This window comes from Rhinatrema bivittatum, chromosome 2 (assembly GCF_901001135.1).
Source record: "Rhinatrema bivittatum chromosome 2, aRhiBiv1.1, whole genome shotgun sequence".
Classification (NCBI taxonomy): domain Eukaryota; kingdom Metazoa; phylum Chordata; class Amphibia; order Gymnophiona; family Rhinatrematidae; genus Rhinatrema; species Rhinatrema bivittatum.
This window is the reverse complement of record NC_042616.1, coordinates 459557008-460081739: the sequence shown is the minus strand read 5'-3', so window position 1 is coordinate 460081739 and position 524732 is coordinate 459557008. Positions and strand designations below refer to the sequence as shown.

General features: G+C 44.6%; 1 protein-coding gene across 4 annotated transcripts; it reads right to left on the bottom strand.

Moving 5' to 3' along the window:
• Window positions 1-50636: 50636 nt before the first annotated feature.
• Window positions 50637-517020, bottom strand: EP300 (E1A binding protein p300). 4 transcript variants are annotated; one of them, XM_029590455.1, is made up of 31 exons: window positions 515336-517020; window positions 457424-458067; window positions 367721-367897; window positions 366172-366433; window positions 315701-315814; window positions 309125-309349; window positions 284629-284722; window positions 268582-268716; window positions 260513-260630; window positions 259143-259317; window positions 252674-252751; window positions 239705-239814; window positions 220251-220406; window positions 200058-200525; window positions 198964-199149; window positions 188939-189098; window positions 162774-162892; window positions 143270-143530; window positions 142488-142576; window positions 138802-138912; window positions 135574-135630; window positions 127447-127524; window positions 116412-116479; window positions 90312-90462; window positions 87096-87242; window positions 80899-81012; window positions 71879-72044; window positions 69490-69654; window positions 68022-68183; window positions 54648-54929; window positions 50637-54072 (listed from the first exon to the last, which is right to left on the bottom strand). In XM_029590455.1, the coding sequence occupies exons 1-31, from the start codon at window positions 515427-515429 to the stop codon at window positions 51811-51813; spliced, it is 7428 nt and encodes a 2475-aa protein (XP_029446315.1). In that variant the 5' UTR covers window positions 515430-517020; the 3' UTR covers window positions 50637-51810. The 4 variants fall into 4 exon arrangements, with proteins under 4 accessions (XP_029446315.1, XP_029446317.1, XP_029446316.1 ...); XM_029590457.1 differs by having other exon boundaries at window positions 138802-138882; XM_029590456.1 differs by having other exon boundaries at window positions 143270-143509.
• Between the last annotated feature and the right edge of the window lie 7712 nt (window positions 517021-524732).

The window sequence follows — 524732 nt, the reverse complement described above, 5'->3', positions numbered from 1 at the left end:
TAAGGATTTATTCTCCTCTCCTGCAGCAGATGTGATTTCCTCTAGGCAGGTGAATTCCTTAACAGTTTTCTGCAGGTTTTTTACCATGAAATAGAGTTTGTTTGGCACTAAGAAGGCTCTTGACTTGACTATAGTTCCGGTTCCAAGAGACTCACTTTGTGCTACTGAAGAGAGAAGGATCCTTCTTCCCATTCTGGATCTGAAGCAGGTCAATGAGTTCTTGAGGATGACTCATTTCCAGAAGGAAACTTTAAGATCTGTAATTATGACAGTGCATAGGGAGAATTTTTTTGTCCTCTCATTTAACGGAGGATGATTTTCACTTTCCAGTTATGAAGGATCACTGGTGTGCCTTCATTTTGTGGCTCTCGATTAGCATTTTCCATTTCAAGCTCTGCCCTTTGGGATAGCAATTGTCCCAGAGACCTTTCAAGGATGATGGCGGTGGTGGCAGCGGCAGCAGTGTTACACAAGGAAGGAATTCATCCCTATCCAGATGACTGGTTGAAAAGGGTGGTGTCGCTTCAGGAAAGTGTGTGTGTGTACCCAGAAGGTGGCCAAGTTCTGCAAGAATTGGGGTGGATGGTTCCTTTCCCCAAGAGCAGCTATCGCAGGTGTTAGGCTATTTGGGAGCATGATTTAATACAAGGACAGGTTATGGCAGCACCGGACCTAGTGCCTTGGGCAAGGGCACCGATGTGTCCTCTTCACAGAGCCCTGCTGTCCAGGTACAATCCACGGTCTCAAGACTATTCCAGAATTCTGATGCTGCTGGAGTCAGTAAGACTCAGCTTATGGGCAGAGCTGCGATTGGTTTCTCCGATGGAAATATGTAAAGCACTATTTGGTGGTCTTTGCATACTTTTCTAAGCATTACTTCCTAGCTAGAGTAAAGGCCTCCTTAGAGGAGCTTGGGCAGCATCTCACCCTATTGGTTACATCCTGTTGTTCTGGACTGGTCCGACTAGATGAAGAAGGTGATGATATTTCTTAACTGTTAATTTCCTTTCCTTGAATATAGTCAGACCAGTCCAGGACCCCCTAGTACTGCTGCTTTCATCAGTGTATTTGTTCTCTCTCTGCTGTAAGGAAGATTTTTTTTGCAAGCAAGTGAGATGAGTTATGACATACAGTGAATGTATATACTTTGCTGCATATGAGTGGATTTTTTTTACTCTTGAAAACTTCTTTCATTTCAGCTTCCTGATTCTTTTCAAAGTCTACTTGTGCTGACACTTGCCTGCCAGTATTTCTGTAACAAGCTAATTGTGGAGGAAGGGCGGAGTAGACAGCTCACATATGTAGAGAAAATACAACAGTAACAATGTGTGGCAAGCACCTCATGGAGTAGCTCTTCTGACAAGTTGTTTTTGTTTGTTGTTTTTTTTTTTTTTAATTTATCTCAGACTGCAGGTTTGCACCTGCTGGAGACAAAATTACTGAGGGACTGCAGGTGGCACTTATGTAGCAGTGCCTGAAAAGTTTCATCTGCTGCTAGGGATGCAGAACCCACTTGTCTGGATTGATCTGGGGTATGAACAGGAAACACTTAGACACTGCATTATTGTGGGGAAAGGTTTTGTAATCTGAGACCAAAGTGTAACTTTTTGGTCTCACTGCTAAATGATGTGGCAGAAAACAAACACCGTACATCACCCTAAAATCATCCCTAAGGTAAAGCATAATGGTGGCAGCATCTTGTCATGAGGATACTTTGTTGCAGCAGCAGAGACAGATACGTTTGAAAATTGTAGTAAAGATGAATGATGTTGAAGGGGAGTAAGTAAATCTGAAGGACAAGGAAAGTGGCTAGGTTACCATTGTTAGTTTCTTTACTGATGCTGTTTTATTTTATATTGGATTTGAATATTTAATTGTTTTTATTTTGATGTATCTTATTGTTTTAGAATGTAATTTATTGATTTAGAATGTAAACTGGTATGATTTCTTTTGAATACTGGCATATAAATTGAAATAAATAAAATAAAGTGCAGGCAGAAATTGAAGCAAAACTTTGCATAGACCCAGGACTAGGGAGATTTACCTTTCAGCAAAACAATGATACTAAGCATAAAGCAAAAGCAACAATGGAGTGACTCAGCAAGAAAGTGAATGTCCGAGTGACCCAGTCAGCCCAGATCTGAATCCAATAGAAAATCTATGGCAAGTGATTGATGGGGGAGAGTCCAAGATGGCCGCCGCCTAGAGTGGACACGTGCGAGCTCACTCCGCGGATCTCTTATTCTAAGTTTTGTTTTTGAATTTCTTATTTGAAGAAATTTGCTATGCCGCATACAAAAAGAAAAGCAAAGATTAAAACTGTTGTTACCTCGACTCCTATCTTCGACATGAGACAACCGCGGATTGAGTCTATGCTCACAGGAACCATGAGGAATATGCCGGAGACAGGCACCGCGGGGAGCCCTGACGTAGAGCAGACACCAGGACCCCAGGTGGATGAGCTATCCCTTAGCCCCGGCGCACCAGATACTCCGGAACCACCATCCGGGGTCTTCAGCACATCTGGAGACGCCATAGCCGGCTGGCTAGAAGGAAAAACGGGTCCAGCTGGAACATCAGCCCCGAGAAAAGACGCTATTAAAGCGTATGTTTCGGAGAGCCTTGGTATTAAAGGCTCCGGGGGCAAGGACGCCGAGGAACATCAGGATGATGGAGACCGAGAACCTGCGTGTCCAGGGAGAGCAGAACCTGAGGTACATTTATTTGAACCTTTACCTTTGGTTAAGCCCACTGAAATAACTACAGAAGTCATTTGGAAAATGTTTCTTTCGATGGACAGTTCAATTAAAACAATGTCTAGTTTCCTGAGAGAAAACCTACAACATATTAAGTCTATAGATATAAAGATACTCAATATGGAAAGTAAATTAACTGAGACAGAAAAAAGATTAAACATATAGAAGAAGTACAATATAACCTTATTAAATCAGAAACTATAGGCTTTAACCGCATGGAGAAGATGGAAAATGATTTAAGAAGAATACATCTGAGGGTTTTAAATTTTCCTAGATTAAAAGCAGTATCCCCACGTGATATATTTAAAGATTATCTTAAGAAGGTTTTGAAATTTACAGATGAGGGAATATCTGCTATTTCAAAAATATACTATACCCCAAAGAAAGTAAATAAAGAAGAACAGCAACAAGTATCAGGACTACAGGAAGAATCTTTAAATGTTTCTGCATTACTTGAATTATCATTGGACACTGTGATTGAAAGTAGAGATACCTTGGTGGTTTCTTTTGTTTTTGTTTCTGAACGAGATGCAATATTAAAGTTATATCTACATAACCAAGGTGGATTATTTCATGGGCATAGAATCTGGATTTATCCGGATGTCACGAAAGCAACCCAAGAAAAGAGGAGAAAATTTCTTCAAATGAGACAAGAAGTAACGTCTAGAGGTGCAAAATTTATGTTGCATTTTCCGTGCAAATGTATAATATTATATCAAAGCTCTAGTCTAGATATATCTTCTTTGAACCAGGACAGTTGCGAATATACTTGGATTCTTCTTCCTTATAGAACGCAGGTTAGGGTGATAAGTTTTAACTCATGACCTCCACTCTGTAAACAGCAATATTGTAGTTTATCTTTAGATAATTTCTTGTTTACTGCTCAATGTAATTGGACTCCCACGTTTCCTATAACTTGTAGCAGATGTGTAATGATACTAAATTATGTAAAGAGTATTATTCTTATTACTTTATCTGTTTTTTCTCTGAACAAATGTTCTGTAAAAGTTTGTTGAAACTGTAATAAAAATTAAATTAAAAAAAAAAGAAAATCTATGGCAAGACATGAAAAGTGCAGTCCACAGATGAATACCAGCCAACCTGAAAGAGCTTGATTTATTCTGCCAAGAATGAGCAAAAACTACACATCCTGCTGTGCAAAATTGGTAGATACTAATCATAAATGACTCATAGCTGTTTGTTACTGCAGAAAGGGCTTGCAACAAGTGTATTAAGGCTTGTGCAATCAAGATTTTGTATGGTTTTTTTCATTTTTTTGATACTTCATTACCTTTGGAATAATTCTTTTTTTTTTTTAATTTTATTTATAAATTCAGAACAAATCATTGGCAGAAATAGGAAGATAAATGTTAACCAATGAAGTTTGAATACAAAACCAAATATCAAAACGCCAGTTAAATTTTTTCCTTTTTCCTGTACCTTAGCCAATTGTGCATGTTACATTTTTCTTTTTCAACCCTCCCAACACATTTGCCAGTATTCATACCTATTCATCCAATCACCTCAGCAATGATCTTACACAGTACATCACAACAATGTGACCATCTGTCAACATAATAGGTAAACAATACCTGTGATAGCAAAACAAAATCTTAATAATGCTTGTACCACAGACCAAAGTTGGTAATATCCTTTAAGGTTCAGTATGTGTTTTGGGTCATGGATTTCCTTTTACTGCTTCCATCAAGGCATAAAATAGGACTATGCTTTAAAGACAGGAACTAGCACAGTATTCCAATACAATATTATCTTCTTAGCCAATAAAAATGATAGACAAAAATCTTTTTCCCCTCTTTGGTAAAAGGAGATTCTTCTTATACAGATGCAAATAATCTTACCAGACAATGAGAAATTATTGCTTACCTAATAATTTCCTTTTCTTTAGGATAGACAGATGAATCCAGAACCAGTGGTTATGCTCCTCTACCAATAGATTGAGATGGAGCAAAGCTGACATCACAGTATATATATACTACTGCAGTGACATCAGACCGCCAGTATTCTCTGCAAAAGCCAATTGTGGACAGACTAACAAAAACAATTAATAATAGATAACTATTCCAGCACTCAACCAACAGGAAACTCTGTGCTCAGACAAACAATGTATTAACACCAGTCTAGGGAATGGATTAACACTTACCAGTAACCCCTGGAACACAGTCACACAGGAGGAAACTAGTACAATCATTCGGCAACCAAGGGCAGGAAACTGGATTCATCTGTCCTAAAGAAAAGGAAATTATCAGGTAAATAGTAATTTCTCATTTCTTAGCATCCAGACAGATGAATCAAGAACCAGTGGGATGTACCCAAGCTACTCCTAAATAGGGCAGGAGGCTGCCCGCAGTACAGTCAAAACCGCATGTGCAAAGGCTGCATCCTCCCGGGCCTGCACATCCAGATGATAATACCTGGAATAGGTGTGAAAGGTGGGCCACATCGCAGCTTGGCAAATGTCAACAGGAGACAATCTAACTTCTGCCCATGACACTGCCTGAGGCCTAGTGGAGTGAGCCTTAACTTGATTAGGCAACGGCTGTTCAGCATCCACATATGCAGCCGTGACTACGTCCTTAAACCAGCAAGCTATTGTAGCCTGCGAAGCCGGCTTACCCTGTTTACTTCCACCAAGGAGGACAAACAAGACGATCCGTCTTCCTGAGAGGTCTAGAAACTCCAGATACCTCACAATAAGTCTCAACATCCAAGGGTCGCAACAGGTGATATTCCTCCGCTTCTCTCTCCCTATACAGAGATGGCAGGGAAATGGACTGATTCAAGTGAAAATCCGAGACCACTTTTGGCAAAAAGGAAGGAACAGTACCTAGCTATATCGCCCCAGGAGTCACTTGAAGAAACGGCTCCCAGCAAGGCAAGGCCTGCAGCTCAGACATTCTATGTGCAGAACAAATCACCACAAGAAACACTGTTTTCAAGGTCAGTAGCCGCAAGGAAAGGTCACGCAATGGTAAAAATGTAGGGCCAGCTAAGAAATCCAAAACCAGATTAAGACTCCACAAGGGCACCAGTAACTGCAAGGGAGGACAAAGATGTTTCACTCCTTTCAAGAAACGGGCCACATCTGGATGAGCTGACTAAGGTATTTCAAAAACAACCAGGATGTGTAAAGTTTAGAAATAATCAAATAGAAAAACCCATTACACACACATTTACGCGCCACAAATTTAAAATATATACGATATCCCTTTAAGGAGGAAAAAAGACCTCAGAACCCAAGTGTAAGTTTCACACAAAACTTATACACATTTACGGATAGGTCAATCATTGGTCTTTTAGAAAAACCTCCTCAAGTGCCTTTATTACTATATTTAATTTTTATTTCAATATTTCTTTTGTATTAAAAATCACTTAAATTCTTCTTGTGATATCCAATTAAGCTCTCTATTTTCATAAAGTTTACTCCTGTGGCATCATGTAAAGCTTTCTGATGAGTTCACAATTTTTGGCTCAAATGACTAGCCATAGCTCAAATATTTTTGAAAAAACAAAACTTATCTTAAGGTCTCAAAAGACTCTTGGCTTAACTTCAAACTGATTCTCATTCGAAAGCCTGCAAGACCATTGTACACAATTCTTCATATAGGAGGTCACTCCACGCAACCACTCATATTGTAGATCAAACCGCAGACGTTAGCTAGCGTTTCTCTGTTGAGCTGTTTCAAGGCAATAACATTTTATTGGTTTTGATCCCACATATTCTTGCTTCTCTTCTTGCGGTTCCAACGCTAATGGCGATTCCTTACAAAGAACGCTGGTGCATGCGCATATCTTTATATGTTTAAAGAGCCAGTCATCAAAAGAATCCCAACAGGGCAAAGTGCATTTAGTTACAGCCAGATTATGTTCAATCTGTTTTACAAAATGCCAAATCACTTCATAAAGAAACCCCCACTAGTTCATCACAACAATGGACAGAGTTGTTATCTACACACAAACGGATGATACGTGCAGAATTACATAGCAGCAATTTGGCTGAATACTGCAAGTCTGAAAAGATACCATGTGGGTTAAGAGTCATAAAAGCACCAAAACCTTTTGTTGAAGATAACAATTTCATCTTGAGGTGGAATTCAATTCTGAACAAATGTTCATTGGACTTAATGATCCTGATCATAGAGTCATCTAACAAATTAGTAGATCAATTGGGAAGTGAGATTGAAATCCAGACCAATGAGGTTAAGAAGAATACAACCATTGGAATTTTTGATTCCAACTATGAAGAATTAGAAAAGTCAATTGAACAATTCAAGAATGACCTTAGAAAATATAAATTTAATAAATTCATTAGATATGAGAGACTACGCTGGTGGTCCTATTTACCCATGGTCTAAAGTTCAATCAAGAAAGGATTCTAGACATGTAACTTTTAACACTTCCTCGTCAGATGACTCCTCAGAAGGTGAAAACCCCAATTTGTCAAAACAATTAGACAACGGTCATATTTTGGATCAAAGTTACAAACAAAAGCGAAGGGGAAGAGGCCGTTACAACTAGAAAAATTACAGGGGAGATTACAACATACAACAGCAAAAAAATGACAAGATCATCAACCCACGTGGAACCAGTAGTTAACCTCTCTAAATATAGATTGAGTGTTGTTGAAGAAAAAGTATTATCAAAAGGTTTTTCTTTTGTACCTCATTGCAAGCATGATTCATTCCAGTTTCGTATTGAATTTTATCGTTAAAATTACGTTTCACAACAGCCTTATGAAGTATCACAAACATCTAGGGTATGGGATAAATCATAGCGAACTCCTCTGGGTCCAATAGATGCAACATTGCAGATGTATAAGAAGGTCATCCTTAGAGATGTTGAAAAATATGAATCAACTAAGGTCAAATTTGGGAATTATGGGGGCAACAATTTAACAAAAGATGAAAGAACTGTATTAGAGATTGAGTGACAACAGATCTATCGTGATCAAAAAAGCAGACAAAGGAGGCTCAATTGTGGTCCAAGACCACAATAGATATGTAAATGAATTAAGACAATTAAATGACAGTTCTACCTATTATCATCTTAAAATCTGATCCTACAAAACATTCAGCAAGAAATTAAAAATTTAACTGATAGAGCTTTTGATTGTGGATTTTTGATGATGAAGGAACTTCGGTTCCTTAATATGAAAAAACCCACAATTCCAACCATATATACATTACCTAAAATACACAAAGATTCTATAAATCCCCCAGATAATCATTTCCTCAAAGGTATCTGTTCTTGAAAAATTATCACTATACGTAGATTTTTTTGAAACCTCTAGTGACCCAAATCTCTTTTTTAGATGTAATTGTATACAAAACTGATGATGGCAGTTTGTCAACCACCTTGTTCAAGAAACCGACGGACCATAACACTTTCCTTGAATATGGTAGCTTTCATCCGTTCCATCTCAAAGATAGCCTCCCTTATTTGCAGATGTTAAGAATTAGAAGAAATTGTACAGACATCAGTGAATATAAAAAACATTCTAAAGAAAATTGTAATGATTATTACAAAGAGGATATCCATATAAATTACTTAAAAACTGCTACAAAAGAGCCCGGTTTGCGAACAGAGAGGCACTACTGACAAATAGAAGTGTTCATGATGTCAATAAGGAAGAAATTAACTTTGTAACACGATAGTCTTTGTTATCTCCGAATTTAGTAAAAATCATGCAAACCCATTTTGACATCGTACAACTACATGATTGTTTCAAAAATTGCAGGATTCGTACTTCATATACTTGTTCAAGGAATATTAAAGAGATGAATAGTCCATCTTTGTTACCAGAAGGAGAAAAGCATCTATGACAAATTTGGTTGGCAATAAAGTGAAAGGACATTACCGTTGTGGACACTGTACATTTTGTGAAAATGTTACAAGAATCTTCTTTCAAAAACCCTAAAAACAATTATGAATATTTTTTGAGAGAATATACCAATGTACCACAAATTTTGTTGTATATGTTCTCATATGCCCGTGCCAACTTTTATATGTTGGTAAAACTACTAGGGCATTAAAAACACGATTGGCTGAACATAAAAGTTGCCTGAAAAATAAAAAGACAGATGCCCCAATGAATTCTCATTGTCTGGAACGTAATCATAAATTAAAGGAATTAAAATGTTCAATTGGAGCGTATACATGTCAACATAAGGGATGGTGATAAGGAGAGACGTCTGCTACAGCAAGAACTTCAATGGATTTATAAACTGCAGAGTTATACCCCGCATGGTTTAAATTTGGAATGGAATGATTCCCCTTTTTTTGAAAAAGGTTTTTTGAAAAGGTTTCGAAGTAGTTGTGATTGACAAATATTTTGTGAACAGTGGATGGTTCATTTGTAGTGACAGAAGCGCATTCCCTGTCGGGATTCATTGATGATTGGCTCTTTAAACATATAAAGATATGCGCATGCGCCAGTGTTCTTTGTAAGGAATCTCCATTAGCGGTGGAACCGCAAGAAGAGAAGCAAGAATACGTGGGATCAAAACCAATAAAATGTTATTGCCTTGAAACAGCTCAATAGCGAAAACGCTAGCTAACTCGGCAATTTGATCTACAATATGAGTGGTTGCGGGGAGTGACCTCCTATATGAAGAATTGTGTACAATGATTTTGCAAGGCTTTCGAATAGAGATCGGTTTGAAGTTAAGCCAAGAGTCTTTTGAGACCTTAAGATAAGTTTTGTTTTTTTCAAAAATATTTGAGCTATGGTTAGTCATTTGAGCCAAAAATTGTGAACTCATCAGAAGGCATTGCATGATTCCACAGGAGTAAACTTTATGAAAAAAGAGATAACTGGATATCACAAGAAGAATTTAACAGTGATTTTTATTAAAAAAGAAGAAATATTGAAATAAAAATTAAATATAGTAATAAAGGCACTTGGGGAAGTTTTTCTAAAAGACTGCTGATTGACCTACCCATAAATGTGTATAAGTTGTGTGTGAAACTTACACTTGGGTTCTGAGGTCTTTTTTCCTCCTTAAAGGGATATCGTATATATTTTAAATTTGTGGCGCATACATGTGTGTGTAATGGGTTTTTCTATTTGAGCTAAGGACCACCATTCATCTGACTCCTGACACAGGAGAGAGTCGCTTTATTCAGTCCATCTTACAAAAAATCCAAAATGAGCAGGATCTTAACCGAATGAGGAAGAACCCCTTGATCTTCACACCAAGCCTCAAACACTTGCCAAACCTGCACACAGGCTAAGGAAGTGGAAAAAACTCTCTCACTCGTATCAAGGTGGCAAACACCGCAGTAGAATATCCACGCTTCAGCAATTGAGTCCCCTTCAATGGCCATACCGTAAGACAAAATCAAATCGGATCTTTATGAAGAACAGACCCCCGGCGGCCGGAAACCGGAGGAGGGAGTCTGCCATGAGCCTTTGCAGATCCGCATACCATGGTCTCCTGGGCCAATCTGGTGCCACTAAAAGCACCATCCCTCTGAACCATTCTGCCCAATACAGGCCACAGAGGAAAAACATACAGCAGCTTGTCCTTCAGCCATTCTTGCTCAAAAGCATTGATGCCAATGACTTTGGATCTCTCCTGCGACTGAAGAATCTAGGAACATTCACATTGCGAGAAGTCACCAGCAGGTCCAGAAATGGAAGACCCAGTGATTCACTATTAGCTGAAATGCCTAGTCTGACAATACCCATTTTCTCATGGGTCCAAACTCTGCCTGCTAAGAAAGTCTGCTCCTGAAGATGCACTTCCGCCCATTTCGTAAGCTGTACTATTTCCTGCAACACTTGCTGGCTCTTGGTTCCTCTCTGCTGATTGATGTAGGCCACTATTATTGCATTGTCTGTCATTATCTTGACTGCTCAATCCTGCAACCTGTTGCCGAACTGAAGCATGCCAAGCGGACCGCTCAGGCTTCCAGCTGATTGATGATCCGCAAGACTTCTGCACTCCAGTGCCCTTGCACTGTCAATTCCTGACAATGAGCTCCTCAACCCTGAAGGTTCACATCTGTCATGAGTACTAACTAGTCTGGTGATTTTAGGGAAACCCCCCTTTCTTAGATGAAGATTTGTTTGTAACCACTACAGTAAGTTGAGAGCAGACCTCCATCAGCAGGTGGAGCCAAATTGAATAGTCTTGAGACTGTGAGCTCCAACGGAACAGCAGGAAGCAATGAAGAGGAAGCATATGCGTCCCCTCGCCCACAGCACCACTTCCAGAGTTGCCGCCATCAATCCAAGCATCTGTAGATAAAACTCACACTGTTGGGCATATTGTGTACATTAAAAGATGCACCTGCACCAACAACTTCTGAGTATGACCCTCCGGCAGGAAAACCCTGCCCTGCTTTGTGTCTAAGCAAACATCGAGATACTCTAGCGACTGAGATGGCTGAAGACTGCTCTTGCCAGGTTCACCATCTAACTGAGCTCCTGGAACAAGAAAATCACTGTGCGAAACCAGGAAGCTCTCTTCCAGAGACTTGGCCCAAATCAGCCAGTTGTCCAACTACGGGTGTACCAGAATTTCATCCTCTCTCAACTCTGCCATCACCACCACAACCTTAGAAAAAGTTCTGGGCTCGGTGGCCAGACCAAAAGGCAGTGCTCGAAACTGACATCCCCAAACCACAAATTGCAGAAAACAGTGCTCTAGCCGGATGGAAATATGCACATATGCCTCGGACATCCAGGATGGGACAAAAGAGCCCTCCTTCTTGGAAACAATGAAATAAATGGAATATCAGCCCATATTTTCTTGAGATATGGGCACTGGAACCATAGCCCTCAGACTGAGAAGCCGTGACAATGTACATGCCACTGCCTGCCTCTTCTGTGGGGGAGTAGCAAGGGGGAAACCATGAACACATCCTGAGGAACACTGCAAAACTCAGCATGCATCCATCTCGTAATACCTCCAAGGCCCACTGGTCTGACATGATTTCGCCCACATCTGATAAAGAGAGGCGACCCCTTATCTATCTCCTGTTCCCAGGGGTGGGTCGGCACACCTTCATTTGGAGGCTTGGGGGGGAGGGGGTTCCACTACCCGAGCCTGTGGCCTGTCTGGGATGAAAGGTGTGAGACCTACCAAAAGGTCAAGTCCTCTTAAAGGCCACTCCTTTGTAGGATCAAAAATGCTTGTATCCCCTAGCACGACCTCTCATGCTAAAAGAGCACAGCGTCTGCTTCTTATCCGAGGAACCGGGTACTCATGTATTGGCCATTTTCTCCAACTTGCTCCCAAACAAGAGTGAACATTTAAAGGGCAACTTCGTAAGGTTAGCCTTGGAGATCGCATTTGCTGACCAATTTCTCAGCCATAACTTACACCTGGCCACTATTACCAAAGTCATCCTTCTGGCTGAGGTGCAGACCAAATCGTAGCCTGCATCTGACCAAAAAGGCAGCTGCTGGCTCCATTACTGCCCTGGAATTAACACCAGATTCATTGATCTCCTGAGAGAGAAGCCACACCAGGAAACAACAAGAAGCTATTTACAAAGTCATTGCCACTGCTTCAAATGCTTAAGAATGGCCTCAATCCTTCTATCATGCGCACCTTTCAATGCTGCTTCTCCCTCTGCGTGGATAGTCTTCTGCTTGGAGATGGCACACACAAGTGCATGCATTTTCGGAAAATGCAACCACACTCTTGCCACTGGATCCAGGGAGTACAAGCCTTCCAAGATACATCCCCCTTTGAAATTAGCCTCAAGATCCCACTCAAGATCAATTAATTCTTGAATGGCCTCCGTAACAGGGAAAAACAAGAGGATTTAAGCAAAGAAATCAAAATGGCATTTTTCTTTGGCTGACATGGATTCAGCCCCAGGGACTCCCAGTACCTTTAATGTCTGGAAATCAGAGCCAGTAAACTCATCTCTATGAAAGAACTACAACATAGTCCTGTACGGGTCCAATCCTGAAGAAATGTCCCCATCCTCCAGGGAGTATCAGCTGCTTCATCCGTGCCATCTGGGTCCCTATCGGGAAGGCCGGCTGCCAATCTAGGTGTACTTCAGCATTTATCCGCAGCACCAAGTACTTGGGAGATCCCATCTGAGAGACTAACCTGGCAAGATTAGTTGGGACCTGAAGGATTGCAAACCTTGAAAAAAATTCTACCCAAGAAAAGGCAGAAAGATCCATGCCAAAACTAGAAGGCACCTGTCCTGTGCCCACTAAATTACCTTACCCTAACTAACCAGTTAAGGGAATTCCAAATTCAGGCACCCTTTCTAACACGCCTTTTCCAGGCCCTCATCAGGCTGGGAAGACCAGGGCTTAGTAAAATCAGATGAAGGCAATTCTCCTTGAGCCTCCAAGCAGCGCCGGCACAAGTTAGAGGGAATGCCAGGCTCAGATGCCCAAATATGACAAGCAGCACAGAAGTAAGACGCTTAGGTTTCTTAGCTATAGTTGCCAGTCTAACAGTATGCTTAACAGTCAGTTTAAAGGTGTGCATCCAGATGAATTCACACAGTAAAAAAAAAAAAAAGTGTGTCCAAAATTTAGGTGCTGAAAATGTTAGCGTATAACCCTGTGCCTTGATGAGCGCCCAAAACGGAGTGCCCTCAATGCAGCCCAGACTGCATATACAGGAAAGTGTGGGCTTATGCCCGCTACCAACTGGACACCTAAGCAGGAGTCCAGCTAAACACCCAAAACTGGGCACATAACTGGATGCACTTGCACAAACTGATGGTCTTGAAGAGGGCAGCCTAACATGCAGGAAAATGTGTGAAAAAGCTGCCACGGCCTACTCCGCGGTACACAGAGAAAAGCATAAGAGCGGGGCCTAGCCCACAAGGACTGCTCAACCCGCCAGACTGCTCATATCCCTTAAACTCCCTCAGTAGCAGGAACAAACGTCAGATCAGCACGCCAAGCATGAAGAACAGAGGAAGCCCTACAAAACCCCACCATTTTTTTTTTTAAGCTTTACCTGAGTTCAACCCATCCCAACTGAGTACAGAGTTGATCTCTGGCTGCGGGGGGAAGGGGGAGAGGGCATATACAGTCACTGCCGTGCTCTGCTTCTTGGTCCCACTGCCTTTCAGCTGTTTCAACAGTTAAGTCCATGCCAGCTGAAAAACCAGCTACCGGACCAAGGCATTCATCTGAAGGACCACGGAATTTACCTCAGGAATTCTCAACTGGAATCACCACAAAAGAGCTGGGCAAATTAAATTTCCTTTTTCTTTCTCCTTCTAAAACTTGAAGCAATCCCCAGTAAGAACATAAGAATATAAGAAAATGCCATACTGGGTCAGACCAAGGGTCCATCAAGCCCAGCATCCTGTTTCCAATAGTGGCCAATCCAGGCCATAAGAAACTGGCAAGTACCCAAAAACTAAGTCTATTCCATGTTACCATTACTAATGGCAGTGGCTATTCTCTAAGTGAACTTAATAGCAGGTAATGGACTTCTCCAAGAACTTACCAAATCCTTTTTTAAACATAGCTATACTAACTGCATTAACCACATCCTCTGGCAACAAATTCCAGAGTTTAATTGTGCCTTGAGTAAAAAAGAACTTTCTCAGATTAGTTTTAAATGTGCCCCATGCTAACTTCATGGAGTGCCCTCTAGTCTTTCTACTATCTGAAAGAGTAAATAACAGATTCACATCTACCTGTTCTAGACCTCTCATAATTTTAAACATCTCTATCATATCCCCCCTCAGCCGTCTCTTCTCCAAGCTGAAAAGTCCTAACCTCTTTAGTCTTTCCTCTTAGGGGAGCTGTTCCATTCCCCTTATTTTGGTAGCCCTTCTCTGTACCTTCTCCATCGCAGTAGGGAGATGCACATCCACCATCTGCTGGAGACGGAAAATATTGGCGAGCTGCCACTGTAGGAGTATATATACTGTGATTTCAGCTTTGTTCTGTCTCCATCTACTGACAGAGGTGCATAACCCACTAGTTCTGGATTCATCTGTCTGGATGCTAGGAAATGTAAGATTTTAACACCTTTTCCAAAAATAAATAAATAAATTTGTTGCCAATAAGAATTCAATGTAAACATGACAAAATCACCTGGTTGATTACAGCATTTTAAACATAGATTATCCCACAGATGTATTTTAGCTCCCAATACTTGAGTAAGGTAAATCTGGTTAACAACCTTGAACTGAATTTCTCACATATTGGCAGCAGGTAGACATTTATAAATATATGAAAAAGCTTGTGAAATATTTGATGCATCCAATACAAGTCCCAAAATCGGTACTCCATCTGAGAACTTATCCTTGGCAGAAATAGAAAAATGCTTTTTGAGCATTGACATCCAAATCTATATTCTATTGAATTTGGGAAGAATATCAAAAAAGTGTCATCTTGGTCCAAGAAAAAGATTACATCTAAAGTCCCTCCTCCAACATGCAAACAATAATGCCTTGCTTGTAAAGTAAGCAAAAAAAATGGTTTGCAGAGAGAGACCATTGGTCCTTAAGTTGTTGAAAAGAGTATAGAGCCTTCTGTTCGAGGTCAACAAGCTGATTTAACAGTATAGCCCGAGCTGATTCCAATCTTGAAAGGGAGATGTTTGAAGGCCAGCTGGGAAATGGACATTCCCCACCCAAAAAAAATAAAGATAAAAAGGGAGAAATAGAAAAGCCCATTCCATCAACCCTCCACCATTTCCATGTTTTACACACTGCTTGTAACCAAAAACCAGTGCATTGTAGAGAACTCAGTTCCCGACATGTAAGATGTAACAAATTGGTTGCATTATAAGGGTGTGACCAAGAAGAAAAAGCACAGTTGCTTACCTGTAACAGGTGTTCTCCTAGGACAGCAGGATATTAGTCCTCATACATTGGTGACATCATCTGATGGAGCCTAGCACGGAAAACTTTTGTCAAAGTTTTTAGAAGCTATGCCCAGCCTATCAGCGCATCCATGTGAGGTCCCCCTTCAGTCTCGTAACAACAAAATATGAGCGAAAAATAAAAACCTAACATCATGGGGGAGGCGGGCGGGATTCCTGAGGTCTAACATCCTGCTGTCCTAGAACACCTGTTACAGGTAAGCAATTGTGTTTTCTCCTAGGACAAGCAGGATTGTAGTCCACACATGTAGGTGAGTATAAAGCTCCAGGCTGCCCCACTCAGAGACCAACAGCGACCGAACAAGGTGCCAATGGGCACAACTGTGGTGCTATAAGTAAACAGGGGGCGGGGTCTGGGTCCCACAAGAGCACGAAGCAAGAAGAGTTGGGTTCGAGACGAACAGATTACGCAGAACGGACTAACCAAAGGCACTGTCCTGACGGCCATCCACGTCTAGGCAGTAATGGGCTGCAAACGGTGTGAAGAGAACTCCAGGCTGCGGCTCAGCAAATTTCAACGATGGGGACTATGAGCCAATGCTGCCATAGCCTGCATAGAGTGAGCTTTTACTCTGCCGGCTAGCTGAAGGCCTTCCTGCATGTAGCAGAAGGCAATGCAGTCTGCCAACCAGTTGGACAAGGTCTGCTTACCCACTGCTACTCCTAGCCTGTTGAAGCCAAAGGACACGAGAAGCTGGGTGGACTGACTGTGGCTCGCCGTGCGATCCAGGTAGAGCGCCAAAGCCCATTTACAATTCAAGGTATGAAGCACCGGTTCCCCTGGGTGGGAATGAGGTCTCAGAAAAAAGGTGGGCAGAACGATGGACTGATTGAGGTGGAAATCAGTCACAACCTAGGGCAGAAACTTGGGATGTGTACACAAGACCATATGATCATGGAAGAACTTCATGTACGGTGCCATACGTGACCAAAGCCGGAGTTCACTGACTCTACGAGCTGAAGTGATTGCCACCAGGAATATAACTTTCCAGGTGAGGAACTTCAGATCACCGAACTGCAACGGCTTGAAAGGAGGTTGCATGAGTCTTGCCAGGAGAATGGTGAGGTCCCAGGATGCAACCAGAGGCTGGGGGGTGTTTCAGCTGGAGGAGGCTCCACATGAAACAGCCCACTAAGGGTTGGACCAAAACGGGCGTGCCAGCAACACCTTGATGGTACATACTGACAGCGCTGGGGTGCACCCAAACAGAACTGGTCTGGAGCCAAGACTCGGACAGGTGCCACAGGTAGTCCAGCAGTTAGGGGAGGGGGCATGAGAAAGGGTCTAAATCATGACTCCCGCATCAGATGGAAAAACGTTTCCACTTAGAGCTGTAGGATTTCCTGGCTGAAGGTTTCCGGGACTCACCAGGACCCAGGAAACGCAATCCGAGAGCTGCAAAGGCTGGAGGACTACGTGCTTAACATCCAAACCATGAGGGCCAGCACCCGGAGGTTTGGATGGCACAGGGTGCCCTGATTTTGTGAGATAAGGTCGGGTGCCATCCCCAGCCAGATGGGTGCCTGCACAGACAGGTCTTGCAGAAGCGGGAACCAGACCTGCCGAGGCCAAGAAGGCGCCACAATTATCATGGTTCCCTTGTCCTGCTGAAACTTCAGTAGAGTCTTCGAGAGGAGCGGTAGAGGAGGGTATGCATACAGCAGGCCCTTCCCCCAGTGAAGGGAGAAGGCATTGCAGGCCAGATGGCCGTCCTCCACAACCAGGGAGCAGAACCTTGTGGTTGTGAAGGGAGGCGAACAGATCCACATCCGGCATACCCCATCGACGGAATAGCTCGACTGCTACTGCTGGGTTGAGGGACCACTCGTGTGGCTGGAAGGACCAACTTAGGCAGTCCGCCAGCACATTGAGGTGACATGACAGGTAAGTCGCTCGCAGAGACATCCCTTGAGACAGGGCCCAGGTCCACACTTGCACCGCCTCTTGGCAGAGGAGGAATGAGCCTGTGCCGCCCTGTTTGTTGATGTACCACATCGTGACCGGGTTGTCCATCCAGATCAGAACTTCCTTGGATGACAACTGATCTCTGATTGCTCACAAGGCGTACTGCATTGCCCGAAGCTCCAGAAAGTTTATCTGACAGCGGGCTTCGGCGGCGGTCCAAAGGCCCTGCGTGTGGAGACCGTTCACGTGGGCTCCCCAGCCCTGGGGAGAAGCATCGGTGGTAAGGGTCACCTGGGGCGGAGTGGGCTGGAAGGGAAATCCTCATTCCAGGTTGGAAAGATCTTCCCAACAGGTCAGAGACACCCTTAGAGGGTCTGTTATTGTGACCACAAACCTTGATTCCTGAGATGCCTGTTGCCACTGGGACCGCAGAGTCCACTGGGGGCTCCGCATGCAGTGGAGGGCCAAAGGAGTCACATTGATGGAGGCTGCCATGTGGCCTAGTAGGCGGAGCAGGAGGCAGGCTGGGACCCTCCGACTGTTACAGACAAGGGTAGCCAGCGAGGCAAGGGCGATCGCCCAGTCTCTGGGCAGAAAAGCTTTTGCTTGTGTGTGGTCCAGCCTGGTGCCTATGAAGTCCAACTGAGGGGACAGACAGAGGTGAGACTCGGGGAAGTTTATAACAAACCCAACCCTACAGTCTGCAGGGTCTGCACCATCAAGGCCAGAGCTTGCAAGGCTCCAGAGCGAGATTAGCTCCTGATCAGCCAGTCCAGGTATGGAAACACATGGACTGAGCAATGCCTGAGGTAGGCGGCCGCCACTGCTAAGCATTTGAAGACGCAGGAGGATGCCAGCCCGAAGGGCAGCATTTTGTACTGATAATGTGCACTCCCCACAATGAAGCGGAGGTACTTCCGGGGGTTGGGGACAATCGCAATGTGTGTAAGCCTCCTTGAGATCGAGGGAGCAAAGCCAGTCTCTTCTGAGGAGCGGGATCAGCGTGCCCAAAGAGACCATCTTGAACTTTTCTCTTACGAGAAACTTGTTCAACGCTCTGAGGTCAAGAATGGGGCCGCATGCCACCATTCCTCTTTGGAATGAGGAAATAACTTGAATAGAACCCTTGGCCCTGTTGACAGCTAGGGACTGGTTCTACTGCGCCCACTGCAAGGAGGGCGGAAAGTTCCATTTGAAGGATGACCAAATGGGTGGATGAACCCCACAATGGACATGGCAGAGAGGTCTCTGGGAGCCAGGTTGTTATGATATCAAGGTGTTTGGTGGATTCTTAGGGGCAACAGTGATAGTGACTCCCTCGGGGAGGAGCCCCGTAGGGAACTGTAGCACCAGGCTAGACTCAGATGCACAAACACAGAGAATATATCTTTATTATGCAGCTTGTATGGTGCACCAGAGGTGGCAGTAGAGATTGGATTAGATAGCAACAGTCTGTGATCCTCAGCGGAGGAGACCCATCCCACAATGGCAGTGTAAGGCCCCAATGCAGGTATCCAGTGAGGTGCTGTAGGAGAGACAGACTGGCAGATGTTATACACACTCCCTTGGTAGCTGAGTAGATAGAGTTCCCAATAAGCAGTAGAGAGAGATAGGTAGCAACAGTCTGTGATCCTTGGCAGAGGAGTCCCGTTCCACAATGGTGGTGTAGGGCCCAATGCAGATAGACAATGAGGAGCTATAGATGAACAGACTGGGAGAAGTAGTATTCACTCTCTGTAGCTGATAGATGATGTTCCAGCAGGTAGATGAATTGGTAGCAGGCACCAGGATAGACACACAGGCTCTCGAGGAGCGAGTACCTGGATTCAGGATAGGCACCTGGAAATAAGCAAAGGGCCCCCAAGGAGCGGATACCCAAGTTAGTAAAACCTCGGAGGGTGACGATAGCTTCCAGCAGCAGCAGAAGCGGCAGAGCAGCTTCAGACTGGAACGAATCCAATCCGTTGCTAACTCGGCGAGTCAGCAAATGGGCAACCTTATGTAGTCGGAAGCAGTGACATCACTTGAGGGGGACGCCCCCGAGGTTTGCGCCAACACTGCTACAAGACGTGAGGCGTGCGCGCGCCCTAGGAGGCCTCAGGTCAACATGGCGGGACACCGAGCCAAAGCCGCTCCGGGGACGCCGGAGGGTGCAGCAAGGAGACGCTAAAAACGGAGAAGGCTGAAATAGAGGTGAGGCATGTCGGGCTAAGCCGTCTGAGACCGACGGATGCAATACAGGTGAAATGCAGATGGTACCTCTGGTGAACAATAGAGAGGACCCAGCGGTCCAATGTTTTCTCTTCCCAATGATGGGCAAAGCTCATGAGTCTGCCGCCGACTGGGGGATCTGACATCAGGGGTTTGGCCAGCTGACTTATGCTCCCTCACCACCAGTCAAAAGCCTGTGGCTGGGGCTTCCTGGGGGGCTGGTTGGGATCTAGGTGCCTGCTGTTGGCAAGAAAAACCCATGGGACTGGTGCGAGGTGGACAAGTCCAAGTAGCCAGAGGGTAATATTTCCTCTGCCGATAGAAGGGTTTCCGAGAACCCTGTCTGGAGAATTTTCTGGCCTAGGACGAGCCTTTCGAGGCACTAGCAAACAGCTGTTGAAGGGTTGAAGAGGTTGGCTAGCCTGTGCAGGGAGGTTGGCTAGCCTGTCCTGGACTTCCGGCCAGAGATCATAGGCCTGGAGCCATGCCATTCGTCTGGTGCTGATGCCCACAGTGGCTAAGTGTGCAGCCGTCTCAAAAACACTGTAGGTTTTTTCCCCGCCTCCAGACCCAGCGAGGCAGTGGCAGAAAGGGCTTCCTGCTGTTGCTGGGGGAGGCAGTGGCAGAAAGGGCTTCCTGCTGTTGCTGGGGGAGGCCCTCCACAAAATCCTGAATTCGCTTCCAGAGATTGTGGTTGTACTGGGTCATATTGCAGGCAACCAGTATGGCGTCATGGAAGATTTTCCATCCCAGAGCATCCAGCTCCCTGTGCTCGCGTCCCAGAGGAGCAGAGGCATGGGTGTGGGAGTACTGGGCCTTTTTTTTTTTTTAAAGCAGACTCTTGCACCAAGTAGGTGAATTCGGCCTTCCTGTTAATGGGTGAGACAGAAATGGGGTGCATGTGGGAACATGCGGAGAGTTCCTTAAAGATATTGTGGATTGGAACTGCCACAATTTTCTTGGGAGCGTTGATGAACTGGAGCACTTCCAACATTTTATGACGTGTGTCCTCTTCCTTGAGCAACTGAAAGGGGATGGCCTTGGCCCTAGCCCTGATAAACCCCATGAAGGACAAGCCCTTGGGTGGCGATTGGCGTAGCTCCTCCAGAGAGCAGGGCTCTGAAAGGGGGTCATCGGAATATTCCGAGGATGAGTCTGAGGAGTCATCACCCCTTGGGTCATAAGGCCCCTCCTTCTCACTGGGACCAGCATGCTGTGGGTGAGGTCTGGGAGGGGTATCGACCCTGGGCTTCGATGGAGGAATCCGGCAAAGGCTCAGGGAACAGTGTGCAAGGGAACATGGTACCAGCCGTATCTTCCTCCTTGGAGAAGCAGAGAATCTGAATTGCTCCGATGGAGGGCATTGGTGGCCAATGGGGAATTGAAGGCCCCTCGGGCACCGGCTACATTGATAGGGTGCCCAGAAGGATGTCCAGACTCTCCAGCAGTGATGCTAGCATCTATGGCGGAGGCTCGGGCACTGGTATGGGGGCCGGTGGCACCAGCAGTTCAACGCTTGAAGCCTTTGAGCACCGCAGACTGCACCTTATGGTCCAACTCCTCTTGAAAGTCCAGAGTGGCCAGGACTGATGGAAGGGGATGAGGGTCATCGGCTCTTCCTCGGGTCTCCAAGTGATGCGGTGCCCTGCACCGGTGTCGGATGCCTAGGGCTGCCAGGAGCACTGGAGGATGGGGCCTCCAATGGCCGGCGCGCCAATTCGGTGGTGGCTCGGCAGCTGCCGGTGCCGGTGACCTGTGGCGATGCTTGCCGGATCTTTTCCAATATTCGGCTCTGTCTTCCCCAGGTGGTGAGGAAGATCTCATTGTCCTGGAAAGCGGAGAGACCATCAAGGATCAATTCCCCCTCCCCGATCCTTGGAAGTACTGGCGAGAGGGACTGCGAGGGGAAGGAGGTCGGACACAGGTGTAGAGGGCGTACACTTCAAGGGCCTCGAAAAGTTTCTCCATCTTATCGAGGAGCGCCAGACGCCCTTTAGGCGTCATCTGGTTGCACAGACAACACCCACAGATTTCGTGCGAGGCCCCCAGGCAGAGGATACAAACCTCGTGCAGATCCATGATGGACATGGTCTGCGGGCAGCACACCCAGTACGCGGTCGATGACCGATGGTCACCGTGAGTGAGGCAAGAAGTCGGGAATTGACCGCAAGGTTGGAAAAGAGGCAGAAAATGACCAACTGTACCGAGGGCGGCACCAACCGAAGGGGGACCCAAGGAATTGGCAAAAATACTTGAAAAATCGAAGAAAAGAAGAGCTCCATGGACCATGAGGCAACTGCACCGTAGAAGAGACTGAAGGGGGGACCTCGTGTGGACAGTAGCAGGCTGGGCATGCTCAGTCTGCTGGTCAAAGCTTTTAGAAACTGAAAAGTTTTCCGTGCCTGGCTCTAGTGGATGTCACCCACATGTGAGGACTACCATCCTTGCTTGTCCTAGGAGAATGATGATTCTGATCATAACTGATTTCGAAACCCATTCTTGAATATATTTGAGTAGACAGGCCACATTGTATAACTGAATATTTTTGGAATATTTCTGTAATTGTTCTTTCACAATGAAACTGTCCTGTGTGTTTTGTGGATCAGTCAAACTCCTACTTTAATGCATTTTTATTTATAGTTTTTAGACAGCAGATTGTGGAAAACGTACAAGGGTTTGAAAGCTTTTGCAAGGCACTATGCATAAACATACTTTCTGCATTACCACCACCATATATCCCATCAAGATTTGATGAAAGCAAACCAACTACACCAAAATGATTTAAAGTTCAGACTGCTTGGTTGTAAGCAAGCCATGTCTGGAAAACGCAAGGTGGATTAGTGCTGAAGTTTAAAATTTCATTTGGCATGGCTGCCAAAAATAGGATTACCTCAGTGGAATCACCAAGTCTGTTTAAGAGGCCATTTTTTTCATTAATCCTTTAAAAAAGTTTTATGAAAGCTACAATCTTTATTTAATGGAAACCCAAACCTCAAAGTATCAACCCCACAAAGAAATTCCAGGAGTATATGTTACATGTTTCATTTCTTTTGAACCAATTTATGCTGCACTTAAAAGCAGCTGCAGGAGGTGTAGGAGAAGGGAGCTTTACCAGGAAGTGGCCGAGACTGTTTTGCTTCACTTTATTTCTTCTCTGAATGGATTGCCAGCTCTGGGGGTAAGGAGAAACCCTAGCCCCGACAGACTCAGCATTGTCCAGCCCACTGACATCATCGCTAAGGGCCGGATAAAAACAGCCCGTGTAAGGCGCGCAGCAGCCGTGGGCACGTGTGTTGCCCAAATCGAGCACGCCTAAGGGGCGCGCGGCTTTGCCTGGAAAAATTTCTCCCGTTACTCCTTCACCTTAAAAGTAAGTAATTATATTTTGGCTGTTTTTCTTTAAAATATAATTTTCATTGAACCTTCTACCTTTGCCTTCATTTGGTGGATTACCCTCATTTAATTATAAGGAAGAGGAAAAGAGAAGCCTTAAAATAACTATTTTTGGTTAATATATATCAATGCTGCACATGAAGTGCAAGGGGAAGATTAGAGCTGATGCCCCAACAGCTCAAGTTCAACTTCCCTTGCAGCCTAGGATTGAAGGGTTTTTCTCTCCCATGAACACAATATCTCCATGTGAGCCGTCTGCTACCAGCAGGAAGAGGAGCATAATCCTGCTTTGTTGGACCCCCAGACATCTTTGAGCCCTGGAGCTCCCGAAATACCTGCCCACCCCTGCAGTGAGCAACTCCAGCAATTCAGCAGGCTTGACCATCGGAAGTCAGTGAGTGAAGTATTGCAATTTGGGGTGAAGGGCACGGAAGAAAACTCTGCAATTAAGTCTGTTGGAGGATCTGGACTGTCACTCCAATCCCAGCAGGTGGATTCTGCTGTAGTGGAGCAGACAAATACAGACTATATACCGATGACTTCAACACCTTTGGGTGGTGCAAACCAGACTGAGAGTGCAAATGAGGGGCATAATCTCAGCCCAGATTCTATCCTAAGCATTCTATCAATGCTGAAAGCGGTAAAAAAAACAAGAACTCACTTTAGATAATGTAGGGAAAGCGTTGGTTTCATTGGAAAATTCTGTGTCGATGTTATCGAATTTAATGTCAGAAACTAAACAACAAATTAAGCAAATTGATCCAATTGTTAACCCCCATTCAAATAAAATAGTAGAATTAGAAACTCAGGTATCTCAATTGCAGAACGTTCAAGGGAATTTGGTCCATGGGGAATTAAGTAATTTAAGAAGGAAAGAACTTAGAAAATGAACTAAGATATAGGAATTTAAGAATACTTAATTTTCCTTATGTGAAATTACAATTACCACTTGATACGTTTAAACAATATCTAACTGAAGTTCTATTACTTCCTCAAGAAGTACTACCTCCTATAACAAATTTATTTTTTTTTAATGGGTAGTAGAAAGAATGGAGATAAATCTCAAATGAAACTAGTTGAGCAACAAGAAGAATTAGTAAATATAACAGATTTAATTGAATCTCCCTCAGAAGACCAGATTGAATATAGAGCTACTTTACTTGTTACCTTTGTATTTCCTTCAGATAGAGATCTGATCCTGAAACACTTTTTTCAAAATAGATTAAAACCTTTTTAGGTGAAAAAATCTGGATATATCCAGATATCACAAGAGAAACTCAGATCTGTAGAAAGATGTTTCTTTCAATGAGTCAAAAAGTGAGAAATATAGGGGCAACGATAATTGTAAGATACCCGAGAAAATGTGTTGTAAGGTTCAAAAATAACATCTTTTTTTGACCCCATTCAGCTAAAATCTTTTTTGAATGCAAATAGCATTTAGGAATCTGTGTGCTTTAGTTTACTGTAGTCAAGGGAGTAAATATCAATTTAAGTGTTCATCTTCTTTTCTTAAATTGGTACTATTTTATTTTACTTTTCTTTTTTTCTATGCTCCAGAGGATATAATTTCCCACCAAATTTTCCTTTTCCAGTCAAATAATAATATTGATAAGGTGTTGATGCTTGTGAGTATAATTTCCTATTTGTAATTTTGAATAAGATATTTATGTATTTAAAGGTAGACCTTTCACTGGCAATATAATTCTTGTCTAAAAATATCTGTAAAAGACGTATAAATAAATAAAAAAAATAAAAAATAAAAGCAGCTGCATTATGCTGTATATACTTACGTATTATCACACATTGCACAAGCAGGCATCTTCTCATTGTCCAGCCTTAGACCTCTATATAACCCTTCATAAAATCCAAGTGGCTGCCCTACCATCCCACGAAGCAATCATGTTCAGAAAAGCCACAAGCACCACTGCACACTGGGCTTGATTGTAATGACATGACCAGTATGGGCCAAATTACATCAAATGTACTAATAGCACTAATCAGATTTCATTCTGTGCCAAGTAATTTGTAACATTGTTCTTGACTATGGATGCATCAAGAGCGCCAGGTGAATTACACAAATGCACATTATAGAAAATCAAAACTTTTATGAAGACATTTTTAACTTGATAAAGATCAATTAATAAAGGCTGTGTAGACTTTTCACATACTGCATAGTGAGGTATGAATTTCTTGCAAGGGTTTGAATGATCCAATAGTTGCATCACTGAGCCAGATTTCATTTTTATATATACATATTTTACAGTTTACTTTATGCTGTATTTCTATTTAAGGCACGCTGGGAGGAGCAGCATATAAAAGCCAAAATTATTATTATAGCAAGGTTCAAACGGTATAGAATGTCTAGATAGTCCATCTACATTCTTGGCTTTGGAAGGCTGGATGAAGCCAATATTTGGGGGCACAGAAAGGAAAATTGGTTCTTGCCTGCTAATTTTCATTCCTGTAAAATTGATCAGTCCAGACTCCTGGGTTTTGCCTCCCTTCCAGCAGATGGAGACAAACTTCTACTGACACTCTCACTTAACCTTTACCTCCATCAGTATTGACCTGTACCCAAGTCAAGATGTATTCCAAAATACAAAGTGACTTATCAAACATCTCCCGCCGAACGAGCAGGAAGAAATGGAACCACTTAATCTGAGTGATCCTTACAACCATGTAAGTCAGAATGTACAACCATCATCTGAGCTAGAAAAACTCCTTCAGCTTATATACAAAAAAACCACAGACTGAGTGGACTCTCCAAACCCTGGCAGGAGACTGGGCTGATCTGTGGTACTACAAGAACAAAAATTAGCAGGTAAGAACCAATTTTCTTTTCCCTGTGTGTACCCAGATCAGTCCAGACTTCCTGGATGTACCAAAGCCTACCTACACCAGTTAGGACTGCGAGAGTCCCACTCAAAGCACACTTTCTCCAAAGCTCCTAGACTCTGGCACCTGGACATCCAGACGATAATGTCTGGAGAAAGTGTGCAATGATTTCCAAGCTTCCGCCCTACAAATCTCTTATGCTGACACTGACTTCAGGCCAGGATGTTGCTTGCGACTGAGTCGAGTGAGCTCTCAGACCCTGAGGTACTGACTGGCCCTCGCAAATGTACATCAAAGCTATGGCCTCCTTCAATCACCGTGCTATGATCGCTTTAGAGGGCTTCTGTCCCTTCTTCACCCCAGTCGAGAGAATGAAAGTTGATCAGACACTCTAAAACCATTAGTAACCTTCAGATATTGCAACAGCGCCCGCTTGACATCCAGACACTCAACTCCTTATCCAAAGGAACTGTCCTATCAAGATATGTAAAGGCTGGTAACTCCACAGACTGATTCAAGTGAAAGGACGAAAACCTTTGGAAGAAAGGAAGGCACCATATGCAAAGAGACACCTGAGTCCGAAATCTTTAGGAAATGCTCTCTACATGAGAGGGCTTGTAGCTCTGAAATCCTTCTAGCCGAACAAATTGCTACCAGAAAAACCTTTAAATTAAGATCCTTCAAATTCACCCTGCGTAGTGGCTTAAACAGCGCCCCACATATCACTTTAAGAACCAAATTTAGGCTCCACAGGGGTCACACGTTCTACACTAGGGATGCAAATACTTCACACCTCGCAGAAAATGCACCACATCCGGATGCACAGCCTTAGGCATAACATGCATCTTGCCTCTAAGGCCCTCCAAGGTTGCCACCTGGACTCTTAAGGAGTTGAAAGCCAAACCTTTCGCCAAACCTTGCTGCAAAAAAGACAAGATGTGGGCCATCAGAGCTCAAGCTGGATCAATGCTGTGCTCCTTGCACCAAGCCTCAAAAACCTTCCACACCCACACATATGCAAGGAGGTGGACTTCTTGCTTTGAAACTGGTAATAACATCTTATGGATAACCCTTTTCTCTCAGGCTCTTCCTCTCAAAAGCCAAGCTGTGAGCTAGAAGCGATCTGCCTGATCCAAAAATATGGGACCTTGGCGCAGCAAATTGTGAAGATGAGCAAGACGCAGCGGCCCATCCACTGTGAAATTGACTAAATCCGCGAACCATGGCCGATGAGACCATTCTGGCGCCACCAGAATTATTTGCTTCAGATGTACTTCTATCCTTTGCAAGACCTTGCCCACTAGCGGCCATGGCAGGAACACATACAGAAGAATCCCCTGTGGCCACAGGAGGACTAAAGCATCAACTCCTTTTGCTCCGTGCTCTCTTCTTCGACTGAAGAACTGCGGAGCCTTGGCATTCTTCCGCGTTGCCATCAGATCCATGCAAGGGACTCCCCACTTGCAATGAATCAGGAGGATGGCCTTCTCCAACAACTCCCACTCTCTGGGATCTATCTGCCGGCAACTGAGGAAATCCACTTGCACATTGTCCAATCCCGCTATGTGGGAAGCTGCCAGCACCTACATATGCCTCTCTACTCAATGCACTAACTCCTGGGCTTCTTATGCCACTGCCTAACTCTTGGTACTACCCTGCCAGTTGAAGTAAGCTACAGTCATTGCATTGTCTGTCAAAACTCTCACTGGACTTCCCTGTACAAGAGGAAGAAAGGCCTGCAGTGCTAGATGAACCACTCTAGTCTCTAGATGGTTGATGGACCACGACGCCTCCTCTAGAGATCAGTACCCCTGCGTCTCTTGAGTCTGACACACAGCCCCCCAACTGGTGAGGCTGGTACTGGTTATGACTATCATCTAACTTGGGTCTTCCAAGGCCATCCCGCGGCTCAAATTGTCCCGACAGATCCAGACTTGACCTGGCGCCTTCTGTAAAAGGCAGCAGTAGATGACATTGTTCTGATTCCGGGTTCCACCTGGAGAGCAAGGCTGACCGAATTGGCCGCATATGAGAAATGTCCAAGGGACCAATTTCAATATGGAAGTCATAGACCCAAGATCCTGCAGATAACCCCATACTCTGGGAACAGCACTGCTCAGCAATATGCAAATCTGTCCCTGGATCTGACTATCCACTCCTTCGTAAGAAACACTCTCCCAAGCCTGGTGTCAAAGCATGCTCCCAGGAATTCCAGAACTCGAGTTGGAACCAAGCGCTGCACCACAAACTGATACCGCCCAATAACATCCTCCTACTTTGCTCAAATCAAACAGTTATCCAAATATGGATGTACCAGGATGCCCTCCTGCCGAAGAGATGTTGCCACTATGACCACTTTTGTAAAGGTCCTTGGTGCTGTTGCTAATCCAAAAGAGGCAGGGCGCAAAACTGAAAATGGTCCCGAGAAACATTACCCTGAGAAACCTTTGATGAACCGGGTGAATTGGAATGTAAAGATACGCTTCAGTCAAATCCAGAAAAGCAAAAACTCCCCCTTGCATACTGCAGTGATCACCGATCTCAACATTTCCATCCGAAAACAAGGAACCTTGAGTGCCACCATTCACCTTCTTTAAATCCAAGATTGGACGAAAGGCGCCATGTTTCTTTGGGACCACAAAAAAAATGGAATACCTTTCTGTTCCCTGCTCTGCAACAGGTACTGGAATTATAGCCCCCAACATACATAGTCTGACTATCTCTCGAACCACACGTCTTTTCTGCTTGTAAATGCAAGGGGACCTTATAAACAAATCTTTCAACAGACGTGCAAATTCTAAAGCATAACTGGGCTCTATTACTCTTAGGACCCACTGATCCGACGATCTTGGGCCCATTCCTCAAGAAAACCTGTTAACCAACCTCTGACTCTTGGAACAGAGGAGCGGGCCCAGCCTCGTTTCACTGGGTGGACTTGGAATAGGAGACCCCCTGACTGGTACCATTTCTGGTGTGTCTCCTGCCTCAAAAGGACTGATTCCAAGACTACTGCCTCCAGACATTTTGTCTCTGATCTCCTCCTGAAGGACAAGACTGCCGGGAACGTCGGTTCGACTGGAAATGAGCCTGTGCCGAAGAGAAACCTCTGCCAACTTCTGCCCTTTGGTCTCACCGAGATGCTTCACAAGCTCCTCCAAGTCCTTTCCAAAAAGAAGCTTTCCCTTAAAGGGAAGCGATCCCAGCTGAGACAGACTAAACACCCACCGACCAGTCCTTCAACAAAAGAAGCCTCCTGGTGGAGACCGCAGACATCACAGATCGAGAGGAAGCGTGTATGAGATCATACAAAGCATCTGCACCGTAGCCCACCATGGCTTCCAACCTCTCGGCCAGCTTTGTGTCATCCGAAGATAGCGTTCTGATTGCAATAGCTATACCCAGTGCAATCCAGCCCGGAGCATAAAACTACTACATACAGCAGCGAGAATGCCCAATGCAGACACCTCAAATATCTTGAGGTGTACCTCCAATTTCCTATCCTGCACATCCTTAAGCGCCACCCATCCCTCCACAGGAATCGTTGTCTTTATCACCACCAAAAGCGAAGCATCAACCTTTGGCATATGCAAAAGATCCAAAGTGTCTTCTGACAATGGGTAGTTTCTCCATGGCTCTGCCAACCTTCACTGTATCTGGAGACTCCCACTCCCGAAGCACTAATTTCAACACTGACTGATGGAAGGGGGAACACCTTCGCTGGTCCCCTTAAGCCCTCCATGATCAGACCCCATTCCCTCGTGGACCAAAGCAGCTTAGGACTAATTCCCAGTTCCTTTAGGCCACATGGGATTAAGGGCCATAATTCTTCCTGGCGAAAAAGACAGCCCACCTTTGGATCATCTCCCTCCACCGAGGGTGCTTGATCCCAAGCATTATCAGGGTCCACACCATTCCCAGAGTCTTTGCGGTATCATCTGCATTCCCCAAATACAACTGTTGTCCCAGCACTCTCCGAATTCTGGTCACTCCACCAGAATAAGCCTATCAAGGCCTCTTAGCAAAAACTGGCTCCTGCAGGTCCAGTGGCTTATGAAGGAGACATCCAGCCACCTTTCTAGCCAAAAATGCCTTGTGCATAAGAACAAAATCTGGGGAAACCCCCCCTGCGTCTTCTGGACCCTTCTCCAGGAGATCTTCCTCTTCTGCCCCCAAGCAGAGGATCTTGGAACCCCCGGGGCTCTGAGGATCTCAGATCTGAAGACGAAAGCAGTGAGGGCAGGGCAGAAGCCTTACAGGCCCTTTCAGTCGCAGCAGCAGAAGAGGACAAAATGGCCACCATTCCCGCCAAAATCAAGACGACAGTGTCAGGCTGCTCGTCTACCCCTGCACTTCTGGCACGGGATCGCTGCCTGTCCAAGAATTTTATTGCATTCCCCGAACTTCCCTCTCCTCCAGAGAGGCAGCGTGAGCAAGTGCGGGTAAGGGAACCTCACGCACTGCACGCCACATGGGTTTGTTTTTCTTTTTACTGCCGCACCAGCCTGCCTGCAAAACGCACCGCAAAAACTGGCCCCTAATGCTTCCGACCTCCCCGAAGCAGTATGATGCAAAGTCCAGCCGAAGTACCTGAATGGCACAACAACAAAAAATTAAGAGGCTTTTTTTTTCTCTAACTTTATACAAAAGAAACCTTCTCTTTAGTGGCTGCAGGCTCCAGCTGTCCACCCGTAGGAGGGAGAAGAGGGAACTGGCCCCACCAGTTATCTTCCTCAGTGGGTCAAGGATCCAGACAGACCTAAGGTTTTCTAAACCCCCCCCCCCTCTTGTCCACTCCTCTATCTGAAAGGATGGCCCCACCAGGACCTACTGACCCTTCAGGGAGGGCTAGCCAATCACTTATCCCTAAAATTGCCTTTTATCCCTCCCCTTTCTCAGACTGCAGGATTTGCACCACCTTCCATCTGGTGGAGACAGAGAAATTCTGATGGACCTGCAGGTGGCACACCAGGTTAAATGACAATGGCAGTAAAACTTTGTCTCCATCTGCTGGAAGGGAGGCAAAACCCAGGAGTCTGGACTGATCTGGGTACGTACAGGGAACTCTGACTTCTTCAGACTTGTGTTTTCTGAATAGTAAAGTATAATGTTTGCTTCTTGGGCATTGCTTACATCTTTGAAGTATTTGAATGTCTATATTATCTCTCCTTCTCTTGCCTGTCCTCTCTTGGATATATACATTTAGAACCTTAAAACATTTCATAGTGCTGTTGGTCCAGACTCTGCATAATTCTGGTAGACTCTCTCTGAATTGCCTCTACTCTGTCTATATCCATTTGGAAGTAAGGCCCACCAGAACTGGACAAAATATTCCAAGTAAGTTCTCACCATTATCTGGTATAGAAATATTGTTACCTTTCTTTTTTTTTTTTATTGTAGTTGTATTCTTGGTAGACGTTAGAAAAGAGGTGGAAATATGGCTTTTAGAGCAAGATACAATGCTCAAGAAAGATACAAACAATAAAAAGAAATCAAATTATCATTCTTCCAAATGTTGCATTATAATTTTTTCAAAACCCATTTTTTTCACTCATAACTAATCCTTCTGCCTTCACAGCTGCACTTTCTTTTCCAGAATTCAACCACTTCTCTGCATACCAAAATATTTTAAAAGTGTTGCTTCATTGGTGTATTTTTTGTACTTAGTAATCTCTTTACAAGCGTATGTAAGTGAATTTTAAAAGCTCGACGAGTGCCATAACCGGGAGATATGCGAATATGTTGGGCTGATGCATAGAGTGGATTTTAAAAGCTGCCCGAGTACACGCACAAATGAAAAAGTGCAAAAAAGGAGCGGAGCATGGGCTAGGTGTTCCTAGATTTATGAATGAAACCAGCGCTCCAAAACTTACATGCACAAGTATGCGCCAGGGTTCCCTACTGCATAATTTTACTTATGCTATGGATGGGGGCTAAGTCATAGTAAAGTATACAGCTGTTGTCTAGTAACTATCAGAATCTGTATTCAGTTTTACTTTTTAATTGCTTTCCTACAGTAAAAATAATAAAAAATAATTTGTTAGTGTTGTGCAACATCAAAATTGGAGTAGCAGGTAGTGCTTCTGCTTTTTCTTTCCTTTTTTAAGGTAGAAGAGCTGAGCTGGCAAACTGCTTATCAGTGTGCACACCCAATATCAAGACATTTCAACTGAAAAGCCAAACTGCATAACTGTGTGCGCCAAACCCTACTTGTTTCACTCAAAAAACAGGAAAAAACCTGTCAAAAAAAAGGAAAATTGGATCTTACCTGTTAATTTTTGTTCCTGAAGTACCATGGATCAGTTCAGACAAGTGGGTTTATGCATCCCTACCAGCAGATGGAGGGAGAGAACAAAACTTTGAGGCACTGCTATATAACCGAGAGAGCCACCTGCAGCCCCTCAGTATAGACTTGTACCCAAGCCAAAACCTCTACCTTAACAAACACCAATAATATATATTCTTGGGTGAACAGAGACTTAAATTGGAGCCCCCTGCAAACTAGGTCCCCTTGATATAAAACAAAACCTATACCAAACTATGTACACCTTTCAATAGTCTGAGAATATCAGATGCCAGCACAGTCAGCTCAGGTATCTCCACAAACGAGGAAGTCTTTCAACACTTGGGGATGGGTCTCTAGACTGATCCATGGTTCTTCAGGAACAAAAATTAGCAACTAAGAACCAATTTCCTTTCCTGTTCATACCCCAGATCAGTCCAGACGAGTGGGATGTATCAAAGCCCCTCTATTCTGGGTGGGAACTCTAAAGACCCACACACAATACTCTCCCCAAGCGTCGCCTCTTCTGGAGCCCGCACATCTAAGCAGTAATGTTTGGTAAAAGTGTGACGAGACCACCACGTCGCCGCATGATAAATCTCCTGCAGAGAGCGCAGCTGACACTCCACCCACTAGGTTGCCTGCACCCTTGTGGAATGTGCTCTCAACCTCTCCAGCTCTGAGCTCCCCTTACAGATGTAAGCCAAAGCTATCATCTCCTTTAACCATTGTGCAATAGTGCCCTTGGAAGCCTTCTTTGCTGAACAGACTAGATGATCAGATCTCTGAAAAGCATTCGTCATCTTGAGATACCTCAAAAGAATTCTACGTACATCCATAAAGTGCAGCTCCCTAGCTATCGAAGCATCAGCTGTCACGTTTGGAAAGGCTGGAAGCTTCATCACCTGATTTAAGATGAAAGGAGGACTTCACCTTCGGCAAAAAGGACGGAACCATACGCAGACACACCCATCCTCCGAAAAATGCAGGAAAGGGTCCCTACACGGCCACCAGGAAAACAGAATTTAGGGTCAAATCCTTCAACGACGACCTTCGCATTGGCTCAAAAGGAGAGCCAGACAGCATCCGAAGAACCAAATTCAGATTCTATGCTGGGCAGGATCTTCTGCACTGGAGGCCGCAGACGTTTCACCCCTTTGAGAAAATGAGCCACATCTAGATGAGACGCCAGCCTTCTACCCTGAATCCTACCATGCAGGGAGCCCAAGGCTGCTACCTGGACCTGAAGGGAATTATAGGCTAAGCCCTTAGCCAAACCACTCTGTAAAAAGGTCAGGATCTGCGGGATGTCCACCTTTAAAAGTGGTACCCTGCTCTGCATACACTAAGATTCGAAAACTCTATACACCCGGACATAAGCCATTGAAGTGGAAGGCCTCCTCGCCTGAAGCAAAGTCGCAATCACAGGCTCTGAATATCCTTTCAAACGGAGTTGCCGCTTCTCAAAAGCCAAGCTGCAAAACAGAAGTGATCCTCCCAATCTGAAAATATGGGTCCCTGCCATAGCAACCCTGAGAGATGAGCCAAGCGAATAGGTCCATCCACTGCCAGATGCAGCAGGTCCACAAACCACAGCCGACGCGGCTTCTCGGGAGCCACCAGAATCACCCTGCCCAGATGGAGCTCAATGTGCTGCAGCACTCGATGACCTATGAGAGGCCACGGAGGAAACACGTACAGCAACAGATGTGTCTGTCGGCCATGGTTGAACAAGAGCATCGATGCCCTCCGATCCGGCCACCCTTCTGTGACTGAAAAACCGATCCGCCTTTGCATTTTCTGGCATCACTATGCGATCTATCGTTGGTCTGCAGCAAGGTGAAGGCTTCCACCAACTCCCACTCTCCTGGATCCAGATGTCTGCTGAGGAAGTCCGCCTGTACATTGTCCACTCCAGTCACATGAGAAGCAGCTGTTCTCACCAGATGTTTCTCTGCCCACACAAACAGTTCCTGCGCCTCCAGTGCTACCAGATGACTCTTTGTACCATCCTGACAACTGATATATTCCACAGTCATCGCATTTTCTGAGAACATGTGCACCAACTTGTCCTGGATGAGAGGAAGAAACACCAACAAGGCCTTGCGTACTGCCCTGGTCTCCAGATGGTTTATGGACCAAGTTGCTTCCTCTGGCGACCACAGACCTTGGGCTGATTTTCCCTGACAAATCTCCTCCCAGCCAGAGAGGCTGGAATTCATGGTCACCAGTACGCAGTTGGAAATTTCCAGATCCATTCCCTTCTCCATAAGAACATAAGATAGGCCATACTGGGTCACATCAAGGGTCCATCAAGCACAGAATCCTGTTTCCAACAGTGGCCAATCGAAGTCACAAGTACCTGGCAAGTACTCAAACAGACAGATCACAAGCTACTATTGCTTATTAATTACCATCATAGCAGTTTATGGATTTATCCTCTAGGAACTTATCCAAATCTTTTTTAAACCCAGTTACACTAACTGCTGTAACCACATTCTCTGGCAATGAATTCCAGAGCTTAACTATGCACTGAGTGAAAGAATTTTCTTTAATTTGTTTAAAATGAGCTACATGCTAACTTTATGGAGTGCCCCCTGGACCTTCTATTATCTGAAAGAGCAAATTTGTTGGAATTTGTTGCCAGAGGATGTGGTTAGTGCAGTTAGTGGAGCTGGGTTCAAAAAAGGTTTGGATAAGTTCTTGGAGGAGAAGTCCATTAACTGCTATTCATCAAGTTTACTTAGGGAATAGCCACTGCTATTAATTGCATCAGTAGCATGGGATCTTCTTAGCATTTGGGTAATTACCAGGTTCTTGTGGCCTGGTTTGGCCTCTGTTGGAAACAGGATGCTGGGCTTGATGGACCCTTGGTCTGACCCAGCATGGCAATTTCTTATGTTCTTATGTAAATAACGGATTTACATTAACTTGTTCAAATCCTTTCATGATTTTGTAGACTTGTAACATATCCCCCGCTCAGTCTCTTCTCTAAACTGAACAGCCCTGACTTCTTTAGCCTTTCCTCAAAGGGCAGCCATTCCATGTCCCTTATTTTAGTCACCCTTCTCTACACTTTCACCAGCGCAGCTATATTCTTTTTAATATGTGGTGACTAGAACTGCACACAGTATTCAAAGTGCAGTCTCACCATGGAGCGATACAAAGGCATTATGACATCCTACTTTTTGTTTTCCATTCCCTTCTTAATAATTCCTAACATTGTTTTTTTGATCACCACAGTACAGTAGGCCAACTATTTCAGTGTATTATCCACAATGATGCCTAGATCTCGTTCCTAAGTGGTAACTCCTAAGATAGAACCTAACATTGTATAACAACAGCAAGGGTTACTTTTCTCTATATGCATCACTTTGCACTTGTCCACTTGTTAAATTTCATCTACCATTTGGAAACTCAATCTTCCAATCTCACAAGATCCTCCTGCAATTCATCACAATCTGCTTGAGATTTAACTACTCTGCATAAATTTGCATCATCCGCAAATTTGATCACCTTACTTGTTGTACCCCTTTCCAGATCATTTACAAATATATTAAAAAGCATCGGTCCAAGAACAGATTTCTGAGGCACTCCACTGTTTACCTTTTTCCACTGTGAAAACTGATCATTTAATCCTGTTTCCTGTCTTTTAACCAACTTGCAATCCAGAAAAGGACATCACCTCCTATCCCATGACTTTTTTAGTTTTCTTAGAAGCCTCTTTCATGCCGGACTTTAACGCCTTCTGAAAATCCAAATACACCACACACATCTACCGGTTCACCTTTGTCCACGTTTATTCACCCCTTCAAAAAAAAAAAGTAGGAGTTTTGTGAGGAAAGACTTCCCTTCGGTAAATCCATGCTGGCTGTGTCCCATCAAACCAAGTCTATCTAAATGTTTTGTGATTTTAATCTTTATAACAATTTCCACAATTTTTCCCGACACTGAAGTCAGGCTCACCGGTCTATAATTTCCCAGATCACTCCTGGATCCCTTTTTAAATATCGGGGTTACACTGGTCATCTTCCAAACTTCAGGAACATCAGATGATTTTAATGATAAGTTATACATTTTACTAATAGGTCTGAAATTTCATTTTTTATTCTTTCAGAACCCTGGGGTGTATACCATCAGGTCTAGGTGATTTACTACTCTTCAGTTTGTCAATCAGGCCTACCACATCTTCCAGGTTCACTGTGACTTGGTTGTTGATCTGAATCATCCATGAAAACCTTCTCCAGAACAGGTCTCTCTTCAATATCCTCTTCAGTAAACACGGAAGCAAAGAAATCGTTTAATCTTTCCACGATGGCCTTATCTTCTCCAAGTGTCCCTTTAACCCCTTGATCATCCAACAGTCCAACTGACTCTCTTGCAGGCTTTCTGCTTCGGACATACTTTAAAGTTTTTTGTGAGTTTTTGCCTCTATGGCCAACTTCTTTTCAAATTTTCTCTTAGCCAGTCTTATCAATGTCTTGCATTTAACTTGCCAATGCTTATGCTTTATCCTATTTTCTTCTGATGGATCCTTCTTCCAATTTTTGAATGAAGATCTTTTGGCTAAAATAGCCTTTCACCTCACCTTTTAACCATGCTAGTAATCATTTTGCCTTACTTTAACCTTTCTTAATGCATTCCATGTATTCCATGCATTGTCTTAATGCATGGAATACATCTGGTCTGTGCTTCTAAAATATATATATATATATATTTTTTAACTATGTCCACACCTGTTGCACACTTTTTACCTTTGTAGCTGCACGTTTCAGTTTTTTTTCTACTTTCCTACTTTTGTCAAAGTTTCCCTTTTGAAAGTTTAGTGCTAGAGCCGTAGATTTACATACTATCCCCCTTCCAGTTATTAATTCAAATTTGTTATTATGATCACTATTGCCAATTGGCCCCACCACCATTACCTCTCTCACCAAATCCTGCACTCCACTGAGAATTAGATCTAAAATTGCTCCCTCTCTCATTGGTGCCTGAACCAATTGCTCCATAAAACTGTCTTTTATTCCATCCAGGAACTTTATCGTTCTATCATGCCCTGATGTTTTACTTACCCAGTCAATATTGGGGTAATTGAAACCTCCCGATACTGCACTACCAGTATGGTTAGCTTCCCTAATTTTTCTTAGCATTTCACTGTCCGTCTCACAATTTTGGCTGGGTGGACAGTAGTATAGTCGTAATCACTATTCTCTTCCCAAACACACAAGAGATTTCTACACATAAAGATTCAATTGTGCATTTAGTCTCATGCAGGATCTTTATCCTGTTGGACTCTATGCCATCCCGGACATAAAGCGCCACCTCGCCACCAAAATGCTCCTCTCTGTTACTGCGATGGTATAGCACTATCCCATTGGTTATCCTCTTTCCACCATCTCTCTGAGATGCCAATTAAGTATGTCATCATTCACTGCTATACACTAATTCTCCCATCTTACTTCTTAGACTTCTGGCATTAGCATACAAATATTTCAAAGTGAGTTTTTTGTTTGTATTTACATTCTGCTTTTCAGTTGAAAGGGATAAATTGGAATTTTTTTTAGCTCAGGTGAGTTTATAATTGTAGACACTTGAACTACTTTTCTTATTATTGGAACCTCTCTGTTGGGATGCCCTAACTCTAATGCTTCATTAGTATCCTTTGAAGATACCTCCCTCCGAACCATGCACTGCTGAGCGACTGTCGGCTTTCCCCTTTGTTCTCATTTAAAAGCTGCTCTATCTCCTTTTTAAAGTTTAGCACCAGCAGCCTGGTTCCACCCTGGTTAAGGTGGAGTCCATCCCTTCAGAAAAGACTCTCCCTTCCCTAAAAGGTTCCCTAGTTCCTTACAAAACTGAATCCCTCTTCCCTGCACCATAGTCTCATCCACACAATGAGGCTCCGTAGCTCTGCCTACCTCTGGGGACCTGCACGTGGAACAGAGCATTTCAGAGAATGCTACCCTGGAGGTTCTGGATTTCAGCTTTCTACCTAAGAGCCTAAAGTTACCTTCCACAACCTCCCTCCCACATTTTATGTCGTTGGTACCCACATGTACCATGACAGCCGGCTCCTCCCCAGCACTGTCTAAAATCCTATCTAGGTGACGTGTGAGGTCCATCACCTTCGCACCAGGTAGGCATGCTACCAGGCGGTCCTCACGCCAACCAGCCACCCAGCTGTCTACATTCCAGTCCACGAAAGACTGGACCTGGCATCCCCTAGCAATGGTAAAGGAAATTGAAATTCTTCCAACAGCAGATTCCAATGGGATAACAGAGCCCCCTGCAGAGGATGCATATGAGCGAAGGCCCATGGCACTAAATCCAGCATAGACGCCATGGAACCTAGCACCTGCAGGTAATCCCAGACCTTGGGCACTGACAGGTCCAGCAGCCAAAGAACCTGACTCTGCAACTTGAGGACCTTCTCCGTAGTCAAACACCTTCCCTAGCCAGGTATTGAAGCGAGCTCACAAATATTCCATGGAATGGGTCGGCTCCAAATGACACTTTGTGAGGTTTGTCATCCAGCCCAGCGACTCCAGACGCTGCAGTACCTGCTGGATCGATCAAGCACACTCCACCTCTGACTTTGCCCGTTTCAGCCAATTGTCCAGATACGGGTGCACCAGGATACCTTCCTGAGAGCCACCGCCACTACCACCAAAACCTTTGTGAAAGTGCACGGCGCTGTCACCAACCCAAAGGGAAGAGCTTGAAACTGGAAGTGTTCCCCCAGCACCATGAACTTCAGAAACGTCTGGTGGTCGGTCCGAATGGGAATATCTGGGTAGGTTCTGACAAGTCCAACGACGCCAGAAACTCCCCTTTGCGAACTATCACCATGCGCAACATCTCCATCCAAAGGTGCGGCATCCTGAGGGCAGCACTGACCTTCTGCAGATCGAGAATGGGCCAAAAAGTCCCTTCCTTTTTGGGCACCATGAAGTATACGGAGTAACGACCCAGAGGAGGAACTGGAACAATGGTGTGCAGCAGCTGCAGACATTGCAACATCTCCCACACCACCTCCTGCTTGCTCCGTGAGACACAGCAAGAGATTACAAAGGCGTCCCTGAGCGGCTGAGAAATTCTAAAGCAAAGCCTTCTCTTACCATCTAAGAACCCACTGGTCCGACGTGAGTTTGGTCCACTCCTCATAAAAGAGGACCAGTCTCCCTCCAATAGCCTCTGGAGAGGAGTGGACCTGAATGCCTTCACTGCCTGATCTTATTTCCGTCCCTACCTTGGGACCCCTACTGTCCCTCAAGGGCCTGAGCTGGGCTTGAAAGGATTGCTGTCATCCAGAACTTGCTTTGAGGCCACTGCAAAATCTCGCCTCCCAAAATAGAGAACGCAGAGGAAAAAACTTCTTGGGGTAAAACCATTGATGACTGTCTATACTTAACTCTGTTGTCATGCACGTATGCCTCTATAGAAGTATAACATTATTGGCCGATTGGATCAGCGCTGGGGGGGGAGGGGGGATAGGGGGGTAAATAATTAAGAGGACACACGACTAAAAGGCAAACTGTTTATTTGTTTATAATGCAGTCGCTGGAGGGCAACATGATATGCTCAAGATTCTCTCCAAACAGCAACTTCCCCTGAAAGAGCAGATTACACAGCTGGGCCTTAGACCACATGTCCGCCGACCAATTTCGCAACCACAGGAGCCTCCTCGCAGCCACTGTAGACACCATGTTCCTGGCGGAAGTCCAAATCAAGTCATACATGATATCTGCCACATAGGCTGTTCCTGCTTCCAAGTGAGCAGCTTGGGCTGCCTCGACTGTCATTTCCAATTTATCGTGCTCCTTCTGAACACAGCACAAACAGGCTCTCTGCATCAGAATCCTGCAGACCGCAGCATGCAGGCTCAGAGCCGAAACTTCAAACAGCCTTTTAAGGAGGATTTCCAGTTTCCAATCCTGAATATCTTTCAAGGCTGCTGCACCTGCCACCGGAATGGTAGTCTTCTTGGTAACCACGGATACCGCCACATCCACCATGAGGATCTTCCATGACTCCACGGTCTGCTCTGCCAAGGGATACAATTTGACCATAGCTCTGGCTAACTTCAAGCCCACCTCAGGAGACTCCCACTCCATCAACTTCTTCACCATCTTTGGTAACAGGAAAGCTTTAGGGGGACACCACTATCCCTCTAGGACTGGGTTCACTCACTCATTGTCTGACTCCTGAGCGACCTTAATCCCTAGCTCCTCCAGAACCTGGGGGGGGGGGGGGGGAAATCAGCGGGCCCAACTCCTCCCCTGTGGAAGAAGTGGACCACCCGAGGTTCATCCCCGTCCCCCACCAGAATCTCATCCGGGTCCTGTATAGGATCCCCTCAAGCACTAACAGGATCCTGACCTGGATCCAGCAACTCACCAGCAGGGACCCTGCCCAGATCCACCGGATCCCCCTGTACCTGGTCAGGATCATCCATCTCATCAGACGTGGCCTTCTCCACCATGGACCTCTTGAGACCCACAAGCCTCAGGAAACCTCCTGATTCTGCCTGCTTAGGCTTCTTTGCCACTCGGGTCTTCCTAGGCAAAAGCCGCTTGATCCCAGCTTCCTTCCCGGCCAAATAGGCCTTATGCATCAAAAGGACAAAATTCGGAGAAAAAGATTTGCGATCCAAAGAAGGGTCCAGATCCGCGTCCACCTGTGCCTGTTCCCTCACCCTGCCACCAGCAGGGTAATGTGCTGCAGGGAAAAGCCTAGAAGGGGAGTCCCAAGTCCCTGAAACAGCAGCCTGACTCCCAGCACGTGTGCACAAAATGGCCACAGGTTCCTCAGACCCCCCCCCGGGCCTCAAAACCTGTTCTGCCGAAAATGGGCTCCTACTGCAACTCGGGGCACCCATGGCGGTCCCTGTCCCACTGGAGATGCATTCCCTGCAAAATGTGGCTGAATCAAGGCGAGTATGCTTTGAGCTGCAGCCGCGGCAAACTTTCCCATGCAGTGCAGGAGGCGCCATGCCAGCAAAAAAACGAGCCTAAAAGCGGCCTAAAAATAATGCCTGCGACCATGGATAGCGCTGCCTGCGACCATGTAGGCAGCGCTATCCAGTGCTGAACAAGCTCTACCAGCCCCGACACAAACGGCAATTCAGTTCCACTCGCCTCGAGCTGCCTCCTGGTAGCAAAACTGAACTCAGTCACTGAAGCACAAGCTAAAGCTGCTCCTTCCCTTTTTTTTTTAAGCAATTAAAGGGACACACAGAAGGGAAGTAAACTGAAATACTTTCCTACTTCTGCAAAGAAGGCTGAGCCCAGGCCAGTGACAGAGACCCAGGGGGGATGAGGGAACCAGAACCACCAGCTATCAGCCCCCATGAAAATAAGGGCAGAGCTATCCGAGGGATCGCCACCACCCTGCCAACCCTGCTCTACCCGAGGGATGGCTCATTAAGGGATCATAACACCTCGGGGAGCTGAACTTTTTTTTGAAACTCCAGACTGCAGGTTTCCACTTCTACCATATGCTGGAGACAGATAAATACTGAGGGACTGCAGGTTATGTAGCAGTGCCTCAAAGTTTTGCTCTCTGCTTCCATCTGCTGGTAGGGATACATAAACTCACTCATTTGGACTGATCCAGGGTACAAACAGGAAAACTGGGTTTTAACATGCACATTTAAATTCTTATGCTGGTAAAATGGACTTGATGAAGAATCCTTTATGTTCTATAAAATCCAACCAGAGCACTCACAGCCCCTAGGATGACAGAATCCCTGTCACAGCACAGCAGCAAAATCTCATGACCAGATTTAGGACCCATGACTGCAGGGCTCTAAAAGGGAGTCCTGGTACGTTAATTCCCACAAAGGCTCAGGCTGTGATGACAGGGCTGAGTTAGGTGAGAATATAACATAGGGGGAACATTCCCAGGTAGTTGCAAAAACAAGGTTCATGACCCCAGATCCCAGCCCTAGTTCCAACTGAGCTCAAAGACCAAAGGCGGAGAAGGAAAACTGCCAGGCCACCAAGAAAAAGAACCAGGAGTGATTTAGGGGTGTGAGCATGAGACTAATTCTATAGATGTGCTTGAATGCAAGTTAAAGACTACCATCAATTACCAATCCTCTGTTTCTCTATGCCTTCAAGACTCAGTGAAAGCAAGTATCTCTCTTTGCACTTGATGCACGCTAGCTTCCCCTCTGTGTGACCCCCTCCCCATAGATAGCAAAATTGCTTACCTGTAATAGGTGTTATCCCAGGACAGCAAGATGTAGTCTTCACATATGGGTGATGTCACTGGATGGAGCCCTAATACGGAAAACTTTGTCAAAGTTTCTAGAAACTTTTGACTGGTACATTGAGCCCACTGAGCATGCCCAGCATGCCATGATCCCTCGAGCCACAGGGTTCTCCCTTTAGTCTAGTTTGTAGCAGTAAGCATAAGCCAAAAAATAAAATAAAACATTTCGGACCCAACTCCGCGGGGTGGCGGGTGGGTTTCATGAGGACTACATTCTGCTGTCCTGTGATAACACCTATTATAGGTAAGCAATTTTGCTTTATCCCAGGACATGCAGGATAATAGTCCTCACATATGGGTGATTAGCAAGCTACAGGTTGACTCATCCTTCAACAGGTCAATGGCACGCAACACATGCAACATGCACAACAACCAGGGTGCCATTGACTAAGATGAGGCAGTCTGAATCACAGCAGGTGGCTGTGGAAGGAGTTGGGTATGAAAGTGGAAATAAATTCTTTAAGACAGATTGTCCGAAGGCTGAATCCTGTTGTCCAAGAAGTAGTGTGCTGCAAAGGTGTGTAGAGAGCTCCATGTTGCAGCTTTACAACTCTCAGAAATCGGTACAGAACGATAGTGTGCTGAGGTTGACATTGCTCTTACTGAATGTGCCTTTACTCGTCCTTGGAGAGGAAGGCCTGCTTTCTCATAGCAGAACTCTATACAATCCGCTAGCCAGTTGGATAGCATTTGTTTGCCCACTGCCAATCCTGGCTTGTTTCTGTCAAAAGAAACAAAGAGCTAGGTGGATTTTCTTATGGACTGCAGTGTGGTCTAAGTAATATGCCAGTGCACATTTACAGTCTAAGGTGTGTAAAACCCTTTCACCTTAGTGAGAGTGAGGTCTTGGGAAGAACGTGGGCACGACTATGGACTGATTCAAGTGGAAGTCAGTAACCACTTTAGGAAGGAATTTAGGGTGAGTACGCAGGATCACTTGGTCATGTAGGTGTTACGATTCTGCCCTCCCTGGCAGCTTCTCCACCTTTTGTTTTTTCTACCCTCCCATAGCTCGGGAGCTGCGGCTATGTTTCCTGCATGGCAGGAGCCGTGCTACTGCAGCCTCTAGTGGCCCGGAGATCGCCAAAGTTCTACTACTCGGCTGGAGCTGCGCTGTGTTGCCCAGCGCTGTCCGGAGGCCGCCAACATGCCTGAAAACGCAGCAGGAATCGCTGCCAATGCTGCCATGCGGCCGCCGACTCTCTCCCTGTGCGGCTGGAGCTGTGCGGCTGTTCCCATGTGGCTTGGAGGCCACCAATCCTACCTTGGGCTTTCCGGGAAAGAGGGCCTACATCCCCGACCTCTCCTATGGCATAGAGTCGTCAGCAGTCCACCTTCAGCAGTCTGGAGGCCGCCTTCAGTGTTGGGGCCTGCCCTGAGGCCTTCCTTCAGCTTAGCAGTATGCGGAGTCGCAGCAGGGCCGCTGTCCAGCTTCCTCCTAGGGGGTGAGGCCAGCTTTCTCTTCAGCATTTAAAAGAACAGCAAGGGAGGCCAGCTCTGATGTCATCAATGGATCCGCCTCTTCTGCAGTATAAAAGGCTTCAGTCTTCATTCCTTCCTTGCCTTCGCAAGGAGCTAGTCCTCCTTAGGACTCTAGTCTTCCAGCTTCTCAAGGCTTTCGTTCCTTGTGGGATCCCTTGTCTTCGTCTAGTTGTTCTTCGTTCCTTGGTCTCGTCAAGCTTCTGTGTTCCAGATGTCTTCACGTAACCTGACCTTCATCTCCTGATGTCTTCACAACCTGATGTCTTCACGTAACAATTTTCTTCTTCAGAGGTCTCTTCGGATCGTCTTCATGTATCTTGATCTTCATGTCCTCGGCAGTGCAACCTCCTGAAGCTCCCAGCTTTTAAATCCTCCTTGCACTGAGTCCCATCTCAGTGTTTCTTCACCGAGTCCCGCCTCTGTGATCCTGGCTCAGAGTCCCGTCTCCGAGCTTCCTTCCTTCCTTCTATATCCTGCCAGATCATCAGAGCCTACTGCGCCTACCTCCGTTATCACAAATGAACTCTATCCTAAATCTTGTTCCGGTGTGGTCCCTGCCTGGCCTTGATTGGCTGTGGAGGGCGCCCCTCGGAGCAGGCCTCATCAGAGTCTTCGTTTGAATCTTCTAAACAGTCTGCACTGGGAACCATCAGTGTGGTCTGCGACCAGCCAGGCTTGGCTGTGTAGGGCGCGTAGCGTGGCCACCTAGACAGCATTGTGGATATTGTGACTCTTTCGGAGTCCTCCTATTTTCAACCAATTCTGATTCTTCTCAGACCTTCTCTTCAGCCCAGAGTCCAGCTTCGGACCACCTTTTTCAACCATCTGAGTCTCGTCTCACCTATCACCAACCTGAGTTTTGTCTACCTTCAATCAAGTACCCATGAAGCCCTCACATTTCCAGTCTTCGTCTTGATGTCTTCATCCTTCGACCACCATTCGCCCTGTCGCAGTTGCTGCTCCGTGCGGCAGGTCAGAAAGGGCTAGGAGTAGTCAGAGGACCACTCATGAGACCAACATTGCATTGTTTGGATCTCTTCTGCTGCGTACAGGTGCAGCGGTGGTCAAGGTCCATCTCATCAGCCTATACTCAGACGCCTCTCACCTGCTGCGTCGCTTGCTGGAGTTCCTCTACAGCTGCGTCGTCGCACGAGGGCACACATTCCACCAGAGATGGGTCCGCTGTCCGCGCTCCTACAACAGTAGGAACCTGGTATAGGCCGAGTATGTGACAAGTGCTTGTAACTCAGACTCTTCTAGCAGATGTAATTGCTACTAGAACGAGAACTTTCCATGTAAGAAATTTAACATCGCTGGAATCAATGGGCTCAAAGGGAGAAACCATGAGCCTTGTTAGTACTATATTAAGGTCCCATTTGGTGACTGGTGGCCGTAATGGGGGTTTTAGCTTAATTAAACCTCTCATAAATCTACTGACAAGGGGTTGTGATGATATTGGGACACTCCTACTCCCTTGTGGTAAGCTGAGATAGCACTCAGGTGGACCTTTACTGATGTAGTCTGGAGACCAGAGTCTGAAAGGTGCCAGAGGTAGTCCAATAAAGATGATGTGGGGCAGGAAAAGAGGTCAATACTGTTATTCATGCACCACGTAGTGAATCTTTTCCACTTATAATGATAGGATTTTCGTGTGGAAGGTTTTCGTGGAACTACAAGCACTTGAGAGACATTAGTTGAAAGATTGAGTGGTTGAAGGATCAAGCTTTCAACATCAATGCTGTAAGGGATAGGGTTTGTAGGTTGGGATGGCACAACCTGCCCTGATCCTGAGTTATAAGAGTGGGTGCTGTGCCCAGGCGAATTGGTTCTCTCATCGAGAGCTCGAGAACTATGGGAAGCCATACTTGTCGAGGCCAATACAGGGCTATGAGTATCATCAATCCTTTGTCCTGTTGTAGCTTTGTAGGTTTTGAGCGGTATTGGGGGATACGCGTATAGAAGGCCTGAGTTCCAGGGGCGAGCAAAGGCGTCCCTGGCTAATTGGTGTTTCTGCGTGTGTAGGGAGCAGAAGTTTTCCACTTTGTGATTCCGTTCAGATGCAAAGAGGTCTATTATTGGATGATCCCAGCGCTGGAATATTTTGGTGGTTACCAAAGGATCCAGGGACCATTCGTGGGGATGGAACTGACGACTGAGGTGATCGGCAACTACGTTGTGAATGCCTGCTAGATAAGTGGCCCGGAAATACATGGAATGTGTTAGGGCCCAGTCCCAAACCTGTGCCGCTTCTTGGCAGAGGAGATAAGAGCCTGTGCCTCCCCTGTTTTGTTCATGTACCACATGGCTACTGTGTTGTCTGTATCAAAACAGTTTTGCGTGAAAGGCAGTCCTTGAATGCAAGAAGAGCATAACGTATAGCTCGAAGTTCCAGAAGATTGATTTAAAATGTTGCTTCGAGTTTCTTTCAAGTACCTTGAGTCTGAAGATTGTCTGTGTGTGCTCCCCAACCCAAGGTGGATGCATCTGTAGTTAAGGTTACTTGTGGAATTGGTTGCTGAAAGGGTAGGCCTGTGAGCAAGTTGTTCCTGTTCATCCACCAGAGGAGGGATGAACGTAACTGGTGGGTTATTTGAACTGGAGATGACAGTGGTTGAATGGCTTGGATCCACTGTAATTTCAAAGTCCATTGTGTTACTCTCATGGCTAATCTGGCCATAGGTATGACATGGACTGTGAAAGCCATGTGGTCCAGCAGCGTTGGAAACTGATGGGCTGAAGCCGTTTTCTTTGTACGCAGAGATTTCGCTATTTTGGAGAGGATGTCTGCCCGGTCTGTTGGCAGGAAGGCTTTTGATATGGTGGTGTTCAAGTCTGCTCCGATGAACCATGGAAGGCGAAAAGGCTTGAGGTTGGATTTTTGATAGTTGATAAGAAAACCTAGCGAGTGAAGCAGATTGATTGTGAGCTGTAGAGAGTCGAGAACTCTTTGCATCGATTGGCTCTTGATGAGCCAGTCGTCCAGATAAGGAAAAACGTGTCCTTGCGTAAATGGGCCGCCACCACTGCTAGGCACTTTGAGAATACTCTAGGCGCCGAGGCAAGGCCGAATGGCAGGACCCGGTACTGAAAGTGTTGATGACCCACCAGAAAACGCAGGAACTTGCGATGAGGAGGGAATATAGGAATGTGAGCATAAGCGTCTTGAAGATCCAGAGAACAGAGCCAATCTCCTGTTTGAAGTAGTGGAAGCATGGTGCCTAAGGACACCATTCTGAATTTTTTTCGTAGAAATTTGTTGATATTTCGGAGATCTAGGATAGGGCGTAGGCCTCCAGTTTTCTTTGGAATGAGAAAATAGCGGGAGTAGAATCCTCTGCCCTGCTGAGGACGGGGAACAGGTTCCTCAGCCCTGGCTCTCAGGAGGGTGGATAATTCTACTTCTAGAAGAGTGGAATGATCTTTGTGTACCCAAAGAGAGTTTGGTGGAGAACCTCTGGGCACTGAGAGAAAATTGAGACGGTATCCTTGTGTTATAATGGATAGAACCCATTGATCCATGGTGTTGTTTGACCAGTTGGGTAGAAAATAGGAAACTCAGCCTCCAATTGGTAAGTTTTGATTCGGGTTTCTTGAAAGGCTGCTGTTCTCTGGAATCATTTCAAAATCCCGATGCTTGGCCTGTCTGAGGGGGAGGCTGAGGTCGGGATGCTGTCTGTCTGTCTAGGTTGACTCCGTTGTGATGGTCTTGTTGTCCTACCACAAGGAGCTGGTAGGTAATACCTGCGAGTCCTGTAGAAAGGTTTTCTTGTATCCTTTCTTGAAGGCCATCTTCCAAAAGATGGAGTCTCTGTCGTAATCATAGAGAGTTGGCACAAAGTCTCATTGTGATCTTTCAGCTGTGCAACTGCAGCTTGCACTTTATCACCAAATAGGTTTTCACCTGTGCAAGGAAGATCAGCAAACTTTTCCTGTACCTCAGGCCTGAGGTTGGATGCTTTGAGCCATGCCCATCTTTGGGCACTAATGCCAGTCGCTGCCATTCTCGAGGATGTCTCGAATGAGTCATAGGCTGCATGGGCTTCATGTTTCCCAGCCTCTAGACCCTTGTGAATTATGGAGTTGAAAGAGTCTTGATGTTGCTGAGGAAGGGTTTCTGAAAAGTCTTGCATTTGCTTCCATAAATTCCTTTGATACTGAGTCATATATAACTGGTATGAGGCAATCTTGGATAGTAATAAGGAACCTTGGAACATTTTACGACCCAAGGTGTCTTAAGAATTTTTGCTCCTTCTCAGGAGGAGTAGAAGAATGAGGTCAAATTCTATTTGACCTCTTTTGTGCAGACTCTACCACAACAGACTGATGTGGGAGTTGAGGCTTTTGAAATCCTGGTATGTGTTGCACCAAATTGTGGCATCAGTCCTCTTATTTATAGGTGGCACTGTACAGGGATGTTCCCAAAAGGTGGTGTTGGAGGTCAACCAGGACCGCATGCACTGGTATGGCAACAATCTCTTTAGGAGCGTCAACAAATTGTAGGACTTCTAAAGTTTTGTGCCTGGTATCCTCCTCTGTGATGAGCTGAAAGGGAATTGTTTCAGACATCTCCCTCACAAAGTTAGAGAAAGAGAAATCTTCAGGAGGCAACTTCTGTCTTTCTTCCGGTGGTGAGGAATCTGATAGGATGTCCTCAGTAGAGGAATCAGAGTCCACATCCTCCCAGGTGACTGATAAAGTATGTGGACATGGACTAGAAGGAGGAAAGGACAATGGCATTGATGGTGACTTAGTCTTCAATGGATCCATCGATTTGTGTTTTGTCTTCAGTGGCATCGATGGCATCGGTGTTGGAATCGGGCGACTCGAGCCGGAGAGCACAGACGGTCCTGGCACTGGCTGAGGAGTCGATCAATGGTCGGAGTCTGTGGATTCAGGCTCCGAAGAGTCCAGAATGGGTATCGGGTCTCTTGGGTGCTTAATTGGAGTCTTCGGCCTCGATGGCGCCGGTTGTGTCGGCAGGGCACCGATTAAGGTACCGAGCCTGGACAGCAACGGTTGAAGCATCGATGCCTCTGGCATCGGTGGAGGTATGGAAACCGGCACCGGTTGGAGTTCTTGGAGGGCTTCTACGACTGCCTGGTGGATAAATCCGTCCAGTTCCTCCCTTATAGCTGTTGAGGACAGAGCAGCTATAGGGGGTGGCAGAGAAGGCAAAACTGGCTCCACCACAGGTCCCTGTGAGGGCTCAGTAACCAGCACCGATATCAGTGGGGATTGCCTTAGGTCCTTTGGTATCGAGGGCATTGAGTCTTCGATCCTGGCCTTTTTAGTCAGTGGATCGACAGCCTTCGAGCCTACTCCAGGATCGAATTCGGCATCAGGCACTTCCCGATGCCAATGATGGTGTTTTTCACAGTGCTTTTTTTCTAGCACCGAGGCCGATTTAGTTGTCGGCTTAGACGGAGTCAGGGATAGTGGGTCCCCACTACCCTCATGTACCCGCCGGGTCTTTATGATTACCTATTTTGTAACTCCTGCCGGTGACTACTGTATAGATGTCGATGGTAGGAGCTGGATATTAAGAAGATGTTCCATTTTGTCTAGACGGCCAGTCTAGCTTTTGTAGTCATCTTGGCATATTGGGAACATGAAGAGATGTTATGTCCTGGACCGAGGCACAAGACACATTCAATGTGGGGACTGGTGATTGACATTGTTCGGGGGCAATTAGGGCATTTTTTAAAGCTGGTTGCCATTTTGAAAGGCCGGACAGCTGTCAAGGGTCCTCTGTCACCGAAAAAATTTAGGAACGGTATCGACCGAAAAAATTTTGTTTTAGTCACCGATCGAAGAAACATTTATCCGAGACTGGGAGACAACAAGGAGGGGATTTTTCTGAGGAAAATTACTAGTTTTTCCGTAAGGAAAAGTGGTGTGAAAATCACACAGGGCTCCTGACTGTGAGGCAAAGTGCAGCGTGGAAAAAAGAGACTGAAGTGAGACCCCTGTGGCTCGAGGGATCATGGCATGCTGGGCATGCTCAGTGGGCCAGTCAAAAGTTTCTAGGAACTTTGACAAAGTTTTCCGTATTAGGACTCCATCCAGTGACATCACCCATATGTGAGGACTATCATCCTGCTTGTCCTGGGATAAAATGGAAAAAAAGGACTACCTCAACTGGGCCCTTAACCTGACATTCTCAACACACCACCCTTTCCCTCACCCCCAAAAAAAACTCTTGCCACAGACTGTTTCCTCCATGGAGAGCAAACCCAGCTAAGCTTTGGCTCTGCAATGACTGGGTAGTAGCACTGAAATATTCTTTCCAGAGATCCAATCTGTTCCAGCCAAGTGGAGACTTGGAGCATCACACGAAAGACGCAGCATGTTAAGTCAAAGAATGAGCACATGCAATGTAAGAGTCATTGAGGAAGGAGCTTTTATAAGACTAAATTATAACTTAATTAAAAAAAAAAAACCAACATCCCTGTTCGTCTGGGATGAATTTTTGTTTTGCCTTTCGTTTTTTTATACAGAACAGTAAAAACATACTTTAATGTACATTAAATAATTCTTTCAGATTATGACCACCATAAAATAAAAGGAACAAAGATGAAATTCCAGCCTTCTTCAAAACAAGCACCAAAGAGGTAGGGGAGAGGGGCGGAAGTATTAAAATAAGACTTGCCTCTGTCTGCCTCACACAGTTTATTTAACAATAGATAATAAGAAATCAATTGCAAGAATCTATACAGTGATCCAAAGTTCATATTTATAAGTAATCAATTCAATTGCATGATTTACAACATTTGAGGGTGTGGTTTTTTGTGGGGGGGTTTTTTGCGCTATGTTCAAGTTTTACAGAAAGTGTAATGGGGTACAGGGTAGGAAGAGAGACAGCTCAAATAAGATTCACCAGGGCTTTTCAGTAAAAGCATTCCCTCAGAATCCTTTTGCCCTCTTGGGTATTTTTGTTTTTAAATTTTTGTTTTAATCCTCCTTTGTTAGATGTAAAAAATAACAAAAAAAAGTATTTTCTCAAGAAACAAACCACAATATATATACTCCATTTTGGCAGCTGCCACAGTATTTGCAAAAAAACAAAAAAAAAACAAAACAAAATTGTCCATATTACTTTTTCTCAGCATGTACAAATTATTAATACTTTGACATTTTGATTTCAGACCCTTTGTATAGAAAAATGCTTGGGAGGACAAAAGTGGTGGCTGACTTGAGTTGTCTGGCCTTTTTCTCTTTGTACATACTTTCAAGAATTAGCATCTTTTCCACCCAAAAGAGGGGGAAATTTCTTTATATATATATATATATTTATATATACACATATATATATAATGTATTTTATTTTTTAAAGCAACATTAAACCTCTTTTGTCCTCTGGTTTTCTAAGAAATGCTTTTCTTGCTCTGACCATGAGGCGGAAGGGGAAGTGAGAAACTGCCAACAACCTGCACAGTAAATTAAAACTATCAATATTACATATTTTCATTAATTTAAAAAAAATAGAAAGTAAAACCTAATGAGGTGTGTTGGGGGGATTTGTCAGCATGGAAAACAGACTTCCCCCCATGAGAAAGAGCGAGTGCGTGAGAGAGAAAGACTGGCTCTGTCCAGTCATAACAAAAATATATTCTTTGTATAATATCTCCTCTCTTGTTTGTGTAGGTTGATACCACTAAACCGCAGCTCTGGTACACTCCAGGAGAAAGAAAATGAGCCCCACCTCCCCCCCCAAAAAATAAAAGTTTTTCCTGGAATGATTCCAAAAAATTGTCTTCAGTACAAAAAGTCTGTTTTAAGAAGAAAATAAGTTTTTGTTTTGCTCCCAAAATGCTACAGTGTTCTCTAGTGTATGTCTAGTGTATTCTGTGAAAGGCTGGAATTCAAGTCTGAGTTATCTGGGTTCAGCCCAAGCTCAGAGGCACTTGCCCCATGGAGGCCAGCCATGCCAGTGTTGCTAGCCAGCTGAGAGAGCATTGCATTCTGGTCCGGACTGGCAAAATGTCCTTGATCCATGGGGTTGCCCTGGGCAGTCACCAGCCCTGGATGTGGGGAACTGGTCTGAGGGGAAACATGGTGCGGAGACGGCTGGGGCTGCATCCTTGGTGATGGGCTAGAGTGGGGAGGCTGAGACTGGGGACGTGGTGATGGGACCGGCTGTGGTGAGCGCACTTGATTGGTCAGTGACGAGGGGATTTGCTGGCCCTGTATGTGGGGGGACTGTGCCTGGCTGGGAAGCATGTGCTGCTGGGGGCTCATGGGGTTAGGCTGGGCTGGAGATCCCATTTGCTGCTGAAGGAGCCTTTGCTGAAATGCCTGCTGTAAACTGGCTCCTGTTTCCACACTCATTCCTGGTGGCAGCTGGTTCATTTGTCCCATGTTCCCTTGCTGCATCTGCAGGTGGTGTTGCATTCTCTGCTGCTGCTGCTGTTGCTGCTGCTGCTGGGGGTACCCAATCCCTTGAGGCTGCTGAAACTGGCTGTGGTTGGCCATCCCAGGAACCATGCCTGGCCCTGGCCCTTGTTGCTGGTGTTGTTGCTGCTGCTGCTGCTGTTGCTGCATCATCTGCTGCCTGCGGATTAAAAGTTCTCGGAACTGCGGGGACATCCCAGCATGGTTCATCCCCATGGGCTGCCCTTGCGGATTCATGCCACCCATGCTTTGTTGAGGCGGCGGCTGTTGCTGCTGAGGCGGCGGCTGAGGCTGCTGAGGCATGCTGGGTCTCTGCATGGCACTCATATTTTGCATTCCTGGGTTTGGATGCACACCCTGCTGCCCTTGCATACCAGCCTGAGCCTGAAGTCCTGGTTGTCCTGGTGGCATTCCCTGCTGCCCTGCCATGGCCTGGGGACTCTGGCTCCCAACATATCTGGCAGCTCGTTGCTTGATGAAGGCTGCTAGGAGCTGGGGGTTAGAGTGGAGGATGTTAAGCACCTGTTGCTGCTGCATTGGGGAGCTGGGAGACCTGAGAGTCCGCAGCAGATTTTGCAAGGCCGCTTGCGGAAGAGACCCTTGCTTCGGCTGACCTGTACCAGGCACCTGACCCATCCCTGGCTGGGGTGGAATGTTCATAGGCTGCCCAGTCTGAGGCACAGACATCACAGATGGTCTCTGCATACCAGGTTGCATCTGTTGAGCTTGAGGCATCCCTCCATGCGACCATGCCTGCGGCTGCTGTGGCTGTTGCATTCCCGCTGGACCCATCCCTGGATCAATGACATGTGTTGGGCCCCTGGGTGGCTGTGGTGGGTTCATTCCCAAGGGTGGCATTTGAGTCATCTGGTGCGGGTTCATCGGCCGCTGGAAAATCTGCACCTGGGCCATCTGCCGTTGGTTCTCCGCCTCCCGTTGAATCTGCATGGCCATCACCAGTGCTGCTGGAGGAGGGCCTTGGGCCTGCTGTTGAGTCACCTGAGGCGGAGTTGGGGGAGTCACCTGCCCCCCAGCCTTGCCCTGGGAGGGGGGCCCTGGAGGCTGAGTTCTGGCTATGCTGTATGGTGGCATGCTGTTGGGAGGTGGAGGCTGGGGCTGCGTGGGAGGCTGAGGTTGTGTAGGAGGCTGAGGTGTCTGGGGAGTTGGTGGCTGCTGGCCTGTTGGAGTTGTTGGTGCTGTGGCTGTCGGTGAAGGTAGACCCTGCTGCTGCCCCACGACACCTGTCCTCTGCATGCTTGCCACTCTCCTGCGCAGCATCTGAGCTTGTTGCAAGCGATGCTGCAGCTGCTGCTGCCGCAGCTTGTGCTTAATATTGAGGCAGAAGGGCACAGGGCACTTATTCTCCTGGCAATGCTTGGCATGGTAGCAGCAGAGGGCAATAAGCTGTTTGCAGATGGGGCAGCCGCCATTAGTCTTGCGCTTGCAGCCTTTAGTGTGCTGTACCACCCGCTTCATCTTCTGACACGATGGTAGTGAGCAGTTGGCATTGCGACACTGGCAGGCATGCACCAGGGACTGGATGCAGCGCTGGATGCTTAGGCGGCGTGAATCACCAGGACTCTGTGTGGCAGCAGCTTGCTGGTTGTTGCTCTCATCATCTAAGCCAAGGCCCAGCTTCTCCATCTTGTGTTCATGGTTTTTAGTGTTGTAGCAGGTGATGCACAGGTCATAGTCCTGGAAAGAAACAGAATGCTGTTACAAACACAGAGCTGGCATTAAAAGACATACCATTAATGAGAATGCACTGTTCAGGGACAGACTCTGCTAAATGTTCAGCTGCTCATTAGTAATAAGTGCACACTGTGGACAGTAACCGAAGCACATGAACTTATTACAGGTACCTCACAGAACTAATTAGAATGCAAAATATATCACTAGAATAATACATATCATTAGTATAGATGTGCTATAATACACAAGAGATTGAAGCAAATAATTTACACTGCATGTAAGAAAAGTACCAGCACTGTAAAGTCTCTGAGAAGAAACTACATAATGGAACTATTACTCTCTGGGTTAGGTAAACTTTTTAGTCATAAAACATCTGAGGACTTGTGTAATGACACCATGGGTCTCTCTCTATTCATGCCTGGCAAGTTTAAATTCATTAACTGTTATTCTAGTTTTTAAATGATTTCCTAATAAGATACTGAAGCTATAATATAATGCACTCAGAGTAGAAATAGTAGTCATTTAAATGGGATTTGGATGCCTTGGTTTTCTGCAGCTGAGAAATGCAGGGTACACACCTCGCAGACAGTGCAGTGCCACCGAGTCTCCACATGGTGCTTGCACTCATTACATGTGTACACAAAACGATCCTGGCTCTGAGTGTGCAGCTCCACCAGCATGCACATGGTTGACCATTTGGCTCTGCGCAGTGAAGAAAACTCCAGGTGCTTGTCCCTGGCCAGGGTGAGAAAAGCATCTCGGCCATCCATCAGGTCACAGGGAATGAGGGGATCTGGTTCCACAATAGGGGGCAGTGAGTTGGCGGTGGGACCTGCGATGAGGCGAATCACAAAGAAAACCTGCAGAAGATCATGAAAAGAGTTAGAGAAAACAGAATGCTGCTCAGAACCAGGCATATACACTACTTCCAGGGAACTGGAGTCTTTGTAGGTTGATACATCTATTATTGAGAAATGTAAGAATTATCCAAATGTAATGTACATCAGCTTTAAAGACTACATAGATCCCTTGTTTAGAAGTTAGCTCTAGGAGAGAAGTCTCAGACAAGTTTCTGCTGACCAAGGCCAGCTTGGACCAGGCTCTGGAGTAAGGATGTAAATATAGTTTAAAAAGCTGAAATTTTAACAGTTAGTCTAAACCAGGGGTGCTCAAACCTCCCCAGTAGGGAGGTAGTGCATGCAAATAAATGTCATGCATATTCTTTAGGGAAATCCTGAAAACCCAACTGGTTGGGGGGGGGGGGGGTGGGGGGCCTGTAGGACCGATTTGAGCATCCCTGGTCTAAATGATAGATATCTGGAAGAGCTGCCTGCAGCTGTGGGTCTCTCCTCCCCTCCCCCAGGCCAATAATAGCTCAGCTTACCATAAATGTGGGCACCATGAAGCATTCTGGGAAAGGGGAATACAGTCAGCTTCAGGCTGGCCTGAGCAAGTCCCTGGCTCTTGGAAGCAAATATTAACTTTTAAAATGATTAAACTGTAATATTTGACTTCCCATTTAATCCTTTAAATACTATAACACATTTACTGGTGGGAATGGATTGATTTAACTCCTATCTTGTGTGACTTCCATTGGCTCCAGTTGAGGAGAGAATCAGATTTAAGAGCCTTGAATTTAGTCTTTCGATATGTGCATATTGGCTTTCTATTCTATTTGCCCAATTTACTGCCTACCCACATGCCGAGATCTTCTCAACAGCTGTTAAGATACCTTTTACTTGGTAGCACCCCGATTTTCAGATTATCAAATACGAAAAAAGTAAATCATATTTTTTTTCCATATTGCTCTGGAAAGAACTGCTGACTGCAATCTCCACCAGAGGAATGCCATTACAATGCCAGTTAGATGCTGGTACACCAAGGTTAAAAATCAAAATATAGAGAAAACCCCCCAACACTTACAGTTTTCCCTGCCAGTAGATACTTAGTGGGTTTGGACTTTTTGCCTCACAACTACTGCACAAATGATTTGACATCTGCATTTTTAACTCTCTCTCTACATTTTCCAATATATTTTGCTGTGTGATGAATAGCTAGAGGTACGAAAGAGTCTCCCCCTCACCTCTTTTGTGTCCATGAGGGAAAAAGCTTAGTACATCTGACCTGGCATTATTTTCTATTTTTAACTATATACAATGGTCTCTTTTGCAAAAAGGCTGCAGGGTTCACTACAGAAAACTCTTCAAATTAAGTACGACCGTACTGTAGATTAAACCTAAACATTCCCAAAACCTTTGTTGACATGTTTTGCTCTGATTTTTTCATTGTGTTCAGTTTATTTCTCCTCTCTCATGGTCTGCTTCTTCCTTTTCTATTATATCCAGTGTGGAGAAACAGGGGTTTTACATGCTTTGAGGTTTATTGTTCTGCCTGTGACTTTTCCCCACAGTTCATTTCCTAAACTGGCCTGCAGGTGGTGTTTGATCTCTGCAGTGCAGTTTAAACAGAGGCTTTGAGGCTGCTTTGACTCAGCAGGAAGCTTGAACAGCCTATGCATCCCTGAGGACATGTAAGATTGAAACATCCTGCAGTGTCATTGGCCAAAAATCTATTACTAGTCAGGCAGCCATGGGTGATAAAGCCATTCTTAATACTGTGTGCACTGATTGGCTCTACAGAGAACTAGCCCTGAGGGGGATAGAACCCTCTAATCTTGGCTGGGAGTACAGAGAGAGCAGATCTCTGTGCTGAGGCCCTGTTCTGTGGACAGCTTATTTCCGGATCTCACTGGGCAACAGATAGCTTGCGGGCAGGAAAACTGCCCAGAGGCAAGAAGGAATCTAGTTGGTGGGTGGAAGGTTGCCAGTGTAGGAGCATGTACCACATGTACCACCGCCCAAATCTACCAGACACAGCACACTAAGAGACCGAGCTTTCTCTACAGCCATCCCACCGTTATGGAACTCCATCCCCTCCAATCTCAGAATAGAACCATGCATCTCAACCTTCAAAAAAAGACTAAAGACCTGGATATTCATACAAGCCTTCCCAGACGCCAATTGATCTAATACTTCCAAGCCACCCCTAATCTCCATCTACACTATGGTTGACCTTATCTTCTATCGTTTTACTTATGTGAATTAATAACCTGTCCTTTCTCTTCCTTCTAAGCCAAGTTCTTATCACCTTGTTATATGTAACTGCCTTTTCAGCACCATTGTTATAGTTATGTTTACTTTGTACCCCTGTTTTATGTGAACCAGCATGATGTGACTGCTGTCTCGAATGCCGGTATATAAAAATCTAAAATAAATAAATAAATAATGTATGCGGATGCAGAAGAGCCTGCTCAGTGCTGCCACCCTACGTGGGTGTTAGGGGTGGCGCTGTAGCATTACGTGTTACCCAGTTTCTCTTTACCTCCACATTCCCATTTCTCTCTCCCCATTTCCTATGTTTGTCTATGCGTATGCATACAAATGCTACGTGTATTGCTTTCATCCCACTTTCTTAACATATAGTAATGATGCCAGAAAAGGACCAAATGGTCCATACAGTCTGCCCAGCCAGCTTATGGTAGTATCTGCCACGCCATGCAGGTTACCCCCATGTTTCTTTTAAGAGTAGCAACTGCCGCTCTGTGCTGTTATCCCCAAGCTTTATGGTAACCTATAAAAAATGTACTACTAGCAACATTTTTACTGGTGATGAGCCTTCTTGAAAAATCAGACAGTGCTGTTTGAAGTGCTTTGCTTATAGACTTGGCCCTAGAAGCAGGCCTGTGCTTTTTCTCTTATGTCTGTGTATCAGTATCCCAGACCATAAAAGTCAGGGCCTGTGTTGATTGTCTGAATCCAATTCCTCTCCGCCCCACTGTCAAAGTGGAGAGTGATGTTGCAGTTGCATCAAAAGTACCAAAGATTGCTGTTTAAGGGTAGTAACTGCTGCTCCATGCAGGTTACCCCCATGCTTATCAGTTCCCTGGACCGTAAAAGTCAGGGTCCTTGTTGGATATTGTCTAAATCCAATTCCCCTTTTCCCCCTGCCATTGAGGCAGAGAGTAATGTTGCAGATGTATCAAAAGCATCGAGGCTTATTGGTTAAGGGTAGTAACCTTCACACTAGCAAGTTACCATCATGCACCCTTTTCTTTATTTCCATCCTCTAGCCTTTAAGGATCCAGTCTTTATCCCATGCCCCTTTGAATTCTTTGACTATTTTTGTCTTCACCACCTCCTCCAGAAGGGCATTCCAGGCATCCACCACTCTCTCCATGAAGAAATATTTCCTAAGTCATCCCCCTTGGAGTTTCAATTCATGACCCCTAGTTCTACTGTTTCCTTTCCATTGGAAAAGGTTTGAAGTTCGTACATCATTAAATCCTTTCAGGTATCTGAAGGTCTGTATCATATCTCCCCTACACCTCCACTCTTCTAGGGTATGTATATTCGGTTTCTTCAGTCTCTCCTCCTAAGTCTTCCAATACCGACCCCACACCGTTTTTGTCACCCTTCTCTGGACCACCTCTATCCTGTCTCTACCCTTTTTGAGATACGGGCTGCAGAACTGAATACAGTACACCAAGTGAGGCCTCACCAAGGGCCTATACAAAAGCACTATCACCTTTTTCATACTGGTTATTCCTCTATGCAGTCCAGCATTCTTCTAGTTTTAGCTATCGCCTTGTCTCATTGCTTCATCTTCATATCGCCAGATGCTATTACCCCAAGATCCCTCTCTTGATCCATGCACATCCGTTTTTCAACCCCCACATATAGCTCTTTTGGATTACCGCATCCCAGTTGCATGACTCAGCACTTCTTGGCATTGAATCCTAGCTACCAAATCTTCGACTACTCTTCAAACTTCCTTAAATCACTTTTCATTCTCTCTATTCCTTGGGGCATATCCACTCTGTTGCACATTTTAATATCATCTGCAAATAGACAAACTAACCTTCTATCCCTTCTACAATGTTGCTCACAAAGATATTGAACAGAACCGCACCAAATACAGTCCCGTGTGGCACTCCACTTAACACTATTCTCTTCAGAGTAATTTCTATTTACCATTACATGCTGTCTCCTGTCATTCAACCAGTTTGTAATCCAAGCCACCATGGCGCTCACTCCCAAGTTTCTCATTTTATTCTCAAGCCTCCTTTGCAGGACTGTATCAATGTAGATCACATCAAGCACTTTTCCTTAATCCAATTCTCTAGTCACACAATCAAAAAAGTTAATCAGTTTTGTCTAACAGTATCCCCTGGTGAATCCATGCTGCTTTGGGTCCAGCAACCCATCCGATTGTAGATAGTTCACTATCCTTTCCTTCAGCAGCTTCTCCATTAATATTCCCACCACTGAGGTGAGGCTAATCCAGCCTCCTCTCTGTTACCACCCTCTCTTCACCAATCCCGTGGTACCACTCGTTTCCAGGAATATATTGAATAGGTCTTTCAGTCGACCCTCTAGCACAACTCTGAGCTCCCTCAGTATCCTGGGATGTACTTCATCTGGCCCCTTGGCCTTATCCACTTTCAGTTTGCCTAGCTCTTCCCATACATTCTATTCTGTAAACAGAGTTTCATCGACCCCATTACTATCAATAAGAACATAAGAAATTGCCATGCTGGGTCAGACCAAGGGTCCATCAAGCCCAGCACCCTGTTTCCAACAGAGGCCAAACCAGGCCACAAGAACCTGGCAATTACCCAAACACTAAAACGATCCCATGCTACTGATGCAATTAATAACAGTGGCTATTCCCTAAGTAAACTTGATTAATAGCAGTTAATGGACTTCTCCAAGAACTTATCCAAACCGTTTTTGAACCCAGCTACACTAACTGCACTAACCACATCTTCTGGCAACAAATTCCAGAGCTTAATTGTGCGTTGAGTGAAAAATAATTTTCTCCGATTAGTCTTAAATGTGCTACATGCTAACTTCATGGAATGCCCCCTAGTCCTTCTATTATTTGAAAGTGTAAATAACCGATTCACATCTACTCTTTAAAGACCTCTCATGATCTTAAAGACCTCCGTCATATCCCCCCTCAGCCGTCTCTTCTCCAAGCTGAACAGCCCTAACCTCTTCAGCCTTTCCTCATAGGGGAGCTGTTCCATCCCCTTTATCATTTTGGTTGCCCTTCTCTGTACCTTCTCCATTGCAACTATATTTTTTTTGAGATGCGGTGACCAGAATTGTACACAGTATTCAAGGTCCAGTCTCACCATGGAGCAATATAGAGGCATTATGACATTTTCCATTTTATTACCCATTCCCTTCCTAATAATTCCTAACATTCTGTTTGCTTTTTTTGACTGCTGCAGCACACTGAGCTGACGATTTTAAAGTATTATCCACTATGATGCCTAGATCTTTTTCCTGGGTGGTAGCTCCTAATATGGAACCTAACATTGTGTAACTACAGCAAGAGTTATTTTTCCCTATAGGCAACACCTTGCCCTTGTCCACATTAAATTTAATCTGCCATTTGGATGCCTAATCTTCCAGTCTTGCAAGGTCCTCCTGTAAGGTATCACAATCCGCTTGTGATTTAACTACTATGAATAATTTTGTATCATCCGCAAATTTGATTACCTCACTATTCCTTTCCAGATCATTTATATATATATATATATATATATATATATATATATATATATTGAAAAGCACCGGTCCAAGTACAGATCCCTGAGGCACTCCACTGTTTACCCTTTTCCATCAATGCTCTAGTCTATCAGCAACGGTCCTTTTTCAGGGTCTTTAGTGATCACAGAACCAAAGTATTTGTTTAATATTTCTGCCATTTCTTTGTGTTTATCCACACATTGCTACTTGTCACCTTTCAATTTTATACCATCACTTCTGGCCTCCCTTCTTTCTCTGAAATATCTGAACAATTTTTTGTCACTTTGCTTTACCTCTTTGGCAACCCTTTCTTCCGCTTGACCTTTTGATTTCCTAATTTCTTTCATCTCCCTTAATTTCATCAGGTATTCTTCCCTGTGTTCTTTTTTCCAGGATGCTATATACTTCTTGAATGCTGTTCTTTTTGCTTGTATTTTTCCAGCCACCTCCTTTGAGAACCAGATCGATTTCCTTTTCTATTTCCTTTTGTTTACTTTTCTAACATATAGATTTGTTGCCTTTGTAATAGCTCCTTTTAATTTGTCCCATTGTCGTACCATCTCATCCATTAACTCTATTCTTTTAGCTCTTCCTCCAGGAACATAGAAAAATTGGTTCTTACCTACTAATTTTCGTTCCTGTAATACCGCAGATCAGTCCAGACAAGTGGGTTTTGCATCCCTACCAGCAGATGGAGTCAAGAGAAAAAAAAACTGAGGCACTGCTACATAAGAGTGCCACCTGCAGTCCTCTCAGTATTGACCGGTACACAAGCCAAGATAAAATTTTAAAACCTCTCGTACAGGCGAATAGATCTAAATGGCTGGAAACACCCCCAAACTACAGGCTTTACTCATCCACAAACAAAAACAAAAATACTGGAACACCGTAGATCCTGCTCAAAAAGGATTCCTCTTTTTTTTTTTTTTAAAGGTAAAACTTGAGTATCAACTTGGCAGGAAATTCAGTCTTTCAGCATTGAAGAGGTGGATCTCTGGCTGATCTGTGGTATTACAGTAACAAAAATTAGCAGGTAAGAACCAATTCAGACAAGTGGGATGTACCAAAGCACCCCTAAACTGGGTGGGAATCTGGAAGACCTGCGTGCAGAACACTCTCACCAAAGGATGCCTTGTCTTGTGCCCTTACATCTAGACAGTAATGCCTGGTGAAAGTATGAATCGAGCACTACACGACAACCCTACAAATCTCCTGGGATGACAGGAAGACTAAAATTATGATAGTATTACATTTGTAATTTAACCATAGAACTGGAGGATTTCTATTTTAATTCAGTTTTGATGTTATTGTTTGATCAGTTAGTGAATGCTTGTGGGAGTATCATTTACATTAATTAGGAATCTAGAGGGACACACAACTATGCACTACACCTGATAAATACCAAGGTTAGTGGTTAGGACCACTTCTATGGTTAAATTACAAATGTAATACTATCATAACTTTAGTCTTACACTCAAAATTTCATTGCATAAAGAGGAAATACTATACGAAGCTGACACTTGTGGAATGCGCTCTCAAATCCACAGGAATCTGGCGACCTTTACAGATGTACGCTGAAAAAAATAGTCTCCTTCAGCCAACGAAAAATGGTAGTCTTAGAGTCTTTGTCCCCTTTCTTCACTCCACCGTACAAGACAAAGAGATGATCAGACTGGTGAAAATCATTTGTAACCTCTAAATAACGCAACAGCATCCGCCGCACATCCAAGGATGTAACTCTGTCCTGTGGGGAATATCTCTTGACCCACTCCGGAAATCCCGGTAGCTCCACCATCTGATTGACATGAAAAGACATCATTTTTGGCAAAAAAGAAGGTACTGTGTGCAATGAAACCCTGTCATCATAAATCCGCAAAAAACGGATCGCTACAAGATAGGGCCTAGCCGAACAGATGGCCACCAGAAACACCACCTTTAGCTTCAAATCCTTCAGCGTTGCTTTCCTCAAATGGGGCTCCACAAAGGACCTGAAGAACTAAGTTTAGACTCCAATCCAGACAAATCCTTCAAAACAGAGTGTGCAAATGCTTAACCCCTTCAGAAACCTGATTACATCTGGATGAGCTTCAAGCATCTGCCCACAATACTTGCCCCTGAGCGAACCCAATGCAGAAACCTGTATGTGAAGCAAGCTGTAAGCTAAACCCTTGATAACCCCCTGCTGAAGAACTCTAATATATGGAGAACATCCACCACCAGGGGGTCCAAATGTTGCTGAAGACACCATGCTTCAAAAGCTCTCCAGACCATAACATACGCTAGGGACATGGCAGGCCTCCTAGCCTGTAGAAGCCGTGGAAGTGACCTGCTCAGAAGATCCCTTCAGACAACTCCTCCTCTCAAAAGCCAGGCCGCGAGACAGAAGTGATCCTCCAGATCTGAGAACATGGGCCCAACACAGCAACTCTGGGAGGGGTCCCTCTACTGCAAGCTGCACCAGATCTGCAAACCATGGCCGACACGGCCACTCTGGTGCCACCAACACCCAACACCACACTTCTGGGATGCATCTCTATGCAACTCAGGACCTGACTGACAAGAAGCCATGGAAGGAACATGTATAGCAGCATTCCTGTTGGCCAAGGGCACACCAGAGCATTGAGTCCTACTGAGCTGATCTTTTCTCGTCGACTGAAAAATCTCTCCATTTGAGTTGACCCACGTTGCCATAAGATTCAGCTGGGGAATGCCCCACCTGGTGCACAATGGTGCAGATGTGATTCCAAGCCTCGTGGGACAACTCCCACTCCCCCAGATACAACTGTTGCCTGCTGAGGAAATCCACCTGCACATTGTCTACTCCCATTACATGTGACGCCGCTAGGCCTTCGAGATGGCAATCCACTTCTGCAAACAATCACCGAGCTTCCAGCGCCACCACATGACTCTTCGTACAGCCCTGCCGATTGATGTATGCCACCCGCTGTCGCACTGTTTGAGAACACACGAACCATCCGTTCCCAGACCAGGGGCAGGAACACTTCCAGGGCCCACTGGACTGCCCTTCTCTCAAGGCAACTGATGGACCAGGATTTCTCCCCCGACAGCCAAAGTCCTTGGGCTGACTGACCCAAACACACTGCCCCCCAACCTGAGAAACTGGCACCCGTGGAAACCATCACCCAGTCCGGAAGCTCCAGATCCTTACCCTTCTCCAAACTGCAACAATACATCCACCACAAGAGACTGGACCTGGATTCTCGTAGAAGGGGGCAAAGGAAGATGGTACTCTTCCGAGAATAGACTTCCACCTGGACAACAGCGCGCGTTGCAGAGGTCTCATATGCGCAAATGCCAAGGGAACTAGATCCAATGTCGAAGCCATAGACCCTAGAACTTGCAATTAATCCCAAACCATCGGAACCGCCAGCCAAAGGAGGCACTTCACCTGTGATTGTAACTTCACCTCTCAGTTCGCTGCCAGGAAGACCCTACTCTTCTGAGTGTTGAAGCGGGTCCCCAGATATACCAAGGATTGGGTTGGCTCCATGTGACACTGTCAAATTTATAGTCCAACCCAGCAACTGTAAGAAGTTCATCACTCTCTGAAGGGACCTCTCGCATTCCTCCTTTGACTTCGCTCGAATGAGCCAATTGTCCAGATATGGATGTACCAAGATCCCTTCCTTGTGAAGGGCCTCTGCTACCACCATCACCTTTGGTGAATGTGTGTGACGCCATCACCAGACCAAAAGGAAGGGCCCAGAACTGAAAATGATGACCCAACACCATGAAACGAAGAAACGTCTGAAGTTTTTTCCAAATAGGAATGTGCAAGTACGCCTCTGTCAGGTCCAGAGATGCCAGGAACTCTCCTCTGCGAACAGCCGCCACTACAGCGTGCATCTCCATTCGAAAACAGGAACCCGAAGGGCTCAGTTCACCTACTGTAAAATCAAGAATGGGATGAAAAGTGCCCTCCTTCTTGGGAACCACAAAGTAAATGGAATACCTTCCCTGCCCTTGTTCCACAAGTGGGATGGGGACTATGGCCTTTGGAGCGAGCAATCTTTGCAGAGTCCCTTACACCGCCTCTCATTTGTTGCAAGAGACCATGTGGGACTCCACAAAGGCCTCCCTTACGGGCAGGAAAAGTTTAGAGCATAGCCCTCTCTTGTCACTTCCAGGACCCAACAGTCCAAGGTAATCTTTACCCGCTCCTCCTAAAACCTGGACAATCTGTCTCCTACGGCTTCTTTGCAGGAATGAGGAACTCTGGCTTCATTGCGCTTTCTGCCTCCAGTGTCTTGACCTGCCCCATCTCTGGCAGACCTGTGAGCTCCATGAAAGGACTGCTAACGCCTGCTGCCCTGCTTCACCAAGGCACCAGAAGAGGACTTGCCGGACTGAAACCTGCTTGAATCCCGAAACCGGGCACGAGCTGGAATAACCTTCCTTCTAGGCCTCTTGCCCTCCAGGAATAGATTCTCCAAGCACCTTCATCAAGTGATCCAAATCCTCCCTGAACAGGAACTTCCCCTTGAATGGGAGGTTACAGAGCTGGGCCTTGGACGACAAATCCACCGACCAACTGGGCAACCACAGAAGTCTAGGGGCCGCCACTGCCGAAACCATGCTCCTAGCTGAATTACGCACCAAATCATACAGTGCATCTGCCATATAAGCGACCCTTGCCTCCAGGTGGGCCGTCTGCAAGGGACTGCCATCTCTTGACACTGCATGGTCCTGAGCCTTCTTTACCCAACACAGACAGGCCCTCTGAATCAAACTGGCACTCCCAGTGAACCAACTTACCGACCTTTTTCAGTAAAGGAAAGGCACTTGTTGGACCTCTCAGTCCATCCAGGATCAGGTTAACACCCACGCTGTCTGACTCCTCCTGAGCCACCAAGTCCTCCAGAACCTGGCTCCAGAACCTGGTGGAATAAGGGGCCACAGCTCCTCTCGCTGGAACAAACGCACCACTCTCGGGTCGCCCCCTCAGGTACCGGAAACTCATATGGGTCAGGGTCATCCTTGGTGCCATCAGGGTCCACACATTGGGGGTTGGTGCTGCATCCGGTTCCACCCCATGCTGATTGAGCAGGTCCTCCTGCAGCTCATCCGACTCATCACTATCCTTGGGAGTCCAATCCGCATCCGCTCGACATAACCCCAGGCGCCGCAGGGTATCTCTGGACCCCTCTGAGGCCATCCTGGACTTCTTACCAGTGGGGTGCAGTGGCTGCGCCGCGGCTCGCTTATCCCCTGTGCCCTTCCTGGGCAAGAAGTCTTTATGCATGAAGCACAAACTCCGGGGAAAAATCCCCCTGATCATCCTCCCCCAGTTCCGGGGGGGCTGACATCAAAATCCCCTCCCTATTAGGGGCTCCCTGCCCCACCAAGGAAAGGGGAGGAGGGGAATCACTGCCTCTTGCAGGCAAAATCTCCTGGTCCCCATCTCCACGGTGTCAGCCGCCACTTGGGAAACCTCCCATCCCCCTAATGTGGGGCCCGGCCAAACGGAGGCCTTGTTTCCTTCCGAGGCCCTCAGCCAGTCCCTCCACACAGAGGGACCAGGTATCCAGCCTCGCCGCATACAGGCCCACAAGCATGGCATACCATTTTCTGCTTTGGCGCCATTTCAGCGCACCACGCTGCTAGGCCACACACTTGGCGCCGGCAAAGGTGGTTCACAACACCAAGCCCTTGTGACCTCTGTTGCACCGAAGCTGGCTCGCTAGCGGGCCCACGGTCACCTCACCAGTTGTTTGCCACGGCCCTCTGAAGCCATGAGGGAAACAATGGGCGCCTTTGCGGCTCCACTGAACCTGTGCCTGTCACTGCACTCACCCGGGTCCACAGGCTGTTGGCACACCAGTGAAAACACTCCCTCCTCCCAGCACGGACCAACAGTTCCCACCGTCCAGTCTCACCTCCATCGAGCCCAAAACAGTCTTCCCTGCTGTTATCGTACTTTTTTTTTTTTTTTTTTTTAAAGAAAACTTAAATTACTGAAATACTTTCCTGGTAGGACCAGTGGTACCAGAGAGGGGAGACTTGGAGGGTCGAGGAAGCCAGTTCCCTCACTATCAGTCACTCCAGCATGATGCGGATGAAGCCCAGCCAGGGGTATCCAACCCCCCGATCTCCCAGCTCCACCTGAGGGATGGCCCACAAAGGCACCTAACAGCTCAGGGAGCTTTCGCCATCCCTTTCTAACCTAGCACCGGACTCTATCTCTTTCCTTTCCTTTTTTTTTTTTTCCTTTTTAAACTAGACTAGTGGTTTGCACCTCTACCATCTGCAGGAGTCAGAGAAATATTGAGGGGACTGCAGGTGGTACTCTTGGTTATGTAGCAGTGCCTCAAAGTTTTATTCTTGGACTCCATCTGCTGGTAGGATGCAAACCCCACTTGTCTGGACTGTTCTGGGTACATACAGGAAACCCATTTTGAAAAAGTATTTTTGAAATTCAAAACTTGGGCCTTCATGTGACTTCTCGATCTTATATGCGATATCAAACCATACTGTCTGATGATTACTGGTGCTCAGGTGGGCACCTACACAGAGACATTTCCCTATTTGTGAGCACTAGATCGAGTGGGCTCCATTACCATTTAAGTAAAGCCCCTTGAAGGGCATCCACTCTCTCTCTACTTCTTGCAGATTCTGCAGAAGGGATACTACAATCCACATCCGGCAGATTAAAATCTCCAACAAGCAACACATCTCCCTTTTCCATCTTTTGGATCTTCAATCAGATCTCTGTCAAGTTCTTCTGTTTGAGCTGGAAGTCTGTAGACCACACCGATGTATATGGAAGCACCATCCTTTTTTTTTTTTTTTTTTTTTTAAAAGGACAGCCCATAATGCTTCTTCCCTACCCCACATTCCTTGCATTTCAGCTGCCTGGATATTGTTTTTGACATAAAGAGCTACCCCTCTCCCTTTTCTGTCCTCTGTCCTTCCTAATCAAGATATAGCCAGGGATGGTCATATCCCAATCATGAGACTCAGTGAACCAGGTCTCTTGCACAGTGACCTCTTTTCCTGACTGCAGACCCTGGAAAATATCCTGACAGGTGTTGGTAGCACTGTAAAAAGAGCATAAGTGTTGGGACCTATGACCACAAAGATTGAGCTATGCAGCTGTGCTTCCCCCTCCCAGCACAACTCTGCCTCAAGGCCAAGAAAACAGGTCATCTTTTATAAAAAGAACTTTGTGACTGCAGTAAAAAACTAAGAATTACTTGGATACAGGAGTGGTGCAGGGATCTTTCTGCAAACCAGATTTTCTATACAACCTGTCCACCGTCGTCTGATGTCTGACTGCTCATCTCATGAGATTATGGATAGACAAGGCCAGAATTCCAGTTCCCCCACCCTATTCACCTCCTTGTGCTTCTCCATGGTAGCATAGAGTTTCTGGGATAGATCATTTGATACGTTGGGCATCCCTGGCTTCTTTTTATTGCCTCGGCTCAGGCTGCTTTTGTTTTTACTAGTCTTCTTATTGTTCTTCTTCTTGGCGTTCTTGCTGTCACCCTTGCTTACCTATGCGCAGAAGACAAATGAAGAGTAAGCCATTAACTCAAGTTATCCACACACTCAACATTTTTCCCATAGCTCATGCCCAGATTACCTCTAACACTAGTTAGGATCATACATTAGGATCATGCATTACACATCTCTTTACAAAAAAACAAACAAACAAACAAAAAAAACCCCCACACATGGCAGATTCTAAGGGGATATGCCATAGGGATTTGTTCGATTCTTCAGCATGAAACTATTCAGCCAAGCTTTTATCGGAATTATCCAGTGCATTTCCAGTTTGGTGCCAAAAGACAAGTCTGTTCATGTCTGATACAAAGACAGCAAAATTAAATTGTGCTGCACAATAAAAGGTGAAGAGTTGATTCTTGAATTATGGTGCTCTGAGTCCCAAAAGATCGTGCTCACACAGTTAAAAGCGTTGCAGATGTGGTTAGAGGTTTTTTGGTCAAAGTTAGATGTTAACCATGTTTACTGTAGTAAACGAATTTCCTGACACTTCCAATTTGTCTTGTCCATGTCTCTGTACTAGATTATAAATTTCAAGGAGCAAGGACAGTCTTGTACATGTTTGTACTGCATTGCATGTGTCTAACAGCACTGTAGAAACGTATTTTCCTGGTTGTGGCAAGGTGAAGTATACCTGAATTTTAGCAATCTCTTAAAGCTGGGGTAAAAAACAAAAACAACCTGATTCAATCCAGGAGTCAGTTATTCTTTATCACATTTCAAATCAGATCACAAATTGCAATCCAATATAAATTCACCCAAAAACATCTGGGTGGGGGCTCTACAATTTTAGAATAGGATCACCACATGCAAAAATGTCCATGCTTTTCTATAATGCATTTATTGCACACAAAAAATGTTAGGTATGCCTGCTGGGCATGCTAACAGATGGACAAAATGCCCAAACCAATCTCAGTAATTCTGGATCCTTCTCCTGAAGAAATAGCATGTGCTATTAGTGAGAGTATCACAAACAAAATGGGGATTAAAGAGCAAAGTTGGAAGGCTCCCCAGTTCAGTCTCACGGTTACTAGGCTGTACACTCCATACCCTTAGCTATGGGATTACTACCATGAAGCTGGGACAATGGAGGGAGAGATGAGACAAAACTGGAGGCCAAGAATAAAAGCCTATCTACAATGCTCGTCACAATTCAGTTCCAACATGCCCATTTGTGGGGCTTTAACAGCCTGATCTTCAAGGGAAGCCAAGAATTCCAGAAAACCGAGATAAGCAAATGACAGGTTGTGAAAAACCATACTACTACGGAGGTGATAGACATTTAATGCTTCCTTACATCAGTGCTTTCATTGCTTGTGTTCTCCTCTCTCTTCCTCTCTTCCTCCTCTTGTTCCAGTTCCTTAATGCTTTCCTCCAAAACATTCGGCCAGAAGTCACCCTCGAAGTAGGGAAGCTCCTTGGCACTTGTTAGGCGGTCTTCAGTGGCTTGCTTAAAAACATCCTAAGGAGGAGTGGGGGGGAGAGAAGATAATGAAAAGGGGCCCACCATGAGTACCAAACCTTCCACTCAATGTGCAAACAGTTTGTGTGTGAGAGAAATTGGTGACACCACGTCCTTCTCTAAGCAAGGGGCGCACAGTATAAGTTACACTAAGGCCATACAAATGTTACTCCTTAAAATTCTGCAAAATTCGACATACTTTATATTGGTCAAAAACACAATATACATGACAGTCTGAAAGTAATTTAAAATGTAATACAGAAATTATTTTTAAAGATGCAGAGTTTTAAATATTTTGAGCAGAATTTCCCTAGAAGTTCACCGTAAGAGTGACTCTTCCACTTCTCTCCCTGCTCCCCTGGCCAGTTTCCTTTCACTTTGCACTCTCAGGCCCCCAACTCCTCCACCTGCCACTATCTCTTCCCCCCCCCCTCCCCCCAGGCTCATTCCCTTCCACTCCCAGAGTTTGACCCCTCTTCTCAGTACTACCCCTCAATACAGACTCCCTCTGTCCCTCTCTCTTTCACTCACACATGCAGGCTCCCTCCCTAATGCACATACACACCCCTCATATAGGCTCCCTCTCTTTCTCTCGCACACACACATCCGTTCATACAGGCTCCTTCTCTCTCATGTGCGCGCACACACACATGTACACCCTGATACAGACTCCCCCCCCCCTCTCTCCCATACAGGCTACCTCTCTCTCTTGCCCACATCCCCACACAGGCTTCCTCTCTCTCTCACACATACACCCTCACTCAGGCTACCTGTGTCTCTCTCACATACCCCTGCGCACTGGCTCCCTCTCTTGCTCACCCTCCCCTACATATAGGCTTCCTCTCTCTCTCTGACACATACTTTCTTACATATACACACCCTCACACATGCTCTCTCACCCCCCAGGCTCGCATTCTCACACACACACACACACACACATACACATTCACTCTCACCGGGGGCCTGCTCCTTCTTTGTTGCGAGGACAGCCTCCGTTCACGGCACACCGGGTCTGTTCCATCTTCGCCATGAGTGGAGGTCGCCCCACTTACCGCGAAGATGAAGCAGGCCCAAGCATGCCGCTAGTGGAGGCTGTCCCACTCACAGCATGCCAGGGCCTGCCAAATTCTGTGCAGATTCCGGGGAGGGGAATTCTGTGCTCCGCATTAGCGCAGAATTCCCCACAGGACTAAAATGTAATGAACATTAAGTCTACTGAATGGAATACACACTGCTGTCATATAGGCTTGTCCCCATTATCTAATCACCTCCAACAACATAAAAGAGCTCATCACATACAGCTATATTCATTTCACTCATGAGGTTGCCAGTTATCATTAAGCTCCTACTAATATTTAGTTCATTTCAAAAGTGATTAGTGTTTAAAATTCCTTAGTGCTCCTCCTGCTTATCCAATGAGTACTTACCTTTTCTAGAACTCAACACAGGCAATACACTAGCATAATAAAGCATGAAGACAGCACAAATAGCAGAAGACTTCTCAGAAAGGAAAATTTTAAAAACAGGGAGGCATGCTCATAATAAAAAGCAAAAAAAAAAAGGCCTGTAAGTCCTACAAAGGAAACAGGCAAATTGCTATCTTGAGCAATCCAGTTGGTAGGGTGGCTTTAAAATTGGAGTTCTTACTAAATGATAAAATTCATGAAAGGACAAATCAGATTCACAGGCTCTGATCGAAAAACCAGATGAGTGGCAACAGTTTATATGTGAGTAACCTCAACTCAAACAAACTTGTCTGGTATGTTCAAAGTGTCCCAAAAGACATGAAAGTCAATTCCATGTGAAGCCATGCCAGAACACGAATCACTACTTAGTGCTAAAAATCATGAGCCCATGGCAGTTTGATCACACACAATTTAATACCATGAAATATTTTAAGCCTCAAAACAAACTCAAGTGCAACACTGATAACATGGTAAAGCCAAACAACTTCATGCTCTTTGTGCCTTTCTAATTAAAATGACTAGACTGAAAACAATCTGAAGTGAACATTCAACCTCAACCCAACATGAGAGATAATTCTAGAGCTTGCTTAAAGCATGCAGCCCCTAATAATAAACAGATTCCAGACTATCATGATGGGAGCATGATTATTCCTGTCAACTCAGAGATAAATCTGCTAGGCCCCTCCTAATATGAGCCTGAAGACAGGAACATTTAGTTATTCCCTCTGGAGTTACCTGCTTTAGTCCTTAACACTAACCTTGTAGTCATGTACGATCCTCTCTGACACAGATTTATCCAGCATCTTCTTGTACCACTCCTGCAGTCTCTTGGGCTTAGGTATCTTCTGGTCAATTGGGTGACAGTGGAAGATATAATCGTCCCCTTCGCTGGGTGGGCAGGCCCAGATATGTCCTGTTGTGTACCTGAGGGTAAGGAGGAAAAAAAAATCTTTACCACCACCAGAGCACAAGTCCCTGTAACAGCCCTGGAGAATCTTTACTGCTTTAAGCTAAATAAGATTAGTTTAAAGTTCATCCATTAAAGATGATAAATTCTATATGCCTTAACGCAAAATTGTACTAGCCTGTCCTGTTGGTATTGCTCTTGATATAGGGACAGGGAAGATATAAGCAGAGCTGTGTTTAAAGCAATATATGAACCCAAGAAATCTTTTTCAAACCCAAACTTTAGCACTGAGCTCACAAGAAAATTCTCACCTTATTAAAATCATTTGAATCGCCTCTTCAATAGGTAACCCAAACTGGCTTACAAATTATCAAAGATATATAAGCATAAAATGTAAGTAAACAGAGTATAGAATAAGTTTTTCAGACTGGAAAATGATCCTGCAGCATATGAACTCCAACTCCTACTTACTGCAAATCAGCTTCAGCACATAAGATATTGCCTCTGACACTGCACTGCAGCTGGCTGATAGGGAAAGGTAGCACCAATGGCTTTCTTGGGATTGTGGCAATGGACTGCAAAACCAAACTGCTCACCTATACAGGTATTTTCCACAGACAGCAGGTTAAATCAGCCAAATAAGTGGGGTGATGTTACCTGACAGCACCACGATGCCCCCTGCACAAGATTTCTCAGTCTTAACAAGCCATTTTTCAACTCTAGGGGAGCTGGAAGGATTGTGTGGCTAATCTGCTGTCTCCATGTTATAAGCAGGATAAAACAAGTCACTCATGTGGGAATTCCAAGGCTGAGAGATGCATCTATTTTGTGACTATGCACTTAATAGAACATTGCAATTCATAATCAATATCTGAGGTTGAAGGGAAGAGTTGAAGCAATTAAGTCAACTGTGAAGAACTGTGACAAAAGCTGTCTTTACAGGAACCATTTTAAGGAAGTAATGAGCAATGAAAACGTGGATACAAGACTAAGTAGCTGCCTTACAGATTTCTTCTACGGCGGTAAAGCGTAGACATGCCAAGGAAGTTACTTCGGCTCTAACCTGATGGGCTTTAACTTTACTTTGAAGAGGTAGACCTGATCCATTGTGGCAATTAGTGATACAATTAGATATTAAAACAGAAAGTCATTTTTGTAACAAACTTTACTTAGATTTAACAATTATCAGGAGTTTATGTGGAATTTTGTTCTTTACACATAGAATAAATGAGCCCTTCTATAATTCGAGATATTACCCCTGTTCTGGCCAACCTCCAATGGCTGACTGCTCACCATCGGGTAATATTTAAAATCGCAATGCTGGTATACCAACAACTCAGACTCGACTTTCTACCTTGGGCTAATCCCTTCTTCGAGTCTAAAATCATATGTGATTGTTGAGATCTTCCCAGAGAGGCCTTCTCGATATCTCCTCTGTGAGACAAGCGCAACTAGTCGACATTCATGAATCCACCTTCTCAGTTGCTGCTTCCACCATATAGAATTCCCTCCCGGAGTTTTACGCCTGATGGTCTATCCAAAAACATTTAAATCAATATTTTTATTCAAACAGGCATCTGATTAAGGAAACCGAACTTTGATATATTCTAAGACTCTGTCATGCACAGATGTTGTGGTTTTTTTGTTTGCAGATTATATAATCTGCCTATTGCTTAGGCCTTTAAGCGATAAATAAAACAAGAAATGAAAAGCCTGCACACCCTTATGTACATGTGGTCTTGGAAAGAATGTTGGTAATATAGCGGATTGATTCAAGTGAAATAAATTTCTACCAAAGGTGGTTTCTTAAAGATGAATTTTTAAAATTTCTCTGTTAAAAATCTGAATATAAGAAGGATAGATTAGGGCTTGTGACTCACTCACTCTCCAAGCAGAACTACCAAAAATAAAACTCTGCAAGACAAATTTTAGATCTGCTATTGCCAAAAGTTCAAATGGTGATTGCATGAGCTGCAGAAGATCATTTAGATCCCAAGGAACAGGGAGCTCTTTTATTGGAAGTTTTAGATGAGTGAGGCCTTTCATGAATCTGGCAACTGTGCTCATTCCAGTAAAGAGCACAATTGAAATGGCCCTAAAATTATTAAACATTTATCTATCATCTGTACAATTGTTAAGTCACATGCAATTAAAACTCAATCATCAAAAAACTGAAATACTATTACTTAAGATTAAGATTAACAGACTTTCCTATGACCTATAACACTGAATCATCTAATATCAATTTAGCTAATGTGGTTCATGACCTTGGGGTAATCCTAGGTTCTGAGTTGAGTATGAAAAATAATATAAACATGATAATAAAAGTGGGTTACTATAAACTACACATATTAAAAAAATTGAAACCTTTATTCAATCCTAATGATTTTAGGACGGTTTTGCAGACACTTATTTTTTTCTAAACTTGACTACTGCAATGCCTTACTTCTCGGACTACCCAAAGCCACCTTAAGACCCCTTCAGTTACTCCAAAATTCAGCTGCAAGAGTACTGAGAGTTTCAGCGTCCCTCAACCATGAGGGGTCGATCCAGGGGCTCCCAACAGTTTTAACCCTACAGAAACTTGACTGTCTTGGTCCTCTGGAAGGTCTCAGTCCATTCAGAGTCAATAGCTCAAGAAAAGGGCAGGCTTGGGTTCAGGTTCATCCTGAACTCCCCAATGAAGTTTTGATGATCCACCCTTGGAATGAGGAGATTGGGGCGGGGGGGGGGGGGGGGGGGGGAGGTTTGTTGATTGTTCCACTTCTACCAACGGTGGGTCGAGATCACTTTGGACAAATGGATACTGGAGGTCATATGAGAAGGATATGTGCTGGAATTTCGCAGCACTCCTCGGGACATATTCATGATATCTCCTTGCCACTCCCAGCACAAGCAGGCAGTGGAGACCACCCTGTTAAGGCTCCTCAGGATGAGGGCTATAAATCCCAGTACCTGGCATTATTCCATCTATTTCAATGTACCCAAGAAGGAAGGTTCCTTTCGCACCATCCTGGACCTCAAGAGCGTCAACAGACATCTACGAGTGATTCTTTTCCGCAGGGAAACCCTCCACCCCATGATAATGGTTGTACAAATCAGGAGAGTTCTTAACCTCCCTGGACCTATCAAAGGCCTACCTATGTATTCCAATCTGGCAAGATCATTTCTAACGCTTTGCGGTACTGGGTTGCCATTATCAGTTCTGGGTACCGCCCTTTGGCCTAGCCACCACCCGCAGAACATTTTCCAAGATTATGGTGGTCATAGTGGCAGCGTTGAGAAAAGAGGGAATCCTGGTGCACCCATTCTTGGATTGGTTGATCCGGGCAAAGTCCGTGGAAGAGAGTTTCCGGGTGACCTCCTTGCTCCAGGACTTCAGTTGGGGCATAAACCTGGACAAAAGCAGTCTCAAACCCTCCCAGTCCTTGGAATATCAGTAAGTCCGGTTCGACACCAAGCAGGGCAAGGTCTTACTCCCGACCATGTGGATAAGGAAGTTGATGTCCCAAGTGCACCTGTTGATGAGCACGATATACCCAATGGTATGGAGCTATCTTCAAGTTCTCGGTTTGATGGCGGCAACCCTGGAAGTAGTGCCATAGGCGAGGGCACACATGCGGCCACTTCAACGCTCTCTGCTGTCACGTTGGAACCTGCAGTTTCAAGACTATTCGATTCGCCTCCACTTACCAATGGAAATATGCCCTCAGCTCCAGTGGTGGCTAAAGGAAGCTGATTCATGCAAGGGTGTACCCCTGTCCCCTCTGAACTGGCTGATCCTCATGTCAGATGCGAACCTACGGAGCTGGAGGGCAGTCAGGTAATGATGGCCCAGGGACGTTGGTCCAAGGAAGAGGCCCTCTGGAACATAAACCGCCTGGAAGCCCGGGCACTGAGATTGGAGTGTCTACAATTCAGCCACATACTCCAGGGTCAAGCGGTCCATGTAATGTCAGAAAATGCAACAGCAGCAGCCTACATCAACTGCCAGGGTGGAACCTAAAGCCAGTAAGTGTCACAGGAGACAGATTTCCTTATGAAATGGGAGGAAATACATCTACAGATGATCTCAGCCTCCCACATCACAGGAAAAGATGTCATCAGAGCAGACTTTCTAAGCAGAGAGAGTCTGGATCTAAGAGTGCGCATTGTTGGCCAAAGCCTTTTAGCTGGTAACAGATAGCTAGGGTGTCCAGTCCATCAACCTACTGGTCGCATCTCACAATGTGAAGGTTCCCCGATTCTTCAGTCGCAGAAGAGATCAGAGGTCCCTGGGGATTGACGCTCTCGTTCAGACCTGGCTGGAAGAGGAGTTGCTATACGACTTCCCTCCATGGCCCCTGCTGGGCAGGGTCTTTCGCAGAATTGAGCACCACAAGGCACTAGTTGTACTTGTAGCTCCAAATTGGCCCAGGCATCTGTGGTATGCAGACATGCGGAGACTCCTGGTGGAGTTCCCCCTGTGCCTTCCACTGCACAGGGACCTGCTACAGCAGGGACTGGTCCTTCATGAGGATCTGACTTGAAGCTGTCTTATGGTCTGTCCCTTGAGAGGGCTCGCCTGATGAAGCGAGGATATTTGGTGGCAGCAATTGCCATCTTACTTCGCGTGCGGAAGTTCTCTATGTCCCTAGTTTAAGCGCGGGTCTGGAGACTATTTGAGGCCTGGTGCGAGTAATGTGGTGTTTCCCCTCGGAAGGTCAAAAATCCCTCTAATTATGGAATTTTTGCAGGACAGCTTAAATAAAGGTTTGACCTTTAATTTCTTGAAGGTTCAGGTAGCGGCTCTCTCCTGTTTCAGGAGAAAGGTGACCGGAACCCGTCTGTCGGCTCATCCAGACATGGCCCGTTTCCTGAAAGGGGTGAAGCACCTCCAGCCACCCTTATGGTGGCCAGTTCCCTTGTGGAATCTTAATCTAGTATTGGGAGTTTTTGGAAGGGCTCTCCTTTTAGCAGCTGCGCACTCTTCCCTTGCATTTATTAACCTTGAAAACAGTGGTTCTGGTGGCTGTATGTTCGGCATGTCGCATCTATGAACTACAGGCAGTGTCATGTCGGGAACCATTCCTCCAGATGTCTTGAGAAACATTACAGCTTCGTACCGTTCCATCCTTCTTGCCTAAGGTAGTCTTGGAGTTTCATTTGAATCAGTCCATTTCGTTGTCATCCTTAGATAAGCACAAGGACACGGAAGAATACTGCCTCTTCCGTCACTTGAATGTCAGTAGACTTTTGGTGTGATATTTGGAAGTTTCAGAACCAGTTCAAAAGATGGACCACTTGTTTGTCTTTCACGGTGGAAGGAAGCGGGGTGAACCAGCTTCGGGGGCCTCCATAGCTTGCTGAATTAAGGAAGTGGTTATGGGAGCCTATGTGGAGGCAGGAAAGCCATTACCCTTTCAGGTTAAACCTCATTCCAGTAGGGCTCAGGCGATCTCATGATCAGAAGCTATACTGCTGTCTCCTGTTGACATCTGCTGAGCTGCGATGTGGTCTTCCTTGCACACCTTCTCCAGGTTCTATCGCCTGGATGTTCAGGCCCAAGAGGACGCAGCCTTTGCAAGGGTGGTGTTAATTGGACCATGGGCAGTCTCACGCCCCGACTGGTAATAGCTTTTGTACATTCCATTGGTCCTGAATTCATCTGGCCACACACTAGAAAATGGAGAAATTACTTTCCTGATAATCTCATTTTCCTTAGTGTAGAGAGATGGACTCAGTATCCCACCCACGGCTGCCCAAAAATGGTGTCAAGGATTCACCCATGGAGTGGATATAGATTCCAAGAGATTTTGAGTAAGCCGTCATCCCTAGATCAGGGCATCTATAATCTTATTGGGGTTCATTGTTTATGTTTGGTTGAGTACAGTTATCCAGTTTTAATCAAGTTTTTTCAATAGTATGTCCACAGTGACTTTTGAAGATAATACTGAAGGGCTGAGGTCACTGCAGGGTTGTATGTAAGGTGATGTCAGCTTTGAAACCTGACTCAGTCTCCATCTGCTGACAGGGGAGCATAATCCATTGGTCCTGAGTCCATCTGTCTACACTAAGGAAAATGAAATTATCATGTAAGTAATTTCTCAGTTTGCTCTTAGGTGAACAGCAACAAATTCAAAGTACTTTGTAAAGATTTGGGGTGATGCTGGGAATCCAAATTAAAAAACACAGTATTGGGTAGTGATCATCTGCTATGGTGAAATAAAGAAATTTCTTTTGAACATTGTATATCACAGTGGATCAATTTATCCTGCTTGTCCATAGAGAATTTAAGCAGCAATTCTTCACGACAAATGTTCTGCCATAGTATAATGATCAACCTACTGAATGTGCAAAATGGTGGCACAGACGGTGAGAGAGCATGAGAATAAAGCCACAATTTTCTTGTCAAGCATAAGCAGCATATTTGGGTATAAAATAAAACCAGAAGATTATTTAATAAAACTCACAGTAAAGAATTATTAAAAAAGCAATTTCTCAAAGCAACAAAAACTAAGCAGGGACCTCTACACAAACATGTGTGTTCTTTGCTGCTCACAGGTTAAAGATTTTCAAAAGCTTGTGCTTTGTGATTATGTATATATTTATATATATATATATATAATTTTGTATACAGATATTCTGTACTCAATCATATTGGTTCATAAAAGAAAATTATTCCTTACCTGCTAATTTTCGTTTTTGTAGTACCATGGATCAGTCCAGATGGGGGACATAACCCACCGTCTGGACTGATCCTGGTACGTACAGGGAAATACAAAAATAAATACATTATAAAATCCATAATAAAATTCATATGCAATGTACAAAGAAATCTAAAATTAAAATAAAACATGCCATAGAAATTAAGTTAAACTGAAATATTAGAACAGATAACAATAAGAACAAAAAAAATGTAAATAAAAAATAAAAGTAGTAATGGCCTCTCCATATGTTAGTAACACAGCCTTAGTGAAAGTTTAAAAATTAACACTCATTTAATCTCTTCTCCAAATGCCTTTATAAAGAGCCAGGTCTTAAGATCTTTTTTGAAAATCTGATAGTTAGGTTGAAGTATTTATTCAATAGCAAGAGAGTTCCATAAGGCTGGGCCTGCTAGGGACACTGCTCTCTAACTTTAGTCAAATAGGCGGATTTTACCAATGGAATTAAGAGACCTTTATTCACTATCATAGATTTCTCTGAGGGGTATGAAATCGTATTTCTGACAATAAGCTTAATGGGGGAGAAGGAAGAGGAAATGAGGGTAGTCTAATGGCCAAATTCCTTAATTAAATAGGATGAGAGGCTGCCTAATGGGTGGGTTTCCTACTCACAATCACTGTCCCGGTCGACTTCGAGCTTTCTCTCTCTCCATGCATGCATCTCTTATAAAGCCCTGATGCATTTAAGGTCCAAACAGGCTCAGCAGCATTTCTTGCGCTCAGCGATCACCATGTGCACCTAAGATGGATGTGCTACTAGGTCTTAAGAGGGATTCACCTCGATAGAGGTAAATGCCAGCTCCAGCCTGTGCGCCCAAAGGGATTCTCTGCAAAGATAACCCGACCCTGGCTTATGCGTCCATCTACCCAGGCTGAGTGGGACTCACCCAAAATGGCTTGCAGTAGTAAGAACTGGACCCTGGCCTTTCTAGCAGCCAAAGCCTCAAGCTTCTACCTGTGGTCCTAGTTGCGTCCAGCCTATACAGCTTGCAGCTGTAAGAACCGGACCCTGGCCTTCCCAGCAGCCAATGCCTCAAGTCTCAGGCTTCTCCCCGCAGCCCTAGCCGCGACATTCTCCTCCTCAGCCACCACTTTTTTTTTTTTTTTTTAAACAATAAGAAATAAAGCAGGAATACTTCCCTGATTTGTGGTCGGCTGTTGGAGGGGGAGAGTGAATAATCTCCATGGGGAAAATAAGGGAATCAGACCACTAGCTTTCAGTCTCCTCACTATCCACGGGCTGACACAAAGCTAGGGTCACCAACCCCTTTGTGCGCCATGCTCTCTCGGGGGATGGGGAGGGTGTCCTCCACAGCACTTAACACCACCAAGAGCAAATATCTTTTTTTTTTTTTTTAATTTAATCTCTTGACTGCGGGTTTTACACCTTTACCATCTGCTGGAAACAGAGAAATACTGTGGGACTGCAGATGGCACACTAGGTTAAGCAGCAGTGTCAGTAAAGCTTTTCTTCTCTGTCTCAATTTGCTGGTTGGGAGGCAAAACCCATGTGTCTAGACTGATCTGGGGTATGAACAGGAATTACTATTTTAAATATTTTCAATGACACTTTTCTACCTCACTGAAAATCTACATACAACCCTTCCCTGGTGTTCACATGTCAAGCCAAGTCTTCTCTATCTGATTTTATTTTGTAGAGCTCCCTGCCATCCACCTTGACTGATAGCAAAAGACCACAATTTGAATGTTACATAAAAGAATCAAACATTATTCAGACACAAAGTCTGCTAACCAAAGACAAGTATCTAGCCCAGAAACTAACAGGAAATGTATCTCTCTGTCAAAGGAGAAAAAAGACAAAGAGAGAGTGCTGGTTTACCACCATAACCAGTAAATGAGGGAATGAAGAACAAAGAGCAAGGCAGAAGCTGTTTACTTGGAAATAATAATTTCCTACTTACTTCTAAAATTCAAATAAAAACAATGTTAATACAAATACTGAGAATGTTCTCCCTACATACCAGGTTACAGTGAGCCAGTGATGAATGGAAGAGTAAAAACATCTCATAACAGAGCACTACTAACTGCATCAGCAAAAGTCAAACTATATGAAGAACAGTCAGTGAATTTAGTGCTGATACCCAGAATTAGTGATCACCTTCTCTTGGGCCCCTACAGAAACTCTTAAGACACTGAAACTTACCCTAATTTCTTGACATACTCTAGGTACCCAATAAGGATTTCATGGTAGACAGAAGTCCTTAAGCATTTAGGGCGGAAGAAATGAACACTGTCAAGGTAAGATATGTACACTCGCCTAAAGGGAAAGAGAAGAAAAACAAATTATACACTACAGAGAAGGCTATCATCAGGCTGAAATGTCCACATAAATGCGGAAGCAAAGTATGCCGAAGGGTGGCATTTAACCACAAGATTTAGTAGAAATTTATTCAATAAAACTTTCCATGGGTACACTGTACATTTTTCTTGCTATTACAAGAATTACTGGGTACTGGTACCATATAGCACTTAGAATAATGGCAAAAAAATGATCACAAATATTTCATCAGTCTAAATACTATAATCCTGTTATTATTGAATGGTGTAGAAAAGGGGAGTGAGATTTGTTAAGGTCAAGCTTATTTATAATTTCAGTGCAGGAAGAGACAGGGGATATGTTGGAAAGGAAAATCGGTTCTTACCTGTTAATTTTCCTTCCTGGAATACCACGGGATCAGTCGAGACTCCTGGCATTATATGCCTTCCTTCCAGCAGACGGAGACAGAAATTTTCACTGGCACTTAACTTGGAGTGCCACCTGCAGTCTCTCGGTATTGACCTGTACCCAAGCCAAGATTATTCCTACAACAATCCTAACAAACATGCAAAACAACTTCCCACAAACAAGTAAGGGGAAAAGAGGATAAAACCCCGCTGTGAAAGAAAACTTCATTTCATAACTCCCAACCAGAAGAACAAACTTGAAATCTGAAGTAGATCTGCAGCCTATATACAACAGAAACATGACAGAAGAATGAACGGACTCTCTCCCACACAGGGCGGGACTCTGGACTGATTCGTGGTATTCCAGGAACGAAAATTAGCAGGTAAGAACCAATTTTCCTTTCCTGTTCATATCCGGATCAGTCCAGATTCCTGGAATGTACCCAAGCTTCCTTAATTAGGGTGGGACTGCGAGAGCCCCGCTCGAAGAACACTCTCACCAAAGCCCATGGCCTCTGGAGCCTGGACATCCAAATGATGTCTGGCGAAAGCATGCAATGACTTCCAAGTAGCCGCCTAACAAATTTCCTGCAGAGACACCAGCAGGCATTCAGCCCAAGAAGCCGCCTGAGACTGAACTGAATGAGCCCTCAATCCCACCAGGACAGGACGCCCTTTATAAATATAAGCCAAGCTTATTGCTTCCTTCAACCATCATGCTATCATAGGCTTGCAAACCTTCTGCCCCTTCTTAGGACCACGCCACAGCACAAAAAGATGGTCAGATATTCTGAAGTTATTAATAACTTTGAGGTAACGCAAGCCTGCTTCCCATCCAAACATTGTAGGTCTTTAGCATGCAGCGCCAATGTGTCCAAATCCGAAAAGGCCAGAAGTTCCACAGTACTGTTCAAATGAAATACTGACACAACCTTCAGGAGAAAAGAGGGCACCGTCCTCAAAGAGATTCCAGAATCCGAGATCTTCAGGAAAGGCTCTCTATTCGACAGCACTTGAAGTCCCGAAATCCTGCAGGCGGAACAAATGGTCATCAGAAATACCACCCTTCAACGTGAGTTCCTTTACCGTTGCTTTTTTGAAAGGTTCAAAAGGAGCTCCACACATCCCTCTGAGGACTAGATTTAGGTTACATGAGGAACATATCCTCCACAATGGAGGATGCAAATGCTTTGCCCCTCAAAGGAAGCAAACCACATCAGGGTGAGCAGCCGACACTCCATGCAGCTTGCCTCGAAGACAGCCCAAGGCTGCAACCTAAACCTTAAGAGAGCTAGAAGGCCAAACTTTTCACTAAACCATTCTGTAAAAAATCCAAGATGTGAGCTATCAAGGCCTGAGTCCAGATTACTCTTTGACTGGTGTACCAGGACTCAAAGACTTTCCAGACTCTTACATATGATTAAGTAGAAGTTTTTCTCGCCTGTAACAAGGTGGTAATAACATCCCCTCTGGATAACCTTTTTCTCGCAAACACCGCTTCTCAAAAGCCAAGACACGAGACAAAAGCGATATGTCCGATTCGAAAATTTTGGACCCTGCAAAGGAGGTTCAGCAAATGATCGAGCCGCAGTGGACCACCAACCACCAGGTTGACCAGATCCGCGAACCAAAGACGCCTTGGCCACTCTGGTACCACCATAATCATTTCTCCAGGGTGATTTTCTATTTGCCATATCAGCTTTCCCACCAGAGGCCATGGAGAGAACACGTAAAGGAGAATTCCCCAGGGCCAAGCTAGAACCAGAGCATCTACATCCTCTGCCCATGCCCTCTTCTGCGACTGAAAAAACCGAGGCACCTTGGTGTTCTTCCAGGATGCCATCAGGTCCAGGCGGGGAATACCCCACCGGCGACATATCAGAGCCATAGCTTCTTCCAACAGCTCCCACTCCCCAGGATCCAGTTTCTGCAGACTGAGAAAATCCACCTGTACATTATCCACTCCAGCAATGTGAGACACTGCGAGCACCGCCAGACGCTGCTCCACCCAGAGAAACTCTTCCTGAGCTACCGCCTGACTCCTGGTTCCCTTGGTTGGTTGATATAAACCACCATGGTCGCATTGTCTGACGAGATATGCACTGAGCGGCCGCTCAAGAGAGGCAGAAAAGCAAGTAATACGTACTGCACTGCCCGTGTCTCCAAATGAATGATAGACCAGGACTTCTCTTCCATGAACCGTGGCCCCCGGGCTGACTGATTCTGGCACATTGCCTTCCAGCTGGAGAGACTGGTGTCAGTAGCTACCACCTAGTCTGGAACCTCCAAGTCCATTCTGCACCACAGATGTTCCAGACCAAGCCACCATGAAAGACTGGATCTGGCAAGCTCCTCGAGCAACAGTGGAAGGTGAAACAGCTCTGACAAAGGATCCCAATGTGAAAGGAGGAATCACTGCAGAGGCCTCATATGTGCAAAGGCCCTAAGGCCCAGCTCCAATGTTGATGACATAGAGCCCAACACTTGAAGGTAATCCTAGACTCTGGGAATCACTGCATCCAACAACCTGTGCACCTGCTTCTGTAGCTTGAGAATATGACCATCCGTAAGGAAAACCTTCCCTATCCTGGTGTCGAAACGTGCTCCCAAGAACTCCAGAATCTGAGAAGAGATGAGATGAGACTTCGTCAAATTCACCTCCCAGCCCAGAGACTGCAACTGCTCTAAGATCTGAGATACCGCCTGAGCACCAAGGACTTCCGACTTTGTTTGAATGAGCCAGTTATCCAGATATGGATGAAATAAGATGCCCTTCTTCCTGAGCATTGCTGCCACAACCACTATTCGTGGCACCGTGGCCAGACCGAACAGAAGGGCACAAAACTGAAAATGTTTCCCAGAGGACCATGAAGCACAGAAACCACTGATGATCTGGGCAGATCGGACTGTGCAGATACACTTCAGTCAAGCCTAGAGAAGCCAGGAACCCTCCTTTTGTGCACTGCTGCAAACACCGAAAGCAGAATCTCCATTCAGAAGCGAGGAACCCTGAGAGCCACATTCACCTTCTTCAAATCTAAAATTGGACGGAAAGACCCTTCCTTCTTCGGGACCACAAAATTAATGGAATACCTTCCCATCCTTTGTTCCCCCATAGGAACGGGAACTACAGCTTCCAGATCTTGTAACCAATCCACAGTTTCTTGAACCACTTTTCTTTTGCAGCCAGAGGCGCAGGGGAAAACCATAAACAAGTCCCGGAGCAGGCGAGAGAATTCTAATGCGTAGCCATCTCTTATCACACTGAGGACCCACTGGTCTGTTGCGATTTTGGTCCACTCCTTCTAAAACAGAGTCAGATGTCCTCCAATATGAGGAAGAGAGGAGTGGACCAGCGTTGTTTCATTGGGCGGACTTTGCTCCACCAGAACCCTAGCCGAGACAGTCTCTGTCTGATTTTCTGCCCCCTCGAAAGCACTGATTCCAGGATTGCTGCCTCCTGGTGCCTTGCCTCTGAGCTCCTGCTGAGGGCCTACTCTGAGGAAACTGTCTGTTCGACTGAAACTGGGAGCGCCTGGCAAAGGAACCCCTGTTCCCTTTTGGCTTATCTTCTGGCAGCATATGCCCCTTGATCTCTCCGAGATACTTCACGAGCGCCTCTAAGTCTTCTCCAAATAGAAGCTTTCCCTTGAATGGTAAGGATCCCAACTGAATGGTAAGGATCCCAACTGAGCCTTAGGCCAAACATCCGCCGACCAGTTCCTCAATCAGAGAAGCCTCCTGGCCAACACTGCAGACGACATAACTCTGGACGAAGTTCTGATGAGGTCATATAGGGCATCCGCAACATAAGGTGCTGTTCCCTCCAGGAAGTCCGCCTGCTTAGCCTCAGACAGAGATAGGGTCCTAGTAGCCTGTAACCTCTGCACCAAACTACTGCACACAGCAGCACAAATGCCAAGGGCAGACACCTCAGATATCTTCTTGAGGTGAATCTCCAACTTCCTGTCCTGCATAACTTTCAGCGCCACTGAACCAGCCACAGGGATGGTGGTCTTCTTAGTGACTGCTGACACTGATGTGTCCACCTTAGGGAGTGCAAACAATTTGAGCGTGACCTCAGGCAATGAATACAACTTCCCCATCACCCGGCCCACCTTCAGGCCCATCTCTGAAGTGTCCCACTTCCTGACCACCAGCTTTTCAACAGACTTGTGAAAAGGGAAGGCCTTCGCTGGACCCCTCTGGCCATCCATGACTGGGTCCACTCTCTCCTGATCTGACTCCTCCTGAGGAATCTTGATCCCCAGCTCCTCGAGAACATGAGGGATCAAGGGCCACAACTCTTCCTTCCGAAAAATATGTTCGTCCCCTTCTGCAACTGGTACATGGTCCAAACTTCCATCAGGATCCTGACCATCCTGGCTATCATCAGGAACAGATGGATCCTTGTCAGGCATAGTTGAGTTGGGAAAAACAGGCACCTGCGGAGCTCCGCCCTCTGAATCGGAGTCGACATCCGGACTACCCGGAGCTGTTCTCATCACAAGGACCCTGGGCGCCTTTTGCGGTATCGGACCCCATGGACCCTCCAAGTCTTTTGCCTGGTCGCAGACCACCAGGCCTCACCAAGAACCTCCCAGCCACCTAACATGCCAAATATGCCTCATGCATAAGGACGAACTCTGACAAAAACAGAGCGGAAGTCTCCAATCCTTGTCCAGAAGAACTTCCCTCACTGTCAGAATCGGCCTCTCCCCTGTGAACAGAGCCCTGCCCCATCAGAGACAACATAGGGGGAAAATCCTCACCCCCTCCTGAAACAGCCCTGGCAAGCCTTCAGCTCAAAACATGGCTGCTTTTCCCGCAACTGGCAGGGGGAGGGGAGGTCAACTTAAAAGGTGCTCCCGTGCCTGACCACTGCTTCGGCTGCTGCTACGATGTGGCACCTACTGGCCCCGACCTGTCCTCTCCACTAGAGCGGCAGCGGGAATACAGTCCAGCGCGGGACAACCGTGTGCGAACATCGCCGCACACACTGCTGCGTGCCATCAAACCAAACAATGCTGTGCCACCTGCAATCAGGCCTGGTTAAGTAACAGATGCAGTCCTGCTGCGCGCATTCAACAGCAGCGTTGCCCGCCGCCCGAGAACTCACCTCCCAGCAGCCCTGCGTTTCAATATAGCCGTGCTGAGCCGCTAGCAACCTTGCTGCTTTGCTTCACGTCTTCCACATCCTAATTATTTTTTTTTTACTTTTATTTTTTTTTAAATTAAACTTTACTGAGACAGAGGAAGGAAAGAAACACAAAGGGTACTTCCCTGACCAAAGAGCTGCCTGATTCCACCAGTTCTCCAAGGGGGGAGAGAACTGGCCCCACTGGCTAGTCACACCCCCCCCCCCCCCACCCCCAGTGCTGAAAATCCAAGACAGACTAGGGTCCCCGACAAACCAAGAGGGAATAGTCCTACCAGGGCCTAACAAACTCCTGGGAGGTACAATAAAAAAAATTCTTCCTTCTCTCTCCCCCCCTTTTTTTTTTCAGACTGCAGGGATTGCACCTCTACCATGTGCTGGAGACAGAGAAATACTGAGGGACTGCAGGTGGCACTCCAGGTTATGTCAGTGCAACCTTCTCTGTCTCCATCTGCTGGAAGGGAGGCATAATCCCAGGAGTCTGGACTGATCCTGTTATGAAGAGGAATCATCTTTACCTCTGATTGGGCTGAGGACAGTCAGATCCATACTCCTGGACATGCATGCCGAAGAAGCACAACTCAACACCATCAATCTCTTCAAAGGCAAAGAGGGCTTTTGTTCGGTATGGGAAAGATTCAGCCATTTCACCACGGTCAACAAACCTGCAGAATTGGAAGAATGAGAGGGTGAAGATATATGCTGGAAGCTTTTAGGTTTCCTGAATTTTACATATTTTAACTATATTTTACATATAAATATATGCAGATATAGCTGAAGACTGCAAGGCATCAGTGGTAGTTTAAGCTGTGACAAAATAAGGATCTGACTGCATATATGCTGTAAATACAAGTAAAACGAACCAATTAAAATATTAGTGTCCAGTCAAGTGAGTATGCTCATTGTATTCCCACTAGATGGCGCTGGAAAGGAGAATGGATCAGGTTAACTAATGGGCAATGACTAAACTGTGGTACTGGAAGTACACAAAAAAATTCTGCTCCGATTGCAGAACCTTTAGGAAAACCCTAAAATAATTGCCGCAAAAGTGCAAACTAAGCTCACAAAAATCATTCTGCCCGCCTACCTCCAAACCAATAACAAAGACAACTTTTTCACAACTTATTTTTGATTTCAACCTATGAGCTAAACAAACACACATTAGCACTTGAGGAAAAATGGATAGCAAGAATTGCTCCCCTTTTTTACACACTGACAACTATCAGTACCAGAGAAGTACAGCAGGGCCATTACTCACTCCCAACTCCTTCAAAGCACTTGAGTGAATGTTTTTAAAAAGTTAGAAACTGAAAAATGTATTTTAAAAAATTTACCCGCCCTTCCATAGTTCAGGGCAGGGCAAAAACTTAAAAAAGCACTCAAAGTTTAAGGGCCTTTTTAAAGAATTTTGCATCCTTTACTGATCTCAGTTTAGCTGGTAGAGAGTTCCATAGGGTGGGGCCAGTGATGGAAAAGGTATGTTCATGAGTCTCATCTGGGTGTGCATATTTGTAGGATGGAATATCAAGGAGGCCTTGATTTGATGATCGCAATGTCCAAGTGGATGTGCAGATCTTCAGTGTAGCAGTGATCCAAAGTAAGGATATATTATTGAGCAGATTATGTTTGATACTTGCAAGTTTGTACTGAATCTGATATGCAATAGGAAGCCAGTAAAGAGAAAATAATATAGGAGTGATGTGGTCTCCAATGTGAGTACCAGTGAGGAGACAAGCAGCAGAATTCTGCAATATCTGTAAAGAGCATATGACATAGGCGGGAAGTCAACAAAGTGAATTACAGTAGTTCATGCCCGAAGAGAGTAAGGCTTGAAGTACTGTATGAAAATCTGAGTTATCAAAAAAAGGTTTCAAGGGACAAAGTAGGTGAAGTTTATGAAAAGAAGATTGAGTACCAGCCTTAATGTGTGTGCATAGATAGAGGGGGATCAACAAGAATTCTCAGACTGTGCACCTTATTTGTGATGGGTATGAAGTAACCATTAAATCTGAATTTATCCAGAAGGTTTGGAGAAGGATGATGGGATAAGATCATAAGTTCGGTTTTGTCAATATTGAGGAAGAGTTTATTTTGATGGAGCCACTTGTATATTGGAAGAGAGACAGAGGGAAATAAATTGTTCTGTGAGTACCCATGAAGATTTTAGAGGAAAGAAGAATTGTATGTTGTCCACATTCAACTTATAATGTACCCCAAGACTTGCAAGTAGCTGGCATAAAGGGGTCAGATTAAAGACCACTTGTCCAACTCAGCTTACCTTTGCCTGCTGTAGTGTCACGTCCTTCTGGATTCTGCTGTCTCCTTGCTCCATCCCCACCAATAAGGTCTCTGTCTCTATCCCATACATGCTTGAATTCTGTCAACATTTTGGCTCCTAAAACCTCCACTGGGAATTTATTCTAGGCATTTACCACCTCTCAGCAAAGAGTATTTCCTAACATGCTGTTTCAACCAGCTTCATATGACTACTTCTTTTCTTTGGAGTTTTTCTAAGGAAAATGCTTCCTTCTGGTATTTTACTGAAGCCTGGTAAGTATTTGAATGTTTACTTCATAACTCCGCTTTCCCTTCTTTCTTTTAGAGTACATCTTGAGCTTCCTCAGTCTCACTGTAAGTCTTATAGTGCAAACCATGCCCCATTTGGTGGCCCTCCTTTGAACTGCCTTTGCTTTGTCAATGTCCTTTTGTAAATGTAATCTACAGAACTGAACACAGGTCTCAAGGTGGGGTCACACCAGAGACCTGTAGAAAGGCAAGATTACTTCCTTATTCCTACACACAATACCTCTTTATGCACCCAACAACTAGCTTTCCTAGCTGCTTTGTCACACTGACTGGCTAGGTGGTCATTGAAGATGGTGACTCTCAGATCTCTCCTTTCTGGTGATCACTAGTTTTTCACCTCCAAAACATATTGCCCTTGGATTTCTGCATCCCAAATGCATGATTTTATATTTCTGCTTTAAAGTGTAATTTCTAAACTTTTGGCCATTCTTACAAAGTTTTTTTGAAGTCTCTCTCCATTGTGGCAGATTTTCAAATCTGCAAATAAGCACACTTTCCCTGTTGGTCCTTCCATAATGTCATTTATAAAATGAACATAGTAGTTAAACTATTTGCATCCCAAAACAAAATCAATTTTCCAAAACAAACTGAAAATGATTTTGTTTTGGATTTAGTTTTCAAGAGTATATGGACAGCAAAGAGACTTACAGCATGAAGAGCTGTTTAGTCTTGAACTTTCCTATAATACTGATAGCTTAATAGTGTTACTGATGTACTGAGGCCATGCCTCTCTCTTCTCATGTTTTCCACCTTTGTGACTGTGAGAAACAATTTATTTTAACTGCCATTTCAAGGGTTAAATAACTGACATAATAAATCTGAAACTGCAACTTCTGTAAAACTAACGCTAAAATGAAACATTAAGCTTTAAAACCATAGGAAGACCCATATGACCCTAGGTCTTGGTTAAGGTGTACCACAATGGCTACCATATGAGGTGTGCTCTGGGGAAATTATGTTTAAATCTGTTTATTGTAAAAGTAAAAACAGCAGTACAAATGGGCTCAGTTATAGAAGAGATGTCTTGATCAATTGGTACAAGCACTGGGGATAATAAAGATCATCGTTGCCCTGCAAACCCTCCCTCCAAAAATAACCTTAAAATTTAATCTGGCTCCTTCCCACAGTTGCTGCTATGAGGGGTTTACCTGGCTTTCATCCCTGGCTTCACTTCTACAGTTTTATCTGAGGCATGCACCACTCGCACGATGACTTCACCAGCTTCTGGATGGTTCTGTCGCCGCAAGAACTCATTCACTCTATTCTCCAAGAAGGTTCCAAGTCTGGTTGTTGGCAACCCTAGAAAAGACCATTTGTGAGACTAAGTAATCTCATAAGCATTTCTCTTGTTCATGTGCCCTTGAGATCCCCCCAAGAACAGGGAATGCATGAGTAGGGAAGAAAAGGGAAAATGTAACATTGTTTATAACAGACCATATGCAACCAGAGAGACCCCTTGGTCATGAGACTTTCACTGCAAGCAGCCTTCTAGCAGCTATTCTCAGATGCCACAATGTTTCTTGTGCTACCTTGTGGTACACATAATCCTTTAGACCAACTGCCTCAGTAATTTATAGTACTGCAATCAGTCAACTTTTGCATCCTGATCCACAGCTAAAGAGGAAGGAGCGTATCTGGCTATTACTGATTGCAATGTGCTTTTCCAATTATTATTCTGGATAAAAAATGACACAAGGTGGGTGGCATCGTATAGACTAACCAATTTATTGAGGCATGAGCTTTCATGGACTTTGTCCATGAAGGCTCATGCCTCAATAAATTGGTCAATCTATAAAGTGCTACCCGCCTCATGTCATTTTTGCTACACCAGAACATGGCTATCCCTCTGAATATTCTAGATCAGTAAATCAAGCCACAAAAAAAAAAAAAAAAGAGTGATTTAAGTTTAAGTTCCCCTCTCTGCCCAAAATTGTTTGGCCCAAAAAATACATATCCAAAAATCATTACTGGTCTTCGCCCATCTCATTTAAGATCCCAAACTGGGCCATTTCTATTATCCTAGTGAAGAAATGGACAACTTGCATTCATGGCTAGGATTAGGTTAAGGGGCTGCCTGATCAAAATAATACACAAGACAGAAGAAACAAAACTGCAAGAAATCTGTATTTATGGGACCTTTTTTTTTCTTGTTTTTTTATGGTGTGAGAAGATAGTGATACAGCGATTAACCTTGTGAAACAAACATAAATGGGGCCTGTAAGTTGGTTAATCTATGGAAACAACCTCAAAGCACTGTCAAGTTATATCTAGAGTTGAGATGTAAGGATATGTTAAAGCTGGAGAAATCTATTAGGCAGCATTGTAGTTGGAAAGGGTAGAAAGCTACAGGGATCAGCAAATGCCACCATGAGCCTTCCCCTTGCTGCTATCCTGCCTCCTTCCTTCACAGCACATCTTCCCATGCTCCACTCTCCTCTCTCTTCCAATCCAATCCAATAGCTCTGAGCCCAGTGCTCGCTCTTTTCATGGCATCAGCAGATAGTCTCTACAGTATACCTGCCTCCTCTTGCTCCTACATGGGCTTCTGTTTTAAACCTCTGACTTTTAAAGGCCTTCAGAAAAGTCAAGACAATGTTCATCTTCAGGAGTCTGATATAACACCTGGTTCGTGAAGCAACCAAACAAGCTCTGCAGTGCAGAACAGATCCCTCAGTGGTTATCACAATTTGAGGCTCTGAATTTGGAAGGGCATGCCCTGTGTCAAACAAATTATTCATACTTGTCAGGACAATGTAGATGGGCATTGTCACCAAGTCCTTAGAAACCACTAAACTGCAAAAGCACTTTCCCAGCCACACTAGAGTTTTTGCTACTCTACAAATAAGCAATCTTTAACACCTTCTGAAGAAAAGGTGGAAGAGTCTCCCCCAGGTGGAACTTACTTTTGTCAGCACAAGGTTGTGAAGGTTAGCTACTAAACTCCTCAGTAGGACAAGAGCATAAGCCCCTTCTCAGTAAGAGCTTGACTCTACCCATTATTTAAAGTGTGAATGCCAGTGGGGAACACCTTGGGCTATCGGGGGCACAAGAGGATGCGGCCTCTGGTGCCACTTCAATGGTGGCTCAGCTGCTACCAATGCCGCTCCGGAACTGGAGTGAGACTGTGACTGGTGTTGATGCTTTCTGAATTTCCAGCGCTCGGCCCGGTCTTTCCCTGGCGTCGAGGATGAAGACGACCCCAAGGTTAGCGGGAGGGGAGAGGCCACAAGGATCGATCCCCCTCTCTCCGATCCTTAGGGGTACTGGATAGTGGGACTGCCAGGGGAAGAGATGGAGACGGTTCCCCGCGGTCCTTGGGCGTCGAGGATACCGAAGCCAACAACGAGGGTTTAGGAGCTCCGAAGAGCTTCTCCATTTTGTCCAGGTGCGCCTGATGTCCTTTGGGGATCATTTGGTCACATAAACAACATCCTCAGACGTTGTGCGAAGCCCCCAAGCAGAGGATACACACCTCGTGCGGATCAGTGATGGACATGGTCCGCGGGCACTGGAGGGCACTGCTGAAAACCAGACGCCATTGAAAAAGAGGCTGGCGCACGATTGATGACTGAAGGGCAACAGTGCAGAAATTGAGAATCGACCGCGAAGAACAAAAGCAAAACGAGGGTACCTACCGAATGCGAAAAGTGACCCGATGCAGAAAAACCCCCGAAAAAGTTTGAAAACAATTTCAAGGAGTTGGTGCTCCACTACCGTGAGGCTACTGCACCGTGGAAAAGAAGAAACTGAAGGGGGACCTCACGAGGACGCGCAGACAGCAGCAGACTGGGCATACTCAGTCTGCCAAAGTTTCTAGAAATTTTGACAAAAGTTTTCCCTGCCAGGCTCCAACGGATGATGTCACCCACATGTGAGTACTACCATCCTGCTTGTCCTAGGAGAAACCTGTCTGTAGTTCCTCACTATCTGGCTTTCTAACACTGCCTTGAATGAACAATCTCAAATTAAAAGGGAAGCACACTAAAAAAAAAAAAAATACAGAGCAAAGTCTTAAAGACAGCAAGGGGAGGGGTGTAGTAGAGAATTAAAAAGGAAGAGAAGGAAGAAGGAGGAAACGGTAAATCAAAGAGTTCCCCTGGAAGCCTCAGTTCTGGTCTGCTCAACCAAGGAAGGGAGCTGAAGGCTTTCTACTCAGGAGCTATAATGCCCAGATTTCTTTCTTTGGGAAATGCATTAACTCAGAAGCCTGCTCAACTGAAGGAGTGAAATCAAATATTTGATTTCAGGAGTCTCCTCCAATATTCCTTTTCAGTCTACCAGGTCCCAGTCCACAGCATGAAAAGAATGCCTACCATCTGCTGGAGACAGAACACCGGCAAGCTGGTGTTAGCAAGGCTGAATATAAGAAATGACCTCATCGGGCGTGGTGATCTCTGTCTCCATGTGCTGGTTGGCATTCATAACCCACTGGTCTGGACTGATTTGACTGGATTAAGAGGAAATCCTGATTTATGAAAAAAAAAAAAAGTTCAAGATAGTCAAAAAATTTCTTGAAATGTGCTTTGGGTGCATTTTGTGGTGTTTATTTTCCTTGTAAGTGCTTAAATTTCATCATGTTACATGTTCCTTTTTTGGAACCCTCTCACCTACATTCTTTTTTTAGATTCTAACAAGAAGGAAACTGGGAAGAATTAGGAATCAGTTGAGTCTGCTGGTCAAGTTGATGTAATAACGTATCCAAAGTTAAGGGCTCATTTAATTTTGCTATATATTTCTTTAATTGCCATACCCTCAATGGTTTTCCTTTTCTTGGATCCCACTATATAGTGGGCTAAATGGAGATTGAAGAAATTACTTACCTGATAATTTCATTTCCCTTAGTGTAGACAGATGGACTCAGGACCAATGCATTATGCACCCCTGCCAGCAGATGGAGACAGTCAGATTTCAAAGCAGACATCACCCTATATACACCCTTGCAGTGCCCTCAGCCCTTTAGTATTCTCTTCTAAAGCCACTGTGGACATACTATTGAAAAAAGCTGATTTAAAATTATTAAAACGGATAACCGTAAATGCACTCAACCAATCATAAACATTGAACTGCAGTAAGAATACAGATGCCCTGATCTAAGCACTGGATGATGGTTTACCTGTAATCTCTTGGAATTGATATCCACTCCACAAGTGAATCCTTGGCACTGTTCTTGGGCAGCCGTGGGTGGGATGCTGAGTCCATCTGTCTACACTAAGTAAAACGAAATTATCAGGTAAGTAATTTCTCCATTTCCTAGCGTTTAGCCAGATGGTCTCAGGACCAATGGAATGTACAAAATCTACTCCTGATCGGGGCAGGATGCTGCCCGCGGTATAGATAACACTGCCCTTGCAAGGGCTGAATGCTCTCAGGCCTGAGTGTCCAGGCGATAGAACCTGGAGAAGGTGTGCAAGGAGGACCACGTTGCTGCTCGGCAGATATAGACAGGAGAGAGCAGTCTAGCTTCCGCCCAAGAGACCATCTGAACCCTAGTGGAATGAGCTTTAACCTGACACGGTAATGGCTTTCTTGCCTCCACATAGGCTCCCGTGACCACCTCCTTAATCCAGCAAGCTTGGGTAGCCTGCAAAACTGGTTTGCCTCACTTCCTTCCACTGTGAAGGACAAATAGGCAGTCCATCTTTTGGACCGGTTCTGAAACTTCCATATACCGCACCAAAATTCAACACTTAAATGACGGAGGCTGTATTCTTCCGCGTCCTTGTGCTTATCTAGGGATGGCAACAAAATGGATTGATTCAAATGGAACTCCGAGTCTACCTTGGGCAAGAAGGATGGAATGTTACAAAGCTGTAACACTCCTGGATTCATCCAGAGGAATGCTTCCAGACACAACAAAGCCTGTTTAGAGAGGTGACGTGCTGAGCATATAGCCACCAGGAACTCTGTTTTCAGGTTAATCAACGGAAGGAAAGACTGCGCAGCAACTGAAAGGAGGGCCCACCAAACATTCTGATACTAGATTAAGATTCCACAAGGGAACTGGTTACCGTAGGGGTGGCCGGAAATGCTTCACCCCTTTCAGAAAATGGGCCATGTACGGATGAGCCGATAGGCAGGTTCCGTTCACCTTGCCAATGAAACAGGAGAGAGCCTCAACCTGGACCATCAAGGAGTTAAGGGTTAAACCTTTATTCAAGCTGTCCTGCAAAAATTACAGAATTAAAGGTATTTTGACTACTTGAGGGGGGTCAACACACTCCTCACACCAGACCCCACTACGCTAGAGACATACAGAACTTCCGTGCGTGGAGTAAGGTGGCAATTACTGCCGCACAATATTCTCACTTCATAGGGCGAGCCCTATCAAGGGCCAGGCTGTAAGACAGAATAGAGTCAGATCCTCATGAAGCACCAGTCCCTGCTGTAGCAGGTCCCTGTGTGGTGGGAGGCACAGGGGGGTCCTCCACCAGGAGTCTCCAATGGAGGCCTGGGCCAGTCTGGAGCTACTAAGTAGGACTTAGTGCCCTGTGGTACTCTATTCTGCGAATGACTCTGCTCAGCAGGGGCCGTGGAGGGAAGGCTTATAGCAACTCTTCTTCTGGCTAGGTCTGAACAAGAGCGTCGATCCCCAGGGACCACTATCTCTTCTATGACTGAAGAATTGGGAAGCCTTTGCATTGTTAGATGCAGCCAGCAGGTCAATGGACAGGAGATCCCAGCGATCAGCTAAAAGGCTTTGGCTGACATTGCCCATTCTCCTGGATCTAGACTCTCTCTGCTTAGAAAGTCTGTTCCAACATTGTCTTTTCCTGCGATTGGGAGGCTGAGATCATCTTAGATGTATTTCCACCCATTCCATGAGGAGATCTATCTCCTGTGACACTTGCTTGCTCTTGATTCCACCCTAGCGGTTGATGTAGGCTACCGTCATTGCATTGTGGCTGAATTGTAGACATGCCAATCTGACTGCCTTGGCTTCCAGGCGGTTGATGTTCCAGAGGGCCTCTTCCTTGGTCCAATGTCCCTGGGATGTCAGTTCCTGACAGTGAGTTCTTCAGTCCCAGAGGTTCATGTCTGTTGCGAGGACCAGTCAGTTTGGAAAGGACAGGGCTACACCCCTGCTCAGATGAGCTTTCTGCAGCCACGAGCATACTCCCATTGGTAAGTGGAGGCAAACTGAATAGTCATGAGACTGCGGGTTCCAACATGACAGTAGTGAACACTGAAGTGGTCGCATGTGTGACCTCGCCCAAGGCACTACCTCCAGGGTTGCTGCCATCAAACCGAGAACTTGGAGATAGCTCTACACCATCGGGCATATCGTGCTCATCAACTGAAATTTGGGACATCAACTTCCTTATCTGTGTGGTCAGAAGGAAGACCTTGCCCTGCTTGGTGTCGAACTGGACTCTCAGATATTCTAAAGACTGGGAGGCCTTGAGATTACTTTATTCCAGGTTTATGACCGAACTGAGTTCCTGAAGCTAGGGGGTCACCCGGAAACTCTCTTCCACGACTTGGCCCGGATCAACCAGTCATCCAAGTATGGGTGCACCAGGATTCCCTCTTTCCTCAGTGCTGCCACTATGGCCACCTTGGAAAATGTTCTGGGGATGGTGGGTAGACCAAAAGGGCAGTGCCGGAACAGATAATGGCGACCCAGTACCACAAACCGTAGGAAACAGTGGTGTTCTTGACAGATTGGAAAGCAGAGTTGCTTACCTGTAACAGGTGTTCTCCCAGGACAGCAGGATGTAGTCCTCACATGTGGGTGATGTCATTAGATGGAGCCCTGTCACAGAAAACTTCTGTCAAAGTTTCTAGAACTTTTGACTGGCACACTGAGCATGCCCAGCATGCCAATTCCTGTTGCCACAGGGGTCTCCCTTCAGTCTCGTTTGTAGCAAAAGGTGCGAGCGAAAAAATAAAATAATAAAACTGTTTTGGACCCAACTCCGCGGGGTGGCAGGTAGGTTTTGTGAGGACTACATCCTGCTGTCCTGGGAGAACACCTGTCACAAGTAAGCAACTCTGCTTTCTCCCAGGACAAGCAGGATGGTAGTCCTCACATGTGGGTGGACCAACAGCATACAACTTGTGCAATAGGCACAACAACTGGTGTACTGTTGGAAAAAATGAGGCAGCCTGAAAATCACAGCAGATGGATGTGGAAAGAGTTGGAATTAGACTTGAAATATGTTCTTCAAGATGGATTGGCCAAAGGCAGAATCCCAACGTCCTTCCTTGTCCAGACAAGTAATGTGCTGCAAATGTATGAAGAGAGCTCTATGTTGCAGCTTTACAGATCTCAGCAATCAGTACGGAACGATTCTGTGCTACTGAGGTTGCAATGGCTCTTACTGAGTGCGCCTTCACTCGACCCTGGAGAGGAATCCCTGCTTTTTCATAGTAGAATGCGATGCAGTCTGCTAGCCAGTTGAAGAGAGTTTGTTTGCCCATTACAACTCCCGGTTTGTTTATATCAAAAGAAACAAAGAGTTGGGTGGATTTCCTATGGACTGCAGTGCGGTCTAGGTAAAATGCAAGTGCACGTTTACAGTCCAAGGTGTGTAAAACTTTCGCCCTGGTGAGAGTGAGGCCTTGGGAAAAAGGTGGGCAAGACTATAGACTAATTCAAGTGAAAGTCAGTAACCACCTTGGGAAGGAATTTAGGGTGAGTATGGAGGACCACTCGGTCATGTAGGAACCTTGTATAGGTTGAGTATGTGACAAGTGCTTGTAACTCAGTAACCCTTCGAGCAGATGTAATGGTTACTAGGAACAGAACTTTCTATGTAAGAAATTTAACATCGCAGGAGTGTAAAGGCTCAAATGGGGAACACATGAGGCTTGCAAGTACTACTTTTAGGTCACATTCAGTAACTGGTGACCATAGAGGGGGCTTAAGTTGCAGCAGGCCCCTCATAAATCGACTCACAAGGGATTGCACTGTTATTGGGGCATCCCCTACCCCCTTGTGGTACGCTGATATGGCACTGAGGTGTACCCTCACCGAGGAAGTCTGGAGACCAGAATCTGAAAGGTGCCATAGATAGTCTAATAAAGATGTGGTGGGGCAGGAAAAGAGGTCAATACCTTTTTGAGTGCAACACGAGGTGAATCTATTCCACTTAGAAAGGTAGGATTTTCGTGTGGAAGGCTTTTGTGACACTACAAGCACTTGAGAGACCTTAGTTGAAAGATTGAGCGGTTGTAGAATCAGGCTTTCAACATCCGGGCTGTGAGGGATAGGGTCTGAAGGTTTGGGGGCGTAACATGCCATGGTTCTGAGTTATGAGATTGGGCGCTGTGCCCAGGCGAATTTATTCTCGGATGGAGAGGTCGAGAAGCATGGGAAATCATACTTGTCAAGGCCAATACGGGGCTATGAGTATCATTGACCCTTTGTCCTGTTGTAGTTTCACGAGAGTTTTGGCTATCAGTGGTATCAGAAGATACATGTATAGGAGGCCTGTGTTCCAGGGGCGAGCTAAGACGTCCATGGCTAACGTGTTGTGTTGCCTGTTCAAGGAGCAGAATCTGTCCACTTTGTGATTCAGTTCAAATGCAAAGAGATCGATTGTTGGTTGACCCCAGCGTTGGAAGATTTTGCTGGTTACCACAGGATCCAGAGACCACTTGTGGGGATGGAAACTGACTGAGGCGATCTAATATTACGTTCTATATGCCTGCCAGATAAGTGGCCTGGAGATGCATGGAGTGTGCAAGGGCCCAGGCCAGATCTGCGTGGCTTCTTAGCAGAAGAGATAAGAGCCTGTTCCTCCTTGTTTGTTCAAGTACCACATTGCAACTGTGTTGTCTGTCTGCATGAGAACAGTCTTGTGTGAAAGGCAGTCCTGGAATGCATATAGAGCATAACATATGGCTCGAAGCTCTAGGAAGTTGATCTGAAATTTTGCTTCGAGTTGTGACCAAGTCCCTTGAGTTTGAAGGTTGTTCACATGAGCTCCCCAACCTAAGTTAGATGCGTCCATGGTCAAAGTCACTTGAGGAACTGGTTGCTGAAAGTGTAGACCTATTAGCAAGTTGGCCTTGTTTGTCCACCAGAGAAGTGAGAGACACAGCTGGTCGGTTACATGGATCTGGGATGAAAGAGATTGAGTTGCCTGAAGCCACTGAGATTTCAAAGTCCATTGAGTTATTCTCATGGCTAGCCTGGCCATAGGAGTGAATTGGACCGTGGAAGCCATGTGGCCCAGCAACGTGAGGAATTGATGGGCTGAGGCTGTTTTCTTTGTGCGCAGAGATGTAGCTAGTCTGGAGAGTGTGTCTGCGCGGTCATTGGGCAGGAAGGCCTTTGCGACTGTGGTGTCCAAATCTGCTCCGATAAAAGTAAGGAGGTAAGATGGATTCAGGTGGGATTTCAGGTGGGATTTCTGGTAATTGAGGAGAAACCCCAACGAATGTAGCAGATTGATAGTGAGCTTCAGAGTGTTGAGAGCTCCTTGCTTGGATTGGCTCTTGATTAGCCAGTCATCCAGGTAAGGAAACACATGTATCCTGAGTTATTATGGATATTACCCATTGGTCTGTTGTAATGTGGCGCCAGTTGGTTATGAAGTGGTGTAGCTGACCTCCTACAGGCAAGTCTGGTGGTTTGGCTGGTCTCATGCGAGATGTAGGTGGGTAGTACTTGCTTGAGTGATAAAAGGGTCTTCTAGGATCCCTTCTCATGGTCTTTCGAGCACAGGAGGGAGCTTCTGTAGTGACTGTAGAAAGCTGACGCAGGGTCTCATGATGATCCTTTAATTGAGCTACTGTGTCTTGTATCTTGTCGCCAAAGAGATTATCTCCAGTACATGGGAGATCAGCGAGCTTATCCTGGACTTCCGGCCTTAAGTCAGGCCCATCTTCTGGCACTGATTCCTGTTGCTGATAAACGAGAAGCCATCTCAAAAGAATCATATGCAACTCTGACCTCATGTTTCCCTGCCTCAAGGCCTTTTTGGAGAATGGTAGTGAGGTTTTCCTGTTGTTGATGAGGGAGAGAGTCTATCCCCTGGACTTGCTTCCACAGATTAATCTGGTATTGTGTCATATATAATTGATAGGCAGCTATGCATGACACTAACATAGAGCCCTGGAAGACTTTCAGACCCAAACCATCCAAAAATCTTTGGTCCTTTCCAGGGGGAGCTGAAGAATAAGGGCGCAATCTCTTGGCCTTCTTCTGTGCAGATTACACTACCATTGATTGGTGAGGTAGCTGTGGCTTCTGAAACCCTGGATGGTGTTGGACCAGATATGTTGCTTCTGTCTTTCTACTGACTGGTAGGACAGTGCAAGGGTGCTCCCATAGGCGATGTTGCAGATCCAAGAGCACTTCATGGACTGGAATGGCCATAATAATTTCCTTAGGGGCATCTACAAATTAAAGGACTTCTAACGTCTTGTGATGGGTGTCTTCAGTGACCAGGTCAAAAGGGATGGTCTCTGACATTTCTTTTATAAAGTTAGCAAAGGAGAGGTCTTCTGGAGGGGGTCGTCTCCTTTCTTCTGGAGAAGGCTCTGAGAGTATGTCCTCTGTGGAAGTGTCCGTGTCAACATCCTCCCCTGGATCATAAGGGGTCTCTGGCTGAGATCCAGAGGGAGGGAAAATGTCCAGGACGTGCAGGCATCGATGGAGGCCTTGATGGATGATGCGACGGCTCCGATGGGAACCATGGGCGCTTTGATCCCGAGAGCCCCGATGGACCAGGAACCAGTTCCGGCATCGATGGAAGCGGAGCTGGAATAGGACTAGAGTCCATGTCCTCGTCTGAGGACCCCGGAATGGGTATCGGGGGCTTTGGAGGTTCAGTAGGTCGACTCAGTACTGATGGCACAGGCTGGGTCAGAAGGGCACTGATGATGTTATCCAGGCGGATGAGCAACGGTGTAAACATCGATGGCTCCGGTATCTGTGCCGGTATGGGGGTTGGCATCGATGGCGGATGTAAGCTCTGGAAGGCATCGAGGACTGCCTGTTGGACAAGTATGTCCAGCTCCTCCCTGGAAGCTGGTATAGGTAACGCAGCTACAGGGGGAGGCAGGCTAGGCGCTACTGGCACCTCCACAGGAATCTATGGTGGCTTAGTACCCGACACCAATGTCGGTGGGGATCGCCTTGGGGTCTCGGGTGCAGAGGAGGATGGAGGCTCCTCTTCCCGGGCCCTCTTCACAACCGGCTCGATTGCCATCGAGGCCGATGCGGTATCGGTGCGAGCAACGATGTTTCTCTCGGTGCTCAATCCGGTCCTTCTCCGGCACCAAGGAAGACGCTACCGATGCCCTAGATGGCATCGGTGACGGATAGTCACCGCTCCCTTGCTGCTCCCGGCGAGGTTTGTTGATGGATGAAGATGTTCCTGTGGTGATGACTGGTTGGAAGTCAATGGAGTTAGTTTAATTTTGAAAAGAGTCTATTTTGTCTAAACGGGCACGCCTGCCCTTTGGGGTCATTTGAGCGCAGCTAGGGCACCAACGTACATTCTGTGATGGGCCGAGGCATAGCACACAAACATCGTGCGGGTCAGTAATGGGCATTGTGCGGGTCAGTAATGGACATTGTGCGCGGGAACTCGGGACATTTTCTGAAGCCTGTCGCCATGGCGAAAAAAGGGGCTGTGAAACGGTCAGTGGCCTGTGGGAACCAACAACAAAGTAGCAGGAACCAACCAGAGATGGTGGAAAATTACTCACAGAGCATTGAGAAACGGTGTCACGATGGGAGACCCCTATGAGGGAACTTTTTTATGAAGATAACTTCAAGTTTTTCCGTGAAGAAAAGTAGTGAGAAAATTCTCACAGAGCTCTTACCCGCGAGGCAAATTGCAGCACGGAAAAAAAGAGACTGAAGGCAGACCCCAGTGGCTACAGGGATTATGGCATGCTGGGCATGCTCAATGTGCCAGTCAAGATTTCTAGAAACTTTGACAAAAGGTTTCCGTGACAGGGCTCCATCTAATGACGTCACCCACATGTGAGGACTACCATCCTGCTTGTCCTGGGAGAATATGTAGGTAGGCCTCAGATAGGTCCAGGGAGGTTAAGAATTCTCCTGATTGTACGGCCATTATCATGGAGCATAGGGTTTCCATGTGGAAATGATTCACTCATAGATGTCTGTTGATGCTCTTGAGGTCCAGGATGGGGTGAAAGGAACCTTCCTTCATGAGTACAATGAAATAGATGGCATAACGCCCCATATTTTTCTGGGGCACAGGTACTGGGATTATAGCCTCGCCCTGAGGAGCCTTAAAAGTGCAGATTCCACTGCTTGCTTCTTGTGCTGGAAGTGGAAAGGAGACATGAACACGTCTCGAGGAGTACTGTGAAATTCCAGTGCATATCCTTCTCATATGACCTCCCGTCCCCATTTGTCTGAAGTGATCTCAACCTACCTCATGTAGAAGAGGGACAGTCGATCCCCTATTTCCTCATTCCTGGGGGGGGGTCAGCAAAATTTCATTGGGGGGTTTGGGACGAACCTGAACCCGAGCCTGCCCCTCTCTTGGGCTGTCGACTACAAAAGGACAGACCTCCCAAAGGTCGAGACCTCTGAAATGTCGAGTTCCTGTAGGGGCGAAAGCAAGGGGCGCTGTAACTGCTTTCTCTTATCTTTTGGTAGCAGTGGAACTGGAGATTCGCCCCATTTACTGGCCAGCTTTTCCCATTCGCTTTAAAGGGCATCTTTATAAGTTTTGCCTTGGAGGTTGCATCTGCTAACCAATTCCGCAGCCATAGCTATTTGCTGGCCACCACCACTGAGGCCACTCCTCTGGCCGAGGTAGGGGCTAGGTCCGAGCCTGCGACAGCTAAAAATAAATGTAGCGGTGGGTTCTATAACCGCTCTGGAATTCACTCCTTAGTCATCCACCTCCTGAGAGAGGAGTAGGCACAAATGAGCTACCAGGGCACAACAAGAAGCAATCTGTAAGGTCATTGCTACTGTGTCAAAGGCCTGTTTAAGGAATAGACTCCATCCATCTATCATGTACATCCTTGTAAGGCTGCTCCTCCCTCCACTGGGATACTTGTTCGCTTAGAGATGGGCACAGACCAGCGCATCCACTTTAGGGAAATGCAAACGCTATCTCTCTGCTGGATCCAGTGGGTATAGAGTTTCTAACGCTCGTCCCCCTTTAAAACTTGCTTCTGGGGAATCCCATTCCAGGTCAAATCAACTTCTGGATGGCTTCCAGTACTGGAAAGTAGCAAGAGGCTTTCCATAGGGAAATCAGAATGAGATTCTTCTTTGATTCCACCAAAGTCCGCCTCAGGAACTTCCAGCATCTTCAGGGTCAGGGAAACCAGGGCCGGCAATTCATCTCTATGGAAAAATCATAACCAACATGGTTGTAATGAGGGGGAATTTCCCCATCTTCCAAGGAATTCGTATCCTCCTTTAAAATCCATGCCGTCTGGGTCCTTGCCAGGGATTCCCTTGGTGAGGCGAAGAATGCCTAGAGGTCTGCCGACAGAACTGTGAGAGGGAGGCATACTGGCTGAGGTTCCGTCCGGACAGGGACAAGTGAGGTAGCAGACTGTGCCTGTACAAATGCTTGAAGGCCCTGGAAAAATTCCACCCAAAAGAAGGTAGCCGGAACCATGCCTAGCCCAGGAGGTCCTGGCATAGGTGCTGGTGAATTTTCCTCTCCCATGAATGACCCAGTCCCGGGGGTATTCAAGATTCGGGTACTTCCAGTTAAGGCTGTGGCTAACTCATCCTCTGAATGGGAGGAGCTGGGCTTAGCAAAGTCCAGGGAGGCCCACTCTCATGGGTTTCCTCACAATGCTGTCATATGTTGGAATCCAGGTCCGACTATGAAGCCCTAATATGATAAGCAGCGCACAGAGAAAGGTGTTTGTGTTTCTTGGCTGCCGGAGCCTATGGCAGCAATTCCTCTTTTCTTTATTTCCCCTGTCGTTGTAGCAGTGTGTTGCGCTGGATATGTACTCCCAGTGAAGTATCAGGCTTAATTGATTCAGGGTAGTAACCGCCGTAACAAACAAGCTACTCCCTACTCCCATAATTATTTGTTTGCCCAGACTATGTAATTCATTCCTTGTTGGTTGTTGCCTGAATATAAATCCTTTTCTTCTCTTTCCCCCCTGCTGTTGAAGCAGAGAGCTATGCTGGATATGCACTGAAGTGAAGTATCAGACTTATTTGGTTTGGGGTAGTAACCGCCGGAACAAGCAAGCTACTCCCTGGTTTTTTTGTGAATGCAAATCCTTTTTTTTCCACATTTCCTCTTGTCGTTGAAGCATAGAGCAATGCTGGAGTTACGTTCACAGTGAGTATGTTTATTGAATAAGGGTATTAATCTCCAGGTAGTAGCCGTAATTCTCGCAAACTACCCCCATGCCACTTCTCTTCATTCACATCCTTTAGACTTTATGAATCCACAGTATTTATCCCACGCCCCTTTGAAGTCCTTCAAAGTTTTGGTATTCACCACTTCCTCCGGAAGGGCGTTCCAGGCATCCACCACCCTCTCCATGAAGAAATACTTCCTGACACTGGTTCTGAGTCTTCCTCCCTGGAGTTTCAAATCGTGACCCCTGGTTCTGCTGATTTTTTTCCAATGGAAAAGGTTTGTCATTGTCTTTAGATCATTAAAACCTTTCAAGTATCTGAAAGTCTGTATCATATCACATCTGCTCCTCCTTTCCTCTAGGGTGTACATATTTAGATTCTTCAATCTCTCCTCGTAAGTCATTCTCATCGAATGACCCTCCACCTTTTTGGTCACCCTTCTCTGGCCCGCTTCCATCCTGTCTCTGTCCCTTCGGAGATATGGTCTCCAGAACTCTAGGTGAGGCCTCACCAAGGACCTGTACAAGGGGATAATCACTTCCCTTTTCTTGCTTGATATTCCTCTCTCTATGCAGCCCAGCATTCTTCTGGCTTTAGCTATCGCCTTGTCACATTGTTTCGCCGACTTCAGATCGTTAGACACTATCACCCCAAGGTCTCTCTCCTTCTCCATGCACATCAGCCCCTCCCACCCCCATCGAATACTGTTCTTTCGGATTTCCACACCCCATATGCACGACTCTGCACTTCTTGGCATTGAATCTCTGCTGTCATATCTTCGACCACTCTTCCAGCTTCCTTAAATCCAGTCTCATTCTCTCCACTCCTTGTGGCGTGTCCACTCTGTTGCAGATCTTAGTGTCATCCGCAAAAAAAAAAAAGAGGAATTATATTTAGTCAACAACTAACAAGGACTAAGTGGCACTGGCTGGGAAACAAAAGTGTGGGAGTAACTTGCTTACTGCAGCAGTTGCTACCCCTGACCAATTGAGCTGGATGCTTCGCTTGGATGCAGCTCCAGTGCTGCTCTCTACATCGATGGCGGGGGTGGAGGGAAACTGGAACCAGGGGATTGCTGATGGTGGCCAAGAGTAACAGATAAGTACGAGAAAAAAAAGTGTGAAAGCTTGCTGGGCAGATTGGATGGGCCGTTTGGTCTTCTGCCATCGTTTCTATGTGTGTTCTGTCGGCGCGCGCTTAAAATTTTATGCACACGGATTTCAGGCACCTAGGCAGGACGCAGTGAGGAGCATGCACAGCCCGTGAGCCCGGCTTTACCTGTATTCTGTGCTCAGTAGATTGTGCGTGTATGTACGTGCGCGCCATTATGCTCACAGTGTGTGCGCAGAGCTGACACGCTGTGCGTACAGACGGTCTATGCAGGGCAATACAGCACGCACAAAGATGCGCGCAAGATGGTACCGCTACGGCCTACCACACAGTGTGCCGATCAAGTCTAAAGCGGGGCCTAGCCCACTGGGGGACCACTCAACCCGCTCAGAAGCCCACTTCCCCCTACCCCAATGGGATCGGGAACAACTTCAGTATGGTGTGCCGAGCAAGGAGACCCGAGGAAGTCTTACCGAAACCCCTCCAAATGTCTCTGAATTGGGAGGTAAATCATCTTCTCTCGTCTTTTTTTTCTTTTTTACACTTACCTGGGGCTCAGCGCTTATTGGCTGAGTACAGAAACTATCTCTGGCTGCAGGGTGAGAGGTCTTTGGACCTCACCGCTGCGCTCTGCTTCCTGCACCTGCTACCTTTCAGCTGCTTAAGCAGCAAAGTCTATACCAGGAACCAGCTACCAGACCAAGCACTCCTCTGAGGGATCTCAGAAATAGCCTCAGGAATTCTCAAATTTGGGGAGGGATCTTTAGGTATCACTGCGAGAGCACGAGGCTCAAATTTTTCTCCAATTGAAATGTAGAATTTCTCCTTCCAAAAAGTACAGCAATCCCCATAGGGAGAGATATGTCCATCTGCTGGAGATGGAGAAATACTGAAGGGCTGAGGTCACTGCAAGGGTGTATCTAGGGTGATGTCGGCTTTGAAATCTGATTCAGTCTCAATCTGCTGGCAGGGGAGCATAATCCATTGGCCCTGAATCCATCTAGCTACATGCTAGGAAATTGTGGTTTTATTATTTACTTTTATCTCTTCATTTTTTCTTGCAATAAGTGCTTTTATTTCATATTTCAAGTGTATGGTATATTTATAAATAAAGTAAAATAAAAAGTGGTTCAGGTACCCAAAACATTCATCAAAACTTCAACCTCAGTGTAACTCTTGACAGTTGCACGAGTCAAGGTAGTCATTCCTAGAAGTATTTGAATTGCTGGCAACACCAAAGTTGTGCTTGGAACCAGGGAGACACTTGGTAGCAGAAAGCAATGAAAGGATCAGTACTAAAGCAAAATTGCTTACCTTGTAATAGGTGTTATCCCAGGACAGCAGAATGTAGTCCTCACATATGGGTGACATCATCGATGGAGCCCCCTCATGGAAAAAACTTCTGTCAAAGTTTCTAGAAACTCTTGGCTGGCACACTGAGCCTATTGAGCATGCCCAGCATGCCATGATCCCTGCATCCACAGGGGTCTCCCTCCAGTCTCGTTTGTAGCAATAAAGTATGAGCGAAAAAATAAAACAGACCCAACTCCACGGGGTGGCGGGTGGGTTTCGTGAGGACTGCATTCTGCTGTCCTGTGATAACACCTATTACAAGGTAAGCAATTTTGCTTTATCCCAGGACAAGCAGGATGATAGTCCTCACATATGGGTGATTAGCAAGCTACAAGCTGACTCATTCTTGAATCAGTCAATGGTACATAACTCGTGCAACAGGCACAACAACTGATGAGCCATTGACGAAGATGAGGCAACCTGAATCATGGCAGATGGTTGTGGAAGGAGTTGGTATTACACTGGGAATAGGTTTTTCAAGACAGATTGTCGGAAGGCAGAGTCTTGTCTTCCTTCCTTATCTAAGCAATAATGAGCTGCAAAGGTATGCAGCGAACTCCAAGTAGCAGCCTTGCAAATATCTGCAATAGGCACTGAACGGTAGTGTGCTATGGATGTTGACATAGCCCTGAGTGCGCCTGTACTCGCCCCTGGCGAGGAAGGCCTACTTTTTCATAGCAGAATTAGATACAGTCTGCTAGCCAGTTGGAGAGAGTTTGCTTTCCTACTGCAACTCCTGGTTTGTTTTTGCCAAAAGAAACAGTTGAGTGGATTTTCTATGGACTGCAGTGCGATCAAGGTAAAAGGTGAGTGCACGTTTACAATCCAAGGTGTGCAAGGTTCTCTCCCCCTGGTGAGAATGAGGCCTTGGGAAGAAAGTGGTTAAAACAATAGATTGGTTGAGGTGGAAATCAGTTACCACTTTAGGTAGGAATTTTGGGTGAGTGCGTAGGACCACTCTGTCGTGTAGGAACCTGGTATAGGGTGAGTAAGTGACCAGTGCTTGTAACTCACTGACCCTCCTAGCCGATATAATAGCCATGAGGAAAAAGACTTTTCATGTAAGAAATTTCACATCGCAGGAATGCAAAGGCTCAAACGGAGAGCGCACGAGTCTTGCAAGTACTACATTAAGGTCCCATTCAGTAACCAGTGGTCAGATGGGAGGTTTCAGCTGAAGTAAGCCGCTCATAAACCGACTGACTAGAGGTTGTGCTGAAATTGGGGCAACCCCTATTGGTTTGTGATATGCTGCTATGGCACTGAGGTGTACACGTACAGAAGAAGTCTGGAGTCCAGATTCTGAAAGGTGCCATAAGTAATCTAGTAAAGATGAAGTGGAACAAGAAAAAGGGTCAACACCGTTTTGCGTGCACCATTTAGTAAATCTAGTCCATTTGAAACTAAGATTTACGTGTGGAATGCTTTCGTGAAGCTACGAGAACCTGGGAAACCGGCGTTGAAAGATCGAGTGGTTGTAGAATCAAGATTTCAATATCCATGCTGTCAAAGCAAGGGTTTGCAGGTTTGGATGGCGTAACTTGCCTCGATTTGAGTTATGAGAGTGGGTGCTGTGCCCAAGCAAATTGAGTCTCTGATCGAGAGGTCAAGAAGTATTTGGAACCATACTTGTCGAGGCCAATACGGGGCTATGAGGATCATTATCCCCTTGTCCTGTTGGAGCTTCACGAGAGACTTGGCTATGAGTGGGATCGGAGGATTATGCATACAGAAGGCCTGTGTTCCAGGGGCGAGCAAAGGCATCCTTGGGGAACATTTGTCGACGGCTGTGGAGGGAGCAGAACCTTTGTGATTCAGTTTGGACGCAAAGAGGTCTATGGTTGGTTGACCCCAGCATTGAAAGATTTTGCTCGCTACACAGGGATCCAGAGACCATTCGTGTGGATGGAAACAGAGACTGAGATTGTCTGCTAGGACATTTTGTATGCCTGCTAGGTAAGTGGCCTTGAGACTCGTGGAGTGAGCTAAGGCCTAGGCCCAAATCTGCACTGCTTCCTGACAGAGGAGATAGGAACCCGTGCCTCCTTGCTTGTTTATGTACCACATTGCCACTGTATTGTCTGTCTGTATCAACACAACTTTGTGGGTAGGCAGTCCCTGAAAGCATAGAGGGCATACCGTATCGCTCGAAGTTTCAAAAAGTTTATTTGACAATTTTGTTCGAGCGGGGTCCACGTACCTTGAGTCTGAAGGGTGTTTACGTACGCTCCCCATCCCAAGTGGGATGCATCCGTGGTTAGAGTTACTTGAGGAGTCGGTTGCTGGAACGGTAAGCCTGTCCATAAAGCCGACTGGTCTGTCCACCATCGAAGTGAGAGACGTAAATTGTCTGTGACTCGAATCATGGTCGACAGAGGTTGAATTGCTTGCAGCCATTGCGACTTTAAGGTCCATTGAGTCCTTCTCATGGCTAACTTTGCCATAGGTGTTACATGAACTGTAGACGCCATGTGGCCTAAAAGGGTTAGAAATTGAAGAGCAGGGGCGAAATTGCAGGCACTCAAGTGATTTGCCAGAGTCGCTAGATTGTTGGCACGGTCGCTTGGAAGAAAAGCTTTTGCGACTGTATTGAGGTCTGCCCAGATGAAAGTAAGGAGCTGAGACGGGGTCAAATGCAATTTCTGGTAGTTGATTAGAAACCCCAAGGAATGCAGGAGGGATATGGTGCTCTGGAGTGCAGCAAGAGCTCCTTGCTTGGATGGATTCCTGATGAGCCAGTCATCTAGGTATGGAAAAATATGAATGCTGTTTTTTTCTCAGATGTGCGGCTGCGACTGCCATGCATTTTCTGAATACTCGAGGTGCTGAGGCCAGTCCAAATGGGAGGACCCAATACTGAAAATGTCTTTTCCCCATTACAAATCGCAGGTACTTTCGATGATGTGGGGAAATGGGAATGTGAGCGTAGGCATCTTGAAGGTCCAAAGAACACTATCGAAGATCCGCCATCTTGTCAATCCGGGCACGCCTGCCCTTCGGTGTCATCTGGGCGCAGGTTAAACATGCGTGGATGTCATGGCCTGATCCCAGGCAAAGAACGCAAATGTCGTGCGGGTCTGTAATCGACATTGTCCGGAGACAATTTGGACATCTTTTAAAATCGGTGGCCATTGTTGAAAATTTTAAGGCCTGGTAACTGTCGGTAACTTGCGGATACTGGTTATGAAAATAACCGGAATCGATGGAAAAAGACTCTAAAGAGCAGCCACCGAACGGGATGTCGAAGGGAGACCTGATATTAATATTTTCTGTCACAAAAAATTTCCTAATGAAATATTCTGTGAGGAAAAATAGTGAGAAAAACTCAGAGCTCCTTCAACGCGAGGCTAAAAGCAGAGCGGAAAAAAAGAGACTGGAGGGAGACCCTGTGGATGCAGGGATCATGGCATGCTCACTAGGCTCAGTGTGCCAGCCAAAAGTTTCTAGAAACTTTGACAAAATTTTTTTCCGTGAGGGGGCTCCATCAATGATGTCACCCATATGTGAGGACTATCATCCTGCTTGTCCTGGGATAACAGTGGGTACAGTACACACGCTCAGTGTCCGATCTCTCAATAGCATAAATAAACAAGCACAAAACCATGCAAGTCCTGCTGGCGTGTCCTCGAGATGCTTTTTAAGGTCTGGCTTGATAGGCCTGAAGGCAATCTATATGATCAAGGCTACAGAGGCCTGGGGACTTTGCTTTCCTGAGATTCAAGGCAGATTGGGTATATTTAGTTGTCCTTTTAGCTCAGCTGCTTTGGCACACAAAAATCCTACTACACACTAGCTTTCAGCCTCATGCATCACAGGCACTTAGTCAACAATGCATCAACTCTTGTGCTTTGCTTCAAATGTTTGAATACTTTGAGCACTTTAATGCAAAAAAACCCAAAAAAACAAATCACACACATATTGAGCTGTAAGGCTTTTGCATTCTTGACATTGGTATCAAGGTGAGGCATCAACATAATTGAGCCGATTCAGTAAAGTCCACGGGAGAGCGGGCGAATGTCCGCTCGCCTGTGCACGCGACTCTGTATTTAAATGAGGCCCGGCGGTAGAAACAGGCAAAAGGAGGCGCTAGGGACACTAGCGCATCCCTAGTGCCTCCTTTTGGCCCGGAGTGGTGGCTGTCAGCGGGTTTGACAGCTGACGCTCAATTTTGCCGGTGTCTGTTCTCAAGCCCGCTGACAGCCACGGGCTCGGAAACCGGACGCCGGCAAAACTGAGCGTCTGGTTTTCGACCCGACAGCCTCGGGCCGACTAAATTTTTTTTTTTTTTTTACCCTTCGGGACCTCAGACTTAATATCGCCATGATATTAAGTCGGAGGGTGCACAGAAAAGCAGTTTTTACTGCTTTTCTGTGCACTTTCCCGGTGCCCGAAGAAATTAGCACCTACCTCTGGGTAGGTGCTAATTTCTGAAAGCAAAATGTGCGGCTTGGCTGCACATTTTGTTTTCTGAATCGCACGGGAATACCTAATAGGGCCATCAACATGCATTTGCATGTTGAGGGCGCTATTAGGTTCGGCGGGTTGGACGCGCGTTTTCGGCCCCTTACTGAATACAGGGTAAGGGAAAACGCGCGTCCAATGGCGGGTTAACAGTACTGTATCGGCCCGCAAGAGAGCAGCTTCCTCGGAGCCTAACAGCCACCAGATCTTTGCACGGATTTTAGCATCTTCTCTCCAAACTTCCAGTCAAGATAAAGCTAAATATTCACTTTTTGTTATAACATACAAGGCCACTATCCTGCCAGGATCTAATGGCTCAATGGGATATTCAAACAGACTATGTATATAGCATCATTTCATTCTCCCAGGCATCTGCAACAGATTTCACATATCTGAAGAAAATCCTATGCCTGTAAAAGAAGCAGCCCTTGAAGGATGAAAGCAATCTTAAAGGACACTAAGATTGCACTGACAAAACATAAAATAAAAAAAAAGGCTTGGTGTATTTCTATGTTTATGAGCTCAGAAGGATCACATGGTGGTGGCAACATAATAAATTGTCCAAAAATAAAATTAAGCGAAACAAGGTGACTGCCCAAGCTGCAAAGCAAACAAAACCACAATATAGGGCAGGAAAAAACATTATGTCCATAAATTTATGATTCAAAAAAGTTTTTAATACAAATGATCCAGATGTATCCAGAGTTATCCAAACTTAAAAGTGAAGTTACACAGTCCCCTGACACGGACCGTATTTTGTACAAAAACTGCATCAGGAGGGACCCAAATCACAAACTTGTCAAATATGTCATTAAAGAAACAGATTCCCAACATTCAATTTATGCAAAATGGATAAGGAGTACAAATGAAGAAATTACTTACCTGATAATTTTGTTTTCCTTAGTGTAGACAGATGCACTCTTCTGCTAGCAGATGGAGTCAGATTTCAAAGCTGACGTCACTCTAGATATACCCCTGCAGTAACCTCAGCTCTTCAGTATTCTCTTCGAAAAGCCATTGTGGATACATGTTGCTTAGATAACTTGAGTAAACTTGATTAAAACTTCATTGAACTGGTTCAACTGATTTCAAAACTGGAGATCGCCAGTGCACTCAACCAATTAATGCCGACACCAAACAAACTGTGGGTGTCTTGAACTAAGGGTAGGCAGCGGATTACCTGTATTCGCTTAGTCTCGAGGTTCGCTTTTCGAGGTCCTCCTTCTCTGGGGCAGCTGTAGGCGGGATGCTGAGTCCATCTGTCTACACTAAGGAAAATGAAATTATCAGGTAAATAATTTCTCCATTTCCTAGCGTGTAGCCAGATGGACTCAGGACCAATGGGATGTACAAAAGTTACACTCGGACAGGGCGGGAGGCTGCCCTTGGCCTACTTAGTACTGTCCTTCTGAAGGCTGCGTCTTTTCGGGCCTGAACATCCAGGCGGTAGAACCTGGAGGTGGTGTGTAAGGAGGACCACGTCACCGCCCGACAGATCTCGGTGGGTGACAGCAGTTTGGTTTCTGCCGAAGAAACTGCCTGGGCCATGGTAGAATGAGCCTTAATCGGCAGTGGTAAGAGCTTTCCTGCCTCTATGTAGGCTGCCTTGACTACTTCCTTGATCCAGCGGGCTATGGTCACTCGCGAGGCCACTTCTCCTTGCTTCTTTCCGCTGTGTAGAATGAACAAGCAATCCGTTTTGCGCACCCGTTCCGATCTTTCCAGGTATTGCACCAGGAGTCTGCCAACATTTAGATGGCGAAGAAGGCATGAGTCTTCCAAGTCCTTATGTTCATCCGGGGATGGTAGAGAGATGGCTTCATTCAAATGAAACTCGGAAACCACTTTCGGTAGAAAGGAGGGGACGGTGCGCAGCTGTATGGTTCCAAGAGTGAACCTAAGGTAAGGTTCCTGACAGGATAGTGCCTGTAGTTCGGAGACGCGACGAGCTGAACATATTCCCACCAGGAATATTGTCTTTAATGTTAAGAGGCATAGAGAAAGTTGTGCGTTGGTCTGAAGGAAGCCCCCACTAGGAAGTCTAATATCAGATTGAGGTTCCATAGGGGCACAGGCTTCTTTAGGCATGGCCGAAGTTGCTTAACCCCTTTTTAGGAAATGGGTCAAATCCGGATGAGCTGATAGTCTGATACCGTTCACTTCGGCTCTGAAGCAGGAGAGGGCGGCTACTTGGACCTTGAGGGAGTTGACGGATAACCCCTTCTTCATACCGTCCTGTAGAAACTCCAGAATCTTGGAGATCTTGGCTGTCCGCGGGAGTATCCCGCGGTCCTCACACCAGGCTTCGAATACTCTCCAGATCCCTATGTATGATAGGGATGTTGAAAACTTGCGCATGCGGAGTAGAGTGTCAAATCACGGACTTCGAGTAACCACGCTTCTTCAGGCGAGTCCTCTCAAGGGTCAGACCGTAAGAGAGAATAGAGATGGATCTTCGTGAAGAATCGGGCCCTGCCGGAGAAGGTCCCAGTGTGGAGGTAGGCACAGAAGGTTCCCCATGTCTGCTACCATGGGCGTCTTGGCCAATCCGAGGCCACTAGTAGAACTAGTCCCCTGTGATGCTCTATCTTGCCCAGTGGTGGCCATGGGGGGGGGGGGGGGGGGGGGGGGGAAGCGTACAATTATTTAACATTCCGGAGTAATTTGCCTCTTTCGAGAGGAGCAAGCAGGAACGTGCCACCAGTGCACAGCAGGAAGCAATCTGCAGTGTCATTGCTGTTGCGAAGGTGGTCTGCTTAAGAATGGATTCCAAACATCTATCCTGAGTATCCTTCAATGCAGCCCCTCCCTCAACCGGAATTGTTGTTCGCTTTGAGACGGCACAGACCATGGCATCCACTTTAGATGAAACGCAGGCATTCCTTGGTCGCTGGTTCCAGAGGGTATAGGGCTTCCAAGGCCCGACCCCCTTTGAAGTTGGCCTCCGGTAAGTAGCATGAGGCTTTACAAAGGGACACCAGGATGGGGTGGTTCTTTGGTTCCGCTATAGGATCCATGCCTGGAATATCCAGAGTCTTCAGAGTCTAGGAAACAAGGGCTGGTAATTCATCCTTATGGAAGAAGCGAAGCATGTTTCAGTATGGTTCCAGGCCTGGAGAGATTTCTCCTTCTTCCAGGTAGTCGCCATCATCATCTGAGGTGTCTGGGTCCCTGTTAGGGAAATTCTTGGTTAGACGAGGCATGTCTTGAGGCATCTGAGCAGGGCCGGGAGGATCTTGTGCTTCCGGCAGGGGTTGAGCCCTGGGTGCAGCCGGGGCTGATTGTGCCTGAATGAAAGCTTGCAGCCCTTGGAAAAATTCTAGCCAGGAAAAGGTCCCTGGGTCCATGTTAATCCCAGGGGGAGTTGGAGTAGGGGCCCCAGAGGTACCCTCTTGTGGAGAAGCCATCTCGGAGATGCATAGATCCGGAGAGCTAGCGTCTGTAGCAGTTCCAGACCCATCACCCGACAGTGAGGGACCAGGCTTTGGTTCCCCCTGGGCTTCTTTGCAATGCTGACCCAGGCAGGACTCCAGTTTAGGCTGCGCGGCTCTTATGTGCATCTTATCTTTGCAACTGAATATCTCTCCTTTGTTTAATATACTTCCTGTTATCCCTTTTTGCTCAATTGTTAAAAATCCAACATTTTGAGCTTTTGTAAACCGTTGTGATGGCTTTACCAAATGACTGTATATAAAACTCATTAAATAAATAAATAAGTAAGGCTGTGCAAAGAGAGTGCCTTCTGGCCTTCTTGGACGCCGGTGCCATAGCCTCTATGTCTAGGTGCACAGGTAATGAGCTTCAATGCGCGCGGTGTGCTCAGTTGTGCGCATCTGTATTGGGCATACACAAGTTAGGCGCATCGGTTGCCCCGCGCGTACCGCCGGTCGAGAAGGGAAGATGGCGCAGGCTCCCCCGAGGGTCTCCACATGGACCCTTGCACCAGGACGGGGCCTAGCCCAACCAGGGCTGCTCAACCCGTCTGTGCTCCCTTTCTACCTCTCCGGAAGAAAAACAGAATCGGTACAGCAATCAGCCTCAGAGGCCGGAAACCTGCATTTAAGGTTTTCAGCTTACCTGGTCTCGGTGCTTACCAATCGTGTGCTGGGACGGTCTCCAGCTGCGGGGGGGGTGGGGAGGGGAAGAGGGCTCTGCCTTCACCGCCGCGCTCGAATGTGCTTCTGCTGCCTTTCAACCACTACCGGATCAAGGCACAACTCTGAGGGATATCGGAATCACCTCAGGAATTCTCAACTGGGGGAAGGACCCCTTAGGTTTCACTGCAGGAGAGTAGGACTTGACCTTCTTTAAGGTAAAATTTTGTTTCTTTTCTTCTTTGCTGTAATTCTTAACACTATTCTAGTATGTGGGATTAGTGTCTGCATCTGCTAGGAGACGGAGAGATACTGAAGAGTTGAGGTTACTGCAGGGGTATGTCTACTAGGGTGAAGTCAGCTTTGAAATCTGACTCAGTCTCCCATCTGCTAGCAGAAGAGCACATAACCCACTGGTCCTGAGTCCATCTGGCTACACGCTAGGAAATCATCTATTTGGCATCCAATGAAGCATTCATTACTCTCTTCCAAAAAAAGACAGCACATCAATTCACGAGCAGTTTGCCTTCAGACGTGCTTATCCATTTTGCATTATCCAGTTTGGATCTCTGGATACATCTGGATCAATTGTATTAAACACTTTTTTGAATTATGTTTATGGACATAGAATGTTTTTTTGCTGCCCTATATTGTGTTTCAAAAATAAAATTAAACATAAGCTATGCCTAACACAAATAAGATCATGGGGAGACAAAAAAATGGAAAAGTGACTTAAGGCAGTACTTCTAAGTGTAACAGCAGAGAGAATCAAGGCAACTAGTAACCAATGGTCACTCCACAACTTGAAAGCTCTTCCAGGATAGTACAAGATGTAGGTCATCTGGCTCATCAGTAGACTATTCACCATGCAGATCTTTAGAGAACTAGCAACAAAGCTTGGATACTTTGTTTCCACTGGATTGCCACATAGTGCAATAGAAACTTACGTTTCGCTGAAAATTTGTTCTCTTTCCTGGTTCGACCAGCTTTCTTCAGGCAGCCATCACAGACAAAGCTGATAAGAAAAGAAAACAAAATTTTAGAGTGGCTAACGTTACAGAACTGAAGATGATATACAGGACTTAAATCAATTGATGGCCTGGGTAATGATGGAACAAAGCTCATCAGGAGGGAAAAAGGTCCAAATGAATAAAACTGTGGGCCTGTTTAGTGCATCATCTATCCAAAAACAAATAAACTGATTCTAAGTTACACTGCACAATGGCCAAATAATGCATCAGGGGTTTAATAGGTTAAGCATTCAACAGCAAACAACTACACATAGTACAATTTAATCTAACAAGGTCTGGCTGGACTTTGCAGAATACACTGCAGTCAAAAAATTCAATTAAAAATAAATCCATTTTCTCAGACAGGTGATGCTAGGAATTGTTTACCAAGAAAAGTGGTAAAAACAGTGTATTCTGGGAATTCGATGCATCTTAATGCAAAGATTTTGTAATTTACCATTTGCTACTGTTATCACTACAACATTTTGCACAGGAGGACAACAGGCTTGCTTGTATTTCAGATTCTCTTGCACACTACTAAATTAGAAATGGCAGTGCAATTTAACAGACTAAATCTTTGAAATATGGAGATGCATGTTAAAAATCCCACCTCAGGCCAGTGCTGTGCACCACAAAATGAGAGATCAGGGTCAGCTGGAGATGCTGTGAAAGCAGTGTTCATAGCTCCTAGGAGGAAGGAGTCTCAGCCATCTTTTAACAGCGACACCTAGTGGTCAGACTCAAGGTCCACATTAGCTGAGAGAGAGGAAACTAATCCATGGCCTCTGGCCAAGGACTATCGATGCAATGGCTGAGCAGAATTGAGAGAAGGGATATAAAACGTGGGTAGCTGTGAATGAAGGCTCAAAGCACTTTAGCTCTAACACAAGCCAATCCCACTGAGCTGGAAGCCCAAATGAAGAGGAAACTGCTGGTTAAAAAAAATCCCACCACTATCACTAACTATACAACTTTTTTCAAATCGCTTAAACTCACTATGATACCTTGGGACTGAAAGCTCTTTGGGGTAGACAACAAGCAGACATGCAGTTTGTCTTATACAACACTATGTACGCCGACCACTATAACATATCACTGGAGCACGTGTAGCTGGCCTCCAAAAGACCATGAAGGGTAACCCTCATTTAAAAATAATTTGTGGAGGGGATTCAAGATGGCTGACTGTTAGGTGTTCGGCATGGAAGCTCTCTCTTGATACACCAATTTGCTCCTCTATATCCGTGTAAAAACGGCTCGGAGGCGCTGCATTTTCATTTTTGTTTCTTGATGGGCCGAAAGAGGAAGCTCAGGATGGCATCCTACCCCATGGCTCCACCAGGGCATTCTCCAACTGGACCAATGACTTCCACGTCATCCGCAGTAGCCCTTTGCCAGGAACCCAGCCACTGGAGAGAGGGGGAGGGGAATCTGAGCTCCCCTCTCTCCCTGGCTCTCTGTCACTGTTGAGCCCGGCATGAGGAATGCCGCCCAGAAACCCTGCAGTTGGCAAGGAACCCCCAGGTGGCTGTCGAGATGCCACTGAACCAGGTGGTAGGAGTGGCGATCTCGGCGGGGTACAGCGGGGTGCTTCCTGTAGCTGTTGGTCCGATGACTATGCAAGGACAGCCGAGCGGAGGAAATACACGAGACTGAGAAGGGAGTTATCAAGAGAGAGGAGACCGGGAGGTAATATCCGATTTATTGATGATTCCAGCCATGCCTCCTCTAGAGAGACCCGGTGAGATATCTCTTGATTCAATTTGGGACGCTATTGCAGAGTTCCGTAGTTCTATTGCATAACAATTGGCCCCTATTGTTCAAAATGCTAAGGAGCTTGAATAGAAAGTTATAGTATTGGGAAATACAACTACTGAATTGGGACACAGCAGATATCTTCACTTAGGGTACAAACAAACTCTGCAACAAACACACGGGCCGATACAGTAAGGTGCGGTAGAAAGAGGTGCATTAGTGCCGGGCGCACCCACGTTTGCCGCACGCACAGTTTGAAACACATACCGCTTGATACTGTATTTAAATGGCATGCAAATGCAAGCCGCGTCCAACGCGCATCCATGAAGCACAATCCATTTTACTGTATAGGCGCTATACAGCGCTCAAGGCACCAAAAGCGTATGGACGAACGCCGTGACGACACACACGCCCGTTCATGCGCCTTTGCTGGCTTGAGCGCCAAAATTGCACTACGGGCATGCGTTCATCCATCTTTTGCCGCCGGCTGCCCCAGGGAGGCAGGGGAGCCGTGGTGCACGCCTCCGGAGGAGGGCAGAGAGGACTGTAAGAAAAAGTAAGTTAACTTTTGTTACACTTTATTCCCAATAATTTAATAGCATGTCGAGTCGCTTTTCGCCCTGCGCCTTGCTTCAGGAGGAGGGGAGAAAGGACTGGGGCTGTCCCGGAGACCGGCACCCATGGACGCGGCCAGGGCAGGTGAGCGGGGGCTGGGGGAAAGTTTGCCGCCTACCCTTACCCCTGCCTCTAACGCAGGGGTAAGGGTAGGCGGTAAATTAGCAGATAAAAGATGCAGCAAGATAGGTTAAAAAGGAGATAGTCGGGGCGCACGTAACTGTATGGGAGGGAATAGCTATTCAGATTGTTTACATACATACACGCCGCGGGCGGAAAGGGTTACGCGTCGAGTAAAAGGAGCGGTAAGGATCGGTAAAAACAGATAGTGAATCGCGGGTTAGACTTATGCAGCCAAATTGTGAGTACACAGCGGGTTAGAACCCAGGTAACTGCGGCCGCGCTTTACTGTATCGGCCCGCCAGTTAGTGTTGGCTAAAAAGATAATACTAATTTGGCACTAAAGGTGGAAAATTTAGAAAACATTGTAAGAAATAAAAATTTGAGAATCATAAATTTCCCTAAGGTCCCATTAGTCTCCCCAAGAGATATGTTCAAAAGGTACTTGACAAATTTTGAAAGTACCAGAAAATTCAATTCCTCCAACTTCAAAAATTTATTACTTACCACCTTATAAAAGGGAGCCTGAAACACAGAGGGGTGATATGCAAGAGTTACAACCTGTTGAAATACCACCGTTGGATATATTTGCTTTGATTGAAACATCGGACTCTGAGATAGCAACTCCTGTGACGCTTATTGTTACACTGGTTCTCTGGCTGATGAGACTGTTTTTAGACATAGGTCAGAAACTTTAATGCAGCTGAAAGTGAACATATACCCTGATGTTTCTAGACAAACACAAAGGAGGCGCAAACAGTTTCTGCTTATGAGACCCCTAGTGCAACATTTTTTCTCAAATTTCCCTGCAAATGCTTGGTGAAATATCAAAATAATTCTTATATATTTTTTGACCCTCCTCAGTTGTCAATTTTTGATTGGGAAAACTCCCTCTGTTAATCTCTCTGATAACACCTAGCCGTATATACTCGTGAATAATGTTCCTTAAATGATTTATAGCTATTGTCACCTAATTATCTAGAAAGCCTTTCTTCGTACATTAGTAGATACTTTCTTTGGATTGTTACTTGATTCTCCTCTTATATTGAGGACTGAAATTGGTATGAGTATGATTACATGATTTCATTTTGAATTTGTCTTAAATAGTGGTGTTAACAAATTACCTGTTTTCTTTGTCAAGAGTGATCTTGTTAGATTTTTGTACATTTATAAACAATAAATAAAAATAATTTGTGGAGATCACATGACGCAGTGAGGGATACGGATCTCGGCGCCTAGCCTCTGCATCCAGTCCCATCCCCGGCGGCTAATACCAGCTGGAGGAGTTTCTCAACACATCGCACATCTCTAATTATATTTAGCTACGCAGATTTGGCGAGGATGGCAACCTGAGTGGTGAGAAAGGACCGAGAAAAAGAGCGAGACAAAACTTGAGGCCTAGATCCATCCTCTCCGCCCATGGCGGACCCATCTGCAGCAATACAGGACCCGATAGCTATTACTAACATTAAGGAGGCGATTATAGAAGCGTTGGGGTCAGAGCTGAAAAATATTGCTGAGAAACTATCAGAGCTTTCATGTACTTTAAATGGATTTGAGGCTCGATTCACGGAAGCGGAGCAAAGAATATCTGATGTTCAAGATGGCCTCCATACGGCCCAAACTGACATCACGGATCTCCGGACCTCACTCGCTAAAGAAGCAGCTCATCTTGAGGATCTAGAAAACCCATCACGTAGGTCCAACCTCCTTTTTATTGGACTTCCAAAATCCATTAAAGACAATTGCCAACAACCCTGGAAAATTGGCTGTGAGAGGAACTGGGCCTTACAAACAACTTTGGGCCCATGTGGGTGGAGAGGGCACACAGATTAGGCCCCAAAAAGGTCAATCAAGTGAGACCCCGGGTGGTTATTGCGAAACTTAATTATGCCCATAAAATCGAGATCCTAAGAGCTCTCCGGTCTGGCCGCACTCTCTTACGAGAATCAACGAATTTTAATTTTTCAAGATTTCTTGGCTGGTGTGTTGGCGCAGAGACAGGTGATGGCTCCCCATTGTTCACAGTTAATTACTATGGGCGTTCGCACGACTTTGATCTCCCCAGCCCGACTAAGAGTGACTACTGCAGCAGGCACAAGATAGCTGGAAATGGCCGAAGAAGCCCGCAACTTTGTGCAGGAACACAGCCGCTTGGAGTCGGGGAAGCCAGACTGATAGCGAGGTCAGGTGGCAGCGCTACGTTTGTCATGATGGCAACTTCTGCTTTTTTTTTTTTTTTTTACAAAACTTGATTTTCCTCGCTAAATTAGCAGAGGCCCGCACATCACTGGCGGCGCCGAGCAGTGCAGCAGGTAAACCAATGCCTCAGCATTTTTTTTTTCTCACAGCTATGCGCCTCAAACGAGTCGCGGCTTGAACTTACGTTTTTGTTTCTCTCTCTACACGTGTTTTGGAGAGCCTTCAAATCAATAAAGGATTATTGTCAGGGCTATTGAACTTCCCTGACCGTACCTTTGTTCATCTGTTCAGTGCCTGCATTTTCGGCCGTGAGTGGACACAGGCGGTGGTGCTGCCTATTTGCGCGGAGGTAGTTTTTTTTTTCTCTGCAAGGGCCTTCAAACTCAAGACTCGCATGCTAGCAACATAGATAGCCAATTACTAGGCCTCTCTGGTGATGTGGCCCGAAACCCGGATAAACAGACTGGCTGGTTGGTCTGAGATGAAAAGCCTATTGTTAGTATCGTTGAATTTTCTTAGTTTTTTTAAAATAAGTTTTATACCTTTTCTTCACTTGCCTATTGTGGGAATCCGGCCCGTAACTAGCGGCGGCTGACAATTTTTTTCCTTCATGTACTATTGGATCGGTGACAATCCTTTTTTATGATTGCAACTAGACGATATCGCATGAGCTAGATATTAAGCTTCCGACCCTGAAACTTATGGGGATGGGCTCCTGTGCTGTTGTTTTTTTCTCAAGTGATATAGGGGGCTACTACATCTGGCTGCAAATTCTGAGATTGTTTTTTTTTCTGCTGCTTAAAGAAGTAGTCTGTTGTGATGTTGTTTAATGTGGGGTAAACAATGAATTTTAGAGGGAAAGGGGCTACTCAGGAATTATGCCAATATTGGTTTTACCTTACTGGACGCGGTACATTATAGATGTGCAGTGGAAGCTGGTGGATTTGGAGCTGAGAGGTGTGCAGCTCCCAGCCCATTTATTGTATTATTGAGCTTAGTCCAGGGCGGCCCTAAATGCGTCGCTTTGTAATCCTGGCGAATGACCACCGCCCGGTTATAAGGTGAGCTTCCTCCTTACCAAAAGGAATGGCGGATGGGGCTGGGGGGGTTGAAAGCAGAGGTGATCTCCGATTTGAGACTCCAGGAATGGATGGAAATTGGGTTAGGGGAAATAAGGGTTGGGGGAGAGGAAGGTTGTGGTGGGAGGGAGACAGAGAGAAGGGGAAGGTGGATGGGGGAGGGCACAGGGGTGGGTGCAAGTATCCTATTTGGATATACATGAGTTTATCAGTGGGAGTCGTAGCCGCATGGGACCTAACGATCCATGGCAGAATATTCTCCAGGTGGGGGCCTCTGCTGGGAGGGTCTCTACCTGGACCTGTGTGTATTTTCTGCAGAAACAGTCTCCGAGTTTCTGGGATTTCTAGTATGCAAACCCGTATCCTCTCCTGGAACGTGTGTGGGATTCAGTTCCCGGTTAAGCGATCCAAGATATTGAGCTTATTAAAACAGAAGTCTGCTGACATTATTTACAGGAAACTCACCTGATTCAGAGCATGTCAAATTGTGTAAAACATGGGTGGGAAGTGTACATTATGCATCTGCTACCACTAGGTCGGTTGGGGTGGCTATTCTGCTCAATAAACACCTGCCCATCAGAGTCCAGAAAGAGATTAAAGACCTAGAGGGCCACTTTATTATTTTGGTGACATAGCTGTAACAGAAATGTGGTTCTGTGTAATCTCTATGCCCCTAATACCTACCACTCTGGGTTTTTCCGGATCTTATACCAACATCTGCTCCCCTATATGGCTGAGGCAATTATAGTGGGGGGTGACTTTAATACTATCAGAGATCCTCAACTGGATACTTCCCAGCCCCGTTGTAAGGAGACTGGGATGGGTAGAGGCCTAACCTTTTTGGAAAACACTCTCCATCTGGTGGATACGAAGCACACACTACACACTGGGGAGAGAGAATTCACTCATCTCTCTTGGGCCCATGCTACATACTCCCGAATAGGCTACGTTCTCACTAGCAGTCATGCATTCCCATGTGTGCTCGCGGCTGGTATCGAAGACATTGTCTCTGATCATGCACCGGTCTAGGTGGATCTGCAATTAGTGCAGTCTTCTAATACGGGCAGGATTTGGAAGTTCCCTTACTATCTAGCGGAGGACAAGCGCTTTCAGCAATCGGCAATAGAGGAGAGGTGGTCTGACTGACACCCTAAACCAAGAGCATCAGGATCAACCTATTTTGTAATGTATATGGCCAAGGCAGTCCTTCGTGGGGAAATAATCGCGTATACAGCACATCGGCGGAAGATTTTATACCAGCGTATTTTGCAGCTAAGCACTCAGCTGCACAAAGCTAAGAACCAACTGATTCAAGCTAACATGAAGAGTGCACAGGATAATTACTTATCTATACAATTTACATTAAACACATTACTTCATCAGCGGGCTAAGAAAAGCCTGTTATATTATCAATTAAAACTATATCAATATAGTAACAAGGCAGGCAAGCTGATGTCCCACATGATTAAATCTGCCTATGCTACTCGTTATATTTCAGGGGTTACAGAATCAGACTGGTCAAGTGGAGATTAACACCAAGTCCATATTACGTCTGTTTCGGGAACATTACACCAAGCTTTATATGCCAGAGAAGGCGTGTGCCCAATTCTGCGCCCCCTTAAATATCCCCCGCCTTACAGATGCTCAAAAGGCGGCTCTTAACGCCCCCATCTCGCCTGCGGAAATTAAACTAGCTATCTATCACTCTAAACGACAAAGCCCCAGGACTGGATGGATTTTTGGCTGAATTCTATAAATGTCTTGTGGACAGGGTGGCCACCCCACTGTCTCTGTTATTCACGGACCTCATTAACACCGGCAGCTATCCTCTGAATATGAATCTTGCCCACATATCCCTTATTTCTAAAGAGGGTAAAGATCATTCGTTACCTGAATCATATCATCCGATTTCACTGCTCAATTTCAACCAAAAACTCTTAGCAAAGATTATGGCCGATCGTTTAGCGCAGTTTCTTCCTTCCTTGATAGGCAGTAACCAAGTTGGGTTTGTGTAGCATCGCTACGCCCTTTCAAATATCCGCCGGTTACTCGTGGCCATGGAGATGTGCCAACATACAAAGACCCCATATTTGGCTATTAAGCTTTGATGCTGAAAAAGCCTTTGATCGTATAGAATGGAACTACTTATTTTACATCCTGAGGCAGATGGGCTTTGATGGTTTTCTTTTTTTTATCAAGCACTACGGTTGTTGTACCACAACCCCCAGGCAATTATTATTACCAATCAGGAATGGTCTAAATCTTTCAATATCAGAAGGGGAACACGGCAGGGATGCCCTTTATCTCCCTTACTGTTCATTTTACAGATGGAACCCTTGCTATCATCCATACAAGCGAATTGGTGATTAGGGGCATACACTTCCAATCAGAGGTCTTTAAATGTGCTGCCTTTGCAGACAACCTCCTAGTGTTTCTCACAGACCCCTACACCTCTCTTTCACCCCTACTGCAATTATTTTGGACCTTTGGGGTTTTCTCCAGGTTTCGGTTGAATGAAGGTAAATCCTCAGCGTTGGGCTTTCCCGATGCTCTTAAAGACCGATGGTTAGACACCTTCCCATGGCAATGGGCAGGTGATTCTTTTCGTTACCGGAGAAAACCCCAAAGACCCCAGTTTGATATATCAATACAACGTCCCACGCTTGCTAAAGTATACGTTGGACACCCTTACCACATGGAAAAACTTACCCTTGTCCTTAAGTGGTCGAGTGAATTTATAAAAATGATCATCCTCCCTAAATGGCTATACCTTTTCCAAAATTTACCTCTCCAGATTAAGGCGAAAGACTTGTCCTCAGCAGATTGTCACTTACGGAAGTTTTTATGGAGAGGGGGAAGGCACGCATACCTCTCTTGGCTGCAGGAAAAGGTAGGGAGCGGGAGGGTTGGGAGTCCCGTATTTAGCGGTGTATAATTTGGCCAGTAATTTGCGGATAGCCAGGGATTGGTTATTGGGTAAATCCTTCTATACTAATTTAGTGGCAGATAGTGCCTCGACCGCTCCGATAGATGTAAAATATGTCCTCCAGGTGGAGGCGACTAAGCTCCCGCCCTTTTTAGCACTCTTGGTAGTTATACAACCGATCAGACAAGTGTGGGTCAAGTTGACTAAACACCTGCAATTACCCAGGGTGTGCGCTTATTTACTGCCCATTGCTGGTAACGAAGACTTCTCCCCAGGTACACAGTCTTCTGCCTTTAAGATGTGGGCGGATAAAGCTATCACCCAATTGGGGACAATTAATTACTAAGGAGGGGAAACAGTTATCCTTTTCTGAACTCTGGGAATACTATGGCCTGGGGCTGTCATCTGCCTTTTCGTATCTGCAGATTACCCATTACCTTCACTCTCTGCCCGCGTCATTTATACAACAATTCTCCTTTCAGAAGCTAGATAAGATACTGGGGTTAGCCAGAGAACAGACCCCCTCGCTATCCATATATTATAAGGGTCTGAAAGCGGTGGGGCGGGTGGAAATATACTGTTTTGGCTGATCGCTGGACTAGTTATGGGGATTTTGTAGTCACTCCCTCGATACTTCATGTTTGCTATACTCGAGTGGCCAGGCTCTCGTATAACATGTATTACTGTGAATTACAATACAAATTTTTGGGGAGGGCATATATTTCGGCACAGATAGTACATTGCCTGACTATCTCTCCCACTGCATTGTGCGGGAGATTAAGACAGCGTTGGGCACCCTGGCGCATGCCTTCTGGTTTTGTCCTACTGCAAAACTTTTCTAGAGCTGTGTGGCTGGGTATCTAGCGTACATTTTACATGTTTCCATTCCAGTGACCCCGCTGTGGCTCCTATTTGGTTGTATTCCCCCACTGCGAATTCGAGATCATGGTACACGTTTATTGATCCAGAAAGCCTGTCTTGTAGGGAAGCTATCAGGTTGGAGACGTGAAGACCCACCATCTTTTTGGACTTGGCGGAACTCCTTTCACTCAATGATGACCATGGATCATCTACTTTCGAATAGTTCACTACGGCACCGGCAGCGATTCTTATCAACATGGGACTCGTACATACAGGCTCTTCCACACCATGCCAGAAGTTGCATTCTTAATGACTGAAGCTCATATGACTGTATCCTACCATGGGGTTTGAACTACTCTGATGGACGCTACGACCTGTTGATTCTTTGAAACGAAGTGATGCTTGCAGGGGGTGGTTGGGGGGATGGGAGGAAAATAGGGGAAGGGGCGTGGGGGGAAAACTTCTAACTGGGCTTTCTGTGGTTTTGCAGGGGAGTATATCAGATAACAGCACTCCCTCCATTTATGTGCACTATTATGTGTTCTGTTTGGATAAAAGCCAATAAAAACGTTTATACATAAAATTAATTTGTAACAGGTCAGTTTTTCATTATATAGTGGACTTTCATCTGAATTTCCTAACTGTACCCAATCTAAAATAATCACATTTTTTGAAAAATTAAAGCACTTTGCTGAATTTCTATAAATATTTCAAACTGTATTCAACAAGACCCACATTTGTGAATACTTTTTCAACAGCTGTATTCTTTGAAAAAGTTAATTTATTTCACCTATAAGTCACCAGTTGAAACTCTGCCCAGGCAGGCAGCAACCAAGAGTAATTGGAACTTTAAAGCTCTTTCGATGAACACAAAGTGAATCGGTAGGCCAGGTCACATCATAATACTTGACATTAATTAGCATTTTTAAGGAGATAAAGGATTTAGGGTCTGATTTTCAAAAGCATTTACTCACTTAAAATGGGTTTTACATTTGTAAATGCACTTTGCCTGTGTAAGTGGGCTTTTGAAAATTGCTGCAATACATGCCATTGAATTGCCCATAGGATTTACTCCCGTAAGTGCACTTTAGACACGTAAATGGTTTTTGAAAATTGCTACGATAGTATGTTATATTTACATGAGTAACTCCTTTGATTATTCACCTGTTAAAGAGCAAGGAAACCAAACTCCTCTTTCCCTCGGGGCACAAATGGCAATGTAGGTTCTGTACAGGAGGCTGGCAGAGAATAGTATGGGATAACAATATTTCTGCTGCCTGTCCTCTAGCTGTATTATGAATGAAGGACTTCACTTCCAGTGTTGTCAGTTTGACACCTGAACAGCTACTCAGATGTGAAAAGCAGGCAGTGCTGCAATGTTAGGATATAGAGTGGGAGGCATATATGTATTGCTTACCCCAAAGGCCAGATGATGTCATTATGCAGCACACAGATCTGGTGCATCTTGCGACCACACTCAATACATTCAACAAACCTAAAAGGCAGAAAGAAAAAAGGCAGGCAGAAGGATTAACAATTCTGTCTTTACCCATGAGCTCCACCATGGATTTTGGTGAAGTTACATTCAAATAGTTCCTCCTCCCCGTCACCTGGTGTGAAAGTTCGTTTGCCAGAAAAGGATGTGGGGGAAGGAGTAAAACTGGAAGGAGGGAATATCTGGATTTTTTTGGTATTTTTGGAGGGGGTGATAATTTGAAATGAAGCAGCAATTTCCTAGCGTCAACATCTTTCTGTCTCTCCTTGCAGACTTTAAAGTATATTAGTTACTTCTCTCTCAGCTCCCTATGTTTCTAAAAGCACATTTACCAATAATATTTATTAGTTTATATCAGAGCTGAGGCTGATGTGGCCTTGGCCATAGGCACCATTGCACGAGAAGCATTTGTCTATTTCCTCTCCCTGCACCAGCAATAAGAAGCATAGCGGCCTGCGGGGCTGCAAAAAAAAACAAAACAAACAAACAAAACGTCACCATCTATCTCCCTTTTCCCGCCCCGGGAGTGAATATTGGCACGGCCCATGGGGACGCAAAAAGCACTGCTCTCAGGCTCCTTCTCCTCCTTCCTGCACCAGAGATAAAGAGCAGACTGGCCTGCAGGAGTCACGGAACGCATTGGCTGCTTTCTCACCCAGCCTTGGCAGAAAATTCACATGGCCCATAGGCCCGCGAAAGCATTGGCTTCTTTCTTCCTCGCCCAGCTCTGGCAGTGAAAAGCATCTCAGCCCGCGGGGCCTCATCAGCCTTCCCTCCTCCCCCTGCCCCAGCAGTGAGCAACAGTAAGGCCTGTAAGACCTCCCTTCCTCACACACCCCCCCCCCCCCCCCAGAGGGCACAAGAATCACTGACCTCCCTTCCCATACTCCACCCTCTCCCCCACAGGGAGGTAGGAGCAGTAAATCTGGAGGTTAGAAGAAATAGGTCGTCTGGTGGGCTCTAAGGACTAAAGGAAGAGGTTGCTGCCCCTTTGCTTCCAGAGATGAAAATAAAAAGCGTGTGTATGTGTATGATTGCACATGAGAGAGAGACCAAATGAGCATATGGGTATGCGTCATCAAGTGACAGAGCATATGAGAGTATATATGATTGAACATATGAGAGAGTATATGAGCATGTGTGTATGAGTGAACAGAGCGCACATGAGCATGTGTATATGATTATGCAATTCAGAGAGAGCATAGGAATGTGTGTGTATGATTGCGTGTGTGAGAGCGTATGAATCTGTGTGTGATTGCGCAGATGGGAGTGAATGAGCATGTGTGTACGACTGAGCATGTGAGAAAAAGCGAACAAGCGAGAGGGTATTTTTGAGCATGCAAGAGAGCAAATGAGTGCGGTCATGTATAATCAGCATATGAGAGGGCGCACTGTTTGTGTGTGTATGATTGAGCATGTGTGAGAGAACAAACGAGTGTGTATGTCTATGGTTGATCATGTACGCAATAACTCCCTCCCCTCTACCTGCTAAACCATGACAGGACATCTAGAAATCAAAATTTCCCAAGTATGGACAGCAGGAGATTTTTTTTATCCTTATTTTTAATTATTGGGTGTTTGATGTATCAGCTATTTTGAAATATTTTTTGTCATTTGGAAAAGTTTATCGTGAATTTTTAATTATTGGATGTTCTATTCCCGTTTATTTAAAATACTATATTTTTATGAATATGGCTTTACTATTATGCTTTATATTTCTTGATTTTGTTTGATGTTTTATGAAGAATGGTGATGTTTGTTTTTCCATAGTTGTACTGCATGTAAGAGTCTGGCTTGTTGCAGTTTCCAGTTCAGTTTTTAGGGCCGATGCAAAAAAGTTGCACTGAAAGCGGGCGCTGTGTGTCGAGGAGGCGCTAGGGGCGATTGCACACCCCTAGCGCCTCCTTGACAGCACGAGCCAAAGAGAGGGGTCTGCTGTCGGTGGCCTTCCACCGGTTAAGAAAACGGACGCTGAATTTATCAGCTTCCCGTTTTCCTAACCAGCGCACATGCAGGGATTAGGAAAATGGACGCTGATAAATTCAGCGTCCATTCTCCGAACCTGACTATGGGCACCAGAAGGAGCCCACAGTCAGTGAAAAGGACCAATGGGCAATAAGTGAAGGAATGAATAAATTAATACACTTTAATACTGATTTATACACTCCTTCTGGTGCCCATAGTCAGGTTCGGAGAATGGACGCTGAATTTATCAGCGTCCATTTTCCTAATCCCTACATGTGCGTTGGAAGGTTGTTAATGTTTGAGTGCTGGCAGTTAGTAGTGTTTTAGTATGGGAGGTTTATTATATTGTAATTCGGTTTATTCATGGCTTTCTGAGGGCCAAGCTTACACCCATCTTACCATAGGCCTAATATCCTATGGGTTCTAAATGTCTTTTTAATTTCAATTTTTTTTGCAGGGTTTTCTGGTTGGCATCACAGCAATGTATGTTGTTGGAAAGTGCTATTTTTACCTCAGAATGTTCTTGCAAAATCTGGTAATACAAATGCATAATTTTTAAATTGTGTGTGGGGAAGGTGTGACTGGGATGGGGTGACACCTAGTGGTTGGTTTGGGGGGGCCTATGATTGCAGGGTTCTGAAGAGAGCCCTGGTTAATGGGCCCCCTCAGCCCAGGACTGACACTGCAATGCCTAGAGTAACTAAAATTGGGAGGGGCTATAAAATAAGAGGGAAAAAAAGATCCCTAGTAGTTGTTAGTAAAGGCTCATGGCTCCAGGATCTCTGGACTGGTTCAGACTGAGCTCAAAGGAACCGGATGAAATTGCTAGATCAAATTAAAAATCAAAGCCCCTTCCAAGTAAAGTCTCCCAGCCCCTTGGTGGTGTGTGTTGTGTTAAGGGAGAGGGTGCACTTTTTCACTTGGTCATAGGTGCCAAATGGCCTGGCTACGGCTCTGGTTTATATTCTCATTGCTTTTTGCCCTTTTTCTGTTTCTATATATCTACCACCCCTCTTTCAAACTTCCTGCGTTTTGTTGAGCTGACGTCTTCTTCCCTTGCTCCTCTCTCTCATTTCTCTCCTACTCTCAGCTAGCCAAGTTTAAAAATAAGGTACATTTGTATTTTTAGGGTTTGCTCAGCATTTTACACCACAATCAGGGTTCCTGTGAAACCTGGTCCTATGTTGCAATAAAGCTATTATATTTCATGCATCACAATCTCAGCAGATACTGTGAACAAGTTAGCCAAGAGCAAACAACTACACTGATTAAGCACAAAAGATAAAAATCAGCTTTATAAAAAAAAAATTGGACATTCACCAGGATCCCTACTTGTGATTTTTTTTTTAAACATTTGAACTTTACAGAAAATATGCATAGAACACAGTTTAATGAGCAAGGAAGCCTCATACTGAAATACAATATATTGACTATAATGAAACAAAAGGCAGAGGAAGAAAAGTAACTTCTGCACTTCTTCAAACCAAATAATGGTTAAATGTTAATTTCATAGAGTATATGAGAAAAATACAAAAAGATCAGACTCCATTTTATACTAGGAGAGGCCTCTATCTTCACTCCATCAGAAGGTCTTAGATCCTTCCCCACTCAACATACTGAATATTAAATTAAAAATATGCAGTCAGCACTGTAAGAGAGGCAAAAGAATGCCAGAGTGAGGCATTTACAGGCCTTTGAATGTCTCAAAAATGGCCCTCCATACCCCACTATAGCTTGAGCAGTTATCTCTACAGAATGTCAATTTCATCAGTGAAATATTTCAGACCAATTGGAATCAGGCCCTGACAGATGGCTTCTTCAGAGATTTCATAAGTAGATAAATTAATACATGTTACCTACTGGATAAATCTTAGGTACTGGAAGACCTAACAAGATATCAAGAGGTTATTACTGATTCTAGTGATTGTACAGATGCATTACAACATGGATTACATATGGATTTCATATGACAGCTACAGTGTGATTCTTTATCTAGAAGTATTTAAATCAGCTCAACTACTATGACTGGGAATAGGAGCGCTCTAACTTATTGTAGGCCTTACGGCAATTTTTTGAACTAGAGTTAATCTGGGTTTGCTATGACCTAGGATGTGAAGATTTACACAAGTCTTTTTTTTTATTCTTACATTAATTACTTTTGGAATATTTCTATAACTGTTCTTTTTAGATGGTGTAGAGTACGTTGTGTAGAACAGTGAAATTCCTACTCCTACTTTAATGCATTTTGATCTGTAATTTTTAGATTGTATATTTTTCACATTCTGCAAAGTTATGAAGTATTTTACAAGGCATTATTATATACCAGCGATTCTTAACTAGTGTGTCGCAACATATCACTGTGTCGCGAAGCACAAGCTGGTGTGTTGCTGTCTCCGCTTCAGAATACTGAGCTCCCTGGTGTCCTGTGATTAGTCTTCCCTCCCCTTCCTCTGGCTCCAGTGGAATGTAGAGCTCTCCTCCTCTGCCCGGGCCTGTCAGCATTTTCAGTATTAGCAGAGCCAACTGCAGCAGGAAGCAGCCATCTAGAAAGAACATGTGGGGATGGGGGGCCGCACAGGTGATATGGCCTCCTAACAGGCACTGCCCAGAAGAGGAAGTGAGGTTAACCCATGCAGGAACAAGAGAAGGTGCAGTGCTGAGCCAAATTTGAAGACACACAGCTTCAGCCCCAGCGGCTCCAAGAACGAGTTTCCTTGGCCACAGGGGTTGAAGGAGGACAGGCTGAAGCTTCAAGCTGTTGCTACTGTTACTTGTGCTTCCAGGAGGAGAGAAACAGCATGTGTGTGGGTGCCTGAGACAAAGCATGTGAGAGTGAGAGTCTGTGTGTGTGTGTGTGTGTGTGTGTGTGTGTGTGTGTATATCTGTGTAAGGCTGAGCAAGTGAAAGTGAGTGGCAGCGTGTGTAACTGTGTGTGCCTGTGTGAGACTGAGCATGTGAGAGTGAAAAGAGCCTGTGTGTGTGCGCCTCAGACTGAGCACATGAATGAGAGACACCCTGTGTGAGCATTGAGTGAGAGAAAGCCTATGGGTGTGTTTGCCTGTATGAGACTGAGCAAGTTGATTGAGAGAGACAGTGTGTGCGTGCGCCTGTGTGAGACGGAGCACATGAGTATGTGAGACAGCCTGTATATGCGTGCCTGTGTGAGAGCCACCCTGTGTGTATATGTTTTTGTATGTGTGCATTTTTGTGTGTGTATGCACAAGACTGAGCAAAAGCGAGTGAAAGACAGCCTGTGTGTTTGTGTAAGTGAGACTGGGCATATGAGAGTGAGGGAGACAGTACGTGCATATATGATACAACCCCCTCTTCTCCTCTTGCTAATCCAAGACAACCTCAGGGCACCGTGAAATCAAACGTTCCCAGGTATGGAGAGCAGGGGATTTTTAAAAAAATCCTTATTAGTTTTAATTATTGTATGTTTGTGTCTGTTTTGAAATGATTTATTGGTGTTTGGAACATTTTTATGAGTTTTTAATTGTTGGATGTTATTCTATTCTTCAGCTGTTATAAAATATGTACTTTTTATTAGTATGATTTTACTATTTATTTTATATTTTTTTATTTTATTTCATGAGGAATGAGTGTTTTTCATTGTGGTTTCCAGTTCAGTTTTTGTCTGTATATTTCTATTCATACTTATAGTATGCTCTTTTTATTCTGTATTTGCTGAGGGGGTCTGTCTGTATTCTGCACAGTTGACAGAGGTGAGGTATTCTGCCAGTGTGTAGTTGTTGTATAGGAATCTATAGCAGCCTGGCATGTTCTATTTTCCTAATATGAGGTGTTTTGGTATGTTAGAGCCTGGTGTAATATTAGCACTTCTACCTTTTCATAAGTAGGGTTGTTACTGTTTGCGTGCTGGCACTTAGCTTTGTTTTAGTATGGAGGTTTTACTAAATTATTATTGTTATAATTCATTTACTCGTGACTTTCTGAGAGCTAAACCCACACTGAACATGTTACAATAAGCCTAATGCCATATAGGCCCCAAGTGTCTTTTTTTTTTAACTACTTTTTTTGCAGGATTTTCTGGTTGGCACCACAATAATGCATGAAAATATATACATGATGTAAGTGGGGGTTTTTTTGTTTTTTTTACCTCAGACTGTACTTTTGTCATTTTTCATATAAAATCTATTATAAATGCGTAATTTTTAATTGTGTGGAGAGGGAGTGTGCGCAACGCTATACGGTTCACAAGGCAGACTTCTTCACTCACTGAGCCTAGTAGGACACAGCTCTTGTTCTCCATTCCTGCTGGAGCCCAGCGAGAAATGGCAATCCTCTTTCTCTTCTGGGCTAGTGATATCTGATTTTATCTTCCCCTGCTGGGCCAAGAGTGACAGCAGAAGGAAAAAGGTTGGTGGCCCCACAGGGAACAGAGAATGCAGCTTGCACAAAACTATTTCTATTCAGAGAGAATACTCTTATCTTTCCCTTGTGTCATTCTTAACAATAAAAGTAATAGTGAGGCTTTTTTTTAAGTTTAGCTGTGGATTGTTGTGAGTGGTGTGTCATACAAGTGAGCACTGTCCATCAGATATGTCACAATAGGAAAAAAGTAAAGAACCACTGGTGTATATACCACTATTCATTCTAATCTTGCTATAGAGTACCAAATAAGGTCCTCAAGCTGAGTTCCCAGTATGCTAACATTTTCCAAGACCACGCTTCTCCTTTGACACAATTTGATTATAAAGCAAAGTTGAGAAGCAAAATAATATATAATTTCTATTTATGAAGGACTTTGGTATCTCAATCCTATCACCTTTCCAGGCAAAGTTAAAAAATCATGTTAACATTCCCTGGGACTGTATGACTGGAAGGGTTTCAAAAACGTTTAATCTAATATTTTTCATTTTTCCCAATGCTGGTCATTTTATTCAAGTTTTTGTGGAAAAAAAAAAGGGAGGAGAAAATTTAGCTAAAACTCCTCAGGATGAAGACTCCTAGCTATTTCATCTAAGGAGAACATTTTGTTTTAGAAGTATTCCAGAGGTTCCAACAATTTTAAAGGTAAAAGTTCAGTTTCAGAAATGTCAATTGTATAAGGCACTCACCTCAACCATTCCATTAAAGAAGGAACTGCATACAGTCCAAGATATACAAAACATGTACAAACTGAACAAATTGATGTTTAGACCCATGCTGTACATCTCCCTTATAAGAGGAGTCTGAATTCTCATCATAAAGAGCTTGATTATAAGAGCACACAATAGGGGCAAACCTGAATTGTGCCTCATTGGAAGCTAAAAGAATCAGATTGAATTCCATTTATTCTAACAAAGGCACAAAGCCTGACATACAAGCTCTAAAGCAATAAAACATAGGCCCAAATTAAAGACTTCCAGAATCACAGAAAGGAAAGATTGTTCCAAGTGATCAAAATCTTTTTCAGTGTCTAAGGCTAAAATGATTGTTCCCTAATTGGTACCAAGTCAAAAGTGCCTTTAACATGTTTGGCCTCTTTGTATGGTCTTATCAAATTTCAGAAGAAAATTCTCTAGCATCTAAGCTAATAGTAAGGCTAAGATCTTAGCATTCTTTATTCCATATCAATATAGGAAAGACTTTTTGGAGAAAGTCATAGCAGCATCGTGAAAGCCTATAGTCCAATCTGAATTAAGCCACAAACTTCTCAGCTGTTTTAGTTACATCTAGCCTCTAAATCCACTTCTTCAAGAAAGTCAATCAACATATTTCAGTACAAGCTATTTTTTCTTTCGGCTGGGGTTATTACCAGAGCAATTCAAGGAAGATATCTCCACCAGTGCCTTCCCTAGTGCTGCTCTGTATCACAATGGTGAAAGATGTATACATCAATCCTTACCACCAGCATGGCATAATAAGGAAGAGCCAACCTTGATTCTCAGAAATGCTCCTTACTACTGCTAATCTCTCACCTCCACCTCTCCCCCACACCTTTAGGATGTCCACAAAGTTTTATGAACGTTTTCTCAAACATCCTTCCATCTATCAACTGTACTCAATCATCCCTTTCTTATTATCCCAATCAATTTTTAGCACCTGAGCTAGAGCCAGAAGCTAAGATTCATTACTTACAGTTCAGGATCCAGTGTGTCATTCTTTCGTTTAGAAAACTGTTCCTTGCCAATTGTGCTGAGAAAGAGTTAAAGACACCGTAAGTCACCATTTGCAGGCCAACAAAATCAAATGAAACATACACCATGCACACTCATGCCAACTGAAGCCAGATTCTACAAAGATATATAAAACTTAAGGACATGACTGGCACAGAAATTTGCACTTAATTTGAAAGGCAAGTTGCTGCTAAAAATATGTAAATCTAATTTAGAACCTAACTTTTCATTTTGGATTCAGCAGACATTTTTCTTAGTTGCAAAATAAAATGCAGTGCAGCATTATGCGCAACATTTATTCAGACTTTTTCTGCAAAACATCTCAGCTCATCTGTCCCACCTTGTAAATGCACCATGTGGTTCATTTATGCTTTGTCTAAAAACACTGACTTCCCTAGAACTGAAGGATTTCTATGAAACTCCCAAGTCCAAACAGTTCACACTTGTCAAAGGGAAATTATTCATATAAACTGTAGGGATTTATTTAGCTTCAATGTCTGCAGACTTCTGCTGGGTTAAGTCTTTCCCATACCTGGTGCCCTTACTGTACCCCAATGTGTCTGTATTTTCAGCATTAGTGACAGGTAATCTGGTGCCAAATCCAATATACAAGAAGCTAGAGGGGAAATAAAAGTATCACAGGCAAACAAATATCAGAGAAAAAAGACAAACCCTGAAATTTTCTGAAGTTATCCAGAGAACTGAATTTCTGGATTCTTAGTGAGTATCTTTTCAGGGCAGCAGGCATGTGAGAAAGTACCTCACAATTACACTTCCTGCTACATCTTATATATGTGCACTAAGGAAAAGTGTACACAAACTTGTGCATTTCACTTATTGGTGGACAACTTTGGAGAACAGTGGAAGCCTCAGATGATGGCTTCCTACTAAAAGAACTGAAGAGAAATAACCATGAAGAAACTGCACAGCTTCTTCAAAAGATTTGAGGATATTTAAATCATTTCATGTAGAAAGGTTTGTGGCTGAGAGACCTGAGTCTCCACAATTTCTGTGCTTAACATCAAAGAGGACAGCTGTTTGGAACCTGATCAATATAATTTTAAAATTGCAAAAAACAAGGAAGTTACTTCCTTGCATGAATCCATTTTTTTCTGTGTCAGCCTAATAACTAAGGGCAATGCAACTTTATTGTACTTTGCATGTTTTCCAGTTACCCTTGAAGTGAGAAAATGAAGGAATGACTAGGAAATGCCACTACAGAGGGCACTGCCATTCTGACTAAAAATGCAACTAAGCAGAGAGGCTATTTGGAATCAAAACCCCTTTGCTGTTCTGATCCCCACGGAGCTGTCCACAGGACCTGGGTAAGAGCGCTATAAAAACAGCCCAAAACTAATTTATCGCAATGCATAAATATACATATACTTGTTTACAGCTATAGTACATAAGTACATCTGTATATTTATGCATTGCGATAAATTAGTTTTGGGCTGTTTTTATAGAGCTCTTATCCAGGTCCCGTACACACACATATATATATACATATACACACACAGTAAAGTTCCCCAAATCTCATTTCTAAACAGACTCAACAACAGGGGTAGACAACACCAGTCTTCACATGCCACATAGGTCTGATTTTCAGGATATCCAAAATGAATATGCACAAGATATATTCATTGTATGCAAATATATCATGCATATTTATTGTGGATATCCTGAAAACCATACCTGTTGCCTTTGATATCCTGAAAACCACACCTGTTGCCTACCCCTGCTCTATAAACTTAGGAAGCAAACTCCTTAGTTAAGGGACAGCAGCACATACTGCCATAAATGTTCATGACCTGGTTCAACCTAATCAGTTTGGAGCTAAAAGCCACTAAAGCATTATCCAAGTAGGCCATATCCTCTTGAAGTCAGGGAAGTGATTTCAAGTTCTGAAAAATTAATCTGCAATCCCCCTTTTACAGGAATGCTATGACAACAAAAATGGACAGCAGTTTCTCATTGCGGCAACATCTGGCCAGTATCCACAAGGAGCATTAAGAAGTGTTACTGTTTGGATGTATTTATTGTGTTGTGTAATTTTTTTATCCTGCGAATCATTTTGCTGATGTCACTAGAATTGCAGTAAATCAAACACTGCTTGGATAAATTAAATCTAAATAAATAATAATGAGAAAATGTATTTTATTTTGGATTGATATTTTGTAAGCTGCCGAGTAGAACTGTTAAGTAATATATCAAATCGAAATAAAAATAACCTTCATTTTAAATAAACAGTTTTTCCAGATACATACCCAAGCATAAAAAAATAAGATAAAGAATATCATTTAATATGTGAAGGGAAGTGTAGCTCAAAACCACAGATTGTGATTTCATAAATAAGCAAATACACTTTGGAGGAAATACTAGGAAAATCACTGCCTCTAATACAATGCTGTTAATGTAATCCTGTCTTTCTATGTTAAGGATATAATTATTGGTTTTAGAGTCCAATTATTCCTGTGTCTGTACTATTACCAAAGAAACCTGTGTAACCAGGACAATCTGGAATAGTAAGCCTACACTTTCTATTCCAAAATCTGCATATCTTAACAGCTGAAATGATGAGGGGGCACAAACTTAATAGCTTACAAAGGAAATTTGTTTTTATCTATCAAGTGCATATGTTAGAAGTTTCTGTGCTTGTGTAAAACAAAATTAATACAGGTCATCTAGACAACGTGAGTCAGATTTTTTTTTTGTATCTGTTCTACACTCATCTACTAGTTAATGTGTACTGAGGTCACTGCTACTAAAAATTCTAGAATATAAGAGGAAGCATGTGTAAGTTTATTGGGGGGGGGGGGGAGAGATTAGCTTTATCTGTGTCCCTGATATGGAACACATCTAGTAACTTTAAAAATATTGCTGTACTACCTTGCCTACTCTTCTCACCTTTTAAGGCAGGGGTTCTCAAACCAGTCCTTGGGACACACCTAGCCAATCATGTTTTCAGGATATCCACAATGAATATGCATGAGATAGATCTGTATAAAATGGAAGTAGTGCATGCAACTCTATACTATGCATATTCATTGTGGATATCCTGAAAACCTGATTGGCTAGGTATGTCCAGAAGACTGGATTGAGAACCCAGTCTAAGGCACACAAATTCCACTATACAATCAGAAAACATTGCACCAAACACATAAGGAGATGGTAAGGGTTACAGAATACTCACGTCTGAGGTTGTGAGGGGTCATCCCCGAGAGAAATACTTTCTCCCTGGATTTCGTTGAAACACTTCTCGCAGAAATGATACCTGTCAGCAAGAAGGCCATATTTGGGTGAACTGTTCGTCCACACAACACAGCCCAGCCACGCAATGGAGCCCACCAATCAGAGTGCGTCGAGGGAAGGGGCGGGAGCAGAGAAGCAGGTCGTCACGCCGACAGGGACATTCATTCACACGATGGAGGATTATGGATCACGTGGAGATTTTGCGGGGGATTTATTTTTTTGTTTGCAATCAAAGCCAGTGCCAGACACGACAAGCATAAAGGAGGGGGTGAAAAAAAGGGGAGGGGGAGTAGGGATATGGCAAAGGACAAACAGAGCAAGACAAGACAAGAGACAACACAAAGCAGAAAGCCAAGGCAAAGCACAGATTAGCAATGGGTTCTCTCCAATGGGATCACAAGCAGCAAATGATTATAGCAAAATCAAAACAAAAAAATACGGTGTTCCATTTAAGTACATGTGGACTCCCACCTTCAATTTCAGAATCATGATAATTACAGGAAAGAAAAACAGATTTTAGCTTTTTAATGTCTGCCTAGCATTTCTGTCACAAGGTGGTTGTATAGTGGCTTCTGATATGTTTTGTTTTGTTTTTTACATTCTATAAAATGTATGTCAGTTCTCTGTCAATTGCATCAGCAGCTACTGCTCTCTTCTAATGCTGTCAACATTCTCATTGCATCTTCTGTGCCTTTTATATACAAAGATGCCAAAAAGTCCAAGACCCAGTGAAAAAGGAGATAAGTATTACTGAAGCAAGCAGACAAGAAAGGCTATGCCTACTTTTACCACACATAGTGCACTCTTCAGCAGTTACTGAACTTACCCCAGACTGCTAGGTATGATTTCCTCAAAGTAATGTCTTTTATGCTAAGCTGTAGTCAGAGTGCACAAAATGAGATTTCACAGAATGTGCAAAATATATATACAAGCTAGAAGAAGAACTGCTCAGAGTTTAAACTGAAGACATCAAACTGCCAAGAACTGGGAGCTTATGGCTCAATGGCAGTGAGAGCTCATTTCAGGTCACTTGTTTGTTCGAACACAGGCTGAATGGTAGAGGTCAAGTGAATGAAGCACTGATGCAGACTAATTTGTGGCATACTTCCAGCAAATTCTGCTGGCAAAAGGTATGGAAGGATTTAGCCTTAGACGAGAGTTCTTTCTGCAACCCACAGGGAATCAGGTTTCCCTGAGTGTAATCAAGGGGCACAGAAATTGAGAAAATATGCTGTATCTTAGGACTCTCCATTCCATCCCTTAGGAGTACAGATTCCAGGCCACTCGCTAGTCCAGCACTATCGGGAATTCTCCTCTAAGATTGAGTCCCTCGGTTCAGTTCTACTGCCCATCCTGCACCTCAAATACATCACCTCCAATCCCTTGCGAAAGTGGCTTGAATCCAAGTCTCCAGATTCATCACTGCTGAGCCATGAAGCCAAACACATGAATACTCCCCCCTTTAACGCTAAATAAACCAAACTGTATGAGAAGCCAAGATACTGACAGAAAAAAAAAAGGACGACATTTAAAAAGGTATTAAACTGTTTCCCGGACCCTTTAATACAAAAAAATCCAAATGAGAGAGAGGACAAAAAGGATTACAAAACAAAAAACGGGTGGTTGCTAACATGACAGCTACATCAAAATAACAATATTCTGTTTCGAGAACATGTGGTAGCATATGATTAGAAGGAAATCATCTCCTTAAAAGGAACACTGCTTAGAGGGAGGCCACAGGATCTTAAACTCTACTAGTTAAAAGGGGAGACACCAAACTGTAAAAAAAATCTTACAAATTAAAAACAAAAACTGTGAAATTAAAAAAAGTATTTCACAAACATTTACCAGCAAGAATCATGAATTTAACCAAACATTTAAACATCAAAAAGAAAAGTTTCTCCAGTTAAATGCTCTCCTGTGTTCATTCCAGCGGGAGTATATGTCTGATCAATCTGTATTTTCTGCCCTCATCCTCAGCACTTCCTGCTCTTCCTTGCCACACTGCTCTTTCTCTGAGCACAGCTTCAGCTGGAGCTCTCAATCCTGTTCAGAGCAGAACTTAGAGCAGGCTAAAGAGAAAAGTAGCCAGCAGCAGCATTCAGAATCAGTTATCCAAAGATAAAACTAGGGGCAAGCAGAGGCAATGAACAGAAAAAGCAAAAGCAAATCAGAAGGCAAGATAGCACTACGAAAGAGAAAAGAAGAGAGCACTTAACAGGAGAAACATTTCTTCTAGACTGATTTTAAATAGTGCCCAAAGGCAATAGACATATTAAAACTTTATGAATTCATTCCTTAAAAAAGGCCCACTGGTATAGAATCCACTCCCCAAATCCAGAAAAATTACTGACATTTCCAAGAGTAAACTGGGCTCTTTATTTCCAGTACCAAAACAACCCTGTGGCCTCATCATACAAGAGTTAACAGATCATAATAAAAGCAGCAATTTGTAATAAAAAGCAGAAAATTTAACTCCCAGAAAATCTGCACAGAAACCAACAAGTTTTGGCACACACACTTAACCATCACCTCCCTTTCCCGTCCCAAATTAAAACATGACAAAAGTGCTCCAATTAGTTCTAAGAAAATTCTTGTGTTTAAGGGAAACCCACAGCTGCTGACAACTAGTCATTTTAAGTGAAGATGACCCCATTAAATGGTAAGGGCAATTTATTTTTGTTATACCGATTAAATTATTTCATTTCCTGTGTGTGCCTGAGTGTCTTGTACGAGACAGCTGTCTGAAGAAGCTGGAGGATCTCACATCACAAACACAAAGAAAATCTTCCAGCCTAAGAATATGTCATTTACTCTTTTGGCCAGGGATATCTCGGTGGAGGGCCCTATAGACAACTGTGAAAAAATATGGCAGACCCCATGGTTTAAACTGGATAGGTCTCTGCTTGGGGTTAGGGCAGACACAGACCTTTCTAACTCGATATAGACTAAGCTGGAGAAAGCAAGTTTTAGAATCTCAAGTGATAAAATCCGATATAAACCATGGTGGCTAGCTCCTGGAGAGTGGGTATTGCCATCATCTCTTTTGATGTTCTGCTGTTCTCCTTGGCTCAACTGAACCACAGATGGAAATAAAGGTGATCCGGCAAGAGGAGTAAAATATGTAGAAGATGCACCCAGCAGAAAAAGCTCACTTATGGTGAAGTAGTAACAACTCATCTGCTCTACTCCACAAGACATCCAAAGTATAGGCATTTGTGGCATAAGACAAACACTGGACAGAAAATGGTGTGTGGAAAGGAAGAGAAACATGCCTGGAGATAACTAGGGAAGGGCCTCAAATTTGTAAGACAGAAGACCGGACACTGCTGGCACACCAACCTGAACGTTCCAATAATGGGGACAGCAATGATTGAACTGCCTTCAAAAACATAAATGGTAGGACATGGCATGTCTGGAAAAGCAGATGCCTTCTCTAAGAAAATGTGAAGCAATGCAAGTGCTCAAGATACTATGACAGTTTTTCCTGCAAGGCTAGCATACCACAGTCAGCTGTCTCTCTTTGACAGAAGTGTAGGAGATGGTGTGTATACACTAAGCAGACAAGTGTGGTGTGCAGGGGGCATGCACGGAATATGACATTCATGAATTCCTGGGTGCTCTTACCTGTTCTGGAAACTGTAATATGTGGCATCTCGGGGGATAGTACATAACTGTTTGCCATAACAACACAATGTCTGCGGAGAAAACTCCAGCTGTGAAGAAACATATGAACATTTTTAGTACAGAGCGGATGGAAGGATTATTTGAAATGCAGTTTAGAACATTTTACTAGAAGTGAAAGTGGGGTACTTTGTGTTACAGATTTCGTTTAACTTTTATCAGCCTGCTTATAAGCCAGCAATATTTTACTGTACCACAAGCATTCCCAAGTCAGTATTATAGACAATGTGTCAGCTCTTCCTTGTAACCAGATGACTAAGAAGCTCCAGCCAAAATATCCCTTCCTACTGTCTTAAACTGCATGTCAGTAAACCTGCTCAGTACTCCTGTCCCATTTAAACCAATGCAAACAGAGTTCTCAGATGGAAAGAACCTGGTTGTCAGGAGCAACAGAGCTCAGTGACACTTCATGACATTCACCACAAGTCTATCTGTGAAAAAGAGCAAGCACCACTGTGATGCTTTGGGGGAGGGGGGCAGGCAATCAGGAGCGATAAAGTTCTCCAGAGGTCATTCAAAAGCTGCTCTTTGGCTAGTCACTAGATGTTACTGTAAAGGAAGTGTCTTATTTTTCCCTGTCCTGTAGGTTTAAGTGCTACTTTAGCTTCATTTCGAGCCTCAGTTGCTCTGCACAGCAGGAGCTAGGAATTAACCCAAGGACTCCAGCTTTTCAGGTCGAATCACTGAAAACCACTAGCAGCATGCATCTGCCCGGTGCTGCTTACCTTCCTCCCACAGCAGTATCCCAAGCTCTGCATGACCGGATCTATCTCCTGCTCGAAGACCTCTGCCAGCTTAGAGCAGTACTTGTACACCCTGGATGTCTTGCGGTTGTAGAGCCACGCGTTGTTAAACATGAGCCAGATGTCATCCACATACTGCCACGGCTCCTGGTACTGCCCAGTGTCCAGCTTTCTTTTGATAGTCGAGAGGTCCATGGGGGTTTTCACGATATCAAAGTAATCCTGCAGGACAGAGGCATTTTTCTGAATCATAAGAGGTTAATGCATTACTGAATCTGTTTATGTAGATATAGTATATCATAATAAAAAATACAATTTGTCTTCAGCAATGAAATCAGGCAACATGAAGAGACATGGATAAAGTGTGGTTATTCTAGCATTTGTCATCAAGATATAGACTTTGGGAGATTGCAGTGCATGCCCGATGTCTATGGGAAACCTGCTGCCCCCTCCCTTATACTAAAGTATTTTCTTCAATGTGTTCTAAGCATGAACTTTAAAGCATATAAAAACTACAAAATAGTCACCATCTTTATTCTCACTTTCTTATGTATTCAGCACATCATGCAGCAGGTAATACTAGACTGAGTAAGACTGGTATGTTTGTCTAGAAATATAGAATTGCCCTCGGGACACCATAGACAGCATTCTCAGCCCCTGGTAGGCAAGGAGAAAGGCTGGGGAGGAGGGAAGGGAAGTCCTAGCCATTGCACTTTAGTAACACCTGCCAGCTGGACATAAAGGACGCTTGTACTAAGTCCCAAAGGCAGCCACAGGCTGTGCCCTCTCAGCCAAAGTTCACTGATTCAACAGTTAAGATGCAGGTATGAGGAGAGACAAAGCAGAAAAGCTCAGAAAGCTGTAAGGGAAGGGGCTCATGACACCTGTACCCTGGGTGGGGGGCTACCTGAAATGGAGAACTCAGAAATGAGCAATGGAAAGCTGCAGCTAGGAGGTAAAGATTTAACCCCCCCCCCCCCCCAAAAAAAACTAAAAAAAAAAAACTTATCCTCCCAGTTTTAATAGTTGAAAATTGGAGCTCTCATATTACACTTAAGTATAGGGCTGAGAACAAGTCACTTGAAACCTCTCTGGCACTGGCAGCAGCTGTTTCCTTGGTACAAGAGTGCCACACCTCTAATCACACAAATTGTTCTCCCCAACTGGCTGCATCTAGATCAGGCCAGCAGTGAGAGTCTGGCACCACAAAATGGTTCCCATCTAATGAGTGTGATTGGGACCTTTTCACCTCCATAATCCTTCCGCCACCAACATCTATTATACTTCCCCACCCATCCAACCAAAATAAAATCTAAGTTGGTGGGTTCCTTAAGTCTCCAACTGATACCACTGAAGTTTAAAAAAATGTTTTAATTTGATCTCATGTCTTCAGTTTGCCAGGGGCTCAGGTTCTTTCATGAATGAAGCCACTTAAGAGTCAGAGAACACATACAGCATTAGCCTTGAAAGCATAGCAATGGGAGAAGAGGTGTCCCTTGGTCTCCAACTGAACTATTTATGCCTTATGTAAGTGACAAGGTAGTGATTCTGAAGTTGCCAGGTTGTATGGGAGTGGTGCTTCCTCCACAGTCTGAGGTACTTGCTGTAGAAGCATCGCTCCTGTTAGACAAACACTTCTGTATCACAACTGGGCCAATTTACTTTTGTGATGAAGAACCTCATTAAGGATAGATAAATCCCCTCTCTCCCCACCTCCCACTCCTGAGGGGCTGAGCTTTTAAGGCTAGTGTTATATATAAAAACCCCCGTGTTGCTGTGGAAGACCTGACAGCACCTGGAAATCAGAAGACATGGGACAAGTTTATTTCTTTAACTTGTCTCATCTATCCAGGAGATGGGAGAACCCTCCAACTTAACTTTCTTTACATTTTCTATTTCTTAAAAAGAAACATTACAAACAATTTTATATAGCTGAAAACCACTTAAATAGCTTCATGTAAAATGATAATTTAAAGTGTTTATAAAACAGATTGGTTATCTGTTTACTACAGGGCAAGTATATGGGACATATTCAATTCTTGTATGACCAAGGAACAACACACAATGGCCATACCCCAGCATATAATACTTCTTGTTAGGCAAACCTGCATTGTGTACAAAGCTATTGATACAGCTGGTAATGCTGAGCAGCTAAGATCAACAATAGGAAAATTGGTTCTTACCTGCTAATTTTCATTTCTGTAGTACCACAGATCAGTCCAGACGCCTGGGTTTTGCCTATCTTCCAGCAGATGGAGACAGAGAAAGTTTCACAGGCACCGCCTTATAACCCGGTGTGCTACCTGCTACTCTTCAGTATTTATCAGTACCCAAGCAGAAAACCTTATTGAACAAACAACTTTTTATGGATTAAGTCTAAACTTATCCCCTAGAACGAGCAGACGATCAGAAAAACTTAAAAATTGAATAACTTCCTAAGAGGAACCTTTAGAACTTATGACATTTATCAGAAAAGCTACAAAAATTACAGATCGAGCGGACTCTCTTTACCCACACTCTCACCCAAACTCCGAACCTCCGCAATGGGCGGGGATCTGGACTGATCTGTGGTACTACAGGAACGAAAATTAGCAGGTAAGCACCAATTTTCCTTTCCCTGTACATATCCAGATCAGTCCAGACTCCTGGGACTGCGGTAGTCCTGCTTGAAGGTCACTTTCACCGAAATTGCCAACTTCCAAGGCCTGGATGTCCAACCGGTAGTGTCTAGCAAAGGTGTGTATGGACGTCCAAGTAGCCGCCCTGCAAATCTCTTGCGGTGAGACCAGTTGGCATTCTGCCCAGGAAGCCACCTGTGAGAACATAGAATGGGCCCTTAACCCCTCCGGGACTGGGCGACCGCGACAGATATAGGCAGAGCTAATAGCCTCCTTCAACCAACGTGCTATAGTAGATTTTGAAGCCTTCTGCCCTTTCTTTGCACCATGCCACAACACAAAGATGATCCGACAATCGAAAACTATTCGTGACCTCCAAATAGTGCAGTAAAGGCTCTTCTTACATCCAGGCGTCTCAGTTCCCTTGCATGAGGAGTACTAAGCTCTAAATCTGAAAAGGCCGGAAGCTCTACTGACTGACTCAGATGTAAAGACACTACCACCTTAGGTAGAAAAGACAGAACCGTTCTCAAAGAGATTTCGGAATCCGAAATTTTCAAGAACGGCTCCCTGCACAACAATCGCTTGAATTTCAGACACTCGCCTAGCTGAACAAATCACCACCAAGACCACCACTTTCAAAGTCAAATCCTCCAATATGGCCTCCTAAATTGGCTCAAAAGGTGCTTCACACAAGCCCTTAAGGACCAGATTTAGGCTTCAAGAGGGACACACTTTACGTACAGGTGGTCGCAAATGTTTCACCCCTTGAAGAAAATGCGCCAAGTCTGGATGAGCCGTGAAAACGGAACCATGAAGTTTGCCCCTTAAACATCCTAGGGCCACGATTTGGACCCTCAAGGAATTGAAGAATAAACCCTTCACGAGACCATATTGTAAGAAAGACAGGACCATGGCCACCACAGCTTGGTGAGGATCAGTCCCCTGCGTCTCGCGCCAAGACTCGAAGACCCTCCAAACCCGAATGCATGCTATGGAAGTAAAGGTCTTATGAGCACTCAGTAGAGTAGAAGTTACATCTTTTGGATAACCCTTCTTCCTCAATTGCCTTCTCTCAAAAGTCAGGCTGCAAGACAAAAGCGATCTGCTTGATCGAAAAATATAGGACCTTGCTGCAGGAGATTTGGCAGATGACCCAATCTCAGGGACCTATCCATCGTCAGGTTGACCAGGTCCGCAAACCATGGCCAATGCAGCCACTCTGGAGCCACGAGTATCACTTGGCCTAGGTGAACTTCTCTTCTCCTGATAGCCCTTGCCTACCAGGGGCCACAGAGGGAACACAAAGGAGAACATTCTGGGCCAAGAGACCACGAGCGCATCGACGGCTTCCGCCCTGTGTTCTCTTCTGTAGCTGAAGAAACGCTGCACCTTGGCATTCAATCGAGTTGCCATCAGGTCCACATGAGGCCTGCCCCACTTGTGGGAGAGCAGGTCCATGGCACTCTAACAACTCCCATTCCCTAGGGTCCAATTGTTGTCGGCTGAGAAAATTTGCTTGCACGTTGGTGAAGCCTGCTATGTGTGATGCCACTAACCATCAGATGTCGCTCCGCCCAGGACATCAGCATCTCTGCTTCCAGAGCCACCAAACAGCTCTTGGTTCCACCCTGCCGGTTGATATAAGGCACCGTGTTGCATTGTCTGACAAGACTCTGAACGCCCGGTTGCGCAGGAGGGGAAGAAAGCTCTTCAGAGCCAACCTCACCACCCTTGTCTCCAGAAGAGTGTTTGCCCAAGTCACTTCTGCGTCACCTGCACCTGGCACACAGCTCCCTAGTCAGAGAGACTGGCATCAGTCGTCACCTCCATCGAATCTCCTCGAAGTCCACACCGTATTCAAATGGCCCTGGTCAAGCCACCACGAAAGACTGGACCTGGCGACTTCTGTAAGTGGTAGCAGAAGATGAAATTGTTCCAACAGTAGGCTCCAGCGGGACAGCAATGCACTCTGCAGAGGTCTCATATGCACAAACACCCATAGGACCAACTCTAAGGTCGACACCATGGAGCCAAGAACCTGCAAGTAGTCCCAGAACCTGGGCACTTGGGTTTGTAACAGGTTTCGGTCTTGGGCTCGTAACTTCAGAATCCTCTCCTCTGAGAGGAAGACCTCATTCACATAAGTATCGAAGCATGCTCCCAGAAACTCCAGAACCTGGGAAGGTGCTAGATGACTCTTGGCCAGGTTGTCAACCCAGCCCAGGGATCTCAGGCAGAGCAACACTGTCTCCACCGCCCAATTGCACAATTCCTCCAACTTTGCCCATATTAGCCAGTTGTCCAGGTAGGGGTGAACCAAAATCCCCTCTCTCCTTAGGATGGTTGCCACTACCACCATGATCTTGGTGAAAGTCCGTGAGGCTGTGACCAGGCCGAACGGAAAAGCGCAAAATTGGAAATGCTGTCCAAGAATCATGAACCTGAGATATCTTTGATGGTCCCTGCGGATTCCGATATGCAAATATGCTTCCATCAAATTAAGGGGAGCCAAGAACTCTCCCTTTCGCACTGCCACTATGACAGACCAAAGAGTTTCCATCCAAAAACAGGGCACCTTCAGAGCCACGTTCACCTTCTTTAAATCCAGAATTGGACGAAACGTTCCTTCCTTCTTTGGTACCACAAAATAAATGGAATACCATCCCTTCCCTTTCTCTTCTTGGGGGAACAGGAACAATAGTCCGTCCCCCCCCCCCCCCCCCAAGACTCTGCAGCCTTTGGATGGTCTGTCGAATGACGCTTCTTTGCTAGGGACCCACAGGGAAACAACAAAAACAGGTTTCTAAGTGGCCGAGCAAATTCTAATGTGTAGCTGTGTTCTACCACGCTTAGAACCCACTGGTCCGATGTGATCTTGACCCACTCCTGGTAGAAGAGAGTCAGCCAACTCCCAATGATTGGAATCAAGGCGTGGGCTGGCGATGCCTCACTGTGAGGACTTGGCTCCGCCTGCCCACTGGCTGGAGCCCCTCGGTTGGTCCTGTGCCCACGAAAGAATTGGGACCAAGACTGAGACCTCCCTGAGGTCTGTCTCTGGCCTGCGCCCAGAGCTCTGTTCTGATGGAAACGCCTTTGCCACGAAAACAAGAGGGAGCCTGCACACCTTTCTGTCCTTTCGGCTTGTCCTCTGGGAGCTTGTGCACCTTATCTCCCAGCTGCTTTATCAGTTGTTCTAGGTCCTCCTCAAAAAGGAATCTGCCCTTAAAGGGGAGTGCTCCAATCTGAGCCTTTGACGAAATGGCCACTGCCCAAATACGCAGCCACAAGAGTCTCCTAGCCAAGACCACAGACACCATTGTCCTGGACAAGGTATGAGTAAGATCATACAAAGTATCAGCTCCATAAGCCACTGCAGCCTCTAAGCGTTCCGCCTGCTTCGCTTCTGGGGGGCGAGAGGTCCTTGGCACTCTGTAATTGTTGCACCCATCTTACGCTTGCCCGCAGCATATAACTGCTGTAGACTGCTGCTCATATGCAGAGACTTCAAAACTTTTCTTGAGGTGCATCTCTAGTTTCCGATCTTGAAGATCTTTCAAAGCCTCCGCTCCAGTGACCAGTATGGTAGTTCTCTTCCTGACTGCCGAAATGGATGCGTCCACTTTAGGAATCTTCAACAGCTCCATTCTGGCAATGGATACAGCTTGTCCATCGCCCTGCTGACCTCGAGACCTGTCTCAGGAATATCCTACTCCTGGACCATCAACTGCTTCACCATCTCATGAAAGGGAAAGGTCTTAGTTGGACCCCACAAGCCTGCCATGACAGGATCCACCGTGTCCGGGCTCGCTTCCGCTAGTGGGAGCACAATCCCCAACTCCCCTAGGACATGCGGAATCATGGGTGCCAATTTTTTGCGCTGGAACAAGCGAACCACCTTAGGGTCATCTTCTTCCACAGGAGGTGTCTGGCCATGTTCTTCCCCTGGGTCAGGACCACCTGGGGGAGGAGGGGCATCACCAAGGCCATCCCCTGAATCTAACTCCTCCGAGGAGATATCTTGACTGACCCGCATCACGGGGGCTTGAGGTTTGCGGATTCTAGTAGATGCCGGCGAATCTGGCTTCCTGGATGCCTTTTTAGGTGGTCCTTCAGGCCTCCTGGTCCTTGGAGCCCCCCTCTTTTTGGCACTGCTGGCCAAGGTGGCTTGGTGCATTAAAAGCACAAATTCCAGAGAAAACCCAGGAGGACCCCCTAAATCCCCTGCTAGGGAATCAGAATCTTCCCCAGAGTGGTCCCCTGAGCCTCATCTTGGCAGGAGATAGCGTTGGAGGAAGATCCCCTCCCCTTCTCTCCTTGGCCATGTAAAAAGCAAACTGGCCGCCGTTCCCACGCTGAGGGGGATGGGTTGGCCTGAGGCTCTTTCACAGCTGGCACCTACTAGGTGCTGCATTGCTTTGCCATTGCTGCTGTGGCGCCATTTGAGGACCCCTCCTTCTGGGGAGACAACAGTATTGGTCTGCTGACACGTGGCTCTAGAGCCACTCACCTCATTGCGAACACTGGCTCCCCCGAGGCATGACACGGCAGAGGCAAGCCACACGGTAGGCGCCAACAAGAATGGGGAGTGAGGTAGGAGAGTCCAATAAACAGCAGCAAACTCACTGCCCTTCGTGCGATCCCTCGCATCAGTAGGCCCCTCCCGTTAAGCAGCCCCTACTCAGCTCCTCGATTCCAGCCTAAGGAAGCCTCTCTCTTTTTTTTTTTCCTTTTAAAAACTATCTGCTAAAAGAGAGCCCCAAGAACAGCAAGAAGAAAGACAAAAGGGATAATTCCCTGAAGACATGGCAAAGGCTGCACACTAAAGGGGAGGGAGCTGGTCCCCCAGCTATCAGCCCTGGCTCCCAGATTTGGGGTTCCCAACCCCTAAGAACATAAGAACATAAGAAAATGCCATACTGGGTCAGACCAAGGGTCCATCAAGCCCAGCATCCTGTTTCCAACAGTGGCCAATCCAGGCCATAAGAACCTGGCAAGTACCCAAAAACTAAGACTATTCCATGTAACCATTGCTAATGGCAGTGGCTATTCTCTATATCTCTATATCCTGCTCGTTCTTCACCTACAACCAGGGGGGATGGTCCCACCAGGACCTAACAACCCCCTGGGAGGATAGACTCCTGAAGAATTCTCTCTTCCTTTTTTTTTTTTTTTTTAAAACTTGGGTACAGAACCGCAGGTTTTGCACCACCTCCATCTGCTGGAGACAGAGAAATACTGAAGAGTAGCAGGTAGCACACCGGGTTATAAGGTGATGCCTGTGAAACCTTCTCTATCTCCATTTGCTGGAAGAGAGGCAAAACCCAGGAGTCTGACTGATCTGGGTACATACAAGGAATGTGTATTATCACCATAAGACATTAATGTCTTAGAGTTCTACATTTAATTTCATAGTAAATCTTGTCTAAAACTAAAAGACTAGTTGACAGGATTTGTCTTAGTACAGCATATCACTTTATCTGGGTGCCATAGAGGATGTACTGCAGTAAGACTTTTTTTGGGGTGGGCAGGATCATTTAGGGAATGAACTCCACAGCTTTTGGTATGAACTATGCGGAGTTTCAACATTGTCTCAGTCACTGCAAATTTGCTACCTTTCTGATGAAACCAGCCCCAGGAGGGATTCTGCAAAGATCTCTCAGTTCTAGATGTGGAAGTACACAGGGGGATAATTACATTAAAAGTTTTGTAAGTCAAAAAATTCTATGACTCCAAATTTGGTAAAATACTTAAATGTTTAGAAGTCAAAAAATTAGTTTCCAAATATTTTTGGAAAGGTTTTAAGGATTTTAAAATCACTGGCTTCCAAATGGATTTTATAGAATTTTATAATATTTAATAGTAAAATACTTCCAAATAAAAGCTAACAAGTTCTGTACAAAGCACTGCAGACAACAAATAACTGTTTATCTTATGAATGATGGATTAGATGTTCCACAATTTTACAATACACCCAGCTGGGTTTAAATGTTGAAGCAGGCATACAAAATGAAAAAAAAAATAAAATATATATATATCCCCTAACCCAGCGGTTCTCAACCGGTGTGTCGCGACACACTAGTGTGTCGCCAAGCACCGGGTAGTGTGTCGCGTGCTCCGGGTCTCTCCCGCTGCTCTTTCTTACTTGCTGCCGTTGCCGCCGGGCTATCAGCAAGTTCAAGCCCAGCGGGAACAGCAGCGGCACTAAAAGAAGCTGAAGCACTTGTGGCTGGGCCTTTTCTTCTTCCCGCGCCCCCCCCCCCATGACCCGGAACAGGAAGTGATACGCGGTGCGCGGGAAGGAGAAAGAACCGGCCCGTGCCGCGTGATAAAGTAGCAGCGGCAGCAGCAGCGTCATCGGCCCCCGGGCAATCGAAGCAGCCGGTAATCAAGAAAGGAGAGAGCAGCTTGAGCCTCCCGCGGTCGATGGGATTCTACTTTCTTGGCTTGCAGGGGCTGGAGGAGGAGGATGCTGCAATTTCCATTTGTGCTCCGGGGGGGGGGGAGTGAGTGAGAGAAAGAAGCAGCCAGCCTGCGTGTGATTGAGAGCACGTTTGTGAGTGAGAGAAACTGGTCAGAGAGTTGATGTGGTGTATATGTGAGAGACAATGAAAGTGACTGCTCAGGGAGATGACTGATGTGTATGTGAGAGTGTGAGACATTAGTCAAGGAAGTGACTGATGTGTGTGTGTGTGTGAGAGAGAGAAAAAGCATGGAAGTGAGAAATCTGGGTATGTGAGAAAGCAAGGGCGTAAGAAGCCTGGTGTTGGGGGGGGGGAGGGGGTGTGTGTGAAAAAAAGCATGGGAGTGAGAAGCCTGATTATGTGAGAGAAAGAGCATGGGAGTGGGAAGCCTGTGTGTGTGTGCATGCATGAGAGCGAGAGACTGGTTGGTAAGGTGACGGGGTGTGTGAGAGAAAGAGACTGGTGTGTGTGAATATGAGAGAAAGAATGTGATTCAGGGAATGAGAAGCCTGTGCAGTGGAGAGCGAGCATGGAAATGAGAGAGACTGGTGTGTGTGTGTGTGTATGTATGTGTGTGTAACAGAGAGAAAGTGATTATGGGAATGAGAAGCCTGTGCATGTGAAGAGAGTGAACATGGGAGTGAGAAACCTGGGTGTGTGTGAGACAGCATGTGAGGGAGAAGCCTGTATATGTAAGACAGAACATGGAAGTGGGAAGCCTGTGTGTGTATGCATGAGAGAGATCAGGTGATTGGTGTGTGTGTGAAAGAAAGTGATTATGGGAGTGAGAAACCTGGGTGTGTGTGAGACACAGCATGGGAGTGAGAAGCCTGTATATCTCAAAGAACATGGGAGTGGGAAGCCTGTGTGTGTGTATGCATGAGAGAGATCAGGTGACTGGTGTGTGTGAGAGAGAGAGAGAGAGAGAGAGAGAGAGAGAGAGAGAAAGATTATAGAAATGAGAAGCCTGTGCATGTGGAGAGAACAAGCATGGGAGACTGGTGAGTGTGTGTGAGACAGAGAAAGTGATTATGAGAGTGAGAAGCCCGTATATGTAAGTAGAACACGGGAGTGGGAAGCCTGTGTGTGTGTATGGCATGAGAGAAACTGTTCAGGAAGGTGGCTGGTGTGTGTGTGTCAAAGACTGGGAGATGATTAGTGTGTGAGAGACAGAAACTGGTCATGGGGGCATGACTGGTATGGTGTGTGTGTGTGAGAGACATGGGCATTAAGGAAGAGGACCATGAGTATAGAGCTTAGCCTCTACTGCTGCTTCTGCTGTGTGCTACGGCCTGCTTGGAAGAGGAGCAGGAGAGCTGCTGGAGGGGGTAAGTAAAGGTGGCTTTTTAAGTTTATTTTTCTTGATTGACTGCCATTTTAATTATTTAATATTATGTGATGTGTCTGCTTTTTTTGAAATATTTTATTGGTGTTTGGAGAATTTTTTAATAGTTTTTAATAGTTTTTAATTGTTGGATGTTATTCTGTTCATAGCTATTTAGAAACATTTATTCTGCTTATTAGTATAGTTTTACAATTATTTCTGTGTGGGGATCTATAGCTGCCTGCTAGTTCTGTTTTCCTAATAAGAGGTGTATTGGTTTTTAGGGCCTGATTTAATATTTATATTGTTGCCTTTTCATAGATAGGGTTGCTCCTATTTGAGTGTATTCCATAATACAAGTGTAAATGTGTGTGGATTAGTTTATGTGCATTACTACAGATCCTGGGAGTATGTTAGGTCGGTTCTGTGTCTGTTACCGAGATGAAATATTTTACTAGCATGTAAGAGTTTTATCAGTCTTATTTGTTGTGTTTTCTCAAGAGGACATGCATTGGTGGTAAACTGTTGTCTTTTCATAAGTAGGGCTATTGAGCCTGGAAGTAGAAGGAGTTTGAGTTGCTGTTACTGAGATGACACCAGAACCAGAATATCTTTTTTGTAGGGTGAGTTGTATGGGGAATGTCATAATTCTGCTTTACATCCATTATTGTGGGTCAGGGGGGTTCCCGTGGATGCAAACTGAACTTTTACATCTAGCCCCGTGGGTCAGTGTGTCACGCATGTGAGAACCATCTGTCAGGTGTGTCCCGACAGAAAAAAGGTTGAAAACCACTGCCCTAACCTAATCAACTGTATGGCACAAATTCAGCAAAATGCATAGTGCTGGGTTTTCTGAGGCAATATATTTTTGGAGTATAAATGTGTAATATAAATAAGGTGAATATCAATGACCCAGAAGTCATACTGCAATCTCACTTTTATAGAATAACTATTATAGATACACTTAAAACAAGAGAAAACAAATCCAGATACATTGAAACAATTGGCATTGAGGAGGAAAAATCATCCTGTATAAAACAAGTCTGTTTACCTGCAAATAAGGTCCTTCAAAAACAGCAGGATGTATTAGCCATTATGTGTGGGTGACATCATTTGATGGCTTTGTCATGAACCCAGTTCTCGGAGCTCAGTAAAGACTTTATGGAGCATGTGTGGGAGCTCTCATGCAATGCGCCTCCTCGTAAACCTCTCAAATCTCCTCCACAGTTTCTTTAGCAAGGTAGTCAAGTCTCCAAGGAAATGGGCAGATACTAAGAATGGCTAATTCATCCTGCTGTCTTTGGAGAACCTGGTTTGCAGGTAAATAAACTTGCTTTCTCCATCAACAAGCTGGCATAAATTAACCATTATGTGTGGGGATTCCCAAGCTGAGGGTTGTACAATGGAAGCACTTACTTGAGACAACCTTGCTTCACTAAATGGAGAGTAGACTACTGGGACGAACTGTGCAGAACTGTTTGTTCAAAGTTACTGTCTCCTTGGGTTTTGCTGTGCAAACAGTAGTGGGACATGAAGCTGCGCACAGATGACCAAGTAGCAAGTTTGCATATATCTTCTACTGAAGTGGTACCAAGATGAGCCAATAAAGTTGCCATGACTTCTACTTGATGAGCCTTTGAGTCTAATCTGTAGACCAGTTAGCACATGACAGTGCACCATATAGCCAGTTAGCCAATTGGACACTTTGTTTGTCAACTGTCCTTCTCAATCAATTGAGATAAAAGGAGCAAAGGTAAGGTTGCATCCACTTTAGGTAATATGCCAGGGCTCTCTTACAGGCCAAGGAGTGATAAGCTTGTTCTCTTCTGTATACATCAAGTCATGGAAAGATTGTAAGAAGTACAGTAGATTAATGTGGAACACAGATACCACATTTGGAAGGATCTTGAGGTAGGTCCATAAAACCAGTCTATTGTGAAAATATTGCAGGTATGGTAAATATGAAATCGGAGCCCATAATTCACTTACACTTTGCCCCAAAGTGACAGCCACAACAATTTTTCCAGGTGACTGACTTGAAAGGTTTGAAAGGTTTTAAAGGAGGTTTCAGAAGCTGAGCTATGACTACAGAGGTCCCAAGGCACTGGAGATTTACTGACCGGAGATCTGGAATGCTGCAGACTTTTCATGAATTTGGATACCAAAGGATGGAGACAAATCTGAAATCGTTCCACCCGACAATACACATAAATGATATCAAGATGAACTTTTATTGAAAAGGTACTGAAGCCTGAAGAATAATAAATATCAAAGCAAGTCCTTTGAGCCACAGAAGGGATCCAGACAGCTGGCCACACAACAGTTGAGAACCTCTTCCATATGAAACTATAGCATCTTCTGATCAAAGGCTTTTCAGCCAAATTTAGTATGACCTCCACCTGCTTTGGAAGGCATTAGGAGATTACTGTGCACTTAATGTTATGCTGTGAAGGCAGGTTCTGCCAGTCTGTTATCTTCCTGAGTGATAAGCATCAGAGATATTCCCAATGGAATCAGAGACAACTTGCAGATGGATGAGATATGGATATCACACTTGTTGAGGCCAGGCTGCTGCTAAAAGGTTTATCCTTGCTTTGTCCCAAAGGACTTTCTGGATAGTCTTGCCAATCTGTGGGTACCAGGGCCGGCGGAACCACTAGGAGAGCTAGGCCTGTGCCTAGGGCGCCGCGACAGGCAGCAGAATTTTGAAAGGGAAAAAAGTGCCCTTTCAAAATTCTGCCAGCCTTCGACTCGCCTAGATGGAGACCAAGCGTTGGGATTTGGGGGGCGCCGCGGCAGGCGGCCAGCTCCCCACTTGCCCTGCCACCCCGCCAGTGTCACCCTCCCGACGCCCCCCTAGTGGTCCAGCGGAGGTCCCGGGAGCGATCTGCTGTTCCCGGGGCCTCCGCTGCCACTAAGCAAAAAGGCGCCGGTGACCTTTAGCCCCTACCATGTGACAGGGGCTGAAGGCCACCGGCACAATTTTGCTTAGTGGCAGCCGAGGCCCCGGGAGTGGCAGATCGCTCCTGGGCCCTCCGCTGGACCACCAGGGGGGGCGTTGGGAGGGTGGCACTGGGGGGGGAGGCAGGGAGAGTCGGGGGCTGGCTGCCTGCCGCAGCACCCCTTAAGTCTCGGCGGCTGGTCTCCGGCTGCACTGATCTTCCTTTCTTCGGCCACGTGATCAGCTAGACCTGCTGCGCCGATCTTCTTTCTGTGTGTGAGTGTGTGTGAGTGTGTGTGTGTGTGTGTGTGTGTGTGTGTATGTGTACGTGATGTGATGTATATGTAAGAAAGGAATGGAGCTTGTGTGTGTGTGTGTGTGTATGTGATGTGTATGTGAGAAAGGAATCTGCCAGTTTAAAAAAATGAAGTGTGATAATACATATACCTCAACTTTTGTGCTGATTTTGTTGAAAAGTTGGATGAAAGATGAAATTACTAAATTTTAGGAATCCCTCTGCTGGAAAATAAAATGTAACAAAGTGGGTAGAGACAAATACTAAAGTAAAAAAAAAATTAAAGTATTTAAAATGTTCATCTCAGCAAAATCACAAATTTAAGATACTGATGCCAGGTGGGGTTTTTTTTTTTTTTTTTGACGCATAATTTAAGCAAGAAGGCTAGAATAGTTCCAATCTGAAACAGTTTTGCTTTTTTTTTTTTTTTTTTTTTAAGCCTTTAGAAAATGTATATTTTTAAATGACTAAGACTGGAGTCTTCCCATTTAAAAGGGAAGCTGACTAAGGATGTCTTTCTGTTCCATATCTCCCACATGAATAATCATATGACTGATAGTTTGAAGAAACACACTTGCTTTATTGCCTGAAAGCATAAAACAAGAGAAGGTGTAGGTGGCTGTCCCTTGGGAGGACAGAACCTGAAGGAAGGGTGTCATTTCGCCTTCTGATAGGAATGCGGTTTTCTTATTTAATGGTTGGGAGCATCACTTTCACTTTTAGTAAAAGTGAAAAATGCTGTAAGTCTGAAAGCAAGGTGCTTCTGTGAGTGTAATGTGTATGTGAGACAGGGAGAGTGCTTCTGTATGTGTGTGGTGTATATGTGAGTCAGGGAGGGTGCTTGTGTGTGTCAGTGTGTGTGTGCGAGAGACATTTAGCATGTTTTTGGCTGGCTTGTGGCTGTGAGAGAGGGTATGTGTGTGATTGAGCCTGTTTGTAAGTGAGATAGAACGTGTGTGATTGAGAGCTTGTGTGTAAGTGAAAGAGAGAGAGCATGTGTGTGACTGAAAGCCTGTGTGTTAGTAAGAGAGAGAGAGAGCATTGTGTGATTGAGAGAGACTGGCCAGAGAGGTGACAGGGGTGTGTGTGTGTGTGAGACAGAAACTGGTCCTGAGGGTGTGACGTGTGTGTGTGTGTGTGTGTGTGTGAGAGAGTGTGTGTGAGAGAGAGAGAGAGAGAGAGAGAAGAGACTGGTTGTGGTCCCTAAGGAAGAGGACTGTGAGGACAGCTTCAGCAGCTACTGCTGCTTCTGGTATGGCCTGCAAGGGAAAGGAGTAGGAGAACTGCTGGAGAGGGTAAGTAAAGGTGGCTTTTTAAGTTCATTTTTCTTGATTGACTACCATTTTTATTATTGGGTAGTATGTGATGTGTCTGCTGTTTGAAATATTTTATTGGCATTTGGTAAAGCTTTCAAAATTTGCATTAATCTTTAATTATTGGATATTCTATTCATCAGCTGTTTTGAAATTATCTTATTTGTATGGTTTTATAATTATGATTAATGATTTATATATCTTTATATTATTGATTTGTTTCACAAGGAATGGTGAAATTTTTGTTTTTCCATTGTTACACTGTATAGAGTCTGGCGTGATGCGTTTTACATTCAGTTTTTGTCTGCACATTTCTGTTTATACTTTATGTGGCTTTATTCTGTATTTGATGAGAGGTCTGTCTCTGCTCTGTATGTGTGACCATGAGGAGAGATTCTGCTTGCATATAGTGTCTGAATAGGGATCATTAGCAATCGGGTTTGTTTTGTTTCCTCAGTAGGTGGTGTATTGGTATTCTAGGACCCAGTGTAATATTTACCCTTGCTTTTTCAAAGGTAGGGTTATTGTTGTTTGAGTCCTTGGTGTTATTACTGTTATGTTACGATGGGATTGCAGTATAGATTTTGAGTGTCTTTTTTGCGGGGTTTTGTGTTAGTTCACAATGTGCCTGGCAGTGGAAGGTGTTTGTGCTGCTGTTACTGTGAGGTGACACCAGAATTTGAAAATATCTTAGTATGAGCAGCTGTAAAGGAAACATCCAAGCTCCATTGTTTAGGGGAATTTCAGTGGATGCACAAAGTTACAGAATTGGAGGTGCAGGATTTGTATTGACATTCTGTCCCTTCCTATAAATTCCAGACTTCACTCTCATACCCATATAGAATTAGTTGAATGAGGCTATCAAATAATTTTATAGTGTGAAACTGGCCAGCTTTTTAAAATTACCCAGAAGAGCCTTTGGACTTTTTTTTATTAACACTTTTTTTTTAATAACCAATTTGAAAGCACGATCCATGCTATAGAGGTGGGTGTGATGAAGAAATGTCATTTTGGCTCCCCCCCCCAAAATTCTTCTGTCTAGCGACCCCACTGATTTTCTGTGACCTTAAGCATTAGTACAAGGAGGATTAAAGGGGGGGGATGCTGGAGAGGCACACAAATGCATTGGCCCCTGGGTGCCGGAGACCCTTGGTGCGCCACTGGGTGCGAGTCTTATGAGGCCGCAAGCGGTGGCAAAGAGAAGTGGAGATTTGGCGGGTCGCGAGCAGTGCCCAACCTGCTTGTGTCCGGAAAACCACAGAGTCAACGGACGTGATTGAGAATGAGGTAGGAATTGGGGCCGAGACCAGGGGGGTGGCAGCGCAACGGGGGGGCGCAAGGGAGAAGGCTCGCTTAGGGCACCAAATCCCCTTGCACCGGCCCTGGTGGGTACATATAATGCAGACACATTTGAGCAGAAAATCAAGAGCTGGTCTTTAGCTGCTTGGATACATGAAACAGAACTTCAATTTTTCCTGTTCACATCTGAGGTGAACAGGTCAATTGCTGGCTTTCATCAACAGCTACTTCCTGGTTCAAGGATCATTTATGTGGTACCAACACTCTGCTATGGCATTCTGCCAACATACTGGAATCCTCCAAAATTGGCTGTTTGGAGATAGGCATTGTGATGCCATGTCCATAACCAGATTCGGGTAGCCTCCTAGCAAAGGGCCTAAGAGTCCATACTTCCTTGTTTTATTGAAAATGGCCTTTTGATAGTCCATTTGGATTAAGATTCTCTATCCCAGAAAGGTAAGAGAAAGCTATCAGACCACAGAAAATGACTTGAAACTCCAGGTGGATGATTTGCAGACAACTCTACTGGTGAATACATTGCTTGGGTACATATTGCACATGTATATATTCCCCCCCCCCCTTTGGTGAAAGCATCTGTAGAAACAGTCATTTGATGCAGTGGGACACATAGCAATAGACCCAACTGAAGAATTTCCAGCTTCCTCCACTACTGAAGAGATGCTCTCATCTTTGTGGTCATGGATATTTGGTTGATAGGAGCTGATCTCATTGGCTTTGAAGACCCTTCCGAAGTTCTGGCATGTGCAGATGAGTCAAGGGCACAAGTACTGCAGCCTCCATATGGTTGAAAAGGACTAGTACTGATCTCACTGACACTTGATCCTGCTCAAGTAAGGCCTTTAGTAGGTCCATCAGTAATGCAGTCCTTTTGACAGGGAGAAATGCCTTTTCCTGAAGTCAGTCTATCCAGGTTCCTATGAACTGAATTCTTTCAGCACCAAAAGGTTTGACTTGGCACAGTTTACCAGGAAGCCAAGGGAATGGAGACTGGTAGGCTTTTGGTCTGTAAAAAATAAATAATTTGGTACCAAGAACACCTGCACTGATGAGGTTAAATCCTGCCTCAATATTGATGAGGGCCCCGATTAATGGCATTCTCTCTTCTTCACTTCTGAGGATGGAGGACTGGAACAGGGTACCTCGCACCACTCTGATGCTCTTCGCTGCATTTCTTCTGTTGCCACAGACTTCTGTGCCATACTCAACCCCTGACCTGAGGCAGACCTGGAAGCCAGTGCCACCAAGCAGGGGAGACGAGGGAGAGAGGGTGCCTGCCTGCCTTCCTATGCTTGTGGGATTGAGAGGGGGGAACTTCCCACTTCAATTTATAATATTAGGAGCCCAAAGATGCTTCGCTCCTCAATGAAGAGTGGATCTACTACGCGGCTTTGCACCAAGGCTTGGGGATGTTACCGATAGCGTCTTCCTTAGATCCTCCATCTGCTAGCATAATAGAGGACATCCAATCACTGCCGTAGCAGTTAAAGGAGTTGTGGTCCGGGCACAAAGAGTGATAGCAGATTGACTGCACATCTGTGAGAGACAGTCTCACATCTTACTTATTCTCAATGCTGTTTATTTAGTTATTTTTAAAGACAGGAGTACTAGGCCCCAAAAAGTAGAAATTTTCTATATTCCACCAATCCACGGATCTTGCTGGATAACAGTTATACATACTTAATTGAAACAGATAATTACAGACGCATTATTTTATACACTGAATAAAATTAGCATCCTTTGCGGACATTAACATCTTACTTATAGGGCTAGTTATGAACAGAGGTCCCTGCCATTAAGCACCCCAGAGGAGATATCAGCCATTCAACTATTAGGAGGAGAAGGCTATGGTGTAAAAAAAAAAAAAAAGAAAAGAAAAGAAATAGGCCTTGAGGTTTTTTCCTAAATTTCATGAGGTCCCTCTCCTCTCTTATTTCCTTCAGGAGGGGGTTCCACACGGTCAGACCTGTGACTCTAAAGAACAGCTTTCTAGATTTGATGAATCAAACCTATTTTACAGAAGGGATTTCTAGGAGAAATTCCGAGGCTGAGTGGCGTGAGCACCTAGGTTGGTATTGTTGATCGGCAGCTGTGATACATTGAGGGACTAACTTGTGCTGGGGCTTTGAAAGCCAGAACCAAAGCCTTAAATCAGATCTATTTGACTGGTAGCCAATATAGGACTGCCAATACAGGAGAGTAATAAGCTGTATACCAAGCGAGTGGCAGAGTTCTGAATTATTTGTAAACTTTTTAAGTGCGATTTCAGAAAGCCCAGAAAGAGAATATTACAGATAGACTGAGACTAAGATGCTCACAAGACAATGTCCACAAGCAAAATTCCCACACATGCTAGGTAAAGTCTTTACTTAGCTCTGGGGTCAGCGCCACTGGAAGACATCTCACACAATTAATTTGATTTATATTCTGCTTTTCAGACACTTCAAAGCTAATCCAGGCCTGCTTGTTGATGGAGAAACCAGTTTCCATGAATAGCTAAATGAAGCAAATGATCTGATACCACAAACATCAGATGAAATGCAAAAATGCTAATATATAAAACATGCTTTTTAAGAAAGCACCATTAGAAACTATGACCTGTGCATCTCCTGCAAAATTTTAAGGTGCTTATTCTCGTTTCTCCTTTTACTACAGGTCTCACTCTGGCTTCACACACTATCACCTGGTCACATCCAATAGCTACTGCCAATCTGACACAGGGTTCAAAGCAGAGGGCTGAAATGCAGAGATGAGTGCAAGGATTGGAAGTAGCCCACAAATAAGAGGCAAACAATTATGGCTGCCTTAACTTTTTCCTTCTCTAGGCTACCTCAACAAAATTAAGTTATCACAGCCACCTTCCAAGGCTCAGGGCTTGCAATATGAAGGCACACCTCAGCTTCAGGGACTGTGTGTTATTACTGGAGAAATCTCAGCTACAGTCTATCTTAGGAGGTAGGAACTCATCCCACATCTCCTGACATAGCACCAACAGTTGGGCCACCAGTTCAACTGCATCCCTCATATAGGCAACAAGAATCCTTGAGATATACTAATCATTAAAGGGACATGGGAAGAACTGTATGTGACAAGGTGGTCACAAGCTGAAAGGGCTTTAATAATGTCCTTTTATGTCTTCCAGAGACTATGTAAATGCTGATGATGCTGACCAGCCACCCAACCTTGCCTCCCCCCAGACGAATGAGACACTTACCGGGATTCCCAAGAGTTGGGGGTCCACTGGTTGTCGGAAGGGTAGGGACTCGGGATCCTGACGGTACAGTGCTTCCAAGGTTGGCATCAATGCCTGTCGCAGCTCCTCTGGCTTGAAAACTTTTGAGTGGGATAAACAGAAGGGAAACTGAGAATGCAGTCCCAGATAATTTATACCTTTCACCTTACAGCCCACCAACATGGTCCGTCCCAAACAGTTACTTCTCCGTTCAACTTGATCTACTCAGTGTGTGTTCTGTGATGGAGACTGTACAGAGAAGGGCAACCAAAATGATAAAGGGGATGGAACAGCTCCCCTATGAGGAAAGGCCGAAGAGGTTGGGGCTGTTCAGCTTGGAGAGGAGACGGCTGAGGGAGGATATGATAGAGGTCTTTAAGATCACGACAGGTCTTGAACAACTAGATGTGACTCAGTTATTTACACTTTCGAATAATAGAATGACTAGGGGGGCATTCCATGAAGTTAGCAAGTAGCACATTTAAGAATAATCAGAGAAAATTCTTTTTCACTCAACATACAATAGGGCTCTGGAATTTGTTGCCAGAGGATGTGGTTAGTGCAGTTAGTGTAGCTGGGTTCAAAAAAGGTTTGGATAAGTTCTTGGAGGAGAAGTCCATTAATGGCTATTAATCAAGTTTACTTTGGGAATAGCCACTGCTATTACTTACATCAGTAGCATGGGATCTTCTTAGTGTTTGGGTAATTGCCAGGTTCTTGTGGCCTGGTTTTGGCCTCTGTTGGAAACAGGATGCTGGGCTTGATGGACCCTTGGTCTGACCCAGCATGGAAATTTCTTATGTTCTTATGTCAACAAAGCTTCTCTCATCATGGACTAAATTAAGAATTTAAGTTCTACATCCGGTGTCTCTCAGAGACCTGGATAGAAGGTGATACCACTCTTAACCAGCTCCACCCACCAGTTTACCAGGTGCATCACATTCTCTGTCCATGGGCTACATTAGGGGAGCTGTCATCTTCCACCAATTCCTGGCACCTGACCTGACAGCAATCAAGCAAGCAAGCAAATCAGACTGCTTTGTCCTGAAAATCCAAGATGGGAGACCTAGATAACCAGCCTGATTCCTTCCTCCAACTCTCAGAACTCCTTTGTGACTTTGCTACTTCTACCCAAAACTCATTCCAAAGACTTCAACTACTATGTAGAGACTCCTCTCAAAGGTAACACCATCAGTTTTCAACAGTTAATCAAAGTGCTCACCCAACAGGTTGGCTGCTCTCTAGACTTGATATTCCACTCCTCCAGCATCTATAAGGGTGCTGAGAGAGTAATGGTGAATCCTAATGCCTGGTCAGACTATCATCTAGTGTGGGGATTATGCTACCCACCAAACAAAACCATTCATATGCTTGAGCCCAAAATCCCACCATAAATAAGTCCCCAGTAACTCCTTAACCTACCAAGGATGGTATATATTTCAGTCAGCAGATACCATGTTCAACAATGAAAAGAAGAATCCAATACAGCAGGGGTAGCCCACTCCGGTCCTCGAGAGCCACAGACGGGACAGATTTTCAGGATACCCACAATGAATATGCATGAGATAGATTTACATACAAGAGGCAGTGTATGCAAACTTATCTCATGCATATTCATTGTGGATGTTCTGAAAACCAGGTCTGTTTGTGGCTCTCGAGGACCCGTGTTGGCCACCCCTGCTCTACAGTCATCGAGATCTTATTAGCCTACAATTTATCCCAACCTCCTAGTAACTCCCCAGGGTCCAATGGTGGTCATATGACTCCTCATGCAACAATCCCACCAACTTGAACGGAAATGTCATAAAACAAAAAACAGATACTAACTTATGCATATGCAAAGAAAATGCAAAAAAAAAAAAAAAAAAAAAAGACTCTTCAACTTCAAGGAAACTATTCCAACTAGTGAAGAATCTCTCCAGACCTGACTCCATAGCACTCAGTCCCACCACAGAGGCCTCTTGAAAGGACTTCAACAAATTTTTCAAGCTCTCTGCTGCTCCTTTGTCACCACATTTCCCCCAGGCCTGTGCATCAAAAATTACCCAAGATATTTCTCTTACAACCCTCAGCCAGACCTAATCAATGTGCCCCATTACTGCATCCCACTGTATGAGTTCACGATAATCTCCACAGAGAGTTAGAAAAGATCCTCCAAAGGATCAATAGTCCACTTGCCCTTTAGTCCCATACTTTCCAAATTAATTTGCAATCTGAGACAAGACCTAGCCCCCTGGCTAACCCCCATAATCAACACTATTAACTCAAGACTACCTACTTGTCCCATTTAAGGAGGCTGTGATTCAACCCATTTTGAAGAAACCAGGCACCAATTCCAGAATAGTCTATCGCTCTCGTCTAGTCTCCAGCCTTCTCTTCCTATCCAAGCTACTGGGAAAAGATTATTTCCTCGCAGTGAACAGCATCCTCTATCCTTACCAATCCACTTTCAGAAAAAGCCATAAAATCCATCCTGTTAGCCTTAACCAACAGCATCTACCTGCATCCTAAGGTAGCAACTCCCTTTCTGGCATACTTGACACTGCCATCCACCTACTTCTGCTACACTTGAGACTTCAGAATTGAGGGCTCTGCTTTTGAATGATTCCAATCATTCTTGGCTTACTGATCATAGCTCATCTCATGGCCAACAAAACATGCATACCTAGGGATCTCAACTGTGGCATGCCCCAGGGTTCTGGGTTTTCCAATTCCTTTTCGACATTACATCCACCCAGACTGCAACCTCATATAATCTTTCAACATCAAATCTCACTTATTTGTTGACTACATCCAGCTGTTCATCAAAACAGACTGACCAAATAACAGCCATCGCTATTCTCAATGACTATTTCTCAACAGTAGCCCTTTAATAAAACTCAGGCCAAGCCTCGCCAAGTCCAAACTCCTCAGTTAAAGTTAACTTTACCCTCCTTATCAGGAATCCCCTTATATCCTTAAGACGCTACATAGTCTGGGAGTATAGTACGATCAGCATCTCATCTTAGTGATGGTAAAGACCGCCTTTATGCACTTACAGCAGATACGTCAACAGTGTTAACTAATTTGAGAAACATGATCTACCTTCTGTCATACGCTCCCTGATCACCAACCACAGTGACTACTGAAACTCTATTCCATGGCAAAACACAATACAATCTCAAATGTCTCCAACTTTTCCAACGTATGACAGCTAGACATTTTGTAGGGGCTAAATCTAGATCTTGTACACCCTCAACACGGGAACTTTGATCCTCTCAACAGGCCCTTCTATCCTCCATTCTACTGGCTTCAGCCCAGCTAACATGCATAAGACTTTGCGCATTCAGCAACTATGGCTCTAAAATATCTAACAAGTTACTGCTTAACGCTGCACCTGGAAACCTGTTACCTCATCTTCTGAAAAATTCAAAGCTCAGCTGTTTAGCCAGACTTTCCCCTAGATTCCACAGTAAAGCCTCATTGTCTGGCACCTGCTCACCAGAAGATTTTGAATTCCACAAGGTTTGCACACTGCTGGCCTCTAATTGGTTCTTAATCTCTCTCAAATTGCTGGTGCTTAAGTTTCTTAACTATATATATGCAATTTATACCCATTGCATACACATTTCCTTATTCCTACTAATATACCCTATATGTCATCTATTTACTTGCAATCTATCTCACATCTATATATTAAATCTGTATGTATGCATTATATATGTACTCAATGGCTTATTGTATGTACTCTGCCTTGGTTATTCCTTTAGGAAAAGGCAGAATATCAAATGCTTATAAATAAAATTGCATAAATTCAGCAACAAATCAGAGCTACAACTGGACTGGCTGATGAGAAATATATGGTGAAAAACTATAAGCACTCATGAAACAAACATCTGATATCAAAAAAAGAAAACTGCACATTAAAAGATGTGATCCTTCAGCACATTCACAATAATCTAATAACCTCTAAATGTTCATCTTTTCTTTCATGCAGAATGGACACTTTTTAAATGTTCAGTAATACCACCCAAACAATAAGAATTAAACTGATCCAGACCAACAGCATGATGACATTTCAGGTTATTCTGCCAGAGTAGTAAGATTATTCAGAGAATGTATTCATATTACTGGTCAGACATGTTTTCAAGGGAATACAATTGGTTGTTAAAACTATTTAAAAAGGGTATTAGAACATGGCTATTTGAACAAGCCTTCCAAGAGTCTTAACTTAATGATATTTCCCCTTTATTCTATATACTTAGTTACGTATATTATCTCTGCTCTTACTGTTCTGCATCTTTATCTGTTTAAATGTTTAGTAATTATTTACTATTTTATTTGTTTATATTAGTTTATTATGAAACTTTGTATTTACTTTTCATTTTAATTTTGGAAATGCAAATATTTTTAAATGAATATTTAACTAATGTAAACCGATGTGATATGTTCTCATGAAACATCGGTACATAAGAATAAATAAATAAATAAATAAGCAAGCAAGCTTGAATACAACATCCAGGTATGAGAGGACCTGGCTGTCTGGGTCTGATAAAAAGTAAGGCAACAGGAAGATTTCTGGTTTGGCCAGCTTGTCTTCTCCTCAAAACCAACTACTGCGAATTGTGTCAATGCACATCAAAACACTATTTAGGTGAACCTGGCAAACTGTCTGTGACTGAAGCTGGTAGGATGCAAGGGCCAGACTTTTCAACTAGACAAAGGTGAAATTACTTCTTACCTGATAATTTCCTTTCCTCTAAGGAAGGCAGGCCAATCCACACCAGTAGGTTATGCACTCCTAACAGCAGATGGAGACGGAGTAAACTGATGTGCTGTCACCGACATATAGCCCTGCCCTGATATCAGCCTGCCAAAGTCTCTAGAAAAAGCTAAACTGTGGACAAAGTGATTATTGAATACCTGAATACTGTGTGCAATTCTAGTCGCCACATCTCAAAAAAGATATAGTTGCACTGGATAAAGTGCAGAGAAGGGAGACCAAAATAAGGAGCATGAAACGGCTGCCCTTTGAGGAAAGGCTAAGGAAGTTAGGGCTGTTCAGTGTGGAGAAGAGACTGAGGGGAAATATGATAGAGGTCTACAAAACCATGAAGGACTTGAACAAGTTAATGTAAATCGGTTATTTACTCTCTCAGATAATAGAAGGACTAGGGGACACTCCATGAAGTTAGCAAGTAGCTTATTTAAAACAAATAGAAGAAAATGATTTTTCACTCAACGCATGGTTAAGCTCTGGAATTCATTGATAGAGGATATTACAGCAGTTAGTGTAACTGGGTTTAAAAAAAGGTTTGGGTAAGTTCCTAGAGGAAAAATCCATAAACTGCTATTGATTAATAAGCAATAGTAGCTTGAGATTAATTTAATGTTTGGGTATTTGCCAGGTACTTGTGACTTGGATTGGTCACTATTGGAAACAGGATACTGGGATTGATGGCCCCTCGGTCTGATCCAGTATGGCATATCTTATGTTCTTATACTTGAACCATGACTATTAACAACCAATGACTCATTAATTCAAACCAACTAGAAAGTACTGAGCTCAGTAAAAATGTAACATTTTAGGGGCTGGTTCATCAATTACCAGTCCCTCAAATGATTCAGAACAAAGAAAACTCTGCATTGTCCCTGAATAAGGGACAAACTGAAACCAAAATCAAGTAGGTAGCCCAGGGTGGCTTGTGGATCCCCCTGACTTCCTTAAAGGAAAGGAAATTATCAGATAAGAAGTAATTTCACCTTGCTCTGCACTCAGAAAGGCCAATCCACACTGGTGGGATGTACTAAAACTACTCCCAAAATGGATGGGAGGTTGCCTGCGCTCCCGTCAAAATTGCGTGCGCGAAGGCCACATCCTCTTGAGTCTTAACATCCAAGCACTAATGCTTGAAGAAAGTATGTAAGGAGAACCACATTGTCGCCCAGCAAATCTTAACTGGAGACAACAATCGAATTTCCGCCCATGAGACTGTCTGTGCTCAAGTGAAATGTGCCCTGACTTGCTAGGCAATGTAGCATCTGCATCCACTCAGGCAGTCATGTCGTCCTCTTAAACCCAACAGGCTACTCTCGCCTGCTGGTCTACCTCCACCATGGAGAACCAACAGCCGACCAGTCTTCCTCCAAGAGCGCGTGAACTTCAAGTACCGCATCAGATGCCGCTTCACATCTAAGGCATGTAAGAACCGAAAATCCCACTCATCTCTCTCCCAGTCCAGCGTGGGCAGGGAAACAGACTGATTTACACGTACTCCAATACCACTTTCAACAAAAAGGAAGGTACAGTCCCAAGCTGCACCGTGCCTGGAGTTATTCGTAGAAATAGCTGATGGAACGAAAAAGCCTGCAGCTTGGAAATACGCCTCGCAGAACAGACTGCCACCAGGAAAACAGTCTTCAAAGTAAGCATAAGAATATGCCATACTGGGTCAGACCAAGGGTCCATCAAGCCCAGCATCCTGGTTCCAGCAGTGGCCTAATCCAGGCCATAAGAACCTGGCAAGTACCCAAAAACTAAGTCTATCCCATGTTACCGTTGCTAGTAATAGCAGTGGTTAGTATCTAAGTCACCTTAATAGCAGGTAATGGACTTCTTCTTCAAGAACTTATCTAATCCTTTTTTAAACACAATTATACTAACTGCACTAACCACATCCTCTGGTAACAAATTCCAGAGTTTAATTGTGCGTTGAGTGAAAAAGAATTTTCTCCGATTAGTTTTAAATGTGCCACATGCTGACTTCATGGAGTGCCCCCTAGTCTTTCTATTATCCGAAAGTGTAAAAAACCGATTCACATCTACCCGTTCTAGACCTCTCATGATTTTAAACATCTCTATCATATCCCCCCTCAGTCATCTCTTCTCCAAGCTGAAAAGTCCTAACCTCTTTAGTCTGTCCTCATAGGGGAGCTGTTCCATTCCCTTTATCATTTTGGTCGCCCTTCTCTGTACCTTCTCCATCGCAATAATATCTTTTTTGAGATGCGGCGACCAGAATAGTACACAGTATTCAAGGTGCGGTCTCACCATGGAGCGATTCAGAGGCATTATGACATTTTCCGTTTTATTCACCATTCCCTTTCTAATAATTCCACAGCACACTGAACCGACGATTTCAATGTGTAATCCACTATGATGCCTAGATCTTTTTCTTGGGTAGTAGCACCTAATATGGAACCTAACATTGTGTAACTATAGCATGGGTTATTTTTTCCTATATGCATCACCTTGCACTTGTCCACATTAAATTTCATCTGCCATTTTGATGCCCAATTTTCCAGCCTCACAAGGTCTTCCTGCAATTTATCACAATCTGCTTATGATTTAACTACTCTGAACAATTTTGTATCATCTGCAAATTTGATTACCTCACTTGTCGTATTTCTTTCCAGATCATTTATAAATATATTGAAAAGTAAGGGTCCCAATATAGATCCCTGAGGCACTCCACTGCCCACACCCTTCCACTGAGAAAATTGTCCATTTAATCCTACTCTGTTTCCTGTCTTTTAGCCAGTTTGTATCCAAGAAAGGACATCGCCACCTATCCCATGACTTTTTATTTTTCCTAGAAGCCTCTCATGAGGAACTTTGTCAAATGCCTTCTGAAAATCCAAGTACACTACCATCTACCGGTTCACCTTTATTCACATGTTTATTAACTCCTTCAAAAAAGTGAAGCAGATTTGTGAGGCAAGATTTGCCTTGGGTAAAGCCATGCTGACTTTGTTCCATTAAACCATGTCTTTTTATATGTTCTGTGATTTTGTTTAGAATACTTTCCACTATTTTTCCTGGCACTGAAGTCAGGCTAACCGGTCTGTAGTTTCCCGGATCGCCCCTGGAGCCCTTTTAAATATGGGGGTTACATTAGCTATCCTCCAGTCTTCAGGTACAATGGATGATTTTAATGACAGGTTGCAAATTTTTACTAATAGGTCTGAAATTTCATTTTTTAGTTCCTTCAGAACTCTGGGGTGTATACCATCCGGTCCAGGTGATTTACTACTCTTAAGTTTGTCAGTCAGGTCTCCCACATCTTCTAGGTTCACCGTGATTTGGTTCAGTCCATCTGAATCATTACCCGTGAAAACCTTCTCCAGTACAGGTACCTCCCCAACATCCTCTTCAGTAAAACCGAAGAAAAGAAATCATTTAATCTTTCTGCGATGGCGTTATCTTCTCTAAGTGCCCCTTTAACTCCTCGATCATCTAACGGTCCAACTGACTCCCTCACAGTCACAAGGAGAGACTGTGTAGCAGCCAAAAATCTCAATACTAGATTAAGGTTCCAAAGAGACACTGGTAGGCACAAGGAAGGACTATAGATGCTTGACTCCCTTCAAGAACTTAAGACATCTGGATAAGACAAGGGCCTATCATTAATCCATCTCTATAGCAGGTGAGAGTTGCCACCTGCACCTTCAGGGTGTTTAGGGCCAAGTCCTAATCCAATCCCTCCTGCAAAAATTCCTAAATCAGTGAGAACCTCTCATCCCACACAAGTACTCGAATACTCTCCAACCCCTAATGTAAGCCAGAGATTTAGAAAACATTCTAGCATGAAGCAATGGGGATATCACTTCCAGAGAATAACCACATCTCATCAGACGAGCCCTCTCAAGGGTCACATCACAAGACAGAACTGACCCGGATTTTCGTGCACGATCAGACCTTGATGCAGAAGATCCTCCCTGACCAGCAGTCTCATAGGACTGCCTACTAGGAGTTGTTGGAGGTTGGCGTACCATAGTCTTCATGGCCAATCCAGAGCCACCAGAAATATAGTCTTGGTATGACTCACAATCTTCCGAATTACCATGCAGATCACTGGCCATGGAGGAAAAACATATACCTCATTCCATGGCCACTACTGGATCATGGAATTGATTCCCAACACTCTCGGGTCCTTTCTGTGAAACTAGAACTGTGACACATTTGTGTCGCTGTAGCTTGCCATTAAATTCAGAAACAGCTGTCTCCATTAAGAAACTATGAGCTGAAAGGCATCATCTGCTAGCTATCAATCTCCTGGATCTAAGGCCTGCCTGCTGAGAAAATTGGCCCTCACATTGACCACAGTAACATGAGAGGTAGATAATGCCTGAAGATGTTGCTCTGCGCATGCCATGAGAGCATCTATCTCAATTGACATCTGGTTCCACCCTGATGATTTATGTAGGCAACCGTTGTGGTATTGTCTCAACGCTCAACCTGCCAGCAGCTCAGCGAACCATAGACATGCCAAGCGAACTGCACAGGCTTCCAAATAATTGATGGTCCATTGTAGTTTCTTGGCATTCCAACCTTGTGCCATCAACTCTTAACAGTGAGCCCCCCACCCCAGAGGCTCACGTCTGTCATGAGCAACAACCAGTCCAGTGTCTCCAAGGGCATTCCTTTCCTGAGGTGATCCCTTGCAAACACCACTGCAATTGCTCGCTCACTTCCATAGGCAAGTGGAGCCTTACTGTGTAGTCTTGTGATTGTGGATTCCACTGTGAGAGCACAGCACACTGAAGTGGCCACATATGTGCCCTTGCCTAGGGTATTACTTCCAACGTAGCCGCCATCGATTCCAAGACCTGCAGATAAGTCCATACAATTGGACAAATGGCCATCCTCAAGGACTGAACTTGAGTTACCAATTTTCAAATGCGTTTCTCTGGCAGAAACACTCTGCCCTGATCCATACTAAATCACACTCTGAAGTATTCCAGGGTCTGTGCTGGCTATTAACTGCTTTTTGCTAGGTTCACCACCCAGTCTAGCTCCTGAAAGAGGCAGAGCACTTTGCAAGATGCCAACTGACTTCTGCACTCTTGGATCGAATCAACCAGTTGCTAGATTTGGATGCACTAGAACACCCTCCTTGAGCAGAGACGCCACTGCTACCACCATGACCTTGGAGAAGATTCTGGGCGCTGTAGCCATACCAAACAATAGGGCTTTAAACTGTTAATGCTGCACTAGAATGGCAAAATGAAGAACCTGCTAATGCTCCTGTTAAATGGGAATATGTAAATAGGCTTCTGTTAGATTGAGAGACATGAGGAACTCTACTTTCTGTACTGCCATAATTACAGAGCAGAAGGTTTCCATTCTGAAGCAAGCCATGCGCAAGCTCAGTTGGAAGGAATCCTCTTCCTTCTTGGGAACGACAAAATAGAATAGAACCCCATATTTTCCTGCGGTCTGGGAACTAGAATTATGGCTCTGAGTTTTATCAACCTACTCAACATAGCCTCCACTGCCACTCTCTTCACTAGCATTTGAAGGAATTTAGAGAAATTCTAGTACATAACAGTCTTATTACATCCAGGACCCACTGGTCCATTGTGATTTGGGCCCACCTGTGATAGATGTCCGCCTACCTCCAGAACCAGTAGGGGGGGCCCCCCACACCTTAACTGCAAAATTTGAGATGCTGCAGTCCCAGAGCACGTGTGTATTTGGCTTCTTAGGCCAAAAGGACTGGGACCTTCTGAAGGGATGCGACTTCTGATTCGCCGCACCTCCGTAAGGGTGAGAACGACAGGAATTCCTGGAGTGGCCTCTTGTCTCAAAAGAAAGGGCAGTTGCTTTCCTGTAACAGGTGTTCTCCTAGGACAGCAGGATGTTAGTCCTCATATGTGGGTGACATCATCCGATGGAGCCCAGCACGGAAAGCTTTTGTCAAAGTTTCTAGAAGCTTTGACCAGCATACTGAGCATGCCCAGCCTGCTACTATCCGCGTGTCCATGCGAGGTCCCCCTCCAATCTCGTAACATAGCAAACAGATGAGTGAAAAAAGAAAAACAAACCGAAGGTAAACCTAACATTGTGGGAAGGGGGTAGAATTCCTGAGGACTAACAACCTGCTGTCCTAGGAGAACACCTGTTACAGGTAAGCAACTGTGCTTTCTCCTAGGACAAGCAGGATGGTAGTCCTCACATGTGGGTGAGTACAAAGCTTCAGACTGCCCCATCCAACTAGAGAGACCAGCAGTGACCGAACAAGATGCCAACAGGCATAACACAACTGTGGTGCTGCAGGTAAGCAGGGCGATCTGGTCCCCACAAGAAGCACAAGCAGAGAGAGTTGGGTTCAGGTCTCGAACAGATTACGCAGGACGGACTGACCGTAGGCACTGCCTAACGGTCATCCCTGTCTAGGCAGTAATGAGCTGCAAATATGCGAAGAGAACTCCAGGTTGCGGCCCAGCAAATTTCAGTGATGGGGACTGCACGCAAGTGAGCCACCGATGTTGCCATAGCCCGCACGGAGTGAGCCTTTATTCTGCCGGCTAACTGAAGGCCTGCCTGTGCGTAGCAGAAGACAATGCAATCTGTCAGCCAGTTGGACAAGGTCTGCTTACCCACCGCACCTCAAGCCTGTTGGAGTCAAAGGACATGAAGAGCTGGGTGGACTAACTGTGGCTCGCTGTGCGATCTAGGTAGAACACTAAAGCCCTTTTACAGTCCAGGGTGTGAAGTGCCCGTTCCCCTGGGTGGGAATGAGGTCTCGGAAAAAAGGTGGGTAAAACAATGATCTGATTGAGGTGGAAATCAGTCACGACCTTGGGCAAAAACTTAGGATGCATACACCAAGACCACACGATCGGGGAAGAACTTTGTGCACGTTTTGTTTGTAACCAGAGCCTGAAGCTCACTGACACTACGAATTGAAGTAATCGCCACCAGGAATATGACTTTCCAGGTGAGGAACTTCAGGTCACATGACTGCAGCAACTCAAAAGGAGGCCGCATGAGTCTTACCAGGACAACATTGAGGTCCCAGGACACCATTGGAGGCCGAAGAGGGGGGATTCAGCTGGAGGAGGCCCTGCATGAAACGGCCCACTAGGGACTGGACCAAAATGGGCATGCCAGCAACACCTCGATGATATGCGCTGAAGTGCACCCAGACGGAATTGGTCTGGAGCCCAGACTTGGACAGGTGCCACAGGTAGTCCAGAGGCTGGGGAAGGGGACATGAAAAGGGTCTAATCCATGCCCCCCCCCCCCCCCCGCACCAGATGGAAAAACACTTCCACTTTGAGCTGTAGGACTTCGTGGTCGAAGGTTTCCGGGACTCCACCAGAACCCGGGAAACAATCCGAGAGCTGCAACGGCTGGAGAACTATGCACTCAACATCCAAGCCGTGAGGGCCAGTGCCCGAGGTTCTGATGGCACAGGGTGCCCTGATTCTGCGATATAAGGTTGGGCGCCATCCCCAGCCGGATGGGCACTCGCACCAACAAGTCCTGCAGAAGTGGGAACCAAACCTGCCAAGGACAAGAAGGTGCCACGAGTATCATGGTTCCCCTGTCCTGCAGACGTTGAGAGAGAGTCTTCGAGAGGAGCGGTAGAGGGGGGTACGCATTCAGGAGGCCCTGCCCCCAGTGAAGGGAGAAGGCATCGCAGACGGATGGTAGTTCCCCATTACTAGGGAGCAGAACCTGCTCACCTTGTGGTTGTGAGGGGAGATGAACAGGTCCACATCCAGCGTACCCCATCAGCGGCACAGTTCGGCCTCCACCACTGGGTTGAGACACCACTCGAGTGGTTGGAAGGACCAGCTGAGGCAGTCCGCTAGCATATTGAGATGACCTGGCAGGTAGGTCACCCGCAGAGACATCCCTTGAGAGAAGGCCCAGTTTCAGACCTGCACCACTTCTTGGCAGAGGAGGAACGAGCCTGTGCCACTCTGTTTGTTGATATACCTCATCACGACCTGGTTGTCCATCTGGATCAGAACTTCCTTGGACTACAACTGATCTCTGAATGCCCACAGGGCATACCGTATCGCCCAAAGCTCCAGAAAGTTTATCTGACAGCGAGCTTTGGCGGCGGTCCACAGGCCTTGTGTGGGGCGTTCGTGTGGGCTCCCCATCCCTGGGGGGAAGCATCAGTGGTAAGAGTCACCTTGGGCGGAGCGGGCTGGAAGGGAAGTCCTCATTCCAAATTGGAAAAATCTTCCCACCAGGCCAGAGATATCCTCAGAGGGTCTGTTACAGTGACCGGAGCCTCTGGATCCTGAGATGCCTGCCGTCACTGGGACCGCAAGGCCCACTGGGGGCTCCTCATGTGGAGGCGGGCCAAGGGAGTCACATGGACAGAGGCCGCTGTATGCCCCAGTAGGAGGAGCAAAAGGCGGGCTGGCACCCTCCAGCTGTCACAGACGAGGGAAGTCAGCGAGGCCAGGGCGATCACCTGGTCCCTGGGCAGAAAAGCTTTCGCTTGTGCCGTGTCCAACCTGGTGCTTATGAAGTCCAGCTGAGGGGACGGACAGAGGTGCGACTTGAGGAAGTTTATAATGAATCCCACCTGTCTGCAGGGTCTGCACTGTCAAGGTCAGAGTTTGCAAGGAACCAGAGCTAGAATCGCTCCTGACCAGTCAGTCGTCCAGGTATGGAAACACATGGATCATACACTACATTGACGCTGATGACATCCAGTTAATCCTACCAATTGATGAAACTAATGAAAAAACAATAGCCTTGGCCATGATGTATCTGGACATAATAAAGCAACTACTAAACCAAATGGAGCTGATAATCAACACTGACAAGACCGAATTCATACACTTAGAAAGGAAAAGCATGAATATTTCACAAACTCCAATATTTCTCAATAACACCCAACAAATTGATTTACCTAAGAAAGTTTGAAATCTCGGAGTAATTATTGACAATGAACTAAACCTCAAACAACACATATCACTAAAGGTAAATGAAGGATACGCAAAACTCCTGATACTCAGAAAACTTAAACCATTACTATCCTTGCCAAACTTTCGTACTGTCCTTCAATCTCTGATATTTGCCAGCACAGACTACTGCAATGCTTTGCTACTATGTCTACCCAACACTACAATAAGACCACTGCAGATTTTACAAAATGCTGCAGCTAGAATTCTCACTGGAAAGAGCAAAAGAGATCACATATCCAATACACTTGCCGCTCTACACTGGCTACCCATAGAACAAAGAATACAATTCAAAGCACTGTGCTTAATATACAAACTCATCCACAATGAAAAAGCAGAGTGGCTGAACACAGCACTTAAAGTACACATACCACACAGAAATTTAAGGTCAGCAAACAGAGCACTCCTACCCATTCCATCTGTAAAAACAGAAAGAATTACCAAGGTGAGGGAACGTGCATTATCTCTAGCCGGACCCACATTATGGAACGCCATGCCCCTTGACCTCAGACTCCAGAGCAATCAAATTTTTCAAAACACAACTCAAAACCTGGCTTTTCAAACAAGCCTTCAAAAAGGAGAACGTCGTAGGCAATTAAAGAAAATAACTTAATTAAGGGATAGCGGCTTAAAGCACCCAACGCCTTAATTCCGGCGACTAATGGAATTAGTTCAACTTATTTTTAACTGTAGTCAACCACAGCAGGATGATTTCTATTAAACAATCAACCACAAGCAATGTTGAGATTACTTACCTGATAATCTCCTTTTCCTTAGTGTAGACAGATGGACTCAGAACGAATGGGATAGTATCCGCGTGCTAGCAGTTGGAGACAGATCTGACATCAGCACGGGGTATATATATCCCCACAGGAAGCGTAGCAACTTAGTAATCTTCCTTGCAAAAGCTGTTATGGATGTGTGTACTGACGCTCAGTGAAAAGTGAAACAGGATTCCCCTGACTGATTGACAGTGGCTGGAGACCGCCAGCATTCACAACCAGAAGGCGTAGACACCTGGTAGAGTGTACGCTCTTATGTAAACAAATGCCATGGCTTACCTTGAATCGGTGAAACCCATGTACACAGGCAGCTGGGCGGGATGCTGAGTCCATCTGTCTACACTAAGGAAAAGGAGATTATCAGGTAAGTAATCTCAACATTTCCTGGCATGTAGCCAGATGGACTCAGAACGAATGGGATGTACAAAAGCTTTACTCCCAGCCTGGGCGGGAGGCTGCCTGAGGCCCATGTAGGACCGCCCTCGCAAATGCTGAGTCCTCCCTGGCCTGGACATCCAGACGGTAGAACCTGGAGAAGGTATGGAGGGAGGACCACGTCGCCGCTTTACAGATTTCTGCAGGCGACAGCATCCGGGATTCTGCCCAAGAAGCCTCTTGTGCTCTGGTAGAATGAGTCTTGACTTGTAGAGGCGGAGACTTCCCAGCCTCCACGTAAGCTGCTCTGATGACTTTTTTAATCCAGCGGGCGATGGTGGGTCACGAGGCCACTTCACCTTGCTTCCTCCCGCTGTACAGGATGAACAGATGGTCCGTCTTTCGTAGTTCATGTGTCACTTCCAGATATCTGGGCAGCAATCTGCCAATGTCGAGATGGCGTAATAAACGCCCTTCTTCAGATTTCTTCAAACCTGCCGTGGTAGGCAAGGATATGGTTTGGTTAAGATGAAACTGTGAAACCACTTTAGGTAGAAAGGAGGGAACCGTACGAAGATGGATAGCTTCAGGAGTGATTCTGAGAAAGGGATCACGGCAGGACAGTGCCTCTAGCTCCGAGATGCGGCGTGCCGAACATACCGCCAGTAGGAACACCATCTTCAAGGTTAGAGAACGGAGAGATAGTCCCCGAAGGGGTCTGAAGGTGGATCCCGCAAGGAAATCCAAAACCAGATTGAGGTTCCATAAGGGCACAGGCCACTTTAGTGGCGGACGAATATGCTTGACTCCTTGCAGGAAGCGAGAAACATCTGGGTGCTTGGCGATGGTCTTGCCATCCCCTTCTGGGACCATAGCAAGACAGCGCAGCCACCTGAACTTTGATGGAGCTGAGGAAGAGACCCTTCTGAAGTCCATCCTGCAGGAAATCCAACACAATAGGGATTGTGGTCGCATGGGGATTGGTGCCGTGACTGTCGCACCATGCTTCGAATACTCTCCAGATCCTTACGTAGGTGAGGGACGTGGAAAACTTACGAGCCCGGAGGAGTATATCTATCACGGGCTCCGAGTAACCTCTTTTCTTCAGTCTAGCCCTCTCAATGGCCAGACCATAAGAGAGAATTGAGCTGGATCCTCGTGGAGGATGAAACCTTGACGTAGAAGGTCCCGGAGAGGAGGCAGGGTAAGAGGCTCCCCCGCCAGAAGTCTTCTCATGTCTGCGTACCAGGATCTTCTTGGCCAGTCTGGTGCCACTAGAAGAACTAGGCCCCGGTGATTCTGAATCTTGTGGATGATGGCGCCCAGCAGAGGCCACGGAGGAAAGGCGTATAACAGAGTCCCTGGAGGCCACGGCTGGACCAGGGCATCAATTCCGTGTGAGAACGGGTTGCGCTTGCAGCTGAAGTATCTGGGTACTTGAGCATTGGACTTGTCCGCCAGTAAATCCATGTCCGGAATCCCCCAGTGATCCACAATCATCTGGAAGGCTGTGGGTGACAGCTGCCACTCTCCCGGATTTAGGCTTTCTCTGCTGAGGAAGTCTGCTGTGGTATTGTCCTTCCCGGCAATGTGGACGGCGGAGATGTCCTGAAGGTTTGCCTCTGCCCAAGCCATCAGTGGGGCGATCTCCAGAGACACTTGACGGCTTCTGGTTCCGCCCTGACAGTTGATATATGCCACCGTGGTGGCGTTGTCGGACATCACTCTGACTGCTCTGTTCTTCAGTCTGTGAGCAAACCGAAGGCATGCCAATCGGACTGCCCAGGCCTCTAGACGATTGATGTTCCTCGCTGCCTCTTCTCTGTTCTACCACCCTTGTGCGGTGAGTTCTTCGCAGTGTGCTCCCCAGCCGCTCAGGCTGGCATCTGTGGTGAGCAAGGTCCACATGGGTGATGACATTTTCGACCCCCTGCTCATGTGGTTGGACTGCAACCACCACCGCAACTGGGTCCGCACTCTGGCTGGCAGATGAAGGCGCGTGGAATAGTTCCATAGACGGGGGCTCCAGCGAGAGAGCAGGGAGTGTTGTAAAGGTCTCATATGGGCCCTCGCCCAAGGTACCACTTCCAGGGTGGATGCCATGAGACCAAGAACCTGCAGATAATCCCAGGCTATGGGCCGACTGGCTCCCATCAAATACAGGATACGCTGCTGAAGTTTCAACTTTCTCTTGGTAGTGAGACTGACTGTCTCTGCCCGGGTGTCGAACTGTACTCCCAGGTATTCCAGTGACTGGGAAGGCTGTAGGCAGCTTTTGCTGAGGTTGATTACCCAGCCCAAGCTTTCCAGAAGGGCGATTACTCTGTCGGTTGTCCAAAGGCTCTCCTCTCGAGATTTCGCCCTGATCAGCCAGTCGTCTAGGTAGGGATGGACCAGAATTCCTTCCCGCCTGAGTGCCGCTGCTACCACTACTACCACCTTGGTGAATGTCCATGGTGACGTGGCCAACCCGAAGGGCAGAGCCCGAAACTGGAAGTGGCGGCCTAGAACCTTGAAGCGTAGGTAGCGCTGATGATCCGGATGGATCGGGATATGCAGGTATGCCTCTGACAGGTCTATAGCCGTGAGGAATTCTCCTGGCTGTACTGCGGCCTTGACGGAGCGCAGAGTTTCCATGCGAAACCTTGGTACCCGTAAGTATCGATTGACTGACGAGGGCCAGGACAGGCCGAAAGGTACCCCCTTTCTTGGGTACCATGAAATAAATGGAATAGTGTCCAGAATTCACTTCCCAGGCAGGTACTGGGATGATGGCTTTCAAGGACAGGAGCCTCGCCAGGGTAGCTTCCAATGCTGCCTTCTTGTGTATGGGACATGAAGATTCCACAAACTTGTCCGGAGGGAGATGATGAAAGTCCAGATAATATCCCTCCCGGATAATGGCGAGGACCCACTGGTCCGACGTGATCTCGACCCATCTGGGGTAGAAGAGGGTTAACCTGCCCCCTATGGCTCCGTCCCCCAGATGAATCGGCGGATTCTCATTGGGAGGCGCGGCCGGGATCCGAGCCCGGGCCTGCTCCCCTCTCGCGCTGCCTGGTCCGAAAGGACTGATTCCTGGCCTGAGGACGTGGTGTCTGGTAGCGACCCCTGTAAGGAACAAAGCGCTGGGAACTCCTGCCCCTGGAGGACCTTGGAAAGGCGCGCTGGCCCCTTCTGAACCGATCTTCCGGCAGTCTGGGCACTGGAGAGGCACCCCATGTACTGGCCAGTTTATCAAGGTCGCTGCCAAATAGGAAAGAGCCCTTAAAGGGCAATCTGGTGAGGCGTGTCTTTGAAGGCGCATCAGCTGACCATCTCCGGATCCAGAGCTGCCTCCTGGCAGCTACGGAGGATGAAATCCCCTTAGCTGTTGTCCGGACCAGGTCAGATGCAGCATCCGTGAGGAACAAAAGAGCTGACTCCATGTCTGCTGCTGGGGCGTTGTTTCTAACCTGTGACAAACAGGCACGCGTCACCACTGTGCAGCAGGTCGCGATCCGCAAAGATAGAGCTGCCACCTCAAAGGTCTGTTTCAGAATGGCGTCCAGTCGCCGGTCATGAGGCTCCTTGAGGGCCGTCCCCCCTTCAACTGGAATGGTAGTGCGTTTGACCACAGCGCTAATCAGGGCGTCCACCTGAGGGCACGCCAGCAGGTCCTGGATAGCCGGTGCCAATGGGTACATGCCCGTCAGGGCCCGGCCCCCTTTGAAGGAAGCCGCTGGTGCCGCCCATTCTAAATCTATTAGTTGTTGTGCCGCTTGCAAGAATGGAAAATGGCGGGCTGTAGGACGAAGACCTTCCAACAGGGGGTTCTGCGCAGAGGGTACCGAAGCGCTGGGACCAGTAATATCCAACTCCGCCAGACACTGAGACACCAGGTCGGAGAGATCCTCCTTAGGGAAGAACCGCCTCATGGTTCTATATGGCTCAATCCCTGGGGGAAGTTCCCCCTCGTCCGGGAATTCGGACTGTTCCGGTGAAACCTCCTGGTCTGATTGATCCGGACTGTCCAGCGGCGGGAGGTCCCGCTCACGATAAGGCCGTGAGGGTCCAGGAACAGGATCCGCAGGAGCTGCCACCGCAGCAGCAGCCACCGCAGGAACAGAAACAGCAGGAACCGCAGGGCCTGGACGGGAAGCCGTTTGCCTTTGTACAAAGGCATGAATCCCCTTAAAGAGATCCACCCAGGAAATTGAAGCAGCCTCTAATCTCCGGGGTACAAGATCCCCCGGGATTCCCGATTGGTCGAGACTGCCCCCTAAATCCGGGGTAGCCCCTGGGGAACTATCAACAAATCGTGGCTGAGACTGGTCCTGGCCTGAGGGTCCCACGGCCTCCTCACATTGGGCACATAGGGAGTCTGGCTCATCACTGCGCGTGGCTCTAAGCTGGCATGCAGAGCAGAGGCCAAGTGCTTTAATGCCTGAGGCAGGCGGCGCCGCCGAAGACGCTGCTGCGTTCTGATCCATTGAAAAATATGCGCTGAATGCTTAATACAACAGGCGCGCAATAATAATATGCGGCAGCAATAGGCGCACAATAATAATAATATGCGGCAGCAATAGGCGCTTAATACAGCAGGCGCACAATAATAATAATATGCGGCAGCAATAGGCGCTTAATACAACAGGCGCACAATAATAATAATATGCGGCAGCAATAGGCGCTTAATACAATAGGCGCACAATAATAATAATATGCGGCAGCAATAGGCGCTTAATACAACAGGCGCACAATAATAATAATATGTTCTCAGCAATAGGCGGCCAAGAAAACGGCTCAATTGTATGTAATATGCACTCAGCAATATGCAGTTAGCAATACACGCTCAATGGCTTACAATAGGCTCTCAGCAATAAGCGGTCAGGAATACACGCTCAATGGCATTGAATAGGCTCTCAGCAATATGCGGTCAGGAATGCACGCTTAATGGCATTCAATAGGCTCTCAGCAATATGCGGTTAGCAATACACGCTCAGTGGAATTCAATAGGCTCTCAGCAACAGGCGGTTTAGCAATACACGCTTGGTGGCAAACGCTCACAACAATAAGGCAATATACGCACAAGGAGGATTAGAGCCGCGCCTATTACGGGCGCTCAATACCTGAACAAGGCCCCAAAATGGCGTCCTCCACGGCGTGCCACGCCGCCGATCCTCTGCTCCTCGGAGACCAGAAATAAGAAATGTACGCCTTACCTGATCCTCGGCGCTTCCCGGCTGGAACCCGGGCGGTCTCCGGCTGCGGGGGGAGAGGGCAAATACCTTCACCGCCGCGTTTGAGGATATGCACCCGCTGCCTCGTCCACGCCGGGACCGAAGCGCCTCGAAAGCCTCACCCGAACCTCGCCCGGGGGCTGTGTCCCTGCCGCGATTCGGCCGGACCGAGGACTTACACCTCTGGGGTGATCACGGAAATCACCCCGGGAAACTCAACTGGGGGAGGGACCTTAGGGTATCACCGCAGGAGTGCGGGGCTCGATGCTATAGAAGTTTTAGTAAGTAGAAAAAGAAAAGAAAAGTAGATTTGGAAAACACGCTCAGCTAGCGTGCAGGCTCTCCAAACTGCTTTGGAGACGGAAATTACTAAGTTGCTACGCTTCCTGTGGGGATATATATACCCCGTGCTGACGTCAGATCAGTCTCCAACTGCTAGCATGTGGATACTATCCCATTCGTTCTGAGTCCATCTGGCTACACGCCAGGAAATGTCTTTTGAAATTAACTCTTATTTGTTACCGAATACTAATGGCACCACCCATGTTATTTATGAACTATATTTTCCTTTGATATAGGTGCCCATCTGTAAACCATTATGATGGTGAATATCTTAATGACGGTATATAAAAACTCTTAAATAAATAAAATGACACCTGAGGTAGGCAGCCACCAACGCTAAGCATTTGGTGAAGACGCGGGGGCCGATGCCAGCCCAAAGGGTAGCACTTTGTACAGGTAATGTGCATTCCCCACCACAAAGCAGAGATACTTCTGGTGTTTGGGGACAATCACAATCTGGGCATACGCCTTCTTGAGATCAATGGAGCAAAGTCAGTCTCCTCTTCGGAGGAGTGGGATCAGCGTGCCCAGAGAGACCATCTTGAAGTTTTCTCTTACGAGAAACTTGTTCAACGCCCTGAGGTCAAGAATAGGGCACAAGCCGCCATTCCTTTTTGGAAAGAGAAAATACCTCGAGTAGGGCCCTGTTGATGGTGAGGGACAGATTCCACTGCACCTGCTGCAAGGAGAGCAGAGAGTTCCGTTTGAAAGATGACCAGATGGGCAGATGAACCCCACACGATGGACATGGGGGAGAGGTTTCTGGGGGCCAGCAGAAGTGCAGACAGTAACCCTGGCGAACGATGAGAGAGGAACCAGCGGTCCGATGTTCTCTCTTCCCAGTGACAGGCGAAGCTGAGGAGCCTGCCGCCAACTGGGGGATTGGACATCAGGGATACGACCAGCTGACTTGCGCTCCCTCGCCGCCAGTCAAAAGACCGTGGCCGGGGCTTGCTGGGGAGCCGGCTAGGGTCTAGGTGCCCGCTGGTGGGGACGACCCCTGGAACTGGTGCAAAGCGGACAAGTCCGAGCGGCCGGAGGATAATATTTCCTCTGCAGATAAAAGGGTTTGAGAACCCAGTTTCCTGACTGAGGACAGTCCTTCCGAAGCACTAGTAGACAGCTGCTGAAGGGTATCATGATGGTCCTTCAGTTACGCCACCGCATCCCGGACCTTATCCCCAAACAGGTTCTCGCCTGTGCAGGAGAGGTCGGCAAGCCTGTCCTGGACCTCTGGCCAGAGATCGGAGGCCCGGAGCCAAGCCATTCTCCTGCGCCAATGCCCACAGCGGTTAAGCGGGCTGCCATCTTGAAAATGTCATAGGTGGTACGCACCTTGTGTTTTCCCACCTCCAAACCTAGCGAGGCAATGCCGGAAAGGGCTTCTTGCTGTTGCTGGGGAAGACCCTCTGCAAAGTCCTGGATTCATTTCCAGAGAATGTGGTTGTACTGGGTCATATAGAGTTGGTAGGCAGTGATGCGGGCAGCCAGCATGACGCCCTGGAAGATTTTCCTTCCCAGGGCATCCAGCTCCTTATGCTCACAACCCGGAGGAGCGAAGGCATAAGTACAGATGCGCCGGGTCCTTTTAAGGTGGACTCCACGACCACCGACTGGTGGGGAGCTATCTCCTATCAAATCCCATAGCCTGTTGCACCAGGTAGGTGGCATCAGTCTTCATGTTAACGGGGGAGACAGAAATGGGGTGCTCCCACATGCGGAGGAGGAGTTCTTTGAAAATATCATGGATCGGAACCGCCACAATTTCCTTAGGAGTACTGATGAACTGGAGAACTTTTGTCATCTTATGACACGCATCCTCCTCCGTAAGGAGCTGAAAGGGAATGGCCTCGGCCATAGCCCTGACAAACCCCGCAAAAGACAAGTCCTCAGGTGGTGACCGGTGCCACTCCTGAAAGGGGGTTGTTTGAGTAATCCAAGGACGAGTCTGTGGAGTCGTTACTCCAGGTGTCATAGGGCTCCTCTTCCTCAATGGGACCATGATGCCGTGGGCGAGGTCCGTGAGGGGCATCAGCCCTGGGCTCCGAGGGCTTCGGAGGCCGTGAGGGCACAGATGGCATCGATGGTACCCCCAACATGGAGCGGGGATCAGGGGCCATGGAAAGCCAGAGGGATCTGGTAAAGGCTCAGGAAACTGTGGGCGAGGGAACATGGTACTGGCCGTATCTTCCTCCTCGGAGGATCAGGATCACTCTGGTGGAGGGTATCGGTGGCCAATAGGGCATAGAGGGCCCCTAAGGCACCGGTTGCATCAGTAGGGCGCCTAGGATGTCCAGATGCTCCAGTAGTGGAGCCAACATCGATGGCGGAGACTCAGGCACTGGTATGGTGGCTGGTGGCACCAGCAGTTCAATGCTTTGCAGCGCTTTGAGCACCGCCGACTGCACCCTGCAGTCCAACTCCTCCTGGAAGTCTAGGGTGGCCAGGACTGATGGAGGGGGATGAGGCATCACCGGCTCTTCCTCGGATCTGAGGTGGCACAATGCCCTGAACTGGTGGAGAACACCTCGGACTACCAGGAGCACCGGAGGATGGGGCCCCCAATGGCCGGTGCCACATCAATGGCAGCTCGGCAGCCGCCGATGCTGTTCCGGAACTGGAACTGTGTGCAGACTGTGACAGTGTTGATACTTGCAGGATCGTTTCCAGTGTTCATCCCGATCTCTCCCTGGCGCCAAGGAAGCCAATGACACCGAGATCCGGGAGAGCGGGGAGATCATGGAGGATCGATCCCCCTCTCCTTGATCTTTGGAGGTACTAGCTGGAGGGACTACAAGGGGAAGCGGGCTGGATGGCTCCCCACGATCTCTAGGCATCGAAGGGACCGATGCAGGTGTGGAGGACTTCGGAGCCCCGAAACGTTTCTCTATTTTATCGAGGTGTGCCTGACGCCCTTTGGAGGTCATCTGGTTGCACAGATGGCACCCCCAGACGTCATGTGAGGACCCCAGGCAGAGGATACAAACCTTGTGCAGATCTATGATGGACATGGTCCGTGGGTACTGGGGGCACAGACGAAAACCGGTCAATGCCATGAAAAATACTCAACATGCGGTCGATGACTAATGGACACCATGAGGCGAGGAGTTGGGAATCGACCGCAAAAATGGAAAAAATGGTAGAAAAAGACCTACCATACAGAGGGGGAATGGAGAAAAAAAAATCAAGAGATTATCGAGGCAAAGTATAAAAAGGAAGAACTCCACAGACCAGGAGGCAACTGCTACGCAGAAGAGACTAAAGGGGGACCTCGCATGGACACTTGGATAGTAGCAGGCTGGGCATACTCAGTCTGCGGGTCAAAGCTTCTAGAAACTTTGACAAAAGTTTTCTATGCCAGGCTCCATCGGATGATGTCACCCATGTGAGGGCTACCATCCTGCTTGTCCTAGGAGAACACAACGCTTTCTTGTCTTCCAGCAATCGTGGAATCTTGAATTCACGCCATCTATTCGTAATCTTCTCCAATTCACTCCTGAACAAGAGAGAATCCTTAAAGGGTATTCTTGTTATATTTGACTTAGAAAGTGTAGCCACTGACTAGTTCCGTAGCCACTGGAGATGTCTTGCTGCTATCACAGAAGCTACGCTTCTAGCTGCCGTATGCACCAAGTCACAGCCTGCATCAGCCTAAAATGTGGCTCCTGGCTCCATCATCGGACTGCTATTGGCTCCCACTCCTTGAGCATCCTTAGAGAGATGTAAACATGCTCGGGCCACCAAGCAGCAGCAAGAACCTATTTGCAAATTCATAGCCAACATTTCAAATGTCTGCTTGAGGATAGCCTCAATCCTTCAGAACTGCTCCCCTTTCGACTAGGATGGTGGTTCACTTGGTGACAGCACACACTAGGGCATCAATCTTTGTGAGTCGCAACTGCTTCCTTGCCTTAGAATCCAAGGGGTACAGGCCTGCCAAGGAATGCCCACCTTTAAAACGTGCTTCTGGAGAGTTATACTCCAGATCAATCAACTCCTGCACTGGGTACAGGAGTGGAAAGAAACAGGACGCCTTGTGCAAGGTGACCAAGATGGGGGGTCTTTCTTCTGTACTCCCATAGCATCACCCCTGTCTATTCCTAGTGTTTTCAGGGTCCGAGTCAACAGACCTGGCAACTCATTCTTGTGAAACGTGGCGTACTATGTGGCTCCAAGTCAGGTGGAATTTCCCCATCTTCCAGAGGTGTGGAATCCAAGTCACCCCCGTAATCATCCGACAGTTCACGATCCTCATCCATTTCGACCTCACCAGGGACAGCCTCTTTACGACACTTACCCAACTTAAGTGCCAAGTGGGAAGACCTATGATGCATACCCTCCTTACAGGGCTGATTAGCCTGTGGTGGACGCCCTTTCAGAAAGGCCTGTAACCCCTGGAAAAACTCCACCCAGGAGGACAAGGCGGCTGAATTCATTCCAGGACCCATAGGACTGAACATGGTGTTTTCTGAGCCCTGCCCTGGGGACATCCCTCCCATCGGGAATATGAGTGAGGGGAACAGTCCATTGTATCGCCCACCTGCACCCCCCTCCACTAAGTCCTCCATCAATAAGGGGGGATGCCCCGACAGTGGCAAAATCTTTGGGAGGCAAATCGCCTTGAGCCTCCAGACAGCACTGGTTTAGGAAAAGTAAGTGATGGCTAGATTGCCCTTATATGGCAAGTCGCACGAAGTTGCTTAGAACTTTTAGCCCCCTAGCACCATTTTCCTTCATCAAAAAGCCACTCCTGTCTATGCGGTCTCCTGCATGCACCCTAATATGTGCACATGGACGAATCGTGCAATTATGACCTCAAATCTAGGCTGCAGCTTGTGTACATACACACTAGGGTACGTGCAAGCTGTCTCTGGCTATAGCCCCACTGCATGTACTTGCATGCGTAGGAAAAAAAAAAGCTTGCGGCAACCTAGACGCTCACCAGTAGCCAACCGACAGGACCCACGACGCAGGGCCTAGAAGCAAACACTGCCCTAACTACCGACTCATGCTGCCAGACCACCACTCACCTCCACTCTCCACTGACTCATCAGAGGGGGATTTGGCACTGAGGAGGAGAAATGGCCCCGGCAGGGAAAGGGGATCTTTTCTTTTACCTAAGCTCAATCCTCCACAGCTGGAAGCATGATTGGGCCAGCAGCTGCAGGAGAAGAGAGCACTAGCCTTGACCCCTGAGCTCCCCTTGTCCTTAGACAATCTTTAGAGCCTAAATCTGGCCAAGCATTGATGCTCAACTGCTCATTTGAGAGATGGATCAACCTGGTGTAACTTCAGGCGCTCAACCTCTTCTCTTTCCTTTTTTTTTTCCCTGTCAACATGAGCAATCCCCAATAGGGAGAATCCTGTCCACCATCTGCTGGAGACAGATTACTGGCAAGCTACTGGTGGCAGAGCTATATGTCAGTGACATCAGTGAGTCACTTTGCTTCATCTCCATCTGCTGTTAGGAATGCAAAACCCACTGGTGTGGATTAGTTTTGCCTGAGTGCAGAGGAAGCAACAGCCTCTGATGTGAAGTCAACACAACATATGTCACCAATACTGCTCAACTGTCATACCATCCCCAAGCATGAGGCCAATGACAAGTGTACCTAGAGCCTTAAAGCTTCTGACTTCTTACTCCATCTTCCTCCTCCAACACAGACACTTCACTTTCATAAGGAAGTGGCACACTGCAGACCTCAAGACATGCAGCTGAGGGGGTTCCTCTTACTTTTTCTCTTTGACTGGCCAGGAGGTGCTGGTGAGGACTGTGTGGCTGGCGTGCTTGGCCTTTCCTCCTCTTCCTTTATTTCTGTTTTCACTTCTGGTTTCTTTTCTTCGCACTCCATTGGCTCCATTTTACACCCCTCCATTGCTGCCTCATCTTTGATCTGGAAAATAGGAATAATTCAGCTGCTGTTTATCTGGAAAAATACAACTCCTGCTTCACTTGTGGTCTGTGGCAAATGGGCTGGGGGGGTGGCTGTTACAGTCATTGTTTAATTATTCTTACAGACAAATCAAATGTCTTTTTCTTACTTCCCTAAATGCTCACCCAAGATGTAATCTGGAATGGATTATAGTCTAAACCCCTCCAGAAACTTGCATAAATTCTGTCAGAAAATTCAGTCTATGAATGGTTTGACCGATTCCCCACTAAGAATATAAAAGAATGCTCATTTGTAAAGTCTAATATTCTAGCATCTTGGGCTTTTAGTATTAAAACACTGGTTTGTATAGAAAAAGGAAAAATTATAAGGCAGTGTCAAGAGTACTGTGAGCACATATTAGACTAAGAGAAAGCAGAAGGTAGGGAAGCAGCTATAATGAGAAAGTTATGCTTACCTGATCATTTCCTTTCCCTTATTTCTGCAACACCAGTCCAGAACAATTGGGTTAAGTACCTCATCCAGCTGTGACATCACCACTACCTATGTGATGCGCATAATAGGATTTAGCCAGTTCCTCTGACAAACTTAATATAAAAACTATAAATTGGCAAAAATCTCAAGATTTATTTTTTTTTTTTTGGGAAAGATGATGTGTCTTGAAAGTTTCAAACACTTAAATTATGTCAATATATATAGCTTTTTTTTTTTTTTTTTTTTTAAAGCTTCCCATATGGGTTTTAGGACTGGTATAGCAGAAATAAAGGAAAGAAAGGAAAGAAAATGATCAGGTACGTAAAAATGTATCTTTTCTTTTTATTACACCAGTCCAGAATGACTGGGAAATACCAAAATCCAATTATTTTAAGTGTGAGGATGCTAGACACGCTTTAAGAATGCCTGCTCCAAAAACATCTTCTTTTGCAAGGATATCCAACCTGTAATGCTTTGAAAATGAACGTAAAGTGGATCACGTGGTGCCTTACAAATCTTTCTCGGATTTACGACCCCAACTTCTGCCCAAGAGGATGACTGACCTCTAGTTGAATGGGCTCTGATAGTTTTTGGAGCCTGTTTTCCTTTTAACATATATGCTAACTTATTGTTTCCTTTATCCATCTAGCAATGGTTGCCTTGGATACAGCTCCTCCTTTTTGTGGTCCTCCAAATAAAATGAACAATCCATCTGATCTTTGGAAATAATTTTTGACTACTAAAATATCTAAGTAGATTTCTGCAAACATCCAGGTACTTTAACAACTTATTCTTTCCCACACAATCTTTAGAGAATGCTGGCAGTATAATTGATTGACATGAAAATCAGAAATCACTTTAGGTAATAAAAAAAATGGTACTGGCCTGTTACAGTATATGCAATGAAATTTAAAAAACAGGTCGTTATAACATAAGGCCTAAATTTCAGAAATACATCTAGCTAAGCCATTAACCTAGGAAAACTTTTTATTGCAACATCTTTTATTATAGCCTTTTTAATAGGCTCCAAAGGCACTGATACTAGAACCCTCAAAACCAAATTTAAGGTCCATTGTGGGATAACTGCTCTATAGGGAAGTCTTAATCTCTTTACTCCTTTCAAGAGACGAGTGGCATCTGGATGGGAAGTGAGAGAGGCAAATATGCTTTTCTGAAAGGATTCATTCTTATCAGTCAGTTGTTTAAGTGAGGGTGAACCAAGATCCCTTCCTTGCGCAATGTCACCGCTATCACCACCATTACTTTGAAAAGGTTCTTGGGGTAGTTGCTAAAACAAAGGGCAGAGCCTGAAATTGAAAATGACAACTTAGCACCACAAACATTTCTGAATTGTAGTATGAAGGTAAGGTTCCATGAGGTCCAAAGAGATCAGAAACTCTCCTCTTTGAACTGTCATAATGACAAACCTTAAGGTTTCTATCCTGAAGTTGGTCACCTTCAAGAGGTCGTTGACCTACTTCCAGTCCAGAATGAAAGAAAGGATCCTTCTTTCTTTGGGACAACAAAGTAAATTAAATATCACCTAGACCGTCTTAGTCCTTCAGCACCGGATTTACAAATTTCTGGTTGAGAAGGCTCTGCAGAGTAAACCATACAGCCTTTCTTTTCTCCATGGATCGACAAAGAGAAACAAAGGCGGAAACAGGTTGACCGAATTCCAGAGCGTAACCATGCCTTATTATTTTCAGGACCCATTGGTCAATTGTAATTTGGACCCACCTTGGATAAAATAGAGAGAAACAGCTGCTAATCTTTGGTACCAGAGATGGGGCCCCAAAATCTTACTGCGTGGCCCTAGAGGAACTGGAACCTTCAGCTCCGTACCTATCACCTTTCTTAGAGCAAAAGGACTAGAATCTGGAATATGACTTATTCCTCTGACCCGAACTACTCCTGTGTGGTGTCACTCAGCAAGTCCCAATATCTATTGCAAGCCGAGTAACTCCCAAATAGAGCTTTCACCCTGTCTTCAAAAAACCTTGGAGTCACCCCATGCCTTCTTAATTTTTCTCAGCAAATTTCCAAACAAGAAGTGACTCTAAAGGGTAAACTTAGTCAAACTGGTTTAGAAATAGAATCCGCTGACCAAAGGAAAATTGGTTCTTACCTGCTGATTTTCGTTCCTGTAGTACCACAGATCAACCATGACTCCTGGGTTTTGCCTCCTCCTCCAGCAGATGGAGACAGAAGTTTTGGCGGACTCTGTCCTACACCCCAAGGTGCCACCTACAGTCTGCCATTATTACACTGTATCAAAGCAGAATGAATCAAAACCCAACTTAACTACAAGTTAGAACTGGGATTTACTTCCATAGGAACCAGGCCCACTAACCCCAAATGGCAGTAGAGCCCATGACAACTTAGAATAACATCAATGAAAATTTTTAAAGTCTTAAAAATACTTATCTGCAGAGCGAAATAACCAAGAACTGAACGAGCGGACTCTGTTATCCCCACACTGAACTAGGCTGGACTCTGGACTGATCCATGGTACTACAGGAACGAAAATTAGCAGGTAAGAACCAATTTTCCTTTCCCTGTACGTACCCGGATCAGTCCAGACTCCTCGGATGTACCAGAGCTCTTCTACATGGGGTGGGACCCAGAGAGCCCCGCTCAGATCACACCTTCACCAAAACCCCCAGAGCCTGGGGCCTGCACATCTAACCGGTAATGCCTAGCAAAGACGTGTAATGACTTCCAAGTGGCCGCTCTACAAATCTCCTGCGGCGACACATGCTGGCACTTCACCCACGAGGCTGCCTGCGACCGGGTAGAGTGCGCTCGGAGACTGACGGAGTGGCCAGCCATAAAGAAGGTACGCTGACCCAATAGCCTCTTTCAACCAGCGGGCAATTGTAGCTCTATCCGCCTTATGTCCTCTTTTGGGGCTGCTCCACAATAGAAAAAGATGATCCGACATACAGAAACTGTTCATAACCTTCAAGTAGTGCAATAGAACCTGGCGCACATCAAGCTTTCTCAGGTCCCTAGACTAGGGATCAGACCGGTCCAAAATAGGAAAGGATGGAAGTTCAACCGACTGATTCAAATGAAAAGAGGATACTACCTTCGGAAGAAAGGAAGGAACCATCCGCAAGACCACCCCCCGTATCCGTAATTCTTAAAAAGGGCTCCCTGCAGGATAACGCCTGAAGCTACGAAAATCTGTGCGCTGAGTCATGAGGAAAACCACCTTCAATGTCAGATCTTTTAATGTCGCTCTCTTCAGGGGTTCAAAAGGTGCCGCACACAGAGCTTTAAGCACCAGGTTTAAGTTCCATGAAGGACAAAGGTCTCCGATTGGAGGACACAAATGCTTTGCTCCTCGGAGAAAACGAGCAACATCCGGATGCACGGACAAGGCTACCCCATGGACTTTACCACAGAAACAACTGAGAGCCACTACCTGTACCCTGAGAGAGCTGCATGATAAACATTTGGCTAAAACAGGCTGTAACAACGACAAAATATCCGACACCAAAGCCCGAGTAGGTTCCACCTTTATGCTCAATGCACCACGACTCAAAGACTCCCCACACCCTAATGTAAGCTAGGGAGGCAGAGGTTTTCCATGACCGCAAAAGGGTAGCCACCACTGCATCTGAATAACCTTTACTCAGGAGACATTTCCTCTCAAAAGCCAGGCCACTAGACAAAAGCGATCTACCTCTTCCAAACAAACAGGGCCCTGTTGTAGAAGATTCGGAAGCTCTCGAAACCTCAGGGGCCCGTCCACCACTAGGCCGATGAGATTCGCAAACCACGGATGTATTGGCCACTCCGGAGCCACTAGGATTACCTCTGCTGGGTGAGATTCTATTCGCCGCAGCACCCTGCCGATGAGAAGCCAGGGCGGAAATACATACAGAAGTACTGTAGTCGGCCAAGGAAGAACCAGGGCATCCATGCCTTCTGCTCCCGGCTCCCTGTGTCAACTGAAGAAGTGAGGGGCCTTGGCGTTCCGAAAAGTCGCCATCAGGTCCACGCTTGGCCGGGACTACTTGTCGCATATGCGCTGAAATGCTTCTGTGGATAACTCCCACTCCCTGGGATCGAGTCTGTGCAGACTGAGGAAATCAGCTTGAACATTGTCTACCCCCGCAATGTGAGAGGCAGCAATCCTAACAAGATGCTGTTCCGCCCAATGCATCAACGCTGAGCCTCGACCGCCACTGGCTGGCTCTTGGTTCCTCCCTAGCGACTGATATAAGCCACTGCTGTCGCATTGTCGGACAGAACTCTGACCGACTTGCCCCGCAAAGCTAATCGAACTGCCCTGGTCTCCAGGCGATTGATCGACCATTAGGATTCCTCCACTGACCACAGACCTTGCACTGATTTCTCCCGACAAACCGCTCCCCAGCCCGAGAGAGACTAGCATCCGTGGTAACTACCATCCAAACAAGAAATTCCAGAGGGACACCGTGGCTCAAGTTGTCCAGGAGAAGCCATCAATCGAGACTGGAACGAGCATATTCTGGAAGAGGAAGATGAAATTGTTCTGACACCGGGTTCCAACGGGACAGCAATGCTGACTGTAGAGGTCTCATACGAGCAAACGCCTATGGAACCAACTCTAGAATTGAAGTCATCGAACAGAGGACCCGAAGATAGTCCCAAACTCTGGGAGGCTGTTTGGACAACAAATCTCAAACTTGTCCCTGTAGCTTGATAGTACGATCACCTGTCAGAAAAGCTCTTCCCCGCCTCGTGTCGAACAAAGCTCCCAGGAATTCCAAGGACTGGGAGGGAGTCAGATGGCTCTTGGCTAGCTTGATCACCCAACCTAGTGATTGCAGCAGCTGAAGAACTCTGTGAACCGCCGCATGGGAGAGAGTCTCAGACTTTGCTCGAATCAGCCAATCATCCAGATTCGGATGAACAAAGAGTCCTTCCTACTGCAGCTGTGCCGCTATCACAATCATGACTTTGGTAAAGGTCATGGGTGCCGTGGCGAAACCGAACAGCAGAGTCTGAAACTGAAAATGATCTCCCAGGATAGAGAATCTCAGGAACCTCTGGTGGTCGAACCGGATACCAATGTGCAAATATGCTTCGGTGAGATCCAGAGATGCAAGGAATTCCCCCTCATGCACCGAAACAATGACTGACCTCAAGGTCTCCATGCGAAACCATGGCACTCGAAGGCATCTGTTGACCCTTTTCAAGTCGAGAATGAGCCGAAACGTGCCCTCTTTTTTGGCACCACGAAGTAAATAGAATAACGGCCTTTCCGCTGTTCCACAGGAGGTACAAGAACAATGGCTCCGAGCTCAATAAGGTGCTGTAATGTATCCTGCACTGCCCGACGGTTTTCCACGTATGAGCATGGGGAGACGAGAAAGCGGTCTGGAAGGTGCCGAACAAAATCTAAACCGTAGCCGTGCCTTATCACATTGAGGATCTACTGGTCCAATGTCAGCTTGGTCCATTCCTTGTAAAAAAAAAAAAAAAAAAACAAAACAAAACGGAGACAGTCTGCCTCCCACAACAGGAACCGAGGAAGGGACCAGCCTCATCTCATTGCGAGGACTTAAGCACTCCTGCGGACTGGGATGACCCAGGCCTGCTGAAGTGACGGCCTCGAAAGGACTGCGACCAGGACTATTGCTGGTTAGAAAATTGTCTAGACGAGGAACCCGACAATCTAGAAGACAAATCTCAGATTCCCCCTGAACTGGGGCCGAGGAGGAAAGGAAACTCTCGTCTTGGGTCTATCATCTGGCAGTCGATGGACCTTGTTCTCCCCCAAGGAGTGAATCAGATCTTCCAAATCCCTTCCGAAACGTAGCTTGCCTTTAAATGATAGGAGAGCCCAACTGAGCTTTGGAGGAGACATCTACAGACCAGTTTCTGTAGATGTCTGTGGGCCGAGACAGCTGACACCATAGATTGGGCTGATGTACGTAGGCACTATAGGCCACAGCGGCTTCCAAATGTCCCGCTTGAGCAGCCTCCTCTTCCGAGAGAAACGAAACACTCTGTAATCGTTGGACCCAGCGAAGGCTTACCCTCAAAGAGAAGCTGCTGCACATAGCAGCCCGTACTCCCAGCGCAGAGACCTCAAATATTTTCTTGAGCTGAACTTCTAGCTTGTGATCTTGGAGATCTCGAAGCGTCATCGCACCCGTCACTGGGATGGTGGTCTTTTTTTGTTACAGCAGACACCGCCGAATCCACCTTGGGAACTCGAAGAAGGTCCAGGGCTTCCTCCGGTAACGGATAAAGCTTATCCATCGCCTTGCTGACCTTCAATCCGAAATCCAGGGTGTCCCATTCACGAAAGAGCAGGTAGATTACTGAGAGATGAAAAGGGAAGGATCTGGTTGGTCCCCGAAGGTCCATCATAACCGGATCAATGTTCCCTATCCGGGAATCTTCCTGCGGAGTCTCAATACCCAGTTCCTCCAGAATTTCCGGAATGAGCAGGCCCAATTCATCCCTCCTGAAGAGATGGACTACCTTAGGGTCATCTCCCTCCATAGCCTGCAGAATTGAGTTGTCTGGGCTGTCATCTGCCCACCTCGGGGGCTTATCCCCCAAGTCCTGATCCTCTGGCTCAGAATCCGCCGAGGAGTCTTCCAGCAGACAAGATGGAGCAGTCCGAAGGGGGAGCTGCAGCCTCGTTATACCCCCTTTCTCAGGGGGTCTAGGCCACTTACTAGGAGGGCCCGACATCGATGACAGCCCCTGAACTTCTCTTTGCCGCTTTGCGGGCCTTAAAGGCCTTATGTAATAACATAATGAAGTCCGATGAAAAAGAGGATGAAGAGGAATCAGATGCTCCCCTCAGGGCTGTCCTCAGCCGCATCCAGTGAAAAATTTGACGGGCCGCCCCCCGCGGGGGCTGACTAATGCGGCGATAGAGGGGGAGACTCCCCCCCGTGGCACGCACAGCCGCGCGAAAAGTAGCGAAAATGTCCTCCGTTCCTGCTGGTCTGGAGCGCTGCGCCGTGGCCGGCCGAGTCTCCCGACTTGGCTTAGATTTCTGAATTTCGGCAGCTCTGGATGTTCCCTCCTGCCCCCGGGGAGGGTAGGTGGAGCATAGGCCTTCCCTAGAGATGCGCATTCGTCTCCACATGCTCTACAGACCCCACCACGTGGCATCAAAGCAGCTTCCCGCGGCAGAAAACGGCAAAGGAGAAAAAAATAAAATCTGAGCACGGCTCACCCCCAGCGTTAGCGCTCCACAGAAGGAAAAACGGAGAGAACGGCCCGGTCAGCAAAGCTCTGCTTTCTAATTTCTTTTTTTTTTTTTTTTTTTTTACACAACCTGTCAAAGTGTCATCAGGTCCTGTGCCTTCTAGGGTGAGTTATCCGGGCTCTCCGGTATCACCCCAAAGCGCTAGGGGACTGAGTGAAAAACAGGGTCCTCGACCCCCACTCCAACAGCCTCAGGTACCAAGGGAGATGGTCCCCTTAGGACCTGCCAACCCTCCTGGGAGGCTGTCTTGAGCTTGTAGAAAATTCTTCTCCTTGAAAAATCTGTTTTGTTTTGTTTTTTAAGCCTATTCCCACAGATCAAACTGTGACCTAAACCTTTTACACTTTTTTTTTTTTTTAAACTAACTAAAGACTGTAGGGTTTTGCACCTCCACCATCTGCTGGAGACAGAGAAATATTGGCAGACTGTAGGTGGCACCTCGGGGTATAGAACAGAGTCCGCCAAAACTTCTCTGTCTCCATCTGCTGGAGGGGAGGCAAAACCAAGGAGTCTGGACTGATCCGGGTATGTACAGGGAATTACACATTCAGAAGGGTCTCTGGGCAGCTATAATAAAAGCGAATCCCCTGGCAGAGAAGCAAACCAAATCTTAACCAGCATCTACTAAATATGCTGATCCTGATTCCAACATAGGGGAATCTTTATTCAGTTCTTTCTGGGATTCCTGTAGCAGACGCAGACCAGATTTAGCCATGATTCAACAGGCCAAGATCTGTAATGCCATGCTTACCGCCTGAAAGGCTTGTTTAGGCATGGACTATTTTCCTGTCCTGGGTACCCTTAAAGGCTGCATCACCGCTCACTGGGATAGTGGTGCATTTAGTCGTCAAACACCAGAGCATCTACCCTTGGAAAATGGAATCTTTCCTTTACTTGGGGATCCAAAGGACATAGTTTAGCCAGTGAGTGACCCTCTTTAAAATGGACTGACAGGGCCACCAACTCCAAAACCAATTAGATCTTGCACCCCGCTTGATGAAGAGGAAAACAAGTCTCCAGGACTTCCTCAAACTATTCATAATATGGTCTTCCTTGGGATTGGAGGAAGACAACTTTGTCTTCCATAATTTGCAACATGTGCAGGGACTAAGATCAAGGATGTCAATTCATCCCTTTAAAAGAGACTAAGCATGGAAGAGTGATCTTCACCCTCAGATGGAACCTCATCTTTCTCCAAATCCCCTTCCAGAATCTTCCCTCAGGAACCTCTTGAAGCCATCCAGTGAATCCTCAAAGGGAGCACTCCGCTCCTGGGGTGTCTTGTCCCATAATAGTTTTGGGTCTCATCTTCTACTGGGAATCCACAAGAGCTGAAAGTGCTGGGACAGCAGGCACCATAGGAACAGTCCCAGAGACTGTGCCCTGACCCATATAAAATGCCTGCAATCCCTTAAAAATGTCTTAGGAAATAATGGCCAAAGGCAGAAAAGAAATGTCTAATACAGTCGAATCAACATGGGCTGCATGCCCGGACACTCCCATTTACACTTACCACCTAGCCTGGAAAACATATCAATGTGGCTGCTCACTGCCAAAAAACAAAGCTCTCTGTGTTCAGAGGTTTTCTCTCTTTTTTTGTGTGTGTTTATTCTGGCCAGAGAAGCAAAAACTTTTAAATATACATCACTAAAAACCAAGAAGGCAAGAGTGGAAGGAGGAAAAAGGAAGAGGGGAGACAGTGGAAGTAAGAACAAGAGCAGCCCCCCAAGCCCCCTGGTTCAAGATATGGGAATGGGCCTTCCATAGATGGAGGGAGCCAATGTTGTCACTTCTGTGAATAATCTGATCCCTGTTACTTTACCTGATCTTTTTTAATTCAAATTTTTTTTTTTTAATAATCCTCAGGATCCTCCCTGCTTAGCTGAGGGAGGAAGGACTGGACCTTTCACCTCAGGAGCTCCAGTTCTTCACCCAGCCTATCAGGTCTGAGTCACAGCACGCGTGTGCTTGTCTATCATCTGCTGGAGAAAGAATACTGACAGGCTGGAGTGACAATGGCAAGCCTGTTGATCTCTATCTCCATCTGCTGGTTGGCATGCACAACCACTGGTCTGGCCTGGTCTGACTGGATGAAAAAAAACTTCCTAACAGTTCAACATAATAGTCCAAGTACAGTTGGACTACTCCAAACTTTCAATTGTTTACCTCTGGCTTCTCCTCCATCGGAAACTCTGTAGGCTCTGCCTCAGGCTCCTCCTCCTTTACTTTCATCTCCATTTTCACTTCCTGTGAAGGCTGCTCATGGACAGCATGCTGAGAGAGGACTTCTGTGCTGCTAGTGGACGGAGGGTTGGAGACCTGTCCATCTGTATTCACTGCTGATTGGGAAAGCTGCAAAGCAGTGGGGATAATAAAGTCAAAAGGTTGCTTAATCATTCCTGTTGTAATTGTGTCTCCCCTACTGGCTTCAGAGAAGGTTCATCAGATTTGACTAAACATTTTACAACAAGCAGCAATACTATAGTAGAGATGTACACTGATTATGTCTTCTGAAACCCAATTTTAATACCCATTATTTCAATTTCAAACAAAGTCAATGAATTCCAGTTCAGTGATCCGGCCCCTATAATAGGTTTGTTGATCATGTTTGTGTTACTTTCAAATTTTGGGCTATATATTTTAAAATTCACATCCAAACGCCATAAGCCTAAACATACACTAAACTAGCAGAAAAACAAACAGGCCACAGGACTATAAACTTTACCGCGTAACATCACCCCACCCACCACCAAAGATTCATACCATGTTTGCTAATGTTTACTGGTCAAAGTGAGTTTTTGCTAGCTTTAGATACTACAGAGCCAATCTGGCTCAAGAAATTAAAGCTGTGTTCTTCCCTTACTCACACATTACCAGTAGTTGAAACAAAACACCATGCCCATCTGCATCTATTAGAACTTTATAACTAACTTAAAATGCAAACTTGAGATTCCAGCACATCTTTCACTCAAAATTAGTTTACAAATTAGATATAGACCAGGGAGGCTGGCTGATGGCCCAAAGTTGGTGCTACTATGCAAGAGACCAGGTTTAGCATCCACTCCTCAAGCCAGTCACCATCTGGGAAAGGATGCAATGTGCATAGGGTCTGGAAAAGGGGTGGCTCCCAAACATTGCTCAGTAGTGACAAGTATCAGCAGATCAAATGGGGCTCAAAAAAAAAAAAAAGATAAGCCAAGATCAAAAGTTGACTTCTGTGCTTCTAACCCAATTCACATAAAAGCAGAGACCATGCTTACGGGTGTGCTGGGGTGCTGCTGAGGTGGAAGTGGTGCTGTTGGTGTGGGCACAGATGTCATTATGCTGGGTTGCGATGGGGGCCGTGACTGCTGCTGCGGAGGCTGCTGCTGCTGAGTCTGTGGATGCTCTGATGAACTGTTGAGTGGAACCTGAGGTGGTACCTGTGACGGTATTGGTGCATGGGGTGGCGTGGGTGTCTGCGTCTGCCGGGGCTGCATAGTCTGTGGTGGTCCAGGTGGGAGTGCCTGTGGAGAGGCTGCAGTGGGAGCAGCTACTGCTGGCTGGGGCTGCTGAGATCCCATTCCTGGAGGAGTGTGATGGGGCGTGGGGGTACGACTGGGTGCAGGGGAAGGAGAATTGCGGTGCATAGGGGGCTGAGGCAGAGGAGGGCAGTGAATCTGGTTCCCTTGAGGACCCGGAGCCATGACAGGTGAATTCACAGGAAGTGAAGGATTGGCCATTGGTGCCTGTCAGGAAACAAACATAAGTGTTAGCCTATGAAAGTTGACGAAGAAATGTCTTTAAAGCATAATGAGCTAATCATCTTTATCAACATGTACCCAAAATCACCTGATTTGTACATGAGGGTCCCATAAACAAGTGTGTCAGCACAAACAACTGAGGAGGTACGCTTGCCAGTCATGTTGAAAGGTGTGCAAAAGAGCAAGTACACTTCACATTCTCACTCAATGCATCATTAACCTATACAAAGCATCAGATTGTGGTCCCAAGTAGTGCAATAGGTTAGAAAAACTAAAACAAAAAACAAACAAAAAACCCCCAAAACCCTCTTAGGGCCAAATTAAGCAGCAGGCAAAAAAAAAAAAAAAAATGCAAAGTTCCAGCAAGTCAGTTGGCCAGCACAATTTTCAAACAATATTTTGTCCAAGGATTTATTTACCTGTAGCTTCGGGCAGAAAAAACTGCAAAAATTGCTGAAAGAATTTTGCTCAAAAATGGAGAAATTACTTACCTGATAATTTTGTTTTCCTTAGTGTAGACAACTCAGGACCAATGGGTTATATGCTCCCCTGCTAGCAGATGTAGACAGAGTCAAGTATCAAAGTTAACGGCACCTTAGATACACCCCTGCAGCAACCTCAATCAGTATTTTCTTAAAAAGCCATTGTGGACATATTGAAAAACTTGATTAAAACATACTTGACTAAAAACGAATAGCCGTAACTGTACTCAACCAATCACTGAACCCCAGCAAGATTATAGATCCCCTGATCAAGGCGACAGCTTACCTGTAACCTCTTGGAATTGATACTCATTTCATGGGCAGCCGTAGGCGGGATGCTGAGTCCATCTGTCTACACTAAGGAAAACAAAATTATCAGGTAAGTAATTTCTCCATTTTCTAGCATGTAGCCAAATGGACTCAGGAACAATGGGAGGTACAAAAGCTACTCCCAATCGGAGCGGGAGGCTGCCCGCGGTCCGGTTAACACTGCCCTTGCAAAGGCTGCACCCTCTCGGGCTTGAATATCTAGGCGACAGAACCTAGAGGAGGACCATGTCGCTGCTCGGCAGATGTCAACGGGGGACAGCAGTCTAGCTTCCGCTCAGGAGACTGTCTGAGCCCTAGTGGAATAAGTTTTAACCTGAAAGGGTCCTGGCTTTCCTACCTCCACGTAGGTTTCTATGACCACCTCGTTGATCCAGCAAGCTGTGGTAGGCCGTGAAGCTGGTTTACCTGCTCCTTCCATCGCGAAGAACAAACAAGTGGTCCATCTTGCGGACCAGTTCTGAAACTTCCAGATACTGCACCAAAAACTTACTGATGTTTAAATGGCAGAGGAGGCGGTATTCTTCCGTGTGCTTGTGCCTGTCTACGGATGGCAACGAAATGGACTGACTGAAATGAAACTCCGAGATACCTTGGGCAAGAAGGATGGAATGGAACGAAGTTGTAATGCTCCTGGAATCATCCAGAAGAACGATTCCAGACATAACTACTGTAGTTCAGAGATGAGATGTGCTGCGCATATAGCCACCAGGAATAGTTTTTAGGGTCAGCAAGCGCAAGGGAAGACTGTGCAGCAGCCAAAAGGAAGGCCCTGCCCAAAACGCCAATGCTAGATTATGATTCCACAAAGGAACTAGCCACCGTAGGGCCATGTCAGGATGAGCCGACAGGCGGGTTCTGTTCACCTTGCCCCTGAAACAGAAGAGAGCCTCTACCTGGACCTTCAAGAAGTTAAGGGTCAAACCTTTAATTCAAGGCATCCTGTAAAAATTCCAGAATTAGTGGGATTTTGACCATCCAAGGGGCAACACCACGTACCTCACACACCAGGCCTCAAATACTCTCCACACCTGCACATAAGCTAAGGACGTAGGGAACTTCCACATGAGGAATAAGGTGGCAATTCATCATCAGGGAAGCCCTCTCAAGGGCCAAACATAAGAAAGAATAGAGTCGGATCCTTATTTATTTATTTTAACTGATGTGATATCCTGATTGAGATCGAATGTCGGTGTGTGTGTGTGTGTATATATATATATATATATATATATATATATATATATATACACACACACACACACACACACACACACACACACCGACATTCGATCTCAATCAGGATATCACATCAGTTTACATTCAGGTACTGTAGGTATTTCTCCATCCCCAGAGGGCTTACAATCTAAGTTTTTGTACCTGAGGCAATTGAGGGTAAAGTGACTTGCCCAAGGTCACAAGGAGCGACAGAAGGACTCGAACCCTGGTCTCCTGGTTCATAGTCCACTGCTTTTAACCACTAGGCTATTCCTCCTCCCTCATGAAGGACCGGTCCCTGCTGAAGCATATCCCTGTGCAGTGGGAGGCATAGGCAGGTCTCCACTAGAAGTCTCCGCGTGTCTGCATCCAACGGACACCTGGGCCAATCTGGGGCTATTAATAGGACTAATCCTCTATGGTGCTTGATTCGGCGTATTACCCTGCCCAGCATGGGCCACGGAGGGAAGGTGTATAGCAAGTTCTCTTCTGGCCAGGTCTGAACAAGAGAGTCGATCCCCAGGGACCACAGATCTCTTCTGCGACTGAAGAAGCAGGGAATCTTCGCATTGTGAGATGTGGCCAGCAGATCGATGGATGTGAGGCCCCACTGATCTACCACCAGCTGAAAGGCTTTGGCCAACAATGCCCACTCTCCTGGATCCAGATTCTCCCTGCTTAGAAAGTCTGCTCTGTCGTCTTTTCCTGCGATGTAGGAAGCCGAGATCATCTGTAAATGTCCGCCCATTCCATAAGGAGATCTATCTCCTGTGACACATGCCGGCTCTTGGTTCCCGGCGGTTGATGTAGGCTATCGTTGTTGCATTGTCAGACATTACGAGGACCGCTTGACACTGGAGTATGTGGCTGAACTGTAGACATGCCAATCTGACTACCTGGGCTTCCAGGTGGTTTATGTTCCAGAGTGCCTCTTCCTTGGTCTAACACCCCTGGGCCATCAGCTCCTTAACAGTGAGCTCCCCAGCCCCCAAGGCCCGCGTCTGTCGCAAGGACCAGCCAGTTCGGTGGGGACAGGGTTACAACCTTGCCCAGATGAACTTCCTGCAGCCACCACTGGAGCCAAGAGCATACTTCATCGACTAAGTGGAGGCGAATCCAATAGTCTTGAGCTAGCGGGTTACAATGTGACAGCAGGGAGGCGGGGGAGGAGCCCGCTCAACCCACTCAGTCCTCTTCCCCTTACCCCAACGGGATCGGGAACAACATTGGTAGAGTCTCTGAGCAAGGAGACTGGAGGAAGTCTTATCGAAACCCCTCTGTCTCTGAATTGGAAGGAATCCTCTTTTTTTTTTAAACTCACCTGGGTTCAGCACTTACCAGTTGAGTACAGAGATGGTCTCCTGCTGTGGGGGGAGAGGGCTATGGCTGTCACTGCCATGCTCGGCTTCCTCCACCTGTTTCAGCAGCAAAGTCCACACAAGGAACCGGCTTCCAGACCAAGGCACACCTCTGAGGGATCTCGGAAATCACGTCAGGAATTCTCAGCTGGAGGAAGGACTTTGGTATCACCACAGGAGAGTGGGGCTCAATCCTTCTCGAATTTAAAAGAGAATTTCTTCTTCTAAAGGGTACAGCGATCCCCATACAGAAAGCATATCCACATCTGCTTGGAGACAGAGAGATACTGAAGGGCTGAGGTCACTGCAGGGTGTATCTAAGGTGACGTCAGCTTTGAAACCTGACTCAGTCCTCCATCTGCTAGCAGGGGAGCATATAACCCATTGGTCCTGAGTCCATTTGGCTACACGCTAGGAAATGCTGGTAAAATACAGAGCAAATGTTCCATAGTGTTTTCTGGACAAGATCTGACTCGTACAATTTTTTTTCCTATGGATTTTTTTTCCTTGACAGAAGATGCAGGAAATTAAATTTTTGGACAAAAGATGTACGAGATTAAAAGTATGCACGCAACCTGAACTGCATATTTCTGCATTTTATTGCCTTATTTTTGATCAAAACTTAAATCTGGTTCTAAAGCTTGCAAAATGAGAACATGGTACAGTAAACCAAACACAAACCAATCAACAAGCATCTGTTGTATAATTAAGACTTGATTAATCTTTCTGTAACAAACTGAAGTCAAAAGACTTTTCTGCAACTCTTTTCTTGAAATGTTATTCAGCAGAATTAAACGGATCACCGTTTAGTATTACTCTGCATACTTACAGACATGAGCTAGCTGAAAACATTCAATATTTCCCTCAAAACAATAAATATCAATAGAATTATAAAAGGTTAAATCAGCTTTTTCTATGGAATTGAACAAACAAAATTGCTTACCTGTAATGGTTATAACCTAATGATACTAAAATGAGGCATACAGAAGGGTCATATGATCTGTCACATCAGCATGGACATTCCAGAGCTTACCAAGAAAGTTCTTTGAACATGGCACAGCAGGTTCCCTTGTGCCCACTAGCCTCACAGTTCAATGATTAGCCAAGAAGAAGAAATGTATTTAGTTTAGTAAAATGACTAGTTTGGTTGTAATCTGCCTTGAGGTTTATGTTAGTTGAAAGAGGAAACTCAAGAGGAAAATAAATAAAAAAGGGAGTAGAGATCAACTCCTGGGGGGGGGGGGGGGGGGGGGAGAGCTGGAGGTTTGTATACTTAATTTCTCTGCTGTAATACAGATCAGCAATTTCATTTTCTCTGATAAGCAGACAAATGAGCTAAACAGAACCAAGGCTGCTCTTCAAATAAAGAAGGGGGAAAAATAATCACCTGCGATTTTGTGGGGCATAAATCCCTATATATATATATACATACATACATATATATATATATATATGCACATACATATATATATATATTTTTTTTTTAAATAGGTATTTCCTAAACAAAAAACACAACCTGAAATAAAAAAAATGGGTTGTGGGAGGGAGATGGGCTCTATTGCACAAACAGGCCTTGAAAGAAGGAGTCCAAACCCAGCAACACAATAAGGGGCCATGTCTAGATAGTAACAACCACTGAATGTCAGGACTGAATGCCAAGTTACAGCCTTGCAAATCTCCTGTATGGAGGTAGACTCAGATGGGCAACCAATGTCAGCATGACCCTGACAGATGAGACATTGACAAGTCCTTCTAAGGTCAGACCTGCCAGAGTACCGAAATAAGACATACAATCCTGCTATTCAATTAGATATTGTAGCCTTTGTCACTATGAAGTCCAAACCGCTAGAAGCAAATAAATAAATAAATAAAAGCTGGCTGGACTTTCAATGGGCTTTAGTCTACTCCAGTTAGAAAGCATCGTTTTTGGAAATCAGAAGTGAGCTAGTGTCTCTCCTTTATAGATATGTGGCCTAGGGAAAAATATTAGAAAGGTGACTAACTGATCAAACTGATGTCAGACACCAATGTAAGCATCAACTTGAGATGGAGCAGCAACAAATCATAATGAAATTTAGTATAAGGTGAATAAATCTTTAAGGCCTAGAATTCAAAGGCTCACAAGCTCTGCAGGCTGAAGTGATCTTTCAAGTCCCCAGAGGCAGGCAGAGCTCTGGAGTCTCAATGCATGGATGAGACTATGGTACAAGGAAGAGGGATTCAGTTTTGCAAGGAACTAGGGAACCTTTTGGGGAAGGGGGGGAGCCTTATTTATTTATTTATTTTTAGTTTTTATATACCGATCATCTTGCATTAGATACAAATCAAACCGGTTTTCCAAAGGGTTGGAATCCACCCTTAATCAGGGTGGAACTAGGATGCTGGCGCTAACCTTAAAAAGGAGACAGAGCAGCTTTTCAACTAGAACAAAGGGGAAAGTTGATAGTTGTCCAGCAGTGCATGGTTTGGAGGCAGATATCTTCGAAGGATACTAATGAAGCAGGAGAATTAGGGCATCCCGACAGAAAGGATACAATAAAAGCAAAAGTAGTCCATGTGCCTGTAAGTAAAAAAATCACCTGAGCTAAAACAGAGGTCCCCAACCCTGTCCTGCAGGCCCACAAACCAGTAGGGTTTTCAGGGTATCCACAATGAATATGCATGAAAAAATTTGCATGCATTGCCTCCATAACATGCAAATTTTCTCTCATGCATATTCATTGTGGATATCTTGAAAACCCGACTGGCTGGTGGGCCCCCAGGACAGGGTTGGGGACCACTGAGCTAAAAGATTCCAAATTATCCCTGTTAATTGAAAAGCAGGCTGTTAATACAAACAAAACACACACTTTGAAATGTCTGTATGCTAATGTATAAGTAGTAGGATAGGAGAGATAGAGTGGATAGCAGTGAATGATGAGATAAGCTTGTCATCTGACATGGTGGTAGAAGAATTAGCATTGGGAAAGTGCCATACCAGGGTACAAATTATATCACAATGATAGGGAGGAGCAACTTGAAGGGGGGAGGGGGGTTGCTTTATGTCAGGGATGGCATATAGTCCAACAGGATATGGATCCTGCAAGAGATTAAACAAACAATTGAATCTTTATGGATAGAAATCCCTTGTGCATTGGGGAAGACTATACCGATAGACGTATACTACAGTCCACCTGGCCAAAATGAGACGACAAACAGTGAAATGCTAAAAGAAATTAAGGTAACAAACCAAATTGGTAGTGCAGAAAGAAGGGGAGATTTCAATTACCCCAATATTGACTAGATAAATGTAATATCAGACACAATAGAAAGATAAAGTTCCTGGATGGAATAAATGACAGTTTTATGGAGCAATTGGTTCAGGAACTGATGAGAGGGGGAGCTATTTTAGATCTAATTCTCAGTGGAGAGCAGGATTTGGTGAGAGAAGTAACAGTGGTGCGGCTGCTTGCAATACTGATCATAACATGATCAAATTTGAATTAGTGACTGGAAAGAGGGCAATAAGTAAATTCACGGCTCTAGCACTAAACTTTCAAAAGAGACACTTTGATCAAATGAGAAAAATAGTTATAAAAAACCAGAAAGGTGCAGCTGCAAATTTTGAGTATATAACAAGTGTGGACATTGTTAAAAAAAAAAAAAAAATCTTAGAAGCACAGCCCAGATGTATTCCAAGCATTAAGAGAGGTGGAAGGAAGTCCAAACGATTGCTTTTATGGTTAAAAGAGGAGGTGAAAACAGCTATTTTAGCAAAAAGATCTTGCTTCAAAAATTGGAAGGATTCATCTGAAGAAAATAGGAAAAAGCATAAACATTGGCAAGTTAAATGTGAAACAATGATAAGACAGGCTAAAAGAATTTGAAAAGAAGTTTGATTGTAGAGGCAAAAATTCATAATAAGTTTTAGATAAATATCCAAAGCAGGAAGCCTGCAAGGGAATCGGTGGGACCCTTAGAAGATCGAGGGGTTAAAGGGGCACTTAGGAAAGATAAAGCCATCACAGAGTGACTAAATGAATTCTTTGCTTCAGTGTTTACTGAGGAGGATGTAGGAGAGGTACCCGTCCTGGAGATGGTTTTCAGGGGTGATGATTTAGATGAACTGACCCAAATCATGGTGAACTTGGAAGATGTTGTAGACCAGATTGACAATCTGAAGATTAGCAAATCACCTGGACCAGATGGTATGCCTCCCAGGGTTCTGAAAGAACCCAAAAATGAAATTTCAGACCTATTACAAGTAATTTGTAACCTATCATTAAAATCACTCATTGCACCTGAAGCCTGGAAGATGTCCAATGTAACGATACATAAAAAGGACTCCAGACGTGATCCGGGAAACTATAGATCTGTGAGTTTGACTTCAGTGCCAGGAAAAACTGTGGAAACTATTATAAAGAATAAAATCACAGAACATATAGACAGACATGATTTACTGGGACACAGCCAGCGTGTTACCCAAGAGAAGTCTTGCCTCACAAATCTGCTACATTTTTTTCAAGGGGTGAATAAGCATGTGGATAAAGGAGAACCAGTAGATGTGGTGTATTTGGATTTTAAGAAGGTGTTTGACAAAGTCCCTCATGAAAGGCTTCTAAGAAAACTAAAAAGTCTTGGGAAAGGAGGCAATGTCCTTTTGTGGACTGAAAGAGTAGGATTAAACAGTCTGTTTTCTCAGTGGTAAAAGGTAAACAGTGGAGTGCCTCAGGGATCGGTACTTGGATCGGTGCTGCACCCCACGTGGCCGCAACCCACCCAATCAGAAGCCAGAAGCATCATCAAAAAGGAAGTAAAAACATTTAAAACCAAAAAACAGCGCAAATCGGAAGCCAGGTAAGAGCCCCCTTTAAATACAGGGCTCTCCCTACCGGCGTCGCGCGACAAAGGGGCCCACCCCTTCGTGCAGCCCCATAGTCCAGCCCAAGAACCCTGATATATATTTTCTCCTTCAAAGAGCAATTTCTTAGACTTCTCTTCATAGACTCTCCTCAGGATATTAATTTCTCTCCACCCTCAACTCCCCACAGTTCACCTTACAATTCTCAGCCCCACCACACCCTCCACAAGAATCAATCATGGCTACCTCAGCCATCCCCATCATGCATAACTTCAGGAGAACTTCAGCAAAATCACAAGCTATACCACACACTATACAAAAAAGATTCATCCCAATTATTATCTCGCCCCTGAATCAACTATTGGGCCTTACCCTTTTCACTGTTTCTTTGTTGAACGCACAGTCTTTTACAAAAAAAAAAAATCACACCTTCTCCATGACTATCTCCTGGATACGCACCCCGACCTCTGTGCCATCACCGAGACCTGGCTAAAACCAGAAAACATTGCTACAATCAACCAACTCCCTGTTCACTCGTATGACATTTTCTCCATCCCCAGGCTGAAAAAAAAGAGGAGGCGGTCTCCTTCTTGCAGCAAACAAAAAACTAAGAATATCGCTACAGGCCACAATATCATCACATTCGCTGGAATTCGCTGTCTTTAAATCCTCCCACCTGCAAATAGGTCTCATCTATGCCCCCCAGGATGCCTTGAAGCAGACCCTTCACTGTTGATTGAAGGTATAGCGAAACACATCAATATCGACACACCAGCTATTCTCCTGGGAGACTTTAATCTCCACGTGGATTCAACTCCTCGTTCTTCCAGTTGTGAAACTTTCATCAACACACTTAACTTCATGGTTTTCACACAAATCATTAATGAACCCACTCATAAAGCAGGTCACACGTTGGACCTCATTTTCATTAACCAGGACCTCACTCCATCCTCCCATACAGTATGCCTACCAGTCCCGTGGTCAGACCATAAGCTTATCACCACCTCACTGAAGATGCACTAACCTACCTCCCTGAAAAAGCAGAATAACACGGTACAATTCAGGAAGCTTTGCAACCAGGAAACTCTCAGCAATAGCCTATCTGCAGAACTTAACCAACTAGACCTCTCGGACGCTGACTCAGCCGCAGCATCCTGGACGAACATCACCAAAAAAGTGGCAGATAACACCTGTCCAACAATCACCAAAGTCACTCAAGCAAATAAAGACAACAAAAAACCATGGTACACATCAAAACTAAAATCCACAAAACAGGAACTCAGAAAGAGAGAACATCTTTGGCGCAAAAACCCATCAACTACCAACCTCACTGCTTTTAAATCCATGATGCACCAATACAGACTCTCCATCCTCCACTCACAAAAAATTCACCACTTCCTCTTTGACCCTAAGGCGCTTTTCTCCCTAGTTTCGTCCCTCACCAAACCACCCTTGACGTCTATACCAGACGATAAAGCTGCAAGCAAAGCTGAGGAACTTGCTACCTACTTCAAAAACAAGATCCCGAATCTATTGCCTCCCGCCAAGGAAAACAAAGATACTATTCCTTCAATACCCCTCGCTAACACATCACAACAAAATACAAGCCTTGGGGAATTTGAGCTTACCTCGTCTTTAGAGATCGAAAACGTTCTAAAAAAAAACCTTAAACCAGCTTCTCATCCGCTGGACGCCATCCCCAACAACCTCCTCATCACCTGTGCCAAAACCATCTCCAAACCTATCACCCAAATTATCAACTGCTCCCTATCTCAAGGGCTAGTTCCTGACCCTCTCAAACTGGCCATCCTAAAACCTCTCCTAAAAAAAACCAAATCTCTCTCCAGATAACCCGGCCAATTTTCGCCCAATAGCAAACCTGCCCCTCATCGCAAAAATTCTGGAAAGAATTGTAAATAAACAGCTAACAGAATACTTGAACAACAACATTCTTTCCTTTTCGCAATTTGGTTTCCGCCAATCCCGAAACACAGAAGCTCTTCTTATCTCATTAACGGACTCCATTCTACTGAACCTTGAAAAAAAACAACCTTGTTTACTCATCCTCCTAGACCTAACAGCAGCATTTGACATAGTAAATCATAATATAATGGTAGATCGTCTGTCAGACATTGGCATCAAAGGTGTCGCCCTCAACTGGTTCAAATCTTTCCTTCAGAACAGGCATTTTAAGGTCAAGATCAACAGGGAGGAATCTCAACCAGTCAACTGCAATCTGGGAGTCCCACAAGGCTCTTCACTATCGCCAACTTTATTCAACATATACTTGCTCCCACTCTGCCAGCTCCTCCTCAAGCTAAATCTAATCCATTATTTATACGCTGATGATGTTCAGATTCTGATTCCAATTACGGATTCACTTCACAAAACACTGGACTTCTGGAACTCCTGCCTACAAGCCATCAACAACCTGCTGACAAGTCTCAATTTGATTCTCAATCAAAACAAGACAGAGTACCTACTCATTACACAAGATGGAAACCACCCACTACTCAATACAAACCCAGCCTCCCAACCAATCCTATCCCCCCCAAGTCAGAAACTTGGGAGTCATCCTAGATAACCAAATGAACTACAGATCATTCATCATCAACACAGTAAAGAATGGATTTTACAAACTACAAGTCTTAAAAAGATTGAGACCCCCTCCATTTTCAAGATTTCCTATCAGTTTTACTAGCAATCATTCTCACTAAAATTGACTATTGCACCTCACTGCTACTCGGCCTCCCCGCTAACTCCATAAAACCTTTACAGATGTTGCAAAACGCTACAGCAAGGATCCTAACCAAAACAAACAAAAGAGACCATATAACACCCACCTTAAAGAACTTACATTGGCTACCCATCAAATTCAGAATTCTTTTCAAAGCCCTCTCATCAATCCACAAAGCAATACATAACATCACCCCACTCAATCTCATGATCCCACTTCAACCTCGTACCTCCGCCAGACTGGTGAGACAAGCATATAGAGACAATCTACAGGCCCCACCGATCAAGACAGCATTAAGTAAAAGAGCTTTCTCTACGGCCGGTCCAAAACTTTGGAACTCTCTTCTATCAGACCTCAGACTGATACAATGCCCAACCACATTTAAAAAAAGACTCAAGACCTGGTTGTTCAACCAAGCTTTCCCATAACCTCAGTATCTTATTAGATCTCCAACCAATGATCCCTCTCAGTGGTAAACCCCCCCCCCCCCCCCCCAGAAAATGTGCTATTTATCTCTATTCAGTCAAATCTAAAAAACCCTGTCCTACTCTTAACAACTGATCATAACCCCAGTCTACATTAAGCTCCTTAACTATTTTATTTTATGTTGTTATTCCCAGTTATTTGTATCCAAGTTTGAATCATCCTGTTTTTTGTAAGACAACTTCTTGTCATGGTTGTTTTGAATGTAAACAGACTTGATTAGTAATTCTGTTACTGGAAAATCGGTATATAAAAGTTCTAAATAAATAAATAAATAATATATTTATAAACAGTCTGGAAAGAGGTATGATGAGTGATGTGATCAAACCTGCAGATGACAATTAGTTAAATCAAAAAACGGATTATGATAAATTGCAGGACGGCCATGCGAGGCTGGAAGATTGGGCGTCCATATGGTAGATGAAATTTAATGTGGACAAGTGCAACATGATGCATATAGGAAAAAAAGTAGCCCATGCTGTAGCTACATGATGTTAGGTTCCATTTCAGGAGTTACTACCCAGGAAAAATATATTTGCTACATAGTTGATGTTACATTGAAATAGCTGGCTCAGTGTGCTTTGACTGTCAAAAAAGCAGAGGATGTAATAATGCCTTTGTGTCGCTCAATGGTTAGACCACACCTTGAATATTGAGTGCAATTCTGGTCGCCACATCTCAAAAAAGATATAGTTGCGCTGGAGAAAGTATAGAAAAGGGAAACCAAAATGATAAAGGGTATGGAATGGCTCCCCTATGAGGAAAGGCTAAAGAGGTTAGGGCTGAGGGGGGATATGATGGAGGTCTTCAAAATCTTGAAAGGACTTGAACGGGTAAACGTGAAACTTTTAATTTACTCTTTTGGGATAATACAAGGACTAGTTGGTACTCCATAAAGTTAGCAAGTAACATACTTAAAACAAATCAGAGAAAATTATTTTTCACTCAACACATAATTAAGCTCTGGAATTCGTTGCAAGAGGATGTGGTTCTGACCCAATATGGCAATTCTTATGTTATGTTCTTATACCTCTGTACTGACACCAGCCTGCCAATATTCCTGTATCAAGCCGAGTACAATGTTAATAGAACCATAATAGCAGTTATAATTAAAGATGATTATGATAATAATAAATGTAAAAAGTGGATTTCCAGAAAAAAAATAAGGAAGCAACGAATGAAGAGTGTCCAACAGTAGCATAAGAAACCACTCACCTGCGGCAAAGCATAGGAAGCCATACTGTTTTCCAATCTTGCTTATTTACCTGTGAAAAACTGACTGCAAGGCATAGACTGAACAAAGATGCTGAAGACAGCAGTAGTATAGGGAGGGTTCCGGACTGCTCTGATTGCATTCAAGAAAAGGAAAATAAATTATCATGTAAGTAGTAATTTCAACTTCATCTTCATCCAGGGAAACCAGCCCAGAGAAGTGGGATTTGCCCAAGCTATTTCCTAATACAGTGGGTCACTGCCCAAGCCCACTGCAAAACTGCCAACCCAGAAAGCCAGACTTCAATGTCCAGAAAGGGATGCAATAGACCAAGATGCTTCTCTACAGATCTCCAAAATGAAACCAATTGCAACTTTTCCCATGAAGAATCCTGAACCCTTGTGGAATGACAAGGCAGTGAGTACCAGATTCCACATAAACCTCCATAAATACCTTTTTAAACCAGTGTGCCACCATAACTCTAGTTGGCACCCCATTTTCTCTGCATGCCACTATACAGAACAAAAAATAGATCAGATCTCTTGAAAAAAAGCTAGAGATCTTGAGATTCTGAAAAAGATGTCTCTTTACATCCAAGGATTGAAGTAGCGCACATTCTTCCCAAAGACTACCGTCAAGAAGTCAGAGACATTAGCAGGGCCAGGGTGGGACAAAAGGACCCACCCCCTTTAGAACCACCATGGAAATAAAGTAAATGGGAAAAATGGAGTAGCATCCTCACCTTTCCTGGCCTCCTGGAACAGGAAGTATAGTCTTCAATTCAAGGAGCCACAGCAGAAAAGCTCTACTGCTTGTCTTCCCATGGTCAAATGACAAGGGAAACCATAAAGGCAGCTGAATTAGAATGGGTGAACTGTATAATATAACCATTTATTAACTCCTGGACCCACTGGTCTCTGTAATTGGAGCCCACCTCTGAAAGAACAGAGACAAACAGCCACCTCTCTCTGTAACCTGAATTAGGAACCTCAAGCACTCACTGCATTGCTCCGGAGAAGCTGGAGCCTGCCTTATTGCCTCTTACCTCTTTTCATTGATAGAAAGGAAAATTACTCTACAGTGGAACCTTAGTTCAATCCTCTAAAAGCCAATGGTGTCTCCATCCTCAGAGTTGCTCCATGCCTTTGTCAATCTCTACAACCTAACAAGAGCTGACCTTGAAAGGGATGCCTAGTCAAATCAGTCACACAAATAGACACTACTGATCAGAGGCAGCTCTAGAGAAACAGCTGAACTGTTATAATGGATGCCATCCCTCTGCCTGAGAAGCACACCAGAGTATCACCCAGCTAGACACACATTACCTAGTTCTAATGGTGGGAAATACTACCCCAAGTCTTCCTGGGCATTCTGCGTCAGATGTATTTCAGATCTGCCACAACAGAGCCACATGCTGTGATTGAAAAAGCACACAGCCCCTAAGGCCTGTCTTTTTTTGCACGACATTAAGTGACACCAAAATGTCTACCCTAGGAAAATGAAATTCTCATTCTCCTGTGGATCCAAGCATGTCTTTCAGAAACTTAATGGAGTCTATAAGGTACAAGAGCAGTTCCGCCACCTAACAGACCTAAACAAGCATGTAATAACTGAAAATTAAAGACTTTAAACCTTTTCCACGAAGGAGACCATGGCAGCAATATCCATCCATTTTGGGAACATCCTTTCCCACTTCTGGGAATCTCGTGAAACCAGAGAAGCCTGAGAAAATATGCCAGGGATATGCAGCAGACCCAGACCTAGGGACTGCACATTATGGGGAGGTATTCTGTGTAGATAGGCACATTAGGGACCGCTATTATCAACCCTTTCTGGGCCCTTTTCACTGATCCTGTGTGTCAGTCTGTTAAGACCTTCAAGGGAATCCCCTGAAAATACTTGTGCTGCTGTGGTTAGCCTTTGGAATCCTGGGCTCCAACTGAGGGCAATGATACTGGGAAATTGTAGTGAGTTCCTAAAACTGTACCCCAACCCTCATAAAATACTTATAGATCTTTGTCAAAAAATAAATCTTTCAAATACAGTGTAGAGCCAGAAGGAATTATTCTTCAGAGAGAAATCCTGCACAGTTGCTTCCATCGTGGTGACCTACAAGGGTCTGCAGGATCCAAAACATGTCCCTCGGGTCAAGGAAAGGAGGAGCAAACATCCCAGTACTGCAGTAGCTGTGGTGCTCAAAAGGCGACAGACACCAAAAAAAACAGCCCCTCTGGGCTATGGGAAGAGGACCCCCACACTGAAACAGCCACGGTGGCTGCAAAACAACCACAGAATCCACAACATACTCTTAAGGGATAAGAGATAGAGAGCCCATTAAAGAGAAGTCTCTGAAGCTGAAAACTTTCCTTCTCTATGTTGGCCCTGGGCTTCATTCGAATTCAGAGGTTTTAAGTATTGGAGGCAGGTTCTGCTATTGCACTCTGCCCCTATAAAGGTTTGCTGACTGGCAATTTCCTGTGAAATTGTTGCCCAGGGCTAGAAGAAACATCCGGTATGGAATGAGGCTGCCCTATTGTAACAGCAGCCGCCATGTGGAAACCACTGCAAAATCCAAAAATGAGCCACTATAGGTGTTCTGCTGTAACAAAAAGGATGCCAAAGCCCCCTCTGGAAATCCTGAGCTTCACAGCAATCCTGACAATATCTACTACCTTCCTCAGACTAGATGCAGAGCAGAACGCAGTTCTGATTGTGCCACCATCATGCTCGTCGCTGAATGACAAGCGATCCCCAACAAATTAATAAAAGGAACACCTCAGACAGCATAAAAATTGCTGACCAGTGCCTACCGTTTTCATGCAGTTTCAAAATGGCCACTGGTGCCCCTAACAGCCCAGTGAAAAAAAACCAAAACAAAAAACAGTGCTGTCTGTCGCGCAATCCCCGCTGAAAGGCTGGGAAGACTTACTTGCACCTTCCATGCCCCTGATAGCATTCAGAGCTCTCCTTCAAAGGCACTGCACACTAAGACTGCATTGCTGTGAAGCGCACAGGCTTTGCATTCCCCCTCACCATCACTCCCCCTCAAGCTCTGCCCACAGTCCAAAAAGGCCAAACCAGATACACATGTAGGCTTTGTCTACTAACCAAAAAGAGGGCAGTCGCGCTGTCCAGCTGTCATGAACCTCTAGCTGCTTAATAGCCAGAATTCCCCTTTGTGGTTTTTTTTTTTTACTTAACTGCTGCAGCCAGAAACAGGTTCAAGACTTTAAAGGAGAAGTAGCAAACATATCCTGAGAGCAAGGAAGGCAAGAAAGAGAGGAAGGGCATGGAAAAAAAATTACTATCAGTCCCCATGGCCCCCCCCCACCCCCCACCCCCTTGGTCATGGAGTACACCACTGAAGTAGGAAGCATAAGGCTTTGGACCTGAATTGGCTCTGAATATTGAGAGTGCAGAAGAGGGAGTGAGAAGGGGGGATGAAGGAGGAGAGAAAGGTAATCAAGTCCTCATACTGAATAGCCATCTCATCTCCGGTGATGCTCCACTGAGGGAAGAAGCATGAAGCAATCACCTCAGGAACTGCCAACCATACAGATATTCCCTTCGGTTTAGGGCCAGGCTCAACTGAGGGAGGGAGAAATTCATCTGTCACCTCAGGAGCTGCACACTAGAATTTTTCTGTTCACCCAACACAGGAAGCTTGTCTACCATCTGTAAGAGATAGAGAATACAGGAATACCGGCAGGATGGTGTCAGCAGGGAGGTATATAAGAAGTGACATCAGCAAGCCTGTTCACTACCTCCATCTGCTGGTTGGCATGCATAACCAATATGTCAGGACTAGACTGACTGGATGAAGAGAAAGTGAGGGTTTACTAACCCAGGACACCAAAGACAATGAAAGAGAACTGGGAGGCTTTTCTGGTTGCCTCAGAGGAAAAGCCTTGGTCAACCACCTCTGAACGACTTGACTTCACTGCCATTAAATGGAAAGATGAAGAACCTTGTATCAAGAATTCTGATTAAGTGTTTGAACCGATAGGCAATATTGGCATTCTGGTCTGCGGTATCACTGCAGCAATGCTGGAGAAGAGTGGCTGGCTTATTCCTTAAGTCTCTTTAGATAACGAGGCAAAGAAATTTCTCACTAGACCTGCAACCTGGTCCAGCAACTGACATATCCTCTGATCTAGTATAGGCTGTGATGCACTCTCTTCAGGGACAAGAATATGTTTCTGCACCTCAATAGGTGATTTCTTTTTTTTTTTTTAATTTTAGAAGGCAAGCAACAGTAGGAGGCATACTGGAGCTGGAATTTCTATTTGGAAACCCTCTGCTATCAACCCAGAAGGAATGAAAGCTGTGGTAACTGGAAAGAGCAGAGGTAGGATGACTCCTCCAGCAGCTGGCTTAGAGTGCCTTGCACACAGCTGTGTATGCAAAGTACTCTAAGCCCAATCATTTTTGTTCAGGGCTCGGGTACATCGAATGCTTCAATGAAGTTTAGAGGGAGGATGTTTTTGTCAATGCATGAATCAGTTGCATCAGAGTGATTGGTTTTGAATGGGCAACCATGCTTGTTTTGCACTGTACACCAATGGGCCTTTAGGATGGCGGGTCGATACATAGTGTGCCTCAAAGCGTTGAGAACTGACATGATTTTTATTTTTTTTTTTAAACTCAGGCTCCAATATCCTTCGATGCAGGTGAGACTATCACTCAACCCAATGGTTTCTATTTAGACCAATGGAGGAGTCAAGATCTACTGTGGCTTGAGAGACTTATGCAGTTGCTCTTTGTGGTGCACCCTGGAACATTGAGAACATGGGGACATCTGTTCACAGATAGAACGGTTTATCTGGTCATGGTCTGGACCCACACTACGATATTTTGTGAGGGACATCATCTTACTACAGATGAAGTGTTGAACCAGCTCACTGTGGATTTCATCTTGCCAGACATTTTTGAGGGGCCAAAATTTATATTTTTTGGAGCACTGAAAACTTCTGTGGTGCTGCAGTATGGTAAGGCAACTAAAAGAAGGAAAACAGAAGAGAATAATGAAAAAATAAAAAAAAAAAATGTTTTTTAAGATTTTGAAAAGAAATATCTGAAGAGATGGTATATGTCCATGATATGATTGGACAAAAAAACTGAAGAGATTCACAAGGCAATACCTACACATATTCAGTTAAGTTCAAAACTCTACTAGCTAGGAAAGATGAATCTGTTCAGTACCGCTGGATGAAGTCACCCCACATGAAATGGGTAATTCAGTCTGCTTTTTGACAAAACAAATGATGTACTTATTACACAGATTCACATAATGAACGCTGTTATAACCATATGCAAATTTGTGAATCAAAGAAGAAAAGGAATTTCAAAATTTTCACATCATCTCTTATATAAAATTACATTATTTGATTTTCTTTTTATGAACTCAGGACAATTTCAGTTTTGCGATACAACACACATTCAAGTTTTTAATTTTACTTTAGTCTTACTATAAGCAATACTCTTGGCTTCCTGTGGCAAACTTTTCAAGATTATGCAGCAAGAGGTAAATTCTGTGGCAGATTTGTAAAAATTATGTGGTGATTATGTGGTAAATTTGGAATAATTATACACACACACATATATGATTTAATTTTACTTTTTAAAAATAAAGTCCTTTTCCGACAATTCTGTGTCCAGTTAATATATTTGGCTCTTTTTTGGGGGGGAGGGGGAAAGGGATCTTAATGACGGTACTGGAAAGGGGGAAAGAAGATAGACAAAAGGGGAATCAAGAGGATGGGGGAGAGAAGGAATTTCACAGAATGAATCTCAGCAGAAGTAGAAAAACAGCGTAGTGAAGTGCGAGAGATAGGGGAGGATGGGGGGAACTCAAGAGATCAGAGAAAAGAGTGGAGGAAAAGTAAGGCAGATAAAGGAACTCACATCCCAGAGCTCCTACAGTCTCCTCACTCTTGCCCCCAATCCTTTCAATTCACCCTCTCTCCTCTGATTCCCTCTTCTCCTATCCACACCCCTTCCAATCTCCTCATTCACTCTCCCTTCCTCTGTACCCTCTCCAATTCCTTCTTACCCTATCCTGTTTTCCACCTATAATCTTCTGTCAGTCACTCTCCCTCATGCACCCTCTCTAATCTTCATATATTGCTGCCTCACCACCATCCATTCCTTCATTTACCTGTATTCAACCCCCACCATCCTATCTTCTTTCCCAGGACTTCTCCCCCCCCCTCTCTTGGTGAACCAATAGCAGGAAAAGATTAGAGCAGTAGTGGCACATTGGGCTACTACTTCTTCTCTTGCTGCTGGAGCCCAACTACTACTTTCAACTGCGTGGCTGTGTATTCAGCCAGGTATTTAAAAGCTGCAGACATGTTCCAATGACAAGAGAAGGAAGCAATCAAATGTGCTCTAGCTGCTATAATCATCTTCCTGCTCTCTGGTCAACGTGTGTGTGGGGTGGGGGTAAGAGAGACAGGGACTTAGATAGCTACTAGCAGAGCCCCTGCAGCAAGAGTAGTAAACAGCAAGACATTCTGCAATTGTTCTAATCCTCTTCATGACCTCGGCACAGCATACAGGGTCCATGGTCTCCATGGTAATTTTGCCAAGATATTTACATTTACAATATCATGGGAAGAGTTAGTGTTCACAGCCCTCTCCAAGGCTGCAGAATTGCGCGGTATCAGGAACCCTGACTATGAGCAAGCAAAACCCAGAAAGAAACATGGGTGGCTAGATAAACAATCTCCCCAATGATGTGAGATGAAAAGAACAGTAGTTATGCAGTTTAACAGCTGTTACATAGTCTCCTTAGTAGATGTTAAAGGCCAGATTTTATTCTTACAAAGTTTTTCTGCATGCAACAGGCATAAACTACACCAAGAGATACAGGAAACATCTGGAGCACTGCAAAATTTATGCATTAAACCAAATTATACACATACATTAACTGTCTAGCAGTGGAATTGACTGCACATGGATTCACCACAAGGGGCTGCAATGTATTAAGAGTGAGATTGCTCTGCTTAGACCTTAGAAGATATGCAGGCATTAGAAGATATGCAGGCACATACTTGAGATGCTGTGGTCTGACTGCTCACTTGTCCCATGGGTATGTTAGTAGCATTCATTCCTGGGGAGGAAGCTGAAAATGGAGGCTGCGATAAGAACTGAGTCTGTGCAGAGGGCTGACCGACACCAGGCTGCTGCATACGTGAGGCAAATGCCATCTGTTAAAAGAAAACCAGCAACGTAACCATGTCATTATACACTGTGGATCACAAGGAAAGACAGATAGAAATTTACAATCACCACACTGTTGTGTATACCCAAGCAGATCATCAGCACTCAATTCAGGTCCAACATTCCCTACAGTCTGCCAGAAGCTCCTTACAGGGGAAATTATAACTGTTTCCTTCTCTCCATGTTGCTAATTGCAGGTGAAATTGGAGAAATTACTTACCTGATAATTTCGTTTTCCTCAGTGTAGACAGATGGACTCAGGACAAGTGAGTTATGTGCTCTTCTGCTAGCAGATGGGAGGAGTCAGATTTCAAAGCTGACATCACCTGCAGTAACCTCAGCTCTTCAGTATTCTCTTTGAAAAACCACTGTGGATATATATTTGCTAAATAACTTGATTAAAACTGATTAAACTTGATTGAACAGATTCAACTGATTTTAAAAAACTGGAGACCGCCAGTGCACTCAACCAATTAACGCAGACACTGGACAAACTGCGGGTGTCTTGAACTAGGGGTAGGCAACAGCTTACCCATATTTGTTTAATCTCAAGGTTCGCTTCCCGAGGTTCTCCTTCTATGGGCGGGATGCTGAATCCATCTGTCTACACTAAGGAAAATGAAATTATTAGGTAAGTAATTTCTCCATTTCCTAACGTGCAGCCAGATGGACTCAGGACCAGTGGGATGTACAAAAACTATACCCGGACAGGGCGGGAGGCTACCCTTGGCCCACTTAGTACTGCCCTTGAGAAGGCTGCGTCTTCTCGGGCTTGAACATCCAGGCGGTAGAACCTGGAGAAGGTGTGTAGGGAGGACCACATCGCCGCCCTACAGATCTCGACGGGCGACAGCAGCTTGGTTTCTGCCCAAGATACTGCTTGGGCCCTAGTAGAATGAGCCTTGACTTGTAGGGGTAGGGGCTTTCCTGCCTCTATGTAGGCCACCTTGATTACTTCCTTGATCCAGCGGGCTATGGTCACCTGTGAGGCCACTTCTCCTTGATTCTTCCCGCTGTGGAGAACGAACGAACAAGTGATCCGTTTTGCGCACCGGTTCCGATCTTTGCAGGTATCGCACCAGGAATCTGCCGATATTTAGATGGCAAAGAAGGCATGAGTCTTCAGAGTCCTTATGTTCATCCGGAGATGGTAGGGAGATGGCTTGGTTCAAATCAAACTTGGAAACCACTTTCAGTAGGAAGGAGGGGACAGTGCGCAGCTGTATGGTTCCAGGAGTGAACGTAAGGAACGGTTCCCGACAGGATAGTGCCTGTAGTTCAGAGATGCAAAGAGCTGAACACACTGTATCAAGTACAAAAAGTACAAAAAGCCTTCTCTGTATTAAATACTGAATAAGTTCTTGAGAATAAGATTGAATTGTTATCTGAAAAGAGAGAAGGAACCCAATACATACAGAAATTCCAGACCAGTAACCAAAGGAATAAGCACATTGTGACAGGTGAAGTTGATAACAAAAAAACTCAACTAAAGTCACAAAAGGAGTCCAGGAAAAGCAGTAACCTGAGCGAGAAAAGCTGGAAAGCTATGAGCACAAATGCTCGTAGTTTGGGCAATAAAATCCCAGATCTGCAAGCCCTAATGGTGGAGGCGGACTTGGACGTTGTTGCTGACACGGAGACGTGGTTCACGGAATCACATGATTGGGATACGGCAATACCGGGCTATAACTTAAGGACAGAGAGGACAGGAGAGGGGGAGGAGTGGCTCTTTATATCAGAAACAATATCCAAGCATCTGAGCTGCAAGGAAGATGGGGCAATGAAAAAGAACTATGGGTCAACCTAAAAAAAGATGATGGGGCATCCATTTATATTGGAGTGGTTTACAGGCCTCCAAATCAAAAGGAAGAGCATGACAGAGATCTGGTTGAAGACATCCAAAAGATGGGAAAGAAGGGAGAAGTGGTGATCATTGGAGACTTTAATCTGCCGGATGTAGACTGGAGTATCCCTTCTGCAGAATCTAACAATAGTAGAGAAATAGTGGATGCCCTGCAAGGGGCTTTGTTCAAACAAATGGTAATGGAACCCACGAGAGAGGGAGCTATACTCTATTTAGTGCTCACTAATGGAGATGTCTCTGATGTCCAGGTGGGCGCCCACCTCAGCACCAGTGATCAAACAGTATGGTTTCATATCACACAAAGGATACGGAGAAGAAGCACGAAGACCCAAGTTCTGCAGTTCAAAAACACGGACTTTGATGAAATGGGGAAGTACCTAGAGGAAGAACTAGAAGGCTGGGAGATCGAGAGAGATGTGGAACAACAGTGGACCAAACTAAAAGGAGCAATTATCAAGACAACTAATCTATATGTTAGAAAAGTAAAGAAAAGCAAAAGAAAAAGAAAAAGAAAAATGAAACCTATCTGGTTCTCAAAGGAGGTGGCTGACAAAATAAAGGCTAAAAGAACAGCGTTCAAGAAATATAAAGGATCCCAAAGAGAGGAGCACAAAAAAGAATATCTGGTAGAACTGAGGGAGGCGAAGAAAGTAATCAAGAAGACAAAAAGTCAAGCGGAAGAAAGGATTGCCAAAAAGGTAACGCAAGGTGACAAAACATTTTTCAGATACATCAGAGAAAGGAGGAAAGTCCAAAGTGGTATAGTGAAATTGAAAGGTGGAAAAGATCAATGTGTGGAGAGAGACGAAGAAATGGCAGAAATATTAAACAAATACTTCATTTCAGTGTTCACTAAAGAGGACCCTGGAGAAGGACAGTCGCTAGTTAACAAGAAACCGGAGGGGAGTGGAGTAGATGTAACTCCATTTACAATAGAGAATGTATGGGAAGAGCTGGGGAAACTGAAAGTGGAAAAAGCCATGGAGCCGGACGAGGTTCATCCCAGAATACTGAAAAAGCTCAGAGATGTGCTGGCGGCGCAGCTGAGTGACCTGTTCAATAGATCCCTGGAAACAGGAGTGGTACCGAGAGATTGGTGAAGAGCGGTGGTGGTCCCGCTTCACAAGAGTGGGAGCAGAGAGGAGGCTGTTAACTACAGACCGGTTAGCCTCACCTCGGTGGTGGAAAAAGTAATGAGTCGCTGCTGAAAGAAAGAATAGTGAACTATCTACAGTCAGAATTGCTGGACCAGAGGCAACATGGATTCACCAGGGGAAGATCCTGTCAGACAAATCTAATAGACTTTTTTGACTGGATGACTAGGGAATTGGATAGAGGAAGAGCGCTCGATGTCATCTATTTGGATTTCAGCAAAGCTTTTGATACGGTCCCACACAGGAGGCTGGTGAGTAAAATGAGAAGCTTAGGAGTGAGTGCCGAGGTGCTGGCCTGGATTGCAAACTGGTTGATGGACAGAAGACAATGTGTGATGGTAAATGGAACTTACTCTGAAGAGAGAGCGGTGTTAAGCAGAGTGCCACAAGGATCGGTGTTGGGACCGGTCCTGTTCAATATCTATGTGAGCGACATAGCGGACGAGATAGAAGGTAAGGTTTGTCTTTTTGCGGATGACACTAAGATCTGCAACAGAGTGGACACGTCGGAAGGAGTGGAGAGAATGAGACGGGATTTAAGGAAGCTGGAAGAGTGGTCAACTATATGGCAGCTGAGATTCAGTGCCAAGAAGTGCAGAGTCATGCATATGGGGAGCGGAAATCCAAAAGAACTGTATTCGATGGGGGGTGAAGGGATGATATGCACTGAGCAGGAGAGAGACCTTGGGTTGATAGTGTCAAACGATCTGAAGTCGGGGAAACAATGTGACAAGGCGATAGCTAAAGCCAGAAGAATGCTGGGCTGCGTAGAGAGAGGAATATTGAGTAAAAAAAGGGAAGTGATTATCCCCTTGTACAGGGCCTTGGTGAGGCCTCACCTGGAGCTCTGTGCTCAATTCTGGAGACCGTATCTCCGAAGAACAGAGACAGGATGGAGGCGGTCCAGAGAAGGGCGACAAAAAGGTGGATGGTCTTCATCGAATGACTTGAGAGATTGAAGAATCTAAATATGTACACCCTGGAGGAAAGGAGGAACAGAGTGATATGATACAGACTTTCAGATACTTGAAAGGTTTTAATGATCCAAAGACAACGACAAACCTTTTCCGTTGGGAAAAAAAAAAAAATCAGCAGAACCAGGGGCCCGATTTGAAGCTCCAAGGAGGAAGACTCAACCAATGTCAGGAAGTATTTCTTCACGGAGAGGGTGGTGGATGCCTGGAACGCCCTTCCGGAGGAAGTAGTGAAGACTAAAACTGTGAAGTTCTTCAAAGGGGCATGGGATAAACACTGTGGATCCATAAAGTCTAGAGGATGTGAAGGAAGAAAGGGAGGCTTGCGGGAAAGACTGCTACTACCTGGAGATAATACCCATATTCAACAGACATACACACGGTAAATGCGACTCAGACAGTGCTCTATGCTTCAATGGCAAGAGGAAATGTGAATAAAAAGGATTTGCATTCACAAAAAATGCAGGGAGTAGCTTGCTTGTTACGGCGGTTACTACCCCAAACCAAACAAGCCTGATGCTTCACTTTCAATGCATATCCAGTGTTGCTCTCTGCTTCAGCAGCAGGGGGAATGAAGAAAAGTGGATTTATATTCCGACAACAACCAACAAGGACTGAATTCCACAGTCTGGGTAAACAAATAAGAATGGGTGTAGCTTGCTTGCTACAGCGGTTACTACCCCGAATCAATTAAGCCTGATGCTTCACTAAGAAGCAGTTCCAGCACTGCTCTCTACATAAATAGCGAGGGTGGAAGGGAAATAGAACTAAAAGGTTACTAAAGGCCAAGAGTAACATAAGTATGAGAGAGAGAGAGAGAGAGAAAAAAGTGTGAAAGCTTGCTGAGCAGACTGGATGGGCCATTTGGTCTTCATCTGCCGTCATTTCTATGTTTCTATATTGCGACCAGGAATACTGTCTTTAATGTTAAGAGGCGTAGTAACAGACCGCGCGTTGGTCTGAAGGAAGCCCCCGCTAGGAAGTCTAATACCAGATTGAGGTTCCATTGGAGCACTGGCCACTTTAGGGGTAGCCGAAGTTGCTTAACCCCTTTTAGGAAACGGGTCAAATCCGGATGAGCTGATAGACTGATTCGGTTCACTTCGGCTCTGAAGCAGGAGAGGGCAGCTACTTGGACCTTGAGGGAGTTGAGAGACAACCCCTTCTTCATACCGTCCTGTAGGAACACCAGAATCATGGAGATCTCGGCTGTCCGTGGGACTATCTCGCGATCCTCACACCAGGCTTCGAATATTCTCCAAATCCGTATGTATGCCAGAGATGTTGACAACTTGCGTGCGCGCAGAGCAGGATATCAATCACAGCCTTCGTCTTCAGGCAAGTTCTCTCAAGAGCCACACCATAAGAGAATCAAGATGGATCTTCATGAAGAATTGGGCCCTGCTGGAGAAGGTCTCTGTGTGGAGGTAGTCACAGAGGGCTCACCGCAAGGAGTCTTTGCATGTCCGTGTACCATGGGTGTCTTGGCCAATCTTGGGCCACTAGTATAACTATTCCCCTCTGGTGTTCTATCTTTCGGATGACCTTGACCAGTAATGGCCATGGGGGGAAGCGTACAGCAAGTCTTCCTCTGGCCAGGTCTGGACGAGAGCGTTGATCCCTTGGGAGAGTGGCTCTCGTCTGCGGCTGAAGAACCTAGGGCAGAGCTTTCCAAACTTTTCATGTTGGTGACACACTTTTTAGACAAACATAATTTCACGACACGGTAATTCAGTCTACTAGTAAACCAGAGGTTAAAGGTTAAACGAACGAAACATATTTCGACAATTTATGTATGTTTCCTTAAATATATACATAAATAAAATGTTTCACGACACAACCTATCTCATGAAAACCTTAAATTTATATTAAAAATATATATTCCAAGATTCATGTTATTGTTATAATTTATGAGAAACAATAATAAAACAAATTGTCTGTCCCCCACACCCTCATCTCTCTCCTCCCCCCAGCACATGTCTGGCCCCCACACTCATGTACCTCGTCTTTTTGATTGTTGCCAGTTTAAGTGCTTCACTCCCTTCCATGATCACCAGACACTGCTGCTTGCAGTCAGTACTCCTCATGGCCAGGCCTCATCGGCAGCAGCAGCCAATGCAAGGATGGCTGGGCTCGTTTCACCCACCAAGCCCCCCCAAAAAACGCGATTGACAGCAAAAATCACCCAATAATAAGCAACCCATAAACTGAAAAAAAAAAGTGAATCTCTAGGAAAAAAAAAGCCCAAACTCGCATCAGAGTTGACCGGGCTTGCGCGACACACCTGCACACTGCAGGTGACACACTAACGTGTCCCGACACACAGTTTGGAAAGCTCTGACCTAGGGACTTGGGCACTGAGAGAGGTGGCCAGTCGGTCCATAGCTGGGAGGCCCCAGCGATTTACTATCAGTTGGAAGGCTGTGGTCGACAGCGTCCATTCCCCCGGGTCCATGCTCTCTTTCCTGAGGAAGTCTGCTGAGAAGTTGTCTTTTCCTGCAATGTGGGAGGCAGAGATCCCTTGTAGGTTTATCTCCGCCCATGCCATGAGAGGGTCTATCTCCAGAGACACCTGCTGGCTCCTGGTTCCTCCCTGGCAATTGATGTAAGCAACTATTGTAGCATTGTCCAACATTACTCAAATTGCTTTGCCTCGGAGTCTGTGGCTGAATCGCAGGCACTCTGGTCTGACTGCTCAAGTTCCAGGTGGTTTATGTTCCATCCCGCATCTTCCTTGCTCCATTGTCCCTGGGCCATCAGTTTCTGACAGTGGGCTCCCCACCCTCGTAGGCTCTCATCCGTGGTGAGCATGATCCAGTTCGGTGGGGATAGGCTTACTCCTCTACTTAGGTGGTCTTCCTGTAGCCACCACTGAAGCTGAGAACGTACCTCTGCTGGTAGTTGGAGGCGAATTGAGTAGTCCTGGGATAGTGGGTTCCAGTGTGACAGTAAGGAGCACTGGAGTGGTCGCAAGTGAGCCCTTGCCCATGGAATGACCTCCAGGGTTGATGCCATGAGCCCAAGGACTTGAAGATAGTCCCATACCTTGGGGCTTGCACTGGTCATCAATCGTCGTAATTGTTCCATCAGCTTCCTTCTCCTCGGGGGAGGGAGGAAAACTTTGTTCTGTTTGGTGTCGAAACAGGCCCCCAGGTACTCTAAGAGACTGAGAGGGCTGCAGACTGCTCTTGACCGTGTTCACGACCCAACCGAGATCCTGCAGTAGGTTCTTGATTCTGCTGGTCACCTGCCAGCTCTCTTCCGAAGATTTTGCCCTGATTAGCCAGTCATCCAAGTAAAGGTGTAGCAAGATCCCTTCCTTCCGCAGTGTTGCCACCATGACCACCATAATTTTGGAAAATGTTCTAGGGGCCGTTGCTAGACCGAAGGGTAGCGCTTGGAACTGGTAATGGTGAGCCAGTATCGCAAAGTGTAGAAAACGCTGGTGATCTTGATGGACTGGAGGAGCCGACTGACGAGAAGAAGAAATCTTCTGTTAGACCGAAAACAAGAGCGAGATGAAAAAGAGCTTCTAGGTCTAGGACGGTCCTCTGGCAATTTGTAAATCTTATTTTCCCCTAGGGACAAAATTAAATCTTCCAATTCCTTACCAAATAATAATTTTCCCTTAAAGGGTAAAGCCCCTAATTGAGCTTGGAGGATTTGTTTGCGGACCAATTCCTCAACCAGAGAAGTCTGCGAGCCGATACAGAAGCAACGATAGAGCGAGCAGAGGTCCTAATGAGATCATATAAAGCATCTGCACTATAAGCAACTGTAGCTTCCAGTCTACCAGCCTGAGCAACTTCCTCTTCAGAGAGGGAAGAATTGTTTTGTTTTGTAAAGCCTGGACCCATCTTAGTCCAGCTTGCAAAGCCAAGCCAATACACATGGCTGCCCGCACACCAAGAGCAGAAACCTCAAAAATTCACTTAAGCTGAACCTCCAGCTTACGATCTTGGAGATCTTTAAGAGCCGTAGCCCCAGTTACTGGAATAGTAGTTTTCTTAGTGACGGCTGAAACAACGGCATCCACCTTAGGATATTTTAAAATTTCCAAAGCTTCCTCAGGTAATGGATATAATTTTTCCATGGCTCGTGCTACCTTAAGCCCCAACTCAGGAGTATCCCACTCCCAGTATATAAGGTCAGTGAGAGAAAGATGAAAAGGAAATGATGTCGTGGGACCTTTAAGGCCAAGCAACACTGGGTCAACGCCACCCATCCAAGAATCCTTCACTGGAGCCTCGAGACCCAATTCCAGTAAAATTGCTGGAATTAAGGGACTAAGTTCCTCTCTTCTAAACAGGCGGACTACTTTGGGGTCATCCCCATCCGCAACATGAGGGTCTGAACTAATACTCAAAGCAGGGTCTTCATTTAAATCCCCCTCCAGCAAGGACTTGTCCGGGATAGGTAAAGAGCCATGCTCAGAATCATCTGAAGAAGAAAAAATTGTCTGATCCGGACCCGGACGAAGGGGCCGCTTTGGAGCTGACCCCACTCCCAAATCCGTGGAACTAGCCCTTTTAGAGGAACGTGGCTTTAACCTCTGTTCAGATGAGAGACTTATGTCTCTTATGAAATTTCTTAGATTTGTAAGCTTTGCAAAGAAAACGAAGAAAATCCCCTGAAAAGACAGGAGAAGAGGAAGAAGAATCTGAAATCTCCTCCAGGCTTTCAGCCGATAAATATGGCCCTGTTTCGCACGGCTTGTCCCCCCCAGGGACCGCTGGCTGTGGCGACAGTGGAGGCGGGTCAGAAGCACCCTGAATAGCTTGTTGTGTCGCCACCCTCAGAGTAGACAGGTGTGCCTCAGTTCCAGCACTGCAGCGAAATGAGTCCGGGGCAGGAGAGCAGCTGGGCCGAGGTTTTGGGGCCGCGCGAAGTGGCTGAGTCCCTTTTGTTATCGGCAAACTTGATGAGCCTCCCTCCGGGGAGACAGGATGAACAGAGACTCTCCCTGGAGAGACGCGCGCGCGCATCTCCACAAGCACGGCATTAAAGAAAAAAACAGTGCGAAATAAAAGTATGAAAAACTAAAAAACAAAGAAACCCCGGCGAAAAACAAAGGCACGGGCCCACCGAACACCACAAGGTAAGTAAACAATGATTCAGCTGTGAAGAATTATTTTTCTTTTTCTCCTGACCGAAATACTGCGGCCTCCAGGAGCTGCTCCAAGTAGGGTGAGCGAGTCGGGCCCCCCGGTATCACCCCTGCCAGGAGTGGTTGCTAGGTTCAAAACCTCCCCAACTCCGGCAGCCTCAAAAACCAGGAGGGATAGTCCTCCCAAGACTTGGCAACCTCCCGGGAGGCAGTGAAACGGCTGTGAAGAAAAATAATTTATTTTTTTTTTTAAATAACTTAAATGAAAAGAACAGGCTCTCTTCAAAAGAAAAAGAAAGTCTGCAAAAAATTAACTCCTAAACTACCTGACTAAAAAATAAAAAACTACCACTGACTGCAGGGGTTAGGAACATCCACCTCTGCTGAGAGACAGAGAAATACTGATTGACTGCAGGTGGTGCTCCAGGGTATACGTCAGAGTCATTAGAATGTTTTCTCTGCCTCCCTCTGCTGGAATGGTGACATAACCCAGGGTCTGGACTGATCCAGGTACGTACAGGGAAATGCAGTACTTTATTTCTGGACCCACATCTTCAAAGTAATCATTAAGTGGTGGGATTTCAGATTGATTCTACCCCAGAGCTGGGGCTATTGGATTCTTGGAGTAAGCAGGGTTGGTTACCTGTATCAGGTGTTCTCTTAGGACAGTAGGATGTTAGTCCTCACAGATGGGTGACATCACCAGTTGGAGCCCTGCACGGAAAACTTGTGTCAAAGTTTCTAGAACTTTAACTGGCACACTGAACATGTCCAGCATGTCACTATCTGTGTGTCCATGCGGGATCCTTGTTCAGTCTCGTAACAGAATTCATGAGCGAAAATTTTTTTTAAAAACTCATGAGTACCCAACTCCATGGGGTGGCGTGTGGGTTTCCTGAGGGCTAACATTCTGCTGTCCTGGTAAAACACCTGTTACAGGTAAGCAACTCTGCTTTCTCCTAGGACAAGCAGGATGTTAGTCCTCACAGATGGGTGAATACCAAGCTACAGGCTGCTCCTGACAACTACTATGACCAACAGACACCAAATCGGGTGCCACACAAAAGTAACTGCGGTGCTGTTGATATCATGGGGAGACAGCCTGAACCCAAAGAATGGGCCCTAGGCAGGAAGAGTTGGGTTTAAGCCTGGAAGAGGTTGCGAAGGACAGACTGGCCGAAGCTATTGTCATGCCGGCCATCCTTTTCCAAGCAGTAGTGGGCAGCGAACGTGTATAGGGAACTCCACGATGCAGCCTTGTAGATTTTGGCTATAGGAACCGCTCACAAGTGGGCAATCAATGCTGCCATGTCTCTCACATAGTGCGCTTTTACTCGGCCTCCAAGCTGAAGGCCCGCCTGCGCATAGCAGAAGAAGATACAATCTGCCAGCCAGCTGGACAGAGTTTGCATGTCCACTGCAATACCCAGCCTGTTGCTGTCAAAGGATACAAAGAGTTGTGAGGATTGCCTAGGGCCCACTGTGCGTTCGAGATAGAAAGCTAAAGCCCTCTTGCAGTCCAAATTGTGCAGAGCCCATTTGCCCTGGTGAGAACGAGGCCTTGGAAAAAAGGTGGGCAAAATGATAGACTGATTAAGATAAAAATCAATCACCACCTTAGGATGCATAAGCAGGACCACCCTATCATGAAAGAATTTCATATAGGGCAGATACGTAACTAAACGCCTGAAACTCACTAACCCTGCGCACCAAAGTGACCGCCACCAAGAAGAGAACCTTCCAGGTCAGGAAGGTAAGATTGCAGGTGTGCAAAGGCTCAAAGGGGTCACACATGAGCCGTGCCAATACTACGTTGAGGACCCAGGAGGCCGAAGGAGAGGCTTCAGCTGGAGCAAGCCCCGTAGAAACCACCCCACAATGGGTTGCACAGAGATGGGCGTATTACCCACACTCTGAGAGTAAGTGCTGATGGCACTCAAGACCCAAGTTGGTTTTTAACCCTGCCTCTGAGAAGTGCCACAGATAGTCAAGCAACTTCGAAGTGGGGCAGGCAAAGGGATGCAAACCATGACCCTTGCACCAGACAAAGAACCTCCTCCACTTCAGTCGATAAGACTTCCTGTGGAAGGCTTCCTGGAAGCTACCAACACCTGAGCCACATCGTCAGAGAGATCCAGGGGCTGCAGGACTAGGCACTCAACATCCAGGTCACCAAGGCTAATACTCGGAGGTTTGGATGGTGCAGTCTTCCCCAATCCTATGTGATCAGATTGGAAGAGGTCCCCAGATGGATGGGTTCTCTGACTGACAGGTCCCGAAAGAGCAGGAACCAAACCTGCCTGGGCCAGTAAGAGCAACAAATCAAGAGCGTTAACTCGATCGCTGAAATGTTGAAACTTTTCTAATCGTTTTTCAATAAAGTTTAATATTGAATAATTTGTAAGAGAAGATTTTTTAATTAAGTTCTTTAAATAAAATACTTTATGACACCTACTCTGTGTGGATATTATTAAAGTGTTGCTTTTGAGTTTAATGAATTTATAAATGTGAATGTGAATATAAATATAAGGAGTTGGGGGGAAGTTTCATATAAATTCGTAGGTGTCTCCGCACCACGAGTGTGTGGTATATATAATCATTAACGATCCCCCGCCTCCTATGTGAATTTTTTTAAAACATTTTTTTACTAGAGATTCCTTCACCTCTGTGAGCCTCTTCCGTTTGGTGAGCACCCGGTAAATTAGTTTATATACCTTAACAGTATTTGATTTATATACCTTAACGGTATTTAATGCCAAGAATTCAATTATCTATATGAGTGTTTTAAGCTTTAAAAGAGTAAAATTCAGACTTCCCTTTAAGATGTCAGTTGGTTATATTATCCAGATTTAAATGATGGTCCCGACACAGCCGATCCGTGTTTCAGACTGAATGTCTTTCCTCAGGGGCGTGGAACGTTGTAATGCAACCAACTTTTAAGGAATCTGGATGAACTCCATTGAAAAATGCTCTAGCTGTCTTGGCTCTGAGATGGTATTGCTCTGGCTCCGTCTCCGGAAGAGTAGTTAGTGCGTTATGCTGAACCCTTTTTATGTGTCAGCAAAGGAGCAAAGATTGGCCAATGAGGCCAGATGATCCCAGAGGCCAATGATCCCAGAGGCCAATGATCCCAGAGGCGGGGATGACAGGGCTTTCCTTAACCAGCGAGAAGCATTTTGGATTTTCACCTTAAAGACATCAGCCCCTCGGGGAATGAATGATGATCTTAATTGGAACTCTCTGTTATAACACATGCCCCGTGGAACCGCAGCTATCATTTAGTGATATTTGTTATAGGCATTCATACGCCATTGATCGCGACATTTGAAGGTGCCTCACGCGAGCATATAGACCCAGTTTCCTGTCAGGTCGGAGAGCACTTTTAGCCAGCACTATTCTGGCGTGATTACGTCAGTAAATTAACATTTGATCATTGGCCAATCTTTGCTCCTTTGCTGACACATAAAAAGGGTTCAGCATAACGCACTAACTACTCTTCCGGAGACGGAGCCAGAGCAATACCATCTCAGAGCCAAGACAGCTAGAGCATTTTTCAATGGAGTTCATCCAGATTCCTTAAAAGTTGGTTGCATTACAACGTTCCACGCCCCTGAGGAAAGACATTCAGTCTGAAACACGGATCGGCTGTGTCGGGACCATCATTTAAATCTGGATAATATAACCAACTGACATCTTAAAGGGAAGTCTGAATTTTACTCTTTTAAAGCTTAAAACACTCATATAGATAATTGAATTCTTGGCATTAAATACCGTTAAGGTATATAAATCAAATACTGTTAAGGTATATAAACTAATTTACCGGGTGCTCACCAAACGGAAGAGGCTCACAGAGGTGAAGGAATCTCTAGTAAAAAAATGTTTTAAAAAAAATTCACATAGGAGGCGGGGGATCGTTAATGATTATATATACCACACACTCGTGGTGCGGAGACACCTACGAATTTATATGAAACTTCCCCCCAACTCCTTATATTTATATTCACATTCACATTTATAAATTCATTAAACTCAAAAGCAACACTTTAATAATATCCACACAGAGTAGGTGTCATAAAGTATTTTATTTAAAGAACTTAATTAAAAAATCTTCTCTTACAAATTATTCAATATTAAACTTTATTGAAAAACGATTAGAAAAGTTTCAACATTTCAGCGATCGAGTTAACGCTCTTGATTTGTTGCATTATATTTATTATCGCTGTTGCAGTGGCATATTGATTTTTTTGGGCCAGTAAGAGGCCAGGAGAATCATGGTCCCCTGGTTCTGCTGGAGCTTCAAAAGCGTCTTCATGACCAGCGGAAGAGGATACGTGTACAGAAGAACTGTGCCCCAATGTTGGGCAAAAGTGTCTGAGGCTGGAAGTCAGTCTGTCCTGAACAGGGAGCAGAATTTGCTCACCTTGCAGTTGTAGGGGGAGGCTAAGAGATCTATGTCCAGAGCTCCCCACCGGCGGAAGATCCGGCACCCCTGCTAGATCCAGTGACCACTCGCTAGCACATTTTCTCTTCCGGCTAGGTACATCGCTCTCAGGAGCATGCCCTGTGACAGAGCCCAGGACCAAATCTGTACCACCTCTTGACAGAGGAGGAACAACCCAGTGCCTCCCTGTTTGTTGATGTACCACATTGCTACTTGTCTGTCCGGGGACAAATGGTCTTGAAACACCCAAAGGACGTAGCGAATCGCTCGAAGCTCCAGGAAGTTGATCTGACAGATTCCTGAGCCATCCAGTGACCTTGCATATGGAGGTCGTCCACATGCGCCCCCCAACCCAGGGGCGGGGGGCATCGGTGGTAAGCACCACCTGAGGGGAGGAAAGCATGAAAAGGGACACCCTGCTCCAGGTTGGATACATCCTCCCACCAGGACAGGGAGACTTGGAGAGGCAGCGTGACAAATACGTGCCCTGAGATCCTAGGATGATTGCTGCCAACTGTGACCCTAGGGTCCATTGCGCACTATGTATGTACAATCGGGCCAAAGGGGAGACATGGACAGACACAGCCATGTGACCCAAAAGACAAAGCAGCAGATGAGCAGATACCTGTGACAGCTGCAGACCAAGCACACCAGTGAAGACAGGGCAAGCGCTCAATTGCGGGGCAGAAACTCCTTGGCCTGAACCATGTCCAGTCTGGCCCCAAATGAAGCCCAGGTGTGGCGACGGGCTGAGGTAGGACTTGGGGTAATTGATGACAAACCTGAGATTGTAGCACCTGGATGGTCAGATGTAAGGAGTGAAGTGCCCCCCTGCCGAGTGTCGCTTTTGACCAGCCAGTCATCCATGTAGGGGGGGAAGATGTGCACCCCCTGATGTCGGAGGTGCTCCCCCACCACTGCCAAGCTCTTGGTGAAGACCCGGGGGGCTGACGCAAGGCCGAATTGTCGAGAATAGGGCGTAAGCCCCCAGTTCTCTTTGGTATCAGGAAATACCTAGAGTAGAACCCTCTGCCGTTGGCGGAGGGGGAATGGGTTCTACTGCTCCGGCCATTAGAAGGGTAGACAACTCTGTCAAAAGTATTTCCTGAGGAGCAGAGTCCGCAAGGACGTCCCTGAAGTTCAGCCGGTACCCTCAGTGAACGATGAGAACTCCCTGGTCCAATGCAACATGATGTACCCTGCCTCCGACCGGAGGGCAGAATGCCTAGGGTACGGCAATCTGACTCTCACTCCTTCACTCCCATTCAAAACCCTGTGGCAGGGCTCTGCTGGGAGCTGGCTGAGGCCTGGGTGTCCGCTGCTGACAGGAATGACTCCTGGAACCAGCGCGGGGTGTGCGGGCCCACGAGGCAAGAGGGTAGTATTTCCTCTGGCAATGGAAGGATTTCCTCGAGCTTTGTCACAAGGATTTCCTGACTGAGGATGGTGGGTCAGAAGCACTAGCCGACAGATGTTGAAGGGTCACGCCTATACAGGATCTGCCAGCTTTTCTTGGATCTCCAACTGAAGGTCCTAGGCCCGAAACCAGGGCATCCTATGGGCGCCAATGTCTGCTGCAGCCACTCTCGCTGCTGTTTCGAAAACATCCGATGTGGACCTCACCTCGTGTTTTCCTGCCTCCAGACCCTGCTATACTACCACAGAGCACATCCTGTTGTTGAGGCAGGTGCTCTGACAGCTCCTGGACCTGCTTCCACAGGTTCCAATTGTACTGAGTCATATACAGTTAGTAGGAGGCGATACAGGCGATAAGCATAGCGCCCTGATACACCTTCCTACCCAGGGCATCCAATGCCCTGTGATCTCAACCAGGAGGGGCAGAAGTGTGGGTGCGGGAACGTTTGGCTTTCTTAACAGCGGACTCCACCACAACAGATTGGTGTGGAAGATGGTGCCTCTCAAACCTCAATGCCTGTTGGATTAGGTATATGGCATCCGCCTTCCGATTAACTGGATGGATTGATACAGGGTGTTCCCAGTTCTGGAGGAGAAGTTCCTTAAGAATATCATGGACTGGGACAGCCACTATTTCCTTCGGAGTATCTATGAACTGGAGAACCCTCCAGCATTTTATGTTGGGCGTCCTCTTCCACGAGGAGCTGAAATGGGATGGCTTCAGCCATGGCCCAGACAAAGCCCGCAAAGGAAAGATCCTCCGGGGGAGATCTATGCCTCTCATCTGGCAGAGAAGGCTCTGAAAGATCTTCGGTGGCCTCTGAAGAGGATTCCAAGGTATCGCCTCCAGGTGACAAATGGGGCCTCTTCCTCGCTAAGGTCCCTGCCCAGGCCTCTCGGTTTGGGAACAGAGGGCATAGACAGCCCAGGGATGGGATTAGGAAACTCCGGCCATGGCCCCAGTGGCCCCAAAGGTGCCAACGGCCACAGCAAGTCTTCCTCCTCAGAGGACCCAATAATGGGTATTGTTCCAGAGAGGGGCATCAGAGGCCTCTGAGGAATCGATGGTCCTCCCGGCACCGGTTGTGTCGGAAGGATGCCTAAAAGGACGTCAGATGCTCTAGCAGGGGCACCAAGAGATGACGCAGGCTCCGCACTGGCATGGGGACCTGTGCCAGTGACGGTTCGATACCCCACAGGGCTCGGAGCACTGCCACCTGAACCCTGCAGTCCATCTCTTCCTGAAAGTCCGGTGAAGTTAGGATGGAAGAAGGAGGCGTTGTCGTCACCAGAGCTTTCTCGGAGCCCTGAGGAGGCTCGGTGCCCAGCAGAGTCATCGGTGGGGAACACCTGGGACTCCCGGAGCTGATAGAGGACAATGCCTCTTCCCCATGGGGTCACTTTGATGGTGGCATGGCGGCCACCGATGCCACACTGGTCCCGGGGCCGTGTGTCAATGGCGACGGTGCTTGAGGCTCTTCCCCAGCACCAAGGAAGCTTAAGATCCCGACGTCTTGGAGCGCGACAACATCGGAGACTACCTATCTCCTGCTCCTCTCTCTCGAGACGGGCCCGCTGGGGGAGTGGAAAGGGATGACATATCTAACGGCTCCCCCTGGCCTCTAGGTGTCCACACCTCTGATGCTGGAGTAGATGGACCAGACTTTTTGGGCCTAAAAAGCTTCTCCATCTTGTCCAGCTGGGCACGATGGCCTTTGGGGGTCATCTGATCACACAGGTGGGACCCGAGGTAGTCATGTGACACCCCCAAGCAGAGGATACAGACCTCTTGTTAATCAGTAATAGACATGGTCTGTGGGCACTGGAGGCCTCTGATCAAAAACCAGAGACCACCATGAAAGACAGCCAGCAAGCAGTCGATGGCCAGCGGCCACCAAAGAGCGACATGCCATAAATCAACTCCAAATGGAAAACACCTACCACCCTGTTGGATGGGGCACAGACCGGAAAAGAGGGCCCTGGTACAACAAAAAAATCAAAAAATGATCAGGAACTCTTTTGAAGAAAAACAAGAGCAGAGCTCCAGAACCATGAGGCAACTGCATAAAAAAAAGAGCGAAGAGGGACCCTGCTTGGACGCACGAATAGTGGCATGCTGGGTTCCATCTGATGATGGACGCGCGGATGGTGGCATCTGATGATGTCACCCATCTGAGAGGACTACCATCCTGCTTGTCCTAGGAGAAATACTGATGTATCTCGTAAAAATAAATTGTTCAGATAATAGATGTTATTGGCAGCACGGTTTGCCATTGCTACCTTCTGGAAGGATGTTCCCGCCATAACCTACACTGGCAGACTCAGCTGTTTGAGATAACCTGGCTTAAAAAGTTTACTTTCATGCTTATTGAAGTCATGAAGACATATAATATGCATTGGGGGAAATTTTGGGCATCCTACTGTATGCAGATTATTATTATTATTTATTTCTTTTATATACCGACATTCAATCGAGATATCACATCGGTTTCCAGATAACCAAGAGAATAGGGCGTAGTCCGCCCTATTTTACATTATAACATGGTAACAAAAAAAAAACAAAAAAAAAACAATTATAACATTATAACAGTGGTACATGGAACAAAAGGTTATAGGATATAACAAAAGGTTATAGAAAATAACATATGTACATGAATGTGTTGTTGATAAAATAAATTTAGGATTAGGGACTTGTTGGTTAGGTAATTTAGGAATAGAGGTGGGGGGGATGAGGGAAGGGAGGGGGAGGAAGTAGCGGAGTGAGGGATTCAGGGGGGTGAGAAGACTTGAGTATGGGATGAGGTATTACTATGGATTATATATAATTTTTCTCTGATATATTAGGAATGAATGGAACAATGTTTTTAAGACTACTCACTGATGACATTCTAGCATCTATTCAATCTTTTTATGTCTGATCGTTAAGACTGGTGCTATATGATATTTTGCTAAGGTGTGACTCGTGATACCTGAAATTTCATGTTATACTTTGTTTATGGTTAAGCTACATGCAAAATCGTAATTGGATACGATTTACCTTGGATTGGTTATAAATAAAGTTAAAAAAATAAAAAAAACTACTAAAATAATTGGAGGAAGGCAGTGACTGACAAGAGGATCATTGGCTATTGTATTTATATCTCAAATGATATCCTGACTTGAAATATAATTAGAATTTAGGTCCTTAGAGCTCTATGTAAGGTCAAAGGGTATGAAAGGTGCCTGGCACAACTGACCAGAACCACAACTCCCAACTTTTGTGTTACCATTTTAACTCAAGACACTATACAAAGTGCCACATCAGGATCAAATTTGCAAATTTAGAATTTACCATTGTTTTACAAAAATTCTTGAAGTGCTGTTTCTAGAAGTCTAACAAACTAGATCCAAAATTTATTTTAAAAATGCTGTGTGTCAGGATAAGGGGCAGGAATAACCAGGCACCACGGAGCCTACCCAGTTTGGTGCATCTCAGTTTCACTTTTTCTTTCTTCTGCTGCTGAGTGCAGCAAGTAGAGTATTTTTAGAGGTTTATGATCTTTTACTGGGATGGCTTTATATGATTTGTAATTTTTTCCATGTTATTTACCGCTTTGGGAAGGTCTGGTACTGGTGAGACGGTATATAAATATGAAATGAAAGCAATACGAAATTTGCAAAGCACACCAAGCCAATGCTGCTTGCTGAGTGCTCCCTGTGAAATTCTGCATCTGGTGTGAGAAATCTTTACATTACATGCTGTAACTTAGTATACAGCTTTTAAGGAAACAGCACCTGGATGAGAATTACTTAATGGTATACAAGATTATAAACACATATAGAACTAATGGAGACTGCTTTCTGCTAGGCATGCTTGTGCACGAGAACACACCTATGTGGATGCCCCCCCCACCCCCAAATAAAAAATACCCTTGTCATGATCCTGGAAAACTGGTATGAACAGGACACCACAGTTATTAGGGACACACGCAGATGGTGATCTCATAGGCTTAGTTTTCTTTCTTAAAAAAGGTTAAAAGGAGTAAAATAATTTTTATCTTTATGTGCCCTTTAAACACCAGAACAGAACCCTACATACAATAAAAGAATCCAAAACTTTGCCCTGAAATAGAAATATTTTACAAGTGAACAGGGAAACAACTACAAATTCATTATATACACTTTGCACACCACGAGCATTTCCTTGGCACTTGGCAGCAGTAGTCCCCATGTGATTGGTGCAGACTATTTTCTCATGTTCCTTGCATCCAGAACAAGCCTAGCCAGAGGAGCAGCTATCAACATGAGAACCATAACAGAAGGGTCTAATTCCATGCAAAGTGGCCTAACCTGGTTTATGGGTCCGGCTTGACTTAGTTGTGCAGGGTGCTGGAGAGGGGTTGTCGATCGGGGTCCCATCGATGGCATATGTATGCCCATCGGTCCAAACTGATTCACTCCTGTTTGCCCCCAAAAAAGAAAACCAATCCAGATGTTATGACAAAATATACTGTAATATCTACTTCTGCTTCAGCAAACTTCCTTCCTGAAACTTGCATGAACAACCAAGTCATACCAAGACCACACCACCTATGCCACAATATGCTCAATAGAAGCAGATGTTATGCGTTTCACCCTAAGATCTAAGAGGAAAAAAAGAGTTGGAGATACCTCCTCTGCCTCAAAGGTTCAGTTCCCAACTTGCAGATGTCCTTTCAAAATTTTCCCATTTTTTTAGTAAATGTTTTTCCCAAATACCATATACTTGACACATGGGCAAGCTGGGACAGGAAGACAAGGTGAAATTACTACTTACCTGATAATTTCCTTTCCTCTAGGGCAGTCAAGCCAGTCCATTATGCAGATGGAGACAGAGATCCACAAGCTCGCTGATTTCACTCCTCATACAGCCTCATGCTGACACCAGCCTGCCAGTATGTGCTGCAAAAGCTAACTTTGAAAGACCAGATACAAATTACTCTGGAACGTATATACACTATTATTAACCCCCCCTCCTTTTTTTTTTTTAAGCTTCCATAAGGCCAAGAATTCAAAGGATCAAGGGAAAACAGCAAACAAATAACCAGGATGAGGTGAAACCCCCCCCTTTTTTTTTTTTTTTTTAAACGTACCCAATGCAGATGATCTGCACTCAGTCATGTGACAGTTCTCTTATTATACACCCTCAAACTTAAGAGGGCTCTCAAAACTGAACAAGGAGAGAATTAGCAGAGTCAGGAGAATGGACTGGTCTGACTGCCCTAGAGGAAAGGAAACTATCAGTCATGTAAGTCATTTCATCTTCCTCTGTGAGTCAGGCGAGTCCATTACGCATGGGATGTACCAAAGATATTCCCTGTGTGGGCAGGAAGTTGCTCAGCAAGGGGAGGTGTAAGATGGCAGCATGATAGAGCATGGTTCAGGGCTGCTGTGCTGTTTCTTCAATTTCCTCAACTTATTTGTCAAGTCTTCCAAACACAAGGAGAAGGTTAGGGTTTTCCCCTCTGACTCACCTGCCTTCCTGGTCAAGAGCTGATAACTCTGTTCATGCCTCTCCGGTCTGCTGAGTTGGGGGAAGAAGTCCCTGCTGAAGGTCTGTGTGTAGGAGCACCCGATCCTCTTGGGAAGATTTCCCTCAGCCCACTGGACCATCAATTAGCGTCGGCAGAGAGACCAGACTGTTTGCTAGAGCTATCCACTGCTAATGGAAGTGATTTCACCATGGCCATGATGGAGGGGGCCAGCAAGGTGTAGGCATTTCTGCAGATTCCAATGGCAATGGAGGAATGTGAGTGCTGGCATTGGAGTATTTTCATTGTTTTTCACTGCTGAAGGCAGTGACTCCGGCAGTGGCTCCAATGTGGACAGCTCAGGAATGCACGGAGATTTTTTCTCAGGTGGGACAATCTTCTGTTCCTGTTGAGCTCCCTACCACCTTAACCAAGCCGGCGGTTGTAACACTGGATTCCCTAAGCCAGTGATTCCCAAACCTGTCCTGAAGGACCCCCAGCCAGTCAGGTTTTCAGGAAATCCACAATGAATATGCATGAGATACATTTACATGCACTGCCTCCATAGCATGCAAATTTTCTCATGCATATTCATTGTGGATATCCTGAAAACATGACTTGGCTGGGGGTCTGGTAATAAGATCACCACTTTAGAAGTGGGCATGAAAGATATCAAATTATTTAATTCCGCTGTTGCAAAGGAGCACTTAGATTATTCCAGGAGACTTGAACATTTAGAAAATCATTCCAAGCATTTGAATGTTTGTATTTTTAACATCCCTAAAATTATGGGCGAGATGCCGTTTATGACACCAAGTATTTTCTGGACATATTACATTTTGACTCAGACCAAATTCCCTTGATCAATAATTTTTTTCTGCCTAGCTCTACAAGTTTAAATTTGCAACAGAATCAGTTTGGTTTGTACCCTTTGACTAATTTTTTGGAAAAGTTAGGGCCTGAAATTATAGAATGAGGGGTTTTGATGGTTTCCTCTGTTACTAAACAGGATGTCAGTAAGGTAATGAAATTGTATCTTCAGAACCTAAGTTCTTTATTTAATGCCAAGCTTTAAGAATGTTTCCAGTTCTATCGAAAATCGCACAAGAGAGGAGGAAAGGATTTTTATCTTTGAGGCAGGAAGTTGTGTCATTAGATGCCTCTTATGTTGAGGTACCCATGCAAATGCATGGTTAAATATGATACATATATTTTTTTCACTCAGAGCAATTTAAATTCTTCCTAGATTTGAAAAGACTGACATTCACCAGCTCTTATTTCAGTTAGTACAGACCTTGAAATCTTAAGCCATTTCCTAAGATATAATTCTTTCAATCTCCTTGATTCTGTATTCCTCCCTCTTTTTCTTACATCTGTTGTAAGTTTTGTTGTCCGCATTGTTAATATAAGCTATTTTGAATGTGTATTTTTCCTTTTATAATTAAGAGCATAAATGTTAAGTTTCTGTAAAGTAAAAATTAATACTAAGTTAAAAAAATATAAAAAAAAGTTACCACAGTAAATGAGGCTTCCACCCTAACTCAGGCATCCAAACGATTAGTGCCTCACAAAAGAATGCAATGATGACCAAGTCACCACCTTACAAATCTCTAGCAAAGACACCAGCTGAAGCTCCGCACATGAAGTAGCCTGCAGCCTGGTGAAATAAGCTCAGATCTGCTTTGGTAAGTGTATTCTGGCTTCTACATACACTGCCATGATCACCTCTGTGATCCCGCGCACTACTGTAACCCTGGCTGCCACTTCACCTTTATACACACCTCCATACAACACAGAGATAAATCAGACTTCTGAAATTCATTAAATGATGAGATACCACACAAGATGGCACCAAACATCCAAGGGATGCAAAAGCACATATTCTTCCACATCTTGCTGCTTATCCAAGGATGGCAAGGATATCACTTGATTCATATGAAAACGAAACCACCTTTGGCAGAGAGGAAGGCACCATGCGAAGCTGTACCTTATCCTGAGTAATCGTCAGAAAGGGCTCTCTAAGATAGTGCTTGTAATTCTGATACCCGCCTATATGCTGAACATCATCTTAAAAGTGAGAAAATGCAAAGATACCCTTTTAAGCGGAGTGAACTGCCATCCTGCTAAAAAAAACACAAAACAAAACACAAAAACAAAAAACAAATTCAGATCCCACAAAGAAACTAGAATCCGCAGCGGTGCTTAACACCTCATAAGAAACAAGACATCAGGGTGAGAGGACAGAAAACCATCCTGAATCCTTCCTCTAACTGGAGAGTGCCACTACTTGTACTTTCAGCATACTGAGGGTCAAACCTTTGGAACACGTCTCCTGCAGAAAATCCAAAACCTGTGACACAGAAGTTCAGCTCAGCACACTAACCCTTGAAAACATTCCAAACACACACATAAGCCAAGAAAGTGGCAAATTTCTTGACCTTCAAAAGTGAGGCAGCTACAGCTGATGAGTAAGCTTTCTTTACCATATAGGCCCTTTCAAGGGCTGGACCATAAAACAGAATCAACCTGGATCCTTGTGAGACACAGGACCCTGGTTAAGTAAGTTCCCAAGTGTTGGAAGGTGCAGCAGATTGTCAACCAGAAGGCACAATAGGTTTGCATACCATGTTGAGGCCAATCTGGAGCCTCCAAGAGAAGACCCAGATGCCCTGCAATTTTCTGAATCACTCTGCTTATCATGGGCCAAGGGAGAAACATAAGGTTTTTGCTCCCATCCACTCCTGAACTAGAGCATCAATGCCGGAAGATTTCAAATCTGTCCTGTGACTGAAGAACCTGCTCACCTTTGAATTCTCGCCTGTCACCATCAAATCCATGAACAGAAGACCCTATCTGCCGCTATGATGGATTACTGTAATGCACTCCTACTTGGTCTCCCTGTTACCCACATCAAACCTCTACAACTCCTTCAAAACGCTACTGCACGCATCCTCACTAATGCCAATAAGAAAGACCACATTACTCCCACCCTCATTAATCTCCACTTGCTTCCCATTCACTCACGAATTATTTACAAAACCCTTACCCTCATCCACAAAAGTATTACTAACGAACATTACAACTGGCTAAACCCACTTTTCCTCCCTCGTACCTCCACAAGACCCACCCGCTCCTCTCTCCGTGGAACCCTTATTCCTCCTTCCATAAAATCCACAAGACTCATCTCCACCACCAATAGGGCCCTCTCCTTCGCAGGCCCTTCCCTTTGGAACTCCATGCCTCTTGACCTACGCACCGAAACCTCCACACCCACTTTCAAAAAAACTCAAAACCTGGCTCTTCCTCCAAGCATACCCCCAATCATCATCATCTCCTACTAACACCCTAACCCGACCACCATCTCTCACCAACACCCCCCCACAGGACCTACACCCAACACCCACCCCCTCTAAGGAACTACAAACCTAAAAAATGTTACTTAGTACAACCGCACACATTTTCCCACCTCAATTATTGTTTTGCGCTTATACAATTTTGTATATAACCTTTGTAAATATCAATTGTTCCTCGAACCCCTGTAAATATCTTTTCCTTATGTATCCATTTTCACCCTCCCCCCGCCCCCTCCTTTGTCTCGTCTACCCCTACCTCCCCAATTTATCTAGTTATTTGCCCTGTTACTGCGTTTATGTTACACACTGTTCCTTGTAAAGGCTTTGCCTATATATCCTTTGGTTGTAAGTTATCTGTAAACCGGCACGATGTGCAAACGGTTGTCGGTATATAAATAAAATAAATAAATAATAAAAATAAATAAATAAATGAGGTAGAACTGGAGTCAGAGAGATACTGAAGGGGACACAGGTGGCACACCGGTATGTATGGGAATGCCTTTTCAGTTTTCTCTGACTCCATCTCCTGGAAGGGAGGCATAACCCAGGAGTCTGGACTGATCCTGGTACGTACAGGGAACAGCAGATTCTTTCTCTGCGGAGGAGACTGGGTGTTGGCTCTGTGGTGCTGAGGAACTGTTCCCCTGCTTGCTATTGAGGTGCTGATGGTGCCACAGGTGCGGGGAGGAACAGTGTTTGCATGCAGCAAAAGCAGCATGACCTTCAGCAGTCTCCGTCAAGCATGGTCGCACCAGCAGAATGACCCCCGCAGGACAGGGTCTAACGCTGAAATTTATGGTTGTTACTGTCATCTTGGCTTGGGTACAGGTCAAATCTGAGGGACTGCAGCTGGGATACTGGGTTATGTACAGTGTCAGTGAAACTTTCTCTGTCTCCATCTGCTGGCAGAGAGGCAAAACCCAAGAGTCTGGACTGATCTGGGTATGTATAGGGAACTGGAACTTCACCACTTTTGATTGATTCCTACTCCCTGCAAAAGACCCGTAAGCCGCTAAAAAATTCTGTTTATTAGAGGGACGATGATCCCGGCAAGTGCAATTGAAAAGAGCAATTTCCTGGCTCCTGCCAGTGCTCAGGGGGAGGGAGGCCACCCTCTCCTCTCAGTTCTCTCTAAAACAGGCCCAGTAGACTCATCTGCTGGAGAGGGGGTCAATGCCGACGACCCAGATACCCCTGGAATGTATAAATTCATGGCTCAGCACTTCCCCTCTGGCTGCAGAGCATTCTGCAAATAAGTGCTGGTCATTTCCTGCCTGCAACTGCAGGCTGCACCCAGAATAGAAAAAGAAGACTTCTTCCTGTGCGACGCAGTGGATGCCATTTTAAGAGCACCACGTGACATATGCAGCCACCTGAGAACAGTTGCCCTGTTTTCTGCTCAACTGTGACTCCTCCATGCTGCAAATGCTGCAGTTCCAGGACCCCCCCCCCCCCCCACTACTCCTTAGTGCTGGCTGCTTCAATCGCAGCACCTGGGGGGGAGGGGGGGGGGGGGAAGTGACCCAAGGCACAAGAAGAAGAAATTGAGAAATTACTTACCTGATAATTTCGTTTTCCTTAGTGCGGACAGATGGACACAGGACCAATGGGTTATGCTCCTCTGCCAGCAGATGGAGACAGAGTCAGATTTCAAAGCTGACGTCACCCTAGCTACACCCCTGCAGTGACCTCAGCCCTTCAGTATTCTCTTCAAAAGCCACTGTGGACATACTATTGAAAAAATTGATTTAAGATATGATTAAAAAAGGATAACCATAACTGTGCTCAACCAAACACAACCTCAATAAGAATATAGATGCCCAGAATTAGGGCTTGCCCGTAATCTCTTGCAATCGATATCCACTCCATGGGCGAATCCTTGGCACAGTTCTTAAGCAGCTGTGGGCAGGATGCTGAGTCCATCTGTTTTCACTAAGGAAAACAAAATTACCAGGTAAGTAATTTCTCCATTTCCTAGCATGTAGCCAGATGGACTCAGGACTAATGGGATGTACAAAAGCTACTCCCGATTGGGTCGGGAGGTTGCCCACGGTCCGGTTAACACCACCCATGCAAAAGCTGAATCCTCTCGGGCAACAGAACCTGGAGAAGGTGTGCAAGGAGGACCATGTCGCCGCTCAGCAGATATCGACGGGAGACAGCAGACTACCTTCCACCCATGAGACCGCCTGAGCCCTAGTGGAATGAGCTTTAACCTAAGAAGGCTCCCGTGACCACCTCCTTAAAATCCAGCAAGCTATGGTAGCCGGCGAAGCTGGTTCACCCCGCTTCCTTCTACAAGTAGGACTAATTCCCTGTGGTGATCGATTCTGCGAATGACCCTGCCCAGCAGGGGCCACTGAGGGAAGGCATATAGCAACTTCTTCCGGCCAGGTCTGAACAAGAGCATCAATCCCCAAGGAACACTGATTGAGATGCAGCCAGCAGGTCGATTGATGGGAGACCCCAGCAATCTACTATCAGCTGAAAGTTTTTGGCTGACAACACTCACTCTCCTGGATCCAGACTCTCCCTGCTTAGAAAGTCTGCTCTGACGTTGTTTTTTCCTGCAATGTAGGAGGCTGAGATCATCTGTAGATGTATTTCCACCCATTCCATAAGGAGATCTATCTCCTGTGACACTTGCTGGCTCTTTCTTTCACCCTGGCGGTTGATGTAGGCTACCATCGTTGTGTTATCAGACATTACACAGTCCGCTTGTCCCTGGAGTCTGTGGCTGAATTGTAGACATACCAATCTGACTGCCCGGGCTTCCAGGCGGTTGATGTTCCAGAGGGCCTCTTCTTTGGTCCAACATCCCTGAGCCATCAGTTCCTAACTGAGCTCCCCAGTCCTGGAGGCTCGCGTCTACTGTGAGGACCAGGCAGTTTGGAGAGGGCAGGGGTACATCCCTGCTCAGATGAGCATCCTGTAGCTACCAAGTGGAGGTGAATAGAATAGTCTTGAGACTACAGGTTCCAAGAGACAGTAGTGAGCGTTTAAGTGGTCGCATGTGTGCCCTCACCCACGTTACTACCTCCAGGGTTGCCGCCATCATACAGAGAACGGGGAGACAGCTCCATGCCGTCAAGTGTATCGTGCTCAAAAATGTCCTTATCTGCATGGTCGGAAGGAAGACCTTGCCCTGCTTGGTGTCGAACCGGACTCCCAATATTCCCAGGACTGGGAGGGGTTGAGACAGCTTTTGTCCAGGTTTACAATGCAATCATACACATTCATACTCCGCAGCGAAATCTGTGTTCAGCTGGTACGGGACTCCTTACAATTCCCTCTGTCGCCACTGCCAGACTTACTTCTGTCAGGGAAAGGGCCGTTTCATTAGTTGGTCCAGGATTATGGAACTCATTACCTACTGAATTAAGACTACAGAGTGATTTGAATTTAAGAAAGCACTGAAAACTTGGTTGTATGTACAAGCATTTCAAGTAGAAGCCAGCTAATTTGTTACGTTATTTTTTTTATTTTAGGTTAAGGACTTTTGCTTTTACATTTGAGTATTTTATTTGTTATGTAATTTTATTTTATTTTAAGTATTTATATGATAGAAGTTTCTTTCATGATTGGTTTAAACTTTATTGTATTCTGTTTTATTATGAAAAATTGTATTTTATGTTTCATTTCATTTTAAAGAAATATTGTAAACCGGTATGAAGGTATACCCCATCATCGGTATAGAAAATTAAGAAATAAATAAATAAAATAAATACAACCCAAGCGAGTTCCTGAAGCAATGAGGTCACACTGTTAGTCACCCGAAGATTCTCTTCCAAGGACTTGGCTCGGATCAACCAGTCGTCCAAGTACGGGTGCACCAGAATTCCCTCTCTCTCAGTGCTGCCGCTACAATTACCATAACCTTGGAAAATGTTCCAGGGGCGGTGGCTAGGCCAAAGGGCAGAGCCCGCAACTGATGATGGCGACCCAGTTCCACAAAGCAGTGTTCTTGATGGATTGGAATTTGTAGGTAGGCCTCGGATACGTTAAGAACTCTCCCGATTGTACAAGCATTATCACAGAATGTAGGGTTTCCATAAGGAAATGATTCACTCGTAGATAAGAACATAAGAAATTGCCATGCCGGGTCAGACCAAGGGTCCATCAAGCCCAGTATCCTGTTTCCAACAGAGGCCAAAACCAGGCCACAAGAATCTGGCAATTACCCAAACACCAAGATGTTGGTGGACGCTCTTGAGGTCCAGGATGGGGTGAAAGGAACATTCCTTCTTGGGTACGATGAAATAGTTGGAATAATGCCCCATATTTTCCTGGGGATTATAGCCCTCATCCGGAGTCTTAAAAAGACTAGTCTCCACTGCCTGCTTCTTGTGCTAGCAGTGGCAAAAAGACATCATGAATATTTCCTGAGGAGTGCTGTGAAATTCCAGCACATATCCTTCTAGTTTGACCTCAGTACCCATTTGTACAACATGATCTCAACCCACCTCTGGTAGAAGAGGGACAGTTGACCCCCTATCACCTCATTCCGAGGGTGGGTCAACAAATTTTCATTGGGGGGTTTGGGACGGATCTGAACCCAAGCCTGCCCCTCTCTTGGGCTGTCAACTACGAAAGGACTGAGACCTCCCAAAGGGAAGACCTCTGAAATGTCAAGTTTCTGTAGGGGCGAAAGCATTGGGAGCCCTTGGATCGACCCGATAGGCAAGGGGTACTGTAAATGCTTTCTCTTCTTCTGGTAGCCGGGGAACTGGAGATTTGTCCCATTTAGTGGCCAGCTTTTCCAATTCGTTTCCGAAAATAAGTGATCCTTTAAAGGGCATCTTTGTAACATTTGCCTCGGAGGTTGCGTCGGCTGACCAATTCCACAGCCATAGCTGTCTGCTGGCCGCCACCACTGAGGCCACTCCTCTGGCCGAACTATGGACTAGATCCGAGCCCGCTCAGCTAAAAAGGCGGCAGCGGGTTCCATAACCACTCTGGAATTCACCCCCCACCCAAGTCATCCACCCCCTGAGAGAGGAGTAGGCACAAACGAGCGACCAGGGCACAACAAGAAAATGTATAAGGTCATTGCTACTGCGCCAAAAGGCCTGTTTAAAGATGGACTCCATCTGTCTATTGTGCGCATCCTTTAAGGCTGCTCCTCCCTCCACTGGAATAGTTGTTTGCTTAGAGACAGCACAGACCAGCGCATCCACTTTAGGAAAACGCAAACGCTCTCTCACCAGTGGGTATAGAGCTTCTAACGCTCACCCGCCTTTAAAACTTGCTTCTGGGGCATCCCATTTCAGGTCAATCAAGGATGGCTTCAAATAGTAGAAAGTAACAAGTGTCTTTCTATAGGGAAATCAGAATGGGATTCTTCTTTGGCTCAGTCAGAGTCCACCCCTAGAACTCTCAGCATCTTCAGGGTCTGGGAAACTAGGGCCGGCAATTCGTCTCTATGGAAAAACCATAATATGGTCCAATGTGATTCTAAACTAGGGGGAATTTCCCCATCTTCCAAGGAAGCTGTATCATCCTCTTCGTCCATGCCTTCTGAGTCCCTGCCAGGAATACCCTTGGTGAGGCGAGGCATGCCTCAAGATCTGCTGAAAGGACAGGGAGAGGAAGGACTTACCAACTGTGGTTCCATCTGGACAGGGACAAGTGAAGTAGCAGACTGTGCCTGTACAAAGGCTTTAAGGCCCTGGAAAAATTCCACCCAAGAGAAGGCCGCCAGGTCCATGTCTAGCCCAGGAGGTACTGGGGTAGGTGCCGCTGAATTTCCCTCTCCCATGGATGACCCATACCCGGGGGGTTACTCAGATCTGGGGTACTTCCAATTAAGGCTATGGCTAACCCATCCTCTGAATGGGAGGACCCAGGCTTAGCAAAGTCTGGGAAGGCCCACTCTCCCTGGGCTTCCTCACAGTACTGACATAAGTTGGAATCCAGGTCAGACTGTGAAGCCTTAATATGACAAGCAGCGCAGAAAGAAAGGCGCTTATTTGTCTTAGCTCCCTGAGTCATTGGCGGCGGTAACTGTGTGTTCTGTTGGCTCGCGCTTAAAATTTTATACACACAGATTCTGGGTGCCTAGGCAGACGTGGCAAAGCACACGCATAGCCCGTGCACCCGGCTTTACCTGTATTCTGCGCTTAGTAGGTTGTACCCATATGTTCGCGCGACACGTGCGCACTGCGTGTACCAACGTTCTATGGAGGGCAATACGGCACGCAAGATGGCGCCACTGTGGCCTACCACATGGTGTGCAGACCAAACCTAAAACAAGACCAAGCCCATATGGGGACCACTCAACCCACTCGAAATCCCACTTCCCCTTACCCCAACAGGAACGGGAATGACACTGATACAACATGCCGAGCTAGGAGACTGGAGGAAGTCTTACCGAAAACTCTCTTAATGTCTCTGAATCAGGAGGTAAATCTCTCTCTGAACTCTTCTCGGGGCTCAGCGCTTACCGACTGAGTACAGAGATGGTCTCCGGCTGCAAGGGGAGAGGGCTTTGGCCGTCACCAATGTGTTTGGCTTCCTGCACCCGCTTAAGCAGTAAAGTCTACGCCGGGAACCAGCTACCGGACCAAGGCACCCTCTGAGGGGTCTCGGAAATCGCCTCAGGAATTCTCAACTGGGGAGGGATCTTTAGGTCTCCTTCCAAAAAGTACAGCAATCTCAATAGGGAGAGGTACATCCACCATCTGCCGGAGGAGAAATACTGAAGGACTGAGGTCACTGCAGGGGTGTATCTAGAGTGACATCAGCTTTGAAATCTGACTCAGTCGCCATCTGGAAGGGGAGTATAAACCATTGGTCCTGAGTCCATCTGGCTACCTGCTAGGAAAATACAAATAATCTTACCTTTCTGGAAGCCCCTCAGCAAATTGTCTAATTACCAAGGGGAGAAGATCCCAATCACCTCTGGACCCCTGCCCCCCCCCCCCCCCCCCAACCCGATGCTAAGGGCCAGCATCAGTTCCCTGCCTACTGAAGGAGTGAATTGGGCTGTCACCCCTGGAGCTCACAACCTAAGCTCAGCTAGGAGTTGTCCACAACATACAGTCAAGCAGGTCCAACATCTGCTGGAGACAGAATACTGGTAGGTTGATGTCAGCACAAGGCTATACGAGGAATGACATCAGCGAGCCTGTGGATGTCTGCTCCATCTGCTGGTAGGCATACACAATGCATGTGTAATGAACTAGCTTCACTGGACATAAAGGAAGAACTCTAGATATTTCACCATACCCTCATCAGTCCTACAGCTCCTATTCTTGTATGAAGCTGTAAGCCTCACTCCTATCTAGTGAGATGGGAGTGTGAAACAAAGGTAAGTCTGCAATTCTTTTGAGAAGGCACAAGAAGACATCCACATTTTGACTTGAGTTCTGCTGTTCCCAAATCTTCAGCACCAAGAAAGAGAAACTTAGGTCAATCAGAAAGGCAGTAATGAACACTTGTGCCATTTATGATCAATGTCCTAGTGTTCAGAACTCTCAGATGACCAAAGCCCTAACTAATGCTGGCATCACTAGTCTGGTAATTCAAAATACCTGGCATTTTCTGATGCTATCGTGGAACTAGGATCTACCTCAAAGTGAAGCAGCCAGATCTAGTTATGCTTTTCTAAGCTTAAATCTCTCCAGTGATAAACACACTAGAATCTCTGAGTATTCTACCCTAATGTATTGATACCATGGCAAGGAAGACCTATACCAGACATAGGTGGACATAGAAAAGCCAGCAGACCACTAAGATAGTAGAGAGGAACAAAACAAGAATGACACCAAACTTCCATGAAACATGTCTCTCTCAAGATTACCTTCATGTACTTATTTTGCTATTTTCCACAGGAAGATCTATTTTCTCAAGATATTATGTACAGCAGCTCATAATTTTGCTATCTCCTTATTCCATTCTTTTCTAAGAATCATGCATTACAGTTGTTAGTGGGTTACTGACAACAGGATGCAGTTTTTCAGGAGCTACTTCCCCAAGCGTTGCTCCTTCTCAGATTACTGGTGTTGCCATAAGAGCTTTTCCTTCCCTAGAATGCTGCGAGTACAACAACCAGACTCAATATGGAGTCAAGCCTGAGTCTTCTGTTTGGCAAAGGGTTCAATAACTATTAGACTGTCCCTCATCTCATCATTTTTATACTATACATATTTATTAATTGATACAGTTGGATAAAATGTTAATATTCTTCCTTCAATTTCCTCCCCTTTCAGATCCTAGTTATTTTTCCCTGTTTTTTGTAACTTTCTCACATCCTAAATATTGTTATTATACCTGTTAAGTTTCATTCTATATGTGACGTTGAATTGGGAAATGTTTTACTATGTTACTCTCTGCCTTTACTCACATTGTTAATTGTAAACCGGGTTGATGTGATTCCATCATGAAACTCGGTATAATAAAAATAATAAATAAATAAATAAAATAAATAAATCTCTATAGATTACTCCAACACACACCTGGCTGCGCTTGCATACGGTTCATCATCTGGTTTGGCACACTGGCTCGGATCATGGTTGGATCAGGCAGGGGACCACCTAAACAGAGGAGAGAAAGATTTCTTAAGCATCTGGCAGCATGACTTACAGAAATGTTTCCCAACCCTCTCCTACACCTAACCAGTCCGATTTTTAGGATATTCATAATGAATGCGCATGAGATAGATTAGCATACACTGGTGACCCAGGGTATGCAAATCTACCTCATGCATATTCATTGTGAAAATCCTGATAACCTAACTGACTAGATGTGCCTCCAGGAGAAGATTGGGAAAGCAAAATTGCTTACCTTGTAATAGGTGTTATCCCAGGACAGCAGGATGTAGTCCTCACATATGGGTGACATCAGTAATGGAGCCCTATGTACAGAAAACTTCTTTAAAAGTTTCTATGAAACTTTTGACTGGCACCAGAGTGCCTACTGAGCATGCCCAGCATGCCATGATATTCCCTGCCACAGGGGTCTCCCTTCAGTCTTGTTTTGTAGCAATTAGCATTAGCCCAAATAAAATAATAAAACGTATCGGGCCCAACTCCGCGGGGTGGTAGGTGGGTTTCGTGAGGACTACATCCTGCTGTCCTGGGATATCACCTATTACAAGGTAAGCAATTTTGCTTTATCCCAGGACAAGCAGGATGCTAGTCCTCACATATGGGTGATTAGCAAGCTAGAGGCTGAGTCATTTTGTAGTGAAACAACAGTGAAGTATTGTTGTTGAAATGAATCAGCCGAAGGTCCCAGCAGGTTGGATGTAGAAGGAGTTGGGGTTATACTGGAAACAAGTTCTTTAAGACGGATTGTCCATAGGCTGAATCTTGTCTTCCTTCTTTGTCTAAACAGTAGTGAGCTGCAAAGGTGTGAAGAGAACTCCATGTTGCTGCTTTACAAAATGTCCAGAATAGGTACAGAGCGAAGGTGTGCTTCTGAGGTTGACATTGCTCTGACTGAATGTGCTTTTACTCGCCCTTGAAGAGTAAGGCCTGCTTTCTCATAACAAAATTGTATGCAATCTGCTAGCCAATTTGACAAAGTATGCTTACCCACTGGTTTTCCTGGTTTGTTTGGATCATAGGATACAAATAGTTGACTGGATTTCCTATGGACTGTAGTGCGGTTTAAGTAGAAAGATAGTGCACGCTTACAGTCTAAGGTATGTAAGGCTCTTTCTCCCTGGTGAGAGTGAGGCCTTGGAAAGAATGTTGGTAAAACTATAGATTGATTGAGGTGGAATTCCGTGACTACTTTTGGAAGGAATTTAGGATGAGTATGGAGGACCACCCTGTCATGTAGGAACTTTGTAAAAGGTTCGTATGTGACTAGAGCTTGTAGTTCGCTGACCCTTCTAGCTGATGTAATGGCTATAAGGAAAACCGTTTTCCAAATGAGAAATTTAAGGTCACAGGTATCTATGGGTTCAAATGGAGAACGCATAAGCCTGGTTAAGACTACGTTCCGGTCCCATTGTATGCTTGGGGAATGAACTGGAGGTTTAATGTGAGTTAGGCCTCTCATGAATTTACTGACGAGAGGCTGTGTAGAGATAGGTGTGTCTCCCAGCTTGCTATGATAAGCTGAGATTGCACTCGTGTACTCTTACAGATGAAGTCTTAAGACCAGAGTCTGAAAGATGGTATAGGTAATCTAGTAGTGAGGTAGTGGGGCAAGTGAAAGGATCTAGTGCTTTCTGAGTGCACCACAAAGTAAACCTTTTCCATTTGTAGGAATAATTCTTTCTAGTGGAAGGTTTACGTGATGCTATCAGCACTTGAGATATAGTGGTTGGAAGGTTGAGTGGTTGTAAAATCAAGCTTTCAACATCCATGCTGTCAGGGACAGGGATTGAAGGTTGGGATGGCGCAACTGACCCTGTTCCTGAGTTATGAGATTGGGAGCTACTCCCAGGCGAATTGGATCCCTGACTGAGAGATCTAGAAGTGTGGGGAACCATACTTGTCGAGGCCAGTATGGGGCTATGAGTATCGTGGTCCCCTTGTCCTGTTGAAGCTTTACTAGAGTTTTGGTTATGAGCGGTATCGGTGGATACGCATATAACCGGCCTGAATTCCAATGGCGAGCAAAGGCATCCTTTGGCAGGCTGTTCTGCTGCCAGAGGAGAGAGCAGTAATTGTTCACTTTGTAGTTCAGATGGGATGCAAAGAGATCTATTGTTGGTTGACCCCAGCGTTGAAATATCTTGGTTGCTAGCGTTGGGTCTAGAGACCACTCGTGTGGTTGGAAGTGACGGCTGAGGCGATCCGCTACTGTGTTGTGGATGCCTGCTAGGTAGGTGGCCCGTAGAAGAATTGAGTGTGCTAGGGCCCAGTCCCAAATTTGAACTGCTTCTTGACAAAGGAGGTAGGAACCTGTTCCTCCTTGCTTGTTGATGTACCACATGGCTACTGTGTTGTCCGTTTGGATCAGAACAGTCTTGTGTGAAAGGCAGTCCTTGAACGCATGTAGTGCATAGCGTATAGCTCGAAGCTCCAGGAAGTTTATTTGAAAGGAGGCTTCTTGTTTTGTCCACGTGCCCTGTGTCTTTAGATGACCAATGTGTGCTCCCCAACCCAAGGTGGACGCATCTGTAGTTAAAGTCACTTGTGGAACTGGTTGCTGGAAAGGTAGACCTTTGAGCAAGTTGATCGTTGATGTCCACCAGAGAAGGGAAGATCTCAGATCTTGTGTTATCTGAATGGGAGTGGACAATGGTTGAATGGCTTGAATCCACTGATCTTTGAGTGTCCATTGCATTAGTCGCATGGTCAGTCTGGCCATGGGAGTGACGTGAACTGTTGAGGCCATGTGTCCGAGTAGGGTGAGGCACTGATGAGCTGTAACTCGAGACTGATTGCGAATAGAGTGCGCTAGGAGAACGAGCGTTTGAGCACGGTCTCTTGGAAGAAAAGCTTTTGCTGTGATGGTGTTGAGATCTGCACATATGAACTGCAACTGGTGAGATGGTGTGAGATGGGATTTCTCGTAATTGATGAGAAATCCCAAGGAGTGAAGCAACTGTATTGTGAGCTGGAGAGAAGTGAGAGCTCCGCTTTGAGTTTGACTCCTGATGAGCCAGTCGTCCAAGTAAGGAAATACATGCACTCTTTGTTTGTGAAGATGTGCCACTGCTACTGCAAGACACTTTGTGAACACTCGAGGTGCTGAGGCTAGGCCGAATGGTAGTACTCGGTATTGGAAGTGTTGACCTTGCACCAGAAATCGCAGGTACTGTCGATGAGGAGGAAAAATGGGAATATGAGCGTAAGCATCTTGAAGATCCAGAGAACAGAGCCAATCCCTTTTTTGAAGCAGAGGTAGCATGGTGCCTAACGATACTATCCTGAATTTCTCTTTCTTTAGAAATTTGTTGAGATTTCTGAGGTCCAGGATAGGACGTAGGCCCCCGGTTTTCTTTGGAATGAGGAAATATCGGGAGTAGAATCCTCTGCCCCACTGAGGCCTGGGAACTGGTTCTATGGCCCTGGCTTTCAGAAGGGTGGATAATTCTGCTTGCAGAATTATGGAGTGATGAGACACTGTCCAAGATGAAAGAGGAGGATTTTCGTTTGGTACAGTGAGGAAATCCAAGCGGTACCCTTGAGCTGTAATTGAGAGTACCCATTGGTCTGTTGTGATGGAGGTCCAAGTTTGATGGTAGTAAGCTATTCGACCTCCGACTGGTAAGTGTGGAAGAGGATTTCGAGAATGGTTTCTGCTCTCTGGCTGGTTTTCAAAAGCCTGATGTGGATGCAGTAGGCGCAGGCTGCTGGGGCCTAGGAGGCCTCTGTCGAACTTGAGAACGCTGTGTAGGGCGTGGCTGTCTGGCTCTGGTAGCAGGAGGGTAATATCGTCGAGGGCGATAATATGGTTTCCTCACTTCTCTTCTAGGAGGCCTCCTAGAAGGTTGGTGCGTCTCTTGAGGAAGTTGAGACAATTGTTTTAGGGTTTCCGTGTGGTCTTTTATGGTTGCCACTGCCTCTTTGACCTTGTCTCCAAAAAGGTTTTCACCTAGACAAGGTAGATCTGCTAACCTTTCCTGTACTTCTGGCCTAAGTTCAGAGGATTTTAACCAGGCCCATCTCCGAGCTGTGATACCTGAGGCTGATAAACGGGGGGCCGTTTCGAAAGAATCGTAAGTGGCTCTCACCTCGTGCTTGCCTGCTTCTAGGCCCTTATGCACGAGACGGAGGAAACCCTCTTGAAACTGGTCTGGTAGGTGTTGGGAAAGAGCTTCAACCTGTTTCCACAGATCACGCTGATACTGGTTCATGAATAATTGATATGAGTTTATCCGTGAGACCAGCATTGCTCCTTGGAAGATCTTTCTTCCTAAACTGTCTAGGAAACGACTGTCTTTACCTGGAGGTGTGGAAGCATGTTGTTTCAGTCTCTTAGCCTTTTTCTGGGCTGATTCAACCACTACAGATTGGTGTGGCAACTGAGATTTTTGAAACCCTGGAATGGGTTGGACGAGATATGTGGCATCAGCTCGTTTATTAACTGCTGCCACAGAGCCAGGGTGCTCCCACATCCGGTACATTAGCTCTTGCAGGACTTCGTGCACTGGAATAGCTAGTATTTCTTTAGGAGGATCCACGAACTGAAGGACCTCCAAGGTCTTCTGCCTAGTGTCTATTTCCGAGAGGAGAGAGAATGGAATAGTGTCAGACATCTCCTTTATGAAGTTAGAGAAGGAAAGATCTTCTGGTGGTGATTTCCTTCTGTCTTCTGGTTGTGAAGGTTCAGAAAGGATATCTTCTTCAGATGATATATCATTCTCTGAGTCCGTACCAGTATCCAGTGGATGTCCTGATGGTCTAAGATGCTTAAAGGGGACCTCAGACATTGGTGTATGTGGTCTCATAGGCGGAATAACCCCTGATGGACCAGGCACTGGTTCTGGACGTGTATCTGAATTGAAATCCTGAGGTGAAGTAGAAAAAACTTGAATTAGTGAATCCAATTTATCCATTAATGGTTGAAAAATGGAGGATTCTTGACCTGGCATCGATGGTGGTATCGGTGCCGGTGGCCGAATGGGAATCGACGGCATCGGTGGTACATATGCCGGAACCGGTGGCATCGGCATCGATGGTTGTGGCGATGGTACTGCTGGAATCGGCATAGAGGGCACCGGTGCTGGAACGGGCGATGTCATCGGAATCGGTGTCGAGGGCATCGCTGGTGTAGAAGGCTGAGGTCGTGGCATCGCCTCGATGAATGCATCTCTGACCGCTTGACGTATACACACATCAAGTTCCGCCCGCATGGATGGTGAGAACAGAGCACCCATTGGGGGAGGCGGTAATGGCGATGCCGGTACCTCCTCAGGGCCCTGAGGAGGCACGGTTCCCTGTGCTGGAATCGGCGGGGATTGCCCTGTCGATGGCTCTGAAGCCTGATCCTGGAGCCGAGGTTTCTTAGTAGGTGTACCGCCCTCTGTCGATGGCTCGCCGGGTATCGAGGTCGCAGATGCCGTATGCGGCCTACGGTGCCGATGGCGATGCTTTTCCTTTTCGCGGGCTTTTTCACTGCCCGATGTCGATGCCCTGGACGATGGTGAGGGGGAGGAAAAGGGAGCATCTCCCGACTCACCTGGTAGACGTTTTTTGAACACGACTTTCCGAATCGACCCAGCCGGAGACGATTGTGTTGAGGTGGATGGAGCTGATACAAGCTGAATTTTAAACAATTGCTCCATTTTTTCTAGTCGGAGACGATGGCCCTTTGATGTCATCGTGGCACACAAGGGACAAGTTTTAACATCATGGGCTTCCCCAAGACAGAGGACACAGTCCTGGTGAGGGTCCGTAATGGACATGTTCCTGTTGCATTTGGGGCACTTTTTGAAGCCTGAAGCCATTTTGGGGCCGGACAGCCGTCGACAGCCCATGACCAGAGACAAAAATTTGTCAAAAAGCGGAACGGAACCGTGAAAATCCAAAAACTTACCGCGATCGGTGTTACTAAGGGGAGACCCTTTGTGGCTGAAGTTTTCTAAACTTTTTTCACAGTTAAAGTTGTGGAGAATTCCACAGGACTCCTAGTGACCGCGAGGCTAACTGCTGCGCGGAAAAAAGAAGACTGAAGGGAGACCCCTGTGGCAGGGAATATCATGGCATGCTGGGCATGCTCAGTAGGCACTCTGGTGCCAGTCAAAAGTTTCATAGAAACTTTTAAAGAAGTTTTCCGTACATAGGGCTCCATTACTGATGTCACCCATATGTGAGGACTAGCATCCTGCTTGTCCTGGGATAAACAGACTCACACAGCATACAAGAAAGTTTCAACACTCTCCAAATTTCTAGAATCCACAGAAACAGATAAGTAAATGGCAGAATTTTCACAAACACCAAATCCATCAAGCTAACTTGATGACCATCAACAGGTGGCAAATGTGATCAAATCCATGAAAATAAAATAGGTTTTATTTACTTGCAGGCATTCCAGGCTGTGGCTGCCCCATGGTAGGCCCCTGGCTCATGGGGGCAGGTGGCATGCCAGGAGTATTGGGCATCTGATTTTGCCTCATTAGTCGTGTCCGTCGCTTCTCCTCCAGCTCCTTCTGAATCTTATAGATCTTCTCAGCTAGTAGGTGATAGTACTCCGCCTGATGGGCATTAGAAAAGTAGAATGGCATTAGGAATAGCACTAAAGGTAGAGAGGGGAGAAAGGAGTGAATGCAGAAAAAGATCTGGTACACCTGACACAAGAAAGGATATGATAGAGACATTCAAATACCTCAAAAAGTATAAATACACAAGAGAAACCAGTTTTCAGCAGAAAGGAAGTTCTCGGATAATGTAGTCATAGTATCAGGGTAAAAGGAGGATGGGACTAACATATGAAAAAGTTTCTTCACAAAAAGGGTAGACATATAGAATGGCCTCTCGGTGGAAGTGATGGCAAACTTTCAAAATTCAAGAAGGCATGGGTAGAGGAGCCTTCATTGTCAGGAAATAAAAGTCAAGAGATCAAGCAGGACCTGCAGTATTATACCAGGAAAGGAGAATGGACAGACTAGATAAACTTGGCAGCCCTTATCTATTATATTCTATATTTCTATTAACAAACATTTTCATCTTCTTTTGTGGAGAAGGGGGGAGATGAAGACATTTACCATTAAAAACATTAGACCACATTAAACCTATTGTATCTCAGCTACATTGGCTCCCAATAGAAAGCAGGATCAAGATCGAAACACTGCTTTGTCTTCAAGTGTGTGAATAAAGAGGACTCAGAATCAATCTTTCAACTTCTTCCCCCCATGCCCCCACTGGAGAACTCAGATTCTCCCAATCAGCTCTTCTTGACATCTCGCCTCTACCAGACTGTCCTCTACACCAAATTCGAGCCTTCAACTGTTACACACCAAAAATCTAAATCATGTTTCTATTAACCTTATGTTTGGAGCTCAGCTATCTCACTTTCAGGAAAAAAGCGAAAGCATGGCTTTCCCCATAGAAACCTCCTGTCCAAAGGCTTGATTACCATAGTGGTATTCCTATTTCCAGGCCAACAATGCAGAAACTATCTATGAATCTGTTTCTAAATGTATAGATGCTTAATAGCTATTGTTTGTTAATTTAATACTATTGTAATCTGTTTTGAGACCATTCATGGTAAAAAGTGGCACATCTAATGTCAATACATAAAATAAATAAATTCATCCACCCTTGTACTACTACATATGAAATTGTCAGTGTCTTTGGCACTAAAAACATTAGACAAAGCCTTTGCTTAAAACTACAAAACACAGACATCATTCATAAGTAGTCATGTGCTATTATAAAAAGTCCCCATACCCTGCTATTTGCAGACTCATACATGTCCCCCTCCACCTTCCGGGCATAAGCCACTAAGTTTTCCATCCGCCGGTCTTTCAAGGCTGCAGGATCAGGGGTTGGGAATATGGCTTGTACCCTGAAAAAGCACAGAGAAATGTTACACTGGTCAAAATCAGAGAGAATGATAAACTTTCCATGTCTCCAAAGTATAAGCATTGTACAGATGGCAGCAGTATAACCACCCCTTTTATTTTTTTATATAGCCCCACCAACCTGCCTCAGTGCTGTTTTATAAAGAGTATCCCCCAGGAGTCAGGAGAAACCATCTCCAAACCCTAGTACAGCACCAATTGGTGACAATTCTATTGGAGACATTACTTACTTGATAAATTTGTTTTCCTTAGTGTAGACAGATGGACTCAGGACCAGTGGGTTTATGCTTCCCTGCAAGCAGATGGAGGCGAAGCATGCTGACGCCACAGTATATATAGCCCTGCAGTGACCCTAGCCTGCCAGTATCGTCTTCAAAAGCAACTGTGGACAGACTAGCAAAAAACATGATTAAAAAACGTAACCAGAACTGTACTCAACTGTAAACAGTAAATTCATGTAAGATTCTAAGTATCCCAAGTTAGGGACTGGCTGAACACTTACCAGTAATCCCTTGGGATCCAGAGCTCCACAGGAGGACTATTAACACATTCATGCAGCAGCTGAGGGTGGGAAGCTTGAATCCATCTGTCTACACTAAGGAAAACAAAATTATCAGGTAAGTAATTTCTCCATTTCCTAGCATGTAGACAGATGGATTTAGGACCAGTGGATGTACCAAAGCTACTCCCCAACAGAGTGGGAGGCTGCCCGCGGTCCAGTCAACACCACACTTGCAAAGGCTGCATCCTCCCAGGCCTCCACGGCCAGACGATAAAACCTGGAAAAAAGTGTGTAAGGACTACCATGTTGCAGCTCAGTAGATATCGACGGGAGACAGACCAACTTCCGCCCATGACACTGCCCAAGCCCTAGTGGAATGAGCCCTAACCTGAGTAGGCAACTGCTTTCCAGCATCCACATATGTGGCCATGACTACCTCCTTAATCCAACAAGCTACAGTAGCCCGCAAAGCCAGAGCGCCTTGCTTACTCCTGCCATGGAGAACAAACAGGTGATCAGTCTTTCGAAAAGGTTCCGAAACCTCCAGATATCACACAAGTCACTTGACATCCAAGGAGCGCAAGAGGCAATACTCCTCCACATCCCTGACCTTATCCAGGGATGGCTAGGAGATAGACTAATTCAAATGAAAATCCAAGACTACCTTGGGCAAGAAGGATGAAACAGTACACAGCTCTAATGCCCCTGGAGTCAGTCAAGGGAACGGCTCCCATGAAGACAAGGCCTGCAGTTCAGAAATTCAACGCACAGAACATATAGCCACTGGGAACAAAATCTTCAAGGTCAACAACCGTAAGAAAGGCTATGCAGTGGTCAGAATGTAAGGTCCGCCAAAAAATCCAGCACCAAGTTAAGATTCCACAATAGAACTGGTAGCATCAAGGGAGGCCTAAGATGCTTCACTCCCTTCAAAAAAAAAAAAAAGGCCACATCAGGATGAGACAAGGAAACACCATACAGCAGGCCTCTGAAACAGGCAAGAGCCGCAACCTGCACCTTCAAGAAATTAAGAGCCAGTCCTTTATTCAACCCATCCTGCAAAAAGTCCAGAATGAGAGGGATCTTAACTAAACAAGGAAGAACACCCCGCTCCTCACACCAGGCCTCAAACTCTTCAAACCAACTCATAAGCCAAGGAAGTGGAGAACTTGCAAGTGCAGAGTAAGGTGGCAATTACCGCAGAGGAAAAACCACACATTAACAGGCGAGCCCCTCTCAAGGGCCAATCCGTAAGACAGAACAGAGTCAGATCCTCATGAAGAACCAGTCCCTGCTGTAACAGATCCATTTGCGGCAGAAGACGAAGGGGGGCCTCCACCAAGAGTCATCGCAAATCTGCATACCACGAATGCAAGGGCCAGTCCGGTGCCACCAAGAGTAGCAGCCATCTTTGGCCTTCGATCTTGCATAAGCCACTAAGATTTCCATCCGCCAGTCTTTCAAAGCTGCAGGATCAAAGGCTGGGAATATGGCTTGTACCCTGAAAAAGCACAGAGAAATGTTACACTGGTCAAAAATCAGAGAGAATAACTAAAACCTTCTATGTCTCCAAAGTATAAGCATGGTACAGATGGCAGTAGTATAACCACCCCAGCAAGGGTCACGGAGGAAAGGCATAAAGCAATGTGTCTTCCGGCCAGACCTGTATGAAAGCGTCTATTCCCAGGGACCATGGATCTCTCCTGCGACTGTAGAATCAAGGAGTCACCAGCAGGTCTAGGAACAGAATGCCCCAGCGATCCACAATCAGCTGAAACACCTTGGCTGACAGCACCACTCTCCTGGGTCCAGACTCTCCCTGCTGAGAAAGTCCGTGCTTATGTGGTATTCTCCTGCAATGTGAGGCCGAGATCATCTGCAGATGACCTTCCGCCCATTCCATAAGCTGGTCTATTTCTTATGACACTTGCTGGCTCTTGGTTCCTCCCTGGCGATTGATATATGTCACAGTCATCGCGTTGTCAGACATCACACGAACCGCTTGATCCTGCAACCTGTGGCTGAACTTCAAGCATACCAGTCGTACCGCCCGGGCCTCTAGGCGATTGATGTTCCAGCGCATTCCAAAGCCCTTGGGCTGTTAACTCTAGACAGTGAGTGCCTGTTTATGAGTACCAACCAGGCCAGAGAGGACAAGGGAAAGCAAATGTTGCTTACCTGTAACAGGTGTTCTCATAGGACAGCAGGATGTTAGTCCTCACATATGGGTGACATCACAGGATGGAGCTCAATCACGAAACACTTTTGTCAAAGTTTCTAGAACTTTGACTGGCACCTACTGGGCATGCCCAGCATGGCACTAAACCTGCAGCCAGCAGAGGTCCCCCTTCAGTCTTGTTTAAAGCTACAGGAAGTGCCAAAAAATAAAATAAGAAAACGTAATGAACCCAACACCGCGGGGTGGCAGGTGGGTTTCGTGAGGACTAACATCCTGCTGTCCTGTGAGAACACCTGTTACAGGTAAGCAACATTTGCTTTCTCAAAGGACAAGCAGGATGATAGTCCTCACATATGGGTGAGTACTGAGCATGTCCAAGAAATGCACCAAATGTACCCAAGATGTGCAATAGGCACAAGGACTGGGGTGAAATTTGGTAGAGGGCAGGCAGAAGGGTGTTCGTACGTCAAGTTGTAAAAAGGTTGTGCAAGACAGACTGGCCGAAGATGGAATCTTGTCTTCCGGCCTTAAGCAATAATGGGCTGTAAAGGTATGAAGAGAACTCCAGGTAGCAGCCCTGCAAATGTCAGGAAGCGGCACCAAGCGTAGGTGTGCTACTGAAGTCACCATGGCCCTCACAGAATGTGCTTTAACATGGACTTGAAGTGGAAAGCCTGCTTGCTGATAACAAAAAGATATGCAGTCTGCTAACCAGGAGGAGAGAGTCTGCTTACCCACAGGCTGCCCCAATTTGATGGAATGGAAAGAGACAAACAATTAAGTGCTTTTCCTGTGGGCAGCTGTACAGTCTAGATACAACGCTAGAGCCCGTTTACAGTCAAAGGTATGCAGAGCCTGTTCTCCTGGATTGGAGTGGGGCCTGGGAAAGAAGGTAGGTAGTATAATGGATTGATTAATGTGAAACTCCGATACTACCTTAGGTAAGAACTTAGGGTGAGTGCGGAGTACTGCCCGGTCCTGCAGAGGTTTAGTGGTCTGCCATCATAGTTGGTGATTCGATTATTAGGAATGTAGATAGCTGGGTGGCTGGTGGGCGTGAGGATTGCCAGTAGCATGCCTACCTGGTGCGAAGGTGGCGGACCTCACGCGTCACCTAGATAGGATTTTAGACAGTGCTGGGGAGGAGCCGGCTGTCGTGGTACATGTGGGCACAAATGACATAGGAAAATGTGGGAGGGAGGTTCTGGAAGCCAAATTTAGGCTCTTAGGTAGAAAGCTTAAATCCAGAACCTCCAGGGTAGCATTCTCTGAAATGCTCCCTGTTCCACACGCAGGTCATCAGAGGCAGGCACAGCTCCGGAGTCTCAATGCGTGGATGAGACGATGGTGCAAGGAAGAGGGATTCAGTTTTGTTAGGAACTGGGGATCCTTTTGAGGAAGGGGGAGTCTCTTCCGAAGGGATGGGCTCCACCTTAACCAGGGTGGAACCAGACTGCTGGCACTAACCTTTAAAAAGGAGATAGAGCAGCTTTTAAACAAGAACAAAAGGGGAAAGCCGACAGTTGCTCAGCAGCGCATGGTTCGGAGAGAGGTATCTTCAAAGGATACTAATGATGCATTAGAATTATGGCATCCCGACAGTGAGGTTCCAAAAATTAGAAAAGTAGTCCAAGTGCCTGTAACTAAAAACTCACCTGAGCTAAAAAATTCTAACTTATCCCTATCAACTAAAAAGCAGAATGAAAATACAAACAAAAAACAAACTTTGAAATGTTTGTATGCTAATGCCAGACGTCTAAGAAGTAAGATGGGAGAATTAGAATGTATAGCAGTGAATGACAGACTCAATTGGCATCTCAGAGACATGGTGGAAAGAGGATAACCAATGGGACAGTGCTATACCGAGGTACAAATTATATCGCAATGACAGAGAGGCGCACCCGGGAGGAGGTGTGGCGCTTTATGTCTGGGATGGCATAGAGTCCAACAGGATAAACATCCTGCATGAGACTAAATACAAAATTGAATCTTTATGGGTAGAAATCCCTTGTGTGTCGGGGAAGACTATAGAGATAGGGGTATACTACCGTCCACCTGGTCAAGATGGTGAGACGGACAGTGAAATGCTAAGAGAAATTAGGGAAGCTAACCAAATTGGTAGTGCACTAATAATGGGAGACTTCAATTACCCCAATATTGACTGGGTAAATGTATCATCGGGACACGCTAGAGAGATAACGTTCCTGGATGGAATAAATGATAGCTTTATGGAGCAATTGGTTCAGGAACCGACGAGAGAGGGAGCAATTTTAGATCTAATTCTCAGTGGAGAACAGGACTTGGTGAGAGAGGTAACGGTGGTGGGGCCGCTTAGCAATAGTGATCATAATATGATCAAATTTGATTTAATGACTGGAAGAGGAACAGTGTGCAAATCAAAGGCTCTCGTGCTAAATTTTCAAAAGGGAAACTTTGATAAAATGAGAAAAATTGTTAGAAAAAAACTGAAAGGAGCAGCTACAAAAGTAAAAAATGTCCAAGAGGCGTGGTCATTGTTAAAAAATACCATTTTAGAAGCACAGTCTAGATGTATTCCACACATTAAGAAAGGTGGAAAGAAGGCAAAACGATTACCGGCATGGTTAAAAGGGGAGGTGAAAGAAGCTATTTTAGCCAAAAGATCTTCATTCAAAAATTGGAAGAAGGAACCAACAGAAGAAAATAGGATAAAGCATAAACGTTGGCAAGTTAAATGTAAGACATTGATAAGACAGGCTAAGAGAGAATTTGAAAAGAAGTTGGCTGTAGAGGCAAAAACTCACAGTAAAAACTTTTTTAAATATATCCGAAGCAGAAAGCCTGTGAGGGAGTCAGTTGGACCGTTAGATGATCGAGGGGTTAAAGGGGCACTTAAAGAAGATAAGGCCATCGCAGAAAGATTAAATGATTTCTTTGCTTCGGTGTTTACTGAAGAGGATGTTGGGGAGGTACCCATAATGGAGAAGGTTTTCATGGGTAATGATTCAGATGGACTGAATCAAATCACGGTGAACCTAGAAGATGTGGTAGATCTGATTGACAAACTGAAGAGTAGTAAATCACCTGGACCGGATGGTATACACCCCAGAGTTCTGAAGGAACTTAAAAATGAAATTTCAGACCTATTAGTAAAAATTTGTAACCTATCATTAAAATCATCCATTGTACCTGAAGACTGGAGGATAGCAAATGTAACCCCAATATTTAAAAAGGGCTCCAGGGGCGATCCGGGAAACTACAGACCGGTTAGCCTGATTTCAGTGCCAGGAAAAATAGTGGAAAGTGTTCTAAATATCAAAATCACAGAACATATAGAAAGACATGGTTTAATGGAACAAAGTCAGCATGACTTTACACAAGGCAAGTCTTGCCTCACAAATCTGCTTCACTTTTTTGAAGGAGTTAATAAACATGTGGATAAAGGTGAAACGGTAGATGTAGTATACTTGGATTTTCAGAAGGCGTTTGACAAAGTTCCTCATGAGAGGCTTCTAGGAAAAGTAAAAAGTCATGGTATAGGTGGCGATGTCCTTTTGTGGATTGCAAACTGGCTAAAAGACAGGAAACAGAGAGTAGGATTAAATGGACAATTTTCTCAGTGGAAGGGAGTGGACAGTGGAGTGCCTCAGGGATCTGTATTGGGACCCTTACTTTTCAATATATTTATAAATGATCTGGAAAGAAATACGACGAGTGAGATAATCAAATTTGCAGATGACACAAAATTGTTCAGAATAGTTAAATCACAAGCAGATTGTGATAAATTGCAGGAAGACCTTGTGAGACTGGAAAATTGGGCATCAAAATGGCAGATGAAATTTAATGTGGATAAGTGCAAGGTGATGCATATAGGGAAAAATAACCCATGCTTTAATTACACAATGTTGGGTTCCATATTAGGTGCTACAACCCAAGAAAGAGATCTAGGTGTCATAGTGGATAACACATTGAAATCGTCGGTTCAGTGTGCTGCGGCAGTCAAAAAAGCAAACAGAACGTTGGGAATTATTAGAAAGGGAATGGTGAATAAAATGGAAAATGTCATAATGCCTCTGTATCGCTCCATGGTGAGACCGCACCTTGAATACTGTGTACAATTCTGGTCGCCGCATCTCAAAAAAGATATAATTGCGATGGAGAAGGTACAGAGAAGGGCTACCAAAATGGTAAGGGGAATGGAACAACTCCCCTATGAGGAAAGACTAAAGAGGTTAGGACTTTTCAGCTTGGAGAAGAGTCGACTGAGGTGGGATATGATAGAGATGTTTAAAATCATGAGAGGTCTAGAACGGGTAGATGTGAATCGGTTATTTACTCTTTCGGATAGTAAAAAGACTATGAAGTTAGCATGGGGCACATTTAAAACCAATCGGAGAAAGTTCTTTTTTACTCAACGCACAATTAAACTCTGGAATTTGTTGCCAGAGGTTGTGGTTAGTGCAGTTAGTATAGCTATGTTTAAAAAAGGATTGGATAAGTTCTTGGAGGAGAAGTCCATTACCTGCTATTAAGTTCACTTAGAGAATAGCCACTGTCATTAGCAATGGTAACATGGATTAGACAGTTTTTGGGACTTGCCAGGTTCTTATGGCCTGGATTGGCCACTGTTGGAAACAGGATGCTGGGCTTGATGGACCCTTGGTCTGACCCAGTATGGCATTTTCTTATGAGCACTGAGACTGGAAGGAGTCCTGAAACCCCTCTCTCTCTGATTGAAAGGTAATACACTTTTTTTTTTCTCAACTGGGGGAGGGACATTTAGATATCCCCGCAGGAGAGCAGGGCTCTCTTTTCCTAAATTTAGAATTTCAAATTTCTCCTTCCAAAAAACTTGAAGCAATCCCCACAGGGAGATGCACATCCACCATCTGCTGGATATGGAAAATTCTGGCAGGCTAGGGTCCACTGCAGGGCTATGTATACTGTGACGTCAGCTTGCTTCATCTCCATCTGCTGGCAGGGGAGCATAAAACCACTGGTCCTGAGTCCATCTATCTACACTAGGAAATAGTGGACTTTCAGTGATATGAACGTATCTCTACTGAGGGTGGAAAAGCCCATCAAATCATTCCACCTAGGCCATACAAAGAGGACTACTTCTGATTACTACTTATTATAAAGAGTATGTGAAATAATGACCTAAAAAGGAAATATGTATTTCTGTATCTTTACAATGAACTACACAGCACCTCTTCTCCCCCCACAAAAAAAAAGAGATTAAGATTTGGAGATTTTATTTGCTTTGAGTACTTACAATTTATGAACAAGATGATTTCGAAGATCCTGAGTAATATCTTCATGCCACTGTTTACGAATTCCAGTGCTGGAAGGTGGGGCTGCCGTAGGCATGGCACTCAGACTGGTGACACTCGCACTCTCCATCATGGGACTAGAGAAGAGACAAAACTGGAAATTACATCTGAATGATTGTTCTAGGGAGATAACCAGAGCCAATCCTATAGATTCCAGGTGAGAAAACCCTGAATCTGAATTTTGTTTCAAATGGTATTTTTACCATTGATTAATCAGGGTCTTGTATTGATTTATATTGTGTTTCTTTTGTTTTTCTTCTGTTCCTTTAAGTACTTAGCATCCCTTTATATACTGTAACTGTTTATTTAATTGTCTTTTTGATGTATACATCACCTTAAATACAGAAATAAAATTGAATTGAAAATGCAGGCACCCTTTCTACTTAGATTATGCCGCCACTTCTATGTGCAAAACTGCATAGAACATTACAGTCCGAGCTAACACAAGCCTCTCACATGCGTCACAGAAGCCTCCTCTCTGGAAGCATGTCGCAGCAATAGATGGCATGGGGGGATAACATGCTTCTGGCTCCCCTAGTTCTATTCTTAGGGTGATGGATTTGGCAGATGTGCCTGTACCAACTTACCTATTTACAGTATCTGTTACTAAGCTGCTCTTCATATATTTCCATTTCCTTTCTTGAAAACAAAGGTTTCCTTTGAACTTGTTTTCGCATACTGATTTAATTTTTGGTATGATCTCAGGTATTTGCAAGAGGAAACAAATACTAAGAAACATAAGACACCTGTGCTGACAGCAATAGTACAAAATGCAAACATTCATAGGTTTTTTGGGAGCAAAACAAGTGGTGATAATGCTACCAAGGTGTCTCAGTTGTTTAGAGGAGTGCACAAAAAGACACTGACCACTTCAGTGATCAGAAAGCAGAAGAGCTTCAAACTCTCAGTCTCATTCAGTAAACTATTTTCTCTTATCTTGGTTGACATTACTCAGCCATTTTGGCAATTTTTTAAATTTTTAATCCATGCCTTTCAGATTTCTTTTCCTTTACACAGACCTGCACAAATGGGTGGTATTTTCCAAAGAAGAACAAACCAGATTGTTAGGAGCTTCCAAATGACAAACATATGAAAAAACCCACAAGCTGAAAATCTAAGGCAGTGGGTACTTGCCATTTAAGCTTACCGCTGGTCTTATGGATCAAACAAAGTTGTATCATAAGAACATACACATTTTTCTAATCTATATCTGGGGATGGAAAGCAGAGTTGCTTACCTTAACAGGTGTTCTTCTAGGACACCAGGATGTTAGTCCTCACACATGGGTGACATCATCGGATGGAGCCCAGCACAGAACTTTGATCTCAGATTCCAGAACATGCCTTACTGAGCATGTGCAGCTCAAGTCATCACCCTGCCCCCTAGGCATAGTCCCTCAGTCCATGAAATAGCTAATACATTGATAAACCAACTCCCAGGGGAGATGGGTGGGTTCCGTGAGGACTAACATCCTGCTGTCCTAGGAGAACACCTATTACAGGTAAACAACTCTTTCTCCTCAGACAAGCAGAATGGTAGTCCTCATACATGGGTGAATCCCTAGCTATAGGCTGTCCGAGCAGGACAAAGTGGAAAACCGTACAGTGCAGAAGCACTACCAGTCTTCCTTTGAGGAAGCCAACCTACAAGGAGTTCAGACTGAAGAGTAGGTGGGTCCTACAAAGAAAAACCACAGAAAAGACAGAGACCAACCCTGCGCTTGATCCGTTCAAGGCCAAAAACAACCCTGCCACACACACAGGGGCTTCCAAGAGCCCTGTCGGACAATAACCTCAGGGACAACTAGGGCATTCAATAGCAAAACCAGTGCCTGGTCAGTGATGCTTGATGTAGTTGAGGTGGGAATGAGAAGCATTGTTGGCCCGAGGGCATCTATGGTATCGGGGCAGCCGTGGTGGCCTCAATGGTTTGCACCTAGACAGCAGCAAGGGCTGCGGCAGCATTGAGGGCTGCTTCATACCTCAACAGCATAGAGGCCTGCCACCACTTCATTTTTTTTTTTAATTCTTTATTTATTCAATTTCCATTAATTATCAAGAAAACCATCTTGAATTAGAAAAGGAAAAGAAGAACAAGAAATTATAATAAAAAAGGAAATGTCCATTCAGTTCTTCAGTCCCATAAGTCCACAATTTAAGTAGGAAAATCACAAAGAAGCACAAAATATCAAGAGTAGTGATATACAATGGGTATATAAATATTTAGGGCACTCAACCTTCTGGAGGGGGATCAGATGGAATCAAATTATATTACCCTCAGCCTGCAAAAGAGGTTTATCACAGACAAAAAAGGTTAATTAAGATGGATTAAAGAAGACATAAGAGAGGCCTTTATATTTAATACAGCATTTCCTGGGGAATTTTAAAACAAAAGAAGCCCCTATCTGCAAAGCTCTAGGTCTTAAGAATTGTTGTCTCCTTTTCTGTGTTAACCGAGATACATCTGGATATATTCTTATATTTAAATGGAAAAAGTTCAGAATGATGTTTAAAATATAATCTCAAAACCAATTCATGGTGAAAGTCAAATGCAAAAGTGACCATCATTGTGGCCACTTGTACGAATACACTATCTGAAATCTCCAAAAACTGAGATACATCCAAATTAAGAGTTAGAAAATCCATTCCCTGGGCAATTTCTTGGTTCTCATTTTTCATAAATGGGGGTAAATAGTATGATTTTGATACAGGAGGTACTGCCATCTCAGGAACCTTCAAAACTTCCACAAGATATTTCTTAAATATGTCTTTCGCTGACACATAGGGAAGCTTAGGAAAATTTATAAAGTGCAAGTTCTTCCCACGCAATACATTTTCCAAATTCTCAAGCTTATTTTGCAATAGTTGGCTTTCTTTAATTAACAATTCCTCAGTTGGTTTAAGGTTTAACATATCTTGTTTCACTTCCGGCAATTCTTTAGAAAAGGATACTTTAGACTTTTCCAGCAATAAAACCTTAGATTCAATATTGTTAACTCTCTCAAGGCATTTAGTCATTTATCTCAAACCTTTTTCTCTATGGCATACCTTATAGCAATATCTGCAACTGCAAAATCCAAAATAGGGGTTTGTGCCTTTGTTTTTAGGTAGCTTATTTAGTTTTATCATGGATATCGCTCTCTTGTCAAGCATGGCCTAGTCCAGCTCAATATGCCACTAAATAGCGGATTAATAGCACCTTTCGGCTTCTAGCCTCTCGCAATAGGGAACTCTGCAAGACAATCTTGATGGTTGCACACACAGTATCTAGAGTCAGTACCACTCTTTCTTTACCAAAGAATTCTTGTAGTGAAAAAGTTCTCCCCAAGAAAGGCAAGACCAATTATCTTCATTGCCTCATCATGGGAATCATGGGAAAATAAAGAACAATCAAAGGACCCACTAAGCCCTCGGACCCCAAAGGTAAGGGAAGAACCAAAAGGCATTCTTTTCCTTTTAGGAAGCTTTCTCCTCCAGCCACATAGAAAGGTCTTGAAAAAGGAGACATTTTCATGGATTTCAACGAGATGCTTCATCACTTCTTGCTTCAAAGCAGTAACTATAAATATTTCAGAAGACACCTGACACAAAGTTCAGCTTCCCATTCTTCAATGTCAGGGAGCTTTCCCAGAGTTCACCCTGTTCAAAATCTGTCCTCGTAAGGCATGCAAATCAAGTTGGCTACAAACATTTGATGCCCAATTCCATATACAACACAGTGCCTCACTGCTTTGGAATGCAGAGATGCTACTCTCTTTTCTGCTATAGCTTGTTTTAGATTTTTTTTTTTTAAACAATGTCCATGTCTATTGCACACAACATTTGTAGCTGCACCTTTTAGTTTTTTGTTTTGTTTTGGTTTTTTTTAATTATTTTTCTCATTTTCTCAAAGTTTGCTTTTAAAAATGTAGTACTAGAGCCGTGGATTTACTTACTGTCCCCCTTCCAGACATATCTATAAAAGTAAGAGAAGGCTATGCAAAACTTATGGTCCTCAGAAGATTGAATATATAAATCACCACGGAGAGACAGAAAAATTAAATCAGTCCCAAAGCATCAAAAATATTTTTAAATATGCAAATGTTTTTATTTGTCAAGTCGGCAACTCCATTGCTCAAAGATGCAAAATTAACTTAACACCGGGTCCCCCGACACGGACCCGTGTTTCGCCAAACGCGGCTGCGTCGGGGGGGAACAGTGAATTCTTAATGGCATTCAAACTTTAAATTTAGAGTTTTAGACGGCGTTTTCGGCAAGGAGAGCCGTCTAAAACTCTAAATTTAAAGTTTGAATGCCATTAAGAATTCACTGTTCCCCCCCGACGCAGCCGCGTTTGGCGAAACACGGGTCCGTGTCGGGGGACCCGGTGTTAAGTTAATTTTGCATCTTTGAGCAATGGAGTTGCCGACTTGACAAATAAAAACATTTGCATATTTAAAAATATTTTTGATGCTTTGGGACTGATTTAATTTTTCTGTCTCTCCGTGGTGATTTATATATTAATTGTGGAGAGCAGTTTCCGCTCCTTTTGATGTTTATGGACTCCTCAGAAGATTGAAACCATTACTCACACCTGCCCACTTCAGAACAGTATTGCAAACACTTATCTTTTCCAGCACTGACTACTGCAATGCACTCTTACTAGGACTCCCAAGCACATCGATAAGACCACTCCAGATACTTCAAAATACTGCAGCCAGAATACTAACGGGAAAAAAGAGGAGGGACCATATAACCGAAACTCTAGCAGACTTACATTGGTTAACTATCGAATACAGGATAAAATACAAGGCCTTATGCACCATACACAAACTAATATATTTGTTGCCAGAGAATGTGGTTCATGCAGTTAGTATAGCTGTGTTTAAAAAAGGATTGGATAAGTTCTTGGAGGAGAAGTCCATTACCTGCTATTAAGTTCACTTAGAGAATAGCCACTGCCATTAGCAATGGTAACATGGAATAGACTTATTTTGGGTACTTGCCAGGTTCTTATGGCCTGGATTGGCCACTGTTGGAAACAGGACGCTGGGCTTGATGGACCCTTGGTCTGACCCAGTATGGCAATTTCTTATGTTCTTAAAGAAGCAGGCTGGCTAAACACAGCCTTACGAGTACACGTTCCACAAAAAAAACTCTGCTCAGCAAACAAAGCACTACTAACAATCCCTTCAGTAAAAACAGCAAACTTAACCCAAGTGAGAGAAAGGGCTTTATCGTTGGCTGGGCCCATACTATGGAACTCGATGCCCCCTGAACTCAGATTACAGAATAATCTCAAAACTTTAAAAAAAAATTTAAAAACATGGCTCTTTAAAAAAAGCCTTCACTAAAGAGTGTGGAGGGTAGAGAATGAAAGTACAGGGTAATGCAGATGAGAATGAATTTACTCAATCCTACATTTAAGAAGTAATATCTCAAAGAGATAGTAACTCAATAATATACCTGGACTTGACCAACATTACTCAAATAATGATTTTATTTATGAAATTGTAACCAAACTTTATTGGCACCTGTTAGAATGTACGATATCCTACATTTACTTACCTTAGTCTATGTGCCTATTTGTAAACCATTGCGATGTTATATAACTTAGCGACGGTATAGAAAGGTTTTTAAATAAATAAGTCATATTATGATCACTATTGCCAAGCAGCCTCACCACAGTTTCTTCTCACCCAATCCTGAGCTCCACTAAGAATTAGATCTAAAATTGCTCCCTTTCTTGTTGGTTCCTGAACAAATTTATCAATAAAACTAATTTATTCCATCCAGGAAATGTATCTCTCTAGCATGTCCTGATGTTATACTTACCCAGTCAATATTAGGGTAACTGTAATCTCCCATTATAGTGCACTACCAATTTGGTTAGCTTCCCTAATGGAACCCTAAGCACAGAGCCATAGATACTAGATCTAACTTTTTTTTTTTCAGCTATGACACATTAGAACATAAGAAATTGCCATACTGGGTCAGACCAAGGGTCCATCAAGCCCAGCATCCTGTTTCCAACAGTGGCCAAACCAGGTTACAAGTACCTGGCAAGAACCCAAACACTAAGTAGATCCCATGCTACTGATGCTAGTAATAGCAGTGACTATTCTCTAAGTCAACTTGATAAATAGCAGTTAATGTACTTCTCCACGATACAGTAAGTTAATGTATTTAAATTAGGCCCGGCTCGGAAACCAGACGCCGGCAAAATTGAGCGTCCGGTTTTCGGCCCGACAGCCGCGGGCCGAATTCAATTTTTTTTTTTTTTACACTTTTTTTACTCTTCGGGACCTCCGACTTAATATCACTATGATATTAACAGATCGATACAGTAAAGTGCGGCCGCGGTTACCCTGCTCCTAACTCGCCTTCTACTCACTTTCCGCGTTAGCCCTTCCCGCGATACACTATCCCCTTTAACTCAACCCTACCGCCTCTTAAAATCCCCGGGTGCCCCCTTCCGCCCGCGGCATGTATATTAAATGTAAAGGAGCGAATTAGCTATTCCCTCCCATACAGTAACGCGCGCCCCGACTATCGCTTTTTTACCCTGCTGTTTTGCCGCGCGTTTACCCTGCTAACTTACCGCCTACCCTTACCCCAGCGTTAGAGGCAGGGGTAAGGGTAGACGGCAAACTTTCCCCCAGCCCCCGCTCACCTGCCCTGGCCGCGTCCGGTCTCCGGTGCAGCTCCAGTCCTGTCCCCTCCTCCCGAAGCAAAACCCCCCCGAAAAAAAAGTAGCAAGAGAGCGAGGGGAGAGACGGGCAATCCTACGCTCTGGCCTGCCAGTCCCTTGTTCTCTCCTCCCGAAGCAGGGAGCGAAAAGCAGCCTTGCTCCGGGAGGAGGGGGGGGGGGAGCAGTTTAAAGCAACGAAGCGACTTACTTTTGCAGCCCCCCCCCGGACATCAGCGACGACGACGACCGGGCAATCCTAGGCTCGGGCCTGCTAGCCCCTTCTTCTCTCCTCCCGAAGCAGGGCGCGAAAAGCAGCCTTGCTCCGGGAGGAGGGGGGCAGCAGTTTAAAGCGACGAAGCGACTTACTTTTGCAGCGCACCCCCCCCCCCTCCGGACATCGGCGACGACCGCGGCTCCTGCCTCCAGCTGTCAGACAGACGCATCGCACGTGGGAAAGCGGCTCCTATGCGTGCAATTGGCTGCTCAAGACGTGATGTCACATGCCGTGAAGCCTAACGTCGTGACGTCACGTCTTAAGCAGCCAATTGCACGCATAGGAGCCGCTTTCCCACGTGCGATGCGTCTGTCTGACAGCTGGAGGCAGGAGCCGCGGTCGTCGACGATGTCCGGAGGGGGGGGGGGGGGGGGGGCGCTGCAAAAGTAAGTCGCTTCGTCGCTTTAAACTGCCCCCTCCCCCCTCCTCCCGGAGCAAGGCTGCTTTTCGCGCCCTGCTTCGGGAGGAGAGGAGAAGGGGCTAGCAGGCCTGAGCCTAGGATTGCCCGTCTCTCCCCTCGCTCTCTTGCTACTTTTTTTTCGGGGGGGTTTTGCTTCGGGAGGAGGGGACAGGACTGGAGCTGCACCGGAGACCGGACGCGGCCAGGGCAGGTGAGCGGGGGCTGGGGAAAAGTTTGCCGAGCATCAGAGAACATAACTGTCCACTTCCTGGTACCTGTCGTTTGAAATGACATTTGAAATGACAGATACCAGCGTGGCCGTGAAGCGTTAGGCCCGCGCACCCAGGATACTGTATAGCGCTCTATACAGTAAAATGGGTTGCGCGGGGCCTAACCTTCGCCTAACGCTTTGCAGACACGGCATGCATTTGCATGCAATTTGAAGAGAGCATCGAGCGGTAGGTGAAGAGAACTGTGCGTGCGGGGAACAAGGGTGCGCCTGGCACTGCCGCACTCTTTCTAACGCGGCATAACTGTATCGACCTGTAAGTCGGAGGGTGCACAGAAAATTAGTTTTTACTGCTTTTCTGTGCACTTTCCCGGTGCCGGAAGAAATTAGCGCCGACCTTTGGTTCGGCGCTAATTTCTGAAAGTAAAATATGCGGCTTGGCTGCACATTTTACTTTCTGTATCGTGCGCACATACCTAATAGGGCCATCAACATGCATTTGCATGTTGAGGGCGCTATTAGGTGCCGCGGGTTGGATGCGCGTTTTCCTCCCCTTACTGAATAAGGGCTAAGGGAAAACACGCGTCCAATTGCAGGCTAACAGTGCGCTCCGTTGGAGCGCACTGTATCGGCCTGTCTGTTATTCACAATTGCTTTTTCCAGTTCCAATTAGCTCAAAATCTTCCTCTTTCTTGGGAAAGTCTGGCTACAGTAATCCATGCAACAGTTAGAAACCACTTGGATTACTAAAACTCATCGTTTGCAAAGTTTAACATATTCCCAGTTATATAAGTTGCAGTATGTTTAAAACATTGCTGCTTGTGTACTCTGATCTGTAGCTTCTTGTTCATATTTTCCTTGTCTTGAAGTCACTACACTGGTTTCCAGTTCTTGTTCATACCCAGATCAGTCCAGAATCCTGGGTTTTGCTTTCCTTCCAGCAGATGGAGACAGAGAAAGTTCCACTGACACTGAGTGGGTACACCAGAGGCCTGAAGGTAGGCCAAGTAATGGCAAAATTGTATCAGTTGCCTGAAGACACACTTGCGGTTTTGGCACTCCCAAAAATGGACATGTTAGTGTTAGCGTTCACTACGAAGAACACCATTGCTGTGGCTGGTTCATCAGCACTGAAGGATATGCAGTACAGGAAATCTGAAATTCACCTCAAAAAGATTTTTGAGGAGTTTGCGTAGCCATACATAAGAACATGCCATACTGGGTCAGACCAAGGGTCCATCAAGCTCAGCATCCTGTTTCCAACAGTGGCCAATCCAGGCTATAAGAACCTGGCAAGTACCCAAAAACTAAGTCTATTCCATGTTACCGTTGCTAGTAATAGCGGTGGTTATTATCTAAGTCAACTTAATTAATAGCATTCATTCCTGGAATACCACGGATCAGTCCATATGCTTGAGTTTTGCCTCCCTTCCAGCAGATGAACATAAGAACATAAGAAAATGCCATACTGGGTCAGACCAAGGGTCCATCAAGCCCAGCATCCTGTTTCCAACAGTGGCCAATCCAGGCCATAAGAACCTGGCAAGTACCCAAAAACTAAGTCTATTCCATGTAACCATTGCTAATGGCAGTGGCTATTCTCTAAGTGAACCTAATAGCAGGTAATGGACTTCTCCTCCAAGAACTTATCCAATCCTTTTTTAAACACAGCTATACTACCTGCACGAACCACATTCTCTGGCAACAAATTCCAGAGTTTAATTGTGCGTTGAGTAAAAAAGAACTTTCTCCGATTAGTTTTAAATGTGCCCCATGCTAACTTCATGGAGTGTCCCCTAGTCCTTCTACTATCTGAAAGAGTAAATAACCGATTCACATCTACCCGTTCTAGACCTCTCATGATTTTAAACACCTCTATCATATCCCCCCTCAGTCGTCTCTTCTCCAAGCTGAAAAGTCCTAATCTCTTTAGTCTTTCCTCATAGGGGAGTTGTTCCATTCCCCTTATCATTTTGGTAGCCCTTCTCTGTACCTTCTCCATCGCAATTATATCTTTTTTGAGATGCGGCGACCAGAATTGTACACAGTATTCAAGGTGCGGTCTCACCATGGAGCGATACAGAGGCATTATGACATTTTCCGTTTTATTCATCATTCCTTTTCTAATAATTCCCAACATTCTGTTTGCTTTTTTGACTGCCGCAGCACACTGAACCGACGATTTCAATGTGTTATCCACTATGACACCTAGATCTCTTTCTTGGGTTGTAGCACCTAATATGGAACCCAACATCGTGTAATTATAGCATGGGTTATTTTTCCCTATATGCATCACCTTGCACTTTTCCACATTAAATTTCATCTGCCATTTGGATGCCCAATTTTCCAGATGGAGACAGAGAAAGTTTCACTGACTGCCATATGACCTGGTGTGCCACCTGCAGTCGCTCAGTATTGACCTGAACCTAAGCCAAGATTCATACCATAGCAATCCTATTGAAAAAGCAACAACCTCCTGCAACGAGCAGGAGAAAATGCGGAACCATGCAATGGAAAAATCCTTTCTTTCCAACCACAAAATAGGTGAACAATCCTTGTGAAGGGAGGAGTCAAGATGGCCGCCGCCGCTGAAGGACGCTGAGTCGCCTGCTCTACCCTCTTTCACTTTGCGAAAATTTCCTATTTGAATTTTTTACCATGCCGCACAAAAGGAAGGGCAAAGTAAGAGTCTTTCCTCCAGACTTACCAAGCCCGGTAGGGCAGAGGGTTATTACTGACTTCGCAGTCCAGGGCGCTCAGTTTGGGGCTTCAGTCGCCGCTGCAGAGATCTCGAAAGGAGCGGGATTCTCGCTTGGCGAGATCACCCTGAGCCCCCCAGACCCACGTGTACCGCTGTGTAGCTCTCCACTTCCTGGTGTTGGAGGGACTGCGCTTGCCGACCCGAAGTTGGTCGGGCTGTTGCAGAGTTGAGGAACCACCAGCACTGTGGGAGCAGGGACGGGAGGGCTTGACCTGCCCGGCCCGGAATATAGGCAAGAGACTCTGGAGAAGGGGTTTCCCGGAACAGATGATGAATTGCCAGGAACATCGGGTGTAAAGCCACGACGGGAGGAGGTAGGAACTGTTACTCTCTTACCCTGGGAGTTTAAGAAACCCACGGACATTACGTTAGAGTCCCTTTGGGATCTAATGATGGCTAATGCCCAGACCCTAAGGGAACAGTCTCACCAGATGGGGATTATGGATAAAAAAAATGGAGAAAGTGGAGAAAGACTTAAAGCAAAGTTCCCAGGAACAATCTGTGGTAATTCAAGATTTATCAACAAAAATGAAACAACTTCAAGATTCAAATATTGTTCTTATGAAAGACCGTATGATTGCTCAGAGGAGGATTGAATCAATCGAAAATCATTTGAGAAGAATGAATATAAGAGTGGTAAATTTCCCCAAAGTTTTGGGAGAACTCCCTATGCTGACTTTCAAAAGATATTTGGGGGAGATACTAAAGATACCTGTTGAATCTCAGATAGCTATTAAGAAAGTATTATTTTTACCTTCAAGAAGAGAAATTTCTCAGTTACCTAATGAGGGGAACAGGGTGGATTTAGATAATTTAACTCAATATCTGGAGAATTCAACCTTGGAAGTAACAGAAAGAGCAGTTCTCTTTGTCTCATTCTTTACTGAACCAGATAGATCGAAGATAATGAAAGCATATTTTCAAATATGAGTACTCCCTTTTTTTTTTTTTTAAGTACCCCAGTAAATGTTTTATTAACTATCAAGGAAAAAAATTTATTTTTTCCCAACCATCCCATTTGGAAAATTTTCTGAGAGACAAGAGTCAGGTATGTTTAGAGAATGAGGTATCATCATTGTTAGTACAATAAGATAGTAGATTCTCCTCACCCTCCAGCTTATGATTATTATATTATTATTATTATGGGAAGAAGGGCTCCCACATTATTGGATATGTATAGCAGTTGTGAATTTATAGAAGAATATTTGAACATATTTGTTTTCCTTTTTTGGAAAGTAGACCTGCTATAACATTTTGTTTGGGCTATGCTTAATAAATATGATTTTATTTTGTAATAATGATAATTAAAATCCAATAAAGAATAAATTATAAAAAAAAAAAAAAAGAACAGAGTAAGGTGGACAATTTCCACGCAGAATATCCTTCTTGGGTACAACAAAATAAATGGAATAACACCCTGTTATTTTCGTGGGGCATAGGTACTGGGATCACAGCCCTCATACTGAGGAGCCTTAGAAGCATAATTTCCACTGCCCGCTTCTTGTGTTGGGAGTGGCAAGGAGACAACATGAGTACTTCCTAAGGAATGCTGTGGAATTCCAGCACATTCTTCTCATATGACTTCCAGTACCCATTTGTCCAAAGTGATCTCGACCCATTGTTGGTAAAAGAGAGATAGACACCCCCTATCTTCTCATCCCGAATGTTGGTAAAATGTCATGGGGGTGGGGGAGGCTTCGGGATGAGTTTGAACTCAAATCTGTCCCTCTCTTGTGCCAGATACGAAAGGACTGAGACCTCCCAAGGGTTGCGACATCTGACATGTCGAATTTCTGTAGTGGCGAAAACACTGGGAACTCCTGGAACAACCCCCTCATAGGTGAGGGTTGCTGTAACTGCTTCCTCTTATCTTCCAGTAACCGGGGAACTAGAGATTTGTCCCATTTACCGGCCAGCTTTTCCAACTTGCTCCCGAATAGGAGTGATCTTTTAAAGGGCATCTTTTTAAGATTAGCTTTGGAGGCTGCGACAGCTGACCAATTCTGCAGCCATAGCTGTTCTCTGGTTGCCACCAAGGCCACTCCTCTAGCCAAAGTACGGACTAAATCAGAGCCTGTGTCTGCTAAAAAAGGTGGCATCGGATTCCATAACCGCTCTAGAATTCACCCCTGAGTTATCCACCTCCTGAGAGAGAAGTAGATATGAACGAGCCACTAGAGCACAACAAGAAGCAATCTGTAAGGTCACTGCTACTGCGTCAAAGGTTGGTTTAAGGATGGACTCAATCTGTCTTATCGTGTGCGTCCTTTAAGGCCCCTCCTCCCTCTACTCGGATAGTTGTTCGCTTAGAGATGGCAGACCAATGCATCTACTTTAGGGAAATGCAAACGTTTTCTTACTGCCGGGTCCAGAGGGTATAGAGTTTCCAACGCTTGGACCCCTTTAAAACTTGCTTCTGGGGAATACCATTCTAGATCAATCAATTTCTGGATGCGTCCATCACTGGAAAGTAACAATAAGCTTTCCGTAGGGAGATCAGAATGGGATTCTTCTTTAGTTCAGTCATAGAATCTGCCCCGGGAACCCCCAGCGCCTCCAAGGTCTGGGAACCCCCAGCGCCGGCAATTTGTCTCTTGTGAAAGAATCGTAACATGGTCCGAAAGCAATCTGAGTACTCCTCTTTGTCCCTACCAGGGATACCCTTGGTAAGGCAAGGCATGTCTCGGGGTCTGCTGGTAGGAATGGGAGAGGAAGGTGAGAGGAAGGGGGTCACCGGCTAAGGGTTCTGTCCAGACAGGGGCCCAGAGAGGCAGCAGACTGCACCTGTACAAAGGCATGTTGCCCCTGAAAAAACTCCACCCAAGAGAAGACAGCCAGATCAATGCTTAGTCCAGGAGATACTGGGATGGGGGCCAGCTGAATTTCCCTCTCCCATAGATGATCCAGTCAAGGGTGTACCAAGATTCGGCTTACTGCCAGTTAAGGGTGCGACCAACCCATCATCTGAATGGGAGAAGCTTGGCTTAGCAAAGTCCGAGGAGGCCAATTCTCCCTGGGTTTCCTCACTATGCTGACATAAGTTGGATTCCAGGTCAGGCTGTGAAGCCTTAATATGACAAGCAATGCAGAGAGTAAGGCGCTTAGGTTTCTTAGTTGCTGGCACCATTGGTGGAAGTGGCTGTGCGTTCAATTGGCTCACGCTTAAAAATTTATGTGCACAATTTATGAGTATCGAGGCACAGAGTCCATGAGCACAGCCGAAATTGTGCGCACAGGAATACGCCAGACGTTACACGCATAGTGCATGCGCAGAGCCAACTCACTGTGTGCACTGACGTCCTATAAAAAGGCAATACGATACACACAGGAAATGCACATAAGATGGCGGTGTGCCAACCAAACCTATAGGGGAGGCCTAGTCCACTGAGGGCTGCTCAACTTGCTCGGACGCCCAATTCCCCTTACTCCTGTGGGAACGACATTGGTACAGCACGCCGAGCACAGAGACCAGGGGGAGTCCTACTGAAAATCTCTGTAATAGTCTCTGAATTGAAGGTACTTTTTTTTTTTTTTTTTTTTTTTTTTAACTTTCCTGGGCTCAGCGTTTACCAGCTGAGTACAGAGACTGTCTCCAGCTGCAAAGGGAGAGGGCTTTGGCCATCACTGCCACACACAGCTTCCTGCACCCACTGCCTTTCAGCTGCCTACACAGCAAAGTTATGCAAGAACTGGCTACTGGACCAAGGCACATGTCTGAGGGATCTCAGAAATCAACTCAGGAATTCTCAACTGGAGGAAAGACCTTTAAGAATCACCACAGGAGAGCAGGGCTCAATTTTCTCCAATTTAAAATGTAGAATTTCTCCTTTCAAAAAGTACAACAATCCCCATAGGGAGAAGTACGTCCACCATCTGCTGGAGACAGAGAATCCTGGAGAGCTGAGGTCACTGCAGGGGTATATTTCTATTGCGATGTCAGCTTTGCAACCTGGCTCCATCTCCATCTGCTGGCAGGGGAGCATAACCCATTGGTCCTGAGTCCATCTGGCTACACACTAGGAACTTAAGCTTTCTATACTTCAAATACAAAACTATGCAGCTCATCTATTATTAAATGGGGAGCTTATTCAACCCCATACTGAAACAATTACTTTGGTTATCCATTCAATAAACAATCCAATTTAAACTTCTAGTTTCTGTTTTTAAGATGTCACAATTTAGTTCCATTTTTCTGACCTACAGGCCGATACAGTAAAAGTCGCGGGAGAGCGGGCAAGCGCCCGCTCTCCTGTGCGCGCGATTTAGTATTCAAATGAGGGCCGGTGGTAAAAAGAGGCGCTAGGGACACTAGCGTGTCCCTAGCACCTCTTTTTTTGACAGGAGCGGTGGCTGTCAGCGAGTTTGACAGCAGATGCTCAATTTTGCCAGCGTCGCTTCTCAAACCCGCTAACAGCCACGGGTTCCGAAACCGGACGCCGGCAAAATTGAGCATCCGGTTTTCAACCCGCGAGCCAATGTTAAATTTTTATTTTTTTTATTTTTAATTATTTTTTTTACTTTTGGGACCTCGGACTTAGTATCACCATGATATTAAGTTGGAGGGTATACAGAAAAGCAGTTTTTACTGCTTTTCGTACTGTTTCCCGATGCCGGCAGAAATTAACGCCTACCTTTGGGTAGGCGCTAATTTCTGAAAGTAAAATGTGCAGCTTGGCTGCACATTTTACTTACTGAATCGCGCGGGAATAACTAATAGGGCCATCAACATGCATTTGCATGTTGCGGGCGCTATTAGTTTCCGGGGGGGGGGGGGGGGGGGGGGGTTGGCCGCGCATTTTCGACGCGCTATTATCCCTTACTAAATAAGGGTAAAGCTAGCGCGTCTAAACGCGGGTTAACAGTGCGCTTCGCCGGAACGCACTGTACTGTATCGGCCTGAAAGTGAGATGATTATATTCCACATTGTATGTACACATTATGTATATTGTTCGATTTGCCCAAGAGGGACTTCACAAGATTGCTCCTGTTGCTGAAGCCAGATTAAAGGTTACTGAAAAAAGGCACTCTTTTTATTCTGCAACTTACTTGTACACCAAATTACCCCAAAAATGTTTTTATGGCTAGCTTACAAGAACTAAGAAAACTAGCTAAGATTTTTCTCTTTGGTTTTTTTTTTTTTAATTCGAAGACTGTTTCTGCTACAACTCTGCTTTTCTCTTTTATGTCTATTAAATAGCGTGTTATGTAATATGTCTACTTATGTTGCATATCTTATTAGAGCTGTATAAGTATTACGTTTAATTATGCCTCATAAAGTACTTTTATTATATTACATATATGTTATGTTTCATTGCTATACAACTTAGGCTTGTCAAGGTGAACTATAAATTAAATATATGGAAACCGAAATTAAATTGCTTGCATTGAGTCCCAACAGAGAAAGCTCCTTCTCCAAAGCCCAGCATCAGTGTTATCCTGGGCTTCAATAAATTTTATTTTCTCTGGCAGAGCAGGAGTTTCCCCTCAGCTGTAGCAATGGCATCTCTTAGCAGTCTTCCCCTCCCACCCCCCAACCCCAGCATTCTCCCACTCAGAAAACCTAAAGGCTGCTCACACTCTTAAGGGTTTGCATTAACACCCTTTGACTAGGTCAAATCTCCTGCTTCCAAGCTAATGTTTAAGGTTAATCACTTACTTTTGAGAATTCATTGCTTGATGCAACATGGAATCTGACAGCAGATTTGCGGATTGAACACCCACACCACCGTTCACGCCCATGGGGTTAGCACCTAAAAAAAAATATGCAGAAAGCCGTGTAAAATTTCTATGCCAAGGACCATCCTTGCCTCCCATCAGTCCCAACAAATTAAATTTCTAAAGAAAAAAACATTTACAGTTTGAAAAAAGTAACAAGTGCCAAACAACATGGTAAAATTTTCCTGCATCCACTGGGGAATTGTGTAAAAATTATGCCTAATGTTTGTCCTCCATTCACTGCTTGGAATCTTTTCAATAAACCTAGTAAGAGGTGTAAGCCTCAAACATGCCCTAATTTAGTACCCTCCCCCCCTACACAAGTATATATTGTCATGTAATTTAACAGCACAGATACTACTCACTGTGCCACTTGTACAAGAGCGGCTGATATATATCAGCGTAATTGCACAAGTAACTAGCCCCAGGCTATGACCACTGGCATTTCAAACCCTGATTTGTTGAAATGGCAAACTAGAGTCTTTAAACCAGAGAACTGAACATTCATAAAAAGTCAAGAGACAAATAGTATGGAGTGCCAGCAGCCAGCTGGTAAGCCACACGTCCGCTGCACATGCTGCTGCTTAATAAGTATGCTAACACCAAGTGGAGAAGCAGAAGCTATATTAGTTAATATGGACTTACGTAGATCTTAGTTTCGGAACCATACAACTCTGCTACGCAACTTGAGGTAAAGTACAATAACTCAAAAAAAATACATGGGTGGAAGTGGATTTTTCATAGTATATAATGAAAAAATTACAACTTACCTGATAATTTCCTTTTCTTTAATATAGACAGATGGGTTCAGGACCAGTGGGTTATGCACCTCTACCAGCAGATGGAGACAGAGCAAACTGACGTCACAGTATATGGACTCCTGCAGTGAAATCAGCCTGCCAGTATTGACTACAACAGCAACCATCAACAGACTAGCAAAAAACTTGTTTAAAAAACATAACACCATTTTAATACTCAGCCAACTTGAAACACTGAGCTCAGACAAAAAGTACATTAACACTAGTGTAGGGACTGGAGGAACATTTACCAGTAACCCCTGGAACACAGTCACCCAGGAGGAATTTAAAAAACATACGGCAGCTAAGGGCGGGAAGTTGAACTCATCTGTCTATATTAAAGAAAAGGAAATTATCAGGTAAGTAGTAAATTTCCCTTTTCCTAGCATACAAACAGGTAGGTTCAGGACCAGTGGAATGTACCAAAGCTACTCCTGGATAGGGTGGGAAGCTGCCCGCATTCCGGTCAAAACGCCCATGCAAAGGTTGCGTCCTCCCGGGACTGTTCATCCAGACGATAATACTTGGGAAAAAGTGTGTAAGGAGGACCACATTGCAGCTTGGCAAATGTAGACAGGGGACAACAATCTAAACTCTGCCCATGACACTGCCTTAGCCCTAGTGGAAAGAGCCCTAACTTAAGTAGGCAATGGCTTTTCAGCGGCCACATACGCGGCCATGATTACCCTCCTTAATCCAGCAAACTATTGTAGCCACAAGGCCGGCTCGCCCTGTTTACCTCCACCATGAAGGACAAACAGGTGATCCATCTTTCGGAAAGGCTTAGAAACCTACAAATATTTGGGTACTTGCCAGGTAAGAACATAAGAACATGCCATACTGGCTCAGACAAAGGTCCATCAAGCCCAGCATCCTGTTTCCAACAATGGCCAATCCAGGCCATAAGAACCTGGCAAGTTACCCAAAAACTAATTCTATCCCATGCTACTGTTGCTAGTAATAGTAGTGGCTATTTTCTTAATTAATAGCAGGTAATGGACTTCTCCTCCAAGAACTTATCCAATCCCTTTTTTAAACCCAGCTACACTAACTGCACTAACCACATCCCCTGGCAACAAATTCCAGAGTTTAATTGTGCGTTGAGTGAAAAAGAACTCTCTCAGATTAGTTTTAAATGTGCCACATGCTAACTTCATGGAGTGCCCCTTAGTCCTATTATCAGAAAGAATAAATAACTGATTCACATTAACCCGTTCTAGACCTCTCATGATTTTAAACACCTCTATCATATCCCCCCATAGCCGTCTCTTCTCCAAGCTGAACAGTCCTAACCTCTTTAGTCTTTCCTCAGGGGAGCTGGCTCCATCCCCTTTATCATTTTGGTCGCCCTTCTCTGTACCTTCTCCATCACAACTATATCTTTTTTGGGATGCGGCGACCAGAATTGTGCACAGTATTCAAGGTGCAGTCTCACCATGGAGCGATACACAGGCATTACTTATCTCCTTCTTACTGGCCACCCCCCTCCCCTGTCCCCCACCTCTCCTACTGGCAATACTTCCTCTACCTTCCCTTAACTATGCGTTCCCACCCCATTCCCACTCAAACACTACACTACCACAGCTTGTGCTCTCAAGCCCAATACCCCCTATGAACACTGCAGAACACTGATCCCCATCATGATCTCCCCCCTCACACAACTAATTGGCCTTACCACCTTCTCGATCCTTCTCTTAAATACACAGTCTATTGTTAAAAAAGCAGTCTTACTCAATGACATCCTCCTTGATGATAGTCCTGACATCTGTGCTATTACTGAAACATGACTAAAGGACTCCGACTGTCTTACTAAACCAACTCCCAACCGACCGGTATGACATCTTCTCTATTCCTAGACTCAGGAAAAGAGGAGGTGGCCTCCTTCTTGCCACTAAAAAGAACTTTAGATTAACCCTGCAACTGATCGACCCCCCCCACCCCCACCAAACTGGAAATCTGACTATTTAAATCACACAATCTCCAAATTTGCTTAATATACGCTCCCACAGGACTCATTGAAAATAACCCATCCCCCTTGATTGAATACATTACCAAAAACTTAGACATAAACTCACCTGCGAATCTCCTTGGGGATCTCAATTCTTCATGTGGGCACTGTACCCTTATCATCCTGCGATCCCCTTCTAGCATCCCTAAATGCCCTAGGCCTCAAGCAGATAAATTCTAACCCTACACAAGGCAGGCCACACCCTTGATCTCATCTTTACCAACACCCTGGTCCGACCAGACCCCCCCCCCCCCCCCCCCACATGCAAACCCATCCCCTGGTCTGACCACTTCCGCATTGAAACTACCTGCTCCATAAAAAAGACATTCACTCCCACACGCACCAATAAAACCATTCACTTCCGTAGACCATGCAAAACAGATGACCTAATCACAGCCCTCTCTAACGAACTTACCAAACTAGACTTGACTGACGCTGAATCCCGCTCTTTCCTCTTGGTTTCAACTTACCAATGCTGTTGCCAATGTCTGCCCCACACAATCTCGAGAAATTAACCCAGCAAACAACAAAAAGAAACCTTGGTACACCACTGAGCTCAAAACCATGAAATACAACCTCAGGAAACTAGAAAAAAGATGGCGCAAAGATCCATCCCCTGCCCTACTGACAAAGTTCCGATCCTACTTACACACCTACCGAGTAGCCTTAGACAAAACCAAAAGACTTTTACGCACAAAGAATTCATCAACTCCAGTTTAATGCCCGAGCCCTTTTTGAATACGCATCAACTTTAATTAAAACTACTCTCACCCCCACCCCTGACACAGCCAAATGTGAAGACCTTGCACTATATTTCCACAATAAAATAGAAAAAATTATGTCATGCTTCCTTTCTACTTCCACACCCACTAATACCCAAGCAACAAACACCACCGCCACCACTTCCACGCCCACTATAACACAAGCAACAAACACCACTACAGTACTTAAGTCATTCGAGACCACCACACCTATGGAAATAGAATCCATCCTTAAGAAAATTAAACCCTCAGTGCACCCCTCAGATACTATCCCCACCAAAACCATCCTCACTATCCCCACCATCATCTCCAAACCTATATCCAATATCAACAGATCCATATCACTGGGCACAGTCCCTAACCAACTTAAGCAAGCCATAATAAAACCTCTTTTAAAAAAAGCCTTCTCTTGACCCAGCCGATCCTGCCAACTTTCACCCCATTTTCAACCTTCCCTTTATATCAAAAATCCTAGAAAAACAATTAATCGGCAACGGACTACTTAGATGATCATCATATCTCTTCCCCTCCCAATATGGGTTCCGCAGACACCATAGCACCGAAACCCTCCTCATTACCCTTTCCGACTACATCCTGAAAGCCCTAGACAAAGGCCACTCTTACATCTTGGCCCTCCTGGACATAGCCTCCGCATCTGACACGGTCAACCACAACATCCTAATAGAAATCGGCATATCTGGCATCTCGCTCCGCTGGTTTCAATCATACCTAAGCAACAGGCAATACAGAGTAAAAATTGGGAACTGTGAATCAAAACCAATTAACCTGTCACAAGGCATATCACAAGGCTCCTCACTGTCCTCTACCCTCTTCAATGTATATCCTTCCCCTCTGCCATCTCCTTTCAGAGCTTGGTCTTCTGCACGTTATATATGCGGACGTACAGATCCTCATACCCATAACCGACACTTTGCCTAATGCCATGAAGACCTAGGAATCAGCCCTCGCAGCCATCAGCACCCTGCTCTCAAACAACTACCTTGCGCTCAACACCACTAAAATGGAGCTCCTAATCATCTCACCCCACAATAACAACTTTAACCTACCCATGCTCAACACACCACCCTCCTCCATCACCTTTTCCCAACACATTCGTAGCCTCGGCGTCACACTTGACAACCAATTTAACCTAAAAAAAGTTCATCAACTCCACCCTAAAAGACTGCTTCTTCAAGCTTCATACACTAAAAAAAAAACCTCAAACCTCTTCTACATCTCAAGGACTTTCGCACAATCCTCCAAAGCCACCATCTTATCCAAAGTTGATTACTGTAGTGCCATCCTCCTAGGCCTTCCCAAAAATGCAATCAACCCCTGCAGATGCTCCAAAATGCTGCAGCCCGTGTCCTCACCAATGCCCACCGCTATGATCATATCACCCTTGTCCTCAAACACGTACACTGGCTGCCAATCACATCCCGGATAATATAAAAGTCCTTCAACATTATCCATAAATCCCTTCACAACCAAAATATGCATTGGTTCAATGAGCACCTTCTATTTCGCACCTCTGAAAGACCCACCAGAATACAATATCTGGCAACGCTGCATACACCCTCGCCTAAACTCACAAAACTTATGTCCACCAAAGACCATGCACTCTCCATCGCAGGTCCTGCTGCTCTTTGGAACATGCCCTCTAGTCTTCACCAGGAAATATGCCCAAAGAAATTTAAACAGAATCTCAAGACCTGGCTATTTAAACAGGCATACACCTGAACTATCTTATCCAATACCCTCCTCAAGTCTCTCGCCTTTACTATTCCTTCTTTTGTAAATACTTTTAATACATTATCTCTAAAGCCTTTACCGTAATTTACTCTGATTATACATATCTCTTTCTGTTCATAGCGACTTACTTTGAATGTAAAGGCAGCGGCCCAAAACCGATGATGCCCCAACACCACGAAACACAAAAAACATTGGTTTTCCAAACGGATGAGAATATGGATGTATGCCTCAGACGGATCCAAGGAAGTCAGTCCCCCAACTGCACAGCCATTATCACCGAGTTCAATGCTTCCATGCGAAAATCGATCACCCGCAAATGAGGTTGACTCCTTTGAGATCCAGAATGGGACGAAAAGAGCCCTCCTTCTTGAGCACAATGAAATAAATGGAGTATCACCTCATACTTTCTTGAGACTTAGGTACTGGAATCACAGCCCTCAGACTGAGGAGCCTTGACAGTGTAGCTTCCACTGCCTGCTTCTTCTGCATCCCGAACACCACTGTGAAATTCCAGCATATAACCTTCTCATATCACCTCCATGACCCATTGATCTAATGTGATCTCAATCCACCTCTGATAAACGAGAGAGGCGCCCCCCTATGTCCTGTTCCCAAGGGTGGGTCAGCAAACCTTCATTGTGAGGATTGGAAGGATTCGCTACCCAAGCCCATGCTTCACTTGGGCTGTTTGGGATGAAAGGACTGAGACCTGCCAAAAGACAGAGTCTTCTGAAAGATCACCCTCTGGAGGGACGAAACTGCTAGAAACCCCTGAGATGACCCCTCATACAAAAGGGGCGCAGCAACTGCTGATCCTCCAGCAACAGAGACCAGTTTCTCAAACTCGTTCCCAAACAAGAGTGAGCCTTTAAAAGGCAATTTCACAAGATTAGTTTTGGAGGTTGCAACAGCTGACCAATTTTGCAGCCATAGCCGACACCTAGCTGCTGTTACCCAAGCCACTCCTCTGGCCAAGGTACAGACCAAATCGCAACTCACATCTGCTAAAATAGCGGTGGCAGGTTCCATAAATGCTCTGGAATTCACTCCAGAATCATCAACCTCTTGAGAGAGAAGCAGACAAGAGCAAGCTACCAGGGAACAAAAGGAAGCTATCTGCAGTGACATTGGCCTCAATCCTCCTATCATGCACATCCTTCAAGGCCACTCCCCCCTCCATGGGGATAGTTATCCGCTTAGAGACGACACAGACAAGCGCAGTCACTTTCAGAAAACACATATGCTCTCTCACCACTGGAACCAGGGGGACTAGGCCTTCCAAGGCCTGATCCCCTTTGAAATTTGCCTCCAGGGCATCCCATTCAAGATCAATCAGCTTTTGAATGGCTTCCATTACAGGGAAAACAAAGAGGCTTTACACAAGGAAACCAAAATGGAATTTTTCTTTGGCTCAGACATAGAATCTGCCCCAAGCACTCCCAGCATCTTTAAAGTCTGGGAAATCAGGGCCAGCAGTTCATCTCTATGAAAGAACCGCAACATAGTCCTATACGTTTCCAGTCCCGGAGGAATTTCCCCATCCTCCAGTGAGTCAGGATCTGCTCATCAGTGCCATCTGGATTCCTGTCAGGAATACCCGCAGTTAACAGAGGTGTACTTCAGCACTTAAATGTAGTACCGGAAAAGGCAGAGGCCACTCCCTGAGGATCTGACGTGACGGGATTGGATGGGGTTAAGGACTGCGCCTGAAAAATGGATTACAATCCTTGAAAAAAATTCTACCCAAGAAAGGGCACAGAACCATACCAAAACCAGAAGGCACCTGTGTGGGGCCCACTGAGCTGCCATCCCCTGCTGAAGAACCAATCAAGGGAGTTCCAAGGTCAGGCGTTCCTCCAGACAAGTCCTTAACCAAGCCATCATCAGGCTTAGTAAAATCAGAGGAAGATAATTCCTCCCCAAGCCTCTAAGCAGCGCTGACATGTTAGAGGGCACACCAGGCTGAGATGCCCGACTATGACAGGCAGCACAGAGAGAAAGGCGCTTAAGTTTCTTGTTCACCAGCACCATTAGACCGTCAGTAGCTTAACAGGTGTCTAAGATATGTGTCCAGCCGATTCATGCTGAAAAATTTAGGCGCACAAAAGTTAGGCGCCGCAAAACTAAGCGCACAATCGATATGTTAGAATGTGCGCACAGGCAGCATGCCCAAAACAAAGTGGGCGCTCAATTCAGACACAGCTGGATGCACTTGCACACACTAACAGGCCTGTAGAGGGCAGTTGAAGAAACAGAAAAGTATGCAGAAACGCTGCAGCGACCTACCACACAGCGCACAGAAAAAAGCCTAACAGTGGTGTCTAGCCCACCCGGGCTGCTAAACCCGTCAGGCTGCTCGGTTCCCTTAATCCCCATGGGAGCAGGAAAGAACACTGAAACGGCATGCCAAGCACCAAGACTGGAGGAAGTCCTATACAACCCCTCTACTTTTTTTTTTTTTTTTTTAAACTTTCCTGAGCTCAGCCGTTCCCAGATGAGTACAGAGATGGTCTCAGGCTGCAGGGGGAGAGGGCATATGCAGTCACCACCACGCTCTGCTTCCTGAACCCGCTGCCTTTCAGCTATTCAAACAGCTAAGTCCACGCCAGCTGAAAAACCAGCTACCATATTAAGGCACTCAACTGAGGGACCACGGAAACCACTTCAGGAATTTTCAACTGGGGGAGGGACCATTTGGTATCTAGCCAGGAGAGCGGGACATTTTATTAATTTTTCTCTATTTCTCCTACCAAAATGTAAAGCAATCCCCAGCAGGGAAAGGCACGTTCACTATCTGACAGAGAATACAGGCTGTCGTCACTGCAGGAGTATATATATACTGTGACGTCAGTTTGCTCTGTCTTTCTGCTGGTAGAGGTGCATAACCCACTGGTCTTGAACCCATCGATCTATGTGCTAGGAAAAACATAGTAAATATATGATTACTATTGACCACTCCAAATAATTCAGAATTTAGCAGCTCATCTACTAACAGGTACAAAGAAACATGAGCACATCACACCAATTCTTAAATCATTACATTAGTTACTAGTTCACTATTGTGTTCAATACAAAAGCGCCATAATTATACATAACCTATTACATAATGTATCCTCCCTATGGATTGAATCTACATTACATATCAACACTCCCTTCAGGTCTTCTACGCTCCTCTAGCCAATGCTTACTTGACGTTCCGTCTCCTAAAACAACTCACTTATCAGTAGCACGTGTGCATTCAATCTCCATTTATGGTCCCACACTATGGAACTCCCTTCCTTGTAATATTCGCTTAATAGAAAGACTAGGGGGCACTCCATGAAGTTAGCATGTGGCACATTTAAAACTAATCAGAGAAAGTTCTTTTTTATTCAACGCACAATTAAACTCTGGAATTTGTTGCCAGAGGATGTGGTTAGTGCAGTTAGTATAGCTGTGTTTAAAAAAAGATTGGATAGGCTCTTGGAGGAGAAATCCATTACCTGCTATTAATTAAGTTGACTTAGAAAATAGCCACTGCTATTACTAGCAACGGTAACATGGAATAGACTTAGTTTTTGGGTACTTGCCAGGTTCTTATGGCCTGGATTGGCCACTGTTGGAAACAGAATGCTGGGCTTGATGGACTCTTGGTCTGACCCAGTATGGCATGTACTTATGTTCTTAAAGGATAGAAGGAAATTTAAGAAATTCCTTAATACACATTTATTAACTTGGCCTTTACTGGTGTGGAATTAAATGTGTTTGCTTATTCTGCCAGACATGTTAATTGTTTAATTACATGTCAAGTTCAATTTTATCACTTTATCAAAAATTGTCTGCTATTTTGTATCATGCCCCAGACTATATATCTGGAGTGGCAGGTAATAAATACTTTTACATAAATAAAATAAATAGATGATGGCAAATAAGTACAAACTGGCCTAACTTGTTTGCTCAGTTCTCGTCTATATTGCTCTAGCTAAGAATATATCCCAGGTGTAAGTCACACTAGTTTTACTACCTACAGGATATTGTTTCTTTATCCAAGTCACTTTTGGCTTCTTCATAAGACAGGAAATGCCAAAGTGGGTCAGATCATTGATCCATCAAGCCTAGTATCCAGTCTCCATTAGGGGCCAATTCAGGTAATTTGGAAGTACTCCCCAACAGATCCTAAATGGAGAAATCCATTCCCTGTTCACTCCCTGCAGTAAGAGGTGATGTTCCCCCAAGCTGTCTTCCAAAGCTTGACCAAACCCTTTTTTAAACACAGCTATACTATTGGCTTTGACCACATCTTTGGCAACAAATTCCACAGCTCAACTGTGCATCAATTGAAATAAACATTTGTTTTAAATTTGCGACCAGTTAGTTTCAAAGAGTGCCTCCTACTATTAACTGAAACAGTAAATAGCCATTCCTTATTAACTTGTTTCACACCACTCATGATTTTATATAACTATTATGTGCCCTCAGTTTTATCTCCCAACTGAAAGCCCTAAGCAGTTAAGCCTTTCTTCATAGGGGAAGCCATTCCATCCCCTTTATAATGTCCATTGCACTTCTCTGAACCTTTTCTAGTTCTGCTATATCTTTTTTGAGATGAGGCAACCAGAACTGCACCCAACACAAGGTACAGTCACACTATAGATCTATACAATGGCATGATGATATATGCAGCTTTACTCTCTATTTGTTCTTATCCTGCAGGGTAAACCTTAACATAGAACCCAGCATTGTATACATAGTTGGGATCAGGGATGGAAATGTATTTAGAAAACCAACAGTCTAAAAATTTTCATAAGCCAGAGAAATACTTACTTTTTTCTGCAATTTACTATTTTGCTTATTTTTTATTTTGCTCTCTTTTTTGTTTTTTTTAAGTTTAGCTTAATATTTCTTTTGCTTTTTGAATTTTAGGTACGCAGCTGAACTGGCTCAAGTGATTTTTCCAGCACTGGCTGGGATTAATTTTCCCTATGTGCATCACTTTGAACTTGTCCACATTAAATTTCATCTGCCATGTACATATTTAGATGCCCAGTTCCCTAGGTCATCCTGCAATGCCTCACAATCTGCTTGTGTTTTAACTACTTTGAATAGTTTGTCTCATTTGCAAATTTGATGACCCTACTCTTTACTTCCCTTCTCCTGATCATTAATTAATATGTTAAACACAACTAGTTTTAGTATAGACCCCTGAAACATTCTACTGTTCACCCCTCTCTACTGAGAATATTGACTTGTAAGTCCTACTGTTTCCTACCCTTTAACCAGCTGCCAATCAGCAATTGGTCAATGCCTCTCATCCAATGATTTTTTTTTAATTTTCTCAGGAGTTTTTCATAAAGGACTTTACCAAATGCTTTCTGAAAATCCAAATATACTGGGTGTGGCCAACTCCATTCCTCAAGAGCAGCAAACAGGCCACGTTTTCAGGGTATCCCCAATAAATATGCATGATATAGATTCGCATACAATGGAGGGAGTGCATGTAAATCTCTTATGCAAACATTGTGGATACCCTGAAAATCTGGCCTGTTTGTGGCTCCTGAGGACAGGATGCTGGCTATCTCTGAAATATACTATATTGACTGGCTCACCCTTAACATGCTAACTTATACCTTCAACGAATTACAATAAATTAGAAAGACATAGCTTCCCTTTGCTAAATACATGCTGGCTATTCAATATTAATCCATGTTTATCTGTATGATAAGTAATTCTATTCTTAGTTGCACCATTTTGGCACCAATTGCCAGGCTCACTGATCTGCAATTTCCAGAATTACCCACGAGCCCTTTATGAAAATTGGTGTTATGTTGGCTACGCTCTAGTTCTCAGGTAATGTGGCAAATTTTAATGATTGGAAACCTGCTACTGGTAATTTGTAACCTATGTCATATTTGAATTTCTTCAGAAAGCTAGGGTAAATACCATCTTGTCCCAGTGATTTTCCACTATACAGTTTGTCATTTTGCTCTAGCACTTATTTACATGTGTCAGTTCTTCTGCAGTATAGACCAAAGCAAAGAACTCGTTTTTCTGTGATATTCTTATCCTCCCTAAGTGCTTTCACCCCCTAGTTATCTAATAGTCCAACCTTCCAGTATACTTCTTGCATTTTATAAACCTGAAAATTTGTATTTGCTTTGCCTCTCTGACAAGATTCTCCCTGAGTTCTTTTTAAGCTTACATAATTTACCATTGCTTATGCTCTTTCCTAGTTTCTAACTTTTTTTTTTTTTTTATAACTTGTAGAATTTTTTTTTTTTTTAATCTGGGCTTCCAAAATATTGTTTTTAAATAATCTCCATACCTCATACAGAATTTTAGTCCTCGCAACTGCTTCTTTTACCTTCCTTCTAATCATGGTATCCCTTTTTACCATTAAATATTGTTGCAATTTGATTTATCATTCTCCTTTTGATAATTATGACAAATTCAATTTGATTTTGTTTTGATCGCAATTGCCAAGTGGCTCCACCACTGTTACCCCTTGTACTGAGTCCTTTATTCTATTAAGAACCAAATGTAAGGTAGCTCTTTCTTTCACTGGCTCCAGGACCAGTTGCTCCAACAAGCGGTCATTTATGGTATTTAGAAATTTCTCCCCCTAGCATGCCCTGAGAACATTTTCACCCAGAGTAATTTAAATCTTCACTATTGTGTTTATGACTTTAGCCTATCTAATCATTTTAGTGTCTCATTATTCCAGTCCAGGGGCAACATACCCTCATGGCTACACTCTTCCCCATTATGCACGGAATTTCTATTTACATGGATGTTAGAATGCAGGAGTGCTTTAGTGGTTAGATAAGCAGACTGAGAACCAGGGAAGCCAGGGTTCAAATCCTGTTTCTCCTACTGATGTTCCTTGTGACCTTAGGCAAGTCACTTCACTCTGTTGCCTCAAGTACCAACTTAAGATTGCAAGCCATCTAGAGCAGGGAAATATTGACTGTACTTGAATTGCAACACTCCTTGAGCACAGGTTGGAAAATAAAGTAATTATATTTGTAAACATTTGATATTCTGCCTTTTCCTAAAGATAAGCCCAAGGCATGATATATAGATATAGGGTGGAATACATTAGGAATAAGAGGGGTATAGAGGTATAAAATTAATATATAATGTTATATCCAGAATCCAATCCAGTGTTTCCCAGAGAAATTTATTCCTACTTGACTTTTTGTCATTTATAAATATAGTGCCATTGCACTACCTATGCCATCTGCTCTGTCATTTCAATACATTTAATATCCTGGTATCAGTACCTTATTAGGTATTCTCGTTCTACCAGGTTTCTGAGATGCCTATTATATCTGTCTCTTCATTTAGTACCATACAATAACTTTTCAATTTTTGTTTTAGACTTCTGGCATCAGCATACAGTTATATGTATTCTTTTCTTTCCTATTTGCAACATACTCACTTTTAACAGCTGATTCAGTTAATTTGGAATCATTCATATTTTGTCTGCTTCTTTGTTTTTTTCCCACATCCTTTATCAGGATATTGTATTTTTCCTGTTTTAACAGTTATTTATTAGAGATGCCTCATTCCAAATCATATGTTCCTGTCAGCTTTCCCCCACAATCTAGTTTAAAAACAGCTCTCTCTTTTATGTTAGCGTCAGGTTCCATTCTGGTTGACGTGGAGCCCATTCCATTGATATAGGCTTCTTCCCCAGTGCCTAATGGATCTAAAAGCCTTCTCTGTTCTGTGCTATCACCTCATCTACATATTGAGATTCAAGTTTAGTCTGCTCCTCTTGATTCTGCAAGTGGAACTGGGAGTATTTCTGAGAATACTACCTTAGGGGTTTGGGATTTCAGTCATCTTCTACCTAGAAGACTAAATTTGCCTTCCAGAAGCTCACTCTGAAATCCTAGATAGATGATGCCTGAAATCCACTACCAGGCAAATGAAGTTGCTTACCTGCAACAGTTCTCTGAAGACCGAGGAATCACAAGTTACAATGATTGGTGCCTTCAGTTGATGCCCCCCATGTGAAACAGGGTTTCAAAGCTTTCCATGTGCATGTGTCCCAGTTCTTGTCTCTCTGAAGCCATAAGGTGTGCATCAATTCCATTATTAAACTAACAAGCCTGATCCCAGAAAAGGAGAAAGGAAGATTTACATGACTACTATTCCCCTGTATTCAGAGAACACATTACAGCAACTTTATTTTCTCTGAACCGCTTAGTCACACAGATGGGAACCCTTAGCTAGCAACTATCTTCAACAAAATGGGTAAAAAACAGACCTGTCATTTCACCAAACCTAGAGAAAACACTAAAAGTTGCCAGGGTGCTAGAGTTAGACTCTAACCTTCAAAGAGACCATGGAGAATCATCTTATACCAATGGCATCAAGAGCCTCTGTAATGGCTATAGACTAATGCAGACTCTCATGGCTGCAGGCATCTAGTCTGTATGAAGTACAAGGGAAGCTTGTGGATGTATCCTATACCAGAGGAAACCTCCATGGCTTTTGTTGGCGACCCATCTGAGATTAACTTCTAGTGACGACTTCCAATTACATTTTACATCTTATCATTGTTTAGAAGCAGATTCCCAGCATAATAGTCTGTTCTCACGCGCCTTGTCTTGAAACAGCAGCAAATGGAACTCAGCACAATGCTCATGAGGGAGATGTCCAGTGAATTCTTGAGTCCTTTCCAGAATGGTATATAACTGTTATATTGTGTAAGCATGATAGGATATGAGGCAGGTCTGAAGTATAAGATTTTGATAATGCCTTCTTTCAAAGTGATACAAAGGGTAAGATGCATTATTTAGAATTTTTGGCATGTTTTACAATAGATTTGACAACCACAGATTGGAGTGGCAGTTGGGCCTAGTCCAGTCCCTTAGCTACCTACTTATGGTACTATGCACCAGTCTTATCAACTGGGAGGATAGAGTGTGGCTTTCCCAAATTCACTTATGAATTTATAAATGAACAAGCACTGCTAACAACTTCTTTAGCATTTGAGGCCCAATAAAGGTGCCCTGAACTCTTCCTCAACCTTCAACTGAATGAAAACAGATTTGGCTATAGTCTAAAAAGAGAGAAATTCTCAGGTAGAGGGATACTCCTTGCCTGTGGAGAGAGTTTTGAGGAGAGTTCAGGTGAGAAATGGTCTTTGGAACATCTCCCTTCAGATTCATATGGGGATATCCATTAATGTTCAGAGACATTCTCCAAGTAAAATGGAGATGACATATGCAGGTACACTGATTCTAGAGTTAACCAACAGACAATTCTCTGGATATTATAGCTGATCATCAATGATCTGGAGAGACTGCTTGTCAGTGCAGGTCTGGACAAGGGCGTTGATCCCTGGACAAGGGCGTTGATCCCTTGGGAGAGCTGATTTCTTCTGCGACTGAAGAATCGGGGGAGCTTCGCACTGTGAGATGCAGCCAAGCAGGTCGATAAACGGGAGGCCCCAGCAATCTGGAAGGCTCTGATCAACAATGCCCATTCTCATGGATCCAGACTCTCCCTGAGAAAGTCTGCTCTGAGTTTGTCTTTTCCCACGATGTGGAAGGCAGAGATCCCCTGTAGATTTAACACCGCCCATTCCATAATACGCTTGGTGGCTTTTGGTTCCTCCCTGGCGGTTGATGTAGGCTACCGTTGTTGCGTTGTCCAATATCATGCAGACTGCCTGGCCCTGGAGTCTGTAGCTGAATTGCAGACATGCTAATCTGACCACTCAGGCTTCCAGGTGGTTTATGTTCCAGTATGCCTCTTCCTTGGACAATCACCCCTGGGTTGTCAATTCCTGACAGTGAGCTCCCCACCCTCGGAGGCTCGCATCCATCGTGAGGGCTAGCCAGTTCGGTGGGGACAGCCTTACACCCTTGCTTAGGTGAACTTCCTGAAGCCATCACTGGAGCCGAGAACATATTTCAATCGGTAGAGGCAACTAGAGTAGTCTTGAGACAGTGGATTCCAACATGTCAGTGGCCGCATGTGTGCCCTAACTCATGGCACTACCTCCAGGGTTGACAGCATCAGGCTGAGGACCTGGAGATAGTTCCACACCCTGGGACGCATTGCGTTCATTAACCGACACACTTGACACATCAGCTTCCTTATCCTAGACGGTGGGAGAAAGATTTTGTACTGCTTGGTGTCGAACTGGACTCCCAGGTACTCTAAGGACTGGGAACTGGGAGGGCTTAAGGCTGCTTTTGTATATGTTCACAACCCAACCAAGTTCCTGCAGCAGGGACGTGACTCTGCTGGTCACCTGGAGGCTCTCTTCCAACGACTTCGTCCGGATCAGCCAGTCGTCCAAGTAAGAGTGCACCAGCATCCCTTCTTTCCTCAGTGCCGCCACCACGACCACCATAATTTTGGAGAATGTTCTGGGGGCAGTGGCCAGGCTGAAGGGCAACATTAACAATGGATAATGACAGTCTAGTACCACAAAGCGTAGGAAACACCAGTGTTCTTGACGGATTGGAATACGAAGGTAGGCCTCTGATAGGTCCAGGGAGCAAAGAATTTCCATGCAGAAATGAATTATCCACAGAAGACGATTGATGCTCTTGAGGTCCAGGATGGGGCAGAAAGGAAACCTCCTTCTTGGTACACTGAAATAGATGGAATAATGCCCCGTATTTTCCTGGGGTGTAGGTACTGGAATTATAGCCCTCAAACTGAGGAGCTTTATCAAGGTAGATTCCACTGCCAGTTTCTTGTGCTGGGAGTGGCAAGGCGGCATCATAAACATGTCCCAAGGGATGCTGCGAAATTCCAGAGCGCATCCTTCACGTTGGACAAATGGGTACTGGACATCATACGAGATCTCGACCCACTGCTGATAGAAAAGGGATAGTCAACCCCCTATCTCCTTGTTCCGTGAATGGGTCAGTAAAACTTCATTGGGAAATTTGGGCTGAACCTAAGCCCAAACCAGTTCCTCTTTTTGGTTGTCAATTTCGAAAGGACAGACTTTCCCGAGGGCCGAGATGCCTGAAATGATGAATTTCTGTAGGGCCGAAAGCGCTGAGAGCCCCTGGCCCGACCCCCTCATGGGTGAGGGGCGCTGCAACCTTTTCTTATCTTCCAGTAGCCGAGGCACTGGTGATTTACCCCACTTACTGGCTAGCCTTTCCAATTTACTTCCGAAAAGGGATCCCTTAAAGGGCATCCACTGACCAATTTCGCAGAGTTTTCAGGGTCTGGGAAACCAGGGCTGGTAATTCATCTCTGTGGAAAACTCGTAACATGATCTGGTATGGCTGCAAGCCTGGAGGGATTTCCCATCCCTTTTGTCGTCTGTGGTGTCTGGGTCCCTGTCAAAGATACCCTTGGTGAGGCGAGGCATGTCCCAAGGCATGCTGATAGAGCTGGGAGGACAAGGCCTTCTCAGCTGGAGCTCACCCCGGGCAGGGGCATGAGCTGAATATGCCTGAATAAAGGCTTGAAGGCCCTGAAAGAATTCCACCCAAGAAAAGGCCACTGGGTCCATACCTAGCCCAGGAGGAACTGGGGTATACGTCGCTGAACGTCCCTCTCCTGAGGAAGACGCAGCCCCGGGACTGCTCAAATCCGGGGCACTACTGGATAAGGTCTTGGCTGACCCGTCCTCTGTCTGGGAGAGGCCAGGCTTGGAGACGTTCTGAAAGTCCAGCCCTCCCTGGGCCTCCTCACAGTGCTGACAGAAGATTCTAGGTCAGACTGTGTGGCCCTAATATGGCAGGCAGCACAAAGTGTCACTTATGCTTCTTTGCTGCCAAAGCCATAATTAATTGTAGTTTATGCGTTCAGCCGGCAAGCGCTTGGACTCAAGCACACAAATCCGCCCCGACGTGCGTAAGTATACGCGTCCGGTTGTACGCGAGTGTATTCATGTATGAAGCAGGGCCTAGCCCAACAGAGGGCCGCTCAACCCGCTCAGAAACCCCCTTGCCCCAACAGGATTGGGAAAGTCATCGGTACGCTGCGCCGAGCAAGAGACCAGAGGAAAAAACTTACCGAAGCCTTTCCAAGTCTCTGAATCGGAGTCGTACCTACCTGGGGGCTCAGCGCTTACTGGCTGAGTACAGAGACTGTCTCCAGCTGCGGGGGAAGAGGGTTTTCACTATCACCGCCGCACTCTGCTTCCTGCACCTGCTGCCTTTCAGCTGCTTCAGCAGCAAAGTCCACACTGGAAACCGGCTACCAGACCAAAGCACACCTCTGAGGGATCTCAGAAATCGCCTCAGGAATTCTCAACTGGGGGAGGGACCATTAGGTATCACCACAGGAGAGCAGGACTCAATCTTTCTCCAATTTAAAGGTAAATTTTCCTTCTAACAAGTACTGCAAATCCCGCTAAATACCAATGCTGGTGTAGGGATAGCACATCCACATCTGCTAGGAGACAAGAAAATTATTCCTTACCTGCTAATTTTCGTTCCTGTAGTACTTAGGATCAGTCCAGACAGTGGGTTATGTCCCCCGTCCAGCAGATGGAGTCAGAGCAAACTTCGGAGGGTGCTGACATATAAGCAGGTGCACCCTCCAGGGATCCTCAGTATCGAGAATATCAAAGCCAAGAGAGAACACTTGACAGAAAGAGAAGGATGGATCAAGCACCGTTCAAATTGAACCCATATAAACAAATAACCAATGCAACTTGCAAAGAGAACTGTCGAAGTAATAAGAAATAGCAGAACAATCAGAACGTAGGAGAGTGAGGGACAGTAGATAGAACGTACACGAGCAGGTGTCTGACCAACACTGAGCAAACCCGGGTGGGCGTCTGGACTGATCCTAAGTACTACAGGAACGAAAATTAGCAGGTAAGGAATAATTTTCTTTTCCCTGTACATACTAGAATCAGTCCAGACAGTGGGATGTACCAAAGCTTCCCTAAACCGGGTGGGTCCCTGAAGACCCTGCTCGGAGAACCCTGTCCCCAAAACAACCCGAATCACATACCGGTAGTTGCAATCGGTAATGCTTCGAGAAGGTGTGCAGCGACTTCCAGGTCGCTGCGCGACAGATTTCCTGAATTGGAACATGCTGAGACTCCGCCCGGGACGTGGCCAGGGCACGTAACGAATGAGCCCTGATTCCCGCCGGGGGAGCCTTCCCGGCGCCAATGTAGGCAGAGGTTACCGCTTCCTTGAGCCACCTCGCTATAGTTGTCTTAGACGCTTGAAGTCCCTTCTTGTTACCGGACCATAGCACGAAGAGATGGTCGGATGCCCGGAACTCATTGGTCACTTCCAGGTAGTGTAGGAGAGACCGCTTCATGTCAAGGCGCCGGAGAGCCTTGGGCGCATCCGACGGGAAGGCCGGCAGCTCCACCCACTGGTTCAAGTGGAAGGAAGACACCATCTTAGGCAGGAACGAAGGAACTGTTCGAATGGAGACTCCCGAGTCCGTGAAGCGTAGAAAAGGTTCCCTGCACAAGAGCGCCTGAAGCTCGGAGATGCGCCTCGCCGAGGCTATGGCAACCAGAAACACCGTTTTCAGTGTGACGTCCTTAAGGGAGGCCTGCCGCAGCGGTTCGAAGGGAGCCCCCCCAAGGATCTGGAGAACCAGGTTGAGATTCCAGGAGGCCGCACCGGCGGCCGCTGGTGCTAGACTCCCTTGAGGAACCGCGAGACGTCCGGATGGGACGAAGGATCTGGTCTTCCCGTGGTGCGGGCCAGGGAGGCTAAAGCCGAGACTTGTACACGCAGAGAATTGTAGGAGAGACCCTTCTCCAAGCCCTCCTGGAGGAAGGCCAGGACCTGACGTAGCGAAGCTGTGGTCGCGGAAACCCCTTGTCCAGAACACCAGACCTCAAACACCTTCCAGACCCGTACGTAAGCGACTGAAGTGGAGGTCTTACGCGCTTTGAGGAGAGTGTCTACCACGGTGACCGCGTATCCCTTGCACAGGAGACTCTGCCTTTCAAAAGCCAGGCCGTGAGACAAAAGTGTTCCGCCTGATCCGAAAATACCGGACCCTGATGGAGCAGCCGCGGAAGGTGTGATAGTCGCAGGGGTCCGTCCACCACCATGTTGAGAAGATCCGCAAACCACGGACGCCGCGGCCATTCTGGGGCCACCAGAATGACCTTCCCTAGGTAATCTTCTATCCTCCATACCACCTTGCCCACCAGAGGCCACGGGGGGAAGACGTACAGCCGAAGATGAGGTGGCCAGGGGAGAACCAGAGCGTCCACCCCTTCCGCCCCGTGATCTCTTCTCCGACTGAAGAACCGCGGGGCCTTTGCGTTGGCAGACGTTGCCATGAGATCCATGGCGGGTGTCCCCCAGCGCCGAGTGATGATCGACATTGCCTCGTCGTAGAGGACCCATTCCCCGGGGTCCAACGTCTGACGACTCAGGTAGTCCGCCTGAATGTTGTCCACGCCTGCGATGTGTGAGGCCGCCAGGCGGTCGAGGAAACGTTCCGTCCAGGCCATGAGCCGGGCCGCTTCGATGGCCATCCCCGGGCTCTTGGTGCCTCCCTGTCGGTTGATGTAGGCTACCGTGGTCGCATTGTCCGAGAGAACTCGGACCGCCCGTTGCCGGATGAGAGGCAGGAATTGAATGAGCGCCAGACGGACTGCTCTGGTCTCCAGGTGGTTGATCGGCCAGGACGCCTGTTCCTTTGTCCACTGCCCCTGGGCCGAGCTTCGGAGACACACGGCCCCCCAGCCGGTCAGACTGGCATCGGTAGTGACAACAATCCATTCCGGTGACTCCAGAGGAAAGCCTTGTGCCAGGTTCCTGGGTTCTAGCCACCAGCGAAGGCTGAGCCTGGCGGCCGGCAGGAGAGGGAGTATCGCCTGATAGTCCTGCGAGACCGGTTTCCACTGCGAGAGTAGCGCCATCTGTAGGGGCCTCAGGTGTGCAAAGGCCCAATGTACCAGGTTGATTGCGAAGGCCATCGATCCCAGGATCTGCAGGTAATCCCGCGCTGTTGGGGCTGGGAGAGAGGCAAAGTGGAGGATTTGCTCCCTCAGTGACTGGGCCTTGTCCGGACGCAAGAAGACCTTGCCTTGAGCCGTGTCGAAGCGTGCTCCGAGGAAGTCCAGCTGTCGAGACGGAAGGAGACTGCTCTTGCCGAAGTTGACTACCCAGCCGAGGGACTGTAGGAAATCGACCACCCTGTCGACCGCCTGCTGTCCCTGCGAGAAGGTCTTTGCTTGGATGAGCCAATCGTCCAGGTAAGGGTGTACTAGAATCCCCTCTCGCCGGAGCGCAGCCGCCACTACCACCATTATCTTGGTGAAAGTCCTGGGTGCAGTCGCCAATCCAAAAGGGAGGGCCTGGAACTGAAAGTGTTGCCCCAGTATCTTGAAGCATAGGAGCCTGTGATGAGCCGGACGTATCGGAATGTGTAAGTAGGCCTCCGTCAGGTCCAGGGAGGCCAGGAACTCCCCCTGATGAACCGCCGCGATGACTGAGCGGAGGGTTTCCATGCGGAACCGGGGTATCCGGAGAACCTTGTTGACTTCCTTGAGATCTAAAATGGGACGAAAGGAGCCATCCTTCTTGGGCACCACGAAATAAATGGAATAATGTCCCGAGCCCACCTCTCTGACGGGGACGGGTGAGATGGCCCCCAGGGTTAGGAGCCGGTCCAGCGTGCTTTGTACTCCCAGGCGCTTGTGACTGGACCCGCAGGGTGAGAAGATGAATCTTTCTTTGGGGAGACGCAGCAAATCCAAAGCGTAACCGTGCCTTAGAATATCCAGAACCCATTGGTCCGTGGTGATGTTGGCCCACTCCCCGTAAAACCAGGCTAGTCGTCCTCCGATTATCGGGAGAGGGGAGTGGGCCGGCCTGACATCATTGGGTGGGCTTGCCGGAGGCGCCCTGCGCCGATGAGTCCCTGGGTGGTCTGCGGCCACGAAAGGACCGGGTCCATGATTGAGACCTGGCTGAGGGGTTTCTAGGGCCCTGAGGCCTGGAGCCCCGAAATCGCCATTGCAAGCGAGACCGATTCCTGGAGAAGGAAGTAGACGGACGATATGACCGCTGGCGGTCCTCGGGCAGCCTATGTACCGAGTTTTCCCCCAGGGATTTGATGATCTGATCAAGATCCTCGCCGAAAAGGAACCTACCCTTGAAAGGTAGAGCCCCCAGGCTGGATTTGGACGATGCGTCTGCAGCCCAATTCCGCAGCCACAATAGGCGCCTGGCGGAAACAGCAGAGACCATGGTCCTTGCCAGGACCCGCAGTAAGTCGTGAAGGGCATCGGCCCCGTAGGCAATGACGGCCTCCAGGCGGTCCGCTTGCGCCGCCTCCTCTGGCGGCAGTTGCTGTGAAGTAAGGAGCTGCTGCACCCACCGAAGACCGGCTCTCTGGGTAAGAGAGCCACAAATAGCTGTGTGGACCCCCAGCGCCGAGACCTCGAAGATCTTCTTAAGGAAGACTTCTAGTTTTCTGTCCTGGATATCCCGAAGAGCCGTTCCCCCTGTGACAGGAATCGTGGTCCTCTTTGTGATGGCAGAGACTGCCGAATCAACCTTGGGTACTTTAAGCAGGTCCAGGAAATCGCCGGGGAGAGGGTAGAGCTTGTCCATCGCTCTGCCAACCCTGAGAGATGCCTCCGGCGTGTCCCACTCCCGCACCAGAAGGTGGAGGAAAGACTCATGGATTGGGAAAGTTCGTGCCAGGGGACGCAAGCCCGCCAGGACAGGGTCCCCTTTTGAGCTCGCTGAGGCTACGGAGGGGGTCGGGGGCCCCGGCGGCTCGACGGGTGGGTCGAGGTCCAATTCCTGGAGAACGTGTGGGATGAGGTCAGACAGCTCCTCTTTACGGAAAATCCGGAGCACCCTCGGATCGTCACACTCCAGGTGCGCTGCCAGTAGCGAGTTATCGTCTGCCGAAGCCGGGTCACTCCCGGGGTCCTGTGTTGGAGCCGCTCCGCTGGGCGGAAGGGCAAGGAGTGCCCTAGGGCTGCCCCCCCCCCCGCGGGAGCTGGATTGGCCCCCCCCCCCCAGCCGGGGTACCTTCGCGGGCGTGGGGTTCACTTGTCCACCGCCCGGTGATCCCCCAGCCGGCTGCAGGCTCTGAAGGTACGCCTGATGCATCAAGATGACAAACTCAGCCGAAAACCCCCCTGCCGGCGGAGGAGTGGTGAGAGAAAGGTCCTTGGGGGGGGCCGGATTGATGGGGGGGAGGCCGGTGCTCGAATCGGCAGTAACCGCGGAGAAAACCCATGCTGAGACTCCTCAGCATCCGAATCAATGGCGCTCTCCAGCTCCAAAATGGCCGCCGCTCCCGCCAAAGAAGGGGGCCCTCCCCCTGGTGTCGCGGCGCTCCGAGCCTGGCGGCGAAAAAGTCGGGGGAGCGAGGCCGGTCTCCCCCCCGGGTAGACAAACACCAGAGGTGCCCTCCCGCGATCCGCCCTGCCCCAGGTCGCCGCCGGGAGACCCCTTAATGCGCTGCATGGCGCGAGCCCGGGAAGGAGAACGTCTGCACAGGGGCTCGAATCCGGGGAACACTCGCCGTGGGAGGAGCGGGCCCGTCCGCCCTAGCTCGACTCACCGACCCTCCCCTCAGGGGCAGTAGGGGAATGGGACCTCCCTGCTGCAGCGGCCCCGGGGAATTTGAACGTCGCAGGGCCGAGGAGGAGGGATCCGAATCGCGGCGCGCCGAAGGGGAGAGGCTGGCCCCACCAGCATCCACCTGTGCCGTCCGACGAATAAGCTGCAAATAAAACCAAAACAGCCCAACTGCAATACCTTACCGCCGGAGAGAAGAGAGAGAGGAAAGCACAGGAAAAAGAAACACAGTCCCGCTGGCAAGCTAACCAGGGCTGTGAGGCCCAGGCAGGGGCTCAAAGAGACTCCCCAGAAATTGAGAAACTTTTTTTTTTTTTTTTTTTTTTATGTGTTTGAAATCCCAGGCCTGCTTGATCCTATCCTGAGGTAGAGAAGAAATAACAAAGTGTGGAACAGAAGCCACAAGCTGGGGAAGCAGAGGTTCCCCCACTCACATCTGCTGGAGTCAGAGAGATACTAAGGATCCCTGGAGGGTGCACCTGCTTATATGTCAGCACCCTCCGAAGTTTGCTCTGACTCCATCTGCTGGACGGGGGACATTACCCACTGTCTGGACTGATCCTAGTACGTATAGGGAATGAGAGATACTGAATGGCTGAGGTCACTGCAGGAGTATGTCTAAGGTGATGTCAGCTTTGAAACCTTATCTCCATCTGCTAGCAGAGGAGCACGTAACCCATTGGTCCTAAATCCATCTGGCTACACGCTAGGAAAGTGTTAAGTTTCTCTGCAGGGTTTGTGGTGAAGGCTCTGTACCACATTAGGCCTTTTCTGAACTGCTTCCATCATTCTCTATGTCATTATGAAGGTATAGTCTCCACAACTTAAAGTATTCAAGGTGGAGCCTTACTGGTGAACTATACAAGGGCAATATTGCCTCTTTCTTCCTATTGCTACCTTTGGTTATACAACTGAACATAAAGTTTACATTCCCTGTTGCTTTATTACACGGACTGGCAATCTCCAGGTCATCAGGGATTATTCCTAGACCAGCTGAACAGTTTCCACGTCTCGCCCTTCCAAATGAATTTTTGCATCCCTGTCATTTTATCCTCTCTTACATCTAAGCACAGCTTCCAAACTCTTAACCATTCTTCCAGTTTTTTTTCAAGTCACTTTCCCTTCTCTTCACCTCTCCTAGTGGCGGGGAGGTAGAGGAAAGGAGATAGAGAACCTAACTCCTGGGGTCAGCAGCAGCTGTTTCACACCACAATAATCAGGGAGAGCTGATACAAGCCCTGAGGCATGATCTCCATTTGCACCAGGATTTTATATTGGGACCAGGAGCTGACACAGGCTTTCCTGCTCAACAGCACAGAGTTTTGCAACTAAAATGCTCTTATACCAAAAAGGGTGCTTCATACCAGCGTAATATTTTTTTTTAAACGAAACAGAACTTCATGCAGCATTCTTAACATCTTATGGTTTGTGCAGATAAACTTCTAAAAGAAACTATTTCATCATCGGCCATCTCTAATGTCATCATTGAAAAGATTCAGAGGCTTCAGGAGTTTAAAAAGTACCATACACAGTGTGACGAAGATATCTGTTTCTCCAGCATTTGCATCCTAATATATAAATTTCAGACAAGGCTTGTAAAGCAGTCTTGGCTTACCCATGGGGTTTATGGACCGCAGACTCTGGGGAGACTGCCCTGGTGGTGGATTCTTCACTGGTGCCTGAGCTTGAGTCCCTTGGTAGGTCAGTCCAAGTGCCGCATATGCCCTCTCAATGGAACTGGGGTCAATTTGGCTGGTAGTGTTTATGCTAGAGGTGTTCTGCTGTCCAACCCCAACGGAGCCTGTATTGCCAATGCCTACCGCTGTGCCACCCAACAATGCTGTACACACAAAAAGAAGGAAGAGAAAAAAAAAGAAAATGCCAACATTAATTACATCTGAAATATCCAGAGAAAAACTTAGATCCAATTTCTGGTTCAGACCCTGTTCCCTGAGCCAAATGCGCTTAAAGACACAACAAAACAAGGTGGTTCAGTTAGTGACATCTGTTGAATAGCTAAATAAGTGCATACACATACACAAAAGGATTAATATCAAAGTTGTGGCAAGACCCCCTGATGAGATCTGAATGGGAATGATTAAGGCAATATATGACAAGGGTGGACAAAGAACAGAGAACTACAAAAAACAAAATCACCACAACGGGCATTATTCAAAATGTTTTTTCCATATGCAAAGAGTGGAAAAAATCCTATGTTACTGAGTATTGCTTAATATATTTCATGGAGATCAGGACAGTTCCTTCCACAATCCCTTCTAAACATCTGTAGAACTGTAAACTGTGTTCAAGTCACAATAGTAAGCCCTACTACCCTATGCCAGGGACACCAGATATCTGTTCTCCCCCACCACATATGCCAATCACCAGTAGTGGAATCCAAGGCACCTAAAATTCAGCACCAACCCAGGAGACACCTATATTACAATCAGCCCAAGATTACCTTGTCATCTAAAAGTAGAAAGGCTAGGGGAGGGAAGAAAAAGAGGTAAAAAAGGAAGACTGGTTTATGGTTTATTTGTTTTTTTATACCATCACATCAGTAATAAAACCATCACAACAGTGTACATTCAATAAAAGCAAGAAAATACAATATAAATAGCAATAATATAAGATAATATCAATTAAAAATAAATGTAGCTTTAAAATTTAACTAGAATATAATTAAGTCTAAAAACAGTTACGAAAGCAGAGATTAAACAGTGAAAAGTAAATGCAAAATACAACGCTTGCTGTTAGTTTAACCTGACTCTGCATAAGCACAAGTAAAGAGCCATGTTTTTAAATCGGATTTGAATTTAGTCTGTTTGCAGCCGTAAATGAGTTGGCAAGATATTCCAAAGCTTGGGGCCTGCAATGGAGATTGCCCTTTCTCATACTTATTTATTTATTTAAGCATTTTTATATACCGAACATATTGTGTACACTTCAAGTCGGTTTACAATAAAACAATGGACTGTCTTTAACAACATGTCCTAAAATCGAATAAAATATAAAATAAACTAAAATAAAATAGAACCCTATGAATAATGTAACATAATTATACAATAATCAGTTAAAAATAATAAAATACATACAATTCTTTCAATATCAAACTAACAAAATAGGGTTAATAAAATAAAAATCTACTAAATATGTTCAAGTTCACAGGGGGAGTCATTTGGAATCATACTGTAGTGTTGAAAGCTTGTGTGCACAACCATGTTTTTAGTTGCTTCTTAAAAGGCTGAATACTCTCCTCTAAACGTAGCTCAAGTGGGAGAGAATTCCACAATTTTGGGCCAGGTACAGAGAGGGCTCTCTCTCTAACTGCATTAAGATGTGCTGATTTTATTGAAGGAACTGAAAGAAGTGCCTTGCCTAAGGACCGTAAATTACGAGAGGGTGTGTGAATATGCAAAGTGCATTCAACCATTCGTTGTTAATGCCATAGATAGCTTTATGGATAAGCGTTAAACATTTGTATTTAATTCGGTAGCTGATAGGAAGCCAATGAAGGTTCATCAAAACTGGAGTAATGTGGTCAAATTTGTTGGAGTTAGTTAATATTCGCGCCGCCGCATTTTGCAAAAGATGTAGAGGACGAATAGTTAACCAATGGAAGGCCCAAGAAGAGAGCGTTACAATAATCCAATTTTGTCAGTAATAATGCCTGAAGCTCAGTTCGAAAATCATTGTAATGCAACAAAGGCTTTAATTTCCTTAAAATTCGAAGTTTGTAAAAAACATCTTTTATTATAGTTTTTACAAATGTCTTTAGATGAAGTTCGCTATCTAGTATATCTAGATCTAAGATTTTTTTGTGGCATATGTAGCCAGATTGTTGAATTTAGCCATTCTGTTTTATTTCCATAGATTATGTTATGGATAATACAAGCCGTTTTATATTGTACTCGTGATGTTATGGGAAGCCAATGTAAAGAAATCAAAATGGGGGTGATGTGATCACATTTTTTCACCCCAGATAGAACCCTTGCAGCAACGTTTTCAACACTTGGAGCGGTCTTGTCCTATGAGGGAGACCAAGCTATAGAGCATTACAATAATCATTTTTCGATAAAATCAGTAATTGTTAAACAGTTCTAAAATCTTTGGGGGTCAAGAAGAGGTTTCAGTCTTCTGAGAGTGAGGCGTTTAAAATAGCCATCTCTTATTTTTAATGCTATATGTTTTTTTAATCCTAATTCAGTGTCGAGGGTAATACCTAAGTCCCTTACAAATAAAGATGGCTTTATCTTTGAGTTATTGCCCAAACATATTGGGGGGATTTCACTTCTCATACATTTGCTTTCTAACAGTAATATCTCGGTTTTGTTTGTATTGAGGACAAGCTTCAAGTGTTTGAGTAATTGGTTAATCGCATTTAAATAAATCACTATGGTTTTAAAAGACTGCTCTATGGACACATCTATGGGAACAAGAAACTGTATATCGTCCACGTAAATATAAAACTTAAGACCAAGCCCTGAGAGAAAATGGCAGACCGGTAAAAGATAGATATTAAAAAGTGTAGCGGAAAGAGTGGAGCCTTGTGGTACTCCAGTTTCAAGAGGCAGATTACTAGAATATGAGTATCATCTTTACGTGAAAAAAACTGATTATTCAAGAACGACGTGAACCAATTTAAAACAGTGTCTTGTATTCCAATTTCTTTAAGGCGAGAAAGTAAAATGGCATGGTCGACAGTGTCAAAAGCCGCCGATAGGTCTATTAGGACTAAAATAGCTCTGGCCATAATCAAAACCTCTAAGGATCATATCAGATAAAGAAATTTGTAGAGATTCAGTGTTAACATTTTTTCTAAAACCGAATTGATTCAGGAATAAAATATTGTTGGATTCTAAGTAAAAGTCTAATTGTCTTTGTACGGCCTTTTCTATTAATTTAGCTATAAATGAAAGGTTTGATATAGGCCTGTAGTTGATTGGTTGTGAAACATCTAATTTTGTTTTTTTAAGAATGGGTTTAATGGCATTTTTTAAAATGTCGGGACAAGTACCTTCAGTTAATGAGAGGTTGATGATTGTAGTAATTGGTGTAGCAATAGTGCTGGCTATTATTTTAAGGGTGGAAATTGGGATAGGATCAAGAGGGTGTTTTGCATTATTGTCTCAATCTCCAAGATTGACGTGGTCTCAAAAGTATTCCAGTTCATACTCTTCTTTGGAATCATCTTAACTTCCTGACTAGAGTTATTTATTATTTATTATTTAACAGTTTTTTATACCGACCTTCATAGTAAATTACATAGTAACTACAGGTATTAAAAAGACTCAAACCTCTTTTATATTTCCACGACTTTAGGACAGTACTTCAATCATTAATAGTTAGAGGGAAAGGTGGCAACTAATGAATCTATTATTATTATTATCTATCTATTATTAGACATAGGGATCTCAGGACAAGTCTACAACTGGTTCAAGTCTTTCCTTAGCGATAGAAGCTTCAAGGTCAGAATAAATAATAAAGAATCACCACCAACAAATTCATCACTAGGAGTCCCTCAAGGATCCTCCCTGTCCCCCACCCTTTTTAATATCTACCTCCTCCCCCTGTGCCAACTGTTAACAAGTCTCAACCTTATTCACTACATTTACGCAGATGATGTGCAGATCTTGATCCCCATAACGGAATCCATTGCCAAATCACTCTCGATCTGGAACAACTGCCTACATTCTATCACTAATCTCCTCAACAGTTTAAATTTGGTCCTCAATGCTAAAAAGACCGAACTTCTCCTCATTTCCGCCACCCAAGACAACTACCAGTCACAGGCCCAACATAACCACGCCCTCTCTCATACTCAAGTTAGAGACCTTGGGGTTATACTTGATAACCGTCTTAACCTAAAGAGTATGATTAACACTATAACTAACCAAAGACTGCTTCTTCAGACTACAGGTATTAAAAAGACTCAAACCTCTTTTATATTTCCACGACTTTAGGACAGTACTTCAATCATTAATTTTTGCCAAAATAGACTACTGCAGCGCGCTCTTCACAGGATTACCCAGCTCATCCATCAGGCCACTCCAGATGATACAGAATGCTGCAGCTAGAATCCTGACAAGCACCAACCGGAGTGATCATATTACACCCATCCTCCGTAATCTACACTGGTTACCAGTCAACTATAGAGTCCTTCATAAATCTTTAACATTAATACACAAATTCATCTATAATCTCCTTTATCTCGACCTTGAAATTCCATTAAAACTCCATACTTCTAACAGACCAATGAGAGAAATATCCAAAGGAACGCTACAAGCCCCTCCAAACAAAGCCACGCGACTCATCACATCTAGGGACCGAGCATTTTCGACAGCAGGCCCAGCCATCTGGAACAACCTCCCTGCAGAACTTAGGCTGGAACCTTGCCTGCTAACTTTTAAGAAAAAACTCAAAACGTGGCTGTTCCGCCAAGCCTTCCCAGAACCCTGGGATACACATTAGGCGTGATCTACTCATGATTAATGGATCCTCCCCTCCTCTGAATACCTGGATAGCATGGATACCGTCTCTAACATATGGACTATCTTTAGTCTGGACTACCTCTAGTCCGGAATTTGTTTCTCTCCCTTCAACTTAACTTTATATTTTTCTTATAGCTTCCTAAGCTTCCAAGTTCACAGTCCTTGTTTTAATGTAACTGTTTTTTCCTTTATCTAGTTATTTTACCCCTGTTCGATGTAAACCGTCCTGATATGGTTTTTAACCATGAAGGTCGGTATAGAAAAATGTTAAATAAATAAATAAATAAATAAATTTTGTTTTTAAAAAACTGAGCTAACTCGTTCATTCTATCCTCTAATAGAACTTCATTGGTTTGAGTATTATCTTTAGTTACATTTTTAACTACTGAAAAAAGTATCTTAGGGTTGTGATAAAATCTCTTACTTTTAAAATATTCTTTTTTTGCTTTGTCTATACTTTTTTTTTTATAATGACTTAGAGCTGCTCTAAATTTACCTAATGATGATGAGTCTATTACGTCTCCATGTTAATTCCAGCTTTTTAAGTGCTTTTTATTCCAACTTTAATTTATTAGAAAACCATGGGTTTCGCGAGCTAATAGGATTAATTTTTTTTGTTCTGATGGGACATAGCTTATCGGCAATGATTTGGGAGTCATACAACCAAGTGTTCGTAGCTTTGGTACAATTTTGATCTTTACGTTTATCGTTTATATTCCTGAATTCATTTATTAAATTTTCATGTTTGGGTTGTATTGGGTAGGATATATGAGTGGGTTCATTATTATTGTGTCTGACAGGAAGTGAATATTCAGTTTCTATGTAGAGGAGAGAGTGATCTGACCAAGGTACCTGTGTTATTGAAATATTTGTGGTCTTACAGAAATTTGAATTGATGAATATCAAGTCCAATGTATGACCAGCTTTATGAGTAGGTTCGTATGAGAAAAGATTATATCATAAAGCTTCTAAAGATTCAAGTAAGATAGTACATGTGGTATCTAAGGGGGTAGTATCCATGTGTAAATTAAAGTCGCCTAAAATAATTGATGGCTTATTGGAGTTTAAAGAGATAGTGAATAGCTCAATGAGTGGAGAGATATTATGGCTGAGTAATCTGAGTGGGCAATTAAACAAATTTGTAAATGCTCGGATTCTAGTAAAATCACCTCGTAAGGTTGACAAATGGTAGTAGGCAATATTTTAAGTTTAAGCTGTTTCTTGGCTATTAACATTAAGCCTCCTCCTCTGCGTTGTACTCGAGAGGCTGAAAAAATGTCCTAGTTTGCATCGGCTACTTGATTAAGTAATACATTATCTGTAGGTTTAGCCATGTTTCTGTTATGGCAAAAAAATCTGTTTTGTTTTTTTTATCATGAATTAAGTCAGAAATCAGTACTGCTTTTTTTGAGATAGCTTGGATATTGATAAGAAAGACTGGAGTGGGATGAATAAAGGCTGGAGGGAAGGAGTTGAGGGAGAAATGAAGGAGAGAAAGGCTGAATGGGGAAGGGGCGAACAAACAAAAGGAAATAAAAATAAAGCAAAAGAAACAAAAACCAAAATGATTTTAATAAAGCAACCAAAAAAAAAAAAGGAAAAAATCTTCCCTGGCTTTTAAATTTTTTGGCTGGTGCTAAAATTTTCAAAATATATTTCTACACCACCAATCATACAAAAGTTTAATATTTCTGACTTACATTGTTGATTGCGTTTATCTCCAGCATTCTTGAGCGGTAGGCACACAGGACAGTCATGCCGTGTGCAGTTCTTCCAGTGCGAGATGATCTGCCGTGAAGAAGCGCAGTGTGCCACTACAAAAAGACAGACATCTTATAACTACTCCATTTTACCCTCAAGATGTGCACCACAATCCAAGTACTTTGTGACTGCAAATGGCTGGTAAATAAGTCATAATCAGTAGTAAACAGGGTGGACTATCACTCACTGCTGAAGACAAAATTAATCACAGGTACATTAAGTCCTACATTCCCTAGAATATTAATTTGCTCTCTTTTTCACTCCAGTACATCCTTGCCACACTTCCACAGGCTTGTTTGTGACCATGACTAATACATACATTTTCAAAGAAAGCCCTTGCTCTTTAATACATTTGCACTGTTTTATCTTTTTGGAAGTAAATTACACATGTAAACCAAACACTGAAGTTATCAACATGCAGCTTCCAGTGTTTAACTACTCAGCTCCCTAGTTAAAACATTTATCTCTCCCTACCGAGGTAGTGCACTTTCAGGTTATCCACGCAAGAAAAGGCCACGTTTGTATCATGAAGAAATTCATGACCGTGTTTAGACAAATGCTACATAATTTCAACTATTCCTCTGAACAGCATGCTTTATGCATTTGTTGTAAACTGTACTACAGATGAAGACACTTCTTCAAAAGTGATAAGGTCACCAAGATCAATCTAAATGTTTACCTGTAACAGGTGTTCTCGGAAGACTCATTCAGTCATACACATGGGCCATGAGACTGAGCTCTGTGCTAAACAGATGAATTCTTCTGGAGCTTTATTGACATGGCAAAAGCTTTGTGCAACTCATGCACAGTAGCCCCATAGCACTTGGTTCTATTATATAGCTTTGATGGGGGAAGGAGGCAGTGGGGGAGGCATGGAATTATGAAAGGGCTTGTGTGGTAAACTGCTCTCTTCAGAGAACACGTGTTACAAGTAAGCACATTCAGTTTCTCTAAAGACAAGTAGTTCACCAAGTCTCATATATAGGATTTCCTAGCCAACAATAAAAGGGAAAAACAAGAACCACAAATGGATAGGAAAGTTTTTGATGGGAAAGATTTTTTTTCCAATATGGAAGACAACTAAAAATCATAGATGTGGGCCATAAAAGAAGTGTAACTGAACTCTATCCCTCAAAGCAGCCATAGATAATAAATAATCCAAAACTATCATCATGCTGGAAGGCTGTATGTAGACAGTAATGGGATGTAAATGTGTGGAATAAACTCCATGCCACAGACTTAAAAAATGACTTCAACAGAAACAGATGTTAGATGGATTACCAATGTTGCCAAGGTCCAACCATTACAGGCCGTGACATGCCCCTCTAAAGTCAGACCTGCTTGGGTATAACAGAAGATGTTATCTGCTATCCACTTAGAAATGGTACAGTCACCATACTTCCAGACTTGCTAGGGTCATTAAAAAAAAAAAAAATCTAAGTGAACTTTTTAAGGGTCTGAGACTGCTCCAGGTGACAGCTCTTTTGCCATCAAGAGTCTTAATGGACTTTGGGCTAGGGGAAAAAATTCAAAGAACAATTAAGGCGAATGCCCTACACGAACTTAGGCAAGACTTCAGGATGCAATGCAGGGCATCACCCAATTATGAGAAAATCTGGTATAAGGTAAATAAGTCACTAGGCCAGTGGGTCCCAAACTGTAACAACCTCAAATGGGGGGGGGGGGGGGGGGGGGTCACAGGAAACATGGTTGTTTCCCCAGCACAAACATCTGCTGCCCTCCAGACTTCTGCTCTGACATGCAAATGGAAGACAGCATGGGGCTTATGACTATCTGTACATTGACAGGTTCTTTCCTCTTCTGAGAACCAGATCTGTTTGTGGCTCTTGAGAACCAGAGTTGACCACCCCTGAAATTCAGCAACACTGTCTGACTCTGTACGATCAAAGTTGGAAAGCCCACATTGAACTGGTTTGCTCAAGAACAAATCTCGGAGGAGGAATGGAAACTGTTTCGGTCAATAGGACATTATGAGGATGATTCCCTAAGCCCGAGTTGTATTAAGGCAGGGGTATCAAAATAAGGATTATGGGCTGTTTTGTGGTTCATAAAGTTTTTCCATCTAGCTCATGGAATACTGCCAGACGTTGGTGATAACACCGTGCTGCGAGTAGTCTCAGTGAAGTGAGGGACAAACAGAAAGTGTATGAGATAAGGGCTCTATCATTGCCAGGTGCGCCTTGCTGCCCCCTCCGCAAGAACAGCACAGTACAATGCAGTGCGCTGCAGTCTCACTGAACCAAGAGACAAGTGCAGGAGTGCCTTACTGTGCTTCCCACCACTCTCCAAAGCTATCCTTCTCCCTTAAGGTAAAGCAAGGATAACAGGTGCTGACTGGAAGGACAGAATCTGGAGCAGAGAGAAGAGGCAAAATTATTGCTGTTCCCCTGCTTCTAAGCTTCCTCTTCCACTGGAGAAGCTCAGAGCAAGCAAGCCGCAGCCCATAAACTCCTCCTGTTTTTTCTTATAAGAGATGTGAAAATCTTATGAGAGGTACAGCGGCAGCCACAATGAAGGTTCTCCTTTACCCACAATTAAGTGTCTGGAAAGTACCACCATGTCTTCCATGTGAGTTGATAACAGAGTCGAGTGGAGGAGTAGTGGTTAGAGCAGAGGACTATGAACCAGGAGACCAGGGTTTGAGTCCCACTGTTGCTCCTTGTGACCTTGGGCAAGTCACTTTACCCTCCATTGCCTCAGGTACAAACTTAGATTGTAAGCCCTTTGCGGTTAGGAAAATACCTACTGTACCTCAATGTAATCCACTGAAGTGCTGCGAAAAGTGGAATATAAATAAATAAAATGTTATCAGATAATAAAGGTACTAGCAAGCTAATACCTTTACATCTATCTGATGAATTATTAAATGTGCTTTTTTAACTATTCATTTTTCAAAATATAATACCAATTAATACATCTTGTAAAGAAAATAAGACAAAGAAAAGACATGTAATACAAATCAATTATTTAATCCTTTTATTACTAAAGTCCACCATTAAAGGGACAAAAGAAAAGTCAAAAGAAAATAAATGGAACATTCACAAAGAAAATAAAGATACTAGGCTCTAGAAGTGACTTCTTTATACTAAAAGGAGGGAATGCCAAACTCAATTGCAGTCATCCATCTCCAGGAGTAAATTCCGTGCTGGGTCTAGCAGACATTTTATCACCAAAAAAAAAAAAAAAAAAAACCTGTCCACTGTTTGGGTTAAAAACGAAACACTTTTTGCTTGCTTGAATCTAATCTGACAATTGCAAGGGAATTTCAAAAGAAACATGACACCAATCTGACTCACTCTAAGATGCAAGAATATAAGTGATCTTTTCTTCTGTGTGGCCTTTGCCACATCAGGAAAAGTCCTGATCTTCAATTTCTCAAAATTTGTCCTTATATTGAAAAAGAGCCTCAACATCTTGATCAGATTCACATCAAAGTTCATAATCAATGCAGCAGTCTTATCCTCACTTTTAAGCTTCCCTCACAGACAAGGGTATATGAAAAACAATCAGAAATGGCATAGTATTGGCAGAAATTCTCAATGCTTCTGACAAATATATTTTAAACAAGTCCTCTGTAGATATTTTCTCCAACTTAATATTCTCATTATTCTCCAACCTATTGTGTAAGAGCAAACTATCCTTCATAATAAGTGTAGTAGTCTCCTGCTGATCTTTACCAACTACTAACTCAGCAGCAGCTAATCTTTGGGTAAAATCAATCAACAATCTCTAAACCAGAAACTTTATCAAAGACCCAAACCAGGAAGAAAATTGGACAAACTCCTGATAAAGTCTTACCCAAACAGCCTCCTATGTGAAGACATCTGTTTTTGCAAAGAAAAGACTGAAGATCCTGTGTCAACTCCACTCCCCAGTCTTCCCATGCAAGAAATCCCCAGAAACACTAGAACTGCAGAATTCTACTCCTTTGAAGACTCTGCCTAGACTATGGTCAACATGTGATGAAACACCACTACATGGCCACACAGGTAGATCCATAGGCTTCTTCCTTGCTAAGCAAGGTCTCCCCAGCCTGAGAGATCAGCAACCCTTCTACTGTTGCTACGGTCTCCAAAACCAGCGATGCCTCAAAGGAGGGATTAGAAGTCACTTCTCTTCAACCACAAAGCGGTCCATAGCTCCCACAAGTAGGAAGCTGGACAACTCGGAATAGGAGAATGCTTTACCATTCCTTTTAACTATAGTTAGCAAAATCTTTACAGGGAAAAAAAAATTTCAGAGAACCGGAGCACAGCTAGAGCATGACAGACATCTTGCACCTTCTCCCTCTTTGTCATTAAACGCGATTTTAATTCTTTGGTGTCCTCTTAGATGATCACAGCACATCAGGTAGTAAAGAGGGAGATGACCCAGCAGGAGTATATAAAGGCTGCCCACTGAAATAGCAGCAGCAAATAAAGGAGGCACAATGGACATAGGGACCTCCCCCCCCCCCCCCCCCTCCCACCACATCCGATGCAACATTGGAGCGGGTCCCCTCCCCACCTCCAATCAGCAAACCTCAGGAGCATTTTATTTCTCCCAATCTACCCAACACTGAAACAAGTTTGGAATCTCAGTATTAAGGTTCAGCCACCAGACAGGAGGGAGACTACATATCCAAAAGACCAATCCCCAATGAATGGAGAAGGCATCAGTCAATCTGCTTCCTGATCTCCCCTGGAGCAAGACTACTACCTTCCTTTTCAAGGTTAGCAGAAACAGATCCATCTCAGTATTGCCCTACTCAAACATCCCATTTAATACATCCTGGTCCACAGACCACTCATGTAATTCCAGGTGTCGACAGTGTCTGCCAGGATTATTGTGCTTCATGCCACATGTGGCTTTTAGCATTGTCTTGTGAAAGATGACCCAGCTCCTTACCTTGACAACTTCCCAATACAGAAAGATGAAATGCAATTCTCCTTGCCTGATCAGCGAGAACACTGTATTGAATAAAAGCCTACCCCTCATGATATCATTAAAACAATTATCTTAGAATGCACCAATGAGTACACTTGTAATAGAGAATGGACACTCATATAGGAACAAAATGGCACTTGACAGTTTGACGAAAAGGAATTTAAAAGGTTAAACCCACAGTCCAAACGGAATAGGGAAGACACCAAGACAGGGAGGGGAGGGTCTGAGCTCTTCCACAACGATTATACCACCCAAAAGTTCCAGAGTGGTTTGGACACACTGGCTTATCAAACACCGACACATGCCATATTAGTTACAGCAACTATAAAAACCATAAGGCTCAATATAATCACCACAGACCAAGCTGATATTGACTAAGTCCTTCTACTGCAGTCACTATACTGCTGACCCTCTTTGTGGAAAGATAAGCCAGGACGAGTTATTTCTAGCAGAACCCGTAAAGATCAATTTTAAGATCAGACTCAAGTTGGATTTTGGATGGGCACTGAGTAACCTCTCTTTGGGGAAATCAATCCTAATGGATTGTTGCTAGAATTTTATAAAAGATGGAAAAATTGGTTCTTACCTACTAATTTTCTTTCCTTGAGTCTCAAATAGTCCAGACAAATGGATTTTTCTCCCCTACCAGCAGATGGAGACAGAAAAGAAAAGCTTTACTATACTGTTGGTACACAAGACAGTAAGCCAACTACAGTTGTTCAGCATAATCTGCAACCAAGCTAAAAACAAATCATCTCCCTTATGTTAAAAGCAGGGAAAAGATAAAACTATCCGTAACCACAATTCCAACTGGAGAAACCCCTCTAACAAGAGAAATTTGAATGCCAAAACAAAAATCATCTAACTTATATACACACAGAGACAAAAGCGATCTTCAGAAATTCAGGAAAAGATTCTGGACTGAGATGTGGGATTCAAGAAAATAAAATCAGCAAGAACGAACTAGTTTTTCCTTCATTATCTCCCTAGATCAGTCCAGACAAATGGGATGTACCAAAACTTCACTAAACTGGACAGTAACCCAAAAGTCTCACTCGCAGTACAGTCTCAAACACTGCTGAGTCTGGAGCTTGAGCATACAGCCTATAAAGCTAGGTAAAAGTGTACAAAGACCATCAAGCCACCAACTTGCAGATTTCCTGCAGTGACACCAACTGACATTGAGCCCAAGACACAATTTGTGCTCTAGTGGAATGAGCCCAAAGGTTTACTTGGAATTGTAGCCCCTTGCAAATGTAGGCAGATGCTATCACCTCCTAAACCTATCTGGCAATAGATGTCCTTTAATATCTTGTCCCCCTCATTACGACCACTGATCATCATAAACTGATGATCTGACTTGCGAAAGCCATTTATGACCTTTAAATATCTCAGGAGAACTCTGTACACATCCAAAACATGAAGTTCCCTGGCATGAGGAGAAGATTTCAACTTTCTAAAAGCCAGCAATTCCATGGATTGACAAGTGAAATGAAGAAACCAAGCTCGGTAAAAACGATGGCATTGTTCTCATAGAAACCAAACCCTCTGAAAACTGAAAGTATCCTTACATGACAAAGCCTGCAGCTCTGAAATACACCACACCGAGCAAATAGCCACCAAAAAGACCATCTTCAGGGTCTTTCAACAATGCCCTTCTCAAATGTTCAAAAGGGGAGTTACCAAAGGTCCTCAAAACCAAACTAAGATGCCACAACGGAACCACCCATTGACCTGGGGGATGCAAACTCTGTACATGCTCGAGAAATCTCACTACATCCAAATGAGGCGCCATTGAAGTGTTATGCAATTTTCCTCTGAAACAGGCCATCGCCGCTGCTTACACCTTAAGAGTTCAGGGCTAGTCTTTTCTGCCATCTTCTCTGTAAAATGGGAAGAATTTGAGGAACTGAGACCGCACCGGAAATACTAACCTTATAAATATGCAGTAATGCTAGTGACATCAAGGGTGACGTCAATAGCAATCAAATTAATGTGTACCACTCGACAGCTATGTTTAGACCATTTGGGGATAGAACTAGCTCTGAAATTTGTGGTGAAAAAAATGGAATATGGTAAAACACATGTCAATGGAGTATCTTCTGAACGTATGCTGTCAAGAAGTAACCAGTCTCGTTCAGCGTTGTAAGCTCGTTTGTAAGCTGACTATGTATTTGACAGGATAGCCCCATTGTAAAAATCTGTCAAACATCTGCTGTGATTGTACAATGAAATCCATTTTGTTGGTGCACAGGCGACAGACAAAGAAACTGACCTACTGGTAAATTTTTCAGTAGATGAAAAGGGTGGAAACTGGAAAAATGTAAATAAGTATTTTTGCACAAGATTTTACAAAAACGTTGGAAGATAAAGATTGACCATCTTTTTTGATAAGAATATCCAGAAATTCAATTTGGTTTGAATCATAATACATGGTAAACTGGAGATAACTGTCTAATGAATTTAGCCAATGCAGAAAAGTTGTTAATGTCTGTTTATCAGAAAGCAAATGTTGCTTACCTGTAACAGGTGTTCTCACAGGTCAGCAGGATGTTAGTCCTCACATATGGGTGACATCATCAGGATGGAGCCCAAGCACGGAAAACTTCTATCAAAGTTTTCAGAACTTTGACTGACCCCTACTGGGCATGCCCAGCATGGCACTAACCCTGCAGCCAGCAGGGGTCCCCCTTCAGTCTTATTTGAAAGCTACAGACAGTGCCGAAAAATAAAACAATAAAATGTTACGAACCAAACACCGCGGGTCGGTGGACAGGTTTCGTGAGGACTAACATCCTGCTGTCCTGTGAGAACACCTGTTACAGGTAAGCAACATTTGCTTTCTCACAGGACAAGCAGGATGGTAGTCCTCACATATGGGTGAGTACCGAGCTGAGGATGTCCGAACATGCACCAAATTGTACCCAACAGCGTGCAACAGGCACAACAACTGGGGTGGAATTTGGTAGAGGGCATCCTGAACCCCATTAGGCAGGCGGAAGGGTGTTGGTACGTCACATTGGAAACAGGTTACGCAGGACAGACTGGCCGAAGATGGAATCTTGTCTTCCGGCTTTGTCCAAGCAATAGTGGGCTGCGAAGGTATGGAGGGAACTCCAGGTGGCAGCCCTGCAAATGTCAGGAAGCGGCACCGATCGAAGGTGTGCTACTGAAGTCGCCAAGGCCCTCACAGAATGTGCTTTAACACCGTCTTGAAAAGGAATGCCTGCTTGCTGATAGCAAAAAGATATGCAGTCCACTAACCAGGAGGAGAGAGTCTGCTTACTCACAGGTTGCCCTAATTTGTTGGGGTGGAATGAGACGAATAACTGAGTGCTTGTCCTGTGGGCAACTGTACGGTGTATGGTCTAGATAAAAAGCTAGAGCCCGTTTGCAGTCAAGGGTATGCAGAGCCTGTTCCCCTGGATTGGAATGGGGCCTGGGAAAGAAGATAGGTAGTATGATGGATTGATTTAATATGAAACTCCGAAACTACCTTAGGTAAAAATTTAGGGTGAATGCGGAGTACCGCCCGGTCCTGCAGGAGTTTAGTGTAAGGCGGATAGGTAACTAGGGCCTGTAACTCACTAACCCTGTGAGCTGAGGTGATAGCCAAAAGGAAAATCACTTTCCATGTGAGATATTTTAGGTCACAGGAGTGAAGAGGCTCGAATGATGGTTTCATGAGCCGACCAAGAACCAGATTAAGGTCCCAAGAAGGGGCCGGAGGACGTAAAGGTGGCTTGATGTGGAGCAAGCCCTTCAAAAAGCATGTTACGAGGGGTTGTACCGAAATAGTGACATCCCAGACACCTTTATGGAAGGCGGCTACCGCACTGACATGCATTCTGATGGAAGATGTCTTAAGACCTGACTCTGACAAATGCCAGAGATAGTCCAAAAACCTTGGGATTGGACAGGAAAAGGGATCAAGGGACTGAGAGGTGCACCATGATGTATACCTTTTCCATTTATAGGAGTAAGATTTTCTCGTGGAAGGCTTCCGTGAAGCAATCAAGACACGGGAAACTGGATCTGAAAGGTTAAGTGGCTGAAGTATTACCCTTTCAACATCCATGCCGTCAGAGACAAGGCCTGAAGATTGAGATGGCGCAGGTACCCGTCGTTCTGAGTTATCAGGAGTGGGTCCTTTCCCAAGGGAATGTGCCTGCGGATGGAGAGATCCTGGAGTATGGGAAACCACACTTGGCGTGGACAGTGAGGTGCTATCAGGATCATAGTTCCCTTGTCCTGACGTAGCTTCACTAGGGTCTTCGAGAGAAGAGGAAGTGGAGGGAATGCATAGAGTAGACTGGTTGCCCACGAGAGGGAGAATGCATCTCTGGGCTGAGAGCCTTTGTTGCGAATGAGAGAGCAGTAGTTGTCCACTTTGTGGTTCTGAGGGGATGCAAAGAGATCTGTCTGAGGATATCCCCATTGTTGGAATATTGAGGCTGCTACCGAGGGGTTGAGAGACCTCTCGTGCAGTTGGAAGACGCGACTTAGCTTGTCTGCCAGTACATTGTCCACTCCCGGCAAGTAGGTGGCCTTGAGGTACATCGAGTGGGAGAGAGCTTCCGCCCAAATCTGCACAGCTTCCTGACACAGAAGGAAGGAGCCTGTGCCTCCTTGCTTGTTGATGTATCACATGGCCACCTGGTTGTCCGTCTGAATCAGGATGACCTGATTTGATAGGTGATCCTGAAAAGCCCTGAGAGCATATCACATTGCTCGAAGCTCCAGGAAATTTATTTGGTGTTTGGCTTCCTCTGGAGACCAAGATCCTTGTGTCTGCAAATCGTCCACATGGGCTCCCCACCCGAGATTGGAAGAGTTGGTGGTGAGAATGACTTGAGTATCTGGTAATTGAAAGGGCATTCCCCGGAGAAGATTGAACTGATCTTGCCACCAGGCCAGAGACAGACGGAGTGGGTTGGTGATGTGGACAATGGTCGACAGAGACTGAACAGCTTGAATCCATTGTGACCTCAGAGTCCAATGCATGAGTCTCATGGCAAGTCGGGCCATTGGAATACCATGGACTGAGGACACCATGTGCCCCAGAAGGACAAGGAATTGGTGACCTGTTGCTGTTTGCTGAGACTGCAACTGGTAAGCTAGCGATACGAGTGTCAGCGCTCATTGTTGTGGCAGAAAGGCTTTTGCCTGCAAGGTGTCCATGTCTGCCCCAATGAATGACAAGGTTTGAGATGGGACTAAAAAGGTTTTTTCGTAACTGACGAGAAATCCTAGAGAAATTAGAGTGCGTAGAGTCAAATCGAGGGACGACCGAGCAGCTTGCTGGGTTGGAGCCCTGATTAACCTGTCGTCTAGATAGGGGTAGATGTGAACACCTTCTTTCCTGAGGAAAGCTGTGACAACCACAAGACATTTGGTAAACACTCGTGGTGCAGACGCTAGGCCGAACGAGAGCACTCGGTATTGATAGTGCTTGGGGCCTACTAAAAACCTTAGGTATTTGCAATGAGATGGAGTTATCGCAATGTGTGTGTATGCGTCCTGGAGGTCCAGAGAGCAGAGCTTTTCCCGCTGGAGATACTTGTTGAGAGCACGTAGGTCCAGAATTGGACGTACTCCTCCCGATTTTTTGGCGATCAGAAAGTACCGGGAATAGAACCCTAGGTCTTGCTGCGAATGCGGAACAGGTTCTATTGCTCTTGACTGGAGAAGGAGGGAGACCCTCTTGATCCAGAAGAATGGAGTGTTCGGGTGTTCTCCACGTCTGTAGAGGTGGGGAGTCCGGTGGCAGGGCAAGAAAGTTCAAGTGGTAACCCTGAGCAATGATTGCCAGTACCCATTGGTCGGTTGTGACTGACTGCCACATGCTGTGAAAGTGGCACAGTCGACCTCCCACTGGTATGCTTGGCAGAGGAATCTGGCTGCTGCTCTCCAAGCAGAAGTCAAAAACCGGAAGCAGGTCCTGGCTGGGGAGCTGCTTGTGGCTTTTGCTTTCGGGCTTGGCGAGGCTGAGGCTTTTGATAAGGTCTCGTAGTACGGGACCTTGCTGGTGGTGGATAGGCCTTCCTTGGACAGTAGAACGATTTCTTAGAGTCCTTCCTGAAGGGCTGTCTTAAGGAGAAGTCTGAAGGCATTGAGGAGAGCTGTTTAAGGATCTCATGATGGTCTTAATTCAGCCAAACAGATTGTCTCCTTCACATGGTAGGTTAGACAGCCAGTCTTGTACTTCTGGGCGAAGGTCAGAAGATTTGAGCCAAGCCCACCGTCTTGCCGAAATGGCAGCTGCCGACACTCTGGTAGAGGTGTCAAATATATCATAAGATGTTCGAATCTCATGTTTTCCCGCCTCAAATCCTTTGTTGACAAGGGTTTGTAGCTGGTCATGGAATAGTTCATGGAGGGACTCAAAAGTCCTGTATCTGCTTGAAGATGACCCTATTATATTGGGTCACAAAGTTGGTAAGCAGCAATTCGGGAGATGAGCATGGCCCCTTGGAACACTCTTCGACCAATGTTGTCTAGGAACTTTTGTTCCTTAGCAGGTGGGGTAGATGAATGAGGTTTCAACCTCTTTGCCCTCTTTTGAGCCGACTACCACAACTGAGTGGTGGTCGAGCTGGGATTTTTGAAAATCTGGGGCTGATTGCACTAAGTAAGTAGTATCAGCCTTTCTGTGTACTGGAGCAATTGATCCAGGATTTTCCCAGTTCTTTTTGAGGAGATCCAGAAGAACTTGGTAAATGGGTATAGAGGTAATCACCTTGGGCGCATCCAGGAATTGGAGTAACTCCATCATCTGGTGTCTGTCATCCTGTTCCGTCTGAAGTTGAAAGGGAACCAACTCAGACATTTCCTTCACAAAATTTATGAAAGAAAGGTCCTCTGGAGGAGAATGCTTCCTACTTTCAGTGGGAGAAGGTGGTGAAGGTAAGTCATCTGTGTCTGTTGAAGTATCATCACCCCAAGTGTCAATGGTCAGCAGACTGACCTGTAGGACGAGAAGGAGGTTGGATACCTGAAGGCCCAGGGCGAGGCTCCGAGAAAAACGAAGGAATCCCCGGGGGCACCAATGATGGCATGGAAGGCATCGGTGCCGGCATCAAAGTTATCGATGGCCGTATCGGCACCGATGGATAAATCGGTGCCGAGGGACGAATTGGCATCGATGGCTGAGGCAAAACTCCCGATGGAGGAATGCGGAACGGTGTTTCTCCTCCTGATGAAGCTGTCAACGGGAGGGCGCCAGAGCCATCGGAGACCCGAGATCCATTGGTGGAAGGGCGGCCATCAGTGCCTCCATCCGGGATAGCAGCGGTGCCAGCGCTGCGGGAATCGGGTCGATGACTGGTTCCACAGTTGGTGCCGGTGTCGGAGGAACCTGGAGACGTTGCATCGCCTTATCGATGGCCTGCTGAACCAGCCGGTCCAGTCCTTCTCGGAGACCTGGAGCAAGCAGCCCCGGCTCCGGAACAGAAGAGGGAGGCAGAGGCACAGTCTGAGGGACCACCTTTACAGGCGGAATCGCAACTCCGACAGAAAACAGAGAGCAGGATTAAATGGAAAATTTTCTTAGTGGGAGTGTATTGGGACCCGTACAGCAAAATTCCTTACCTTGTAATAGGTGTTATCCCAGGACAGCAGGATGTAGTCCTCACATATGGGTGACGTCACTGAAGGAGCCCTATCATGGAAAACTGGCACACTAAGCCCACTGAGCATGCCCAGCATGCCATGATTTTCTCAGCCACAGGGGTCTCCCTTCAGTCTCGTATGTAGCAATAAGCTTTAGCAAAAAATAAAATAAAACGTATCGGAGCCAACTCCGCCGGGTGGCGGGGTGGTTTCTTGAGGACTACATCCTGCTGTCCTGGAATAACACCTATTACAAGGTAAGCAATTTTGCTTTATCCCAGGACAAGCAGGATGCTAGTCCTCACATATGGGTGATTAGCAAGCTATAGGCAGAGTCATTTTGTAGTGAAGCAAATTTGCAGTATTGTTGGTAAAAATGAGGCAGCCAAAACTCACAGCACGCTGGATGTAGGAGTTGGGATTATACTGGAAACAAATTCTTTAAGACAGATTGTCCATAGGCTGAATCTTGTTGTCCTTCTCTATCCAAACAGTAATGAGCTGCAAAGGTGTTAAGAGAACTCCATGTTGCCGCTTTACATATGTCAAGGATTGGGACTGAACGATAGTGTGCTACTAAGGTTGACATTGCTCTTACTGAATGCGCCTTTACTCGCCCTTGGAGAGGAAGGCCTGCTTTTTCATAACAGAATTCTATGCAATCTGCTAGCCAGTTGGAGAGAGTGTTTGTCCACTGGATTACCCTGTTTGTTTGGATCAAAAGAAACAGAGTTGAGTGGCTTTCCTGTGGACTGCAGTGCAGTCTAAGTAATATGCTAGCGCATGTTTACAGTCCAAGGTATGTAAAGTCCTTTCACCTTGGTGAGAGTTAGGCCTTGGGAAGAATGTGAGCAAAATTATGGATTGGTTCAAGTGGAATTCCATAACTACCTTGGGGAGGAATTTTGGATGTGTATGTAGAACCACCCTGTCATGTAGGAATTTTGTATAGGGTGAGTACGTGACAAGTGCTTGTAACTCACTAACCCTTCTAGCCGATGTAATGGCTATGAGGAAGATAGTCTTCCATGTGAGAAATTTAACATCACAGGAATTCATGGGTTCAAAAGGAGAATGCATGAGCCTTGTTAACACCAGAATAAGGTCCCATTCTGTGACTAGTGGCCGTATTGGTGGTTTAAGGTGAGTTAAACCTCTCATGAATCTACTAACAAGAGGTTGTAAGGATATAGGTGCATCTCCCATCTTGTTATGGTAAGCCGAGATTGCACTTAAGTGTACTCTAACAGATGAGGTCTGGAGACTAGAGTCTGAAAGATCACATAAGTAGTCTAGCAAAGAAGGTGTGGGGCAGGAGAAAGGGTCAATGTCCTTTTCTGCGCACCACAAAGTAAATCTTTTCCATTTCAAAGAATAGTTCTTCCGTGTGGAAGGTTTACATGAAGCTATAAGCACTTGAGAGACATTAGTGGAAAGATTGTGTGGTTGTAAGATCAAGCTTTCAACATCTATGCTGTCAGAGATAGGGATTGAAGGTTGGGATGGTGCAACCTGCCCTGATCTTGAGTTATGAGAGTGGGAGCTACACCCAGGAGAATTGGCTCTGCGATTGAGAGGTCGAGAAATATGGGAAACCACATTTGTCGAGGCCAATGTGGGGCTATTAAAGATCATGGACCTCTTTGTCCTGTTGTAGCTTCACTAGAATTTTGGTTATTAGCGGTATCGGAGGATACGCGTATAGAAGTCTAGCAAAGGCGTCCTTGGCTGGCAGGTGTTTCTGTTTGTGCAGAGAGCAGAAGTTGTCCAATTTGTGATTGAGGTGTGATGCAAAGAGGTCTATTGTTGGTTGCCCCCCCAATGAAGAAATATCCTGGTCGCTACTAAGGGATCCAGGGACCACTCGGGAGGTTGGAACTGACGACTGAGGCGATCTACAACTACATTGTGGATGCCCGCTAGATAAGTGGCCCGGAGAAACATGGAATGTGCCAGGGCCCAGTCCCAAATCTGTGCTGCTTCTTGACAAAGTGGATATGAGCCCGTACCTCCTTGTTTGTTCAGGTACCACATGGCTACTGTATTGTCTGTTTGAATCAGAACAGTCTTGTATGAAAGGCAGCCCTTCAACACATGCAGAGCATAACGTATAGTTCGAAGTTCCAGGAAATTGATTTGAAATGTTGCTTCGAGTTTTCTCCAAGTACCCTGGGTTTGGAGATTGTCTATGTGAGCTCCCCAACCTAAGGTGGATGCATCTGTAGTTAAAGTTATCTGTGGAACTGGTTGTTGGAAGGGTAGGCCCTTGCGCAAGTTGTCCCTGTTTGCCCAACAAAGGAGAAATGAACGTAGTTGGAGGGTTATTTGAATTGGAGACATAAGAACATAAGAATATAAGAACATGCCATACTGGGTCAGACCAAGGGTCCATCAAGCCCAGCATCCTGTTTCCAACAGTGGCCAATCCAGGCCACAAGAACCTGGCAAGTACCCAAAAACAAAGTCTATTCCATGTTACCATTGCTAGTAATAACAGTGGCTATTTTCTAAGTCAACTTAATTAATAGCAGGTAATGGACTTCTCCAAGACCTTATCCAATCCTTTTATAAACACAGCTATACTAACTGCACTAACCACATCCTCTGGCAACAAATTCCAGAGTTTAATTGTGCATTGAGTAAAAAAGAACTTTCTCCGATTAGTTTTAAATGTGCCACATGCTAACTTCATGGAGTGCCCCCTAGTCTATTATCCGAAAGAGTAAATAACAGATTCACATCTACCCGTTCTAGACCTCTCATGATTTTAAACACCTCTATCATATCCCCCCTCAGCCGTCTTCTCCAAGCTGAAAAGTCCTAACCTCTTTAGTCTTTCCTCATAGGGGAGCTGTTCCATTCCCCTTATTTTGGTAGCCCTTCTCTGTACCTTATCCATCGCAATTATATCTTTTTTGAGATGTGGCGACCAGAATTGTACACTGTATTCAAGGTGCGGTCTCACCATGGAGCAATACAGAGGCATTATGACATTTTCCGTTTTATTCACCATTCCCTTTCTAATAATTCCCAACATTCTGTTTGCTTTTTTGACTGCCGCAGCACACTGAACCGACGATTTCAATGTGTTATCCACTAAGAACATAAGAACATAAGAAATTGCCATGCTGGGTCAGACCAAGGGTCCATCAATCCCAGCATCCTGTTTCCAACAGAGGCCAAAACCAGGCCACAAGAACCTGGCAATTACCCAAACACTAAGAAGATCCCATGCTACTGATGCAATTAATAGCAGTGGCTATTCCCTAAGTAAAATTGATTAATAGCCATTAATGGACTTCTCCTCCAAGAACTTATTCAAACCTTTTTTGAACCCAGCTACACTAACCACATCCTCTATGACGCCTAACTGCACTAACCACATCCACTAACTGCACTAACCACCATCTACTATGACGCCTAGATCTTTTTCATGGGTTGTAGCACCTAATATGGAACCTAACATTGTGTAACTATAGCATGGGTTATTTTTCGCTATATGCATCAACTTGCACTTATCCACATTAAATTTCATCTGCCATTTTGATGCCCAATTTTCCAGTCTCACAAGGTCTTCCTGCAATTTATCACAGTCTGCTTGTGATTTAACTACTCTGAACAATTTTGTATCATCTGCAAATTTGATTATCTCACTCTTCATATTTCTTTCCAGATCATTTATAAATATATTGAAAAGTAAGGGTCCCAATACAGATCCCTGAGGCACTCCACTGCCCACTCCCTTCCACTGAGAAAACTGTCCATTTAATCCTACTCTGTTTCCTGTCTTTTAGCCGGTTTGCAATCCACGAAAGGACATCGCCACCTATCCCATGACTTTTTATTTTTCCTAGAAGCCTCTCATGAGGAGGACAGTGGTTGAATGGCTTGTATCCATTGTGACCTTAATGTCCATTGGGTCATTCTCATGGCTAGTCTTGCCATAGGAGTGACATGAACCATGGAGGCCATGTGGCCTAATAAAGTGAGAAACTGATGAGCTGTGGCTTGTTTCTGCGAGTGTAGCGATTTTGCCAATAGGGAGTGTGTTTCTGCCCAATCTTTGGGTAGGAAAGTTCTTGAAAGGTTGGTGTTCAGGTCTGCTCCGATGAACTGAAGTACGTGAGATGGGATGAGATGGGACTTTTGGTAATTGATGAGAAAACCCATCGAGTGTAGCAGAGTAATCGTTCGACTGAGAGAAGCCAGAGCTCCTTGTTGAGAATGACTTCTGATGAGCCAGTTGTCTAGGTAGGGGAAAACGTGTACACTTTCCTTGTGTAAGTGTTCTGCTACCAGTGCCAGGCATTTCGTGAACACTCTGGGAGCTGAGGCAAGTCCGAATGGCAGTACTCCGTACTGGAAATGTTGTTGACCCACCAGGAAACGCAGATACTTGCAATGAGGAGGGAATATTGGAATGTGTGCGTAAGCGTCTTGTAGATCCAGAGAACAAAGCCAATCTCCTGTTTGAAGAAGGGTAAGCATGGTGCCTAGAGAAACCATCCTGAACTTTTCTTTCCTTAGAAATTTGTTGAGATTTCTGAGGTCTAGGATGAGACGTAGGCCTCCTGTTTTCTTTGAAATGAGGAAATAGAAGGAGTAGAATACTCTGCCCTGCTGAGTCCGGGGCACCGGTTCCATTGCTCTGGCTCTCAGAAGGGTTGATAATTCTGCTTGCAGATGAATTCTGTGATTTTCGTTTTGCGAAAGAGGTTTTGGAGGAGAGTCTCTTGGAATTGAGAGGAAATTGAGTTGGTAACCTCGTGACATTCAGAGTACCCATTGGTCTGGTATCTGTAACCAATGGTTGTAGAAGGAGGAAACTTGATCTCCTACTGGCAAGCTTGGTTTGGGATTGAGGAGATGGCTTTTGCTCTCTGGTGGTGGTTTCAAAAACCTGTAGCCGGTCCCATCTGCGGTGGCGGTTGTGGCCTAGCAATTCTAGGCTGTCTGGGCTGAGATCTTTGCTGTGGGCGAGAAGATCTACCCTTGGATGCTGGTGGATAATACAGTCTCTGCCTATAGAAAGGTTTCCTGGTTCCTTTCCTTGGTGGACGGTGAGACATTAATGAGGAAGAGTCTTGTGGTACTGATGATAGTTGGCGTAATGTCTCCGTGTGTTCTTTTAATTGGGTCACTGCGTCATGGACCTTTGACCCAAACAGGTTATCACCTACGCAGGGTAACATCCACCAGCTTATCCTGTACCTCAGGCCTGAGGTCAGAGGCTTTTAGCCAGGCCCATCGGCATGCACTGATTCCTGAGGCTGCTACTCTCGAAGCTGTTTCGAAGTTGTCGTAGGCGGCCCAGACTTCATGCTTTTCAGCTTCAAGTCTTTTATGTATGATAGCCTGAGCCACATCCTGGTACTGTTGAGGTAGGGAGTCAGTGAGTTCCTGCATCTGCTTCCATAGATTCCTCTGGTATTGCATCATATATATAGTTGGTAAGACGCTATCTTGGAGTTAAGCATGGCTCCTTGGAAAACCTTTCTCCCTAGAGAGTCCAGAAATCTATGTTCCTTTCCTGGTGGAGTAGGGGAATGAGGTCGTACTCTTTTGGATTTCTTTTGAGCCGACTCAACTACTACAGATTGATGCGGTAACTGTGACTTTTGGTAACTAGGAACATGTTGGACAAGACTGTAGTGTCCACTCTTTTATTAACTGGTGGAACGGAACATGGATGTTCCCAGAGCCTGTGTTGTAATTCCAAAAGTACTTAGTGGATAGGAATGGCAAGGACTTCTTTGGGTGGATCTACGAATTGTAAGACTTCTAAAGTCTGCCTTCGTGTATCCTGCTCAGACACTAAGTTGAAAGGAATTGTGTCTGCCATATCTTTTATGAAATTAGTGAAGGACAAGTCTTCTGGTGGAGACTTTTTCCTTCCTTCAGGAGCAGATGGCTCAGACAAGAAACTTTCAGATGAGGAATCAGTATTTTTCTCCTCCCATGAGTCGTATGGCACTTGTTTTGAAGGAGAAGTTGGAGAACACTTTGGTGGAAGTGATGGAGCCAGTGGTCTGAAGAGTCCTGAAGGTCCCGGTTGAGGATTATCAAAGGGGCTTTATCCAGGAACATCCTCTATTCCCCTAGGATTAGTAGGGATAGGTTGCGGTGGTATGGCACCGATGAGGGCGTCGAGTCTATCCATCAATATTTTAAAAATGGAGAATTCCGGTTGCCTGGAGCCCCAGGCATGGGTACTGGCATCGGTGTTGGTCCTGTTTTTGGGGATGGCCTCTGCCTCGGCACAGGCACCGGCATAGGCGCGGGCATCGGTGCAGGCACCAGCATCGACAATGGTGTCTGCTTCGGTGAGGGCATCGGTGTCTGTATCGATGGTCGATGCTCCTCGCACCACCTGGCAGATGAAACCGCTCAGTTCTTCCGTAATATCTGATGCAGGCAGAGCAGCTATACGTGGTGGCGGTGGGGGCGTCATCGGTCCTACCACAGGGCCCTGTGGAGGTTTGATGTCTGGCACTTCGATAGAAGGTGAACGCCTCGGTGTCCAAGGCCTCTATTTCTTGTAAGTGAGGCCGCTTAGCTGTCGACTTCTCAGGGGAAAATAGAGAGTCTGGAATTGAAGGATGTCGATGTTTAGACCTGTGCTCCGAGGTTTTTTCTAGGCCCGTTGCAGACTTGATCGATGCCGCAGATGGGATTGGTGATGAACGATCCCCTGAACCCTCCAGATGACCTTTTTTAAGGATTAACCTTTTCGAAGCTCAGGCCGGAGACGACTGAGTGGACGTCGATGTGGAAGGTAATAGCTGAAGGTGGAACAAGTGTTCCATCTTTTCTTGTCGTGCTTTGCGACCTTTAGCGGTCATTTCTGCACATTTTGGGCAGGATGAAACATCATGAGACTGGCCCAAACAAAGTACACACTCAAGGTGTGGATCCGTAATCGACATGCTCAGATTACATTTGGGACATTTTTTAAATCCCGTGGCCATGATAATCCTCGACATCCGTCGATGGATATCTGACAAAAAAATTTTTAAACTCTAATGAGTCAGAAAGGAATTATTGTACTCACCGGCCAGTGGTAAAGTGAGAGACCCCCGATGTGGGAGAGAAAACATGAACTTTTAAACTGATTTTTAGACAGAGATTGTGTGAAGGAGCTCACACAGGGCTCCTGCTCCGCGATGCCAAAAGCAGCACAGAAAAATGAAGATTGAAGGGAGACCCCTGTGGCTGAGAATATCATGGCATGCTGGGCATGCTCAGTGTGCCAGTCAAAAGTTTCTAGAAACTTTCACAGAAAGTTTTCTGTGATAGGGCTCAGTCAGTGATGTCACCCATATGTGAGGACTAGCATCCTGCTTGTCCCGGGATCATTTATAAATATATTGAAAATTATCCGGAAAGAAATAAGACAACTGAGGTAATCAAATTTGCAGATACAAAATTGTTCAGAGTAGTTAAATCACAAGCAGATTGTGATAAATTGTAGGAAGACCTTGTGAGACTGGAAAATTGGGCATCGAAATGGCAGATGAAATTTAATGTGGGTAAGTGCAAGGTGATGCATATAGGGAAAAATAACCCATGCTATAGTTACACAATGTTAGGTTCCATGTTAGGTGCTACCACCCAAGAAAGATCTAGGCATCATAGTGGATAACACATTGAAATTTTCGGTTCAGTGTGCTGCGGCAGTCAAAAAAGCGAACAGAATGTTGGGAATTATTAGGAAGGGAATGGTGAATAAAACAGAAAATGTCATAATGCTTCTGTATCGCTCCATGGTGAGACCCCACTTTGAATATTGTGTAAAATTCTGGTCGCCGCATCTCAAAAGAGATATAATTGCGATGGAGAAGGTACAGAGAAGGGCTACCAAAATGATAAGGGGAATGGTAACAGCTCCCCTATGAGGAAAGACTAAAGAAGTTAGGACATTTCAGCTTGGAGAAGAGACGGCTGAGGGGGGGATATGATAGAGGTGTTTAAAATTATGAGAGATCTAGAACAGGTAAATGTGAATCGGTTATTTACTCTTTCGGATAGTAGAAAGACTAGGGGGCACTCGAAGTTAGCATGGGGCACATTTAAAACTAATCGGAGAAAGTTCTTTTTTACTCAAAGCACAATTAAACTCTGGAATTTGTTGCCAGAGGACATGGTTAGTTCAGTTAGTATAGCTGTGTTTAAAAAAGGATTGGAAAAGTTCTTGGAGGTTAAGTCCATTACCTACTATTAATTAAGTTGACTTAGAAAATAGCCACTGCTATTACTAACAACGGTAACATGGAATACACTTAGTTTTTGGGTACTTGCCAGGTTCTTATGGCCTGGATTGGCCACTGTTTGAGACAGGATGCTGGGCTTGATGGACCCTTGGTCTGACCCAGTATGGCATGTTCTTATGTAAAAAAAAAAAAAAACAAAAAAAAACCCCCCAAAAAAAAACAACACTTTACAAACTGCTCAGCACCAGCACATGAAGCATGGCACAGGACTCAGCAAGAGCAGAAGACCCAGCATGAGCAGAAGAAGCAGGGCTCAGGATCCAGTGCCAGGAAGCTCCCAGTGCCAGGCAGCTGCACCAGTCAGGTGGGGAAAAAAAGAAGGCACCAAGCACTTTCCAAGAGGAAAGCAAGAGACCCAGGATCAGCGGCACAGTGAGTACCCAATCAAGCATGGGAAGGGGACAGAGAACCCGATCCGGGGGACAGCAGAGGGGCGCCTCTACTCTCGGTGTACACATATGTGGAGGAACAAGAAAGGCGGAGGGGGGAGGTTAAGAACATAAGAACATAAGAAAATGCCATACTGGGTCAGACCAAGGGTCCATCAAGCCCAGCATCCTGCTTCCAACAGTGGCCAATCCAGGCCATAAGAACCTGGCAAGTACCCAAAAACTAAGTCTATTCCATGTTACCATTGCTAATGGCAGTGGTTATTCTCTAAGTGAACTTAATAGCAGGTAATGGACTTCTCCTCCAAGAACTTATCCAATCCTTTTTTAAACACAGCTATACTAACTGCACTAATCACATCCTCTGGCAACAAATTCCAGAGTTTAATTGTGCGTTGAGTAAAAAAGAACTTTCTCCGATTAGTTTTAAATGTGCCCCATGCTAACTTCATGGAGTGCCCCCTAGTCTTTCTATTATCCAAAAGAGTAAATAACCGATTCACATCTACCCGTTTTAGACTTCTCATAATTTTAAACATCTTTATCATATCCCCCCCCCTCAGCCGTCTCTTCTCAAAGCTGAAAAGTCCTAACTTCTTTAGTCTTTCCTCATAGGGGAGCTGTTCCATTCCCCTTATCATTTTGGTAGCCCTTCTCTGTTGTAGAAGGGACCCCCCCGCAAGACGGTACCAAGCGCATGGACGACGCTAGTGCAAGTGGGCGGAACGAGGGTCGCGGCACATCAAGGGCACGGGCCCCTCAAGGAAACAGGGGGCGGCATACGATGGCAGTAAACCGCAAGAACCCGGCCGGAGACAGCATCGCACCACCCTTGGCAGAGTCAGCAGCGAGCAGAGGTAACACCAGCATACCGCAGTTCCTGCCATCCTCAGGTGCGAACCCCGGCACGGGGGAGCAGTCACAAGGTATGGGTTTTCCATATTTACAGGGCTTCTCTCCCCCATGGGCCTGCGGTCCATGGATGCCGCCAGGCTGCACCAGTGGCAGCAACAACAATCCCGGGCCAAGCATATTCCTGCAATAGTCACACACGGCCTTTACAGGAGGGATGCCATACCCGGTTTATCCTTGGGGGATATTGGCCGGGGCAGTAGGGCATGTGGAACAGCCAAGAGGCCCAGGAGAGAGGAGGGGAGATTCCACCGGCAGAAGGGAGCAGCGGGCGTGCTGGACACACGGCAAGCAGCGGAGAAAGTGGTAAAACTGCGGCGAGGAGACAGCCCAATGGAGAGGGCCACCAGCGCAACGAAACAACCGCGATAGGGCGGACATGATACTACCTGAAGAAGCAAGGCAGGAGCCACAACAGCTGGATGAGTTATCCGAGCCAAATGTTTCAACAGCACAGTCCCCCATGGACATGGCGGTCGTGCATGTGTCAAAAAGGAAGAAATGAGGAAAGCGAAAGAGAAGGAACAGTTCAAGTTCCACTGACAGTAGCTCGTCTTCTGATTCAGATAGGACAGCAGACAACAGCGTAACCCAGCCACCATCGGCACACGGAGAGACAGGAACAGCCTCGATGGCATCGAACAGCATTGCCCCTTTATGGGTAAGCGTGCCGAGGAAGTTACGAAAATGGATTAGAAAAAGGAAGTACATCAACTTCTTCCGACTTATGGAGGGAAGGAGAGGCAAAAGAGACAAGAAAAGGAACAAGGGCAGGGATACACAGCTGGAAAACAGCAAGAAAATACCGTGCAACTTATTGAACTGGACCAGGGCACACCTCAGGATGATGAGTGTCATAACGAAAGACGATCCTTCGCAATGCGGACCGATGCTCGGTTATGCAGACACAATTTTGGAAGTATACAGAGCATACAAAGGATGGGCGTGGCTAAATTATGACAAGCGCTTCCGGGACAAGATGGAGGAGAGCAGTGCGATGTCTTGGGGGACCCACAACGTCGATCTATGGTTAAAAAAATGACAAACAAGGCCGGCGACGCTGGTGGATGCGGAAGATTAGCAGCAAGGACGCCAGCCACGGGAGCAGCTTACAGTGGATCGAATAACAGCCAGAATAACGCCTGCTGGAGATTTACCAAATCATCCTTCATGTTCAAAGATTGCAGGTTCAAGCACGTCTGCTTGATTTGCGCGGCACCTCACCCAGCAAGCAAATGTACAAAGTTCTCCCCCAAGAAAATGAAGCAAGGCAATGGCAAAAAGCCGCCTTGCCGATCAAACTGGACAGAATGTTGGCATGGTTGGACAAGTACCCAAGGAGGGAGGATGCTGGGAGGATCACCAGAGGATTTAGGGAAGGATTCCAAATCCCTTAGCAAGGACATATCAAAGAGTTCACAGGAAACAATGCAGCATCAATGACAAGACATCCCAAAATAGTACAAGCCAAATTAAACATCGAGCTGTCGTTGGGCAGAATGGCAGGCCCTTTTGTGTCACTCCCATTCAAAAACATGGTGTTATCTCCCCTGGCGGTGGTACAGAAGGAGCCAGGGAAGTACAGACCTATCCAAAACCTATCTTTTCCACCGAGCTCTCGATTAATGACCACCTGCCACAGGAAGAATGCTCCGTGCAATACGTCTCATTTGACAGTGCGATTACTCTGCTTCGGAGGTGCGGGGAGGCAGCAGTCATGGCAAAAACAGACAATGAGTCGGCATTTCGGCTGCTGCCAGTCCACCCATCTAGCTTCCCATTGTTGGGCTTCAAGTTCCGTGGGATGTTTTACTTCGACAAGTGCATGCCTATGGGGTGCTCCGTGTCCTGCACCTATTTCGAGGCTTTCAGTTCATTCTTACACTGGGTGATGGCAAAAAGGGCCCGGTCAGACAATATAATCCACTACTTGGACGACTCCCATTTCGTCAGCCCGGCAGGAACAGAGGCGGAGGCTCATCTGTTACTTACCTTTCAGGAGGTGGTGGAGGATTTTGGAGTTCCGCTGGTACAGGAGAAAACAGAGGCCAACTACCACCATGTGCTTCCTTGGCATTGAGTTGGATACAAGAGAATGATATCCAGGCTGCCAACGGACAAACTCCAGAAATTGCGAGACCTACTGGACAAGGCATTAAGGGTTAAGAAGATGACACTCCGGGAGGTGCAGGCAATGTTAGGAGCATTTAACTTTGCCTGCTGAGTAATCCTGATGGGTAGAGCCTTCCTGCGCAGACTAGCCGCCGCTACAGCGGGGGTGCGCCATCCGCATTTCATCAGAATATCAAAACCCATACGTGAGGATCTTACAATATGGGCCTCATTCCTCAGCAGTTACAATGGCATATCAGTGTGGCAGGAGCCCCCAGTGTCAAGCCGTGACTTGGGACATTTACTCAAGTGATTCAGGAGGTTGGGGATTCGGCATTTACTGTCAAGGTTTATAGTCTGCCACGCAATGGCCGACATCATGGGTGAACGAAAGAATAACAACCAACATAACACTCCTGGAGCTTTTCCCCATTTGGGTGGCGCTGGTAATATGGGGAGAGCGCTTGCGGAACAAACATTGTCTTCTGGTGTGACAATCAAGCCGTGGTTTCAGTCAGCAACAGGCAGTCAGCAAAATGTCCACGGGTGGCGGACCTGTTTCGGCAGGTAGTGCTAAGTAGTCTGCGCATTAATACCACGGTGAAGGCGCATCACGTTCCAGGGGCTTGCAATGGCATAGCGGATTCGCTATCTCACGCTAAATGGTCTTTGTTCCGCACACAGGTACCAGACGCCGACAAGGTGGCGACTCCAGTACCGGAGCATGTATGTTCAATTGGTCTCCAACCATGGTAGATCTGTTATGGACGATGTTAAGGATGTGGCTCCCACCACGTGGGATGCTTATTGCAGGGGATACAAGAGAGTGTGCTCCTTCCTGAGACAACATGGTTGGAAAGAAGGTCCAGTCGTGGAAGAATTATGGCATACATATCGTGGGCAAAGGATGCTGGACTGTCCAGGGGCAACTAGCTGGCCTGGCATTTTTTTTTTTATAGGAGCGCGGGGTTGGGGGGGGGACCCGACCAAAGAATTTCTGACACAGAAAATGTTGAAGGATTGGGTAAGAAGGCTGGGAGTCAAGAGGGACGGGCGGCATCCCATAACGCATAACTTGTTGGTGTTGATATAGCATAGGTTGGGTGACTTATGCGATTCAGTATTTGAGACAGTTATTTAGACTAGCCTTTACACTTGCCTTTTTTGGTGCGCTACGCATTGGCCGGCTGGTGGCAGCATCTAAGAAGGATGTCGGTCACACAGGAATGTTGATGAGGAATGTTACGAAGCAGGGTAATACGCTGAGGATATTAATACCAAGGTCCAAAACAGATCAATTGGGGCGGCGCTACCGTGACTCAGACGGTTGTACAATCAGGTCACTTGCTCGGTGGTGAACTTGGAGACATACCAAGCCATGTGACCAACAGGGGGAGGTGCATTTACTAATAAATGAGGATGGGGCCCCCTTAACGCGATACCAGTTTTCAGCGATACTCAAGTGAACCCTAAACGAGGTGGGAGAGAATGCGGATAACTTTGGGACGCACTCCTTTAGAATAGGAGCGGCCACTAGCGCAGGTGAAGAGGGGCCTACGGGAAATACAATCTTGGTTCCTGAGAGCACTCATTTGATGGTCCGACATCATAACATGCATTAAATTGCAAAGCAGAAGTTATGGGGGAGAGCCCGCAAGAAGTTAGACAGATTGGAGGATGGTTAGTGCGCAAGGGGGGGGGGGGGTGTATCAGATACGGCACGAATGGGCGGATGGACAGTGCGAGGGCCTTTATCGGCAGGACAGAGTACATCTATCAGATACGACCTGTTCAATAGCTATATACAGAAGACACTCGAAAGGAAATGCACACGGGTGTAAAAGGGCCGCAGCTAGGGTTTGGTGTTTGGGGGGGCACCAAGCACGTGTAAACACTGCCTAGTGCTGGTGGGTACCCTGGCCAATAGAGACTTATTGGACATAGGTCAGCCGCGAGGCTGACAAAAGGCAGGTTGGCGGAGGGGTGCATGCCTGGAGGCAGGGCCCCCTTGCTTGTAAACGCAGCGGGGGGGGGGGGGGGGGTCGGAAGTGATGTCACCTTGCTAGAATCGTGGCGGAAAGCAAAAGAGGGCGTGGTCCCAGAAGCAGTGGAACCAAAGGATTGGCCCTGGTGGATGAAGTTGTTATAATGTTTGAGTTCATATTAATTGTTATGTTAATAAAAGCTGCGACCGCTTAATACCAAGATTACAGTGTAACGTGAAATCATTTCAGGGATGGGAAGGGGGGAGGGGAATGCCGAAGTGAACCAGAACGGAAGTCACGGCTCCCAGAGTCAATAGTGCAGAGATAGAACATCTGCTCTTATGAATAAAAGCCAAGTCCCACTCTACTTCACTTAATGGATTCCTCCAAATCTTTTTCCCAGGCCTTGATATGTTTAGGTGGCTCCTGAAATTCCTTATTTAGTAAGCCATACAGCTTAAAGGTAATTCCCTTTAACAAATCAGCCTTATCATAGTAGTGTTCAAATAAGGTTTTACCTTGAGCAAGGGAATCAGATCCTTAAAGAGGAGACAAAATGTCTCACCTGGGCATAAGTGAAAAAAATTAGATGCCTTCACTCCATAACAAGTAATCATATCATTAAAATTTAAGATTTTTCCCCCTGTCATCACCTGCTCAATACAATGAATCCCTTTATCCTTCCAGCCCCCAAAAGCTCTAGGTTGTAAACAAGCAGGAAAGTCCTTATTATGAAAGATGTTAAAAAGAAATAATCCCTTCCACCAAGTAATTCACCATTGAGACCATACCTTCATAGAGTTACATAATGTAAATCCCATACACAGCAGCGGTCTCCAAGAACGCCTTGGTTGCCATGTTAAGGCTTGGAGAAGCACTGGCCCAATAAAAAATTGCTCCAACAGCACCCACTGCTTTACATTGTGTCTTTTATTGAAATCTATTATTCTCAGTTGGGACGCTGCAAAATACCAGAGCAAACTAGGGGCTCCTAAACCCCTTCGATCTTTAGGCTGATAAAATCAGTCATGAAACTCTAGGCATCTCCAAATGAAATTGAAAATCTTCTGCCAGGAGCGTAGAATAGCAGAGTAAACAAAAATGGGTAGCATTAGAATAGAGAAATCTGGGCAGAATATTCATCTTTGTGACTGCGATACTCCCCAGCCAAGATAACCAATATCCCTCCCACTTATCCATATCTTTCCCTATAGACTTTACTAGAAGGATATAACTCAAGGTGAACAAATCTTCAAACCCAGCCACTAATATAGACCCCCAAATACTTAATTTTCTGCTTAGCCCATTTAAAAGGAAATTTCTGTCTAATAAGCAAATGTTGCTTACCTGTAACAGGTTTTCTCACAGGACCGCAGGATGTTAGTCCTCACATACGGGTGACTTCACAGGATGGAGTCCAATCACGGAACACTTCTGTCAAAGTTTCCAGAACTTTGACTGGCCCCTACTGGGCATGCCCAGCATGGCACTAACCCTGCAGCCAGCAGGGGTCCCCCTTCAGTCTTGTTAAAAAGCTACAGGTAGTGCCGAAAATAAAATAAGAAAACGTTACGAGCCCAACACCGCGGGGCAGCTGGCGGGTTTCATGAGGACTAACATACTGCTGTCCTGTGAGAACACCTGTTACAGGTAAGCAACATTTGCTTTCTCAGGACAAGCAGGATGGTAGTCCTTACATATGGGTGAGTACCGAGCTGAGGATGTCCGAGTATGCACCAAATGTACACAGGCGTGCAAAGCACTAGGCCTGGGATGAAATTTGGCCCAGGGCATCCTGAACTCCACCGGACAGGCGGAAGGGTGTTGGTATGTCACGTTGTAAATAGGTTGCGCAAGACTGGCCGAAGATGGAATCTTGTCTTCCGGCTTTATCTAAGCAATAATGGGCTGTAAAGGTATGGAGAGAACTCCAGGTGGCAGCCCTACAAATGTCAGGAAGCGGCACCGAGCGTAGGTGTGCTACTGAAGTCGCCATGACACTCACAGTGTGCGCTTTAACACGGTCTTGAAGTGGAATTCCCGCTTGCTGATAGCAAAAGGATATGCAGTCCGCCAAGTAGGAGGAGAGAGTCTGCTTACCCACAGGCTGCCCCAATTTGATAGGATGGAAAGAGACAAATAATTGAGTGCTCTTCCTGTGGGCAGCTGTACGGTCTAGGTAGAACGCTAGAGCCCGTTTACAGTCATGGGTATGCAGAGCCTGCTCTCCTGGACTGGAATGGGGCGTGGGAAAAAAGGTAGGTAGTATAATGGATTGATGGAGATGAAACTCCGAAACTACCTTGGGCAAGAATTTAGGGTGAGTGCAGAATACCGCCCGGTCCTGCAGAAGTTTAGCGTAAGGCGGATAGGTAACTAGAGCCTGTAATTCACTAACTCTGCGAGCAGAAGTGATTGCCAAAAGGAAAATCACTTTCCATGTAAGATATCGAAGGTCACAGGATTGAAGAGGCTCGAATGGTGGTTTCATGAGCCGACCCAAAACTAGGTTGAGGACCCAAGAAGGGGCAAGAGGATGCAGAGGAGGCTTGAGGTGAAGCAAGCCCTTCAAAAAACGTGTGAAAAGGGGCTGTACTGATATGGGAACATCCCCGATACCTTTATGGAAGGCGGCTACAGCACTGACATGCATCCTGATGGAGGACATTTTTAGACCTGACTGACAAATGCCAGAGATAGTCCAGAAACTTCGTGATTGGACAGCTCAAGGGGCTGAGAAGAGCACCATGACGTAAACCTGGTCCATTTGTAAGAATAATATTTTCTCGTGGAAGGCTTCTGTGAAGCAATCAGGACACGGGAAACTGGTTCAGAAAGGTTAAGTGGCTGAAGGATTAACCTTTCAACATCCATGCCGTCAGGGACAAGTCTTGAAGATTGGGGTGGCGTAGGCACCCGTCGTTTTGAGTAATTAGAAGCGGGTCTTTTCCCCAAGGGAATGTGCCTGCTAATGGAGAGATTCTGAAGTATTGGAAACCACACTTGGCGCGGCCAGTGAGCTGCTATCAGGATCATGGTTCCCTTGTCCGATGTAACTTCACGAGAGTCTTCGAGAGAAGTGGAAGTGGAAGGAATGCATATAGGAGACCGGTTGCCCATGATAGGGAGAACACGTCTCTTGGCTGATAGTGTTCGCTGCGAGTGAGAGAGCAGAAGTTGTCTACTTTGCGATTTTGAGGTGACGCAAAGAGGTCTATTTGAGGATAACCTCATTGTTGGAAAATGGAGTTCGCTCCTGAGGGGTTGAGAGACCACTTGTGTGGTTGAAAGGTGCGACTCAGCTTGTTTGCCAACACATTGTCCACTCCCGGCAAGTAGGTGGCCCTGAGGTACATCGAGTGGGAGAGGGCCTCCGCCCATATCTGTGCAGCTTCCTGACACAGAAGGTAAGAGCCTGTCCCTCCTTGTTTGTTGATGTACCACATGGCCACCTGGCTGTCCATCTGGATCAGGATGACTTGATTGGAGAGGTGATCCTGAAATACCTTGAGAGCATATCTGATTGCTCGAAGCTCCAGGAAATTGATTTGGTGTTTGGCTTCCTCTGGAGACCAAGATCCTTGTGTCTGCAGATCGGCCATGTGGACTCCCCAGCAAAGGTTGGAAGCATCGTGGTGAGAGTTATTTGAGGGTCTGCAGCCTGGAAGGGCAAGCCTTGGAGGAGATTGACCTGATTTCTCCACCAGGCAAGAGACTGACGGAGTGAGTCGGTTACGAGGACAATAGTTGATAGGGGCTGAATGGATTGAGTCCATTGTGACCTTAGAGTCCAGTGCATGAGTCTCATGGCCAAGCGGGCCATTGGGGTGACCTGAACTGAGGACGCCATGTGTCCCAGTAGGATGAGAAAGTGGTGTGCAGTCGTGGAGTACTGAAACTGCAGCTGGTGTGCAAGAGACTCGACAGTGAGAGCTCGCTGTCGAGGCAGAAAAGCCTTTGCCTGCAAGGTGTCCAAGTCTGCCCCAATGAAAGATAAGGTTTGTGATGGGACCAAGTAGGATTTGTCGTAATTGACTAGAAATCCTAGCAAGATTAGAGTGTGTAAGGTAAGATGCAGGGACGACAGAGCAGCTTGCTGAGTAGGAGTCCTGATCAACCAATCGTCTAGATAGGGGTAGACGTGAACACCTTGAGTCCTGAGGAAGGCTGCAACTACGACGAGGCATTTTGTGAAGACTTGTGGTGCAGATGTGAGGCCGAATGGAAGCACTCGGTACTGATAGTGCTTGGGGCGTACTAGAAACCTCAGGTATTTGCGATGAGATGGAATTATCGCAATATGAGTATATGCTTCCTGGCGGTCTAGAGAGCAGAGCCAGTCTCCTCTTTGTAGAAGAGGAAGAAGAGAGCCCAAGGTTACCATTTTGAACTTCTCTCGCTGGAGGTACTTGTTGAGGGCACTTAGGTCCAGAATTGGATAAACGCCTCCCGATTTTTTTGTGATTAGAAAGTACTGGGAATAGAACCCTAAGCCGTGCTGAGAGTAGGGTATTGGTTCTATTGCCTTGGACTGGAGAAGGAGGGAGACCTCCTGTTCCAGAAGGATGTAGTGATCGGATGTTCTCCATGTCAGTAGAGGTGGGGAGTCCGGTGGAATGGAGAGAAAGTTCAGATGATAACCCTGAGAAATTATCGCCAGGACCCACTGGTCTGAGGTGATGGAGTGCCACCTGTTGTTAAAATGGCACAATCGACCTCCCACTTGTATGTGGGGCAATAGAATCTGGCTGCTGCTCTCTATGCAAGTGTCAAAAACCGGAAGCAGGGCCCGGCTGAGGAGCTGCTTGCGGTTTTTGTTTTTGTGTCGTGAAACTGTCTCGTAGAACGGGTTCTAGATGGTGGCAGGTAGGATATCTTCGAGCGGAAGAATGACTTCTTAGAGTCCTTCCGGAAGGGTTGTTTTCAAGAGTATTCAGAAGGTATCAGAGAAAGCTGTCTTAGGGTCTCATGATGATCCTTGAGTTCCGCCACTGTTCGTTGAATCTGCTCACCAAACAGATTATCTCCTACACAAGGCAGGTCGGATAGTCTGTCTTGTACTTCAGGGGAAAGGTTGGAAGACTTGAGCCAGGCCCATCGTCTTGCCGAGATAACAGCTGCAGATACCCTGGTAGCAGTGTCAAAGATGTCGTAAGATCTGATCTCATGCTTGCCTGCCTCAAAACCCTTCTTTACTAGGGTTTGGAGCTGATCTTGAAATTGCTGAGGCAGGGAGTCTGTTAAGTCTTGTATCTGCTTAAATAAGACCCTATTATATTGGGTCATATAGAGCTGATAAGAGGCAATTCTAGAGATGAGCATTACTCCCTGGAAGACACGGCGAGCAATGGCATCTAAATATTTCTGTTCCTTGCCTGGGGGGAAGAAAGTGTGAGGTTTTGATCTCCTTGCTCTTTTCTGGGCAGATTCTACAACCACAGATTGGTGATCCAATTGAGGTTTGTGAAAACCTGGAGCTGACTGGACGAGATAGGTGGTGTCAGCTTTTCTGTGGACTGGGGCCACAGAGCCAGGTTGTTCCCAGTTTTTTTTTAGAAGATCCAGAAGAACCTGGTGGATAGGGATGGAGGTTATTTTCTTGGGAGCATCCAGGAATTGTAACAGCTCCATCATTTGATGCCTGTCATCTTGTTCAGTCTACAAATTGGAAGGGAACCAATTCAGACATCTCCTTCACAAAATTTATAAAGGAAAGGTCCTCTGGAGGAGAACGCTTTCTGCTTTCAGTAGGTGAAGGTGGTGAAGGCAAATCCTCGGTGTCTGGTGAAGAATCATCAGTCCAGGAATCGTAGGGATCAGCACCTTTTCCTCTAGGAGCTAGAGGAGAACGGGGCGGTGGGATCCCTGAAGGTCCTGGTCTAGGCTCCGAAGGACTGAGTGGAAGCACCGATGAAGGCATTGAAGGCACTGGCGCAGGCATCGATGGATCGCTCGGTGGCGCCGGACGTATCGGCATCGAAGGCTGATGCATCGGCAGAACTCCCGATGGAGGGACGCAGAACAGTGTTTCTCCTCCCGATGACAAGGCAAGCGGGGAGGGCACCGGAGCCATCTGTGACCCGGGGGTCCATTGGTGGAAAAGCGGCCATGAGTGCTTCCATTCTCGAGATCAGCGGTGCCAACGCTGCTGGAATCGGGTCATGGTCGGTTCCACAATCGGTACCGGTGTCTGTGCCGGAGGAACCTGGAATCGATGCATCACCTTGTCGATGGCCTCCTGAACCATCTGGTCCAGTTCTTCTCGGAGACTTGGAGCAAGCAGCCCCAGTTCTGGAACAGAAGAAGGAGGCAGAGGCATAGCCGGAGGGACCACCGTTAAAAGCGGAGTCGCGGCTCCCGATACCCTGTCAGGTGAGGGTTGCCTCGGTGACCCAGTCACCGAAAAGGTCGGTACCTTTTCTGGACGGGGTTTTTTCGATGGCGGCTCGGACCATGGCGAGGTCGATGATTTTGCTCCCTCGATGGTCCGAGACTTTCGATGCCAGTGGCGCTGTTTATCTCTACGGTCCCCACGATCCTGAGGGGAAGTAGAGGGTGCTGAAGGCCGAGAAGTCGTCGATGCCGGACGGTCACCGGCCAAAGGTCGAGGCTGGCGCGAAGTTGGCTGTGCCGGTTCTAACGACGTCGATGCAATAGACGGCATCGGGGTTTGAGCACGGAAGAGAAGTTCCATTTTCTCCATTCTAGCCTTGCGACCTTTTGGTGTCATTAGGGCACATTTGGTGCAGGTTAGGACATTGTGCTCACATCCGAGACACATTACACAGACTTTGTGAGGGTCTGTGATGGAAATGGTGCGATTACAGTCCGGGCACCGACAGAACCCCGACACCATGGCCATGAAAAAATTGAGCCACGGTACGGTCGACGGCCAGTAGGCCGCGAGGGCCAAACTCAACGGTAATCGACGGAAAACAGGTAAAACACTTACCGGAGTACCGCAGCTTGAAATAGTTAAAGGAGGGACCCCTGTGGGGTAAATTAATTTTTAGCAATTCCATGAGGAAAATTCCTGTCAGGAATCTCTACAGAGCTCCTTAACTGCGTGGCTACTGCTGCATGGAAAAAAGACGATTGAAGGGGGACCCCTGCTGGCTGCAGGGTTAGTGCTATGATGGGCATGCCCAGTAGGGGGCCAGTCAAAGTTCTGGAAACTGACAGAAGTGTTCCATGATTGGGCTCCATCCTGTGATGACACCCATACGTGAGGACTACCATCCTGCTTGTCCTGTGAGAATGCTCTCTACTCTGGTCCACAAATGAGACATTCAATATCTCTGATTTGTCGAGATTATCTTTAAAGTCTGAGACAGCACTGAACTGGTCCATCTCATATACAACTCCACCCAATGAATCGCATAGAGTGGTCAGGGTGAACCAGATGTCATCAGCAAACAGTGATAAAGTGGTTGTTACCAAATTGTATGCCCCTGATATTTGAGGCCGCTCTTACTCAAAAGGCTCCAAGAACAAGCAAATAAAGGCGAGGAGAGTGGACACCCATTTTGTTCCCCTACCAACCAAAAATCTTTCCCCATAATCCCCACTAACTTTAACCTAGACTTGTGGGTTCTCATATAATTTCCTAATCCATCCTATAAAGTGGGACCTGAAGTACATTATATCTAAAATTTTAAACAAAAAGGACCAGTGAAACATATCAAACGCTTTTTCAGCATCAATGGTTAATAAAATGGAAGGAATTTTCTCTTTAACCCACCAGATGTCAACTATTTTGCATAACTTGTCTGCCACCATTCTATTAAGTATAAAACCCACTTGACCTGAATGGACCAAAAGAGATATAATCCAGTTGGGCCACTTGGCTAAGACTCTTGCCAAAATTTTAAAGTCCAAGTTGATAAAAGATATGGGTCTGCAAGAGCCGCATATAGTCTGATCCCTGCAACATTTGAATCAGCCGGGAAGGTTGCCCCATCCCTTATATAATTAAACATATCTGTTAACAGGACAGCTACAATATGAGAAAAACATTTGTAATAAACTGCAATAAACCCATCTAGGCCCGGTGATTTAGCCACTTTCAATAATTTAATAGCGCTTAAAACCTCCCCAGTACTGATGGGACCATCCAAGTATTGCTGTTGGGAATGAGAAAGATGGTAAAGTCACTGAGTTAAGATAATCATAAATGGCCTCCTCAGAAAACTAGAGTTACCACTATATAACTGGGCATAAAATTGGGAAAAGCTATTTCTAATTTCAGATGAGGTGGTGCCCATGGAGTCAATGGATGCTTTAATCTTGGCTATAAAACTGAGTCATTCTTGATTTTAGTCATCTAGTTAGATATCTTCCCACCTTATTTCCTCCCTTGAAATAGGCTTGTTTAGTTAGCTCCAATTGATGGGCTTATTGGTCAGAATCCAATGACCAAAGCTTGTCATGTGCTGTGTTTAGGTCTTTAAGGATATCTGGAGACAAGGTGGAAAGTAAAAGTGAGAAATGTCAACTATTCTATTATGGAGAACTTTCCTAATTTTTTTCTCTCTCCTTTTAATAGGTTGCATGGGAGATCATCAGTCCCCGTATTACAGCTTGAGAACATTCCCACACCATACTTTTTGAAACCCCATCTGTAATACTGAATTGGAAGTACTCCTGTAAGCTATCTGCCAGACTGTTAGAGAGACTCGTCTTTCAATAAACTATTATTTAAGTGCCAGTATCACTGCCCTGTGTCAATTTTTAAACTGTATAAACAACCAAACAGGAGCATGGTCTGACCAAGTTATGTTACCTATCCCAGCTCCTATGGCCCTGTTTATTATATCTGTATCTATAAAAAAAAAAATGCAAGCAAGGTACCATGTGATGCACAGAAAAAAAGGATATAACCTAGAAGTCAGGTAATGCTGACACCAAATGTCTACCAGACCCTCATCTTTCCATCATAAGAATTCTCCTCGCATCCCACAACCCTGCTCATGGGAATGGAAGTTATCTAAGGAGGGCATTCTGGTAAAATTAATCTCCTCCCAGAATCAGCCACACCTCATCATGAGATAAAAGCAATTGCTCCAAAGACTTCATAAAGGAGTCTTGATCCTGGTTTGGTGCATAAATATTAAAGATAAATAAATCACAACCAACCTTAATTTTCAAAATTTGGAATCTGTTCTTAGGATCAGCCAAATGGAATATAGTCTCATGGACCAGATGCTGAGAAAGGAGTATACCCATCACCCCCCCCCCCCCCTTTTTTTGCTTTTTATTTTGATTCTGGCACCCCTGCTGCAGAGGATATGAGAGAATAATCAGATTAGAGGGATTCCAGTGGGAGGTTGGGATGCTCGGGTATTTAAGCTTGCCTCTTGTGCGAATTATATCCTTGTGCATATCACAGATCCCCAATATTCTCTGGCCCCTCTTTTAGAAGAGTTCAGGGTTTATGGTAGGGTAGCAGGATTACAGCTTAATTTGGAGAATTTGCAGGCTTTAAAACTTTGTGATTCGGTGATTAACGTTTATGGTGCTGACTTTCCGATGTAATGGGCAAAGAAGTACTTTTGATATCTAGGTATACAACAGCTGCATAGGAATTTAGCTCTTTTATAGACAAATTTACAGGCCTTGTTCATGCAGATGAAAACCTCCCTCTTACCCTGGGCGGGGGGCAGAATAAATCTTTACCAGATAGTACTCTCAAAATGGTTATATTTGCTGCAAACCTTTCCTAATTAAGAAAAATTAAGACACTGGAAAATCTCATTTGTCCATTTCTTTGGGAAAAAAGAAACCTAGGATAGCTTTAACCCATGCTTAAGAAGGCCTGAGATGGGAGTGGGATGAACCTGGTGGATGTAAAATTGTACAATATGGCGTGCCTACTCAGTCATGTGGGAACCACTTTCTACACCCCACTCTTAATAGAAACAATTGTTATATCCATTCAATCTTAGATTTGTAATTCATGCTACGAGTCAATTACTGCCGCTGCATCTTCAAAATAGCATTTTAATTAGGTCCCTTATGAATGCACAGAAGTGGTTAAATAAGAAACTGCAGCTAAATTATAAAACATCCCACTTGTTGCCCATAACTAGTAATAATTTTATACCAGGTATTCAGTCTGCCCTTTATGAGGAATGACAAAGGGCATCCGAAAAGTAGCCAACTTACTGGATGAGGAAAGTAAAACTGTGTCTCCTTTGAAAGCCTGCAGTAACAATTTGGGGTTTTCCAAAGGCAATTTTACACATATTTGCAGGTGAGGCATTATGTATTGTCTCTAGATCAGCAAGAGTTGAATCATAATCACACAGAATGGCTGTTTGACTGGTTTGACCTTGAGGACCCAGCAAGGTATACTACTTCCTTCTTAGGTAAGGTAATAAAAAAAAAAAAGAAGCACCCCCCCCCCTACTTTACAATGGTTTTAGAGGGGTGGCAGCAAGAGCTAGGTGTCTCGAAGAGTGCTGATCAATAAGAAATGTTTTTCTAGAATCAGCTTACTGACAACTAACATCCCACTTCAGGATAATCAATATAAATCTCTTCAGAGATTTTTTTACCTTCAAAAGCAAGCCTATCTTTATCAGATTGTTCAAATGTATGCCTCAAATGTCAGAAGATTGGCACATTGAGTGAATTTTGGTCATGTTCCTTCATTTGAGATTTCTGGATGGGTATTCAGCAATACATTTTTCAATTAACAAAGGTGAGGTTGCCTTGGTGGCCTCCAAGTTTCTATTTGATGACATGCAAGGGGCGTTATTAAAGAAAAAAAAAGAAAATTATGGGGATGAAAAAAACAAGTTTGCTCACTGTAAATGGTGTTTTCTGTAGATAGCAGGATGAATTACCCGTGCTGTCTGGGATGTCCTTCGGGCAGCTCGGGAATTCAGAGCTTTGATTCTGTGCACCTGTGTGGCTGTTCCCGCACAATTGCCTGTTCTCCTTAGTTGATATAGCAGATCAAGTGCAGCAAAGGTATGAGAGGCTTTCCAGGGAGGAGAGAAGGTTCGCATGGCTAATTCATATCTAGGGAAAACAGTTTATAGTAAGCAAACTTGCTTTTTTCCCCCATCGATAAGCAGGCTGAATTAGCCAAGCTGTCTGGGAGTCCCCAGCTTAGGATTTGTGTAAGTACACTGATATTACCCATTTGAGGAGGATACAGTCATGTTTGTAGAAACTACTTGCTTAATGTTAGCTCAATCTGTGAATTCTGTGGACAGTCTCAAGCCAAGTTAGAATGCTGCAACACAGCGGATCCCAATGCAGCATCTGAAGCTGCTTGGTGGTCAAGACAATAGTGAGATGTGAAAGTATGTAGGGAAGACCAAGTGGCAGCTTTACAAATATCCAACAATGGCACCTTGTGTAGATGAGCAATTGAAGTTGCCATAGCTCTGACCTAATGTGCCTTAACAGCAGCAGTCAATGTAGTAGAGGTGCGTGAATAGTAGAATTGAATGCACTGCATTATCCAATTAGCCAACGTCCTTTTTGCTAAAAGTAGTCCCTGTGCATTGGGACTGAAGGATAAAAAAAGATGTGAGGTTCAGTTAACTGCGTGAGTTCGTCTCTTGTGGCAAAGGACCTCTTAAGTCTAAGGTGTGAAGCAGCTTCTCTGTTTTTGTGGCGCTTTGGAAAAAAATGGCAACATTATAGTCTGTTTCAGATGGAAAACTGAAATAACCTTTGGTAAGGATGGACAGATGTGTGTCTAAGGCAACTTTGTCATGGTAAGACTGTAAATATGGTGGCACAGTGAACCAAAGCTTGAAGTTGCTGCAGAAACTACCTTCCAGGTTACTCATTTCATAGAGGTAGTGTCCATTGGTTCAAAAGGTGGAAGCATGAGGGCCTCCAATACTATATTTATATCCAAGGGAACTAGAGGTTTGGAGACTGATGGACGAAGTTTTAGAAGGCCTTTCAAAAATTGCGATATCAGAGGATGGTTTGAAATAGGGAAACCATTTGACGGAAAATGGCACTCCACTATTGCGCTTAAGTGCACATGGACAGATGATGTCGCTAATCCTGTCCGAAAGAGCAAATGCAAATAGTCTAGCAGAGTTTCCAGCGAACAAGAGACTAGATCCACTCCAGTCATTTAACACCACAGGTGATAGTGCTGCCATTTTAATGCATAGTATTTTTTTTTTGTGGTGAAAGGTTTCTTGGATGGTACCATATCCTGGTTTCCAGGTGGGAGATGAAAGCAGGTTCAGTACTGTCTTCTCAATCTCCATTGTGTCAACTGTAGAGAGTAATATATGGGGTGTAACAGGCTGCTCCCTTCCTGGATCAACAATTCTGAACTGTTCCCCATGGAGGACTGATGGAAAGTTAAATTAGATATGTGTACCACAGCTGCCTAGGTCAGGCGGGAACGATGAGGATGGGGTCCTCTATATCCACGATGCACTTCTGAATTGTTCAGGGTATCAACAGGAATGGGGGGGTACGCATAGAACAGGCTCTCCCCCCCCCCCCCCCCCCCGAAAGGGGAACGGATCTGGTGCATATGTTCCTGGGCTTGAGTAGACGGAACAAAATCTCTGAACCTTCTGTTTGCTGCTAGTTGTGAATAAATCAAAGCATGGGATGCCCCAAGTCGCAAAGAGCTTGTTCGCTATGTCCTGGTTTAGAGCCCACTCATGAGGGTGGAAGATCCTGCTGAGCCTGTCTCCTTCAGTGCTTGCTACTCCAGGAAAATAGGTCGCCTGCAACGCTACTGAGCGCGCGCCTCTGCCCAGTCCAAAATTTGAAGTGCTTCACTGAAGTCCTGGAACCGGACCCTCCTTCCTAGTTTATGTATAACATGGAGACCTGATTGTCTGGGTATATCATCACAATTCTCCACCAAACCTGGCCCTCGAATGTGCAGAGAGTATTTTTTTTTTTTTATCGCTCTCAATTGTAGGAGATTGATCTGAAAAGCTTTTTCCACTGAAGACCATGGTCCCTGTGTCTTCAGATGTTGCAGATGAGCACCTCAACCCCTTGTTGAAGCATCCATAGTCAGAATGAGCTGATGCACGTGGGCTGCAGAAAGGGGGTCCCTTTGTTAGGACATTTGGGGATAGCCAGCATGTTATATCCCTCTTCATAGCTCGAGTCATACCCACTTTCTTGGATTTTGGCATTAAAAACACTGGGACTTTAAACCCCACTGTAGGTGACGCATATGGAGGCAAGTGTGTGGAACATATCATTGCTGCCATATGTACCAGCAGGGTGAGAAGTTGACATGCTGGGGGATGTGTGTAATACTTCAATTGCAGGGCTAGATTGCAAAAGGTTTGGGCCCTGTTGGTGGGGAGAAAAGCCCTGCATTGAGTTGCATCCAACTACTAACTGGAGGACTTGCGTGAGCTAAAGGTTGGACTTCTTGTACTTTATTATGAAGTCCAAATTTTCCAGGCAGACAACTGTGTCAAGCAATTGTGCATGGAGAATCATAGCTTGTGGAGCTAAGAGAAGCCAATCGTCCAGATAAGGTAACACCTGAATTCCCCTTCTTATCAAGTGGGCAACAGCCTCCACCAGACATTTTGTGAAGACTCTTGGGGCGAATGAGAGGCCAAAGGGGAGGACCTTGTACTGGTAGTGGTTCACATTGACTTGGAAACAGAGGGAGTTCCAGGAAGAGTGGTGCATCATGATATGGGAGTAAGATCCTTAAGATCTAGTGAGCACATCCAATTGTTGGTTTAAAGAAATGGCAGAATGGATTTGAGAGATGTCTTCTTGAATTTTTCCTTTCGAATGCATCCGTTCAGGGAATGTAAATCCAAAATTAAACGGAGACCCCACTATTTTTCAGAATGAGGAAGTATTGGGAATACAACCCCTTGTTTAATTGGCTGCAAGATAATACTTGAAATGCCTGCTTATGAAGCAAAAAGCATTCTTCTTGTTATAAAAGTAGAGCTTGCTCCTGATCTCGAGTTAACATAGAAACATAGAAATGACGGCAGAAGAAGTCCAAGTGGCCCATCCAGTCTGCCCAGCAAGCTTTCACACTTATTTTTCTCATACTAATCTGTTACTCTGACTGCTGGAGTTGACAACTAGATGCAGAAGTTTTGGTCTATTTTCAAAAGTGAGTCTGTAGCCATTGTGAACTATACTTAAAACCCAACGATCCAAGGTGATGAATGCCCAAAAATGATGGGGAATAATCTGCCGCGGAAAGCCCCGGAATGTGCACCATTGTTTTTAAAGTTTTTGTGTGCTAAAATGTTAAATTTCATTCTTGTAGAAGCAAAGTATTAAGTACACTATAAGTTTGGACACATATGTGGAATTGAAAAAGTACACCATCGATAACGATATTGTTCCAAGTATACCTGTCTATCATAGTCCCTGAAGCAGCAGCCCTGCGAAACACGAACCGACTGGACTTATGCGGCAGCGCCAACAAAAAGGAAATACCTGGATCATACTTGTGCGGCAGCGCCAAAGGACTGGACTTATGCGGCAGCGCGGTAGCGCCAACAAAAAGGAAATACCTGGATCATACTTGTGTGGCAGCGCCAAAAAAAGGGAAGTGAATCAGTTCTGTGCGGCAGCGCAGTAGCGCCAGCAACAAGGAAAGTACCTGGACTGGATCTATGTGGCAGCATGACAGCGCCAAAAAAAGGGAAGTACTTATTCCACATATCTTATTGAAGCATTCTCAGAGAAAAAAAAATATTGAAAAAAGTGATAAAGATATTTCTAGTGTTGGACCGATGATTAAAAATGACCCGGAGTGGCTGAAAATACAGGCATAACATGCATGCAGACCACGGGTGTCATGATGGTCCTAAATATAATTAAAAAAATATTTCAAAATTTCAAAAAAATTTACACATTAAAAAATTTAAGTATTTCTGTACAACGTGTTTACCTGCAGTGTTAGTACAAATCGTTGTATTTTGGATAAGTTTTAAAATAATTTTGGTGGATAATCTGCTCCCCATTGTTGGCGGTAACTGTGGCAACCCGCGCTCAAAGAAATCTGTTGCGGTTTTTTATTGGTTCCCTGCTGCTGCTTTTGAGTACGTTGGCCTCTGGAACGGCCCCTGGTTTGGGTTTGATATGCCTGCTGCCTGGAGGGTTGATATGACAATGACCAGTAGGATGTATAGGGTCTGAAGGGGCACCATTAGTATTATGACCTTTTGTAGGAATGCGTCTTATGCTATCCTCTTTGAGCTGAGTAGAAAAGAGCAGAAACTCTCTGTTTAGGACCCAGCAGTCCAAAGTTATTTTGGAATATGCTGCTTGGTGTAAAAAGATCCTGCCCCAGACTGTCATTTGTGGCTGTGGCCTGACTGATTCTAAGAACCTTGCTGGTTTTTTAGTGTCAGTTGCTGCTTCTGAGGCATTCTTTCACACTGGTATCCTTTTTGTTGAGGTTCTTGCTGCTGAGGATGCAGTTGTAATGTGGTTTGCTGGTACTGGCTGTATTGTCTGTATGGCCGCTTTTGAATTGTGAATACCTCCTATATGATGGCTTTGGTCTGTAGGCAATGTCAGATTATACAGCCACATTTTATTCTTATCTGAGCTATTGTTTCCTTTAATTCGTCACCAAAAGTAGTCTCCAACACAGGGGAGATCTGCAAGCTTTTCGTGAACCTCCTCCCTGATTGTGCTCGCTCTCAGCCACGCCATATGGAGAGCTGCTATGGAGGTTGCCGATGTTCTAGAGATAATTCAAACACCTCGTAAACTGCTTTTAAGAGGTATCTTTTGCCTTCTTCTAAATCCTGAAGTAGCAGTGGTGTTATTCGCTCTCCAGATTCAGAGGGTACAAAAGGTTTTAGCTGTTGGATAGCAAATGTTGCTTACCTGATGTAACAGGTGTTCTCACAGGACAGCAGGATGTTAGTCCTCACAAATGGGTGACATCGAGGATGGAGCCCACCACGGAAAAACTTCTGTCAAAGTTTAACAGAACTTTGACTGGCCCCTACTGGGCATGCCCAGCACAGCACTGACCCTGCAGCCAGCAGGGGTCTCCCTTCAGTCTGATTTTCAAAGCTACAGGCAGTGCCTAAAAAGTAAAATTAAAACGAACCCAACACCGCGGGGTGGCGGGCGGGTTTCGTGAGGACTAACATCCTGCTGTCCTGTGAGAACACCTGTTACATCAGGTAAGCAACATTTGCTTTCTCACAGGACAAGCAGGATGGTTGTCCTCACAAATGGGTGAGTACCGAGCTGAGGATGTCCTGACTTGCACCAAATGCACCCAACGGCGTGCAACAGGCACAACAACTGGGGTGGAATTTGGAAAAGGGCATCCGCACCCTACCGGGCAGGTGGAAGGGTGTTGGTACATCATGTTGGAAAAAGGTTACGCAAGACAGATTGGCCGAAGATGGAGTCTTGTCTTCCAGCTTTGTCCAAGCAATAGTGGGCTGCAAAAGTATGGAGAGAACTCCAGGTTGCAGCTTTACAGATGTCAGGAAGCGGCACCGATCGAAGGTGTACTACTGAAGTCGCCATGGCCCTCACAGAGTGTGCTTTAACACGGTCTTGAAAAGGAATGCCAGCTTGCTGATAGCAAAAAGAAATGCAGTCCGCCAACCAGGAGGAAAGAGCCTGCTTACCCACAGGTTGTCCTAACTTGTTAGGATGGAAAGAGACGAATAATTGAGTGCTCTTTCTGTGAGAAACTGTAAGGTCCAGATAGAATGCTAGAGCCCGTTTACAGTCTAGGGTATGCAGAGTCTGTTCTCCAGAGTTGGAGTGGGGCCTGGGAAAAAAGATAGGTAGTATGATGGATTGATTGATATGAAACTCCGAAACTACCTTAGGTAAAAATTTAGGGTGAGTGCGGAGTACCGCCCTGTCTTGCAGGAGTTTAGTGTAAGGCGGATAGGTGACTAAGGCCTGTAATTCACTAACCCTGCGAGCTGCAGTGATAGCCAAAAGAAACAACACTTTCCATGTGAGATATTTTAGGTCACAGGAGTGAAGAGGTTCAAAAGGTGGCTTGATAAGGCGACCTAGAACCAGATTAAGGTCCCAAGATGGGGCCGGCGGACGTAAGGGTGGCTTTTAAATGGAGCAAGCCTTTGAGGAAGCGTGTTACCAGGGGTTGTACTGAGATAGGACGACCCTCAATACCTTTATGGAAGGCGGCCACTGCACTGACATGCATTCTGACGGAAGAGGTTTTAAGACCTGATTCTGATAGATGCCATAAATAGTCCAAGAAGTTAGAGATTGGACAGGAAAGGGGATCAAGGAACTGAGAAGTGCACCATGATGTGTACCTTTTCCATTTATATGAATAGGATCTTCTGGTGGAGGGCTTTCGTGAAGCTATCAGGACACGAGAAACCGAATCCGAAAGGTTAAAAGGCTGAAGGACTAACCTTTCAACATCCATGCCATCAGGGACAAGGCTTGGAGGTTGGGATGGAGGAGGCATCCGTCGTTTTGAGTGAGCAGATGCGGATCCGTTCCCAGAGGGATGTGCCTGCGGATGGAGAGATCCTGGAGTATGGGATACCACACTTGGCGCGGCCAGTGGGGTGCTATCAGGATCATGGTTCCTCCGTCCTGGCGAAGCTTCACGAGAGTCCTTGACAGAAGAGGAAGTGGAGGGAATGCATAGAGCAGACCTGTCGTCCACTTGAGGGAGAAGGCATCCCTCGGCCGAGAGTGCTGGCTCCGAATGAGAGAGCAGTAATCGTCCACTTTGTGGTTCTGAGGGGACGCAAAGAGGTCTATGCGGGGAGAACCCCACTTGTGAAACAGAGAGGTCGCTACCAGAGGATCGAGTGACCACTCGTGTGGTTGGAAGACACGGCTTAGCTGGTCTGCCACTACATTGTCTACTCCCGGCAGGTAAGTGGCCCTGAGGTACATGGAGTGGGAGAGGGCTTCTGCCCAAATCTGCGCAGCTTCCTGACACAGAAGGAAGGAGCCGGTGCCTCCCTGCTTGTTTATGTACCACATGGCCACTTGGTTGTCTGTCTGGATTAAGATTATCTGACTCGATAGATGATCTTGGAAAGTTCTGAGCGCGTAGCGGATTGCTCGTAGTTCCAAGAAATTTATCTGGTGTTCGGCTTCCTCCGGTAACCATAACCCTTGAGTTTGGAAATTGTCCACATGGGCCCCCCAACCGATGTGGGAAGCGTCGGTGGTTAGGATTACTTGTGGATCTGGGAGGAGAAAGGGTAAGCCCTGAAGGAGGTTGACTTGAGTCGTCCACCAGGTTAAAGACAGGCGTAGCGCTTGTGTGACTGTGACTATGGAGGACAGAGGCTGAAAAGCTTGAATCCATTGGTGTCGCAGAGTCCATTGTGTTACTCTCATGGCTAGTCGGGTCATGGGAGTGACTTGAACTGAGGATGCCATGTGACCCAGGAGAACAAGGAATTGGCGAGCCGTGGCAGTGTTTTGAGACTGAAGCTGGCGAGCTAGGTATATCAGGGTTTGAACCCTTTGATGAGGAAGATAAGCCTTTGCTTGTAAGGTGTCCAAGTCTGCTCCAATGAAAGATAAGGTTTGAGATGGGACTAAGCAAGATTTCTCGTAATTGACAAGAAAACCTAAGGAAAGGAGTGTTTGAATTGTCAATTTTAGGGAGGATTGAGCAATCTGTTGGGTGGAGGCCCTGATTAGCCAATCGTCCAGGTAGGGGTAGACGTGGACACCTTCCTTCCGGAGGAATGCTGCTACCACGACGAGGCATTTGGTAAAGACCCGTGGTGCAGATGCCAGGCCGAAAGGTAGTACTCGATATTGGTAATGGTTTCGGCCTACTAGAAAACGCAGGTACTTGCGATGTGATTGTGTAATCGCAATGTGGGTATAAGCATCTTTGAGGTCTAGAGAGCACAGCCAATCCCCTCTTTGCAGCAGAGGGAGAAGCGAGCCCAGGGTTACCATCTTGAACTTTTCTTTTTGAAGGTACTTGTTGAGGGCTCGGAGGTCTAAGATGGGACGAAGCCCTCCTGATTTCTTTGGTATCAGGAAATACCTGTAATAGAATCCTCTTCCCTGCTGAGAGGGAGGGACGGGTTCTATAGCGTTTGATTGCAAAAGAAGTAATACTTCTCGTTGTAACTGAACCAAGTGGCTGGTTAGGCTCCATGCCTGTAGAGGCGGGGAGTCTGCAGGAAGAGTAGTGAAGTTGAGGTGGTAACCCTGTGCTATAATTGCTAGTACCCACTGGTCTGAGGTGATCTGTAGCCAGTGGTCTAAAAAGTGGCACAGTCGACCTCCCACAGGGATGGCTGGAAGAGGGGGTTTGGCATGTGCTCTCTACAGGGAAGTCAAAGGCCCGCCGCAGGCCCAGGGGGTGGGGCTACTGTAGGTCTTTGCTTCCGCGGTTGACGTGGCTGAGCTCTGTTGGAAGACCGTGCAGGTCGAGGCTTAGCCGATGGAGGGTAATACCGACATGGCCTAAAGAACGACTTTTTAGAGTCTTTCTTAAAGGGTTGTTTGGAGGTCACCTCAGAAGGAGTGGATGAGAGTTGTTTCAACGTCTCATGGTGATCTTTTAACTCGGCTACTATTTGTTGAATTTGGTCACCGAACAAGTTGTCCCCTAGGCAGGGCAAATCAGATAGCCGGTCCTGGACCTCTGGGCGAAGGTCTGATGATTTTAGCCAAGCCCAACGTCTGGCTGAGATGGCTGTGGCTGAAACTTTTGTGGAAGCATCGAAGATGTCATATGCAGTCCTAATTTCGCGCTTCCCAGCCTCAAACCCTTTGTTAAGGAGGGCTTGAAGCTGCGGTTGATATTGGTCAGGCAAGGTGTCTGCATATTCCTGCATTTGTTTTAGGATGGCTCTTTTATATTGAGTCATATATAGTAGAGATGTGAATCGGAACCAGAATCGGATCCGATTTCAGTTCCGATTCACATCTCTATAGATGTGAATCGGAACCAGAATCGGATCCGATTTCAGTTCCGATTCACATCTCTAATATATAGCTGATACGAAGCTATGCGTGAAATTAACATAGCTCCGTGATACACCTTTCTTCCTACACTATCCAGGAATTTGTTATCCTTGGTAGGCGGAGTTGAGGAGTGCGGCTTCAGGCGCTTAGCTTTCTTTTGAGCTGACTCAACTACAACAGAGCGATGATCCAATTGAGGCTTCTGAAAACCCGGTGCTGACTGGACAAGGTATGTGGAGTCAGCTTTCTTATTAACTGGGGAAACTGAAGAAGGAGACTCCCAGTTTTTCTTAAGAAGGTCCAGAAACACCTGGTGAATAGGGATGGAAGCGATGATTTTGGGGGCATCCAGAAACTGGAGTAGTTCCATCATCTGGTGTCGGTCATCTGTTTCTGATTGTAGCTGAAAGGGGACTATCTCTGACATCTCCTTCACAAAATTAATAAACGAGAGATCCTCAGGAGGAGAACGCTTTCTACTCTCTGTAGGGGATGGTGGTGAAGGTAAATCTGTGTCAGAAGAGGTATCATCACCCCAGGTATCATAGGGATCACGCGGAGCTTGAAGCCCTGAAGGTCCTGGTTGAGGGTCCTGGGTAGTAAGAGGAACCACCGAGGGTATCGAGTATAATCTCGATGGCACCGGTGCGGAAGATGGAACTGTAAATGGCATCGAGGGCATCGGTGCTGTCGATGGAATCTGTGCCGGCCTTGGAATCGGTGGAACCGAAGGATATATCGGTGGCGAGGGATGACAAGGCACCGATAAAACCACCCCTGAAGGGGGAAGTAAGAACGGTGCTTCCCCTCCCGATGATAATCCAGTCGGAGACGGTGATGATGTCGGTGCCACTGGAATCACCGATGGAAGGGCCTTTAGAAGCTCCTCCATACGGTGTAGTAGCGGTGCTAGTGTTCCCACTAGTGGCTCGATGGTCGGTTCCGTACTCGGTGGCGAAGTCGGTGCCGGGGTCGGTGCCGGAGTCGGTGCCGGAGGATGTTGGAACTTCAGCATCGCCTTCTCGATGGCCTCCTGGACCAGCCGGTCCAGTTCTGCCCGGAGACCAGGGGTAACAAGACCCGGCTCGACGGGAGAGGGAGGCTGAGGCTGAGCCGGAGGGACCACCGTAACCGGTGGGATCACGGCTCCCACACCCCGAGGGGGTGAGGGTTTCCTCGGTGCCTGCGAATGAGACGTGGACGGTGCCAGGTCCGATCGAGGCTTTTTAGTCGGTGGCTCGGTCCGTACGGAGGTCGATGTTTCTGGATCCTCGACGGGCCGAGACTTGTGCCGTCGATGGCGCTGTTTCTCTGGTCGATCCCCTCGTCCATCCGGGGAAGGGACTGGAGTCGACGGCCGGGAAGTCATCGATGGTGGACGGTCACCGGATGGTTGACGATGATGGTGCAACTTCGACGGTGCCGGTTCCGATGACGTCGATGCTATCGATGGCGTGGGGGTGCGAGCATGGAAGAGGAGCCCCATCTTCTCCATCCTGGCTTTGCGACCTTTGGGTGTCATTAAGGCACATTTGGTGCAAGTCAGGACATCATGCTCGCTGCCTAAACACAAAACACAGACCCTGTGAGGGTCTGTGATTGACATAGTCCGGGTGCAATCCGGACATCGACGAAACCCCGTCGCCATGGCCTTAGGCCAAAAATTTAGTCGCGGGATTGGTGACTGTCGATAGGCCTCAAGTGCCAAACTCGACGTAAGTCAGCCAAAAACGGCAAAAAACTTACCGGAGTTCCGCGAGATGAAAAATTAGTCGAAGGGAGACCCCTGAGGGGCAAATTTTTCTTCAGAACAAGTATTTCCGAATTCCTGTCAGGAACGTGGATAGGAGCTCCTTTCGCCGCGTGGCAGCTGCTGCGCGGAAAAAAGAAGACTGAAGGGAGACCCCTGCTGGCTGCAGGGTCAGTGCTGTGCTGGGCATGCCCAGTAGGGGCCAGTCAAAGTTCTGTTAAACTTTGACAGAAGTTTTTCCGTGGTGGGCTCCATCCTCGATGTCACCCATTTGTGAGGACAACCATCCTGCTTGTCCTGTGAGAAACATTCTTACATGTACTGTACTATGTAAAACTGATGTTGCTTGATTCGTGATGTTAACATCGAGCTGTGGAAAAGTCTTTCGGCCGAATTCGTCTAAAATTGTCTTTTCCTGGGGTGTACTAGCATGACGTTTTGTTTTCTTTGCCTTCTTCATAGTCAATTCTACCACAACTGATGTATGCAGTAACTGTACTGGACCATAAAACTGCAACTTTTTCAGGTGAAATTTGAGGTTAAGTTTCCTGGCCACAGCAAGGTTAGACTGTGGGGACTCCCATGATTTCTGTAGCACCCCATCCAGAACAGCGTGGGAAAGCAACGCCGAAGTCTCAGATGGAACATCCAAGATCTTTAGGATGCCAAAGACCCCTTTCAGTGGGTCTGGCAATTTCCTTATTTCAATATTTAAAACAGTTCCCACCTTTTCGATGAACTTTGAATAAGAGAGGTCTCTGGTGGCGACGAGGGCTGCGGTGGCTCTTGTGGTTTGTCTGAAGGTAATCCTGTAGAAGACGATGGTGATATTGGTAGGGAGTTACCCTCACTTGGGGAGGGTGGAGGGCTCGGCTCAATTCTAATAGGCGAGTTGTCATCCAAGGTCGTGAGGATTGGTCTGTGTTCCTGCAGAGGTGATCTCGGTCATGGGCATGTGTCTGGGTGTACTTCAAAGGTCGGTCATGTCTTGACTTGCTATCTCTTGACGTGTTGGCCTTTGAAGAATCCGTCGGGGAACATCTCCTTTTGATGCACCGCACTGTCTGACTTTGACGCATCGCATCCTGGTGTGCCAGACTTCAGTACTTCGCATCGCACCCTTCAATGTGCTGCATCATGATGCACCTGTTTTTGAGGAGTCGCTCCATGGGACGTTCTCTCTCAATGCATTGCATCATAGTGTTTTGTGTCGATGCGTTGAGTCACAAAGTGTCACCTGATGCACCCACTCGCGATGGTGCATGTTTAGGTTTAGTATGCTTTTGTATTTGTTCCAAAACATTAGTATGTGGTTTTTGGGCGAACTGATCCACGAGTTTTGCCTTTTTGATCAAGACTATACATGGATCTTCCGACGATGCCCTTAACTGTTTCCCTGCTTGATGCCTCTCTGGTCCCGATGATGAGTGCACAGAGCAGCACAGTGATGACGCATAACTGTGGGACATTGACATTGGCTATTTTCACTGCTCAATGGCTTTGAGCTCTCAACCATATTCTACCACAGTGGGAGCAGACCGCCTGATTGTGCTTCGGGCCTAGGCAAATGTAACAATAGTTATGTTGGTCAGCTGCAGAGATTTTCACAAGAAAAGTTGAAGAAAAAAAACAGACTGAGCAGAGAAGACGACCCGCATCTGCACCGTGACGCAGATGAAAAAAGACTGAGGTGACCTGAGCGGGACAATTGCACGGGAACAGCCATGCATGAGCAGAGCGACAGCTCTGCTCCTAGAAGATTCCAACCTGTGCCATCAGGATGACATAACACAAGAAAGCATGACTAATGCACCCTGCTTATCAACAGAAAAATCTAAGACATTTTCCTCTTACAAAACGATGGTCCAAAAAGATGAAAAAGTTTGTCCAGGTAGCATTGCAATGAAGAAAAATCATGGGCTCAGCTTCTAACAGGAATGACAAAGAAAAGGGAAAACTTCTGAAGTGCCAAAAAGAACTAACTATAGCAATTGAGAGGGGGGGGGGGGGGGGGGGGTGGATTTTAGCAGAAAACTTGAAAAAAAGGATAAATATCTTCTGAACTCTGTAGGATTGCAGGAGAGAAAAAACATCTAATAGAAAAACTGAGGAAAGCCACAGGGCTGCTGCAGAGCGGGAACTAACATGCATAGGTAGAAAAAGGCTTTTGCCTTTTCCAGAAAGCTCTAAAAGAATCCATCTACTTGGCGCCAATTGTGGTTATGTCATTCACGGGTATAACTTAGTGCATTGCTCATTTTCAGAAAACATATACTGTCCCACAATTACTATCTAGGGAATTCTTTCATAAACAAAGTTTTTACTTCACAGGAACACACCAGAAGGAAAGAGTTTAAAAAATGCCTATAATCTAATAGTCTTATACCAAAATATCACTGGATTCCTTATAGTACATTCTGAGTTAAGGCATTTTTCACTATAACTCACTTCCTGAGGTTGCTTGCTAAAGGCAGAGTGAAAGATGCCTCCGTGTGCAGAGAAAGTATAGTGACTTACCTTGACAGGATTTGCCAGCCTGGCAGTGTGTCATGTGATTGAGTACATTCTTCATAGTGCGACAATGAGGAAGGTTACACTGCCGCACTTCACCATTGGCCTGCTCCCGCCGCTGGCACTTGTGAGCATGCAAAAGGAGGACAAGCTGCTGCTGGATCAGTTTGCGCTTCTCAGGGTCCGCAGTGGGGGCTGCAGAACCCATGCCCTGAGGAGCTGTGGGCACCATTCCAGTTTGTTGGACTTGGGGAGCCTGCTGCTGGGCCTAGATGGAGAAAAAACAGCTGGATGTGGCTTACATAATATATGTTCTAGCTTCAGCTATCTAACAGCAGAATACAACTGCAGCCAAACCAAACTGGGTCCCAGCCACAGCAGACAACCCTCAAGTGAGTAAATAATGTCAAAGTTGATGGATTACACTACATTAACTAAATACAGTAGATGACAATCAATTAGCCCATCCAGTCTACCCAGTTTCTGGTCTACACTGCTAAAGATATATCCCAGCTGCCAATATAAATCAGTTTTGGTAGTCTCATTCTTCCTTTATCCACACCTTGCTTTTGCTTTGGGGGAGTAAAGGGTGGGCTGTTTGCTAAACTGCAATCTCCTAACCTAGTTCCTATACTGTCCTCTATATCTATTCCAAGTATGCTTAAATTCTGTCAGGGTTTTGGTTGCCAACATCTCCACTATTGATCTATTCCAGCTATTTTCCACCCTCTCAGTAAAGAAATATTTTCTATTTCTTCTGAATCATCCTACTTACAACTTCAGATCATGATCCCTTAGCCCTGAATTTCCTTTCCTATGGAAACTTCCACCTTCCTGTACTCACCGACTGACTGAAGTCTGTCAAAATGTTGAATATTCCTATCATATGCCTTCTTTCCCTCAGTAAGTACATTTCAAATGTCAAACTTCTATTACAGGTCTTATACCATTCTGGAAACCTATCACTGAACTGCTTTCATCTTCCCAGTGCCCTTACAAAAGGGTATAGCTTTCAGAAATTAACTGTACCTCAAGGTGGGATTTCACTTGATCTATATAAAGGCAGTATAAACTTTTCCTCCAATATCTCTTTATGCACCTAACATACTTTTACAATTTTCACAGTATGAGTAGTAATAAATATATCAGCGATGACAGTTGCAGTAGCAGGAAGGTGCAGAAACAAAAAAGAAATGAGGCAACTTAAGCCTCTTATGCACATACCAGTTGGCTGACTTGGACAAGGGTCAAAACTAAAATGTGTCTGCCCTTTGCACTTAGTTTTTATGGCAGATGAGACAAAGGAAATGCTAAAGAAAGTCCCATTTTTTAATGTGCTTTTTCTTGCATCCAGCAGAAAATTACAAGTACCTTGCAGAAAGACCATGAACAATGGCTCCTGAAGGAAAACATTAGCTCCAATCAGTTCCACTTTCAATGCTCTCTGGCAGACTATATGCCCAACAGTTGCCTCTCTCCTACCTAGAGGAGCTGAGTGTTATATAACCGTCTTAACTCGATATTGTCAAATTACTGGAGTTTAACGGGTACCCACCATGTTTGGCATCCCGGTCCCAGGCACAGATTTCTTATCCATTGGAAACTGGGGTAGACTGCTCTGCAGCCCAGCTTTGTTCTGCATCTGAGGGCCAAGGCCACCACCTCCCATCTGCTGGCCAGAGTTCTGACTGTATGGTGCCCCATAAGGGTTGGGGTTGCTCATAATTCCCATCTATGAATGCAACAAAATATAACAAGTTAAAATATCCAATAAATGTAAAGCTATATGTTTCCACAGAACCTTTTGCAGAATTTAGTCTGAAAGCTCCAGTGCCAGATTTGGATCTTAAATAACACTGCCCAGAACAAGGTACAGACCAGGGAGCTTAAAATTTTATATCAATGAAAAAAAGATCTGCAACTGTTTTGAAATTATTGAAAAGCACTACAGGTCCTTGGTGCCTGAAGTCTCCCATATAACTAAATACAGCCCCTGCTGTAATCCCTGGTATTCCAGTACTGTGACCCCATTTATAGGGGTATCACTATACCTCAATGCTATCATGACAACACTCCTGAGTGGCACTGCTAGGATACTCAAGATTATGCAGTGTTAGTTTGAATTCTCATGCAAGTAAATCCCAATTGGTCTGAGTTGGCTTAACCTGAAAAAAGGTTTACAGTTGTTGGGAATATGCATTTGGTACTAGCAGCAGGGCATTCTGTGACATCATAAAGACTCTGACATCATTGCTCTGTCACTGCTGGCACTAAATGGATGCGCACAACAGTGTAAGGAACTTTCTTCCAGAAAACAAATTCATAATTTGCTTAAAGTTTAAATAGGTTGAAGGAGGTACTTCCATCTTTCCCATTTAGCACCCATTGTTCATCTAATCTTACTCAGTCCAGTCTGCCTCTCCTCTATAGCCTTGTTTTGTACTCCAATGCTAGTCATGGATCTTGGTTACACTATATATATATATATATTTATTTATTTATTTATTTATTTTTTAATTTTTTTATTTTATTTTTTTTTTTTTAAACTGAAACTTGGACTCTTACTGAAAGAGGTACCTAAAACTCAAATCACTCCCATATTTTCTCAGTTTTTATTTTGGTCCACAACCAAAACAATCTAAATTTTCACTCTGCCAATTTAATTTTCATTTCATGGTTTGCAGTATGTCTACACTTTCCTGAATATGGGTTTCTGTTCACTATCTACCATGTGTCAGACACGCTTGATACTGAGTCTTACCCACAGGAAGCCAACAGCTCATATTCTAGATACCATCACAAGACCGATTAGGAATGCACTACTGGATGTGGTTTGCCTTCTGCATGGTCATCAAGTTCTTCTTCTATTCATGTTATGTTCCCTCTATTTTGTCTATTAAGATTTATTTTACAGACAATCTCCCCACACTAAACAAAGGGAGCTCTGGCATTTCTTGTTTCTAGAAATGAAATCACCACTAGCATGTGTACAATGTAGAAGAGGGAAGAGGAGGTAAGCGATTACCTGATAGTTCACAAGACCACAAAAGGGATATAGATAATAAAAATAGAGATTGATAACCTTGAAGGAATATTTCTCCAAAAAGCATTAAACTGTACCAGACACCAGCTTTATCTTTTTAATTTTCTATTCTTATAACTCTTAAATGATTTTACAGTCACTTACAAGTTTTCCACAACCCCAAAACTGCAGATTCGGGGTATTTGCCAAGGAGGGAGAAAAGGATTACAAGTCAGATCCTCTTACAATGGCCCCTATATAAGATATGCCAGGCTGTGCCCATAATTTTACTCAAAAATGTGCATATTTTATTTGTAGACTTTACTCCCAATGCAAGTTGTGTATGCAGAAAATGCGTGCAAATTAGCATACAATTAAATCTCATGTTAATGAAAGCATTAACTATTACTCCAAATGCAGAAAGGCATGTAGGCTTAACATATGGTTTCTTAACACTGGAAATTTAGCTCCTGGTCAGAGCTGGAGTAAAGTTATTTGGGCTGTTAGTCTATGGGGCTGAAATCTGGAGCTTTATGCATAAAATCTGGTAAACATGCTTTTTTAAACTCCTAATGCATTAGCAGACTACATCGAGAGGAGTTTAGTCATGTGAAAAAAACTGACAAGCCAATTCAATAAAAAGTGCGGGAGAGCCGGCGCGCCGTGTTGAGCGCCCGCTCCCCTGACGCGCACCCAGGCACCTCTCCTGGGCACGCGATTCTCTATTTAAATGAGGACGCACGCTAATAAGGAGGCACTAGGGACAACACGTCCTTAGCACCTCCTTATTAGCATTAGGGATGGCTGTCAGCGGGTCAGACAACAGATGCTCAATTTTACCGGCATCAGTTTTCGAACCCGCTGACAGCCACGGGTTCAGAAAATGGACGCCGGCAAAATCGAGTGTCCGTTTTCTAACCTGCCAACCGGCGGGCAGATATCGCTAGGATATTAAGTCAGAGGGCGTACAAAAAAAAACCAGTATTTTCTGCTTTTCTGTACACTTTTCAGGGTTGCTTAGAACTTAACGTCTGCCGAGCGCACCATTCTGTATCAAACTGATATTTAAGAAAAAGTGAGTTAAAATTTAGCTCACTTTGCTTTTTATTCACCTTTTATTACATTGGGCCCAAAGTAAGAGTCACTTTGGAGCCGATGCAATAACTGTGCACAGAAAATGGGCACTCAGTGTTGAGCACCCGTTTCCTAACATGTGCCCAGCCACCTCTCCTGGGTGCGCGATTCAATATTTAATGAGGGGTCACGCTGGAAAGGAGGCGCTAGGGGAAAAAAAAGAGCGTCCCTGGCGCCTCTTCAGCATCAGCCCCCAGGAGAGGTGGCTGTCAAGCGCGTTGGGAAAATAAACACTCAATCTACAAGCGTCCATTTTCTACCGCTATCAGCATAAACACGTACAAGATACACAGCCTGGACCGCGAATCTTGTATGTGTATAAGGCGCCCAGAATTCGCCTGCAACTCTTCCCACCATTCAAAAACAGGCTGTAAAAGAGATGGTTTTCCAGCAAAAAAAAAAAAAAAGAGCATTCACTACAAAATATCACCATAGAAATGGCAGAATCCATGCTTTAAAAAATTAACAAGTTAGAGCTACAAATGAATGACTTCCAATTTCAAAAATGTACAAAAATTGAATTTTAGTTTACAATTTGCTTTACAATTTTGCAACTATACTATTCGTTTCAGATTAGGTTATTTTCTATATATGTGAAAGTCGATATACTGATGCATGCTTAGTATACACATTTATATCTGTATCTATAGATGGACACAGGTATATAGATATATAAACAGATATATTTGATAAGTCAGCAGTGTCAATATTGTGAAGTGTACAAAATATTAATAAAAAACTTATCGCAAAAAAAAACAAACTTCTCTTCAAAACGACTTCCTTGATAAATTTGAAATTATAAATATTCACCAAAAAGTCAAACCCAATATAGAAACAAAAACACAAGCAAACTCAAAAAGTTAGGGGGAAAGCCAGTTCACATCTTACAAGTTTGCTCTTTTATGTAGCAAGTGTGACACCCTGTGGCAAAAAGCTTCAAACTAATCAAAACCAGCATAAAAACCCAATTCAAAATAAATATCAAAATATTACAAAGACTTTTTTTGCCAAATACCCAACAAATTGAAAAAGTTATAATATTGAAAGTGCTTCATTTTGTCTTGCCGTATTACAAATCAATTTGTTAACTAAAACACCACACACACACACATATATACATATATATTATAGCAAGTACTACAGCTCAGTATTGCTGAACCGTTAAATATACCCCAAGTGAAGGCCTTCGCTTCGCCATGCATAATGGCTTCCTCAGGGGATTTTTAGAAAAGAAGCCCTAGCTATTTGTAATAGAGAAACAGTTGTTGAAAATATCTACCAAAAAAAAAAAAGATGTGTTTTGAAAAAAGCTTTACCAAAGCAAGACAAGAGTTTAATGGAAAATGTAGTGCTTGGTCAACATAGGCAAACAAACCCTATAAAAACAAGTGCAAAAAAAGTGTTATTTTAATTTTAATTTGATGAATAAAAAATTTGTAAAAGAATGCTTCGCACTCTATGTCAGAATTCAGGCCATTAGGTACAATCACATTCCAGATGTAAATGAAACTCTGTTCTTTTCTATGCAGTAATGTTGATATATCGTCCCCTCGTGGTTTGTGAAGTTGGTATATCACAAAAATGGGATGTCATCAACAGAACGTCTAAAGTCAAGCCAATATCTCACTATCGGTGCTTCCATTTTGGCTGTGTAAACAGCTCTTATTCTGTATTATGCAGGTTTTTACAGATCCAGCTATATATCCTATATATAGCAACCCACACAGGCATGAAATCACATATACTACTTGTTTGATATTGCAGTCTGTCGTTCCTAATAAATGAAATTGAATCGGTTTATGAAAAACAAAAAAGTGTTTATTTCAAGGCAATTAGTACATACCAAGCAAGAACATTTCTTGAATGTCCCACGTGAATGCAGGTGTCCAGATCAAGAGATTGAGGGTAAGTATTTCAACTGGTCTCAAATTTTCTCCTTGCATATATGCAAAGACCAGCTCTTCTGCTAATTTGTCATGAATAGATAGAACATTCCAATGTCATTTTGTGTGTTGAACTGAAGTGATCTCTTTAGCTATTCGGAACAAGCAGCCACACCAAGGTGGTATCAGGTATCCGGCTCTTTGATTCTTCTGTATTCTTCGAAGGCATGTCAGCTGATTTGTTCAATTTAGTCAATTTGAACCAATGTCTCATTTGCACAGAAACACATTCAGCTACTCTTAATACTATTGTGCTAAGCATCCTTATTTACAGATAACGAATCAAAGGTTTCGATTTTACTGATGTGCCTGTTCCAGTTCATCCAAGGATAAACATAACCACTATTATAGTCCTGTTCATTTCGTTTAAACTTTATTTTGACATTTTTAAATTGTCAGAATTTATCTATCATAATTCTAAATATAGTTAATTGAGCTGTATATTTTTCAGATGGACTAGATGATTGTAAGACCGACAAAACATTCTTGCACCTCCCTTCATATTGATTCTGCTGACTAGTTAGTTGTTTCCACTAATAGCAACATTAACTCATAAGAACATTTATTAAGTATAGAATTCCACCGATTAACAAACTGTTCTTCATCAAGCGATTCCTCAGAAGAGAACAGATTCAGCCCAAAGGAATAAATCTACCACCAGAAAAGTCATGTTTAGAATAGACTCCAGTAAAGAAACACAGGATAACCTTAATATGCCAGATTTTTTTTTTTTTTTTTTTAAATAAAGGTGCATCCAAATTGTTCCACCATTTTGCGGAATTATCAACAAAATCAAACATCAGCTCAGTTATGATGCAACACTCCAAGGTATCAGCCACAATTTTGCAATTAACTTACCTACAGTATTTAATTTCTCTCAGTGTTTGAGCTCAGCAGAACAAACCATCTTACAGAAAGGACTACCTCTTGTGCCATATACTGAATATGATCCATTTATGGTTAAGGTCAACGTATATAAGTTTATTCGCCGTCTCAAGCTAGTAGTCTTCAACAAAAATAAAATTATAGAATTCTAAATCATCTCTTGTTCGGAAAACTTCTTGGGTACCACCTGGACCACCAGATACAGCCATTTTGGCATTTGAGAAATTGGTTCTTTGTGATTTGTCAACTTTTGAAACAAGGATTCTCACTTGATGTTTTTATCTTAAGGAAGATCAAGCCTATATCACTGTCTTGTGATACATCGATAGAAATATACCTTGCAGACAAGGGAGGAGGAATGGTTTTGATGAATGCTATAGATTATGACCATGAAGCTTACAATAAGTTATTGGATACTAATTTTTATTATATCCCATTGCAAGGGATCTCTTCATAAGTTCAAACATATGTTACTATAAAGCTTGGGATAACGGCATAGAGCAGCAGTTACTACCCTTAAAAGAAACATGAGGGTAGCATAAGGTAAGATCAGCAGCCATAAGGAAGTATCAGTAGTACAAGTTGGATTTTAAATTTTCACAAGACACAATAATGTTCACATAAGATAACTAATTCAAAGAAAAATTAAAAAAAATAATTGAGGTTGGGAAGGAGGTAGGTTCATGATTGTATCTAAGAAATCTCTGTGAGCAAGGCCGTGGAGGCATGCAACAGATTGTGTATGAAACCTACTTCATCCCATATTACAATTTATTGTTAGTGAGGTGTCGTGGTGAACAGTTTAAGAGACAGCATGTAATGGTAAATGGAACCTGCTCTGAAGAGAGAACAGTGTTATGTGTAGTGCAACAAGGATCATGTTGGGACTAGTTCGGCTCAATATCTTTGTGAGTGATACTGCAGAAGGGATAGAAGATAAAATGTTTCTATTTGTGTATGATACTAATATCTACAACAGAGTGGACATGCCTGAAGAAGTAGAGAGAATGAAAAGTGATGTAAGAAAGCTTGAAGAGTGGTCGAAGATTTGGCAACTGGGATCCAATGCCAAGAAGTGCAGAGTCATACATCAGGGGTTCAATAAGCCAAAAGAGCTTTTATGTGATGGGGGGTGAAAGACTGGTGTGCATGGACCAAGAGAGGGATCTTGGTAATAGTCTGGTGATTTGAAGATGGCAAAGCAATGTAACAAGGCAATAGCTAAAGCCAGAATAATGCTGGGATGCAGAGAGAGAGGGATAACTGTAAAAAAAAAAAAAAAAAAAAAGGAAGTGATAATGCCTTTATACAGGTCCTTGGTGAGACCGCACCTGGAGCACTGTGTTCAATTCTGGAGCTCATATGTCAAAAGAGACAGGATGGAAGCAGTCCAGAGAAGAGCGACAAAAATAGTGTAGTCTGTATCAGAAGACTTGTGAGGAGAGGCTGAAGGATCTGAATATGTATTTCCAGGAAGACAGGAGATGCAGGGGAGATATAATACAGACCTTCATATACCTAAAAGATTTTAATGATGCACACACTTTGAACCTTTTCCATTGGAAAAACCCAAAAAAACCCAATAGAACCAGGAGTCACAAAACGAAACTCCTGGGGGAGGGAGGGGGGGGGGGACACGCAGAGCCAACATCGAGAAATATTTCTTCAGGGAGAGAGTGGTTGAAGCCTGGACCCTTCCGGAGGAGGAAGAGAAGAGAAAAACAGTCAAAGAATTCAAAATTGCATGGGATAAACAGTGGATCTCTAAAAGCTAGAGAATGGAAATGCATAAATGCGTGCAGGTGGGGTAACTTGCTGGTATGGAAGTTACTAACCTAAGCAGAAGGCATGAAGATTATTTCCTTTAACCAATAAGCCCTGATGCTTTTAATGAAACACTCAACAAATCACAAACCCCCTTGCAAAAAAATGTTTTGCGCAAATTGCACATTTAAAACTAATCGGAGAAAGTTCTTTTTACTCAACGCACAATTAAACTGGAATTTGTTGCCAGAGAATGTGGTTCGTGCAGTTAGTATAGCTGTGTTTAAAAAAGGATTGGATAAGTTCTTGGAGGAGAAGTCCATTACCTGCTATTAAGTTCACTTAGAGAATAGCCACTGCCATTAGCAATGGTTACATGGAATAGACTTAGTTTTTGGGTACTTGCCAGGTTCTTATGGCCTGGATTGGCCACTGTTGGAAACAGGATGCTGGGCTTGATGGACCCTTGGTCTGACCCAGTATGGCATTTTCTTATGTTCTTATGTTCTTACCCCAATCTCAGGTGAAACATTTAATCTAGCTTTGAAAACAATTGTGTGTGTGATCCAAAAATTTTTTATGGTGAGAAGAGGAACGTTTCATATATTGGTATCATGAACCCCACCGGGTGATACAGTTATATTATAATCATAAACGGACCTCCTCCATCCACATTTTTTTAAACATACCATGTAAATACACCAAGTGAACAACTCATTCGAATTTTTTTTTTTTTTTTTTTTTTTTTTTTTTTTTAAATCTTTGTCTATAAATTCCATGCTTATGAGAACTTGAACAAATGATATCACAGTCCCGGTATTATATAATATAGCAAAAAAGCTAGACTGAGCTCTATCAATATGTTGAACTTGTTTGTTATAACAAAAAAATAACCATTCATTCAAACACTTATGGTACTTTGACAAGCTATATCGACCTCTCAGGCATTATGTATTGTTGGAAAAAGGCTTGAAAACAAGCTCAATCAACATCCCGACTTATCTGATGTAATGGACCAATAACCGATGCAGCCACATTTCAAGTCCAACCAGGGACCTTTCATCAGGGAATTCGTCCTCGTTGAATCCTCAGTTGGTGGGTGTTGAAATCTTGCCTGATGAGTTTAATGCATTTTCTTCAACGTGAGTCAGACTCTACCGAATTCTGAAACGCTAACATTGCTCTCTGCTTCAATGGCAGGGAGGGAAGGGGAACTGAATTCAGACAATAATCAAGAGGGCCCAGACTTCTACGGTCTGGGATGCTGATATGCAGACAAAAGAGAAAAAGCATAGGACTGCTTCTACAGCCTACTCCTGCGGTCGGCGCTGGTTATGAGGAACTCCTTATAACCAGCGCCAACCGCAGGTACCTTCCTTTCTGCCCTCTCGCATCGCTCCCATCGGACCAGGGCTCCTGCGCGATCGGCGCCGACCCGCCGGGGGTCAGAGGAGCCCTCCCCGAGCCACGCGGCCGAACGGAACCCTCACTGCGATAGCTGTGCCACGCGGCCTTGTCCCACCTCCGGGAACGCATCAGCAAAAAGGGGACGGAGGGAACTCCTCATAACCAGCGCAGACCGCAGGTGTCGCGTGCCGAAGGAGTGCGACAAAGGGGACCTCCCCTTTGTGCATCCCCTTTAATCCCCTCTCTGCTCCCTTATAGTGCTGTTAAAGATAACCTACACATTCAACCTTCACTTGGACTCGCTGGACTTTTGTGCTGACCTTTTCTCTATTCAGAACTCTTTATTATTGTTTTTCTGATGTCTCCCTTACTATTGCGCAGACCCAGTGGTAATCTGTCGCCATAGCCAATGATAGTACTAAATATATCACACCCTAATGAATGCATCCTTCATTGACCAATTGTTCTATTTGATGCCTGGAATTCATTGATGCTCCCCTGCCTTTCCCTCAGCTGATTCCACAATCTTGTTTCTCCTGCATCCCATTCTGCTCCCCCCTGCCCCACCATCTCCTGTTATTTGATTTGAATATTGTTGACAGCATTTCTATCCACCATAACCCCTCTCACCTCCCTGTCCCATTATGGCAAGCTATCCTATCCCGCGCATTCACTTCCCTACCCGCAGACCCCCCACCTACCCTCCCCTAAATAACCGCCCAGCCTGCATAAGTCCCTTCTCCCCATTCTCATCTCCCCCCTAACAATTTCTAGGAGTCTCCACGTTGTCTATCATTCTTTTCAATGCACAATCATTCTCCAAAAAAAAAAAATAATAATAATAATGATTAACGACCTTCTACTAGACTGTAAGCCAGATATCTGTGCCATCACAGAAACCTGGCTCAAGGACTCTGATACTGTCCTTATTAATCAACTACCCACTCTTGACTATGATATCTTCACTATCCCAAGACCAGAGGTGAAGGCCTCCTCCTAGCAGTCAAGCAGCACATAAAACTCAAACATGAACATTATCACACCACCCAAACTTGAGATTGGGCTGTTCAAATCCCTTGAGCTACAACTCTGCCTTGTCTATGCCCCCCCTGTCCTCTTAGAACTCAACCCCTCCCCTCTCATTGAATTCATCTCTGATAACATCAATATAGAAACCCCTGCCATTATCTTAGGTGACTTCAGTCTACATGTAGACGCTTCCCCCCTCATCTTCTTGCGAAACCTTCCTCAACTCTCTCTACGCTATTGGCTATAATCAAATCATTTCTGCTCCTACTCACAAAGCTGGGCACACCATAGATCTCATTTTGACTAACTCTTGCATCCAATCCACCAACACACCATCATGCCCTCCCGTTCCTTGGTCAGACCAATCCCTCATTGAAATCTCACTCTCCATAAAGACATGCACTGAGCACAATCCTGCCACAACTACCACCATTATTTACAGAAAATATTGCCCCAGCGAAGTCCTGATTTCAACCTTCTCCAGATCTCTGCCTAACCTTGAATGTACCAACCCTAATACTGCCCTCACGTCATGGAACAACCTTACCCTTGACATTGCAAATGAACTGTGCCTGATCACCAAACGGGAACTGAACCCATCTGCAAAAAACCTAAAACCTTGGTACAACTCTGAACTAAAACAAATGAAAAATGTGACTAGACAAAAAGAAAGCCTAGCGCAAAGCCCCCTCTCCCCATAAAGCCTCCTCCTTCAAATCTGCCCTACACCAGTACAGACTCGCCACCCTTAATGCCAAACACGACTTCTACGCCTCCAAAATACATGACTACTCATACAACCCAAAAGCCCTATTTTCCTATGTTGCTGAGCTCACTAAATCTGCCCCTCCCCAATACCCGATAACGAAGCTAACAGTAAATATGAAGAACTGGCCCTCTAATTTCACAATAAGATAGCAAGTATCCTCCGCAGATTCCCCTCCAATACCCACCCTTTCTCCTCTGGTTCCTGCTCTACATCAGTCTCCCTAGACGCTCTCGACCTTACCTCCTCCAAGGAAATTGAATCAATCCTCAAAAAGATTAAACCTGCAACCCACCCCACAGACACCATCCCTACTAAAGCCCTCCTCGCTATACCCAATGTCATAGCCATACCTTTAGCTGACATTATAAACTGCTCCCTCTCCACAGGTATAGTCCCTGACACCCTTAAGCACGCAGTGGTTAAACCCTTACTTAAGAAACCTTCGCTAGACCCTAAGGACCCAGCTAATTTTCGACCCATATCCAATCTCCCTCTCATCTCTAAAATCTTAGAGAAGGTAGTCAACTCCCAACTTACTGATCACCTCAAAAACAATAAGATACTTCACCCCTCCCAATTCGGTTTCCGTAAACATCTGAATACTGAAACCCTCCTTCTCTCCATTACAGACTACCTTCTCAGAGGCATGGACCAAGGACATTGCTACATCCTCGCCCTACTGGACATCTCCGCTGCTTTCGATACTATAAGCCATTCTCATCTACTTTCTCGCCTATCCAACATTGGCCTCTCTGGCTCAGCTCTCCAGTGGTTCACTTCCTACCTTTCTAACAGACAATTCTCTGTTAAAGTAGGCAATGCTGAATCCACCCTGCACGCACTCTCTCAAGGAGTTCCTCAAGGATCCGCCCTCTCATCTACCCTTTTCAATATCTACCTCACGCCCCTCTGTCAGCTTCTTTCCGACCTTGGCCTCAAATTCTTTCTATAACCTGATGACGTGCAGATCATCATACCTATTCTAGACTCTGATGCCCTAAAACTTTGGGAGAACAGCCTTACCGCCATTAACACCCTTCTCTCTAATCTCCACCTTGCCCTGAACCCTTCCAAAATGGAACTGCTTCTAATCTCAACACCTACCCCCTAAACCTGCCTTTGCTAATGACCCGGCATACAACACCTTCCCCACTCAGCACTACGCCCGTAATCTTGGAGTTCAGATCGACCAACAACTGAACCTAAAAAAACATATTAATGCAATCCTCAAGGAAGGTTTCTATAAGCTCAATGTCATAAAAAAATTAAAACCACTGCTCCATGCTAGTGATTTCTGTACCGTCATCCAGGCTACCCTCTCATCTACAATGGACTATTGTAACTCACTCTTCTTAGGCCTCCCCTACTCCACCTTAAAACCCCTCCAAATGCTGCAAAACGCGATTGCTAGGACTATCTCCAATACTCGTAAACATGAACACATCACACCCATCCTCAAGGACTTACATCAGCTCCCAATCCCCTCTCGCATTCTTTACAAAACCCTTAATATTATACACAAAGCCATATACACCCACAACTCCGACTGGCTAGATGAGCCATTCCACTATACACGCTGCAACCGCCCCACTAGAGCCACCACCAAAGGGACCCTCCATGTACCCTCCCCTAAAGAAGGCACACCTTACATCTACCAGGGAATGAGCCCTTTCAATAGCCGGACCCACACTCTGGAATACACTACCTACGACCCTACAACTTGAGCCGAGCGCTACTAGATTCAGAACTAACTTGAAGACCTGGCTCTTCAAACAAGCCTACCCACAGTATGTTCCTTCCCTCTTACTCCAACATCTCATCCAAACCCTTGTATAAAGACATTTAGCATTGTATATCTTTGTTACTTTGTTACACTATCATACTGTTATTGTTGCATTCTTGCTATGTTCCTTTTTGCAATTGTTAATCCTTTACCACCAGCAGCCTGTTCTACTTGCCTTTTCAGTGCCTTTCTGCATCTTGGTTCCTTTCATCCCATCCCCGTAACCTGTTATTTGTAAACCTCCAACCTATAGTTCTAATGTAAACCGATATGATGCTGCTACTAATATCGGTATAAAAAAAAGCTTTAAATAAATAAATTAAGAAAGCATTTAGGTGGTTAACTTGCTGGAGTGGTGGTTACTACCCTTAGCAGAAGGCATGGAGATTACTACCCTTGACCAATAAGCCTTGATGCTTATAATACAACTGCAACACTGTTCCCTACTAAGACAGCAGGGGGAAAAGAGGAATTGGATTCAGGCAATAACCAAGAGAGCCCAGACTTCTATGGTCTGGGGTACTGCTACTCAGGCATAAGGGAAAAAGCACAGGACTGCTTCTCCGTATAAATCCATAAGGAATGCACGTCAAACAGCACTGTCTGAATTTTCAAGAAAGCTCCATCACCCAACAAAAGTGTTGCTAGCTGAAATTTTTATGGGTTACCATAAAGTTTGGGATAACGGCACAGGGCAGCAGTTACTACCCTTAAAAGAAACATGAAGGTAGCATGCATGGAGTGACTACTTAAAGAAGCTGGGGAGATCACGTGATGCAGTGAGGGGATCAGACGCAAAATTTCCCTCGCTAGCCTGGCCGCCTCCATCCTGGCCCATCTAAGTCTCCCAATTTAGTTTTTCAGCAGCTAAATAGCTTCATTAACTCCGTGGGACCTTTTTTGACTCATCATTTGGGCGCCATGACTTCCAGGACCCTGAAGAAGGACAAGGAGAAGGAGAGGGCCCGACCACCCGACCAGGCCTCGGAAGAGGAGTACTTGCTTGCGGAGCCAGTCCCCCGGATCGCCGTAGCCGACATTAAATCGGCAGTGCGTGAGGCTATAGGTCCGGAATTACTCACCATTTCCAACCAGCTACACGAGTTGCAAACTTCCATTGCTGGGTTCGAGTCGCGATTTTTAGGCATTGAACAGCGGGTCTCCAACCTACATGACGACCAAATCGGGACCCGGAGGGAGCTGGACGCTCTGAAGGCCGTGGTGAAACAGCAAACTGATCGCCTGGAAGATTTGGAGAACCGGTCTCGGCGTTCAAATTTGCGATTTGTCGGGCTCTCCGAAAGTATAGCTGACAAAGATCTCGCGTCTTTCTTGGAGGAATGGCTGCCGCGCGCCTTGGAGCTCTCACGTGCGCATGGGCCTCTCAGAGTTGAAAGGGCGCATCGACTGGGGCCTCGGCGCTCGAGCGACACGAGACCCAGGGTCGCGATCGCAAAAATTTTAAATTTCCAGCACAAGTCGGAAATTCTACGAGCTGCGCGATCTGGAGCTGGGCTGCGTCACGACAACTCTAAGATCTTGGTCTTTCAAGATTTTTCAGCTGGTCTAAGCCAGCAGCGGAGAGCCCTGACGCCATTTTGTGCACGGTTGTTCGCGCTGAAGATTAGGGCTACTATTGTCTACCCGGCTCGGCTCCGGGTGCCGACTGCGACTGGGGTCCGCTGGCTCTCTTCACCAGAGGAGGCGACGCAGTTTCTGGCTACTTTGGAGCGTTCCCCACCGCGGGAGGCTGATGACCCCGGACCGGAGCCCTGAGGTGTTTTGGAGCCGATGGTGTTTCCTGCTCGTGGAAGATTTGTGAGTCCTCGTGGTCAGTGCTTATGGAGGCCTTCTTTCTTCGCCTTGCTTTTTTTCTTTGGCCATGGCCAGCTCAGTTTTTGGTCTATGTTCTTAGTTTTTTTCTGTAATGTATGGACTTTTGCGAGGCTACTGGGGATAATATCATCTCATAGTCGCGAAGGAGGTCTGGCCAAGCCGGGACAGTATTTCAGGGGTCCTTGATAGGGGGGCCTTTTTTGTTATCCTGTACAGGGTGAGGGGGATGAAGCCTGCTAAAAGCCCCTGATGTACCTGGGGGTTATAGTTCTTTTTTGCTATTCAGGAGGGGGTTCTTTATTGTTGGACGTTTGGTTTTTTTTGACTTTACCAGTATGGTTCATGGACCCCATTGACTCTGCACTTTGAGATTTTTGCCATTGGGGGAGGGGAGGGATGGGCCGGGGGAGGCGGGGGGCTGGTATGTGTCTGAAGTGATCTCATTGGTGTGGGGTTGCGTACTGTCTTGGGGATAGGGGATGGGATGGGGAACAGGGGGGAGGGTGTGGGGGTGGGGGGTGGGAAGAGGGGTTGGGTGTGCATTAGCTGCTGGGCTTGCTGTGATGTGAGGGTGAAAGTGTATTTGGTTGTTTCTCTTGGGACCCGAGAGTCCAGGGTGGGTGATGCGGGGGTCTCTGCTGGGAGGATCCCCGTTTCTACTAGTTCCATTTCTTTTTTCAGTCCTCAGTATGAAGTTTTTGACAATGGTTAGGCAACAAGCACGATTGGTCTCTTGGAATATTTGTGGCATCAACTCTCCCATTAAGCGGAAGAAAATGCTATCCATTTTGAAGAAAAAATCGGCAGATGTGGTGTTCCTCCAGGAAACCCATCTCACGGATGTGGAACATCAGAAATTATGTAGAGAATGGGTGGGCTCGGTACACTTTTCTTCGGCCACTTCTAAGGCCGCTGGGGTAGCTATTTTAGTCCACAAAAATTTGCCCCTCTCTGTAAAGTCGGAGATAAAAGATCCCTTGGGACGCTATATTATATTGGTAGCGGAACTTTTTCACCGACCGCTGGTACTGTGTAATCTTTACGCGCCTAACAATCCCCCCTTGTCCTTTTTTCGTACTATACACGATCTCCTGGTGCCCTACGCGGACTTGGGCCTCATAGTAGGTGGAGATTTTAACTCAGTCAGAGACCCTCAGTTGGACAGGGGTGGTATTGGGGGGGGGGGTGGGCGCAGCCATTGGGGTAAGCCTTTTGCCATGTTTGAGCAGGAGCTACGTTTATTGGATGCGTGGCGTACCCTTAATCCTACAGCCGCTGACTTCACGCATGTGTCCAGGGCCCATGGTTCCCACTCGCGCCTGGACTACATTTTGTTGAGTGGTAACTTGTTCCCTCTTCTTACTGACACGGGCATTGATGACATTGTACTGTCCGACCATGCCCCTACTTGGGTGGAGCTGACCTGGGGGGGGGGACACTCGGAACAGTATTATTGGAGATACCCATATTATTTGCATGGTCACGCGGAGTTTAGGGCGCATCTCCAGTCTAAATGGAACGAATACGCTCTTCAGAATGCCCAGCATTTGGGGGATCCCGTGCTCTATTGGTACGCTTCCAAGGCGGTCATGAGGGGGGAAATTATTTCCTACGTGACTCATTGGAAGGCAATGCTTAACAAGCGGATTTTGGCACTGGGTACGCAGCTTACGGAGGCTAGACGAAGGCTACTTGGGGCACATACCGCGGACAATAGAACTCACTATTTTTCCATACAGAGTGCCCTGAACTCCCTGTTACACCAGCGGGCAAAGAAGAGTGTCTTATTTTTCCAACATCAGTTATTTCAAATGGGGAATAAACCGGGGAAACTCATGTCTAACTTAATCCGGGCTCGGAGGGCCTCGGCTTATGTGGCGGCTCTGAAATCTACCACGGGTCAGGTGGTCACGGACACTTCTCAGATATTACAGCTTTTTAAAGATTACTATGCCCGCCTTTATACAGCTGGCCCCAAGGACATGGCGTCCTGCCGCCGCTTTTGCGACAATATAGACATCCCCCAGCTGACCTTGGAACAACAGGCTCAGCTTAATAATCCAATTTCAGAGGCTGAAACTCGGGCGGTTATATGGCAGGCTAAGGGGTTTAAGGCTCCGGGACCCGATGGTTTCACTTCAGAATACTATAAGGTGTTGATGGACTCCCTGGTCCCTCCTCTGACCAATGTGTTTAATGCGCTGGTGGCCGCTGGGGCATTCCCGCCGGGTAGTAATGTTGCCCACATTACCTTGCTCCCCAAACCCGGGAAGGACCCGTTAAATCCATCGGCCTATAGGCCTATTTCCCTTTTAGACGCGGAGCACAAGTTCCTGGGAAAACTTTTAGCGGAGCGACTGGCCTTGCTGCTTCCTTCCCTTGTCCAGCCGGGTCAGGTGGGATTTGTGCGGAAGCGCTATGCCTCCACAAACATTCGGCGAGTGCTGATAGCCATGACGCTCTGTACCCAATTCCAAGCCCCTTACTTGGCTATTAATTTTGACGCAGAGAAAGCGTTCGACCGGGTGGAGTGGGACTATTTATTTTATGTGTTGGACGCCATGCATATCACTGGCTGGTTTCAGAATGCGATCCGCCTTCTTTACCGAGACCCAGGGGCGCGTATCGCGGTTAATCGATCCTACTCCGACCTGTTCCCCATTACGCGGGGTACACGTCAGGGATGCCCCTTATCCCCCTTGTTGTATGTCCTTCAATTTGAACCGCTTCTTCTAGCTATACAAGCGAATAGGTCGGTCAAGGGAGTTCGTTTTAGGAATCAGGCATTTAAGTATGCGGCCTTCGCCGACGACCTGCTGGTCTTTCTCACCGATCCGGTTGCGTCCCTAGACCCCTTGTTGTCCATTCTGGGTGGGTTTGGGTCCTTTTCTGGGTTCAAGTTAAATAGTGATAAGTCTGAGGCGTTGGGATTCCCTCCTACCCTGCGCAGCGGTTGGAGGGGCCAATTTCCCTTGTTGTGGGCGGAGGGCGGCATGCGATATCTGGGCATTTACCTAACTGTAGACTTACCCCAACTCTATGCCCTTAATATAGGCCCCTTGGTTACCTTCACTCTAGAACGTATGCAACACTGGGGCTCCCTTCCGCTGTCCCTGACTGGACGGGTTAACCTGTTCAAAATGACCATTTTGCCTAAGTGGCTCTATGTCTTCCAAAACCTGATTGTTCGACTTAAGGCTCGTGACCTTCAAAAACTTGAGGGTGGCATGCGGCGGTTTTTTTGGAGGGGGAGGAGAGCACGGATCCCCTTGAAACACTTGCAGGGTCGATGGGGTGGGGGAGGTTTGAGTGTCCCAGACCTGGGTTTTTATAATTGGGCTAGCAATTTACGGGTAGCTCGAGAGTGGTTACTTGGAGAGGGATATTTTGTTAATTTAGATTCTGAACGTGAGATGTGCGGGGCTAGCGATCTGCGGTATGTCCTGCAGGCTTCCTGGGATAGATTGAGCATACCTGATCCCATAGCAGCCCTGGTACGCCCTATTCGAGGAGCTTGGTTCCGGTTGCTTAAACTTTTGCAAATCCCGCAGGGCTGTGTATTTTTTCTTCCCTTGCAGGGCAATCCAGATTTTTCTCCGGGATCGACATCTGTGGTGTTCAGGCGATGGGCGGCTCGGGGGATCACTCAGGTGGGCCATGTCTTAGACAGTGAGGGTCACTTGCTGAAGCCTGCTCAACTGTCTTCCCTGTATGGCTTTGGCAATATTCCCATGTTTACATATTTTCAAATTGCCCATTATATTCGTTCCCTTCCGGAGGCTGGTTTTCAGTTGAGCGGTTTCCAAGCTTTGGTGGAGTGTTTTTTACTAAAGGGAACCATTGTGCCTTCTCTCTCTCATTACTATGCCCACCTGCGGAAGCTTACCTATCGGAATCCCTGTTCTGACCTGGCTGACCGCTGGCAGAGGGACGGGGTATTTCAGGTCACGGCTACCCAATTGGGCATTTGTTTTCGACGCATAGCGCGCATTTCTCCCAATTCTTACTACCGGGAGATGCAATTCAAATTTCTCTGGCGGGCGTATGTATCTACACCAGTAGCGTTTCACGCTAGATTGGTCTCCTCGGCCGCCTGTGGGAAGTGTGGCACGGGGGTGGGTACTCTGGCCCATCTCTTCTGGGGATGCCCTACAATCCAGCAGTTTTGGAAAAGGGTGGTTGCTTATTTGACAAGACTGTTGGGAGTGTTCCTGCGAGCTTCCCCCTTGCTGATTCTTTTCGAGTCTATCCCCCTGGCACGTTTGCGGCCGGTGGGACATCGTCTGCTTTTTATGAAAGCTTGTTTTGTAGGTAAAAAGATGATTCTTCTGCACTGGCGAGAGGCCGTGGCGCCGTCCTTCTGGGCTTGGCGGAACCATTTCCACAGACTTATGCAAATGGAACACTTGACAGCACGTGCCTCCCCTCGACAACTCCGTCGTTTTCTGGACGTTTGGGAGCCGTATATTCAGGAGTTGCCACATCGTGCGAGGAGTTTGATTTTGAACAATTGACCAATGTTGTCTTGCACCTTGACTGTACGGGTCGATATAGTCTCACCCTTTGCATCACAGTATGTATGTTGGGTTATGGTCTGCTGGGGGGGGGGGAAGGGGTTTGAACTGGGGGATCCACTTTGTAAGGATATATAATGGCAACTTCTCTGTGCGGTTGTCCGTTGGACTCTGAAGTGTACCTTTGTCCGACGGGCTGTTACTGTCTTGTTACCTTTACTATGCAATAAAAAAATTGTTTATGCTAAAGAAGCTGGGCAGACTGGATGGACAATTTGGTGTTTTTCTGCCATCATACTATATTAATGTTAGTGATAACTGACATTTCAGAAGCATTTGATTCTATATCACAAGGATTTACTTTCTCATCTACAACCCAATGGGATTGGTGGCCAGGTTTTTGATTGGTTCTCTTATTTTTGTCAGGTTGTGAATAGATAATGATTACTCAAACTGGAAGAAGATAAAAGATCAGGTAAAAGCCCTAGTTTTATCATATGGGCTAGCATTTTATATGGTTGCCATGTAATGGGGATGGGTAGTTTACCATATAGCAGGCCGATACAGTACAGTGCGCTCCAGTGGAGCATTTGGACAAGCGTTTGACGCACTAGCTTGACCCCTTATTCAGTAAGGGGTAATAGCACGTCGAAAACGCGCGTCCAAACCCACCCCCCCTCCAAAACTAATAGCGCCCGCAACATGCAAATGCACGTTGATGGCCCTATTAGTTATTCCCGCGCGATACAGAAAGTAAAATGTGCAGCCAAGCCGCACCTTTTAATTTCTGCAGGCGCTGGGGAAGTGCACAGAAAAGCAGTTTTCTGTGCACCCTCTGACTTAATATCATGGCGATATTAAATCGGAGGCCCCAAAAGAAGTAAAACATTTTAAAAAAAATTTTTTTTTAATTTTTAAAAAATTTAAAAATCGGCCCGCGGCCCAGAAGATGTATGCTCAATTATGCCAGCATCTGTTTTCCGAACCCATGGCTGTCAGCGGGTTTGAGAACCAACGCCAGCAAAATTGAGCGTCTGCTGTCAAACCCGCTGACAGCCGCCGCTCCTGTCAAAAAGGAGGCGCTAGGGACGGGCTAGTGTCCCTAGTGCCTTTTACTGGGGCCCTAATTTGCATAGGCCACCCTCCTGAATCGCTCGCCAGCTCTCCCGCGCGTTTTTTCTGAATCAGCCTGTATGTTATTACATATTTACACTGATAAAATTTCACGCTGAATGTCGAGAAACTGTTTGGTATTAAATCCTCAAAAGACTGTTGTGGATAGAGACATCCCTAGTTAAGAAAATCAGACTATGAGTATAGATTAATGATGGCAAACTCCAGTCCTCAAGTGCCTCAAAGACCAGGTTTTCAGGATATCCATAATGAATATGCATGAGAAAGCTTTGCATACAATGGAAGCAGTGCATGAAATCTTTATCATGCATATTCACTGTAGATATCCTGAAAACCTGGCCTGTTTGTGGCACTCGAGGACTGGATTTCGCCATCATTGGTATAGATTAAGATTCCAATAGTGACTGAAGCTCAGGATTTAGGAGTATATTTAAATTCCAAGCTTTCCCTTAAGGCAATGGTCTCAACCTTTTTTCTATCAGGTCACACCTGAAAGATGATGCTTACATGCATGACACACTGAACACATGACCATCATGGGACTAAATATAAGCATATGCTCTGCATCCACAGAAATCCCCCACTTCTAACAATGGGTGCAGAGCAGAACTAAGACATTTCTCTGTACAACTCATCATACAAAAAGATATTCTGATTCTGGTGTCATCTTAATAACAGCATTACAAACTCCCTCTATTACCAGATGCATTGTAAAATACACATATACCCCACTCTATACATGTCTATCAAACCTGCCATACCACAGCAGCACTAACTCCAAGAAATGAAACAGCAATAGCCTTACCCAGGAAAAGGCAGTTCACCTCCAATGCAATATAATATTGAGAAAATACAACAAATAAAGATTATATAACCTCTAGTAAAGTACCTCATATCTCAGTCACATACACACAACACAGACAGACCTGCCTTCATAGAATAAAAGACCTCAAATTACAAATGTGGAAACAAAACCTGGAATGGAAACCCCAAGACCACCTTTTTGCATGCAGTGCAAAACTGGAGACTAGAAAAAAATATATATTTCCTCCTACACTAAGCAAAGTTCAAAGACAGAAGAAATGCATATTCTCAAAGCTGACATACAGGTCTATCCAGTAAAGTGCGGCCGCGTTTACCCCGCTCCTAACCCGCATTCTACTCACTTTCCGGCCGCGTTAGCCCTTCCTGCGATCCCGAATCCCCTTTAACCTACTCCTACCGCGTCCTAAAATCCCGGGGCAACCCCTTCCGCACGCATGTATATTGCATGCAAACGAGCGAATTAGCTATTCCCTAGCATCCCGTAACCCACGCCCCGACTATCGCTATCTTTCCCTGCCGTTTTGTCGCGCGTTTAACCTGCTAACTTACCGCCTACCCTTACCCCTGCGGTAGAGGCAGGGGTAAGGGTAGGCGGCAAGCTTTCCCCCAGCCCCCGCTCACCTGCCCCGGCCGCGATCATGGGTGCCGGTCTCCAGGGAAGCCCCAGTCCTCTCTCCTCCTCCCGAAGCAAAAAAAACAAAAACGTTCTAAATTGCAGCCCCCTCCGATGTCCATCTTCGCCGGGAGGCAGGGGAGCCACGATCCGTTCCTGCCGATGTCCGGAGGGGGCTGCAAAAAGTAAGTCGCTTCGCCGCTTCGTACTGCCAGCCCCTTCTTCCCTCCTCCCGGAGCAAGGCTGCTTTTCGCGCCCTGCTTCGGGAGGAGGGAAGAAGAGACACTGACAGTGTGAAGCGGTGAAGCAACTTACTTTTTGCAGCCCCCATCAGACCTCTCCTGCCTCCCGCTGCGCGACTTACTTTTTTTTGCAGCCCTCCGGCCATCAGCAGGAACGGATCCTGGCTCCCCTGCCTCCCGGCGAAGATGGACGCCTGCACGAAGGAAAGCGGCCCCTGTGCGTGCAATTGGCCGCTCAAGACGTGACGTCACATGCCGTGACGCCAAACGTCGTGACGTCACGTCTTGAGCGGCCAACTGCACGCACAGGGGCCGCTTTCCCCCGTGCAGGCGTCCATCTTCGCCGGGAGGCAGGGGAGCCACGATCCGTTCCTGCTGATGGCCGGAGGGCTGCAAAAAAAAGTAAGTCGTGCAGCGGGAGGCAGGAGAGGTCCGATGGGGGCTGCAAAAAGTAAGTTGCTTCGCCGCTTCACACTGTCAGTGTCTCTTCTTCCCTCCTCCTGAAGCAGGGCACGAAAAGCAGCCTTGCTCCGGGAGGAGGGAAGAAGAGACACTGACAGTGTGAAGCGGCGAAGCAACTTACTTTTTTCAGGCGTCCATCTTCGTGAGCAGCTGGAGGCAGGAGAGGTCGTCCGATGTCCGGAGGGGGGTGCAAAAAGTAAGTCGTTTCGCCGCTTCGTACTGCCAGTCCCTTCTCCCCTCCTCCCGGAGCAAGGCTGCTTTTCGCGCTCTGCTTCAGGAGGAGGGGAGGGGGGACTGGCAGTCCCGACTTCCTGGTATCTGTCATTTCAAATGACATTTGAAATGATACCAGCGTGGCGTGAAGCGTTAGGCCCGCGCACCCAGGATACTGTATAGGTGCTCTATCCAGTAAAATGGGTTGCGCGGGCCTAACACTTCACGGACCCTTCTTAGATGCGGTTTACATTTGCATGAAATTATAGTTCAGTATCGAGCGGTAGGTGAGCTGCACTGTGCGTGCGGCAACCGCGGGTGCACCGGGCACTAACGCAGCTCTTCCTACCGCTCGGTACTGGATAGACCTGATAATATGGCACTTGTACCCAGTCACTCCCCGCCATGCTCGCATCACCCCTCACTTCTCCCAACTACTCAGTCATCCCTTCACAAGCTCATATCCCTGTCCAACATTCCCGACAGCCCCACCCCACATCCTCTTTCCCGTGCTCCCTTTTTCTCCTGTTCAACGCTATCTGCCCTTCTCTCTCCCCCCTTCCCAGAATACCTCTGACTACCTCTTTCTGCTCAGCATTCCCCACTCCTCTCACCTAACCCAGCAACACCATACCTCCATCCCTCCACTTCCATCTCTTTTCCCTGCCCAGCAGTCCCCAATCCCTCCCACCTCCACCTCTCCCTGCCTAGAAACCCCAACCTCCTTTTCCCCATCCCTGATTCCCTATCTTCCCATGCCTTCCTGCCCAGTACATTTCCCCCTCCTCCTGGCTCCCAGCAAGCAGAAAAGCCTTCAGTCCAAACCAGCATCTCCCTCCATCTTTAGCAGCAGCAGATGAGGGCAAGAAGCACTGAGAAAATGGAAGATGAAGAGGCAACAGCAGTGAATCCACAGAGCATTCACCTTTCACCCTTATGCTCCTGCTTTCACATCCAAGTACCAAGGGGTGAAGAGAGCATCAGCAGCCTCACTGCCAGGCCAAGCAGTGGAAGATCAAGTTGGTGTCCTGCCAGGCCCATATGAACAGGAGTTGTGATATCGCGCTCCTATCTGGTGAAGGAGGGGGGAGAACCTTCCCCCACTGGCCAGGAAGAGGAAAAGGAAGCAACAGCAGCTTCCTGTCATACCCAATAAAAGAGAAATCAGCCAAATTCTGCCCAAACTGATGAGGAAAGATCAGTTTTCTGCTGGCTCTGGGACACACCTCCCGGGACTTCGCAACACACTAGTGTCCTGAACACCTGTTGAGAACCACTGCCTTAAGACACGGGTAAAAGACGTAGCTACAATTTCATTCTTCAAGTTAAGGATAATGAAACAATTGGAAGATTATATAACAAAGGATTTTAGATTGGTGGGGCAAGCAATAGACCTTTGTCATCTTGATTATTGTAATGCCCTGTATTTAGGTCTGCCGAAATTATTATTAAAGGCATGTCAGTTAATACAGAATGCAACAGCTAGATTAGTAACTGGTAGAGATTGGATGGCGAGGATTCCCCTAAAGTTGTTAGAACCGCACTGGCTACCAAAAGAGCAATGCATCAGATTTAAAACCCTTTATTTCTGCTATATGCATTGCTCCTGATACATGGGCAAGAGAAGGGGTGAAAAAAAATTTAAAATTTAAATGTACTGGCTTGATGTTTGTGATATGAATCAAGATTTGAATTAATATCTTTTGTTTGGTACCTAAGATCTATTAAGATGTATATTGTTTAAATATGCTGACTGATTATGTTCCTAAGCATGCACTTCACTTAGGTGAGCAAAATCCTTGTCCCATCTTTTTGAGAGTATAGGCTGCAGTAGATCAGAGTTGGGGCTTTTTCTTGTGCTGGTCCTAAATTGTGGAATGTTTTACCAAAGGAACTGCATTAAATGACCAGTTTTGTTTTTAGCAAAAGATGAGTCTTTAAAAAATACACTAATGATTTTATGATGTTATCAATTAATGTAGTTAGTTTACATGGTACGTTTTTAGTTGTGGAATGAACGTGAATTACCCCAGCTAACTCTTTTGGGTAGGACTCTGCCAACCCCACTATCAAAACTCCCAAACCAAAAGAAGATTCTTTGCTAGCTTGGATATCCAGGAACTAATGCTTAAGAATGGAATGAAGACCATATCACCACCTTGCAAATGTCCAACTTACACTCTAATGGAATGAGCCCTTAGCCCTTTGAGAAGTGGAGGGCCCTTAATGTAGGCCACAGTAATGACTTCCTTAATCCAACTAGCTATAGATGCTTTTGAGGCAGCTTCTCCTCTCTTAGCACTATTAAAATCACCTTCAAGTACCTCAATAGAAACCTCGTCACATTCAAACTAAGTAACTGACTGTAGTCCCCACTGCAGGAATCTCTTCAAAAGAAGGGTAGGCATACAACTTGAGTAAGATGAAAAGATACCACCACTTTAGGAAGAAAGGAAGAGACAGTGCGACTAGAAACTGCTTCATCCAAAAATGTAAGAAAAAATCACTATAAGAGTCTGAAGTTCGGAAACATGTCTAGAACAGATCACTACTAAAAAAAACCAATTTGATCAAAGCGTCCCTTATCAAGTGAAATGGCTGACCAGCAAGCAACTTAAAAACTAAATTCAGATTCCAAGGAGGGACCAGAACCCTCATGGGAGCCAAAGATGCTTCCATCCTCCCCCCCCTTCAGAAAGCATGATACATCTGGATGAGAAGATAGAGATCTGTCATCCAGGAAACCTCTATAACAAGCAATAGCCACCATCTTGAAGGAATTTAGAGCTAAATCCTTATTCAAGTTCTCCTGAAGACACTCAAAGGTAGAAGGTAATAAGGCCCTTCTGGATAAGTCTTCTCTACCCACACACCAAACCTCAAAAACTCTCCAAACCCTGACATATGCCAAGGAAGTAGAAGGCTTCCTCACCTGCAGGAGAGTATTTTACAACCCCCTCGGTAACCCTTTTTTCACTAAGTTAGTCCTCTCAAGGGCCAAGTTGTAAGACGGAACAGACTCAGATCCTCTGTATCGCTCCATGGTGAGACCGCACCTTGAATACTGTGTACAATTCTGGTCGCCGCATCTCAAAAAAGATATAATTGAGATGGAGAAGGTACAGAGAAGGGCTACCAAAATGATAAGGGGAATGGAACAGCTCCCCTATGAGGAAAGACTAAAGAGATTAGGACTTTTCAGCTTGGAGAAGAGACTACTGAGGGGGGATATGATAGAGGTGTTTAAAATCATGAGAGGTCTAGAACGGGTAGATGTGAATCGGTTATTTACTCTTTCGGATAGTAGAAAGACTAGGGGGCACTCCATGAAGTTAGCATGGGGCACATTTAAAACTAATCTGAGAAAGTTCTTTTTTACTCAACGCACAATTAAACTCTGGAATTTGTTGCCAGAGAATGTGGTTAGTGCAGTTAGTATAGCTGTATTTAAAAAAGGATTGGATAAGTTCTTGGAGGAGAAGTCCATTACCTGCTATTAAGTTCACTTAAGAGAATAGCCACTGCCATTAGCAATGGTTACATGGAATAGACTTAATTTTTCGGTCCTTGCCAGGCTCTTATGGCCTGGGTTGGCCACTGTTGGAAACAGGATGCTGGGCTTGATGGATCCTTGGTCTGACCCAGTATGGCATTTTCTTATGTTCTTAGTTCCATAACTTGGCATTGTTGTTGGTATTTATTTATTTATTTATTTGGAGATTTTTATATGCCGCGGTACGTAAAGGTCTACATCACCTCGGTTTACAGAAAACAATAACATAGCCATCAAATCCATCACCAACTTTCCCCATCTTTTCAATAACAAGAATGCCTCCTCTGGTAGACCATTCAACTGGATCCAGGGAGTTTCAGCTGAGAAAAACTGCCAGTACATTTTCCATTCCTGCTATGTGATATGCTGAGATCATCCGCACATTTCTTCCCCACCCTCCCCATTCCATCAGGCAACTTGTCTCCAGATCCATTTAGACACTCTTGGTTCCCCCTGGTAATTTACATAAAATACTATTGTATTGTCTAAAAAGATTCTCAATTCCTCCCCCTCCAAAAGAGGAGCAAAATGTAAGTGTGCCAATGTTATGGCCATTTCCAAATGACCAATCAACCATTTGCTCTCCTCTAAAGTCTAAACATGCTGGGTCACTTGACCCTGACAATGTGTTCTTCAACCTACCTGACTGGCATCAGTCATTACGGTAATCCATGCAGGGGAGTCTAGGTCTATTCCCACTTCTGGGGAATCTATCACCAATCTAGACTTCTCCTCGGCTGGTTCAGCAACACCAATCTTTGGGGATAATCCTGAGAGCTAAGGGGACCACATGGCCAACAAGGCTTTCTGCAAGGGATGCATATGAGCTCTTGCCCAAGGAATTAGGTTCAACATGACCACCATGAATCCCAACACCCACAGATACTCCCAAGAAGTGGGATTCTGAAAACTTAACAGAGCTCTGACCCGACCCTGCAACTTCAAGATCCAATAAACTTAACCCAAACTCATGTTGAACCATGCCCCTACATATTCCAGAGATTGGGTCAGACAGAACCAGCTCTTGGCAAAATTCACCATCTTGCCTAGATCTTGCAAAAACTGTACTACTCTAGATGTAGACTCCTGGCTCCAGATATCGATGCACAAAAATACCCTTGACACAACGGGTAGCAGCTACTACCACCATGGAAAAGATTCTCAATGCAATAGACAGGCTAAATGATAGAGCATGAAACTGGAAATGGTCCCCTTAGAATTGCAAAGTAAAGGGAGCTTTGATGGTTCTCTCATATTGGAATATGTAAATACGCTTCCATCAAATTGAAGGATGTTAGAAATTCCCCTGGTCTTACCACCTCCATGACTGACCTTAAGATCTCCATTTTGAAACATGAAACATTCAGAGCTCTGTTGACCCTTTTCAGATCCAAAATGAGTCAAAAGGCATTTCCCTTCTTTGGCACTATGAGTAAATGGAATACCTGCCTTGGACCCTCTGCAGAACCATAAGACCCAAATGAGTGTTTCTGGAACAGCTTTCCGTTTTTCAAGCAGTATGACAAGAAGGCACTATAAAGTGTCTGAAATGAGGCAGGAAAACTCAAACAAGTAGCCGCTCCTGATCACTTCCAGAACCTACTGGTCAGAAGTAATCTGGACCCATCTCTGATAAAAGGCTGACAAACAACCTCCTAGCTCTTGTATCAGAAGATTGGTTCTCAAATCTTCATTGTGAACTTCGAGCACCTGAGGTACTGGTCAAACCTTTTTACTTCCTTTATTGGCACAAAAGGACTGAAGTCTATTGAAAAGTCTATACCCTTTGCAGACTGCCTGGTCATCCCCACTTCATGTCCTGAAACACTCCTTAAAGCTGAGAATCTTGCAGCCCCTTGGGCTTACCTTCCAGTAAACTAGGAGCCTTAAACTACCCCAATGATTTGGCAAACATCTCTAGATTCTCTCCAAAAAAGAAGTTTCCCTTATTGGGAAACTTGATCAAGTGGGTCTTGGAAACAGAATCCGCTGATCGATTATGCAGCCACAACAAATGCTTCACTGCTACAATACAGGTTATACACTAAGCTGCTGCCCTAATCACAACCTCCCCAACAATGCAACTCAATACATCACTATATTATCCCACAACTTGCACAATTAAATTTATATTTATATAGATGGAGGTGGCTGTTTCATATGTGCCCCAAGTACCAATCATGGCTACGGTGCCATGATTATAATCAGTACTATATCCCACTCATTTTTTCTTTGGCACCTAAAAATTGCCTTTTTTAAAAAAATTTACATTTTAAGAGTCCAGAAAGTGATTATATTCACCTTGATTAACTAATTTTTATACATATGTTATTATGTCATCAAAAGTGCTTCAGAATACCATCAACATCTTTATGGCTATAATTCTTATGAGTTTGAACAGCATCTTTACCTCTCTTTTTGCTGATCAACTCACATGGTGGCTAAAATGTAACAATCTGGAAACATCCAATCAGCTAACAAAATGGACCCCGCCAGGTTGTCCAATCAATTGGGCGAGACTGCAGATAAGGGGCGGTGTCCTATATTACTCGATCAATCTCGGTACATGTGATGACGTAAAACAAGGGCCGGTAACTGCACTAATCAAAATATGTCCAATCTAACTCTTCATTCAAACCTTGAGGAGCACATGAGTTTAGCGTGAAGATCCAATACTGCTCCCGAAAATTTAGGTGCGCTGCTCTAACCATTGATCACTTCCAGAACCTACTGGTCAGAGGTAATCTGGACCCATCTCTGATAAAAGGCTGACAAACAACCTTCTAGCTCTTGTATCAGAAGATGGGTTCTCAAATCTTCATTGTGAATTTCAAGCATCTGAGGTACTGGTCAAACCTTTTTACTTCCTTTATTGGCACAAAAGGACTGAAGTCTACTGAAAAGTCTATACCTTTGCAGACTGCCTGGTCATCCCCACTTCATGTCCTGAAACACCAAATCATAAGCATCAGCCAAAAAAGCCACTCTTGGCTCTGTTTGAGCCATATCCTCTACAGCCACCCTTTCCAAGGCTGTCTCCTGTATTCGCTGAGAAAAGCATGATCCTGATCTAGCCAATTCCACTACATATGCTACCTGGAGTGCAAAGCTTGCAGTATTAAACACGTGCTTAAAGGCAGACTCACTGCTGTCTTGAGTATCCCTTGAGGGATGCACCACCCTCAACAGGAATAGTAATTTGCCTGGTCACAGCATAACCAAGCACATCCACTTTAGGATCACCACATTTCTCCAACTCTTGTGATGCCATAGGATAAAGCTTAGTCATAGCCTTGACCCTCTTAAAACTAGCCTCAGCCGCCACCCATTCTCCAGAAATCAACTCCTTTATGGATCTGTGCAGCAGAAAAAAAAATTGGAGATTCTCTGTAATCTCTCCATAAAAAGATCTGGATTAATATTTTCCTCTACAATACGCAAAGTACTGAAGAATTGAGTTTTCAAAGTAGACAACATCCTTATGAAACCAGTGAGTTACTGTTCTCCCTAGGAGAATATTCACCCTTTTCAACAGGGGAGCGAGTCCCAGGATTGGTCACTCCAGGAGCAGGCCAACTACCAGAATTGTAACCAGTACTCAGCCATATCACAGGATGCACCCCATCATCTTCTGGATACATAGAATATTAGCAAGCTGTATGCTATAAGGAGTGATGTCAGCAAACCAGTTGTTCTGTCTCCATTGGCTGGCTGGAAGGCATAACCCATGCGTCTGGACTGATCTGGTTGGATGAGGAACATTAGAATTTTGGAATATAAGAATGAATAAGTTAGCACATAGTAACAGTAATGCTAATCCTGCACTATACAAATAACAGTGGTTTTGTTTGTTTTAATTTAAGCTGCACTTCTAATTTCCCTGAACTTCTGGGAGCAAAGATAAGAAAAATGCTTCATGTTCACCAAATCAGAAAAGCCCATACTGGCTAGATTACCACAAGAAACTGGTATAAACCAATCAGGCCCTATTCCATCTGAAGTAAATCTGTAGTATGAACAGATTTATTAAAATGCATTTCCCCACCTATAAAAGTAGCATTTTATATTAGTTCCTCGATTTTCTCATTTCTAATTTTAGGACCGACAGTATTTAAGATCTGTGGCTGCTAGGCTTCCATTTCTCCCGTGTATCTGCTAGATCACCAAATCCCTCTCCTGGTTGTTTGACCAACACAAATTCACATGCCACAGAATAACAGTAGAGGTATAGCTTCAGATTGAAAAAATATGAGACATTCACTGGTGGTAGTTATATTTAATTTTCAAATTATTGTGAAATGATTCTACTACTTTAGAGAACAAGAGTAAAAGAAATAGATTACCTACAGCAATGGAAGATCACGGTCTCACTCTAGTGACCATTTTCTGACTGAAGATATAGTTGCTTTAAACTAAAATCGTGTACTGAATTTCACTACTACCAGAAAGCAGCAGTGCAGCTGGTTTGTGATGTCAAATCACTGTGGAAACTGCACTACTGGTTTGTGAGAACATAAAACCTGCCATACTAGATCAGACCAAATGTCCACCTAGTTCAGCAAACCTGACAGGCACACAGTGGGAGCTCAGAGGAAATGACTTACAGGGGTATCCATCCATTCTGGTATACCTTCCAGTTTCTAACCATCATGATGCTCTAAACCTTGTGGGGGGGGACACAACACCCAGTTTGTTTAAATAGCCCATGACTGAGCTATCTTACCTGAATTTATCTAAACTTTAACTCTGTTACATAATCTGAACCCAATTACACTATTTGATTTCCATCGACTATAAGCTCTGTATAGCAAATCAGACCAGAGTTGTTCTGGTGTATATATATATATATATATATGGTGGTTAAATATTTTCTGTATATTGCACACTGTAATAAGGATGTTTACGAATAAACAAAGTTAAAACAGAAATAAAAATGATACAGGTCTCCTTTAAGAAAGGAATCTACTATACAGGACCACTGTTTATGGCCACACCACACTAATGTGCCCAAACTGTAAAAATTCAGAAAAACAATGAAGTCCTACCTGACTATCACTCACCTCTCCAGGTGAGATTTTAAATATGTTATGTGTTATCACTCTAAACTATTTTAGAAACAGAAGTCAATGAACACAGCTATTTAAAGACTAAAAGTTAGTTTGCCTTCAGTGAAATGATCAAGTCCATTTATTACCATTGTGGTAATGAACTTTAGGAGCTACCAATACAAAGAACAAAACTGAAAGTACAGTAAAACGTCAGTCTAAGTGCCAGTAGCACCAATCTTTTTACAAATGTTTAAATCTTTGCAAGACACCAGTTTGAAAAATGTCAGTTTGAGCAAACAGATGGTGATAGTCTCCCTGAGGAAAGAACAATAGGTGAATTTACTCTTCCCCTCCCCCACTTGCCCCCTTAGTTTTAAGAAGGCAGACTCAGACAGCTTCTTCTCCACACCCCACTTCTTGCCAAAATCTGCCAGCTCCTCCCAGGCACACTCCTGTTCTAAAAGGAGACATTCCACTCCATCAGCAACTAAACACCATAGAGGAAACACTTGCTTCTAACAACATTGGATAACAATAGGCTGTTGCCTGGCAAACACTACTTTTCCTCCTCTCCAAACTTCAAGAGCTGCTAGTGTTAGCAAGTAGGCAGTCATGTTGCTTATAAATATTCAATAGGTTTAAGGCTGAAGAAGAAAACTGCCTCTTCTCTTTCACCACCAAGCTATGCTTTACTGTTCTGTTTCCATGTGAAAAAAATCCAGTACAAGAGGCAAGCAGCAAAAGAGAAAGACCCTTAGACATTAATTCACAAATTCAATCTTTGTTTCAAGAAATCAGCCAGACTCCTCCTCCTCCTGATGGGGCCTGGTCTGGAACAGCACACATTGGAATCATACTCCCTACCAGATTCTCTCTCCCACTCACCCATTTCTACCAGGTCTTTTTTGAAAGAACAAAAACACACTTGGCAAGGGTGCAAATGTATTTACAAAAATTCAATGCAAACTACGAATTTTTAGGAATCTGGGCAAGAATTTTCCCCTCAATGTTTTAACTTTCTTATGATTTTGATTACTTTGTCTATTTTTGGAACTTTTTTCCTCTGTGGCATAATAAGATGAGCCAGATACTTCCCTATGATAAAAACTGCAGTCAGAGCCTTTAAAAAAAAAAAGTGCCACCAGTGATTTAATTATGTTAGTGAGAACTTTTGGTTATCTGTTTCACTATTGAGTTCCAGGCCACGTCAGCATATTTCTTACATAATATATTAAATTAATGTACAAAAATATAATAAATCCAACTAGTCCAATCGTACATTATAAATGTCAGCTGTTTGTCTATTGTACCAGCTCACAAAATATTTTCTGAGCATTACTGTTTCCTCTTCACAGGAGTCCTGTCTGGGGAAAAAAAGTGATTTTTAACCTGTAAACTGAGTAAACACTACAAGGTGTCAAAGAGCAGCCACAGGTTTTAGAACTGAAATTATACTGAGATGCCTTAAATTAGGCAAGCTGTTCCCTGGTTCCACCCCTAAGCCTGTTTAAATTTTACAGATGCATCCAATTTACCATGGCCACACCCTCCATGTTATAAAATCTCCATCTCTAAATCTCTTCACCAGCTGCTTGTGCTGGAATCATTTCCCATATGTCAGTGCAACTCCTGAATGAAGTTCTGATGAGAATCAGCTCAGCACAACTTCCAATTTAAAAATTAATCTTAGTGAATCAACAGTAAAACTTAATCACACGCGTGACTTTAGGTATGAATTACCAAAACTTCCATTACAAATAAAAAATATATATATACCGTATTTTTCGGACTATAAGGCGCACATAAAAACCTACGATTTTCTCAGAAATCGGAAGTGCGCCTTATAATCCGGTGCACCTTATATATGAATTTTTCTGCTGCCACTCCTTTTATATTGTCTTTTTTTCTGTTTCTTCTCTCTCCATCTTCTTCCCTCAAACACACAGGCATTTCTCTCTCTCACACACACACAGGCTCTCACTGTCACATGCTGTGTCTCATACAATCATTCATACACTCAGTCTCTCACTCCCACATGCTGTCTTGCTCAAGCACAGGCTCTCACTCACCTCTAGGCCTCCTCGTTGCAGGTCGCCGCAGGATGGGCTCTGCAGTGGCCCTGCTACCGGGCCTCTTCTTCTCGGGCCGCTGCGACTTGAGATTCGCAGCGGTCCGTAAATGCAAGTGCTGCTCCACATCTGCACGCGCTGATGCTTTCCCTCCTTCCTGCCCTCACGGCTCCGGCAACGTTTACTTCCGGGGACGCACAGACAGGAAGGAGGAGGAGCATCAGCGCGTTTAAACGCGATTTTTTTCTTGGCGGCCGCCCACCCCTCGCTACGCCACTGCTGCGCCTTATAATCCGGTGCGGCTTATATATGAACCAGGACGCATTAGCAGGCGCTTTTTGATAATGCACCTTATAATCCGGTGCGCCTTATAGTCCGAAAAATACAGTATTTGAGCGGTTATGATACCTAGCAGGAGATTCTCCCTTTCAAAATGTTTTCTCTAAAATCAAAACTTATATGGGTTCATATTATACTTGTTAAATTCATTTGGCAAGCTAAAAAGCATCCAGTCCACTTTGATGCGATTTGTTGCTTCCTGATAGTGGGGGGTGCTGTCTTCCTAACACTGTATGACTGGATGTGTCAAATCAATTCAGTACTAGCAAAATTCCCCAACTCAGCAATTCTGGGGAATATAAAAGCTGCTTTGTTCCACACTATTTCCATTTATCATCTTTTTTTATGGAACCTAAATATAGACTAATAGGTGGTAAAGGTCACCCATATATAGCTGTTTTGAAAACTTCGGAGAAATTATTCTAAAGTACTGAAGGCCTTCATTACGTACCACATTTACCATCAGCTTCTCAGATAGTCATAAGTAACAGGATAACCCGGGCCACAGAGAGAGAAATTCTCCTCAAAGTTTTCTCAGAGAATGCAGCAAGTCAAACAACACTGTTTTACATAGAAATCTTTCGATTTTGAAAAATCATGGTTTAATAGATTTGCGATAAGTATGATCACTTGCCTTCAAACACATTTCTCAAAATTTATTCAAAAACTAGCCCCCAACCCTGAGTGTCCAGACTGTGAATATAAGTTTTGAATAGTCCTAATGGAATGAATTATACATCCAGTCCCAAACATCTAATTTAAAAAAAAAAATAAAAGGACTTATTTGCAGCAAGAAGTTCAGTTCTTCTGTTTGGAAGAGACTGGACCCACTCAATGTTGGAACGGTCTCACAAAACATAGGACATTATAATGGAAAAGTTAACGATGGACTTAAAGACTGAATTTTCACTTTACTGCTTTTCATAAACCACCATAGTCTTAAGGATTGTTCCTCACAATTCTTGATACAAAAATGCTTGTTTTGAGTTTCTCTGTTTTGGAAAGGTTCATGTGCCTGAGCCTTAACCTAATAAACCATATAAAATTACTGAAGGCAATTATATAGTTTATTAGGTTAAGGTTTATCTTATTTCAAAAATGCTACTCTTCAACAGCAGATTAGAGAAAATATAGCTAAGGCAGTAAAGATCACAAAAAAAAATGTTCAGATTATTGAAAGGAGAAAGGGCAGAGATTGGACTGTAAGAGAAGAAAAAGAACAATGTGTGTATCGTAACAACAAATAAACCTAATAACTAGACAAACTTTTGTTCAATATTGACTGAAGGGATTGAAGGACAATTTCCGATTGCTGATGGGGTTATATACAGTAGTGAGATATTAAAAGTTTGTGTGGAACTAGAAGAACTAAAAGCAATCAAAGCTATGAGGTTGGAAGGAATATATCTAAAAATATTAAGGGAACTCAGAAGTTCTCTGCCAAGTTGACACTGAAAAATCTTTTCAATGTATCTTTGGAGTAATGAAGGGCAGATGATACCCCTCTTCAGGAAATAAGTGTTAACAGAGAGAATGCTGGAAACTACAGTCCAGATAAGCTTACCTCAATGGTGAGAAAATTAACAGACTTGACTAACAGAAACAGTAGAGATGTATCTAATTCAATGGGTTACAAGATGCGAAGCAGCATGGTTTTACCACAAAGAGATTTGTGTCAATTTCTTCCACTGAAGTCTAGAGAAATAGATCAAGGGAGTACTTGACATACTTGAATTTCAGCAAAGCATTTGACATAGATCCACATAGGAGGCTCATAAATAAATAAACGGAAGAGACTAGGGATGGGGTCCCAAAGTGGTGAAATGGATTAGACACTGGCTGAGTGATAGCTAACAGAGGATAGTAGAAAACGGAATTCATAGGACAATTAGTAGAGTGCTTCAGGGATCTGTTCTAGCGCTAGTTCTATTCAATACCTTTGTGAGCAATGGTGCAGAGGGGTTAGTGTCACTTGCAAAGCAAGAAACTTTTCCCTGTAAAATCTGCAACCAAGTGTAGAACCTGAAGAGGATAAAATACTTTTGTTTTAATTTATAAAATGTTAAATTACAAAGTGAATTGCTTGTAACAAAGATTTCTATATCAGAAATCAAAATATAAAGAAAATACTAATTCAAATTAACTAATGTAGTTATCCACATCAGAGCATAAAATACCTGGAGAGAGGCAAAGAAATAAAGGGAGTACACAAAAGATAATAAAAAAAATGGCAATAACAGTTATAACATAGCTCTAAGATACCTCTTCCCCTGTACCCCAAGTACATGGCCTTCGGGCTTCTATAAAAGACTAATTGTTCAGGCAGAAAAAAATAAAACATTCGTCACACCTTTTAATTACACATTTACAGGGTAATGGAATACAAAGGAAAACCCAAAATAAATAATTTCCTGCCGAAAAACTAGAAAGCCTTTCCTCTTGAGAGGCTTGGGCAAGATCAGGGAAGATCCTCACGAAGTGACCATAGAACAAAGCAGGAAAATCCCTAAAATAATTACACATCACATTATTTAAATCGAAGGTTGAAATAGAAGAAACCAACAAGGTACTCCTACCCAAAACCTCCAATGTGGAGTTTAAGGAAATTGGTCAAATTATCCTGAAATTCAGCATTCACAAGCCCAGGAGTAGTTTTTAGGAAGAAAATAACGAGTTTATAGAGGGTATACAGTCAGGCACAAAACCTAAAACTTCATGAAAAAACCTCTGTTAGAAAAGGAATTTCCTTAACTACTTTGGGGGAATTCAGAAAATGCAGACTTTTAAAGAACTGAGTGTTTGTAGTGAAAAAAAACCCACAAAAAAACCCCCCAAAAAGTAGCCAGAAGCTAGAAATAAGCTAGGAGCAGTGTATACCTAAGAAAAAAAGTTTAATAGTTCAGCTCAGTTACTCACCTTGGAAAGGTGTTGAGGTAGTGTGATTGGGTTTGAATAGGGACCAACATTTGTTAATCAAGAGAGCAGTGAGTCACTCTGGCTGACTAACTGAAGTTAGACTGTCTAGATGTATTCCACACATTAAGAAAAGTGGAAAGGCGGCAAAATAATTACCGGCATGGTTAAAAGGGGAGGTGAAAGAAGCTATTTTAGCCAAAAGATCTTCATTCAAAAACTGGAAGAAGGAACCAACAGAAGAAAATAGGATAAAGCATAAACGTTGGCAAGTTAAATGTAAGACATTGATAAGACAGGCTAAGAGAGAATTTGAAAAGAAATTGGCTGTAGAGGCAAAAACAAACTCACAGTAAAACCTTTTTAAATATATCCGAAGCAGAAAGCCTGTGAGGGAGTCAGTCGGACCGTTAGATGATCGAGGGGTTAAAGGGGCACTTAGAGAAGATAAGGCCATCGCAGAAAGATTAAATGATTTCTTTGCTTCGGTGTTTACTGAAGAGGATGTTGGAGAGGTACCCGTAATGGAGAAGGTTTTCATGGGTAATGATTCAGATGGACTGAATCAAATCACGGTGAACCTAGAAGATGTGGTAGGCCTGATTGACAAACTGAAGAGTAGTAAATCACCTGGACCGGATGGTATACACCCCAGAGTTCTGAAGGAACTAAAAAATGAAATTTCAGACCTATTAGTAAAAATTTGTAACCTATCATTAAAATCATCCATTGTACCTGAAGACTGGAGGATAGCAAATGTAACCCCAATATTTAAAAAGGGCTCCAGGGGCGATCCGGGAAACTACAGACCGGTTAGCCTGACTTCAGTGCCAGGAAAAATAGTAAAAAGTGTTCTAAACATCAAAATCACAGAACATATAGAAAGACATGGTTTAATGGAACAAAGTCAGCATGGCTTTAACCAGGGCAGGTCTTGCCTCACAAATCTGCTTCACTTTTTTGAAGGAGTTAATAAACATGTGGATAAAGGTGAACCGGTAGATGTAGTATACTTGGATTTTCAGAAGGCGTTTGACAAAGTTTCTCACGAGAGGCTTCTAGGAAAAGTAAAGAGTCATGGGATAGGTGGCGATGTCTTTTCGTGGACTGTAAACTGGCTAAAAGACAGGAAACAGAGTAGGATTAAATGGACAATTTTCTCAGTGGAAGGGAGTGGACAGTGGAGTGCCTCAGGGATCTGTACTGGGACCCTTACTTTTCAATATATTTATAAATGATCTGGAAAGAAATACGACGAGTGAGATAATCAAATTTGCAGATGACACAAAATTGTTCAGAGTACTTAAATCACAAGCAGATTGTGATAAATTGCAGGAAGACCTTGAGAGACTGGAAAATTGGGCATCCAAATGGCAGATGAAATTTAATGTGGATAAGTGCAAGGTGATGCTATAGGGAAAAATAACCCATGCTATAATTACACAATGTTAGGTTCCATATTAGGTGCTACAACCCAACAAAGAGATCTAGGCATCATAGTGGATAACACATTGAAATCGTCTGTTCAGTGTGCTGCGGCAGTCAAAAAAGCAAACAATGTTGGGAATTATTAGAAAGGGAATGGTGAATAAAACGGAAAATGTCATAATGCCTCTGTATCGCTCCATGGTGAGACCGCACCTTAAATACTGTGTACAATTCTGGTCGCCGCATCTCAAAAAAGATATAATTGCGATTGAGAAGGTACAGAGAAGGGCTACCAAAATGATAAGGGGAATGGAAAAGCTCCCCTATGAGGAAAGACTAAAGAGGTTAGGACTTTTCAGCTTGGAGAAGAGACGGCTGAGGGGGGATATGATAGAGATGTTTAAAATTATGAGAGGTCTAGAATGGGTAGAAGTGAATCGGTTATTTACTCTTTCGGATAATAGAAAGACTAGGGGACACTCCATGAAGTTAGCATGGGGCACATTTAAAACTAATTGGAGAAAGTTCTTGTTTACTCAACGCTCAATTAAACTCTGAAATTTGTTGCCAGAGGATGTGGTTAGTGCAGATAGTATAGCTGTGTTTAAAAAAGGATTGGATAAGTTCTTGGAGGAGAAGTCCATTACCTGCTATTAAGTTCACTTAGAGAATAGCCACTGCCATTAGCAATGGTAACATGGAATAGACTTAGTTTTTGGGTACTTGCCAGGTTCTTATGGCCTGGATTGGCCACTGTTAGAAACAGGATGCTGGGCTTGTTGGACCCTTGGTGTGACCCAGTATGGCATTTTCTTATGTTCTTAAGATGTCTCACATTTTCTAAAATTTCAATACGCCTGGAAAACGCAATATCGTCTTTCACAGTGGCACCATTAAACTCCTGGATAGTTTTAATCATATCTTCCATCTTAGAAACTTTATAAATAATAGAATTAACTTGCTCCTGCAAGCCCAACACTTTTTAATAGCAATTTAGAGAGAAAAGGTCCTTCTCTGAATTAAGCAATTTTAAAAAGCTCCTGAAGCCAGCTACCAAGTCCCACAAAGCCTCAAGAGTCACCGCCTTGGGCGAGGCGGAACAGCAAAGGACTCACTCGACGAACCTATTGTTGGTAAGGCTCCGATGGCCCGTTCAATCAATTCACCACCGCTCTCGGGCAGGGAAGACAGAGCCGATCCAGCCGGTGAAACACGGGAAGGTACCCCCCTCCACAGCGAGTGCAACTAGAGTGTCATCACTGTGCACCACAGGAATGCTCTCCTTACAGTCTCAATGTGGAGGCAGGCAAATATCTGGGCTGAGGGACACCTCTTCCTCAGGTGATCACAGCTCTCCCTCACCGCGACGCAAATCAAGATCCTTGGCTCCTAAAACCACCGCTGGCAAAGTTATGAAGCGGGTGCTAACTTGTCCAGATGGGGCAAGGGGGTCTGAAGGGAAGACCCTAATCTTCCCCTTGCACTTAGAAGGCATTCCAAGCAGGAAAAAAGATGAGAGAATACAGACAGGACAACTGCGCTGCACAACCTCACTATGCCATCTTGCCTCAAAATAAGAAATGTTATACGAAAGCTTGAGAAGCAGTCAAGTGCATAGCCGTTACGATTCAATACATAAGAGCATAATCATGCATTTGCATTGCAGAAATCCAAAGGCAAAGTACATGAGGATGAGCTACTGTTGTGCAACCAGGAGAAAGACCTCAGAGTGATCACAAGGTAGTAAAAAAGGATGAAACAAGGTAGTAACCAATGCCAGAAGAATTCTAGAATGCATAGAGAGGCAAAGACAGCAAAAGGAAAAAACGGAAATAATGCATCTGTACAGATGTAAGAGACCTTATCTTATCTTGTATCTTGTTTTGGAGGCCGAAACAGTAGAGGTTCAGAGAAAGTCTATCAAAATAGTTCAAGGCTACACAAAAACCTCAGGAAATGAGATTTAAGAACCCAAATACGTATACCCTAGAGAGGAGGAAAAACAGTGGGGGATATGATAGACATTCAAATATCTCAGACAAATAAGCAGCAAATCTTTTTCAGAAAAAATACTCTAAAACATGAAGTCACATGTTAGTCTAAAGAGCAGCATCTGAAAATATTTTTTTTCACAGAAAGATTGGATATTCATAGAACAGTTTCTCAGTGGGAGAGAGAAACACCGTAACAGAAGTCAAGAAAGCCTGTGATAAGCACAGATGATCCTTAAGTTATCAAGTAGCAAGGGGAAAGTCAGATATCTTTTTGAGGCCTATGGCAATTGCACAGGGAACGAAACTGGGCAGACTAGATAGGCCTAATGGGTAATCATATTCTATATTTCTATATTGTTCCTTACCATGTTTTTCTCATAGAAAAGATTTACATCAGGGTCTCATGAAAAAGAATGTTATCTCAGACCTGTTTTTGTATACAACTATGTTTTTAGTTTCTACTGTGTCTTGACTTGCTTCCATAAGGAAATGCTATTTCTTTTCATATATATTTGTAACAAGAATAGAAAAGATCTTAAAAGATATTTTATTAAATTACTAAAATTTTAAATTTACATCCAAGAAAACCCTGTTGAGAAAAATATTGAAAATATTATATAATACATTAAAGGAAACAGCAATGTTCAAAATAAACATCCCACCCTTCCAGCATTCTATCAATTCACAAATGAGAAAAGCCAAGTCACAATTCAAGAAAAAAAAATATACATAATTTAAAAAAAAAAAAAAAAAAAGCCACATAGCCTCAGGCATTCCTAAATTAGGCATGAATCAGTCTCCTGGAGAAGAGGTTGCCATCAGGAAAGAAGTAGATGCCAAAGTCTAGGTTTCTCTATCACACAAAGCTTGGCAAGATGAAAGGCCCATAAAAAAACATGTTTATGCCTCCAAATTTGACTACACATTTACAAGGAAAATTTAACCAACAACATTCTCCCTGGGTTCATCAATAGAAATATTTCCTCTTCTCCGAGTTGCTTTGGCCACATCAGAAAACATTTGTACCTTCAAACTAAAAAAAAGGAACTTCTTTATTATTGGGAGGGGGAGGGGGGAGTCAAAAGATCTCAGCAGTTTTTTTGTTTTGTTTTTACTCATAGCCAAAGGGGATACCAGTTTTGCCAAGGAAAATTTATATGCTTAATATTCCTTTCACGAACTACATTCTACATTTCAAACTTATTTTGAAGAAAAAAAATGCCCCTTAGTGAAGAAGCCAGTCTCCTATAATGCACTTACGGGCCGATACAGTAAGGACGAGTAAGAAAAAGTGCGGCAGTGCCGGGCGCCCGCTCGTTTGCCGCGCGCACATCTTGGTTCACAAGCTGCTCGATTCAGTATTCAAATTAGACGCAAATCCAAGCAGCGTCCAAAGCACGTCAATGAAGCGGTAGGCGTTCGCAATCCATTTTACTGTATAGAGCGGTATGCAGCGCCTATACAGTATCCAGGGTGCGCTGGTACCTGTCATTTGACATGTCATTTCACCAGGTAAGTGGATGGTTCTTTTCTACAGACCCCGCTGCCTTGAGCGCCCGGCCGGACGTCCAAGCCGTGACCTTGGACGTCCGGCTGGGCACTCAAGGCAGCGGGGCCTACAGGCGGGAAGGTCCATGAACGGATGCCGCGACTTTGGACGTCCGAGGTCGCGGCTTCCGTTCATGGACCTTCCCACCTGTAGGCCCCGCTGCCTTGAGTGCCCAGCCGGACGTCCAAGCTGTAGAGGCGTCCGTAGAGGCATCTGTCTCCCCCGCTGGACCGCCAAGCCTCAGGACGCCTAGCGGACGCCCATCTCTCCGGTGTCCGTAGAGGCGTCCATGTCCGGAGCCTCAGACACCCAGAGATGGATGGTACAGTTGAACCGAAACAGAACACATACCTCCTCCGGTCTTGCTGCTGGGTTCTCCGGTCGGATGGGTTCTCTTTGCTGCTGGGCTCCCCTGTTCGCCTCTCCAATCTGCCGAGCATTTCGAGCATTTCTCATTCTGCTTCTCAACCAAATGAAAAATATCGCCAGAGCCAGTATATACATGTTGTCCATGGCGCTGTCCAATACAAAGCTGAGTGAACACCACACTAACGCCAGGGAAGGCGGTAAATATTCAGGTTAAAGACGCGGTAAATAAGCTGGTTAAAAGGGCGATAATTTGGGCGCCGTTACTGTATCAGAGGGAATAGCTAATCCGATCATTTACATATCATATACATGCGGTGGGCGAAAACGGATAGGCGTCCTTTTCGGCAAGCGGTAAGGACGCGTAAAGGCAGATACTGAATCGCGGGTACGGCTTACGCGTCCAAAACATGCGTCCAAAGCGGGTTAAAAACCAGATAACCACGGCCGCGCTTTACTGTATTGGCCCGTTAATTTGATTCCACATTGTCCAGCCTTTGCTGAACAAGGATAATTCAAATGTTCACATTTTTTAACAGAAGTCATGTTGCTCCACTTATATGGATAGAGCAGCAATAGTTTCCTGGATAACCTCTAAAGTAAGTACTTTATAAGCCTACAGTACTAAGCAAAACTAGGTACCGCATCTTGAAAGTGCTGTCCCTGGAGTCCCACAGGAAAAATTGATCTTGCCCCAGTATCAGGTCTTAAATCCTCCAAGTCACTCCCCACATTCACCAACTGACCCTCACCCGATAATCAACAGATGCTGTGTTCATTAGGGTAGCCCTTAGTTGTATATGATTTTGTGAACTGAAATATTTTTCAGTTCCCAACACCCAAAATTGTTCCAATCCGTGTAAAAGTACTCACTGTAAAATTTCAGCTCAATCAGATAATATTAAAATGGCTCCCAAAGGCCCTGAAGTTTCAAACTAACAAAATCACTAGTTTTTATATTAAACTGTTTTTATCTTCTTTATCATACTTTTTTTGAAAGTATAGAATATGATTGAAAGAATTTAATTTGCAATAAAAAAAATGCTTCTGGAAGCTTATAGAAGATTGTGGAAGGTTCTACAACCATCAAGAAAGTTCTAAAGCTTATATATAGAAGGTGTCACAACTCTGTCAGTTCAATTCAAGTCTTACAGCCAGTAAGGCAATTTTCTAAGTTCAGACACAGATTTCAAGTTACAGTTCTATTCATTAAGATTTTAGTAAGTTCTCGTATTAGTGAGTTTGTGTTTTGTGAAGTGTAGTTCACTTGTGCGATATAATGGCATCATCATCATCAAAGTCCACTTCAAGACTTTCGCGCTTACAGAAAGTTTACAAATGTAGTCTCATCAGAAACAAACCAAATTGTAGAAGTGAAACTACCTTCAAATCGGCAAGTACTCAGTGTTCTTTTCTTCAATTTATGTCTTGTTAAATTATCAAAGAAAGTGCGACCTTAATGGTAAACAAAGTTCTTGGTTTTGGAGGAAAGGGACGAATTCCCCCAAAACGAACTGATCATTGCATTGAAAACGTTATATCACTACATAAAGAATGGCAAGATTTACAGAAGCGGTTGGGTAGAGACTCAGATGTGGAAGCGAAAAACGAACAAAATTCTTAGATAAATGAGATGATTTATTTGATGATGCACATGAGAATGCGTTAAACATCATTAAGAATGAAGAGGATAAGCAGCTTTTATTACTGCAACGCAAGAAAGGACGACCAGGTTCCATGGCTGGCATTGATAGCAAATTTAAAGCCAGTGAAGAAAAAAAAAACAGGAACGCATAAGAAAAGTAAACAGAGAAGAAAGAGAACTTACAAGGAAATGGAACAAAACATCATGGCTCAGCTACCATCATTGTCAAGCAGTGATAGTGAAGATGAAGAAGACAACCAACATTCTAATGATCATGCTCAAGATACACAACCAGACTCAAGTGATACCATGACAGTGAGCGAAACAAGTACTTTGGGTATGAGGGGGTAACTAGATTTTTCCACTCTATGTCTGTCTAAAGCATGAGACAGATGCAAAATCTCCGACCGAAATGCAATTCATCTTCTAATGGCTGCAGCAGAGGCTTTCAAATGTAACACTGAAAACTTAATCATACTTCATTTCAACGTCAACGAAAATAATTCAGGGAACTGAGAGAAGCAGAAATTAAAGGAAAATTTAACCTAGCAGATTGCAACGCTTTGCTGTTACACTGGGATAGCAAGCTACTTCCAGCTTTATCTGGCATGGAAAAGGTTGATAGATTAGCCATAATTGTTACTTTTCACGGCAAAGAACAATTAGGTATACCTGAAATTCTATCATCTACAGGAGAAGATCAGGATGTAGCCGTTTACCAAGCAGTGGAAAAATGGGGCATAGAAGACAAAAATACTGGCGTTGTGTTTTGATACAACTGCAAGCAACACTGGTCAAATAAGTGATGCCCGTACAAATCTTGAGAAAATGTTTTATCGTGATTTACTTTACCTTTCATGTCAATGTCACATCTTCAAATTAGTCTTGAGAAGTAGTTTTGATGCAGTAATGGATGCAACTTCCAGACCAGATGTGAATTTGTTTAAAAGATTTAGAGAAACCTGGTCAGCCATAGACAACCAGAAATACCATAGTTGGATAGAAGATGTCACCAAAGATGTTTGTGTCAGTATGCTGGAATTTCTACAAGAACAGTTACGTCAAACAGCATAGAGATTACTACCACGAATTATTAGAATTGGCCATGACCTTCCTCGGTGGTACTCCCCCAAAAGGAGTCTCATTTCATGTTCCTGGAGCTGCGAACCACGCTCTGTGGATGGCAAAGGCTATTTATGCCTTTAAAATATATTTATTCCAAGATCAATTTAAGCTGACCAAAAAAGAGAACGATTCAATCAGAAGAACATGCATTTTTCTTATCAGACTATTTATGAGCCTAGTTCCTAACACCACTGGCTCTGAAAGCTCCATATCTAGATTACATTCAAATTAATTGAGTATAAGGACGTAGATCCAGAAATTAGTAGTGCTGCCGTGAAAAAATTTGCAAACCATTTATGGAATATCACCAGAAATTGCATTCACATTCTTTGATGAAGTTCCACTAGACATTAAGCAAAAAATGGCTACTATACTGACTACAGAAGACAGCGATGCAGAAAATCAAATAAAATGATACATTAGTTAAGACCTCAGCCATTTAAAAGAAAAACACTGATATGGTTTTATTTCCACGGAATCGAAGATGTGCTTCTCAAGAATTTCAACAAACACAAATTTTCTAAAAAGAAAACTGCCCATCTACTTTGAAAGATGTCAACTTTCAACATGGTTTGGAAAGATTGAAAAGCATTGTAGTAGTTAACGACATGGCCGAGAGAGGAGTGATGCTAATCCAAGAAAATATGATCAAGAACGAAAAAGAAAAGCAATACTTTGTGCACATTGATAGTAAACACAAATACCCAGATGCTACCAAAACTTGCCAAATGAAGCAGTAAAATCTGGTATCTACATTTTTATTTCCATTTTAGATTTTATTTTGCGTAGTATGTATTTTCTTTTGGTTTCAATTTTTGCTCAATATCTTGGCTAATTTTTATTTCATGTAAATGACTAATAGTTATAAATAAAATTGTCTTAATTATGCTTGACTATTATTTTCCCAAACAACGTTTTAAATTGAAATACAAAACTTTTAAATACTAATTTTTGGTGAAATTTGAAACTAAGGCCTTTCGGGGTCACCTTAAAATAGTTAAATTGAGCTGAAATTTGGCAAGGAGCACTTTTTCATCTATTGGAGCAATATTAGGGGTTGGGAGCAAAGAATTTCAAAAGTTGAAAAATAAGGGTCACGCTAGTGTCCATTAGGATCATGTCATCAATATATGGCAGAGGAACATGCATCCCCGTCGTTCTGCTCCCTGTGGTGCTGGTTGTTGAGATGGCTAATACTGCTCTAGGGTCACAGAAGTCTGTATCAGGGGATCCCAGAAGCACATCCTCCCTGCCATTGAATTCAACTCCTCATTGGAGCCCTCTGAAAGAAAAGTCAATGTCAGTCAGGAGGAAAAGGCATCTATGGGGCTAGCCAAAGGTTGCAACATAGGCATAGCAAGGTATTACACCCTTTTCCTTACAAAATTAAATTTTAAGAAATGCAGCCCTTAGACTGCAGCTCAGCTAATTGACGCCATCTTGGCTCCTCCCCCAGGGAGACATTTTAAGATAAAAATCTTCCAACTGTATTGTCTCAGAAAAGTTGCTGGAATTGGAGCAGTACTCTTCCCGAAACTGTGCCTATGCCAAGTTTTTGCTCAATTTTATCTACTTTCTTTCTACCCCTGTTTTTGTCTCATATTAAACCTTATACTTGGAAGAATGGACACTTTTTTGATCATGTGAATAGACTTGTGTGACCGCAAAAAAATAAATAGAAATACAAAAAACAAACAAGATGCTCATGAGACTACCAAAGTAAACAGGAACCAGTCATTTCAAATACTCAAGCAAAGAAAATGTATTTGCTACATATCACAAATTTCCAACTTTTCAATTTATGAACCTTCACAACAGGGAACCCAAATCATCTCACCATAGGAACCAAATGCATTCTCCTACATAATTGTTTCTTTATTCAATTTTAATCAATATCACATGATATAAAGTCAAAGAATTTCAAAATTTACACAGAAGAAAATGTAAAAAATTACTATAATAACCCATCTAATTAGAAGTCCACATCATGAGAGCAATAAACGGAAACTCCTATACATATCCCTCAGAAGATTTCTCAAGAAGTTTTATCTATAATGAAAAAATCTAAATGAACTGGATCAAAAAAAATGTATTCCCCCTGAAATTTTATCAAACATTTACAGGGGAATTTTAGGAAAAAGTTGCCCCTATTGCCTATACTCGATTTTAAATTAAGAAACATTCTCCTTTTGGACTGTTTCCCGCAAAACATCTGGAAAAACTTGTACTACATGGCCACAGAACAACGTGTGCTTATATTTAAAATATTGGTGAAACAACTCTATCACTCTTTATCAAGAGAGACTACAAAAGTAGACATGGAAGAGATACTATCAACAGAAGTCTGGAAAAAAAGGGAATCAGAAAGAGTTGCTTACCTTTTAAGAGGTGTTCTCCTAGGACAGCAGGATGTTAGTCCTCACTCATGGGTGACATCTAATGGAGCCCGGCACAGAAAACGTCAGTTTCTAGAACTTTGACTAGGCACACTGAGCATGCCCTAATCAATGTAGCCACAAGAGGTCCCTCTTCAGTCGCATAAGAGAATTACGATAAAGAAGTAACTACCAAAAGAAAAAACAACTCTGCGGGGTGGCGAGCGGATTTCATGAGAGCTAACATACTGCTGTCCTAGGAGAACGCCTGTTACAGGTAAGCAACCTTTTCTCCTAGGACAAGCAGCATGGTAGTCCTCACACAGGTGAATCCCTAGCTACAGGCTGCTCCCCAACACAAAAGGGAACCAACAAGCACCAATCAGGTGCCAATAGGCACAATAACCACAACGCTGTTGGTATCAGATGGGGAGACAGCCTGAACCAAACAAAGGGCCCTAGGTAGAGAGAGTTGGGTTCTACAATTTAAACAGGCTCCGGTGGCCAGACTGGCCAAACCTACTGTCATGTCGGCCATCTCTATCCAAACAGTAGTGAGGTGTGAATGTGTGAAGAGAACTCCATATTGCAACCTTGCAGATTTCCAGAGGAACTGCTCACAAGTGGGCCACTGACATTGCCATGGCTCTGAAGGAATAAGCCTTGACATAATGCAGTCCCACCTAGCCATAACAGAAGGAGATGCAATCTGCTAGCCAATGTCTGTTTGGCAATGGCAACTCCCAACCTATTCCTATCAAAAAAATAAAATGTTGGGTGGACTGTCTATGGGCTTCTGTCCGCTCCAGGTAGAAGGCTAAGGCTCTCTTGCAATCCAAACTGTGCAGAACCCGTTCGCCTTGGTTAGAATAGGGCCTGGGAAAGAATACTGGCAGGACAATTGACTGATTAAGATGGAAAATCTGACACCACCTTATGCAGCAACTTGGGGTGCGTACGGAGGATCACCCTGTCAAGATAAAATTTAGTAAAAAAGGTGGATAAAGTCACTAAGGCCTGGAGCTTGCTGACCCTGCGTGCTGAAGTAACCGCCACCAAAAATATTACCTTCCAGGTCAGGTACTTCAGATCACAGGTATGCAGCGGCTCAAAAGGAGCTTTCATCAGCTGTGCGAGCACCACGTTGAAGTCCCAAGACAAAGCCGGAGGCCTTAGGAGAGGCTTCAACTGAAGCAGGCCCCCCATAAAGCGTACAGCTGTGAGTTGTACAGAGATGGGCTTACCCTCTATACCATGGGGTAAGCGCCAATTGCACTAAGATGGACCCTAACGGAGTTGGTTTTTAAGCCAGCCTCTGACAGGTGCAGGAGGAAATCAAGCAGTTTTTGTGTGGGGCAGAAGAATGGATCTAATGCTTTCTGCTCACATCACATGGTGCTCCTGGGGGAATTCTGGGCACAAAAACAAAATTCTGCAAAATTTTGCAAACTTTTTATTGGTCAAAATAACACATTTTACATGACAGTCCTAAGTAATTACATTTTAAATTAATATAGAAAAAAGTTATTAGAGATGCAAAATTTTAAATATTTTGAGCAGAATTTCCCTATAAATTCACAGTAAGAGTGACCCTTCCATTCACTCTCCCTACTCCCCTGGCCACTTTGCCCTCTCAGGCCCCAACTCCTCCAACTGCCAGTATCTCTCCCCTCCACCTCTAGGCTTAACCCCTTCCACTCTATCACCAGTCCCAGAGTTTGAGCCCATTTTCAGTACTGTCCCTCACACAGGCTCCCTCTATCACACACACATGCTCCCTCTCTCTAGTACACATACACACCCCTCCCCCCTCATACAGGCTCCCTCACTCTTTCACACACACATCCCCTCAAACAGGGTCCCTTCTCTCTGGCATACACACCCACACAAGCTCCCTTTCTCTCATACAGGCTTACCTATGTCTCTCAAGCACCCCTTCACACAGGCTCTGCACATACATACACAATCCCTTCAACACAGGCTAGCACCCTCACATACACACAAGCTCCCAATCTCTCACACACACACACACACACACACACACACACCTCTTCACAATCAACTCATATAGGTTCCCTCTCTCTGGCATCCAACACTCACGCATCCCCCCCCCCCCCCCACCCCCCACCGCTCTCACCTCCCATGCTCTCACACCCTCCTCCTCCCCCACATCCCCCTCCCCTCTCTCACACCCCATTCCCTCTCCTCTCACACATTCGCCGCACACGGGGGCCTTCATCTTCATGCGCTCTGTTCGTGGCATGCCAGGGTCTCCTCTGCCATTTTCTGCACAGGGGGGGGGAAATTCTGCCCTCCGCACAGACCAGCAATACTCTGTACTGAAGTGCCGTTTTCCCACCACAAATCTGAGATACTTTCTGTGACCTTGAAAGATCTCGATGTGAGGGTATGCGCTCTTTTTTCAGGAGGGGAATCAGGGTGTCCAGAGAAACCATCTTGAAGTTTTTTTCATCTGAGAAATCTGCTCTCAAGGCCCTTACATCTACGATGGGAAGGAGTCTCCCCATTCTCTTTGGAATCAAGAGGTACCAGGAGCAAAGAGGGCAGGTACCCTGCCCTCTTTGCCCTGGTAGGACAGGCTCGATCATTCTGGCCATTAAGAGGGCTGAGAGCTCCCAAAGCAGTACCTCCTGATGCACTATTGGCCCCCAAGACAGGAACAGAGGGGAATTTGGAGGGACATCCAATAGGTTCACTCGGTGCCCCTGGCGGATGACGGACAAAATCCACCGGTCTGTTACACTGGGCCATCGGTTCGCAAAGAACCATAGCCTGCCCTTGCGTCTCGGGTATGGGTAGCTCCCTACAATCCAGTCAAAACCCCATCCCAGGGTTTGGCTGGGGTGTGTTTTGGGAGCTCGCTGCTGCCTGGGACAGCCATGAGAGCTCACCCTCTGGGCACAGGAACGAGAGGGTAGAGGATAGTACTTCGCTCTGGTAGAAGAAAGACCTCCTCTGCCCATGTCTCACCAAACTCCTGACTGAGGAGGGCGGGCCTGAAGTGCTGGCGGAAAATTGCTGGAGTCTCCTGGTGATCCTGCAACTGGACCACCACGTCTCTCACCTTATCTCAGAGAGATTCTCTTCTGCGCACGGCAGGTTAGAGAGCCATTTCTGTACCTACAGTCACAGATCCGAGGCCCGCAGCCATGCCATTCTGCAGGTGCCAATTCCCGCTGCAGAGACTCTCGCTGCAGCCTCGAAAATATAGTTGGTGGAGCACACCTAGTGTTTCCCGCACGCCAGGCCTTGACGCACCAGTGACAAAGATGTCTTCCTGCTGTTGAGGCAGCTGCTCGGCCCCCTCCTGTACTTGCTTTCCAGAGGTTGCAAGAGTATTGACTCATGTAGAGCTGGTACGAGACGAAGTGGGCAATGAGCATAGCCCCCTGAAAAACTTTCATGTCAAGTGCATCCAGCAATCTGTGACCCCGTCCTGGGGGCACCAAGGCATGGGTCCAAGAGCACTTGGCCTTCTTGACGGCAGATTCAAACACTATGTGCCACCTGATGCTTCTCAAATCCGGTACCTTGTTGGATGAGGTAAACCCCATCCGCCTTCCTGTTTATAAGAGGAACCTTGAGGGGGTGCTCCCAAATCCTCATCAGCAACTCCTTAAAGATTTCGTGCACCAGGACCACCACGATCTCTTTAGGAGCCTCCACAAACAAGAGGATCTTGTGCCGGGCATCCTCAGTCATTAACTGAAATGGGATTGCCTCCACCATAGCCTGCACAAAACCTGCGAAGGTCAGGTCCTCAGGGGGAAGCCTCCTTTGCTCCTCTGGAGGAAAAGGTTCTGAGGGGAAACCCTCAGAGTCCTCTGAGGAGGATTCCACAGTGACATCCTCCCAGGGATCATAAGGCACCTCCATCCTTGCTGTAATCCACAGGGGATGGGGCTCTAGGTGCTCAGCCTTTGTCCAGGGGCATGAGTACAATAGCACCGGTGCCAGCCTTAGCAAAGCTGGACAGGGGTCTGCAAGCTGTGGTAGCTCCACCAGCACTAACGGGGGCTCTTCCTTGGAAGAACTGAAGATGACCACTGCATTGGTCGAGGAAAACATTGGTGCCCTGCCAGGCACCAACCGCTGCCTGGGAACAGACGCCAGCTGGGTTGGCAAGACACCGATAAGCACATTGAGGCACTCCAGAAATGGTTCCAGCAGGTAGAGTCCAGACTGATTCTGTCTGTGCCACCGGCTCGATGCCCCGGAGCTCCCAATCGACTTGGCAATAATTTCTCCTCGAAGGTTGCTGATGCCAAAATGGACTGGGAGGTAGGAGGGTTGGCCAGATCTTCCTCAAGAGCCTAAAATGGATCAGCAACTGACACATGGACCGATGGAGACAGCCAAGAACCCCCAGCATCAATGGAGAATCAGCACTCCTCGCCGCAGTCTCACTTTGGGGGCATTAAGGCAAGCACCTGCCCCAACCTGAACATGGTACTGTGCATCAAAGGTGACCAAGTGCTGATGCTTCCTTGGCTTCCCTTGGTGCTTGGCCCAGTCTTTCCCCTGAGGTCGATGACGAACCCGATGTCCTTGACATGGAGGAGACTGACAGTGGTCAGTCCCCGGTGCCCCTATCCACCGGTGGCACTGATGGAACGGAGGGCCCCATCTGGGTCGAGATCTCAGGATCCATCGGTGCGGCTCCCCCATCTTTCGGCGTCGACGCCACAGATGCCGATGGCTTGGACTTGCACACCCCAGAGCTTCTCCATCTTATCAAGGCGAGCTCGATGTCCCTTTGGGGTCATTTGGACGCACATGTGGCACCCCCGAACGTCAAGCAACTCCCAAGTCAGAGGATGCACACTTCGTGTGGGTCCACCATGGTCATAGTCCTAGGGCAAGTGGCATTGACAAAAACCCAAGGCCATGACAACACGAACTAAGAGGGGCAAAAAACAACACGGAGGCAGCGGGCTACCAATGCCGACAGGCATAGAGGCACTGCCGCCAGGAGGGAACGAAGCAAAAAGAAACTTACCCAACCAGCAAAAACCTGACTGGGAATCAAGGGGAACTGAAGAGGGACCCGAATCAAAAAAACTGCAAAAACACACCAATGAATCGTTTTCCACTGAAAACATTTTTTTTTAGCTAAACGCCACAAGCTCACAAACTGGGATGCAAAAGCTCCATAGGAAAAAAAAAAAAGATTGAAGAGGGACCCCACGTAGCCGCATGGATTAGGGCATGGTCAGTGTGCCTAGTCAAAGTTCTAGAAACTTTGACATAAGTTTTCCGTGTCGGGCTCCAACGGATGATGTCACCCTTATGTGAGGACTACCATCCTGCATGTCCTAGGAGAACTATTAATTGTCCCCAATACATCAATGGCTGCATCTGAAGTTAACAGATCTAGCAGGCATACAATAAGCATTATATAAAGGGAAAGATTTATCTAAAGAGAACTGTAGGACTTCAGTGACTATAATCCTCTTACTTCCTGCCTCCTGATGTACCTCCTTACCCTCCCTTTCAACCCCTCCTTGCTCTCTGACTTGATACGTTATATATTTGAAAATGTTCACCTCACTCTTCTGTTACACATCTTCTATGAAAAATGTATATTGTTCACAAAGTTTTACTGTGCTCAACTGCTATGATAATTGCATAATCTGTAAACCGTTATGATGGCTCTACCGAATAACGGTATATAAAACTCTACAAATAAATAAATAAAATAGCCTGGTCTCTGGAAAATTCAGCATGTGAAAGTTCTTGGATCTCAATTTATCATCTAATATTTCACACTTGTAATGAAGACTCAGGTTATCTTTAATTCCTGAGGCTAAAGAGGATTGTATATTGGCAATTGCTACTTCTTGAACACCCAAATTGCCTTCACTGGACCCCAAAGTCTGCTATCTACCTCAACTAATTTAGAGGAAATGGCTGATGAAAATTGGCAAAGTTGAGAAATTGCCTTAGAAAAGTGTTCTCAGTTTGAGATACAATTCTCCAAATATCCTTCAAAGATACATCTTCAAGTTCTTTAGAAGCAGCCGATGTAGCAAAGTTACTCCCCATCCTTACTCACGGAAAATTGCACAGGCACTGGAATGGCACAAAAGCTCCATCAACACATCCCTTGGGTGATATGGTATTAGACATACACAGCTAACTCATTGGATAGGGGCTTCTTCTTTACATCTTCTAAGGGTAAGGACAGACTTCCTTCAAAAAACTTCCAACTGGATATGAGGCCCAAGGAAGCAAGTAGGTGAAATCTAATCTCTGGGCTCAAGGATGCATCATCCATCTCAATACTAGAGTACTCCTGAGAAATTAAATTGACTCGTCTCATGCTGGTCCATTGGACCTTGTACGGAAGTAAAGCTTATAGATTAAAATCTTACCCTTTCTTTTCTTTCCCATCTCCACCGGGAAGAAATCAGTCATAAAGGATGCCAGCTGCTTGCTGCACTTTGTAAGCCCCAAGCAGTCAGATTACAAACACTTGATGGCCAAAGATGGTACCTGTGGTGCTTCTCCTGGACAGGACCAAGACAGACAGATGCTGCTCTAGCATTCCTCGTTGCTTGCCACACTTTCTAGGCCCCGAAAAGTCAGGTGACAGGCTGGGTGGTCAAAGTTGGTGCCTGCAGTGCCTCTCCTGGGCAGGACCAGGGCAGAGGGCTGCTGCTCCAAGCCTTTCTCACTGCTCGTCATACTTTGTAGGCTCCAAGCAGTCAGGTGTCAGACTTGATAGCCAAAGATGATGCCTACAGTACTTCTCCTGGGCAGGACCAGGATAGACAGCCTCCTACATAATTATGGTATGATACTAGGATTGGACTATCATCCATACGCATGCATTACAGATGTTACCCAGGATGACATGAGAGGGATTTTATATGACATGATACTGAAAGGCAGTAAATCTTGCATGGATCAGGTAAATTTGGAAATACAGCAGAGAAAGAAATATATAATTATACGATATGTGAAATACAGGCTTTATACCATGAAACTAAAGTATTTAACATGACAGGTATTGTGATCAATTTATCTGAAGTTCCACACTAGGGAGAAGATAATATAATGTGGCAGATGCCTATGTTATATACTGGACACCATAGAGTAGCTTATATTTAAAAAATATGGTATACTCTGATACATTCTGACACACCAATGAAGGTTCATAGCATAAAATTATTATGAATCTTTTCAGTTATGTAACAATCACACATACCAGATGGCAGTTATGCAACAGGATTCTTTTATGGCATCAATCCTTCACCAAAATTCATCAAATTCACCATTTTGTAGTTATTCATCCAGTTTGGCATGAGACTAAAAAGCTATAAGTTACCAGGCAAGGAACTACGCTGCTTTTTCATCTCAAACTGCACCTGACAGGTCCTATATCAAAGCAATCCCACTGCTAGGAAGGGATGAAGGTGGCCTGGAAAGACCCTGCATCCAATAATGATTAGTGATTATACACCAACTTTCAGGAAGATGCTTGCAGATACCACCAGTCAGTGAGGCCTCTATTCTCTCTGCTTTAGAAGTAACAGAGTTCTAGTAAAATTAGTGTACACACATTCTGGTATCTGATAAAATTTCCTACTTTGTACACCTTGAAAGAATGTTTTGGTTATTGTTTTAAACCACCAATCAATAGAATTCTTGAAAGCGGGTTTGTCTTTATTTGGCCCATAGAGCACAAATATTTCAGTCTTGCAGAACAAGAAGGTTCTGAGAAAGCTGTTCACATCAAAAGAATGCATCTCCCTTTCTAATTCCAACTTAAGATTCTAGACACTGCCAAAACAACAATCGAATTTAAATGCAAGGCCAACTTGGCCCTTGGAATAAAAAAACTTGATACTATTCTAACTACTACTTGTCAGGAAAAAACTGAAGGAAAGGACAAACTGAGAACAAAGTCTATAGTTCACCAATGTTTCTGGCCAAAGGAAGTTCCCCCACTCCAATAACTTTGTTTGGTGTCCTATACACACTAAATTTTCTAGATATGTCAGAGGAGTCATAAGGACTGACAGGGGTGTGTTTTTTCAGACCCACACATATGCATAAACCACAGACATGTGCATCCCTTAAACTGGACTCTTATTTATGGGTAGAACTTCTTGTTTTTCCTTTTTTTGGGGGGAGGGGGGTGCACTTTTATTTTTGGCTTTTCTGATTTTAGGCAATCAGGTGACTTGGCTCCTACAATTTTTCCAACCCTGCATTAGGCCATATATTCTCCTCATTGTACATTGCTTTGGACAGCTCTTTTAGAATTGGTGAAGCAATTAATAACAAATAAATCCAGAATGCACAACCAGTTTCCTCTATTTATTAGAGGAAACTGTGTGACTAAAATAACTATCTTTAACTTTTTTCTCATACATGCTAGACTGGGAGGAAATATTCTAACTTTCTTGAGAACCATTTGACCAGTTTGGCCTGCAAGGAAATTTCCAACCTAAGAATGTCCTAATGTCTGCTAAGCACCAATACTCTTGGGAGGGTATCTCAAAAGGCATAATTTACAGCCCTTTATTATTATATGAAGGACCCATCATAGATTACAATGGGCTAACAGTTTATGCAAAACTTAGCCTACCTCCCCCCACAGGCAGGCTTTTCAGAACAAAGATTACAATAATGGCTGTCATCTCTGGATTCAGTCAAAAACCCATCTCTCAAGGGATGCTGGCGGGCGCTCTCCCAAACAGCAGCCACCCCACTCAGAGCATAACCTGAAGTCTAGAATGTTCTCATACAATATGGGGCTTAAAGCTACCACCTTTACACACTGGCAAGGCTTGCTCTGATGCTATCTAGTGCAAACTGAACACTGTAAGAATTTCTTTTGCTGAGATAACATTCTAGACTTCCGGTTATGCTCCGAGTGGGGTGGCTGCTGTTCGGGAGAGTTCCCACCAGACTCGTGTTATTCCTGTTTAATTTATTTATTTAACTCTTTTCTATACAGACATTCATGATAAATATCATATCGGTTTACAAGGAACAAAGCTGTTTTTGCCTGTAATGTGTCAAATGTTTCAAGTTTAAAATCTTGCAAAGTGCTCTCTACCATTTTTGTGGGCTGATCATTCATGTATGGGGGGAAAAAGAAAACCCATGTACAAGCAGCCTCAACAGGCAGCTCATCACACCTGCACGAATGGGCTTCAAATGACAAAACCGGGACTGAAGTTCATGGATCTAGTGAGAATGCAACCTACATATGCAATCTAATGTGAGAAATTTGCAGATAAAATATCTAAGAAGCTGGATTCATGCTTGGCTGCTATAGTTGAAAAAGCTAGATCCACAAAAAATAGAGAGATGACACATAACCAATGTGTATAACATTTATTTAAACAGCAAAACACACATACCTGTGTAGCACTCTAAAAACTAAACTAACACATCGACACCATTCATCCACATCTATTTAAAATACATGTTGCACAATGCATAAATTGTAATTCACAAACCTTATGTATTCAATTTTAAACTACAAATCTCTATTGATTACAGATGTAAATCCAATTTTTGAACTTATGCATGTGATTTCAAAGTATATCAATATTTTCTAAACATGAGTACTAGGTATAAAAAGCAAAATTGTTTCTCAACATGGGTCCAAACTATTTCTCAACATGGGTCCAACAAAAGATATCTTCGTTTCACCTTCCAAGGCGGCTTCCTCAGGAGCTGAATATTATCAAAGCTGTTTCACTTCCATGTCCAATCACTCATGTAGATACACAGTAACACAAGGTCCAATCTGTTACCTTTGTAACACTAACCGAGAACCTCTCATGAACACGCACCAGTCAAAATGTATACAAATGTATTCAAAAAGCACACCTTGCATCCATTCATAACCCGGTAAACTTGACCGCTTTCTCCCCCAAACGCTGAAAAATGGGGGTGCTCGCTTACAGAGCTGCACTATTGGGTCTAAAGCTATATTCCAATAATTCAATTTCAAAAACAGTTTAGATAACCAGATACAACGTCATATTCCGCCATGAGTCAAACATTGGTTATGAATGGATGCAACGTGTGCTTTTTTAATACATTTGTATACATTTTGACTGGTGCGTGTTCATGAGAGGTTCTCGGTTAGTGTTACAAAGGTAACAGATTGGACCTTGTGTTACTGTGTACCTACATGAGTGAATGGACATGGAAGTGAAACAGCTTTGATAATATTCAGTCCCTGAGGAAGCCTTCTTGGAAGGTGAAATGAAGATATCTTTTGTTGGACCCATGTTGAGAAATAGTTCGGACCCATGCTGAGAAACAATTTTGCTTTTTGTACCTAGTACTCATGTTTAGAAAATATTGATATACTTTGAAATCACATGCATAAGTTCAAAAATCAGATTTACATCTGTAATCAATGGAGATTTGTAGTTTAAAATTGAATACATAAGGTTTGTGAATTACATGTTGCACAATGCATAAATTGTATTTTAAATAGATGTGGCTGAATGGTGTGGATTGTTAGTTTAGTTTTCAGAGTGTCTACACAGGTATGTGTGTTTTGCTGTTTAAATAAATGTTATACACATTGGTTATGTGTCATTTCTCTATTTTTTGTGGATCTAGCAAGTGATTAATAGGGAGTTATCTATAAACGGTTGGCCCTCAGTATTATTTTTCAAAGTTGAAAAAGTGGCACAGCTTGTTGAATCTGTGCAAAACAATGCAATCTGTCTAGAACAACAAGAGGTGAATATCACCTCTCCTACAGCTAAGATTGATAAGCTGGAGAGGTCTTACAACTCTGTCCTGGAGAAACTGAACGATTTTGAAAACTGCTTGTGCTGCTGCAATATCCAAATCCTCAGGGTGCCTGAAAGGGTGGAGGGTAGTAGTGCCAAGCATTTCTTCTCTACAAGGTTGCCATTTTGAGGACTGAATGTGCTAAAGGAAGAATTGATCAAGCGCATCACATGTTGGCTCCAGGTCCCTCAGACTAGTTATTGTAAAATAAACGCACACCATCTTAAATGCCGTGCGTACTGCTCAAGACCTTATGTTCCAGGGAAGCTACATCATGATCTTTCAGGACTTCTCTGCCTAAGTTCAATGCAAACAGCAGGCATTTGTGTCAAAAAAAAGAGCTACAAAAAATAAACCTTCATTATGCCATGCTCTATCCGACTAAGCTCAGGATAGGCACCAAAGGGAAAGCTGCTTTTGACACTACACAGAGCCAAGAAATGGCTGCAGGACAGGAGAGAGCACAACACACTTGAAGCCTAGTAGGTGTTATCATGTTTGAACAGGGCCAAGACCTTCACTTTAGGGGGAATCACAGCTAGGCAGCTTACTTGAGTGTTGTGGTGATTGCAGGATATGGGAGTTGCTCAGATAGTAATATTTTTCCATTTTTTTCATTACAAAGTACTGTAGGGATCTGTTTTATTTTTCTATGTGTATTTTTCTTGGTGTCTGAATTGTTCGTGATATTTGCGTAGTCATATTTCAATGAGCAGTTTTTGGGTTTTTTTTGTTATGCTCTTGCACAGCACAGTCCTTTAGCTGCAACTCAGCTTGATGTTTGGATATTTACTCACAAGCATTGTATGTCAAGTTCTGATCTCTGCTGCAGTTTGGGATGCCAGCAAATTGTGGCTGGCTACTTTCCTTGTCGAGCAGCACTTCCTTAACTTGTCACCACAAGTTGTTACTGTTTATGGACCTTCGGTGCATACAATTTTTTCTCTTTTTGGAACTACTTTGTAGTTCTGCTGTTGGTTGGGTGGGTGAGTGGGGGAGAGGCCTGATTGGGGGGGGGGGGGGGGGTTAATTATAGTGACCCACCTTTACGGTTACAAACTCACCAGAAGGTCGCTGGGTCTCTAGTGGTCTGGGAAGTTGGAGAGAGGGAGTTGGGTTAGTTTGTATAAATGGGATATTAGACAGGGTTGTTGGGTTAGGGGTATATTGTAACGATAGACCTGTTTGGGGGTGTGGCCTATACAAAATTCTGTTTATCAGCATACAGTTTCCTGTCTACAGCCATCACAGTATTACAACAGTATACTTGATTCTTGAGAATATGTTTCTACTTGTGCAGGGACCTTATTACCTTACTTCTATTTTGATTCATATTGATGTTTTGTTTTATAGTGAAATTGTCATTCCTGGTAAAGTGAAGCATATTTCTGAATGTCAAAGGTATTTCAATACCTATCAAGCAGAAGCGCATATTGCAACTGGTGCACAAGAAAAAGATCTTGGTGCTTATGATGCAAGAGACACACCATACTACAAAGCATGAATAATTGAAAGTTGGTTGGGTGGAATAGATGTTATTCTTCTAATTCAAGGTGTAAAGGGTGTCTGTATCTTAAGACAAAAACCTCCCTCTGGTGGTTTACAGATCTTTAGTAGTTCCAGAGGGTAGATTTTGGACTGCACAATATATTCAGTTTCCTTTGTCTTAGGTTCATATTTATGGTCCTAACACTGAACAAAAAAGTTTGTTCAAGAGCATAATGGACTGATTGGCTTTGGTGTTGGGAAGATATTTGGAGGAGACAGGAATATATGTCCTAATCCAGCCTTACATAAAACTATCTCCACTCATAGTAGATCTGGTTGATACATTCCTGCTGTTAAACATTTGGAACAAACAGCATCCTGCCATGATGAACTATACAGACTATTCCCCAAGATATAAGATGTACAGCAGGTTAGACTTTTTTTTTTTTTTTTTTTTTTTTTTTTAATGTTCACAAGACTTTCTCATTGATTTGAATTAGTGTCTGATCATCCAATGGAAGCAACTACTGCCTTTGGAGTATTTTGTCCTAGAGTCTCCTCTTGTCTATTTAATGCTTCACTCTTAACATAAGATTTGCCATACTGGGTCAGACCAAAAGAATCAAAAACAGTATCCTGTTTCCAACAGTGACCAATCCAGGTCACAAGAACCTGGCAGGATCTCAAGGGGTAGATAGATTCCAATTTGCTAATCCCAAGAATAAGCAGTGGATTTCTGTAACTCTACCTTAATTACTCTTGGGTAAGAAACATCTCCCTAACTTTAACCAAAAAAAAGCTATTATGCAATTAACTACACTTAATCCTGAACATGAGTACTCGCTAGTTCTAAGGTGGGAGGCATTTAAAACCTATTTCAGAGGCAAAGGAATTTCTTATGCAAGTTACAAGAACAAAGCATACACAAAAATCAGACAGGCTGAGTAACATCAGGGATTTAAAGGTCCAGCATAAAAAACATTGTTCATACTTGAAGGTCACTAGAAGAAAGCAGAAGACAATTTAAATCTTTAAAATAGGCACTTAAAGCACTGAAATATACTAAACTCAGGTACTATGAGCATAGGAACAAACCCAGCACCTTTTTGGACAGGACTGGAAAAAAAATTTATTTTTTTTTAGATTAAAAACAGGATGGGCAATACTATATATAATCCTGTTTAATGCATGTGAATTTGTGAAATATTTCACTTACATTCCCGTCAGTATGCTGCATCTATTTCTGATACCCATCAGTTCCAGACCTCTCCCAATTTGCCCAAACTTCAGGTGAGGCAGTTAGAAGCTCTTGCAGCCCTTATACAGTTACCTAATGTTCAAGCAGTAATTAAGGCCTACCAGCGGGAAAGTGCTCTGGTCCATAGATTTTTTTATTAAAAATGTTTGCCGAACTTTGCATTGCTCCTCTTAGGTTTATTCAATGCTGCGGGGAAGCTTCATTAGGGGAATTGAGAATGCTGGTACTTCTCTGATTCATAAAAGTGGGAGATTATACAAATTGTAGCTCTTATAGGCTGATTTCCTTGCTTAACTCATTTTGGCTAAGGTACTCCTGTCCATTATGATCCATAATATTCAGACTGGCTTTGTGAAGAGCAGATTTTCCACTTTTAATATGAGACATTTATTTAATCTTCTACATAGGGCTAAAAAGAAAGGATTCAGGGTTGATAGGGTCCTTCAGATGCAGAAAACGCCTTTGACAGACTGTCTAGGACTTTCCTGTTTGCTGTGCTAGATGATATTGGCTTGCTGGATAGGTTTATTACTTAGATAAAAACTCCATGAAAGGCTGCAGGCAAGGTTGCTGATTAATGGCTCCAATTCCCCCCCCCCCCCCCCCCAAATAATGAGAAATGAGGCAAGGGTGTCTGCTTTCCTCACTTCTGCTTGACTTAGCCATAAAGCCCCTAGCGGAGGGAATTAGGGGATAAGGTCTAAATCCTTATCTGCTTGAAACCCTTTCAAGTTGTCTGGGATGGCTTCAAGCATCTGGGTATCTTTATCACCTAGAGCTTCATAAGCTTTACCACAGAAATTATGGGGTGGCTATAGAACTTGTTAGGCAGGATCTGGCCTGGTGGGATGACTTACAATATCTTGGGCAAGTCAGTATAATTTAATTAAAATTAACAGTCTGCCTCAATTACTATATTTGTTTCAGTACATTCCCTGTTATATTCCAGCCAAAAGCTTTGTAGAGCTGCACCGTATTATGACCAAGTTTACTTGGTTGTATAAGCCAGCAAGATTCAAATTAACTCTGCTCTGATTGGTCAAGGCACAGGAGGTCTGGCTCTGCCTAATATTCATGTATATTATTGAGTGGCATGGCTTGTTTGATTAAAGACTTGTTTTGAGAATACAAACACCAGCTGGCTGCCCTTGGAGAAAGAACAGGCCTCATTAGTTGAGCTCACTACGTTAATTTTGCCACCCTCTTCTCCTGTGAGTCATTTGGTGTGTAAAGAAAGACCCATCCTAGCGCATATACTAAGAATTTGGAGGCAAGTTCAGTGGTTTATTAATCTTCCCAATGAAGCTCTCTCAATTGCCCCTGTGTAGCTAATTGTATTACTTATCCAATTTATAAGGCCTGGTGGGATCTGGGAGTTTCATTCCACAATTCTGGGATGATGCAGGGTTCAGGCTTTGACTAGAATTTGATTTGCCTGCGAATTCACATGGTCCTTATTTGTAATTGAGGGAAGCATTGGGGAAGCACTTTGATTTGCAGAAACTCTTGTGGCAGTTGAATGGGCTGAGGAATTTCTAATCGAGGCTAAATAGTCTGCTAAGGGCATTTTGTTACTTTATTGGGTATGTTGCCTGCAAAGGTATGGTAAATTTATTTCACAATTCATATCAGAGAAATGGAATGCAAACCTTGACCTTCTGCTGGATGAGGTGGCCTGAGAAGGTATCTGAAAGGTTACACATTTCTACATGTAACGGATGAAGAGAATTAATAATTAAACTGTTACACAGAACCTATCATACCCCGATTTATTTTTCTGAACTGACAGCTAGCACCCTCTGTTAGCAAGGCTGCAGTGAGCAAATCACCTATGTGCATATATGGTAGCACTGCCTAGGGATGAGAATTTTGGTCTGAGGTGAATCAGAAGATCCCTGACATTGATGCCTCAATCGGACTCCTCCTTCTAGGCTTATTGGAAAGGTGAGATAGTTCTCTAATTCTTTCCAAGCATAAACCACTGGTGGCTCAACTCCTTCTCTCAGCTAGATTCACTATTTTAAAAGGTTATAGGCCACACTATCCTATATTCTAGGCAGCTTCCAAGAAATACATTCATAAAAAGATAAACACACCACACATATCCATACAATACCATATATAACTAATTAGGTTACATAGCATAACAGTTCTTTAAACAAAAAATACAGATGTCATGGCAAAAGTTTAGTTTACATGTTCACAGTTAGCTACAATTCTGAAATCTCAGCTTGTGTGTCATTTTGCCATTCTCAATAAAAAGCCAATTTGAATAAATTAGTCTTTTGTTTTGAATGTTTTATTACATGCCTGTTTCCAAAAGATAATAAGACATTGGTTCTATAATAATGCCCCTGCTACTGAAAGTAAATGTTCTCTTGGCTCATCAAGTAAGCACTTTCCCTCAGATCGTAAATTTCTAACCAGCTGGTGTATTTTCAGCTTATTGATACTGAAAAGTAAACAGTTGTTTAAGGCATTGTGCATCATTGTAAGGATCTTGTAATATATATTTAAAATTCCACCCATAACCAATGAAGGGATTTCAACACAGGAGTAATGTGTTCAAATTTAGAAGTCCCAGTTAACCCCTTAAAGCCCAATGTTCCCATTTGGGAACACTGAAATTTCACATTAATATTTTTGTGATAAGTAAGATATTCCCATATTGACTCTAATTCTTTGTTTTTAAATAGTTTTTGCATCCGTTGGTATCATTTGAGGTATATTTAGTCACTCTGTGTTTGCGGCAGCCATCTTGAAAGTTGACCTTTTACAACAGCCACGTGTGTTTTTGGTTAAAAAGTTCTTCTGCAGGAAAGAATAAAATATTTTTTACAAATTTTGCTGCAAAACTATACAAAAGTGTTTAGTTATTTTGATTTTATTTATTTTAAAATTGAAAATGTTTATAGATATGAAAATTGCATCGATTCAGTGATGTTCCCAAATGGGAACAATGGGCACAACTGCGACTATGTTCCCATTTGGGAACATCCTTATATTTAAGTGATTTGGCCTCATCAAAAGGTTATCCTTTCAATGTTGATGTTTACTGTGGAAAGACCAACTGCGAACAGGATGGTCAGAATCAAAGTTTTGGGCTAGGTCATCGTGTTGTGACATCATTACTGAGCTGCATATAAAATCCATTATGCCATGAGGTATTCTTTGATAACTTCTTCACCTCATATGATCATCTTCTGGCACTGCAAAAGCAAAACATCAAGGCCACTGGAACTGTTCGCGAAAATAGGTTGAAGCAGTGCTCATTGATGGAGACAAGCCAAATGAAAAAGGAGAGAGGCTGCTTTGATGCTGTATGCGACGGACATGTCTTGGCTGTGAAATGGCATGACAACCAGTGTGTTATTGTAGCTTCAAACTATAACAACATAGAACCACTGGGAAAAGCAAGAAGGTGGAGCAATGCCAGAAAGTGTCCAGTTGACCTTCCACAGCCAGCGGTAATTGGCTTATACAATACCCATATGGGAAGAGTGGACATCTGGACAGATTTATGGCAAACTACCGTCCAGTGTTTCGTTCAAAGAAATGGTGGTGGCCTCTATTTGTCAACGGCATCAACATGGCAGTTGTTGCAGCTTGGCGTCTTCATGTTGAAGTAGGAGGTAAATTTGATCACCTGGAGTTTCGTCGGTACATTGTTCGCACCCTGCTTCAGCATTCAGAACATCGCACACCATCGACATCTGGACCTTCCAGTAGACCAGTCAGTGATGTGAGGTTTGATGGTCATAATCATCACCTTACTCCATCAGAGAAACAAGGAAGATGTAGGATGTGCAAGAAAAACTCCCGCCTAGTGTGCTCCAAGTGCAGGGTTCCGCTTCATCTTCATTGCGAACAGCAGTATCATAGCCCAGAGCCAGTTAGCAAACTCTGCTGATTGAGAACACAGTTACTAAATAGTTTCCCGTAGCTAATTAAATGGTTTTCTGTAGTTACTAGATAGTTTTCTGTCAAAACTGCTTAAAATACTTGCGTCTATGATTTTAATGTCATTAGTTCATAATTAAAACAGTGTTGTTCCCAAATGGGAACATAGTACCATATGTGCCCATTGTTCCCAAATGGGAACGAAGTGCCATCTTGTGTACGTGACAAATATTAAAAAAATTTGTTCAGTCAAGTGATCCTCTCATGTCATGTGTTTCAAACTTTAAGCTAAACCAAAATTGCATCATCACGTAAGATTTAGGCATTAATGGGTTAATAACCTCACTGCAGAATTTTGAATTATCTGCACAAGTGATAGAGCATGATGGAAGACCACGAATAAGTTATACAGTGACATAGTAATGATGGCAGAAAAGAACCAGATAGTTCATTCATCCATCTGCCCAGCAAGCTTTTTATGGTATCTGTTGTTCGTGCAGGATAACTACATGTTTCTTTTAAGGGTTGTAACTGCTGTTCCATGCAGCTACCCCCAAGCCTTATGATAAGGATAGTAATATTTACAATCAAAACCAAGCAACTGTCAAACCCATAAATTACTGCTAGCAACATTTTTACTGGATGAGGAGCCTTCTTGATAATTCAAACAATACTGCTTGATGTTCTTTGCTTTGAGACTTGGCTGTAGAAGCTATCATGTGCTTTTTCTTTTATGTCTGTCAGTCCCTCAGACCATAAATGCCATGGTCCATGTTGGGTGTCATCTATCCAGTGAAGAGTTGCAATAGTTGATGCTGTAAAGAACCATTGATTGTACCACTAACTGAAAATCTGCCAAATCTAAGTAATGTTTTAACTGACATAGCATTTGTAATTTCCAAAATGATTTTTGCACTAAGGATTTGGTGTGTACCTTGAAGGATAGATTTAATTCAAATATAACCCTTAAGTTTGGCACTGGCTGAACATCAGGCAGTGAATGACCAAAGAAATTGAAAGCATAGGGAAAGGGGATTTCACTTTTACTGCTAAGGTATATTTGTTTTATTTAGATTTAAGGAAAGTCTATTTAGGATAACAACTTTTTTTTTTTTTTTTTTTAATTTAAGTAAATTGACAATAAGCCAAAGACTGTCTGCACATCAGTATGGCATGGGAAGAAAAACTGAATGTCATCAGGTTATATATAGTAGTTTAAGCCCAGACTGGAAAGCAATTTACAGATAGGTCTTGAGGGTCACAGAGAGAAAAAAAACCCTGCGATACGCCAGTGTTCAGAGAAAACCAGTTAGTTAGACTTCATAGAGCCACATTTTACTTGTTGAACATAGAGATTGAAATTTATCTAAGACATGATTGTCCTCCAGGAAATACTGTAATTGCTTTAGGAAAGCGCACTCGAACACAGTTATTGGAAATGGTATAGATGAGACTGGCCTATAATTTGTTAGGCATTTCACATCATCCAAAGGCTACTTAAGAAGAAAGCATATGGATGCTTGTTTGAGCTAAGGTGGTAGAGTTTAGCCAATAGGGACAGGTTAACTAAACTGAAAAATGGTTCACAAATGTCATCTACTAAAGCTGACATGATGGTAGCGTAGCAGGGAGAGAGGGCATATGTAGTGGGATTTATACTGTTAACTATAGTGTTAATGTCTTCCTCACTAACTTCCTCAAAAGTGGCCCATAACAGGTCTTCAGAGGTAATATGGAGGTTCCCTGGCCTAAGTAGATGGGATAACTGAGAATCCAAGTCAGCAATTTTTTGTTGAAAGAAAGTGGCACACTCATTCAGTAAGATGTCAGAGAAAATATGAAAGGACAGCTTACTGGTTAGCTAGCCTAGCCAAAATGAAAAATTCTCTCTCATTACTAGATGTGGATTGAATAGATTTACTGATATATAGGTTTTTTTAAGGAATTAACAACAGCTACTCTATAATTATCCAGCATGTAAGTCTGTATGAAACTTGCACCACAGACACTCTGCTTTACGTAATGCTGCTTTGCATTGCTTCAATTCAGGCATAAATCAGGGAATTCTGACAGATAAAGAATTCAGTGGGGCAACTGCATCTAAAGATGCCAGAAGAGAGTTGTTCTAATCAGCGATTGCCTCTGAAATGTCTTGAAGGTCAGTACTACTGATTTTAGGAAGCCAGTTACCCTTAGCTTGTGTATGTCAATCGAACTCTTAACTATAGATGAACTGGAAAAGTGGTAAGGATAAGGACTCTCAGGAGCCATTATTCTAAATGTGAGGAAAAAAAATGATCACTCCATGGAGTTTTTCTTTACTTGAGCATAAGGAGAACATTATGCTAGCATATTATCAATATTACTACTATAGCCACCTTTGGAAATTTCATCCAAATATGGATTACTGGCATGAGTAAATCCGAGACAAACATTGAATTATTGCAATTTAAAATGAAAAGGGAAGAATTCACATATCAACGTATATGGGAGTAAGAACAGGATATTTTGGGGTCGGTACATGATGCTGTCACATTTGGGCTGTGCTTTACTTATTAGTCTATTATGTTTTATTTCACTCTTGATTTGTATGGAATAATATACCAAATTGTACTCTATTTTTTGTTAAAATCTGTTTATAAATAAAAACATTCTTGGCCTCCTGACTGCAGTACCTTTAGGAATATGGAGAGTGATTCAGCAGCGGAAGTGGAGAGGATATGAAGCAAGGTATGACAAGTTTAGTTTATTTACTTATCTGCCTTTCTAATTTGAAAATTAAGGCGATGTACAATTAAAATCCAATGTTAACTAAAACCAAAATACAAAACTGAAAACTAAAGAAATATATACAAACTGATTAAAAGTCATAAAAACTAAAGATAAAAACAATTATAAATGAAATACTTGAGTAAACAACCAAACTAATATTTTTCCTCAATTTAAAATATTTTTTAAGAAATTCCTAAAGAGGTCTCTGATAAGGGAAAAAACCTCACCTCCCAGGTTCCTTCTAACCTAATCTCCTTGGAAGAAGAGAAAGATAGGAAGGGGATCCCTAAATCTTTATTTTAGATTTTCATATTCCGCTTTTTGGCACTTCAAATTGTACATCAAAGCGGATTACATTCAGGTATTTCCTTATCCCCACAGGGCTTATAATCTTATTTTGTTCCTGAGGCAACAGTGGTCACAAGTGACTTGCCCAAGGTCACAAAGAGCAACAGCGGTATTTGAACCCTAGTTTCCCCAGGTCATAGCCCGCTGCCCTAACCACTAGGCTACTCCTCCACTAGCTTCTAGTCTACAAATGACTAGAAGCTAGTAAAAGTCCTGCAATAACATGTCAACAAATCCACCACCTCCTGGGCCTTATCACCAAAAATATTTTCTCCAGTACAGAGCATATCCACAAGCCTCTCTTGCATATCCTCACTGAAGCTGGACTCTTCAGCCATAAGAGTCTGTGTTCATCCATGGTCATAGCATAGGCTCTTGATGCTCTTTCAAACACATTATAAAACCAGCAGACTAAATATTTTTCATACTCTTCAGTCTTCCAGATGTGAATGAGCTCTGATCTTCTGTGTCCTTTCCAAGATGGTATGTAAATACTGATATGTAAATACTTTACTGCAAAGTGGTGACTTGAATTTAACTTTACTACAAGCAGAGCAACAATGGATTTACAAATTGCACGCAATTGCGCCTTTTGGTTTAAATGCTGACTGTGATTTCAGTATTTTTTTTGAATTAGCAAGTTTTCTGTCCCGTCGTTGATCAGTCATTTAACATTAATACGAGTTTTCTTTCAAGTCCTCACATATCTTTTCATGTCATCACATCATGAATATATTTAAGCAGTGACAACTTCCTTCCGGTTTCATTCTCATTTTGAAGGACGCTGAGACTAGTTGGGTCTGATTTAACGGTACTCTTTTGTGGGGCTGTGCAGATAAGTATAAAAAAGTTTCTAAAAAAAATCTCTAAAATATTGACGCTTTGTTGATTTCTTATAGTTTCTGGGTTTAAAATCATTTATTGATGTGACCCCCAATGAAGCTTTTTCAAGCAAAACATCGACCATGTCCGGCTTCCTTTGGAATTTCATCATCAGGATTCTACCATTTAATCTATGGAATGTCTTTGAATATAACTTTTTAATTTAGTTTCACGAGTTTTGACTCATTCAAGCACAAGGAGGATGATAGAAAAGACCAGGCAGTTCAATTTTAGTTGAACAAACTGTCGTGCTTGCTGACACCTTCAAAGGGTGTGGTCCCAGAAAAGAACAGAAGCCGGTCCAACGAGCAGCAATACAACCAGAACAAAATTAGATCGGTGTCAGGAAATTCTTTAAAGGTAAAAACCAGTGCCCTCATAAGTCACTGAGTTTGCCTTGATCATACTTGATAAGACTATACAGTTTGTAATCAATAATCCAAAGAGCACAGCCATGTGTTATACAGTCTGCTAGCCAATTAAGAGTTTGTGTGACTACTGTACTTCCCAATCTGTAGGGATCAAAGAACATGGACTACTAAGAAGCTTGATTGTGAAGTTGAGTCCTCAATAAGTAATATGCTAGAGCAGCGGTTCTCAACCGGTGCGTCGCGACACACTAGTGTGTCGCCAAGCACCGGCAGGTGTGTCGCGTGGCTCCCGGTCCCTCCTGCTGCTCGTTCTTCCCTGCTGCCGTTGCCGCCGGGCTATCAGCACGTTCAAGCCCAGCGGGAACGGCAGCAGTGCAAAAAAAAAAAAAGCTGTGGCATCCGCGGCTGGCCTTTTCTTCTTCCCGCGCCTGCATTCCACCCCCCCCCCCCCCCCCGGACCAGGAAGTGATGCGCGGGAAGAAGAAAGGCCGTGCCGCAAGAGAACCCACGCCTCGCGCGCCATCACGGCACACATGGGGAAGCGCTGCTGCGGCCGTATGGCCAACCGGTCTTCCTGTTCGGGGGGGGGGGAGCGGAAGCGCCGCATGCAGCTTCCACTTCCTCCCCCCAATGCAGGAAGATCAGCTGCCTCTCCTGCTGCCACCCGTTCTCCTGCTATCTTCGGGCCGTATGGTCCGATCTTCCTGCTTGGGGTGGGGGAGCGGAAGCGTCGCACACAGCTTCCGCTTTCTCCCCCAGAGCAGGAAGATCAGCTGCCTCTCCTGCTGCCACCCGTTCTCCTGCTATCTTCGGGCGTCGGGCCGTATGGTCCGATCTTCCTGCTTGGGGTGGGGGAGCGGAAGCGTCGCGCACAGCTTCCGCTTTCTCCCCCAAAGCAGGAAGATCAGCTGCCTCTCCTGCTGCCACCGGCCTCCGGCTGTCTTCGGGCGTCGGGCCGTATGGTCCGCCGATCTTCCTGCTTGGGGGGGGGGGGAGGGAGGAAGCGGACGTTGTGTGCTGGCTTCCGCTACCCCCCCCCCCCCCCCCGACAGGAAGTTCGGACGCCCGAAGATAGCAGGAGTCCGGTGGCAGCAGGAGAGGCAGCTGATCTTCCTGCTCTGGGGGAGAAAGCGGAAGGGAAAGGAGAGAGCAGCATGAGCCTCCCGCGATCGATGGAATTCTTCCTTGGCCTGCGGGGGCTGGAGGAGCAGCTACAGTTTGTGCTGGGGGGGGGGGGGGGGGGGAGAGGAAGTGAGTGACAGAAAGAGAGAGAAGCAGCCAGCCAGCCTGTGTGTAAGTGAGAGAATGTGTGTGATTGAGAGCCTGTGTGTAAGTGAGAGAATGTATTTGATCGAGAGAATGTGTGTGATTGAGAGAAACTGGTCAGAGAGCTGATGTATGTGTATATGTGAGAGACAATGAAAGTGACTGCTCAAGGAGATGACTGATGTGTATGTGAGAGTGTGAGACAGTCAGGGATGTGTGTGTGTGTGAGAGAGAGAGAGAGAGAGAGAGAGAAAAAGCATGGAAGTGAGAAATCTGGGTATGTGAGAAAGCATGGGAGTAAGAAGCCTGGTGTTGTGGGGGTGTATGTGAGAGAGAGCATGGGAGTGGGAAGCCTGTGTGTGTGCATGTATATGAGAGAGAATGGTTGGTAAGGTGACGGTGTGACTGGTGTGTATGTGAATGTGAGAGAGAGAATGTGATTCAGGGAATGAGAAGCCTGTGCACGTGGAGAGCGAGCATGGAAATGAGAGAGAGACTGTGTGTGTGTGTGTGTGTGTGTGTGTGTGTGTGTGTGTGTGTGTAACAGAGAAAGTAATTATGGGAATGAGAAGCCTGTGCAGGTGAAGAGTGGGCATGGGAGTGAGAAACCTGTGTGTGTGTGAGACAGCATGGGAGTGAGAAGCCTGGTGTTGTGGGGGTGTATGTGAGAGAGAGCATGGAAGTGGGAAGCCTATGTGTGTGTGTATATGCATGAGAGAGATCAGGTGACTGGTGTGGGTTTGCGTGTATGTGAGAGAGAGAAAGAAAGTGATTATGGGAATAAGAAGCCTGTACATGTGAAGAGTGAGCATGGGAGTGAGAAAGCTGGGAGTGTGTGACATACAGCATGGGAGTGAGAAGCCTGTATATCTGAAAGAGAACATGGGAGTGGGAAGCCTGTGTGTGTATGCATGAGAGAGATCAGGTGACTGGTGTGTGTGTGTATGTGGGAGAGAAAGAAAGTGATTATGGGAATGAGAAGCCTGTGCATGTGGAGAGAACAAGCATGGGAGTGAGAGACTGGTGAGTGTATGTGAGAAAGAGAAAGTGATTATGAGAGTGAGAAGCCCATATATGTAAGTGGAACACGGGAGTGGGAAGCCTGTGTGTGTGTGTATGGCATGAGAGAAACTGTTCAGGAAGGTGACTGGTGTGTTTGTCAAAGACTGGGAGATGATTGGTGTGTGAGAGACAGAAACTGGTCATGGGGGCATGACTGGTATGGTGTGTGTGTGTGTGTGAGAGAGACATGGGCCCTAAGGAAGAGGACCATGAGTATAGAGCTTAGCCACTACTGCTGCTTCTGGTGTGTGCTACAGCCTGCATGGAAGAGGAGTAGGAAAGCTGCTGGAGGGGGTAAGTAAAGGTGGCTTTTTAAGTTTATTTTTCTTGATTGACTGCTATTTTAATTATTTAATATTATGTGATGTGTCTGCTTTTTTTGAAATATTTTATTGGTGTTTGGAGAATTTTTAATAGTTTTTATGAGTTTTTAATTGTTGGATGTTATTCTGTTCATAGTTGTTGTGAAACATTTATTCTGCTTATTAGTATAGTTTTACAATTATTTCTGTGTGGGGATCTATAGCTGCTTGCTAGTTCTGTTTTCCTAATAAGAGGTGTATTGGTTTTTAGGGCCTGATTTAATATTTGTAGTGTTGCCTTTTCATAGATAGGGTTGCTCCTGTTTGAGTGTATTCCATAATACAGGTGTAACTGTGTGTGGATTAGTTTATGTGCATTACTACAGATCCTGGGAGTATGTTAGGTCGGTTCTGTGTCTGTTACAGAGATATTTTACTAGCATGTAAGTGTTTTATCAGTCTTATTTGTTGCGTTTTCTCAAGAGGACATGCATTGGTGGTAAACTGCTGTCTTTTCATAAGTAGGGCTATTGAGCCTGAAAGTAGAAGGAGTTTGAGTTGCTGTTACTGAGATGACACCAGAACCAGAATATCTTTTTTGTAGAGTGAGTAACGGGGAATGTCATAATTCTGCTTTACATCCATTATTGTGGATCAGGGGGGTTCCCGTGGATGCAAACTGTACATTTACATCTAGCCCTGTGACGATCATGGGTCAGTGTGTCACGCATGTGAGAACCATCTGTCAGGTGTGTCCCGACAGAAAAAAGGTTGAGAACCACTGTGCTAGAGCTTTCCCAAAGTGTTTCCCTTTGTGTATATGGCTTTGAAATGAACACAGGCAACAGTTTGATGTGAAAGATAGATACTACTTTCAAAAGAAATTTATGGTGAGTAGAGAGAATAATTCTGTTGTGAAAAATCTGTTTGGCAAATAAAACCAGGGCCTGTAATTCGCTCACTATGTACAGAGGTGATGGCCACAAGAAACAAAACCTTCCAGGTAAAAAAAAACAAAAAACTATAGGTACTAATTGAGAGGTTAGAAAGGAGGTCTCATAAGTTGAGCCAGGAGCATATTATGGTTCTATGTCATCAAGGCAAGGGTGCCAGCATAAGGATAACCCCCCCAGGACTCAGGGAGGAACAGGTGTGCAGGATCAGGCTGTGCAGGCAAGATAAAATCTACACCTGTACCAGCAACCTTCCCCTCAGGTTGAGCCTTTGGGTTCTGATGGCCGGCAGGACTTAAGTGGAGGTACCCTTAGGGACAGAGAATAGGAGGGCACCCACTACAGCAGGACAGGCCTGAAGAAACAAGAGGAGAATAGAAGGGTACCCACAAGCAAACAAGGCAGAACACAGGAGTGCACCATAAAATAGAACACAAGGACAAGACCATCATTCAAAAACAGAAGTCACATAAGGAACAGAAAGCCAAACAATAGTTATGGCTAAGGTCTAAGGCAAGAATCAGAATGGAGGTAGTTTATTGAGCTTGGGGATGGATCTGGGAGTAGGCACAAGCAGATGTTATTTCTATAAATCGCTCTGAGCAATATTTTTAAATATGGAAAGGGCCATGCATAAATACATTTTATATAAATAAATATAATACCATTTTATGTTATGTTGTTTTTAAAGGTTGTTTTAAGTCGTATGTTTATTTGATGTGTATTGTATTTTGTATTGGTTGTACATCACTTTGAGCAATTATTAATCTGGAAAGAGCGATTCATTAATAATTTTAAATTAAATAAATGTAAGAGACTCCAAGCTGAGGTACAGAACTCACCAGGAAACTGGCTTATAAGGGAGTAGAATCGCTGTGTCATGTTGAAAACATGGCTGCCAGTAGAACCTCCAAGCCATGGAAGCTTGGAGAACTTATTTATTTAAAAAATTTTCTATACCGTCGTTTAGTGGTATACCATCACAACGGTTTACAGATAGGCACATAAATAAGTCTGGTTTGGATTATAAATTAGCTAGTAGGTGCCAATAAATTTTCGGTTACATGATTCAAATAATATATGCTATCTGGATCGTGGATTGGAAATTCCATTTATATGACTAATAGAATATCCATATATGAGATATACTGTACTCTCGTATATTAATCTTTAGGTATGAGAAAAACTAATAAAGGAGGGATAACTGCTATTTAACTTTTAACTGTGTGTCTGAGTTCTTTTTCTTGTCCGTTAGTATTTCTTATTCCCCAGTCTCACTGTGAAAAGCTTTTTTGAAGAGCCATGTTTTTAAACTTTTTTTTGAAGAGTTTTAAATCTTTCATTAATCTTATTTCGAGTGGCATTGTGTTCCATAATATTGGACCGGCTAGGGATAGTGCTCTCTCTTACCTGCGTCAGTTTTGCTGTCTTTACAGAGGGTATGGTTAGTAGAGCTTTATTGGCTGATCTTAGATTTCTCTGGGGGTCATGTAGTTGTAGTGCAGTGTTTAGTCAGTCAGTATTTTCCTCATAGATTAGTTTGTGAATTGTGCATAGTGTTTTAAATTGCACTCTTTGTTCAATTGGCAGCCAGTGTAATTCGGCGAGTGTTTGAGTGATGTGATCCCTTCTGCTTTTTCCTGTTAGTATTCTGGCTGCAGAGTTCTGTAAGATTTGTAGTGGTCTTAGTGTTGTATATGTTAATCCTAGCAAAAGTGTGTTACAATAGTCTGTGCTAGCGAATATAAGTGCTTGAAGAACAGTTTGAAAGTGTGCTTGGGTTAATAGGGGTTTTAGCCTTCTAAGGACCATTAGTTTGGCGTAGCCTTCCCTAACTTTCACTGATATGTGTTGCTTAAGATTGAGTTCATTGTCAATTATTACACCAAGGTTTCTGGCTTTTTCAGTTAGTTCCACTATCTGATCATTTTAAGTTTGATGGGATTCTGTATTAATGCAGTGGTTTTTCTTTCAAGGTGTATGAATTCTGTTTTTTCAATATTAATTACCAGTTCCATTTGGCTTAGTAGTAGTTTAATTATATCTAGGTACAACATTGCTAAGTTTAGTGTTTTTTCAATTGTTTCCTCTACTGGTAGAATTAGCTGAATGTCGTCAGCATATATGTAGTGTATGATCCCTAGCAGCATGAACAAGACCCACTAAATGCCCTTGATGAGAAACAGAAACAGCAGCAAGAAAGGACCAAATGATCCACCCAGTCTGCCCAAACTTGTGCTAATATCTGCTGCACTATGCAGGTTACCCCCCATGCATATCAGTTTTCCAGACCATAAAAGTCAGGGCCCTCGGATGCTATTTGAATCCAATTTCCCTTAACCATTGCCATGAAAGATGAGAGCAATGCTGGAGTTGCATCAAAAGTATCAGGTTTAGTGATTAAGGGTAGTTAGCGTCACAACAGTTAGTTGTCCCCATGTTTATTTGTTCCCCAAACCGTAATAGTTGGGGCACATGTTGGTTCTGTCTGAATCCAATTCCTCATTTTTCACTGAATGCAGCTGAAACAGAGAGCAAGTAATGGAGTTGCATTAAACCTTATTTGGTTGCATTAAACCTTGTTATTTGGTATGGGTAGCAACTGCCACACCAGCAAGTTACCCCAAGTTACCTCCATGCACACTTTTCTTTATTTCTAACCTCTAGTCTTTAGGGATCCACAGTGTTTATCCCATGCCCCTTTGAATTCCTTGACTATTTTTGTCTTTGCCACCTCTTCAGGAAGGGCAATCCAGGCATTCACCACCCTCTCCATGAAGAAATATTTCCTGACACTTGTTCTGAGTCAACCTCCCTGGAGTTTCATTTCATGACCCCTAGTTCTATTGATTTCTTCCAACGGAAAAGGTTTGGTGATTGTGCATGATTAAACCTTTCAGATATCTGAAGATCTGTATCATATCCCTCCTGAACCTTTTTTCTTCCAAAGTGTACATATTCAGATCCTTCATCTCTCCTAAGTCTTCCAATGCTGACCGCGCCTCACCATTTCGGTCACTCTTCTTTGGACTGCCTCTATCCTGACTTTATCCCTTTTGAGATACAGGCGCCAGTACTGAACATAGTACTCCAGGTGAGGCCTCACCAAGAGTTGTAATTAAGAAAAACTGAATTAACATTCTGGTAGCAGAGGATGGCTGAGAGAAGAAAGGAAACAAGCAGTATTAATAGGCCATTAAACTGTCTGAAAAAATAGGTGAGTTAATGAGTTGGGGTTTTGAGCAAAATTATTGGTATCGAGTGATGTACGCAGGATTGTGCAGCAGTATCGCGTGAAGTTACTTGTACTGCTAAGCTATGACTGTATTGAGTGGTTACTTGTGCAGCATAGGGATGTAGAGTGAAGACATGAGTAACAGTAGAGCTATGACCGTATCAAGTGAAGTTACTTGTGCAGTGTAGGAACCTTGAGTGAAAACGTAACAGCTATTGGGGAATGTGGTAGCAAGTGAAGTTACTTGTGCTACGAAGGGGACCGTCGTATCGAGTGAGCTATTTGTGCAGCGTGGGGACATTAAAAAGAAGACTTGAGAGAGAACGTCTTTCAATGATCATGAGTACATCTGTTTTGATATTTACTTTGGTTATTCCTCTCTCTATGCAGCCCAGCATTCTTCTGGATTTAGCTATCACTTTGTCACACTGCTTCACCATCTTCAGATCATCAAACACTATCACACCAAGGTCCTTCTCCCAGTCCATGCTCATTGGTCTTTCACATAAAGCTCTTTTGGATTGTCACACCCTAGATGCATGACTGCAATTCTTGGCACTGAATCCCAGCTACCAAATCTTCAACCACTCCAAGTTTTTTTAAATCACTTTTCATTCTCTACTCCTTCAGACGTGTCCACTCTATTACAGATTTTATTATCATCCACAAATAGACAAACTTTACCTTCTATCCCTTCCACTAGGTCACTCACAAAGATATTGAACAGAACCATCCCAAAACCGATCCCTGTAGCACTCCACTCAACACCGTTCTTTCTTCACAAAAGTTTCCATTTACCATTACATGCTGTCTCCTGTCAGTCAACCAATTTGCAATCCATGCTACTACCTTTGCACCCACTCCCAAGCTTCTCATTTTGTTCACTAGTCTATGTGGGACCGTATCAAAAGCTTTACTAAAATCCAAGTAAATCAAATTGAGTGCTCTTCCCTGATCCAATTCTCTAGTCACCCAATCAAAAAAATCAGATTTGTCTGACAGGACTTTCCCCTGGTGAATCCATGCTGCCTCGGATTGAGCAACCCACTGGGTTGTACAAAAGTCACTATCCTTTCCTTCAGCAGAGTCTCCATTAATTTTCCCACCACTGAGGTGAAACTAACCGGCCTGTAGTTTCCAGCCTCCTCTCTGTTCCCACTCTTGTGAAGCGGGACCACCACCGCTCTTTTCCAATCTTGTGGCACCACTCCCATTTCCAGGGATCTATTGAATAGGTCCTTCAGCAGACCCGCCAGCACATCTCTGAGCTCCCTCAATATCCTGAGATGTACCTCATCCAGCTCCACGGCCTTGCCCACTTTCAGTTTTCCTAGCTCTTCTGTAAACAGAATTGTGTCTACTCCGCCCCCATCCACAGTCTTGTTAACTAGCAACGGTCCTTCTCCAGGGTATTCTTTGGTGAACCCCAAACTGAAGCATTTGTTTAATATTTCTGCCATTTCTTCATTTCTGTCCACAAATTTATCATTGTCACCTTAATTTCACTATACCACTTCAGACCTCTGATATATCTGAAAAATATTTTGTCACCTCTCTACCTCTTTGGCAATCCTTTCTTTTGCCTTTTAGCTTTGACTTCTTTGACTCCCTCAGTTTCACCAGATACTCTTCCCTGTGTTCATTTTGGGATCCTTTATATTTCTTGAACGCTGCTCTTTTAGCTTTTATCAGCCACCTCTTGAGAACCAGATCGGTTTCTTATTTCTCTTACTTTTGTTTACTTTTGTAACATATAGATTTGTTGCCTTTGTAATTGCTCCTTTTAGTTTGGCCCACTGATCCACCTCTCTCATTTTCTCCCAGTCTTCTAGTTCTACCTCCAAATACATCCCCTTTTCAACATATTTTTGAAATTCAAAACCCAGGTCTTCGTGTGACTTCTCTGTATCCTATTCGCGATATCAAACCATACTGTTTGATGATCATTAGTGCTGAGGAGGGCAGCCACCCGGACATTAGAGACATTATCTCTGTTAGTGAGCATTAAGATAGTATCATATCCTTCCTCATGGGTTCCATTAACATTTGTTTGAACAGAGCTCCTTGCAGGGCATCTACTATCTCTCTATTTCTGGTAGATTCTGCAGAAAGAATTCTCCAGTCTATGTCCGGCAGATTAAAATCTCCATCAATCAACGCTTCTCCCTTCTTTTCCACCTTCTGGATTTCTTAGACCAGATCTGTCTAGTTCTTCCGTTTGAGTCGGAGGCCTGTAAACCACTCCAGTAAAAATGGATGCACCAACATTTTTTTTTTTTAGTCAGCTCATAACACTTCTTCGCTACCCCACAATCTTTGCAGTTCATTTGCTTGGATATTGTTTTTGATATAAAGAGCTACTCCTCCCCCTTTTCTGTCCTTCCTTAATAAGTTATAGCCAGATATGGCTGTATCCCAATCATAAGAATCTGTGAACCATGTCCTTGTGACCGCAACAATGTCCAAGTCCACCTCCACCATTAGGGCCTGCAGGTCTGGGATTTTACTGCCCAAACTGCATGCATTTGTAGTCATAGTTTTCCAATTTTTCTCTTAATTTGTTGCACTTCCTAATCACCTATTCTGCTTTAAGTTGATTATTTTCTCCTCCTTCTTCCTATATTGCTTAGGGGTGACGTCAATTTTACTGGCCATCTCCTGCCACCCCCATTCTTTAGTTTAAATGCCTAATATATGATCTGAATTTCTTACTTAGCATCCTCCTTCCTGCTACAGACAAATGTAGGCCATCCTTTCCATAAAGCCTTTTACTGTTCCATACACGACCCCAGCCTCCAGTGTATCCAAAATCACTTTCTGTACACCATGTTTTGAGCCAGGAATTGAAATTATCTATATGGCATAGCTTCTCATTTCCATTTCCATGAACAGGTAGTACTTCCTAAAAGGCAACAGTCTTTGTAGTGTGTCTTACCTTTCCTAGATTTTGGAAATCTTTTTGTACTTCAAAGTTCCTACTTTCTTTTTCAATGACTTGGACTATCTGGTTTGCATTTCTTTCTACTAGCTGTGGATCCTGGAAGGCATTTAACTGTTGTGAGAACCAGATCATTAGAACCTTTGTGCAAAGAGCATACAAGCCCGTAGCTCCCTTGCTTGTTTATATAAAACATGGCTACTAGACTGTCTGCCTGGATCAAGATTCTCTTGTCAGAGAGCAGGTAGAAGAAAGCTCAGCACATATCGGATGTCTCATAGCTCCAGAAGGTTAATCTGAAGATGACTTTCTGCTTTGGAACACACTCCAAGTTTCACAATCTCTGGTGGAAGCATTGGTAGACCGTATTCTTGATATGTTGGAATTCTCAGGAATTCTAGGACAAGAAACTTTGGGTTCATCCACTACTGCAGAGATGCACATAACACATGAGACAAGGATTGCTGATGAGACAGCGGATGGAACATTTGATCCCACTAATCCTTGAGTGCAATGAAGATACAATTAAGCTCTGGAATTCATTGCCAATGGATGTGGTTAAGGCAATTAGCGTAGCTTGGTTTAAAAAAAATTTGGATGAGTTCCTAGAGGAGAACTCCATTAACTGTTATTAACCAAGTATACTTGGGGAATAGCCACTAATTATCACTGTGCAATAGCAGCATGGGATCTATTTACTGTTGGGATCTTGCCAGGTATGTGTGACCTGGATTGCCACTACTGGAAATACCACCAGGCTTGATTGACCATCAGTCTGACCCAGTATGGCAATTCTTATGTTCTTATGAAGGCAAACAAGAGGAACTACATGAACTGCCATGCAACTCAGAACAGGGATCAACCTTGTTTCATATGGTCCCACTGCAGAAGAGATCTTGTAAGGCCCACTAAGGTCCCCACTCTCTCGATTGGCAGAAAGGCTTTCTCCTGAAACTGGCTCCTCTGGGATGGGATCAAATTGGATTTTGGAAAATTAAATCTCAGGGCTAAAGAACCTGAACCATCATGCAGCAGGACCTTACACTAACTAATCATCCAGCTAAGAGAACAAATTCAATTTCCATAGCTGTGCCTCTATGACTAGAATTCCATACCACACTATCAAGGATGGACCAACTATGACCTACAGCTGTAGAAGAGATGCTATCCACAGCTATAGCTGAGCTGACTGGTAGGGTCAAATCAGGATTCCAATGTCCGCAATTCAGGGGACAGCACAAAAAGTGCAAGCAGTAGCAAAACTTCAATTCTCTGTACCCACTTGTCCTTTGTGATGCAGCCCCATCCTGGCTAGGACTGGACATTTCCACCCACTAGAGGAAGTGGGCATCAAACATGCCCCAAGCTTAATCTGAAGTTGTTGTTGAGCCTAAGGATGTCACCTTTCCCTCTACCAAACAGAAAAGAGTTGCTAAGGATGAAGAGGAGGAACTCATTGCCTCTGGAAAGAGCGGAATGGTGGTCTTTAATTTAAAAAAAAAAAAGCCCACTTATACGAGAAGTCTAAATGCCTGATGTGGTGGGCTGGTCTTCCAGGACTGCAGAGTGAACTGATGCTTCTTGACCAATACTATCTCCTGTACACTGCCCAACTCCGCTTTTCAGAAGACATATGCCAGGCAAACAAACATTTTTCCAGAACCAAGCAAGCCTCCTGGCTCCAATGAGCACTGCTTAAATACTGGCCATGGTATCAACAGCTCAATGGATCAGTTTACTACACTCCAAATCTGCCAAATTACACTGGAACTCAGCTTGACAAGAATGTCCCAAGTCCGCCAGAGGTTTAAGCTTCTGCACACATTAGTGCAAGTACTGCACCATGAAAAACTGGTGGGCCACAAACCTAGCACTGAGCACTGACCCCTGAAAGATCATGCTCCCAAAAGAATCGATGGGCTTTCTGGCCATTCTCAAGAAGCATGTTAGAATGCTCCCTAAAGCATTTTATATTTTTCAAAGCCAACACTACCAACATTGTGTGATGCAGAAGCTAGACTACACCAAATCTCTGATAAGTGGACTCTACTTCAAATCAGTCTTGCACACCACAAGCAACCAAGATTGGGGTGGGAGCTGCCACATCCTCAGCTGGAGGTCCTATAACAGGCTGTAGATTGGAACAGAAGCATTTTCCAATGGGGGCTGGTTGAACTGCAGCAACTAGAAACAATTGTTCTTGGATCTTCTTTAGGTTAATGGCCAACAAACTCACCATCTTCTCCAGAAGCCAACAATAAAGCTAAATTGCTTACCTGTAACAGGTGATCTCCGAAGACAGCAGGATGTCAGTCCTCACAAGTGGGTGACATCAGTTTCCAGACCTTTAACTGAGCCTCACTGAGCAGGATCACATAAGCAGTATACCCCGCATCCAAGTGGGATCCCCTCAGTCTTATCACAGAAGAGAAATAAAAATGAGAACACACTTAGTGGGAACCCAATTCCGCAGGGTGGCGGGGGTGGGGTGGGGTTTCCATGAGGACAAACATCCTGCTATCCTTGGAGAACACCTATTACAGGTACGTATCCTCTCTCTGACAACTAGGATGACAGTCCTCACACATGGCTGAATCCCTAGCTAAAGAGGTTGCCCGCCCCCCCCTCCCCCCAACATAAAAGGGGACCAACAAAACACCAAATTAAGTTCCATCTTAACCAGTCCTTCGCCTGCCAACATTTTTTTCCTAGACCCTATTCGCACCAAGGTGAACAAGCCCTGCACATTTTGGACTGTAAAAGAGCCTTAGCCTTCTATCAGGAGTCGATAGAAGCCCATAGACAGTTCACCCAACTTTGTATTTCTTTTGATCAGAACAGGTTGGGTATTGCCGTTGCCAGTCACTCTTGAATTGGCTAGTAGACTGCATTTCCTTCTGTTATGCCCAGGCAGGGCTGCATCTTGGGGGCCATGTCAAGGGTCATTCTATTTGAGCCATGATGGCGTTGGAGGCCCACTTGCAAGCAAACCCTAATATACAAGGGTGAGTTGTGGAGTTTCATCCACTCATTCACATCACATTACTGTCTGGATAGGGATGGCCCATGTGACAATAGGTTTGGCCAAGCTGTCCTTCGGAACTTGCTTGAGGTATAGAACCCAACTGTGTTCCCACCTAGTGCCCGTTCTTTCTTTTCAGGTTGCCCCACCCCCCACCAAAAAAGCCAGAACATTTAGGTACACAAACTATCTAGCACTATGGAGCTTCTCTGCACCATGGAGGAAGCCTCCGTCTATGCCAAAGAACTCCTTACTAATGAGATCAAAGGCATCCTTCTCGGCTGAGTCTAGCAGAGCACTGTGCCAACAGCACCATTTTCTTCAGCACTAAGGAAGTTGGCCCTGGAGGGGATCCCTCATGCAATTTAGATATTCTCCTTGACACCTCCTTCCTGAACCTTAGGCTTCTGCACCGAGCTTGAACCTTAACCATGGCGGATCCCTGAGATGGCACCAACTGGTTGGGGGGGGGGGAGGTGGGAGAAAGCTTTCCCAACATACCTGTGGGATGAGGAACAGACTCCTAATGTGCTTCTTGTGGTGCCAGGAACACAAAGAAGCCTCACTCTGGGCGATAAGAGGGGCTGTACTGCCCACTGTTGTGCCAAGGCTTCTGGTATTTCCTCCATCTTCCATAGAACTAAATCACCTGCAGGGACATTCTGCCCCAACTAGCTGTGTCCAGGCCAAGCAGAGTTTGCAAATGGCGTGAGTGTCCATGATGAACATGTGGCACCCACACATGCAGGCCTTGACCCCCTTGACAAGGGTCTTCTTGGATTTAGACTTCTTTTCCACTCAATTTCTTCTTTTTTTTTTTTTTTGGAGGTAGAATTTAAAAGTCCTTTTTGAGGGGCTACTGAGGTAGCAGCACACAAATTGCAATTTTTCAAACACTAACAAAAACATGAAAAATCTAGAGAAAGAATGAAGCCATACAATAGTGATGAAGACAGATCACAAGGCAGCAGCTGTGCAAGGAAATTCCCACACATGCTCAGAAACACTTCTGAGCGCCAGAGAGCTGGGTCTGTATCAGTGCTGTCTGATGTCGTCGCCCACTGGTTATGGCTGATTTAATGTTGCTTGTCAACAAGAGAAATAAAATGAAACCCAAAGAAAAAAAGAAAACGCAAATACTGGCCCCATCTGACCTGCTTCCGGCGGCTGAAATCCAGCTCTGCTCATTTTTAGAAGCAGTTATGAGTCACCAAAAGCGTTTCTAGTCTATCAGATTTGGCACTGAAAAGTGCTTACATTTATTCCTGAAACATTTTGCCTCCTACAATAGTTTGCTACCCACAATACACAAACTGAAATAGAGTTTTAGCATCATCGAGCACTGCAGAGCTGGACTCATTCATTGAGTAAACTGGAACCTTAACATGTTCAGATACCTTTTATTGGCGAGGAATATCCAAAGATTCTCACTGCACAGCAGTTTGACTAAATTCAGCTTTAACTACAAGTTTAGAGGCTAATGTACTAAGATGTGAGTTAAAAATGTGCTTAACTTTATCACACATTTTCTTTACTTACCCTACAGAAAGATTTAACTCCAAATGCAGAAATTAAAAGAAAAAAAATGCACTAATCCAAAAATGTGCATTAAATGCTCAGCGCACATAACATGATTTATGCATATAAATCATATTTTCGGTACTTAAAATATGGATTTATACACAAACTTTTGTACACAGAAAACATTGCGAGCCCAATTCATTTTAAGCACAGGAAACATGATCTGGGAACAAATTTTCTGTGAGAAATCCCAAGTACAGGACTCTACATCACAAACACTGGCCCCTTAAACTTTACTCCACCTCTGACCAGGAGTTAAATTTTGAGGGTTAAGAAAATCTCTGCATTAGGGAGAGCCGGGGGGAGGCGGGGTGAGCATGGGGGTATGTAATAGCTAATACCTTCAATAGCATGAGATTTGCATGCAAGGGTTCTAACTAGTATGTGCAGCTTTACACACTTTTTGGGCGCAAAACACCTTGCTACATCAAGAGTAAAGTCTGAAAACAAAAAAACGTGCACAGTTGCAGGTAAAACTGTGTGCTCTGTCAAGTGCACGTTATTACATTGGACACATAATTAGGTACCCCAATGTCTATCTGGAAAACAAGGTTTCATGGATTTTATAATTTAGGCAAAGTTAATTAAGCCTTCTAAAATCCTGTAGCTCAACTATTATACAATAAGTCTTGCACCAAAATAAGACATTTAAAAATGTTATACAGTCTTTGAAATACACCATGGCAATCCTTAAGAATACCAAGGTCGCAAATCGTGAGTGTCCCTCTGCACATGAAATTGCAGTATATAGTCACCCTACACCTAGGTCATTTCTTCAGGTGACTACTAAAGAAGAACTTGTAGGAGCTCAAAAGCTCATAATAATAATGAAGAAATTACTTACCTGATAACTTAATTTTCCTTAGTGTAGACAGATGGACTCAGGACCAATGGGTATTAGTCTCCCATCTGCTAGCAGAAGAGCACAAGTCAGATTTCAAAGCTGACATCACTGTAGATATGCCCCTGCAGTAACCTCAGCTTTTCAGTATTCTCTTCGAAAAGCCATTGTGGATATATCTTTGCTTAAATAACGATTAAACTTGAGTAAAACTTGAACTGGTTCAACCAATTTCCAAACTGGAGACCGCCAGTGCACTCAACCAATTAATGCTGACACCGGACAAACTTGGGTGTCGAACTAGGGGTAGGTAGCGGCTTACCCGTATTTGCTTAGTCTCAAGGTTTGTTATCCGAGGTTCTCCTTTTTCGGGGCAGCCGTGGGCGGGATGCTGAGTCCATTTGTCTACACTAAGGAAAATGAAATTATCAGGTAAGTAATTTCTCCATTTCCTAGCGTGTAGCCAGATGGACTCAGGACCAATGGGATGTACAAAAGCTACTCCCGGACAGGGTGGGAGGCTGCCCGTGGTCCACTTAATACTGCCCTTGCGAAGGCTGCGTTTTCCCGGGCCTGAACATCCAGGTGGTAGAAACTGGAAAAGGTGTGCATGGATGACCAAGTCGCCGCCCGACAGATCTCGGCGGGCGACAGCAGCTTGGTTTCTGCCCAGGAGACTGCCTGGGCCCTCGTAGAATGAGCCTTAACCTGTAGAGGTAAGGGCTTTCCTGCCTCTATGTAGGCTGCCTTGATTACTTCTTTGATCCAGCGAGCTATGGTCGCCCGCAAGGCCGCTTCTCCTTGTTTCTTCCCACTGTGAATAACGAACAAGCGATCCATTTTGCGCACCGCTTCAGATCTTTCCAGATATCGCACCAGGAGTCTGCCAACATTCAGAGTCCTTATGTTCATCTGGAGCTGGTAGCAAGATGGTTTGGTTAAAGTGAAACTCGGAAACCACTTTCGGAAGGAAGGAGGGGACAGTGCACAGTTGTATGGTTCCAGGTGTGAACCTAAGGAACGGTTCCCGACAGAATAGAGCCTGTAGTTTCGAGATGCGATGAGCTGAACATATTGCCACCAGGAATGCTGTTTTAATGTTAAGAGGCGTAGGGACAGACGGCGTGTTGGTCTGAAGGAAGCCCCAGCTAGGAAGTCTAATACTAGATTGAGATTTCAGAGAGGCACCGGCCACTTTAGGGGTGGTCGTTTAACCCCTTTCAGTAAGCAGGACAAGTCCGGATGGTTTGATAGCTGGATACGTCCACTTCTGCTCTGAAGCAAGCCAGAGCGGCTACTTGGACCTTGAGGGAGTTGAGTGACAACCCCTTCTTCATATCGTCCTGTAGGAAACTCCAGAATCATGGGAATCTTGGCTGTCCACAGGAGGATTCAGTGGTCCTTACACCAGGCTTTGAATACTCTTCAGATCCGTATATGTCAGGGATGTGGAGAACTTGCGTGCTCGGAGAAGGGTGTCAATCACGGCCTTTGAGTAACCGCGCTTCTTCAGGCGAGTCCTCTCAAGGGCCAGAACATAAGAGAGAATTGAAACGGATCTTTGTGGAGAATAGGGCCCTGCCGGAGAAGGTCCCTGTGTAGAGGTAGGCACAGAGGGTTCCCTGCAAGAAGTCTTTGCATGTCTGCGTACCATGGTCGTCTTTGCCAATCCGGGGCTGCTACTAGAACTAGTCCCCTGTGATGTTCTATTTTGCGGATGACCCTGCCCAGTAGTGGCCATGGGGAGAAGACGTACAGTAAGTCTTCCTCTGGCCAAGTCTGGGCGAGAGCATCGATTCCTTGGGATTGCAGCTCTCATCTGCGGCTGAAGAACCTGGTGACATGGGCACAGATGGGTGGGCCAGTAGGTCCATGGCTGGGAGGCTCCAGCGATTTACTATCAGTTGGGAGGCTGTGGTCGACAGCGTCCATTCCCTCTCTGCTGAGGAAGTCTGCAGAGATGTCTTTTCCTGTGATGTGGGAGGCAGAGATCCCTTGTAGGTTTATCGCCGCCCATGTCATGAGAGGGTCTACCTCCAGAGACACCTGCTAGCTCTTGGTTCCTCCCTGGCGGTTGATGTAAGCAACAGTTGTCGCGTCGTCCGACATTACTCGAATCTCTTTGCCTCGGAGTCTGTGGCTGAATCGCAGGCACGCTAGTCTGATTGCTCGAGCTTCCAGGCGGTTTATAATCCATTCCACCTCTAACTTATTCCATTGTCCCTGGGCCGTCAGTTCCTGACAGTGGGCTCCCCACCCTCGCAGGCTCGCATCAGTGGTGAGCAAGATCCAGTTCGGTGGGGATAGGCTTATTCCTCTGCTTAGGTGGTCTTCATGTAGCCACCACTGAAGCTGAGAACAAACCTCTGCTGGTAATTGGAGGCAAATTGAGTAGTCCTGGGACAGCGTGTTCCATCATGACAGTAAGGAGCGCTGGAGTGGTCGCATATGGGCCCTTGCCCAAGGCACGACTTCCAGGGTTGATGCCATGAGGCCGAGGAGATTGACCAATGCAAACCCCGAGGTATGGGACTATCGTAATTATTCCAGTTTCCTTCTCCTCGGGGGAGGAAGGAAGACTTTGCTCTGTTTGGTGTCGAAACGGGCCCCCAGATACTCTAGCAATTGAGAGGGCTGCAGACTGCTCTTGCCCATGTTCACGACCCAACTAAGTTCCTGCAGTAGGATCTTGACTCTGCTGGTCACCTGCCGGCTCTCTTCCGTTTGCCCTGATTAGCCAATCATCCAGGTAAGGGTGTACCAAGATCCCTTCTTTCCTCAGTGTTGCCGCCACGACCTCCATGATTTTGGTGAAGGTTCTGGGGGCGGTTGCTAGGCCAAAGGATACTGATCGGAACTGGTAATGACGACCCAGTATAGCAAAGCGTAGGAAGCGCTGGTGATCCTGATGGACTGGGATGTGAATGTAGACTTCGAAAAGGTCGAGGAAGGTAAGAAACTCTCCCGGTTGTATTACTATTTTTACGGAGTGAAGAGTTTCCATGTGAAAGTGTAGAACCCGCAGATGACTGTTGACGTTGAGGTCCAAGGTAGGCCGGAAAGATCCTTCATTCTTGGGAACGATAAAATAGATGGAATAGCGCCCCGTATTTTGTTGGGGTGTGGGAACCGAGTTATTGCCTTCAGACTGAGTAGTCTCAGAGTGGTTTCTACTGCCAGTCTCTTGGAATGGGAGTGGCAGGGTAACATCATAAATTTGTCTCAAGGGATGCTGCAGAACTCCAGAGAGTAACCTTCTCGAATGATGTTTAGAACCCATTTGTCAGACGTTATCTCGACCCATCTTTGGTAGAAGAGGGCAAGTCGACCCCCTATATCCTCTTCCTGTGGATGGGTCGGCCAATTCTCATTGTGGAGCACAGCTGGAGCCTGCCCCCGGGCCTGCTCCCCTCTTGGTCTGTCTATTCCGAAAGGGCTGGGACCTTCCGGAGGGACGAGGTGCCTGGAACTGCGAGTTCTGAGGGTCTAAAGCGCTGCGATCCTCTTCCCTTGGTTCTTCTGGGGGAAGGATGCTGAGATCTTCCGGTAGCCAAGACACTGGGAATTCATCCCATTTGCTGGCTAACTTCTCCAATTCGTTTCTGAACAAGAGAGATCCTTTAAAAGGCATTCTTGTGAGATTTGCTTTAAATGTCGCATCTGCAGACCAATTCCGTAGCCATAGTTGTCTTCTGACTGCCACTACCGAGGCAACACCCCTGGCTGAGGTGCGCACCAGGTCTGAGCTTGCGTCCGTGAGGAAGGCTGCTGCAGGTTCCATCATCTCACTGGTATACGTTCTGGAGTTATTTGCCTCCCTCGAGAGGAGCAAACAGAACGTGCCACCAGTGCGCAGCAGGAAGCAATCTGCAGTGTCATTGCTGTTGCGAAGGCCTGCTTAAGGATGGATTCCAATCGTCTGTCCTGAGTGTCCTTCAATGCAGCCCCCTACCTCAACAGAAACGGTTGCTCGCTTTGAGACGGCACAGACCATAGCATCCACGTTCAGGAAACGCAGGCGTTCCTTGGTCGCTGATTCTAGAGGGTATAGGGCTTCAAAGGCCTGATCCCCTTTGAAACTGGCCTCCGGGGCATCCCATTTCAGGTCAATCAGTTCCTGGATGGCTTCCCATCACTGGAAAGTAGCATGAGGCCTTACGAAGGGACACCAAGATGGGTTCTTCTTTGGTTCCGCCATAGGGTCCGTGCCAGGAATACACAGCGTCTTCAGAGTCTGGGAAACAAGGGCTGGCAATTCACTCTTGTGGAAGAAGCAAAGCATGGTTCAGTATGGCTCCATTCCTAGAGGGATTTCTCCTTCTTCAAGGAGTCACTCTCATCATCTGAGGTGTCTGGGTCCCTGTTAGGGAAGTTCTTGGTTAGGCGAGGCATGTCTCGAGGCATCCGAGCAGGGCCGGGAGTATCTCGTGCTTCCGGCAGGGGTTGAGACTGGTGTGCAGCTGGGGCTGATTGTGCCTGAACGAAGGCTTGCAGCTCTTGAAAAACTCCAACCAGAAGAAGGTCCCTGGGTCCATGTTAATCCCAGCCGGAGTAGGAGCCCCAGAGGTACCCTCCTGTGGGGAAGCCATCTCGGAGATGCATAGGTCCAGGGAGCTATCAGTAGTTCCAGAACCATCTCCCAACAGTAAGGGACCAGGCTTTGGTTTCCCCTGGGCTTCTTTGCAATGTTGACACAGGCAGGACTCCAATTCAGGCTGCGCAGCTTTTATGTGGCAGTCTGTGCAAAGAGTGCCTTCTGGCCTTCTTGGGCACCAGAGTGCCATTGTCTGTGTGTGCGCGGGGTGCACTCAGTTGTGCGCGCTGGGTGCACTCAGTTGTGCACGCGCGCGAGGCGCATCGACCACCCGGCCTGCCCCGCCGAGAAGATAGCACAGACAACCCCCGCAGGTAAGATGGCGCCCACCGAGGGGGTCTCCACGTGTGGACCCTTGCACCGGATCGGGGCCTAGCCTAACCAAGGCTGCTCAACCTGATCCGTGCTCCCTTCTAACCTCGCTGGGAAGGATGCGGTACAGCAATCCGAGCTGTGGAGAACGGAGACCTGAATTTAAAGATTTTTTTCTTACCTGGTCTCAGCGCCTACCGATCGTGTGACGGACGGTCTCCAGCTGCAAGAGGAGAGGGAATTACCTTCACCACCGTGCTCATTTCTGCACCCACTGTCTTTCAGCCACACTGGGGGGCTAAGTCCAAGCCGGGAACCGGCTACCGGACCAAGGCACACCTCTGAGGGATATCTGAGATCAACCTCAGGAATTCTTGACTGGGAGAGGGACCCTTAGGTATCACCGCAGGAGAGCGGGGCTCGATCTTCCTTAAGGTAAATTTTGTTTCTTCTCTGCTATAATTCTTAACACTATTCTAGTGTGTGGAATAGTGTCTGCATCTGCTAGGAGATGGAGAGATACTGAAGAGCTGAGGTTACTGCAGGGGTATATGTAGAGTGACATCAGTTTTGAAATCTGACTGTCTCCCATCTGCTAGCAGAAGAGCACAATAGCCATTGGTCCTGAGTCCATCTGGCTACATGCTAGGAAATCAAACATTCAGAATTTTTATGATGGTCCAGTAATAGGCAATTTAGAAAGATACCTAATAAATCTACTAAAGTTATGTTTACAACAAAAGAATACCTATGTACACTAACACTTAAGTTTAACTTGGAAAAAACTTTGATAAAGTGTCCATTCTGGACCAATCTGAGCAAGAGCTGAGCAAAGATGAAAGCTTGATTTTTCTAGAAAATCATTATGGGTACTCTAGTAAGAAAAACATATTCAGTTGCTCTATAGTTGCTCTACAGTTGATTTTTTTGCCATAATGCCAACAGTTGGAAAACGTATAATTACTTCAGCAGTATACCGAATACAAAACTCAAAGCAGCTAGAATCAAGGTGACCAATTAGAAACTCTACACAGCATCAGTTCTTGTATTGTTTTTATTGAGTCACAGAAGCAATGGAAAGGAATGAAACATTTCCATTTGTTTACTCTGCTCATTTCCTAGGTTTAACATTAGATTTCTCTTTAAGAAACAGCAGCTAGAACTTGAAATTAAGACATGGCAACCTCCTTTTTCTTATCTTGAAGTGCCACTTTTAAAAACGGTTTAGCAGCACTGAAAATGGAATCTAGGAATCATGATCACCTATCACATAACATGCAACATAGAGACCTCAAAGATTCTAAGCTCCAATTTTGTTTACAAAGCAAGTGACAAACAAGTTAATTAGCTTGCTTACCTTGCCCATGGCAGTAGGTTGCGGGCCACGCAATCCTGCCTGTCCTCCCATCTGAGGCGAGCCCTGCTGTAGTGTCTCTGCCAGCAGGTTACCAGCACCGCCCATTCCTGGGTTGGGATAAGGCATACTGGGCCGCCCCCTTCCAACTCCAATTGAACCATTCAAGACCTGACTCTGCATCATGCTCTGGCCATTCCCAGCAGCCATCATGCCTGGATTCATGGTTGCATTCATGCCTGCTGACATTCCCATGCTGGAGGGGTTGACTGGACTGGACATCATGCTTGCAGTGGACGTGGTATTCATAGACTGTGCCGTGGGGCCTTGGTTTGAACCACCGCCGCCCATGGCCATACTGGGAGAATTCAAACCTGGTTGGGCCATTGGGCTTTTGATCATGTTGTTTAGGAGTCCCATGCCAGGGCTGTTCTGGGGGGGTTGGCCACCAACCCCCATGCTAATGTTGGAGGAGCTTCCTTGCCGGAGCAGTTCAGATAGCTGTTTGTGTTTGGACGCAGCATCTTGGACCATGCTCAAGCTGGTGTGCAGCTGGTTTATATCACCGCCATTAGTTAGCCCAAATTCATTGGAATTGATTAGTTCATCAGGCAAGTCATGTTCCAGATCAAAGAGGGATCCAAAATCTGCAAGTTGAAAAGTGACAAGCATTAGAAATAGCTATTTTCTGTTATTCGTAGCAAATTATTTCTCCTCAAATTACTTCTATGCCATATTAGTGTTTATTTCACTTCCTCACATCAGCTAACCACATAATACATTTATTGCGCTTACTCCCTACTTTCTTAGTAAGAGACACTTTTCTGTCTGCCATGTTAAATGAGCCCTCCCCTCTAGCCATTTTTCAACCCTGGTCTGATTTCACACATCTTTAAACGGCTATTTAAAAAAAAAAAAAAAAAAAAGCCACCTTACTATCACAGCCTGCACTGTTTCCAAATATAGGTACCCCAAGCATTCACATTTCTCGATTAGCAGGGCATCAAAGTTGATGAGTTCAGGTCCTAGGGAAGAAGTATGATAATAGCAAAAAACATTAACATCCCCTGTTGCCTTAGAAAGGCATTGGAGTAAGAGCATTAGTCTTTGAGGAAGTTTCCTTTCCAGGATTCTACAAGTTAAGGTTAGCTTTAGGCAAATTCATTTCAAAGAGATGTGTTATGGGGTCTAGCATAACTATCATTGCTCAGTAAAGCCTGCATAAAATGAAGTGGAGAAAAGATTACAAAGTAGTTCAACTGCTATTGCACAAAGTCAATGTCGGAAAGAGAATTAGAGTTCAGTCAAATTCTCAAAGAACCAGTACCAAGCATAAGCAAACTAAGTAACTCTTGAATTTCAAGCAGCTCAAAGGGGCTACCAAATCACTTTTTATTTTCTCTGCAGACCTCTGCTTTTCCTCCAACATATTATCCGCGATAACACCTAGATCCTTTTCCTGAGTAGTGATTCCTAATATGGAACCTTGCACTGTGTAGCCATAATTTGGGTTACTCTTCCCCAAGTGCATCACTTTGCACTTGCCCACATTAAATTTAATTTGTCATTTGCATGTCCAGTCTTCTAGTATTGCAATGTTCTCTTGCAATTTTTCACAATCCTCTTGTGATTTAACAACTTTGAATAATTTTGTGTCATCAGCAAATTTGATCGCCTCACTTGTCCCCAATTTCCAAGTCTTAAAAATGAGTCTGAGCACCCTGTTAATGCATTATAGATTTGGGTGTGTTTAAAGAGTGGGAAAGAATTAAAACAAAAACAAAAAAAAAAGTGTCCACAACCACCACCACCCCAATTTCCCACAAGCCTATACAATAAAAGAACCCCAGATGTTCCAACCTCAGCCAGAGATATTCAACTTCCCCTAGATAGCATTCTGTCTGAGATCAGAAGGATCTCAACCAAAGTCTCAGAGAAGGTCCTCCCAGAGGATCAATCAGTTCCCATGCCATTTAGACCCCTATACCTCTCAAATCCATCTGTGACTTCAGACAAGGCCTAGCACCATGGCTAACCACAACATACACTGTACTAACCCAAACCTATTGATCTGTGCTACTTTAAAAGGCTGTGATCAAATCCATTTTGGAGAAACCAGGCAGTGATCCCAGAATAGTCTCTCACTATCACTCAGTGTGCAGCTTCCCTTCCTATCCAAGCTAATGGAAAAAGTGGTCTACTTTCAAATCCTAGACTTCCTAGAGGAGGCCAGCATCCTCCATCCTTACCAATCCAACTTCAGGAAAAGCCACAGAAAGGAATCCATACAGTCTATATGTTGATCAAGCTAGTAACTCCTTCCTAGTCCTACTATATATTTTTTGTTTAAGTCAACTTTTTCATTTGTAGCTAAAGGCAAGTTACAAACAGTGTAGGTACTAGACCTTTCTGCTGCATTTCACATTGTCACAACCTACTCCAGTTACAATGTTTGAAAGACATTAATAATGAGGGCTCTGCTTTTGAATGGTTCAAGTCATTTCCAACCAACTGATTATAGTCCATTTCATGGACCAACAAAATATCCACAGAGTGCTTTCACCAATCCTTTGAATATCTACACCTACTCAATCATAATCTTACAACATCAAATCTCACCTACTTGCCGATGACATCCAATTTTGCATTAAAGCAGGAACTGCACAAACTACACCCAATCACTAATATCAATGACTGTCTCTCTGCAGTACCCTATGGTTTAACAAAAACACAAGGTAAACTCCTTCCAAGCCCAAACTCCTCTGGTTAACTTTACCCTTCTTGTCAAGAACTCCCTTACAACCTAAAGATTCTGTACACAGTTCAGAGGTATATGCTCAACCAGTATCTTACAATGAAACCCACATTTCAGCCGTGGTAAACAGCTCCTTTATTCAGCTATGCAAAACTTGTCTGCTGCGTAACTGCTTCAAGAAATGTGACCCAACTTTCATACAATCACTGATTACCAATTGCATTAACCACCATAATACTCTAGTGCAACATTTACAGACCACAGCAGCTAGACTTATGGTAGAGGCCAAATCTAACAATCATGTTGTACCAATTTTGCATCAGCTGTTCTGGCTCCCAGTTGAGAGCAAGATAAAATGAACACACACTTTGCTTTGTCTTCAAATACATGAATCAAATGGCCCCTGAATCTTTCCGAACTTCTGATCTCCTATACCCCCAATGAGGGAGTTTTGATCCTCCCAACAGGTCTTTCTTTCCACCCCTTGCACTGGCTTCAGCTAGACCAACATGCCCAAACCATACATTCAGCTGCTCTGTCCTTAAAACAGTGGTTCTCAACCTTTTTCCCATTGTGACACACCTGACGGACAATGCTCACATGTGACACACTGCTCACTATAATTCATGGCAGAAAATAAAAGCACAGTATTACTTTTATTGTTAAAAATGACAAGGAAAAAATAAGTACTCTTTCTGAAAATAAATTACATAAATAGTAAACCTCACATACCAGAACAGCATCAGCTTCCAGGACTCAAAATATTAACCACCTGACCTAAGAAAAGGCAACACTGAAAATATTACCCCAGGCCTTAAAACTCTAATACTCCTATTAGGAAAACTGAAGAAGCCAGGCTGCTATAGAGCCCTACACAGAAACTACATGCCAACAGGATACCTCACCTCAGTTACATGTGCAGACCCTCACCTAACAAAGAATAGAGAGACCATAAAGCAGTGGTTCTCAACCCTGTCCTGGGGACCCCCCAGCCAGTCGGGTTTTCATGATATCCACAATGAATATGCATGAGAGAAAATTTGCATGTTATGGAGGCAGTGCATGCAGATTTTCTCTCATGCATATTCATTGTGGATATCATGAAAACCCGACTGGCTGGGGGGTCCCCAGGACAGGGTTGAGAACCACTGCCATAAAGCATATGTGCAAACCAAAACTAAACTGGAAACCACAATAAGCCAGAGACACTGTATGCAGTGCAACAAAGGAAAAAGAGAAACATCACCAGTCCTCAAAACAAATCAAGAAATATAAAATCAATAGCAATAAAACCATGCTAACAAAAAGAAGATACCAAAACAGCTGATGAATGGAATATCCAATAATTAAAAACTTATCAAAAATTGCCAGACAATTTGAAAACAGCAGACAAGTACCCAATAATTAAAAATAAGGATAAAAAAATGCTCTGCTCTCCATACCTGAAAATGTTCAATTTTCAGGTGCCCTGAGATTGTTGTGAATTAGAAGGAATGGGGGGGGTTGCTTGCAACTTTTTCCTCTCAGTTACACACGAGCTCTCTCTCTCTCACTTTCGTAAACATTGAATTACACAATTACACACATGCTCTTACTCACATACATGCTGTCTCTCACACACAGTCTCAAACATGCTCGCTCTCTCTCCACCCACCGAAGAACAATTAGCAGCAGCAACAGCCTCCACTTCCAACCCTTGCGACCTTGAAAAAGGAGATCCATCGGCCGCAGGAGCAGACGTTGCTCCTCTTTTTGCTTCGGGCCATGCTCTTCTCCTCCTTTGGGCTGATGCTACATGCACTTGTATCTATCAGGGTCGCTTTCTTCCAGCGCGCATGGCTGCTGCACACCACTTCCTCTTCCGGGCCACGGGGGATGGGAAGAAGAGACTGTGCTGATAATACTGGTGTTTATTCCAGCTTAACTGCCATGTTCCACCCAGGCTATCAGCATTTTAAGCCCGGGCAGAGGAAGAGTTTTCATCTCGCTGAGAAGCAGTTGGGCCAGCAGGGGACCGGGAAGTGCGGCGACACACTGTCACATCACACCGGATAACCACTACCCTAAAATTATGAAACAAGTTACTTCTAACACTGTGCCTAGAAACTTGTCAGCTCACCTTCTTGATAAAAGTCAAAATATGGTTGTTTTAGTCTGGCCTTCCACTAGACTCACAGCAGAGTCTCATCTAGCACCTGCCCATGCATCCTACAAGGTTTGCTTATAATCAAGCTACTTCTATCCAAATGGTTCTTAATATCCCTCACATAACTGATATTTAAATATATATAGATCTCGAGACAGAGAGAGAGAGACACACACACACACACACAATTTGTACCTAATGCACCCACTTCCTTATTCCTATCTAACATATCCCACATTTATCTAGTTTCCATCTACCTAATAAATGTATAAATCTGCATGCATCCATTACTTACAGCAGTTTACACACTCCTGGAAGAATACACACAGGTTGAGATGGCAACAAAAGGTAGGTATCTACACTTGCACTTGTGCCTTGATTGTAATTAGTGTGTGTACAGTCAATGAGTTTCTTAGCTCTTGAAAAGCACTTGTGCATTTCATCTAGGGCTGAACTGACCTTGATTACTGAAGCATGGGGAAAGCAAAAGAACTGTCAAAGGATCTGCAAGCAAAAGTAGTTCAACTTTATAAATCAGGAAAAGGATAGAAAAAGATACCAAAAGATATCAAAAGATTTGAAAATGCCAGTCAGTACTGTTCAAACTCTGATCAAGAAGTAGAAAATTATGGGTTCAGTTAATACCAAGCCAGACCAAGAAAGATTTCAGACAACTGCCCAAAAAGTTTGATGGGATGCAAAAGAAAAACCACAAGCAAACTTCTAATGAAATAAAGGCTTCCCTGAAACAAAATAGTGTGGGTGTTTCAGCATGCACAATAAAGAGATATTTGAATAAAAATGGACTGCATGGTAGAGTTGCTAGAAAAAAAGCCATTGCTGCACCATTACAAAACACTCCACTTACCATATGCCAAATAGCCCCTAGAGAAGCCTCAAAATTTTTAGAACAAAATAATTTGGAGTGATGAGACCAAAACTGATCTTTATGATCACAACCATAAAAACTATGTTTGGAGAGGAGTCAATACCATCCCTACCATGAAGGATGGAGTTAGGATCTCTGGTTTTCTTTTTTTTTTTGGGGGGGGGGGGGGGGGGGGGGGTGGAGGGAACTACAGCAACACAGCGAATTTAGTCAAACATTGGTGGCTATATAATGCAACATATCAGAAAATATTGGAGGAGAATTTGCATTCATCAGCTAGGAAGTTGCACATGGGTTACACTTGGACTTTCCAACATCACAAGGAACCGAAACAGAAGCCAAGTCAACCCTTCAGTGGCTGCAGCAGTAGAAAGTTATGGTTCTGGAGTGGCCATCACAGTCTCCTGACCTCGACATCATTGAGCCACTTCGGGGAGAACTCAAAATAAGCAGTTCATGCTAGTCAACCAAAAAATTAACAGGATCTGGAGGCTTTTTGCCAAGAGGAAAGAGCCTCATTCACAACTATCACGAAAGTCTACAAGCCGTCATTGATGCAAAAAGAGGGCAATACACGATATTAAGAACTAGGGTGATTTTTTTTTTTTTTTTTACAGGGCCATTTTATTATCTTCTTTATTTGGTGTGGTTTCTTTAATAATTGTGCTATTCTGTGATGCATAAAATAGTTTAATCTGAAACATTAAAAACAACAGACATGGGGTTACATGATGTGGTGAACTTGGGAAGATGTGTTCTTTAGGAGCTCCAGGTGCTATCTCCTGAAATCGCAACAAAAAAATTGAAGATCTGGAAAATAAGTCTAGAAGTAGTAGTATTAGTGGAAACTATAGAAGATCATAAACTGCCAGGTTTCTTAGAAAGGTGGCTGCCAGAGGCACTAAATCTACCAGAGTTGGTGGGAGACTTTAAAATCAAACAAGCGCACCAGCTGGGTAGTAAATGCAAGGGTGAAATTCGACCTAGAATCACAACAGCCAAAGTGCTCAACTTTATGCATAAGCAACAGCTCTGCAAGCCTATCGCAAAATTCGGACAGTGATATATCAGGAACGATCAGTCCATATCTTTGAAGATAACTCAGCAAGAGTTTCCATGCAACGAAAAGAATTCAACCTTTGTTCTGAGTTGGTGAAAAAAAAAACAGATCAAATTCGTGCTGCAGTATCCAGCATGCTTAAAAATATGGTATGCGGAATCCTCTTTCAAGTGTTTGACAAATTGGAGACAGCAAAGGTATTCATAGCTAAATTGCCATAATTTTCTTTAAAAAAGCCGATTTTAGATTTCAAGTCGTTAAAGGCAAAAGGAAGTTACCATTTTTTTTTTCTTGACAAGGGAGGAATAAAGTTATCACTCTTAAGATCCAGAAGTCCCGCCTCAAACCATTTGATACTGGCATTCATGAGGGTTCCAATATTTCAATAAAGTTCTACTTCGTGGCAGACACAGAAATGGTGCCGTAAAAAAATGTTTAAGTTCCTTAATTTCATTATTTTGGAAACATCTTACAGTCTATCGAAGCTGCTGATAGATGATTTTGGCAGAAGCAAATAAGAGTGAATAGAGTAATAAGTTGCTAAGTTTAGCCCTGTGAGCAAACAATGTTGTAAACGGCGCTGCTCTGCGTTGATTCTGAGCGTATGAAAGTTTGGAAGATACAGGGCAGACACAGGCTTTATGGATGGATGGAAACTGCATAGTAAATGGAGAGAGGTGGCCATATTTGAAATTATCTCTGTTCATGGGGCTCGTGCCAGACGGCCCCATGAGGAGCTGGAATTACTTGAGGAGCCTGTTTTCAGTGAGCCAGCTGGTTAGTAAGTGAGAACCACTGCAAATTCTAGCCTCATTAAAAGGATTTCTAACCTCAAGAGACGTTACTGTCTTCACCTAATACTACAAACTTGTGGAGTCTAACGATGCCTACCTGAGGCGACCCAATAATGCAGCTTAAGAACTTTATGAGCGATTTAACCAGGGAGTTGCATAGTTATAATTCAATACTCTATACGAGTGGAAACTACGAGGTACTGTATGCAACTTAGCTGGTGGTCCTGTGGGCATACATGGGTCTGTTGTGAGAGTGTGATTTGAAGGATATATATATATATATATATATATATATATATATATATATATATATATATTCAACCAAAGAATTAATAGGATAGATAGATATATATATATACATATGATAGGGGTAAGATCTGAGAGAGAAGGGAGGATGGCACCCATACACAAATGTGCCTCCTGCTCACTAGACAGAAGCGAGTACATGTAAAGAGGTGGAAGGAAAGGCAAAGGGGGAGGGCAGGGAGGGATGACAGTAGGGGAGCAGAGAGTAGCTCTGAAACTGGAAGGGACGAACTTTCATAGAAAAACTCTCAAAATTCTCAGTAATGTAGGATACTTGGCTCCTTAGTGGCAGAAGCGGCAGCTGTCTGCAGGTTTGACAGCCGAAGCTTAATTTTACCGGCGTCTGTTGCTGAACCCGCTGACAGCCACGGGTTCAGAAAACGGACACCAGCAAAATTGAATGTCTGTTTTCCAACCAGCAGGCAATTTATTTTTTTTTTTTTTTAAGATTTTTTATTTTTTTTATTTTTGGGGCCTCCGACTTAATATCACTATGATATTAAGTCAGAGCGTGTACAGAAAAGCAGTTTTTTCTGCTTTTCTGTACACTTTCCCGGGGCCAGCCAAAATTAACTCCTGCCTTTGGGCAGGCGTTAATTTTTTAGAGTAAAATGTGCGGCTTGGCTGCACATTTTACTTTCTGCATCAAGCGGGACTAACTAATAGGCTCATCAATGTGTTAGAAATTATTAGGAAGGGAATGGTGCATAAAATAAAGAATGCCATAGTACTTCTATCGCTCCTTGGTGAGATCGCACCTTGAATACAGTGTGCAACTCTGGTCACCGCATCTCAAAAAAAAAGTATAGTTGCACTGGAGAAGATACAGAGAAGGGTGACCTAAATGATAAAGGGCATGGAACGGCTTTTCCTATGAGGAAAGGCTAAAGAGGTTAGGACTGCTCAGCTTGGAGAAGAGATGGAAGAGGGGGGCTATGATAGAGGTCTATAAAATCATGACAGGACTTGAACAGGCAAATGTAAATCTTTACTCTTTCAGATAATAAAATGACTAGAGTGCACTTCATGATGTTAGCGAGTAGCACATTTAAAACAAATCCAAGAAAATTATTTCACTCAACACAGAATTAAGCTCTGGAATTCATTGCCAGAGGATGTGGTTAAGACAGTCAATGCAGCTGGGTTTAAAAAAAAGGTTTGGGTAAGTTCCTGGGGGCAGAAGTCCATAAACTTCTATTAATCAATTTGACTTCGGGAATAGCCACTACTTATTACTGGCTTCAATAGCATGGGATCTATTTAATGTTTGGATTACTTACCAGGTACTTATATAACCTGGATTGGCCACTGTTGAAAACAGGATGCTGGACTTCACAGACCCTCAGTCTGGCCCAATAAGACAACATATTATGTTCTTATTAATCAATCAATCTTCGGCTGGGCCATTTGAGGGAGTGAGGCAGGCCTACACAAATGCCCACACAAACTCTTTCCTCTTTTTGCTCATGTGAGATACCCTCATGAGGAAAAGGTTCCAACACATGAAAAAGGAAAAAAAATGTAAAGAGTGAGAATTGGTTGTACAATCTTGTTTATACTCAATTGGCACTCCCCAAAGGGCGCACCACAGCTTTTATTCAGTAAGGGGCGCAGACTGATGACAAACTGGTCAAGTCAGGGGGTCCATTATCCAATCAGAACAGTAATAAGGCAGCCTCTCTTTTTACTCCTGCAGTGATGCCCAAGGCTTGCACCATTTTCAGAAATTAGCAAAACAGCCATCACTCCATCACTACTGACTTTGGTCATAATTAAAACAGCAAAACATGCTCCATGTTTCATTGCCAATTCACTGATCATAAATTCCTTATAAATAGTACTCCAGTTTATCTAATCAAACCATGATTGGCTGACACCTGCTGCTGTGCACAGAAGAAACTTTTCCACAGCAACAATTCATACCTCGAGAATTCCTCTTGCAAGCTCACTAAGCAGCTTTTATGAATGCAATAAAGGTGTCAGGTTGTCTGTGGAAGGACTGCTGTTACAGACAGCACTACCAATGGCAAGATGTAGAGAGCAACACCGTGGTCCATGTTTCCAGGAAAGGAGTACCACTGCTGGAGGAAGAAAGAAAAGGAATGCGAAGGGAGAAATGAGGCTGGAGGAAAGTGGAAAAGAAGGGAGAAAAGGAAGACGCTAGAGGAAGGACACAAATGAAAAAAGAAAATGAGAGAAAATAAGCCAAACAGATGGGGGAAGCCATGACATGGGGTGTGTGTGCATGTTAGTGCTAACACCTCAGACTAGGAAAGCTTAACGAGCAGAGATTTGGTGGAATTCTTGAGGTTGCAACTATTTAAAATAAAAGCACCTATGAATTTCTTAACTGAGAGCCAAGATAATTGCACTATACCAATGTTTAGGGATAGAAAAAACCCAGGTACCAGTTCATTCTGGCATTTGCTATCAGAAGAGCCTGGTGCAGCAGTAGCAATCACTGGGGCCATAAAAGTGGAGCAGCAGGGACCAGAGTGTGTCAGTTGATGGATTAACAAAGAGTTGGAAAACAAGAGTTTAAAAAGGCTATATAGTACATTTCCCCATTTCCCCCACCACCATCAATCCTGCTGGTTCCTAGAAATTTTGGCTGATGCCTAAGATTTCTTTAAAAAAAAAAAAAAGTTTCCACTGCTGCCAATAGTATACAGTAAGAAATACCCAGACCTACAAATTAACTTACATCACCACATGAAATCACAGATACTCCCCCATCTACACAAGCAATTTTTATATCCAGTATTATTAGCATCCACCACAGTTGAAAGTTACTGCATGATTTTACATTCACTTTAGTCTACCCAAAAAATAAAATCTGATCTGGCACACATTCAGAGTTTACTCCATTTCAATGTGACAGGTTGTGAAAAGTCAAAGAAACTCTTCAAGTCATAAAATGCAGGATCTTTTTAAATGTATACTACTTTGGGTAGAAAAGAAGAGGAAACAATACTGTGATCCAAACTGCCAGGCAGAGGGGCCTAAAAACATTGCAACATTAACTGTCCTAAAGCAAAAAAAAAAAAAAAAAAGCAGTACCATCTAAAGTATGCTCCCAGACTTTCACCAGTGCCTTCCCTCCAAGTCAGCCTTCAATATAATCCCAATTCAAGAGCCTCTCACAAAACTTCTTACTGGCTTGTCAACATACAAGAATGCTGAAGTTATTCAGTACAATTTAAGTCTATAGTGGGTATAAAATTGCCCTGAGGAAAAAGGCAAAATATAGAGTTTAGAGTTTCTTGGGGAGGAGGCTTAAATCTGGATTACCACCCTCCCCTATACAAGCTAGAATTTATCTGCTCTAAACCTGCTCACTGCTATTTATGTCAAAGTGTATAAAGACAAGGTACCATAGACCTTTATTTGTAGCCACCACCAATACTAGCCTGATCAGGTTCCACCCTCCTTCCACTATACCTCACTACTGACTGCAGTAGCAGTATGTGATAAGTAGGGAACATTGTTTTCAGTTTTTAATTTTATTTTGCTTGGGAATTTCAATGTTAGAACAAAAAAGAAATCAGTGGAAAAATGACTTTTCCACTGATTGTTCTCCTAACAGTCATTTTTTCACTGATTTTGTTCTAACACTGAAATTTCCAGGCAAAATAAAAACTGAAAATGAAGGTCCCTATTAATAGGGAACCACAGACTGATGGAAATGCCCCCTTAATTTTACCCATAGATGGTGCTGTTGTATGATGGCTAGGACTTCCTCTCCATAAATGAAAATGTTGCCTCTGAGGCATTCTAAGCCCAGTAGTCTCTTTCTAAGCCTGAGGCTCTTATAATTATATTTTCTGTAGTGAGCTTATAATACATTTGCGCTATCTGCAGTCCGAAAAGTGAAACACTCATGACTGTGCCAATTAGGAGCCTCTCCATTTGACTTCTCAAATACACAAGAAAATTACTAAAACACCTCTTGATGGGAGCGCCAGTTAACAGAGAGAGACTTTGTGGTGTGTACCAGAGGTGCGGCGTTGGACGGCCTCGACGGAGCACAGCTGATGCTAATCGTGACGTCACTACTGCGGGACGAAGGGGCTTAAAATCAGCTCCTTGGACCTGGTGTTTGGAGCGCCAGGTAACAGAGAGAGACTTTGTGGTGTGTACCGGAGGTGCGGCGTTGGACGGCCTCGACGGAGCACAGCTGATGCTAATCGTGACGTCACTACTGCGGGACGAAGGGGCTTAAAATCAACTCCTTAGCGGCGCGCAGTCGACACCGGCGCGCTGCCGAAGATGCGCGCGCCCAGCTTTTTCAGCTTCTTCAGTTTCTTTGGATAAAGCCCCGCATGACTGATAAGTAGAATCTCTCTAGTGAAACCGGCGCTCCCAAGTGTGTTGCATCCAAGGTAAAATTAACTATCTAGATCGTACGGTATCCAGTTAAACATTTATTTGTCAATGCCTCATTCTGCACGTAAGAGAAGGGCCAGGGAGCGCCAGGCCTCAGATGCAACGGAGCCCATCTCTAAAGTGGGACCAATGGATATACATGTACGACGTGGATTACAAAAAAGGGATGAAAGATCGCTGGATGTGAAGAGGGGAGAAGAGGAGCCCTCTGCATCCTTAGATCTCTTAACATCTCTCTCCCCTAACGAGAGATCCCCACCGGTTAACCCAGGTGAGAGAATACAGTTGACCCCAGGAGAGCTATACCCTGCTGAAGGAGCAAGGGGAAGCTCTCCCGTGGGGCAAGGTGGTCAACTAGAAAATATCTCAGCTATAAGTAACATCATGGAACCCGGACAAACTTCTATCGAGACTGTGGATGAGGGAAATGGGGTTGGAGATAGTGGGCCTCAGTTTATTCAGATCAAACCATTAGTTTAACCCCCGGAGTTTTCCTTAGAAAACATTTGGGAGGCTATTAATGAAGTTAATAAGAACATAGGTGATCAAATGGTAATAATTTTGAATATTGTATTAACTACAAAGAAAAACGTAGAGACTATTGAAAGTGAAAATAAAATAGTAAAGAAAGAATTGAAAAAAGTTCAGGAAGAAATGGGGAAATCAAGGGAATTACAAACCATGTTGATTAAAGAGAATTTGTTAATACAGCTTAAAATAGAAAAATTAGAAAACGCTGCTAGGGAGAAGAATATACGATGTATAAATTTTCCTAAAATACCCAATTTGACCCCCTTGTTCTTATGGAGAAAATATTTGATGGAAAATTTGGGCATCCCGGAAGCAGCCTTACCTATAATGTCTAAGTTGTACTATTTACCCCCAATGAAAAAATCAACTATTATTAGAGAAATTGGTAATTTAAAAGTAGAAGAATTAGTACAAAATGTGCCTTCTCAAAATAAAGAATTAGATATTTCAAATTTATTGGAACAAACAGATATAGAATTAGTAGAACCGGCAACATTGATAACTACTTTTATGTTAGAATCCGATAAGGACTGGATCTTTAAGAAATTCTTTTTAAATAGAAGCAAAGAGTTCATGGGGTGTAAAGTGCAATTTTTTCCAGATCTGGCACCAATAACACAGAAGCGTAGAAAAGATTTTCTTGCATTAAAATCTCAAATATTACAACTGGGATTGTTGTTCATCTTGAAATATCCCTGCAAATGTTTAATAAAATGTGAAGGTAACACCTATGTATTTCTACAACCTGAACAGTTAATGCAATTTATTCAAAATAGAATGAAATCAACCACAAGCTCTACCCCAAAACCCATATAACACAGTCCTATGAGATATGAAGTGATCTCTCTTAGATAAATTAGGTGTAATCCCAGATAGTTTAAACTAAGTATTTGAAAAGTAATAATTGTTGAGTAAAAGTGTACCTTGGATTCAATTGTGGGCTAAGCATGGGACATATTGAAATCTAATGTATTTGTATGTAAAGGAAGATATATTGTGTTGTTAAATTTGGGATTGGGTTTCTAAATATGTACTTGTGATAATTTAAGATAATTACGCTTGAATTGAATTGTAAAATGAATAAATATAAAATAAAATAAAAACACCTCTTGATTGCATGTCTGCCTGTTGCACAGAATTCTAAAAAATGAAAAAATTGTTCTGTTACTCAATGAAAATAATGTAATGCTTAAATAAGTGCTTTCCAAGTTCAGCATAAGTAATAGGTAGTTCGATGGAGGTGAACAGGCCTAAGGATTCTAAAACTAATTTATACAGGCCCATCTCCTCATTGTTTGCTCATAGCTAATATAACAGCAATCACCTTAACATACTGGGGGGAAAAATGGTGGTATACTGAACTGATCATATACAAGTGAGAATTCCTTACGCACAGGTTCAAATTTTCACTCTGAAACTAACTTTGCATGCCTAGACTGGTCAGTCAACATTGGGTTTGACTCACCTCCTACTTGAAACTTAGAAAACTTTCTGTAAAAAATATATTTGTCTGCTTGGGGGGGGGGGAAAAATCATATCATAAGTTTGAAAAATACTGCTGAGAGGCACACAGCTAAATGAAAAATCCAAACCCTCCTACTCCAACAATGAGATTATAAGTCAGTCCTTGCTCTCTGACATATACTGCATTATCGGCTTTATTGCAATATGCTTGAGGCAGAATCACTGTATCAGCAATATCTGGAACACAGAGCATGCTTACAATGTGAATTCAGCATAAACAAGAAGTCAAAAATACTTGCCCATACAATCATAACAGTGCCTTACTTAAAATATCCTCCTCCATAGGAAATCTTGAAAAGGTTGCAGCAAGTCAAAAAAAAAACCTCTTACTAAAGAAAGTTCTTCTATGTCGATATTTGCTGTGCCACTAATGTTGAGATTACTTACCTGATAATCTCCTTTTCCTTAGTGTAGACGGATGGACTCAGAACGAATGGGTATAGTATGCTCATATTAGCAGTTGGAGACGGATCTGACGTCAGCACGGGAATATATACCCCCACAGGAAGCGTAGCAACTTAGTAATCTTCCTTGCAAAAGCTGTTATGGATGTGTGTACTGACGCTCAGTGAAAAGTGAAACAGGATTCCCCTGACTGATTGACAGTAGCTGGAGACCGCCAGCATTCACAACCGGAAGGCGTTGACACCTGGTAGAGTGTACGCTCTTATGTAAACAACTGACATGGCTTACCTTGAATCGGTGAAACCCATGTACACAGGCAGCTGGGCGGGATGCTGAGTCCATCTGTCTACACTAAGGAAAAGGAGATTATCAGGTAAGTAATCTCAACATTTCCTGGCGTGTAGCCAGATGGACTCAGAACGAATGGGATGTACAAAAGCTTTACTCCCAGCCTGGATGGGAGGCTGCCTGAGGACCATGTAGTACCGCCCTCGCAAATGCCGAGTCCTCCCTGGCCTGGACATCCAGACGGTAAAACCTGGAGAAGGTATGGAGGGAGGACCATGTCGCTGCTTTACAGGTTTCTGCAGGCGACAGCATCCTGGATTCCGCGCAGGGTGCCGCTTGTGCTCTGGTAGAATGAGCCTTGACTTGTAGAGGTGGAGACTTCCCAGCCTCCACGTAAGCTGCTCTGATCACTTCTTTAATCCAGCGGGCGATGGTGGGCCGCGAGGCCGCTTCACCTTGCTTCCTCCCGCTGTGCAGGACGAACAGATGGTCCGTCTTTCGTACTTCTTGTGTCACGTCCAGATATCTGGGCAGCAATCTGCCAATGTCGAGATGGTGTAATAAACGCCCGTCTTCAGATTTCTTCAAACCCGCCGTGGTAGGCAAGGATATGGGTTGGTTAAGATGAAACTGTGAAACCACTTTAGGTAGAAAGGAGGGAACCGTACGAAGATGGATAGCCTCAGGAGTGATTCTGAGAAAGGGATCACGGCAGGACAGTGCTTGTAGCTCTGAGATGCGGCGTGCTGAGCACACCGCCAGCAAGAACACCACCTTCAAGGTTAGAGAACGGAGAGACAGGCCTCGAAGGGGTCTGAAGGTGGATCCCACGAGGAAATCCAAAACAAGGTTGAGGTTCCATAAGGGCACAGGCCACTTCAGTGGCGGACGAATATGCTTGACTCCTTTCAGGAAGCGAGAGACATCTGGGTGTTTGGTAATGGTCTTGCCATCCCTCCTGGGACCATAGCAAGACAGCGCAGCCACCTGAACCTTGATGGAGCTGAGGGAGAGACCCTTCTGAAGTCCATCTTACAGGAAATCCAATACAATAGGGATTGTGGTCGCATGTGGATTGGTGCCATGAGTGTCGCACCATGCTTCAAATATTCTCCAGATCCTTACGTAGGTTAGGGAAGTGGAAAACTTGCGAGCTCGGAGGAGTGTATCTATCACGGGTTCCGAGTAACCTCTTTTCTTCAGTCTAGCCCTCTCAATGGCCAGACCGTAAGAGAGAATTGAGCCGGATCCTCGTGAAGGATGGGACCTTGACGTAGAAGGTCCCTGAGAGGAGGCAGGGGAAGAGGCTCCCCTGCCAGTAGTCTTCTCATGTCTGCGTACCAGGGTCTTCTTGGCCAGTCTGGTGCCACCAGAAGAACTAGGCCCCGGTGCTTCTGAATCTTGTGGATGATGGCGCCCAGCAGAGGCCACGGAGGATAGGCATATAGCAGAGTCCCTGGAGGCCATGGCTGAACCAGGGCATCGATTCCGTGTGAGAACGGGTCGCGCTTGTGGCTGAAGTATCTGGGTACTTGAGCACTGGACTTGTCCGCCAGTAAATCCATGTCTGGAATCCCCCAGTGATCCACAATCATCTGGAAGGCTGTGGGTGACAGCTGCCACTCTCCCGGATTTAGGCTTTCTCTGCTGAGGAAGTCTGCCGTGGTGTTGTCCTTCCCGGCAATGTGGACAGCGGAGATGTCCTGAAGATTCGCCTCTGCCCAAGCCATCAGTGGGGCGATCTCCAGAGATACCTGTCGGCTTCTGGTTCCGCCCTGACGGTTGATGTATGCCACCGTGGTGGCGTTGTCGGACATCACTCTGACTGCTCTGTTCTTCAGTCTGTGAGCAAATCGAAGACATGCCAATCGGACTGCCCGAGCCTCTAGACTGTTGATGTTCCACGCGTACTCTTCTCTGTTCCACTGCCCTTGTGCGGTGAGTCCTTCGCAGTGTGCTCCCCAGCCGCTCAGGCTGGCATCTGTGGTGAGCAGAGTCCACGTGGGGGAGGACATCTTCGACCCCCTGCTCATGTGGTTGGACTGCAACCACCACCGTAACTGGGTCCGTACTCTGGCAGGCAGAGGTAGGTGCGTGGAATAGTTCCATAGACGAGGGCTCCAGCGAGAGAGCAGGGAGTGTTGTAGAGGTCTCATATGGGCCCTTGCCCAAGGTACCACTTCCAGGGTGGATGCCATGAGACCGAGAACCTGCAGATAATCCCAAGCTATGGGCCGACTGGCTCCCATCAAGTACTGGATATGCGTCTGAAGTTTCAACCTTCTCTTGGTAGTGAGACTGACTGTGTCTGCCTGGGTGTCGAACTGCACTCCCAGGTATTCCCGTGACTGGGAAGGCTGTAGGCAACTCTTGCTGAGGCTGATTACCCAGCCCAAGCTTTCCAGAAGGGCGATCACTCTGTCGGTTGTCCGCTGGCTCTCCTCTCATGACTTCGCCCTGATCAGCCAGTCGTCTAGGTAGGGATGGACCAGAATTCCTTCCCGTCTGAGTGCCGCTGCTACCACTACGACCACCTTGGTGAAGGTCCGCGGTGACGTGGCCAACCCGAAGGGCAGAGCCCGGAATTAGAAGTGGCGTCCTTGAACCTTGAAGCGTAGGTAACGCTGATGATCCGGATGGATCAGGATATGCAGGTAAGCTTCCGACAAGTCTAATGCCGTGAGGAATTCTCCTGGCTGTACTGCGGGCTTGACGGAGCGCAGAGATTCCATGCGAAACCTCGGGACCCTTAAGTATCGATTGACTGACTTGAGGTCCAGTACGGGCCGAAAGGTGCCCCCTTTCTTGGGTACCATGAAATACATGGAATAGTGTCCAGAATTCATTTCCCAGGCAGGTACTGGAATGATGGCTTTCAAGGACCGGAGCCTCGCCAGGGTAGCTTCCAATGCTGCCTTCTTGTGTGTGGGACAGGAAGATTCCACAAACTTGTCTGGAGGGAGGCGATGAAAGTCCAGATAATACCCCTCTCGGATGATGGCGAGGACCCACTGGTCCGACGTAATCTCGACCCATCTGGGGTAGAAGAGGGTTAACCTGCCCCCTATGGCTCCGTGCCCCAGATGAATCGGCGGATTCTCATTGTGAGGTGCGGCCAGGACCTGAGCCCGGGCCTGCTCCCCTCTTGTGCTGCTTGGTCCGAAAGGACTGATTCCGGGCCTGAGGACGAGGTGCCTGGTAGCGACTCCTGTAGGGAACGAAGCGCTGGGAGCTTCTACCCCTGGAGGGCCTTGGAAAGGCGCGCTAGTTCCTTCTGAACCGATCTTCCGGTAGTCGAGGTACTGGAGAAGCGCCCCATGTGCTGGCCAGTTTATCAAGGTCGCTGCCAAACAGGAAAGAGCCCTTAAAGGGCAATCTGGTGAGGCGTGTCTTTGAAGGCGCATCGGCTGACCATTTCCGGATCCAGAGCTGCCTCCTGGCAGCTACGGAGGATGAGAACCCCTTGGCTGTTGTTCGGACTAGGTCTGATGCAGCATCCGTGAGGAACAAGAGAGCTGACTCCATTGCAGCTACTGGAGCGTTGTTCCTGACCTGTGACAAACAGGCACGCGTCACCACTGTGCAGCAGGTTGCGATCTGCAAAGATAGAGCTGCCACCTCAAAGGTCTGTTTCAGAATGGTGTCCAGTCGCCGGTCATGAGGCTCCTTGAGGGCCGTCCCCCCTTCAACTGGAATGGCAGTGCGCTTGACCACAGCGCTAATCAAGGCGTCCACCTGAGGGCACGCCAGCAGGTCCTGAATAGCTGGTGCCAATGGGTACATGCCCGTCAGGGCCCGGCCCCCTTTGAAGGAAGCCGCTGGTGCCGCCCATTCTAAATCTATCAGTTGTTGTGCTGCTTGCAAGAATGGAAAATGGCGGGCTGTAGGACGAAGACCTTCCAGCATGGGGTTCTGCGCAGAGGGTACCGTAGCGCTGGGACCTGTAATATCCAACTCCGCCAGACGCTGAGACACCAGGTCGGAGAGATCCTCCTTGGGGGAAGAACCGCCTCATGGTTCTATATGGCTCAATCCCTGGGGGAAGCTCCCCTTCGTCCGGGAGTTCGGACTCGTCCGGTGAAACCTCCTGGTCCGACTGATCTGGACTGTCCAGCGGCGGAAGATCCCGCTCACGATAAGGGCGTGAGGGTCCAGGAACAGGAGCCGCCACCACAGCAGCAGTCGCAGCCACCGCAGGAACTGCAGAAACAGCAGGAACAACAGGAACCGCAGGGCCTGGACGGGAGCCGTTTGCATCTGTACAAAGGCATGAATCCCCTTAAAGAGATCCACCCAGGAAATTGAAGCAGCCTCTAATCACCGGGGTACAAGATCCCCCGGGATTCCCGATTGGTCGAGACTGACCGCTAAATCCGGGGTAGCCCCTGGGGAACTGTCAGCAAATCGTGGCTGAGACTGGTCCCGGCCCGAGGGTCCCACAGCCTCCTCATATTGGGCACATAGGGAGTCTGGCTCTTCACTGTGCGTGGCTCAAAGCTGGCATGCGGAGCAGAGGCCGAGGGCTTTAATGCCGGAGGCAGGCGGCGTCCCCGCTGAAGACGCTGAGGCGTTCTGTGCCATTGAAAAGTATGCGCTGATTGAAAAGCGGCAACAATATACGCTTAATAGAACAGGCGCACAATAATAATATGCGGCAGCAATATGTGCTTAGCACAACAGGCGCGTAATAACATGCGGCAGCAACATGTGCTTAATACAACAGGCGCTCAATAATATGCGGCAGCAATATGCACTTAATACAACAGGCGCACAATAATAATATGCGGCAGCAATATGCGCTTAGCACAACAGGCGCTTAATAATATGCGGCAGCAATATGCGCTTAATACAACAGGCGCTCAATAAGAATAAGCGGCAGCTATATACGTTTAATACAACAGGCGCTTAACAATAATAATATGCGGCAGCTTAATAGAACAGGCGCTTAAGAATAATATGCAGCAGCAATATAGACAACAGGCGCTCCCGCCATATGCGGCTAACCATATACGCTCAATGGTATACAATATGCTCTCAGCAATAAGCGGTTAGCAATACACGCTCAAAGGCATTCAATATGCTCTCAGCATAAGCGGTTAGCAATACACGCTCAATGGCATTCAATAGGCTCTCAGCAATAAGCGGTTAGCAATACACGCTCAATGGCAGTCAATATGCTCTCAGCAATAAGCGGTTAGCAATACACGCTCAATGGTATGCAATATGCTCTCAGTAATAAGGCAATATACGCACAATGAGGAATACAATATGCGCTTAGTCATAGAGCTGCGCCTATTACGGGCGCTCAATACCTGAACAAGGCCCACAAAATGGCGCCCGCCACGCCACTGATCCTCTGTTCCTCGGAGACCAGAAATAAGAGATGTACGCCTTACCTAATCCTCAGCACTTCCCAGCTGGAACCCAGGCGGTCTCCGGCTGCGGGGGGAGAGGGCAAGTACCTTCACCGCTGCGTCCACGCCGGGACCGAGGCGCCTCGTATGCCTCACCCGAACCTCGCCCAGGGGCTACGTCCCTGCCGCGATTCGGCCACCGGACCGAGGACTTAAACCTCCGGGGGATCACGGAAATCACCCCGGGAAACTCTACTGGGGGAGGGACCTTAGGGTATCACCGCAGGAGTGCGGGGCTCGATGCTGTAGAAGTTGTAGTTGAAAGAAAGTAGAATGTAGAAAATAGAAAGTAGATTTGGAAAACACGCTCAGCGAGCGTGCAGGCTCTCCAAACTGCTTTGGAGACGGAAATTACTAAGTTGCTACGCTTCCTGTGGGGGTATATACCCGTGCTGACGTCAGATCCGTCTCCAACTGCTAACACGAGCATACTATACCCATTCGTTCTGAGTCCATCTGGCTACATGCCAAGAAAAGTGTTTTTTCCCCCTCTGAACAAAGATGTGCTAAAGCTAGCAAACTACTAATGGCACAAAATGGCAATTCATGCGAACCCCTACCAAAATTACATTGAGAAGATGTATTTCATCTTCTCAATGCGCATAGTTAAAAAGAACTTAACATCTACATAGGTAGCTAGAGACTGAATGCATGATTCTTGCTCAAAATACCTGGGGTATCTTTAGACAGGACACTGACCTTCCAGGAATACCTAAAGCGAACCGAGGCTAAGATCCAAGCCACATAATCTGCTACCCAAACTGGTTGGATCAAATCTTACTCAGTCATACTCAGCAACAGAGTACTGCACACTTGTCTGGCAAAAATCAAACCATCTTGCTGACTTCCAGCTGAACACAACCATGTATACTGTAACTGGAAGACTCCACACAAATCACCTTTGGTTTCCCGTTCTTGCAAACATCACTTCCCCATAGTCACTGGCAGATAATCCATAAATTGGTTGAAATCATGTGTGCTGTACCTTACCACTCTACAATCACTTGTTTAACCTACTCATGGGCCCCACCTTTCCTTGTGATGGTCCTTATACAGCAACCTGACTGGCTGCCGATATCCTCTGGATCAAGGAATGGGAATCGCAGGCAATCACAAATAAATTTCTCGTATCAAAGGCCACTCATCAACTTACTGGCTTTGAATTCACTTGATTAGGCTGGTCCCTGCTAAACAGGTTCATGACAAGGCAGTCAACCTCCACAGTGGCAAGACAAAAAGTCACAAGTTAGTTGTAGAGGGGACACTTCTATAAGAAGTGAACTAGTAACTTCAACCTCAGCTAATGAAGTGGCTACTTGCTTTTCTTCATGAACTAAAAGCAATTGGGAAGGTAGAAAGCATAAGCTGCTTCTTGCAAGGCCACCCCCCCCCCCCCCCCCCCAACATACATACTTCTTGACCAAAAAAACCATTTTTTTTTCATATATGTCAGCAAAAGGAGGAAGGATAAGTCAGATGAGAAAAGGGGGAATGTGTGACAGAGAAGACAAAAACATGGCACTACTAGAGATACATTTAATTCACCTTGTCACTAAACCTGAGGTTGAAGAACCAAAGAGTCAGAAAGGTTATGTATGGTGACAGTTTACGTTTAAATCTGTCTTGTTAACTTTCACAACTTTCCAATAATAAATATACCAACTCAGTATTACAAATGTACCACTGATAATAAACAGTAACAATTTAACAAAACTGAACCCATCCCATCCCTCTCCACCCCAATCCTTCCCTCCCCTCGGTAAATTATCCATACCAGAAACAGAGCGGTGTAAGGAGAGACTACTAATTGAATGCAAGTTCTTAAAGGCAAGATACTTATCGATATTTTAGATAATCATTCAGAATCTGGCTCCAAGTACTGTGTGGGAGCGTTAAAATATACGGGAGCCATATATCCAGTCATTTTCTTCTCCCTGGGATGTTATTTTATTTATTTATAGCTTTTCTATACCGGCATTCATAATAAAATCACATCATGCTGGTTTACAAGTAACAGAGGGATAACCTTGAACATTTAACAAGTGGAGAGAAGCAAGAAAGTTACAATAAAACAGGGGGAGCAGGAACTGGGAGAAGAAAGAAAGAAGCCGGAATAGTTTTAGGCGTAAGAAGAGGAACAACTATTTACATAGAGCTGGAATGTAACTTAATGGTTTGTTGCAGTCAGTCCGTTAGGCCCGTTGGGAGAGTCAGTGAGATTCGGGAAAAGCTTGTCTAAATAACCATGTCTTAAGTCTTTTTCAAAATGTTAATAAGCATGGTTCCTGTCTGAATGTTCCCAACCGACATCTATTTGAAAAATTAATAAAATGATGTATTTTATTCCTCCAAAAAAATCAGTGAAGGAATATTCTGTTGTCTCCCAAAGAATAATATAGTAAGTTTAGATCACAAAAGGACTTTTCAAATACAAAATCTTTGTGGTGAAGGACAAGATAATGAATTGACATTACCAAACAGAGCAGATGAGGCTACAAAACCAGAGACTGTGAGGTGATACTTTCCATATAAAAGAATACACCTCTGGCAAAAAACTTGTATTTTATAACAAAACCAGAAAGAATGTCCAAGATGGCCCCACTGCAACAGCACATTTAATACACGAACCTGAATCTGTTATTTGTGCCACGAAAGCTTGTCTTTGTGAAATAAATGCTCTATATAAAAACTTTGAGTTTCTTATAACTATACATTAATCAAAATCTTAGAAATAGAAGCAAAACATTTAAGAAAAACATTTATGGGAAATTGTGTGCCTAACCCTAACCATCTGTTCCATAATGCGATTCAAGTCTTTATAAAAGGAAGACAATGTAGGCCTTCCCGGATCTTCAATATCAAAGCATTCTTGTAAAGTTTCCCATTTATCACTGGTTACTTCAGAACAATTTAGGGACCCCACATAATGAAATTAGAGGTAGCTAACATTCTCATCCAATTAAAGCAAAAGACTCCTGCAACTCTGCAAATGGCCATATTTCTCCATGAACCCCCTACATTTGACCCACTAGGAGTAGGGGATTCCCTGTGTTTCCAACCAGAAATTATCCCTGATTGCATATCTGGCAGAAAATCTGCATTGCCTGCCAGGGGTAAAAATGGTGAGACCTTCGGATTTAAATGTAGTTTACGAGTCAGCCAACACCATGTCTTTTGAAAGGGGACAAGCAGACTGATTTTTCAAGTGTGTAGGTAACTGTTCGCTGGTAACGAATTATGTATGGCAAAGAAAAGGGAGTTGTCATCCCACTTCAAAGTCTGGTGATTTATAAAATTGGTCCCTGGAAGCCAGTCTCCTATGATATGCAATTTAGCTGCCATATTATACAATTTCAAATTTGGCAGTTTCACTTCCCCTTCACCCTAAGGTCATAAGAACATAAATTGCCATACTGGGTCAGACCAAGGGTCCATCAACCCCAGCATCCTGTTTCCAACAGTGGCCAATCCAGACTATAAGAACCTGGCAAATACACAAAAACTAAGTAGAACCCATGCTACTGATGCCAGTAATAGTAGAGGTTATTCCTCCTAAGTCAACTTGATTAATAGCAGTTACTAATGGACTTCTTTTCCAAGAACTTATCCAAACCTTTTTTAAACCCAGCTACACTAACTGCATATCCTCTGGCAATAAATTCCAGAGCATAATTGTGCATTGAATGAAAAATAATTTTCTAAGATTAGTTTTAAATGTGCTGCTCGCTAACTTCATGGAGACTATTTTAAAAGAAGGTTTCTATCCTGAATTCATACATACCATGCTCAAAGCAAATTACATAATTTAAACAAACAGTTCAAAAAGCAAATATAACGAACAAAATAAAACAATCAGAACAGCAGACGTGTGAATTGCTTGCAAGTAATTTAAAAAAATATATCACACCATACTATACACTGCTTTATAAGTTGTTAAACCATGAGAATCCAGATTTAAAGTTTTAATAAATAGATAGGTCTTTAGAATGTTGGACGCGTTATAACAAGCAACTATTCTGCCAGTGACTTCCAAAATCGTGGGCTTGCTACTGTGAAGGCTCTCTTTCTAGTTATATCTAAGCGCAGTATTCTCGGAGATGGTACCCCGAGTAGGTTTGGATTTGTTCAGCAAAGATTGTGCAGGCCTATAAACAGAGTAATCATTAATCCATGGAATGGTATCATTGTTTAGTAATTGCTATATGAGTGATGCCACCTTATATTGGATCCGCCATTGTAATGGCAGCCAGTATAGAAGTAGTAATATAAGCGCTATATGGTCTCATTTTACTACTGGTGAGTATCCTGGCAGCAGAGATTTTGTTCTATTTGTAAGGCACGGAAAGAGTTTGCGAGTAGGCCTAAATACAAAGTTATAGATGCTAGACCATTTACAGAACAGAATATTTGCATACAACTAGCAAAACAAAGTAGATAAATCCATGGGGCCTCTTGGGATACATCCTAGGACAGCGATTGTCAACCAGTGTGTCACCAAGCACACAGGTGTGTTGCCACACTTCCCGGGGCTGACCCAGCTGCTCCCCTTGCCCTAGCGAAATAGGAACTCATCCTCCGCCTGGGCTTAAAATGCTTATAGCCCAGGCGGAATGAGGCAAAAGAGCTGGAGTCACAGCATGGTCTCTTCTTCCCAGCCCTCGAGGCCCGGAAAATGAAGTGGTATGCAGAGGTCATGCACGTGGGAAGGAGACCATGTGGGTGCATGCAGCATCGGCCTGAAGAAGAGAGGCACGGAGCAAAAGAGGAGAAACATCAGCCCCTGTGGCTGATGGGAGTCCTCGCTCGAGTCCACGAAGGCTGGAAGTGGAGAACGATGCTGCAACTGCTAGTTCAGTGGGCGGGGGAGAGTGAGAAAGTGTGTGTGAGTGTGAGTGTGTGAGAGAGAGAGAGAGAATATAATTGAGAGCCTGTATGCATGTGTGATTGAAAACCTGTTTGTGTGGAAGAGTGTGTGTGTGATTAAGAGTCTGAGTGTGACAGACCTTGTGTGTGAAAGATAGCATGAATGTAAGTGTATGACTGAGAACCTGTATGTGTAAGAGATCATGTGTAAGAGATCATTTTCCTTCTCACTCCAAGTTATTGATTTCCTTGTTATATGTAACTGCTTTTCTGCACTATTGTTCAAATTGTAAAAGCAAGTTTGCTTACCGTAAACGGTGTTTCCGTAGATAGCAGGATGAATTAGCCATGCTGTATGGGAACTGTCAATCAGGGCCCAGGAGGCGGAGCTTTGTAGCAGAGTGTAGATCTTTGATCCTCTGCGGCTGCGCGTGGGTTCCCGCGCAGTGGGTAACGGTTCTCCTCAGTCTGTATTTAAGCTAGAGCGTGAGCGGAGTCTCGACTGCCAGGGAGGTGGGTGGGTCAGCATGGCTAATTCATCCTGCTATCTACGGAAACACCGTTTACGGTAAGCAAACTTGCTTTTTCCCGTCGATAGCAGGGTTGAATTAGCCATGCTGTATGGGAGTCCCAAGCTGTATGTCACGCTACTTTTTTTTTTTTTTTTTTTTTTTTGCGTGACTCCGGTGTGGCGGTCGAAGTCACTTAGCTGCGGTGTTCAGAATGGCTTGTCCTAGAACCGCATCTCCTGCGCATTGTCTATCTATGCAGTAGTGAGATGTGAAAGTATGTAGCGAAGACCAAGTGGCTGCTTTACATATGTCGATTGGTTGAACGTTGCGGAGATGTGCCACCGATGTCGCCATGGCTCTTAATTGGTGGGCTTTGGGCTGTGAAAGGAGAGTAGTTCCCTTCTTGGAATAGCAAAACTTGATACATTGTACCAGCCAGCTGGCTATTGTACGCTTCGCTACTGCCAAGCCTGGAGCATTTGGATTAAAGGATACAAACAGTTGAGATGTTCTGTTTGGAGAATAAGTTCTTCTTTTATAGTATGCCAATGCTCTTTTACAATCTAAGGTGTGTAGCAGGCGTTCCCTGTCGTTTGCGTGTGGTTTCGGGAAAAATATAGGTAAGTCTATAGTTTGATTGAGATGGAACGTGGAAATGACCTTCGGTAGGAATGAGGGATGAGTCCGTAGGACAACCTTGTCATGATGAAACTGCAAATATGGTTCGTAGTGCACCAGTGCCTGTAACTCACTGACACGTCGTGCAGAGGTTATGGCCACCAAGAATACTACTTTCCAGGTGAGAAACTTCATGTGCGCAGATTCCAAGGGTTCGAACGGAGGTAGGGTTAGTTGATCGAGAAGCACATTGAGATTCCATGGTATCGGAGGCTTCAAGATTGGTGGTCGTAAATGTAGAAGACCTTTAAAGAATCTCGATAGTAACGGGTGTTCCGCCACCGAGCGGTTATTCATTGGTCTATGATAAGCCGCTATGGCACTGAGATGCACTCGGATGGAAGATGTTGACAATCCCGAGTCATATAGAGAGTGTAGGTAATCTAGCAACAGTGTCGGTGAACAGTCCGTAGGTGAAATATTCCTTTCTGTACACCAGCTGTATCATCGCCTCCATTTGAATGCGTAACATTTCCTAGTAGACGGCTTCCGAGATTCGAGAAGAATGTCTTGTACCGTGGTCGAAACTCCCTGTTCCGTCAAGAATGTCCGCTCAATCTCCATGCTGTCAGATGGAGGGAGGAGAGAAGCGGGTGAATGAGAAGTCCGTTCTCCTGTGAGAGAAGGTCTGGCCGGTCTGGAAAGCGGATTGGCGTCGCTACTGATAGACGCAAGAGATAACTGTACCACGGTTGCCGAGGCCAAGCTGGAGCAATTAGTATGAGCTGACTGTGGTCTATTATACATTTTTGAATTGTTCTCGTTATTAAGGGAATTGGTGGAAAAGCGTATAGGAGAGGTGCCGACCAAGGAATGAGGAAGGCATCCTGCGCTAAGCGGGACGGGCTGGGTCGGATCGAGCAGAAGTGCGGTAGTTGTGTGTTTTCTTCCGTGGCAAAGAGGTCCACTGTCGGTGTGCCCCAACTGAGGAAGATCGGTTGTAGTACCTCGGGATTCAATTTCCACTCGTGTGGGTAGAAGATGCGGCTTAATCTGTCTGCTCTGGTGTTCACTATACCTGGCAGATAGGTCGCCTGTAGATGCATGGAATGCCGGTGAGCATGGGAGAAGATTTGGAGAGTTTCCCTGCAGAGGGGCCATGAACCGGACCCGCCTTGTTTGTTTATGTAGAACATTGCGACCTGGTTGTCCGTGTAAATCATCACTCTTCGGCCATGAAGATAGTCCTGGAAGGTGAGCAGGGCATTGCGAATTGCTCTGAGTTCTAAGAGATTGATCTGCATCCCCTGTTCGGCTGGGGACCAGAGGCCCTGTGTCTCCAGGTGGTCTAGATGAGCCCCCCATCCCTTCGTCGAGGCATCCGTTGTGAGGACTGCGTTGTATGGAGGGGGGTTTAGCGGTGCTCCTTTTTCCAGAGTTGGCTTTTTGAGCCACCAGTCGATTTCCCGTCGCATCGGGTTGGTAACCTGAATACGTTTTTGCAACGATTGGGAGTGTTGTGACCATTGTCTCTTTAGACCCCACTGCAAAAGGCGCATGTGGAGTCTGGTGTTTGGCACCGTGAAGTTCGCCGCTGCCATATGTCCCAGAATTCTCAAGATGGTTCGGGCCGTGGAGCATTTTGTGAGTTGCAGTGCTCGGAGCAAGGAGCACAGCAGGAATTTCCGGTCCTCTGGCAGGAACGCTCTGGCTCGAATTGTATCCAGCCGAGCTCCTATGAATTGCAGGATCTGCGAGGGCTGTAAGCTGGATTTGGGATAGTTGATCATTAACCCCAGACGTTGTAAACATGTTATGGTTAAGCTGAGGTGCGATTTCAGGATGGTCGGATTCGATGCCACTATTAACCAGTCGTCGAGATAAGGAAAAATAGTCAGACCTTGTAACCGAAGATGTGCCACCACCACCACCATGCATTTGGTAAATACCCTGGGGGCTGCTGAGAGTCCGAACGGCAGGACCCTGTACTGGTAATGTGTTTTGTGATACTGGAAACATAGGTATTGCCAGTAGGATTTGTGGATTGGAATGTGTGTGTATGCATCCTTGAGGTCTATAGAACACATCCAATCTCGGGGTTGAATCAAGGGTAGGATGGATTTGAGAGACACCATCTTGAATTTCTCGCGGACCAGGCACTTGTTGAGTTCTCTGAGATCTAGGATGGGTCGAGTGCCCCCCGTTTTCTTCGGAATGAGGAAATATGGAGAATAGAAGCCTTGGCTCCTGAGCGGTTGCGGGATTAACCCGATGGCCTTTTGACGGAGAAGGTTGGTTAACTCTTGAGCCAGTTGTGGATGGGATAGATGTCTCTGATCCAGGGTGAAATGCGGTATGATGGGATGGGATTGGAAATGTAATCGATATCCCTCCCTTACTATGTCGAGTACCCATTGGTCCGTCGTGATGGCCTGCCATGCAGCCAGACAAGCCGTTATCCTGCCCGGGGGGTCCTTTGGTAAGTCGAGTGGTGGTGGTGGCCTTAAGCTCAAAAAGACTGTGATGGCTTTACCGGAACTGTGGCTTGTTGTGGCTGTTGCTGCCGTTGTGCACGAGGTCGTCCCCTCCGTTGTTGCTGTTGTTGTGGAGGGTTAGTAGTCGATTGTCGGTGATACGGTACATAGGGTTGTTGGCGATAATTCTGATAACCCCTGTACTGTTTCCTGGGAAACGGTTGTCTGCGAGTAGAGGAGAAAATCCGTTTGGTCGACACCGGCGCCGCGAGCGATTGGACCGCTAGTGCTTGATCCTTCAGCTTGCTCACCGTATCATGGAGGTGGTCCCCAAAAAGGTTCTCTCCCTTGCATGGTAAGTTAGCCAGCTTCTCATGGAGATCTTCCCTAATGGCACTCGCCTTTAGCCAGGCAAGACGTCTGGCCGCGATAGCCATGGCCGAAGCTCTGGACGAGTTTTCGAAGCCCTCATAGACTGCTCTTAACATATGTCTAGTGCATTCTTCCATGTCTGAAATCAAGGACGGAGTGGAATCTCCTAAGGACGTGAATAAACCCTTGGTGGCTTGCAGGCATTCATACATATATTGGACCATATAAAAATTATGGTGGTGAATTCTTGCTGTAAGCATTGCGTTTTGGTAGACGCGTTTGGCAAAGTCATCTAAGGACTTATTGTCCTTTCCGGGTGGGGCGGAGGCGTGTGTCCTTGCTTTCCTGGATCTCTGTAAGGCAGATTCCACCACTATTGAGTCATGTGGTAGTTGGGGGACCGCATACAATGACGGCTTCTGGAGTCTGAATTTTAAATCAGTCTTTCTGGATACCGAGGGTAGAGAAAAGGGGGTGTCCCATGACTTTTGCAGGACGCCGTGGAGCATGGCATGTGGTGGGAGAGCCGACGGTTCTCCCGGCGCATCAAAAATTTTTAGCAAGCCTAAAGTTTCTGCTCTCGGTTCCGGAAGTTTTTGAACGTCTAATTTCAGGATGTTCCCCATCTTCATGATAAACTTGGGATAGGTAAGATCCTCCGGAGGGGAGTAAGGTTCTGCTGGCTGTTCTGGAGGATCAGAGGGGTACCCAGTAGAAGAACCTGGTGAGGAATGTATGGATTGCGAAGCTGTTGCTGGTGAAGGCGAGTGGACAAAAGAGTCCTGTGGAGAAGGGGAACGCGGGGATGGTATACTCTGTTGAGTATGCTGTGGAGCCGGATCAGCGGTGTCAGGCGGGGATGCGGACTCCGGAGGAAGAGTGTATATAGATTGTAATGTTTCAAAAAACCCGGCTAATGATTGTGTCAGGTCCCAAAATGCCCTGGATGTTTGAGGAGGCATTGCTGGGTGTTTTTTCAACTGATCGGATTCCTCTGGGGAATTCTGTTTCGGAGGCTCATAAGTGCCCTCACTTTCCTTCCAGTCCATTTCTTGGTGATGTGTGGACTGTGTACTTCTCGACTTGTGCGATGATGAAGAAGACGAAATTGGGATAACTCCTTGAGAATTAGAGCAAGAACGTTCTGATTTACTCCCATATCGTGAGGACGAGGAAGAGGAGGACCTCACCTTCTTATGATGATGGGAATGATGTCGTTTTGAATGACTATGTCCCGTACTAGTGGATCGGGAAGAGTCGGAATGATGTCTACGTCTCTTCCTGCTTGAAGAATGCGTACTGCTTCGCGATTTCCTGTCTTTCCTTTTTTGTCGCCCGCTTCCAATTTCGGGAGGGGTTGTTGACCTCTCTGGTAAACTACCCGAAGTGTTGCACGAATGATCCCGGTGCCTATCTCTGGTGGTTTTTGATTCGTGCCAGGGGGCCTTGTAAGCTCGTTTCTTCTGTGTTTCCTTGGCTTGGGCCAGGTATTCCGATAAGCGTTGTCGTTGATTGGGGTCAGATGACTCTCCGTCTGACCTGTGTGCCCCAGCGTCTTGGGGGGACAGAGGTTTTTGAATAGATTTCGATTTTGGCGCCTGTTGAGATTTCGGCGCCGACTGATGCTGCGGCGCCGAGTGAGGCTTCGGCGCCGCCTGTGGTTTCGGCTCCGTTTGCGGCTGTGGCGCCGACTTCGGCGTCGACTGCGGCTTCGGGCCTGAATGAGGTTTCGGAGCCGAGAGAGGTTTCGGTGTCTGCTGGGGCTTAGGCTCCGAGTGAGGCCTCTGCGCCATCTGAGACTTCGGCGCATGCGACTTCTTCGGCGCCGTTTGGGCTCGCTTTAGTCCCTTTTTCGCTATGTCTTCGGCTCTATGCGGGTCCGCTTGTTTTGAGAGCACGAGGGACCGGACCGGAGTGTCCCCGCTATGTCCCTGGGTACTAGGCTCAGTCAAACGGAAAGGCCTTTGTTGTCCCCTTTCAAGCGTCTCGGGGGGTAGACCAGGTCCCTGGTCCCCTCTCTCCTTGGGTTTTCTTTTTGTTTCCCGTAGCTTTGGGGACTGCGGGTCCCATGAAGCAGCTCTCTTACCCGTCGTCGATGTTTTAAATTTCGGGGCCGGAGAGGAGTGAGTCGTGGACGCTTTGTCGGATGGTGAGAGCTCCAACCAACGATAGCTTCTGTGTCTCCGAGCTCTTGGAGACATTTTGGCACAGTGTTCGCAGTCGGATTGGTTGTGGTCGCGTCCGAGGCAGCGGTAGCAGCGATCATGTCCATCAGTGACGGACATGATCTTACCGCACGGACACGGCTTGAAACCCGACTTTTTAGTTGACATTTTCTGTTTAAAACTATCTTCCTGAGGAGAAGGCGGCTCCGCGTGCGCTCCCGCGCGCGGAAAAAAACAGACTGAGGAGAACCGTTACCCACTGCGCGGGAACCCATGCGCAGCCGCAGAGGATCAAAGATCTACACTCTGCTACAAAGCTCCGCCTCCTGGGCCCTGATTGACAGTTCCCATACAGCATGGCTAATTCAGCCCTGCTATCGACGGGAAAAGTTTTATTATTATTGCACCCCTGTTTCTTGTGAACCAGCATGATGGGACTATCGTCCTGAATGTTGGTATATAAAAAAAACTTAAATAAATAAAATAAATAAATAAATAAAAATAAATGTGTATGTATGATCAAGAGCCTGTGTATATAAATAAGAGTATGTGTGTCTGTGTGTAACTGAGAGACGGTGTAGGTAAGAGCATGTGAGTATGTGATTGAGAGCCTGTGTGTGAGTGTGAAAATACAGACAGCATGTGCATAAATGTGTGATTAAAAGCCTATATAAGTGAGAGAGAAAAAGCATGTGTATAGGTGCGTGATTGAGAGCCAGTGTGAGAGAGCTTGTGTGTGACAGAGGAGAAAGTTGCAAGCAAACCATCCCTCCTCCTGCAAGTTCAAAGACTCAGGGCACCTGCTTTGCGTCTATTTTTAAATATTTTACTGGTATCTGGAAATTTTTTTATATGTTTTTAGTTACTGGATATTCCATTCATCAGCTGTTTTGGAATAATTTTTTTTTTTGTTAGAATGGTTTTACTGCTATTGGTTTTATATTTCTTGATTTGTTTTATGAGGACTGGTGATGTTTTTATTTTTCCTTTGTTACACTGCATACAGTTTCTCTCTGGCTTGCTGCGGTTTCCAGTTCAGTTTTTGTCTGCATGTTTCTAGTTAAGATTTATGGTCTCTTTATTCTTTGTTAGGCGAGAGTCTGCACATGTGACTGAGTGAGGTATTCTGCTGGCATGTAGTTTCTGTGTAGGGCTCTATAGCAGCCTGGCTTGGTCCGTTTTCCTAATAGGAGGAATACTAGTGTCTTAAAGCCTGGTGTAATATTTTCAGTGTTGCCTTTTCTTAGGTAAGGTGTTTACTGTTTGAGTGCTGGAAATTGGTGTGTTTTGGTATGGGATGTTTACTATTTATGCAATTTCTGTTCAGAGTACTTATCTTTCCCTTGTGTCATTTTTAATAAAAATACTGGTCATTTATTTTATTTCTGCCGTGAATTGTGATGAGCAGTGTGTCACACATGTGAATGTGGTCCATCAGGTATATCACAATGGGGAAAAAGGTTGAGAACCACTGTCCTAGGATATTAAGGGTGCTCAGTGAAGTTCTGGCAAATTTGCTGAAGGATCTATTCAATGTATTTATAGGCCGATCTCTCTCTTTAAAAAAAAAATCCCATCTCTTCCTTTCATAATAGGGAACTAGGACGATATTACAGTTAGCCTCATCTCAATGGTGGTTAAATTAATGGAAACCTGGAGAAACATTCAGAAAAAAAAAATTTAACTTAGGCATCAGCCCAAATTCTTAGGAGTCCAGGGATTGCTAAGAAGAGATTGCTGTCGAAAAAGGAGCATAGCATCTTACAACACAAACTGACAAATCTACTGAAGAGGGCTTCTTATAAGCTAAGATCAGGGATGGGTGAACAAAGCCTTAAAGTAAATAAATACTTGAACAGGAAAAGGGAAAATCTGGAAAGCTGTTCACAAATGCTCATAAAGTCCCAGATCTAGAGGCAGTCATAGAAGAAGCTGACTTGGATGCAGTGGCCATCACAGAGACATGGTACACAGAAAACCATGATTGGTATATATTTATGTAACAACCTGAATGCCAAAAGTGCTCACGATATGTGAAACACGCTTATTTTTTAAAGTTGACCTAGGCTTCATTGTACAAGCGAGATGCTATATGACTCCGCCTTATTTTTAATCATTGGTCAATGTGAGTGACACTATATATTTTTTTCAAGAGTTCATTTGCTCAGTGAATGTAACTTATCTTAAAAGTCACCGCTGGTTTTGAAGCCGTTCTTAACACGCCCGACATGGGTCCATGTTTCGAACGATGCCGTTCTTTATCAAGGGCTAAATATCAGCGTCTAGAGAGTAGAAAGGATATCTTAAAGTTTTATGTGTAAAAATACCGAGAATATAAAAATACAGTCAATTAAATTTCAGTAGGCAAAATCTCGAATTTAAGAAGCAGCTGATAAATTTACTGTATTTGTATTTGACCGATGATTAAAAATAAGGCGGAGTCATATAGCATCTCGCTTGTACAATGAAGCCTATTATGACTGGTCAACTTAAGCGTCTTTCACATATCGTGAGCACTTTTGGCATTCAGGTTGTTACATTAGAATGTGCCATGGCGCTTTAGCTCAGATATCAGGGATCGCGTGATTTATTGTTGTCATATTTATACCAGGCTACAATCTATTCAGAAAGGCACAGGTAGGAAAAAAAAAGGGGAGGAGTGGCACTTTAAATATCTATATAAATTAAAGCAAAAGAATTGCAGGGCTTACACAGTGAGGAGGCAGTGCTGTGGGTTAATCTAGAAAGAGGGAATAGAACATTATTTATATTGGTGTAATATACAGCCATCACAGACAGAAGAAATAGAGGGAGATTTAATGCAGGATATTCACAAAATTATTTTATTTAAAAGGTTTTGTATACCATCGTTCGAGAATACACCACAACGGTTTACAGGAAAAAAAACATGAAACAAATAACAAAACAGTATATAAGTCTAAAAGACCAGATACAATAATTTAAAATAGAAAACATAGGTAAACAAGACAATAATTCGAGACTCTTAATGTTAATGACCCTTACATGGAAAGGAGGCCCTATTGCTAGGGGATTTCAATTTGTCATATGTTGATTGGGAGGTCCTGACTACAGTGACCTCCAGAAGCAGGGAGAGAACTGTCTTATCTGATAATATAATCCACATGGGAGGAAGTGATCCTGGACATGGTGCTGACCAATGGGACAGTGTCACTGATGTTGTAAGTAGATAATTATCTGGGATCAACAGATGATGAGATTCAATATTATAGAGAACAGGAGATAAAAGATTCAAAGGAAACTTAAAATGAGAGAGTATAGCTGAATGGGAAAATCTAGAGGAAGTAGAGAGCAGTGGACAAAATTAAAAGGAGATATTATAAGGGCAACTAACCTTTTTGTTAGTAAAGTAAATAAAGGAAAGAAGAAAGAGGCCACGGGGAGGGGGGGGGGGGTTTGGTTTGTTGGTTTTTTTTTAAAGTAGCAGCTGAAAAGGTATGGGGAAAAAAGCATTCACAAACTACAAGAGATCGCAGAAAAGAGGAAGTCAGGTGACATTATCTGGAAAAGCTAAGAGCAGCTGGGAAAATAATCAGGAATGCAATGCTTCAAATCTAAAAAGTACGGTAAAACAAGGAGATAAGACTTTTTCAGATATTGAAGTGATAAAAGGAAGTGCAAAAGTAGCATTGTGAGACTCAGAGGTGAAGGGGGGAGAATATATAGAGGCCGACAAAAGTGAAATTGCTTAAATATTTGTGTTTGGTGTTCACTGTGGAAGGACCAGAAGAAATAGGAACACAAAAAATGATACACCTCAATCAACTTTCAGAAACGTATTCTCGTGAAGACCTAACCAAACTAAAAGCTGATAAAGCGATGGGGCCAGATGGGATACATTCGAGGACATTAATGGAACAGAAAAGTTCTGACAGCTATACTGGCTGATCTTTTCAATGCATTTTTAGAGGCGGGAATAGTTTCAGAGGACTGGAGACGAGCAGATGTGGTTCCTATTCATGAAAGTGGAAGTAAGGAGGTTAGTCTGACTTCTATGGTGAGTAAATTAATGGAATCACTAATAAAAGAATAGATATTGGATTCCAGAAAGTGCACTGAATTACACGTTCCGAGGCAGAGGAGGGTTTTGTCAAATGAAGCTGATCAATTTCTTCTACAAGGTGATTACAGAGTTGGAGAGCACTAGCGGGAAAGCACTAGATGTGTGTTTCAATTTCAGTAAAGCCTTTGACATGGTTCCAGCACAAACAACTTCTAAATAAATGGAGCACCCTTGGTATGGGCTGATTGGGTTAGAAATTGGTAGGGTGCATAAGGACAAGAATGATCAGCAGAAAAAAGGGAGGTGATATTGCCCCAGGATAGGTCCTTGGTGAGACCTCATTCAGAATTACTGTATACAACTCCAGAGATCGCACCTTCAAAAGCATATAACCAGATAGAGTTCAGAGGGTAGCTACCAAAAAATGGCCAACGTTCTTAAAGTATATGAAAACATTTGAAGCGTTACAGGTGTATATCTTAGAAGAAAGGTGGGATGGGGAAATATGAGAAAGACATTTAAATACTTCCAAAGTATTAATGCATAAGAGGTGGGCCTTTCAACAGAAAGGAGGTTCTGGAACAATGGATCATGAGGATCAAAAGAGGTGAACTCAGGAGCAAGGCGTAATCTAAGGAAACAGTTCTTTACAGAAAGGGTAGATAATGCATAAGCGGGTTCCCAGTGGAAGTGATAGAAATAAGAACAGCATCTGAATTCAAGACAGCATAAGACAAGCACAGGGATTTGAGGAAGAGGTAGGGATTGTAGTGCTGAGTAGTTTATATGGATGAGCAGTTTATATGGGTAGGCAGTCTAGATAGGCTGTATACTCTTTCTGCATTCATGTTTCTCTGTTTCTAAGAGAGTGATGGGAAAGGCAATCTACTCTGAAGAAAGAATAGTGATTAGCGGAGTGCCTCAGGGATTTGTCTTGTGTCCAGTTCTCTTCAATATAAGCAATACTGCAGATGGATTAGATGATACTAAGACCTGCCAAAAAATGGTGTACTCTGGGGGAACAGAAAGAGATGTGATCTAACAAAGTTCAAGGAATGATCGTGTGCATGACAGGATATAATGCAAATGTCTTATATGGCAACTCAGTTTTTACTACACTCATCCTGTTAGACTCCCCACAAGGTATAGCCACCATGCCTATGTTCCTACAGGGGGCTATGCCATCCTACATGCCATGCCTCAAATGAGCTAGGGATCTTGTACACCACATCAACCAACCACATTGGGATAGTAAGTAGTATGATAGAAAAATGTTCACATATTCAGCTCTGAACAGGAAAACTGCATGATAAATTCATTGTGAACCATTTCATTCAGAAAGAACTGGACAGATCTGCAGCCAACAGAGTTGACTGCTGTCATTTACTTTTTCTATCCCTTCTATAAAGGTTGCAATTCATTGCAAGATGTACACAATGTTAAGTTGGCACAAAATGTATGGCCCTTTTAAAAAGATCTACTGCATGGCACAATGTAAAACTGATGAAAACACATGATGCAGTTCATTGCCTAACCAAAAAAAAAAAAATATATATATATGGCGGAAGCAGCATCAACCAGCAACATACTCCCTCCAATTGGTCCTCCCAGAACAATACTAGCACCTTTGAGAGTATCCATAGTGCTTTGAGGGTTAGAAGTAACTGCGTATTTTTTGTAGCTTGATGTGATCTTGTCTAGGCCATCCCTCACTGGTTTTTGTGTTTTCCTCACTGACATGAACCAACTCACCATCATCACGCTGGCTACCAGGACAGAAGTATACTGGCTTCCATTTATCCCAATGGCTGCTCTGTCCTCAAAAGGACACCCCATTAGTAGTTTCCTTTGTATGTCTCTTGTCCAACATGATAGTGTAGACAGTTTTGATGAGTAGTAACATTTTGTTTGTGCATGATACAGTTCTAGATTTTACACCCAGAATGGACACTGCCTCTCTATCATATATGACTATGCTTCAATTCTGTTTTCAAGGCTCAGTTTGCTGCTGCATGCAATAGAAAGGCACATGCTAATGTATGTGGAGCATGTTTCATTCCTGATGTTGCTACAACCTGTCATGTCTTTCCAGATTGCCTTGTCAATGTGTATACATCAGTACATTGTAGTATACCCTGGAGTGGAATCAATGTCCCCTTTTGAACATGGAACTATATGTGCTGACTACTGTACTGTTTTCCTCTTCATGGGTCATTTTCCTTTGTGACAGACTGCTAGCATATATTCTGCAACTCCTCACCTTGCAGGAGTTTTATTGGTTGGTGTCCTAGGGCAGTATTCCTCAACCCAGGCACTATCTGGCCTGTCAGGTTTTCAGGCTATCTATAATGAAAATCCATATGAGAGACAGGCGCACACTGGAGGCTGTTCATGCAATGTTGTTATATTCTGTCTTTTCATGTATATTCATTGTAAATATCCTGAAAATTTGACCAGCTTGGCCATCTCTTAGGGAGGAATAGGTAAAGGGAAGTGAGCACCTGCTACCTCCTTTGTTCTGGCTGATTTCACAGAGAATCCAGCATGTAATGGTGCAGCAGAAAGGAAAAAGGTACTTTTTTCATGAAAAATAGCCAGGGTGAAAAAATATTTAGAATATTTGGGAGTCAGTCAAAAATATTAATAGCCGAAATATTTTCTGTATTTATTTATTTTTGCTCAACTTTGTTTTTGCTTTTTCGGTTTTATTTTGTGCTTATTTTGCTCCCCCTGCCCCAATACTTTTGACTCTCTGCTCTCCCTTTTCTTCAGATTTTCTTCTTTCCCACCCCAGCTTCTTCTCGCCTTCCAACTGTTTTTCAGTTTCTTCCTTCAGTAGTACTTTATTCCAGCACTGAACAGTACATTTTTTTTTGTAAACACACTGCGTGATCTCATTTCTTGTAGGTGCAGTGGTGTGTAAAATCATTTGTATTCTACAGAGGAAGTGTGAACTTGTGAAAGCAGATGTGTAGGTCTTTGTTACGTGTATTTTTTGGGAGAGACTTAAGGTGTAGAATATATATATATATATATATATATATATATATATATATATATATAATAGTGATATGATGTGAGTTTGTCAGAGTCTTGAACGTGCATGAAAAAAAGATGCATGGCTGTAGTAAATCAGCTTTGCTATACATAAGATCCAGAGACTCCTTTAAAGTGTTCTATATGTAAGGCTGCGTGTTAAATGACTGGTGTGAGTGCCAGAGTTATGTATGCATATGTGAAGAGTATGTACAAGTAGTACTGGCATGTGAGCCTGGATGAGAGGATAAAGAAAAAAAAAAAGGGAAGGTCATATGTGGTACGGGTTATGCAGTTTGTACTGGGAGACAGGGTCTGGTGAAGAGTGCTTTTTTTTCCCAAAATTTCCTTTTCATGGCAGGTTAAGTAAAATAGCACAGCTTGTTTCAGCTACGTCTACCAATTTGGGCACGAGAAAAAAAAAAAAGAAAAAAATGGCAAACTGACTCCCTAGATTAGGGCTGTCAATACTCTAGATATCTGCCAGATAAAGCTGCTGCTGCAGACTGACACATCCCTAAAGACTAGAAGAGAGAATGAAGGAAGTGTGGGTTATGAAAAAATATTTGATGTGGCTTAAATATTACATTTACAACATGGAAGAGGCAGAGCCTCCATATATTTTCTATCAATATCTTCTGCTCTGCCCACGAGCTGACCTTTTTGCACTCTTTTTTGTTTGCTTCCTGGAACAGTCAGCTCCAGACATTTAGGGCAGAAGCATCTCTGGAAGGTCCCTTGCTGCTCCTATTGCAGGGGTGGAAAAATATTTAGAAAACCTGAAAAATATTTAGGAACAATAAAAGATTCTCTAACTTTTTTTTTTTATTGGTCCTTTTTTTTATTATTTTGCTCCTTTTTAATTTTAGGGAGTTTTGGTGCTGCTTTCCCTATTTTTTCTTTGCCTTCTACTTCCAGCTTCTTCCCTTCCTCCCAGACAGATCCTATTTGTCAAACCTTGAATTTCCCCACGTATTTGCCCCTCTAAAAAGATAAAGGTGAATTGACCTCCATGTCTTTACATGCCAGCTTACCTCTAACTAAATCTATGCAGCACAGTTAACCGGCATTTGGACGCGCGTTTGACGCGCTAGCTTTACCCCTTATTCAGTAAGGGGTAACAGTGCATCGAAAACACGCACCCAACCCCCCCCCTCCCCCAAAGACTAATAGCGCCTGCAACATGCAAATGCATGTTGATGGCCCTATTAGTGATTCCCGCGCGATACAGAAAAGGGTATTAATATCATGGCGATATTAAGTCGGAGGCCCCAAAAGTTTAAAAAAGTTAAAAAAAAAATTTTTAAATGGGCCCGCGGCTCGAAAACCGGACGCTCAATTTTGCCAGCATCCGGTTTTCAAACCCGTGGCTGTTAGTGGGTTTGAGAACCAATGCCGGCAAAATTGAGCGTCGGCTGTCAAACTCGCTGACAGCCGCCGCTTCCGTCAAAAAAGAGGCGCTAGGGACCACGTTGTAAAAGTAACTTAGTCTCTACCAGATGAGATGAAAAATTCTTGTGCATCTAAAAATTGTCATCTGGCACCTGCTGCTGGCCAAGGCACAAAAGGAACCATCTATGTTGTGGCAGAAACAGGCCAGAAGAACAGACATCACCACTGCAGTAGGGTCTGGAAGGAATCTCTACTGTCACTGCCAGTTCTGAAGAGAAGGAAAACAAAAGGAACACAAACACACAGAAAGGGATACAAAAAAAAAGTAAAAAAAAAAAAAAAAAATCCAAAAATGACAAAAGCAGAACCACAAAAAAAAAAAAAAAAAGCAAAATTAAAAAAAAAAAAAATACACAATATAAAACTAGGGCAAAGTGTCCAAAAAAGAGACAGCAATTTTTTGCCTTGGTTCCTAAAACTTTTGCTGTTGCTCAAGTTCTCTCAATTTTTCCCACTCCTGCTAACAGATTTTCCTGGGGTTAAAATGAAGAAATCACCTGCATGATGGCCAACTAAAGGCCCATTTTCTATATCACTGGATCCATGTTTTTTGCAGTTGCCATTCCAATGTTATAGCCACATATGGTTCAACTAAGCTGGACACTTACACTGCTGAATAGCTGCAAACAATGGCACATTGCCCAGTGGCTTTCTGCAATATCTGTGTAGATAGGCAGCCTTGAATTGAACCACCAACATACCCAAAAATCTTGTGAAGCAATCAACACAGAAAATGCTAGTAGATCATTAACAGGCCAACACAGTGACTGCCACTGGGAAGAACTGCTCCTTTGTGATCCTTTCAGTCCATACTGCTTCTTAGCTGTCAAAGACCTAGCTCCATCCAGGCTAAACTCACTCCTTAAGATTTATCAGCAGTTTCATCCACTATGTTCCTCTCAGCATAATGCACTTGATGTCCCATCTGTAAAACTTTTGAGGCTTACTGAATCAAGAGTAGCAGTTTTGTGTAGCGGGCCCCCAGCTCTAGAATGCCTTGCGAGAGATGATAAAGTCAGCCTCGATTATTGCTCAGTTTACAAAACTGCTTAAGACTCAGTTATTCTTCCAGGTCTTTGAGGAGCTGCAGTAATTATCAAAATTATTTTCTCTTGACCATGTGTCAGCCATGGTTGATGAGAGGATGGGGACTACACTTCATGATACATAAGCAAGGATAGATTCAGTCCTGATAGTTCAATATTTTTGTGTTGCTTACATAGAGAAAATATGAGAATTTCCTAGTAGGGCCAATCCATCTTGAGTTGGCAAGAGTGTTTTATACTGTATGTTGATTTTGTTTGTTTTGTGTAGCCTGCCTCGAAGGGGTAATAACAGCGTGTGGAAAACGCGCATCCAAACGGGGGCTAATGTTGCGCTCGGCCTAAGAGGCAGCAAAGGAACACAGATTCCAAGGATGGGGAGGAGACAGCCACTTGTCAGTCACAAGTTCCAGAAAGCATTTAACATTTTTTAGGCTTCAGGGCAAAGAAAGATAGAACAGAGAGCACACATCACTTAGGAATAAGGAAAAACATACAGCAAGGAGGGGGCTGTATTAATAATACTGTACAAGATCCTCTTTTACAGACAAATGAGTGCTTAGTCCTATTCTATTATAAAAGTAAAAAGCTGGGCCAAGGGGGAGGGTTTTTTTGGTATCAGCTCTTCATCTCAACGTAATATAATAATATAACTGTCCATGATGAAATATCTCCATCTATTTTGCAAAACTCCTATAAACAGATATACATTGAGTCAAGCAGAATTGCACACTTGGCTAAAACCCCCTATTTATCCTACTTTCCAAAAAAGGAGGGGGAAAGGAAAGTTTGACATCCTAGTCACATCTAATTTTCAGGGCATGTCAGGGGCGGCATAAAAACTAATGGGACTCTTCCTTCCCCGCATCCCCACCTCAGATCCAAGCAGATGCACAGATCAGATGTGTGCAATCCAGAAAGTAGTCTCCTTTAGTTCCAGGTGGAATTTCTCGTCTCTCTCTGCTCTCAGTAGCTATCTAAATAAAAAAAGTTCAACCAAACAGCTACAGTCAGGGCAACAAATATATCTAACAAGCTATTTCTTGTTAATCAAAAAAACCTGTGTTTTGTAGAAGATCCATACTGGAGTCTTCTGACCAACTGGTCAGTGAAAGTTGCATGCACTGTAGTGGTGAAGGACAAAAGCCAAAAGGGTAGGGAGGCTGACTGATACTCCAGGGGTGGCCCCTGCTAACAGAGGACTTCAATCCCTGGGAAAATTCTCCTGGGACCCTGAGCTAGTAAGTTTCACTTTTTTGTGGAGGGAAGAAGTGAGGGGGTATGGTAAAGTGCATAAAAGTTCAGTGTTCCGTTCATGCTGTTATATCACCTGCACCTCATGCAAGGTTTTTGTTTCTGCAAGTACAATATGGCATGTACTCCTGCATCCCTTCACTATCTGCATATCCCAAGACTCATATATTATTCCCATAGTACCAGCAAGTTAGTTTCACTGTCCTACTTCCTCTATTCTCAGGGTGCCATCAGCAGAGAAGACTTGCAAGGAAAAGGGGAATCAGAGGAAGTAGAGAGAAAAAAATGGGTACAAAGTGGGGAGGGAGCTGCAAGAAAGTACCATGGAAGATAGAAAGGGCTGAAAATGACAAAGGGGAAAAAAAAAAAAAGACAGGAGACAATACATGTACACAACTTTGGACAAAGCTGAAGAAGAAACCAAACAGAGGGAAATAAAGTAGAGGGGAAAGCCAGGCAAGTGCAAATAGGATCAAGAAGGGAGAAAGTTATGAGACAAGGGATAGAAACCTAACAGCAGTGAGAATCTGGCCACAACAGAAGACTAGAGAGTAAAACAAACCAACAAATGTTTAGGAAATATTTAGGTTTAAACCTTTCTTTTTTGGCCAGTTTTAACATGACCCTTATATTTTCAAATCTGACTGGCTAAATGAGTAACACCTCAGGAAATTAAGTCATGAAGTAGAAGGTAGAGTCCTATTGTGGACCGGAAACTAGTTAAAAGGCCAGAAATAGAGGGTAGGCCTAAATAATTTTCCAAATGGAGAAAAATCATTAGTAGAATACTATAGGAATCTGTGCCAGGACTTGTGCTGTTTAAAGTTTAGTTTAACTAGAAAAGGGAATGAATAAAGTGATCACATTTGTAGATGTCAAAATTATTCTAAGTTGTTAAAACAGCAGCAAATTGTGAGGAACTACAGAAGAACCTTGCAAAACTAGGAAACCAGGAATCTGAATGGCAGATGAAATGTAATGTGGAAAAGTGAAAAGTGATGCTGTGGCAAAACAGGGGTTTTGTGTGCACTGCGATTTCTTGTTTTATCTTAGGCCTTGTGTAATACAAGCCTTGGAGTTCTTATATTTTGTTATTGTTTTATGTTAAACGTTTATATGCATGTTTTATTTTATACTGCTTCGGACAGTTTTTTTTTGGTTTTGTTTTTTTTTTAGAACTGAGGAAGTGCTTAATAAATTCTCAAACATATTGAAATCCTCCGCTCAGTATGTGGCAGCAATCAAAAAGCCAGATAGAATGTTAGAAATTATTTGGAAACAAATGAAGAAAATTGGCAGAACAAGACCAGAGAATAGCAGCTGGAGAGGACCAGAAGGCTCATCTGCATGTCCTACCCAGCGGCCCCTGGGAGAAGACACCAGAGATCACCATGAGCGAATCCAGGCTTCAGGCTCCATAGCCCCAGCTTCCAGAAGTCCTGCACCTCACAACTCCTTACTGTAAATTTAATACAGGTTTTATTCAGAAGGAATTTAATTAAAAATAAGTCAATAAGGTCTTTCTCATTTCTTTCAAAGGGACCAGAAGCTACCAGCAACTGAAGGATGCCTAAGAAACGTCGTATTGCCAAACCTGTCACCACTGTTACCAGTTCTACTGCTGTCCATACTGAAGTCCGGATCCAGTGTGAAAAATGTCTGCAGATCGACTCCCTCAGGAAAGAGGTGGCAAAAATCAAGGATGAGGTGGCGAGACAGAGGTATTTGGGAGAATGAGGACTACAGCAATGAAATGCTTATCAAGGAATCTAAGATGGAGAAATCATGCAGAGTGGAAGGTGAAAATGGTTCACAAGATGACAGCTGGACACAGATTACTATGGCTAATAGACCCAACACCACACCTCCAACTTCCCTTGAACTGAAGAATTGGTATGCAGCCCTGGGAGAGGAGGAAAAGACGATGTCATCCCATGATGGAGAGGAACCTGGATATGCAAACATTAAAGCTGCAGGCACAGCAACCACTGCACCTAAGAGGCAGAGGGTAGTGGTTGTTGGTAATTCGCCTCTGAGAGGCAAGGAGGCATCCATCTGCCAAAAAGACATGTCTCAGGATGTGTGCTAACAGGGTGCCAAAATCAAAGACATTATGGAGAAATTGCTGAGAATCCACAAGCCTTCTGACTACTATCCGATGCTGCTCACCCATATTGGCACGAATGACACTGTGAGGTACCATACAGGCTGTAGCAAAAGTGACTTCATTGCGCTGGGAGAGAGGGTGAAGCAGATAGGTGCACAGGTGGTATCCTCCTCGCTCTTCCCAATTAATGATAAAGGCCCAGAAAAGGACACTCACATTTTGGAGATAAATGAATGACTGCGAAGATGATGTAGACATGAGCATTTTGGCTTTCTGGATCATGGGATGATATTTCAAGGATTGCTGAGCAGAGATGGGATCCACTTGTTGAAAGATGCCGTGCCCCTTCTTCAACACAGAATGGCAAACCTAGTGAGGAAGCCTTTTAAACTAGAATCATCGGGGCTGGGTAAACAAAACCCTAAGTAAACAAATACTCAAATAGAAATGGGAAACAGGCAAAATTTAGAAAGCTATGTATATTAATGCTCATATCATGGAGAATAAAGTCCTAGATCTAGAGGCAGTCATAGAAGAAGCTGATTTAAATATAGTAGCTGTCACAGAAACCTGGTACATAGAAAACCTTGACTAGGATATAGTTATACCCAGCTACAATCTATTCAGGAAGACCAGGTAGAGAGGAAAGGTGGTGTGGCATAAATAAATAGTATTAAAGCAACAGCACTGTTGGATTTATGAGGTACGGAAGCACTGTGGGTTAATCTGGAAAGAGGAAATGGAAAGGGCAATTTTTTTTAATCCAATGGATTGCAAGATCCAAGGCAGCATTGTTTTACCAGAGGTAAATCTTGTCAGATGAATCTGATCAATTTCATTGATTGGGTGACCAAAGAATTGTATCAAGGAAGAGCGCTAGTTGTACTGTACTTTGATTTCAGCAAGACACAATTCTGCATAAAAGACTATTTGAGAAAGGAAAATCTAAGTAAATTAACCTGTTTGTCAAGTGTCTCCATCTCGCAGCTTCTGCAGAGGCTATTGCAACATCCTCCTGACACTGTTAGCATTGCAAGGGACAGAGCAAATGGAGCTGGGTTGAAAGAGGATTTTTTTTCCAGTGCTACAAAACTGGGAATTCTTTGGTGCCAGTACATTCATGCTGAAGGTTTTACCAAAAATCATCACTAGGCTAAAACTATTACATCAGACATGGAGTGAATTTATTAGGCCAGTTTCCCTGAAGGAAACTGATGGGATGAAATCTACCACCCATGTCCATTTATTATTGTTAAAGAGTTTGAAGGATAGTTCATATGAGATCACAAGATTAATTGTGAATCAGTCATTGTCAGGTGGGTGTATGCCAGCAGTATTGAAAGAGGCAATAGTTAGGCCTATACAAAAGGAGACTAGCAAGGGGTATTGGTGATCTTGCGAACTATCGCTTAGTTTCCAATTTGCCCTCTTTGGCTAAGGTTATTAAGAAGGGAGTATTGATACAATTGGATGATTTTTTGGAGGAACATGAACTATTTGAAAACTAATTTGGATTTCCCAGAGGACATAATAGAATTAATGCTAATATCGTTAATGAGACACTTTATGGTGATGTCTGGACCAGGGAAGGGCAGGTATTTTGATCCAACTTGATATGTCAAGCGCTTTGACATAGTCAATCACTCTGTCATGTTGTCCAGGCTTGAAACCTATGTGATTTCAGGGAAGGTTTTACAGTGGTTTGAATCAATTTTGCATGGAAGGAAACAGCAAATTCATATTGGCGACTCCTGCTCAAAGTGGCGTGAGAGGGAACTGCTTTGCATTCCAGAGGAGGGGACCTGCTACTGAAAAAGGAGAATTTAGACCTGGATATGGAAAATAAGTCGCAAAATGTTTAGAAAACCATGATAATTTCCTGCAAACCACCACTAGTTTTTTGGGTGGTTTTTTTTTTACTGCAAGGATGCCAATGCCCTTAGGGCCTCATTTTCTAAAGTATCGCAAGCCTGCGATACTTTAGAAGATGAGGGGTGGGGGGCCGAAACGGGGGGGGGGGGGGGGGGAGGCCTGCGCTAGCCAGCAGCGATCGCTGCCGGTTTCGCACCCAATAGCACCACCATAGGAGGTGTAGCTATTGGGAGCGAAAGCTGATGCGAAAAGGCACTCACCTTTTCACTGTCCACGGCGTCGGCGCAGAGTTGGCCCCAGTGACACCCCGACTCCTCCTCTTCCGGGGCCGACTCCGCCCCCATCCTGGTATCGCAAGCGATAAGGGACTTTTCGCGTGCGAAAGGTCCCTTACCTTGTGCGAGCGGCGTGGAAAATGAGACCCTTAATACTCTAAAGCAGAATTTTACTAACGAATCCTCAATTTTCCAGTTAGTATATTCTTCCATGTGCACAGGAAATATATTCCTGTTCCTTCCACTGTACTCAAGTAGAGATTTCACTATATTTATTTTTACAGTATGTATGAAAATGCATTTTTACTAAGCACATTTTAAGAAAGAATTATCTGATTTTAACTACTAAAAATTAATTTTCTAATGAAAGAATCTGCTTGTAAAAATACCATAAAATTGTAGTTACATATGTTCAAACCCTAGCATAGCCATCCCAGCCTTTCTTGGTATATAAAGTGAGCACTGTTTGAAAATATGGTATATAGTGACTGTATGTTATGTTATATTTTGAGCAAACATGCTTCATAAAGCATTATGTTGTTTGAAAGAAACTTGCAGTCAGCTCCATCTGTACAAGGCTGCACAAAAGTACTCAGGCGCAGTAGTAATAGCCAACCTTATTCCTGGGGGAATTCTGCACACAAAAACTTAAAATTCTGCATACTTTAAAATTGGACAAAATGTAAATCTGTTTTTGACTAATTCATTACATTTTAAATTAAGAAAGGTTATTACTCAAAGATGCCGAGTTTTAAATATTTTGATTAGAATTTCCCTAGAAGTACACCGTAAAAGTGTCTTCCACCCTCTCCCCCTACTCCTCTGGCCAGACACCAACTCCTCCACTACCTCTCCCTTCCCTCTCCAGTTCAACCCCCTTCATCTTCACTCCTCAGCCCTCTGCTCCCAGAGTTTGATCCCTCTCTCACACAAGTTCCCTCTCTCTCTCTCACGCACACACCCACACACAGACCCTCTCTCTCCTGCACACACACCCCATTAGTCAGGTTCCCTCTCACAAACATGCACTCTCATTCCCTCATACTCACACCAACAACCAATCTCTCCTCACATTCACATACATACCCATGGCATGCACCCTCACACAGGCTCCCTCTCACCCACCCACATATGCTCCCTCTCCCCAGAGTAGCACAGAATTCCCCCAGGAGTACAGCCTATATTATTTTAACATTTTACTTTATGCTTATTCGCTCTTCTTTAAGCAACCTCAGCTCAACTAGAAGCAGTCAAGCTAAAACTGTCACAAACTAGAATGTGTAAATTAGTTCATACCCTTTAGCAAGCTAGAGGAAAAGCAGAAGGCTGTGAGCAATAGTTGTTGCAGGGTGCTGCAAGTATCTCTAGGGGAGCAGAAACAATACCATGGTGTCACAGAGACAGTCTCTAGGCAGCCTCTCCATCTATGGCACATACTTCCACTTTAGAGAGGAAGTGGCTACTGGCCCAGAAAGATAGGAAGTCTGCAAGGATATCAACATACTCTCCCATTCCAATCCCCAAGTGGCATGCTACTGTTCCTGTCCCTATTAGTGCATTAGTTGGGGGACTAGAGAGAACTGGAAAGAGGTGATGGACAGAGCAAATGATCTGGGAAGGGGGGCTGACAAGAGAAAGGATGAAAGGAACTGAAAAGGGAAGAGGCAGAGAAAAGGAAATATGGACTGAGATAAGGGGCTAGGATAAGGGAGAGGGAATTAAGGTGAAGGGCCAAGGACGACATGGAGGCTGATAAGGTGAGATATGGAAAGGAAGCAGAAACTGGGTGAGTTGAAGATAGTGAGAAAAAGGGCAATGGAGGATTAAGAAAGGCAATGAGGCGAGAGAGGAATAAGAAATGGGAGGCATAAGACCAGAGTTGGACAGAGAAAAATGAAGCATGAGGCAATAAAACATGTGGACAGTTAAAGATGGAAAAGTGACATAAAAGAATAGCCGTCAAGAGAAACGCCAAAAGATAAGGAAAGGAAGACAGGATGAAAATAGTACAGAGTGAAAAAATTTGCCAATTTAAATAAGCATTCTTATGTTTTACACTTTAAAATTTCCACTAAAAATAGAAAATTGTATATATTTTATTGCATGCTTTAGTTTTTTAAATTCTATAACAATTGACATGTATCACCTCTTTACTATTAGCTCTCTCCTCTACACTATTTGGAAACTGTTCTTTATATGTGAGGATAGGGAAGCAGAGAAAAGGGGAAAAGAGCAACACTTGCTCTTTTCCCCTCTGCCAGACAGTTCAAGTTTAGGCTGTCTAGGCTTGAGGCCACTCAGGTGATGAAGGCAGCAGATGCATGACAACAGAATATTCTTGGTAGGACAGAGAAGGGACTGAAGGGAAATGTTGGGTATGAGAGAGGGGCTGAGAAGTACTGGGCAACCATGGCTGGAAAAATATTTAGAAAATTTAGGAATCAGCCAAATGTTTTTAGGAGTCAGGGCTTCACCTCATCTAAAAGGCCCAGCAGCAGGTGGCTGCTGCAATTTCGGTGTATACAGGTTAACCCTAAAGAGATTATATTTATTTATTTTAAATATATTTAAAAAGTTTTGGGTTTGAGGCAAATCAACCTGTCTGGACCCCACATTCATCCTTTCTCTCCCCCTCCTAAGCAATTGTACCCCACCCTCAATCATCCCTTCTCTCCCTGTCCCGCATAAATATCTTCTCTAGCCCCCAGAGGAACATCACTTCTTCACTACAGCTGCCTCTTCCCTCTTCTAGCAGCCACAGCAGTTCCTCTAAGTTTAAACTATCCAAGACCAGCAAGTAGATGAAACTAGGGAGCCTAGTGAAGCTCAGGATTCAGCAGAAGGGGCAGCCACAGATGAACAGCATTATACTTTTGCAGGCTAGCAGGGATCACACCAGAACAGGAGTGTGACAAGAATAGAAAGACTGCTGATGGCAGCTCAAGGAAAGGCTTTGCCACAAGCTACACAGCAAAAGCTATGATTGCCCCAACTGTTGCCATTACCCTCCTTGCTGCCCATGCTCTCAATTTCCCTGCCTGTTGCAACACTATGTGGATCTTTTCACTATCACTGAACCATGGTGCCAACAGTTGGGGTAAATCCAAGTACTACTCTGAATGGCAGAACATATGGCTATGGTTTTCAGGAAACACTAAAAACAAAGGACATGGCAAAGAGGTAAGAATAAAAGGTGCAACTAGAAGGAGGAGAAATCAGTGGGAGATATGCTTGTAGTAAGCATCACAAAAAAGAGAATTAAAACAGAGAAATTAAAAAATAATTCAAACGGTTATCTAGGCATACATAGAGAGAAAAAATATTTTTCAAGAAATTATAAAGAAAATTTAATAAATGACGGTAAGTTCGATAAAACGTTTAGACATTTCAAATAAATGGAACCATATGCAAACAAAATTCAGAAAATTGCACTGCCAGAACTGTTTAAACCTCACCACTATTCTTATAGTATGTTGTTTTTATAGTATTAAGGTACTGAAAATTATTCTGCAGGTCAAGTGAGTTTATTTATTTATTTATTTTTCTATGCTGATGTTCATTGGACATATCACACCGGTTTACAGTGGAAACAGAGGAGTTTGTTAGAATTACCCTAGCAAAGCTGGGAAAATTCCAGGTGCTAAGTTTCCTAAAATTCGGGACGTGACACCATCTCAAGTACAACAAGAGCTGCTGGGGCCACCTAGTACTTGGGCCCAGTGAAAGACACCATTGCTGCTGCCCTCAGACTGGTGAAAGATGTTGCTACTGCCACTATCATTCTGTGCTTAGAGAGAGGTTCACTACTGTTGTCACCAACAGCCCAGGGAAAAAGGCTGCTGAAGAGAAGCTGGAGAGAGAAAAAGGCAAAAAGTGAGGAAAAAACGAAGTGCGCAAAATAAGTAAAAAAAAACAAAATTAGAAACTACAAAAAAAAGTAGAAGCAAAATAAGTAAGTTATTTGAGGGAAGAAGGAATTGCCTCTCTCTAAAAAAAATTCTGGTTGGCACCCAAGTCAAAAGCCTTCTCTTAGCGCTGCAGGTAGCATGTCAGTCTTATAATGTGAAGGTCCTGAGTTCAATCCTCAGAGAAGGCAGCTCTTGCATTTGTAGTTGAAAGCATGTTTTATTCCACTGGAAAGAAATCAGTAGAACTAGGGGTCACGTAATGAAACTCCAGGGAAGACGACTCAGAACCAAACGAAAGGAAATATTTCTTCACAGAGAGAGCGGTGGATGCCTGGAATGCCCTTCCGGAGGAGGAGAAAACAAAAACAGTGAAATATTTCAAGGGGGCATGGGATAAACACTGTGGATTCCTAAAGGCTAGAGGATGGAAATGAAGAAAAGAGTGCATGGGAGTAAGTTGCTGGTGTGGCAGTTACTACCCTTAACCAAAAAACCTTCATACTGTTGATGCAACTCCATTACTGCTCTCTGCCTCAACGGAAGGGGGAAAGGGGAATTAGATTCAGATAGCAACTAACAAGGACTGAATTTTACGGTCGGGGAAAACAAAAAAGCATGTGGGTAACTTGCTGATGCCGCTGTTACTACCATTAACCAATAAGCCTAATACTTCTTATACACCTCCAACACTGTTCTCTGCTTCAACAGCAAGAGATAACAGGGAATTGGACTCAGACAGCAACCAACAAGGGCCCTGACAGTCTGGGAAACTGATAAGCATGGGGGAGACCTGTACACACGGCTGGTGCTACCATAAGCTTGCTAGGCAGACTAGCTGGACCATTTGGTCCTTTTCTATCACTTCTATGCTAGGTTTCCTAGTGTGGTGCTTCTCAATCCAGCCCTTCGGGTACACCTAACTTAGTCAGGTTTTCAGGATATCCACAATGAATATGCATGAGATAGATTTGCATACAATAGTGGCAATGCACGCAAATCTCTCTCATGCACATTCATTGTAGATATCCTGAAAACCTGACTGGCTAGGTCTGCCCTGAGAACCAGGTTGAGAAGCAATGTCCTAGTAAGTAAAATAGCTCCAAACATTCAACTCACTACAATGAATCCTGAATGATTTTTCTTGAATTACCTAAATTTTACAATATGTTAATTCTCAACTAATACTAATCTTTTTCATAGCTCAAAACTGAATTCTTTGTAGACTGTGAATTATTTTTTTATTGAACCACCATAAGCCACAGATAAATGCAATGCCTAAGCATTTGAGATCAAATAGGTCCTTTTTAGATCTCAAGAAACCATCTATTTGGCTTCAAAAGCTCAGGCACAGCATCATTTTTTAATAATCCTTATCTTGGTCCAATAAGGGGTATCACAAGAAGCAACATTACTACTAAAGTGCTGCACAACAGCTCAAAACTGATTGAGATACAAACAGATGCCTTAGTTTAAAAAAATCTTAATTATCTTGTCTGAAAATAAATTCAGTATTTGGAGCTTTGTTTCAGTGGTACTTCTGACCAAACAAGGTGCAGGTTGCAATCCATACTCAGGATCTTCATACTGGAAGTAATGTTGACATCTTTAAAACAGTGTTTTTCAAATTGTATCACAGGATGCCATTGACTGGATCACAGTCCAATTCCAGCTGTTCTGAAGAGGAGGGACAAAGAAAGCACAGCATGTGACAGCATTTTACTGCTGACATTGGGCACTGCATAGTTCTCAGGAAATTGTGCTGCATAGTACCCATATTCTCATGCTATTCTCGCAGTGATCATGGAGGCACAGCAAGACTACAGGCACCATTTGACTCAAAGCGACAAAGCAGCAGAGCATCACCCAAGAGTTGGCAGGAGCATCGGAGGGGCAACAACAGAGAGTAATGGGAGGGTGAGCAATGAGGGGTGGGAAGGTGGGAAGATCATGGGAAGACAATTTCTTCTGGTGGGTCCTGGGAAAAATATTTGAAAGCAAACTGCTTTATAGAATACCATCAGAAAAGCAATGAAGATTAAAATAGAAAGAAATGGACACAATACAAAAAAAAAAAGGCAAAAAGCCTTTAAGTAAATTAATGGAAATTCTATTAAAGGAAAGGATAGTGAAATATCTTGAATCCAGCAACATGCAGGATGAGGCAGCATGATTTTACCAAAGAGCTAGCATCAGACAAATCTGATCAATTGGACTGGGCAATAATTAGGTCAGAGGTATGCACTGGACAAGGTGTTCTTGTATTTCAGCAAAGCTTTTCATATGGTCCCCATATAGGTGGCTCATTAACAAACTGAACAGTTTGGGGATCAGCTCCAAGGTGGCAAACCGGATTAGAAACTGGTCAAGTGACAGAGGGTAGTATTATATTTATTTAACCATTTTTATAGACCGACAGTCATTGTGAACATATCGGTTTACATGGAATACGCCATTCATTCTAAGGAAAGAATAGTGGCATGCTTCTGTCATCAGTCCTGGGACCAGTTTTGTTCAATGTATTAGTGAGCAATATTGTGGAAGGCTTAGAAGGAAAAGTCTGTCTGCTTGCAAATTATATCAAGATCTGTAACAGAGTAAACAAAATCAGAAGTGATCTAAGAAAGCTCAAGAGTGGGTGCATGTTTAACAGTTAAGATTTAAGGCAAAAAAAGTGCAGCAACCTACTTTTGACATACAGAAAATCTGAGAGAGCAGTACACAATGTGTGGTGAGACACTCTTGTGCACTAACCAGGATAGAAACCTCAGAGATGATTGTGTTTGATTACCTAAATATAGCAAAACAGGGTGATAAGGCAGAACTATATTAGGGTGCATAAAGACAGGCAAAAACCAATACAAAACAGGAAAGTGATAATGCCTCTGTACATGTTGGTGAGATCTTACCTACAATATCATGTCCAATTTAAGAAAGGAAGGCCAAAGTAAAGCTACTAAAATGGTGCAGGATCTACACCAAAATAAGAGTCTTAAAGATCTAAATATGTATTTCATCCAGCAAATGAAAGATGGGGTAAATGAAAGACATTTAAATACTCAAAGATATAAATAAAGGTACAAGAAGCAAATCTTTTTCAGATGAAAAATACTCTAGATTAGAACAAGAAACCATATTATGAGATTCCAAGGAAACTGGATTCAGGAACATGAGAAAATATTTCCTCATGGAAAGGGTGGTAGATGTACGGAATGGCTTCCCAGTGAAGGGGATGGCAAAAAAAACAACAGAATTCAAGAAAGTATGGGCTAAGCACAGAGTTGTAAAGCCAGGTCAACTGGGTCTACTCCACTGCATGAGGAATGAAACCAGCAGACTAGATAAGCCTCATGATCATTATGTGCCATCATCATTTGTTTCTATGTAACTTCACTACACATTCATATTTGATTACACTATACTGGCTAAGACAATATTGCAAAAAACAACCAGATCTCACTTTCCTGAATGGGGACCTGTTGAAAAGCAGTTTAAAAATGTGAGAACACAAGTTGGCAATAATATTTTAAAATATTAAAGTTTCTTGCATCTATTTTTCAATGCTGTAGTTTGTATACAACATAAATAAGACAACCTTAAGAGATAACAGAAAAATAGTGCATTGAAAAGACATAAGATTCTAATCAAGTCCATGATAAGTTTAATTGTTTAGCCAGACTCCACACAATGCTTCCCATTAACTCCAAGATTTATGAAATTGGTTACATTAGCATTTTCTGCTAGCTCTTTTTGACTACACTGCGGTTAGTATCAGTAAGTTACTATGACAATAACCAGGGTTGGAAGCTTTGATGATAGGCGCTGCTGCTCACAAATTTTAAACTTGTTATTAGAAGCCTTACTGAGGTGCCATTATCCCTCTGGCTCCTTTTTACTATGCCATGCCACTTCCTCCTTGTATCAGGCAAGTCTGTGCTGAGAAACAGGGAAATATAAACCAACTACATGGGCTACTGGTGAGACCCAAGAAAAATATTTAGAGGCAGGGTTTTTAACAAGGATGCAACTTAACAGGACAGAGGAAAATACGTTCAGATTTCCATTCCCATTGTCAGTATGAGACATATAGAGGAGCTTAAACTTGCTGTGAATGTGAGAAGTGGAACATCCTTTAGTGGCAAGTTACTAAATATTTATGTTAACCAAGTAAAACAATGGCATGGAAATAAAGAGATACTCCACATCTTTGGGAATTACCATATTTCATTCATTTCAGGACACACAGCATTTGATGCCCTAATACCAAAAGTCTTCAGAGAAGCCAGGAGTTAGCCAAGATAACCAGTCTCCATATACCACAAAGACCCAATCTCAGTTTGTGCTTATTTAGGTTCTGGAAGAAAACTGTTTTTAACATAAAACGTCATTTCCGAAACAGCTTTCCATATAACCAAATAATCAGATTTTATCCAGTTAGCTCAACACCCTAGACTATTGGTATGTGCAAACAGGATTAAGAATTTTTACCATAAGTTTTAAACTTCTGAACCAATGTTTATGAAACATTTTTAGAATATCTGGAATTTCTCTATTCACTAACCACAGCATAAGGTGGCCAAAGTGCCCATCACCACCTCATTGCAAACACAAAACTAGTAAACCTGATGCATGCAGGTCAAAGCCAGAGCACAAATCACATATTCAAGGAACTTACAAGGTAGCATGATTTGCTTTTCACATGATAAAAAAAAATCTAAAGTCACAAGGAAAGCTTTACAGGGCACCTTATCCATAAATTGCCTTGAATATAATCTGATACCTTTTGTGGTAGAGGGAGCTAACCTTTTTATGCTCTGTAGAGGATTCCAATTTGTGTCTTTCCAATCCTTTTTTAGGGATATTTCTAACAATTACCACCAGAAACCTGTTATTGGCATAGTTACACCAACAAATTATATACTTCAGCACCTACATAAAGCAAAATCCTGTCCATGCTAACATAGTTTCTTTTGAACTCACTATTTCCAAACAATCATATGTCTTCTTCAATTTTTGTTTACGCTCAATAGTGCTTTTCTTTCCCAATATTATTTTTATCAAGAGACATTAACAAACAGTTTTCTGGCAGGTAAAATTGTAATGCCACGCACAATCCCAAAAAGGATTCAAACAATATAAAAAAAAAAAGCTTCTTTGCCAACACCACTCTTTTCTCCGACAATGAAGAATATGTAAAGTAATCCTGTTTCACTGTTTCAATTTTGTATCTATTATCATCTAGGTTCCTTTTTGCAACATTCAATAAAATATGCACTATGGTATAGGTTCTCCAAGTTTACCATAAAAAAAATATTAACACTCCCAAAACACCATTTTTGCAAAAGCAGTTATGAAAACTGTTTCGCATGTGAACAAGAGGCTAAAAGAAATTTTCTAAATGATTTCCCTGGGTAAATAGTCTGAAAACTGTCCTTTTCTTCTGGATTTCTATAATGTGCATACTTTTAGCAGAGTTAGACAGGTGTTCTACAGGGTGTAGGGAGGAGCACCCATACTTACCATTTTCAAAAATACACAGTGCCAATTTACTACCACCTCTCCTCTTACCCAAACAGGTGCAAAGTATGTGTGCACTTTTAGCACATATACTTTACAGTAAATTTTCAAACTAGCCAAGTAACTTCTCTTCAAAAATTAGCTACAAAATAGACATGGCAAAAAAACCAACATACTTGGATCTCTATGAAAACTGCCCAAAACCAATAGATTTTTCAAGAATTAGATCAACCCAAGAAACTGACACTCAGCCCTTCTTCTAGTTCACTACAGATTTTAGAAGCACTTTCTACCGAAGCATGTTTACTGCAACAGTACCAATTAACTGTGGTGCTGTGGTTCTGTTTGTCAAATGGCAAGCCTATGCTGTACAGTCAGGGTTGAGGAGTGACCAGAGCAAAGACAGGCACAAAGAAAATGTAATAAAAATAGATATTACCAGTAGTAAACAGTAAATATAATTACACACTTTAATCTCAAAGCATACTAATTACAAAAAAATCAATATTCAACAAAATTCTAAACCAAATACAGCAAAATGTTTAATAATTAAAATACAAAATCAAATAAGCCTAATCAGAACTGTAATGTGGAACCAGGTTTCAAAGATCTACATTTACTTTAAAAATGCACTAAAGATTAGAGATGGTGCTGCAGCTCTGTAGTCATGCTCTTGGTATTTTCTTTATTGGAGTTTAACAAATCACAGAAAAAAGTTGGAATTAACAAAATCTCTGTTAAGTCCCTAGACACATCCACTCCAAGCACAGATTATTTTAATAGGCATAACCTAACATTGTCCCACTACAGATACGCGTTGAAAAGCCTTTGCCCAAAATAACTATTGTGCTTATCAGGTCAAAAAGAAACACACACACACAGTGCTCAAGAACCAATACGGAGTGTGAAGGACCACTCCATGTTTTAAAAAATCTAATCACCACTTCAACCATCTGCAAATACAAACGAACTTCAAACACACACACCATTTCCCATGTAGCTCGGGGTCTGAAAATGAGGCAATGGCTCCAATAGGAAGCATTAAACTAAGTGTTCAATAAACATAGACAAGAAAGGATAAATCTTAAGAGTAGAAGCTAAAAGTAAATACACACCATAGGTCCTTTAAAAAAAATTGTTAACGTGCAACACAACTAGTTTGAGCTTGGTGGTAGAATGGAGACTATCCACAACTATGTTATTAAATCAAACCCCCACCTTACTTTTTCTTTCCTTAGAAACCATTGAGATTCTGTATATGGAAGAACATCCAACTTTCTTCCTGGATATTTTAAGAGATTTCACAACAAAAAACGAGTCAACAAGATCATCTGCACTCCTAGTTCATGCAACAGGAGGGGTTGAGGGGAAGGTGCAGGCTAGCGAAAATTGAAATAATCGTTTTACTAAAGCAATAACAAACCATAAAGAGAGTAAATGAAAGTGAAGGAATGCATTTTCCCTCGTAACGTTCAAAAAGATTTGGACTTGGTCATTTTTGCCACTTTAGGAGTCAAAAGCGGCAAAAAAACTTCAGGTCTAAAAACAATAACTGATTTTAATACTACTATAAAGTAAAATTATAATTCAAATATTAAAAAAATATTAAATGTGTATATGTAGCCCATCTAGGTAATCACAAAGAACAAAAAGAACGTAAATCGACGAAACTGAAAAAAAAAACAGATTATAAAAAAAAAAATGAGGCACATTAGGGAGACAGACTGCAGCGTTAGGGCCCTTTCTATGCGAATGACTAAGAACAGCCAAAAAAAAAGCCACAGTATACCCCTCCCCCCCATCACACACACAATTACAATACAACAGAAAACTGCATACAATAAAGGGGATCAGGGGGATGGAAGGGTAGGGGAAGGCGCAGAGGTAAGAAATATTTGCGAAAGACTGACCTGTGCCATCGCTGGCGGAGACAGAGAGCGCCGGGGAAGACAGCTTGGGCCGCTTGGCTGAAGGCGGGCCCGGCTCCACCACATTCTCGGCCATTTTAGTTTTGGGAAAAAAAAAACCTTTCGGACAACAACAAAAAAATGCCCCCCAATCCAAGTCCAAACAATTCTTTTTTCGTACAAGTCTAGAAGTGAAAAGGCAAAAAGAAAAAAAAAACCCAAACCCCAAGAAATGCAATAAATTCAATCCACTCCTTTCTCCTCGTAGTCTCTTTGTGGATCTCTAAAAGCTGTGTGAGGCCTTGAAAGCAGGACCTGCTGCGGCTTCAAGAATTAATGCCAATTATTATTAAGCCAACGCTTTATGAATAAGCCTTTTCCTCTCTTCTGAGGCCTGGTGAACCGAGGAGCAGCTGCCTGTTTCCTTCATCCTAAGCCTGCTCCTATAGGAGATCCTCAGCTCCTTGGCCTCCATCAGCAGCACCTTCTTCCTCATCCTCCTCCTCTTCCTCCTCCAAGGGGGAGGGGGATAATACTACAGCAGAGAGCGAGCAGAGGGGAGAGCACGTAACTCCGCGAAGAAAAATAAAATATAGGCTCAAACGCCGCTCCCCCACCCCCCAAAAAAAAACCAACAGAGGCGCGCCCCTCCCTTGATTAATATTGATGCTCCTTCCAAGGGGGGTTGATAATGGACCACATAAAGAAAAAGATGGAGAGAATCAGGTACGATCAAACAATCCAAAAAGGGAAAGGCAAGTCTTCTCCCGATAGCATCGACGCGTCTTCCTCTAGAGAGGAAATAATAACGTACCACAGAGGCGGTGGGTGAGGTGGGGGGGAGAAAAATGGATCAATCTAAAAACCAATCCCAGATAGCACACCTAAAAAAAAAAAAAACGCTTCTCTTTTTCTGAAAATGAGATTTTTTTTTTTTGTTTACGATTTAGAAATCTTGCCTCCTTTTACTATTCCTGGCCGGTCAAGCAAAGGCAGGAGCGGCGGAGATGGAGATGTCTCACCTTCATCCTTTTCTCTCTCCCCCCAGCCGCTCCTTCGCCCAAGAAGGGGGCTCCTCTCGCTCCTCACATCTTCTCCCTCCCACGTCTCGACGGAGGGGGTCAGAGGAGCTAGGTGGGTACGAAGGAGGAAAAAAAATGGGGAAGTTTGTGCGGTTGGTGGCGGAAGGGAGGGATAAAAGGAGAGTGATGGGGGATGCAGAGAGTTGAAAAGTCCGATTAATCAATCAGGAAATGGGGCGTCCCCGGTATCAGGAGGAGGGAGAGCCGAACCCGGAGGCGCCAGGAAAGATGGAGGGAGAGCGCCTAGGCCGGGAGTGTAAGCGCCTATAACAGCCCTCCCCGTGCTCTTTCCCCCACTCTCGCCACTTGTCTGAGAGGGTTTCGCTCGCTTGCTCTCCTCCCCCCGCCCCTTGCCCGGCGGCAGCGGTATTGCTCCGAAGGAAGGCTTTTTTTTTTGCCCTCCTTCCCCACTTCCCACGGAAATATGTTGGTGGGGGACGCGGGCGCCGGCGCTGCGGGGAGCAGGTCCCGTACGGAAGCGTCCGTGCGTGTCTCCGGGGACGGCGAGAGTCTCCGCGTCCCGTTTCCCCCCCGCGCGCGCACACACATACACACAAACAAAATGGCGGCTGTTGTTTCTTCACTCCCCTTCAGGGAAGCTTCAGCAGCAGCAGCCGGAAGTGAGGTCAGGGGAGACCGAGATGGAGGCGGGGAGGGGGAAGAGGCGGGGCCTACTGAGAGCTCGCGCTCCCCATTGGCTTCGGCCGCGCACACGGCGCAGAGAGCGACCCACCTCTAGGCCCTCCTCCCTGCGCCCAGTTGGTCACATGACGCAAAAGGGCATGAGTGGTTGGAGGGCTCGTCCGCAGCGCTCTCTCCCCGCCCACTCTTTGCGCCATCGTCACTCACTCTGCGGCTGGCCCCTTAAAGGGATGTTTGGATGGCTCTATTTGGATCGGCTGGAAGGTGCTGGCCAAGAGGCCGCAATCTATTGCGTGTTTGTCAGAAGTGGGTCCTTCGTTCCCTGGGGAGGTGTTGCTTGGCCTACCGGTTTTAGTTACACAGCTTACGTTGTTCTAGCTGGCGCTGGACTGCGGGTTTCCTCTCATTTTGACTCTATGGGAGAGAACCCATACGTATAATATAGTCTCCTATGTGTATAGTAAATACTTTCACACCCCATTGCAACTAGGGACGTGGTAAAGCGGCTTCTAGGCGCTATTGGGACATCTTGGGGTACTGTGGTTTTGCCCGTGCCTTGCAGTAATGCCCTCTGCCCAAAACAGAGGCAGAGGCACAAAGCCCCATGGTCAACTAGCAGTTTCTGACAGAATGCACCAGGTTAGAGATATCTGAATAAGGAAGCTGTATGGTCCCAAAAGCTCATGTACAAGTAATCCTCTTTGCCTAATTCTTATATTGATCTGATAAAAGGTTATCACGACCTGCAATGCAGCCCGTATAAGAAAAAGCCTAATTCAGCACATTTTAAATCGCTTGAAAGAAATAGATATTGCTTTCTTGATGTAAGAAAGAGATTCTGGAATCATACAGGCATGCTGAAATATTTTAACTGAAAAAAAGGATGTCTTTCATGGTGGTTACATGGTAGCATGTATACCAGTTAACAATTGCAGAGGCAGATCTTTTAAAAATGACAGTTTCAAGCTAAACAGATAATTTAGTAATCCAAATACAGTAGTTGCCAGATTATGGCAACACTAGATCACCAAACTTTAGTCCCCAGCACTACCAATCAGGCCTAGTATCATGGGGTCATTGCTCCTTCTTCCCAATTAACATCCTTTTCCCCTATCAGCAGCCAGTAAGAGAATAGTGCTTCATACCATATCTACTTCCTGTGCACTGCCATCTTCACTCTGGCAGTTTGGATACATGATGCCCCTAGTTTGATAGGACCTACTGGCACTGCACATTTAAACGACACAGTGAACCCACCCAGCACATACAGCCTGAAGAGGGGATTGGAGAGGAGGCAGTGAAGAAGGAGGATCACACATGATATGTGGGGTGAAAAAGAGAGGATCACACAGAGTGCAGGTAAAGTAGAGCCCCTCCAAAATAACTGGATGTCATTCCCAAAGCCTTCGTGCTGCATCGGGCCCTGATTCATTTACTCCATAGTTCTAACTTTTGCATATGGTTGTGTAGAAGAAGGGGATCATGATGCTTTTATGGTACCAACTGTGGTGAGAACACTGTAGTGGTACAAGAAGAGCCAACAGGTTTGACTGCAATTGCTTTTACATTACTTTTTTCACAATAAGAGGTAGCTATACAACTGGCCAATGAGTAAGAAAGTTACCCTGGTAACATTGCCCAGATACCAGCTGCACTTGTCTCGATAAGCCTGACATTAAATATTCCTGGGTAAAGTTACCTGCAAAAAGGTATCCAGATAACTTTAGGACAGGTTTCTGATTTTAGACAGTGCTGGGGAGGAGTCAGTTGTTGTGGTATTTTTGGGCACCAACGCTACAGGAAAATGTGAGAGGAAGGTTCTGGAAGCCAAATTTAGATTCTTAGGTACAAAGCTGAAAACCAGAACTTCCAGGGTAGCAGTCTCTAAGTGCTTCCTGTTCCAGGCACAGGTCCCCAGAAGTAGGCAGAGCTCAGGAGTCTCACTGTATGGATGAGACAATGTGCAAGGATCAGGGTTTCCATTTTGTAAGGAACTGGGGAACCTTCTGAGGAAGGGGGAGTCTTTTCCAAAGGGATGGACCCCCACCTTAACCAGTGTGGAACCATGCTGCTGCCGCTAACCTTTAAAAAGGAGATTGTTCTAGTTTAAAAGCTGCTCTAAGGGGAAAGGGAACAGTTGCTTAGCAGCACAGGGTTTGGAGGGAGGTATCTTCGAAGGATGAAGCATTAGAGTTAGGGCATCCCAACAGAGAGGTTCCAATAATAAGAAAAGTATCCATGTGCCTATATATAAAAGATCACCTGAGCTGAAAGATTCAAAATTATCCCTGACAACTGAAAAGCAGAATGTTAATACAAACAAAAAACACACTTTGAAATGTTTGTATCCTAATGCCAAAAGTCTAAGAAGTAAGATGGGAGAGTTAGAGTGTATAGCAGTGAATAATGACATAGACTTAATTGGCATCTCCAGAGACATGGTGGAAGAAGGATAACCAATGGGATAGTGCTATACCAGCATACAAATTATATTGCAATGAGAGTGAGGAGCAACTTGGAGGTGGGGTGGCACTTTATGTCCAGGATGGTATAGAGTCCAACAGGATATAGATCCTGCAAGAGACTAAATGCACAATTAAATCTTTATGGGTAGAAATCCCTTGTGTGTTGAGGAAGAGTATAGCAATAGGAGTATACTACCGCCCACCTGGGCAAAATAAAGAGATGGACCATGAAATGCTACGAGAAATTAAGGATTCTAACAAATTGGTAGTGCAGTAATGGGAGATTTCAGTTACCCCAATATTGACTGGGTAAATACAACATCAGGACATGCTAGATAGATAAAGTTCCTGGATGGAATAAATTACAGTTTTATGGAGCAATTGGTTCAGGAACCGATGAGAGTGGGGCAATTTTAGATCTAATTCTCAGTGGAGACGGATCTGGTGAGAGAAGTAACAGTGGTGGAACCACTTGGCAATAGTGATCATAACATGATCAAATTTAATTCATGAACTACAAAAATACAAATTCTGAGACATGAAAGGAGTGGGAAACTAAGCTCAAAGAGACCTCATATTTGAATGCCAAGAGGCTAAGCAATTATGAGCTTATAATAGCATTAAGTTGTTCTAATCATTGGTCTCTATGGGCTGTGTATGGAGGGCGTTTCACCATGAAGCTGCCCGGTATGCACTTTGAGTCTATAAAGTACTTGAAATACGGGTCGCTTGAATGTTAAAGCTTAAATCCAACGATGTACTTATCTTGTCCGTTGACTAGCCTTGAGATGATATGAAAGTGGTGAACACCGACATAATCCCAAATCGTTGGATTTAAGCTTTAACATTCAAGCGACCCGTATTTCAAGTACTTTATAGACTCAAAGTGCATACCGGGCAGCTTCATGGTGAAGCGCCCTCCATACACAGCCCATAGAGACCAATGATTAGAACAACTTAATGCTATTATAAGCTCATAATTGCTTAGCCTCTTGGCATTCAAATATGAGGTCTCTTTGAGCTTTGTTTCCCACTCCTTTCATGTCTCAGGATTTGTATTTTTGTAATTCTTGCTACTGACTTCCTGTTCTTGTGGATTCTTTATTTTTTGTATTGATACGACAAATTTAATTCATGACATGAAAGGGGACCAATCGTAAATCTATGGCTCTCGCACTAAACATTCAAAAGGGAAACTTTGACAAAATAAAGAAAATATTAAAAAAAACCAAACCTGAAAGGTGCAGCTACAAAAGGTAAAGAGTGTGCGACAGACATGGACATTGTTTTAAAATACCATTTTAGAAGCGCAATCCAAATGTATTCTACTCATTAAGAAAGATGGAAGGAACGCCAAATGATTGCTGGCATGGTTAAAAAGCGAGGTGAAAGAGGCTATTTTAGCCAAAAGCGCTAAATTCAAAAATTGGAAGAAGGATCCATCAGAGGAAAACAGGATAAATCATAAGCATTGGCATTGATAAGACAGGCTAAGAGAGAATTTGAAAATAAGTTGACGGTAGAGACAAAAACTCATAATAAAAACTTTTTAAAATATATCAGAAGCAGAAAGTCTGTGAGGGAGTAGGTTGGACCATTAGATGATCGAGGGGTTAAAGAGGCACTTAGGGAAGAAAAGGCCATCGCAGAAATACTAAACAAATTCTTTGCTTCGGTGTTCACTGAAGAGGATGTTGGGAAGATACCTATTCCAGAAACCAAAGGGCAACCAAAATGATAAGTGGCATGGAACGGCTGCCTATGAGGAAAGGGTAAAGAGGTTAGGGCTGTTCAGCTTGGAGAAGAGATGACTGAGGGGGGATATGATAGAGGTCAATGTAAATCGGTTATTTACTCTCTTAGAAAATAGAAGGACTAGGGGGCACTCCATGAAGTTAACAAATAGCTTATTAAAAAACAAATCAAAGAAAATTCTTTTTCACTCAGCACATAGTTAAGCTCTGGAATTCATTGCCAGAAGATGTAGTTACAGCAGTTAGTGTAACTGGGTTTAAAAAAGGTTTGGATTAGTTTCTAGAGGAAAAATCCATAAACTGCTATTAATTAATAAGCAATAGTAGTGTTATGACCGTTGGTCGCAGACGGCTGCGACCAATTCAACTCACATCATGTGCTGCCCTGCTCTCCTCTCCAGGTCAACTCGCAGCTGGGGCTAACCACTACCGCCGCATACCTCCAGTTTCACAAGGCTCCTCATGGCCTGGATGCCACCACCACCCACGCCAACTCCGGGCCTCTCTTTAAAGGCCCAATGGTGGGAACCTCAGGGGTGTCCCCAATTGATGACATCACAAGGTTGGGATTCATAAGCACCTCCCTCGCCCTTTGCTAGTTGACTTGCCAACAAGTTCCTTCACCTGGTGCTTGCTCCTGTCTCCTCGGACCTGTGGTTCCTGTACCAGATCTATCTGTGGCTCTGGACTCTGGCTTAGGTACCCGCTCCTTGGGGGCTTGCTCGCACTTCAGTTGGAGACCCTATCTCCAGGCTTCACCGCTCCTCGGGGTAGCCCCTGCGCCTTCCAGAGTTCCTGCCTGCTGGTTTCCCTGCTCCTCGGTGTTGTCCTTCGCACTACCTTACTACTTGGAGACTTGAGTCTGCGCTCCCTCGCTCCTTGGGGCAGTGCCTACATTCTACAAGTGACTTTACCGTGTGCTTCCCGCTCCTCGGGACAGTGGCTCTATTCTGCATCTGTGATTGTACCCTGCGCTTCCCCACTCCTTGGGGCAGTGCCTACTTTCTACACCAGTGCCTGTACTCAGCACCTCTCCGCTCCTCGGAGCAGTGCCTTCGTTCTCTAACCAGAGATTCCATTATGCGCAGCCCTGCTCCTCGGGGCGGCTTACGTCACTACTTCGGAGATTCGACTCGGGCTTCCCCGCTCCTCGGGTCAGCCTATGTCATCACCCCAGAGCCTCTCTTGCTGCGGTGCCCCACACCTAGGGACAGTCTCCGCTGCATTCCTCCAGTAGTTCCTGTCTCATGCTCCCCACTCCTCGGAGCCTGCCCAGCGCTCCTCTGTCAGAGGCTCCTGCTCTGGCACCTGTATCTCGAACTCGCCTGAGTCCTGTGGTCCCCTCCGAACTGTGTCTTACCCCGCTCCGCGGGACTCATCACAATACTCTCTCTACAAGCTCCTGCGATCACGTGGCTGTGACGCAGGACATCATACCTCTCCACCTCTACCACCGTATCTCCTGCTGCAGCTGACCTCGCCTCCTGACGGTGAGGACCTCTGGGGCTCCTCCGCACAGGTGGTATCTACCCTCACCTCGGGCCAAGGGTCCACGAAACCCACAAATTCTAACAAGTAGCTTGAGATGTATTTAATGTTTGGGTACTTGCCAGGTATTTGTGACTTGGATTGGCCACTGTTGGAGACAGGTTACTGGGCTTGATGGACCCTTGGTCTGACCCAGTATGGCATATATTATGTTCTTATGTAAATTATGGTGAACCTGGAAGATGGCCCGATTGACAAACTGAAGCGTAGTAAATCACCTGGGCCAGATGTAATGGGTGGGAAAATATTGGTGATTATTTTGTCATAGATTACACAACACACTTATTTATAAGCATAGAAGTTTTACTTATAAGTCTAAGAATAAGCACTCAAAGCATAGAGTTTGCATTAAATAATATATAAACAGTTTGCTCGCTAATTCACTCTCTCACCCCCACCCCGGGAACTCGCGGCAGCAGCAGCCTCCTCCCAACGCTAACCTCTTCATTTTCAGCCCTCGCGGAGTCCCATCGGCCGCGGTTGAAGCTCTTCATTTTCCTCCGAGCCGCGCTGCAGTCTTTTCTTCGGGCCGATGCCGAGCGCACTAGCATGGCCTCTTCTTGCCGCGCAGGCACCCGATACTCTCCACTTCCTCTTCCGGGCCGCGGGGGGGGGGGGGGGGGCGGGAAGAAAGAGAGCACGCCGGTGCCGCTGACTCCAGCTGTCCTGCCGCATTCTGCCCGGGCTGACAGCATTTTAAGCCCGGGCGGAGGAGGACCGGGGAGCAGCTGGGTCAGCGGGAAAGTGTGGCGACTGTCTGCGAGCCAGATGCAGCCCTCAAAAGAGCCATATCTGGCTCGCGAGCCATGGGTTCCCGACCCCTGCTGTACATGCATGAGGGCTTGTGGAGAAGCATTCATTCTGATGACAAGACAGGCAAGCAATTCAGTGTCCATTATCTTTCATCAGTGACTCTTGCAACATGCTGCAGTATGCATAAAAGTACAGGTTTGAAAATCCAAACTTTAACACTAACAGTTTCTTTGTACATAGTACTGCTCTACATTTATTCAATGTTCTAAGCACATGGTCCAAACATTTTTCAACATAACTATTATCAGACTAATTTATGCCTCCGCCACTTATCCAATAATTGAAGCAGCTCCATATGGCTAAACTATAAAGTCTCTCTCTCTGTGGCTTTCTAGGCAAATATTCTGCATCTTATAATGCAATTCATGCTATAACAAGTTCTTTCACAAAAAAAAAAAAAAACAATAATAGGAACAGAAAATAAGAAGAAACTTATGAACTTGATTTTCAAGGATTTACGTGCATATGGAGGTTACGCGCACCAGGCCTATTTTCAAAAGGCTCGGCGGCACGCATAAAGCCCCATGATGCGCGTATGTCCCGGGGGTTTTCTGAATGGGCGGGGCGAGGCAGACTGTCCGGGAGCATGACAGGGTGGTCCGGGGGTGCTCCGGGAGGCCGAGGACTCCGGCACAGCAGCTAGGGGATCACGCACCAGCACGGTACTCGGCCGGTGCGCGCAAATTGGCAGGCGTAACTTCTAAAACAAAGGTACGGGTTGTTGTTTTTTTTCGGGCTGTGGGGGCGGGAGAAGGAGAGAAGGGGCGGAGGGATCAGGGAAAGCCAGCTGGTCTCCTCGAGGGCTCAGCGCGCTCAAGGTGCACTAGTGTGCACCCCCTCCTGATTTTATAACATGCGTGCGGCTGTGCACGCATGTTATAAAATCAGGTGTACATTTGTGCACGCCGGGTAGCGCACACAAATGTACCCCGCACGTGCACCTTTTAAAATCTGCCCCAATGGGTCTGGTGTAGCAGATGTTCTGATCTGTTGGAGAAATTTGTTGGAGCTGATCAGGATCATGCACTTTCAATCATGTCTCTTGTTTCTTGTAGCAAGATCTCAGCATTAATTAGACATTCAGACTAATAAGCAC

What these genes read in the sequence shown, in the direction of transcription:
- EP300 (XM_029590455.1), bottom strand. Translation starts at nt 515,429, where the DNA reads ATGGCCGAGAATGTGGTGGAGCCGGGCCCGCCTTCAGCCAAGCGGCCC. An exon ending in AGCAGCACCCCAGCACACCC is followed by an intron (nt 199,150 to 200,057) that starts GTAAGCATGGTC and finishes ACTGCTTTGCAG; the next exon opens with CTTTCCCAATCAGCAGTGAA. An exon ending in TGTCCTCAGCCCAATCAGAG is followed by an intron (nt 81,013 to 87,095) that starts GTAAAGATGATT and finishes CTTTCCCTTTAG; the next exon opens with GCGAGTGTACATATCTTACC.